This window comes from Periophthalmus magnuspinnatus, chromosome 1, assembly GCF_009829125.3.
Source record: "Periophthalmus magnuspinnatus isolate fPerMag1 chromosome 1, fPerMag1.2.pri, whole genome shotgun sequence".
Taxonomy (NCBI): Eukaryota; Metazoa; Chordata; class Actinopteri; order Gobiiformes; family Gobiidae; genus Periophthalmus; species Periophthalmus magnuspinnatus.
Window position 1 is genome coordinate 6061491 of NC_047126.1, and position 576716 is coordinate 6638206.

Consider the following 576716-nt stretch of genomic DNA (forward strand, 5'->3'; position numbering starts at 1 on the left):
AACCTAAACCCCACCACAGAGGATCTGAGATTTCACATGAACGTTTCCTCTTTGTGCATCTTAAGAAAATGGCAGCCCAGGTTGAGTTTAGATTGTTACGCCCTTATCGTTCCTTTACGTTGTACTCTGGAATATCACAGTCAAAGCCATAACATCTCCACAGAAACAAGAAAAACGCAGTGCACTCTTAACAGGCTTAAAGACAACTGAACCTGACAAATAGCTTATGGGTAAAAACACGTTGTTACAAGAGATTATGGTGTAAAATCCAGTGTGTCTTTGATGTTATCAGTGGAGTGTGTGGAATCTGTCAGAGTTGTCAGGGTTAGATCCATCTCTTGGCAGGTCTGTCATAGGTTTAAAGCTCATCTAAAGGTTAAGAGGCGAGATACTGCGTCATGTCAGCCTCTTCTCTGGGCCGTGATGTACAGGGGTATACATCACGCCCCAGAGCAGGTGGGATAAATGAATTTAGCTCTGTAAATCTTTTCTTTTCAACGCATTTTAAACTTGTGAATCTGTTGCTTAACCAAACGCGTAGTCGCCCGTATCAATCGTCGAAACAAAACTCAAGAGTATTTATACAGAGCAGCCACTGTGTACATGAAAGTCCTGACCGTCCAGCAGAAACACTTCTATCTGGAATGTTTTTATAAGCCTCTACCAGAAATGACTCACCATTTTTGCACAGATTTCCAAAGAAACTGGCAATGAACAAGTGAGAACACACAAATTATAGCTTGTTTCCAGAGAACTGTTTTGAACTTTGAACTGTTTCGCATGCTTCACTGAAAAAAATAAATCTGACTGGACGATCATGTTTAGTTCTGGCTCAAGATGCGACGGAGGAGACAAATCATACAGAGAGACATATCAGTGTGGATTTGCCGCACGTCCATGGAAAATCATCTACAAAGTGAATAAACATGATACTGGGCATTTTACTACGATACACTGCAATGTGAAAAAAGTGTTAACTATTCCAAATACTGTCCAGTACTATCCTGACTGTTGTTATTCTGTCTTTTTGTATTGTATTCTCTTGTTTTTATCCACAGTTTGAGTGTTTCCATCATGTAAATGTATGTTGAATTCTCTCGCCAGATTTTACTAAAACATATATCTTACACTGGCCATGGTGTTTTATTTTTTATTTTTCTTAATTATTTTATTTTTGGGCTGTTCCGTAGCATTCCAGTCTGTATCTTGTGTTGGTGACTTTGCCTCATTATCTGTGATTTATTTAACACTTGATCAATGACAAACAGAACATATGACCTGCTCCATCACTACAGCATGTCTCCACAGATTTATAGTAAGTGAGATAGTAACTGTGGTAAATATTTATCATAGTTTTGCATGAGTCAAGTGAAGGTTTATTGAAAAAATTGAGAAATTACAAAAATAAAGGAAGTAGCAGTTCAGAAACCACTGCCTCCATCACCCCTACATCATACACCACTACAACACCGATCCATCCAAAATACGCAATTTATGAGCAATGGAGGCATTTTCTGTCAGTTTAAATGCTCAAATAATGAATAATATAATTTATCTGAATTATTTGAATTGATCTATTGTTCATTTTCGACAGGTTATGACCCTGGTTCACATTATGTTTGTGAGATAATAGTTATGGAAGAATATCTATGTCATATCTGCTGCTCGTGTCCAAACACTAAGTAAAATGATAAACTTCATCAAAATAAAAAAGAGGAAAAGCATATTAGAGTAAAATCTTAAATTTAGCCATATTTTTTTGTGAAATGAGCAGTTTAACTTGACTTAGTTACACTTCATTGATCCCACATGAGTAAAATCATTCTCTGCATTTGACCCGTCAGTTGTGGGTGAAATAAAAAGTGAAAATAAAATGACCATTTGACAAAACACAACAGTGGAAAGAAGCTGCTCTTAGTCGCCTGGTGCAATGTCTTAATGAGGGCTTGTATGTGCAGTAGTACAGCAACCACGGCTGAATTCTCCTCCACATAAATCAGGGGGTGACATTTCAGTTTGCTAAAATAACTCTGCCCAGATCAGCGTAAAAGAACAGAAGTATATTAATGATTATAAATTTTCTCTTTGTACTCCTTTTGAATAAATTAGCTTAAGTTATGTTTTAAAAACTCAGCAGGGATGGGCCCTCAGGCACTGGGCTGGATTAATAAGACCCCCTCTTGCATTTGATACAGAGAAAAGATGTGTAATGAAATCATAACATAACAGAAAAAATGTATATGTTCAACTACCGCGTGTGCAAAATATATAAACCACTCAATAAATGAAGGGATTTTAAATTTATACAGCAGCATTTTGCATATAATCAATGAGACGTACACATTTACAGGAAAGTAAGTATAAAGTTAGAGTGAAACACAGAAGTTTACCAGCTGAGCAGTGACGGGGGATTTGTTATCTGACACAATAGTCCAAAAATTGTCAATTCTTCTTGCCCATTACGTCCATATTAGCATCATTTATTTGGTCCTGCAGGCATCCATTTAACATCGCTTTTATGATAATCTTATGCATAACCTTTCCTTTCTGTGGGTCACTCAATTACAGGGTAAAGGGCCTCCATTACCCAGAATGCCCTGCACCATATTCTCATTTCATTTGTGGAGCAGGCAAAGAGTTTAGCATTTCATCTGACATTCACAAATCTGCTCGAGTGCCTCTTTCATAAGGGCAGTACTTCAGGAACAAGTCACCATGACCGATTTTATGTTAGAACAGTGGGCAGTGTTATGTGGGCCTGTCTGTTCTGCTGATTAGCGCTAAAGGCTAGTTCAGGCTAGAGATGGGCTATTCTAGACGATGACCAGTCAGTCACAGGGTCACATCTGGAGTGTGACCTGGTGAAGAGGATCCTGGACTACATCAGAAACAGGGTCCAGTTTGTGAGAGGGACTGTGAAACTGACCTCCTGACCTTCAGTGTGGGTTCTCCTCAGGGGATTGTCTTTGCTCCTTTCCTCTTCACTCTCCACTCTGCAGCCTTGAGACACGACACAGATAGATTTGTCCTGAAGATCTTCTCTGATGAATTCACCATCATCAGCCTCATCACAGACAATGCGTAGTACAGAGAGATGGAGAGTTTGATAGTTTGGGTCCACAGTAACTGAACATCCTGTAGAGCAGATGTTTATACTGTGAGTCTCCGTTCAGCAGAGGTCTTAATGGCGGTGACTTCTTCTGCTGTTTGTGAATATCCATGGTTGTGGTATTGAGACAGTGGACTCATACAATACTGGGTGTTCATCTCAAAAATAAAGGAGACTGGACTCACAACACAGACATTATACAGAAAAAAGACGGCAGGTGACTGTGTTCTTTTGGAGTAAAGGGGGCTTAACGAAAGTATGTAGAAAGTGGAAAATAGGGGTCCAAAGTTTGACCCCAGGGACATCTCACAGGTCAACGCTTTTGGTCGTGATGAAAAATGCATAAATGGCCAATAGTCCAATTGAAAACATGTTTTAAAAATGCATAAAACCAGGAAATACAGTTGAGGAGTCGTGATTTGGATGTGCCAGATCCCAATAACACATCTGGAGGACTCCTGGTGTACTCAGATCCCCACTGCATGTAACAGCACAGTCCAATCACACTAGGACCAGCCCAGGAGAGGCATTCAACTGCACGAGGTTAAAAAAAAAACATCCAGGAACATCCCCCCATAGCTCAATGTTCCAACCTTTCTTAGAAGGTTGTGATAGAAGGCTCTATGTTCCCACAGTCCTGTGTTGTCACATTTAAAAGTAAGTTTTTGAAAGTAAATCCATAACCCCCATCTTCACCCAGACACTAACCTCAACCCTAAACTCAAAACCAAACTGAACCCTACAACAAAACCCTAGAGTTATTATTGTAAAGGCTCTAAACTTAACCATAACTTAACTTTAACCCTACAAAAGTGTGCTACTCTCACATTTCTGTTCCTAAAATGGCATAATAGAAATTGTCTAAATAGATCTGCGGGAACGTAGAGCTGACTCCACCATGGGATGCACATCTTCACACTAAGAAACACCTTACCTTTACCTTTGTGAGGGCAGAGCTTACTTTGGGATATTTGCTGTCTGTGGGTCAATACAAAGAGACTGTGAGGTGCTGTGTGTAGTTTATAGGAAAGATTTCGAACCTACAACCCTGACAGAGCTGAGCTGGGATGAACTTATGAGCAAACCAGTAAAACAGTTATCTTCTTCTAACTAACTTCAGCTTGTGTGCCTTGTTTAATAAACTTTGAACATCTACTCCAAATATACTAACAGAAGATAAATAATGGTTATGTATTTTGGAAGAACTCTTTGCAAAATTCCACAGCTTTGCCAAAAGATATAATTTGACCTTTTATTTCTACCAAAGCTGATTCATTGGGATGTGGTTAACTACTTCCCTGTGTTCATTTTCCATGTTAACTGTTTGACTCTCACCACAACCTGCTTCTTTTCTCCGTAAAACAGTTTTGTTTAAACAGAAGACTCATGCATCACTGCAGATCAAATTTTCCGTTCCAGTTTTTGGTGAATAGGAACACATTTTCATCACTCCCCTCGTTTGGCCCTCACCTAGACGTGCGCTGGTTCTGCTTCTTCTGCTTCGTCATGAACTCCTCATGAACGGAAAAACCATGGTTATGTTGTAACATGCTGTTGTGAAACGGCCACACTATGCAACCCACACTTTGTTCTTCCTCTAATACCAATGTCAAACCTTTGCAAACAACAAACTATTGAAAAGATCACTCTCTCACAGTCAGAGACACTTATTGCGCAACATGTCGTAGTCTCATAGCTTCACTCTTCTGACAGTGCTGCGTTAGGTTTTGTCTATTGTAAATCTTTATAGTATCATTTATCTTTATCTTTATCTTTATTGCATGCAGGGCAGTTTCGGCAAATGCTAAGGGTGCACGGTGATGGGAGGGGCACCAGTCGATTCTCCATGTGCCGTGCTCAGTGGCATAATGCAGCTTAATGCACCTGATCATTAACAGTGCACAGCGGCAAATAAAAGACTCTGGAAACAGTTTGGAAATAGTGTTGTACATCCCACAAGCTTTAGCCCGTCTTTATTATTCGCCGAGTTACAAGCACAAACCAAATAACGCGGATAATGTGACAAAGCGCAGTGCATTTCTCTCTACACTTTTGTTAAATTCCCAAAGAAGCAACATAAAAGCAACATGTGGACAGAGTCTGGACTGTGACAGTTGTTTGGAGCATCTGTCCAAAGCCCAGTGCGAAGCTGCAGCTGGAGCACAAGAGTCAGGGAGCGAGCAGAGAGCTGGGACTCCACTAGGAAGCACTGATAAGGAATATGAACACGAGTGACATGCAGCATGGGTAAAATACAGGTTAGCCCTCACTGCCTCCTCTGAATCTTGGAGAGAAGCAGCCTTTAATCCTAATGTGCCATAAATTAGACCGAAATTAACTACTGTAAAAAAAGATTTGTTGATGTAATTTACCTCAGATCACAGGAAAATGACTTCTGTGTTGTTCAAAACCGCACTTCCCCAGCTACAAACTCACTTAATAACATTATCTTGTATCCCTAATTAATCAACTAATGTCTACAAAGGTCCTGACAAAATAAAGTACCCATTTTTTTTTTACTGTTTATTAATACGTGTGGGGACAGGAAGAAATCTCACCTAACCAAAAAACCGCTAGCTCAGGCACTTATAGTTATTTTCCTGCCGTTCTTGACCTTTGTATTGCAACATTGTAATTTCCCCATGGTGGCTCAGATAAAGGTTTACATTATTGCATCTTATCTAGACAGTGTCAGTTCAGTCTTCAGGGGAATACTGAATTGTTTATACAGCTCCAAACATTAGTCAGAGCATTTTTCCTTTGCGACACGCCCCTTGATTTGCGTATAAAACGGGAGTGAGTGAAAATCAGGTTATCACTCCAACATTTCAACCAAAGCCAGGTGAGACATTTGCAAATAATATCTGATTTTGCAGCTTTTTAGCGAAGATGCGTTACAATGATACACGTCTAACCATGTTTACCATTCCAGTGTCAGGTTTCTTGCCAGAATCTTTTGTACTTCCTACTGTGGGAGAGATAAGGGATTTTTCTGAAGATGGTGAAATACAAAGTCACTGTTTACACTGGCAGTAATTTTAGTGCCACTACATTAAACAAAGTGTTCATCAAATTAGTGGGAGAGGATGGAGAGAGTTTCCGAACCAAGCTTGTCAGTCTAAAGGGTGCAGCGTCTTTTTACAGAGGAACAGTAAGTATTAATGTAATTTAATTTAATTTTATTGAATTTTACTGAATTTGTTTTTATTTTTTTATCATTTATTTTTGTATTTTATTTATTCAATTACATTTACATTACATTTTTACATTTATTTATTTTTAATTAATTAATTTATTTATTTTATTTTATTTTTTTATTTTTTTGCAAGGAATATTTAGATTTTTGCCTGGAAAATGCTAAAAAAAAAACAAAAAAAAACTCTATTTATCTAGTTATATGTGCAATGCAGTTCTTGTGCTCATCTTGGGACACAATTGCAACCGTTTTGTAAATGTGTGAAGACATTTTCCTTTGTTTAAGTGGGAGTAACAAAACTTTTGCTTTTGTTTCTTATTCCAGTCATCTAAATTCTCTGTATGCACTGACCTTGACATCGGTAAAGTTCTACTGATTGAACTGGACAAACAGCCGATCCTCCTGACGCCAAAAGACGCTTGGTTTGTGGATAAGGTCTGCGTGAAGACTCCTGATAAAAAGGTCTACACGTTTCCAATTTACCGCTGGATCGACGACACCAATGTGCACCGCTTCAGAGAGGCCACAGGTAGGACTGGAATACTCCTTCAAACCTCATAAAATACCAGAATACTGTATAATATTGTGGATTTTCTTTAGCTCTGAGAGTCATTGACGACACTCACCATCTTGGTAGATATAGTCGGGAACAGGAGCTGAAGAAAAGAGCAGAAGATTACAAGTAAGTTAGACCAAACTTTAAATAAAAAAACTGTGCATGTAGGGTTCAGAAATAGGTAATATTATACTTAAAGACAGTAGTCCAATCATCTGTTTAACTGTTATATCACCACAGGTACATTATAACATTAGTACAAGCACTTTTTAGTTTAGTTTCCACCATGGTCTCAAATCCAAATAGTTATTTTTTCTTGATTTTGTGTCTTGATTGCACCACTGAAGTCTCAAATCTTTCTTTTCAGTTGGCATGTGTACGCTGATGGCCTTCCCCACTGTATCAAAACATCAGGTCTTGCCAGTTTACCCTGTGAGGTGCAGTTCTCCTTCACAAAGACCTCAGAGTTTGCATTCACCGCTGCCACTGGGTAAACTGCACGACTGGATATGTCTTTACTTGTCTTTTTGCAGACTTAGTCACGTTTTAGTTATTTGAAAAAGAAAAACTGGATGGATTTATGGTGGATTAATTTCTGCAGGTTGTTAGAGCTAAACCTAAAGGGGCTGGCTAATCAAAGAACTCTGTGGAAAGATTTTGAGGAAATTGACAAAGTCTTTTGCAACAAGAGCACTGACATATCGGGTAAGTGTTGCATTGTTCCTGCCTCACTGTGAGACCTACAACCATGTTTTTGAGATACAATATTAAATGTGTTATCTACAGCACTTTAAATGAACACAAACGGAGCTAGAACAGACCCTTGTGGAACACCTGCTCATTTCATTTGCCCAGAGAGTAGGTAATGAGAATCTGTTTGATGATTTGCCCTGAATTTGTTGCTTGGGCTGTCGGGAACAAACACAAGGGAGGAAAGGTTGGCAGGGTGAGTCGGGAGCGGGGTGTTTGCTGTGGTACAGGGACAGAGCGTGAGTCGCAGAGTCTGAGACGGGACGAATAGTACCGGTAGAGAAGAGCGGGGTCCGAAGAGAGCTGAGCAGGTCCAGGGAGCAGGATCTCAGAGATACGCGGATGATCTGGCGCTGAGTGTAAGGTCCTGGCTCCTCTTATCCTCCCCAGGTACAACTGATTGCAGATTAGCTCCAGGTGTGCACGGGAGGAGCCAAGATCTCCGCCCCAGCTCCAGGCTCAGACACAGAAGGGAGGGGAAAAAGAACAAAAAAGGGTCAGGACAGACAGGGATCGTGACAGGTTACCAGTATTACATAGGCTACATGTAGGCTACAGCACATTTAAATGAACACAAAAGGAGCTAGAACAGACCCTTGTGGGACACCTGCTCATTTAATTTACCCAGAGAGTACGTAATGAGAATCTGTTTGATGATTTGCCCTGAACTTGTTGTATTTCTATTTTTAATGTGTGTTCACCTGCCCAAGGACTGCAGATGGAAAGTAGCAGTAGCTAAATCTGGTACAAATCATCTTTTCCTTGTAAGATTAATGAATTTGTACATGGTCCCTGTCAAATAAAGAAAAAAAAAAAACAACAAAAAAACACTGACAACATGCAACTTGATTGAAGCAACTTTGACTTGTTTTGAGTGTGTAAATCATCACAGGAGAGACAATGCTTTCTTTGGATACCAGTATTACATAAGATATACTTAAAGCACATTAAATGAACACAAAAGGAGCTAGAACAGACCCTTGTGGGACACCTGCTCACTTAATTTCCTAATTTAAATCTGATTTGACATGGACTCAGAATGTTTGTTAGATTGAATTCAGTATATCTCAGTTTTGGATGAAGCTCGAGAAGCAACTTTGACTTGTATTTTCGTATGACCCGTGTCCAGAGTATGTAAAGAAGCACTGGAGAGAGGACGCTTTCTTTGGATACCAGTACCTGAATGGAAACAACCCCATTTTGATCCGGCGCTGCACCTCTCTGCCCGACAACTTCCCTGTCACTGATGAAATGGTCTTCGTTCATGGTTGCAAAAGCTTTTCTGATGAGATGCAGGTGAATATTTACAACAATCTACAAAAAAATCACATGTTCTTGAAATAAATAGTGTATACCGGTGAATATGTAATGCATGTTTTGAGCAGAAAGGCAACATTTACTTGTGCGACTACAAGACTTTGGATGGAGTAATGACCAATGTTATCAACGAGAAAAGGCAGTATTTGGTCGCTCCTCTTGTTCTTCTTCACAAAACACCTGACGATAAGCTGAAGCCTATTGCCATCCAGGTAAATTGTTTGACAAATCGCTTGAACCTCATTGTATTGATACTTTAGTGGATTTATTACACCCCCGAGGAAAACTGTAAGTGTAATGTTCATCAGGTTTTCTCAAATAAAAGCTGCAAATGTTTTCACTCACAGCTCAAACAGACTCCATCAGACGACAACCCCATTTTCGTCCCGTCTGACTCAGAGTACGACTGGTTAGTGGCGAAAGCTTTTGTGAAAAGCGCAGATTTTAGCGAACACCAGCTCAACGTGCACCTGCTGCGGACTCACCTTCTGGCTGAAGTCTTCTCGCTGTCCCTGCTGAGGAATATGCCCATGGTTCATCCTCTGTACAAGGTAGAACGATTTAAGAACGATACAAGATGAGAGTGTGTTGAATGTTTTATATCCTGTGGTCTCTTCCCTCAGCTCCTCATCCCCCACACGCGTTACACTCTGCAGATCAACTTCTTGGCTCGACGTCTGCTCATATCAGACACGGGAGTCTTTACACAAGTAGGTGGCCGTGTTTGAAGGTACAATATTACGCAAAAGTGACTCGTGTGAACTTTAAGTCATGTTATAATGTTGTTACCTCATCGAAAACACACCTGGAGTTGTGTTTTGTTTCATTCACATGTTTGTCTACATCTCCAAAGCTCAAAATGCTCCTTTCCACCTTGTGATGTCATGAAGTGCTTTTTTTTTTTTTTAAGTTAACAGCTCCCTTTTGCACTGATTGGCCAATTCCAAGGCTGAAATTATCCAAATGATTCTAGTGAAGGTGTGTGGAGTTTAAAAACACTGTGGAGCACTTCCTGTATCACCACATGATGACATCACAAGGTGGAACAGAGTGTTTTCTGTTTGAGAGAAGAACTCAGCCTAAATATGCAAGTTTGTGTGTTAAACTTGTGTGAATGAAACAAGACACAACTCCAGGTTTGTTTGTGATGAGGAAACAACATTATAAAACAACTGTCGCAGATTTTTCTTAATTTTTTTATTTATAATTTCACTTCCTGGTTGAGTGTGAGCAGCAGATGTGACGTACACAGTAGTTATGATTATATTTTTCTTCTTTTTTTATCTTTATTTATACAGAGGAGCCCAATGAGAGCACTGGGGCTCTTTTCATGGGTGTCCTGTTTAAAACACAATACAAGCAGAAAAACAAACAAAACAAACAAGTATAAAAATCCATATAAAACATTAAAAACAGGAGCAGGTGTGTGGATAAAAGTTTGTTACCAGATTGTTAAATTGTGATTGTGTCACCAGCGTATCCAGTTTTACTTTTCCTTGGAGTGTATTACATTTTTGTGAATCAAAACAGCTAAAAGCCTCTTTCCCGTCGCAGTTTTGGTGCAGCTCGTCCTTAGCCTTACGCAGTCATGTGATCTGGTGTTAAATGGTCCAAACTAAAAAAAATAAAAATAAAAATAATAGCTGTTAAGAGTGCAGAATAAAAACCTTTCAGTTGTATGCACAGCTACTCTTTTAATGGTAATTTTATGATGACAAAAGAAACATGGACTGACGGACTTTTATTAGACAGAGTAAAGTGACAGGAAAGTATTTGAGAAGTGGCAGGAAAGTTTTGTAAAGTATTGGGAAAGTTCTGAAACTGAGCAACTGAGCAAGTGTTTAAAGAGTGCGAGAGAGAGTTTTTAAAGGGTGCAAACGAGTGGGTGAGAGGGTTGCAGATTGGGTGATTATTTATGTTTGGATTTGTATGATTTTAATGTCTTTCTTATTCTGTAAAGCACTTTGAATTACCTTGTGTACGAATTGTGCTCTACAAATAAACTCGCCTTGCCATAATAATAGAATATAAAAATAAATAAATGAAAAAAAATGAATGAATGAATAAATAAGTAAATAAATAAATGCCTTTATTTTGTTAAAGGAAGGTTTAAACTGCCAGAAAAATGCCTTCCTTTTACATATTTTGTCCCTGCATTTTGGATGGACGTGTTGATAACATGGGTGGAGAATTCACTGCTTCTTCTTTGTATTATTTTACTTTCCTCTCAGCTTTTTTCTCAATCGATTGCCACTTAACTAATAAAACTATGATAAATATAAAATGAAATAAATAAATAAGAAAAACGTGAAATCGCGTCACATGCACTTCAAATACCAAGCAGAGAGTTGTGAAATATTAACTTTATCGTATGTCGTAGTTTGCATCTTCTGGCGGAAAGGGCATGTTCACCATCCTCCGTAGGTCGCTGTCCTCCATGACCTACACCTCCCTCTGTATCCCAGACGACATCGCAGAGAGAGGGGTGGAGTCTCTGCCCAACTACTACTACAGGGACGACGGACTCCGGCTTTGGGACATTATACACAGGTAATCCTTTGAAAGATGGATTTATTATGACAATGGGACCAAACATGAGGAAAAACAACCAAGAGTTACATTATTCCAGATTAATACAAAGACAAAGGTAGAATAGAGTCTATGATTGAAGTTAAAATGCCACTTCTCTAATGTTTACCACAAACTTTTCTCTGGCATTGTCCTCACTGTTGCTTTTGTTTCATTGATCATTGATCAGTCTGTCATAATGTCTAATTAAAAGAGCTGAACGGATAATTAGCAACAACAAGACGAGCGTTTACCAGAGAGTGGCCAAGTTCTGTGTCTCTGAAGTAGAAACGAAAATACAGTCGTTTGGCAGAAAGAAAAAGAAAGAAAAGAGATTTTATGAGGACTGTTTATCGTGATAGAGAGATAGAAGGATGGATGGACGGACAGACAGACAGATAGACGGATGGACAGATGATAGATCGATAGATAGATAAATCGAGAGACGAACAGATGATTGATGGATCGATAGATAGATAGATAGATAGATAGATAAATTGATAGACGAACAGATGATGGATGGACAGATGATCGATAGATAGATGATAGATAGACAAACAGATGATAGATAGATCGATAGATAGATAGATCGATAGATGGACAAATGATAGATAGATCAACAGATAGATCGATAGATAGATAGAAGGATGGACAGATGATGGATCGATCGATAGATAGATAGATAGACGGACGGACAGATGATGGATCGATCGATAGATAGATAGATAGACGGACGGACAGATGATGGATCGATAGATAGATCGATAGATAGACGGACGCATAGATGATGGATGGATCGATAGATAGATAGATAGATAGACGGACAGACAGATGATGGATCGATAGATGGACAGATGATAGATCAATAGATAGATAGATAGATAGATAGATAGATAGATAGATAGATAGATAGATAGATAGATAGATAGACGGACAGATGATAGATCGATAAATATATAGATAGATAGATAGATAGATAGATAGATAGATAGATAGACGGACAGACAGATGATGGATCGATAGATGGATAAATAGATAAGACAGATTTTGCTCAGATATATAGATCCAGGCCCTTTAATAACTACAAATCAACCTCTGATGACTCACAGGTTGTTGTGTCCTTGAGCAAGACACTTAAGTCTGAAAAGGACAGTTGATTCACTGACGACACAACCTGATCCAGATGTTTGATGTGGAGCTTTGGGCGTGTGTTGTTTTTTTTTAGTATCAGTGATATTTTTATCTGAAGCGTGCTGTACGTGGTTGCATCTCTTACACATTTTACACACTTCATCTGCTTCAAATAAAGTGTGAGATTAAAAAATAATAATATGAATAAATCTGTAAAAATGCTAGGTTTGTGAAAGGAGTGCTGAGCTACTACTACAAAAACGACCAGGAGGTTAAAGATGACGTGGAACTGCAGAAGTGGATCCAGGACATTTATGAACATGGATTTCTCTCGCAGGACGGCACAGGTGACTGACACAAACATATTATTTTAAAAAAAGTTAATATCAATCTGTGAACAGGGCAGGACTTTTCTGATGGTGGGTCCATAACCTGCTGCTCTTCATGGAGATGTTATTACTTTGCCTAGAATGTCCCGCCATATAACATTAAAGTGATTTATTTTGTATTTATTAAATTACATTACGATTTAAATGTACCTTAAATCAGACCTCTTCTACAAAATTTCAGAGTTTTTTCAGACTTTTCAGAGTTATAGTTATTTCTCCTTCTCATTTACCTCTCAAAGTAGTTTTTTTGGAGTGATTTGTGATTTATTTGGAGTGATTTATTTTCTTAGTCGATGATGCACGTAGGATTTGGCAGTGTTGTGTCGTCATTATGTTACAAATGAAAAAAAAAAACATCTACATCTTACTGTGATGTGCAGCGATCCATAGGAGGCGTCGGCTCTTTGTTGTGATGACGTTGATCACGGCTTTAAGTCAACTCCCACTGAGCACCGCAGTTTTCCAGCACGGAAGTCAGCGGACGTGTTTCTTTTATGAATGAATAATGCAATTTAAAAACTGCAAATAATAACATAATGATCCACGGGTGTCATAGATTATAACTCTGTAGCGACACAAGCTTCTTTAAAAACACGCATTATTATTATTGATAGCCGGCTCACCTCTCCTCAGATCTTACCGGTAACTTAGTTTGATGACGTCACCTTCTGTCTCCTGAGCGATTCGATACATTTAAAGCTATACTGCGGAACATTCCAGGCAAAGCAACATCTCCGTTGAAACAAGCAAATGGCAGTGAACCCTGCGCTTACGACTGATCGACCTTATAGTTATCGTTCATCAAAATACATCACTTTTTTCATACAAATAGCAAAAATATATATGTTGGTGCTGATTTTGTAATATTCATAACTCTGATAGGAATCCCACAAAGCTTCAGCACCGTGGAGGAGATGGTCAAATTTGTCACCATGGTGATCTTTACGTGCTCAGCTCAACACGGAGCTGTTAACAGTGGACAGGTACGTTACTGTAGATGATCATTTAAACATAAAGATCGTAACATCAGTGCGTTTTCATGAGTAGTGGTACCATAACTGCGTGTATATTGCAGTATGACTACGGTGGCTGGATGCCCAACACCCCCATCACTCTACAGCAGCCTCCCCCGATCAAGAAGGGCACCGCCACCGAAGCGTCTTTCCTCCAGACACTGCCCAACGTCGACACCACGGTCCAAGGCATGGCGACGATGTGGCTCCTCAGCAGGCAGTCCTCAGACTTTGTGAGTATTAAAACCTTACGAGCAGGAGTAGAACAAGCTTTGATCGCAATTCTAACTGTTCTAGTCATCTGGTCACTGCTCCGCTGCATTGTGTGTCGTTTTTGTGTCATTGAGCACAAAACTCACACCCATTTTACATGAAGTGTCTTTCATGTGGGTTGGAGTTTCATTCATGTCATGGTTAAGTCCTGGTTTAGTCCTGGTTTAGTCCTGGTTTAATCACGATTCTCTTGGTTTAGTCCTGGTTTAGTCCTGGTTTAGTCCTGGTTTAGTCCTGGTTTAGTCCTGGTTTAGTCCTGGTTTAATCACGATTCTCTTGGTTTAGTCCTGGTTTAGTCCTGGTTTAGTCCTGGTTTAGTCCTGGTTTAATCATGATTCTCTTGATTTAGTCCTGGTTTAGTCCTGGTTTTGTCCTGGTTTAATCATGATTCTCTTGGTTTAGTCCTGGTTTAGTCCCGGTTCAGTCCTGGTTTAGTCCTGGTTTAGTCCTGGTTTAGTCCTGGTTTAGTCCTGGTTTAGTCCTGGTTTAGTCCTGGTTTAATCATGATTCTCTTGATTTAGTCCTGGTTTAGTCCTGGTTTAGTCCTGGTTTAGTCCTGGTTTAGTCCTGGTTTAGTCCTGGTTTAATCATGATTCTCTTGATTTAGTCCTGGTTTAGTCCTGGTTTAGTCCTGGTTTAATCATGATTCTCTTGGTTTAGTCCTGGTTTAGTCCTGGTTTAGTCCTGGTTTAGTCCTGGTTTTGTCCTGGTTTTGTCCTGGTTTAATCACGATTCTCTTGGTTCAGTCCTGGTTTAGTCCTGGTTTAGTCCTGGTTTAGTCTTGGTTTAGTCCTGGTTTAGTCCTGGTTTAGTCCTGGTTTAGTCCTGGTTTAATCATGATTCTCTTGATTTAGTCCTGGTTTAGTCCTGGTTTAGTCCTGGTTTAGTCCTGGTTTTGTCCTGGTTTAGTCCTGGTTTAATCATGATTCTCTTGATTTAGTCCTGGTTTAGTCCTGGTTTAGTCCTGGTTTAATCATGATTCTCTTGGTTTAGTCCTGGTTTAGTCCTGGTTTAGTCCTGGTTTAATCATGATTCTCTTGATTTAGTCCTGGTTTAGTCCTGGTTTAGTCCCGGTTCAGTCCTGGTTTAGTCCTGGTTTAGTCCTGGTTTAGTCCTGGTTTAGTCCTGGTTTAGTCCTGGTTTAGTCCTGGTTTAGTCCTGGTTTAATCACGATTCTCTTGGTTTAGTCCTGGTTTAGTCCTGGTTTAGTCCTGGTTTAGTCCTGGTTTAGTCCTGGTTTAGTCCTGGTTTAATCATGATTCTCTTGATTTAGTCCTGGTTTAGTCCTGGTTTAGTCCTGGTTTAATCATGATTCTCTTGGTTTAGTCCTGGTTTAGTCCTGGTTTTGTCCTGGTTTTGTCCTGGTTTTGTCCTGGTTTAATCACGATTCTCTTGGTTTAGTCCTGGTTTAGTCTTGGTTTAGTCCTGGTTTAATCATGATTCTCTTGGTTTAGTCCTGGTTTAGTCCCGGTTCAGTCCTGGTTTAGTCCTGGTTTAGTCCTGGTTTAGTCCTGGTTTAGTCCTGGTTTAGTCCTGGTTTAATCACAACTCTCTTGGTTTAGTCCTGTTCTAGTCCTGGTTTAGTCCTGGTTTAGTCCTGGTTTAATCACGATTCTCTTGGTTTAGTCCTGGTTTAGTCCTGGTTTAGTCCTGGTTTAGTCCTGGTTTAATCACGATTCTCTTGGTTTAGTCCTGGTTTAGTCCTGGTTTAGTCCTGGTTTAGTCCTGGTTTAATCATGATTCTCTTGATTTAGTCCTGGTTTAGTCCTGGTTTAGTCCTGGTTTAATCATGATTCTCTTGGTTTAGTCCTGGTTTAGTCCTGGTTTTGTCCTGGTTTTGTCCTGGTTTAATCACGATTCTCTTGGTTTAGTCCTGGTTTAGTCTTGGTTTAATCACGATTCTCTTGGTTTAGTCCTGGTTTAGTCTTGGTTTAGTCCTGGTTTAATCATGATTCTCTTGGTTTAGTCCTGGTTTAGTCCCGGTTCAGTCCTGGTTTAGTCCTGGTTTAGTCCTGGTTTAGTCCTGGTTTAGTCCTGGTTTAATCACAACTCTCTTGGTTTAGTCCTGTTCTAGTTCTGGTTTAGTTCTGGTTTGTTGGGAAGATAACTTGGGAATGAGGAATTGTACCTGTAGTCCAGAATTGGTGAAGTCGGTGTGTGTGTGTGTGTGTGTGTCGGGGTGTGTGTGCGTGTGCATGCGTGTGTGCGTGCGTGTGTGTGTTTGTAATTGTGAGCACAGACTTAGCGCTCCCTTTAATCTGGTCCTTTCAGGCTGGTCTGGGCTGTTACCCTGATTTCCACTTCTCTGAGGAGAAGCCGCTGAATCTCATTCACACGTTTCAAGAAGAACTGATCCAGCTCAGCATCAAAATCAAAGAACGAAACAAGAGCCTGGAGGTTCCGTACACGTACATGGACCCCAGTGAGGTGGAGAACAGCGTCGCTATTTAGTCCAGGGAAGACAACATGGGATTTGTTTTTTTTATTAACAATTAAATGCAGATTTGTATGTTTCTTGTTTTATGTGCTTATCAAATCTTACATATGTATCTATCTTAATTTGAAAAGGATAACATTTACCTACAAGTATTTGCTCCTAAAGTAACAAGTCGCCTGGAGTGTCCTGCTCTGAAATGTGAAATCATCTGTGTAATAATTAAGTCAAAGTTCAAAGGCAGACGATCTGTGGCCAGGACTGGTCAGATTTACATCATATATCCATGATTATCAGAGAGATGGAAAATTAAATGCTGCCATAAAAATTTGCAGTTAATTAGAAATTCAAAACAAAATCTTCTATGTTTTAAATAGTGGCTAGTCTTTAAAATGAACCCACAAAGCAGCTGTAGTATTTATTTTATAGTTTAGTGTCCTAGACATGAAGTAAACATGGATGGAATCTACAACTGATTTTACTCACAATTACTGTGTTGATTTATTCATACATGAAAACATTTTACATTATGTAAACATGTTTACACTGGTTTGTTTTGGTTAAAAAGTGAATGAGCTCCTTGCTTTGACTTGCTGAATTCAACAGATTCTCCAACTTGTGTTTGTGTCCTCGATATTGGCAGCTAACGAAGCCCAACTGAAACTTACAACTGTTGTGAAAATCATTTTCAAATATTGTCCTTCATGTCAGTGTGAGTTGGCTTGTAATTCATGTATTAAAGGCTCACACTTTGCACGACACAGTTCTCATTTTGGTCCTGGCTTCATTTTAGTGTAAATCTTTTCTGTGATGAAGTCACCACAATGTCCCGCCCCAGTGTCGCCTGCACACTCCACTCACACTCCCCACAGACTCCCTGCACACTCCCAGCAGACTCCACGTACACTCCCCACACACTCCATACAGACTCCCTGCACACTCCTGGTGCACTCCCTGCACATTCCCCACAGACTCCCCGCACACTCCCTGCTGTGGGAGGACCTAAACACACAGGTAGGTTTGGTCCTGTCCCAGGGTCAGGGCTGGACTCACCTGTTCACACTTTGTGCAGGCGGCTGCAGGACACACACACAGCCAGACCAGGCTTTACATGGAGTGTCCTGATTACATGGGGGCATTTTTTAAATGAGTTTTTAAAGACTTGCTGCCGACTCTCACAACACTCACAGCTAAAATAAGTCTGATTCCTGGAGAGGGGCCTCCTGAAAAATACCCTTTTGGTTTTTAGAGAGATTCCCTGGTGTAAGCTGTTGAAAAGGGATTAGTGAATTAGACATATTTGTAGAAATATGACTTAATATGCAATAATGTTTACTTCAGGAATGGCATCTGGCATAAAAAAAAATAGAAATAAACTTTGATTTCACCCCAGGAGGAAGTCTTTTAATAACACTCTGAATTGTCTTTCACTGTTATATCCCAGATCCACAGAACATCATTTTTGAGGTTTTATATCAACTTTTCCTGAGGGCGTCAAAGGTCTTTTAAGGGAAGAAAGAAAATCGCAAAACAGAAATGAGTTTGGTTTGAATATGGCTGTGTAGGTGTGACCTTGTGAGCCGGTGTGAGGGCGGGGGCCTGTGGGTGGCTGGGCTGGCGGAGAGAGCATAATTAGCCTGGCAGCTCATTCAACTGTCCACCCCTGATAACTTGTTCCATTGTTCTGTATTACTGCAACTGCTCAAAGTTCATTTTTCAAAGCTACCGGGAGAACAGCTCTTTCATTAGTATTCAGAGCGTGGTCTTGCTGCTGTTAAAAAACCCTGTGTAAAGCTTTGAGGGGACTTTGATTTTTTTCCCAGGAAATATTCAATTAACAGAGCATGGATACAGTGTTACATGACATTTCTGATGAGATGATCAATTTTAAACTTTCATGTAATAATGAAAATAATACAGTGATGGAAGGTAACGCAGTAATCGAAGTAAACGGAATCTGTCCTATACTTAAGTCAATTTTACAGTGGACACTTTTTACTTTCACTTCACTACATTTAAGAGCAGATATGTGCAATTTCTACTCCACTACATTTTTGAACTACACTGAAAAATAAAAGTTTGAGGGGTCATTTATTTACCATGTTCGCGGAAACATCCTGACTAAATTTCCCGAGTTCAAGCTTGGGCTTTGCAATCAGGACGTGTGCTGTTAGTGTAGTAAGGTGGAGTTTGTGGAGCAACCAGCAGGTGGCAGTGGAGCAAAAACTATACAGGTTTCCCAGGAGTCTTTGGTTTTCCTCTGACTTGTTCACTTCCCCCTGCTGTGTCTGCCCTGTCCTCCATGATGCTACGTTAAACAGGTGATTTAGGAAGTTCAGTTCTAACATTTAGGTGAAATTATGCAGGTTCTTTGTTGTAGATTTAGTCCAGAGGTGGAGCTGCAGCCCCCGTGGTCCTTTACTGTGGACAATGGCCTGTTCTGTCTCTGTGTTGATGGGTCCTGTCTGTGCTGTTGAGTCCTGTCTGTGGTGATGGGTCCTGTCTGTTCTGATGGGTCCTGTCTCTGGTATTGTGTCCTGTCTGTGATGATGTTGGGTCCGGTCAGTCTGTTCTCATGGGTCCTATCTGTGGCGTTGGGTCCTGTCTGTGGTGAAGAGGCCTGTCTGTTCTGTTGAGTCCTGTCTGTGGTGATGGGTCCTGTCTGTTCTGATGGGTCCTGTCTCTGGTATTGAGTCCTGTCTGTGGTGTGTGGACCTGTCTCTCTGTTTTGATGGGTCCTGTCTGTGGCGATATGTCCTGTCTGTGGTGAAGAGGCCTGTCTGTCCTGATATGTTCTGTCTGTGGTGATGATGGGCCCTGTCTGTTCTGATGGGTCCTGTCTGTGGTGATGTGTCCTGTCTGTGGTGATAGGTCCTGTCTGTGGCGTTGGGTCCTGTCTGTGGTGATGTGTCCTGTCTGTGGTGATGGGCCTTGAATCATTATGTTTAAATCATTAACACGAGAATGAAAAACTTATGTCACTTATTTCTCAGGTTATGAGGTTTGAATCAACCACTCCCTGCAGAGCCTCCTGCTGTTTTTCCTTCACCTTTTTGCTCCTTTAATGTCAAACTGAACTTTAAAACGTAAAACCTGCAAATGAAAGGCTGGAAAGTTATTGAAGTGAATTTTTCAAGTGAATGAAATGATATTGCTCCTTTTATAGTGAATGAAAAGAAGTCCTAACTCAAGTTTATGCAGTTTAAAATAAATGTTACTATTTAACCTGGAACTCTGTGACCTCCGTGAACGAGCGAACCTGCGTCTTATTTTTTAGTTTAATTTATTCATTTTTTTTTTATTAATCCCGGTGGCGTTGCTGGTTTATTTTTTATCTTATTATAATTTAGTTGTATTGATTTTGGAAACCCACTCGTAATGCCACACTAGCATGCTAATTGCTGCTAATTTTACTGTCACGGTCGACTCCTCTCTGCGCTCTCTTCTCCGAAAGTTGTGAAAATTGCTTATAAAGTCTCCACGGGGAATAATTAGGATGATTAGAATGCAGGAGGTAAAAGAGGAAAGGCTCTGGACCACTGCAAACTGTTTAATATGAACTACTTCTGTTTTTCACTTAAGGCTGTAAAAATCAGGGACGAGCAAATAGGCAGGAATGAAACGTGTGAAGGTGATGAAGGTGATGGAGGTGATGGAGGTGATGGAGGTGATGGAGGTGACTCGGGCGGTGTCGGTGCAGATCAGACTAAAGTTTCTTCACGTGTGGCTCAGAGGCAAATGAATAGATTTATATGGGCCTTGCCCTCGTAAATGAGCTTGTTTACAGTTATTTAGTCTGTTTTTTTTTCTCAAGCTGCATCTTTCCCTTGTCTCAACTGTCTCAGAAAAGTATGAAGAGGCGGATATAAAAATAACACTACTTTGATGCACTTTTTATTGTTAAATCGAGTGTAATTTCTTCACATCTCCTTAAATGTATGAATATAAATATGGCAAAATGTACGGGTGAATATTTAGCGAGAAAAATGTACTTAAACGGCTCATATTTTTCTGTTTTCTGATCTATGTTATAATAGATCAGAAAACGGCAAATCACAAACACACCTGGAGTTGTGTTTTGCTTCTTTCACACATTTTTAACACGCAAACCCTGTATATTTAGGCTGCGTTCTTCTCTCAAACAGAAAACGTCCTGTTCCACTTTGTGATGTCATCATGTGGTGATACAGGAAGTGCTCCACTGTGTTTTTAAACTCCACGCACCTTCACTAGAATCATTTCACTTGAATCATTTGGATCATTTCAGCCCCGGAGTTGCTGATCTTTACTGAACTAAAGGTAAAAATGTAGCTGTTAACTTCAAAACTACCACTTCATGACATCACAAAGTGGAACGGAGCATTTTGGGCTTTGGAGATGTGGACAGACTAATGATTAAGGGTTACTCAAACATGTGTGAATGAAAAAAAAACACAACTCCAGGTCTGTTTTTGATAAGGAAACAGCATTATAACAGGACGTAAAGCTCAAAAGAGTCAATTTTGCTTAATTTTGTTGAACTTTTTTGTTTAGGGAAAATAAAACTAGTATTTCTGAGCAGAAAAACATCTAAAACAAACACATTTTAGTCTGTTAATTGGTTTAAATGTTACACGGTGGGACTGTAACTATCCACATGTGTTTTGTTCAGTTACTACAAGAGAAAAAAAAGTGTCTGGTCTGAAACGCCGCATGTTGAGTAACTGCATTCACTATTCACAAAAGAGGCATTTGTCTTCTTTACTGCCCCGTTTGAAATATTCCCCTTTAGGTCTGTCCCCCGTCAAACGTCTCTCAAAGCATATGCACACGTCCACGTTACTCCTCCTCTGCGGATCCCCTTCAGCCCTGCTCCTTTATCTTAATAAAAGTCTTGTTTGCTCGCCCTCTTTGTCCCACATAAACCAGCCGCCAGCAAAATAATGATTCTCCAGGCGTTTTATCAAGTCTCCGAGACAGAACATTGGACAATCATCAGTTTCATCAGCCCGTATGAAAACTGCAGCCCATATGAGTGCCAATAAAAGTTGATTCATTTGGCGTGTGTGTGTGTCTGTGCCTCATCTGGTGGCCACAATATGGAACTTCGTACAGGGTTAGAACTTTAAAATGTGTCAAGTGGATTTTAGTGTTTCCATGTGTGATCGTGCGTTTAAAGGGCCCGTATTACCGTGTTTTCTGATCTACGTTATGTTTCCTCATCACAAACTTACCCGGAGTTGTGTTTTTGTTTCATTCACACACGTTTAACACACAAATCCTGCATATTTTTGAGTTCTTTCCCCAAAAACAATGTGATGTCAAAGGGCACATGTGTCAAACTCAAGGCCCCGGGGCGACATGCGGCCCACCACGTCATTTTATGTGGCCCGCGACGAGGTAAATTAAAATGTATGACTGTCTTAAAATGTCAGTTTATCAGGAGATACGCAGTTACACATTTGCAAATTTGAGATGAACCATTTTGCTGATGTGGTATACAAAGAAGCGGACTGAGTGAGTGTGACGTCCCCTGGTAGACTTCAGCCCAGGAATCGCCAATTTCTACCGAACTAAAGGTAAAACGTAGCTGTCAACTTGAAAACTAGCACTTCATGACCTCACAAGGTGGAACAGAGCATTTTGAGCTTTGGAGATGGAGATAGAAGTGTCTGAATGAAACAAAACACAACTCCAGGTGTGTTTTTGAGGAGGTAACAACTTTATAACATGGCTAAAAGTTCACAGGAGTCAGTTTTGAGTAATACAGGACCTTTAAGAGAAAATGTGGGCCAGTCGGTAGCCACTTTTGACTAATTATTAACCATAGTTGAGCACTTTGTTTTGCTATATATTGTAAAATCAGCTGGTGTCAAAATGAGTCCAAATTCTAAAGAGTTTTGATCCTCAGAGATTCAGAAAATGCGTTGTTACCATGCTAGTTGTTTATTATAAGCTATTTATCTATTATCTTGTTTTATTGCATGTACCATTTTCCTTCTGTTCTTTAACTGTGCGGTGCAATACTGGAATTTCCCCACTGTGGGTCTAATAAAGGCAGATCTGATCTTATCTTCTTTTAAACTCATGGCGGTGAACAATTAGGATGGAGTGCATAAATTAGGAAAAAGTTTGTTCTGTTTTCACGCGCCTTTACGTTTCTATTCCAAACTTTTCAAACTGGAGCCCACAAAACGCTGCATGATGAACACAGCAGACAGCAGTTTTTCGTTGTATTTTATTTACTTTTATCTTGCAATTCCGAGCTCAGGAGATATCTTAAAGATCCATGGTTGATTGCAGCGTGTTGTTTTCCGTGAGTTTATAAATGTTCTTCCTGCTTGTGGGTCTGATATCATCTTCACGTTCAGTTCACCGTTTGTTCTTATTTTGTATTCAACTTCCATGTGGAGAAAGTGATACTAAAACCACCTCTTCTTTCGCTAAAATGCATCTAAAACCCACAATTTAAGGAAAAATTGTTGCACGCAATTTGCAAAACATGCATCACAACAGCGCTGGCATCACTGGTCTGATTGTGTCTGAGATGAATGGCGTCCCGCTGTACACATGGCTCTATCTCGTGTCTATTAGGGAGAGTTTGATAAGAAAGAGGAAATGAAAGCTCCAGTCCTGCAGTCTGAGCTATGAAAATCCCCACACAATATTCTGTCCTCAAACGCCCCAAGTGGCACATTTCACCAAATCAAGATCAAATGATCCAGTGCTCTAATTAATTCATCATAATTTCCACAAGGCTGCACATGTAGAAGACGCGAGCTGTAGCTGTTTGTCGATTAAAAAAATAAATACAATTGTTTTCTAGCATCAAATTAAGCAGAGGAGCGCCTCGCTGAACAACATGTGAAAGGGAATATAAAAGCGAGATTGTACTAATGAGCGGAATGACAACAATGCAGGATGTGCACTTTGAAATTTGTCATAAAAAGTGTTTGAAGTTCAACTTTTGTGAAACCGCTGAGCTTTTGAAAATCAAATATCTCTTGCAAGTTATTTTACCTTTTTATGCTGACACCGTATTGGCTTACAAATACAAAGGTGGGAAAAGCAAGGAAATGTTGTACTGAATTAAAAGTATAAAAGTATAAGTATGGTTGTTTTACAAGACTGAAAATAATAGTAGTCATTGCAGGTGATCTGAAACCCATTACTGTGTTCTATATGAAAAAGTGGGTTGTCCATCACGGTCTGTTAGAAAAGAACAGCACTGTATGAAATGTATCTATAAGGGACGACTTCAAATACTGCCAGAATAACTCATCTGCATGTTAAGCTTTGATACTGGAATATTTAATACCAGATCACATGACTGCATAAGGCTAAAGGACGATCTGCGCCTATTTATTTATTTATTTAATTTTTAATTTTTTAATTATTTTTTTTATTCATGTATATATGTATTATTTATTTTTTAATTATTTATTTATTTTTTATTATTTATTTATTTTTTATTATTTATTTATTTTTAATTAGCTGTTTTATTTATTTTTATTAGTCTCATTGGAACATTTAATACCAGATCACATGACTGCATAAGGCTAAGGTCGAGCCGCGCCTATTTATTTATTTAATTTTTATTTATTTAATTTTTTTATTTATTAATTTTTTATTTATGTATGCATGTATTATTTATTTTTTAATTATTTATTTTGTAATTATTTATTTATTTTATTTATTTATTTATTATTATTATTATTATTAGCCATTTTATTTATTTATTTTTATTAGTCTCATTTAATACCAGATCACATGCCTGCATAAGGTTAAAGGACGAGCTTTGTTGATTCACTTTGTTTTGATTCACAAAAATGTAATACACTCCGAGGAAAAACAAAACTGGATACACTGGTGACACAATCGTAATTTAACAATCTGGTAACAAACTTTTATCCACACACCTGCTCCTGTTTTTAATGCTTTATCTGGACTTGTATACTTGTTTGTTTTGTTTGTTTTTCTGTTTGTAGAGCGTCCCCGTGCTCTCATTGGGCTCCCCTGTAAAAATAAAGATAAAGAAATAAAGAAGAAAGAAGCTGTGGCATTAAAACTGCAATTTGTTCAATTCCAGGAGATTTTACTGCTCAAAAACACATTCTTAGTCTGAGTGCCTCTCCACAGATCTGACCTGTATAACTTCTGTATAACGTCTGATAGTGCCATCTCCCGGTTTCCATGGAAATGTGGAAAATTCCAAGCAAAGCAGAACACCTCCACAGAGACGAGGAGGTGGCTGATCCTCCTTCAGAAAAGTTACAAAGTGCACCTTTAAATTGTCATATTTTGGGGCAGAGGTGGAACAGAATATTGGCTTAGTTCCAACTGGCACACTCCTGTACTGACCTTGAGCGGTGAAAATAGGAGACAAGTCTGATATTTTGCAGGCTACTTGATATATTACTGTGTCCTGGTTGTACGTAAAGTTTGATGAAAAGGTGTGGACTAAACGCTGAGGTCACCTGGGGAATCTATGTTAAAATCAATCAGTGTGTTTGATTTGAAAAGACGTGTGTGTGTGTGTGTGTGTGTGTGTGTGATCCCTCAGTCGTCCAGGTATGATCCATAGCTTAAGAAAATTAAATCTGTAACTGGACAAATGACGAAGAGCGAAGACGTTTCACCGCTCGTCCTTCAGTTCTGGTCAGATTACTCATGGACACCGTCTTATGTCTGTCCGTTTGAGGGGAGGAGCTAAATAAAATGACACTAAAACACCTATTTGTTTACGTTTTTTGTTTGTTAGCCAACTCTATTGAACTACACTAAGCGAGAACTGCGTCGGAGTCATATTTCTGCGTAATCGTTCAGGCCAGGTCATTACACCTATTAGCATACTGGCTAGCACTGTTGTTTTCTTTGTCTTCTTTTGGGTTTGAGGATGAAGTTATGAATAAAAGATAGATGATGAGGACAGTCTTTCCTAACAAAAATCCCCTCTCAAACTATTTATTTTCTTTGGCAAAGATGTGTACCTCACTATCTTCAAAGGAAAGGTTAGTGTCTTTGAGCCGGAGATGAACCCCCGATTGCCGTCCCGAGCTGCTCTTGCGCCACTGTCGATACATTCTCTTATTTAGTGGCTGTTTTATTTCTTCAATATAACGCTCACTGCAGTTTTCACTACGCTGAATCGAGTAGACCGCATTGTTTTGTTTGTGGCTCGAGGTTTTGTCCTTTGAGTGAAACCAATAGCTGGGTTTGCTTCAGTGTTGTTCCGTCCTCGCTTCAGACAAATATAAGGCAGCGTCCACGAGTAATCTGAGCAGAACTGAAGAAGAAGCGGCTCAGGCGGAGCAACGAAACGTCTCGACTCTAAAACGTTTGTCCAGTTGAATTTGAAAAGACGGAAGAGAAACCAAAACAAAGCAAACTAGAATACAGTGAATAAAAAAATATAAAGTATCGTACGACTTCAAATCACCAATAAGCCATTTTGAAATCTTTTTTTTTTTTATTTACATAGTAACAGTGTATCTTGAATGTGGCGAATAACCCCATGCATACAGAACCTTTTAACTCCAGCCTACGGTCTCCACTAGAACAACATACAAATGCAACTATGTGCTCTGCAAGTCACAAGCATTACTCCACCATACCACAGAGATATAAGGCTCACCTGTAGGAACACTGCCAAGAGTCCAATGAATATTCATCGAACGATTACCATAAAAAACACAGCACAGGAGTATGTACATACACACAACTACATACATTTACATTGTACACTTTGTGAATGCCTAAAAAGTGGTCTTTATAACAAACTTCACTGAATATAACAAAGCACGTACTGAGCGGTAAAAGGAACCGTGTAATCGCAAAGTGTCAAAATTATGTTTCGACTGTGACAAGTTTCAAGTATTTGAAAAGCGGAGCTGGGGAGAGTTGACAGTATTGTGTGAGCCTTCAATAAAACATGACAGAAAATTAGCTAAATGTTTTAAAGTGTCTTCTTTCAAATGAAAAACTAGGACAGCCGAAAGTTACCAAAAAAAGAAAAAAAAAAAAAGTGACGCTTTATTCAAAATAGCTGTGGGGGAACGGTGCTGTGCCGATTTTTTTTCTTTTGTGAATTGTTTTAGTTTTCATCCGATTTGAGGATAAGACAGGGAGGGAAAAATCCTTTACATATGTATTAGTCTAATCCAGGCTTAAAACCCACCTCCCTTATTTTGCTGATAGGCCCCTTCTGGACAAATGTTTTAAGTCGACCAATGAAAAGGCAATGGCTCTTGGCGAAGGAATCAAAGGCAGTGCAGATGCCTGAATGTGGATTTCTCTGTGCGGGAATACATTATGTTCCCAAAAAAAAAAAAAAAAAAAAGGTTTGACTGCCATAGATACAGTTGGCGACGCGTCACAGCAGGGGCCGGGTTATAAACTTGTTTCCTCATCAAAAACAGACCTGAAGTTGTGTTTTGTTTCTTTTACAAACGCTTGAGCGATCCTGGATTATCGGTTTGTCTCCATCTCCAAAAGCTCAAAATGCTCTGTTCCACCTTGTGATGTCATGAAGTGGTAGTTTTCAAGTTAACTACAACTTTTTACCTTTTATTCAGTTCATTCAGACGTCATCCATGTGATTTTAGTGAAGGTTCATGGAGTGTATGGAGCACTTCCTGTATTTCCCCATGACATCACAAGGTGGAACACAACCTTAACGAGTGTGCATGAAACAAAACACAACTCCAGGTGTGTTTTTGATGGAGAAACTTTATAACATAGATCAGAAAATAGCGTAATATCGTCCCTTTAAAGAGTGTACAGTATTACAATTATAAGGGGCATTAATCTTTAACATACTCAGATTGCCTCGTTTATTTTTATGGTTTTAAAAATACTATAGTCGCTGATAATAATGAATTAAAATGTGTGATTAGTTTCAATTTCATTTTTGATACTCCCTTGCTCCCCGCTCTAAGCTAAGCCACTCCCCCTTTAGAGGTCGCGGCACAGAGCTTCCTGGGGGCGGGGCCTTGTACGAGAGGCGTGGGCATGTACTCTTAAACATATGGAGAGATCGTAAGTTTTCATAATTGAACCTTAAAAGACATTCCTGACATGGTGTTACTCCACAAAAGTAGTTAACTGATCGGTCTGTTGATCTTAAAATACAGCATGTGTCGCTAGCTTTGTGGTACATGTAGCGCAGATGAATCTACGTTAGCATTCGTGGATATTTATACAAATTTATAGCGTTGGAGTACTTTATTCCTTTTCATGTCTTTGTGTTTTTGTATTTGGCACGATATAACCCTCAAAGTTCGCAGATGAATGGTACGTTTCCCCCACAAAAGCGTTCGGACCTTACGTTAGCGGGCGTTCCCTCGGATGCCGACTGTATCTATCGAGGCATCTCTTGGGAAGTAGGTGCATGCAGGTTACAAAATGACAAAATCAAAAGTGAGGGTGACGCGTCGGTTGAGATTGGCAACCAGGGTGACGGGGGGGGATTGTTGACGGACAAGGCAGGACCAGTGGGAGCATCAGTACAGTCACATGTCTTTGAGATCGCCCCCTTTTGGTGCCTCCGGTCCATTGCGTGAGCCCAGTCAGAGTCTCCTCAGATTGTGTTCCTCTGTGCACGAGCCTTTCCTCAGTGTGATGTCGTCCACGGCCATTTCTCCGCTCCGACCGCGCCCACGCTCCCCCTTCAGGATGACCTGGGAACAACAATCATAATGTTTAAAATGGCATCTTAATCAAAAAGGATATAGGACCTCATTTATGAATGTTTTCTCAAAATATGGTGGTGATTGACGCCTTAAGAAGATACTGAGAACATCACGACGCTCATTTACATTTAATTTATGGACTTGTCATTATAACAGGTGAAAGTGGAAAGGAAATTACGGGGGAGTTTGGATGGGGACACATAGAGATGCGCGTGCTCTGATCACGGGGGGTGGGACGTGGGTGGGGGTGTTGAGTTCAGCGCGGTGACCGAGTATAAAGTCCAAATAAACCACTTACAGTTGTCCCTCGCTATATCGCGGTTCACCTTTCGCTGTTTCACGCATTTTTTTTAGCGCAATTTTAGATTCATACAGAATGTGTTCAGACAAATTTACATAAACGTTGGATCGCAGTGTGACTCTGAAGTGCTGTACGTTTGCAAGTTTTCTTCCCGACAAAACCCACAATGTCGATGAAACGTTCAAAGGCGCCTACGAAGGTTTGAACTTTGTGTTTGAACGAGAGAGAAATGTGAGAAAATGTTAATGTCTGTGTGAGAAAAGTGTATAAAGTGTGTGGTGAGGGGTTTTACAGCAAAAAACATAGAATTATTGTAAAAAATAAAGCTGATACTTTGTGGATTTCACCTGTTGCGGGTTATTTTTAAAACATAACCCCCACGATAAACGAGGGACTACTGTACATATGTAGCATTGTTTAAAAAGAAAATGCATAACTTACAATCACAGAGAAAGTAGATTTTTTGTTGCATTATTAGAGTAAGAATATTTTAAAGAGTCCTGACCGTTTGTAGGATTTGTTGAAATTTGTAGTTTGAGTATTTCATGATCAAAAAGTGCCTAAAAATACATTGCGATATGTATGAAGACGTTATTGGTTTGCTTGAAATATCCCACAGTATGGCATTCAACCTTTTCCAATCTCTCTCGGCGACAAACAGGTGACACCATCAGATAAAGACGAAGTTACAGGTCAGGTCTGCAACAAGGACGACTGCAAAATAGACAAGTTGAACGCCGCACTGTAACATTCTACGCAAAGCAGCGACATCTCCGTGGAGACAAGCAGGCAGTGGACCCCCCCCCCGACCGGGAAAGTTACATAGTGGACCTTTAAACATAGCTCTCCTTCAACATACTTCCCAAATTAGCACGTTTTTGCAGTTCACACATTACTGTTAGTCTTTGCGTGCGTTAGCCGTTAGCACGAAACCTCAAAATTCCACTACAGGCACAAGTCTTTTCTTCTTGAGGCGGTGACAATGATGGAGCGCTCTCGTCTACATGACTTGTTTCTCCTCTGATACCTCTGTTACTACGCTTCTTTGGGGAAGGCTTCACACTTTTCATGCTGTCACGTACACTAGCAGTCAAAAGTTTGGACGCACCATCTCATCCATTTTTTTAAGCTTCATTTTTACTACTTTCTACATTTTATTTACACACGGAAAACAATGAATATATGAAGTAAGATACTGTATTTTCCAGACTATACGACGCACTTTTTCTTCTTTTCATAGTTTGGCCGGGGGTGCGACTCAGACTCAGTGACTTATCTGTGGAATATAAGTCGCATCTGAGTGTATAATTTCACATCTTTGTTACAGTCGCACTGACAATCGCGTTTTTTCTTCATTATTACGCATTTTTTGACTTACACTCCAGAGCGACTTATAGTCCAGAAAATACGGTAAAAGAAAACGCCACCATTAGCTTTGTTGAAAAGTTTAGTTACTTTGAGTTCTTCTCCCACACTGAAAACACTTTGCTCCACCTTATGATGTCATCTGGTAATACAGGAAGTGCTCCACTGCGTTTTTAAACTAAATACACTTCCACTGTATGATTTCAGTGCTAGAATTGCCGATCTCTGCTGAACTAAAGATAAAAAGTGACTGAAAACTACCACCTCATGACATCACAAGGTGGAACAGAGCATTTTGAGCTTTGGAGACGTCGACAGACTAATAATAAAGTTACTCAAACATGTGTGAATGAAGCAAAACACAACTCCAGGTCTGTTTTTGAGGAGGTAACACCATTTTAACGTGACTTAAAGCTCACAAGAGACAGTTTTGTGCGATATAGGATCTTTGACAGCAGTACTTTTACCAGTAATAGTATAAATGATTAACCAAGTAACTGCAGTTTTAGTTGAGTACACACGTCATTACTCTTAATAAGTTAATTATAAGTAAACATCAGACATACACGTCACAATAATTACACTCAAAGCTCATCATAGCGCCATTATGATTCCCTTTTTGAACCGTTCCCCTGTCGTACTTACGCTTTCGAGTCCCGTTCCCCATAGGGTGATCTGCGTGTGCCTCCAGCCGTTGCCCCCGGTGCGCCCCCACACGGCCGGGCTGTACTGTTTGCCCTTCTTCACAAACACCTGCAGCATTCCCACGTGGTGTCCCGCCAGCTTGTGCCGGAACGACAGGCACAGATTCCCATCGTCCCAGGGCGGAGTCAGAGGGAGCACGAGCCTCGCACCCCTCCCCGTCCTCTTATTGCCCACCTCAGGGATGGTGAGATATCTGCCACCTAGAAGAAGGTAAATAGTTATTATGGTTTATATTGTACTTTTATAAACTTTATTTCAGTTTCCATTTAGGCATTTAGGTGCTGGAGCTCCCTCTGCTGTCAGCAATAGGAATTAACATTTAGAAAGTAAACAAATGAAGTCTTTATCCTCCCTGAATACTATGCTAATAGAGATTTGCTAATAGATATAATAATAATATTGGATTTCTGTATGCTCGCACAGTATATTTTTTGTCATCTTCATCTGCCAAAAGTGTGATTTTATTAAGGATTTTTCTCATTATGGCAAGGCAAGTTTATTTGTACAGCACAATTTGTACACAAAGTAATTCAAAGTGCTTTACAGGATAAGAAAGACATTAAAATCACAATACAATAAAGTCTATTGTCTGAGCCACAGGACTTATGTGTGAAGTACTTCCTGGTTCTAGTCATGACCCGAGCAGCGGCGTTCTGAATGTACTGCACAGTCTAAAGGCTTTTTTAGAGAGGCCAGTGACAGTAGTCTAACTTACTGGAGACAAATCCATGGATAAGTCTCTCTAAATCTGGTTTTGACAGGATAACTTTGATTTTTGCTGTGTTTTTAGATATTAAAAGCTGCAGATGTTATTGATTTGATGTGGCTGTTAAAGTTCACGTCTGAGTCCATTATTATCCCAAGATTCCCCGCCTGATTTGAAGGTTTTAGACAGAGAGAGACTGGAGGTGACTGCTGACACTTTCTTTTTGTTTCTGTGGGTCAAACACTACGACTTCAGTCTCGTCCGAGTTTAGCTCAGTCGTTTCGCGTCCACACACTGATCTGTTGGATATTGGCCAGAATTACTCTTGATTTAGTCATGTTTTTGTCTCTGTTAAGTTCATGTTTTGACAGTTTCACTAGTAAATGAAAGCATCTCACTTTTTTTGGTTTTATTAATAAGTTAGTACATAGCAGTAAAATAAATATTGCAGTTCTTCAGAGCCGTATTACAAACTTTCCCAATCTGATGCAGCCCAAAATGTGAGTGTTTGACTTTTCTGCCGCTGCCAGGTGAATCTGAATAATATTGGCGTCTGAAGTCACCGCTAACTGTCTCTGTCTGACTTCCAAATGGTTTTTAAATGTGACTCAAATTGGTCTTCTTCATGATCGATAATTAAGCTGTCAAGGTGTTGTGGAGATTGCACCGAACTTGCACGACGTGTCACAGTCGACTGAAATAAAAGATTTAAAATAACTTTAAAGAAAACGACGGTCTGAGCACGAGCACAACTCACTCAGAAAATCACTGTTCGGTCCCTTAAAGGAGCACTGTGTCACTTTTCTCCATGGAGATGTGATTGCTTGGCCTGTAATGTTCCATAGTACGCCTTTAAACATATCTGTCTCCACGGAGGCAAGCAGATGACGCTGCCAGGCCAAGTTACAGGTCAGAACTGTGGAGAGGTGACCCACGAGGTTTTTCTGAGTAATAAAAACACATGTAATAGAATAAAACCAAGACAGATACGTTTAATGCTGCACTGTGGAACAATCAGGGAAAAGCAATGACATCACCGTGAGAAAAGCATGTGGCAGACGCTCCACCAGAAAAGTTACACAGTGCACCTTTAAATTATAGACTTTGAGAAATCTTTATAGAAACAAGTAGACCAGAAACCTTTAAAATAATCTCTATGGAAACAAATACACCAAAAAAGTTATGTAGTACACCTTTAAATTAGATCCATTGGAAAATCTCTATGGAAACAAGAACACCAGAAAAGTTATGTAATGAACCTTTAAATAATATACTTTGGAAAATCTTTATGGAAACAAGAAAGAAAAGTTAAATAGTGCACCTTTAAAATATATACGCTGTAAAATGGAAAGAAATACACCAGAAAAGTTATGTAATGAACCTTTAAATAATATACTTTGGAAAGTATATGGAGACAAGTATGGCAGAAAAGTTACACAGTACACCTTTAAATCTAGACAGTTAGATTTTGTATTGATATGTGTTGTCACGTATCTGTTTGACCTAATTCCTAAATCCTTATGTGTTGATGTGTAATATTATCCTTCGCTTTGACCTCATTTTTGTGATACTCTGTTGTTACACACGGGTAAATCTCGTTTGTTTGCGTTTGTACAAGACGATGTGTCGGGCCAGAAGTCGCTTGGACTAGATTGAGACTGGTACGAGTATTTTTGATGGTATAAATACTCTGTACGTATGTTTATTTGTGCTGAGGGCGAGACGACACAATCAGGGCCAATTCATTCAATAAATCTGACTTTTTGATTCAAGACGACTTCTCGATTGATTTCATACATTTTCAAGGTTTTTACTATTAGAAATTCCACAAAAACAACAATGCCATAAAAGTTACACAGTACACCTTTAAACTATATACTTTGGAAAATCCCCATGGAGACAAGTACACCAGAAAAGTTATGTAGTGCACCTTTAAAATATATATGTTGTAAAATGGAAAGAAATACACTAGAAAAGTTACGTAGTACACTTTTAAATAATATACTTTGGAAAATCTCTATGGAGACAAGTATGGCAGAAAAGTTATGTAGTGCACCTTTACATGATATAAGGTACTTTGGAAAATCTTTTTAGAAACAAGTATGCCAAGAAAGTTACATAGTACACTTTTATATACTTTGGAAAATCTTTATGGAGACAAGTACACCAGAAATGTTACAAACTGCACCTTTAAATCCACACACTTACACATTAGGAAAGATTCACAGTCTGATTTACAGTGTGATTAAAACACGTAAGTCCATGGAAAACATCTGAACTGAAACTCGCCGCACAAACATAACGCAGCCACAGTTACATTATTAATTCATACGTAATTTTTAAATCATCTTTGGGGAGTTGAAGGTAGCGGCTCTTGTGGGTAAAGCCGGATTATTACCTCCGTGTTTTGCTTACCCAACAGCTCAGAGTTAACCACAGGAAAGCCGCCGCTGAGGCTTTCTACATAAGTAATGAGTCTGCGGTCTTTACGTTAAACGCCTCTGAGTGCGGCCAAGTAGCTGTTAATCACACGACACGCGGGGAGGAGTATAAGGTACACGCTTTGTAATCAGGTTTAGTCAGAGGAATTCATAGCACGAGCAGAGGCAGGTGGAGCTCGTGCATTTGAATGGAATCAGTTCAATTCAGTTTGATTTATATAACGCATTTAAATACGACTTAAGCTGTCCAAAGTACTTCACGCAAAAGTCAACGGCAAACGAATATAGAGGTAAGTATTATTGTTATGTGTTTATGTAAGAAAGAAAGTCTAAATTGCATAGTTGATTATACATGACAACACCTTTATTTGGTTAAAATGAAGGTTCAAACTGACAGGAAATTGTGTCCCTTGTGCAAAACTGTCCCTGCATTTATGATATTCTGTGTAATCACATAGGTAGAAGTATTCTGGTTAAGAGATCAGCGCTACTTCCTATATTTTTGTAAACTGCGACTTAACTAAAACTTATCAACGTTTACGACTGGTACTATCCCACCAAACTAAGAAAAAAAAAACAACGTAAAAACCGGTGATCTTTAAAGGAAAGTAATGCATCACTTTAGCGTAATACAAGCAGACAGAAGGAGATCGTCTATATTTGGTCCTAACGTTGTGAAATGAGTCTAGTATCACTTCTCACTGGGTCCACTCCCTTAAACACTGCTCTGTTTAGTCTGTGCCTTTCCCTCGCTGGGCCTTTTCCTCATCTGAACCCAAAGAAAACAGTTTCACGTTTCACTTTAATGCTGCGTTTGTTATTATGTGCATTACTTTATATCCACAAAGACAAACAGATCCTGTCGGGGCAGATCAGTTGACCTTTGACTGAGCACAATGACATCGTATCAAGGTTATGTAATGATACTGCTGAGGTGCACTATGGAACTTTTCTGGCGCAGAGTCTGTCACCTGCTTGTCTCCATGGAGATGTTGCTTTGACTACAATGTTCCACAGTAGAGCAGGTGACGCCTGCAGACAGATCTGTGGAGAGGCAACCCTTCTCACAGTAAGAAATCTGAATACATGTTTTGAAGGTTATTTATGCATTTATCCCCTGGCTGCTCTTGTGGCTGCCTGGCTCACACACAAGGAGGTTTTTTTTAGCTTAGTTTTTAACGTCATATCATGGGATTTTAATCAAATAAAAAGTGCAGCATGTGCAGGGCAAAGGTCTTACATAAGTAAGAGACTGTTGGACTGGGTGAAATTATCACCATTGAACTTGGTGGTGGTACAGTACTATTGTAGCCACAGCTGACCTGGGGCAGACTAACCAAAGGCAGGCTACCAATCTGTGCCATCGACCCCTTCGACCACAACCATCACTCACAAAGACACCGCATTCATACTAGGAGATGCGGCTGAAATGTCTTGCCTAAGGACACAATGACAGAACTTGGTCCAAATGGGAACTGATCCTCTGAGCAGTGGTCCCCAAACACTGACCTGCTCTAACCACTAAGATACTGGTCCTCACTATGAAATGAGCTGTTTGTTTTTCCTGTATCCATGGAGACGGTGCAAGAGGCTAGCTAAAACGCTAACTAAAGTGCTAGCTGAGGAGCTGGCTAAAGACCTCAAAGATGCTACAGGCTTTTTACACCAAATGTGAGAGCAAATGGCAGAGGAGCTTCCATAAGAAATACTTCAAGGAGTGGACCATTTCATCACGAGAGTGAGGCTTGGAGGAGGCTTTCCTGTTGTGTTGACCTGGCTCCCCCTGGAGGATGTCTGTGATGCTGCAGGACACAGAGGAGGGACACTTTTGTCCAAAGGACTTTTGCTCTCCTCAGGCTGCCCTGGCACAGGATCTGTTGACCTAAAATGCACTGAGACCCTGAGACTGAGACAAAGGCGACTGAGAAGTGCAGTATGTTTCTGCAGATAAACTTGAATTTCCCTCATGATCAATTAAGTATCTCTCTCTCTCTCTGTCTTTCTCTTTTTATTCATATTATGTCACGTTGCATTGTTTTGACCTGGTTAAGGGGTTACGTTTGCAATAACAGCATAAAAAACAGCACAAAAACAACATCAAAAAGAGGTGTTTTTTTTCAGTCACATCCATGACTGTTGGGCGAGGCCTTAACCAAATAATACAAATTTGTATATTTGTGTGTGGTAACAGCAAATTATAGAACTAAAATAACTAAATTACTAAACCAAAATCCTCCAGTTCAAATGTGATAAAGAAGTGACCTTTGACCTCACCTGATGGATCGGGTGTCGTCTCCCAGTGCACGTCTCCGTCTTTGTCCCTAATCCAGCCGCACAGTCCGTCATCAAAGGAGCAGCTGAGGAAACCCGCACCTGAGAGAGGATCAAACAAGCATTTTTGAAACTTGTTTTTGAACAGAACTGTATTTGTTCAAGTCATGTTTGAACACTGCTCCTGCTGAGAAAATGTGAAATTACGGAACATTCATGGTAAAAACACATCCACAAAACCGCTCAAAGAATATCCACCCAGGAAACACTTTACAACTAAACTTTCAACAGCATTAAGGCAAAAAGAGCAAGGTGGACCTGCTCTACCTGGAATTTTTCACAGCATGGCATTAATTTAAGCGACCCCACCAGCCCAAGTTTTAGATCAGATCTGTGGAGAGGTGACCCTGCTCATAATAAGCAAACACAAACGCTATAGCCTCATCCTGGAGACAAGTTAATGACGGACCTTGAAAAGTGATGTAAGAGACAATGTCATGTGAGACAGAGTAATTCGTTATCATGGCAACCTAATAGTAAAAGAAAAACTCAAATCTGTGAACTGGAAACGTTTTCACTCCTACAACTTTTGTCCACTTGACAGATTTGAACTTTTCTTTTACTATGGATCAGACCTGGACGACTGAGGAATTACACAAACATGGCAACCCACTGTTATACTGGTTGGCCGTTAAAATAAAAAATCGTTTGGATGTTCCTCTTCAAATTTGTTACCTTGAAAACGCTTTTACCAATACCAAAAATGAATCTCCATCCATCCACCCATTTTTTTTCCGCTTATCCGGGGCTGGGTCGTCGGGGCAACAGTCTAAGCAGGGACTTCCAGACTTCCCTCACCCCAGACACGTCCTCCAGCTCCTCCAGTGGGAGCCAAATCTAATAAGCACTAATATTAAAATAAAACACTAGACGGAACAAAGAAGTCACCGCCTAACGATTCATCTACATAAGACCCGTGGATAGTGGTGACGTGTGCACAATCACACTGAGACAGCCCAGCTACAACAAATGCACTGCTTTACAAATGACTCCACAGGAAGAAGAGCATCCATCACTTTGTCCCCACAGCCAAAAGATTTACAGGAACACTTGAGTTCATCTTCTGAGCCACTGTCAACGCCGTCTCCCCCGACACTGTCTAAAAAATGAGACAAGAAACTCTGAGTAAACACACATCTAATTGCGTGATTTAATCTGCATTTTTCTGAATCTGACGTCGATAAACAGGACACAGTCACAGCGGGGAAATACGACAGATACCGTGTCCTCCTATATGAAATAAATGTTCGATTTTTATCAGCAGACGGCGCACTGGGGGCTACATTCCTACAGCAGGTGTACGCTAACTGTGAGCTGGTTGCGGTTTGGGGCTTGCAGGGTCTCACAGGTGACGTGTGATTAAAGTAAACTCGTTAAAACCAATGTGTCCTGTTACGCTGACCGCAAGAACCAAAAGAATCCACAAGGAGCGCTGTCCCCCTCTCCCACTACCTCCACCTGGGTCCCCCGTTAACCCTCCACTCCCCACACCTGCCGTAACAGTGAACCACACTCATTTACCTCTGCGTTTCAAGTCATGTTGTTGTGTTTCATGCTCTAGTCGTGGTGTTTCGTTCTAGTATTTGCACTTTATCATCCTTGAATCCTTGGATCCTTGAGTTTTTTAATCCTTTCCCAGACTCCTTAGCGGTTTGGAGCAGTTTTTAGGTCACTAGGTCTATGTTTGCCTTACAGCGCAGTGCACGGTAGTTGGTGTAACAGGCAGTTCGCAAGTAACCCGCTAAAAAATACACTCCAAACCTGTCCCTGCGTCAAGTATAAATCCAACACTAATATGCAGTGAGTGCTATTACTGCAGAAAAGTAAGAAACGCCAAAAGAAAAAGCAATGAGGGTCACACTTTGACTCGTCTCTCTGGTATTTTGCTTTTATCATTTTGGTTTTCTCTGCTAATAGAAAACACTACATGAGTTAATCGTACGTAGTTCTCTGTAAAAGCATTTTCATTGCCCAAAAATAATAAATTCTTAACTCCAGCTGTTCCAAACCACAGGCTTTTACTGACGGAGGATTGGCTCTGGGTTAAAAAGATCCAAGCGCATCACAGAAATGACTGAATTTTATCTCCAGTCAAATATGATTAATCGAACCGCTCTAGATTGGACCTTTTTTTTCTTTCTAAATGTTAAATAATGTGTATCTTTTGGTGGACGCTGAGTGTGAGGCTCAGACTGCAGGACTCAGAGGAGGTGCACTTTTGTCCTGAGGGCTGCATCCAAAACTCCGCTGCCTAAAATACCAGACGCAGACTCTCCTCCTTAACAAATCCCTCCACACCCTCAGTACCACTCAGACCTGCTGCAAATATACACACATCCTCCAGGACACTCTGCTACACCTCCTCCTCCTCCTCCTCCTCCTCCGCTCAGCTCACCGTTCTCCACACCAGACCATGGAAGACAGAGGCTTCGGGGATCTCACTCCCTCCACACAGACAAACTGCTGAAACCACTGATTAATTCACTTCTGAAAATATATTTCTGTTTAAACTGGACTTTCATCCCACTTCACCACTCCCATGTTTGTGTGTGTGAGACTGTGCACTGTGCATTATTGTGAGGTGCTTTGAGTGTCTTGAAAAGTGCTATATAAATTGACATTATTATTTTTTATTTTTTAATTATTTTTATTTTATTTATTTTTTTATTTATTATTCTTACTCTACACAAACTGCCCTGACACATGATCAACTGACCTCAAACTCCACCTGTGATGCTGCACTTTGCTCACACACCTTTTTGAGTTGCATTCTTTTAAAATGTTATATTCTAAACTGCCTCAAATTAAGTATAAATCTAAAGCAATATGTGTGGTTTTGTCATGACAAACAGACCTGGAGTTGTGTTTTGTTTTGTTCCACCTTGTGATGTCATCATGTGGTGATACAGGAAGTGCTCCATTGTGTTTTTAAACTCCATACACCTTCACTAGAATCATTTGGGTGATTTCGGCCCTGGGAATTGCCAATCTCCACTGAACAAAATGGAAAAGGCAGCTGTTAATTTAGAAACTATCACTTCATGACATCACAAGGTGCAACAGAGCATTTTGAGCTTTGGAGATGTAACAGGCTAATAATACCAATAACAAACCCAATTTCAGGTATGTTTTTGAGGAGGTAACAACATTATAACGTGATTTAAAGCTCACAAGGGTCACTTTTATGTAATATAGCACCTTTAAATGATTAACCGTGAATGTCAACACTAAAACAGCTACATTTTAAAGGCATATTCTGTTGTACATTACGTTTTCACCCAGCTGTGTGCAACTGATAGAAATACATCTGCTTCATATTTCAAGATGCTGTTTCCACTTCCCAACACTATTCTACATGAAGTCCACATTAAATCTGAAGAAGTACTCTCAACATGATCAATTAGTCATCGGGGCAGTCGAGCAATCAGCCGATCTTAATGTGAAAAGTGGAAGTGTCTGGCGGTGCGCTGCAGGCTCGGAGCCATCGCTCTCACTGAGCACGAGCAGATGCGGCGTGTCACCTCCTGTTGCTGTCCTATCAAAACACATCTGGCCAGGCCTATCTCCTCGCCTCAGATGATTGGCACTTTCATATTACCTCAAGAAGCGTGCGTCGTCTGTCATGATTGGACTCAGTAACGAGCGGAGCGATCTGATTGGCCGTCGCGCGTGCCGGTTTGTTTACCTGGGTCGTCCTTGCTCTCGTCCGCCGTGTTGCCGAGCTCAATGTCAAAGTCGATCCCCAGCACTGCGTTGTGGCCATGATTCCGGGGAACTGGAAAAGAAAAGAGAGAGGGAGGGAGAGGGAGAGAGAAGAGGGGAGGGGGTTAGATAAAGGATTAACAAAGGTATTAAATTGCCTTGGCCGACATCTTTGCTCCTGGCTATTTCCTGGCATCACTTCAGACGCATACCGCACACAAGGGCAAATGGAAGTTACGCTTTGGACTCGAGAGTTGGCAATGACAATTTTGGGAGTAAAAAACGCAGACTGAGGTCGTTGTCGATTTGTAATATGTCAACATTTCAGTGAGATGTCGCGTCTGTAGTCTGGGGATAAAGTCAATTTAAATTAGCGATGAATGTATAAGGTCCGTTATATAACTACATATTTATACTAAAATGATGATGAATAATATTTACTTCCATATCCAGTCTTTTGTGGCTTCATACCAACATTTTAATCATTTCAACTTCTAAATATCTAGCAATGTGTTCTATTTTATATTTATTTATTTATTTATTTGGGACATCTGTATTAAACAAATGCAAATATGTGAATTTATAGTTTCCAAGTTAATTTACAAATGTAGTCGCTAGGCAGTTAACAAAACAGGTACAAAATAAAAATGGGAGATTATTATAACCCAAGGAAATGTGTTTAGAGCAATAATACAGTCACTTCAGTCACGTGACCGTCAATTTAAGTTTGCTACTTGAAGACGATCGGCCAGACTGTTTTTATATGTATATTTCTGATGCTGTTTTTGCTCCTGGCTATTTCCTGGCTTCCTCTCCATCGCAAGGACAAATGAACGTCACCCTTTATATTCTTCCTGCATTTACGACAAAGACCACAATACGTCTGCTAATACGGTCTCCAATGTGAATACTGTGCTTTAAGGATCTGTCTGATGCAATGTCTGGGAAAATGTTGACGACACGCGAACACACACAGCGTTGAACCTGAAATAGCCTCTCCCTGTGTCCAATGGGGTCAGGCCGCTCAAAATACTAAAGTTCACGCCTCATATTAAAGGTCAACTGACAAGTGCAGTACAGAGCGGTCTCTAGCAGTGGCATGGCTATTATAAAACCTTTCTCAGCTCTGTGCATACCAAGGAAAAAGTCATTTAAAAGAAATTTAAAAGTAATTTGGAAGAGCAACACGATTAGCAGCTCGTTTCATGACAGTAATGTGCATGACTAATGTGGAACAATGTGCTTGAGTCTCTAAATCCCGAACATATGCTGTGGGTCCCATCTGTCCATGGTGGAGGCGCAGTCTGGCTGTCGAAGGAATCCAAGTGCAAAGGAGGCTACACTTTCACCCAGCTCTCCAGGATTCCCGGGAGTCCAGGAACTTGTGTGGCAATATTTGAGTGTCTATGCTATGCTAACGTAATATGCTATCATACATCAGTTACATTACTACGGACGCCGTAGTACGGAGCCCTGCAGATGACCGAAAGGAGAAGAATATTCACAAAATTAAAAAATTAAAAATATATTATTTTGAGGGAATGAGATATTTTGAGGTAATGAGATATCATCTTGATGGAACGAGATATTATTTTGAGGGATCGAGATATTATCTTGATGGAACGAGATATTATTTTGAGGGATCGAGATATTGTCTTGAGGGAATAAGATATTATTTTGAGGGAACGAGATATTATTTTGAGGGAACGAGATATTATTTTGAGGCAACGAGATATTATCTTGAGGGAATGTCATAATTATCTTGAGGGAATGAGATATTATCTTGAGGGAACATTAAAATTTCTACACATATATTTTCACAAGATATTTACCATAAAAAATAAAAATAATCTTGTTCTCTCAAGATAATTAAATCGTTCCCTCAAGATAATATGATGAGGGAATGTGATATTATCTCGTGGCCATGCATTAACAGTATATTTTGCAAATGTCCTATGCCGGGCTCCGTACGTTACATATCTACATTGTTTGAAAGAAAGTGTTTTATAATCTAATCTGTTATGATATTGGTCAAAATGATCAGAACAGAACAAATATTTGGTCACATTTTTACACCTGTGGTTCAGTGGATTGAACGCTGTAATGATGTTTATGTCGAGGTGTGGGATTTGAACCACCAACCTTCAGATCAGTGGACAAACACTCTATCAACTGAGCTACTGTTGCCCAAAATGTAAAGTAGTTCATCTGCAGCACAGCCTGTTTTGGAACTACGGCTTCTCAAGAGGGACAACTAATCATTGATAAACAGTTTTTAGCTTTGTTTGTTTTTAAATCCAAGCCCGATGAAACATATGGAGGAAAATCTGACACCATCATCATCATCATTTTTCACAATCACTTAGCAATATTTTTCGGGTCCAATCTTTAATCTGTACAGTTTATCATTATATTGTTTCATTATGTGATTTGATGCATTGAACAAAAACTGTATTCACTAATGCTGGACTAAACAGCTGCACAAGTCCGCTCCCTACGCAACAAAATACTTAAAAAACATAACTTTTCAATAAACAAAGGGCATTTAAAGGGCCCACTAACAGTATTCTGACATGGTTTAAAGCTCACATGAGGGATTTTCCGTTATATAGGACCTTTAATGTTTGAGACGAGCGAGTGAGGAGGGGATTATTACGTGCAGGAGGACTATTAATGTCAAGAAAAGCGCTGAGGGACCCATGGGGGTAAGTGTATTTATGACGTCTTTGAAATTGAGCGAAGTGACCCCTAATAGCTCGCTGTCATCTGCTGTACACCATATACCTTCCCCTGCCTTGACCTTTGACCTCGACTGTTTTTGACACATAAACCCGACGACCGCTCAATAAAACACATTTCCAAAGCGTATAATTGACTAAATATCGAGCCGTTACGAGACTAGCAGCGGCATTTGTTTGGACTGGGAGAATTGTGGTCCTCTGGTGAGTGTTAGTGTAGTGTTGGAAGAAGAATTTGGCTCCTAGCGGGTCCAAAATGGCGCTGCTCGGTGCCAGACAGACAGAACAACACAACAGAAGCATTCAGAAATATTTAACTAGGAACACATGCAGTCTGGGAGGGACAAATATGGACTAAATCGGTAAGTATCTAAAGCAGAATGTAATTAACTCAATCCACGTTTTGTCTTTCTTAGGCCTCATTTAGAGCGACTTTCACACCTTTAGATCTGATAGTTGTACTCAGAAGTGGTGTGAACAGTTTGGGAGGTACTTTAAAGTTTAGAAACACTAATCTAGAGTTTGGTAAACGAATGAATTATGGGTATTTAACGTCGCAATGTGCCGAATGTATAACACAAGGGGCGTACTGTTAAAATCTGACTTCTCTTCCGATTCAAAATAATATCTGCTGAAACTGACAAAAAGGTAGCTAATTTGATTAAAACGTATTGCACAACTGAACAAAATGAACATAGTAAACAGTTTGTTGAATATGAGCATATGGTTGGCTTATTAGAAATGTGAAAATGTAGCCTGTGGTGCAGAAATAGGAAATCTGAAATCTCACGCTGGCTCTGTTTACATGCACACGGAAAATCTGATCATAATCGGATTTCTGGAGTGATTGATAACACACCTGCGCAGTTATTTTTTATTTTTTGCAGGGGAATTAAAAAGAACAAAAAGGACAAAAATAAACATGTGTATAATATGTTTTCTGGTCAACTTCTGGGCCCGTATTCTATTAATATTACCACTTATTATGCTTACCATATTTAGCTATTATTATTATTATTATTATTATTATTATTATTATTATTTGTGGTTTGTTTTTGTTTTTTTTTAATTTTACTTCATGTATTTTTTTTTTTTTTTTTTTGTATTTATTTATATGTGTGTATGCATATATAGGGAGACCTGTGTGTATGTTTATATACTTTTTTTTCCTGTTCCTGTGTTTACCCAGTGCCCATCTTGGTTAGAGGGGTGGGTGGGCTGTAAAATGTTAAAATGCAATCAAAAATATTAATACAAAAATATATAAATGTACAAAAATGAAAGAAAATACGTCAAAGATGAAGTTATTTTAAAATGAACCGTCTTCCATCTGATCCATGTCACCAGGTGTTTTGGTGATCAGACTTCTCTTGTGCATCTTTGGGTTATCTGATTACTGGAGTTAACCCATTTTTACTGGTCATTTTAATGCACCCGCTGTGTACATACATCAACCGCCACCCATCTATGCAGTACTGCGTGATAAACCCAGATTATTTCATTATCTTTGAGGCTTTGCAGAGGAACCCATTTTTCTTCCCTTGAGCCTGCAACAATAGCTCATCGCCTGACAGTAATAACATGCATGATTCCTGATTTGAATGTAGAGTTAGCCGCACCTGTACTCCCCGATCCGAGCCCTGTATCATTATTAGACCCTTCACTGAGCACCTCTCCTCCGTCAAACCTCAGGAACCTGCTCGGCCCGGTTGTGATTGATGTGAGCTTTGAGCGCTGGTGACAGGTGTTAATGTAATCTTCCCCCACTTTTCCTTTTCTAATTATGTGTTGCCATCTGGCTAGGTATGTTAGCAATAGCGTCGGACTCCGAGCACCGCGCCTTTCTGTTGCATCGTACAGTAGTTCAGGTGAGAGTAATGATGCTCCAGCGAGTCAAACAAAAGCCTCGACGATTAAGCACCATTTTATAATTACTACGCCTTAATTAGACTCAAAAAAGCATGAACAAAGACTTCTGGATTTGTAATGACTTAAAGCAGTGTCATCACATCACCTGTACGATTCAATGGACACAGAAGGTTAAAGCCATACTGCGGAACATTCTCCATAGAGCAGTGGTTCTTAACCTGGGTTCGATCGAACCCTAGGGGTTCGGTGAGTCGGCGGAGGTCAAGACACACACCCGACTCATATGATTAGCGGACTGCGAGCGTCTCCAGACGTTGGCCCAATTCAACAAATGTACCCTTTGATGTGTCTATCGAAGTATCTGCCCAACTTAAATGAGCCGTTTGAACACTGCTCACGCCTCACAGACACAGACACAGCTCACAGTCCTGCGTAAAGACAGAGCCCTGATATTCAGACGCTGTGCGCAGGAGCAGGAGGATCAGGAGGACGTAACTTTCGCCCGTCCCTCATGACGCGCTAAAAAGCTTGTCTGTAGATGTATAATGAAAATCCTGATAGGAAATCGCCACAGAAATCTATTTGATGTAGTAACAAGTTTATTATATCTATGATAGATCTGCTCTTGTCTCCGGAATGACGTATCACGTATAACAGATCAGACATGTCGCCCAAAAGTAGAGCCCCAAGCGAGTGAAAATGAGCCAAAACAAAAGTCTTTGGAGAGCTTTTTAACAAAAGGGAAAAGGCCAACTGAGGAGCCAGAAGAGGAGACTACGACCTCCAAGAAAAAGGAAGTTAAATTTAAGAGACAATACCAGGAGTCCTACTTAAATATGGGTTTGTCGCCACAGGTGATTCTCACGCGCAGAGTCCGCACTGCGTAACATGCGGGAAAAGCAAATGAGGCAATGAAACCTTCAAAACTGCTTTGGCACATGGAGACTAAGTAAGATTAAAAGATAAGCCTTTAGAGTTTTTTGAAAGAAACTGTGGAGCAGACCTAGACCTAATCACACTGCGGGTGTCATTGTCTCTCATCACTCCTGTCCTGGGACCACCCCATCCCAAAGACACAAGCGCATGGCCCCCTCTGATGCAGCGGTTTGGTGAGTTGTATTTTTTATGCACTTAACTTATTTTTGCCATATTTATCTGCCACGTGTAGAAGGCTTGTCCGTGAAAATAAAACCTACATTATTCCGTTGCATTATTATTATTATAATTCTATACTATGTTATCTTCATTTTAGATGTCAAAAAGTATTTTCGGCTCCCAGTGTTTTAATTTCCGTGGAAACTGGGTCCAAATGGCTGTTTGCGTGTTAAAGGTTGCCGACCCTGTAGCGTGATGGAAATTAGGTGATGTGTGTGTGTTAAAATGTTAAAAATAATAAATAGCATAAATACAATAAGTTCATTGTTGAAATACATAAGGTTAAAAATTAAAATAATTTCAGTGTGGTAGAATTAAAAAAGGTCATGTCTTTGTTAAACTGTATATATGTAATTTGTTGTGAGTTCATGCATTTTATTGGTTTTATTCTTTGAACACAGTGATGTTAATGCACGATTCATTTTGTGCACCAGTAAAACATATGTCTTGAATTTGAAACAATAAACAAGGGTTCGGTGAATGTGCATATGAAACCGGTGCGGTTCAGTACCTCCAACAAGGTTAAGAACCACTGTCATAGAGATAGATGTTTTGTGCCTTATCCATCTGTGGAACATTACAGCCAAAGGAACAATAAATAAAAACAAATAGGAGGCCACATGTTTTCTTTCTGTAGTTGAGGGGTTAGAGTTAGAAGTTACAGTATTAACTCTATAGTGTTGGATGGTATCGCCGCCGATAGACTCACGGTTGTGGACTTTCCGTTACCGTAACTCCGCAACCAGTTGTGCTCTCATGTAAATTCAAACGGCGTCTTGAAGCAGAGGCATGGGGCTCTTTAAATATGTTACTGTCATTATGGTAATGTGTTTATGTTGTTCCTCGAAGACAACAAAGGTTCTCCCAAAAATAAGGATGGATATGTAAAATAGAGGTAGTTGTGTGAAAAAAGGCAAACGTACATGCTGATACTTCCTTTAACATGATTTTTATGGTTAAAAAAGAAAAAAAGGTCTAGATGAGCTATAATGGTCTATAATGTGCTCAGTCTTTAAAGTGTTAATTAAGTAGTTACTAAGTCTGAATTATTCTTAATAAATGATTTGTTCATTTTGAATTTGGTCTAGATATTTTGAAGGACTGATATGATGCTCATGATCAAAAACAGACCTGGAGTTGTGTTTTGTTTCATTCACAAAAGTTTAACATACAAACTCTGCAAATTTAGGGTAGAGTTCTTCTAAAACAGAAAACACTGTGTTCCACTTTGTGATGTCATCATGTGGTGATACAGGAAGTGCTCCGCTGTCTTTTTAAACTCCACACATCTTTACTAGAATCATTTGGATAATTTCATCTCTGGAAAGGCCAATTGCTACTGAACAAAACGCGAAAGTTAGCTGTTGAAAACTATCACTTCATGACATCACAAGGTGGAAAAGAGCAATTTAAGCTTTGGATATTACTCAAACATGTGTGAATGAAACAAAACACAACTCCAGGTCTGTTTTTAATGAGGTAACAACATTATAACATGGCTTAAACCTCTTGAGAGTCCATTTTGTGTCATATAGGACCTTTAAAGTGTTGCTGATTTTTCACATTTAATGAACAACATCTTTGTTTTTTGTGACAGGTCAAGATCTGGTTGAGGAAAAGATTGTTTTTTATCTGCGGTTTGGGGTTTGATAAATTCCAAATACGAAGCGATGATGCAATGTTTGTGAAATTGATGTCAGTTATACAAGTTTGGCACAGATCACAGTGACATGGGCCAACGCAGCTCGCAACCTCATTCTCATAGCCTGGGGAATTCAATGAGGAGTTATCTTCTAGGTCGCAACGCTTTTTTATTATTAGTATCTGTAGCCATAGGCCTATTCAGATTTACAGGATGTTAAAAATACAACGTTTTATTAGCTGTGCCGTTCATCAAGGCCAGCTATACGATCTGTTTTATTACCTATTAGCTATTTGTCAAAGCGCTATACGTGCTAAAATCGCAGCGTATGCTAATAGTAAACAATGAGGCAGCTAGCATAAGGCGCTGCTGTATCTGTCATGTGTCACCAGCTTGGTTGCCAGCATATGTCCTCGCTGTTTTGTTGTAAGATTAACTGAGGAAATATTTTGAATTTTAAGTTAACAAAATACAACATAAAACAAGGACGTTGCAGTTTGAATTTTGCACATAAGTTGTTGACATGTTAATTTAGAGCAGGAATGTCAAATACATTTTCACCGAGGGCTACATCAGGAAAATGGTCGTTCTCAAAGGGCCAAACGTAATCTAAAATAAACGTATCTACTTTTTTAACTTGTTCATAAACTTTCTGTATTTATTACTTCTTCAATGTACAAATATTGCATATATATTTCCATAGATGTAAAAAAAAAAATATGGCTGTGTAACTTGCTCCTCCTGATAAACTGACATTTTAAGACACTCATACGTTTTAATTTAGCTTGTTGTGGACCACATGAAATGAAATGGCGGGCCACATTTGGCACATGGGCCTTGAGTTTGACACATGCGTTTTAGAGCCGTTTAACAATGGAGCGTAAAAGTGCGCGTTGTAGTTAGCCCCTGTAGTGATTTATAAAGCTAATATGGAGGGGTTTTTTTTATTGGAGCCTCATTTTGAACATTTTTAGTCAAGATTGGATGTGCTATGAAAGTGTGGAGACATTTTTGGGGGCGGGGGCGGGGCTATGGGGGTGCTTTGACCATTCCCGGGGAGGCTAGTACCCACTCAAGCCTTCCCCTCTGACGCCGCCGCTGCTCTGGAATACAGCATGACAAGTTTGCATATTTTTAATAAACACTTCCTTTTCGAGCTTTAATTAAATCCTTATTTAAGACGTGTCAGATTCACACTATGCCTGCAGTGATTACAGAAGCACAGAGGCTGACAGGTGAACATAACTCCTGATTTATCTTTGTGGCATGTTCCATACTAAACAGTGTGTGAAGAGAAATGTAAATGAGCTCTAATGTGATGCACTGTCACTGATCTGATGAAGACGAATGCTGCTGTCGTCACATGTGAACCTCACGAAGCATTTTGCACAAAAAAACACATGGATATCGGTTAAGCTTGTCATTTTCTGTGGACTGGAGTCTTTCGGCCACATGTTTAGCAGCTGAAATACTGTGTAGGGTAATGATGTTTGCAGCTCCTAATGTACCAGGGGCAGTTTCACAAACATTACCTCAACACTTCTTGGTTTCTGGAGGTGAATTCAGTATTAATTGAGAGCTACCCTTATATCAACAGTCTGGTTATCTGTCCATAGCTGCTCAAATAGTTGCCTGGGATCCAAAATACACAGTTCTTCAATACTTTATGGCGATGTGAGCCTGGACACCGGTGAATCTCCCAGTTTTCAACATGGGCGTGATTGACAGGTGGATTAGTGAATCAGGGACACGCACGGTCCGTCGAATCAGAAAAGATAAAAGAAAGAAATATCACAGGCGGCTGAAGTACATCGCGGGTTTTTGCAGAATCGGTTAGCCAAGTGCTAAACTAAATTTGATTTAATTTGTAAATCATAGTTGACTGGACAAAGGCGTTTGACCGGCTTGAGACGAAGCGGCGGACGTGAGGACTGGACTCAATCTGTATAAAAAATCCAGAGAGATATCATTCTGGATTTGACAGGCAACTCCAACAGATTATATCAACTGAAAATATTGTGTCGTTATCATACTACGCTACACACTACACACTACTGCACTACTACATACACTGCAGAGACCATTAATTTCAGCATATAAATAAAATAAAATCCAGTTTCAACCGAGTTCCAGCTGATTAAATCGATTTTTGTATTAATTTTTTAGTGGACATCATGTGTGACTTCAGAGCAACGTTATCTTATTCTGAGGAACATTTTGATTGCTCCATGCATGTCAAAATGTTTTATGTTAAAAATAAAAATCAAAGTGCCAAAGAAGTGGAGCGTCTCAGTTCTGCAGTTTTAAACAGGAAGTTACCAGCTCTGTTTCTATTATTACGATTGACAACGGCATTTTCTACCTTGGAGCATTCCTGGACAAATGAGGGATTAGACTGTATTGTTTCTATGACCATCAAACTCATTAAATGCCTGCGTATAATTGCTTGGTTAATTGCTTCCTTGTATAAACAAACAATTATCACGCAACTTCCTCAAACTCCTCCATTTGAATCACTAAAAAAGGGGGAAAAGTATTAACATAAAGGTTCTTACTGTGCACGTCGCCCCTCTGCTTGGTGACCTCCTTGTTGATGGTGTTGTCCACTGGCGTTACCGGGGCGGGCGGTGGAGGCACGAAGGGGCGTCTTGTGGGTGGCGGGGCAGGTTTGGGCGGGACGTAGGGTTTGCGTGTGGGCACTGGGGGCTTCCTGGTTGGCACGAACGGCTTTTTTGTCGGTACAGCCGGTTTGCGCGGTGGCGGAGTGACCCTCTTCGGTGGTGCTTTGGTCGTAGGAGTAGTCGTAGTCGTAGGCGTAGTGGATCTGGGGCTGAATACTCTCTTTTCCGTGATTGGGGGGTTAGTAGTAGTCGTCGCAGTAGTGGTCCGTCTGAAATCGAAATCAGGGATATAGTTGTGGTGATGGTTCTTTCCTGGTCGAGGAGGTTCGATGGCCACTTTGGGAATGGCTGGAATGACAAGAAAGAGACCAATTATAAGCACTTAAAAATAACTCAAGCTCTTAACGGCTATCATTTCTTTACTCCGGCGCCTACTCCCTGAAACTAAATGTTAAAAGCCTATTACAATTTGTTAAGAAATTTACTAAAATAACACAAGCCTTAGTATGAAATAACAAAGGTAAAGTGTTGTCCCTGAAGTGCTGTAAGTGAGTAAAAGGTACAAAAGATGAAGGTAAATGACAGCAACTCAGTTCAGAGTGTTTGTCCACTGATCCGGAAGGTTGGCGGTTCAAATCCCGCTCTCGACGCACGCATCACTGGTTGAACGGTGTGATTCCAGCTCCTACAAATGCGGGAAAAAATGTGGATGAAGGTGGAAAAGCACTATATAAATACGTAACCACTGACCATGAATGTTTATCTTATGTAATCTACAACCGACCAAAACTGTGGCTCCGTCGTGCAGCGTTATAATTAGAGTTTTGTCCTTATGTGAGATCTAAAGTCTTATTTTTTATTCTCTTTCATCTACAGTATTGCCTTATACGTATTTGGAACAACATGAATCTCCTTTGCACTGTGGATCTAAGTGGCACTTTGGTTTGGCTTTTTAAATTTTGTATTTCTCTCTGAAGGTTCATGGCGCGTTCCTCTTGACTCTTTGTTTAACATTTATTATTCGCTTGTAAAACTTAATTTGATCCTTGTTGCCCTAGCTATTATCACCCTGTTACCTTTCCAACAGAAAAATTACAAATTATTTTTGTTAGGGCCTTTTATACTAATTGCTATCTCTATAATTAAAATCAAATTATTTTCCCTTAGAAATGAAAACCTTCGCATTAGTAATTCAAGTTTTATTCAACCAGAAATATGTCGCCTCCTGCTGGAAGTAGTGGGAAACGTTGAAACAGGTGATTCGGAGCATATCAAGCTCAACAGTCCCACCCACTTTGAAGTTGGCTCCGGTTTTGGAAGTCAATTTTCCATTCATTTTTTCCCATGGACTTTCAATATTATGAGTTATGAGACATCACGGCGCCTAACCAGCTACGTGGGAACTAATATCCATAATGCAAGATTCAGCAAAATGCTTTAAAAAGTTAGCATTTTATAAAGTTTCAGAAACAGTTTTTGAATAAAATATAATAGGTCTTCTGGTTATTAGTGGCCACATAGCTGAGCAAGCTTTCAAACCTTTAAGATTTTTTATTTTTGGGAAAGAAAAATGAATGGAAAATCTCCTTCTGGGACCAGGGAAAGACGGTCACTGTCGAGCTGCATTGGGTAAATAACCTGCCCGTATTAGGAATGCTGGATTATGCCGGATTACTGCCTGTCACACCAAACACAGCGTAGTGCGGTGCATAGCTGACATACTGGAGCACAGGTTCACTCGGGTTTACACATAATAACAACTTTCTTACTTTAACATCTTCATTATGACACAGCTAAAGTAGTTTAATGAGAACTTGCTTTCCGTAGATACACTTCTCTCTGGAAAAAGTACATCTTTCTATAAAAATTTAGCTAAAAATGCTTAAAAAAAACCCCAAAACCTAAGAGAACTTCAGCACTATTCCCCTTATAATATCTTCCACTATCATTTTTCACATGGGCCCATATCTGGCTAAAGGCTGGACACTGCCACAGTATATGAAGCCCGATCTCTTGTATTATTGATCGGCAATTCTTTGTGTGTTTTTAGCTCCGGGCGACACAGCATTGAACTAAAGCATCTCGGCCTCCTCTCTCATTCTTTACCACTGGGGCGAGGGTTCATGCAGGTTTCATGAGCGGAGGAACGGCCGACACAAAAGCGCAGACTCTGTTATTGGATTCTCGGGTTGCAAGCGGCTTTGATATGTGATACACAAGAAGGACATCGCAACTGCCTCAAGCTCTTGCCACTCCGGACCGTAAGGGGGAAGTGGCGGGGAATGGAAGGATTTTCGCAGGTTTTAAGACACAAGTTTGGTGCTAGATGATTAAATATCAACTGGGAATGAATGACTTCTTGTCCAGCGAATTGGCAATGCACCCTGCGATCCTGGTCTAATGAAGTGTGCGCGGGCTGAAAGACTAGCTGCTCGAGACATAGCTCAAGATGACAAGTGCTCTTTTTGCCTGATGAAAACGGCCAAACGCCAAAAATATACAGACAGGAAGTTGGAGTCGGGCTGATGGAAAGCTACATCCATACACAGCGGAGGAGATATTTTTCTGCTGCCTGCGATATTACTAGGATTTTCCAGACAAATCGAAACGCCCGGAAGTTGAAAGATGCCTTTAGAATACGAGATCAGAGGAAATAAATGTGCAGTAGTAGCTGTAATCTGAAATCTGACTTTACTTCTTCGGTTCCAAGATTGACGATAGCTAATAATATGCATCTGTAACCAAGTGTCTGTGTGTAGTTTAGCCCTAACCATGCATAAAACGAGCCTGTGCACAACATGCTATGTGCTGCTATAGGGAATTATGGTTCATTTAATTTAACCCTACAGCAACATTTATACTGTTATTACACAATGCACTGATTATCAAGTATTGAACTGTACACAAACACCAACATATGCTGAGCGTTTTATGATTCTGACAGAGCAGTAATGAATTAATTACTAAGTCGCACCAGCCAAAAAATGCATAATAATGAAGAAAAAAGCATATTTTTCGAGTCGCATCTGAGTATAAGTCGCACCCCCGGCCAAACTATGAAAAAAAGTGCGACTTATAATCAAAATGATACTGTATTTTTTATGAAAAACTGAAATTTTGACTGTGACTTTATCCATTTTTTCAATTGATGTAGCCAAATGATGAATACATAAAGAAATAGCATTGAATAAAATTAAAAAGACATTAATTAGCGAAATACTCGTTAATGCTGCCCTTCATATGGATATCCTGGTATTTGGTTCGAGTTAGACATGATATCTTGGTGTTTTATTGTTTTTATTGTTCCTTTGTCTTATTTTATGTACTGTATTCTCCGGAGTATAAGTATAATGAAGAAAAAAACATATATATAGTCTGGAAAATATGGTATATCTGTTTTTTTTTACTTTATGTGAAGTATTTGGGTAGCTTAAGTTGTATTTTATGTGCGATATAAATAAAATTGAATTGAACTCAACCAAATGACAGATACATAAATAAATAGCACTGAATAAAACTGAGAAGACATATTAATTTGCAAAATACTTGTTAATACTGCCCTTCATATGGATATCCTGGCATTTGGTTCTAGCTAGGCAGGATATCTTGGTGTTTTATTGTTTTTATTGTTCTTTTGTCTTATTTTCTGTACCGTATTTTCCGGAGTATAAGTCGCACCAGCCAAAAAATGCATAATAATGAAGAAAAAAGCATATTTTTCGAGTCGCATCTGAGTATAAGTCGCACCCCCGGCCAAACTATGAAAAAAAGTGCGACTTATAATCAAAATGATACTGTATTTTTTATGAAAAACTGAAATTTTGACTGTGACTTTATCCATTTTTTCAATTGATGTAGCCAAATGATGAATACATAAAGAAATAGCATTGAATAAAATTAAAAAGACATTAATTAGCGAAATACTCGTTAATGCTGCCCTTCATATGGATATCCTGGTATTTGGTTCGAGTTAGACATGATATCTTGGTGTTTTATTGTTTTTATTGTTCCTTTGTCTTATTTTATGTACTGTATTCTCCGGAGTATAAGTATAATGAAGAAAAAAACATATATATAGTCTGGAAAATATGGTATATCTGTTTTTTTTTACTTTATGTGAAGTATTTGGGTAGCTTAAGTTGTATTTTATGTGCGATATAAATAAAATTGAATTGAACTCAACCAAATGACAGATACATAAATAAATAGCACTGAATAAAACTGAGAAGACATATTAATTTGCAAAATACTTGTTAATACTGCCCTTCATATGGATATCCTGGCATTTGGTTCTAGCTAGGCAGGATATCTTGGTGTTTTATTGTTTTTATTGTTCTTTTGTCTTATTTTCTGTACCGTATTTTCCGGAGTATAAGTCGCACCAGCCAAAAAATGCACAATAATGAAGAAAAATATCATATAGTTCACAATCGCATCTGAGTATAAGTCGCACCCCTGATCAAACTATGAAAAAAGTGTGAGTTACAGTCCGGAAAATACGGTATATCTGTTTTTGTTGACTTTATGTGAAGCATTTGGGTAGCTTAAGTTGTATTTTAAATGTGCGATATAAATAAAACTGAACTTAATCTTTGCCTAATAATCCCATTTGTAAAGAACTGACACCTTCCTGATCCAGAGCGGAGATTTCTAATACGTTTTGTTTACATAATGACATTACTTTATCACTTAAAACTTTGACAACTACTCTCGTAGTTTGTGTTGAATCTTAAAATCCCAACACATTAGCACGTCCATAGCCTTAGCCGTGACTGACAGCCGTTACAAAGGAAGGAATTTGAGTCCCACCCCGACCCCTCCGAGCTCTTCCTTCGGCCTCTTTAGCTTGTAGTGCACATGAGGCCCCACTTTTGGCTCCCGAGTGAACATTGTGGTTAGGTCCTTACATTTGCAGTCGTGGCCAATCAACCTGTAGCCCTCTCTGCATTTGCACTTGTAGGAGCCCGGGGTGTTGTAGCAGGTGGTGAAGCGGCTGCACTGGCTCTGGCCTAAGGAGCACTCATCCACATCTGAAACATAATAGAAAAAGAACAGTTAGCCGCGTGCAGTTAGCCACGTGCAGTTAGCGGGAGCAAAACACTCCACGAGGATTCAACAGCTGTTATCCAAGGCTATTAGCTTCAGATCTATTCAATGTACAAAGACTGCTTATGTTGAGTGGACTATTAGCGGCGGGCCCTGATCAGGCCTAAAAATACGTTTAAAAAGTAATGGTCAGACAAAGAAGTGCGAGAGCTTTGAAGCAGCAGTAAGTCCTTCCTCTACTCTGCATAAAGTCGCTAGTATTTCAGTCCATTTTTACATTTTTTACTACATTTTCAGACATGCGGTATTATACTATTACTGTCTGCGATGGCCAAAGATAGTTGTTTCCACACGATTCTCATCCCACAACATTAAATAAAAAGTGTACAGGGATTATAATTCAGACTGATATTGCTTCATAAATAGTTCCTTTTATAGCAATACTGAATGGAGTCAAGTCACACGCATGTGCTCATACCACAAACAGAATATAACATAAAGTATTTAAATACTACCGTAAATTTGTGCCTCCAAACCCAACGGCAACTTTAGAGAATGGAAGTGACTAGTAGCTCGCTCTGTGCATAACGGGACAGTCCCAAACATTGTCCCAAACATCCCAAACAAAGCAGGTTCAGTCTCAAACATTTCCATCATAGTGTAAAGTCTGTAAAGTTTATGCTGGGTTGTGCTAAAATCAATAAATCCGCACAGATCAGGCAGTGGACAGAACGCCGCGGATGGATGTCACTGGCAACATGTTAAAACTTCAAACGAGGACATTTCTGTGTTCACAAAGGTGCGTCTTTGCGTGTCAATGCTAATGCTAACTTTATTAAACCGTCTTTTTTGTTGTAAGGACAATCCAATTATTTTTATGAGTAGATTATTTCAGTCAGTGGCGTTATTTAAATATTTATTCCGCTGCAAAATTAGCATTAGCGTTAGCCCTGACATGCAAGTTGTCCCTCGCTATATCGCGGCTCATCTTTCGTGGTCTCGCTGTTTCGCGGTCTCGTTGTTCCGGTATTTTTTTGTGCAATTTTGTATGCTTTTTTTACAGTGCACTGTGTTCTGCGTCCTGATTGGCTAAGGGAAATACACGCGAGTCACTATTAATTAATTAAACAAGAGAAAAATGTGAGAAAATGTTAATACCTGTCTGAGAAAAGTGTATAAAGTGTGTGGTGAGGGGTTTTACAGCTGCAAACATATATAATAATTGTAAAAAATAAAGCTGATACTTCGTGGATTTCTCCTATTGTGGGTTATTTTTAGAACGTAACCCCCGCGATAAATGAGGGTGAAGTTTTCCTCACATTTGCAAAGTGAACTCCACCTGCAGCTCCCTGTCCACTGCCTGATCTGTCAGTATTATTGATTTTAGCGCCACTTTGCCAAAACCTCACAATACGTAACATTAGACCGGAAATTATCAAGCTGATTGGAACTCGCCGGCTCCCGTTGTGCACAGAGCCACTTCCAATGAGTTTACAGTTATTTTGTTGTAAAATACTGTCAAAAAACAACTTGGTTTTACTGTCAAATTGTATTATTTTTACTGTCAGAAGTTAATTTGAACATTTAAATTCATGGTGGACATAACAATACAATACTATTTTGCAAAACTTGTTCTTGCTAATTAGTTTTGGTGAAGTCTCGTTGCTATGCTATTTTATTCAGCTCTAATTTGAGATTTGAAAATACGTGTATTGTGTGAATGTGCCACCTAATGAATGCCTCAAGGGAGAAAACAACAAAGCAAACCCTCACCGGAACATTCTTTTCATTTTTACATTTGCTTTTATCACCTCCTTCTATATATTTATTGATGAAAGTATAGATGCAGCCCGTACCTATGCACTGGTATTTCCCGTTGATGTATTGGAGGTCAAAGCCGTCGTGACACTTGCAGATGTAGCTCCCGAAGGTGTTGATGCATTTCCTGAAGCGTGGACACACCGCTGTTCCCGCCGCGCACTCATCCACATCTGTATGACAAAACACACAATACAGCAAATGAGAAAAATAAAACGTCTACTTGACCCTGTATACTCGGTTAGCGTTCCATTGAATAAGCAGAACGTACGCGTCTTTTATCAGTTATGTAAAACGTTATGCTAGTGTGTTTAATCAGGTTTTGACGGAGCGCGCCTATAGAGCTCGGGATTGCGACGTCACGCATCACTTTTCAGTTAGCCTAACGTTAAACCAGAAACTGTGTAAAGAAGTGGAGTAAGTGAGTGTCACCCATAGCGTTCAGCTCCAGTCAAATGAAGCTCGTCGAGGCTAGCAGTGATAGCTAATTTGGACCGCGAGTAACATAGCAACCAAAGAGCCAATCTGGAGCGGAGCTGTTGAACGTAGAGCACACGTCAACGCCCGCACCGCCGGTTTAACAGGGGGCGAATGCTTAGCAACGCTGTCAATCAAACCGGTTGCTAACGCTAGTGGGAGCGACCTCGAGGAGCGAACGCAGCTGATTTGTCTGTTATTAATGTTCATATCTTAAGTTATGGACACAATAGTGAAATAAAGATACCAGGATTTCGTAGAGCAGGTCAATACGAACATTTTAAGACCAAAATGAAGATCCTGACAGCAGTTTTACTTTTTACTGTTTTACTTAAACCTCAGCCTGTCCAGGGACCACAGGTAGAAATTAGTACTTTTGCTATAACCTGGCACCAAACATCTTTCCTGTTTTTTTAAGGTCAATCTATTGTTGTGCACTGTCCCTGTTCAAATAAAAGCCATATACCAATACCATATACAGTCTATGTGTTAAACCTATAGAGAATTTAAGATGCTAAATGCTAACCTCGCTAAAATGCTAAACGCTAAACTCAGCTTATGATAAATGTATTAACCCGAAGTGACCCAGCGACTTTTTGTTTACTTTTTTGCGTAGTTTAAAAGCATTTCCATCTTCCAAAACACGCTTTAACTGTTAAACGCTTAAATAAAAATGCACCTGAAGTGAGCAAATAAACTTTTAAGGGTTTTGATTGCAATATTTGTGCGTTTCCACCTTTTGTTACTTACACAAATCTTCAAAACGTGTATTAAAAACAAGGTCATGGAAACGCAACTAATTTAGATGTTTTTCCAACTTAGCATTGCAGATTTCCATGGTAACGGTCACTAACATTCACTGTAAACAGAAAAAAATAATTAAAATTTTTACGTTAGCGTATAAAGCGGACTGGGTTTTACTGTGCTAGGTGACAGAAGGCGCCTCATAGTGTATATATATAGCTGTACTATGAAAAACATTGGAAAACTGAAGTGGACTGCCAACTCCTAATAGTGATTGTTACCACCAGCCATCCATCAAAATCATGTCAACTGTGTGTCATCCTTAGATTCAATACCAGCAATTTCACACCAAGTCAGAGGTGCTCTACCCTCCCACAAAGAAACACAAGAGTGATGGGCAGGACGATTCTTTGACAATAACACTTTGAAATTGGGTCTGAAATACTGTGCAGAGGCTGGTAGAAGTATTATAAGGCTACCCATACCCAAATACTTTGTTGTGGAGTATTATACAAGACTGGCGGGGGGTTTGCATACTTTGTTCCACAGAGACAAATCCGTTTAATTCTATACTGTGAAATACTTCAGGAAATTGCAGGTAATTGCATCTCTATGGAGACAAGTCGGTACGCTCAATGTCTAACGCAGGGGTTTATTTACCTTTAGTACGGGAGATACACGGGCTCGGACGCTCAAGCCTTGTTGCGCGTTCTTTGTAGGGAGTATTATAGCGTCTGATAGTTGAGATAATGAGGTCTGAGCTGGCAGTGTCCTCGGCAAAGCGGTACAATTCTCCCATCACCCTCCACCCTCCGAAAAGTTAAGCAGTGCGTCGTCACAGTGGGCATGTTATTCCACTTTGTGATGTCATGTGGTGATACAGGAAGTGCGTTTTTAAACTCCATACACCTTCACTAGAATCATTTGGATAATTTCAGACCTGGAATTTCCAATCTACTGAACTAAAGGCAAAGATAGCTGTTGAAAACTACTAATTATTTTGCGTTTTGGAGATGCGGACAGACTAATAATAAAGTGTTACTCAAGAATGTGAATGAAACAAAATACACCTTGATGACGTAACAACATTATAACATGACTTAAAGCTCAGAAGAATCAATTTTGCGTAATTTAGGACCTCATTTTTTAAATTTTTTTTCATGCTAGCCTACATTTCAAAAGCAGCAGTCCACCTTCATGCCACAACGTTACCACCAACTCCAACAACCCCCAATCCCACATTTATCGTCCCTGTCACAACTTCCAAAAAGAACATTGGTATTCAGACGTTAGTGATTGTTGCCTTTTGGTGTGTACACGTTTTAAATATGTAAGAAAGCCTGCAGCACAGCTCGGGGGCTGCCAGACGCCTTGCATATAAACAACGTAACAATGGAGAGGCTTGTCTTTGGCTTTTTCTGTCTGTGTGTTTGTTGACGCTATTACGTTACACTTGTAGACACCCACAAACTAGCCAATTTGCGTAGCTTTGCGTTTACCTGCAGGGACTCACTGTGGGTGGGGGGTTGCGTGCATCGGGTTACACCAGGTTAACCCTCTGCTTTGTCCTTGCGTGGCTCACACTGACAGAAGCTAAAGGTTGCATGTTTTCATTTTCAATAATTGTGTTTTAAATCTGGCCATTTGTCGATAAAACATGAGGAAAGCTAGCTTGATCTTACACGACATCTTATTGAGTTGGCAGCTTCAAACCTGCTTGCAATGGCACTATGCAATGATCGCACATCTGGTCCGGTACTTCGCCCTTCTCCCGAGCAGCAAATCTTTACAAATTGCCTTTAAATCCATAGAAACCCTTACAGCACATACATAATGGACAATATTATGTTAGGCAATTGTGTTGGACTTGACAGCTCTACTGATAAGTTTAGCAATTTGCAAGAAAGAAGGGAGCTTGTGAAATATGAGGCCGACTCGGAGGCTGCGCAACAATGCAAAGACATCAATAAACCCTGTCGTCAATTAGGGAGGTTTGTTGCAATCCCGACACCGCACCAACAACAAGTCAATACTTCTAGTTAGACGTGTGTCTGTTGGGATTGTTGGACGGATCTATTACTGTGCACAAATAGGTGAGGTTGTTTCTCCAATTCAATTTCAAATACTTCCATCGTGTTCTCTGCGTTGGATTCTCATTGGATAACAAGAAGGGAAATGCCTGAGGACCTATGATAATGTGAAGCTTCATGTGTTTATTTGTTTTATTGATTTGCGCAGAAATGTACAGCGTTGAATAAACATACATCAGCTACACTCGGATAAATGACGTTTTCGGTTTCACCAGAGGGCAAGTAAACGTTGCAATTTGTCAGTAAAGAAGATGGATAGATGGATAGATGGATATATGGTAGTAAAAAGTACTCAAATACAAGCCTATATACAATTAGCAAATGGCCTAAAATGTAGCTAACAAATACAAAATTAACCAGGGCTGTCCTATTGAAATTCTGAGATCTTGTTTTCAAAAGAGTCCTAGCCAAGAACTAACAACACAATCCCTAGACAAAACATTTCATATAAAACAGACAGTTATAAAACGCCCAAAATAAAACGTTAAAATTACTTTAAAGAGCCAGTTTTACACTATTCTCTGTGTTATAATGTTGTTTTCTCATCACAAACAGACCTGGAGTTGTGTTTTGTTTCATTCACTCATTTAACACATAAGTTCTCCTTTCAAACAGAAAACACTCTGTGATGTCATCATGTGGTGATACAGGAAGTGCTCCAGTATGTTTTTAAATTCCATACACCTTCACTAGAATCATTTGGATGATTTAAGACCTAGAATTGCCAATTTTTACTTAACAAAAGATTAAAAGGAGCTGTTAATTTAAAAAAAAAAACAACTACCACTTCATGACATCACAAGGTGGAACAGAGCATTTTGAGCTTTGGAGATGTACAGACTAATAATAAAGTGTGTGAATGAACCAAAATACAACTCGAGGTGTGTTTTTGACGCGGCAACAGCACTGTAACAAGACTTAACGCTCACAAGAATCCATTTTGTGTAATATAGGACCTTTAACGCTGCCTTCAGTTTAAAGTGACGCTTTTACAACGGCAAAGTATTATTCAAGTTGACATAAAAGCACACTGAGAATACACAAACGTAGCTATGTTAACTATAACTCACACAGATTGCTGAGTTTGTAGACTAAATAACAATCCATACTTGCGCTAAAAGAAACCGCACTTTCAGCTACTAAACGCTGCACACTTTTTCAAACTTGCCATAGCACCAAGAGTAATATCCCCACCGCTATTCCAACCATCCACAGCGATTCTCCGGTTACTATCCCTTCTGCAAATATGATCCAGTCACCATAAAACTCCCCATAAAATATTAGCCCCGGTGCGGAAACATTCCATTTAAGTGTCGCAACACCTGCGGAACCCCCCTCTGCTGCCCACCCACCATCAGTCTTTATGATGAATGTCGCACATGCCTCGCTCCCCCTCCCCCCCAACCCCCCGTCGGAGAGTCCTGAGTCACTGAGACGGACGAGCCCCCGACTTACAAGCTCTCTTTATAGGTACACAGGTTAAGTGTCCTAACTACCTCCTCCGTGGGCTGTACTTAGCAGCGTAAGAGCGTTTCACAGTCCTAATGTTTTGATCATAGTTGTACACGCAGAACGATTACATAAAAGGTTGTACGATTGCGCCGCTCTCTTCCAAGGTTATTTCTTTGGCAAAACATTAAAGAGGCAATGAAGTACAAATTCCGCAAGTTCTTTTCTGCGTTTAGCTTTAAACTGCAGAAGTGCTGGAGAGTGATCAGTTTTATTAAAAAGTATGTTGAAGTACAGAATAAGGGTGGTGTAAAAACATGGGGGATTTTATAAACTTGTTAGAAATGATTTTTCTTAGTTTGCTTCGTCTGGTTCTTTAGTATCTACAGCTTTTTCTTAGAGGCAAAGAGCATTTTCACAGCTTCCGTCTGACCCACTTTGCATCTTGGCCAGTTTGGCGCAGGTCTGGTCTTTCTTAGCACAGAGCCTGTCCAAACAATATTATCAGTAGTTTAAGGTAATATTACACAGTGATGGACTTTGTTTTAAAAATAACCATCTGGATAAAGTCAGCTTTTGTGTTATTTTCTGTGGAACCAAAAGTAGATTTACCGCGTGCTATTTGTCTGACTTTATAGCAAACATTAGACTTTATCTGGTGCAAAAGCTTTAGATTTTTGCCGTGACAATTAAGAATTCACAATATTTTTGAGTAGGCCGGGTAGTTTAAAGGTACCCGGACAGTACTACGTTAAAAGATTTGGGTACTAGTACTGGAAAAAACTAAAAACTAGAACCGAAAACTGGTACCGAATACCTTTTCATTTACGTTTTGATGCTAAATGTGTCCTGGAAGATCACTATAAAAAGCTACAAAGTGATATCACCATAAATTAACAATAAAATAAATGCTTTTCTCCAAATAAACTTTTAAATGGAACTTTATCAGTCTAAACGATGATATAGGAATACTACGTCCTAAAAAAGTTCCGTTCAGAACCTGGTACCAAATATTAGGCGTAATGGAAACGTACCCAGCCCTATTCTTAAGATAATTAATGTGCAAAATCCTCAAAATGGCGCCAGTAACAGGAAGTATTTAAAGGTACCAGGACAGTACTAAATAAAATGATTTGGGTACTAGTACTGGAAGAAATTACCAGATACCTTTTCATTTAAGTTTTGATGCTAAATGTGTCCTGGAAGATCACTATAAAAAGCTACAAAGTGATATCACCATAAATTAACAATAAAATAACAACTTTTCTCCAAACAAAAACTTTTGAATGGAATTGTATCTAAACAATGAAATAGGAATAACATGTCCTAAAAAAGTACCACTCGGAATCTCAAGATAATTAATGTACAAAATCCTCAAAAAGTCGTCAGTAACAGGAAAACGCCATGTGATTTCAACAAATGAGTTCAGTAAAGAAACGATTCAACATGGCGCATATGTAGAATGCATTATGTTATTGAGTTTGTCGCAGTAGTGAAAGTTTATGGCTGTACGGTGGCCTCATGTGCTCATAAATACAGTGCGGACATACCCACGCAGGTCCGCCCGTCCGGAGCCAGCTGGAGCCCGGGTGATGGACACTGACATCGGACCTCTCCTTTCAGCACCTCGCAGCCGTACTGGCAGTTGGCCATACCACAAGTGCGCGCATCTGAGGAGACAGGCAAAACACATTAACACACGGGGCAAGGGTGGGGTTCAGAGGGGCTTTCATCTCGACAGCGTACAGATTTAGAGCTCAGTAGAACATGAGAGGCGCTCTGGGAACACGCATGATGTTAGCGCTGATCCTACAAGAACTGCTGAGAGGGAAAAGCTGGTAGTGACGTCCTACGGATTGACAGACATCTTTAAACTTAAATGTGCTCTATGTAGGGGTCTGCTGACTGCTTCTGTCCGTAGAGATGTTAGTGCTTTGCTTGGAATGTTTCACAGTATGGCATTGCATTTAGTTATCTGCATGAAGAAAAGATGATACGAGTCAGATATGTTGAGAGGCGACATGAGGATGTATGTTTTAAAGCAGCAGAATCGAACATTTTCAGAGCTTTTAATCATGTTATTGTACCTGAGAAGATGTCTGTGCTATAGCAAATGACGAAATTTATATCCGTTAACTGGACAAATCGTTGCTTCTTTAGTTCTGGGGCTTGGATGAGCAGCGAAACGTCTTCACTTTCACGACAATTTGTCCAGTTGACAGATTTAAATTTCATCTTTTGCCATGTTATAGTAGTTTCCCTTCTCATTTCCCCTCTCGAAGTTGGTTTTGCAGTGATTCGTGCGTGTTGGAACAATCTCTAATCTCTTATTTTCAGGGCGCCATATCCTCGTTTTCGCTGCCACCGGCAAACACCCACTGCTCTGTACTTACTTCGTTCTTCAAATTTATTTTCTTAATCGATGATACGCACAGGATTCAGCAGCGTCGCGTAGTCATTTCGGTCCAAAAAAACCCCCCAAAAATCTGCTGTTCGTTAGCGCGATCTGCAGCTATCGGTAAAAGGGGCCGGCACTACACAGCTCTTTGTTGTGATGACGTTTAGGATAACATCTACTCACTGCTGTTTTGTAACGCGGAAGGCAGTGGACTTATTTCTTGTATTAAGTCGTTTTAGATGAATATTGTGATTTAAAATGTGCAAATTATAACCTAATGATCCACGGGAGCCACAGATTATAACTATAGATCCTCTTTAAGACAATATCTAGTCATAAAAACAATACAATCATCTAAGAAAACCTCATGACGTTAACTATATTTGACTGAGACTACACTATTCCTCTGTACTAAGCAAAACAAGTCTTAGCTGTGGACGCTGCATGCTGCAAATAGCACCGGGGTCACCCTCACTCATTTCCTTATTACACTTTCTCCTTGTCCCAGGGCCAGTGAGCTTAAGCAGAGCCTCCTCTCTCCACTGTTTCTCCTGCCTTCCTCTGACCTCTGGGTTCTCTTATTAGATTCTTGGCTGCAGTCACCCCCGGCTTCACTTCTCAGGCCCACTTTCAATATTACGCCTCCCCCCCTCCTTGCCTCCCCTGTGTTTTTGTTGCACCGACCTGGACCGTCACCAAATAATGAGGTAAAGGAGTGCACACTTGATAGCCGAGGCCCTTAAAGAGGAAATTAGAAGTGGGTGGAGGTGCCGTGGGGAGAGGGGGGACGGTGCGGGGGAGGATGGGGGTGGCTGATTAAATGCTACAGTGGTCTATTGATCCGGCGGATGAGGCCTCAGCACAAACCCAAAGTGGAGAGACTACGCGACTGAGACTGTCTGGAGTGATGGGCAGGAAGAGACGTTAATGTCATTTGCTCTGATAAAATATTCCTCGGTGTGTCTTCTTTGGTTCTTTAATTAGACTCTGAATAGAATCAAACTCGCACCTGGCAGCAGCAAAGTGCATGAATTTGAAGAAGCTGTATAATCACCTAACACTGAATGGGGAGACTAATTATCACTACAGGAAAATGTGAAAATATCATCTTCTCTTCGAAATTTATCAAATTCAAAAGTCTTGGGCGACATCTAATGGTGAATTGACCACAGACAAATCCGGAAAATAGTAATAAACAGTGAGTCATAAGTAATTAAACGAACTTTTCTGACGTAATTGTTGTTGTTGCCTGCGTTTTCAGCACATTAAACAGGGCCGTCGACAGAGATTTCGGGGCCCCGGGGGTAAGAAGCATCACATGGGCCCCCCTCGAATATAAATTAATAGGGTGAAAGTCCAATTTTGGGCCCCTAAAACAGACCCGTTTAGTAATATATTCACACAGTAATAACGTCGTAATCTTTGCCTTTTATAATAAACCAGAAAATATCGCAAATGGTAAATAGTCACGTTTTTGTTTGCCGCTTTTCCACCTTCACGACTTCCACGTTCATACACCGCACACACAAAGGGCTAGGAGTGTTAAGTGTCTTGCCAAGGACGCAAGAACAACAACAACAACAACATTATTCATCTGTGGGAGCTAGAATCGCACCGCCAACCTTTACTTCTATTCATTTCCAGCTCTGGGTTGCGTGCGTTTGTCTTACAGGATCATAAACAAACACGCCGTCCCGTCTGTCCATCTTCCATATGCAATAACGCCGGGTGAAAACGCGCTCTTACGTGGCGACAGGTACGGACACCAGCTCTCGGTCGGTACCTCGGGGCAGCTAATAAAGAAGTGGCCATGCAGCGAGGGTGTGCGGAGATGGGGTTTCGTTCACATTTTTCATTTTCGATCTGCGAGGGGGCTTCGCAGGGGGCTTTAGAACTGCGGGCCTGTTACAATGAGGTGTATGAACGCAGGCTTTAATCAAAACAGTCTATCACCGCACTGTCACTGGGCCTTTCATGGTATGTGCTCCATATTAAACCACCGCGCTGTGCTATGCGATGAATGTATTTGAACTGAGACCCCTGCAGGAGATTATTCAAAACAAATTGAATGAAGGAAATGTATTAATTCCAGATGTTTGTGTCCTCTGTTTAACGTTGCACCTAATTAAACTATTTACTGTGCGTATTGTATTTGAAGAATCTGGGGGATTAACAGCTTTTGTACAAGGATGTAGGATGTACTGGCACAACATTGTATTCACGAGAAGCTACTTATTTTTGGACTGTTGTGCTTCGACTACAAAATAAGATGTTAAAGTGGAACCAAACACTTAATCCTCTTTTCTTCCTACTTAACTGTGTAAATAGTGTTTAAACAGCATTATTTATTGTTTCTGGTCATTTTTTGGGGGGGTTTCTTAGCGCAAAATAGGTGCAGCTTTGTGGTCAAAAACATAAATCTGTGTGTGCTGCCTCTTGGACTTGTACTTGGTGACATCACACAGCACTGCCCTGATTATAGCCCAGTGTTTCCGGTTTTATATATATATATGTATTCTGCAGGGGCGGAGTTTGAAGTGTGGATACCTGCTTGACATCACCTCAAACAGGTCTCCACAGTCCAACTTTAGTGTCGTCTTTCCCCATTTTTAGAGCCGACTTTGGTCTGTTAAAATACACTAAGAATAAACTGTACCGGAGTCATATTTTGCGTAATCGTTCAGGCCCCTAATGGCTACTCTCACACCTATTAGCGAACTGGCTAGCGCTATTGTTTTCCTCGTTTTGATTTAAGTCTTTAGGAGGATGGAGTTATAAACAGATGATAAATGATGTCCAGAGCCTTCATTCCTGGTCAAAGATGGATTGTCCAGTCGACAGAATTGAATTTTTCTCTTACCGTGGATCATAACTGGACGACTGAAGGATTACGCAGACATCTTTAATCAATCTTTTATCCAGTAGAGGGAATAAGTGGCATTTTCCATGATCAAATACCACACTGCGTTCTTTTGATTTTAGGAATGTAACAGTTTTCTGAAGAGAGTTTCTTTTCAGGACGTGTATTTACTTCAATGGTCTGTACTGCTCTTTAGGAAACTCTGGCCTACTTATTTATGCATTTTAGTCTATTTCTTTAGATAAAAAAGTGACATAATGTGGCTTTGAAGTCCATTCAATTTGGATTCAGAATCTAGGTTATTATTCAACAGCGTGAACCTCATCCTAGCGAGGAATCAGACACGGAAACACGAGAATCACATGGAATCAACTATAACGTTATGAAAAAGAGCTGAAGGTTAGGGAGTTTTGTGAGCTCTCCTCTCATCCTCTCACTTTTAATATTTGATAACAGATTTGATGCGTTTTTTAAAATATATTATGTAGTTTGTCACGAATCTTTTTGCTAATGCTAACGCCAATGCTGTGTATTTAATCATAGGCCAAACACATTGCTTCTTTGTTCAAGTTTGGTGACATTTTTGATCCCGTCTTTACTGAAAATATTTGGACTATACTTGTACTTTGACGTTATCACAGAAAACACAAATAAAATATATATAGTATGGATAAAAAAGCATGTGAGCCTCACTTCCACAGCTCCCGTCGGGCATGAGCATGTATCCGTTGAGGCAGTAGCATTTGAAGCTCCCGTACGTGTTCATACATCTGTGTTTACAAGGCCTCGGCTTCAACCCGCACTCGTTCAGATCTGCAGACACACAAAAAACAGAAAACACACAGGTGAGTGCGTGGGAGACCAGAGGAGAGGCCAAAAAATGTGTTTGAGAGTAACATTACTTCAAAACAATGTTATTATTTTAACTAAAAGTACAACGTAGTGTTCTGAGAAATAGTGGGAAAGTATTTGGGGAAAGTAGTATTCAAGTAAAAGTAACTTAAAGAGTAACTGTCTGGACATAACATCTGATCTATAATTTGAATTTAATGTAATTTTAAGGACAAAATATGAAATAATCCACAAAATCTGGTATTTTCGAAGGACAAAAAAAAGGAAAAAGGAAAAAAAAGACATTACATCTGAAAGAGCCCTGCACAAAAAACAAATGTTCAAATTATTTTATTGTGTTAACATAAAGCTATTGTCTCACAGTGGGAGGAGTAACTAAAACTAAGTAAGAGAGTAAGAGTACTATTACAAAAAATATTACTCAAGTAGGAATGAAAGTATGCTGCTAGAAAAGTACAGTAAAAACAACAATTTCTTCAAAAAGTTACTCAACTAAATGTAACCGAGAATCATCTCTGTGGAAGAACCCAGCAAGCTAGCAGCCAGGGGTCAGAGGTCAGGGGTCAAACCGTCCCCATTCATTTCAGGTCTCGGGGCAGTTCACATGTGCGTCTTTATGTGTCTGTGCATGTGTGATTCAAAGGCATGGAGGGGGGGGGCGTCTTTTCGAGGAAGTGAAGCGCCGCCGTGTCAGAACAAGCCCAGCTCCCCCTGTTTGATGATTTAACAGGAAGCTAGCATCACCCGTCTACCTGCCCATTAGCCGCTCGCGATGAAAGACACTACTGTGCGCCCTGACTCAACAATACTCGGCTATCAGCACTTTGTCCTCCGAGATAACCACTGTCTGCTTTTATAGACGCTGCCATGGTTACCGATTAAAGAAACAAAAACTATTACTCCCACTACTCTCACCTTGTCATTTATGTTATGATGCTATGACAAAATGAACAGTCGTGGGTGTGATTATAGAAATTCACACAAGATAACACCACATGAAAGATTTAACGGCACGTGTAATTGATGGCTTGGTTAAGAAAGGAACACCGTGTAACTTTATGGAGTTGGCAAGCCACCTGCGTGATTCTATGGAAATACAAAGTTCAAACCATAGTTCAGGACATTCGCCATGGAAATAAATAAGTTTAATGCCATATTGTGGAAGATTAAAGCTGCAGAAACAATATTTCTATGGAAACAAGCACGAGGAGTGTTTGTGGAGATGGAAACCCACGCAGAGTAAGGACACAAGTTTTACAGTACAACCAAAACAACATGAAAAAAACATGTATTTATTTTGGTCTGTTTATTTGGATAAAAAGTTAAATACTGTGGCTTTAAAGTTCCTTCAGTTGGCAGTCAGGACAGTCAGATACATATGCAGATGCACTTACAACATGGACCGGGGCTGTCAACACCATGTTGGTTCCATCAAATGATTTGTCTATGGCTTTTGATTTACTTTAATGGAAAGAGATGATTATTAATATAGAACAAAAAGCACAAAATTACCTAAAAACTGACTTACTACTGATATTTTTGCAAGCAAGTTTCTTTAGTACACTATTAACTAGAACAGACATGGGCAAAGTACGGCCCAGGGGCCACACACGGCCCTTTGGGCTTATTAATCTGACCCGCCGAACGTGACCAAATTATATTAAAATAGATAAGAGTAAACCTTGTTCAAAGTTTTTCTGCTGTGTTTATTTAACTGAAACTTTATATATATATATATATATATATATATATATATATATATATATATATATATATATATATATACACACATACTGGCCCCGCCCCTCTGTCAATTTTTAGAGCCCCTTGTGGCCCGTGTGTCAAAGTGTTTGCCCGCCCCTGAACTAGAACCGATATGGCCACAGGTGGCAACAGTTCCATGATGTTGTAACTAAACATTGCAGGATATTAAGTTAAGACCATAGACTGTATATATAAATGGAGCTAACCTGCTAGCCAACACATTTCAAATATGGGTGTGGGATTATGGGTGGGCTTCAGGCTACATCGACTCTGGCTCCAATTCATTTTGTATTGAGAAACTGTGGCTCCTCTCTCCATAACTGCTGCTATCAGCTTCGTCATTTTTGTCTTAAATGTTCGTATTAACTCGCTCTATACGATCCTGGAAATTTGCCCCTATAACCACTCGCCTCGATGAGCTTCATTTAACTGGAGCCAAATGCTGTGGGTGACATCACGCTCTCTTAGTCCACTTCTTTATACAGTCTGTGGTTAAGACGTCTGAATAAATCAAAGGGGGAAAAAGTAGAAGTATTTGTACCCTTAACATTCAATAAATCATTCAATTCGATCTAAAATGATCCCACTTAAAACCACAGGAAGAAAGACATAAGATCAAATTGAAGGTGCAGCATAAATATAACACTCCTGGTTGTTGTAGCATTAAATTACTCTGAGGTAGCAACAGCCGCCACTTTCACTGTTTTCATTGAAACAGCAGGACCACTGCAGAGGTCAACAGCCACGGTGGGCCTGGTAAATGATCTAGTGCTGCCTCAATCGATGCGCTTATCCAAGAAGAAGAGACTGTTTAGAGTGTTTGAGAGCGCTGTGTGGTCCAAGAAATCTTACAGCACGTGGATTATTTAAATTAGGTGTAACGTCGATCGGGTAAGAAACAATCAATCAACAATCAATACGTTATTTGTAAAAAGAAACAAAAAAAAAAGAGGAAAGAGGAGAAGATGAAGAGTGTTATTATCCACTGATCTGAAGGTTGGCAGTTCAAATCCCGCTCTTGACGTAAACATCAGTGGTTTTCGGTGCGATTCTAGCTCCCACGGATGAATGCAGTTGTTGTGTCCTTGGGCAAGACACTTAACCCACCTCGCCCCTAGCGCATGTGTACACTGGTGTATGAATGTGTGTGTGAATCAGTGAGTGATTCCTTGCTGTAAAGCGTTTTGAGTGACTTGAAGGTCGAAAGGGCTATATAACCAAAAAAACTGACTATTTAAATGAAGAAGAAGAGAGAAAAAGAAAGAACAACTACTCTTTTTTACTAGTTTTGAAAGCGTGTTTAGCTGTACATAGATTTTCCTTCTAGATGAGACATGTCCAAACTGTGGCCCAGGGGCTAAATGTGGCCCTCAGACCAATTTTTCTAGGCCCTCAAGCTTCTTCTCATTGGCCCATGTTACTTTAAACAGTACTTTTTTACTGTACATTTCTAAAAATCTACTTTAACAAGGCCATGTCAAATATTTAATGTGTTCCATTGAGGATGTAAGCGTGAATAAAGGTCTAGTTTTTCAGTCTAACTTGTAATAATAATGCAGATTTGAAGTATTCACTGTATTCACGACCAGTCTATGGCCCCTCTCAGCTTTGTCTGTCCTTTTATATGTCGCCCTTAATGAGAAACGTTTGGACACCCCTGTTTTCGATGAATAGCTACAGAAAAAATCCAAAAAGGAGTACCTCATGGATAATGGGCAATAGTTATAGGTTTTTAGTCTGACTTTTCACATATGTTACTGCTGGTTTCTTTTTAACTTTTTCCATTTCTAAGCACGGTCTGAACTCCGTGGATTTTGGCATCACAGCGGTTGAAAGTGAAAGAGTGAAAGAGTTCATGGGATGACTTCAGTTCAATAAGGCCTTGAGGGTAAAGCTTAGTAACTACTTAATTAATACCCGAACCATTACTTCAAACACTAACCCTTTCATTAAGCAGTTGCTAAGCCTGAATCATTCTTTTTAAAACTCTCCATTTTAAATTAGGGTTTGTAGGTAAACGGTCACATTTTTATAGCACTTTTCCACGTTCAAAGTACTAAAAACCCTTTATATCAAGGAACATGTCACCTATTCGCACACACATTCATACAACAACAGCATTAATATCATCACCACCATTATTTATTTATTTATTTTTATGTCGAGATGTCGGATTCTTTAAGGCTATAAATAGTGTAGTCATTATAAAGTGGTACCAAAGCATAAAATATCATCTTAAAAGACCAGCCAGCAGATCACATATATATGTTCTGGTCCTGTCGTAAACTTGCCCCCTTCTGGTCTGATATTTTTGAAGCATACACAAAGATTTTTGACGAAGCTGTTTGCCCTAAACCATTTAAGTGCTATATTTAGGATTGCGCCCATTGATCGCTCTGTATCAAGCAACGCACGAGATGTTAAGTCTTTTACTTCACTCATTGTAAGAAGAGTCGTTCTACTTAACTGGAAACAACAATCCCCACCTACTTTTGTTAGATGGATAAGAGACGTTATGTATTTTTTTTAATTAGAAAAAATTAAATACACTTTAAAGAGAACTACACAGCACTTTTTAGAGACCTGGACTTCATTTTTTAATTATTTTGAGGGACAAACACCTCTCAATGAAGGGAACACTGACTGATTTTACCTGTACATTTTTATTTATTTATTAATTTATTTAGGTTTTATTTATTTATTTATTAATTTATTTAGGTTTTATTTATTTATTTATTAATTTATTTAGGTTTTATTTATTTATTTATTTAGGTTTTATTTATTATTATTATTATTATTATTATTAAATGTATTTATGCATTTATTTTCAGTATTGTATATTTCGTCCTTGCTGGGTTGTTTTTTTTTTTTTTTTGTAATACCATTATTTATATGATACAATAAAAAAAAGTTAAAAGTAAAAAAAAATAGTAAAAAGTACCAACATTTAGATACAGCTTATAATTGGTCATTATATAACTGTTGGTTGAAAATATAAAAATATTGGTCTAGTACATTCAATTTCAAACTTTTATTGTCACTTCCATAAGAAATAAAAAGTCAAAGTTAGACCCTCAAACTCTGTGTATTGAGTAATATAGGCCCAATACTTTTAAGCCTTATATTAAACACATTTTCCCTCATCTCCTCTCTGAGTCTATGTACATTCGAGTGTGTGTACTGCTCCACGCTCTCTTCGGCCGGCGGTTTGACTGACAGGTTAAAATGGAAGCGCTTCCGCATTAATACTATCCGTTCCACCAAAGTCACAGTGTCCTCCACTTTCACCGTCTAGTCTAACTGATTATGAAGTCATTACCGAGTCTGCACCTGACAAATGACACTCCTTGTGGTAATTGGACACTTTGTTGTCAATGTGTTTTATACGGGGGAACTTAGTAGAGCTATCGGCTGCCGTTTAAGCACTGAAACTCGAAGAAGACGGAGTTAAGGTTTTTTGTTGGTATGTTGGAACAGAGCAGAGGGATTTTCATGTCAGTGAACACAGAAGTCTGGTCACACCTGGTCGTACTAAAGGAGAGTGTCACGTACTTAACAGAGAAGAATAAAGTTGAGCCTAGAGACTTAAAGAAGATAAACTGTGCTCGATAATTATAATCTATGACACTCGTGGATCGTTTTGTTATAATTTGAACACTTTAAACCTCAATATTCAGCTAAAACGACTTAATAAAAGAAGAAAAGTCTGCAGTATTAGAAAAATGTGGTGCCCAGTGAGAGCTGAAGTCGCCGTAAACGTCATCACAACAAAGTCATGTCGTCTGCTGTATGAATGCAATGTACAGTTATATAAATATCTACTTTTCTTTTATATTAATAAGCATTTGTGGAGCTAAATTATTCCCTGTTTTGTTTCTGTTTTTCCTTGAGTGATGCAGAAAAGAGACTGTCTGTGTGAGTGCTCATGTACACTACCTGTCCAAAAAAAAGTTGTCACCAAAAAATAAATAAATAAAAACGTCGCACACGCTAATATTTCGTTGTTCCGCCTTTAGCTTTGATTATGACACGCATTCGTTCTGGCATTGTTTCGCTTCTGCAATGTCACAAGATTTATTTCCATCCAGTGTTGCATTAACTTTCCACCCAGATGTTGCATTGATGCTGGTCGAGTCTGACGCTGCACAAAGCTTCTCCAGCACATCCCAAAGATTCTCAATGGGGTTAAGGTCTGGACTCTGTGTTGGACAATCCATGTGTGAAAATGACGTCTCATGCTCCTGATCCACTCTGTCACACTTTGAGCCCGATGAATCCTGGCATTGTCATCTTGGAATATGCCCGTGTCATCAGGGAAGAAAAAAATCCATTGATGGAACAACCTGGTCATTCAGTATATTCAGGTGTCAGCTGACCTCATTCTGCTGAATCTAGACCGGACCAACTGCAGGAACACCAACATATTTGCTTAGTTAAATCCAGGTGGTGACGTGCTTTTTGTCCAGGCCGTGTGTGTTAGCATGCACGGTGACCTCCTCTGGATAGCTGCACATCACACTACTGAGCTGCAGATTTTTTTTTTTCATTCGTACCAAAATGTCTACACCACACTGCCAAATCCCACGCATATCACCGTTTAAGAAAATAAAACTGGAGACCGGAGTAAATACAGAGCAGTGGGCGTATGCCGGTGGCGGTGAAAATAAATATATGGCGTCTTGAAAATAAGTGATTAAAGGTTGCTTAAAAATGTACGAATCAGTCCAAATACAACTTTGAGAGGGCAAATGGGACAGGAACAACTCTAAAAGTTAAAAGCTCTGAAAAGTCGTTGCGTAAGACGTTTGCTTTAAGACAAACATTTGGAGCCAAATGTTGAGTTGGATTTTACTCAAAAAACACACGAAAAATGGGGTTAAACTAAAATTAAAATGCAGCAAATGCAAAGTGAACACTGAAGGTTGGGAACTAACGGATCACCATTTATAATTCAAAGGCTGGAAGTTCGACTTAAGTCTTATCAGTGCTTTTGTTGTGTCCCCGGGCAAGTCATTTCACTAGTGTTACCTATGTATGAATGTAATGTGTATGAGTGAGTAATTATCACAATGTTGGGACTAAAACCTGTATACACACTCAAATCATGGGTGCAAAAATCAGTTCCCTATGACATAAACTTGTGTGTGAATGGGTGAGTGGTTTACTGATGCTTTGAGCCATGAAGGTGGAAAAGAGCTATATAAAAATGTGCCAACTTACCATTTTATTATATGATCAACAACATGGTTTAAAGTTGAGATAGTTTAGCTCGTTTAGGTTAAGGTTAAGCAAGTAGTAACGGGTTAAGGTCAGGATCGTTTCCAGGATATGAATATCCTTGGCATGATCCCTGTCTGTCCTGCCCCTTTTTGTTCTTTCTCCCCTCCCTTCTGTGTCTGAGCCTGGAGCTGGGGAGGTTAAGAGGAGCCGGGACCTTACACTCGGCACCAGATCGTCCGCAGTTCATGTTTTTTTTCGCTTTTCGACTTTGCTAAACTGGATACTTCACCAGATCCCGCTCCCTGGACCCGCTCAGCTCTCCCGTCTACCACCCTGCTCTTCTCTACTGGTACTGTCCGTCCCGTCTCAGCCCCTGGTACTCACGCTCTACCCTTGGGTCACGGCAAACACCCCGCTCCCGATTCACTGATTAATCTACCATCATTTTTGCACTTTGTCTCTGTCTTTTTGGTCCCTCCTGTCAGATGTTACGACAGTCCGTAGCAGATTAGCAGCCACGTGTCCATCATAGCCTTTTCTATCATGGCTGAACTTGTCTAGACGCTGGAAGAATTCTGTTATAAATTGAAATGTATCTAATAATTAAATTCACACATGAACACTTTTGAATTAAATCAGCAGAGATCACGTCTTGAAACAATTATCGGCTACGTCCAATTCCTGTCTGCAAACTGTGTCTCCATTATATCCCTACACAGATGTGCCCGAGAGTTCAACTTGTTTTACTTACAGGGAGTTTTAAATATACAGTGACAGGCAAATCAGTCTTCCATAGGAGATTTTGATTATCAGTCTTACATCAAACTAAAACGTCTCAATCAAGTAAAGACTGAAATTATAAGCAGACAGAATAATTCAACAGCCCACTCTCTGGCCTCGTTTGCCTTTTGTTAGCATAAAAGCTACAATTACTTTCTCGTACTTTCAGAGTCATTTATCAATCATTTATTGGGTGGACCGCACAGTGAAATGTAGAGATGTCAATTTGAAACTTTTATAACGTTACTGACTTAAAGCAACGGAAAATATGCACAAGATCTGCTCCTGACAAGAGGCCCCAGTGGCTTTGAAGGATGGGTCAAACGCAGAGGATAAATCTCTCTACAGGGACAATAAAGACTGACTTTAAACATGCAAAATGGTCATGGTAAGTGCAGGGAGCGGTACACTGGAGAAACTAAACAGCTACTCCGTAAGAGGATGTACCAACCCCGGCGTGAGAGCTCCTCAGGACCACAGTCTGCTGTCCGTCTGCTTCTCAAAGAAACTAACCACTCCTTTGAAGATAGTGAAGTTCAGATCTTAGAGAAAAGAAATGGTTTGAGAGGAGCGTTAAAGAAGTTATTTTTGTTAGGAAAGACAATCCTTCCTTAACCCTATAGCGGGGGATGCTATCATCGCCGATAGAGGGCGGTTGCGGACTTTCCATTACTGTAACTCTCATGTCGTGCTCTCATGTAAATTCAAATGACGTCTCAAAGCAGAGGCATGTGACTCTTTAAATATTTTACTGTCATTACGGTAATCTGCCTCTGTTGTCCCTCGAAAATGATGAATCAAAGTGCTGCAGGTGCTGTGGGGATTTTCAAAGTCACTTATTTGATGTGTCAAAGAAAAAATACGGATGGATATGTAAAATAGAGGTAGTTGCGTGAAAAAATGCAGTACATTCTAATACTTCCTTTTACATGATTTTTATGGCTAAAAAAGAATAAAAGTCTAGACGAGCTATACTGGTCTATAGTGTGCTGAGTCCTTAAAGGGTTAAACAGGAATGGGGACCTGAGACATCATCTCTCACCGATCTACGACTCTATCCTCAGACCCAAAGCAAACAGGAACAAAGAGAACAACATTGCAGGTTGAATAAGCTGCTTCAGTGTAGTTAGATCCTCCTTCAGACAGATATAAGTCAGTGTTCACAAGTAATCTGACCAGAACTGAAGAAGCGGCTTCGACGAGCAGCGAAACATTTTCACTGCTACAACGCTCTGTCCAGCTGACACATTTAAATTTCGTCTTTTGCTACGGATCGGACCTGGACGACAGGGTTTACACAGACGTCATGGTAAATGGTCAAATTTGGTCAAATGTTTATATATTTCCACCTTCAGGGCACTCAAAAGCACTTTACAATCAAGGAACCACTCATACACCAGTGTACACAGACTCTGGGGGCGAGGTGGGTTAAGTGTCTTGCCCAAGGACACAACAACAGTATTCATCTGTGGGAGCTGGAATCGCACCGCCAACCTTCGGATCAGTAGGTGACCGCTCAACCAACGACGTTTATGTCGAGAACGGGATTCAAAACGCCAAACTCGTTACAGAATTTAACATTTAGGTGTAGATTGGACAGAGTATGTTTGTAGGTGAAAGCTTGAACACAAATAAGAAACAAGAAAACAAACTTTGCCAATCTAATCTATGTATCTAAATAGGTTTTGTCTGGCTGGGATTAAATGTGTAACACTTGACCTACACGCACAATATTACAGAATCCATTTTCCCAACCATTCGAAGACATTTCACCCTGTGGGAAAACCCAAACAAAACCGGGTGAAGCGAAGTACCCTCTGCATTGGAATGGTGACCCAGTTATCCGAATCATTCCCACTATGAATATCCCCACTGGTTTCTGGGATACAGCACAACATAAATAATGGGCGGGTCTAGCTGCACCCACTTTGGAGATCGTTTTCATCGTCGCTGCTTATAGCCCGATACATGTGTGGAATCCGTCGCTGGGGTTCCGTGCATTTTTAACATGCCGTCGATTAAAATGGACGAATGATAGAAGAGATGCTCTGATGTGTATTCATAGGCTTCATTCAGCTATTACTGGATTGGCCTACTAAGGTTAGGTTAAGCCGGAGGGAGGTACGTCAATAGAATTAAACTTAGACTTGACATGGGAACAAAATATAGCCATTCTGAAGAACTTAAAAGGGCGCTCTTTGGGACGGTCCCAAGCCGGGATAAATGCATGAGGCAGTGACAATGTAGGCAAATTATTACAGAAGATATACACTTTTGTCTGATGTATACTGCAGTTATGATCTAAGACACTTGAGTACTAGAGTACCTAGAGTACTTAGGTAAAAGTACAGCTACAAAGGCAAAAAGGTACTCAAATAAAGGTAAAAGTATCACATAAAACATCTACTTAAGTAAAAGTATTGGTCCAGAGGCAAAAACGTTACTCAAGTAAAGGTAAAAGCATCACATAAAAAATCTACTTAAGTAAAAGTACTAGACCAGAGGCAAAAAGTTACTCAAGTAAAGGTAAAAGTATCACATAAAACATCTACTTAAGTAAAAGTACTAGACCAGAGGCAAAAAGTTACTCAAGTAAAGGTAAAAGTATCACATAAAATATCTACTTAAGTAAAAGTACTAGACCAGAGGCAAAAAGTTACTCAAGTAAAGGTAAAAGTATCACATAAAACATCTACTTAAGTAAAAGTACTAGACCAGAGGCAAAAAGTTACTCAAGTAAAGGTAAAAGTGTCACATAAAACATCTACTTAAGTAAAAGTACTAGACCAGAGGCAAAAAGTTACTCAAGTAAAGGTAAAAGTATCACATAAAACATCTACTTAAGTAAAAGTACTAGACCAGAGGCAAAAAGTTACTCAAGTAAAGGTAAAAGTATCACATAAAATATCTACTTAAGTAAAAGTACTAGACCAGAGGCAAAAAGTTACTCAAGTAAAGGTAAAAGTATCACATAAAACATCTACTTAAGTAAAAGTACTAGACCAGAGGCAAAAAGTTACTCAAGTAAAGGTAAAAGTGTCACATAAAACATCTACTTAAGTAAAAGTACTAGACCAGAGGCAAAAAGTTACTCAAGTAAAGGTAAAAGCATCACATAAAAAATCTACTTAAGTAAAAGTACTAGACCAGAGGCAAAAAGTTACTCAAGTAAAGGTAAAAGTATCACATAAAACATCTACTTAAGTAAAAGTACTGGACCAGAGGCAAAAAGTTACTCAAGTAAATGTAAAAGTATCACATAAAAAGTACCTGTTTAAAAATGTAAAAATACAAAGTGTTGTTCATTTGTTAAACTGTTAAATGATGATGATGATATTTATTAAAAATTATATATAGTAGCAGTAAAACAGTAATAATATGAATCAATTTCTTAGTTTTTCTTATGAATTTTGTGTATTTTGTTTTGTTTGCTCAAAGCTGAAGTTAGAACTCAAAAACTTTAGTCAGGATGTTACCACGAATATGGTAAAAATAACAAATGAAAAGTAGTTTTTTACTTTTCAGCGCAGTTCAAAAATGTAGTGCAGTAGAAAGAACAGATACCTGCTCGCAAATGTAGTGAAGTAAAAGTAAAAAGTACCTGCTAAAATGTACATTTAAGGCACCTACAATTCTACTAAAGTACAGGGCTTTACTATGTGGTGATCCCAAATATTTTCAAAGGTATTTTTAAGAGATAATAAACAGGTTATTGTTGGATGTTGTAGTGGAAAAAATATATTAATAGTGGAACTTGTTGCATCTGATTAACTTTATGACACTGTTGATGAAATTAAATATATTGTAGATTAAAGAAATATTACAGATATTCAACGTAGCGCGTGGTTAGAACTTTCAATCCACAATGAGAACTAATTACAAATTTTCATGTCAAATAATTGAATACCCAAGTTACTGAGTTTTTAAAGCAGGACAACTAAAAAAACAAACTAAAAAAAACCCAAAACTGTATGATTGGTATCACTTTTAACACAGAGATCATTATCCAGTGTGTCCTGGGTCAAAAAGAAGGATGTGGGTTCAATTCCTAAAATAACTAACACTGAACTGTAACTGTCAAACTCCATTTCTCCAAACAACTTCTAATGAGAATAAAGTGATGTGAGTTAATTAAATACTTCTATTCTATTCCTGTAGTCAGCTAGCGTTGTCACAAAACACCAAAAATATCAAACTTGAAGGAAATGCCATATTAAATACTACAGTTATAATTTAAAAACACAATAAAATGAGCATATTTCCAACCGCAAATAATAGTTTTTGAAATATTACACTGTAGTTCTGACGTATAGATCAGGACCATTCTTAAACAACTCAACCCTATTCATTTTTTTGTTATTTTTCTTCAAATCAGTATCTAGTTTTGACACGTAAATGATTCGTACCTGGATATACTTTTCTTTGACAACCCAAACACAGAAGATATAACCATAACTACCACCATCACGTCTTTGTTGTTCGTTGAAGAGACATTGGTCTAGACAAGAGAAAGTCTCTCTACCACCAACTGCATCCATCCATTCCCCATTATCTGTGTCAGTTTTGTTTTCTTATGTGCATTTCTCAGCTGCCTCATTATTATTGCCTTTACAGACGTCCACAACAACAGTGTCCATTAGCAGCCAGGCAGAGGAGGATGCGTTGGTTCTGTCTGCAGCAATGAAAAAGAAAGAAAAAATGTCATTGTGCACCTGCCAGATTCTGAGCAAGTAGAAAACAACGTATAATATTTGGAATTTAAAGTGTTTCTAAAGGTAAATCGCAGCGGAAAACGTAACAAAGTACACGTTTAAGTATCTGTACTTTACTTAACTACATTTTAGTGGATACTTTTTACTTTTACTTCACTACATTTGAGCGCAGATATCTGTACTTTCTCCACCACTACATTTTTGAACCGGTATGAAAAGTAAAAGTATTTATTTTTATTGTTTGAGACCTGCTGAAAAGTCTGAGGGTTCATTTTTAACATGATCATAATTTGAGCAAACACAAATTTACAAATAAAAACAGCTAGAAAAAAATTGTTTGATTGTTTCTAGTGAAAAAAAATCAACAAAATCAGGATTGAACCAGGACTAAATAAACGACTACTGTATTTTCTGGACTATACGTCGCTCTGGAGTATAAGTCGCACCAGCTTTAAAATGCAAAATAATGAAGAAAAAAACATATATAAGTTGCATTTTTGGGGGAAAATCCAAGACTAAGAACAGACATTTTAACTTTAAAGACAAGTTATAATAATAATAATACAATGTAGAACAACAGGCTGAATATCAGCACATCACGCTAACGTAACACATTTAAATTTATTCAGCTCCATGAAGCACAGACAGAACTGAACTCGTGTCTGGTTTGTTAACGTAAGATATTAACAGTTAATCAGATAAATAAAGAATAAAAAACAAGCAACAACTTTACTCTGGATCTCACTCCAAATCACTAAATCTATTGAATTCTTCATCCTCGGTGTCGCTTCTGAACAACTCCACAAACTTGTCAACCTCAGCAGAAAACGATTTCCTTTTAGGGGCATTTTTGTTCAGTCTTTCTCAGATGTTTTTTTTAAATTACTGTAATGTTGAAATTTTCAGTTTTCAGTGGTACAGGAGTAGTAGATAGTGTACACAAGCCTAGAGTGCCCTCACGCGGAATAACAAAGATGTGAAATTATATATTTTAATAATTTCACGTATAAGTCGCATCTGAGTATAAGACGCACCCCTGGACAAACTATGAAAAAAGTGCAACGTATAGTCCGGAAAATATGGTATATCTAAACCAAACCAGGGCATAATAATAACAAATTCACCAAGGACCAAACCTGGACTAAAGAATGACTCCTCCCCTCTGCTCACAACACCTCCCTCTTCATCGATGTCCCCTCCATACAAAACCTCAGCGTCATCACAGACCCTAGACTCTCATTCAGAACTCCCATCAGCCACATCACCAAAACATCTTTTTTCCACCTCCGCAACACCACCGCCCATCTCCGCCCTCTCCTTCTCTCAACCCACTACACAAATCCTCGTTCGCACATTCATCACCTCCAGACTGGACGACCGCAGCAGCCCTCCGTACGGTTTACCTCCACCCACCTCCAAAAACTGCGAAACATCCAGAACTCTGCCGCCCGTCTCCTCACCCACACCCGCTCCAGGGACCACACAAACAACTCCACCAGCTCCTCGTTCAATACCGCATCCAAGTACAAGGTCCCCCCTCATCACCTACAAGGTCCTCCACAACCTGGCCTCTCTCCGCCTCGCCGATCTCCTCCATCAGCAGCGTCCCACCCTCCCCGACCCTCTGGAACTCACTCCCACGGCCCATCAGGAACTCAGAAGATCACTACTGAAAACTCACCTGTTAATAAAACAACGACGAGTATAAACATCACAGCTGCTCCGATATGGATGAAACTACAACTACCAAGTCTGTGTACTGGAGGTTTACACACTCAAAATGTGTAAGGAGAAAACGGGTTGTTTATCTGTTTTGTTACACTTATATCTGTCTCCCTGCTCCAGTTTCTAAAGATAACACAAAAGCAGTATTACCGTATTTTCCAGACAATAAGTCACACTTTTTTATACTCAGATGCAATTTATATGTGAAAAATATGTTTTTTTTTTCTTCATTATTATGTATTTTTGGCAGGTGCGACTTATACTCAGAAAAATATGGTACTCCAAAAACAAAAAAAAAGGAAAAGACTAAAAAAAACACAACTTTTCTAGTAAAAATCCAACACTAAACTGCACTAATGTAAGAATACACTGAGACTAAACCAGGACTAAAATCAAGGATGGTTAATTAAAAACAGGTTAAAAAGGAATAAAGAAAATACAAAAACTCAAATAAAATAAAAGTTTTCAGTTGCTTCTTTAAGATTCAAGGTGTCTATGGTCCCGTGGGAGGTCGTTCCAGAGGGAGGGACCACGTACAGCACGACCCGGTCCACTTTAGTAAATGGTAAAATGGCTGTATTTTTTATCAAGCGCTTTTCCATTTTCAAAGCACTCAGAGCTACACCATTCAACTATAAGAGCTGGAATCGCACCGCCAACCTGTGGGTCAGACGATCTAACCATTGTACCAATTATGTTTTTTTATGTCAACAGTGAGATTCGAACCACCAACCTTCGGATCAACAACTGTCGCCCACTGACCTACTGTTGTTTAGACCCTGGGGACGACCGGCAGGGCTCCTTCCCCAGAGCGAACGGTTCTGGACGAGACGTTACCGTGGCGCCAATCCGTTAAGAGCTTAAACGTTTACACCAATTAGAATTTCTACAAAAAGTCAGCGCAGGGACTTGTGTAACGAGCTCAAGTCTGTCCGAACCAACGTGAAGTCGAGCTGTTTAATTCTGGACAAACACAGCTGCAAATTAAACTTACACTTCACACTTCACACTGAACGCCAGAGTACCACCCACCTGCGATACACCTTTACCGCCGTTTTACCAGCACTCCCGCACGGCCCTCCAGTGGGACAAAGAGGGAAGATTCTATAAGGCACGGAGGAAGATAAGACACTGAACAGCCCTGGGTAAGTGACAGCTCGACACAGCCTCAGACGGAAAGACCGATAGCAGGGGTGATGGGGGCTCCTTTGGGTGAGCACATGGGAGACACGATGCAAAGTGCACTGATTTATTGGGTCAGGTCTGCAGTATAGGCCTCGGTTACATTCCCGACACGCCTCCATCCCTGACAGAAGATTAGCAGCAGACTGGTTCTTTGGGAGATAGGGGAGATAACATTTGTACCAGAGGAGAGACTGCAGAGGGGGGAGGTCCGTTATGGTCTGTGTTTGAAATTTCAGATAGAAAGCACAGACCAGTATAACTCTATGGGAGATTTACTGTTTTTGACTGTTTTAGGGAACCAAAAAACATGATTTCATCGAGATTATCTTTGCAAATGTGCCATAAGAATCGTTTGGCTTTACGTTCTTCGACAGCAATCACGTCTTTGTGGTTGAATAATGGCACCACTTTCTGAAACTGCTGTGAAAAACTCATTTCACTTTTGTTTTCACAGAGGAGACCTTGAAGTCTGCCAGGTTTTGTTTCATTTGAATAGACCCGGTAATTACAGAGATGTTAAACTAGGTCAACAAATCTGCAATCTGACTGTTGCACGATTAAAACTGTAAATTCTACCACAGGATTCTGACCTGCCTTCCAGCGCAATTTGAAACGATAAATGTGAGTTCACTCCCACATGGGCATGACTGACAGGTGGATTAGCCAATCAGGGACATGCATGGTCAGTCCGTATGTCAGGATTTGTTTGTTTTTTTATGTGTTCTGTGCCGTCTTTCCCCTCTCTTCTGTGTCTGTGGAGCTGGGCGGAGACTTTGGCCCGACGTCCGCACACCTGCTTCTGATCAAGCAATCACAAAAGTACAAAAGGACTCAGAATATGAGGTCGTCCTTCATGCCATGTTCCAATTTATTCGTCCGTGTATCCACCGTGATCCTGCTTTGAACCTCCGTCCGGTACGAGCACCCCAGCCTCTGACCCTGTGACCCACGACCTGCTCCAAAACGACGGCCTACGACACCGCTCCCAACTGTTTGCTCTGTCTACCGTCATTTACATTCCTGTTTCTGCAAATAAACCTTGTTCTAACTTTTTTCCCATGTCTGTATCATTGGTCCGCCCGTCAGTTTTTACAACACCACATCAGAGAGAATAAAAAAAATTAAAATAAAAAATCACGGGAGGCTGAAAAACATCGTGGATTTCTGCAGAATCAATGAGCGAAGCACTAACTGTTAAACTGAGGCGACATCAATTAGATTTTATTCATAAATCATAAGTGACCAATGAGCTCCTTTGTTTCACACGTGTCACTGAAAAAAGCAGATCTGATTGGACGATCACGTTTGACCAGACTTAAGACGCGACGAATGACGTGGAGACCAGACGGACATCAATCTGTATAAAAATTGCAGAGAGATATTCTGGGTTAGCCCGGCAAAAGGATAAGATGTTTAATTCAACAAATTCTTGCTGGTGTCAGTTTGAGGAAGAGCCATGATCGTTCTAATAAAAGAGCCGTCCGTGGTTTTAGAGCCATATGCCCTTGTCACATTTGTTTTCAGATGTTCAAACGACGAAAAAAAGGAGGACATTTTGAAGTCACTTTGACAGTCATAAGGCAAAAGCTCACTATGGAACTTTTCTGATGTTGGGTTCATCACGTATTTGTTTGGATCGATGGAGATACTTATTTCGTTATTGCTGTGCCTGGAATGTTCTGCAGTAGGGCATTTAAGTATATCTGAAACAAGCAGGTGACGCCAAGCTGAGTTACAAGCCAGATCTGCGGAGACACAACCCTGCAAGATGGAAAAGTATACAACATGTCCCCAAGTCAGGCACCAACAGAGAAGCGACACGATACTAAAAGCATCTGTCCATGTTGTTAGTGATGTAGAAACTGTCACATAAAACCACCCTAATGGCATTTTCTGTGGGTTTTTTGGTGTAAATCCCTTTAAAAAATAAAAATAAAACACATTTATTTTCCTGTCTAGACCTCGCCTTCTATTCTCCGCTCCCCAAGTCTTCAGTTTTCCCTGCATTTGTGTTTACTCCTCCCGACAGTGTTTGTGATGAGCGCCACAGCCTTGGTTCCAGGTGTTGTTGAAAAGCAAAGGGAGGGAGTGTGACGATGGAAGGAGGCGCGGCGGCGACCAGCGGGGGGATAGAGAGGGGAGTGAGGTCTGCGCCGCGCTCGCTATTCATCCTCACATTTGTGCTTAAAAAACAACTCGACGGCGGCGCTTGGGTCTAAGAAACTATTTACTGGTTCTTGTTCTGGTCGCTTCGTCGGCCAAGTCCAAATAGATATCCCACCGCTGAAAGGAGAGAGAGCGGGTCATGTTTTTGCCAGCTGAATTTTAAAAGTGTCCAAAGTGAGGCTTGGAAATACATCAGTTATCGCTTCCATTTTGGGATAAGACGTGGGGAAAAAAATCGCTTTTACACTAGGACGCGTTAAAGAGGCTGTACCCAATTTGCTACGTTGTCCCAGTACGGATATAATGTAAAAGCACCTCTTGAGATCAAAATAAGTCCACTGTGTTGTGTCTGCATCCAATTATAAAACGTTTTACTGTCCGACAATCAGGAAGTGTCAGCGTTAGCATGCTAGTTGTTGTACTATGACAGCAAAACTCCACTGTCGCCTTTGAAAGTTGTAAAAAATCGCTTATAAACTAATTTTTGTGAATAATTTGGATGCTCTGAATGCATAAGGTAAGTGAGGAATAACTTTGGACCACTGCAAACCATTTAAAGCGAACTAGAGCTGTTTTTTTAACTTTTTAAGACAATAAACATCAGGAACAATCAGGTACTTTAAGGTGCAATACGTTGATGGATGGATAGATGGATAGTATGTTCGGATCGGGCTTTATCCAAACAAAAAACCTGCACAAGCTAAAATCCTCCGTCTATATTAATCCCTGACCAAGCCTAGCTCCTCCCAAGGTACGACATTGTGGCTCTAGCGCCCCCTGCTTCCGACAGGTTGCCCCAGTGGCTCTGAAAGATGGGTCAAATGCAGAGGACAGATTGTGCAGCGTAGCCATTACACTCCTCTTTGTACCATAGTCAGAAGTTACAAAGCGTCCTGCCCTTTTCTTTCATGTTTACTCTTTTTCTTTGGTCGATAAGGATCCAAGATGGCGGCGCAATATTCCAAGACTTTTAGGGCGATGATCTCGGCTTTTATTCTCGACACGGCGCACATGTTGAGAAGACAAATCTCACCGTCGGCAGGAATAAGGCGACTGGGCCACATTGGAGGGGTTAAATACGCCCGCTCCTCTGCGCCGGACAAAAGAAATGGGTTTGGGGCAGATGGGGATTGACAGAGATGAAGAGGTAAAGGGGTCGAGGAGGAGTCAGAGACAGACAGGGAAACAGAGAGTGAATGAAAAACACCAGAGGATGGATTAGAACACCTCTGGCCGCGGCACATTCCTGCAAAGTAAAAGTGAGTGTTCTGCGCACCAAAGAGGATTACACTAGTGGGAAATGGGCACGAGCGCAGAGTAGAGAGGGCACTAGACCAAGGGCACAGGACGGGAAGTCAGTTTTCTCTTTTCTCCTTCCTTGTCTCCTCTTCTACCTCCTTTTCGTCTCCTCTCATGCCTCCTTGCTTGTTTCCTATCACATTTCCTTCCTTAACTCCTCCTTTGTATCCTTCTTTGTCCAATTTTCTATTTCTTTTTTGTCTCCTCTCATGAGTCCTTGCTTGTTTCCTTCCATGTCTCCTTTTTGTCTCCTCTCCTCTCATGCCTGCTTGCTTGTTTCCTACCCCATTCCCTTCCTTAACTCCTCCCCTGTTTACTTCTTTGTCCCCTTTTCTATTTCTTTTTTGTCTCCTCTCCAGCCTCCCATCATGAATCCTTGCTTGTTTCCTTCCATGTCTCCTTTTTGTCTTCTCTCCTCTCATGCTTCCTTGCTTGTTTCCTACCACATCTCCTTCCTTGACTCCTCCCCTGTATCCTTCTTCGTCTTCTTTTTTGTCTCCTCTCCAGTCTCCTCTCATGAGTCCTTGCTTGTTTCCTTCCATGTCTCCTTTTTGTCGCCTCTCTCCTCTCATGCCTCCTGGCTTGTTTCCTACCACATCTCCTTCCTTGACTCCTCCCTTGTATCCTTCTTCATCCCCTTTTCTGTCTCCTCTCTGGTGTCCCTTCATGAGTCCTTGCTTGTTTCCTTCGATGTCTCCTTTCTTGTCTCCTCTTCCGTCTCCTCACTTCTTCCACTTCCTGCCTCCTACCATGCCTCCTTCCTTAACATAAATTAATTAACGATTGAATTTATACAGCACCATTCAAGACACAGCCAAAGTCATGCATTATTCATACGCTCCACACTTGATGGTGAGATATTGTAGACACAGACACCCTGGGGCAGACTGACAGAAGCGAGGCTGCCAATATGTGCCACCGGCCCCTCCGAATACCACCAACATACACACACACACACATCATCATATTTATACTACAGTGTGGGTGAAGTGTCTTACCTAAGAACACAGCATCTGTTTTTGTGAAAGGCGCCCCACTGTGGCATCGGGAATTCCCAATGGTCTCCCATCCAAGCACTAACCAGGCCCAGCCTTGCTTAGCTTCTGAGATCTAAAGCGATCAGGCTTTGACGGGCCGGTGTGACTCCTCCCTCGTCTCCTCTGTTGTCTCCTTCTGTGTTTCTCTTTTCCTTCTGCCTTTCATTTGGTGTGAAACATAAGTGAAACATGCTGTAATTACTTGGACACATGAGACATCAGTAGAACATCGTCTGCATGTGTTACTTATTTGTAAGTAGAAATTCAGCTTCCAGTTCCTCTCGTGTTTACTCCTGTCTCCTTGTGACATCACGAGGAGCGACGTGTTGTCAAACCTGAGCTAAACACATGGCCGCTCCTGACGTATAAACAGCTGATAATGACTTGAAAACAGCTGAACAATGTTTTGAGAAAACCTGTGCACGTTACTCATCTGTCAGAAAAATCTCACTCTCCGTTACCTCCTCGCTCGTCTCCTACCTTGTCTCCTCATCTTTCTCCTCTCTTTCCTCCTCACTCGTCTCCTCCCATGTCTCCTCATCTTTCTCCTCCCTGTCTCATCTTTCTCTTCCGTTGCCTTCTCACTCATCTCTTCATCTTTCTCCTGTCTTGTCTCTTCACTCGTCTCCTCCCATGTCTCCTCATCTTTCTCCTCCCTCTCATCTTTCTCTTCCGTTGCCTTGTCACTCATCTCTCCATCTTTCTCCTGTCTTGTCTCTTCACTCATCTCCTTCCATGTCTCCTCATCTTTCTCCTCTTTCCTCCTCACTCGTCTCCTCCCATGTCTCCTCATTTTTCTCCTCCTGTGTCTCCTCACTCGTCTCATCTTTCTTCTCCCTTGCCTTCTCACTCATTTCCTCCCATGTCTCCTCATCTTTCTCCTCCCTTGCCTCCTCACTCATCTTTCTCCTCCCTTGCCTCCTCACTCGTCTCCTCATCTTTCTCCTCCCTTGCCTCCTCACTCGTCTCCTCATCTTTCTCCTCCCTTGCCTCCTCACTCATCTTTCTCCTCCCTTGCCTCCTCACTCGTCTCCTCATCTTTCTCCTCCCTTGCCTCCTCACTCGTCTCCTCATCTTTCTCCTCCCTTGCCTCATCTTTCTCCACCTTTGCCTCCTCCTTACGCATAAACATCTATAATTACTCCAGTATCACTTTTATAATAATTACTCTTTAATCATGAATAAAGTATTAATTAATGATGAACAAATATTTGAATTAAAGCTCAAGTCCCCAACTTTTTTCTCATACAATTCAACACACATACTCCAGAAGTTTATGATAAGAGCAGAACTTTACGACCAAAATCAGGTCGATGGTAGAAAACATTCTGAGCCATGAGCCACTGTATGAGCCACTGTATGAGCCACTGTATGAGCCACTATATGAGCCACTGGGATGAAATCTGATTGGCCGAGCAGGGGTGGTCCAGCTTGTTCCCCTTTTCTGTCTGAAAAATCTGTTCTGAAACTGCTCGTGGTCAGATAATTCTTGCGTGTCGATACTCGTGATGAGCCGAGGGGTTTGTGGGAGCTGTGGACTAGTCACAGAGATTTAAAGACATTTTCCATTTTCACGGTCAGCTTTAATTAATGCCCTGTCCCCAACTCCCAAACCCTATTTAAGTAGTTACTATAAGCCTTTCTTAATAAGATATTAAGAAGCCTTTGTTCATGATTTACTATAGATTAATTAAAGGGCCCGTGTTATGCTGTTTTCTGATCTATGTTATAATGTTGTTTCCTCATCACAAACAGACCTGGAGTCACACAAACCCTGCACATTTTAGGCTGAGTTCTTCTCTCAGACAGAAAACACGCTGTTCCACCTTGTGATGTCATCATGTGGTAATACAGGAAGTGCTCCACCGTGTTTTTAAACTCCACACACCTTCACTAGAACTTCCCTTCACTCATTTAGATCATTTCAGGCCTAGAATCGTCGATCTGCTACTGAACTAAAGGTAAAAGGTAGGCGGTTAACTTGAAAAAATAACACTTCGTGACATCACAAGGTGGAACAGAGCATTTTGAGCTTTGGAGGTTTAGACAGACTGATAATAAAGTGTTACTCAAACATGTGTGAATGAAACAAAACAACTCCAGGTCTGTTTTTGAGGCGGTAAACACATTATAACATGACTTAAAGCTCACAAGAGTCTGAAAACGCTCTGTTCCACCTTATGATGTCATGTGGTAATCCAGGAAGTGCTCTACTGTGTTTTTAAACTCCACACACCGTCACTAGAATCACTTGGCTCATTTCAGAATTGCCAATCTCTACTGAACTAAAGGTAAAACGTAGCGGTTAACTTGAAAAATACCACTTGATGACATCACAAGGTGGAACAGAGCGTTTTGAGCTTTGGAGATAGACAGGCTGATAATGCAGGATCGCTCAAACATGCGTGAATGAAACAAAACACAACTCCAGGTGCGTTTGTGATGAGATAATAACATTATAACATGGCGTTTTGTGTAATACAGATCCTTTACGATGTATTATTATTATACAGTGGTACAAACTCTGCTCTCTCGCCTCTTCCCTTGTCTCCTCTCCTTGTCTCATCTCCTTGCCTCCTCTCCTGGGCGCTCTCTGTTCAACATTCCTAAACCACCATGGTGAAAGGGGATCTGACAGAGGACAGTGTCTACAACATTCAGATAGATCACTGTACAATCTGCCCTGGGCTTTCAAAGAGTAAACTGTAGACAATCTGAGCAGGAGAGACAAACACAATTGAGTGAAGAGCAAAGATTATGGATTTGTCAAGCTGGTCGAGACACTTGTAAGAAGAAAGGGTGAGAGGCTAAGGAGGGCGGAGTGGGGGGGTTTACTGCAACGGTACAGAGAGGAGGGTTGACAAAGGGAGAGAAACAGAGAAATATTAAAGATTTGTCAAGAAATATTTGACAGGGGATTGCTCGAGAGCAGGAGCGGCTCCGCTGCATCTCCACAGACCCAGAACAATTTGCCTCAGCCGGGTCTCATCCAAAAACGCTCACACGGCAACCAAACGGCGTGGAGGTTACAATAAAACACAGAATGACACGTTAGGGTTTATAACTGAGGGTAAACACGCTTAGAACAGCAAGGCAAATGAGTCTAAACTACGCACGAAGAGCTATAATACAAATATAATCTTTAAAGGGCCCATAGTACGGTATTTTATTATCTATGTTATAATCAAAAACAGACCTGGAGTTGTGTTTTGTTTCATTCGCATATGTTTAACGCACAAATCCTGCATATTTAGGTTTTCTCTCAAACAGAAAACACCTCTGTTACACCTTGTGATGCAATTTGGTAAAACAGGAAGTGCTCCATCGTGTTTTTAAGCACTATCACACTTCACTCATTTGGATCATTTCAACACAACTTCAGGTGTGTTTGTGATGAAGTAACAGCATTATAACATTGCTTGAAGCTCACAAGAGTCTGAAAACACTCTGTTCCTCCTTGTGATGTCATGCGGTGATACAGGAAGTGCTCCCCTCTGTTTTAAACTCTTTCACTGCATCTTCACTAGAATCATTAATTTCATCCCTAGAACTGCCAATCGCTACTGAACTAAAGGTAAAACGTAGCTGGTAACTTAAAAACTAACACTTGATGACATCACAAGGTGGAACAGAACTTTTCGAGCTTTGGAAATAGATATCCAGGATCGCTCAAACATGCATGAATGAAACAAAACACAACTCCAGGTTCGTTTGTGATGAGGTAACAGCATTATAACATGGCTTGAAGCTAAGATTGCGATGTAAAATCAAATACTATCTGGCTGTTTTCATTTTGCGTTGACATTTTAACAGCTGACCTTTTATGTTAATGTGGACTTTAAACACTATAAATACACAAATTCACCCTTGATTTGAAACACGAGTTGATCAGCGCTTCTTACGCTGAACTAATACCGACAAAGCTCCTTAAGAATTCCAGCCCCTCCCTTTTGTCCAGTCATCCTTACCCTCCCCTCCAGCTTAACTTACACCTATTGTTACGCAGTAGAAGACGACACCGCTAACTCCAACTGTTTTACACGCTGCCAGGGCATCGGAGTATTTCTTTATTTTGAATCTGCGGCAACAGACACGAAGAGTTGAAGAGTCTCGCCAAATCTGCAGTACTTGTCTCTAAATAATCCTGCAGGAAACAATAATGGGCATCCGTGATTAACTGACAGCCAAACATGTCATGATTGAATAGAATGCAGGTGGATGAGAGACGGGCTGAGTGCTCTGTGGAGGGGGAGCAAAGAGGGACAAATTAGCTGGGATTTGTGTCGGGAAATCCACACTTAAACCGCTACTGAGTCAGATAATGATGCAGCTGAATGCAACAAGTGCTTGGAGGCTTTTGACATTGTGTAAAAGACGACCTATTGTGCTTGTGTCTGCGTTATAGTTATAATCTCTGACACCAATGGGTCATTATGCTATAATTTGCACATTTTAAATCGCAATATTTATCTAAAACGACTTAATAAAAGAAGGAAGTGCACTGATTTCTGCGTTAGAAAAATGCAGGGCCCAATAGGAGCTGACGTCGCCTTAAACGTCGTCACAACGAAGAGCGGTGTAGCGGCGGGTCGCGCTAACAAGCTGCGGATTTTATATTTCGTTTGGAGCAAAGTGACTACGCAACACTGCCGAATCACACGTGTATCACCGTTTAATGAAATAAAACTGAAGAGCGAAGTAAGTACGTCACAGCGGGCGACGGCGGTGGAGGTGATTGATAATACGGCGTCTTAAAGATTACTCAAACATGCACAAATCTCTCCAAAAACAACGTGGAGAGGGTAAATGAGAAGGGAAACAACTGCTTGGCCCAAAAAAAGTCGTCACCAAAAAAAAAGGTCACACAGGCAAATATTTCGTTGTTCCGCCTTTAGCTTTGCCATTCGCTGTGGCGTTGTTTCGATTTCGCTTCTGCAACGTCACAAGATTTATTTCCATCCAGTGTTGCATTAATTTTTCACCCAGATGTTGCATTGATGCTGGTCGAGTCTGACGCTGCACAAAGCTTCTCCAGCACATCCCAAAGATTCTCAATGGGGTTAAGGTCTGGACTCTGTGGTGGACAATCCATGTGTGAAAATGACGTCTCATGCTCCTGATCCACTCTGTCACAATTTGAGCCCGATGAATCCTGGCATTATCATCTTGGAATACGCCCATGACATCAGGGAAGAAAAAAATCCATTAATGAAATAACCTGGTCATTCAGTATATTCAGGTGTCAGCTGACCTCATTCTGCTGAACCTAGACCAGACCAACTGCAGCAACCCCAACATATTTGCTTAGTTAAATCCAGTTGGTGACTTTTTTCTTTGGCCAGGCCGTGTATAACATGGTTGAAAAGTCTGAAAAGTCGATCCAGTCTTAAAAAAACCCCAAACCTGTAATCACCATTGAACCTGGCAAATGCTGTAACCTGCAAACAGACGACGAGTTTCCTCATTCTCGGACAGCCTTTACTGCAGCAGAGTCTCTGATTAATGATTGGCTGCAGGTGCCGGGATTTAGGTAGCGAGGACTCACATCAGAGACAGTTCTTTTAGCTTTCCAACTGGATTTCAGCTTTGAAACTGGCAACAAATGAAACTCACTTGCGGCTGATTCTGCTTTCTGACTGGATTATGATGTTGAGAACCAAAACGCCACCACGTCCAATGTCCGTATTTACTTTGAACAAACCTGCCTCGTATCTGGGGACACAGTTGGACCACGTTGATGGAATTTAAAATCAAAATCTTGCGTACGGTTCCTTTAAAGCCTGATATTTTTGCTCATCCTGTCGCCGCGGTATTGGTTTAGTCGTGAAAGCTGTTTTACTTTTTCCCCTCGTGCTTTTGAGTTTTTGCTTTTCAGGAGAACATTGCACAACAGAGACTATAGTCGCAAGTTGAATGAATCTTTTAGAATGGGTTTTAGCTCAATACAAGTCCACAATAAACTGCAGCTAACTCAACGGAAGCACCGGACGGGGATAGACTCGGAGCTAAGGAGAGTCAAAATGGCGTGCAGAGATTGGCATGGACACCGGAAAATGTAGAGGTGAGACAATCGGTTTAGACAAAAAGATGTATCACGTTCCAGATAACCTGTCATGAAATAATACAGTGCTATCTGTTTGGTGCTGTGGGCAGGTAAATTAGAACCAACAATAGACGTGTGCGCTTTTGTTACTCGCTGAATTGGGTGTTTCTCGGTGAAAGACACGCTCAATGCAGTGTTAAAGAAGATTATGCTTTCTTTTTGGTACTGAACCATAACCCGAGTACACTGCAATCTGGTTTTATTTTCGAAGGGCTAAGCTAGATTTTGGAACTAAGTGCTGGGATGTGGGCGGGATAGGGATCTTAAGCTCCAAATGCAGGACAATACAGGATTATTCAAACTTACTCGAATCAGCGAAAATACAAGTCTGAGGGGTGAACCATTTTCAGGATATTTGACATAATACGTCTCCTTTAACAGAAAAGAGTTGAATTTGTTAACACTGATCTCATACAGGGTGTTCATAAAGTCTATTCACAATTAAAAAATGATTACAAAGATATCTTAATCAGACTTGTTCCATACTCAGTGTTTTCCAAAGTGTTTTACCTCATTTAATCCACTTCTATATGGGCTCCATTAGTCGTACGAAGCACATCTGGACTTCTTTCTTTCGTGGATTTCTTGCCATGTTCGCTGCAGCAGAGCCTCATCAATGGTCGCAGTTGCATCTTTATCTTTGTCCCGTACCTTTGCTCGAAACACGATATATTTAACACTGCCCCATAGAAAGAAATCCAGAGGTGTGAGATCTGGTGAACGCGGAGGCTACGGATTTGGTCTTTCCTTTCCAATCCAACGATCTGGAGGAGGAACTCACAAACACGCAGACCCCAATTTGTGGAGAAAAAAGTCGCCACCTGGATTTAACTAAGCAAATATGTTGGGGTTCCTGCAGTTGGTCCGGTCTAGGTTCAGCAGAATGAGGTCAGCTGACACCTGAATATACTGAATGACCAGGTTATTCCATCAGTGGATTTTTTCTTCCCTGACGACACGGGCATATTCCAAGATGACAATGCCAGGATTCATCGGGCTCAAATTGTGACAGAGTGGATCAGGAGCATGAGACGTCATTTTCACACATGGATTGTCCAACACAGAGTCCAGACCTTAACCCCATTGAGAATCTTTGGGATGTGCTGGAGAAGCTTTGAGCAGCGTCAGACTCGACCAGCATCAGTGCAACATCTGGGTGAAAAATTAATGCAACACTGGATGGAAATAAATCTTGTGACGTTGCAGAAGCGAAATCGAGAATGCGGGACGTAATCAAAGCTAAATATTAGAGTGTGTGACCCATTTTTCTTATCAATTACCTTTTTAATTAGGATTTTAAATTGTAAAGAGACTTTATGGGCCCCTCTGTGCAATTATTTACTCTTTCACTGTCATTGTGCCCATTGCAACAAGTGTTTTTTCCTCTGAAAAAGTAAAAGATTCCTTCCAGATTCAAACTGATGAAGACTTTCTTGCATATTAAGAGTTTCTATTCTTCACACAGCTTCTTCTTTGAGAGGAGTTTCCGTCCTTCTCCCGTTGTTCAAACAAAATTGCCCTGACTGCCCTTGACGGTCCAACAGATGATTTGCTGGTGGCGTTGGCGTTGAATACAAACAGCTCTCATCAAGAAACCGCAAAGAACATCCCTGACTTCCTCATTTAGAAGGGTCAAGGATTTTCTATTATATTAAGAGATACTTGGCTGCTGTGCCATCTCGTTTCGGTAACACGTTTATATCCAAAAGAGCAACCTTGTTTTTTTTTTCCTTTGCACGGTGGAGTTAAATGACAAATGCGGAATATCTAATTATATTTTTTTAATTAATACCAAACCTCGCATGCCGTGAAACGAGATGAAGAGAGAAGAGAGCAGATAATGAAATGAAAACACACAAAAGGATAAGATAGAGTGAAGACTTGCAGCTGCCTCACTAAAAGCTGCACCAGTGTAAACAGGCGCAGGCAGATCGCTTACGGAGCCTTTAAGTGCTTTTAAAAAGGTGGGAAAATATGACCTCATTATCTCAATACATGAGATCACTGCCACAAGAGGACTTTTATTATTATTAACGTTCTCGAAAGACGACAAATGATGCTTTTGTGGGTTATATAGTTATAATCTGTGACATCTGTGGATCATTATGTTATATTTAGAACATTTAAACTGCGATATTGCTCGAAAACGACTGAAGCGAAGTTGAGCGGACTTGTTTCTTTTGTTGCGGTTGAAAACTGCGGTACAGATTCCCACCTGTCCCTTCACGGTCTCTATATCTGTAGCTACTGTGAATTATTGATCCATAAAGTGATTTTTTTTTTTCTTAAATTTAAGCTAAAATGGTCATGCAGTGTTGGTGAATCTTAAGTATGGAAAAAAAATATTAAGGATAGGTGAAAACGAGAGTGCAGGAGGACGAGTTCGAGCGGGTAAACGACAAAAGACAATGTCCTTAACCAACTTGACTTTTTATCAGGTAAAATCCAATTAGCTCAAACTGAATATAACTAATATTTCACTATAGTTAGAAGTTTAGGTTGAAGTAAAAGTAGAATCCCTTTTCTCCTAGTCAAGTCCAAGAAACACAGAATAACATTATAATAGAAACAACCAGAAACAACCAATTAAACTTCCTTGTTTTGGCCCAAAAGTGTGATGCAGTTGTCCCTCGCTATATTGCGGTTCACCTTTCACGGTCTCGCTGTTTCGCTGATTGTTTTTGGTGCAATTTTATGAACGTGCATTGTGTTCTGCGTCCTGATTGGCTGTTGGACTGTAGACCATTGTCCATCCGTCTCCTCCGTGCCGTGTCTCCTGTTCAGTACAGAATGTGTTCAGACAAATTTACATAAACGTTGGATCGCAGTGTGACTCTGAAGTGCTGTACGTTTGCAATTTGTTTTCTCCCCGACAAAACCCACAATGTCGATGAAACGTTCTGCACCGACAAAGGCGCCGACGAAGGTTTGAACTTTGCGTTTAAACGAGAGAGAAATGTGAGAAAATGTTAACGCCTGTGTGAGAAAAGTGTATAAAGTGTGTGGTGAGGGGTTTTACAGCAAAAAACATAGAATAAGTGTAAAAAAATAAAGCGGATTTCGCCTTTTGCGGGTTATTTTTAGAACGTAACCTCCACGATAAACGAGGGACCACTGTAAATACATTTTCCACTCCAATAACAAAGCCACAGTTTCTGCCTATCTACATTTTCACACATTCAGATAAACTTGAAATGGGCCGATATTAAATCAAACAAATCAAAATTGGAGTAATTAAGTACTGAGCCTTTGAGCGAACTCTCAATCAAACCCGACTGCACCTTTGAATAGCTCTTCATTACGGACTTATGAAAGAACATGACTAATCTGCCTTCAACATTTGAACACTTTGGACTCGGCTCCTTGGGGGAAAATTTTAAAATAGCGTCTTAACAGTGGGTCAGCGGCACCTCATTACAGACACCTGCGTGGAGCAATCATCTTATTACTGTGATTGGATCGACGGGAGGGACGTACTGCCAAACACGTTAACGCTACAACGAGTTTATTTGTGTGTGAGGATAAATCCATTTCCCTCGACCACATCGGACCGCACAAAAAAACCTCCGTAAGAGCCGACGTGATGTTTATTATTGTGGGCACGATTGACTCACTGCACGAGCTCGCCGTGTCTCAAATCTAATGCGAACTTTTACTCAGACTGATCCAATTATGTTTTTAAATGAGACAATCCAATCGTTTTTATATGTAGATGACTCCTCTTTGAATTAGAAGGTTAGATCTGCATTCTGGGCACTTCTGACATATTTAGAGTTCAAGTTTTGATCGTTTGCACAGCAGAAATAAAAGAAGTTGTACATTTATTTGATCCATGGGAATTAAGACCAACCTCAGGGGAGTCGAAGTTGAAAAAAATGACATTCGTGACATTTGTGAAAGTGGGTCATTTGCAGATAGAACCTTCTGACTATGAAAAAGTAAGTCATTTGTAATGCTCCCTAGAATTGAAATAGTCTTTAGCGAGCTACCAGCTAACATTAGCATTATACTTATGGAAAAACAATCATGTGTTTGTCCTTCATAGTGACTCAAAATACATAAAAATGCATCTGAAATTTGGGCTGAAATGTCCCTTTTATACCAAAAATACTGTCCTCTGCAACTAAACAAGGATAAAACGGCAACGTTCCAAAGCAGTTGACTGTGATTGGTCAATTTAAATCTATACTGTGTTCTGATTGGTTCAGGCAGACAGAACCTCATAACACCAAGTGAGTCTTCATAACTCCATCTGTTTTTGCTCATAAAATCCTCAAAAAAGCACCAAACTCCATATTTTTATAGAGTACAGTACGCAAACACAAACAAGAATCTATGAATAACTCAATTTTTGACTAAAATCAGAGATAGAACCTTATAATTCTAAGGAAACGATGTATTATGCCTTAATATTAGCATTAGCACTGAGACACAAACGGCTTTAACAAGTTGTCAGTGGCATTTACCCGTAACTCCCTGTCCACTGTGACATCTTTATGTATTTACACATTTAAGCACGACACAGAAAAAAACCCACAAAAATAGAGATACAATTTGACAGGAAGTAGTGATGCTAACAGTGAGCTACCCGAGCGGGACTGTACACAGAGCCATTTGTTATTACTTCATGCTGCCTTCATGAACTCAGGAATATGTGTTTTCCGAGTTGAAAAACGCACATGAACGCACACAGAAATTGGAAAAAGTCCTCAGGAACTCGGGTCAAAACCTGCTGCGTGGAGACGGCGAGCTGATATGTTCATTTATCGCACACATTTGCGCTCTTTTACATGGGTTTAGTCATTTGGACATTATTATAAGAGCAACAGATCTGTGCATGAAAAATCCGACACTACAGCTTAAGCTTAATTACTCGGCGATGAAACGGTACTAGCTTAAGTAAACAAATGAGCTTTAGCTTTAGAAAAGGCTAACAGCAACAGCTCTCACAGGTTAGTGCTATTAAATCTCTGTTAATGAATGTAAACAAGTCAAAACCCCAACATCCTATCTCAGAATCCCGACTTCCCGAGGACCACACGAATGCAGCATTAATGACGATCTAATGGAACGAATGGCGCTTAAGTGATTTGTTAAAAAAACAAACAAAAGAGCTGGATTCACAAATAAACCTAGCGGGTTCTTGGAGTCTGTGATTAAGCCGGAGGAGCGTCGGTGATGTTGTGTTTAGGTGTAAACAAGATGGCTTCCTTTGTGGTGGCGTGTTTGCTGTCGCGAGGCATTTAATGGTCACGTTAATCACAGCTTCAGGTCGTGGATGTTTTCACGCCTGCCTCTTCCAGCTCAGGTTTGCGTCTCAAAGGGTTCGGTGAATTATCGGCTCGCGAGTTTCTGCTTCCTGTTTCGTTCTGGAGACATTTTGAAGACTTTTCACCACTACAAAGACATGGCATTTTGCTTTACATTAAATTAAACAGTCTTATTTTTTATCATTGTGAACCCGATGGATAGTGGAAGGAACGTGCAACAGTTTACGTGTGAATTAAAAGTGCATTCTGTAACATTTTTGCTCGTCTCCATGGAGATGTTGTAGCTTTGCATGGAAAAACTGGAATTTAACTTTTGATTCTTCAAGCGCTACAGTCTCGATTGAGGTATAGTTAAGATTAATGCAACACTGTGGAACATTAGAGACGTAATGGCATCTCTCAGAAAAACAGGTGGCAGAATCCCCATCAGAAAAGTTACATAATGCATCTTTATGAAAAAAAAAAAAAAAAAAGTATAACTATAACAGATTTTAAAACAGCTAATAATTTGTTTTCAACTCGATTGAATTTAAGTTTATCTGGGAACTTGATAAACCTCGTGTCTGTGTGAAAGGTATGACTCAAATATTAAGGAATTAGGAAATATTTAGTAGTAGTAGTAGTAGAAGTAGTAGTAGTATTAAAGGTGATATATTGCACAAAGTGGGTTCTTATGAGCTTTTAATCCATATTATAATGTTGTTACATCCTCAAAAACACAGCTGGAGTTGTGTTTCGTTTCATTCACACATGTTTGAGTCACACTTTATTATCAGTCTGTCTACATTTCCAAAGTACAAGATGCTCTGTTCCACCTTGTGATGTCATGAAGTGGTAGTTTTCAAGTTAACAGCTACATTTTACCTTTAGTTCAGCAGAGACTGGCAGTTCCAGGGCTGAAATTATCCAAATGATTTTAGTGAAGTTGTATGGAGTTTACAAACACACTCGAGCACTTCCTGTATTACCTCATGATGACATCACGAGGTGGAACAGAGTGTTTTCTGTTTGAGAGAAGAACTCTGTCTATGTAAATATGCAGGGTTTGTGTGTTAAACATGTGCGAATGAAACAAAACACAACTCCAGGTCTGTTTGCGACGAGAAGACGACATTATAACAGATCAGAAAACGGCGTAACACAGGCCCTTTAAGCCTCTTGTTCTGTGCGTTTTCTACTTGACCTTGGCGTCGCTGAGGTCAGACATCAGTTCTCACTCAGGGCGCTTGGTCTGCCTGCTCCAGATGGATGGACGCTCTGAAGGGGACAGGATGTTACACTGTCTGTGAATAGTCGCCGCTTTGTGCCTCTGTAGCGAGTCACAGTTTAAGCCCGGCTGACTCCTCTGCGGCTCCTCGTATTTATTGAATCAGATTGTGTGGGTTGTTTGGTTTCTGCTGCTGTATAGATAAGAAAATGTACACTCCCACCTTGTATCAATGCACTTATTTTAGTATCAGAACAAATACAAAAGTAAACTATGTAACTTTTCTGGTGGTGGAGGATCTGATAGTTGCGTCTTTGCCTGGAACGTTCCACAGTATGTCCTTGAAGAAGACTTAATGTGCTTGTGTCTCTGCTTTATTTTTTTTTATTTTTTTTACAATTATTCTATATGTTTTTGTCTGTAAAACCCCTCACCACACACGTTATACACTTTTCTCACACAGACATTAACATTTTCTCACATTTCTCTCTTGTTTAAACACAAAGTTCAAACCTTCGTCGGCGTCTTTGTCGGTGCAGAACGTTTCATCGACATTGTGGGTTTTGTCGGGGAGAAAACAAATTGCAAACGTACAGCACTTCAGAGTCACACTGCGATCCAACGTTTATGTAAATTTGTCTGAACACATTCTGTACCGTACAGGAGACACGGCATGGAGGAGACTGATGGACAATGGTCTACAGTCCAACAGCCAATCAGGACGCAGAACACAACGCACGCTCATACGATGTAAAAAAAGCATGTAAAATTGTGACAAAACAGCGAAACCGCGAAAGGTGACGCGCGATATAGCAAGGGACAACTGTACAATTATAATCTATGACGCCCGTGGATCGTTATGTTATAATTTGCACATTTTAAATCGTTCGTTTATCAAATTACAGGTGATATTTCTAAAGAAAATGTATCTTGATAAAAATGCATTCTAACTGTGCGCTGGCTCGCTTTTTCACAGATTTGACCTGTAACTTGGCCTGGTGACGTCAGTTGCTGGTCTTGAGGTAAGAGCTCAATGCCATAATGAGGACTTGCATCAGAAAAGTTACATAGTGCACCTTTACCTAAATAAATAGTTGACGCAAGGTGATATGAAGTGAACCAGACTCACATATACTGAAGGTCTAAGAGAATATCCTGCACAAAGAGAAAAATAAACATGTTGCTTGTTGAGACATGAGTCAACTCCGAGCCGCTGGACCTCCCTCTCTCCTCTTTTAATGGCCCGCTGTGGAACATTTTTGGTCTGTCCTTCCAAATAGAGAATTCAATTTCACGTCACTCCTGGTTCAAACCAAGAAACAACACAAATGATTATTGTCCCTAATCCATTCCCAGTCCACCACATCCTGAAAAGTGGCAACAACAACAGTATTTGATCGCGTTTCAACACGTCTCCAAAGCTTTCGCACTGTTATAAAAAAAAATAAATAAATAAAATAGATCAAGTGTTATCGGGAGGGAATAGCTGAAAGGGCAAGCGTGCCACTCTGGTCGAAATAAAAAGTGAGCTCTCAAAAGCTTACTGGACAAATGGGAGATTGTTGAGCACTTGAACGGTACAGTTTCATCTTTAAAAGGTCTCCAAATCGCGTTTGTCAGATAAGCCGGCCCCCAGATCAGTGGCAGCCGCCGCTATTGTAGTGGGATATGGGACACCAATCCTTTTTGGCTGCGCCTTTGTTGCAGATTAAGACAAAGTATATAGCCAGACGGGAGCCACCTATAGCCCCGCAATGCACCGCGAGTCATCTGGAACATTCCGGAAAGGATTTCAGCACCGCCCCCCACTTTTTAGTTGGGATGCAGAATACAAACTTCTCCAGTACTTTATGAAGACGGTCGGGTCAGTGTTGAACCAGTCCCAGTTCAGATGGGCGTAGGGTGACCGCATATTCAAGATTCAAAACTGGGACACACCCGGGTTGGGATGGTTGACATGGTTGGTATAAATAAAATTGTTAAAAGAACACGTAACATTGTCCATTCTCACCTCACTTATGGGTCAGTGTATGATCTGAGGGACTTTTTTTAGCCTTACGCTCATTTTCAAGCACTGTTTTCTGCATTTTAGCTAAAAAAAAACATTCTTTTTCTGTTGGCAGGTATTAAATTGGTCAAAAATTGGAACACCGGGGACATTTTTTGTATAAAACTGCAGGAAATCAATGGTTTTGGATAAATCAGGTGGGACTGTCCCGGCTACATAGGGACGTCTGGTCACCCTACATTGGCTAAACCACATGAATCACGCCTATCAGGGACGTGCATGATCCGTATCACAACAAATATGGCTGTTTACGAGGAAAAAACAAAGAAAAAATATCACAGGAGACTACGGGACGGGGTAATATAGTGAAAAATATTTAAATAGTTGTTTTGGAGATGTGCAAATGGTAAAAAGTCACATTTTTATGGAACGCTTTGTCTTGCCAAAGGACTTGACAACATTCATCTGTGGATTCGAACTGCCAACCTTCGGATCAGAGGACAAATACTCTATCACCTGAAATAAAAACTATTAAAATGAAAAATTATTTAAAAAGAAATGTCTAGTGCAATCTCCCGAACAAGTTTATAAAATGATCTTAGAGACATTTTAATGGTCCATCCACTTAAACCTGGACCTTAAGACATTTACAGCAACATTTTAGCACATTCCTGATACATTATGAAATATTGTCTGAATAACACACAAAATAAAGTTATTACATTCAATTAAAATGAAAAAAACATTGTTGATTTCTTTAGAATCAGTGAGCGAAGCATTAAACTAAACTCTGACCCTGGTTTGAGACGCAGCCAGAGGTGGATGAAGTACTCGATTTTGTTACTTAAGTAAAATTAAAGATACAGAGGTGAAAAGTTACTCAAGTAAAAGTAAAAGTATCACATGAAAAAATCGACTTAAGTAAAACTATTTAAGTACCGGTTTAAAAATGTGCTTTAGGAGTAAAACGTACAAGTATTTCATGTGTTCGTGTTTCATATTAATTCAAAACTGATTCATATTTTGGTAAAACAGTAACAGTATCAATACATTTATTAAGTTTTCTCATGAATTTTGCGTATTTTATTTTTGTTTGCTCAAAGTTGAAGCTTGAACTCGAAAACTTTAGTCAACTTTACTAAGAACATGATCAAAATAAGGCCTCAAATCATAGGAAAAGTACTTTAGTTTTCCGTTAAAACATGTAGTGGAGTATAAAGTACAGATACCTGCTCTCAAATGTACAATAGTGAAGTAAAAGTAAAAAGTATCCACTGTAAAATTGACTTAGTAGAAGGATAAATACCTAAAAAAGTACAGTACTACTTCTGTATCCCTCTGTATAAAAATCCACATGACAAAACCTTTATCCTTGTTTTTAATTACACACTCACAGTGATCCCAGTCTCAACGAACACTGCTCTTTTTGTTGGCTTTTTCTCAACACCGTAGTAAGTAATTGCTGTAGTATTGTGATAGAAATCGCAGGGGTTTGCACCGGGCCGGGCAGTTACCTCCTGTGAGTAATTGAGATGTTATCAGCAGCAGAGAGGGGGCGCTCCAGGGATCGGACTGGAGGACCACGCGCCGCCTCTATTCTTTTTTTTCGGAAGGTTAAAAATCGAGCTGTAGTAAACAATGATGACATCGCTCAAGGCAGTTTTTCCCCTTCGCTTGGGCTAAAAATGCACACATCAGCACAACAGCAGGTGAAGTTTCCATGGTGAGAAGGGACAGGAAGTATGAAATCTTTCAGTATCCTCCATATATCTTTGGAGTTTCTTCTCGCAGCAGCACAATGCATGGCAAATTTCCATTTCCACATCAAAGAAAGTGATTGTAATGCATTATATGGCACTGTCCACACAAGAAAGAATCCATGATGAGGGCAAATCTACTTTAGAAACTCTGGTCTATAGTCCAGCCTTTGATGTGGAACTTTTGACAATAACAATATAGTGTTCATACGTTTCAGCTTCCTGTTATAGGTGACATTTTGAGGACTTTTTCCCCATTGAAAAGATATAATATTTAGTTTTAAATGGTTAATTACTATGGCAAGAGTACTAAATCTTCATCATTCTGAAATCCATGGAAAATAGAATTCAAATTGTGTTTATTATTGCACTAGAAGCTAAAGAAATACTTAGAAAATACATGAAGAATTTAAATGGTCATATTTTTAATCAGCGCTTTTGCATCTTCAAGGTACTTAAAGGTCTTTACATCAAGGAAGCACTCACTCATTCACATACACATTCGCACACCAGTGTAAACAGACACTAGGGGCGAGGTGGGTTAAGTGTCTTGCCTAAAGACACAATGACAGCATTCATCTGTGGAAGCAAGAAACACACCACCATCCTACGGGTCACTGGATCTGACCTCGCAACCAATGATGTTTTGTTTGGTTGAGGCTTAGAGACGTATCCATGCGTTTGTGTCCAGTAGGTTAGACGATTGTAACGTCCTGTTCACTGGACTCTCCACACGAGCCTTAAGACAGAACAGTCCAGAACACTGCTGCTTGGGTCAGGACTAGAACCAGGAAGTACTTCACACATGTGTCCTGTGCTCAGGTCTAGAACCAGGAAGTACTTCACACATGTGTCCTGTGCTCAGGTCTAGAACCAGGAAGTACTTCAACTCAAGTCTCTGCACTGGCTCCTGTGGCTAAAAGAATAGACTTTAAAGCAGCTCTGCTTGTGGACAAACTAAACCAGGGCTAAACCAGGACTAAACCAGGATTAAACCGGGACTAAACCGGGACTAAACCGGGACTAAAGCAGGACTAAAGCAGGACTAAAGCAGCACTAAACCAAGACTAAACCAAGACTAAACCGGGACTAAACCGGGACTAAACCGGGACTAAACCGGGACTAAACATGTTGAATTTCAGTTTTCTGGAGTTAAAACCTGAACATTCTTCCTGAAGATGTGACACAGACTCGACTTTGACAATGTTTAAATCCAGGCTCAAAACAGTTCTGTTTAGCTGTGCATATGACGGAAAGGTTTTTAATCTGCACTTTTCTCCTTTAATGTTAATTTTATGATGATTATTTGTGATTAATCATGTTTTCATTTGTTGTTTTGCGATTTTAATGTCTTTCTTATTCTGTAAAACACTTTGAATTACCTTGTGTGCAAAACAAATAATTTTTTATGTCGAGAGTGGAATCGAACCTCCAACCTTCAGATCAGTTGCCAAACACTCCACCAACTGAGCTACAGCTTTAAACCCATCAGCATGAACCTCTTTAATCCTTTTTTTTTTGTTTTCTTGGATAGAAAAACGAGGACGAACCCAACACAACCTATAAGAGTGACCATTTCTCTTTCTTTCCCCTCTAAAACCCGTCCGTCCAATCTACCGTCCATCATGTTCTAAAAGGCAAAAAATACCTTTCTAAACGATGTCATATAACTTCATAGCCGACACCTTGACCCCTATTGCGCGGGTCTATTGTAAAGGAAGGGTATTTGGAGCCATAATACGTCTTGTGTGACCATAACTTAGCGTGTCCATTTCGGTGTGAGTGAGTGATATCGGGGTCACGTTCCGCCTGGTGCTCACCTTGATTGCAGGTCTTGCCGGTGAAGCCCGCGTGGCATTTGCACTTGTCTGGTCCCACACATTCTCCGTGCTTGCATCCTGCCTGGCACACGGCTAAAAACAAAACATTTAAGAAGAAAACACGGTGGTTAGTTTGTTTGTTTGAGTCATTTCCGTAAATCTAGTGTTAATCTTAAAGGTCCCATATTGCACAAAAGTGACTGTTGTGACGTTTAAGCCGTGTTTTAAAGCTGTTAACTCATCAAAAAAGTAACCTGGAGTTGTTTGAGCTGCTTTTTACTTTTTGTTTAATACAGATTGGTGATTTCCTAGGGCTGAAATGATCCAAATGATTCTAGTGAAGGTGTGTGGAGTTTCGAAACACAGTGGAGCACTTCCTGTATTACATCATGACATCACAAGGTGGAACAGAGTGTTTGAGAGAAGAAAACAGCCTAAATGTGAAGAGTTTGTGTGTTAAACGTGTGAATGAAACAAAGCACAACTCCAGGTCTGTTTGTGATGAAGAAACATTATAATATAGATCATAAAATAGTGTAACATGGGCTCTTTAAAATGTCCAATATTGCAAGTGTTGGTTAAGGATATTTTGATGTCCTTGGAATGTTTCACAGGCATTAACCTTATCCATCTCCCTGGAGACAAGGAATACAGGTTTTTTCATGTATTTTTGGGTTGTCTAGCCCACAATACATTTTTTTTTCTCTACAAAGTCCTGGCGTCCAGATATGAGGACATGAAACATGAAAAATAGTTTATTACAACTATGAAATAAAACATTACTTTTTGAAAATTACAGGACTCAGGAATGATTCATGTGAGCTGTCGTGGTTTGTATTTTCTTTTGATTAAATAGTGAGTCATTTATTGTAGAACTGATGCTGCTTTTCTTTGAATTCCTGCATGTTATTATTAAAATGGGTTAGTCATTATAAGTATTTTTTGCTTCAGCCTAAAAAAAACCCTTTCAGTCATGATAGAAATGTTGCGTACAACCTTACAACAGTTGAATAATGTTTGATTTGATTTGATTAGTTTAGATTCAAGGTGGAGTTTGTTAAAGGCATATGTGTTTGTAGCACTTCAAATGAGCCACATTGTTCCAAGAGGCACAATTGTTGTTTCTCATTTTGTTTTTACACTCAGGAAAAATATTGCTATGTTCAGGCACTTTATAAATAGTTTTTGCAAATCATTATTCAACTGTGATTTTATTTTTTAATCAAAATTATTAAAAAGTAGAACCAATGTCCTCATATGTGCGCATCATTTTTCTCATAATTCTTTATTTTTACACTCATCAGGTCCAATCAGCTCAAATAACAATGAGAAATTAATAAAAACATGACATGCAAGAGCTCGGGTCTTGCGAGAACACTGTGGAACATTCCAGTCAAAGCGAAAACATGGAGACAGGCAGATGTCAACAGAAAAGTTACACAGTGCACCTTTAAGCTACACCACATTCAAAAAAATTCACCAATATTAAACATTTTATTTCTACCAACAGTTGAAATATTGTTCACTTTCTCCTCAAAAAAAAAAAAAAAAAAACATCGCTGAATTTTCTCACTTCTGACGTCGTTTTCTGATGTTGAACCTTTGGGCAAGACACGGAAATGAGTGTGATTCTTGTGTTGTTTTTCGGAGCGGACGTACGCGCTAAATGTTTATATCAGCCTGCCCCCGCGGAACGTAAACGACGCACCGCTAGGGACTTTTGTGCGGTTGTATTTTTAACAACCTCTGAGCTTCGAATAACCTTTTTTATTACAGTTCAGAGCGATGCCTCCGTTCTGAAGACAATGTTCCCGCTCTCTCCGTGGGACACCCTGATTATCACTGACTAATGCTAATGGGGAGTCATTTTGGGCTAAGTACATTATAGATTCCTCCACATTACACTGAGGATAAGCTTGGGGGAACTTTTATCGCCCTTGCTTGCGTTAAATTATTGAAAGCCCGTACAATACAAATTACTCGCCCAACATTTCGGCGCTAAGTAAAGTCATTTGCCTGATAGTTCCTTCGGAGTCGCTGATAAACTTTGGATCGCAGCCAAAACGGGTAAAATCGGCCCCTTAAGATTCGCCATAAAACAATTAACACTTTGATTATGGGTGTCGGCCATTTTAGCGAGGAGGCGCTAACAGCTAACCTGGCTTATCTGTGCGCGGCTCGCTGTAAAGCATGTCAGCCAACTGTTACTAATATTCATTAAAAGCTTCATTAGTTCTGTCATAATACTGTGCAATCACAAGACTTAATTAAAAACCGAGAAAGGGAGGGGCTTGTGAGTCGAGGCGTGTGCGAGCGCTGATAAAGAAAACAGCAGACAGCCAGTCACACCTGCTCGCGCAATTACTCGTGAGCGACGTTAGCGGTTTACAACAATACACAGGGTTTGAACTGAAAGTCGTTGTATTAAAAGCAGTAGTTACACGTTGACGAAAAAAAGGACGGGCTGTAATACTGTAATTTATACGTTTTGGTGATTAGAGGTTGGATATTTTGACAACCAATCGGAGATCAGAATGGGGTCCACAGACGGAAATCTACTTGTTCAAACGTTGCAGTTGGCGGTTGGATCTCTGCTGCTGACACTGACGCTGTTTTTGTGCCGTTGGACAAGCAAACGTCTACGATATCTTATAAAATGTTTGAGCGATTTGAGTGTGTATAAGTGAAATGTAAAGTCATATTGGTGGACTACACTGCTGCTAAAATATGGTAATAAATATGGTGTTTGTTTGCGAATATACGTGATTAAAGGTTCAATTTTACCCTATTTTCTGGACTATAACACGGTCGTCAGATTGTCAGTGTGAGCGTAGTGAAGATGTGAGATTATATACTCAGATGCGACTTATATTCCGCAAATACGTCGCATCTGAGTATAAGTCGCACCCTCAACCAAACTATGAAAAGAAAAAAAAAAAGTGCGTCTTATAGTCCAGAAAATACACATAGTACCCAAAAATGTACTCTTTTGAGCTCTAAGTTATGTTATAATGCTGTTACGTCATCAAAAACATACCTGGAGTTGTGTTTTTACTACTTTACTATTAGTCTGTAACATCTCCAAAGCTCAAACTGCTCTGTTCCACCTCGTGATGTCATGAAGTGGTAGTTTTAAAGTTAATAGCTACATTTTACCTTTTGTTTAGTACAGACTGGCAATTCTAGGACTGAAATCATCCAGTGAAGGTGAATGGAGTTTAAAAACACAGTGGAGCACTTCCTGTATCATGATGACATCACAAGGTGGAACAGAGTGTTTTCAGTTTGAGAGAAGAACTCAGGCTGAATGCGCAGGGTTTGCGTGTTAAAAATGAATGAAACAAAACACAACTCCAGGTCTGTTTGCGACGAGGAAACAACATTATAACACAAACCAGAAAATAGTGTCACATGAGCCCTTTAATATTGATTTCCTTTGTATTTTTCTGCGTGTTATTTAGCAAAAGCAGCAGGTTTCCTATTTGTCATAAAAACGGCAATTACCCCTATTCATAATTTATACAACACAGCAGGGGTAAAGTAGGTCATAATATTTAAATTAGCATCATTTTTTCATTCAAATGGGTTTCAGCTTCCTGTTATATGTGACATTTTTTCCACCATACAAAAGATATAATGTTTTGTATTAAATTTAATCGAATTACTTTGACAAGAGTCCTAATTTTTCATCATTCTGAAACCCATGGGCCTATCTCGCGTTGCTCTGAGTCATATTTTAGTTTCAACTACCACCGCTACACGTAACACGGAAAACTTTATATATTTTTATGCATATATTTCCTCTTCCGCTTCTACGAATCAAACTGCAATCATTTCTTTGACAGATGTTGAAATTATATGTATCTTTTCTACTTTCTGAGCCCGGCCTGTTTCTGTTTCAGGACATTTCCTTGCGCTCGTATGACTCAGTATGTGCGTTTTAATCTAATTGCATAGCCACAACTGCCTATTCATGCTCCGAGCGGCGTGCGATAACGATAACCACCGCTCCTCGTGTTTCAACTTACTCCAAATTCAAAGTCTCCGAAGTTTGAATCCTAACCTGCCCTTGATAACATCTCCCCGCGACTACAAAGGAAGCATTGTTAGCGCACTGAAGCCTTTGTGTTAACACCGGGCGCTGGCAGTGTTCACAATTACACATTTAAAAAAGACCAATTTGTCCGGAGTTAAGTCTCGAACCCAAAGTTAATTAGACCTTGGATGGATGGGAAAGCCTGCCGACGCGCCCGAGACTATTGCTAGCTACTTGTTATTCCGGCGTATAGTGAGAATTTGATTAGCAGGATCACAGACCGCCATCATCAGAGGGTATATTTAAGAGTGGGTTCTGGCAGGGAGATCAGGAGACGGGGCTAGACTCCATTAACCCAAAAGGACACGCTGGATAAACATGTCCGCAGCAGCTGGAGGGCTAAACTTAGCGTGAGTGAATTCCGCGTTGGAAACATGCTACGTGATGATAACCCTCACGCCGGACATGCCCACGGACGAGATGGGGGCGACGTGATCAAGGGCTTTTGTTAGTTTGGTGACTGATAGAATGGTTAAGTGGAGGAAAGAATGACACGGTGTTAGTGTAATAAACAGATGGGATTTTAGGATTTACTTAGACATAACTGTTGATATATATAGTGCAGTACAACCAGTGGTGGAGGGTAATGAAGTACAAGCAGAAAAGTACTGTATTTAAGTAGAATTTTCAGGTATCTGTACTATACTTAAGTACATTTTGCAGTGGGTACTTTTTATTTTAACTTCAGTACATTTAAAAGCAGGGATCTGTACTTTCCACCACATTTTTGAACTAAACTGAAAAGTAAAAAATGCTAAGTTTTCATGTGATTTTTTTATCATGTTTATCTTTTTATCAAGTTTCAGCTTTAAGCAAAAACAAAACAAAAATAAATCCAACAAAATTCATGGGAAATATTATTAAATTGATTAATATCGCTGCTGTTGACCAAAATATCTATCACTTTTAATCAATATCACTACATTTAACACTTAAACTAATTAACCACACTTTTACTTTTACATCGCGTTACAGTTGTCCCTCGCTATATCGCGGTTCACCTTTCGCCGTCTCGCTGTTTCGTCGACATTTTTAGAGCAATTTTCCATGTTTTTTTTACATCGTCTGAACGTGCATTGTGTTCTGCGTCCTGATTGGCTGTTAGACTGTAGACCATTGTCCATCCGTCTCCTCCGTGCCGTGTCTCCTGTACAGTACAGAATGTGTTCAGACATATTTACATAAACGTTGGATCGCAGTGTGACTCTGAAGTGCTGTACGTTTGCGATTTGTTTTCTCCCCGACAAAACCCACAATGTCGATGAAACGTTCTGCACCGACAAAGACGCCTACGAAGGTTTGAACTTTGTGTTTAAACAAGAGAGAAATGTGAGAAAATGTTAACGCCTGTGTGAGAAAAGTGTATAAAGTGTGTGGTGAGGGGTTTTACAGCCAAAAACATAGAGAATAACTGTAAAAAATAAAGCAGATCGACTTCACAATTCACCTATTGTGGGTTATTTTTGGAACGTAACCCCCGCGATAAACAAGGGACCACTGTACAGTACATTTTTAAACGAGTACTTAAACATATTAACTTAAGTAGATTTTTTTCCTGTGATACTTTTTGCTTCTGTATCTGTACTTTTACTTAAGTAGCCCAACTGCGTACTTCATCCAATATTGATTACTACTACATAAACCAGAGTACTTTTGGAGCCAGTTCTAGTCATGGATAAAAACATGAAAACGTAAAGCGACACATCAAGATGGGAATTTGAGGAAAAGGTTTTGTTAAGTTTAATACAATTTACTGCAACTAAAACGTAGGGGGAATTGTGTTGAAAAAAAAAATATATATATAGATTCAAAAGATTGTACCAAAGCTCTGTCCAGATTGAGACGTAGTGGTTTCTTTTTGATTTACACGTACCAAAGCAGCTGAAGTGTCTTGCTCCACTGCACGAGATTGAACCACGTCTTTGGATTATTAGAGTACGGCTACTGACAAACGCCTTTTAAAAACATCCTTCAAAACTTAGCGAACCATTTTTATTTTATTCTGCTGTTTTGAATGTATTGGGTTGTGTTGAAAAGTCTTTGTTCTCCTTGACTGTTCTCAAAGTGCTTCAAACAATACAGGTTGATTTATGCGCAGACCTGCTTATATTATATTACTTGATATTGTTTCCACATAATAGTTTTCCCCTTAAGTAGCTGTAGTGTTGAGATTTGGCCTTTCCATTTTTCTAACTGTTGAAGAGTTTTAATTCCTCCCAGCTTTATTGTTCCTGCCAGAACGCCCTGATTGGTTGTCAGAACAATTACCTTTACAACCCCAATTCCCTCTAAATTCTACAAGTACTATAGATTGGAAAAACTATTAGGTTGCCTGACACTTTGGACCCGATTCAAAACAGTGACACTGCAAATGTAGTTGGTTAGCTAACCTTGACCGCGGTTTCAAAAAAGTCCCCGTGTGCAATATGCTACAGATGTAACGCGGGGAAAAACGAGTATAATGTCCATGTCGTCACCATTCATGTAGACTATTTAGACTATTTTTTCTACTGCCTTTAAAAGACAAATAAACCAATAAAGTGATCTGTTTCTTCTGAATGTTCACTCTTCATTTTGATTAGTTGATCCAGCTGTCAGTCACTCACGCCCATCAGAAGTTGACCAATAGGAGAGGGCGGAGGCAAAGTAAAGTGTTTGTGCGGACAGCTGTATTAAATAACACACCGGAGTATAAGTCGCACCGGAGTACAAGTCCCCCCAGCCAAAAATGCATAATAATGAAGAAAAAAAACATACAGTGGTCCGTCTCTATGTCGCGGTTCACCCTTTACGGCAGTGATGTCAAACTCAATTTCACCACATCAGTAAAATGTTTCGTGTCAAATTTGCAAAGATATAAAAAACATGTCTGTGTAACTGCGTAACTTCTGATAAACTGACATTTTAACATGACATACATTTAAATTTACCTCGTCGCGGGCCACATTAAATAACATGGCGGGCCACATTTGGCTCCTGGGCCTTGAGTTTGACACATGCGCGTTACGTTCTCGCTGTTTCGCAGGTTTTCCCAGTGCAATTTTACACACTTTTTTACAGTGTATGAATGCGTATTGTGCTGTGCGTCCTGACCGGCCAAGGCACTGCACACCACCGTCAATCGATCTCCTCCGTCTGTGTGGGAGCCAAATTTAATTCATATATAATAGTGCTGCAAATTTACAGAGCGTTGATATTTTACTATAAATGCCGTAATTTCATATTGGTAGATTTAATATTTGATTTATAAAAGCTAATAAGCTCCATTTATTTTATTGTGTCAATGTTGATGTTAAAATATCTTAGAACTGTTATTATTTAAGTTTTACGTAAATATGTTACTGTCACTTTAAGAGCGACAGCACGTACGAGGAAAAGAGCACACGCTTGAGAAAGGTGCTGTGTCGAGGCAGCGCATAAAGACGCAGCCAAATGGTTTTCTTACCGTACTATTGTTTATTTTTGAGAATGACTTGGTTTGATTACTTCTGTAAAAAAGGAAGGATTTAAATTTTGTAACTGTCTTTTTACATCGGAATCCAGTGGAAGTTATTTTCTCATCAGTAAAAATACACGAGTAACACCAACGGACAACACAAAACCAGGTGTCAACCCGCGCAGAATGTTCAATAATAAAATAATAAAATAAATTAATTAATGTTTGATCGATACTACAGCGAAGCGACGCCAGGACGAAGACGCACGGTCAGAGGAACAGTGAAATATCATCATTATTAATCAATTAAACGAGAGAAATGTGAGAAAATGCTAATGTCTGTCTAAGAAAAGTGTATAAAGTGTGTGGTGAGGCGTTTTATAGCCTTAAATATATAGAATAATTGTAAAAAATAAAGCTGACTACGTATTTTTAGAGCGTAACCTCCGCGATAAACGAGGGACCACTGTATATTTCACATTTAAGTCGCATCTGAGTATAAGTCGCACCTCGTCCAAACTGAAAAAAGTGCGACTTACCATCTGGAAAACACTTATATTATTATTCCCATTGTCTTAAATCTGTGTCTACTTTCAGAACATATTGTAATCGTCTGTTGAGCCGATGTGGATGCGACACTGATCCCTTAATTAAACCATATAGATTTCAGCTTGAGGCCTTCATTATTATTCCAGAGAGGCAGGCTGCATTTTAATGAGACACTAAACACGCCACCGGTAACTCAGGTTGGACATGGAGCAGACAAGATGGCCGCCGTCAGGGTCAGGCTGTGCGCTCTTTAAATATGTGGATTCGGAGGATGGCGTGTCTTGCGAGATTACGTTGAAGAAGCATGTGGAGCTAACCTTGGGGCTGGCACCTTATCCCGGTTACCCTGTGAGTAAAGGCGAAGAGAGCTGCAAAACAAACAGCCAAACAAACAACACAAAAAACAAAAAGGTATGGCGGGCAATGTTAAGTTCGGGATGTTAGAGGACAATGGAGTGTTACACACACGTACACACACACACACACACACACACACACGGCGCTCACTGTGTTGTTCTGGAGACACACATATTCCTGCGATGTGAATGGATGCAACGCTGGACTGTTAGCTCGTTAGCTCGTTAGCAAGAAGGGTGAGTTTGCCATTTTAATTGGTTTTGAATGGAACTTGGGTTACAGATAACAATTAATTATAATGAAAACTACTATAGCATAAATAAATATAAATAAATAAATAATGCATAAATACCATCGGATCTGGAGCGTGACTCGCTTTCAAATAGTGTCAGTGATGAGTGTACGGTGGAGAGGGGGCGGGCGGTGACCATCAGAGAGCCATAGGAAAGATGCAAATAGATCATGTATTCTTTTTTTTTTATTATTATTTTTACTACTGTTGTTTATTTTATTTATTTTGTATTAATTAATTCATTTATTTATTTTATTTTTTTTATTTTAATTGTTTTGCATACTCTGTGTGGTTTGTGTTTTGTTTTCTGGTCAACTACTATACTTAGCTACGACTATTATTACTATTATTATTATTATCATCATTATATTATTATTATTTATTTTATTTTATTTTTTATTTATTTATTTATTTTTATTTATATGTGTGCATGTATATATGGGGATGTATGAATGTATTTTTTTTTTTCTGTTCCTGTGTTTACCCAGTGCCCAAGGGTGAGAGGGGGGAGGGCTGTGATATGTTAAAATGCAATAAAAAATATGAATAAAAAAAAAAAAGATATTGAGTTATAGAATGGTATGATGGGACGGTGTGATCTTTCATTCGTCCAGGAGCAGTTCGATGGAGAGACGATTTCATGTCTGGACGTTGTGTTTCTGATCTAGACGTTTCAGCTCCCATCCAGACGGCATTTTCAGTTTGATGGTACTGGCTGGAAACACTTTGAATTTAACCTCACCGAAGTCGGGCAAAGAGAGGAGTTTTAGAGTGAAACAGGCTTGACTTTGTTTACTAGCTAACGTCATTCCGCATCACTGGTTGGACTTTGTTAACTTACGTGAGGTTAAACTCCCAGTAGCAAAAGAAAAACAAACTTCCGTCAACTGGACAAAAGTTTTAGAGTGAAGACGTTTCGCGAATCATCCAAGCGGCTTCTTCATAACGTCTTTGTTCTAAAACTTTCGTCCAGTCGACAGAATTCATTTTCCTTTTGCGATGGAACATACCTGGACAACTGCGAGATTACACAGACTTAACTTCTCAGTGTTTCAATAAAAAACTGAAAATAGCTTCCAGAAAATGTTAAATTTGGAAGTTCTTTGCCTAGAGATAACAGAGACATCCTGGATTTAGATTCATTCTGTAAAATCTGCTCTTTAATATAAAAAGGTATAACTTCAAAAGGGCGTTTAACCAAATCATAGAGTTATTTCATTCAGCGATGTATTTCCACTGTAGTGAATGGAAAAAGCACCCACTCAGCACAAAGCCAGGACCGAATGTGAGGTATTACTTTGTGCTTTCATCCCTCACTTGTTAGATTGAATTGCGAGTTCAAAAGGCTGTCCTTAAGCCTGTCCGCACTATTGATAGAAACAAAGACTGCGCTCAATCACGGCAAATCCCACTCCCAAATCCACCATGACTTCTGAAGAATCTCATCATCTTTAATGTCTTTAATATGGAACCAATACTCCACCCAAATCCTCCACATCGAGAATTAGTCTCCTATCAAGACACTTTTGCCATCACTTTAGTCTCAGATCAGCTAATCGCTACAGACAAGCTGCGATCCGTGCACTTAAATTAAAAAATAAAGTGAAATCATGTGGGATTTTATGCATAACAATACGCCATGGCACAAAAAAATCCATATTACGCTATTTTCTGATCTGTTATAATGTTGTTTACTCATGAAAAAAACGACCTGGAGTTGTCTTTTGTTTCATCCACACATGTTTAACACACAAACCGTGCAGATTTACATAGACAGAGTTCATCTCTCAAACAGAAAACACTCTGTTCCACTTTGTGATGTCACGTGGTAATACAGAAAGTGCTCCGCTGTGTTTTTAAACTTCATGCACCTTCACTAGAATCATCTGGATCATTTTAGCCCTGGAAATGCCAATGTCTACCAAGTAAAAAGTAAAATGTAGCTGTTAACTGTAAAACTACCGCTTCGTGACATCACAAGGTGAAACGGAGCATTTTGAGCTTTGGAAATGTACAGACTAATAATAAAATGTTACTCAAACATGCGTGAATTAACCAAAACACAACTCCAGGTGTGTTTTTGAGGACGTAACAACATTATAACGTGGTTTAAAGCTCGCTAGAGTCAGTTTTGTGTAATACAGGACCTTTAATTACATCTAAATGTTTATATTCTCAGAGATAGACGACTAAATACATACCGTGTTTATAATGCAAGGTCAATTTCAATGAGCGTTTCCCTCTTTTGTAAAAACTCTAGCTTTTCATTGCATCACTGAAAGGCCATACAGGTGCTTAGTATAAATATATATATTGAATCATGTTGTCAACTCACTGCAATTTTACTAACTTTTCCAATTTACAGAAATAAGAGGCATGGATGTGTGGATTAAGTAGACAAAACTGCACATACACAAATAAACTGGCTTAAAATGTGACTTCTCTAAATACTTAATGGGTGTTTTGAGAATTGTACTCGACAATAGTAATAAATCGTGGACATGTGTAATACTCACAGAGGCAGTAAAACTTATAAAAACAGCTGGTTGGAATAACACTGCACTACATCATGAGCCGTGAAGTCTCGCTCAAACACCCAAACTTTAACAACAATCACTTCTGACTCCACTTCCACCTTGAGGATTAAACTTTTTCTATCGATTCCCACTGCTATTTTGGCCCTGTAAGCTGTAAAAAAGAAAAAAAAAAAAAAAAAAGAAAAAAAAAAGAAAAAGAAAAAAAAAGTCGATCTATTAAGTTCTTTTCTTCCCAGAGTGGAGTTGCACAAACTCAACTCCAGCCCCACACAAGTCTAAGGAACTGCCTCCGTCCATCTATGATTACACCGACCCTTTAGCTGTCTCTCTACCTCACTGTCTCTCACTCTGTCTCACTCTCTACCTCTCTGTCTCTCACTCTACTTCACTGTCTCTCTCTTTTACTGTCTGTCTCACTCTCTACTTCTGTCTCTCTCTTTTACTGTCTCTGTCTCACTCTCTACCTCTCTGTCTCTCTCTTTTACTGTCTCTGTCTCACTCTCTACCTCTCTGTCTCTCTCTCTCTGTCTCACTTTCTACCCCTTCTGTCACTCTCTTTTTCTGTCTATGTTCCTCTCTCCCACTATCTCTCTCTCACTTTGTGCCTCTCTCTATCTGTCCATTTGTCTCCTTGTCCTACCCTCTCTCTCTTTCTGTGTCCCTACCTTGTCTCTCTGTTTCCCTCCCTCTATCTGTCTCTCTTTGTGTCTCCCTCTATCTGCCTTTCTTTCTGGTTCTCTCATCTTCTATCTCTGTTTCTCTATCTGTGTCTCTCTTTATCTGTCTTTCTTCCTGCTTCACCTCTCTCTCTTTTCCATGTCCCTCTCTTGTCTCTCTCTCTCTTTTCCATGTCCCTCTCTTGTCTCTCTCTTTTCCATGTCCCTCTTGTCTCTCTCTTTTCCATGTCCCTCTCTCGTCTCTCTCTTTTCCATGTCCCTCTCTCGTCTCTCTTTTCCATGTCCCTCTCTTGTCTCTCTCTCTTTTCCATGTCCCTCTCTTGTCTCTCTTTCTTTTCCATGTCCCTCTCTTGTCTCTCTTTTCCATGTCCCTCTCTTGTCTCTCTTTCTTTTCCATGTCCCTCTCTTGTCTCTCTCTCTTTTCCATGTCCCTTTCTTGTCTCTCTCTCTTTTCCATGTCCCTCTCTTGTCTCCCTCTCTCTTCCATGTCCCTCTCTCGTCTCCCTCTCTCTTCCATGTCCCTCTCTTGTCTCCCTTTTCCATGTCTCTCTCTTGTCCCTCTTGTCTCTCTTTCTCTCCATCTCTCTCATCTTTAACTCATCTTTTCCGTGGGATAGTGGTGTGGATTGAGGGGATTTGAGCGGAGTGCCCAGTCGGAGGCGTTTCGGAGCATTAAGAGGAGACGTGGAGGGAGGGGTTTATGAATTTGGTGGATTCTGGAGTATTGGACGTGTAGGATGAACTCAAAAGAAAAGGAACATGTGGAACTCCAGAACAACACACACACACACACACACACACACACAATGATCACACACTGCTGTTTGGCCTCATCAGAAAACACATTTATTTTGTCTGTTTGGAAACACAGCTGATTCATGTGAACTTCAGGACATTTGCTGGATTAAAACTAATAATATAATTTGCATAATCTAATTTAGTATCCGTATGATCGTTATCTGGATTACACACACGCTAAGGGACGCAGTTTGAATCTCGTTCTCGACAGAAACATCACCAGTCGAGCGGTCAGATCTACTCGCCCACAAGTTGAGGGTCCAATTCCAGCTCCCACAGGTGAATATTGCCGTTAGATCCTTAGGCAAGACACTTAACTCTTCTTGAAGTATGAAAATGTGTTGTACAAATACACTGCCCGGTCAAAAAAAAAGTCGCCACCTGGATTTAACTAAGCAAATATGTACGAGCCTCCTGCAGTTGGTCGTGACGTAATCAAAGCTAAAGGCGGAACGACGGAATATTAGAGTGTGTGACCTTTTTTTTTTTTTTTTTGGCCAGGGAGTGAATAAAATCTGTCAACTGGATAAAAAGTTGTAGGAGTGTGTAAACAAACATCCATTAAGAGCTGAATGATTGAAGTATGACCTAGGCACAGTCCTCACTTAGTGTAGCTCAACAGACCTAGCCAACATACAAAAAGTGTAAATATAAGCTGTTTACAGGTTCAGTGTCGTTAGCTGCTCTCTTCAGACAGATATAAGTCAGTGTCCAGCAGTGATCTGACCACAACTGAAGAAACGTCACCCTTTCTATAACTTTTTGTCCAGTTGACAGATTTAAATTTTGGTTTTTACAATGGATCAGGTCTGGACGACTGACGAACTATACAAATATGACTATTTACTATTTACACTCCAAAATATGCGGAGAGAAGACTATTTTTAAAGATGAACTGTGCAACTTTTCTAACCGTTTATCTCCATGGACATGTCTTTGTCTGGAACGTTCCACAGTATGGCATTAAACATATTTATTATTATTACTGTTATTATTATTACTGTTATTATTATTATTGTTATTATTGTTATTGTTATTATTGTTGTTATTATTATTATTATTATTACTACTGTTATTATTATTATTATTATTATTATTATTATTACTACTGTTATTATTATTATTATTACTGTTATTATTATTATCATTATTATTATTACTGTTATTATTATTATCATTATTATTATTACTGTTATTATTATTATTATTACTGTTATTATTATTATTTATGTATTTATTCATTAATTTTATTATTTTTTTTCTTTATTGAAGGGTCATCTCAACAGACCTGACCTGTAAACTCTGATATTGCCATCTGAATCTCACCATGGAGACAGATCAGTTTAATGCCGTGCTGTTGAACATTCTGAGTAAAAAAAAACAGCATCTCCGTGGAGACAATAAAGAGTTAAAGCACCGTTCTCTGGGTAACACGAGTAAAATCCCGTCGTCACGCCTCTTTCACAACCTAATGAATTGTTTGGCGACAGAATCTTTAAGTGCAGCCGTATCATTTGCGAGTTTAATTATTAGAACAGTTTACAGAGAGTTTGTGACGGAAAAGCTGCAGGACGCCACGTCGACAATCGCACAACAGCTTTAGCAAATAAATGCACTTTGAACCATTCGCTGAAACGAGCTTTATTTGGAACAGCGCTAGTTCTGTTTCCATTTCAATTATGCTTTCGCTCCAACTCTCAAACGTCCAATCAGGAGGCTGCGCTGTTGAGCAACCATCCCCAGACCGCGAGGAGCTTCCAGTATCGCGCTTATTTGGAAACGCTTGAAAGCATTTTAGATAACGAAGATGCCTTTAAAAGCGTGCCATGTCGCTTTAGTAAAAATAAATGCCAGTTTGATAAATTATTATGCTTAACGTTTCATCTACTGGCTTGAAGTATTCATTTGGTCCCAGAATATGGCTGCTCTTCAACTGAAACCGCAATGACAACGAAGCGATTTTGTCCCCGTCCAGAATCTACGATGCGTTTCCCAGGGTGGCGGCGGGCCCAGACCTGCCGCACTGGGACAGAACGGCCAGGATTACTGTTGACTCCAGGTCCCTTTTAAAAGCACAACATCACATCACCGAAGCAGCACTGACTTGTCTAAATAATCCTTCACAATCTTGTCGAGAGATTTAAAGAGGTATCTTCGCAGCCAAGGTCAGCGGTAATGAAAAGAAATGTGTGGCCGTTTAGGTTGTTCCGAGTGTAGTGAAGTTCTTTTAAGTACAAGTAGAATTAGGCTTTTAAAAGACCGCGGTTAACTGGCTCGAAGAAGCTCAGGTCTGAAGGAACCGAGAGGGGATTTAGTCTGTAAATGTTTGAAAAATACGGACGAACCCGAGTTGAACCGACACTGACGGTTCAAATAAGGCTAAAAAAGGTGTAACAAAGACATTTATAGACGTTTTATAGACATAGACTGTGCAAAATTGATGATTATTTTACATTTTATTCACTGTAAACCACATTATTTAAACATGAAAAAGAGAGTCTGGTGTGCTCATTATGTTCTCTCTATAAAAAAAGATAAAAAACTGCATGGTAAATTGTCATATTTTCATCTATTCACACCACGGTATCCATCTGAGCGAGCTGGAGTCACTTAGTCGACCTGTGGGTCACTGAATCTCACCGCTAAACCAGTAATTTTTATGTCAAGAGCAGGTTTCGAACGGGCAAACCTCCAGATCAGACGTCAAAAACTCTCGAAACTGAGCTACTGTCGCCCGTGACAACAGAAACAGGTACGACGTTTTTTTTAATTTGAGAAAACGTGGTTGTAACATGGCCTGGGAATGCTTTGGGGTCGCCTTAGAGGAGCTGGAGGACGTGTCTGGGGTGAGGGAAGTCTGGGCGTTCCTGCTTAGACTGCTGCCCCCGCGTAAACGGAGGAAAACGGATAGATGGGCTGTAACTTTTCTAAAACCTACACGTATGCCCCTGAGTTCGGATTCATTGAATAATTACAAGAAAAGACTAGTGGACGGGGATAGAACGTAGGTGAAAAACGCAATTTTCCAAGCACTGAAGCCAACTTTTGTGGTCGTTGTATTTCCTTAAATTACAGGGTTTGTACAGCTACAAATAATACTTGGCTCGGAGGCAATATTTGCTCGTCTCCACGGTGAGCGCTTGGTGAATTTAACGCCATAACTATAGAACATTCCAGGCAAAGTAAAAACATGTCCAATAACATGTCCAAACAGGTGGCAGACCCTTCACCAGGAAAGTGACATAAACTCGGCGTATTAGAATTAAAAGGGACCACAGTTTGGGAATCATCGCTATTGTCCATTCCGCCCAGAACATTTATCTCCGAATACAATTACCTAACGCAGAACATCAAGTGGGTGGCAGATAAAAAGCGCATTTGGCTACAGTTCACGCGCTGTAGCTAAAAGGCGTAGAAAAACACCAGGGCCGTGAACTGCGGAAATGGTGTTTGCGTTGTTTTTTTTTCCCCCTACACTAAATAACAGATCTGGCAGCGCAATCCGACTTCAAGAAGAAAGACAAGATGGCACGGCGCCACTTGGGATGAGGCCGCGGGGAGCAATCCTGGCAGGAGCGCACCTAAATCAGCTGTGTGTTTTAACGGCGCCAGAGTGTATCCAAAGACCAAACAGACAGTGTGTGATGAACCGTTCAGAACATATGCAAAATAACACATCAACAAATGGACAGAGCGATGGTTTAAAACAGAAAATCATACTTAAAAAAACTTACGGCAGCAGCGGGTGATTGGGTTAATGTGCGTGCCTATTATTAGACGTGATCTGAACCAACATGCCGAGTACCAAACCGATCGACCTCTCATTACAGAGCGCACCAAATATAGACAGTAGAAGAACAGTGGATGGATGAAATGTGAAGTAACTCAAGTAAAATGGCTTGAAGCTACAGACTGAAATTGGGAGCCAGGAGTATTATTATTATTTCATTATAATAAAAGAAAAGGAAAAAAAAAAAAAAAAAACGTAGGCAGTCGGATGCTTATTGTTTCAGATATAATTTCATCCCTCGTCGTTGTAAAGTAACATGACCAGAGGCTACGTTTGCGTCATTCCGCCTCGTTGTCTACGTAGAGCTGGAATGTTCCACAGTATGGCGTTAAACTGTTGTATTTCGCATGCGTTCATACTCTAAATGCCGTACCGAGGAACATTCTAGGCAATACCGCGGAGACGAGACGCGACCTAGCGCGCCGTTACGTTCTTTCCGGGTTTCGGTGATTATCGGATGATGATGGAAACGTTCAGGTCTTTGCTCGAGATTTAAAATGAGAGAAACTACTTTCTATTTAGCGACGTGTAGTTTATCGTCTTTTTTTGGGAATGTGAAGGAAAATTTTAATGGATCAAAGAAGCGAAAGTAAAAGACCAGTCTGTCATTAGCATTGGGAGAACTATTATGTCTTTGAAAGTGCGTCTTTGAAGCTAGCAGTCGACATTATGCGGGTTACCTAATTAAAACTAAATAGAGGGATTACATTTTTATCACAATTTCAATAAACGGGAAATGTCTCTTCTGGGTTCCACCATTCTTCTACTGTGTATTAAGCGTTTGACTGTAGAACTATATTGTGCAAAGAAGGTTGTGTGAGTGGGTGAGCAGCGAAAGGACCTGGGAAGCTAAGCATTAATGTGCAAAGTAACAAGTCAAGTTCTGTCCGACCCCAGGTTAAGCTAAAGATCAGATATGTAAAATGACTCGCCAGCAAAGGTGGGAAAAGAGAGATGAACTCAGCCAAACCTAATCGAAAAGCAACCTCCAACGAACTGTTTTTGGTAATTGCGGTCTACAAATGTGACTTTAGGTAAGGTAAAAGCCAATTTCTATTATCTGAGTATGCTAAAAAAGGAACTAGATCGGTCCAAATGTGAAGTTTTACGTGAAAATCTATCTATTAGGCGATTATTTTACAAACAAAATGTATTATTCTTGTTTTTTCACGTAATAAAGTCCAATTAGTTTTGCCCCATATGCCAAATGGAGCTCTTAGGGTCAGCATTTTATCGTTAGCATGCTTGTTCTTGTTAGCATAACGCCAATATCCTGCTCTGTGAATAATTAGGATGCTCTGAATGCATAAGGTGAGTGAGTAATAACTTGGACCGCCGCGAAACATTTAAAATAAACTAGTTCTTTTTGCAGGTTTTTCAGAAAAGACGCGGCACACTTCTTTGTCCCCTTTGGATAATTAGTCCTTAGTCCTGCTGAGCGGCCCATCTTTGGATCAGGAGGTCAGCCTGCGTGTTTCAGGATGCACAGTAGGCCGTATTAGCGAACGACTTGAGTTAAACCCGCTAATTAACACCTCTGCTGGCTCCATTCTACATTATCAGTTTACAGCCAAGCATTAAAGAAATACTGGGGATCCATACGCTACAAATGCACCATGCTAACCACATGCTAAATCACAAGCTAACACGTGACACTGTGTTTCTATCAGTACCACGGCCGCTCCTTCCTCTGAATCCACTTTAACGACGTATCGATTGTGTTTGTGGTCGTCCTCATGCTGCCGGCTAAGTCATCTGTAATCAATCTGCACCTTGACTATGTGCCCGTCCGCATGCTACATTCCCCCTTCATTAAAGCCACCCGCTGTGTGAATAGAAACGTTAGCCGGGCCCGCTGTGGTCCAACTAGCTATTAGCATCAATCTTTACTAAAAGATTGCTCCAGGTGCACTGCTCCGTTAGCGCTCGTGCGTGGTGACAGCGTGCATGTGTTGCTATGTATGTTTGTTTTGTCTTACAGGTGCGCCCAAACCGTAGATTAGCATTTTTGGCCCCAGCGTGAAACATGGCGCCTCCCGATTGGACCATAGACATCAGTAGACATCGCACTCATGCTGAGGGTAAGTGGTTTGATGAGAGGATTCTGGCGGTGACCAGTCAAATCTCGTCCAAATCTGGACCATTTGGACGGTGAATATTGTGACGTGGAGCTTAAACCAGATTTACTCGTGTTTTAATTTGCCTATTTCTCAATTTAACACATTACAAGAATTGTTGCAGTGATGGAAGGTAACAAAGTAAAAGTAGTAAAGTACTGTATCTAAGTATAAATCGTATGTATCTGCATTTTTAAGTGGATATCTGTACTTTCTAGTCCACTACAAAAGTAAAAGTATTGTTTATTACTGTTTGAGCCCTGCAGAAAAGGCTGCGGGGTTTATTTTTCACATATTCGCAGTTTGCGCAACAAAAATATAGAAATAAAAACATCTAGAAAAAACTATTGGTTCAGTTGTTTCTATTGAACAAAATTAAAAACAAATCTTTATCAAAATCACTACATTTGAAGCTTGATTAGATCTGAAAATCTGCCCGAAATACTTTTACTTTTCACTCTATGTACATTAGGAAACAGACACTTTAATATTATTATTTAAGTACATTTTTACATATGATTCTTTTACTTTTACCGAGTATTTTTTGCTTCGGTATCTATATTTCTTAAGTAATGCAAATGTAGTATTTCTTCCACCACTTTAATAGTTGTAATGTGTTTGTGTAGCAAAGAAACTCCAAATTACATCGTCTTTAGTGTATTTTTTATCCTTTAAAAGTCAATGACAAACTAAAATCTAAAATGTTTAAAAGGCAAAACAACCAATATTCTATCCTTTTAAATTGCCCACGTGTTCATTAACAAATTCACATTTTTGAGTTTGTTGTTGCGCACGCTAACTGCTTTAGAAAGATAAAAAATGTAGCTTAGCGGCGATAATAGCTTTAGCGTGTATCTGCTGATGTCTGTGGCCCTGCGTGCGTGCACCCAGCGCAGACACCAGGGGGACTCGGTGGGCACTCACGCTGGCATTGACCCCAGGATCGGCGAGTCCAGCCCCAGCAGCAGTCCACTCTGGCACCGTAGCGACACAAGCCGGTGGAAGAGGCCATCTGCCGCGGCCACCTGCGAGAGGAACACACAGTTAGCCCAAAGATGACAACAGTGTCCGAATACTGAGCAGGGGGCAGTCAATGTGATTAGAAAGGGCGTCAAAGTGTGCACACATTCTGCTCCGTGCACACCCAAGGGCGCTACGTTTCACCGGTATTTCTCATAGAATAAACACGCAGCTTTTCTACCTGTAACATTTAGTTTGTATTGTGTTATTTTTGGATGTAACTTAGGTTTAACTCAAGTATTTATTTAGACCTGGTGTGTAAAACTCATTCACATCATCAAAATGGTCGCTCTCAAAGGGCCAGATGTAACTATAAGATAAATGTAACCAAATGTAATGTGAAATAAATGCAACTACTTTTTCTATATTTATTACTTTTTCATGTTACAAATATTGCATATGGATTTGAATACATAAGAAAAAAAATGTGTAACTGTGTATCTCCTGATAAACTGATATTTTAAGACAGTCATAGCTTTTAATTTACTTTGTCACAGGCCACATAACATGACCTGGCGGGCCACATTTTGCCCACGGGCCTTGATTTAGACGTTTAGATGCAACAATCAAACACATCGTTGCATATTTACGTCATTAAGAAACTAGCGATTAAATGGACGACTGAGCGTGTTTTCGAGGAGGGAAGTTAGTGCTAATCTTCTGTTATTTTCTCTCAAATATCCTGTTTTTTTGTCCCTTGGCTGTGATTTAACACGTGCACAAGAAAGTGTCTGTTTTCCCGTGATTCCAATGGCTGGTTTTCAATATTTTATGCCAAAAAAGCAGAGAAGATCCAACAATTTCTATCTAAAGCCACTGACAGAACTGACACGTACAACAGCAAAAGTGTCACTATGTTGAACACATTTATAATATGTTCCAGGGGTCGTTTTGGACGCCTTAAACGAGGTGGCGAGGTTCACTTTAAACACTGGAGACGCTTGCAGCCTGTACCGATCTGCTCCAAAGCGAAACAATGGAAACAAGGCTTTTATTGTCCCTGTAGGGAAAATGTGTTATTTGTTATACGAGTTAAAAATGATCAGGTGTTTGGCTTAAAAAAACACAACTTTTCCTGGAGAAGAAGCAAAATGTGCAAGGTTTTTAAAGAGGGATATTATGCAAAATAGATCTGTATTTACTTTTTCTTTAATTGTCTATCGTGTTATATCGTTCCTTCAACAAAAAAAACCCGCCTGAAGAGGTTTTAGATCATAGGGCTGAGGTTACTGGGGACGTGGACTTGGAGAAGTGCAATTCCAGCCGCTGAACCTGCTCTGTCTTGGTATAATGAATAAAATAATGGGCTGGATGTTTGCTGAGCTAAACCAAAGTCAGCACACAGCCCCATCTGTGAGGAGCCCAGCGCTGGAACCAGGAGAAAAAAAAAAAAAAACTATAAAAGACATCACACACTCAACATCTGTGGCACTATCTTCAGATTTGACCTCCACTTTACCATCGACTGCCTTGAGCCCCTGACGTACCATGAATATATTTGACATTGTTACATCTCAAAGGCAGATTGTGCGCGTTTACAGATAAAGGAGTGGGTTATGATTTCAAGTGCAAGGTAGGGATGAAACATATACCGTAACTGAATAAGAAATCGTAACAAACACAGCTGCGAGTAACTGTAATTAGCGTAGTCTCAATTAGAAAATCACAAGGACTGCAGTTATTTAGTCGTCCCTCGCTGTATCGCAGTTCACCTTTCGCAGTCTCGCGGATTTTTGTGCAACTTTACGTGCTTTTTTACATCGTATGAGCGCGTGAAGTGGTGTACGTTTGCAATTTGTTTTCTCCCCGACAAAACCCACGACGTCGATGGAACGTTCTGCACCGACAAAGGCGCCGACGAAGGTTTGAACTTTGTGTTTAAACGAGAGAGAAATGTGAGAAAACGTTAATGTCTGTGTGAGAAAAGTGTATAAAGTGTGTGGTGAGGGGTTTTACAGCCAAAAACATATAGAATAATTGTAAATAAAGCTGATACTTCACGGATTTCGCTTATTGTGGGTTATTTTTAGAACGTAACCCTCGCGATAAACGGGGAACCACTGTGTAAGTTCCTTTGCAAACAACATTTTTTTCTGTTTTATGTAAAAAAAAAAAAACTAAAACAAATCAGCTAATTCTGCAGTTTAGACCTCTACAAATATGTTCTGAAATAGATTTTTTTTTAATTATTATTATTAATTTAGCAGGTCATATTCTCCAATCTCAAATCTTAATGTTCTTACACATGTTTAAAAAAAAAATAAATCCTCGTCTACGTTGCTTTTGTCTGTCTATATAGTTACAATCTATGATGTCGTCGCAATAAAAACAGCTGCAGATCACAGTAGCGTGTAGCAGATTTACTACAAAAATGGCTGCCCGACGCTGATGAATCCTACGTGTATCACCCAGTAACAATATCAAAATCGAGACTGAAGTAAGGACAGAGCAGTGGGCGTGTCCCGTGGAGGTGAAAACGGGTAAATCGAAGCAGTGACGTCTTGAGTAAAGGAGCATAAAGTTTACTCAAACACGCATGAATCACTCTGAATGCAACTTCAAGAAGAGGAAACAACTGTATAGCTCTAAAAAAAACTGTTGTGCTTTAAAAGAAGAGCTTTGGACCGAATCCTACATCATATAATAATCAGAAAAACCTCAAAAGTAGATCGTTTTCCACAAATGTTCAGCCCAAGTACGAGAAGCTACATTTACAGACATGAACACACTTGTATCCAGTGTCTACGTTGAGCATAAATCCTGTTTTTGACCCACGCTCCCTGCGACATTGAGGCTAAAGATGTTTATTCTTTAGACATTTGCACAGTGAAAGTAAAAAAATACATTGCAAAAACATAATCGCAGATACAGCCACATTGACAATGGACAGTACTGCAATATAAGAGTGTACAAAAATATCAAAATATCAATAAATCGTATCGTTTAATGTCATGATACAGTATCGATATCTTGGGCTGCTGTAACAATATATATTTTTTTGCATGTTTTAGCACTATTATGTGGGTTGTTAGAGGAAAGAAACTTGTTTATGCAGAACTTTTGACATTTGATTCACTGTTTTGTTGATTAAAATGTGTATTTCATATTAGCAGCGGTTTAACAAAAACTTTTAATATCACAGTTGTTTTAGTCGATATGTTGTTATCCTTCAGAGCCGATAAACTGCACGTGTCCCTGTTTTATGTAAATGTGAAGCTCGTATAAACTGTGGATGAATAATATCGGCCAATGCAACAGTCTGGTGTGTGCCTCTAGTTAGCAAAATGCACTTTATGTTCATTCACTTTCAATAAACAGAAGATAAATGCAGTGTTAATGTTTATTTTTTGTGGAAATGAGTCACGAAAGCCTATACGCTTCACTGAATTGTATCGGATCAATTTGAAATATATCGTAACATTGTATCAAAAAAAGAGCTGTGTGACAAAGTGGGCCTTTGTCCCTTTTAATAGTACTATGATTTGGTTTTGCACATGTCTGTTCATTTTCAATAACTTCAATACTAAACTAAATAGAACTATCCCGGGTTTGTTTTGTTTAGTTGCAATCAGTAAATCACCACACATTTGTTAGTTAAATATATTTTATTTAGTTAAATGTGTCTATTCAGTTCAGTTCAATAATCATCTTACCTGCATCTCCACATGGTCCAGACAAAGAGGGGGCGTGCCCTATGTCGGCCATTTTATAGGCTTGAGTGGGGTCGTGGGTCGGACCATGTGGAAGGGGAATAACTGGCTTAAGTTTGTTTATTTCTTTGTGTTAATGTCTTGTGTATTTTTATTTCATGAACTAAGTGTTTATAGTTTATTTAGTTAAACACTGTTAGTAAAGGGACTTGGGCCTGAGAGATGTTTTTATGGAACATAGTGCTGATGTTACTCCCACCGCCCCCTGGACAAGAGATGGAGTAGACCAGGGGTGGAGCTTCCGGTACAGGAAAGTATTTTAGTCTGGGCAATTAGACAGATGAAAGACACCAGTGTAGCCAGGGTACTCGTGGCTTTTGTTTCAGTTGTTTAAGTTTGGTTGCTTAGTTTTTCGTTGAGCACCGTTAATTTTTGTACATATGTATTATTTTTTGTGTTCACGGTGTACCACTACACAGGAATAAATTGTGTCTAATGGGACTTCTTTTGAGTCTGCCTCCTATTTTGATCACTCGGGCCAGCTTCCCCACAAGCTGTATCAAGATATTTATCGTATCGTGGCCTGTGTATCGTATCGGCAAAATCTTATTGATATCCAGCCTTAATTGCATCGTTTAATTCCTGTGTTATAGAAAACAACACCACAATAACAAAGCAAAACGCACTTCCATGAATCACGTTAGCGCGTTCTCCAAAGACCTGTTCAAAGCCTTTTTTTTTTGTTTTTATTCCGTTTACGTTCACTCATTTGCTGCAGAAATAAGGCACAGTAAGGACAGGGAGTGTTGGAAAAAGCGACTAATCTTGTTTTTTTGTATTTTTCCTGTGAAACTGCAACATTAGTTTTATCCTCAAACAATTTGCTCCTGCGGTGAAAGCTTTAAGACAAATTACCGCCGGATATTTTTGTCACACCACGTTCTGTTCGGAGCAAGAAATAACTCCTTGGCAGATTTCGTATACGCGGATTAGCTTTTTATCTGCAGAACGGTGGATCAACACATATTTATGGCAAGTGCGAAAGGAAAAAAAAAGTCCATTTAAGAGCGATGATCAAATCTAAAGTTGTAAGCTCCGTATTTTCTTTAAGAGGCTCTGATAAGACGTCCCTATAAACCTGTGAGGACGAGCGCAGCAGTGGAGCACGGGGGGGAAACGTATGGGTTTGGTCACTGTTTTTCACACTGAATAGACCCGTTAAAGTCTTATATCATCACAATGTTCAAACTTAACACCCGGGTCAGAGTACAGCAATGTTCATCTGTGTTTGTTGCATCTGTCTCTGTTCAAATTAACATTAAATAAATCAGATCAGGCTGACATAATACATGTTCTATGTTCTACTGATTAACAGATCTAAATGATAATCGCTTCAAGACTTTGTAACATAAGATAAACTATTTTGCATTTTCAGGGTACAAATGTTCATTTTCGTTTCATTTATTTATTGACTTTGAGCAGATTAATGAATCCCATACACTTAATGCACATTTCACATATATTTGTTTCTTATTTAAGATCAAAGTGGAGTGGAAAGAAAGTAGAAAAACTGTAGTGAGCTCAACATTTCTAGCAGTCACACATGGATTTTGGTATTTTGTGATATTTTATGGCTAATCCCAGTTTCCCTATTGAAACAGCAATTTCACTTTTGCCTCCAGCTGCTCATTCAACTCTGGAATTTAGAATTTTTTTTTTTTTATTTTTTTTTTACACATTTTAAGAAGTAAAAATGAAAAAAAAACAAAACAAAAAAACAAAAGTCTGAAAGTTCTAAAGTGTGAAAGTTTCAGACTTTCCAGTTTTAGTCCAGTGTCGATGTGTGAAAGCTCGTGTGGACCGAACCAAACGTCAACAAAAAACAGAGAAAAAGGGTCTGATACTGAGACGTCCCGACACAGACGGGACCATACGAGCCTCTGTGGGGCGACTCAGAGTCATGTGTGTGTCATCATTTCATTTGCATTCATTATTATGTTATTATTTTGTATTTTCTGTGACGATAAATAACAATATTAGGCTCATATGGAGACATTATTGTGCCAAACTTTAGCTGTTCAGAATAGTTATTAAGTTGTCCGTATAATTTTTGTAGCTGGGGTGCGCACACACAACACACACAGCGCACACACAACACACACAGCACACACACACGAGCCTGATTGACATTCATGTGCGTCGAGGAGCAGCACATCCACACAGATCAGACGCTGGACAATGAACCAGCCTGAAGACAGAGTTCAAGTGTGAGGAGAAAAGGACGAGACGAGACGAGCCTACAGTGATTTTCAACAAGTGTCTAAATAGCAAAGTTAGACTTCCAGACAAAATAACAGCAAAACCCACTCAACCACTCTGCCAAAATACAGCCTGCTGCTCGTTTGAGTTAAAGACAGGCCTTATTGTGGCTTAAAAATCACCAAATGTGCATCTACAGTCAGCCTCACTTAAGTTATCCTCTTTTCCAGAACCAACAAAACTGAGAAATATTTGTAGGATAAACTGTTGCATTCGATAAACCTAAAAGATCCATTTACCAAACGCTGACGTGAACATATCAAACACACGCAGGATGAATGACAGCACTTGTGCACTTACAGCAGAGGATGCACTGCTCTAAATCACTGTACTTACCGTGTAGTAGTACTTATGATGTAGTAGTACTTATGATGCAGTAGACGGAGATCATCTGGGGGACTTTTTAGTGATCTGTAAACTCACATACAACACTCACCTGCTGTAAATCCAGTTACGAGTATCCAAATAATGACATCTCTCCACATTTGCACTCGTTTTGGCACATTCACTCGTGTAAAACCGTGTGCCAACGATAAGCCAATTAAATATTAGGTAACTCTGCTTCTGATTGTTTTTTTCCTGTTGATGGAGTTGATTTTCCGGCTCCATCAACAATTCACTTTTTATTGAACAACCGTCATCGTGTCTCCATAAATGCTGCTGTCAGACTCGTCATTTTGCTCTTAAAATGTTTGTATTAACCCGCTCGACATGATGTTACATGGTGTTTTTATTTTGCCGTTTTGTCTATTTTGTTTTCTTTCCCTGAGGTCGCTCCGTTAACGTTGGCAGGGTTGATTGACAGCGTCGTGAACCTGCTCCCAGCTAAACCAGCGGTGTGGGCGGGAAGAGGCATCACCTTTAGCACGATTGGCTCTTTGGTTGCTATGATACTCATGGGAGGGAGGGAGTGTGAAGGCAAAAATTAAGATACAATTAAGATATTTAAAGGTGCACTGTGTAACTTTTTGGGTGGACAATTGGCCACCTACGTGTTTCCATGGAAATGTTTTGGATTTTTCTGGAAAGTCCAACAGTATGATATTACTCTTACATATCTACATTGAGACTGAGTATACCTAAGTGAATACATTTAAGATGGATGTTTAATGCCATATTGTGAAATAGTCAAGGCAATGCAGTTTCCATGGATACAGCAGAGGGCGGGCTCCCAAGAAAAGTTACATAGTGCAGCTTTAAGTTTCACAATTGAATCTGCTCCTAAACAAATGTGCACATATGGAAATAATACATGTATAGAGTCATGTTACACTGACTTCACTTCAGTAGTTTGTTAAATTCATTCATAAATCAAATGTTTTCTCAAATGAAGCTTCTGCTTTGACAGCTCTGAAAAATGATTTTGTTAAACTTCTCACACTTTTATCTACGCCAACACAGAACTGACAAATGTGGGTTAAACATTTTTATCAGCTTTTTCTTTATTAAGAGAAAGATTTATTTTGTTAAAATGTAATCGTTACAGGTTACAGTTACATGAGTTTCCCGTTTTAACATGAACATGTTAAGCTCATATTAAATGAACTGGGGCCAGTCACTTTCAGCAGGTCCGAGCCTGTCGTCTGTGTGATCTGCAGCAGTGAAGAGCCCGGCCCTTATCACTTTGCTTATATCTAATGACAGATCGAGAGCGCGTCTGTGCATAACCAAAGGCAAACACAGACCTTTACAGGCTCTGGGCTGTTGCACACGTCACTGTGCTCTTCACACAGTGGTTGGCAGCACTGATCATAACACGTGGAGTAGAAAGGGTCGTCTGTGCTCACGTCTGTGTTTACGGCGCCTGGCTGCGTTTGGCGGGAGCACGTCTTTGTGTCCGATCTGACTTTCTTTAGGGTGTCCCATAATTCTGTTTTATGTTTTGTGATTCAAGAAAAAGCTGGTCACAACGGTTCACTGTGTAGATCCAGAGCTGCTGTTTATAGCCACTGTTTCTCTCACGGCTTCTTTCCTTGTGCCACCAAAGAGCGACGAGCCTTCAGGTGGAGCTCCAAAATGAAACATTGACACCTGTGTATTTTGCTCTGCTCAAGCGTAAAAGCAGCATGTTTCTGATATGTGGGTTTGGGGTCCACATATGTTCAGCTGTCTGTTCTGCGGAGGACAGGACACGGGGAACCTGAACGCACCGCGCCAACGAGCGAACCCGCCACTGCACCAACACTTGTTAGAAGAGAAGAGACATGGCTACCTCAACAATCACTGGAGTCTCTTATAATCATAGCTGATCTGACAAATGCTGTGCGGGTGAAGGCACGAGCGCTCTTGAGAAACAGGGAGGGCGTCAGTGTCAGTACGGGACGTCTGGAGATCGGACCGTTCCAGGCACGCTCCAAACAGAGGCAATGTGTCAGATCGCCCTTTATGATCAGTACCACCAACCATTAGGTGAGGCCGACGTGCCACAACAGCCCAGAGCCTGTAACTCCACGTTCGTCAGTTCTGCTCTTCCGTAATTAACACATTAATTAACCACACATGCATCATTTTTAACGTGGCTGTCAATATTTTCCTTTCATCTTTCCCTCTCATCTCAGCAACAGAAACCAACCTGACAGAAATTAATATCTTCATTTTTTTGGTGCCTGTAAATTGCTGGGTTGAGGTTTAGGTCTTGCACAAAACGTGAATGGATCATAAAATTAAGCACAAAAGGGCAGGAATATCACTTCTGCATTCTCCAAAAACATGATCATTTTCCGATTTTGAACTCCCGCCTCTACCTGCATGTCCAATCTCAAAAGAATCAGCGCTAAATTTAACGTACAAAGGTGTTGAAATGTATTGTTTTCCGATATAATAAGGGTTTTTGGCTCAGAATTCCGAGCACATCCTCTCCCTCTCTCCTCCTGTTAGTGCTTCCATGCCAGGACCAGGAAATGCTAATGCCTGCTCCACTGCCAATCACCGCAGTAGGGAGAGAATCCAGACGGATGCTAAGTGAAACTGGCACATCCCGGGAAAATGTTTGTGTATGGACTGGAGAGGAATGGAGGAATGCGGCACGAAAGGAAAGAGGAGAAGAGTGCAAAGGAGAGGAGAGGAGGGAGAATTGATAATAGCATTTCAATCATGAATGAAGTGAGACGGAAATAGAAAACAGAGACCGCACTTAAAAGGCTTGTTCTACGCCTTTTTTCTGATCTGTTATGTTTCCTCATCGCAAACATGCCTGGAGTTGTGTTTTGCTTCATTCGCACACGTTTTAAAACACAAAAACACAACTTCGAGTACGTTTTTGATGAGGTAACAGCGTTCCACCATGACTTAAAGCTCACAAGAGTCAATTTTGTGTAATCTAGGACCTTTAAAACAATGGCCGCCTGTCGTAATAACAAAGAAGAAGTCGAGCTTTGTAGTACAAGACCAACAAGTTCATATGATTTATATGACTATTATTGATGAGGAATGGACAAATGAACCAAAACTAGGCTTTAAGGAGCACTATTTAACTTTTCATCCACCACCTGCTCGTTGTAAGTTGCTGTAGGTTCCGGACAAAGCAACATCTGCACAAAGACAAGCCAATAACACCACCAGGCCACGTTACAGGTCAGATCTGAGGACAGGCGACCACAGTTAACGTAATAATGAATCAAAGAAAAACATCTGTATATGAATGAACTGATGCCGTGCTGTGGGATTTTGAACGCAAAGTAATAACATCTTTGTGGAGACGAGCAGGTGGTCGACCCCTCGGTAGAACACGTTACATAGTGTGTAATCATAAAATAGGGATAATTTTTACTTCAGGGGTGTTTTATTCAAATTGTATTGTATTATATTCAAGGATAGATTGTAAGAGTTTATGGTGGTATTGTAAAAAGGGCGTAAATCACTGCCCTTGATGATGAGCTCGTTCTGAATGACAATCATAAGAATCCTCGACGGATAGAAGAAGGAGTTTCAGCTGCCTTTGGTGAAGCCGAATGCCCTAACCTGAACCTCATCCTGAACGCACTGACGATGACTGTAAAGATCAGCTAAGTTTGGAAACCTTTGGGGGAAAAAAGCGCACTGTATTGTGGGGATGCCTCATAGCTCCCTACTGTTGATAAGGTTTTGATACTTAAGAAGCTACGAAAGGAGGCATACAGGCTCCTTTTTCTAACTCCTTCGTAACTCACTATTTGACTAGCGAGTTAGGACAGTCCTTATCATGGCCGATGGTGGCGCACATCAGGTTTAGTCTTAAGGAGTTAGGAGCTTAGTCTTAGTAGCCAAATTGTCAAGATCCCAGTCTGTCCTTGTGTTTCTGTGCTGTCTTTCCCCCTCCCTTCTGTGTTTGAGCCTGTAGCTACACACCTGCAGCCCATGAGTAATCAAGCCTCCACCTCGGGAGTACGAAGGGACTGAGGATCCTACAAACTCCGCCAGATCGTCCGCGCATCCCCCGTGGTACAGTTCCACTCGGCTCAGTCTAGTTTTCGTGCGTTTGATTTCAGTACTCAGCTGTTTTTTCTTGTTTTTCACCAGATCCTGCTCCTTGGAACTACCTTGCACCTCCGCCTCTGACCCAGCTCTCCTCGACTGATATGAACACCTTCGCCTCTGACCCCGCTACCTATGACCGGTTCGAAGACGTCAGTCTACGATCTCTTTACCATCTGCACCGTCAATCAACATTTACATTTCTGTGTTTGCAAATAATGATCCTCCACACGTTACGACACAAATTGACAAAGTCGGAATGAGCCAAAGAATCCTCCAAAAAGCTGAACGTTTGGTTGGAGTCCTTATTGGTAAAAAAAGGTGTTCAGCCACAAAACTGGAGGGTCACCAGTTCAAACCTCTTCAAGTGCAGATTGCTATCATGCCTCTGAGCAAGACACTTCTCCACCATTGCCTATTCCAGTCGCTAAATGTAATAAACGTAGACATAACTGGAATAAAACCTCGCTAATACAACAAATGACACCATCAAGTCAAGTTTTTTTTTTTTGTATTTCTGTATCCACTTTCTGAAAACCACAAAAAACAAATTCCAGTGCCATCGAGCTCTGAACAGGTGGATAAGACAGATGTCAGTCACAGCATTCAGCGCTGCTTATAAACTAATTATGGCTCTGAGATGAAATCATCACAGGAAGACGTCACCCCACCGCTGCCTCTGTACTCGCTGCTGCTGCCATGTTATTTCCATTTAGATTACACACTGATCACGCGCTCCACTGTCAGCAGATGTGACTGCGTTTTAAAACAATCTCACGACACTGTATTAGCTTGGAGAGGCGTTGTACAATACAGCGGGTGCATTTCAGTTTGAGTTCTAGCACACTCCATTTTGAGTTTGAAGGTTCTGGATGCGTAGTCTGTTCAGTTTTTGTTTTTTTGTGTTTTCGTTTTTCGTGTCACTGTTAGGGTTATCAAAATGTGTACTTATCTATTTTTGAGAAATGGTTTGAGAGAGGAGTTAAAGAAGCTATTTTTGTTCGGAAAGACAATCCTTCCTTAAACAGGAATGGGGACCTGAAACATAATCTATCACAGATCTACAACTCTATCCTCAGACCCAAAGCAAACAGGAACAAAGAGAATAATCGGCAGCCATTACAGTTTGAATAGGGTCGTTAAGGCTGAAACTGGAGACAATAGCCGTTTACAGTTTCAGTGTAGTTAGCTCCTCCCTTCAGACAGATATAAGGCAGTGTCAAGCAGTAATCTGACCAGAACTGAAGAAGCGTCTTGGATGAGCAGCGAAACGTCTTCACTCCTACAACAATTTGTCCAGTTGACGGATTTAAACTTCGTCTTTTGCTATGGATCAAACCTGGACGACTGACGGACTACACAGACTACTTATTTATCTATTTCTCGTGCCATTTAATTTCGTTGGCATCAATTTGAACAGTGAAAAACAATCAGACAATTAACATAAATACAAGCGTTTACGTGCCTTGTCATTACCGGCATAAACAAAAGGAACAGGAAGAAGATAAACCGTATAAACACTGCTCCTTTCAACGATCATCAAAATAAACATTGGAATGGATAAGGTGGGTTAAAACTCGCCAAGGAAACAATAATCATATTCATCTGTGGGAGCTGGAATCGCACCGCACATTCCAAAAACAGTTTATTTTTAGGTCGGGAGTGGGAATCGAACTGCCAAACACTCTACCAACAAAGCTACTGTCGTCCTCGTTTATCATTTACTTAAAAAATTAGGTAGATAATGAAACAAACTCACAAAAATGTTGCTTTTCCTGGATAGTTTTAGACTGGACTTGCAGAGATATTATGAGACCACATGGGAATATTAAAGCAACTTTTATTATTTTTTGGTAAGAATTGCAGTCCATGGTATCAAACTTTTATTTTAGTTTCAAAATTGAGTCTGAAATTTGAAACTGTCAATATGAAACATTTTTTAAAATCTGTAAAAACACTCCAAATTACCAAACTTGACTAGCACTTTCCTTATTGGTTTATATTTTGGCACATTGTTCATTCTTTAGACTCAAAGTACGACGCCTGGATCTACTGAGGATGATGGGAAAAGTGATGGCAAAAGCAGGAAACTAAGTCCTGTTATCCTAAGATTTAAAAACAAAGGACATTGATCCGATTTAAACTGCATCATCGTTAAAATCGTGTGTTTTTATGCTGTTCAAATCCGCCAACTACTCCACCGCAGATGGTCAAGTGCTGCAAATCGTCAACTCTAACATCAACCAGCATGTTAACAGAGCTACTTTCTGATTCAGAGATTAAAAAGATGCTTTATATTTAGTTGCAGACGACACACAGCGCTCTCATTTTGACCGTGTTGGAGCTGCTTTTACAAATCTATACTGAGGCAAAACCAGAACACATTTTACTTCATGTACTGACCCTGTTTTACCCTGTATTTACTTAAGATATTATCACTGTAAATACAAAATGTTCAGTTTCGACAGTTTAATTTTGTATTTAAATCTAACAAATTTACTCAAAATCATTAATATTGCAGCTCCACCAACTTTGAAAACATTTATTAAACTTTCGTCCAAACAAACTCCTCGATCCACTCAGTCTCTGTGAACCCAAATTGCACAGGTCCTAAAAGATCCTTGACTTTTGCTCAATCGCCTTTTCATTTCAAACCACCAGACAGAGAAAGTGCTCCAGACAGTCTGAAAGTGTCTGTAGATTTGAATATTATTACTAGAAATGTGAAAAAGTACATTTTAGATACTCAAATTTATCCACATCAGTCTAGTTGATTTGTAATGTTCTGTCTCACTGTAAAAATCTGCACTTTATTGATTTTTTATGTTGGTTTGGACTATAGGAAACATACTGTACTGGACACGGGGACATTTTTTGTATTTTACTGCTAAACTGCTGCGTATTTTGTGTATTTTAATATGTGTTCAGGGACTGCACATGGAAAGCAGCAGCAGCTAAAACTGGTACAAATCATCTTTTCTTTTGTAAGATTAATGAATTTGTACATGATCCCTGACAAATAAAGAAGAAAGAAAGAAAGAACATACAAAATCTTGAACAAAAACAATGAGAATTTTCACCAGACACTGTACGAAGTCAATTATAGCCTATATGGAACTCCATTTTTCCTTGAACTCGCCGCACACCTCAGTCGGCTCGGCCAAACTCCGGCTCCGCACATGCCCAAAGAAACAACCAGCACACGTCTGTAATCCTGCCAGACCCGCTATTTATGACCTCCCCCTCGCTCCGCTCTCAAAATGTGCCCGCTGCCTCATGGGGTTTTAGAAATTCAATGGGGAATTTATGGGATTTGGAAAATGTTTTGTGCGTCTTTAGTCAATCATGGTTTAAGCGATACAAAGAGGTCAAGAATAAAAGTGCAGTGGTCAAGTCTTTCAGCGTGTTGATTTACACTTCAATAGAGAAATAAATGTGAGCAGTGGGAGAGCGTGGACCCGTGCCAAGGCGCTGGTCGTGTTTGCGAAGTGGAGGAAATATCTCGAAATAGACTTGACGGCAACTTGGTTTTTCCATTACAATCAGAATCAGGAAAAAGGTTTTATTGCCATTGCGCAAAGTAGGAATCAGCTACGGCGATATGGCACAACAAAAACAAAGAATAATACTCATAAAACAACTCCAAAATCTGTCGTTTTATAGCCTCACTGTGAAGTTTAAACAGAGGGAGGACCCAAAAACGCAGGACTGTACTTGAAACACGCTTTAACGTGAACTTTAACAAAGACCAGAAGTAAAAGTAAAGTCAAAACTCCAAAATGGAAACTTAAAGAGCGTGACACTGAGGAGGAGAGGAACGAGACACAGGTTAAACAATCAGTATGACAGGAAGTAAAACTCAAACACACCTTTACAAAATAAAACTGGGTTACAAAAAAAAAAAAAAAACTCAAGGAAAATCAACACCATGACAGTCCCGTTAATCTATTTTTATGTTACTTATTGATATATTACACTGTTTTAATGCAGCAAAAACTGTGCACCTGCAATAATAACAAACAGGACGTAGCCTAAAACGGTCAAGGAAACAGAGAGACAAATTGGAATCAAGAAATCCTCAGATATTATTTCTGTTCTGGTTTACGACCCCGCAAATCCTCATCCTTCAAAGCCCAGATGGAATTGTAACCACTCTGTAGTTATTCCACTCTCTCAGATTTACCAAATGCTACAAAGTGGTGAAATATTATTGGCAGACTGAATTGTAGGGCTCTCCTGAGATGCCACAAGTCTTGGATTATTGAATCAAATCCTCCTCTGTTCGGCGCTAGCATATAAAAACCCCGCCAGAGGATGTGTACGCATGTTCATCCCTCTCCCCTCGGCTAGTTCATTCATACCTGATTTCCTTAACACAATGCCACGTTGAAAGTGTAAGATAAAACGTAAATCGATGCGTCTCGTCATGTGTCGGGACTACAGCTGTGCCAAATGTTTACTCCGTTGTCTCCAGACACGTCTCGTCCCCGGTGATGCTTGGCTGACAGAATGAAATGGATGAGAATGTAATACCTGTACTTATTACCCGGGGGGCGCCAAATAATGATCCCAAATTGCACTAAGCCTTGAAGGAAGTCAAGCAGGCAATTATTAGTCTTAGTGTAAGCGGCATGACACCTTTCTAAAAAAAGAAACACAGAAAGAAAAGTGGAATAAGGATCTATCCAAATTTGAATATGGAAAGTATAATCTGCCCTGAGTGATTGACACGTTTGCGAATCTTTACTTATTTTGGTTGCTCCGTCATAGCTAATCCTCTGCATCCTCCGATCTGGCAACGTGCTCCATTTTCTCTTTTATCTAGCCTCTTTGGTCTCCGTCTGGACCTCCCGCTGGTCAATCTCTAACCTCGAACTTCATTTTGCCAACCTAATGGCTAATCTCGCCGAAGGGGACCAAAGCATCACCGGCTTCTCTCAGTGATTACGGATTAATAGACTGTCACGGTTATTTTGTCTTCTCGTTTATTACGCTTTCGCCATTCCTATAGGTGAGGGGTTCGATTTGGGCTTTAGTGGAGTAAATGTACAGCAAAAAAGACTTCAAATAATGGCTGTGGCTGGTAAAATGCGCAGCCGTTCACACCTACGGGATTCGACGCCAAGTTTAAAAACACAAAAGCGTTTATTGGATCGCCACCGGACTGTCCCGATTGATCCGAACTCTGGAGAGAAACGGCTAACTCAGCAGATTGATATGTGTCACACTCGAGTTCTACGCATCATTCATCTGCGACTGAAAGGAGGAACGTTCGGACAAATACTTCGAGCGCAAAGTATCACAAGGGTCGCTTCATGGACCTCGAGGGAGGGATGAGACGTAGTAAAAAGAGTTAAAGAGGCGCTCTGTGGTAAAGAGACCGGCTGGTATGTACAAAAATACCAAAGAAACAAGGCAGTAAGATGAATTTAAAATGCGTTTAATGATTACGACATGTCATAACAGACCTGAGCCGAAGCGCGTTTCTGCCTCTGGGACAAAAATAATTCAAAAATACCATATTATATTATACACGTGTTACACCAATAGAGCTTCTCCGTCAGTGTGAGATGTGAACCTATGAGAAAAGTGAACGAAACACCACTAGATGATGACGTTAAACCCAAAGGACCCAATTATAAAAGTAGTAATAATGCAACATACTACAAAAACACAGTAAAATCAAGGTCCTCATTAAGTATTTATTGCCTTAAAGTGCATAGATCCAGTTGCTGCTGTTTTTTTAGTCTATGTCCTTTTGTATAGTGTCTGATATGTGGTGTATTCCATGTGCCTGGAGGCTGGCAGGGTTATTATGGAAGTCCAAGGCCCGCAGGTCATTTGTGTGGATGTGTATTTGTGTTCTGCCAGTCTGCCCTGTAGGAGCCCTTTGGTTATCCCGATGTAAAAAAAAAATTAATAAAAACTTGCACATTTGGCAGACCAGCCTGGAGATATGAAATGCTCTATGGTGTAATCTTTGTGCGAATGTCCAGAAATGTTTTAGTCAAATATTGTTGCAATGATTAGTTATTGCACTTGTAGGAGCTCATCGGTCTATAATCTGTGCATTTTAAATCACAATATTCAAAGAAACTCATTAAAAAGAAACAAGTGCGCTGACATCCACGTTAGAAACTGCAAAGTCCAACGGGAGCTGACGTCGGCGTGAACGTCATCGGAGTCTGGACGTCTGATGGACACCTGCACCTCACACTAGCGAGCAGCAAAGACGACAAAAACGACTATGACGCTGCCAAATTCTGCGGGTATCACCAATTAGCCCTATAGCGTCGAACGCTATCGCCGCAGATAGACTCGCGGTTGCAGACTTTCCGTTACCGTAACTCCGCAACCGATTGTGCTTCATGTAAATTCAAACGGCGTCTCAAAGCAGAGGCACGGGGCTCTTTAAATATGTTACTGTCATTACGGTAATGTGCTTACATCGTCCCTCGAAGACGACCAATCAGAGAAAAAATAAGGATGGATATGTAAAATAGAAGAAGTTGTGTGAAAAAAGGCAAAAGTACATGCTGATACTTCCTTTAACATGATTTTTATGGCTAAAAACAGATTTGAAAAAAATCTAGGCGTGCTATAATGGTCTATAATGTGCTCAGTCCTTAGAGCTCCATGTCTCTGCTTTGAGACGCCGTTTTAATTTACACTATAGCACAACTGGTTGCCTGGTTACAGTAATGGAAAGTGCATAGGGTTAACAAAATAATATCGGTATAACACAGTTAAAAGCTCTAAATAAATCTGCTTTGAGACACGCCATAATCAGTAAAGACATTTTAAATTCATAAGAGAGAATATGTCTTGTCTTTTTTGTTTTTTAGTATTTTTGTAAATACTTCGTGCTGATTGGTCAAACCATCACAAAAGAGGAACACGCTGAGAAATCAAACTATCACAGGGATTCATGTTGATGTCCAAGGTAAGAACGCAAATATGCAGGATTACTTAATTTGCAAATGAAACAAAACAACCACACAACATTTTGGACGAGGAAACTCCACGTTGGTTAAAGATGTGAGTTTTTCATGTTATAATGCTGTTAAATCATCAAAAACATACCTGGAGTTGTGTTTTATTTCATTCACACACGTTTAAATAACCCTGAATTACATTTCCAAAGCTCAAAATGCTCTGTGTCTCGTTGTGATGTCATTAAGTGGTGTTTTTACAGTACAGAACAGCTATAAAAACAATAAATACTAACCCATACTGACTACATAGCCAGAACTCCACAATACAATGTTTACACAAATAGCTGGTGCGGTTTTACATATAGAGTGAAGAAGCTGCATTCAAGCGATTAGCAAACGTCAATAGAAACGGAAAAAGGTCCTTGTGGAGTTAGCATGACAACTGATTGCAATGCATTGTCCATAGATAGGGTGTCACGTATACAGAGCGACCCTATCCGCCGCTCCTCATCACTCCCAACGCGCAGCTTTGGACGGTAACAAGGGCCATGAAGGAGGAGCTCATTTCAGGCTAACGGCGTCTCCTGCTAATCCACGCTGGAATCAATACTCAGGCATGAAAATCACGTGTGGAATGGATTCTCCCCAGCGACACGCAGATAAATGGATTGACTTGCCGGGACTTGCTTTGCTCAGCTGAAGACTGCACGCTCCACTGCCGGATCTGCACGCTAACCGCCACCGCTATCACATTAGCACGTAGCATGAGGCGCGTTATTGACAAACATCCAGGCTAAAATGCGAATCGAGACGGTTAATGGTGTTTTAAGCCTTAAGTGGGAAGTCTTTGAAAGAGGAGGCATCGCGAATTAACAATAGGCGAATGATGCAATGGAATGAAACAGCAGGGCCTAATGGGGAACGCTGACAATGTTTTGATGCTGTTCAGAAGTGTTTGTCGTCTTCATGGAAAAATTGGGGGGAATTACTCGGGTTTTGTTGTTGCTTTTTAACAGCAATATGAACTTTCAATGTTGCGATAGATTAAGCTTCAATAATATTAATGAGATTCTGAGAAAACGTGACTATTCTCACCTTAAAAGTGCAACTAAAACTGTACCATGCTAGAGGCTAATTCAGAATTTTTACTGTACGAGTTTTTTTTAATGATGTTTTCAATCAACTTTCCTCTCCCTCATGGGCGTCTGTTGGAATGAGATTGCAATTACGCGTTTAATATCATAACTATTACCTACTTATCTTACGTTGTCAACATTAACCAACCACACGCCTGGATAAGGGCTTCAGGGTAAAAGTAACCAATATGCAAATACTACAATATGCTGTGTGGTTTACAGTACTAAGGGAACACCTTTCTAATTTTACCAAGAGCAGCCAAATTAGTAGCTAAACAGAGTACCCACAATAGGTCTAGATATAATTACAAAGCAAAACGAAGCGCAAATAACTGCTTCATGTGTCTGATACTACTTGCAGTTTTGTATTATTAGAGGTGAGTAGTAGGCGTACTCAAGTAATAAGAGTAACGTCACTTCAAAATGCTATTACTGTCAGGATTTGTTTTGTTTTTTTGGTGTGTTCTGTGTTGTTTTTCCTCCCTCGCGTCTGTGTCTGAGCCTGGAGCTGGGAGGAGACTCTGGCGCCGCCCGCTACACACCTGCACACCCATGAGCGATCAAGTCTGCACCTCCGAAGTCAAGTCATCGTTCATGTCATCCTCCTGCGTTTCTACAAGACATTATTCATGTTTTCCTCTAGTTTTCGCATCAGTGTATCCTCCCGTTTCTGGGACCCACCGTCCACCTCAGCCTCCGACCCAGTTTCCTACCACCAGCTCCTCCAACCAGCGTTTACATCCTCCTGTTTGCAATAAACTTTTTTAAACCTGTACCCCGAGTCTGTATCTTTGACCCACCACTGTTTACGATAATCACCCACATGAAAGTACAAAGTAGTAGTCCAAAAAATGACTGAAGTAAGAGTAAAAAATGATTTAGTGGAACCATCTTGGGTGATAAAATTCCCTGTGACTAAATACTTTTGGTGAAATCAGTATGTCGTGATTCCCTATGTTTTCGTCTATGGTCCAAAACTCTTTCCCCCGTCCACTCGTCCTGTAGGTCACCCTCCATCCCGCTCTGACTCAGGTGGATTTGAACCGATCACAGCGAAGAATAAACTTTCACAACCTGCACAATGCTCTAATAACCTCTTCAAAACTCTATAAAAGATTAAACAAAACATTAATCATGATGAAATCCAACTTTTGATCAGGCACGACGAAAATTGTGACATGAATTGTTTGGCATATCGCACCCCCCAAAGTGGAATTACTCAGAAAAGTAATTTGAGCTGTAACAGTCTGATTTATAATTTTAAACTCATTAGAAGGACAAAACCTTAAATAATTCACAAAAGCTGGCGTTTTCAAAGGATAGATGACAAAGAAATAGAAAAAGCTGAAAGAGCGGTGAAAGAAAGACAAAATAAAACTTCGTCAATCATAGAGTTGCTCCCCAAGACGTACAATGTCTTTAAAAGTTGCTCAAGTAAATGTAACTGAGTAGTATTTGTGTAACTCATTTTGTAATCTGTGTGTGTGTGTGTGTGTGTGTGTGTGTTTACGCTCATACAAATTGACCCATCACAGTTTAAAACCCTAAGAATCCCTTGTCTCGTCTTCTAAGATTAACATCAAAGTCGGTAATGTTTTCACTCTGTCCCAACTTCCAACTTTAACGTGACAACAGCAACATAATCTGGCAGTTTTCCCATATTCCGGATTATAATTCTGACTACAGGGGTCTGGTATGTACTGCGTTTTTTAACAATTTGCACTGAGATTTCCAAGTACGTAGTAGTATCTCCCTATTAACGTTTGCGCGGTTGCTTTGTTTGCCGTACAGATTAGCCATCAGACTCCTGCGATGGCAAAATAAAATGATCTTTTTGATTACGCCGGGACGATAAGCCTGTTAGCGGCGCTGGGTAAAGTGCGAGGCGTGAGCCGAGCCAAGGTAATGAACGGGTTTTTAGCTTGGGTCCCAGGGGATATTCTCTCAATGAATTAATATCGAAGGGCGCGCACACACTCAAGCCGGGCTGAGTTTATGCCCATAAAAATTGGCAAATTATGACCGCGGTGACAGAGCTCTCCATCAGCGGGGATGTTAATAATGTACAATGTGCCGCTGCTGCTGTATGTGAGAGGAAATGAGAATACACAAAGCCGATGTGTGAATTAAAGGGACTCATGAAGGCTGCAATTTGTATTACTGTAATGTTATCAATAGTAATAGTCATAAATAGGGAAATGAAACTGTTCCTCCGCTGTGTAAAGGAAAAAACGATGCGGCTTTAGTTGTTTAGTGCAGTGGTGCCACGTTCTGAGTACTCCTTGTTAACGGTACTGCAGTTTTGTAGTAATAATAACAGCGTTTATTAGTACATTCACCAATTAAATAAAAATCTATCCTACAGAAATATTCTTAAGGATGTAAAATGCACAACAAATCCGAGTTTACATCCAAATACAATTCAGTTCCATCTTTCTTTTAAATCTGATATCATTTCCCGGGCAAATGATCGCGTACACCCAAGGGTCCCCGTACCGCTGGTTTACTACGGGAGGGGGGGGAGGCATATCCACATACAGAGCTGCCGTGGCCACATCTATTTCAAGCGCACCACATGCACTTTTGAAATAAAGCGGGGAAAGGCTTTGTGCGTTAACGTCGTATCAGTGTCATCAAATATGAAATATGAAAAGGCTCCTACAAGAACGTGTAAAAGTGGAGCTGACGGACGGGAAAAGAGAAATTGGATCAAACAAAAAAGCGCAGGGTAAAAGTGAAAAAGCTGATAATGTCATGCTAAGTTCTAAGTTAGCGTGTTAGCACAAACAACAACAGTGAGATATAGCTACAGGTGGACTTCAAAACGTGTCATATTTTGTTTTTTCATTAATACAGTATCCATCCGTTTATTTACCTAATCATTTTTTTTCTTTTATAATGAGTGGCGTATTTTTTATTTATTTTAATTTTTATTTTTTTTTATCATGTGTCCATTAGGGAGCCACAACCAAAATCTTGTTCGGGACCAGGAAATGCCTAGAACCAGCCCTGCGACAAATCATTTTATTTATATTATAAGGGTTTAAATGGGACAACAGCAGAAAGAAGAAGCGAGTGAGTTCTAAAAATGTTGTATTTTTTGGTATTTGTAAAAATTCTGTGCATAAATTCACTGTTTCCTATCACCTTTTTTCTGCATAAATAGGCCTAGTTGTTTTTGCATGAACTCCTATGTTGTGGTCATGGTCTTGCGAGTGGAGTTTGGGTCAAATACAGAGATATACGTAATAGTTTCGAGAGATTTTGCCATGTCCTCCGTTTTTAGTCGGCTAATCGATCGGCAGGAGAAAGAAATGAGAACAGAAATGGGACCTGGAACGAAAGTCTGGTAAGAAACGCCATTAGAATCATCAAAGGTTGTGTGTGGCGATTTCAATTTAATTCAATTTATTTTTGCAAAGCCCCAAATCACAACAGCGGTCGCCTCTTAGGGATTAACAACATCATTGATTTAACCAACACAAAGTTAGAATTTCAAACAGTGAAACAGACATCGGTCATTAATAACAGAACATAACCCTGTGTATGTGCGTCTGTATCTGTCTGCGTTGTGTTGTTTTGTGTTAAGGAGCCACGGGACGCAGCAGGAACTTTTGGACGCACTCTCCGTTTAATCTGCTGCTTCACAAAAGTACAAAATGCGAATAACAGCAACATTAACAGATATTCATCGGTCCGGCCCATACTCTTCCCGATACTGGATTTGCGAAGAGCTAAAACAACAAACCTGCTTCACAAAAGTACAAAATGTGATTAACATGTGCCGCTATTTGTCGGTCCTACATTAGAGAACATGATGCGCAGAGTTAGCATCTCCCCCGCGCTTGTTCACATGAATAAAAGAAAACGGAGCAACATCAGAGCTCAATTTTAACTTAAATACGAGTAAAATATAATTACAGATGTGAATAAAGGCAAAAATGACAACAAAAAGACACTCTAAACATGCGATGACAATAGATAACTGACCTCTTCCCGATATTGGATTTGCAAACCCTGAATTTACACCAGAGGCAAGAAGAAGAAAAAAAAAAAACACAGAAGAAGAAGAAGTGGCTGGAGGACCAAGGTCGAACATTAAATCAAATGTCATATATGAGCAAAACTGATAAACAAACGCACCATTTTGTGTAATTATACTTATATATATGAACCGGTTGCACAAGCTCCAAAAGATCTAATTTTTTTTACGATGTTACGCTCCAAACTCTGCTGTACAAACACGGAATAATCCAAAAGAAATGTAAAATATCAAAACGTCTAACGAGGAATGCAGCTGATGGGGATAAATCAGTCTGCGGTGTAGCTTTTGGAACAACCGCATCGTTATCGTAAAGGCGAACAGAGGTAGAGTGACATGTTTTACTTCTTCAAACTCTCTTACGCAAAGATATAATGACAGACACAAAAACATACAAGCCTTGAAAAAGTAAACAAGTCACTCGTCTTTTGTCCACACACCTACAAAGTCTTGTTCAGCTCATTACCCTGCTTTAACCGGCTTTAGTACAACAGATGTACGTTTGTGACCGCGCTAATTAGCTCGTTCTGCACACTCCTCTTCCCACTGTTAGCTTCTTCATTTTCGTTGCTTGGCTGGTTTTTTTTATAGACGCAAAACTTCCTACAGACTTTTAAGCACACTACATCCCATCTGTCTTCAGCGCTGACACGTTTAGGTTTGAAATGATTGAAATAAAAAGCCTTTAAACACCACGTCGCGCGCGCGGAGGTTGTCGGCGAATCAGAAAACGCGTATGAAATCCTGCGTGTCTCGTATCCAAACAGTCCCCCTCAGAATTGCTTTTGAAACAGCACAGACAGCGGAGGAAAAAAGAAATCTGCGTTCTTCCAAGTCCTATCAACAAACAGGTGGTGTATGAACGGGAGCGTTTGAAAATACACGCGCGCAATCTCCATGGCGATTACATCCAATAATCCTCAAAGTTCGCAGTCGATTGAAAAGTCTAAACGTGACAGGGGGCTGTGTTTGAGACCCCGGATGCTGCACACAGACACAGGGAAGCACCGAGGAGAGTAAATGTTGCAGCGGGTAGTTAGCTCCAACATGTTTTTAACTATTTACAGCAAAATCTAATTAAAATTACAATTAGAACTAGAATTAAACACAATATGATCTATGTTATAATGTCGTTTCCTCATCTCAAACACACCTGGAGTTGCGTTTTGTTTCATTCACACAAACTCTATATTTATTTGAGTTCTTGTCTGAAACTGAAAACACTCTGTTCCACCTTGTGATGTCATCATGTGGTAATACAGGAAGTGCTCCACTGTGTTTTTAAACTCCACACACCTTCACTAGAATCATTTGGATCATTTAAGCCAGGCGTGTCAAACACATTTTCACCGAAAGGGCACGTCAGCAAAATGGCTGCTCTCAAAGGCCAGATGTAAAATAAATCTAACTTTTTAATTGTTTCTATATTTATTGCTTATTCAAATTACAAATATTGCACATGCATTTGCCTAGATGTAAAAATATGCCTGTGTAACTGTATCTCCTGATAAAACGACATTATAAGACCATCGTACCTTTTAGTTTAGTTTACCCTGTCGAGGGCCACAAGAAATGATTTGGAGGGCCACATTTGGCACATGGGCCTTGAGTTTGACACATGTGATCTCAGCCCTGGAATTGCCAATCTCTACTGAACTAAGGGTAAAAGCAGCTGTTAACTTGAAAACTACCACTTCATGACATCACAAGGTGGAACAGAGCATGTTTTTGAGGAGGTGACAACATTATGATACGACTTAAACGCTCATTAGAACTTATTTTGCACAATATACGACCTTTAATAATAATAATAATAATAAGATAGATAGATAGATAGTAGTTTCTATTTATTTACTGTTACAGCGCAGTTGCACATTTAGCCTGAGTTCTTCTGTCTCATGAGGTAATACAGGAAGTGCTCCGCTATATTTTTAAACTCCGCTCACCTTCACTACAATCATTTGGATCATTTCAGCCCTGGAGTTGCCAATCTACTACTGAGCTAAAGGTTAAAAGGAGCTGTTAACTTGAAAACTACCGCTTCAAGGTGGAACAGAGCATTTTGAGCTTTGTAGATGTAGACAGACTAATAATAAAGGATTACTCAAACGTGTGTGAATGAAACAAAAACACAGCTCCAGGTGCGTTTTTGAGGAGGTAACAACATCATAACTAGCCTTAAAGCTAGCAATTTGGTGTAATAGGGGAGCTTTAAGTATTGTAATTTCCTACACAAATTATTCGGGATAAAAACTGGTTACTCTGTACAAACACGTCACAGTTCAAAATGTGGGTTTTATTAGTTTGTCTGATCATATTTGAGTCTTTTTGTCCATTTTTCGCGATGCATTTCGGTTTAAAATGTGAACTTTGAACTCGATCTTCAGTAGCTCAGTTGTTAGAGTCAAATCCACTGATCTGAAAGTTGCCGGTTCGAATCCTGCTCTCGACATAAACGTTAATTGTAGAGCAGTCGGATCTACTGACCCACAGGTTGGTGTCGCGTTTCCAGCTCCCACAGGTCACTGCTGTGGTTGTGTCCTTGGGCAAGACACTTAACCGACCTCACCCCTAGAGTCTGCGTACACTGCTGCATGAACGGATGAGCTGAATCCTTAATGTAAAGTGCTTTGAGTGCCTTGAAGGTGAAAAAGCGCTATATAAACATAAAATAAATCACAAATCTAATCACAATGCTTCTCAGAAAACTTGAAATTCTTTGTTTTTCTCAAATTGTTCAGCCGTAATGGAGCCAAATTCTGTCAGTTGATGTCAAAATACTTCATAGATTCATTATTTTCTTTTAAATAGCAAGTCTGACTTCATCCTTCTGCTTATTCTTACTGTTAATAATCTGCCTCATCGATTTCTTTTCCACATTTGTGCCTTTTTTTCTGTTTGTGTCCGGGCTTGGGACCAGCAAGAAGAGGTATGTGTATGTGGACCTGCAATCCACTGTGGCCAATTTTGTAAGCAATGAAAAAGGAGCAAGTAGTGATTTTGTTTGCCTGTCTGACCTCGCCACACTGACACAGGCTTAATCTGATCTGGGCAACCTTTGAGGCCTGAGTAAACATGGCTTATTGATCAGCGCTATCAGCCACTTTGCAACATTCCAATTAAAGACACACTGATCTTAATGGCTCTGACAGACTCTTTAGCCTGCAGTTTCATTTGTGTAATCGTTTATTTCTCTTTTCATTACGTTCATGTTATTCCATGTTTTGTTTATGTTCATTACAGTGTATTTCGTGTTCATAATAACAATCCTCAACAATCAACAGACTGAGTTTAAAACAACAGGGAGTCAGAAGGAAACTTTAGTTCACAGCTCTGGGAGAAAATGTTCCCACAAATACCAAAATCAGTTTAACCCACATGGTGACACTGGCCACAGAACAATGGATTTGGCACAGGTCTGGATGAAGGGCACTTGGCACGGGGACCTGGTCTGAGTGCACTCAAATCTCAACACAACAGAACAAACACAATGTAATAACCCAGGGACGTCATTACAAAAGTAGGATTGTAGATCAGGTTAGATTCGATCTAAATGACTCCTGGGCTTTCTCTTCTATGAAAAAAACAAAACAAAAAAATGTCAGATGAATATCTCGGACACGTGGATGTTCCGGGCTCTGGCACGTCTCTGTGTCTGCGCATACTTCCACGGATCGTGTTTGGACATGAGGCACCGGGCAATGTGCTGTCACATCACTTTATAACAACAAGACGCATCTGCACCGCTCAAGCGCACAGGACAAGTGCACTTGGACACAAAAGAATACAGTGATTTCACTAAAGTTGAGATGTGTAAAAGGATAAGTGGATTAAGTGGAGAAAGAGCAGGCGTTCTGTTTACGCACTGGAGCGCAAGAAAGGCAACGCGTTTCAGCTGATTAAGGACAAGTCTATGCTTCACTTTCTCGAACAAAGCCAAAAATGCATCAAAGTATAACGGTATAGTAAAGCCTGAACATGCCCAAAGCATCCTCACGCCGCGGTGTGTGCGTCTTACCTGCCGTCAAAGTCTGCACTTGCCCCGAAGAAGCAGCTGTACAACAACAACAACTTTATCCACAGCTCCATGGTGTGGAGAGTCCGGATCTGGGCTCAAACGGTCAATATATGTCCAAAGTAACAGTTGAATGTAAAAAGAAAGACCAAACTGAGTGGGACAAAGAGAGACGCGCTCCTCCCGCTCCTCTGCGCGTCCAGAGCAGCAGAAGCCCGTGCGCTGCCTGGACTCTGCTCTGCTGTGGAGCCGCACGCGCAGCTCTCCGTGTCTCGCTCCTGAATGAAAGAACAGCTCCCACCGCGGTCAGAGCGGGACTCCGGCTCCACAGAAGCTCTCACCCAGACGCGCACCGCCGCTGGACGCTGACGTCAGGCGCGAGCAGGAGCGCGCCTCGGGATTGGCTGAGAGCGGAGAGAGGCAGCTGTTTTGGAAATGCTTTTAATTAATCGTGAAGCCTGCTGAGACAAGCGGACACCGGCCACCCAGGTAGAGCTATATGCACAGATGGAAAATGATATTTACCACGGAGCAGCATCTGGAGAAGAGAAAAGAAGTGGAACCAACAGGCCATAAAGGAGATGTACACGAGTCTGTGGTGTTTGATTGAGCTCAGCAGGTTTACGCACAGCACATTGGTCTGTTTTATATTTTATTTTCAACAGCAGTCTGAGCTGGAGTCAGGTTTTCACAATAAAACAGAGGAGTTGTCCAGTATAAACTTGTGCTTGGACTAGAGCTGCTGTTCTCATCCACCTGCACCACCGCCTTTGGACACCTCATGTTTGTGGTTTAGAGGTCTAACACTTTTTTTTTTAATCTGTGCTGTGGTTTGATTCACCTTTGTAGCAAAATCCAACATTGTTTTCAATCATTTTTGGTCTACAACAGTTGTAACAAAGCCACATCTTCATACAACATTCAACTTTTTGTGCAGCTCTTATAATTTGACACATTTTAACCCGATTGTGGTGGGACTTTTCACCTCGCTGGACGTTCACTTCAAATTTACCACGTCAAAAAAGTCTAATAAATGACTTAATGCGTCTCTAGTGCTCGTTTAATAATAATATAACTGTCCCGTCTTAAAGAATATCCTTGTAACAGTTAGAGTTGTATTTTTCTTACATCTGTCACGCCGCAGGACATCAAACTGGCGAATGTCCAAATCTGTCAGAAAAGTTGGATTTTTACAAAAATAAGAATATAACCATTATTTCTTCTACTTGTCTCTTAAACCTTTCGCCCCAGAGCTCGTCCCGGTTCACAAATGTCAGCGGAGATACTTCTGGTCTTTTTAAATATGTGATTTTTCATGTCACACCACAGGACGCTCTTTGGATTAAAGCGTGAAACTCTTTACATGTTTTATAGATTTAAAGCAGGGATAAAAGTGTGATTTTATTAAATAATGTGCACATGCTTCCCTTTATGAAGTGTTTCTGATACAAGAGGATGTATTAAAGGAAAGTGCTACGGGATATTTTAGTGTTTTTTGTTGTTTTATTGTGTGAAAATACCAAAACATGAAACAGGACTTCATTCTAAAACTATATGTAATTTAAAGAACTCATATTTGTGCAGAGTTGAGTTGATTTTGGAGGAAGAATACTTTTATTTAGGCATTAATTCAAAGTAATAACGGCGAAAACTGGCATCCCTTGAGTCTGGCTCGTCCTGCGTGGTAAAACAGTGAGGGAACATGGCCAGTAACCCAATTTGTTTTTGGTAGATTACGTCTTTGTTGTAAAACTGTTTGTTGGCATTACGTCTCTGACTGTTGGCAAAATGGTTTTGTTTTGCCGAATTAAGAAGTCAAATCAATCAAAGAAGAAACAATGGGGTGGAATAAACAGCTCGACATTGGCAGATTTGGGGATGTTTTGATTACGTGTGAAGAAATGTGTGTTGCTTATAGTGAAGATAACGAATTAATACAAAATAGATTTACGGATAGTTGAGAAAAGCGTGAAAAACGAGGTCTAAAATGTGCCGCGTTTGCCCTGGTGTTTGTATAATTACTGTCGGAGGTTTACAGTCGGTGACAGCTCTTGATACATGACGCTCTCGACCAGTTCCGCCCCGCCACCGATTTGATCCAAACGCACAAACCGCTAACATCTCCGGAGGCAGCTGATTGGACCGACGTTGCCAGAGAATAATTAGCCTATTAATCTTCAAATTTCCACACTTTCGAAGTATGGGGTTTCTGTGTGATTGATTACGCTTTAAAAGATGGGCACAGGTAATACGAATCAGCCGAGTCGTGCCTCATTACCAAACATATCAATATTTTCCGAGAGGACGAAGTACGCCAAAAGCAAATTTGTCTCCAGAAATGTCAATGTTGAGCTGAGAACTTTTTGACTATCAAGGTTTTAATGAAGTCTAAAGGGACAAATGCAGAAGGAAACGTGGCAGAAGTGTGCGGAGTTTAAGCTGGACTTTTGGGGGTTTGAGGACATGTTATACCGCAAAAAGCAGACGCGCATTGTTAATATTTTTACTCTTAATTATGATGGATTTCAGGTACAGATGTGAAGATATAGGAATGGATTTTCAACTCAAACCTCTGAAGATTCTGATCCAGTATTACGCCATTTGTTTTCTTCAAGTGAAATAAGTCAGAACGCTGCTTATAAGTTCTGTTAAAGACTTATCGTGCTTGTGTCTGCGTTATAGCTTTAATTTATGACACTGGTAGATAATTATGTTACTATCTGCACATTATAAATTGCGTTATTCATCTAAAACGACTTAAACGACTTAATAAAAGAAACATGTCCGCTGATTTCTGCGTTAGAAAACTTAGTCGACACCTCCGATGGACAGCTGCAGGTCTGTGATAATCTGTGCCAAAATAATTTAAAGAATAAAACTGGAGAATGAAGTAAGTAGTGTAACAGCCAAGTTTGTTACCAAATTAACAGCCCCTTTCACTATATGCACTTTAAATCGCACGTACACTTTAATAGCACGCAGCACTTTGAACATTATTTGCACTTTATAAAAAACAATTGCACAAAAGGATTTTAAAATGTTTATTGAACTTGTCTGCTTTTACACAGTTTTAGATCTGGAGGCACAGTGGCATTTTAATTGAAGCTGCGTGTCCTCATTCCGTGTCATTTTGGTGAAATTGCCTTTGTTCTGACCTCTTCAAATTAAAATAATCACCATTATTGAACCCTCAGTAGTAAATGCACAAGTTTGGGGTCTTTGTAAAGGTAACACCCTATAGTTTTACCCACAGGTGTCAGAATCACTGTAAGTTTGTCTGCTGAGCATTTATACACTTTGGAACACACATTAAAAAAAAAGAAAATTCTCATCCTCGCCAAAAAAAAATTGTGAAAATGAAGGTGTAGAAAGCTGCAGTAGGAGCTGGGGACAAAAATACACTATATCAACTGACAAGATGGATGGGGGCAGATTGGTATTACCTAATGCTAATGATTACACATAGTACACATTTGACCCACAATTAAGTCAATAGCAGAATAAACCACGTTTACCGATCAGGAACAGCATCCAGTCCATCAGCACATCAGGTCCTCTGCTCCTGAGTCCATCATGATCTTCACTCGGTTCCACGAACCGCTCCGGGTCCGAGATGCCTCTAGTTTAACTTGTACAAACATCCACAGTGTCCTCGGTCGCGCACTTCCTTTGTTTTGTCCGTTTCGTCATGTTTAAAACGCAAAACTGCTGCGTAAAATTACGCAACACGCGCGCGTCTGTTTACAGTAAACCACTGCATGTGACGCATCAGCGTGTCCCACAGTTCATGGACTTTAAGAGGAAAACATCACTAAACGTGTGTAATGTAACAGTTTGATTCTACAAGGGGGAGAGTGGGGCTACTCTTCCAGTCATCTGTAGGACTCATTCACTGTCCACGGCTCCAGTAACCCACAGCCCCCACCTTATTGGCCAACTTTGGTGTCAATCACAAGCTAACAAGTTTGTTTTGCACTGAGGAACAAAGTTGGCGCTGTCAGAAGTTTATTATGCCTGAAACTGACAAAAGAAATGCAGAGAAGTGACGGAACAGATTTCACTTTCCTGCAGCAGATTGGACATGGAGGCTCTAACTTCCCTTGTGGACATAATTTCTTGACTGGATTACATTCTCTGGATCTTTACGGAACGAATGAGACCAACTTTGTGTGAATATGTTGATGTTTGACAGAACCAGAGAGCTCAATGCTAAGTGCAGTGCAAATCCACATTTCTGACTTTTCTGTAAAAACGGCTTTCCTGTCAGCACTGTGGTGATTAGAGGTGTAAATGGTTTACATATTCAGAAAGATGAATGCCGTAGCTTTCATTTGATGTGTAGATTGTTTGTGTGGGTGACGCAGAAATACACGTACATTGCTGTAAAGTTGTAACGTAAAGGTCGTCGCGGGCGGGCCGTCGGAACGCCAAGTGGTTTTAACAGTTAATTAATAAAATTGGATATGTACAATATTAGGGCAATGTTTTGTTTTTTTGAGAATGTTTTTAAGTGTTTTTAGTGAAATAGTGTTTTAAAAATGTTTAACTTACCTCTGTCCTTGTGTCCAGGTGTCAAAGAGGTCCCCGGGGAAACAAGCTCCCTTTAAAAGGTTCCAGGGCCGGACCAAGGCGGGGATGTGTAGGGGGGAGGCATGTTGGGTATTTTTAAATGGTTTATGGGTTTTAAATATATTTGGTGTTTGGTTTTAGGGTTTATGTGTTTAATATGTATAAAGTTTAGTTTGGTTTATTGGTTTTATGGAGGCAATGTTATTTTTTAAACACCCCGATTAATTAACAGTAGTTTTATCCAGGGACAGTATAAAAGGCGCCTGAAACAATCGTACTATAATTGATGGAAAAAGAAATAAAAATTGTGGATCACACCTGTGCTGTTGTCTTCTGTCCCACTTTCTACCGCTAAAGGCCGGTCTACGTTACAGTAGAGAGAAGTGGGAGATGAAAACGAGGATTGATCGGCGTCTTGAAAATGAGCGACTAAAAACTGCTCAAACCTGCACGAATCTCTCCAAAAACAACTTCAGGAGAGGAAATGTTGAGGGGAAACAACTAAAACATGGTTAAAAGCTCTGAAAATGTCTGCTTTAAAGGTGAAGTATACACATTTTTTTTGTCCACCACATGTTGACTGTTTCTTTGCCTGGAAAGTTCCACAGTACGACATTAGACATCATCTTATTAATTCAGTTACACAGTTGTTTTTAATGCTCAGAAATATCTTGAAAAACCTGCCTTTTCACAGTGAGTAAAGTCGCCTCTTCACCTCTTCACCTCTCCACAGACGTGACCTGTAACCTGGCCGGGCGGCGTCACCACATCGCTTGTTTCCATGGAGATGGAGCAGCTCAAAGCAATTCTGAGTAACATTCCAGGCAAAGCAATCACATTTTCATAGAGACAAGCAGGTGGCGAAGCTTTCACCAAAAAACACATTTAAAGTGATGAAACGATGCGACAGAACGGCGTGTGTGCAAGACAAACGCAACATGTACAACGTAACGCACGACGTCCTGGAGATGGATGTGCGTCTTACGAGATGTTTGCTCAAAAGTTACAGCAACAACAGCCCAGTAATTGTTTTTTTGTCATTAAAGTTTTTTGTTTTTTTTAAATAATTTTCATTTTAAGAACAAAAAACAAACAAAACACAGACAAAACATATGACAAATGACCACGTTAATCAAGCAGAACGTCAGCAGAACTATTACGCTTCAGAAATGACAAAAAGTGAGTCCATGTCGCGTTGGTTTTGTCCAGTGTTGTGTATTTTAGAGATGAGTCTTTCAAATCCAGGAGTCTCCGTCATGGGTCTAAACCAGTCGTCAACCTGTGGCCTGTGGGCGCTTTTCCAGACCATCGCAATTAGTCTGGCGGCCGCAATAAAACCAGCCGCCGCCAACCCGGTACATTTCCACTGTGAATTCAAGGGGCAAGAGACACTTAATCTCTGTTAATATTACAAAACAGGAAGTATAAGTGGAAGTTTGTAATAAAATTAAGTTAATTTAAAGCACGCCTATATAAAAAAATCTACTTTTCAGAGAATTTAACCATGTGATACTTTTTCCCCTTCTCATTTCCCCTCTCGAAGTTGTATTTGGAGTGATTTCTGCATTTTTGAGCAATCTTTAATCACTTATTTTGAACTCCCGTTTCCACTGCCCCTGCACACGCCCACTGCTCTGTACATACTTCATTCTCCAATTTTATTTTCTTAATGTGTGATATGCGCAGAGATAAAGATAAAATAATCCTTTATTGACTCTCGTGGGTGAAATTTATCTTGGGACAGAGGGTCACCTGCTTTAACACAAAGAAAAAAACAACACAGCAATGAATTCGCTACGTTACTCGCTAAAAATCTGCTCGTTTACGGCGATATCGACTCCCATTGGGTGAAACGTGGAAGTCAGCCGATTTGTTTACTTTCTGAAGCCGTTTTAGATCAATATTTCAATTTAAAATGTCCACAAATGTCAAAGATTATAACTATAGAGCAGGAGTCTCAAACCTGTGGCCCGGGGACCAATTGCGGCCCGCGAGACGATATTTTGTGGCCCGCAGGACAATATGAAAGTTTAAAGTTATGTGTGTCATTACATTGTTGTGTGTAGTAGGTTCCGCCAAATCGGTAAACCCCAAAAACACGTGTCACTCGCTGTTTACTGTTTACTCCCGTCACCAAAGATTCAACAAATAACGATGTATATCCATAAAATCCACAAGAATCGCCATATTTCCTCATGTATGTTGAAAACAGCGATGACGTTTGAGAAGATTTTAACAAAGCTTTTTTTTTGTGTAATACTTTAAGCCTCACCCAGATAATTTGAGTTCGAGACCCCGGCGATAGAGCGACACAAGCAAGAAATCGATTGTTTTGTTCGCTCTACAAATCCTTTACCCGACACATCCAGGGTTTTTTTTTTTCTTTTCTTGCCTCAAAACCAAAACTCTGACCTAATTATTGGGTTTAGTGATTATTCTCGTGATTTTTACTGACCTTTAACAACCGCAAGAAGAAGCCATTTTACCTGCAGCGTCGTATTCTGAACAAACTGTACTCACCTTAAGCCTTTATTCCAACAGGTCAGAGCGGTCGTCTTCTTGAGAAAAATCCCATTCTCACCTTTGACTGTAAAATCCAGGGAGGAGACCGTATAGCGGCTTTCCCATTCCCTATTCGGACCAGGGAGGCTCATCAGAATTCCCCCCACACAGTCACGGTCTAAGCCGGGCTGAGGGTTGCAGACACAGCCCCTTCGATAGACCGGATTGATTTCGGGAGGAGCGGCGTTGTTGATGGCTGGAGATGTGTTTCAGATAAATGTAGTGAATTAATGAAAAGATGATAGATTTGCCCGAAACTAAACATACCAATGGATTTTGTTTTCCATTTTGTTTCAGTTGGATATTCGTAGGACCCGGTGTTATTTCGTAAGCTCCAATATGTGCCACAGTACAACAACGGAAAGAAGATAAGACGCTGTAAATCTGTATCAATGAGTACAATGTAAAGCAAACACAATGTGGACTATAGAGACTTACAGCGTAACTTTTCTTATGGGAGGTCTGTTTGTCTCCATGGAGATTGCTTTGCCTGGAATGTCGCACAATATGACCATAGACCACATGTGTCAAACTCAAGGCCCGCGGGCAAAATGTGGCCCTCCACATCATTTTATGTGGCCCTCGACAGGGTAAATTTAAAGGTATAATGGTCTTAAAATGTCATTTTATCAGTAGATACGCAATTACACAAGCATATTTTTACATGTCGGCAAATGCATGTGCAATATTTGTAACTAGAATAAGTAATAAATACAGAAACAGTTCATTTAGGTTTGATTGACAGCGTTGCTAGGTGCTCATTCCCTGCTAAACCAGCGGTGTAAGCGATGTGGTTACCTTCAACGGTCTCGCTCCAGATTAGCCGTTTGGTTGCTATGATCCTTGCGTCCGAATTTCACCTTTTCGCCTCGATGAGCTTCATTTGACTGGAGCTGAACACTAGGGGGCGTTACACTCCCTTAGTCCACTTTTTATACAATCTATATGACATTAAACATATTTATATTTATTTATTCAAGTGTTGTTATTGCAAAAAAACATGCTTTTCCTTTGCCGTACTAGAATAAAGTGTAATTGCACATCCACTACAGTAGGTGGCAGTGGCGCTCTCATCGTCAGAGTGTGCGCAGATGGCATTATTACGTAGCACTTGGCTTCAGCGTGACTACAGTGGGAGACGAGGAAAGACCGGTGTGTTTACTGCGTCTAAAAATATTGGCGGCGGACGGTACGAAGCTAAATAACTAAAGCCGTTAAAACATGCCGAATATTCCCAACAATCATTCCGCTTTGTGAATGTTACTTCAGTAAACTAGCGAGCACTGTTAGCATCATATACGATGGCGTACCAAATTGCTCACGTAAAAAACAATGTTATTAAAGTGATTTTTTTGGTGTAAGTTGATCAATATTTTTCTTTTTTTGTTTTTGTTTTGGTCTGTATAACAATTTTATAGACAAATTGTAGTATTAGCGTCGGAGCGGAAGTGAGTAGTACTGCAGTAGAGCAAGAAATCACCGCGGAACATTCTAGGCAAAGCAATGACACCTGAAACACCTTCAAGAGCTCATTCAGAACGATTCAGTGATTATAGTATTTATCCATCCCGTTAAAACAGTCTGATCATTCCTCACACATTCAGGTTTACGTCCCCGTGTAAATCAAATAAAGACATCGTGCTGCGTCAACACGACATTCCCCTCGTCCTTTCCTCATTCTCCCGCTTTCTCGCTCAAAACTACGACTGACCTCCTTCTGAGCGACTTTAAAACGCACTTAGACGCTCTGCTCATAAGACGCTGCTCCCTTCCCTATCATTTCCTCGTCTCCTCTGTCCTTTTTAAACTATTTCCGTCTTATTAAATCCTGGACGATTTCCACATAAATGGGTTGTAATTGCTTCAAAGTGAATCATTTGGGTTTTATTAAATGTAACTGTGCCGCTCATTTTAACATTATCAAGATGGTGAGTTTGTTTTTCCAGGAGTTTCAGCTCGTTTTTGTATCTAAACACATTGAACTGGCGGTGATCCTGACCCATTATGTGACACTTTATATTAAATCAAGGTCGTAACAAGGCCGAACATTGTGGATATTTGTTTACTTGAGTCTCTTCACAATTTCCTGGAAAGTTTTCGATTGCCCAGGATTGCGTCAGGACTGTTACGCCAGCAAAACTTATAAATGTATGTATTTAAAATTGAATAGAAAGTTCCAGCTCGAACATTTACTATCGAGAACAGACTGGCATTAAAAAAAAAACATTATTGAAAGCACCGGAAAACAAATCCAAATGTTTTTCTTTGTTTAATGGACGAGTACTTGGCTTTGAACTTAAAAACTTTCAATGTTTCGCTTTCATTTTTGTCTTTGCACAGATTTCCTTGTCCAGTCCCGCTCAGAGGTGAAAAATTTAAAAAAATCCAGATCACTCACATCAGACGGAAGTTCACACGACGTCTTGATAATCTGATTACTCCAGAAATCAGATAATGATCAGATGTTTGGCATGTAAACAGAGCTGTTGAGATGTAACAGGTGTTTTCTGTCTCACAAACAGGAAAACATCGTCTCAGAGTATTTATTTCATTACACTGTTGTCATGGGGACAGTGGCACAGGACACTCATTTCATTTTATTTTTAAACAGAAAAATATAAACATTAATCAAACCTGACTGATTAAAGTTTTCAGCAGCAGGTTCTTATTCTGTAGCACAAGAGAAAAAACTGTCACATGACGAACAGACCACGTCAAAGGCACGACTCACACACTCGAGTTCAGTGACGACAGTGTAGCCTTCAGCAACAAAGTCTTAAAATGGCTTTTTTTAAACGGGCCTCAGAGCTGCATTAGTGTTACTCACAAATCAGAGCTGTTCACTCAAAACCACGACTAAATCCATATTTGTGCTTCACTCGTTATCACATCTATTAAAGGCTGATTAAAGAAGAGGAAGCAGCAGCACGTGCAAGTGTCTCCCACTTCAGTACTATGGATGTGTAATTCATCAAATTTTAATCTAAATCAAAAATCAATACTTCCAAATCATCGGTGATGTCCTTGGGGATGTGTCGAACCACCGGCCCTGTGTGAGTACAAGTGTGTGGTTTGGAGCCAAGATCATAAATTAAGACTGAAAATCATGTGTTTGATTTTTTTAAATAAGAAAACATTTGGATAAATTGAAGATCACGACTGAACAATAACTAAACATAAGTTGTTTTTGTTTTTCTGTCATATCAGCCGGCCTTAGTGGGAGACTTAGTGACTTAGTGGTTTAATTTTAATTTGTTTGTTACAGGTACAAGTATAATTACACTGTAGAAGTCTAAACCAGATCTGTTAAATATTTTGTTCACCGAAAAATTATTTTTAGCAATCGCCTTTCAACGCAAATAAAATACATTTTTTAGTTTAAACATGGCCCTTTCCTGTATTCATTTGAGATTTGAATGTTCACATGTTCATGTACCTACAGTCGACAGTAGATATCATGAAATAATATGTAGTATTTTACAGTAGTACCTCATACACCACATTAAAAATATAAAGTCACATTTTAAAGTTTTAAGATCTCAGGCTGCAACATCTAATCAAGCCGCTGACCTATTCCCCAGCTGTATCAAATATTCATTTGGGCTGAACGCATTACTGGATCTATAGACGCATCCATTCTTTATGAGCTATAATCACACTTTCTCCACAGACCCGTGACAAATGCAACATTTGAAAAGTGACTGAGTTTAAAACCATTTTCTCATTTTGACAGTGTGCTCAGTGAGGCGTTAGCAGACGGGCGAGTGGACGAGGCGGCTAATGATCGGTCCCATCTTGTCATTGTGTGCAAATGAATTTCAGACACTGTCAGCTGGAATGACGAGAGCTTTGAAATAATAAGTATTTATTGTAGTATTGGAAACTAGTATTATTGTACTACCACTTATAAAATAAAAATGACAATAATTACCAACATAACACAGCAATTTCTTATAACAACATAGACTGCCTGGGCAAAAAAAGTCACCACCTGGATTTAACTAAACAAACAGGTACAAGGTCGAGGTTCAGCAACAGTCTGTGCTCAAAGAACGAGGTCGGCTGACACCTGAATATACTGAATGACTCGAACATCATCAATGCAACATACTGGTGAAAAATTAACACTGGAGGGAAATAAATCTTGTGACATTGCAGAAGCGAAATCGAAACAACGCCACAGCGAATGAGCCGTGATCAAATTGTATAACCTTTTTTTTTTGGTGTTGACTCTTTTTTTTGACCAGGCAGTGTAATTCCTAAAGATGAAATGGTAGCAAAAAATTGAAAATAAAGACACACGTTAGATATCCATGAATCTTAGGGAGATTACAGTGACTTTAGACCGATGCTAAACTTAAAGAGGGGGTGTTATGCAAAATCATTGGTTTCTTTCTTTCTTTCTTTCTTTCTACCATGTTATAATGTTGTTCCCTTATGAAAAACATGAAGAACTTTTAAATGTCATTCATGCATGTTTGAGTATTTTAGCGATCCCTCCGTGGCTCTATTCAAACTCTCCTTGACACAAAACTCTACACGGCAACTTGACAAACCTGATGTGCCGTGCAGTAGACTCATTAGCGGGAGACGTACGGATTGTTTTGTGATTTCGAACGTCAAAAACAAAAGTGTAACATGATAATACGTCGTTTTCGGTGAATATAGCAGGTTCAAAACAATACAAGGCAACGTGGTTTTCTAAATATGCAGGTAATACCCCTTTAGAAATAAAATACCCCCGTCTTTAACTCAACCTATTTTAAACATATTTGAACTATAGATATATCCAATCAGAAAAATCGTTCCTCGTCTGTGAAATCCACTCGTTTCATGTCATAGTGGAACCTCCAGCTCAATGTCAGGCTAAAACGGCAAAACAACGGCGAGATGGGCAAATAAAATCCCGTATAAAGTTTTCGTAGTAAACGTTCCAATTTCGCACAAGTAGAGTTATGAGCTCTGTTCTCGCTCTTGGCCCGGTCTTCCCACCAGCATGTTGTTCTTCGGCGAGCAGCTCTCCGGCTCCATTGTCATAACCCGCACCGAGTACCCATGATCCTCTGCTGCCCACGAGCGGTCCAAGTCCACCAGCCCCATGCACTGCTTGCCTGAAGAGTGACAGAATGATGTATCAGCCAAGAATGTAGAAAGGAATAAAACTGCAAATACGGCAATGCCAGAGCTGTTCTTAGGGAATATAATCCAGAGAGTGCGTTAGGAGTTTTAAGACTGAAAAATGTCCCCTGAAAACGTAAGCAAGTTTAGTACGGAGTGGCAAAGTCTATGGTCTATAAGTCAAAGTTATTATTGCTATGGAAACACTTTAATTTAGTGATGACATGTTAATCTACAAGTGATAGTTGGTATGTTCGTTAGTGGTTATACAGGCGTTAGCTGGGGTTTAGAAAACACTAATATCCTACATTTTAAGTTAATAGCATCACATTTTTTTCATGTATCGTATTTTCTGGAATATAAGTCACACTATTTTATTCTTTTAGTTTGGCCAGGGGTGCGACTTAAACTCAGATGCAATTTATATGTGAAATATATGAGTTTTTTCTTCATTATTATGTATTTTTTGGCTGGTGCGACTTATACTCCAGTGCGACTTACACATTTTGCTCATCAATACTATATTAGTATATTGTAAAAGGCAAGTTTATTTGTCTAGCGCAATTCGTACACAAAGTAATTCACAAAATAAGAAAAACATTAAAATCACACAAATCTAAACAGAAATAATCACAAATAATCATCAGAAAATTAAAAAGCAGCTCATTGGGCCAAAATAAGACTGCTGTGTACTGTTTGCATCAAATTATAGATGTTTTATTTATCCTCCGAGAATCAGGAAGTGATAAATGGTCATATTTTTGCATCTTCAAAGCCGTCAAAGCGCTTTACGTCGAGGAATCACACACACATTCATACACTAGTGGAATTGCACCGCCAAATTGTGGGTCAGTGGATTTCGTCGCTTGACCAATGAGGGATTTGAACCGTCAACCTTCAGATCAATGGCCAAATGCTCAACCAACTAAGCTACCGTCTACTGCTGTCGCTAACATGACTGTGACGGCCTCCAAAAGTTGCGAAAAACACTTAAAAGAAAACTCATTCCGGTGAATAATTAGGATGGCCAAGAGAAACGAAGAATAACTTTGGATTTTGAAAGGAACGAAAAAAGGAAGACCAAAAGAAAAAAAACAACTACAAATCGCCTCGCTATTGAGATAAAAGATTAATAAATATTCATAGTTTAGAAAATCTGCTGTGGGTCTATCAATTCAGCATTTTTATTAAGGGAGAGGAGCTCCACGGTAACACACAGGGGAGGGGCCTGACGTGGACAAAAGAGATGAAAACGATTTTTATGGAGAGAATATTAATGAAAAGAATGAGCTGATGGATGAATAGTTGTTAATAAAGTCATACAGAATAAACATTTATAAACACTATCCAAGATCTAACTACTTCGGAAGCTTATTAATATTATTTCGCCTTTAAAATGTGGTTTCTAAACTAAATTATTACCGTTATTATCGTGAAAAGGTGCGTCCATAAATCTATCTATAGTCAAGTGTCAAAACGCCTTATTCCGGTATATTTCAGTGCTATTTGAGTCATTTTATTTGCCATTTTTGCCATTTAAATCATTTGTTTTTCGCTCTTTCCTCTTGCTGTTACTTTATTATAATGTGTGAGCTATTGTGTCCAAGTAATTTCCTTTGTGGATGAATAAATAAAGACTTAAGTCAATTCAAAACGGTTCTGTTTAGCCGTGCGAGTGACTGAAAAGGCTTTTACTCAGCCCTTTTCTCATTTAATGTTAATTTTATGGTGATTATTTATGTTTTCATTGGGTTGTATTGCGACTGTAATGTCTTTCTTAGTCTGTAAAGCAGTTTGAATTACTTTGTGTACCAATTGTAAATGGTTATGTTTTTATATAGGACTTTTTCAAGTATTTAAAGCCGACACTGTGGGCAAGGCAGGTTAAGCGTCACAACAACAACAATATTCATCTATAAAAGCGACAAAAGGATTCAAACCGGCGACCTTCAGATCAGTGGACAAACGCTCGACTGCCTACGTCAAACTGTGCTACACAAATACATTAGTTTGCCTATTTTCTTTGTTTTTCAAGGTGTGAAATTAGACTAAAACTGGTATTCTTGTTTATTTATAATTTATCTGATGTCCCTTAAACGACTGTACCATATAGAAGCATTTTTTTTGTTCTTTTTCAATTTGCCAAGGTTGAACACATTACATTTTGCACAATAGAAGCCCTTTATTGCTTTTACCGGCCTTGTCTGAAATGATTTAGTCCCGGAACAAAAAGTCACGGAATTACTTAGCACAAAATGTTCATTGTATTGATATGAACTGTTGATGTAAGTAGAGCTGCAAAGTTTAATGTGAATAATAATAATAATAATTCACTATTAAAAAGTATTCTTATCCATGTTTATCCATATTTTCACCATAGTAATCATTAACTGGACTGAACATGTGTCAAAGGTCTTTTTATAACAAAGAAAGAGGAATTATTAAATCTAAATGTAAAAAAAAAAAACGGAAAAAAGAGAAAATTTTATAGATAAATAATAAATAAATTTGTATGTATGACGTTGCTCTTAAAAATCTGAAAAACAGAATTATTTCAATTTAAATCATTCGGTGGTGGAATGTTTCGGCATCACGGTAAAGCACGGTCACTTCCTGATTATTTGACACTAAAACGCTTTAAAGTTAAATGCAGACGGCCCCTAGTGGACATATTTTGAAGCGACCACGAAGAAAAGGCGTCAAATTGTTAAATAAAAGCACCAGGATCATAAAGAGCGGATTAATACGAACTTTTTAAGACCAAAATGACGAGGCTCAGGGCTGCAGTTACAAACGGAGGGGTGACAGTTTTTCAATGTAAAGTGAATTGGAGCCAGAGTCGATGGAGCCGGAAGCGCAGCCCGTGAGCACTTTCCATTTGAAACGTGGTGGCTAGTACGTTAGCTTTGTCCATTTATATTTACAGTCAATTGTTAAGACACATTTGGCTCGGGTGCAGGGCCTTTAAAAGTGTTAAATCGTAATGTACAAGAGAAATAATCGTTTGAGCAGTTTACCGTTTGAAAAATATATCCTAACAACAAGTCAACTGCTAAAATAATCACGGGTTGCAGCTCCAGATGTAAACACACTGTTATTATCATTCACTGAAACATTTGACATAGTACATCAAAGTAGCAAAGACCAGTGAATTTTGATTACGGCTTAGAAAGAAACATTTCGCTGAGTGTGTGAATACGCAGAAAGCACTTTATGGGAGGCAGTAAAACGCATTCTTCTATATAGCCATCGTCCCAACACCATAATGCTGGATCTTCAGGGAGCAGCGGTCCCTGCAGTGAGTGGAGCTTATAGAAAATGGATGTAAAGATGGACTAAAGGTGTCATTATGGCTGATAATGGCTGCAGTTTTATCTAAGCCCAGCTCAGATGATTCACATGGTCTCTGGGGGAACAGCGGAGTTATGCAATTATCACCTGTGCTGCTCTGTGCAAAGAGGACTGCTGAGAAAAGTTTATCCACCCACTGTTTTAATAATAATCACACACATGCCTGCATATTCTGTAAACCACACATGGAGGTTTTTTTAATTTAAGAACGTGTTGGACAAACCATAGGACACCATAAGAACACATCTACAATGGAATATGCCTGATATATCCATATGCTCATATACTATCCATCCATTTATCCATTTTCTTCCACTTTTCTTCCACTTTTCCAAGGCCGGATCGTTGGAGCAGCCGTCTAAGCAGGGATTCTCAGACTTTCCTCGAGGCAGGCACTTCCTCCAGCTCCTCCAAGGCGTTCACGGGCCAGAAGATCCCTCATCTCTCCAGCATGTCTTGGGTCTTCTTCAGTGTCTCCTCCCGCTGGATCATGCTCGGAGCGCCTCCCCAAGAAGGCGTCCAGGAGGCACCCGGAACAGACAACGCCTCAGCTGGCTCCTCTTGACGTGGAGGAGCGGCGTCTCTACTCCAACGTCCTCCCTGAGCTCTTCACCCCGTCTCTAAGGGAGCACCCTGCGGAGGAAACTCTTTTCGACTGCTTGTATCCGCGATTTTGTCCTTTCGGTCATTCCCCAAAGCCATAGGTGAGGCTAGGACCATAGATTGACCAGTAAATCAAGACCTTTGCCTTCGAATTCAGCTCTTTCTTTACCAGATACTGTCCGATACATCGACTACAGCACTGCACCGATCCGCCTGTCAATCTCACGCTCTATCCTTCCCTCACTTGCAAACAAGACCCTGAAATACTTAAACTCCACTTGAAGCAGGGACTCTCTAATTTTGCATTGGGGTAATTGAGTCCGCCTTACTAATAAATACAAAACTCACTTGAATTAGATCCGGGCAATTAAACAAGTTCAAATCAGAAGAGAGATTCATGTCATGTCTAATCGTAAATGAGGCTTGGATTTTTATTATTGAGGCGTCTTCACCCAGTCCTCCAACAGTAATAACGGGTTTAATCCATTAATCCAAAGTTTTCTTCTCTGAACACAGATACTCAATTTACTTTTTTGCCCAAATTGTTACATCGCAGGTAAAAATCCAAACTTCTTCACTAGACTTGTTGTTCTGCCGTCAAATTCCCACATTTCCGTGGCCTAGTGGCTTAATTTGTTTTAACACCTAGATGCCTCTTTGGAAACGGACGTGCAGTTTCATGTAGTGTGTTTTCCAAATGTAAACATAACTGTAAAATCTGAAAATAATAAATGTAAAATGCTAATCCAAAGCATGTCTAAAAGAGAATTAAATGCCGTAATGCACCGTATCTATGAACATGGAAACAACTCATCCTGCTCTTCTCCATAAGGTCAAACCAAATCCAAAACGCCGGTGACGACTTAAACCAGCCGTGAGCTTGGCCCGGGTCTGCCCTGAATGTAAACACGCTCAATTTAAAACCCAGGCACTGATTCTCCACATTTGTGCCGGGCCTCATTAGGATTTTCCAAACCCTGCAGATCAATGTTCCTCTGATCTGGTCCCATCACACTGTGAGGGAGGCTTCAAAGTTTCAAACCGTTTTAACCTGTGTCGTGTTGAAAGCCTATGTAGCTCGCGGGTAGCGTCGTAAGCTTTATTTTAATTCATCTGCTCTTTTAATACCGTGATCCTTCGCATTAACAAGTGCTCTCAAGTCCTCCCCTCACTGTTTACTTGTCTCTTAGCGTATCCTTTGAACGCCGACTTCAAATGTATTCCGCAGTTTAGCCGCGTGGCAGCAGGTGACAGCCGAGGTAAACAGCGCTATATCGTCCGCCGTTAACGTTGCGCACACAAGAAGGCAGGCGGTCTTGGGAGACAGGTGATCAAATACGGCGGAGGGATATGTTAACTGATCCGGAGCAGAAGCCGCGGTGACAGGCGATGTCAGGTACGTTTTAAAGGCCTCACGGTTGAAGAGGCATCGGGGAGAAAGCGAACGCGAACGTTAGCCACCTTCACACGGCGCTTTGATAAAAAAATATCCGCAGCGATCAGGGTGAACACGGATCTCCCCGCTGTATTCGCCCACGCTCCCTCAGCTGTTGTCTCCAGATGCTCGGGCTCAAACTGTAGATAGAAACGCAAGACGGTTCCCAGGCATGTCCGAAGTCCAGATGTTTTTTAAATGACATGGGAAATCAGAGAAGCAATGTCAGGATTCGTCTTGTTACTGTCAGCGTTAAGAATCGAGTGCACCTGTTAGCCTGTCGACGTACAGTGTTTTATAGTCTATTCTTTGAAAAACGACAATGTTTGACGAGTTTGTGTCTTTGGGAAATACACAATAAAATGGAAGAGGCTTGGACAGAACGTTTAAAACTGACATGGGCGAAATCTCATTCCCTGGTCAACTGTTTTTTTTCGAACTCTTAACACTCAGTAGACAAAAGAAAATGATGAGCAACGAAATGTCTTTACTCGTACAACTTTTGGTCCAGCTGACAGATTTGAATTTTGTTTTTACTATGGATAATACCTGGACGACTGAGGGATTACACGAAGTACAACAATTTCCAGTAACCAACCAAGTCCCCACTACAGACTATGACAATTCACAGCTGTTAGATTAATCAAAATGTTAAAAATAGCAATTTTAATGGTCAGAATCACCAAATCGCAAATACTGTAAGTTTCAATGGCTTAATATCCTCTTTCCATGTAGCCCGATAACACATTTTGAAGTGCGATAAGTAAATATAGAAGATAAACGATACTATTAAAACTAATTTACGCCACTGACGCAATAACCCAAGAGCAGATTTAAACCACAAAAACTATTCTAAATCTACAATATTGTTAAAAAATATGAGCTGTAGTAAGTAAATAAATAACAAAATGCAACACTTAACTACTTTTTGTGTCTATAATGAGTCATAGAAGTTATTTATTCAAACTTCTACAGCTCGAATCTTATAATACAGTGTTAAAATAACCACAAAATTCCCAGTAGTGCAAAGAAAATGATAAAACACATGATAAAAAACCCAAAAAACACTGTTCCATCACGACAGACCTGTTTCTATGTAGATATATTCTTCTAAAACCTAAACAAATAAGAAATGCATGTGATATTTCTATAAACTGTTCACCGCGAGAACTGAGTCTTGATTTTAAATAATACATTTCAAGTCTAATCAAAGTCAGAAATAGTCGACGTTCGGCTGTAGCCAGGACCACTCAGTCTGCAGCATTCACCTCATTCGTAGGTAAGAAGTAATAATTCAACATCTTTGAGGCATTGGGGCTAATCACTCTACTACTGTGAACCTCGACAATGGCTGAAATTATATAGGAAATGTACAGAAGTGGCCAATTACGGTTGATTTTCGGCTTTTTTAAAAACTTTGGCAGCAGTTCAAAATGCTTTTCCAACTCTTCTGAACAGGATCTTGTTGGAAGAAGTTGGAAATCTGCTGCTTAAGCTATTGTCAATCCCATGTGAGGAAATCTGAAAAGAAAAGCCCAAACCTCCAGGCAACATCTGATTATAATAAGGGAATGATTTTTAGACGTATTGTATTGGGAGAATTACCTATGAGGCGTCTCTCTGGGGGGAGCTGCACTGCAGTTTGGTCTGCGAAGCGGCACAGGATCATGTGTTCCTGAAACAAACAGAGCACAAAGCCGCTTAAAACACGGGGATGGAAACAGTGCAAACACTTTCCCATAAGAGAAAGAAAACATTGATATAGACTGATCTCCGAAAACACAGCGTTTGGTTTTAGGCTGCACATAAATGAATAGCTTTGCTGCAGGATGTTGGTGGAAGTTAAAATCTTCAACTTTTTATTTGGCATTTTAAAAGTTTGGCCCATGTTAGCTTAAATGTTAAACTGGAAGCAAGGAGACATTGTTAAAGTGTCAACAGGTACTTTCAACATGTCTTACGTGTCTTGCTCAAGGACACAGGAAGTGGGACAGTGGATCTGATCGTTTTACCAAAGATGTTTACGCTGAAAGTGGGATTCAAGGCACCGACCGTCAGATCAGAAGACTTTACCAACCGTCGACGGATGTTATTACACGCAAAAAGTCTAAATTGTTCGGAAAAATAATGCAATTAAGTTTTGGTTGCACACATTTTTGCAGCATGATAATAGCATGGGAATAACAATGTAAGTGGGATAATGAGTTATAGCACTGCTTTTCGTTGTACCCAAGGAAATACTAATCATGATTCAAGTTGATTTACTGTATTCGTTAAAGTAGAACGTCCGATGTGAACTGTAATAGTCAGTGTTTTCCATTAATACAGGAGAATATGGTGCCCTCCCCAGAGTCTAAAATAAACTGGACTATACTGGCGTAACAAAATGAGTCTTTGTTACTCGTTTTATTATGATAAACTATGATAAAAGAGACAACACTGGTCAAAAATGAATGGTTAAAGATTAGATACAGTAAGTGATATTTACACTCCACAAATAGAAACACATAAAATAATTAAAACTGTAGCTATCCTGGTTTCTTCTTAAAAAAAAAAAAAAAAAGACTTCACACTTCTCGCTGATGTTCATGTGCCATTGTTTAATTTCTTTTCACCTTCAAACTGTGAACGCTGTGAAACTAAAAGACAAATACAGAAAATTAACTCTAGTACATATAAACTTTTTAAATAAACACAAAAAACAAACAATTTTCACCGTGTTCTGCATCATGACCAGCGCTAGTTAAGTCTGATATCTTTCTTAGCACTTTTCGCATTTTTGCTCCTCTTTTTACACTTTTCGCAGCTACTATACTCTCTCTTTCTCTTTTTTTTTTTTATAACTTCTGGGGCAAACATGCGCTCACGTGACTCACAACGGTAACTTCTTTTACAAATAAAAGATATATAAAATCAATAAAATAAAGACAGCAATGTTTGACACAAATATAGAACAATAATTTTCAATGTCGGGAAACAAATAAACTGACATATCACCGTCAGCTACAAAAAATTAAAATTATTTGTACTATCATAGTTTTAACGAAATCTATGGAAAACACTGAGCAGGCACAAGTGAATTAATAACATAAAAAAAACAGTTTCACTTCACAAACCCAGTTCAATTGTGTTATAATGTTTATGTCGTCAAAGAGTTGCCCGTGTTTCAACTGAACCAACACATTTACATTACTTAAACTTAACTTTCTGACATGATTCCATAGAAATAAAAGATAAAGCCATACTTAAGAACATTATCCATCGAGACAGATACATTTTATATGATTGTCAAACAAAAAACATTTCCACGGAGACAAGCAGGGGCCCCGCCTTCAGCTCAAATATGAGTCAGGATTGTGGAGATGCAAGCCCTTACAGAGTAGTATGCATCTTTAAAAAACATCCTTTTATTTTAGTTTAGTTTAGTTTAGTTTAGTTTCTGGCTAAAAAGGTGCATGTTGGTGCTTTTCCACACTGTTCTCACGTATATATTCTGTAACCCGAGAAGTTTAGACACATACTTTTACCACTACTTCATACCTGTTGCTTTCTTTCTATATTTAGAAATCCTAAATCTTCAGCAAACATCTTCTACATCGGGTCCTTCTGCTCCATCACCACCTTTTCTTTTTGAGTTTCTGTTGCCGCTGGCGACTAATCAGCAACAAATCCTGTGTAAATATCGCCATTATTCACGTTAGGGTTTATTGACTCTCCTGTCATTGAAGCGTGCGAGACGGTCTCCCACGGCTGACGTTTATCATACTGTAACTTCAACACAGGAATACTATTTAGAAAAACAGACTTCCACCTGCACGGGGGAAATGTGACTACGTGTAAACATTAGCACAAAAGCCGTCCGCTCTACCCCATCCATTTTCCCCGCGGTCGGACAGGCCTCTTCTGTCCTGCCTTCACCCTGTTTTCGGTTCACGTAGCGAGCGACTCCGGAGAGCGTTTAGTCATCTCCAAACTGCGATTCAGTTTAATTGATTCCATTGCTCACTCCGCTCCGATTTGACGCCGGATGCTAGCAAGGCCGAGGGAGCAGGTGCTTTTAAGCTAGCCCTGACCGCCAATATCTCACACCATTAGACCGCTATTCCGCCGGTAAACCATTCTTCAATAGCTGTCGCCGGGTTTAACTGCAGTTGTGCTCAATGGACAACCGCGGACTCCTAAAAACAATGTATTGCCGCTCTTATTTCTCCCGCTGGCGTGAACACAGTGGGGTTCTGGGTATAGAGTCGAACAGTAAACAAAAGTATAGGGCAGAACGGGCAAGATTTAGAGCTCATATTTATGTGGAAGAGAAAGTGCGCTGGTTTAAACAGTGTGGATTTTGTCCAACTGTGCGTGTTTAGCAGCCCATCTCTGGGGAAAGCATACAACAGCAGTCAATCCTTTTTATAGGCGTTTTGTTCCAAGCGTAAGACGTTACAGTCAGCCAACGAGGAAAACAAGTTTAAGCGTTCTTTATTTTGAGTGGCATTGCATAAAAAAAAGCAGTTTGGTCAGTCGTTTTTTATGAATTTTACGAATAAGTGAAATGTAGGAAATGTTTTTAGTAACTACAGTCCAGCAAAGTGTTTCTTTTTTTTCCGCAACAGTGGTGTTTGTAAGAAAATGGTGTAGTGTTTGGCAGAAACATGAACCACTCTGCCAAGATTATTAAGAGTTTTAGGTTATAACACAAAAAAAACTGTGTTCATCATGTTCTTTTCTTTCTGCGTGATGTTCCTCAGTCTTTCAGGCAAATTAAAGCAAACGTATTACGCAAAATACGACTTTTCACAACTTTTGTCTCGTTTAAACCCTCAAATTTGTATCTGGAGTGATCTGTGCAAGTTTGAGAAATGTTTAATCTCTTATTTTCAGATGCCATGTTGCAGATCGACCCCCATTTTCACCGCCACCAGCACACGCCCACTGTTATGTACTTACTTCACGCGCCAATTTTGTTGTCTTAAATCGGTGATACGCGTAGGATTTGGCAGCGTCGTGTAGTTATTTTGGCACAAATGTAAAAAAAAATAAAAAAAACAACTCAGCTGTTTCGTTGTTTGCTAGAATAATCTGCAGACATCCATAGGAGGTGTCGACAACTTCCCGTCTCTCTGTTGTGACGACATTCAGCCGTCATTGGGCATTTTTAACACTGACGTCAGCAGATTTGTGTCTTTTATCAAGGATTTTAAATGAATGCTGCGATTTCAAATGTGCAAATTATAACATAACAATCCACGGGTGTCGTAAATAATAACTATATAGCAAACACAAGGGAAATATGTCTTCTTTAAATAAAAAAAGTGATTTATAGCCACCTGGACTTTCAAATATCATGACCACAATGATAATTTTCAAGCAATACCTCTTATTTGGTAATTATGCTCTGAAATACATTAATTTATTCTATATAATTGGACCATTATTGATTTAAAACACCAATAATGAAGTTAGCATTAGGGTTAGAGCAGGGGTGGGCAAGCCTTGTATTACTCTCTTATTCTCTGATCAGCCCTTCTGCAAAAATGAACTTATTAAAGAAAAAAAAAGGTGGATAGTGATTTCATTGAAGTCCAATCAAAGTACCAACGTTTTTTGCTGGCATTCAAATTAGCAAAAGCTAGCATACCTTTCTCTGAAGATGAGTTTTAAAAAGAATCCATTTGGAAAACAATTTGTACAATGAGCCTTGTATATTCAGGCTTTGCTACATGTTACAGGCCAAATCTCTAATGTAAAATAAACATATATATATTGGCCCGGCCCCTCTGTCAAATTTTAGAACCCGTCGTGGCCCGTGTCTCAAAAAGTTTGCCCACCCCAGGGTTAGAGGGTTAACTTTGTGTTTTTTGTCATTTAAAATAAGTTTCAGCTCCATTACGTCACTTCATCCCAGTGGAAATAGAAACCTGTGACTGTCCCGCACTAATCCAGCACCAGCCGTAACATATCATGACAAAAAAAACCAACAAAAACAAGCCTTTTCTCACTGGTCTGTAAATAATCTCTAATCCTATATGTGCAAGGCTCCGCTGGGCAAAAAGATCCACGTCAAAGAGCGCTGAGCTGGAAGGTGGTCTGTTGTTTTGACAAGTCCACTCTTAAAGGCTGCTGTGACGGACCTGCGGCTACTCCTCACGTGATGGTCCCAGGGGTGAACTGACAGCACCTATACATCATCACAACACGGGTGCCCCACGACGAGGATGCGCCTGGGTTTACAGATAAGGGATTTGGACGGCAGGGAGCAACCGCCTGGGGACACTACTGTTCTATATTAGGTTTCATTAAATATATTTCAAGATTAATATTTTGCCCACATAAACCATCAAATATGCCAAGTCTAAAAAAAAAATAACTAAAGCCAGAGGTGGAAATTCTGTTTAGATTTAGTCAAGTTCATGTGTTTAAAATTGTGCTTGCCGTAGTTTTCAGACATTTGGATTCTTACAGAGTGTTCATAAAATGTCTTTACAATTAAAAAAAAGAAAAACTGCAAAGGCTGTGAATAAGATATCTTAATCAAACTTGTTCTCCCGAAGCGTTTTACCTCATTTAATCCACCTCTATATGGGCTCCATTAGTCGCACGAAGCAGATCAAGACTGGAAGTACTGGATTTTTTTGCCATGTTCGCTGTAGCAGAGCCTCATCAGTGGCTGCAATCGCATCTGTATCTTTGGTTTTAGTTCAGTAATGTCCCGTATCTTTACTCGAAACACGATATCTTTAACATAGCCTCACAGAAAGAAGTCCAGAGGTGTGAGATCTGGTGAACGTGGTGGAATTGGTCCATCTTTTCCAACCCAACGATCTGGAAATGTTTAATTGTGGAACTCACGAACACGCAGACCCCAATGTGATTAAAAATTTTTATAACCACTGAGTACAAGAGAACAAACCTAATTAATATAGCTTATCAATTGCTTTTGTAATTAAATGTTTACATTCTAAAAAGACTTGTGTAACAGTACTCTTGTTTAGTACATAAAGGTTTTGGTTACTCAAAGTGTCAGCTTCATGTTAACGATATTAAATAATTTGAACACTCTTCAGATATAAATTTTGCTCATTTTGTGGTCTATCCTTTGAAAATACCAGATTTTGTGCATTATTAAATGTTTTCTCCTTAAATAGACATCAGCTTCAAGTTATAAACCAGATTCTAGAGCATTGTAATTACAAGTACAGTCTCCACACATACGAAAAAAGTAAAAAGTAATCGCTCAAACATCTACTTTCTACTTCTATTTAACGTCACACTTTCGATCGTCTTAGTCTTGCTTTTGTCATTTTTGGCTACTTGACCCATCTCTGCTCAAAATCACTGTAATACTCACATTTTTCTTTCACAAAACTCTAATTTGACAAGACTTTTTCAGTATTTGCACCATGTTTTGTCAGTGAGTGTGAGACGAGGCTCTTTCACCTCCGCTCTCCAGTTGAGACATGTAAAAATGTAACCGAGAGCCTATAAACATTTAAACTTAGACCCCACTGCATCTGACTCACAGTTATTAAGAACAGAACAAAAATAAATTACAGAAAAAGATCATGTTTTATCATAATATTGTATGAGTTGTAATTAAATGAAACCGGTTCCATCTCGACGCAGAGAAACAGAAACGCTTTAGAAAATTAGTTTTACTTAGAGTGCATTTGACAGATTAATATATTTTTCTAATTATTACTTGGTTTGGTAGAATAGTCCCTGCGGTAAATATTTATCATAGTTTTATAACAGTTAAGTGGAAGTTTGTGAGAAAACAAAAAGTTGGTAAATACAGGAAGTAGGAGTGGGTTCGAAAATGTTTTACATCTGTTCAAAATGCAGGAGCAATTTACGCACGAGGAAAACATTTTTATGACAGTTTAAATATTGATTTCACTAAATAAAAGTGTTGTCATTTATTTTTATTAGTCTAATCCATAAACTGTGTAAGGAAGTGGACTAAGGAAGTGTGACGTTACCCACAGCGTTTGGCGTTCAAATGAAGACTAGCAGTTGTACGGGCAAATTTGAAGCCAAGATGCATATTAGGAATTCCAACCGTGACTACCATAGCAACAAAAGAGCCAATCCGGAGCGAGGATGTTGAAGGTAACGCCCCTTCCCGCCCGCATCACTGGTTTAGCAGGGAGCAAGCGCTTAGCAATGCTGTCAATCAAACCTGTTGCTAACGCTAGCGGGAGTTAGCTTGAGGAAAGAAGGCGACTGATTTGTCTGATATTCATGTTCATATCTTGAGTTAAGCGTTAAATTAATTGACCATCGTCCATCAGTCTCCTCCGTGCCGCGTCTCAGACAAATTTACATAAACGTTTGATCGACTTTACAGTGGACGATCAGAGGAACTGTGAAATACACGCGAGTCACTATTAATTAAACAAGAGAGAAATGTGAGAAAATGTTAATGCCTGTGTGAGAAAAGTGTTTAAAGTGTGTGGTGAGGGGTTTTACAGCAAAAAACATACATACGAATTGTAAAAAATAAAGCTGATACTTCACGGATTTCGACGATCGCGGGTTATTTTTAGAACGTAACCCCCGCGATAAACGAGGGACCACGGTAGTAGCAAAATATCTGCTGCCTACATTTGTTTTATTTATGTGTTTACTTCCCCCGAGGTCCACTGAGGTACTTTTGAATGGCTGTTTTACAAGTTAGATTAAAACATTTCAGGCTTTTGGTCGTAGAAAAACAATTGGACGAGGTGATGAGAGCAGGGTCATAATGTCGTCATGCACTGCCCAGGGGCCCAGAGACAAATTCTGCTTAGGGCCCCCTGAAAGCGAGGACCGGCCCTGCTCGCTGAAAGATTTTTTATACATATATACAGTCTAAATCATAAATATTGTGTAATTTAGACAAGCTTTGGCCTTTGTTTACATTATGGTTGCTAGGTAACGTAGCTCTACATATGTCATACCTGCTGCCCACGTCCAACCAGGAAGTAAAACTAGAGTAACTTTCACCAAAATTACAAAACTAGAAAAGACTAGGCATTTTTTTATTTGTTTTAGTTATTGTAAAATCTAAAATCTACTTATGTTAGCTATGTTTTAGAGAAATGATCAGTCAAACTCAAGGCCCAGGGGCGAAATCTGGCCCACCGTGTCATTTTATGTGGCCGTGACAAGGTAAATTTAAAATGTCAGTCTGTCGGTAAATAGGCGGTTACACAGTCATATTTTTATATTTTTATGAAATTGAGTTTGACACCCCTGGTCTAACTTTAAAGTCTGTAAGGGAATAATTTAACCTTTTAGACAAATAACAGTTAATGTCATAAACGCTAAAATGATGTAAAAGGCAGACAGAATCTATGGGTATTACACTGTTACTATTCCTAAGACGACTTTAAATACTCTTGTGGGAAAAGCTAACTATCCTTGGTAACTTTATACTTTAGGTACACACTTTATAAATACATTGTTATTTGTGTGGCATCGCGATAAGAACGTACCTTATAAGTCAGGCTCTCTTGAAATCTTTGGCTGAAAGAAAACACAAAATAATTCTATGTTAGGAAGTGGTGATTAAAACATAAAATTGCATCTGTTTTGTATATGGCTTTGGAACAACACTATTTGAAGTTTGAACTCTGGGAAAACAAACCGATTTGTTGTAGTAGCAAATGTAATCCTATATGCAAACACAAGTAGGGCTAATTTGCTGTAATAGAACGCAATCATGTCTGGGAACGGGGGGATTTTTTAAGGCCGTGTTTTGTTGTGACCTGGGAGCAAAGTGTGCACATCGAGCTAATTAAAAAACAACAAATGAGAGGTCAGTGGATGGTAGGGCATGACAATTAAGAGCAGAGAGGGGACTCGGAGATGAAGACGGACTGACTGTGTTTTTATTGACTCGGCAAATCAAAGCAACACAGAAAATGAGACGGGATGTGTGTAGAGGTGCAGGACATTCATAATATCACAGTTGTTATTTTGGAAGATATAAAGGGGATTCAAATATGGAAAACTAACTTGGGGTAAATGTAAAAAAAAACATATAAAGTGACATTTCTTCTTAGTTTTTGGGGTCATTTTAATGTCTAACCACATTTTGTGCAATACTCAAACAACACGTTATGCATTTTTGTGGCTTTAATTCCCTTTTAACCATTCTTTTGGTCACCTTGGGATAAGTATTTCACATTTTCTAACTTAAAATAATGTATGCAATGTAATGTGTGAGATATGAACCATCTCACACTCTGAGGACTTCAGGGACCGGCCTCCTGCTGGTCCCAGAGTCAGGACTAAACATGGAGAATCAGAGTTTCAGTTTTATGCAGCTAAAACTTTGAAGATGTGAGACAGACTCTACTTTGACAATGTTTAAATCCAGGCTCAAAACGCTTTTGTTTAGCTGTAATTAAGACTGAAAGGTTTTTATTCTGCACTCTTAATGTTAATTTTATGCTGATTATTTATGTTTTGATTCGTTTGTATTGTGGCTCTTACTCTTTAAAACACTTTGAATTCCGTTATACTATACAAATAAACTTGCCTTGTCTATGCATTTGGAAAATAAACTTCATAAACTTCACCTCTGTTTCAAATGAGGCGTTTAGGTGTTGAAGCTCCCTTTTCTGTCAGTAGTGAACTTAATTTGACCGTGGAACAACTCCGCTGATAGTTCATAGACTTTAAAACTGCACAGAAGTCGTCCAGATTTTCACCTATGACGTCATAAAACTGGCAAAACGTGAACAGAGATTTTTTTGAGTGCTCAGAGAAGGCAATTTTGGATTAATGGATTAATTAAACAAGTGTGAATGAAGCAAAATTACAACTACGTTTGTTTTTGATGACGATACGACACGATTAAAATCTCAAACCAAGACATTTACCGACACATTTTAGCACAATTCTGATGGATTATTGCCTTTGTATTATCAAAATATTGTCATCTGGACATCATCAAGACTTTTGTGAATATCTTACACTCGTAGCTGTGAAAAATGGGCAGGATGTGGCTGATGTAATTTACAAACTAACATCAACTTCAAACATTTTGCAGCAATTTCTACACTTCGATGGTTTATTTCTATTCTTCCTGTCCAGCACTTGCCCCTCAACCTCAACATTACACACACGGGACATTTGATAGATTACAAAAACATAATTTGTCATAAGAACAGCAGACATTTTCTCAAAGAACAGCCTCCCAATGATCAAAAACAATACAGCATTTGCTTGTTTGCGTTAGCTCTGTTGGGCTATGTCAGGGGTGGTACAGGGAGGGGTTGAAGCAAATTGGGCAGTTTAGTTTCACGGCTCATAAAAGTGTTGACTTCCTGGAATGTGTCCACCTGCGCAGTCCTCTCTGTTACCTGGAACATGACCCGAGGGTGCGAGCGTTAAAGTGGCAGGACCCAGATTGACACGCGGTTGAACGAGAGCCCCGCGGACACGGAGCTTCTTGTTGTTGTCTACAGCTGCGCTCGTATGAATGTCACGAGTTAATATTTTATGAGAGCTGAGCAGAGGTGAAGTGTCAGCTTAGCAATGGTGAAGTCAGAAAACGTGGAGAAAGTCGGTAAATATTTATACGCACACACACACACACGTCCACACGCTCACTCACAAGCAAGAAGGAACCCTCAAGGCACACTTTTTGGGTCACAGAAAATATTTAGTTTGTCTCCGCAGGCAAAGGTAGTTTAAGATCACAGCGTGTATCACAGGGATTTCAATATTTAGACACATTTTAATACCAGTTTGACATGTCTACTCATTGTCAATCTGGAATGTTTCTCACTAAAACGATCGGGAAAAGGCTGAACGTCATGACCAATATTTGAAGCAACAGTTGAACAAGCAGATAAATTAACCTTTTGTTACATCGAGTTGACAGAAAAGCACAGACGTCCTTCCTCTGCACGTAAAAAAAATACATAAATTGCCTGTATTTCTGTTTAAATAGGTTTAAGTACGTGCATCAGCCTCGTCATGTTTGTTTTGGTCCAATCTCAGAAGCACTGGTGGCCTGGGTTTGAGTGTAATAAGGGAAAGTGGTTCATTTAAGGTTTTGCCAAAGATTTGTTTAAAACGACCGAATTCACTTAAGGTCATGCTAAAAAAAAACAAAAAGAAAAAAAAAGAAAAAAAAAGTGAAAAAAATGCTTAAAAAATATTTAAATTGGTTTGAATATAACAACATGGAAAAATTAACAAATCAAACTGTACTTTAACATATTTTTCCTGAATTTTTATTTAATAGGACGCAAAAAGCACTGATTTAGCTGAATGACCCATACTTAAAGAAAACAACCTGATTCAGCCTGTGCTTAATAATCCAAAAATCCTCCTTTATCCAACCTTTATAACACTATATCTACATTTCACTGGTGAGACATGAACAAACAGGCAAAGTCAGAGTTGTCTCCTTGTTGTTAGTGACACTCTACCGTGTTGTGATTGTCTGCCCCTGACGGTGGCCGCACTGCTGCTATGGGAACAGGATCAACACCATTAAACCAGCACTTGTCTCAGCACTTTCTTGCCATTAGCTGCCCCTCTCTGCCTCTGCTGCCGCTTCAGTAGACGCTCCCATAAAATGAAATGTTGATGTAAGTGAACGATGCACATTGGCTTTGTTTAACCCTGAAAACTGTCCTGCTGCAGAGACTAAGACGGTAAGGAGAATCGCACTTTGGACACAGAAAGTTATAAAAATGTTCGAGATACATGAGACAGGAGCAAACAAAAACAGGTAGTATGTGATTTATGTTTAAAAAGTAGGATTCAGGAGTATTAAAGGAGACATAAAGCAAAATCAATGTTTATGAGCATTTAATGATGTTATAATGATGTCTCCTAATCATTAGCTTCTTTCAAGTTGTTTGCCTCAGATCCAGAATACACACTTTTTCAATACATGATGTGATGTGATGGTCATGGGTGAATTTCTAGAGATATTCATGGTATTGGAAAAAATAGAGTAAAAATGTATCACAGCGGGCGGGAAAAACATCTCAGATTTCTGCAGAATCAATGGGCAAAACTCTGTAAATCTCTGTAAATTGGCACTAAACTCTGTAAGCCCGAGGTGAGATAAACTTGATTTTATTTATAAATCACAGGTAACCAAGGAGCTCCTTAGTTTCATATGTGTCACTGAAATAAATTGGATCTGATTGCACGATCATGTTTGACCGAGCTTGAGACGCGACAGAAGACGTGGGGACCAGACTGACAACAATCTGCGTAAAAAATACAGAGAGATCATTCTGGATTTGCCAGGTAACCAAATTTCAATTGATTAGTCCTGCATTCAAAATGTAGTGCTCTGTTTTCACCTACCCCCCTATCTCCGCCCACTTTGGTTTACTAACTTATCCGTAGCAGGTCTTTTTTTATTAGTATCAGAATCGGTTTTGAAGTAGACAACAGTCAAACCAAGTGTTGTCTCTGTTTAAATAGAGAAAAAATCAACTGAAAAGCCAAGTCTTGTGTTTGCAGACAGAAATCTACATAACCAGGGTCTATTTGGGGAGTGGATACAGATACAGTATTGGTATTGTGTTTCGAGTCTTTTTGTACGTATCAGAATTGAGTTTGAAATGTTAGTATCATGACAACACAAAGTTAACTGTGTAAATGAGAGTGAAGAAAGACATCTGTTGAATAAGTTAAATGGTGAGTGTTGGGGAGTGGACAGACCTTCTGGGGAAGCTGAACTTGTTTGCGTTTTGTATGAAACCGTAGCAACAGGGGCTGATGACGAAGGCGGCGCGGGCGTGGACGCAGTGCTCCATCACCATGTCGGTAGCCACGCCGCACGCATGGAGGCCGACCTGAGAGGAAAGACAACAAGACGAATCAGCAAAAGAGCTTCAGACCCACAAAACATCCACCATTGAACAGACAACCAAAACTGAGAACTTTGCAGACACCACTCGATCCTATTGATCTGGCGATAATGGCAGCATTATTAAACACCCGTGTTCTTTCAGAGGAACACGCTGCAGGCGCCAAAGCAAACAGAATGTATTAGAGGTTCAGGAGTGAAGACACGGCTGCACCTGGAGACACATCGAGCTGGTAAACTGTGTGTGGAGATGAAGATTGAGCAACGCATTAGGAAGTTCTGCTCACAAACACATAATGAATAGGGAATTTGATTAAGGCTTTGTCAACAAGAACACCAAAAAGGTACATTTGGATGAAAGAGATGTATTATGCCAAACTGACTTTAAAAAGCTTTTAACCGTGTTATAATTGGTCTCTTATTATTAACACACTGGAAGTTGCATTAAAAGTGACACTTGTTTGAGTAAGTTTTTTTCCTCCTGGGTCATATATGACACAAAACGGACTCTTGTGAAGTTTAAGTCATGTTATAATGTTGTTACCTCATCAAAAACAGACCTGACGTCGTGTGTTGTTTCATTCACATGTTTGAGTAACTCTTTATTATTAGTCTGTACATCTCCAAAGCTCAAAATGCTCCGTTTCATCTGGTGATAAATTGAAAACTACTGCTTCATGACAACAGCTACTTTTTACCTTTTGTTCAGCAGAGATTGGAAATTCCAGGGCTCAAATTATCCAAATGATTCAAGGGAAGATGTATGGAGTTTAAAAACACAGTGGAGCACTTGCTGTATTACCACATGATGACATCACAATGTGGAACAGAGTGTTTTGAGAGAAGAACTCGGCCTAAATATGAAGGGTTTGTGTGTTAAACATGTGAATGAAACAAAACATAACTTTTCCCTTTCGCCAACTGCTCTATACTTTATTCTCCGATTTTTTTTAAACAATGAAACTATTTTCTTTTGCTACGACCCCTGCCTGGATGACACAGGGCTACACAGACTTCTTAATAATGACACACAACAAATTAAAGCGACACCATGTAACTTTCTGGAGGTGGCGCGTCACCTGTATGAATCCATAGAAATAGAGTTAAAAGTCAAAATCAAATTGTGCAACATTCTCCATTAAGACAGACAAACTTTATGGCGTACTGTGGAATATTATCGCCAAAGGAACAATATTTCCATGGAGACGAGCAGGAAGAGGCCCTCCTCCAGGTCAAATAAGAGTCAGGTTTGTGGAGATGCGAGCCCGCTTCCAGTAAGGACCCATTTTTGTCTGCGTTTTTAAGTACAATATAAACATCCAAAATGAAAAAAAAGAAAGAAACCAGGCATTTCTCTAGTCTATAGTCTACCTGACGGTGCTTTAAGGTCACTTTTTTGCAATTTTCTTTTACAATGCATCGACAACAAACAGCTCTGGGGCCAACCATTTTGCCACAGAATTTATAGGGTCTTTTTGTGTGGAGTTTGTTCTTACTTTTTTTTGTTTGAAACATGAATATAAATGAATATAAATCTTCCACGCGCCGGACTCCAAGACACGGAATCGATTTCCTCAAGTAATTATTTCACTTCACTCTACATTAAACCCAATAAACAATAAGCACAATGTTCTTCCTTCCTTTTCAATCTTTTTTTTCAAATAAATACATTCAGATGATTATTTTTCCAAGGACATTTAGACGTACTTACGATTCAAACAATGTCATTTCTTTCAAAGCCAGTACTATAAAAAAAACATTATAGCAGTATTAAAGAACAGTTTATGAGGACAGTTATAGAGACTACGCAGTATATGGATCAAACTCGAACAACGCCATCCAAAAGCAGCCTTCTTTTTTCATATGCTATGCTAACAGTTGTTTCTTTTATTGATATGTTGCTCAAATAAATAAAATAAATCAAATAAAGATCGTATGTATAGATTTCGCTTGTATAGAGGCTGGTATTCTCGAAACAATTCATCCGCGGGAGGACACAATGACTGCACAAAACCAATGAGTTCAATATCCACAGAAGTGCTAGAATGCATCACATCATTTCCCTTCGAGCATACATTAGCTAAATAGATTCTGTGTTAATGGCCCAAATAAAACGCATTATCAACAACATCCGAGTGTGACTCTAAAGCTAAAACAAGCCAACCCCAGCACAACGCCAAACTTCCACACTTCTTATTTGCACGCCGGTTGTCAGCCCGGTGTCAGCTTTGCCTCGCCTTGACAGCGGTGGCACCGAGTACGAGTTCAGACCGAGGCAGTAGGCGGTGCGGCTTCGGAGATAAAAGGACAAAAAAGCTCCTCCGAACGCGCCCGAAAACTAGTCAGGAAGTCACCCCAACTTCCGAGGCAGGGCTTGAGCGAGGGAGAAGTCACACGAGCCGAGGAAGTGTCTACTACCAGCGCAAGTACGAGGGTTTAAACAAAGGACAGGCGAAGGAATTCACTCATTTTTATAGAAGTTGGAGCACCAAAAATGAAGATGATATATGCAGAAATACAAAGAAAATCAAATAAATATATACAATTGCTGAATTATAAAGATAGGGGTTGTATTATTGTATTATTATTGTGTCAGAATTTTCAGTTAGCGTAAACCAGGGGCGTCAAACACATTTTCACCGCGGGCCACATCAGGAAAATGGCTGCCGTCAAAGGGCCAGATGTAAAATAAATGTAACTACTTTTTGTTAATTGTTAAACAACTTTCTGTATTCATTACTTCTTCAAGTTACAAATATTACATAAGCATTTGCAAAGATGTAAAAAATATGTCTGTGTGTCTCCTGATAAAACGACATTTTAAGACCATCATGCCTCTTAATTTACCCTGTCGAGGGCCACAAAAAATGATGTGGAGGGCCAGATTTAGCCCACGGGCCTTGAGTTTGACACATGTGGCGTACACCAATGGACATTTTAAGGTGCCAAATATGAAACTTGGGTGTTTATTCAAATATATTCTGACGCCATAGTAAAGTTGGGGACGATAGAAAAGTGTCTATCGTGCCATTTCTCATCTATCGTTTCTATCATTTCTAACCTAATTTTATCAATTATTACAGCAAATATATCAGTAAATAGCCTGTGACGATTGTGTTTTAGTGTTGTCTTGTCACTGTGCATACTTTGTGGTTTTGCGACATGACGCTGCTCTACGTTCTTTGATTCATTTTGGGTTCAAGAGGTCTGACACGGAGCAGAAGAAGGACATTTGCAAACTTAAGTATAAGACTATTCCCGCAGCCAATGCCAACACAACAAACCTCTACTATCACCTAAAGAAGGTCCACGAAAAAGAACACATAAGAATATAAAAAATCAGAGCTAAACCAAGTTGTGGAACAGCGAGGGCAAGTTGCGAAAAGAAAAACTATAGCCAGACAAAGATAAAGCAGTTTTTCGCACAAGAGAAAACGTCCCAGCGCCATAAACAAATCACATGTGCCGTCTTGTGTTAAATTTGTAAAGGGCTTTTTTTTTTTTTTTTGCTTTTCTACTTGTAGTTGAAAAGAACAGCTTTCGAGACCTCGTCCAAGTACTTGATCCATCTCTGCAATGGAACTGAGTGAGTGGGAACGGCTACAATACTTTGGTCACCGTCTAAAGCGAGATTGGTACTGCACCTGTACTGCACCTGTACTGCACCTGTACTACACCTGTACTACACCTGTACTGCACCTGTACTACACCTGTACTACACCTGTACTGCACCTGTACTACACCTGTACTACACCTGTACTGCACCTGTACTGCACCTGTACTACACCTGTACTACACCTGTACTGCACCTGTACTACACCTGTACTGCACCTGTACTACACCTGTACTGCACCTGTACTGCACCTGTACTACACCTGTACTACACCTGTACTGCACCTGTACTACACCTGTACTACACCTGTACTGCACCTGTACTACACCTGTACTACACCTGTACTGCACCTGTACTGCACCTGTACTACACCTGTACTGCACCTGTACTGCACCTGTACTACACCTGTACTGCACCTGTACTACACCTGTACTGCACCTGTACTGCACCTGTACTACACCTGTACTACACCTGTACTGCACCTGTACTACACCTGTACTACACCTGTACTGCACCTGTACTACACCTGTACTACACCTGTACTGCACCTGTACTACACCTGTACTACACCTGTACTGCACCTGTACTGCACCTGTACTACACCTGTACTGCACCTGTACTACACCCTCTGCACTAAAATATGTTTTTCATTTGTGACAGTTCAGTTAAATCACTTCAAAATAAAATTGGAGAAGAGCAAGCAATGAATTAGCTGTCAAACTTTTCAGAGAATAACTAAAAATGTACTTTTTGTTTTATATTTATTATTTTTCAAACATTCTACAGGTAATGAGTCCTATCAAAGGTCAAGAAAGATATGGATTTGACATGTAGACATTCTTTGTTAGCAGCTAAAGCATAAAAACAAGACGGATCCAAAAATAAAGGCAATAATTTGACACAGTTAAGCTTTGATACAAGTTAATTAAATGGTGAAATGGTGAAGAACAGTCTGTGCTGACAAAAGTTTCTAATTTGCAATCCTCCGCTGGTTGGTGTCCAAACACTTAACCTTCTGAGCCTTGTTGCCTCCTTTTTCGTCATTTTAAAGTGTAATGCATTATACAGGATTGCATTATTAATGGACAATAAATTCCACAGCCTTTATGTCATAATATTAATGGAGGACCAGATGAACCTCGTTGGACTAGACTTTATATTTCTTATCCTCAAAACTAATCTTAAAAACATCCCAATTCTACGCTGAGAACAAGCCCAGTGCAAAGTCAGTGCCAAAATATGTGACAACCCTCTTCTGAAGAAAAAATTAATTAACAAAGTCTCAACATATTTTAGCCCACGACATAATGCTTTACATTAGCCATGGAGGGATAATCCCTAATTATAGTCTGTAACCTTTCCCCCCCTCAGCTCCGCACAGCCAAAGCCTCAGAGGAGCACAAACAACTCATTAATTGCACATAAAAAGGCGCGTTACATCCAAACATAATAAACAGTGTTTTGCCTGTTAAAAAAGTCCAAACTGTTACAAAACAACAAGCCAAAATACAGATGAGACTGACAGTGTTCTCCTCAAGACCATGGACCAAAACAAACTCTGCACCGAAGTGAAAGAAACAAGCAGCGAAAAGTCAAGTGAGACTGTGATGTCATTTTATTAGACATAGATGTCCTTATTGTAGTTGATGTGGTTGTAGTTGTAATTGTAGTAGTCGTTCTAGTAGTTACTGTTGTATTTGTTGTAGTAGTTGTTGTTGTAGTTGTAATTTAGTAGTAGTTGTTGTAATTGTAGTAGTAGTTGTAGTTGTAATTGTTGTAGTAGTTGTAATTGTAGTAGTTGCAATTGTAGTAGTTGTTCTAGTAGTTATTGTTGTATTTGTTGTAGTAGTTGTTGTTGTAGTTGTAATTGTAGTAGTTGTTGTAGTAGTGGTAGTTGTTGTTGTAGTTGTAATTGTACTTGTAGTTGTTGTAGTAGTTGTAATTGTAGTAGTTGCAATTGTAGTAGTTGTTCTAGTAGTTATTGTTGTATTTGTTGTAGTAGTTGTTGTTGTAGTTGTAATTGTAGTAGTTGTTGTAGTTGTAATTGTAGTAGTTGTTGTAGTAGTGGTAGTTGTTGTTGTAGTTGTAATTGTACTTGTAGTTGTTGTTGTAATTGTACTTGTAGTAGTTGTTGTAATTGTAGCAGTTGTTGTAGTAGTACTTGTTGTAATAGTTGTTGTAGTAGTGGTAGTTGTTGTTGTAGTTGTAATTGTACTTGTAGTAGTTGTTGTAGTAGTTGTAATTGTAGTAGTTGTTGTAGTAGTACTTGTTGTAATAGTTGTTGTAGTAGTGGTAGTAGTTGTTGTAGTAGTAGTAGTAGTCGTAGTTGTTGCTGTTGTTGTAATTGCAGACACATTGTTACACAGTGCACCTTTAATATCATCTCAAATAGTAGCAGTAGTAGTAGTAGTAGTAGTAGTTGTTGTTGCTAGATTCTTTTCTTATTGATAATACTGTAATTTGTCATGAAATATCCAAAAAGTAAATTCACAAACATTGAACCTGATCATTTCTATGAGTGACAAGGACTCACTGTAGTACAACACAAATCTACATTTTAACTGTATTTACTCTAGTTGTCCCCCTCTGTATATGTCCCTATAGTCTCAGGACTCAATACTAAAACCCATTTTCATTTTATTTTTGAAAAAAGACTAAATCAAATCGAATCAAACATCGAGACCGAGAAGAAACAAAAAAACTATTATGATGTATTTTCACCCGGCCCTAATTCAGCCTGTTACAAGAGCCGTGACAAAGGCCTTTTATAAAACTACGTTCTCTTTCACAGTGTTTCACAGAAGAAGCATCTCAATCAGTTTGTCTCCAAATAATCACATTGCACAAATAATGGGGCCTTGCTATTGAACTGGTAATTACATCCTTTCTGTGAGCTCTATCTGGCCCTGAAAACATCGCTGCAGAGAAAAATTTTAAATCTCAAAATAATGGATCTTATGTACGCTTACGGTGTATGAATGAAAAACTCCAACACTATAAAAGCTAAACAACTGTAAGCAAAAACTGAATAAAAACATAAATCAGTGTATTGGCCAGAACATTCTAGACACACTGCAAAACTTATTTTTTTTTATTTTTTTCCTGGTGGACAGTCTGATACTTGGTTGTCTCCATGGAGATGTCATTGCTTTTAGATGGAGTAGTATGGCAGTATGGTATTAAACACATTTATCCATGGAGACAATGGGCTGGAGCGACTAGAAAAAGTTGTTGGCGAGATCTGTAGAAAGGGAAGCCTCGTCACAGTGTTTGTTTTTTTAATGTACGTCAGCAGTAAAGACACGTGTGATTGAATAAATGCGAGATAGACGGGTTTAATCCACTGTATAAGGAAGTGGACTGAGCGAGCGTGACGTCGCCAAAGACTTCAGCTCCGGTCGGCAGTCGTAGCGGTGAAAGCATGATTTTTTACTTTACTCTTAAACCTCGTGTTGAATACTTTGCGTCTTAAGCGTTGAGGTGAACTTGTTTCTCTGTAAGAACACGACACATACTTATTTTAAGATGTCTTCGCGGTCACCTGATGCTGGTATTCCTTCTCAGATTGATAAGACTGCATCTTTTTAGTGACTGCGAGCATCTGTTAGTGACGTATTCTACCTCTCTGTGAACAGCTAACTATACATCCCTTTGTGATCTTGTACGGACAGTATGTAAAATGAGTTAGTAAGACCTGCCTTCTATAGATCGTACCTTTATGGGGCTTTAAGTACTGGAAACTCTCAACTCTCTACCTGGTCTGCAATTCCCTTCACGATTACAGCGGCGAATTTTGACCCGATTTCCATATTTGCATTTCCGACCACGAGTATCATAGCAACCAAAGAGCCAATCTGGAGCGAGAGTGTTGGAAGTTAATGCCTCTTCCTGCCTGCACTGCTGGTTTAACGGAGGGGCGGGGCTTAGAAATGCTGTCAATCAAACCTCAGGGAAAGAAGGCTCCTCATTGGTCTATTTGTATATTGATTTACGGAAAAAAAATAGCCAAATAAAAACACCAGGATCATGTAACGCGGGTTTTAAGAGCAAAACGATGAGCCTGAAAGCAGCAGTAGTGGATAGAGGGATGACAGTTTTTCAACAGAAAGTGAATTGGAGCCAGAGTCGATGGAGCTGGAAACGCGCCCATGATCATTTCTTATTTGGAAAGCAGCAGCTAGCACGTTACCCATGTCCATTTATATATACAGTCTATGGTTTAATCTCGTACTGTACAACCTTCAAGGAAAAAGCAACAGCATCTTCATTTAGACAAAGAAGTGCCATATTCTCCACCTGTAAAGTTACACAGTGCATCTTTAATATCATCTCAAGTGCCAAATTATTACTCAGATGATGCACTGAAAGTCTGTATAACATTATATTCCAGCTTCAGTGTTTTAGAATTCTGGATATATCTTAAAGACGTACAATAGAAGAAGAATGATAGCCCTTTAAGCCGTACGCCAACTAATCAATGTCTGATTTACATACGGCAATTTTTCAGCAGACAGACATAAAGCAGACAACTTGGAAAATCAATTCACAGAATAGGGCCCTTAGGAGAAACCTATAATGGCCATGGATCCAATAAAACCTAAATCAACTTCATGCATTACAACTCCCCTTCCTTCAAGGTCTGACTCGACGCCGTCAGAGCTCACAGAAAATGGTGCGTTTCCTTGAGCTACGGCTAGTACACTGCCAACACCTGCATCCATCCAACTGTGAGCGGGAAAGTGCTAGCTAAAAATACACGCTTTAATTAGTCAAGTTAAATGAACCTGGCTAAACTGGGAGCATGTTTAATGCATGGAGCAAGATATAAGTGAATGTGGCGGTGCATCCATCAGGGGGGAACCAAAAGTTACACGTGCAAAGGGTTGGGATGTTTGAAAAATAGTCCAGAGAGGAATTATAATGAGTGTTATCATGATTTCAGTGGATTTTCAATAGACTCAGGCTCTCTATACCAAGTCCAATAGAAGAATGATGATAAAAACAGTCTTTATTTAGAGAAGAGAATGTCAGTTTCAACATTAAATGGTAGTACTTTCTTTTATATTCCCATGTGTCCTTATATCTGTGTAATCCCTCAGTCGTCCAGGTGGGTTCCATAGTGGTCCATGAGCGTATACTAGTTCTTTTCTGTCCTGTCAATGTGACTTTTTAGTATCAATACTTACCCAAAATGAGTACCTAGTTTCAATACTAGTTTTAATCGATTAGTATCTCAGTTTTGACCATTTCGAATTTTGCCAACCCTGTTAAAAATAAAGAAATACTGAATTATTATAACAGTCCTGATCCATTTTATAACTACTATGAGACCACATGGGAATATCAAAGAAACTTCTATTATTTTTGTATTGAAAATTACATTCTATATGGTATAAAAATCAGCATCAAGCATCTTCATGTTGTTTTCATTTTATATGGATCAGAAATCTCTTTTCTAAGATTGTATTTTTAATGGGTTTTTGCTGTTACTGAAGGGTTGTTGTTGTCCTCGGTGTTATGTGGCAAAAGCTGCACCGAGTCCGAGACAAATTTCCCTCCAGGGGCAATAAACTTTATTCTAGTCTAATGAAATGAGAGTTGTGAATTTTAGCATCATGAAAACCGTAGCAGAAATGTGTGCTTTCAATTGTGAGACGTTTTAAGATATTTTAAAGGTATGTAAAAAGGAGAGATGGTCATAAAACAGGCCTAGAACCAAAATAAATGCACTTAAAGCAGCTGTAGGTGATTGTTAATGGTTATTTTGAGCTGGGCATTGTGTCGGTCCTCACGCTGGCAGCGGGTAATATTTGGATTAGTCACATTAATGCTCCTGCCCTCGGGAAATCTCTCAGAGTCATTTTAATGGTGTATTAACTGCAAAAGTTGACAGATGAAACTTTGACTGAAGGGCCAGTTACAGTCACCGTTTAAAAGCAGACATCTTCACAGTTAAAAAGTAAAAGGTTATTTTAAGAGACATCAACTTTTAGCAAGTTTAGGCAGGTTTTTTTTTGTAATATAGATCCACATCTAGACATCTGAAGGTTAAACTCCTTTTGACACTGTGTAACTTGTCACAAAACATAAGAAGCTACTTTTCAATTTATAAATTAACCGTAATACTAGGTAGAGCTGGAACCATCTCGCACTTTGAGGACTTCAGGGACTAAAACAGGACTAAACATGGAGAATCAGGGTTTCAGTTTTGTGAAGCTAAAACCTGGAAGATGTGAGACAGTCTCCACTTTGACAATGTTTAAATCGAGGCTCAAATGGTTGTTTAGCTGTGCATATGACTTAAAGTTTTTTTATCCTGCACTCTTCTGTTTTCAGGTTAATTTGATGATGATAATTTATGTTTTGATTTGTTGTATTGTGATTTTAAAGTCTTTCTTATTCTGTAAAACACTTTGAACTACTTCGTGTACGAATTGTGCTGTACAAATAAACTTGTTTTGCATTGCCTACTTCAGGGAAAAAGTTGGAAAAAACTTTTAAAATGTGAAATATCTTTGGATAAATTTGTTACTGTCCCTGTTGTGTTTTTCAAAATTGTACTATTGTCCCTGTATTTACATTTCAAACTCTATCAGAACTAGTGCAAGAAAACAAATATAGATCAAGATCATAAAAAAACTATTCAGGAAAAGTCAAATTTTGTTCTATGTGTGATTTTTTTCAGTATTGATACGTGGATGACTGTCACTTAAACCCTTTTCAGTTTAGCTTACATGCTAACGAAATACTTGCAATGCAGCGTAGCCTTCATTTTAAACTCTTGTACGAGCAATAGCAACGGTTATGTTAAACTAGAGCTAAAGCTACACAACCCATCTGTTAGATTACACATCTAAACTAAACAGGCTGGAGTAGAGCACAAACTACCTGCCTAATTTAAACACCTCCACATCTCGGAGAATAAGAATAATGTGTTTGTTTCCAAGTGGAGCGGGTCTCAGAGGGACGACGAGGCTGGAACTTCTAATTACAGCAGGTACGCGGAGTATATAAAAAAGTGCGGGTTTTGTTCCGCGGAGAGTTAAGAAGAGGGATGGCTAGCGGAACAGCTGCTCCTCCGCAACTGGGCTGTGACAGACGAAAAGAAAGAAGAAAAAGATCCAAAATCAAGTGGGAATTTGAGTCGAGATCGCACGTAAATAGCAATAATAACAGACCCAAGAAACCTGCAGGGAAGACAGACAGAGCGGTGTTATGTGTTCAACTTGACGCAGCACGTAACAGGTCGTAGTTAAGTGGCCATTTGCTCTAAAATAGAGAGTAATTAACGGTGCAAGGAGTCAAGAGCGCTGCAGATGTGGGAGGAAGGCTTTTAAATAGAGCCGGCATTTGTAAAGACTGATGGGCAGTATGTATTCACGAGAAAATCTAAACTATAAAACAAAAGGAAGAGAACTGGCTTGATATTTTGAATCAGTTTGATGGTAGAATACATCCCTAACAATGCAATAAAAAGATCTGTTGCTGTACATTATGGATGGAAGCACAGACACACAACATATGGTCGCTTTTTTTGTGCATTTTCAAGGCACTCAGAGCTTTTACATCAAGGAATTACTCATCTGTAGGAGCTGGAATCGCATACTACTAGCTACTCTCAAAGCTACATACAGATTTGTCAAAGGGCTGAGCAATTCATGCAGTTTTAATCGAGACTGAGTCATTCCACGTCATCAACGAAACGTGTCGCTTCTTAAACGCGAGGTCTACATCCCGTAAAGTAAAATCATGGCGTTTGGAGCAGAGTTCAGACTTGAGTGGAGCGTCCAGTGTGCAAAATGGCATAGTATTCATTTCCTGAACGTAAAGAAAAGACACTGAAAGGCCATTTTTTATGTGTTTTCAGTCCGTATTAAGTTGAAAATCGTCAAGCTCAACACAGAAGAATATGTAACATCAACATCATCATGTCCAACTGATGTCCGTCATCTCGAGCGCTGGCCAGATCAATTTGCTGTTATTTGAAAGCCAATTGGATCCAGCCACATCGAAACGGTTCAATCGAAAAAAGGTCGATAAACACAAATTATATCCAGAGCTACGGCAGGTCCTTCGAGTTCGCCGCTGTTCGACTGATCAAATCCTGCTACAAAATATGTGATAACCTCAGCTGCCGTGTCCAATATATGTATATTTTTTGCTATTGAGGGTTATGCAAATGTCCAAACTAATTAATTTTGATTAGGGATGCACTGAACTAGCTTTTTCAGTTCCGATATTATGGTTTTAAGTTTTTGCCGACGCCCAATATTAACCGATACCACTGCAGAGCCTGAAAACAGCATTTATTTCCTTAAAACAAAACCAAACTGATCCAAATGTTTGATGTAGCTGCTGTTTATCTCGAGTAACTACAGAACAGCTTTGTCTAAATAAAAATTCAAACATTATGAGACTTTCTGGGAGAACTACAACCGGTGAATAGTCCTGTTAGATTTATATGTTCAAGCAGGATATCAACTGAACCGATATTTGGAAGCCGATACTTGATCCAGAAAATTTTCCAGTATAGCCGCCGATATCAGAAACCAGTATCAGCTCGGTGCATCCCTAAGTTGATTGTACGCTTTGTATCTATATTTTTTGTGTGCATTATTGTCGATTTCTCCACTGTGTTGAGAGATTTGCAAAAATAGGGGTAAATCGTCTACCATTAAGTAAATAAATAAATAAATAAATAAATGCTGCGTATCCTCTGTGACGTTACGTAGAGGAAGGTTTTGATAAATTTCTGATGGAGACATGCAAAATTAGGGGTAAATCGTCTAAGATTAAATAAATAAATGCTGGGGTAAATCATCTAAGATAAAAAAATAATAAATACATAAATAATAATAATAAATAAATAAATAAATGCTGGGGTAAATTGTCTAAGATAAAAAAAATAAAATAATAATAATAATAATAATAATAATAATAATAATAATAATAAATAAATAAATGCTGGGGTAAATTGTCTAAGATAAAAAAATAATAATAATTAAAAATAATAATAATAATAATAAATAAATAAATAAATGCTGGGGTAAATCGTCTAAGATAAAAAATTTATAATAATAATAAATAGATAAATAAATAATAATAATAAATAAATGCTGCGTATCCTCTGTGACGTTAAATAGAGGAAGGTTTTGGAAATTTTGGAAATTTCTGATGGAGATATGCAAAATTAGGGGTAAATCGTCTACCATTAAATAAATAAATAAATAAATAAATAAATAAATAAATGTTGAATATCCACTCTCATGTTATACAGAGGAACCTTTTGGTAAATTTCTGATGGACTGCCATAATACTGTCATCAGAATATTCTCCAAAAACAGATATTTAAATTTGAATTCATCCATCCATCCATTTTCTTCCGCTTATCCAGGGCCGAGTCGCAGGGGCAGTAGCCTAAGCAGGGACTCCCAGACTTCCCTCACCCCAGACAGCTCCTCCAGCTCCTCCAGTGGGACCCCAAGGCGTTCCCAAGCCAGCCGAGACACATAGTCCCTCCAGCGCGTCCTGTGTCTTCCCCGGGGGCGTCCTCCTGGTGGGACATACCCGGGAAAGCGTCCACGTCAGCTAACTCCTCTCGACGTTGAGGAGCAGCGTCTCTAATCCGAGCTCCTCCTCATATATTTGAATTCAATATACACATTTTTGTCCATATTATAACTGTTCCATCTCACCTCACCCTATGTTACAAAACACTTGAAAACACATCTCTCAAATTTCCGCTACAAGGACAGTTCCACATCACACATGGAATATTTTAGCTAACTTCCAAAAAAAAAGGCAAAATCCTCAACTCTCCGTGCCCTTCATATAATTTTAAAAAGAGCCAACTGCCTTTCTCATAATCAGGGTGAGATTCTACCGGAGCACACGCCACTAAAAAGCCTCTGATTAAAACCACTTCTGCAAAGAAATGAAAAGCCGTCTTATTACTTTAACTGGAAATAATTGCATATTGGCATTTTCTGTTCGGTGAGATATGAAGTGTCGGCTTTTCCTGCGTTTTTCTCCTATTTATCTGGAGACGTACGAACTAAAAATATGACTTGTGAGATACTTAGCGAGGAGGTTAGACGGTGAACGGGACTCGCATTGTTATAGTCTTGTGCGAGGTGCCGTCAGACAGGAAGAAGAGGATTACTGCAGATTAATTACAGGGATGACATACAAGAAGGTTCTAATTAAATTAAAGGTTCACAGAATTCACAAAGGGTTCAAGACAATACGAAATGAATTATAGTGGAAGGCATTCATCAGGCCTGACAAAGCGGTTTTAAGTTTAAACAATGGGGTAGATTCAGAAACAAGCGAGATCATTAGTCCCTTTAACTTACACTCAGGTGTCTGTGCGTCTGTTTTGTGTGAATATTGTGGAAATTAACCAAATACAGCTCATACACGTGTGATTGGATTTTTTTGGAACAACTATTTCTTTGTTGAATTACACCTAAAGTCTGTGAAATTAAATATTGATTTTTGTAATAGAATAAGTCAAGGCTGATACGTGTGTAAAAAATAGTCAATTATTTTGTCTTTTTGTTGGTTTTTTTGTTTATTTTGGGATTTTTTTTTTACTTTTTCCTCTTCCAAGTTTTCTAATTGCTCTGTCAGGGAATACTTGAGTCTGACCAATCCCATTTTTTGGTTAATGCGGTTGCAAACTGTGCTTCTGTTCTGGGGGTGCACAGCTGGCCCAGTTATTTGTAGCGCTCAGAGTAGGGCAGCGACTGTGTGAAGGAGATTTATGAATAGTTTCGAGTGGAGTGGACCAATAAGGATTTTTCGAGCTGATACCGAAACCACAGATTTGTCTTGCTGATGTGGCGGTCGACCTGATACCCGATATTTAACTTTAATCCATAAGAAGACCCACAAATGTACCTTAAGCTAAAGTAAAAAGTCTTAAAATGAAATATATTCATCTGGGATATGCAATACAGTGGTCCCTCGTTTATCGCGGGGGTTATGTTCTAAAAATAACCCGCAATAGTCGAAATCCGCGAAGTATCAGTTTTATTTTTTACAATTATTCTCTATGTTTTTTGCTGTAAAACCCCTCACCACACACTTTATACACTTTTCTCACACAGGCGTTAATATTTTCTCACATTTCTCTCTCGTTTAAACACTCTCAACGTTCAAATCTTTGTCGGTGCAGAACGTTTCATCGACATTGTGGGTTTTGTCGGGGAGAAAACAAATTGCAAACGTACAGCACTTCAGAGTCACACTGAGATCCAACGTTTATGTAAATTTGTCTGAACACATTCTGTACTGTACAGGAGACACGGCACGGAGGAGACTGATGGACAACGGTCTACAGTCCAACAGCCAATCAGGACGCAGAACACAATGCACGCTCAGACGATGTAAAAAAGCATGTCAAATTGCTCTAAAAAAGTCGACGAAACAGCGAGACGGCGAAAGCTGAACCGCATTATAGTGAGGGACAACTGTAAATTGTTAAATGGTAAATAGTCACAGTTTTATATTGCACATTTTACACCTTCAAGACACTCGCTTTACATCAAGAAAACACTCACCCGTTCACACACACATTCATAGACCAGTGTACACAGACACTGGGGGCGAGGAGGGTTAAGTGTTTTGCCCAAAGACGCAACAACAGCATTCATCTGTGGGAGCTGGAATCACACCACAAACCGTTGTTTACGTTGTGTCACAGTTCTGCCTGTTTTTCATGTTCATCATCCCCAGTCCAGCTCTGTTTTCCAGCTTGATCCGGTCCTTCTTTTGCTACCTTCCTGTTTTTCCCTGCATCTGCCCTTCATTTGCTAATCATCCCAGACTATCCTATACATACTCCCTCTGTTCATTCAGTCCTCGCTAGATTGTTGATCAGTCAAGAGACAAACTCAGGCTCTGTATTTGCGATACTCTGTCGTTTGAATTTCTGCATTAATTCCTGTTTGAGTTACCTGTTTCGGAGTTGATTTTCCGAGCCTGTTTCCCATTTTGATCCCCCTATGTGGAAGAGATTTTAGTTGACATCATATAAGACAGTTGTTCATTGCCTGATTTGTCATATTCAGATTTACAGAGAGTGTTTGAAGGACACACTCTGTTGGATTTATCAAGACTTACGTTTGACTGAACGACTTGTATTTTATTTGAGAGCGGGATTCGAACGGACAACCTTTGGATCAGAGGACAAATTCTCTACCAACTGAGCTACTGTCGCCCAAAACATAATCATAACATTTTCTTTCTGGTATAGATGTGGACAGTCTGTGGTTGTCAAGACAAACGAAAACCTAGACAAGCATTGATAATGAAAAAACAAAGATATCTATATTTAAATAGGACAGAACTGGATCATTCCTAAATAGTTACTGCGTGGTTTGGATCTGACTAGTACACAGAAGTATTTTTTTTATTAAGAGAAAATTATGACCATGAATAACTCTCGGTAGTACTGCCTTTTAAGGACATGAACTCTAGACTGTTGAGTGCGCTCCCTCCACTCACCCCGACGTCAAAGGGTCCAGTGAAGTAGTCCAGATTGGCCTGAATAAACCCAATGTTCTGCAGCCCCAGTTCAGCCGCGCGGCTCTGAGCTCGAACGAGGGACTCTTCTTTGTTTTCAATCAGAATGACCTGAAAACGCACAGCAACGTCAACATCAGAAAGAGTGGCAGCAGCTCTGATAAACAACTTTTTTTTCTTTTTTTTTACGAAAACACTGGGATGACATTTAGACATTTAGAACAGCAGAAGAAGAATACAAATTTGGTTACAGGAATTTTAATGATCTATCCTTATTTTAAGTAGATGTCATTATGTATAATAATCTGTTTACACCCACATAAGGGTAAAGTCTATTCTTAAACGAACTAAATAAGTAACTTCAAAATAAAAAAATAAAAAATAAAAACTGGGCAGGAAAAAATAAAAGTATTAAGTTGAAAGATTGTGGACTATAATGATAATAATAATAATAATAATAATAATAATAATAATAATAATAATGAAAATGAAAAAAAATGAAAATAATAATGAAAAAAATAAAATAATAAATAATGAAGAAATTAAAATAATAATGAAGAAATGAAAATAATGATGAAAAAAATAAATAAATATTGAAAAAAATAAAATAACAAAAAAGAAAACAAAAAATAAATAATGAAAAAACTGCAAATAATAATAAAAACAAAAATAATGAAAAAATGAAAAAAATTATATAAATAATAATAATCATGAAAAAATGAAAATAATAATGAAAAAATAAATAAATACTGAACAAAATAAAAAAATTATGATGAAAAAAAAAAAGAAAATAATGAAATAATAATTGTATTCTGATTATTCCTGGGATAAACATTACCTGACAATCTGGAAGAGCGTGCGCCAGGACGATCCCCACATGACCCTGCAAAACAACCAATTTGCACAAGCACGAGTGGACATTAAGTGCAGTTACTTTAAAAAGGATCCATCATTTAGAAATACATTTTAAAACCAAAAAACCCTGAAATAAATTGTGTATTGACCAAAATTGAGTCTAGTAGCGGCAGTTTAAGTGCAAATCAATATAAACGCAGGTTGGATAGTTGAGGACAGCCCACCGTTCCGCTGCAAAAGTCCACAATAGTGTTCCCGGGTCTGGCGAGGTCCGTAACCATGGCGACCAAGTTATTCAGCTGTTGCCTCTTTCTCTGCGCGCGGACGTCTGACATTTTACCTGTAAAAAAAAAACAAAAAGATCCATAAATGTGACAAATCAGATTTTTATTTGATTGTTTAAATGAAATTGCGTTTTCTGTCTCATTTTACCCTCGAGATCCTACTATATCTGTGTCATTGACCCAATAGTCAGTGTATTTTTGTATTTTCCCAACTTATTATGCTATGACGCTAACAAAACGTAAAAGCAGAATGAGATAATGTACTATTTTAATTTTTGCGATTGACTTTTTACCCAAACGGAACATTGTTAGCCGTATCCTAGCAACAAGCAGACATAGTTTTGGCACCACGCTGCACATCCGTCACCGATCTAATGGACTGTTTTATGTTGATGATAGCTACATCGAATCTCAAAATTTTGATTCATCGCCAGGATATTCAGGTAATGTTTAGGAGCAGATGGATCAAAACAGTTTCCATTTTTCCCATCAGCACGTTTCCGCCCAATTGGTGTCTGGAGAGCGGCGGCGCACCATCTTTCACAGTCATCAAACGGTAGGTAGCCTTCGAGCCAAAACGGAGGGGGATGGAGAACAGTGAGCTGTCAAGAGGACTGTGTTTCTTCAAAGCACATTTTGAATCTTCCACGTTCCGTATTCCCGCCTTCCGACATCTTCAGTGAGCCGTTGAGGTGCTGTTCTCATGTCTGTGGTCCATAAATCAAAAGTGATGAGCGTTTCATTCACTGGAAGTCGTTCTTTGGTTTGCAAAACTCAAGCGTAAGGGGGAAAAATAATACGATTTTTCATTAGGCTGAGAACAAATATTGAGTTTTTTGTTTTGTTTTTTTTAACTAGTGCTAATTTGGGTCCTAAACAAATGGATAATTATCTTTCTCAAAGAGTCAAAGAATCCAACAGCGCCCTCTACCTGTCAGATCTTTTCAGTCTTTAATGAGGTTTAAGGCTAGACTGAAAATCCACCTTTTCTCCCTGGCATTTAATACTATCTAAACAGGATATCTTGGTGTTTTATTGTTCTTTTCCCATGTATACTTGTTTTTTGTAGACTTTTACGTGAAGAACATTGGTTAGCTGAAGCTTTATGCGCCATATAAACAAACTTCTATGGATTTTTATTCTAATTCTAGTCCTATATTTTGGACGTTTAGATCTTTTTAGTTTAGATCTTGTTGTAGATAGAGGACTCAATACTTTCTTAAGTGGTGGTTGGTGTGAAAAGTTTGCGAACCACTGCTATATGTGATAAGAAACAGTGCCAAAGACATGTTTTATTGGAGTCTGGATGTAATTTCTAAGCACTAAAGAGCATATTATTGCGTGCGGTAGGTTGAATTCAAATACAAGGATAGTTTGAATAGGTTTCTGAATGAGCGGTTCACATCAGTACAGACGCTCGTGATTCCGCAGAGACTGGGTATAGGATTAGCGGCTCTGTAATGCAGCTAAACACGTTAAGATTTTAATTGCGGAGTGTTGATCACAGACTTATAAAGATCTCCAGAGAAAAAGTCTAATAATGGAATCTGATGCGAGACCTCGTTTTAACTTTCGTGAAGAATGTATTGTCCAGAACTAAAACGTTTAAATGGGAAATGATGTAGAAAAGTGGGAGATTTGAGATTTTAGCTATGTCCTGGTGATATTTTTGGGGGTCAATATTTATCATGTGTAAATTTTCTTTGCAGTACTGCGAAATTTTTGGTTATTTTTTGCTATAGAATAACATTTCAGCCATAAAAGGTTGAATAACTAATTTCTATAACTCATTACAGATGCAAACTAACTATTGAAGTGTTTAATTCTGCTGTTTATTTATTGCAGCTCATGATTTTTTCCCAATATTGTAGATTTATCATAGATTTTGTGGTTTAAATCTGCTCTTGGGTTGAGTTAATTATCGTTTATCATCTATATTTATGTCAGCAAACCATCAAACTTCAAAATGTGTTATTGGGACAGGCCTATAACCACAAAGAAAAGTTGTAAAAGAAAAGTATAAAATCTGTCAAATGGACAAAAAGTCGTAGGAGTGAAGACGTTTCGCTGCTGCTTCTTCAGTTCTGGTCAGATTCCTGCTGGACACTGACTTATATCTGTCTGAAGGGAGGAGCTAACTACACTGAAACTAAAAACACGTATTGTTTACAGTTTTTGTTTGTAGGTTGGGTCTAATGAGCTATACTAAGTGTGCACTGTGCCTGAGTCAGCCTTAGCATAATCATTCAAGCCCCTAATAGCTGCTTTCACACCTATTAGCATCCTGGCTAGCCCGACTGAACACAAGTTGAACAAATTTGTCGTTATTTCTGTTGACTAGAGTTGCCTTTACATTTGAATATCCAGTTACTAATCAATACTAAAACGTGATGATACCGTAGCGCTGTGGTCAAAGGATAGTCGGCCCGTGGGGGGTCGGTGGGCAGAGCCGTTCGTGACAGGGCTGGGGCGCGGCCAACACGGGTCGCCCCTCTCCTATCTCGCACCTCAAGTTTGCGGACAACCCGGTGCTGAATCACTCGCAGACGACCTGGTTAACTAACACCGAAAGTTGATACTCATTTGAACAAGTATGCCGATTTTCCGACTTTTTAATCACATAAATATGATAAAATTCAAACTTTCCTTAAGTTTTAGAAAGGTCTACTGTAGTCAAGGTAATTTTACAGCATCTGCCATTATTATTTTGATTACATTATTGTCAAAAAGATAGTGTTTTTTAATTATATGCGTGATATTGAAAAGTCAAATGGATTGTGGTTGACATGCATCGAGACAACACGACCCTGGGCAAGATGCTTCAGCTTCCATTAGATTGGATTTGCTTGATGTGATGGAACCCACAGTAATTTGACATTATGCTGGAGAGGATTTGTCTATGGGATACAATGAGGTATTTGAATGCACGGCACAAATATGGCATCATGTTTCTTATCAAATTGAAAAGATTTAGAGCTGAAAGCAACGGTTCACCTCAGTGTTTATTAAAAGACATTGACAAACTCTGCTGCGAGCCACAATATTATAAGAAACGTTTGATATACAGTAACGGTACATGCCCCTGACCAAACGCATACAACCGCCTCTTTAATTCAAGTATTATTGGATGATTTAGACACAGACGCACACACAGACACACACAAACACGCACAAACGCAGACAAATTCGACCTCTCTCTACTATCGGCGAATTTAAAGTGAATTTATTTGAACAAACCGCTGCTGGCTAGCGTTTATTTGTTGTTAAAAACTATAAAGATGTTTTTTTTTGGCCGTCACAGCTCACAGAGTCCAGAAAATTGCAGAAGGAATACGACAACGACAATAGTGAACTCTGCAAATGAAAACATGCGGGAATGTAAATTACAATAGGACGCCTTTGAGGAAGCAGGGGTGGGGTTTGTCTAAGCTTTTTGTAATACCCCCAAAAACTTAAAGGTGTCATGTTACAAAGTGATGAAATGAAGTGTGACGAAGGATAATAGGATGTACTGTGCCTTTTAATTAGTCAGTTAGAGGCCATAAAGTGAACAAAGTGCAGGGTTAAACAATAACATCAATTATCCCAATAAAGGAAATGACTCAAGAAAATACTATAGACGCCCAATGACACGACTGTTGTTCTAAAACTGAAAAAACGGAAAGATTGGCAGAAGTATTCGAGCCTAAACTTTCAAATTCCACGTCAGCGGAGTGGTTCGGCTGCTCTTGTGGCTATCCGGCTGACAAACTGAGCACTTTTTGAAACTTTTTGGTGTCGTTTTTTACCTCAGATGGTTAAAATCTCATGATATGATGTTAAAAACTGTGAAGTTCAAAAGGACATGAGTAAGACCCTGTGTGAAATAAGACGTTGCTGTTTTTCCTGTATCCATGGAGACCGTGCAAGAGGCTAGTCGTAGACCTCCGAGATGCTACAGGCTTTTTACACCAAATGTGGCAGCAAAAGTGGCAGAAGACCTTTCAGAGAGACCTTCCAGAGAAAATACGTGATGGATGGCGCATCCCCAACTGCAACAACAGAGCGGAGGAAACGTGAGGCTTTGAAGAGGATTTCCTGTTGCGGTCACTTAAACCCCCCCGGACGCTGCTGTGATACTGCAGGACACAGAGGAGGGACACTTTTTGGATGTTCCTCTCTTCAAACAGGATCCATTGACCTGTTGAGCTGCACTGAGACCTTTGACTGAGAGACAAAGGCGACTGAGAAGCGCAGTATGTTTCTGCAGCTCAACTGGAATTTCCCTCAGGATCAGTAAAGTATCGCTCTCACAGTCGCTCTAAGAAAACATTTACAAGACGTTTGACCCTTGATAATAATTACAACTCAAAGACGACACGCTTTCTTCGCGTATAAGGATTAAACTATAACCTAGTAAATGGTAACCGGTCACATTTTAATATAGTGCTTTTCCATCTTCAAGGCTCAAAGCGCTTTACATCAAGAAACCACTCAACCGCTCACGCACACGTTCATACACCAGTGTACACAGATAGTGAGGGCGAAGTGGGTTAAGTGTTATGTCCAAGGACTCTACCAACTGAGCTTCTGTCTTGATTACACATTTTGTTCATTGTAAATTGCAATATCGATCTAAAATGGCTCAGTAATAAAAACAGTAATAGAAATAGGAGCATTGATTCCCAGTCCAAAACTGCAGAGTTGAACGGCCCCAGCTTTTAATAATGGCATTTCAAAGTAGCAAGCAGCACATTGTTGTTGAACAAAGGGGTAAATGACATTTTTAGATTTTTTATTTTTTTTTTTTGAGCTATAGCTATTTGATCTGGAGGCTGATTTTATTTTTTATTTTTTTTGTTTTGTTTTAATAATCACAAGTACAAAAAAGTAGGCCGAGATAGAGGGCAAAATTACTCAAACATGCATAAAAGAAATTGAAATACAGTGGTCACTCGTTTATCGCTGTTCTCGTAGTGTCGTCTCCCCCTCACCTGACAAATGAACATACATACAGTGTTATTTATACCATCAAAACAATCATACCCGTTTAGTCTATTCACAAAGTGGCTGGAGGCTGCTGGACGCACAAACAAGAGATACAACCGTGCAGGTCAAAAAGATCCATAACAATAGAAATAAAAAAATAAGGTCAAGAAAGCCATAACAAGACAAAATCCACAAAGTCATCAGCTTCATTTTTTACAATTATTCTGTATGTTTTGCAGCTGTAAAACCCCTCACCACACACTTTATACACTTTTCTCACATTTCTCTCTCGTTTAAACTCTCTCAAAAGTTCAAACCTTCGTAGGTGCCTTTGTCGGTGCAGAACGTTTCATCGACATTGCGGGTTTTGTCGGGGAGAAAACAAATTGCAAACGTACAGCACTTCAGAGTCACACTGCGATCCAACGTTTATGTAAGTTTGTCTGAACACATTCTGTACTGTACGGGACACACGGCACGGAGGAGACTGAACACAATGCGCGTACAAAAGCATGAAAAATTCCACACAAAAAATCCGCAAAACAGCGAAACCGCGAAAGGTGAAGGACAACTGTACAACTTTGTGAAGGCGATTGATGAGCGAACACCATTATAACCCGTTTCAAAGCTCATAAAAGTCTATTTCGCATAATATACCCCCTTTAATGTCAATTTTTCATCCGCAGCTACAGAAGGTTAATCTGTTATTTCACTTCTTGCGTACCTACAATGAGCAGGTGTTGAATATCTGCGTACTTCTCACTAAAACAAAAGGTCACTCACTGTAACCGCCCCTACAAGGTGAGTGGGTGGCAATGCACTATTTCGCCCCATTCTCTGACTCTAAAAGAAGCTGGTTTTCAAAGTTCACAGCGCAGGGCAATGCTGTTCCATATCACACTCACATAATGTTTAAATCAGTGCGTTCAAATGGAGACTAAGCAGACAAGAGGTCAAAAGAGAAAACGTCTATAAATGTATAATTCATGCGCGGCTTAACCGTCTTGTTAGATATATTTCCTATGTTTAAGTCGCACTTTGCAACTTTTCTGGTGGAGCGTTCGTCACAGCTCGTTTCCGTGGACATGTTATTGCTTTGCCTGGAACGTTCCCCGTATGGCATTACAGTTTAGTACCGCCGGGTCGAGTTAAAAGTCAGATCTGTGGAGAGGTTCACCCACGCGTAGTAAGAAAGTGAGCGTTTCAAGATATTTTTCTAACGATAAGAAGACGTAGATGTGATAAATAAGTCCAGGCAAAAGCATTAACATCTCCACGAGGACGAGCAGGTGTCGGAACCTCCACCTTTAAATAATAACTGTATCCCTGCCTTGCCTTTGGCCTTTTACTGAATACCATTTAGGTTTTAATAGAGTGCACTGATTTCGAGCAAAAATGTTTGTAAATTATATTTGTTTAAACCCGCCCGCTCCTAATCCACCCACGGGGAGCCACTTGTTTGTGCGTAGAGAGCCTTGCCCACATGAAAATCTTTACAGAGCGTCTCTCCTTTGAGACGCTGTAGCTCTGAATGCAAATCAGACAGCTGGATCCTATAATTGCATTAGATATTGTGTCATGTAGGAATGTTTAAATTTAGATGTGATAATGTTTACACCGACACAAAGGGTTAGACACACACGAGCGCGTTCAGAGCGTGATGGAAAGTTCTGGGGAGTGACAAGAACATTGTGTTAGGGAATAAAAAAATAGTAAAGAATGCAGATTAAAAGTGGCATCAGATAATAATGTTAAACGCAGCTGACGGGAGAAATTTATGAGGTGGTAAAGCTCAAAGCTGAAAGGAGTAAAGCAAAAGCGGAGTGCGGGATGGAGGTTTGGAAGTTAGAGCAGCGTGTTTAACTCACAACTGTGTAACGAATGGTGTAATAAGTAACTTTTCTGGGTCCGTTGTAGGTTGCTCCATGGGGGAAACGTGGGATAAAAGTCAGTGAAGTTGCTTTTGTTTGTTTGATGGCTGCTGTGTAAAAATTGGAAACAAAACAGGTCCCTCCATTTCACGCTAAATCAGATGGGCAGCCGGTACACAGACCTTTGTGGTTTTAAGTCTCGGGGGTCACATCTCAAATTAAAAAGCTATACAACAGCAATATTCTTTTCCTGTCATCTTCAAATGATTAAATGATGAATACTTCCATTTAGGGCGAAAGGACAGAGATGGTGAAGCAGTCATGTCTAATCGTCAGTGATATGGATGCAGTTTTTGATAGATCCATAGCCAATACAAAGCAGAGTTTAAAGAAAAAAAGTTGGATTCATTTTTGTGCTAAAACAGACCTATTTTCAGAGCTTTTAATCATGTTATAGTGGTTTCTCTTTACCGTTTACTCACCCAAAGTTGTATTTGGAGTGATCTGTGCATGTTTGAGCAATCTTTAATCGCGTATTTTCAAGATGCCGTATTGCAGATCAACCCCCGTCCACTGCAACCGCTGCTCTGTACTTAGTTTATTCTCCTATTTCATTTTCTAAACTGGTGATATAAGCAGGATTCGGCAGCATTGCGCAGTCATTATGGTACAACTGAAAAAAATAAATAAATCCGGTGTTCGCTTGTGTGATGTGCAGCCATCCGTCGGAGGCGTGACTCTTTGTTGTGATGATGTTTACGGCGACATCAGCTCCCAATGGGCTTGTAAGTCAGTGGATTTGCTTCTTTTATTAAGTCGTTTTAGATTAATATTGCGATTTAATACGTGTAAATTATATAAACGATCCACGGGTGTCATAGATTATAGCTATAGAGCAGACACAAGCACATTAGCTCTTCTTTAAATTGCATTGATTTAAAGCCTGTTGTTTTCTGAAATCAATACTAAAAACACTTCAATTTTGTTCTTGAAAAGACTAGATAAAATTCAGTTGACAATCAATAAAGATTCATTTTTTTCCTCATATCGCCCAGTCCTACTTCCATTTAACTCCAATCGACACTTCAAACCCAATTGTCCCGTACTGTTTCTATACAAACACTTGAAAAAATGCTTTTGCAATACACAAAAAACAAGTAGAAATGCAGTACCCAGAATAAACCTTCACCATAGCATCGTCGTCCATGGATAATCAGAGAAAACAATGCTCTTGTGTCAACAGAAACCACTTCAGCCTAATAACAAGCTCCACGAGTAAATCATCAAACTCATGACAACTATTGACCATTCTGTTAAAAACCTAAAGCTCGCAAATTATACTTGAACAAAAACAGCTCCGGCCAACCTAACATTATCTACTCCCACAGCGTGTAATTCTGCGTCACTTTGGATGGGCACGTAGTAAGTCACATGTTTCGTAGCCACAAGCAACAATTGGTGAAGTGACAAAAAGCAGTGGCACCGTGTCGTCTTGTCCAGAGCCGACGCTGACAGGTAGACATTACCAAGGGCCGCTCTGTCATTATCCGCCGCTAACAGTTGGACAAGAATATCTAGATGGGCTCGGCAATTAGCTACACTGCTGTACATCCTTCAGGATTAGGCAAAACACAGGGACGAAAATGTACTCAGAAAGACATTAATCTGCCGGAAAGTGTGAAAGTACATGGTGAGGTGTTGGCAGAAAAGAAAGTTGAGAATTTTATCAAACGCGGACAAGACAAGTAGTGTGATTGCGGCTTAATTTGCTACCTGCTGCACTCATGATAAAACTTTGTGAAATATTGGTTTAAACGCGGCTTCAGGATTCTCTCATATAGTCATCAACTTGTCTTGGATTTACAAAACCGTCTAGTCTGCCTGCCAAAGTTAAATTTTTTATGTTAAATCCATAGACTGTATATAAATGGACATGGCTAACCTGCTAGCTGCTGTTTTCTAAATAGGAAGTGAGCATGGGTGCACTTCCTGGCTCCAATTCACTTTCTATTCAAACACTGTTGCGTTTCTCTCCGTAAATGCGGCTGCCAGGCTCATCATTCTGACGTTAAAATGTTCATATTAACCCGCGCTACATGATCCTGGTGATTTTATTTCACTATTTTGTTCATAAATCAAGATTTGAACATTAATAACAGACAAATCAGGCACCTTCTTTCTTCGAGGTTACTCCCGCTAGCGTTAGCAACAGGTTTGATTGACAGCGTTGCTAAGGGCCCACTTTCCTGCTAAACCAGCGGTGTGGGAGGAAAAGGGCGTTACCTTCAACAGCCTCGCTCCGGATTGGGTTTTTAGTTGCTATGATACTTGTGGTCGGAATTTTAAATTGAGAACTTGGCTCCAAATTCACCTCTATAACCGTTAGCCTCGATGAGCTTCATTTGACTGGAGCTGAACGCTGTGGACGACGTCGCACTCACTTAGTCCACTTTTTTATACAGTCTATGATTTAATCGCGTCGTAAAGACTGACGGAGGGACCAAAGATACAGGCTCGGGAAACAGTTCAAAAGAGTTTATTAGCAGATACAGGAATGTAAATGATGGTAGACAGAGCAGACAGTTGGGAGCGGTGTCGTCTTGGAGCAGGTCGTGGGTCGCAGGGTCAGAGGGTGGGGTGCTGGAGACGGAGGTGCTGAGTGGCTCCAAGGAGTGGCATCACAGTGGATACATGGACGAATAAACGTGACAAATGAACATGACGTGAAGGACGACCCGTGGAAATACCGGGAGACGACAAGACGATCTGGCCCTGAGTGTCGGGTCCTCAGTCCTTTAGTACTCACAGGTAAAGGCTTGATTGCTCATTGGATCAGAAGGTGTGCGGAGGTGAAGCCAGAGTCTCCGCCCAGCTCCAGGCACAGACGCAGAAGAGAAGGGGGAAAACAGCACAGAACACACAAAAAAATCCCAAATCCTGACAAATCGGTGGGTTTCAGATTTCTACAATGTGATGACGTCATAGTCCCAGATGGAAAAGCAACAGACAGATTTTCCTATTGATAAAATTGCACTTTGCCATGAAATATCTAAAAGGTAAATTCACACATACTGAACCTGATCATTAGTGACTAGACCCTTCAATAAAAATCAGCATTTCAACAATATTCATTTTATCCTCCATCTGTATTAGATATTACCGAGCTCAACAGTCACCGCCTTTCCCAGTTCTGGAAGCACATTTCCCATTCATTTTTCCCATAGACTTTGTGAAAAATTCAAAGGCATCGCGGAGGCTAACCAGCTACGTGCTAACTAATATCCATAATGCAAGCAAAGCAAATTTAAAATGCGAGATTCAGCAAAATACTTGAATAACATAGGAGTTTATAACGTTTCAGAAACAGATATTAAATTAAATTAGAGGTTTTGTGGTCATTAGTTACCACATAGCTGATTACCCTATTTTTTTTGTTGTTTTTTGGAAAGTTTATGGGAAAAATGAATGGGAATTTTGGTCCAGAACCGCAGGGTAGGTGGTCATTCTGCTTGTAGAATATTGTGATGTCGTCTGAGGTCTGCATCAGCCTTCAAACTGCACCTGCACATAAACTTTCAGACGCACTACAATTATCATATGAACTGAAGCTGGCATCCTTTGAATTGACCATTTTCAGTGGGAGCTATTTCAGAACGACAAAATATTTTACGAAGTTTATATTTTTTGGTGAAGGGACAAAAGACACAAAAAAGCCCAAGATTCTGCTCCAAACGAATGCTTTTAATGACAGAAGATAGGCTCCAGGCTTATCTCTAACGATCATAAATGACTCACTCTTGATTAAAATTGCTATGCCTTAGATAGCCCAGTTTGATTTTAGTCACCTCATCTTCTCACTAGCAAACAGAAAATGAACTCCTGTGTGCGTCTCTTCAAAGATGTTTACAATAGCTGATAGGTGTCAGATTAGAACACTGCATTTCCATACTGCCTGTTTGCAAAACTCACTCAATATTTTCTTATTGACATAGCGCTATAATATTTTTGCTGACATGCTGCTTGTGTTGAAGTCTGCGATAGTTTACTGTAGTTGTCCTCTTAAAAATCCCATGTATTGCCAGTAGCTGATGTGAGCAGAAACTGAACACACTGGTGGCAGTCTGCGGAGGGGGGAGGCTTAGAGATTTGTTAGCATTAGCTTGTGGCGTTTTCCCAGAAGCTCGGCTGGTGAGGGGAGCGGGTGCATGTCATCAGGAGGCATCCATTAGCTGGAGTGTCCTCAGTCGCTGAGGGTGCGTGCTGCTCTGCCACTGGCACTCAGCCCTCTTTTTCCCATGATGCACCAGAACAGCCCTGAGCCTTATCGTGCTGCTGCTCCATCCCAGTGATTGGAATATAAACACAAGATGGCAAGGAAGGATTCAGGTGAGACTGAAGGACAGAGGTAATATGAAGTCTTTATGTCGGCTCCATGGATTTAAGATTCTAACAAAATGACAAAAGGTAAACATTTCATCAAGACTTAATGTGAAAAATCTTACATAAATAGAATTCGCCAAACATTCATCTGATATATGTCTAATTACTCATGATTTTAGTCTTGTTTTTAATAAGGTGTATTCGCCAATTAAAAGCAATAATAATTATAAGGTACAATATTATCCCTATAGAACAAGAGGTTAACAGAGTAACATTTCTGGCGAGACGTGTGAATTGTTGCCTACAATATATGAAGCTAGTTTGTGTTTGAGAATATGTGCTAATAAGTCTTAAAAAAATACTGTACATAAACCTTTTTGAAGAAATTAAGAAGCCAAGTTATCTCAATGCACTGGTGGCTGTAATGTAGTTGATGTAGTGGAAAATAAATAAAAAGTATAGTATAGTAGTATTCAACAGTTTTTTGACCAGCAAAAACTGCAGCCTTATCCCATAAATTACATTACTGAACTACTGAACTGAGTTACAAGCATAAAGCACTTTACCTAGCTTGACCAGATGTCCCCATTTACACGGGACAGTCCCAGTTTTGAGCCCGGTGTCCCTTGTTCCAGCTGATTTATCCAAAACCATTGATTTGATCCAGTTTTATACAAGAAATGTCCCTATTTTGACCAATCTGACGCCTAACAACAGTAAAGAAGGGAATATATTGTCATTTGTTTAGCTAAAATGTATAAAATCGGGCTTGAAAATGAATGAAAAATGCACCAACAGCAGTTCCTCAGATTATAAATGACCCACATGTGAGTCGAGAATGGACAATGTTACACTCTCTTTTCACAGTTTTCTTTATACCAACCATCCCAACCCTGATGTGTCCCAGTTTTCATTTAAAAACCTGGTCACCGTAGCTTTAACTTTACCATTACAAGCACCCTGCTCTTTGTATACATTATAAAATCTTGTTCTCTAATGTATATCTATTCAGTCTTTGCTGTTATTAAAACGTTGCTACTGTCTTCAGTGTTATGCGGCAAACGTTACCCGAGTCCAAGGCGAATTTCTCTCAAGGGACAAAGTTTTATTGTGTTCTTTTATATTTCACAGGATTGTTTTAAATCCTTTATAGAAAAATAAAGACACAAACAGATATATTTAATAAGAGAGTTTCTGTGAAATTACACACTGTGCCATTTTAAAACCAGATAAAAAGCACTCACGATTTCATCATTGAGGAGATAACAATCAGTTCCCTTGGCAACATTAATGTCTTACATGAGCACATTTGAACACGACGCACAACCTGTGTTTGGTAAAAGACAACACGCTAAGCACAGGTCAGATAATGGCAAGTTGTAAAAAGGGTTCACTGAAAAAAAAGCATTAGGAAGAGCATAATTGGATCTTTGCATTCAGGAGTCTTGGATATAGAATCTGAAGAGCTGTTTTGATCCACACAGGCACTGAGGTGTTATGTATAGAAAGGTGATGCTGGATCGTTATCGTACCTGCCCGACTCAACGGCACTTCTAAATCAACTCCAAAATCTTCTATGCTGGTCATGAACGCACCACCACCTATGTAAAAAGTAATACAGCTGGTTACGAGTGCCGTTCAATAAGATGGTGGTGGATTTGCAAAGCTAATACATTGTTAGTGTCAAAGTTCATCGACGTCCTGAGGCATGTTTTCTAATGAAATATTCACATCTTCACGTCATGCATGTCTTATACATTACTATAATTTAAGTTTGTGACCAGATTCATCAAATCAAACTTTGAGAATAATATGAGAAAAGGATAAAAAAAAAGAAGCATTTTACATTTAGATTCACTTTTTTGAAGTATAGATTGAATTATCTTCTGAAATTCTTATAAATATACTGCGACCAGAATAATCTCAATTACTGATCGTCTGGGTATTCTTGCCATCAATACTAAAGTTTGTTTGTTTTTTTCTGATTTTCAATTTGGGATGTCTGAAATATGGTCAGATATATCTTAAATCACACCTCAAAACCAAGCTGAAGCTTTAATTGATGGTAAAAATTGCCATAAAGTGGGGGTTCCACAGGGGTCTAACCATGAGCCGCTTTTTTCTGCTATATCTACTGTACAGAGTAAATAATAATTAATAAAATGAATCTTAACTTTATTCACAATGTACTTTAATGTTTGCATTGAGATCTATTTTTTATTTATTTTTATTTATCTGAAGCGTCAGATCAAATTGCCTTAAAATGGGGGTTCCACAGGGGTCTAACCATGAGCCGCTTTTTTTTCTTCTATATCCACTGTATAGAGTAAATAATAGATAATATCATGAATCTTAATTGTATTCACAATGCACTTTAATGTTTGGTTTGCGATCTTTTTTTTTTTTTATCTGAGAAATTGAAGGGACACGTTCACATTCATCTGCAGCAGGTTTAGCGTTCACAAAAACTGTTACAGCCGCACTTATGCCAACGCCTGCTCTGAATCTCTACTTCCTCTCAGACCTTCCACACAGGGCTTTCCAGAATATGAAGTGCACAGGTTTTAAAAGCATTGTGTTTGTGATAATGACTGGAACTGCCTTGTACTCTTTTATTCATCTTTTAATATTTATACTTCACTCTGCATGTGAGTGCTGGGCCTTGCATAAAACAGCACCTTAAGTTCAGTGCAAGGTTCCACGCTTTTAAAAAATCAAATGAATATGAAACGAATTTCCACCTAATTGCTGCGCGTTTTACTATGACTTTAATTGACAGTAAAAAACATGGTTGCTAATAATTATAGCACCAAATTTCTTGTATTAATTTGTTTTTTTATGGAGGTTAAAGTGAGTCAAACCAATATTTACTGATCATTATAGCGGCATCATTACAACAAATGGGATATTAAGTGTGCATGGCAGATTGAAGCAAATTGCCAAGAACAACCTTCCAACGCTATTTGATAATTTGGAGAGGCCAAAAATAACGAATCGTGAGATAAAATGAGCTGCATCAATGGCAAAAATAAAAATGCGGTATGGATATGACTTTATCCATAGTGACATTTCTAAGGAAACACAAATTATTCATGATGCTAAATGTAGGAAGGAAGAAGTATTTTGAGATTCTAGTAATGCAGGATGTGCTTTTACACATCGGGAAAATATGGGGAAAACACTTTGCTTTGCTGATTTATTATAATACAAGATACCTGTTGCCTTTTACCTTGATCGCTAGTAATTGTTCCTCCAACAGAAAAGAAAACATTCAATCCCTGTACTATTATTTGCACTGTCTACTGCATTTGCCTTGTACGTAGATAGTCATGCAGTATATCTAGTTAGTTACTTTTCATGCCAAAAGTGTAGACTTAGGAGAAACCACATGTACCTTTTATGACTGAGAATTGACTGAATTTCATTGATTATTTGAATTTCACTGACTATTCACAACTATCTATTATTAAAATAACATTTGTACTAGTGGGACTGCAAAACATGCCAAACAAACCCTCGTACTTTTTGCTAACTAAAGATGCTAGAGGGGCCAGTGAGAGAATATTCAAAAACGACTTACAAGTTTACTTCAATCATCTACAGAAACATCTTAAATCGGAATCTCTGGTGTCACTTGATGAGTTAAAAGTGGTGATCGTGACCCCGTGTTTTTCCTGAGAGATGCACATGATTTTATAATGTGATATTTTGTGATTTTAATGTTTTGTATTGATTGTGTTGGCTGCTACCTTGACCAAAGTGAGTCTGAATCTCAATGGGAGCTCCTGGTTAAATAAAAATGAATGTTTCGGTCTCATCACTATTTAAAAATACACCACGTAGTTCTGCATAACTCGAACACAATGATACACAGTTGTAAACAGAGGGCAAACTTTGTTAAAAAAAAAATGTCGGCATCACCAGCTCATGATCAAGTGGAGGATTACATTTGAAATATCTGACAAACTAAATATTCAAGTGTACAGGGCTTCACCTTTGAACAGGGCACACAGTCAAGTTTAAGATATCTCCTGTCGAATAATTGAACTAATTGGTCTGAGCAGGACAGATGGGCTCCAGCTGTTTGATTTATTCTTCTACAGTGACACTGATGGTCACTCAGACCAGAGCCAGGTCAAAATGGCAACGTGCCTCTTCAAATATGTTTGACTGTGATGAAAGACCTGTTCAAAAGTATGGATGGGCTTTTTACCACTACTACCACTAACACCACTATTACTACCACTAACACCACTACTACTACCACTGACACAACTACTACTACCACCACTATTACTACCACTACTACTATTACTACCACCACCACCTCCTCTACTACCACTATTACTACCACTGACACGACTATTACCATCACTACTACTACTACTACTACTACTACTACTACTACTACTACTACTACTACTACTACTACTACTACTACTACTACTACTACTACTACTACTACTACTACTACTACTACTACTACTACTACTACTACTACTACTACCACCACCACTCTTACTACCACTAACGCCACTTCTACTACCACTCCTACTACCATCACCATCAATATTACTACCATCACTACTATCACCACCACCACCTCCTCTATTACCACTACTACCACCACCATTACTACCACTGACACAACTACTACCACCACCACCACCACTACCACTCCTATTACTACCACCACCACCTGCACTAGTACCATTACTACCACCAACACGACTATTACCATCATTACCACTACTACCACCACCACTACTGCTACTACCACCACTCTTACTACCACTAACACCACCTCTACTACCACTCCTACTACTACCACCACCACTAACAGTACTACCACTACCACTACCCTTCACTACTACCACTACAATCACCACTACCACCACCACCTCCACTACTACTACCATTACTACTACTATAACCACTAGCAACACTACTATCACTACTACTACCACTACCACCCCCTCCACCGCTACTACTACCACTACAACATCAGATTTACACAGCTAATACTAATCCTAAAATAACTCCATGATTCTGCAGTTGGGTAAATGAAAATTCTATTGAAAACACAGGTTGGTCCAGTCCCAACATTACTCACTTTATTAATGCATCGTCATACAGGCTCCCAAAGCCTGAGTGGCCTTTGGAACCACTGGTGCAAAGAAGCTCATTCAGGCCGTATGTGTCTCATTATTTAAAAGTCTATGGATCACAAAATAATTAAATTAACCCTGGCTCATCTCTGCTGTGACGATAAAATAAGGAGAAGTAAATTCACAGCACATCTCTGGTAAACACGGGCTTGAACAAAAGTGCTTCAAATGGTTTGGGTGCCACAAAGCGGTAACTAAATATAACCCGGTTTAGATGAAAACGAGCAACTCTAAAAGCTTCCCCGATACTGAAGAGGATCAATTGTTGACAAGCTGTCTGGAGAAATGTTTGCTTTCACTGCTGCCGCTACTGCATTTTTTTGGGCGCATTTGTTTTGGACTGTGATGACAAGAAAAGCAAAGGTAATGAAGACAAACAGCAAGAGGGATGAGGCTCCTCGTGGTGCGTCCTTCAACAGCTTTCTGTCAAGACATGACCAGACAAACCTCCAGGCGAGCGCGGCGGTGAATTATGCAAAGCTCAAGGCCCATTACACAGGTCCCAATTTGTCTGACGTTTCTATATTAAACAAGAAATAGTAGTCAAAATTCAATTACAATCCTTTCCAGTCCGAGGCGAATGAATGATCGCACGGGGACTTTTGAAATCAATACCGGCTCGAGTCAATGCGGTTTCAAAATATGCAGGTTGTTTGAAGGAGATTCCACTGGTTCATTTGCGCTGATCCTGGTCAACACGGACATGCCAGAGATTAAGCCAATGCAAATGTCCGGAGGCGATTGCGCGGGCTTATGTCATGGAAAAACGTGTGAGCGAGGAAAAACAAAGGATTTGAGATCAGTGGAAAAAGCAAGTGTGGACAAAATAGCTTATGATGACAATGAATATTTGTAGGCACGTACTGAAAGAAAACAGGGATGTTGGTCAAATTTGTGCTTATTTTACAGCAGATTTTTTCATGCCAACATTTTTGTTTACTTGTATGGAGCAGATATCAGTCTATTCTTTCTTTTCTCGGGGCATATTTGATGTTCAAAATATGTCCCGAGAGCAAATGTGGCCGTCAAACAAATTTTTATTGGCCCTCAAGCTTCCGTTTGAGTTAGCCCACATGATCATAGTAGTATCAGCAGTACTTTTAACATGCAAATTTAACTATTTCCATCACTACAACTTCAATAACATCACACTGCATGACAATACAGCCCTAAAAAGTACGTTTCCAGTCATAAAAGTACGACGACTTTGTTAAACGCACCCATCGGAATGACTCACTGCACTGATTATTATCTGTGGCCCTTCGCTTTGACTGTTTCTATATGCGGCTTTCAGTGGTTTACTCAGGAACAAGGAGTATCTGGTTCATAGTTTCTAAAAAGAAAAGCTAATTATTAAAAAGTTGAATGTTAAAATACAAAACTAGGCCTACAAACGAAATCGCCCAAGAGTCATTAAACTCCACTGTCAAACTCTGCAAACTCTTTCTCTTGTAATCCTCATTAAGTTAAAATTCTGCACTCCTCTCAGACTAGATCTATGTTTTGCAAATCGCACTCACTTTACCGGATAATTTGGGCTACTTTATTATTAACTATAGTACATGGCACTGTGGATTGCTTAAAAATAGCAATCGCTCCCTTTTAGGTTGTGCGTGCATGGTAATTCTTGTCTCAATAGGCACTTACCTCTCACAAAGCATATTCTGTTGTGTTATAATGCTGTTTCTTTCCTCATTTTGTACCCCGCTTGTTTGCTGCTTACACCAGAGTGCGGTTATTTGAGCTACTGTTGATTTTCCTCCATAACAAACAAGGTATTTTCATCTCAGGAAATAGACGTTTTCCGACACATTGAAAATCACATATACTTTCCTCATGATGTCGGTTATTATTTAGCAAGTTATTTACTCTGGCAACAAGTTGTGCCTAAAATATGGCCTTAATGTTATTGCATTTTGTTGTATATTGTAAGAAGAACAATTAGTCAACTAAAAAAGAGACTTGGCAAAAGCTCTCAAAACTGCAGTATTATGTGTCCCTATGTTACTGGTACAAACTGTAATTACAAGACTGCACTTGCACAGAAGGTTTTTCAATATGCAAAACAACTACCTGTGCAGAAAAGTACAAGGAAACAGTGTATTGAGTGTCTTTTTACATACAAATAAATACCAAAAAATCTCAAATCTTCAGCTAACTCACTCAGTATCGTCTCCTTTCTGCTGTTGTGCCATTTAAATCTGTATTATCTAAATTAAAGTACTCGAGTTAGACAAAGGTTCACGACTGTCTGGAGCCTTGTAGAGCTCTTGATTTAATCCTAATCTCTAAACCGCCATGTTTGTAGCAGTGGTGCAAATGTCTGTAGAGATACATTAGCCAAAACATAAAAAAGTAAACAGGGGAACTGTAAATAGTAGAACAACAACTACAGACTGTATAAAGAAGCGGGTGAAGTGAGTGTGACGTCACCCACAGCGTTCTGCCGCAGACAAATTAAACTTTTTAGGGGTGATTTTAGAGCAGATTGCCATATTTTGAATTTCAACTATGAGGCAATTGGTTTTAGCAGGGAACGGGCGCTTAGCAATGCAGTCAAACCTGTTGCTAACGTTGAAGGGGTCTGTTATTAACGTTCATATCTTGATTTACGGATAAAACAGCCAAATAAAAACACCAGGCTCATGTAACACGGATTAATACGAACATTTTAAGACCAAAATGACAAGCCTGACAGCAGCAGTTACGGAGAGAGGGCTGACAGTTTTTCAATAGAAAGTGAATTGGAGCCAGAATCGATGGAGCTGGAAGCGTACCCGTGCTCTCTTCCTATTTATAACGCGGCGTTTAGCGGGTTAGCTAAGTCCATTTATATGTACAGTCTATGAGAACAACCGCATAAGCTGCTCGGTCACTATTGGTAAAAGAATCACTATAGTGTCACAATACTTTGAATCAACTCCAAGTTTAGCGTTTAGTATCGTTAAAATCGCATTAGACTAACTGGAAGCTCAATGAGGTACTAAAACGTAGCGCTATGTTGGGTAATTCCTGAATAAAACTCCAGCTCCAAAGACAGACAGGAGTTACATCCATTATGTCCTTTCTATTACACTTCACACGTTCTTATTTATGCATCAAGGAAATCGTTAATACTGAGCGTGTATTCAGGTTTCCGTGATAAAAACGAAACAAGAATTTTCCTGGATCCATCAGCTCCTCCAACACGACCGCTTCTCCAATCTAAACAGACATTTCTTATTCCAAGCACATTCCCTCCTTTCCATCTTCTCGCTCTCTGTACTCTGCCGGAGCTGTCAGAGTTAGATAGTAAGTGGCACAACGCTGGCATCTCCGGAGCGCACCGTGTCAATTTCCTCTGGCCTGCCACCTTTGTAAAATATCTTTCAGACAGTGGGGCTTTCACCCTGGTCTGCGAGAAGAAATAAAGGCAGGTTGGACGTGAGCCAGTCGCTGTTCCGCTCCTTGTGGCTCCTCGCGCAAACATTTATGGGACACTGTCAAAGTCCCGCGCGGGGAGGAAGAAAGAGCGTTTGCCTTTACTATAGAAGAGGAGGTTTAAGAGCAAGACCAGAACAAAACACTGGGTCAAAAGCATGGTAGTCACAGTGAAGGTGGAGAAGGCAGTATAGAAAGAAATATACACCGCTGTATTTTTGGAGAGGAGGATGAAATTTTACTATTTTGGTCATGGAACAGAAATGTGCCAAAATGTGCTAGTAAATAATAATAATAATAACACTTCAAAAACTAGTTAAACTAGTGCTTCACATTATGTAAAATCCTCATACACAAAAACAAACAAAAAATAAATAAAAAATGAAAAATCCTCATACACAAAATCAAACAAGAACAAACAAAAAATTAAAAAATTAAAAATCCTCATACACAAAAACAAACAAAAAATAAATAAAAAATAAAAATCCTCATACACAAAAACAAACAAAAAATAAAAAATAAAAATCCTCATACACAAAAACAAACAAAAAATAAATAAAAAATGTAAAATCCTCATACACAAAAAAACAAAATCAAACAAAAACAAACAAAAAATTATTTAAAAAAATGAAAAATCCTCATACACAAAAACTAAATAAAAAATGAAAAATCCTCATACACAAAAACAAACAAAAAATAAATAAAAAATAAAAATCCTCATACACAAAAACAAACAAAATCAAACAACAAAATAAAAAAATGAAAAATCCTCATACACAAAAACAAACAAAAACTAAAAAAAAAAAAGAAAAATCCTCATACACAAAAAAATAGATAAATAAATAAATAAAAAATGTAAAATCCTCATACACAAAAACAAACAAAAACTAAAAAAAAAAAGAAAAATCCTCATACACAAAAAAATAGATAAATAAATAAATAAAAAATGTAAAATCCTCATACACAAAAACAAACAAAAATAAATACAAAAAAATCATTACAAGTAACCCAATCCTATAAAAGTGGGTTTTTAAAACAGATTTAAAAACGCTCACAGTGTTGGATAGTCTAATCTTCTCCTTCCAGAGCTTTGGGGCCCAGACCGAAAAGACCTTGTCCCCTCTGGTCAGAAGTCGGGAGGGAGGCAGAGGAGGAGTACAGGGAGAGGCTAGGGACATATAGTGATAATAGTTCACAAAAGTCGGCAGGAGCAAGGCCGTGGATGGGTTTAAAAGTGATCAGAAGTAATTTAAAGTCAATTCTACGATTTACTAGGAGCCAGTGCAACAAAGCAAAGACAGGACTTATTAACCAAAATGTCTTCAAAAGAACATTCACAAAAGAATCTCTGAGGGCCATCTGTGAATGAAAACGCTCAAGCAAAATCACCACCTGCCCAAATAAGTACTGTACTCAGATTTAATCAAAACTAGCATGACTGAGAGCGCCTAGAGCTAGAGTAAGTTGGAAATGTAAGAACAGACAAGGACAAGCCTTTGTGCCCCAGATTTAACTGTGATAATGACTTTCAAGTGACTAGCAATCCCAAACCTTGATAAATGGAGGCTCGGGGAGTACATCTGACATAATATGAGATTTGACAACTTACATAAATCCTTTAGAATATAGTCGTCTAATTAACTAGTATTGGTCCATTTTCTAATGATTTAAAATGTGATTGGTACTGGACACCTTCTGTATTTCGAGAAGTAGAACACGAACCAAGGGATTTCAGGTGACCACAGATTCTACATGTGGCCTTTGGATAATTACAGCAGCTGTTAAATGAATCATTGTTCTGTCTGGATGCACCTGCAGAGCACAAAACACCGACGTCTAGCTTTTCAGTTTGCAATTCCACACAAAGAATACTTAAGCAACTTTGTCGAACGATTTCTAGGTCAAACCAATTTACACAATAAGCAAAAACACAAACATATCAATCTCTGTCGTGTTTAGGTTTACACAGCGATCCTTTTAATTCACTTTTTTATGAAATGTGACAGATATAAGAGAGAGAAATGTGGTTGAAGGGCATATTGGAAAACAGAAACAAGTCTGACAGAATAAAACAGAACCTCAACATCATAAAATCAGCTAACTTTTTAAAATCATTTTCTTATAGTTTAGACTAAATTACCGCTGACCGTAGGGTTGGCAGTTCAATCCCTGTTAGTAACCATGGATACAGTTTCCTTGGGCAATACAATTCAACCTAAATGCTTCCAAGTAAATGTTCATCGCTCTTAATAATCAGAGAGGTGCAGTCTGTTCGGCTACAATTTGGGACGTCAAGATCATATCAATAATGGTGATAATATAGGTCACATTATCACTGTGCAAAAAGGTTTTGAAGGTACTCATTAAAGGTACTCATTTGGACAAGGTTTATGGAGCCGAGCTTTTAAGAGCAGTAGCAGCAGAGGTATAGGTGAATATGGCCATGGTAAAGAAAGAGAACACTCACAATTATGCTAAAAACGGCTCCTTAGCTGTTAGCGGGGAGTGCAGTCTGCGAAGTGGCAGCGGTTATTATTGGAATCATACTCAACTATAATGATTTTAGTTGTCTCAAGTAAGTATTCCAGCGAAAAAGTAAGTATAGATTATAGATTATGCGTGGTATCGGTAACGGCAAGCACTCGAAATGAAGTACTCGTTTCAGAAAAAGTGGTATCGGTGCATCCGTATGTGAAGGAACAACAACGTGAAGGATTTCTTCTCGTTTACCTCTCGTCATTTCTTCTCCGTTTAACCTCCCTCACGCTCTCCATTGCCGACAACCGCTGACTGCTGACCTGAGATACTCTAACATCAACTGACATCCCTGGGTTATATACTTTTTTTTTTACAATAGATTCGCCTTTGAACCACCCCAAACCTGCACCTCCTGTCCTTACACCGTTTCAAGTCAATAACCAAAGAAAATGTGGGTATGTTTATTTTTAAAAGGATAAGTAACAGACAAAACACATATGGCATCTACAAGTCACCCCTATAAACACCTTACTTGAATGGCGGTGTCGAACATCGTGTAACCTGACAAGATAAATACACATTGATGTCTGCAGTGAAATCAAATGTGGGCTCTAGGGGAGGTCTTGTATCTTCTCCAGCACAGAACTAAAAATGACAGATAATCTATTATAGAGCGTAGATTCTCAACATAATAATACGCTGCCTTCAATTCTGTCCATGTTGACAAAATGAGCAATTTATCTGAGCAAATATCTGATATCTTCGAGGGAAAAGCGGCGCGAGGAGGCACTAGATTTGAGGACGGAGAAAATGTACTTTGCTTGTTGTCGGGAGTGAAAAGAATAGCAAAAAAAAAGGCGGCCTTGTTGTTTTCTTTTTTTTGTGAGGTATGCGGACGGCACTTTGCAATGGGAGGATCAAGGGCAAACACAAGAGTAAGGTAGCAAAACAAAAATAATGACACATGACTGCTCCTAGCCCTGTGATGTGCGTCCTCTAATTAACCTTCTCGAGCGTGCGTGAAATAACAAGGATAATGTTGCGCAAATGAAGCTGACAGGAAGACCAAAGATGCCTAAATTAACTGCTGAAGGGGGCGAGGTGGAGCTGGGTGGAACTGTAAAGTCTGTTTATTGTTGCTTTTGTTTACAAGTGTTTTTGTTGCTTGGATCACGATAGTTCAAGAGTCAAGAACTAATTGCCTTCATTGAAAGTGCACTCTGTGATTTATGGTCTATCTGATCTGATGGAGGATCTGTCATCTCCTTGTCTGCATAAAAGATGTCAGTGTTTGCTTGGAATGTTCTACAGCATGGCATTAAACTGGTTTATCTACATTTAGTTGGCGTTTGCACTAAATCCCCAAAAGATACTGGGGCAAAAGAGTGTAAGGTACGACAGTTTGGCAGTTCGAATCTCGCTCTTGACAAACATCGTCGGTTGAGCGGTCCGATTCCAGCTCCCACAGATGAAAGCGGCCGTTGAGTCCTTTAGCAAGACGCTTAATCCACTTTGCCCCCAGTTTCTATCTGCGCACAGTGGCGTATGAATGTTTGCATGAATGTGAAAGTAGTTCCTTGATGTAAAGTGCTTTGAGTGCCTTGAAGATGGAAAAGCGTTATATAAAAATATGACCATTTACTTTAGTTCCTACATAGGGGAAACTTGTCTTAGGTGAAAAGTGCAGAGTCATTTATATCCCCTCCATCCTACAGTAGTGTGCATTAAAACCACATACAAGACATTATAAAAATCTCCATGGAGACAAGCAGATGGCAAACCCTCCACCAGAAAATTCCATAATGCACCTTGCACTGTATAAAGAAGTGGACTAAGTGAGTGTGACGTCACCCATAGCGTTCTGCTCCAGTCAAATGAAGCTCAGCGACGCTAGCGGTTATAGCTGCGAATTTGGAGCCGAGGTTCATATTTGGAGTCCTGACCGTGAGTATCATAGCAACCAAAGAGCCAATCAGGAGCGAGGATGTTGAAGGTAACGCCCCTTCCCGTCCCCACTTCTGGTTTAGCAATGCGGTCAATCAAAACCTGTTGTGAACGCTAGCGGGAAAGAAAGAGCCTGATTTGTCTGTTATTTATGTTCATATCTTGATTTACGGACATAATAGCGACATAAAAATATCAGAATCATGAAGAGCGGGTTAATACGAACATTTTAAGACTGAAATGACAGCAGCAGTTACAGAGAAGGACCACAGTTTTTCAATGTGAAGTGAATTGAAGCCAGAGTCAATGGAGCCAAAAGCGCGCCCACGCTCACTTCTTATTTACAATGCGGCGCTAGCAGGTTAGCTATGTCCATTTATATATACAGTCTATCAAAAATAAAGTACAAATAAAACCAAAAAAGTTGTTTTATCAAATGTGGGGGAGGTGAAGGGTCTCGCCCGGTATAAAAACAGATCGCTAAAATGGAAGAATTAAATAAATTATCAATCAGCTGTATGAATACGAATATGGCAGTTCAGTGGCAGATCTCTGGTCATGTGTAAATACAAATCTAAAATAAATGTTAATCATAATAATCAAGCGCAGCAGGAAATTGAAGTTTGAGGAAAGAAAACAAACTGCATGACTCAAAAAAAAAAAAGTTCTCAAAAATTTTAATGCTGGCAGAACAAGAAAACATTTTAATTTCCGATTTAGAAAGCAGAATGTCGACAAAACCTCTTGTACAAAGTTAAAATCCACAGAATCCCCAGCCAAATCTTCCCTTATCTGCACAGTTTTTTTTCTTTGTACCGCTCTGTGATAATTAAAGCGTGTGGTGAATTGGCAGCCACTTGTGTCGCGCCACACCTCGGCACAATCTACGCACAAAAACACAACCTAACCTTGAATATTCATGAGGTGACATTTTACCAAGCGTTTATTTTGCATTGGTGGCTGCCTCTGGCCTGCATCTCAATGTGCCCAACTCCGCAACAACGCAAAACAGTGAAAATCTCCAACTCGGCCCCTGGGGAGTCTACATGTGTTTGAAGTGGAATAGTGGAAATAAAGTGCCAATTATCGCTCTAATTGGGAGTAACAAAGCTGCCTGCCTGTTGTGTGCGCTCTGGTGTTGACGGTCTATCTCTAAAGCCGCTAATGAGCCGGGTTAATTGAGAATGAGGAGAGTGATTTGGGAGTCAGGCCCGCTGCGTAAAATGAGGGCCCCGGGGGAACGAGGTGTTAACGGAGAGCCGGCACAAAAGCACTTAGACGTAACAGGTGATGGTGGCGGCGTTTTATTTCTAATCAGAGTCGTTCTATTAACATATGCCGTTTAACAAAGACCTAACAAGCAAAGTTACCCACCAAGAACGCGCAGAAGGATTGGAGTTTGTGGAACGAGGGCTTGGGGAGAGAAAAGGTTTGCATTTCCAGCGGGAGGCGTAAAGGTCAGTTGAAGCGTTGTTCCTGTCTGGTTCGGGGTAGACTTCAGCGTCGCGACGGGCGCACATGGGGTCAGGGGATTATGCAACCAAAAGGTGAAGGACCATTTAGTGTTTTCCCCTTTTAATGAACTCAAGAAGATAACCAACAAGAAAAAAAAGTATCTGAATAAATCATGTTTTGTTTTTGACTGTAATTGTATTGTATTTGTTACATAAGAAGTCCAAATGAAATTGCTCTGTGTAACTCTGTGTACAGTAGCATGCTAGCTAGCTCGCTGTGTCTCAAAGCTTATGCAATTTTTTTAAATTAACGATCTATTAGATTTCATACTAATTAAAATAAAGACTACCTGACTGTTTTTAAATGTAGAATACTTCAGTTTGTGGTGTTGTTTTAACATTTACTATGCCTCAAAAGTAGCAGCAGCGTTAGCATTGAGACACAAAGTATTAATTTTATTTGTGTGGTGTTTAACATTTTGTCCGTTGTTATTAATGTTGTTGCTAATGTTGTTATTAATGTTGTTGTTGTTATTGTTGTTGTTAATGTTGTTGCTAATGTTGTTGTTAATGTTGTTGCTGTTAATGTTGTTATTATTGTTGTTCATGTTGTTATTAATGTTGTTGTTGTTATTGTTGTTGTTGTTATTAATGTTGTTGTTAATGTTGTTGTTATTGTTGTTGTTATTGTTGTTGTTGTTAATGTTGTTGTTATTGTTGTTGTTATTGTTGTTGTTGTTAATGTTGTTGTTATTGTTGTTGTTGTTAATAGTGTTGTTATTATTGTTGTTAATGTTGTTGCTAATGTTGTTGTTAATGTTGTTGCTGTTAATGTTGTTATTATTGTTGTTCATGTTGTTATTAATGTTGTTGTTGTTGTTATTGTTGTTGTTGTTATTGTTGTTATTAATGTTGTTGTTAATGTTGTTGTTGTTGTTGTTATTGATGTTGTTGTTAATGTTGTTGTTATTGTTGTTGTTGTTAATAGTGTTGTTATTATTGTTGTTGATGTTGTTGTTATTAATGTTGTTGTTATTATTGTTAATGTTGTTATTAATGCTGTTGTTGTTATTGTTGTTGTTATTGTTGCTAATGTGGTTGCTGTTAATGTTGTTCTTATTGTTGTTGTTATTATTATTATCATAATTCTCATTATTATTATTTTTATTCATTTTTCTTTTTCATTCTTTTTCATTTTATTCATTTCAAATTGGACAGGAAGTAGTAACGTTAACAGTGAGGTTTCCGCGGACTCTTGTGCGCGGAGCCAATTCAGAAACATTTTTCATAATATGAGAAAAATATATTCTTTATCAAACAGCGCACGTCTGCTCATGTTTTCAATGTTCTGTCCCTTTTACAATAATGTTGGACTAAACAACAACCACAGCCAGAAGATAATGAGGATATGACACTGAGATACAGGTCAAAAAGTCTAACTGTTCTAAGACTAAAGCTGCATCAAGCAGGTTTCAAGTTAAAGCTGAACCTTGGAACTTTCTGATAGAGAATCCACCGCCTGCTTGTCTCCATGGAGATAATGATACTTTGCCTTGAATGTCCCACTTTACATCATTAAATTTCTCCATGAAGACAAGCAAGCGACACCACCGGGTCATGTTACAGCTCAGATCCGTGGAGAGGCATAAAAAAATAAGCTAAATTTAAAACATTCATAATTAAGATTCAAGAAAATATTTACAAATTGGAAATATTTTGAAAAGGAAACATTTTTCTAACAGAATAAAAACAAAAGCAGTTGCACATTCAAGGTATTTCTTTAGCAAAAACACCTGTAATTGAATAAATACAAGATTGACAAATTTAAAGCCATAATGTGGAGCATTCCAGGCAAACTCATAATATTTCCCTGGACCTCCACCAGAAAAGTTACATCTTTACAGGACAAATGCGAAGAAAAAACTGCAACAACTTTGAAAAAATTTGATATCTGCTCTTCCGGGTTGGGCATCTTTACTTTTTTTTTTTTATTTACGTAATTAAAAATGAGAAATACTTAGTTCTGGAGATTCCCGTCACTGATAACGGTGTGATTTGCAGTCGCAAACACAAGGAAGATCACAGGACATAACTCGTGAGCTACCATGAAATGTACTTTATAACTTAGCCGAAGTTGTCATGGTTACGAGTCATATGTATCATTCATTATAAGCAGCTAAATTTCAGATTCTGTATTAGACGCTCGTTTGAAAGCTGCGAAAGTAAACACGCTCTGTTTTCAAGTTTCTATCAAAGAGGATGACTTGGTAAAAACCCTTACAAATCCTTCTCGTAGATTACCCATGACGTGAGGATGGCACCTTCTTGACAGCGCTTTTTTCAGAGCAGTAATCCTCCCCAATGTCCCGACTTGCTCCACATGACTTAATTTAGAGCTACAGCGGGAGCCGAAACAGGTGGGAGAAGAGAGCAAAGTGTGGAGCGACACGTTAATGTGAAAGTGGACAGGTAAACACACGTGTGATGGAGCCTGCAGTTGGTTCAGACGGCCTGTATTCAGAATGGCAGCGTGACAAATAACTGGTCTGTCATTCACAAGCTCCAGACGAGAGAAGAGGGGAGAATTCTATTTCAGGTTAAAGACCGGCTTGTCGTTTGGTTGAATGAAGTCCGTGACGTCAACTGCGAGCGAGAATATCTTTTTCAGCTGTTGGTATTCGAGTGTAGCATGCAAAGTGACAGCGAGATGCGAGAATTTTGGAAATCTTCGGTATTGGTCAAAGCTAGGTTTAGCGCGTCGTAATTACATTTGCGTGGGGTTGTTCCAGATGCTTTTCTTAACACATAATCTTACGTTTATCTGGTTTATATAGCGCTTTTCCGCCTTCAAAGCAGATCAACGGACACTCGCTCTGCCAGTTGAGCCGCTGTCGCCCCTATGAGTGAAACTGCATCTTTTTTTTGCCGGATCATAAATACTCTCTGAAGTGGTGCTATTAAATTCAAAATTGTATTGCATCGTTTCATAGCAATCAAGTTTATAGAAAAAAGAAAGTAACAGGTAAACAAACTGACTTAAATTTGGATTCTGGCATTAGCAATAACATCTCCAGGGAGACGGTACATAGCGCACCTTCAGCCTATGTCTTATCGGAAAAATATCAAATTAATTTACATAAAACCTTTAGCTATAGACACTTGATTAAAAAACACTGCGCAATTCTTGGCCTTGGAGGTTTACAAAGAGGTTTCTGCTTTATAAAACATGTTGTGAAGCCTTTTCTCACACCCAAACAAAGCCTCACCCCACACGGCGGCCATTCAGAAGTGTTGGTAACAGAATCTAAGCTAAAAAATCTGAAGAGAGCATTTCTGGCACTTATCCCAGGAGTATTAAAGGTGCACTAAGTCACTTTTCAGGTATAGATCTGCCACCTGCTTGTCTGCATGGAGATGTTATAGCCTGGAATATTTCAGAGTATGGCATTATTCAAATTCTCTGTAGTTGTCTAATTAGGTGTTTAGGTGTTTTGATGAGTTTACTGTGAGCTGGCTTGCCTTTCCACAGATCTAAAAGCAAAAACATGTTATATAGTGCATTTTTTATGACGTATGGAGCGTAAATAACAACCTACGATACCGTTCACAAGAATTTACAGATATATACAGTTAAAAGATTTAAAGATAACACTATACTTTCGCCTACGCATGTACAATGGAATACACGGATGCTCCACTAAGAGCCGCTTTCTCTATAGGCCGCCACTTTCTGCAATCATCTTTTTTATTTATACTTAATGAGAATTTGCACCATGTCCGCGGGGCACAGAGTCAATATCTGGTGCAAGAAAATAAGGCAAATGAAAGTGAAAATGCGGAAATCTGGCCCTGCATTCAAAGCAGCTAATTATCTTCATCTAAGTTCAACAACAGAGAGACAATGTGCCATGGGGGAAATCACAGGCTGAACTGCAGCCAACTCATCTCAGAGGAGAAAATGGCCGCCGCATTTAACATATGTGAGCACCAGCCAAAAACACACAGCAATGAGAAACTTTGTCTTAAAAACTTTTCTTGTTTTTTTGTTTGTTTTATGATAGAAAGACCAGTTCTGAGACTTTGTGAGGGGAAGCTAGGCAAGTGGACAGATGTTTAACTGCACAGTAGACCTGTGGAGGAAAACAAGTAAAGTACAGAAAGAGCGTGGGCTTAGGAGGAGTTATCGTTCCTCTGAGGACCCAAATGATAAAAGGAGATTATGATGATGCAGGAGGAAGTGTGAAGCCGGTTTTCCCAGGGATCCACTTAACATATTACTAAAAGCTTGTACAGATGGCTAACTGCGTAGTTATGGAAGAAGAAGGTAATTCAAGTTTGCAGTTTAGGTGCCTCCGTTCTCAAGATGCTGCTCGGAAAGTATTGAGTAGAAATCGTCTGACCGAGGTGAGTGATTAGGGTTAATGGCAGGAAAGCAAAACGCTAAACATAACACTGTTAAAATTAGAGCAAATCACACAGTACAGGTGTTAAAGATGAAAGGATTTGAATAATGGTGCACTATATATATATGTTTTTTTGTTTTTTTTTCTGAAGTAGGGTCACCACCTGCTTGTCTCTAAGTAAATTGCTTTGTCGGAACAGGGGTGTCAAACTCATTTTCACCGAGGGCCACATCAACAAAAAAGGCCAGATGTAACTGTAAGATAAATGTCACTATGTTTTAATCTTGTTTAATTGTCTTGTTTAATTAACCGTTTCTATATTTATTACTTATTCAAGTTACAAATATTGCATATGGATTTGCATAGACATGAAAAAATGGCTGTTAAACTGTGTATCTCCTGAACTGATATTTTAAGACAGTTATACCTTTTAATTTACTTTGTCGCGGGCCATATAAAATGACATGGCGGGCCGAATTTGGCCCATGGGCCTTGAGTTTGACACATTTGGTCTGGAATGTTCCGCAATTCTGCATTATCGATATTTATGGAGTCAAGCAGGTGACAGAATCAGGCCAAGTTATGAGTCAGATGTGTTGAGAGGTGACCAAGTTTTTTTAAACATAAATTTATTGCCTTTCTATAGTTTTTCCAGCACCACCTGCCAGAAATGTTACATAGTCCACCTTTAAATTGTGTCTGAAATGGGTCTGAACTAAACTGATGGACAGTTTTTGACCTATGAGGTTAATATTCTTCAGTCGTTCATGTAATCATTCAATCGTATTATGTTAATTAGTCTGTCACAATTTGCATTTTGATGGGTTTTCTATAAATCAAACTGCCCATAGGTAATGCATTTATTTTTAGCTACATAAGGTGTCCATTTTAGAACACTATTTTCAATTTGGGGCGAGACAAAAGAGGAAATAAGGCTTCACCATTAGTCAGCATTTGTTACGGTGTTCGATTTTGGTCAATAATCACACTTTTTGGACGTAAGCAGCTGATAAAGTCGTGTTTTCTTCACGTACGACAGGAGGCAGTGGGGGTCATGCAGTTGTCAGTTCGTAAACTCAACATGACGACTATAAACTGCCGCCTCATACAGCTCTGACAAATAACATCCACTTTGCCTCAGTTTAGCGAGTGCCTTTCAATCTAGCGCTTTTACAAAAACAGGCGTGGGCATGATCCAATGTCATACTGTGATTCTGTTCCAAGATGTGCGAGAGAATCGATGATGCCAAAGTAAATTGGAAGAGTTGTTTTCACCCTTCTATGTAATAGATATAAGCATATATTTTTTACACAGAAGTAGCTGCCAGTCGGGTGACGGCTGAGAAGGATTCAAATATACGTTTATCTCGATTAATTGGACGCGGTATGCTAACATTTTAAATATATTATATAACTAAGCATAACATTAAAACAGTGGTCTTAATTGGCTGTTAAAATACTTCTAGGCACCTTGGCGTCGGTATTTCCCATTTCCAGCTTAAAATAATGTCTCAGTTTGGAAAAATAACTCTACTGAGGCGTTTAAGTGTTGGGAATCCCTCTGTTGTAGCAATGAAATTAGAAAAAAACATAAAAATACAGCCATTCAGCAACGTGACAGGTATAATAAACATGTGTGAATGAATTTTGAGTGCAGAGTCCAGCTGTGACGGTTTAAGGATTTAAGAACTGTGCAGGAGATGTGTGGGGTTTCTGCTACGTTCTGGAAAGATTGAACTTCCCATAAGCAACGAAACTTGTGTGAATGAAGCATATGATGTTGTTTTGATGAGTGAGCAACATGACATGGTTAAACTCTGCATGTCTTCTTTACATCAAACAGGATTAAAAAAAATAAATAAAAATAACCAAACACTCCAAAGCTGCTGAAACATGGCACACTTTTCGAAAAGATATCTGTAAATCCTCTTATTCTTCTGAGCAGACAAATGGAGCCCCTCTTCACACGAGCGACCCCTGCCTCCGTCATAATCTTGAAACGGAAGACAAAAGCTCGGACGCACGTCTCCGCTCTCTTTGCCAAAACAACAGCGCTGGACCTGATAGTGGCGCGTCTCCCCCTCCTCCGCCGCATTACCCTACTCTTCCTGCGTCTCACTGTCTAATCTCTTTCCACTTTTGCTCTGTTTTACACCGATAACCCTGCTCCTCCTTCATATCCGACTCAAGATCCCGCTGTCACACACTACATCATAAGCCTGACTGCTCTTCCTATCTCAATTAAGTGATGCGCCAGAGACAGGAATTTGGCGTCACTGTACAATGCCCCCAGTCTTCCTGTAGCAGTTTATCACAGACAGCCCTCAGCATGTTAACAGGGGCAATCCCACAGAAGAGCAAAGTGCAAATCTAAACAGAATGCACAGAAGACCCCTTTGTTCTCAGGTAGTGCATATCTGGGCAGCAGTCAGTGATAGTAGAAGCATGTAAACAGAGCAGAGGAGTGAGAGAATTAAAGACTATGCACAGATAGAAACACTGTGGATTACTGTTGGCAAGGTAGCAAATAAAAAAAGCATGTATTGTCTTGGCGCCGTGGTGTAAAGTGTATTTTTAACACAATGAGTACACTTTTTACCAGGGGTGCAAACTTGGCCCTCCAGGGGAAGATTTGTCTGAGGTATCTGTTTTGACTCAGTGTGACTCACAGAAAAGGTTTGGTTTGAGCTCCAATCCATCTCTCGCTCAAACCAGTCCATCCCCCTTAGACACAATCATTTCATCTTAGCATATCAACTTTTTTATATGCAAAACATTAACAGGTTTGGCCATCAGCCCATCATTGCATATTCATTTTGGCCAACCGAATAAAAAAGTGTGAGCGTCGCAGCTTTATACGGTCTTAAAAACCATCTCCCTCGTCTCAAGACTTACACTTGACTGTTGCTTTAACACTATGAGGCAGCAGAGCCAAACACTTACAAAAGGTAATTAGGTTTATTTATTTATTTTTCAAATATGCCCTGGATATTACCACATTACTATTGAGCTTGTGGTTCCCATATGGAGCCATCCCACAATGAACATAAAGATCATCACTAAAACAACAACCAGACATGGGACCACAGACCCTGATCTACCAACGTGTACAATCACAACAACATCAAAAATGTCGTCATTCTACTGGGGTCAGGTGCTTTTAAGATCTCATTTTTAGTTATCACCGCAGTCTCCACTCTGGGCACATCTTTTGTTATTGGTCCTATTAGCATGTCTCGTCTCAAGACAGCCTCTGCCTCAGGAACTTTAGGACTAGCTGGGCTGACATTTTAAAAATGATATATTGTATGTTGCTGCTGCTCCTCTAGGCTACGATAAATTGAGAGATTTTTGTAAATGTCAAAACTACACTAAATCCCTGCAAGGCCATGCGAAAAAGTTGAGATGCCACACTGACAAAACACTGCACCAATTGTGGTCTATTTGTGTTCGTTAAGGGCAGCTTGGAAAAGGTCTAAAATAGTTTACCGGAGATAGATGTAACAACAGGAAGTGAGCAGCACTTTAACCTCCCACTCTAATATTCAAAACCCACAGCTCGGCACTGTGCGAGCCTCCCAAGTGTTTGCTCGCTTGCCCTGAATGTGTACTTACAATGAGGCAGATGATTTAATACATACAAATAAGACAGGCTGCGGCGATATGACTTTATTACTTTTGCAGGTATGGAAATATTTCTGCATATGCGAGTGGAAACGCGGTGCCGTTTCCCTTGTCGAAGTAGTAGAAGTGGGAGGCAGATGGATGTTGGAAAAGCCCACGCGAAAGGAGCAGGACAAATTGGCGGCGTTTGGTCTTCACTTCTCTTTAATTAGACAGCGCTGGAGAGAGCCAGAGAGCTACCTGCCCACATACCTGCCAACGCTCTCCCCCCCCCCCCACCGCACACTGCTACACGCGGTACAACAGGGCCCGTTTATCATGCAGAGAGCAGAGCGAAGAAGTGGGACGGCTGAGATTTTGTGAAGAGACGCGCACACACCGCCCACATAGACTATAACCCTGTGTCAGTAGGGAGATTGGGAGGAAAAAAAGCCTGATAAGTTAGACTAAGGTAGAACAGAAAAGGCTTAGAAGAAGAGGTAGTGACAAAGTAGTGCTAAAGTAGTTTCAGATATAGCGACGCAGGGGCTTGTCTCGTGATAATAAATCTCGTCTTAAGACTACACTGCGCCGGGAAATTTATGTGGACACCTGGCCAGAGTAAGTGGATCCAAAATGTACAAAGGAAGAATGTGTTTAAGTAAGACTACATGGAAAGAGGAGAAGAGGATACAGCGGAATGCTCAACATGGTTTAGTGAAAGGTTTACACTAATTAAATAAATCTTTTTTTTTTTATTACAGATGCATCATTCCAGAGTTTAACGTCCTTGTAGTGATACCGATACTTTCATTATCTGACATTTCACATTATCAGGCAAGGGAAATGTTTTTGTATCGCACACATGGAATACAAAGTGATGTACGGAATAAGAAAACCACGAAACAACAAATCAAAATATAAATAATCGTCATAGAATTTACATTAAAAGAGAAGCTGGAATTGACTGAGACAGACCTCAACTTTGACAGAGAAAGAGCATTTCATCATTTTGGGAACAATACACATAAAATAATATAATTCATTGCTTACAAAATGTTCTGTTTCCCTTATAAGAGTTGTCATTTTTCGTAATCACAGAAAACTCAGACATAACAAATAACGTAACATTTTGGTCAAGGCCACATTTCTTCATAATAGCCTCAGTCACACAGGAGAGCGGGACACACCAGGTCAGGGAGGATTTTGTGTAATCTAAGTTTGTTTGACTCGCTGCTCGACCCGCCGTTACGCTCGCCTTTAGACTCGACGTTAGACCCGCCTCGCCGTTACACTCGCCTTTAGACTTGACTCGCCGTTAGACCCGCCTCGCCGTTACACTCGCCTTTAGACCCGCCTCACCGTTAGACTCGCCTTTAGACTCGCCTTTAGACTCGACGTTAGACTCGCCTCGCCATTACACTCGCCTTTAGACTCGACGTTAGACCCGCCTTTAGACTCAACTCGCCGTTAGACCCGCCTCGCCATTACACTCGCCTTTAGACTCGACTCGCCTTTAGACTCGACTCGCCTTTAGACTCGACTCGCCTTTAGACTCGACTCGCCGTTAGACTCGACTCGCCGTTAGACCCGACTCGCCGTTAGACCCGACTCGCCGTTAGACCCGACTCGCCGTTAGACCCGCTGTACGCTGCCTTTAACCCGACTGTACAATAAAGATCTACAGAACGATTCCTGAGCCTCTGTTCTTTCGACAACGGAACTAAAACCGACAATTTCTAACATATCGTAAAACATATGTACGCTTCTAATAACAGATACAGAACAACTATGAATAATAACTTCAAATATTAAGAGAAATGTGGTCAAAAACTGCCAGTAAATAGTTTTATTACATATTTTTGGTGTAAAATATGCAGTGGTTTACTTTATTATAAAACATCTACTATCAAAGCTACAAGTTATTCTTTTCAAATTTTGTTTATATAGAACATTTAAAAAGAACTTCAGCTGACCAAAGTTCTTCTCTTAAAAGTCAACAAAAAAAACATATACAGGTAACACGATTTATAGGAAAAGAACAATACAACACCAAGATATATGTGTAGCTGGTATTAAATGCCAGGGAGAAGAGGTGGGTTTTCAGGATCTGACAGGCAGAGGGCGCTGTTCCATTGTCTGAAATATAAAATCCTATGACATATATGATTCTTGTTGAGGCTTTGCAGTTAATATTTCAAAGAGAACTTTCACTCTCCTCTCAAATGTAAGCTCTGTTCAAAATATGCCCTATAGGGATGTCTCGATGCTGCGGCCAATAACTGATATTTGCCAATACCTAAATCAATATTTTTAAATCCTTGGCAAGCCACAAATTGAAGTAAAATTGCAGTTAAAGGCTCTGTATTATACAAAATTGACTAGTGTGAGCTTTTAGTCCTGTGGGAATGCAAAAAAAAACATATCTGGAGTTGTGTTTCTATTCACACATGTTTGAGTAACACTTAGTCTCTCTACATCTCCAACGCTCAAACCGCTCTGTTCCACCTTGTGATGTCATCAAGTAGTTGTTTTAAAGTTAACGGCTAATTTTAGTAAGTGTCAGTGAGGCTAAAACAATAGATGCAGATGTTCAACATTTGGCTGTAAATGATCCAAATGATTTTAGCGAAGGTTAAAAACACAGCGATGCACTTCCTGTATTACCACATGACATCACAAGGTGGAACGGAGTGTTTTCTGTTCCTGAGAGCACAGAACAGCACAGAAAAACTATGGTCTGATGTACGGGGAACTATTACCGATATGAAAACCTCGTCTGATATCACCAAAATTAAAGTAACACATTTTAAAGTACGATATTTGGCTGAAAAACTAAAACTATAACACTGAAACTAAACCACAAACCAGAATTATCCCCCAAAAAGTATTCTAAATGTACGCTATTGTTTAAAAAATACAAGCTGCAAAGAATAAACGGTTGAATGCAACACTTAAGTACCGGTAATTAGTTTGTATCTATAACGAATCACAAAAGATCATAATGAAACCCTCTTATGTTTATGTTTATTATTAAATATGGGACAGTGCACATTAATCAACATGCGTTAGTACAATATGTAAATGAGAGGGACATTCAGCCTCATTTTCATCCGGGTTGATGACAGACAAAACTGGCACAGGCACAAGTAATCTCATTAGTAATTAGTCATCTCAATGGGACTTTCCTGGTTAAAAAAAGGTTAAATAAAAAAATAAAAAAACATTCAGTCCATATGCAGGATAAAGACAAGCACAATCTCACAACAAGACAGAGACATTTGTTAAGATGTTGAAACGTTATATAAGATGATTAGTCCATGTTCTGCTCACATGTCTGATCGTCCTGAAGCTACTATTTCGCAGATCGACTAAAGCCAAGGATGAAGGTCATGTCCCTTAGTTCTGTGAGGATTATAGCTTTTATATATAAATGGACATAGCTAACTTGGTGGCTGCCTCGTTTCAAACAGGAAGTGATCATGGTGCGCTTGAAAAACCCTTCCTTCTATAACCACTGCAGTGAACCTCGTCATTTTGGTTTTAAAATGTTCATATTAACCCACTCTACATGATCCTGTTTTTTTTTTATTTCGCTATTGCGCCTGTAAATCAATATTAATAACAGACGAAACAGGCGCCTTCTTTCCCCGAGGTCGCTCTCACTAGCCTTAGCAACAGGTTTGATTGACAGTGTTGCTAAGCGCCCCCTCCCTGCTAAACCAGCGTTGCGGCCGGGATGGGGAGTTACCTTCATCGGCCTCGCTCTGAATTGGCTCTTTGGTTGCTATGATACTCGTGGTCGGAATTACTAATATGGAAATTGGCACCAAATTCGCGGCAACTGATAATCTTTGTGAAATGTGCATTAAGTAAACGGAATACATGAGCTCTAAATAAAAAAATAAAAAAAGTAAGTAAAAAATAAATAAATAAAAAAAATATATATAATAAAATGAAAAAATAAAATAAAATAAAATAATAAATAAATAAATAAAAAAATGTAAGTAAAAAAAAATATATATATATATAAATAAAAAAATAAAATAAAAAAATAAAAATAAAAATATAATAAAATAAAATAAAATAAAATAAAAAAATAAAAATAAATAGAAATTAAACTTGATGAACCCATGGTAAATACTTACCCCCAAAAAGTATTGCTACATCCAACGTATACTGAATATTTCTCGTGACAGATCTGATGTACTACCCATTCCTACTGTGAACTAAACTTGAATCTTGCAACAAAAATCACAAATATAATCACAATCGCAACGCACTTCTCCAAAAACTCTCAGCCCTACCAACCTCCAGCCTGTAAACAAATATTTATTATCTGCAACACTTCAGCGTATTCCCAGCAATAAAAATGTGAGGATATGTCAAAACTCTAAACATGATGTGCCTCGTGGCGTAGCACCATTTCACAAGACACAGACCATATTTCCTCACTCAACTCTTGTGTATAGAGAAATATTAGGGAGTGTTTTTTATACTGAACTGAATGAAAGCAGAAGCTACAAACATTGTGTACTCTTATCCTTCAGAGTAGACTATTTCCACCAACAATTCTCGGAGCACATCTGAGGGTTGATTACTGTGACCCTCGTGGGACAAAAGCCTTTGTATCAGCTCTTTCTGTAGACTTTATACCAGATAAGGAGTTCCCGAGTTGGCGTGGCCTTCCTCCAAATCACCCAGGCTCTTACGGTGGACAAGTATAAGAAAAGAATGCAGACTATATTGCCAATAAAAGCCAAAGCCGTAGGAACGCAGTAGCTACAGAAGGTGCAGTCGATTTGAAGACTTTCCCATTTGGGGGTTAATGAGCTTCTCACCGCAGTAATCCTCACTTCACTTGCACATAAAATTAATCAAGTGCACAGCTGCCAGTCACTTAAGAGCCAATTGGAACTCTCCATTAAGACCTGGCAATCAGCTGCTAATCATTTAGTTTTACAGACTGACAAGAGGCCATAAGCGCCTTTTACCACACACACCAGCGCCAATGCATTCAGAGGTCATTTTAAAAGCCAGTTTAAAGGTCAAATTTGTATATTTAACCTGCCACTATTATTTGTAAGGATGTAAAGTTTATGTCATTGGCATCACTACAGCAGAGTCCAGCCCTGATGTGATGTTTGGAAGCATTTGGAGAAGATGGTACTGCACTGCTGAGTCACGTCGGGTAATACCAGTTGAATTACTTCAGATTCATTTTAAGAGCACTTTAAAAAAGTCTTACATCTCAGATTGGACAGCAATGAATTTTCACTTGTTTGTTTTGCAGAGTTAGACTAAACACTAGAACTACAATTCAGCACATCAGGAACTTGAGACAGCTTTCGGTTCCAAGAATTTGCTTTCAAACAGATAAATGGAAAAAGAATTATAGGTTTATAGTGCACAAGTGTTTCCTTGTGTACCCTCAGGGCTCCCCGTAGCGCTACACAAGGGGGGTACTTGGAACGATTTCACTAGTATTTGAATATAAAATGTTCTGTGTAGAACATTTTACATACTTTGGATTTTAGACATACATATATTGGCAAATAAGAAAATCTACATAATAACTGACAATTCCATTAAACAGATTTTTTTGCTCTCTGCTCTGGAGTTAGGGGGTACTCTGAGTGTGGTGCTCCTTATTATTAAGGTTTCTAGTCTGATTAATGTTTACTTTCAAAATTACATTAACTCAGTTGTTGATGTCTCTAGCAAAAGGAAGTAAATGGCCTGATAAACACATAAAGTCCATCAGCTCAGAGATGGATGTATCATGACAGATCAGAAAATTATATTTGATTGTTGGATTACAGTGGTCTGGAAAGAGTAAACCAGCTCATACTGTAGACACTCAGGCACAAGGAGTTTTGTGTTATCTACTCCTGTAATAATCAAACTCTAGACCCACAAAACAGCTCATGTCTGCGTGATTCTCATTTCAGATAGCACTACTAGAGACAAGATGGCATTTCAACCCTTCCCGTATTTTCAGATTGTGTTTACTGTACACTGCAGTTATACATTAGTCTAATTCCCTTCCCCAGTGACATCTTCTCCCCATGTTACATTATGTGTCGATTATAAACTGGACCTTTGAAAGAATCGTGCTCCAGACACAAATGAAAACACAGCAAAACTTGGACTCTCATTAAAATCACTGTGAACATGCAGCACTAAAATATGCATTTCATCCGAGCATGTTAATACACTTGTCTTTGCCTTTATCAAGGTTTAACGTTGTGTAACCTCCGTCCATTATGGCTGCTCTGTGGGCTGTGTGAGAATCATTAACATGGCTTCCAGCACAGCTATCTGGCTAAAACAGGCACGCAGCAGTCCAGGTAAACAACACGCATCGGGCTGACATTTATTTGGTGAGCTGTGCCGCCGCCGCCGCCACCCGACGCGCCAATCACCAGCCCTACACTGCCTATTAGAGAGAATGCAATGCAATCTGATCCGGGCACTGTTACACTCCTGCTCCGAGTGCCATGAACCTATTCACTTTTTAACAACACAGCATAAGAAGGATAATGTATGGAGATAAGCACTTTACAATTCATTAGAAGGGCTCGCGGGAACAAAGTCACACAACCAAGGCTCTGCAATGTGTTACTGCTAATGCTGGTGCCGCTTTCCCACTGGTGAGCCTGAAAAACACCAGACTAGTGCGGCACAGGGAGCTTTTATGTAAATATTTAGGGATGTCAACGCACACTCCTGCATGTTAAGTGTGCCGCCGGTGACAGACTCAAGGAGCTCGAGCTGGAGTTGTGCGCGGTTTTCACCAATTTTTCATGAATTTGCATAATAATAAAAAAGAAAACACATTTCTTCGCAAGTGTGTTTTGAAAACCCATTTACTGTACATGGGAAACTTGAACGTAGAGTTGACAGTTGCGACGGAACAGAACAGCTTATAAAAACATATGGCTTAGTGCGTTTAACGAAGACGTATTTTGCTTTTGTTTGATATATAGTTACAGCCCAAGACATTCACGGATCTTTTTTTTTAAATATTTTGACAATTCTGATCTAAACTTAATAAAAGAGTCCACTGACTTCTGTTTGCAAACTGCAGTGCCTTCGGATATTTACAGTTCATACTATCAGTTTTCATTTGTGCCAAAGTGACTCCACAGTGCTGCTGAATCCTACACGTATCACAGATTAAGAAAGAAATAAATAAATCAGAGAATGTAGTAAGTGCAGAGGAGTGGGTGTGTATTGGCCGGGGGTCGGGGAGAACGGGAATTTTTGGAGCAATGGCATCTTGGATACTTTAAATGACTAAATGAGAAGGGAAAAACGTGTTATTCTGCGTTGTGTAATCTTATTTTTCGTGATTAATCGAACTATTTCACATTTTCACCTTTTGCTTTTCCCTTATTGTTTGTGAGGTCCCGTTTTAGAAATAAACATCTCTTTATGTAAGCGACCCGACACAATCACCAGTGCCAAGAACATTTTCTTTTTGGATTAACTGTAAGATCTTTGATGCAATTCCCATGTTGCACATTATCCCCCTGTTTAATTGATTTAGATAAAGCCGAATCATTATATTTGTTTTTGCCTTAAGGTTTGGATAATGTGAGATCGTGACTATGATTTAGAAGGATTACACTTCAAATAGAACAAGGCGATTTATTAAAAAGGCAAAGTTTAAGAGAGAAAAGCGCATATTGGGTTATGAAGGGGAAAAGAACAGCAGGAGGGATGATGCTAGGATCTGACTTTACCTTCTGTGGGGTTGATCGCCTCTGGCAAGTGCTCCCACGGGAGGGTCCAAGAAGGACATGGATGAGGGAAGAACACAGCCTCTATGCCGCTTTCCTGTGGGAGGAGCAAACACACATACACATGCATAAGTTACCATAGAAACACATGTTCATCCTTGAGGCACAGTGATCAAAATGGGGGTAAGGAGGTGAATGCAAAGAGGCTTGACCACAGGAGGCTGTTTTTATGTCCCCCCACAACACCTGTATGACTCATAGCACTGACATATGAAAAAGCATCACTATTATCTCCCTCATATTAATGGCAAAATATAAATAATCATAAATAATCATCATAACATTAACATTAAAGCAGAAGAGTGCAGAATAAATGTCGTATGCACGGCTCAATAGAACCGTTTGGAGACTGGATTTAAACATTGTCAAAGTAGAGTCTGTCTCACATCTTCAGGAAGACTATCCCAGGTTTTAGCTGCATAAAACTGAAACACTGACTCTCCATGTTTAGTCCTGACCCTGGGCACCAGCAGGAGTCCGGTCCCTGAAGTGGTTCATGTGGCACTAACATGTCAGAGATGTACTTTGGTGCTGGTCCATGGAGAGACTTGTTCACAAGCAGAGCTAATTTAAAGTCTATTCTCTGAGCCACAGGAGCCAGAGACCTGAGCCACAGGACACATCTGTGAAGTACTTCCTGGTTCTAGTCGGGACCCGAGCAGCAGTGTTCTGGATGTACTGCAGAGTCTTAACGCTTGTTTGGAGAGGCCAGTGAGCAGGACGTCACAGTTGGATCAATAAAATAACAGAAACATAAACTAACAATACAAACTTTTGCGATTGCCATTTAAACGCAAAGAAATAGTCAAATTTCTTCCACCAAATTCTGAACTCTGCATTAAACTGACAGATTTGCTATGAACCTCTCAATTAAAAAAGACTGATCATTGATATATACGGTAAATGGAAACTGGTCACATTTTTATACAGCACTTTTCAACCTTCAAGTCACTCAAAGCGCTTTACATCAAGGGCACACTCACTTATTCACACACACATTCATGCACCAGTGTACGCAGACACAGAGAGCGAGGTGGGTTAAGTGTCTTGCCCAAGGACACAACAACAGCATTCATCTGCGGGAGCTGGGATCGCACTACCATCCTGTAACTCAGTGGATCTGCTCAACCAATTGATCGGTGAACGAAAACTCTACCAACTGAGCTACTGTCACTGACGAATAGAAACGATCGATCTGTAGGGATGAGGAATTAATGGGATTTGCTTAATCTTGAATAGAGACAACAGCTGTTTTTAGTTTCAGTGACGTTAGCTCCTCCTTTCAGACGGATATACGGCAGTGTCCAGCAGTGATCTGACCAGAACTGGACAAATCCTACAACGATTTGTCCAGTTGACAGATTTAATTTAATCTTTTGCTATTAATCTTCAATCTTATATTAATAAAATGAATAAAGACACAGACTCTCTCAGCATTAAAAGCCAGACAATAAAAGTGCATCTTAACACGCTCCATTGTGGGGGATTTTTCAGTAGAATTATTACTAAAACTACTTTAACTTCATCTCAGCAAATCCCATTAATTCCACATCCCTACATTAGAACAAAACTTGCAGATTTGAAGAAGAGGCTGCGTACATTTTTCAGGTGTTTTATCATTCATTGACCAGCTTCAGCTTCACGCCTGCAGCTCATGATCTTAGCTGAAACGCACCAAGGCATGGACTGGCTTAAGGCAAATTAAAAAAGCTAATTTGCAATTTTTTTTGGTCTAAATGCATGATAATATAAACAGCCTTGAAGTTAAAGTAGCTGTTTTAGTAATAATCGTACTGAAAAACGGAGTGTGTTAAGTGTTGTTAAGACACACTTTTATTCTCTGCCTTTTAACACACAGAGAGTTGCGTGGTCCTCTGTGTCTCGATTCATTTTATTAATTTAATTTAACATTCAAGATTAAGCAAATCAAAACAGCAATTTGAATGAAAGCACTTAGCAAATCGCAACGGCTGCAACTTGAAGTACCGTAATTTCCTCCATAAACCAAAAAATATCCGGTCTTATTCTGCATAAAAACTGCCAGCGCTGCGTAGATCTGTATAAACATGATCAGCAATGTAATTCTTGTATTAGTTTGTCATTTCATATTTCGGTCTTTTGTCGAATTCTTCTGGGACGTGCTTTGAACAGAATTACATTATTAAAACAGGAATTGCAAATCTAATCGCGACACTTGTCTGAATGACTTTGCCGGTTGTACAATTTGAAGTAGTAAGAAGAGAAATGAGCATTTATCCGTTGTAAAAATGTCTTTATTAGCGATACTGTTGCTACGTGGTGTCTGCGCGGCGCTCTGGGAAGTCGTCTACGGCACGTGCGATACAAACGAAGGATTGGAGAACACCTGCTCCTTCCCCGACTTCACCTGGTGACACTAACCCTCCAAATCTCCAGTCAGGAAAACCTTTATTTTGACTAGAGCACAGATTAAGCTGCTGTCTTATTTGCAGGCGTTGCGCATAAAGCCCCGTCAATCAAACCCGGCGGAAAAAGCGTTTTGGCCTCTTGAAAGTAGTCCGGAGACTGTACTGTTTACATTTTTGAGCGCTGTCTGTGTGAGTGGCATGAGCTGCTGTGATCGCCGGAGTGGGAAAGTGTCAGAGTTTATGGGGCGTTCTCTCGGAGTGGACAGTGTGCGCAGATGGAACCGGGACATCTGGTGCGCGATGGTGAAAGATCATTAGTCTTTATGGCACAGTATGGGATGAAACTCTTAAATGAAAACACACACAAGAGCACATATTTACAGGATCTGATTAGGGCTCACTGGATTTTCATTGAGATAGAAATTCAGTCTGGTCTAATTGTCAATAATATGTTTTGTTTTTTTGTTTTAATCAAGGCGTCTGCAGCTAAATCATTACAATATCAACTTATCATTCAATATATGAAAGCCGGGACTCTATTTTTCTAATTGTGTGTACTTTTTATTTGCAGTACTGGGGAGATCTTTGCTATTTTGCATGTAATAACGTAACATTTGCGCTGTAGAGGGTAGAATAAATAACTCCGATGGCTAATTATCAGTTAATTCCATAGACTGTATATATAAATAGACATAGCTGCTGGTTATTTTGGTTTCTAAATGTTCGTATTAACCTGCTCTACATGATCCTGGCATTTTTATTTCACTCGTTGTCTGTAAATCAACATATGAACATGAATAACAGACAAATCAGGCGCCTTCTTTCCCCAGTGTCGCTCCCGCTGGCGTTAGCAACAGGTTTGATTGACAGCGTTGCCAAGCGCCTGCTCCCTGCAAAACTAGAAGTGCGTTACGTTCAACAGCCTCGCTCCAGATTGGCTCTTTAGTTGCTATGATCCTCGCAGTTGGAATTTCAAATATGAAACTTGGCTCCAAATTGGCTCCTATACCGGCTCTTGCCTCGATGAGCTTCATTTGACTGGAGCCGACGCTGTGGGTGACGTCACGCTCTGGTAGTCCACTTCTTTACACAGTCTATGGTTAATTCTGCCGTTTATCTGTTGCAGCTTAGGTTTTTTTTAATGATCCTGTCTATTTAAAAACTGTTTTACTGCGATTATTTTGCTTTGTAACAGTATTTTCAGTATTATCACAATTATTATCCCAATATTTATCTGTAGCAATTTGTTATCGTGCCAGTTCTATCTACAGCCAATCCTCTGTCAGTAAAAGCACGTGGGTTTGGAGCAGAGTTCAGACTTAAACTGAACTATTTTTGTTATAAAAGCTCTGACTAAAAGTTTGTCTTGTTTAAGTTCATGAAATCAGTAGTGAAAGCCATTTTTATTTAGTTTTTAAAAATAAATACATAAGATCGAGACTGATCAATACGAGAACAATCACAACGTTTTGACAAAAAGTAGGTACTTATTCCTCCCACTCGGTTTACAATTTTCATGTCAAGTGAGGAATAATAATGAGCGTTTTTTTTCTAGTACATAGTCTACAGATTAAAAAAACTCTCAGGATAGTAATAACTTTTGGCTTCACTGGAAAAAAAATCAGGACTCTATACATTTACATCACAGGCTGTACTGCAGCACTGAACTGTTACATCTGGTTCAAGGTAGTTTTATCAACAAGAAAGTGATCCGACAATGTCTTTTAACAGACTCCACTTTACAAAACAGTGCACAAGTGCTTTAATATTGACTGACGGATCATTTACCCCGTGTAACTCTCAGTACATCTTGTTCTTGATATAACCCACAACATCACATTCGTGTACACTTACAACAGTACAGTGGCCGAGACGCCAGAAACAGCTGCGGCTCAGACACAGCGTTGGCGACATGCAGCCGTCCTTATAATCCCCTCGGGCTGACAGAGAATGGTGGCTATTGTTTGCACACAGTCCTCTCGGTGTTAATGTGTGATTTCACCCCGCCATCAAAACTGTCATTTATGCACGTCTGCACCTAGCAACACTTCATCCGGCAACATGGTGCTGCACTCTAAAAAATCCCCCTCCTCTATCCTGACCACCCAGTGCTCACAACCCACTCAAATCCCAGTATTCCGTTCCTAAAACTAGATATTATTTTAAATGTCCGCCACTAGGAAGCAGAAATATCCGAGCAGATCGAGGACAAGGCGACAGAGCCAAGGGAAAAGTCCGGGGGCTCAAAAGTGTAAAGGTGGTAACGCCCGAGAGAAAACACGTGGCCTTGTCTCAAAAATATTACCAGTAAGGCTGAAAAATATATTGAAATCCAATCGAAATAGCAATTCATAATAGAATGTCCTTTATAAAGAACAAAATATCCAGTTTTTAATAGCAAAAAATTTTGTTCATTTACCCTAGACCTCGAAAACATGTTCTGAAATGCAGGGGATTCTTGGATTAATTTCTGTTCATATTTCAGTCTTCTCTAAAATGTTAATGCTGGAGTTGTTTACAATGAATGGAAACCTACTTTTTAAATATATATTGCAAATCTAATCCTTATATTAATACTTATCGGAAAAACAGCCATTAGATTTAGATTAGATCCCAAATCATGCACTGGTACTACAGTAAGTAGAGCCATATTTAACATGTTTAATTGTGTGGACATAAATATTGTCCACACTTTTCTGCCCTGCTAATACACAAGACAGGGTTTGTTTTGGATAGCTGTGGTTGCTTTTTACAGCAGTTAAGCACAGGCCAAAGGAGAGCCCTGCCTGCAAGAACAGTAAAGACAAGCGTGTCTGCTGAGAACATGAGCTGTGCATTTTAGAAAACACTGCAGGCAGACAGAGCGCTGAACACAGGTAGAGTCAGTAGTCCACAGTTAAGCCTAAGAGAGTGGTAAATATTTTATAATGTAGGTTGACTCAGTATGTTTAAAATCACTGAGAATTCAGCAATAGACCATGACGTTTAGGTTGGAAGAGCTATGGCTTTGTTTCTGAATATGCAGATGTGTTAAAGACGCTACAAGAAAAACACAGAATTCCATGTTGTGTTTACCCGACACAACAGAAAGGCAACATTTTAAGTGACAATGACAGCCAGAAGCCAAAACATTATCACAGAGCTACACTGGCAGGCAAATCAACTGAAAACTCAAGCATGAAATTATAGGATAATGGTTAACGAGCAGTTGCAGCCTCTAAACACTTTATCTCCACTTCAGCAGGACACGATTTGCATTCAGCGTAGGAGCATGTTTAAACAAAAGTGTGTGGAGATGACAAGGCCTGATAAAAAGTGAGGACATACTTTGAGTTTGGTCAGAGTGGGCCTCGGGCCTCCAACAAACGGCAGCTGTTGGCAGGTCTCCTCACACTCCAGTAGGCTGCTTGAGCTGTGCTGTGCCGTGGGCTCTGATGGACGGGGAGGGGGGGTCTGAGGGGTGAGGAGGGTTATCCCACAGGCTTTAGCTGCACGCTGCACCCCAGGTACCTCCTGCACACGGCTGTACCAGCGCAGCAGGCGGGGCAGGTGGTCCAGAACCTGCTCTGCGTGAGTTTGTACAGAACTCTATGAAAAACAAAGAGGAGCAAAAAATGAGAAGGTGAAAAAACTGACTAAATTATTTATCATCAGGTGAGTCAGCTCCAGCACAGGAAAATGTCATGTTCCCTAGAACTCACTCATCACTGCAGCGGGCAGGAATGAACAAGAGACCAGAACCAAAACAGAGCCAAGTGTGGAGGAGGAGAGAGGAACACAAAGACATGATCAACTGTGTGTCCTGCTGCTGGAAGAGAGGGATTAAACTGAGAGAGAGGGGCTCAACAGAGAGAGAGACTAAACAGAGAGAGAGAGGGACTAAACAGAAAGAGAGGGGGGCTAAACAGAGAGAGGGACTAAACAGAGAGAGAGAGGGACTAAACACAGAGAGGGACTAAACAGAGAGAGGGGGACTAAATAGAGAGAGAGGGACTAAATAGAGAGAGAGGGACTAAACAGAGAGAGGGGGTTATACAGAGAGAGAGGGAGGGACTAAATAGAGGGGGGCTAAACAGAGAGAGGGGGGCTAAACAGAGAGAGAGAGGGGCTAAACAGAGAGAGGGACTAAACAGAGAGAGAGAGGGACTAAACACAGAGAGGGACTAAACACAGAGAGGGACTAAACAGAGAGAGGGGGTAAACAGAGAGAAGGACTAAACAGAGAGAGGGACTATACAGAGAGAGGGGGACTAAATAGAGAGGGGGGCTAAACACAGAGAGGGACTAAACAGAGAGAGGGGCTAAAAAGAGAGAGGGGCTAAACAGAGAGAGGGGCTAAACAGAGAGAGGGGCTAAACAGAGAGAGAGGGCCTATAGAGAGAGAGAGAGGGGGGCTGAACAGAGAGAGGGGCTGAACAGAGGGACTGAACAGCAGGGTAACAGCGGACACATGGTCCATGGGACAGATAGGAGGCAGGGGCCAAGCCTGGGCAGAGAACAGCCTGAGTGGACAGAGATGGCCGTTAAGAGGAGACACGCTACATGGAGTGTGAAACTGGAAACCACTGGAGCACAGCTGACTACTAAAAGCCTTATTGTGAGAACTCAAGTTTATTCTCAGAGTGCCCAGAGAGGTGGAGAAGGCAGAGACAACTCAACCAATCACAACGTAGCACTACTCATCACCGCAAACATCTTCCACATTCTAAAATAGTGAGAAATTGTCTAATCTCCAGGTGCCTTTGAAGTTGAAATATGTGCAACAAGCCTTAGGGCTAACTACCAGCACTTTTTGATCAGCTGCGGAGAGAAATACGTTTCCAGAGAAAAGTTATTGAAATGCATTTCAACTTGTGCATGTGAATAGGATGCCTCCCACTGGCTGTTATCACCCTCTGCCAGGTGCACAGACCTCCAGAGAGAGAGCGAGAGCCTGTGCCAAGTGTGATGCTGTGCAGCTCCTTCACTTTGAGCCAGGACACATGAAAAGCCTAGAGAGCTGCTCACCTTCACCACACTCACATCACCAGGAGTCATGCTGGACTTGCCCTATTAGAATACAGACATCCTCCAACAGCATTAAATATGAGTAATGGGTTTTTTGATGAGACGGTGAGAGCTGACAGCTGAACAGTGCAGCCAAATGTTTACCATTCACGGTATTCTTAGTTTTATCAAAAGAAAACACAAACACAAACTACTCCCCTGATCCAACATGAAACAATATATAGGTCTGATTGTCTGCTCCAGCCTCTATGCCACTCAATCACAATCTCTCTCTGGCCTCCCAACACTAGGTCTGTCACAATAATCACTATAATGACTTATCGTTCTGTCTATGAAAGCTGGAACAATATATTTTGGGTTTCAAAATTTATCATGTGTACAATTTCTTTGCAAAAGGGAAGAGATTTTGGGTATTTTTGTTATGTAATATGATCAAGTTTGAGCTGTAGAGGGTTGAAAAAATAACTTCTGTGGTTAATTATTGCTTTTCTTTTGCATTTGGCTTTTTATTTGTTGCAGCTCCTGTTGCATAATCATACTGTCTTAAAAATGGTTTACAAATACTATTTTGCATTATTGTTATTGTATCAGTAGCATAAAGTAGTTTCAAGATTATCGTTTATCACAGTATATCTCGTTATCGTGGCAGACCTACCCAACAGTCAAACATAACCAGAGAGGAACCATCAGGAACAACATTTAATATTATAAATATTATTAAAGTGCTCATCATATTTTAAAAGGTATATTTCTGTCAAATGTTTCATAAAGAAGGAGGAGTAATGTCCTGCTTTCAGAAACTACAGTGTCCAATCAGATTTAGTGTTGTTTTGTTCAGAACTGCTTGGCCTGAGGACAGCAAGCAGAGGGCGCTGGTATTAGCATCGACCAATCAGATTCTCTCTATGCAGTTGATGAACAGGCAGAATCAGCGCTCGTGCATTGGTACAGTCCTGCCCACACCTTTTCACAGGTCTGCACTGCTCCTGCCCATCACCGTTTTGCTTGTATTAAACAAATGTTTATTGACGACTAGCTTGATGGGCTTGGATTTTTTATTTGGACTCATAGATTTATATTAGTCTAATATAATTTATTTTCAATGAAGAGCAGTTTGTGTTTGCCAAGTTGTCCTGACGTGTTCAAAATAGCACCTAAAGACTACCGGGCTGCTAGCAAAAGACTTTACTCAGCATGTGCGCTCGTGAGGTATCGATCAGCTGATGGTTTGTGATGGGCAAGTGTGTGGAGATTAGTGGCGCATTTCACTCTCACTGGTCATGTTTCTCTGCATTTAAACATTAATATAGACACTGTAATTTAACTTCTAACAACAGTGGTTGTGGACATTCAGCGCAGCTCTTGTTATAAGGACATTAAATTGTGGTTGGTTGTTGGTGTCTGCAGTGAGCTCTGCCTCACATCTGCAGGTGTGTGCAGGGGCTGAGGCTGTGATCGCTTTGGCATTTTTACTGCTAGTCAGCGATGGGAAGAACTTTGAAAACATATTTAGTTACAGACTCCATTAAAATGTGTTTTGTAACGTATTCTGTTACATGGTTCAATCAATGTAAAAGTATTCTAAATATTCAGAATACAGTACTCGAACTTGCATTTAAATGTAAAAACACAACATAGGGTTAAAAACAGCTTTATGTTTGTTTCACAAATTAGAGAAGGAAAAAAAAAAATCACACTTGCCTTCACCACAAGAGCAGTGTTTTATATTTTTCTCACTAATAAGGTTCACAGTTTTAACCCGATACAATATATTCCTTTGATTTACAAAAAAGTAACTGTATTCTGAATACCACCAAATGACAGTAATTATACTCAGAATGTGTATACTGAATATGGATTTTCAGTACATATATTCTGTTATTTCCCAACCCTGCTGATACTTGTAAATGTGAGTGGCTGAAGGTCTAGGCTGTTTTCTCATTCTAGCAAATATAGAATATTCATTTAAGTGTTAGAGTTGTAGAGCCAGAAGGCTACTTTCAAATACTTCCAAAAGTTTGGAGTGTTGAGTACAAAATACTGCCCAAACCTAACAAGGTTTACAGTTAAAAAATGATTGAAAACAAAAAGCATTACACCACAATGACTCTTTGGGTCACATACATCATTATGTCAGGACTCTTACCAGATATTGATGGATGCAGGGGAGAAGGACCACATCAGTCAAAGTGAAGTACAGCCCCTCAGCAAACACATGCTCCAGAGGCGGTAGCTCTGTTGTTTTCACTTTCCTGATCTCAGAGCTCTCTCTAGTGGCCGACCCAGAATCTGCATCCATTGACAACTTTGCAAGTGCAGCATCTAGCTCTAGTCTGTCATTAGACTGTGGAAGGTTATTATCCATGGTCCCCACAGGTAAAGTGGTTGCTCCATTTTGTTTTTGTTGTTTGAGTTTCTGTCTTCTGATTTTGTCATCATTGTGAACTTTCACAGGTTCAGACAGACGTTGTTCGAGGGTGAGAATGGGGAGAGGGAGCTGAGTTTCTACATTAGTAGCATTTCTTAAATGTTCCTCAACTGATAAGGGGATGCCCAGTTCACAAAGCCGTGTCCACTTGCTAACCTAAGGGAAAAAAAATACATGTTAAGCTTTTTAACATTTCCCTCAACAAATATTTTATTTCAGTCAATATGTGAGGGTTAGGGTTAGGGTTAAAAAGATTAAAAGCATTTGTACAGTTTTTTTTGTGCAATTGCAAAAAATGTTTAAGATATGAGAGCCAATACAAATGCTGCAAAGGTTATTTTAGGGTGTTTGGATTGTAACCATGGACTAATTTCCATCCATTGTCGTCACATACTTACTCTCTTAAACACACCAGCGTATATGGACACTCCAGGCAAGGTGGGTGAGGTGGACACAATGACAGTATGTACTACGAGCCACTGCCACCACACTACAACATCTGGCAATCCCAGTAATCTCTCATCCCAGTACCAGCCAAGCCCAGCCCTAATTAGCTTCTAAGATTCATTATCCATTATGGTAACAGAACATCTCCTTAATAGGCCTGGTTTGTAATCATCCTGTACAGCTCTGTGTAATACCACCACAACGATAGAAACTACTAATGTCTGTCCATCAACCTGTGCAAGTCTACATCTCACCATGTCTCCAACTAACCTCAGCACAAGCCTTCAGACAGGTCTTCTTGAAGCCCAGCAGAGCCAGGACATCATTTTTAGAGGGGTCAGCCTCCAAGGTCCTGTTGATGATGTGTCGAAGTACCACAGCCAGTCCAGCTCTGCACAGCCTCCCAGTCTCATCCAGGACACAGGGCAGCCAACAGCCCCTGACCAGCGGGGGCAGGCACTCCAGCTCCACGTGGGACACTTCCAAAAACTTGGGTAGGTGATCTTTTAGGGATTCACAGGTGTCTGACTGGGTAGAGGAGGATACCAGGAAAACTTCAAAGGATTTGCTTTCAGTGTATGACAAGAGGAAGAGGACAACAGACGTGTGCAATGGCAGACGATGCTCTCCATTCTCTTGATAAACTTCAAGGTACAGAATGGGATGCTTTTCCTGAGATTTCATATTCTAAAAATACAAAAAATGAAAGGTTTTCATTACAATTTCCGACAACACATCAACCCAAACGCTGTAGATAAAACGTATAATTAATGTACATAGCTAGCATTATAATGAAATAACGTTACTTACAACAGGTTCAGTTTAAATACTAAATATACACGTTTTTTAGACCCACGTTGTTTTGTTTGCTCAAACTTCCTGGACCGCTTCTTCGCTTCAAGGCAGCCACAGCCCCACAGCGCCATCTATTGACTGCAATTGAAAATCAAACTATAAAAATAAAAATATAAAGGATTACATTTTCTTTTCGTAATTAAAAAATAACGTAGTGCAGCAGAAGTCGTTTGTAAACCCAGTTGAATTTTAAAGTGGGAAAACATAAAATAATTACACTTGCTTAAGGTTCCGCTGTCAGCTTCTTGTACATTCCGGAAATGTTTAACGGTTGCACAAGCTACACTTTCAAGGAAAATTGATCGGCACTGGTCGCTTATTTTGTTGTAGAGAGAGATCTAAGCGTTATTCTCAGTCCTGAGGAAGATTATCGTAATAGATATATAGCTTTAAGGTGAGTGGTTATCAAAACAGTCCATTTTAGCACACCTGACTTTATAATTTCCTTGTACGAGATGATATGATCGCCGGGTACTCTCCGTCTCCACTCAGGACCACTGTCGTTACTGGGATACCATTGTTTTCATATCAGACCTTTTTTCTCACTGTCAAATATCCTTTGTCTTGGGTAATTATTAAATTGACAGCAATGATTATAAATTGCGTGATATTTTTTGTTATTATTTGCTTCTTTTTTTCACCATCCTGCACATTTTATTCATCTTTTTTTTTTTTTTACAGAAAGACCAAAAGTTAATTTGTAATGTTCTGTATTCACTGTAAAAAACCTGCACATAATTGATTTTTATATTGGTTTGGACTGTAAGAAACGTACTGTATTGGACATGGGGACATTTATTGTATTTTACTGCTAATGTCAGTGATCAACTGTGTATTTTTTTGTGTATTTTAATGTGTGTTCAGGGACTGCAGATGGAAAGTAGCAGTAGCTAAATCTGGTACAAATCATATTTTCTTTTGTAAGATTAATTCATTTGTACATGGTCCCTGACAAATAAAGAAGAAAGAAAGAGTTTTCCTCATATATATTTAAAATATATTTACATACAGAGTAAACTTGATATCAACAGCATAATTGCGTCATTGTGTTGTTTGTTTATCTTACAGTCCAAAGCTATGGCTGGACCGGTCACTCTGGAGTTGGATCCTCTTTTCCTGAAGGGTCTGAGTTACCTTCACTCAAAGAGTAAAGACTCTGCAGAGAAACTCAAAGCCCTGCTCGATGAGGCTCTAGCAAGAGGAAGTGACACATCCTACCGCATAACACAAAAAGTAGCATGTCTTTTACATCAAGCATTATTTATTTACCTACCCCTTTTTAACTTTTTCTTGCCTTGTCTTGAATTTGTAATGATGCCGTATTTTATTATTTACAGGATATAGAAGTTCCCAAAACGTCCATTTCAAAACTCAGCCTGAATAAACAGGATTCTAAGTCATCGTCTAGTTCTTCATCCTCCAGCAGTAGTAGTGGAAGTAGTAAACCAGAAAAGAGCAAAAAAGAGGCAGAGAAGAGGTCCTCTGAGAAGGTAATGTTACAATATCAAATGTGAGCAATTTGTGATTCTCAACCTGCATTTTAACTTTGTTTGTGTTGTGTTTATGATTTGGATCAATAGGTGAGAATTGAGTTGTCTGATGTGGAGCCACCAAAGAAACCCCGACTTGAGAAACAGGAGAACCGCTCTTCACCGATCACTGTGCAAACCAGCAAGGACCTTGTGCCAAACATCAGTGACTATGATGAAACTAATGCAGATGATTTCGCCATGGAAATGGGGCTGGCCTGTGTTGTATGCAGGTATATTTTAGTCTAGTTCTGTGTTCTGTCTGTGACTAATCTTGAAACATTTTTATTATTAAGAAATAGGAAGGCTAGTTCTATTCTAGTTGTTAGCATTACCATGGCGACATCGTTGTGAAAAGCATAAAACATTGCATTAGGAAAAGGAGAAATAAGTTTTGGACCACTGCAAACATTTAAACAAAATCATTACTTCTGTTTTTCACATTTTTAACACAGTAAAAGGTACAGACTCTTTTAAAATGAGAAAAATATGTTCATCCCAAAAAAATGTTTATGTAAGTTGTGTTTTTCCTCAAGACAAATGACTGTGACTATGGGTAACCAGCTGGTAGAATGCCAGGAATGCCACAACTTGTACCACCAAGACTGTCACAAGCCCCAAGTGACAGACAAAGAAGTGAACGACCCACGACTTGTGTGGTATTGTGCCAGATGCACTAGACAAATGAAGCGAATGGTAAGCAGCCGTGTCATAAACTCTTTGTCGCCATATTCTGAAATTGACAATTTCCTGGTAATTTTAGGCGCAGAAACCTCCACAGAAGCCATCTCCAGCCTCCGCATCGTCAGCACCTGTTGTGAAAGACACGTTGGTGAAAAAGACCGAGCTCAAGTCCAAACCAGAGACATCAAGCACTTTCCAAACAAGCACGTTTCAAGCATTCAAAAGGACGGAGGTCAAGGTATGTTGTGTTCAGTCAATCTTTAAACTGGTATGTAGCAACCGATAGCATAATTACAGTCAAGAATGTAATAATGGCCATTGACGTAATAACAGGCCTTTAATGTAATGACTATGGTGAGCCAATAAGATAATAACATTTTGACGATAATTACTAGGTTATCTGCTGCAGTTGTTACATTATCAGAGAAAATTGGCCAAAGATATAATAACAAGCCAATAATGAAATAACTTATTACAGTGTTTCTCAAATTGTGGTACATGTGCCACTGTTGGTACTTGGGACAGCTCTGCAGTTTATGAGTTTGCCTGATTTAGAGTTCGTTTTATCCACTTTTTTCTCCTCCTTTTGGTTTTCTGTTGTTTAAAATTACAGTAGAAATTATGTAATGGACTTTTAGACTTGGTTTAGCCCTAGATTAGACCTAGAATAGTCCTGGTTTAGAGCTTGTGGCACTCGGAAAGCCAAATCTTTTATGAGATTTCTGCAAAAACATTATTGGCTGTTATTATGTTATCAGTTGCCACATTGAATATTTGTATCAGAATCTGTACGCCCTCTACTCTTGCTCAGTATGTCTGCAAAGCGTGGGTGTAACAAAGAGCTTCACTGTCGCTCACCACAACATTGTTTAGATGGTAAGTTTGTTCCGCTGTAGAGACATATTTGGTTATGTAAATGCGAGTCTGGCCGAGGTAAACATTCCAAGACTTTCTTTAGGAGCACAGAGCCAAATGCAAATGCTGCAACCTCCTCTGTCTCATGTTATGTAGCAATCAAACTATTGGCTAGAAGGCAAACGGATACCACTGCTCTTTCCTGTGCATATTTAGCTGCCTCACTAATGACACCTACATTGTACATTCAGTTTTACAGGGTTTTAGTTCATGTAAAAGCAAATGTCATAAAGCAATTCAATATACTTCCCATTGCCAGATAACATAGAGGGCTTTTGAGTTCAAACATTCAGCGTCACAGCTTTGTCTGGGGGGCAAAAAAGTACTTTAAAATACTTACACCCTGTTGTTTTTGGTCTTGGTTTTTGGTTACTGGAATGCTCTTTGAACACATAGCAAGCGGCACACTTTTTAAACAAATGACTGAATGTTATTTGAATGTTGTCTTGTCAAAATACTAAAATTTCAAACACTATTTCGATATTAAGGAATAGACTTGACACTCAATACTGATTCTGATACCACAATGATAATTAAAAACAGTCTTTCTTTAGACAATAGAACATGATTTTCAACATTAAATCATAGGAAAATCATAGTACTTTCTTTACATTACTCTATGGTCTTATATTTGTGTAATCCCTCAGTCGTCCAGGGAGGTTCCATAGTGGTCCATGGGCGTATACTTGTCTTATATTTCTGTTACAGCTCAAGATCATTTTAAACCTATTCAGAAAGGTTCATTTCTGTCCTGGGAATATGACTTTTTTATTATTGACACTTACCCAAATGAGTATCTAGTTTTTTTAGTGTCGATTATTATCAGATTTTTGATGCTTTTGACAACCTTATATGAAAATATTGACTATTTAAGTTTCATTTTTGCTTTGTAGTTTCAACTTTGAATGAATTATTTTCTGACTATGATACAGGCATCCACGACTTCAGCAAACCCCACCAGCAGCAGCGCCTCCTCCTCTGGCAGCGGTCTTACAGGCTGGGCTGCATTCGGTGCCAAGACCAGCTCTGCTCTTCCAACTAGCTCTAAGCTGGGTTCTTCGGGTTCGAGCAGCAGCAAGACCCTAGCCGCTCCCTCGGGTCAGAAACCTGTTGGGCTGTCTGGACTGGCGGGGGCTAAGTCTGGCCTCACGGGAGCTAAAATCCCCGGCAGCGGTAATGGAAACGGCTCCAGTCAGGCTCCACTTAAACCTCCGCCTCTGACTCTGGGTAAGCAGCCAGTAAACCGATCGTCCAGCGGGGAAAGCCAGGGAAAAGCTCCATCAGGGGCCGGATCTCCTGGAGCATCCCAGGCAGGTGCAGGTGGGAACGGGGCATCCGGTGGGAACGGAGGAGGAAACGGGAATAATGGAAATGGCTCAAAGGCAGCGCCGGGGGTTAAAGAGCCCACCTCTCAGGAGTCTCAGCTCAATGCCATGAAACGCCTACAACTGGTAAAGAAGAAAGCAGCGCAGAAGAAAATGAAGAAATAAGTAGTAACTGTTGTAGTAAAACCAAATGTATAAACAATGTGGAGTTTGTGCCAGAGCTCTGTGTGCGTCATTACAGCATCATGTACACGGAGAAAAACGACCTTATACTTGAATTCATGTTATGTGCTGCCAGACTCTGTGTGCCTCATTTTGTCCTAACTACTGCTAAGCATGGGAGGTGTCTCCCTTTATATCTACACCATTAAAAATATCTAAAATATGTTTTTAATGTTTAATGATACTGTGTTTTATGGTGTACATTATGAAAAATTCGACGTAAAATGAAATATTACATATAATTAAAATTTTAATTATAGTAATTCACTTCACATTAAACATTCCCTTCACATATAAATATCTTCACATAGAATTTTCTTAATCCATAATTGCATAAAAAATATAATTATTTTGACTAGATCTATATCAACACTGATGTACAAAAAGTGCTCAGGATAGTGCCCTTTTTCTAGTCACATTCATTGTCTGAATTTTATAAATTACAAAGAAATGTAATTAAACTTTAGCTGTCTGTTGATAACTAAACACTTTTGGTACTTTTGACTCAGTCTGACAGTTTGTAAGTGCAGCAGGACACTTTACATGTTTGCTGGTGTTGAACAGGTCGACCGGTGGGTTTGCAGTCTTATACATTCTGTCTGTTTTATCAAGCGTAGGACATCTTTCCCAGGTAATTGGCTGGAACATATCCCTTCTGTCCATTGGACTCAGCCAGCCACCACTCTTTATTTCCCCCCAGGTCACAGAACTTGAGGATGCGCACATGCTGATACTCCTGCAGGCTCAGCTCCTGGTCACAGCGGGCTTGAAATGCATATACGGCATAAAACTGTGGGAGGGAAACAGATTTGTACGTTTGAGTTCATAAATATTTGTGCAGTGGCAAGAACAGTGAAACAGGTTTGTTGCATTTTTATAATTTAAAGACAAGGGAACAGAAAAACTAGGGAACCAATTCAGTATTTGAAAGTGACACACATACAAACTGTCTGATCCTTTACCTCCACTAGGGGGTGTTTATGACATACTTTCTCCAGAATGCAACTTCACTTTAAGTAAATAATTTATTCTCATTCTCTTCTAATTCACTCTCTCTTCATGTCACTTATAGCTTTAAATTGTATCTAATCACTGTTCTGTTCACTTGTTCACTTTTTTTTTTTTAACCTAATTTTAAAACCCACATACATCACCAAAAACAGCTCACATTACAGAGAAAACAAATTATACTTGCCTCCCAGCCTTAAAAACAAAAACAGATTCTAAGTCAAAGAAGTTAAATTTATGGCCTATGTAGGGCTGGGCAATTAATCAAATTAATTTATTATTTTTTATTAGTCAAGATTTAGCAAAAATTGTGCAATCGAGGATTATTATGAAAAAAGTTTGTTCCTGACTTTTCTACTCACTCTAAAGCAGAGTTATTGTGCAATTAAACAATTGACATTATAAAAAAATGATCATTGTAATTTAAACTATTAAATAAGGATTACATCTGTAAAAATGTAACTGAAGACGGATCACAATGTCTGAAATAATAGGATATGATTATAATGAAAATGTAAAGAGCTTCCCCTGTTTTAAATCCCTGATGTGACATTGATTCAAATTTATGAAACTGTTCCAGTGAAAACAAGGCCACACCAGGGCTTCTCCGTGTCGTCCAGCTCTAGGTCTGATTTGTAGTAAATTTGTGGCTGCTTGTGTAACTTTTATGGTTTTAATTAATTAAAATTTTACCTGTTGAGAGTCGTCAATTATATCATCCCCATCCACAGAGACCCCCTGGTCCTCGGGGCTGTCCTGCTCCCCCTGCAGGCCACACAAGCTGGAGCTGCTGTCGGTGGTGTTGAGGCTGAAGCTGCGCAGACTGCTGCTGCCACTGCCCGACACAAACAGACTGATGTTGTCAAAGTCCTCGTCCAGCAGGAAGGCCGGCTGCTGTTGGGTCGGAGGCTGTTCCCGGACTGGCTGCCCTGACCTCAGAGAGTCTCGCTGTGGGTTGTACTGCTTCAAAAAGGTGGAGTACATGTAGCCCTGAGCACCTGAAAGAAGCACCAAAGGACAGAAGGTCAGATGCAATGAGTGAATTCACGAATATTTGCCTTACATCAAAATAAACTAAACAAAAAAGTATCATTTTGCACCGTGAGCCACAGTAATGTAATGTTAATACAGTAAGAATATCATTGTATGTTTAATTAGAAGAGTTTAGAATTTAAAATAGAAATGTTAAGATGTTTGGCAATATAAAAAATGCTAAAAACACCTCGACATACATCAAAATACACAGTGCGTAATTGGATTATTTTTGGTAACAGGTCTTCACAGCACATATTGTTACTGTCAACACAATCTGGAAACGAGCCCTGGATCATGTGAGAATATTCATACGGCTGATACAAACAGACACAAGACAACAACAACTTTCTGGGAATACCTCTAATCCCAGAGGAACAGACGAGCCAGTGAAAAACGTACACACACACACACACACACACACGTTTATTCCAAAGCTCATAAAAGAACTTGTTATTGCAGCGTATAGAGCGTGCAGGCTGCGTCTCTCTGTCCTTGTTATGATTACCCAGAGGAAATGCTTTGTACTCCAAGCAACTGTTGGCTCCAAACAAGGTATTGGGATTTCAGCTGCTGCAGACGAGACGTGGAGCGAGGAGATGGAGACGCACTAGTGCAGACCTGGTTGTGAGGCAACCAACTCCACAACATGACAGCCGCCACTGGGAACGAGGCAGCTACTCTCACTCTCCTGACGGGGCGGTAAAGTTTGTAATGTTTTCACGCATTTTGAAATCCACGCAGGTCTTTTCAACGCACAAACTCCAATGACTCTGTACAGTGCATAGTTTGAGCTGATATCTTCATTGACCTGGACCTGTCTCACTAGACTTCTGTGATTCTCAAGGGAAGTACAGTACAAACTCTCATAAAAACACAAAAATGATAAAAGTCCAAATCTGACAGTGTTGTATTATTGCTTTACTTTACTTTTAAGCTCCACTAAACCAGGGATGTCCAAACTTTTTTCACCCAGGGCCGCATACTGAAACATATTTGAAGCGGAGAGCCACAGACCAGTGTCGAAACAGTGAGTCAAAAGATTCATTTAACGCTGGTTTGACAGAGAAATTGTACCTTTAATAAGACTTGGGAGATTATTTTTAGGTCTGTGTCACAATGCAGTGTGATGTTGTTCAGGTTATAAAGGTAAAATCTCTTCAGTTTGTAGTAAAAAATACTTCCTGATCAATTGGACCAGTTTAGAAAGAGGCATGAGGACCGATAAAAATTGGTCTGAGGGCCGCATTTGGCCCCTGGGCCGTAGTTTGGACAGGCCTGCATTAAATTAACAGAAACAAAAGGAAAGGGGATAACTAAGATCTCACCCAAAACTCTTACTTTTTATTTGAGCTACATAAATAAAGAAATACTAAATCAAATCCCACTGTACAAACTGTGAGTGTGGTCAGGCTTTAGGCAAAGATTCTTAAAAAAAAAAGAAAAAAAGATTGATTTTTAGCGTTTAATGTGATAAAGTAGTAGAATAGTAATAACAAAATATGGTGCATGTTTTAGACCGATGAGGGAAATTGGAATGCCCGGAGGAAATCCAAACACAACCACGAAGAAACACGCAAACTATGTAGAGAAAAGTCTGTGCAGTGTGTCAATCTCACAAACACACACTGACCTCCAGAGTGCACGAGCCAACGACTGCTGCTGCCGAAGGGGTCCGAGTCCTCCAGGAGGGCCACCAGCTCCCCCTCCAGCAGACTGAGGTCCTGCTCCTGACAGCCGTTGCACTTTCTCTTGAGCTGGTAGATGCGCTCCAGGGGGTACTCCGCCAACAGCCAGGCACGCTGCTCCTCAGTCTGATGCTGCACCTCAGGAATCTGCCCCACACAGTAGAGCACAACACACTGAGAACACACCAGCAAATACAACAGCACACACTCCAGCAAATACAACAGCACACACTCCAGCAAATACAACAGCACACACTCCAGCAAATACAACAGCACACACTCCAGCAAATACAACAGCACACACTCCAGCAAATACAACAGCACACACTCCAGCTGTAGGTGTGTATCATTTTAAAACATACCACATAGTCTGCTCTTTGTCACAGGCCTTTATCGGGACGGTTTTCACTTGTTTTTGAACATTGATGCAGGAACATTTACCATATTTTCCGTCGCACTTTTTTTTTCATAGTGTGGCCGAGGGTGCGACTTATACTCAGATGCGATTTATATGTGAAATACAGTTGTTCCTCGCTATAAAAAGTGTATAAAGTGTGTGGTGAGGGGTTTTACAGCTGCAAAACATATAGAATAAGTGTAAAAAATAAAGCTGATACTTCACAGATTTCGCCTGTTGCGGGTTATTTTTAGAACGTGACCCCTACAATAAACGAGGGACCACTGTATATGGTTTTTTTCTTCATTATTATGCATTTTTTGGCTGGTGCGACTTATACAGTAATACAAGTAAAGTAATGACTAGCCGCCCCAGAACTGAGATGTGGGAAAAAAAGGGCTTTTGGCTGTTTTGCTCCTCAAATTTATTTCAAGGACAAGAAAAATTGGATACTTTGGTGCCACAAATGCAATTCAGTAACACACCTGCATCTGTTTTTAATGTTTTAAATGGACTCATCATCATCATTTCCATCTTTGCAACATCTTCCTAACAACACATAGTCCTCTAGTTTTGGAGTTTGTTGGCTCTGGTGGACAGTTTAGCCATAAAACATTGCTTTTGGAGATGTTTTTGTTTCATACCGTGGGTTTCTTGTCTCGTTGTCTCTCAAAGCTGACTTTACGCTCCATCAGTTTCGCTGCGTTGTCCTTCACAAACGACAGATTGCTCAGCTCCTCCATGATGCTGTTTTGAACTTCTGCCATGTTGGATAAAGGAGCCTGGACATACGCAAAAAAAAAACTCTTATTATTTACAGCGTTTAATAAAATGCATGAATGTTTTGGGTTTGCTAGATGAACTAACCGGTAGTTGGTGCAACGATGGAGCTGGCAGTAGAAGTTTCTCCATCAGCTGTTTTAAAAGAGCCACTAAATAAACGACACAGTTGATGAGGATGGCGTGAGCGGCCATGTTGAATCTCTGAAGTTCCTCCACCAGCATGGCGTTAAGAGCCTCGTAGTCTCTCCTGGCGGGGCCCTGGTCATCTGGGACGGTGGATGGATTGGAGGGAGAGGGGGATGCTGATGGTGAAGATGATGATGATGATGGCGGTGCCGCGAGTGAGGAGGATCGTTCCAGGCGGCTGCAGTAGTCCAGTAGTTTGTCGTAGCGCTTCTGGATGAGCTTCTGTGGAGCTGTGAACATGCCCTGCAGAGAGGACAGCGGAGCGAGGACCAGCTGCTCCACACTGTCTTTCTACGGGACGGAAACAGGAGGAGAGGAAGTGTTTGTCATGTTTAGAGTGAATTTATTAATCCCAAAAAAGAAACATCTCATGTAGTCACTCACTCACAAACGTTTTTATAGAATCGTTTAAATCTTCATAATAACATGCAAACAAACAATAAAGGTGAAAGTTTTTAAGTTATAGACTCGCACACACACACACATATATATACACACACATTTTTATCTTATTTTTCTCCTTTAAAGGTCAACAAATATGTGTAGACTTTCAAGCGCTTCCAGGCGAGGTAGTGATTTTTTACATTTTATACACTGTAGTGATTTGAGATGGTTTTCTGCCAATTGTCTTTTGAAAACCGTAAAAACACGCTTTACTTTTTCCTGTTTTCATGAACGAAAGCAGCTAGATAATTATTAATAATTCAGACTGCCTCCTCTTGAAGTGTGAGTTCTTTCTCTTTCTACCCACTGTCCTTACCCAGTATTTATTTCAATGCATCCAATTTGTATTTTATTAAAAACAAATCGATTTCATTATTAAACTACAGGCTTCACCGTTACTGACCAATCTGAAATAATCGGCAGTCGTGGCTGCACTTTTAAAGGTGCACTATGTGACTTTTCAGGTGGGCGGTCTACCTGTTTGTCTTCATCAAGATGTCAGTTTTTTGTCTGGAATGATCCACAGCCTGGCATTAAACTTATACATATTGAATTTACAATCACAGTAACTTACAGCTGTCGTTAATGCTCACAAATACCTAGAATAATGTGCGTTGTTACTATGAGCGTGGTCACCTCTGTTTGCAATAAAAGGCTCTGTGCTATGCAGCTATAATAAGAAAAGTAAAGTAAAGAACAGAAATTAATTCAAATAAAGACTGTCCAATTATGTTTAAATATAGAATACTTAAGTTTGTGGGATTACAGCTCTGTCCACTGCCTCATCTTTAAATATTTGTTCATTTTAGTGTCACTTTGCACAAACCTCAGAGAAATACACCTGGACAGGAAGTAGTCACACTAACAGTGAGGCTCCCTGACGCTGCTGTGACCCCCAGACCTTATTACTAACACCATCACCTGCTTGTCTGAATTCCCTCTAACGCCACAATAAGAAACATTCAAGACAAAAGCAACGACATCTCCATGGAGACGAGCAAACGGCAGACTCTGTACAACAGCAGGGACATCGAGATGGTTGGAAGGAACACAATTGACGACTGTTACTCAGCTGGCAAACAAAGCAGATCTTGTGAGGAGCAGAGCAGAGCTGAGATCAGGTTTATACAAACACAATGACGTTATTGTACTCGGTCGAGGATGGTTCTGTAAAGTGATCGTGGCGTATTGAAGGTCGACGTACTTACTGTGCATTAAAACGACTTACAAAGTGCTTGTAGGGGTCATTTCCGTTGTGATGATAAAGCCCGTTTTTGTTATTCTTGTTGAACTCTTTAATAATATTTTCCATGTCGTGGGCATTCTGGACGGCCACAGATACCATTTCCTGTCCACATGAATTAAAATTAACATAAATAATAAAATGTATTTGTATTTGTTTCACAGATTTAGCACAAACCTGGATTTCTTGCACGTAACACTGGACGTTCTTGACCATCTGCCTGACCGCTTTCTCCAGACTCCTGAAGAGCTTCTCCTCTCGGTCAAAGACTTCATCTCTCACCTGGAATAAAGAAATAAGGTTTGTGTTTTTCTTCTGTAGATTACATTCATGTTCATTATGTTTTTGTTTTGTTATTTGTTTTACCTGTGGCTCAACTCCTGTGAGAATCTTGAGAAATCCTGCAAACCTGTCTCCTTTCTTCCGGATAGAGTGGATGTTAAACTTGTGAAACTTGCCCCTCAGTGTGCCTTCGTCTTCTGATCGTTTATATTTCATAACTGCACAAAAAACGCACAAAAATAATAGAGGTGTGACTGAAAAGACACGGGATAGTACTACGTAAAGAGTATCATTTGGTTAGACTTGATGTAGAACTCACAGAAGGAGCTGGAAATGTTGAGGATCGATTATTACAACACAGTTTGGTTATTTAAGTAAAAGTATAGAGACCAGTGAAACAAAAAAACTCAAGTAAAAGTTAAATTACCACATGAAAAAAATCTATTTCAGTAAAAGTATTAAAGTACCTGTTTACAAATGAACTTAAAGAGTAAAAAGTAAAAGTTTTTCACGTAGATTTTGAGTCTTATGAAGCTTCAAATGCAGTGATTTTGATACAGATTCGTTCTGAATTTTAATGAATCACTCGTGTTTTTATTTGTATATTTTTTATGGCTCAAATTCTGAACATGTTAAAAATAAAGCAGCTCTCAAACTATAATAAAAAATACTTTTACTTTTCAGTCCTGTTAAAAAATGTAGTTCTAATCAATCAAAATGTGTGTGATTTAATTTAATTTAATTTAATTTAATTTAATTTAATTTAATTTAATTTAATTTAATTTAATTTAATTTAATTTAATTTAATTTAATTTAATTTAATTTAATTTAATTTAATTTAATTTAATTTAATTTAATTTAATTTAATTTAATTTAATGTTTTAGCTTTGTTATGTAAAAATGAAAAGGTCTGTATGCATTTGTTGTTGACAGTATAATATTTGTTCACACATCAATAATACTGCTCTCAAATATATAAAAGTATCCACTTTAAAATGTACTTCGACCACTCTTACAAGAGTGCATTTTCATATTTCAGAGATAAAGTTGACGGGACCAGTTGAAAAATACTGAAAATACTATAAATTACCAATGTCCTTGCGTCTCTTAAACTCGTTAATGTTGATGTTTATGATTTTGGCGGCGGTGAAAGCCTCCTGCACCGGCTGATAGTCTGGATGGTTTTCCGGAGTGGTCTGCCAAAGCTCTCCGAGAAGCAGCGGGTACTTCATGATCCTCTGCACCGGCTTGATCAGCAGCGAGCCCATGTTCAACAAGTTTGGTTTACTCCTGCAAATATGTACATAAGACACGTGTTTAAGACGATGTGTTTATGACGGTGTTCCCTTAGTCTAGGTCAGGGCTGTCCAAACTACGGGCCCAGGGGCAAAATGCGGCCCTCAGATCAATTTTTGTCGGCCCTCATGTCTCCTCCTAAACTCACCCAATTGATCAGGAAGTATTTTTTACTACAAACTGAAGCATTTCTACCTCTATAACCTGAGTAACATCACATTACATTGTGACACAGACCTAAAAATAATCTTCCAAGTCTTATTAACGGTACAATGTCGCTGTCAAACCCGCTTCAAATATGTTTCAGTATGCGGCTTTCGGTGGAAAAAAGTTTGGACACCCTCACTCTAGGTTGTATTTTGTCCTGTATTTCTCGTCTCACCTACCCCCTATCTCCGCCCACTGCTCTGTACCCGCGATAACGTGAAAGATTTAGACTCTGGATCATACATATTGGGTTAAAAATGCCACATAGCCATTTTTCAACACGGAAAACACATTGAAAATCTGTTACTTGCTACAAATAATCTCCGTACTTCTGCAATTTTGAACAGGAAGTCAATCAGCCTGTTTCTATTATTAAGCCATTTTAGATTAATATTATGATTTTTCAATGAATAAAATGCAAAAACCATGATTTACACATGTTATAGTTTAATATTAAGTACGTATTTAAAATGTAGTGTTGAAAATATGCGTTGCGTTTGTGAATACTTACTCTCTTTCATAGATTTTCCTGAAAGAAAGTTAAAAGAGACAGTCACTTTTACAGCACAGTGCGTGTTTATAAAAGCAGTTGAGGAAGTAGCTGGATCTTACTTCAGTGCTAATACACATGCAGTCAAATGTTTCTTTACTTCTTCCTCTTTCTCGTAAGCTTTCAGAGCCACGTTGGCGTCATCGTGGTGGTAGCAGTAAACCTTGTACACGTCCTCTAGAGCTGCCTTGGCCTGGATGAAAACTTCTCCTACAACATTAAAACAGTATTAAGACAAAAGTAACTCACTGAAACATGTATTTGAGCATGACATTACGGCTCAAAATTGAATAAAAACATAAAAAATAGACATGATTTATTTGATTTGTAATGTTTTGTGACACTGTAGGTTAGAAAAGTGGCTTATTTCCTGGTTTTGAGTCACAGAACGAACACATTTTTATTTAATTTTCTATATTCAACCATATTTTTTACTGAATCGATCTCAATTATAACTTTGATTAATTACACAGCCCTGATATATCGTGTTTTCTGCAATTTATGTGTGAAATATAAGTTTTTTTCTTCATTATTATGCTTTTTTTTTTTTTTTTAGCTGGTGCGAATTATACTCCAGAAAATACGATATACAGAATAGTTTATAGTGATGATGTACCAATGATGACTGCTTCTGGATCAGGCTCGGTCATTGCTTCCTGCAGCCTCTGGTACAAAGCTGCTGATACTTCACACACTGTCTCCATGTTTGTGAAGAGACGATCCACATCAACAACCTGCTTAAACGTAAAACATATTCTCAAAAAATACTCTTTAAATATCTCTGGACGTGTTTAAAATCTGATCCTGTGTGTTTATTTGCTTCGTACCTGCATGTTCCTCAGGGGCTGGACCACTTCTCTGATGCACAGCTCCAGGTCCGTCAGGAAGTCCTTCTCAGTCTGTACCAGCTCCTGGATGACCTTTGACCTGCGCTTCATCTTCCTCGAGCGCACCTCCTCGGGATCAAGCGCTGGAGAGGTGGGCGTGGACAGGTCGAACGGCATCAGCTTCTCTGCGGTAGACGAAACGCGAAACATATTCACTTTCAACACTGTAACTTCAATAAGGAAATACATTTAAATCAGTGATAGACTTTGTAATTAGACATTCGTAGCTGAAGATTTGAATGACACTGTATTACAAAGCGTGATTTCTTTTTTAAACAAGAGACAAAATCAGTCACGTTACACACATACATAGAATTAGGATTGGATAAAATGATCTGGTTCTATGTAAAAATACTATTTGTTCTGTACATTTTATATGGACAAGTTGCAAGGAAACGGCCCAGCAAATTCACAATAATATCTCTCTGTATTTTTTATCTATATTGACATCAGTTTGTTCCCCATGCGCTCTGTCGTGCCTCAAGCCAGACCCAAACATGATCGTCCAATCAGATTTGTTATTATGTGAAACGAAAGAGCTCATTGGTCGTCTGATGCACAAATAAAATCACATTTCTCTCACCTCAGACTAGTCTACTGCTTCTTTCCTTGATTCTGCAGATATTCACCATGTTTTTTCAGTCTCCTGTGATATTTTTTCCTTTCCTTTTTCCTCATAAGCAGCCATATTTGTTTTGATACAGTCGGACCACGCTCTGATTGGCTGATCCACCTGTCAATCACACTGGGATGATTGACACACGTCTCACATCTTCGTAAAGTATTAAAGACGTGTGTTTTCGGGATCGCAGACAAACAAGGAGGTGAAATCATAGTTTTTTTGTGACATAATCATGATATTTCCATTCCAAAAAACTAATTTGGCAGAATTTGACTTTTATATATTTGCCTCAGAACTTCCATTTAGACAAAAATCCTTTTATAATACTGTATACTGTAATACTGAGATAAGTGCAGGTGGTGGTTATCTGTCCTGTCTCGCTGAGCAGGAACTTGCTGAGAATTAGTCCAGCCTGAGTCATATATTTTAATCTTTTCACGTTTAAAGATAAAATGAAACACGACTTCACTAAATCCAGTTACGGTGTTTAATCTGCAGGCCGTAGCAGGTCACAGGCACTTCTATTTGTAATAATAATAATAATACATTTTATTTATATAGCGCTTTTCAAGATACTCAAAGTCACAATACATACAAGAATAAAATATCACAAAATTTACAACATAAAATCAAACATTAAAAGCAATGAAATAGTAATTATTATTATTATTATTATTATTATTATTGTATTATTGTTATTAGGCCCGAGCCTGGGACTCCGTCCCGGCGAGGGACTCATTAAAACCGCGTCCGGAGCGTGGAAAATGGCAAAAATCAAGTAGTAAACACGCCCCGACATGGCAGTGAGTGGTGTCAAAAATTAGAACTCGACGAGCTCTAATTGTCACAAAAGACCCCGAGAAAAAATAACGAAAGACGACTCGGTAGCGCCACCTCAAACTTTGATTTTCATGGGGCCAATGGGAGCCCGACTCGGAAAAAAGTCGACGTAAAAATCCGAAACTCACATCAAAAAATAGAACATGTCGGGACATGACAAAAATGATATTATGGCCCCGCCCTAAAATGTACAGGAAGTCGGCCATTATGGATCAAACCCGTGAACGGCAAAAGTGCACACCCTCGCATTCAAGACATTTTCTCGCACAGTTTTCATCACAAACACTTCAAATTTGGCCAAATCCCACTAAACCCATGTGTGATTAAAGATTATCAATTACATTTTGATTATGACTTTGGGTGTGGTCAGAGTGAATTTTCAACAAAATCGCAAATTTATGAATATTTAAAAAAAATATTTCTCGTTCACACATTTTTTGTTGGGAAAACGCTAATACAGCGTTTATGCACATTTGTGAGCTGAACACAATGATATGCAAATCAAGGCACTCTCTCACAAAATGGCTCTCTAGCGCCCTCTTCAAATTTCATTTTCAAAAATTAGTAGAAGACAAACGCTTTGACGTGGACGTGTGAAAAAAATCACAGAGGCCTTATTTGTGATGGGGCACAATGTGAGAAAGTCACATGACTGTAGCTGTTATGGTTTAGGAGAAAAATAATGGGTGGAAAATGCGTTTCCATTATTATTATTATTATTAGGCCCGAGCCTGGGACTCCGTCCCGGCGAGGGACTCATTAAAACCGCGTCCGGAGCGTGGAAAATGGCAAAAATCAAGTAGTAAACACGCCCCGACATGGCAGTGAGTGGTGTCAAAAATTAGAACTCGACGAGCTCTAATTGTCACAAAAGACCCCGAGAAAAAATATCGAAAGACGACTCGGTAGCGCCACCTCAAACTTTCATTTTCATGGGGCCAATGGGAGCCCGACTCGGAAATAAGTCAACGTAAAAATCTGAAACTCACATCAAAAAATAGAACATGTCGGGACATGACAAAAATGATATTATGGCCCCGCCCTAAAATGTACAGGACGTCGGCCATATTGGATCAAACCCGGGAACGACAAAAGTGCACACCCTCGCATTCAGGACATTTTCTCACACAGTTTTAATCACAAACACTACAAATTTGGCCAAATCCCACTAAACCCATGTGGGATTAAAGATTAACAATTACATTTTGATTATGACTTTGGGTGTGGTCAGAGTGAATTTTCAACAAAATCGCAAATTTATGAATATTTAAAAAAAATATTTCTCGTTCACACATTTTTTGTTGGGAAAACGCTAATACAGCGTTTATGCACATTTGTGAGCTGAACACAATGATATGCAAATCAAGGCACTCTCTCACAAAATGGCTCTCTAGCGCCCTCTTCAAATTTCATTTTCAAAAATTAGTAGAAGACAAACGCTTTGACGTGGACGTGTGAAAAAAATCACAGAGGCCTTATTTGTGATGGGGCACAATGTGAGAAAGTCACATGACTGTAGCTGTTATGGTTTAGGAGAAAAATAATGGGTGGAAAATGCGTTTCCATTATTATTATTATTATTAGGCCCGAGCCTGGGACTCCGTCCCGGCGAGGGACTCATTAAAACCGCGTCCGGAGCGTGGAAAATGGCAAAAATCAAGTAGTAAACACGCCCCGACATGGCAGTGAGTGGTGTCAAAAATTAGAACTCGACGAGCTCTAATTGTCACAAAAGACCCCGAGAAAAAATATCGAAAGACGACTCGGTAGCGCCACCTCAAACTTTCATTTTCATGGGGCCAATGGGAGCCCGACTCGGAAATAAGTCAACGTAAAAATCTGAAACTCACATCAAAAAATAGAACATGTCGGGACATGACAAAAATGATATTATGGCCCCGCCCTAAAATGTACAGGACGTCGGCCATATTGGATCAAACCCGGGAACGACAAAAGTGCACACCCTCGCATTCAGGACATTTTCTCACACAGTTTTAATCACAAACACTACAAATTTGGCCAAATCCCACTAAACCCATGTGGGATTAAAGATTAACAATTACATTTTGATTATGACTTTGGGTGTGGTCAGGGTGAATTTTCAACAAAATCGCAAATTTATGAATATTTTAAAAAAATATTTCTCTTTCACACATTTTTTGTTGGGAAAACGCTAATACAGCGTTTATGCACATTTGTGAGCTGAACGCAATGATATGCAAATCAAGGCACTCTCTCACAAAATGGCTCTCTAGCGCCCTCTTCAAATTTCATTTTCAAAAATTCGTAGAGGACAATCGATTTGTCGTGGACGTGTGAAAAAAATCACAGGGGCCTTATTTGTGATGGGGCACAATGTGACAAAGTCACATGACTGTAGCTGTTATGGTTTAGGAGAAAAATAATGGGTGGAAAAAAAATTTCCATTATTATTATTATTATTATTATTATTTTGGTGGCCGAATTGAAGCCACTTTTGATCCCCTGAACGTTAACGAAAAGTCAATTTTATTGGACCCAAAATTCAAGTTTGGCGAAAAATTTATTATTTTGATGTTCAAAAAAATTATTCTTTCAAAATGACTCAATAGCGCCACCTCAAAAATCAAAATGCATTACGTCAATGAGAGACCTTTTTCATCGTAGACAAATGAAAATTGGTACAAACATAGAACATATCAAGACAAGTAAAAAATGATATTATGACCCCGCCCTAAACCCTACAGGAAGTCGGCCATTGTGGGCGGAACCCCATTTTTTCAAAATTTTACCTCTCACATTTGAATTTTTTGCACCATGGATTTTCATTCAAGAATCTTGCAAATTGGTCAAAATGAACTAGACACATGTGGGATTATAGGGAACTGTCTTGAATTTTTCTACATCAAAAAATGTGGGTGTGGCCAGCAATCAAAGAAAAAAACTATATTTAGAAGTGTTAAAGTGCGCGTAACTCACACATGCAGTGTCCTATTTCCCGGCATTAATATACATTTTTTTCAAAATGTGAATCTGAACACATACATATAGAATTTGCATAGGTCAGACATTATATTGCTCCACAGCGCCCCCTTGAACTTTTGAATTGGACCAAAAAAATTACTTTGACATAAACATTCGAAATTCGGCATGGACATGTGGCTTGGCACACTGAACACAAAAGCCAATGAGAACATACCTCTGTCTGCAACTATGTTGCCGTGGTAACATCATAAATGTGTCATTGAAATGAATGGGGTTCAGAGGACTCGACTTTGTTGTAGACTAAATAGATGCTCTACACTCACCAAACTATGTTCTAAAAATCAAGATTGGCAAAAAAATGTGCATTTTGATGTTCAAAAAAAATACCGTTTCAAAATGACTCAATAGCGCCACCCCAAAATTTGAAATACATTACGGCAATGAGAGACCTTTTTCATCGTAGACAAATGAAATTTGGTACAAACATAGAACATGTCAAGACAAGTAAAAAATTATATTATGACCCCACCCTAAACCCTACAGGAAGTCGGCCATTGTGGGCGGAACCCCATTTTTCCAAAATTTCACCTCTCACATTTGAATTTTTTACGCCTCGAATTTTAATTCCACAAACATGAAAATTGGTCAAAATGAACTACACCCATGTGGGATTATAAGCAACTCTTTTGGAATTTTCTAAGTTATAAAATGTGGGTGTGGCCAGCCTGCAAAGAAAAAAGATGTATTTTTAAGGTTTTAAATGCGTGTAACTCACACAGTTAGTGTCCTATGTCCCGGAAGGAATATACTTTTTTATTCAAACTGTTGTTCTGAACACATAGATATACAATTTACACAGGTCAGACAATAAATTGCTCCACAGCTCCCCCTTGAACTTTTGAATTGGACCAAAAAAATTACTTTGACATAAACATTTGAAATTTGGCATGGACATCCCTATTGCTATACTGAACAAAAAAGTCAAAGACACCATACCTCTATTTTTAAAGGTGTTGCCATGGCAACGTCTGACAGTTCTCATTGAAATACATGGGTTTTGGATAACTGGGATGAAAAATTATTACTTTGTCATAGACCATTGAAATTTGGTACACATTTTCCTCTCATCATACGGAACAAAAAAGCCAATGAAAACATACCTCTATTTTCAACTATGTTACCGTGGTAACATAATAAATGTGTCATTGAAATGAATGGGGTTCAGAGTACTGCACTTTGTTGTAGACTAAATAGATGCTCTACACTCATCAAACTATGGCCTAAAATTCAAGGTTGGCAAAAAATGTTGTATTTTCATGTGCAAAAAATTAATGTTTCAAAATGACTCAATAGCGCCACCTCAAATGTTCAAATACATTAAGGCAATGAGAGACCTTTTTCATCGTAGACAAATGAAATTTGGTACAAACATAGAACATGTCAAGACAAGTAAAAAATTATATTATGACCCCACCCTAAACCCTACAGGAAGTCGGCCATTGTGGGCGGAACCCCATTTTTCAAAAATTTCACCTCTCACCTTTGAATTTTTTACACCTCAAATTTTCATTCGAGAAATATGAAAATTGGTCAAAATGAACTACACCCATGTGGGATTATAAGCAACTCTTTTGGAATTTTGTAAGTTATAAAATGTGGGTGTGGCCAGCCTGCAAAGAAAAAAGCCATTTTGTACAGTTTTAAATTGCATGTAACTCAAACAGTTAGTGTCCTACGTTCCGGTATGAATATACTTTTTTATTCAAAGTGTTGATCTGAACACATAGATATACAATTTACATAGGTCAGACAATACATTGCTCCACAGCGCCCCCTTGAACTTTTGAATTGGACCAAAAAAATTACTTTGACATAAACATTTGAAATTTGGCATGGACATCCCTATTGCTATACTGAACAAAAAAGTCAATGACACCATACCTCTATTTTCAAAGGTGTTGCCATGGCAACGTCTGACATTTCTCACTGAAATACATGGGTTTGGGATAACTGGGATGAAAAATTATTACTTTGTTGTAGACCATTGAAATTTGGTACACATATTCCTCTCATCATACGGAACAAAAAAGCCAATAAGAACATACCTCTATTTTCAACTATGTTGCCGTGGTAACATAATAAATGTGTCATTGAAATGAATGGGGTTCAGAGTACTGGACTTTGTTGTAGACTAAATAGATGCTCTACACTCATCAAACTATGGCCTAAAATTCAAGATTGGCAAAAAAGTTTGTATTTTGATGTTCAAAAAAATTTACGTATCAAAATGACTCAATACCGCCACCCCAAAATTTGAAATACATTGCGGCAATGAGAGATCTTTTTCATCGTAGGCAAATGAAATTTGGTACAAACATAGAACATGTCAAGACAAGTAAACAATTATATTATGACCCCACCCTAAACCCTACAGGAAGTCGGCCATTGTGGGCGGAACCCAATTTTTTCAAAATTTTACCTCACACATTTGAATTTTTTGCGCATTGGATATTCATTCAAGAAACTTGCGAATTGGTCAAAATAAATTAGACACATGTGGGATTATAGGCTACTCTCCTAAATGTTTTTAAGTTATAAAATGTGGGTGTGGCCAGCCTTCAAAGAAAAAAGACGTTTTTTGAAATTCTAAATTGTCCGTAACTTGAACATGCTGTGTCCTATTTTCCGGCATTAATATACGTTTTGTTTAAAATCTTATTTTGAGTGCATAGATATGCAATTTACACACATCAAATATTACATTGCTCCACAGCGCCCCCTTGAAATTTTAAATGGTACACAAAAAAATTACGTTGTCACAAACATTTGAAATTTGGCATGGACATCCCTATTCCTATACTGAACAAAAAAGTCAATGACAGCATACCTCTATTTTCAAAGGTGTTGCCATGACAACATCTGACATTTCTCATTGAAATACATGGGTTTTGGTCAACAAGGATGAAAAATTATTACTTTGTCATAGACCATTGAATTTTGGTACACATATTCCTCTCATCATACTGAACAAAAAAGCCAATGAACACATACCTCTATTTACAACCGTTCAGGCGTAAAAATGTGATAAATGGTGTCATTGGAATGAATGGAGTAGTATTACTCAGTCGCTGATTTTGGGGGGGGGACGATGTAAGCGGGAACGAAAGGCAGGATCTCCGCGGTGGCGTGTACCCCGCGGTTGCAAGGGGTGGCGAGGGCCTTTATCACTGCTTGCAGTTTTAATTATTATTATTATTATTATTATTATTATTATTTTGGTGGCCGAATTGAAGCCACTTTTGACCCCCTGAACGTTAACGAAAAGTCAATTTTATTGGACCCAAAATTCAAGTTTGGCGAAAAATTTATTATTTTGATGTTCAAAAAAATTATTCTTTCAAAATGACTCAATAGCGCCACCTCAAAAATCAAAATGCATTATGTCAATGAGAGACCTTTTTCATCGTAGACAAATGAAAATTGGTACAACCATAGAACATGTCAAGATAAGTAAAAAATTATATTATGACCCCACCCTAAACCCTACAGGAAGTCGGCCATTGTGGGCGGAACCTCATTTTTTCAAAATTTTACCTCTCACATTTGGATTTTTTGCGCCTTGGATTTTCATTCAAGAAACTTGCAAATTGGTGAAAATGAACTAGACCCATGTGGGATTATAGGCAACTGTCTTGGATTTTTCTATATCATAAAATGTGGGTGTGGCTAGCCTGCAAAGAAAAAAGCAATATTTTGAAGTGTTAAAGTGTGCATAACTCACACATGCAGTGTCCTATTTCCCGGCATTAAAATACATTTTGTTTAAAATCTTGATCTACACAAAATGATATACAATTTACATATGTCAGAATTTTTTTTGCTCCACAGCGCCCCCTTGAACTTTTGAATTGGACCAAAAAAATTACTTTGACGTAAACATTTGAAATTGGGCATGGACATTTGGCTTGGCAAACTGAACAAAAAAGTCAATAAGAACATATCTCTAATTTCAAAGGTGTTGCCATGGCAACGTCTGACTTTTCTCATTGAAATACATGGGTTTTGGTTAACTGGGATGAAAAATAATTACTTTGTCATAGACCATTGAAATTTGCTACACATATTCCTCTCATCATACTGAACAAAAAAGCCAATGACAACATACCTCTATCGGCAACTATTATTAGGCCCGAGCCTGGGACTCCGTCCCGGCGAGGGACTCATTAAAACCGTGTCCGGAGCGTGGAAAATGGCAAAAATCAAGTAGTAAACACGCCCCGACATGGCAGTGAGTGGTGTCAAAATTTAGAACTCGACGAGCTCTAATTGTCACAAAAGACCCCGAGAAAAAATAACGAAAGACGACTCGGTAGCGCCACCTCAAACTTTGATTTTCATGGGGCCAATGGGAGCCCGACTCGGAAAAAAGTCGACGTAAAAATCCGAAACTCACATCAAAAAATAGTACATGTCGGGACATGACAAAAATGATATTATGGCCCCGCCCTAAAATGTACAGGACGCCGGCCATATTGGATCAAACCCAGGAACGACAAAAGTGCACACCCTCACATTCAGGACATTTTCTCGCCCAGTTTTCATCACAAACACTTCAAATTTGGCCAAATCCCAATAAACCCATGTGTGATTAAAGATTAACAATTACATTTTGATTATGACTATGGGTGTGGTCAGGGTGAATTTTCAACAAAATCGCAAATTTTGGAATATTTCAAAAAAATATTTGTCTTTCACACATTTTTTGTTGGGAAAACGCTAATACAGCGTTTATGCACATTTGTGAGCTGAACGCAATGATATGCAAATCAAGGCACTCTCTCACAAAATGGCTCTCTAGCGCCCTCTTCAAATTTCATTTTCAAAAATTCGTAGAAGACAATCGATTTGTCGTGGACGTGTGAAAAAAATCACAGAGGCCTTATTTGTGATGGGGCACAATGTGAGAAAGTCACATGCCTGTAGCTGTTATGGTTTAGGAGAAAAATAATGGGTGGAAAAAAAAATTCCATTATTAGGCCCGAGCCTGGGACTCCGTCCCGGCGAGGGACTCATTAAAACCGCGTCCGGAGCGTGGAAAATGGCAAAAATCAAGTAGTAAACACGCCCCGACATGGCAGTGAGTGGTGTCAAAAATTAGAACTCGAGGAGCTCAAATTGTCACAAAAGCCCCCGAGAAAAAATATCGAAAATCGACTCGGTAGCGCCACCTCAAACTTTCATTTTCATGGGGCCAATGGGAGCCCGACTCGGAAAAAAGTCAACATAAAAATCCGAAACTCACATCAAAAAATAGAACATGTCGGGACATGACAAAAATGATATTATGGCCCCGCCCTAAAATGTACAGGAAGTCGGCCATATTGGATCAAACCCGGGAACGACAAAAGTGCACACCCTCGCATTCAGGACATTTTCTCGCACAGGTTTCATCAGAAACACGTCAAATTTGCCCAAATCCCACTAAACCCATGTGTGATTAAAGATTATCATTTACATTTTGATTATGACTTTGAATATGGTCAGGGTGAATTTTCAACGAAATCGCAAATTTTGGAATATTTCAAAAAAATATTTCTCTTTCACACATTTTTTGTTGGGAAAACGCTAATACAGCGTTTATGCACATTTGTGAGCTGAACGTAATGCTATGCAAATCAAGGTACTCTCTCACAAAATGGCTCTCTAGCGCCCTCTTCAAATTTCATTTTCAAAAATTCATAAAAGACAATCGATTTGTCGAGGATGTGTGAAAAAATTCACAGGGGCCTTATTTGTGATTGAGCACAATGTAAGAAAGTCACATGACTGTAGCTGTTATGGTTTAGGAGAAAAATAATGAGAGGAAAATGCGTTTCCATTATTAGGCCCGAGCCTGGGACTCCGTCCCGGCGAGGGACTCATTAAAACCGCGTCCGGAGCGTGGAAAATGGCAAAAATCAAGTAGTAAACACGCCCCGACATGGCAGTGAGTGGTGTCAAAAATTAGAACTCGACGAGCTCTAATTGTCACAAAAGACCCCGAGAAAAAATATCGAAAGACGACTCGGTAGCGCCACCTCAAACTTTGATTTTCATGGGGCCAATGGGAGCCCGACTCGGAAAAAAGTCGACGTAAAAATCCGAAACTCACATAAAAAAATAGTACATGTCGGGACATGAAAAAAATGATATTATGGCCCCGCCCTAAAATGTACAGGACATCGGCCATATTGGATCAAACCCGGGAACGACAAAAGTGCACACCCTCGCATTCAGGACATTTTCTCGCCCAGTTTTCATCACAAACACTTCAAATTTGGCCAAATCCCACTAAACCCATGTGTGATTAAAGATTATCAATTACATTTTGATTATGACTTTGGGTGTGGTCAGGGTGAATTTTCAACAAAATCGCAAATTTATGAATATTTTAAAAAAATATTTCTCTTTCACACATTTTTTGTTGGGAAAACGCTAATACAGCGTTTATGCACATTTGTGAGCTGAACGCAATGATATGCAAATCAAGGCACTCTCTCACAAAATGGCTCTCTAGCGCCCTCTTCAAATTTCATTTTCAAAAATTCGTAGAGGACAATCGATTTGTCGTGGACGTGTGAAAAAAATCACAGGGGCCTTATTTGTGATGGGGCACAATGTGACAAAGTCACATGACTGTAGCTGTTATGGTTTAGGAGAAAAATAATGGGTGGAAAAAAAATTTCCATTATTAGGCCCGAGCCTGGGACTCCGTCCCGGCGAGGGACTCATTAAAACCGCGTCCGGAGTGTGGAAAATGTCAAAAATCAAGTAGTAAACACGCCCCGACATGGCAGTGAGTGGTGTCAAAAATTAGAACTCGACGAGCTCTAATTGTCACAAAAGACCCCGAGAAAAAATATCGCAAGACGACTCGGTAGCGCCACCTCAAACTTTGATTTTCATGGGGCCAATGGGAGCCCGACTCGGAAAAAAGTCGACGTAAAAATCCGAAACTCACATCAAAAAATAGAACGTGTCGGGACATGACAAAAATGATATTATGGCCCCGCCCTAAAATGTACAGGAAGTCGGCCATATTGGATCAAACCCGTGAACGGCAAAAGTGCACACCCTCGCATGGCAAAAGTGCACACCCTCGCATTCAGGACATTTTCTCGCCCAGTTTTAATCACAAACACTTCGAATTTGGCCAAATCCCACTAAACCCATGTGTGATTAAAGATTATCAATTACATTTTGATTATGACTTCGGGTGTGGTCAGGGTGAATTTTCAACAAAATTGCAAATTTTGGAATATTTCAAAAAAATATTTGTCTTTCACACATTTTTTGTTGGGAAAACGCTAATACAGCGTTTATGCACATTTGTGAGCTGAACGCAATGATATGCAAATCAAGGCACTCTCTCACAAAATGGCTCTCTAGCGCCCTCTTGAAATTTCATTTTCAAAAATTCATAGAAGACAATCGATTTGTCGTGGACGTGTGAAAAAATTCACAGGGGCCTTATTTGTGATGGGGCACAATATGAGAAAGTCACATGACTGTAGCTGTTATGGTTTAGGAGAAAAATAATGGGTGGAAAAAAAATTTCCATTATTATTATTATTATTATTATTAGGCCCGAGCCTGGGACTCCGTCCCGGCGAGGGACTCATTAAAACCGCGTCCGGAGCGTGGAAAATGGCAAAAATCAAGTAGTAAACACGCCCCGACATGGCAGTGAGTGGTGTCAAAAATTAGAACTCGACGAGCTCTAATTGTCACAAAAGACCCCGAGAAAAAATAACGAAAGACGACTCGGTAGCGCCACCTCAAACTTTGATTTTCATGGGGCCTATGGGAGCCCGACTCGGAAAAAAGTCGACGTAAAAATCCGAAACTCACATCAAAAAATAGTACATGTCGGGACATGACAAAAATGATATTATGGCCCCGCCCTAAAATGTACAGGACGTCGGCCATATTGGATCAAACCCGGGAACGACAAAAGTGCACACCCTCGCATTCAGGACATTTTCTCGCACAGTTTTCATCACACACACTTCAAATTTGGTCAAATCCCACTAAACCCATGTGTGATTAAAGATTATCAGTTACATTTTGATTATGACTTTGGGTGTGGTCAGGGTGAATTTTCAACAAAATCTCAATTTTTGGAATATTTCAAAAAAATATTTCTCTTTCACACATTTTTTGTTGGGAAAACGCTAATACAGCGTTTATGCACATTTGTGAGCTGAACGCAATGATATGCAAATCAAGGCACTTTCTCACAAAATGGCTCTCTAGCGCCCTCTTCAAATTTCATTTTCAAATATTCGTAGAAGACAAACGCTTTGATGTGGACGTGTGAAAAAAATCACAGGGGCGTTATTTGTGATGGGGCATAATGTGAGAAAGTCACATGACTGTAGCTGTTATGGTTTAGGAGAAAAATAATGGGTGGAAAAAAAATTTCCATTATTATTATTATTATTATTATTATTATTATTATTATTATTATACTTACCGCTTTGAAGTCATTTTTGACCCCCTGAACGTTAACGAAAACTCAAATTTATTGGACCCAAAATTCAAGTTTGGTGAAAAATTTATTATTTTGATGTTCAAAAAAATTATTCTTTCAAAATGACTCATTAGCGCCACCTCAAAAATCAAAATGCATTACGTCAATGAGAGACCTTTTTCATCGTAGACAAATGAAATTTGGTACAAACATAGAACATGTCAAGACAAGTAAAAAATTATATTATGACCCCACCCTAAACCCTACAGGAAGTCGGCCATTGTGGGCGGAACCCCATTTTTTCAAAATTTTACCTCTCGCATTTGGATTTTTTGCGCCTTGGATTTTCATTCAAGAAACATGCAAATTGGTCAAAATGAACTAGACCCATGTGGGATTATAGGGAGCTGTCTTTGATTTTTCTACATCATAAAATGTGGGTGTGGCCAGCCTGCAAAAAAAAAATCAATAATTTGAAGTGTTAAAATGTGCATCACTCACACATGCAGTGTCCTATTTCCCGGCATTAATATACATTTTGTTTAAAATCTTGATCTACACAAAATGATATACAATTTACATATGTCAGATTTTTTTCTGCTCCACAGCGCCCCCTTGAACTTTTGAATTGGACCAAAAAAATTACTTTGACGTAAACATCTGAAATTTGGCATGGACATTTGGCTTGGCAAACTGAACAAAAAAGCCAATGACAACATACCTCTGTCTGCAACTATGTCACCGTGGTAACATAATAAATGTGTCATTGAAATGAATGGGGTTCAGAGTACTAGACTTTGTTGTGGACTAAATAGATGCTCTACACTCATCAAACTATGGCCTAAAATTCAAGATTGGCATAACAAGTTGTATTTTCATGTGGAAAAAAATTAACGTATCAAAATGACTCAATAGCGCCACCTCAAAATTTGAAATACATTATGGCAATGAGAGACCTTTTTCATCGTAGACAAATGAAATTTGGTACAAACATAGAACATATCAAGACAAGTAAAAAATTATATTATGACCCCACCCTAAACCCTACAGGAAGTCTGCCATTGTGGGCGGAACCCCATTTTTCCAAAATTTTACCTCTCACATTTGGATTTTTTGCGCCTTGGATTTTTATTCAAGAAACTTGCAAATTGGTCAAAATGAACTAGACCCATGTGGGATTATATGGAACTGTCCTGGATTTTTCTACATCATAAAATGTGGGTGTGGCCACCAATCAAAGAAAAAAGCAATATTTTGACGTGTTAAAGTGTGCATAACTCACACATGCAGTGTCCTATTTCCCGGCATTAATATACATTTTGTTCAAAATCTTGATCTGAGTGAATAGATATGCAATTTACACATATCAAAGACTACATTGCTCCACAGCGCCCCCTTGAAAATTTTAAATGGCATGTAAAAACATTACTTTGTCACAAACATTTGAAATTTGGCATGAACATCCCTATTCCTATACTGAACCAAAAAGTCAGTGACACGATACCTCTATTTTCAAAGGTGTTGCCATGGCAACGTCTGACATTTCTCATTGAAATACATGGGTTTTGGATAACTGGGATGAAAAATTATTACTTTGTCATAGACCATGGAAATTTGGTACACATATTCCTCTCATCATACTGAACAAAAAAGCCAAAGAAGATATACCTCTATTTCTAACCGTACAGTCGTGACAATGTCATAAATGCTCTCATTGGAATGAATGGAGTAGTATTACTCAGTTGCTGATTTTGGGGGGAGGAGCGATGTAAGCGGGAACGAAAGGCAGGATCTCCGCGGTGGCATGTACCCCGCGGTCGCAAGGGGTGGCGAGGGCCTTTATCACTGCTTGCAGTTTTAATTATTATTATTATTATTATTTTGGTGGCCGAATTGAAGCCACTTTTGACCCCCTGAACGTTAACGAAAAGTCAATTTTATTGGACCCAAAATTCAAGGTTGGTGAAAAATTTATTATTTTGATGTTCAAAAAAATTATTCTTTCAAAATGACTCAATAGCGCCACCACAAAATTTGAAATACATTGCGGCAATGAGAGACCTTTTTCATCGTAGACAAATGAAATTTGGTACAAACATAGAACATGTCAAGACAAGTAAAAAATTATATTATGACCCCACCCTAAACCCTACAGGAAGTCGGCCATTGTGGGCGGAACCCCATTTTTTCAAAATTTTACCTCTCACATTTGGATTTTTTGCGCCTTGGATTTTCATTCAAGAAACATGCAAATTGGTCAAAATGAACTAGACCCATGTGGGATTATAGGGAAATGCCTTTGATTTTTCTACATCATAAAATGTGGGTGTGGCCAGCCTGCAAAAAAAAAATCAATAATTTGAAGTGTTAAAATGTGCATCACTCACACATGCAGTGTCCTATTTCCCGGCATTAATATACATTTTGTTTAAAATCTTGATGTACACAAAATGATATACAATTTACATATGTCAGATTTTTTTCTGCTCCACAGCGCCCCCTTGAACTTTTGAATTGGACCAAAAAACTTACTTTGACGTAAACATCTGAAATTTGGCATGGACATTTGGCTTGGAAAACTGAACAAAAAAGCCAATGAGAACATACCTCTGTCTGCAACTATGTCACCGTGGTAACATAATAAATGTGTCATTGAAATGAATGGGGTTCAGAGTACTGGACTTTGTTGTAGACTAAATAGATGCTCTACACTCATCAAACTATGGCCTAAAATTCAAGATTGGCAAAACAAGTTGTATTTTTATGTGGAAAAAAATTAATGTATCAAAATGACTCAATAGTGCCACCTCAAAATTTGAAATACATTACGGCAATGAGAGACCTTTTTCATCGTAGACAAATAAAATTTGGTACAAACATAGAACATGTCAAGACAAGTAAAAAATTATAATATGACCCCACCCTAAACCCTACAGGAAGTCGGCCATTGTGGGCGGAACCCCATTTTTTCAAAATTTTACCTCTCACATTTGGATTTTTTGCGCCATGGATTTTCATTCAAGAAACTTGCAAATTGGTCAAAATGAACTAGACACATGTGGGATTATAAACAACTCTTTTGGAATTTTCTAAGTAATAAAATGTGGGTGTGGCCAGCCTGCAAAAAAAAAGCAATATTTTGAAGTGTTAAAGTGAGCATAACTCAAACATGCAGTATCCTATTTCCCGGCATTAATATACATTTTGTTTAAAATCTTGATCTAAACAAAATGATATACAATTTGCATATGTCAGAATTTTTTTTGCTCCACAGCGCCCCCTTGAACTTTTGAATTGGACCAAAAAAATTACTTTGACATAAACATTTGAAATTTGGCATGGACATCCCTATTGCTATACTGAACAAAAAAGTCAATGACACCATACCTCTATTTTCAAAGGTGTTGCCATGGCAACGCCTGACATTTCTCATTGAAATACATGGGTTTTGGATAACTGGGATGAAAAATTATTCCTTTGTCATAGACCATTGAAATTTGGTACACATATTCCTCTCATCATACGGAACAAAAAAGCCAATGAGAACATACCTCTATTTTCAACTATGTTACCGTGGTAACATAATAAATGTGCCATTGAAATGAATGGGGTTCAGAGTACTGCACTTTGTTGTAGACTAAATAGATGCTCTACACTCATCAAACTATGGCCTAAAATTCAAGATTGGCAAAACAAGTTGTATTTTTATGTGGAAAAAAATTAATGTATCAAAATGACTCAATAGTGCCACCTCAAAATTTGAAATACATTACGGCAATGAGAGACCTTTTTCATCGTAGACAAATAAAATTTGGTACAAACATAGAACATGTCAAGACAAGTAAAAAATTATAATATGACCCCACCCTAAACCCTACAGGAAGTCGGCCATTGTGGGCGGAACCCCATTTTTTCAAAATTTTACCTCTCACATTTGGATTTTTTGCGCCATGGATTTTCATTCAAGAAACTTGCAAATTGGTCAAAATGAACTAGACACATGTGGGATTATAAACAACTCTTTTGGAATTTTCTAAGTAATAAAATGTGGGTGTGGCCAGCCTGCAAAAAAAAAGCAATATTTTGAAGTGTTAAAGTGAGCATAACTCAAACATGCAGTATCCTATTTCCCGGCATTAATATACATTTTGTTTAAAATCTTGATCTAAACAAAATGATATACAATTTGCATATGTCAGAATTTTTTTTGCTCCACAGCGCCCCCTTGAACTTTTGAATTGGACCAAAAAAATTACTTTGACATAAACATTTGAAATTTGGCATGGACATCCCTATTGCTATACTGAACAAAAAAGTCAATGACACCATACCTCTATTTTCAAAGGTGTTGCCATGGCAACGCCTGACATTTCTCATTGAAATACATGGGTTTTGGATAACTGGGATGAAAAATTATTCCTTTGTCATAGACCATTGAAATTTGGTACACATATTCCTCTCATCATACGGAACAAAAAAGCCAATGAGAACATACCTCTATTTTCAACTATGTTACCGTGGTAACATAATAAATGTGCCATTGAAATGAATGGGGTTCAGAGTACTGCACTTTGTTGTAGACTAAATAGATGCTCTACACTCATCAAACTATGGCCTAAAATTCAAGATTGGCAAAACAAGTTGTATTTTCATGTGGAAAAAAATTAACGTATGAAAATGACTCAATAGCGCCACCTCAAAATTTGAAATACATTACGGCATTGAGAGACCTTTTTCATCGTAGACAAATGAAATTTGGTACGAACATAGAACATGTCAAGACAAGTAAAAAATTATATTATGTCCCCACCCTAAACCCTACAGGAAGTCGGCCATTTTGGGCAGAACTCCATTTTTCCAAAATTTTACGTCTCACATTTGGATTTTTTGCGCCTCGGCTTTTCATTCAAGAAACTTGCCAAATGGTCACAATGAACCAGACACATGTGGGATTATAGCGAACTGTCTTGGATTTTTCTACATCATAAAATGTAGGTGTGGCCAGCCTGCAAAGAAATAAGCAATATTTTGAACTATTAAATTGCGCGTAACTCACACATGCAGTTTCCTATTTCCCGGCATTAATATACATTTTGTTTACAATATTGATCAGCACCAAATGATATACAATTGTGTCCTTTTTTTTTTTTTGGCTCCACAGCGCCCCCTTGAACTTTTGAATTGGACCAAAAAAATTACTTTGACATAACCATTTGAAATTTTGCAGGGACATTTGGCTTGGCAAATTGAACAAAAAAGTCAATGAGTACATACCTCTATTTTCAACTCTGTTGCCGTGGTAACATAATAAATGTGTCTTTGAAATGAATGGGGTTCAGAGTACTGGTCTTTGTTGTAGACTAAATAGATGCTCTACACTCATCAAACTATGGCCTAAAAATCAAGATTGGAAAAAATAAGTTGTATTTTGATGTTCCAAAAAATTAAAGTATCAAAATGACTAAATTTTTGAGGTGGCGGTATTGAAATACATTACGGCAATGAGAGACCTTTTTCATCGTAGACTATTTAAATTTGGTATATACATAGAAGATGTCAAGACAAGTAAAAAATTATATTATGACCCCACCCTAAACCCTACAGGAAGTCGGCCATTTTGGGTGGAACCCCATTTTTTCAAAATTTTACCTCTGACATTTGGATTTTTTGCGCCGTGGATTTTCACTCAAAAAACTTGCAAATTGGTGAAAATGAACGAGACCCATGTGGGATTATAGGGAACTCTCTTGGATTTTTCTACATCATAAAATGTGGGTGTGGCCAGCCTTCAAATTAAAAAGCAATATTTTGAAGTGTTAAAGTGTGCATAACTCACACATGCAGTGTCCTTATTCCCGGCATTAATATACATTTTGTTTAAAATCTTGATCTGCACGAAATGATATACAATTTGCATGTGTCAGAATTTTTTTTGCTCCACAGCGCCCCCTTGAACTTTTGAATTGGACCAAAAAAATTACTTTGACGTAAACATTTGAGATTCGGCAAGGACATTTGGCTTGGCAAACTGAACAAAAAAGCCAATGACAACATACCTCTATTTGCAACTATGTTACCATGGTAACATAATAAATCTGTCATTGAAATGAATGGGGTTCAGAGTACTGGACTTTGTTGTAGACTAAATAGATGCTCTACACTCATCAAACTATGGCCTAAAATTCAAGATTGTCAAGAAATGTTGCATTTTGATGTTCAAAAAAATTTACATATCAAAATGACTCAATAGCGCCACCTCAAAATTTGAAATACATTGCGGCAATGAGAGACCTTTTTCATCGTAGAAAAATGAAATGTGCTACAAACATAGAACATTTCAAGACAAGAAAAAAATTATATTATGACCCCACCCTAAACCCTACAGGAAGTCGGCCACTGTGGGCGGAACCCAATTTTTTCAAAATTTTACCTCTCACATTTGAATTTTTTTCGCATTGGATTTTCATTCAAGAAACTTGCAAATTGGTCAAAATGAACTAGACCCATGTGGGATTATAGACTACTCTTCCTAGTTTTTTTAAGTTATAAAATGTGGGTGTGGCCAGCCTGCAAAGAAAAAAGCAATATTTTGAACTATTACATTGCGCGTAACTCACACATGAAGTGTCCTATTTCCCGGCATTAATATACATTTTTTTCAAAATGTGGATCTGAACACATACATATACAATTTGCGTAGGTCAGACAATATATTGCTCCACAGCGCCCCCTTGAACTTTTGAATTGGACCAAAAAAATTACTTTGACATAAACATTTGAAATTTGGCACGGACATTTGCTTGGCAAACTGTGCAAAAAAGCCAATGAGAACATACCTCTGTCTGCAACTATGTTACCGTGGTAACATAATAAATGTGTCATTGAAATGAATAGGGTTCAGAGTACTGCACTTTGTTGTAGACTAAATAGATGCTCTACACTCATCAAACTATGGCCTACAATTCAAGATTGGCAAAAAAACATGTTGTATTTTCATGTGGAAAAAAATTAACGTATCAAAATGACTCAATAGCGCCACCTCAAAATTTGAAATACATTACGGCAATGAGAGATCTTTTTCATCGTAGACAAATGAAATTTGGTACAAACATAGAACATGTCAAGACAAGTAAAAAATTATATTATGACCCCACCCTAAACCCTACAGGAAGTCGGCCATTGTGGGCGGAACCTCATTTTTTCAAAATTTTACCTCTCACATTTGGATTTTTTTCGCATTGGATTTTCATTAAACAAACTTGCAAATTTGTCAAAATGAACTAGACCCATGTGGGATTATAACCAAGTCTTTTGGAATTTTCTAAGTAATAAAATGTGGGTGTGGCCAGCCTGCAAAGAAAAAAGCCATTTTTTAAAGTATTTAATTGCATGTAACTCACACAGTTAGTGTCCTACGTCCCGGCATGAATATACTTTTTTATTCAATCTGTTGATCTGAACAAATAGATGTACAATTTACACAGGTCAGACAATAAATTGCTCCACAGCGCCCCCTTGAACGTTTGAATTGGACCAAAAAAATTACTTTGACATAAACATTTGAAATTTGGCATGGACATCCCTATTGATATACTGAACAAAACAGTCAATGACACCATACCTCTATTTTCAAAGGTGTTGCCATGGCAACGTCTGACATTTCTCATTGAAATACATGGGTTTTGGATAACTGTGGTGAAAAATTATTACTTTGTCACAGACCATGGAAATTTGGTACACATATTCCTCACATTATACGGAACAAAAAAGCCAATGAGAACATACCTCTTTTTTCAACTATGTTACCGTGGTAACATAATAAATGTGTCATTGAAATGAATGGGGTTCAGAGTACTGGACTTTGTTGTAGACTAAATAGATGCTCTACACTCATCAAACTATGGCCTAAAATTCAAGATTGGCAAAAAATGTTGTATTTTCATGTGGAAAAAAATTTATGTTTCAAAATGACTCAATAGCGCCACCTCAAAAGTTCAAATACATTGCGGCAATGAGAGGCCTTTTTGATTGTAGACAACTGAAATTTGGTACAAACATAGAACATGTCAAGACAAGTAAAAAAATATATTATGACCCCACCCTAAACCCTACAGGAAGTCAGATATTGTGGGCGGAACCCCATTTTTTTTTTATTTTACCTCTCACAATTGGATTTTTTATGTCGTAGAATTTCATTCAAGGATCTTGCAAAATGGTCACAATTTAGTAGACTGTTGTGGGATTATAGGGAACTCTTTTGGAATTTTCTAAGTTATAAAATGTGGGTGTGGCCAGCCTGCAAAGAAAAAAGAAGATTTTTGAAGTTTTAAATGTCCTGTGGCTCAAACATGCAGTTTCCTATTTTCCGGCATTAATATACATTTTGTTCAAAATCGTGATCTGAGTGCATAGATATGAAATGTACACATATCAAATATTACATTGCTCCACAGCGCCCCCTTGAAAATTTTAAATGACATGTAAAAAAAATACTTTGTCACAAACATTTGAAATTTGGCATGAACATCCCTATTCCTATACTGAACAAAAATGTCAACAACACCATACCTCTATTTTGAAAGGTGTTGCCATGGCAACGTCTGACATTTCTCATTGAAATAAATGGGTTGTGGTTAACTGGGATGAAAAATTATTACTTTGTCATAGACCATTGAAATTTGGTACACATATTCCTCACATCATACGGAACAAAAAAGCCAATAAAGACATACCTCTATTTCCAACCGTGCGGGTGTGACAATGTCATAAATGCTCTCTTTGGAATGAATGGAGTAGAATTACCGTAAATTTCGGATTATAAGCCGCTACTTTTTTTCCACGCTTTGAACCCTGCGGTTTATACAGCAGTGCGGCTTATTTTTGGATTTTTTACTGGATAACGGCCCCTGGGTTTTATTTTCACGGACAAGCCTTCTACACGTGGCAGATAAATATGGCAAAAACAACTTAAGTGCATTAAAAAAATACAAATCACCAAACCGCTGCATCAGAGGGAGCCCTGCGCTGATTATGTGATTATGTCTACTCTGCTCCGCAGTTTCTTTCAAAAAAAAAAAAAACAACAACAAAAAAACTCTAAAGGCGTATCGTTTAATCCCAGGTGCTTATTCTCCATGTGCCAGAGCAGTTTTGAAGGTTTCATTGCCTTATTTGCTTTTCCCGTATGTTACGTAGAGCGGACTGTGCGCGTGAGTCACCTGCAGCGACAAACCCAGATTTTAAGTAGGCATTGTCTGTTAAATTTATCTTTCTTTTTCTTGGAGGTCGTAGTCTCCTCTTCTGGCTCCTCAGTTGTCCTTTTCCCCTTTGTTAAAAGCTCTCCAAAGACTTTTGTTTTGGCTCATTTTCACTCGCTTGTGGCTCTAGTTTTGTGCGTCGTGTCTGATGTGTTATACGTGAAACGTCATCGCAGAGACAAGAGCGGATAATAAACTTGCTACTACATCAAATAGATTTCTGTGGCGATTTCCAGCAGGATTTTCATGATACATCTACGGACGAGCTTATTAGTGTGTCATTAGGGACGGGCGAAAGTTGCTCCTGACCCCTGTGCGCACAGCATCTGAAAATCAGGGCTCTTTACGCAGGACTGTGAGCTGTGTCTGTATCTGTGAGACGTGTGACGTGAGCGGTGTTTGTTTTGAACATTGTTCCGCGAGTGTGACGCTTATTTTGAGCAACGAAAAATAAGAAAATATAATTTTATTTTAAGATCATAATAATCTTCCAATTTAAACTACAACAAAAAAGAGCTAACACAAATAAAATACACTTCAGCCACGCAGAGCCGCAGTATGAGGCTGAAAGAGGCGCATACGGCTCCGGAGCCGCGGGTTGCCGACTCCTGAAATAGAGTCACTGCACGTAAGCTCGGCATCAATGAATCCAACTTGGTCAATGTAAAAGACGACAAAAGTTTTCAGAGGAAATAAAAGCAGATTTTCCGTGTTGGTGCAGCGTTATTTTCTAAACCTGCAGATGTGTTCATCCCGTGTTGTCGTGTTGGTTCCAATTTTCAGGCACAGTTAAAAAAAAAAGCGTGTCAGTGCACCGTCTTTATGTGTAAATATCTCATGTTACAATATGAAAACCTGCGGCTTTTATTCAGGTGCGGCTTATATATGTACAAAATTGATTTTCTCTTCAAATTTAGCTGGTGCGGCTTTTATTCAGGTGAGCTCTGTAGTCCGAAATTTACGGTACTTAGTCGCTGATTTTGGGGGGAGGGGCGATGTAAGCGGGAACGAAAGGCAGGATCTTCACTGTGGCATGTACCCCGCGGTCGCAAGGGGTGGCGAGGGCCTTTATCACTGCTTGCAGTTTTAATTATTATTATTATTATTATTATTATTATTATTATTACTACTATTATTATTATTATTATTATTATTGTTATTGTTATTATTATTACTATTATTATTACTATTATTATTATTATTATTATTGTTATTATTATTATTATTATTATTATTATTATTATTATTATTATTATTATTATTCTATTTGTGAAACATGTTGCTCCTGTGTCTAATCTTCTCCACAGCAAGATTCACTTCCTGCTTTGGAGAGAAAGTGATGGAGGGAGGCGACACAGAGCTCCCAGGCCTGTGTCAAGTTACGGAACTAATGGTGGAGGTGATGTAATGGGACGCTACGCCGGGACAGTCCCACTACTGCTGCAAGGAACAGGTTTGGAGCACAGGGGATGTCAATTCAATTCAATTTAATGCATCACTTATTCATAAAAGTGACGTGTTAGGATTCATTCATACTATTTCTGCTTTATTAGGGATAAAGGTCAGGTAAAGAAACTGAGCCACACTGTGCAAAATATTGTCAAATCTATCAATGATTAAATAGTCTCTGTTTGTATGTCGTTATTCATCTCATACTTCAAACATGACAAGGACGAAACAATGAAAACCAATCAAGTCATTCCGCGTTACTCATTTCCAAGAGAGACCATTACTGCCTTGAATGAAACGTTTTGGACAGATAACAAAAGATTCCCGTTGACCTTTGAAACCAAATAACGCCACAATAATTTAAAAATCCATGTTCATCTTAGTCCAAAGTGTAATAACAAAACCTCCTTTATACTGTAAATGAAAACCAAAGTCCTATATTACGCTTTAAGCCATGTTTTAATGTTGTTACCTCATCAAAAACAGACCCGGAGTGGTGTTTTGTTTCATTCGCACATGTTTGACCGATCCTGGATTAATAATCTGTCTGCTTCTCCAAAACTTCAAAACGCTCTGTTCCACCTTGTGATGTCACGAAGTAGTAGTTTTCAAGTTAACGTCTACCTTTTACATTTTTTTTTTTTTTAGTAGAGGTAGGAAATTCCAGGGCTGAAATTATCCAAATGATTCTAGTGAAGGTGTGTGGAGTTTAAAAACACAGTGGAGCACTTCCTGTATTACCACATGATGACATCACAAGGTGGAACAGAGTGTTTTCTGTTTGATAGAAGAACACAACCTCCAACTACAGGTATGTTTTCAATGAGGAAACAACATTATAACATGCCGTAGATCAGAAAATAACGTAATATGGGTCAAAATTACTACATTACAGTTTAATATATTTGTTATTTCTCCATTGTACAGACTTTGGTGATTTATTGCCAGTTTAAAGCACAACTGACACTTTTGGCCCTTTAAATATCGTTTTATCTTTTTACTATGGGTCATAACTGGACGACTGTTTGCAGTGTTCACTCTGTGCGTAACCAAGGTGCATCACTACGTTAAGGTCAATGTCAAGTAAAGAAAACTGAGCTGAAACCCTGTTAAATGTATTAGCATCCTCTGTGTAGACACTGAAAAAGAACATAAATGCCTGACTTGGAAACAAAAACCTACTTACAGGGCCGGTTCTAGCTTTCAGGGGACCCTAAGTTGAATTTATCTCTGGGGCCCTGACAGCAGATGTGTACTGGATTCACATTTGACAACATTATAACTCTGCTCTCATCACTTTCACCAGTTGTATTTGTGTTTACGTGACCAAAATCAGACTGAAAACATCCAAAACTACCACAGTCACAAGAACAGAACACGAACATATAAGGGGGGATCAAGATTTTTGAAATTCTAGACAAGTTTCTGGTGGATTTTAATGTTTTCCAGTTGGCGACAGTGGGCTTATATTTACGTTGTGTCGGGTCCTTGCACCGGTGTAAACACAGAGCTGCCCTCACCTCTGCCCGACTCAAAAACAAATGTAGCAGCAGCAGATATTTTGCGACTATACACATAAAACAAATGTAATTGTGTAAGATAAAATAAGATAAGATAAGATAAGATATGCCTTTATTAGTCCCACAGTGGGGAAATTCCAGTATTGCACCGCACAGTTAAAGAACAGAAGGAAAATGGTACATGCAATAAAACAAGATAATAGATAAATAGCTTAAAATAATAAAAAGAATATCTTAAAATAATTTAAAAATAGAGAGAATTTGAGAGAGATATTTAAGCTGCTGTAAATACACAAGCCCTGTTTCCAGTAAAACTTTATAATCATCTTCAATATAAATGTATGGACTCTTGGGGGCCCCCTGCTGGCCTTGGGGCCCTCAGCAGCTGCTTAGTCTGCTTATATGCTGCACCGGCCCTGCTTACTTACTATTAAATCTAAAGTTCAAATATTTACCTTTCCGTCTGTAGAAATGTGTCTTTCAAGTGCTCAATGCTACAAAAAGTGGTTAAAAATATCAAAAAGAGAGCTAAATATGTTTCCAACCGGTATTTTTACTCTCTTTGTTCAAAACACAGTGCAAACTCAGCAGATGTGATGAACTTCAATGGCGGTTGTGTTTGGACAGCAGAAATATGGATGAGGATCACGTTCACCTTTCAACAGTGTCAAGTGTCGATGTGGGTTTCTGAGGTGAATAGACCCCGGAGTCTGTGCAGCCTCCACCCGTGAGAAAAACACTCGCTCTGGAATATCAAGTTAGGGCTTCTGATTGGGAAAAGTTTATCATTTTTTTAATACTAATAATAAATAGACAGAAGCTTGTACAATTGATTGATAAATAAAGTACAAGCGCGTTACTGGACAATTAGACTTTTTAATTAAGTGTTAAACAAACCAAGACTTTTCATGTTTTAAAGACTCATTTCTCATTTTTTTCTCTACTTGGTTTTAGCTAAAAGAAAATGAGAATACACTATTTGCTGATAAGTTAAAACCTGAAATACAGTTATTACGATGCATTAAAGAGAAAATATTATGCACATTTTTATGTTATAATGTTGTTTCCTCATCAAAAAACACACCTGGACTTGTGTTTTGTTTCATTCACACATGTTTAACGCACAAACCCTGCAGATTTAAGCTGACTTCTTCTCTGATACAGAAAACACTCTGTTCCACCTTGTGATGTCATCATGTGGTGATACAGGAAGTGCTCCGCTGTGTTTTTAAACTCCACACACCTTCACTAGAATCATCTGGATCCTTTCTGCCCTGGAATTAACATTGAACTAAAGGTAAAATGTAGCCGTTGACTTGAAAACTACCACTTCATGACATCACAAGGTGGAACAGAGCAGTTTGAGCTTTGTAGATGTAACAGACTAATAAACCAGGATTACTCAAACATGTGTGAATGAAACAAAACACAACTATGGGTTTGTTTTTGAGGAGATAACAGCATTATAACATGCCTTAAATCTCACAAAAACACATGTACTCTTGTGTAGCATTAAATAGTGCAAAACATAAGACATATTTTTTTCCATATCATCGTGTTAAAATAATAAATAATAGTAATAAATTCACACTAATACTCTCCAGACTCATTTGTTATCACTCAGTTGAGTAAAACCTGGTTGGCAGCACATGTGTTCCCATGAAAGTAGATACAGGGCTTTTCACTTTTCAGCTTATTGTAAAGGAGCCGAACAGCCTGCCCCCAAACACCAAACACAATACGAGCCATAGTAAAGTATCACATGTCAGTACTGAGGCAAAATGACACGCTGGAGTCTTAGGCAGCAACATAGACAATAGTCACAGGAATATGCACAAATCCTGTACACAGATCAGTAAAAGTGATACATTAAAGGTCCTATATTACACAAAATGGACTAAAATGACGTTTTATCCATGTTTTAATGCTGTTACCTTCTCGAAAACATGTTTGAGTAATTTAATGGTTAGTCTGTCTGTATTTCCAAAGCTCAAAATGCTCCGTTCCACCTTGTGATGTCATATAGTGGTAGTTTTCAAGTTAACAGCTACTTCCTGTATTATGACATATGAGTGTTTTCTGTTTGAGAGAAGAACACAGCCTAAATATGCAGAGTCTGTGTGTTAAACATGTGTGAAAGAAGCAAAACACAACTCCAGGTCTGTTTGCGATGAGGAAATAACACTGTAACAGATCAGAAAATAGTGTAATATCTGCCCTTTAAGCTCTCACAAGGTACATTTCAATTAAAAAAAACCAACACCAATCTAACAAAAATGTCAATGTCAATGTCAGTGTCTAATCATGTGAGGTTATAGTAGCGTGCATGGCCTGAACAACCTGTCCGACAAGCAGATGAGCTCTCACACCAGCCGCACATCACATGCTTCCTCCTCGGAGTGAAGTCATCGCTGTGTCAATATTTGCAATGGTAATACCCCTGTAAATATGTAATAGTGTTTGTGGGGACTGGAGTGAAATAAAGCAGGACATTGGTTTACTCAAAACATCTCTGTGTTTTTCACCACCATCATGCAGGTTGTTGCAGAAAACAAAAAGTGCAAAAGTAGTGAAAAGGGCCTTTATTGCAAGTAAACAGAAGGACGCTGATAAAGGCCATTTATATGTGAGATCCTATCTGTGCATCTGTGCAGGCAGCGGAGTAACAAGTGGCCAGACTTTTAAATATGTGTCATCATTCTGAAGTCAATGGAAAAGGAAAGTGGCAGAGGACATTCTTCACAGTATTGTATTGTGTGCATTGTTCATTATGATCAGTCCTTTTGCCTGAAGGGCGGCATTCCTGGCGGCTGACTGCTCTCTAAGGACAGGTGATTCCAGTTTCACAGACAAGGTCAAAAACTATGCACTATGTCTAGAAATGACTGTGTCAGCAAATAGTGATGAGGCAACTGGAGCTCATTCAGAATACAATGATCTTCTTGAGACTTCATGTCTGGGGGTTTAAATTGTAGATTTTCTATGCACAATATTGACTTACAGAACTTGTACAGTGTCTTTTTTGATGTCTGCCTTGTTAACAAGCTGCCCAGAACACTTGGAGCCACTCCTCTACGCTGGAGTTTGGAGTACAGTTTGCATATGTGGCTTTTTCCCAGTGGGAGTATCTCCTCCTCAACGCATAGTAACACAACAGGTGCTTAGTAGCAGAAGCTCTTTGACCACTTGTGACGTTATATGTGTCTATACTGATGATGCCTTTACTGAGATTACTGTACGGTGCATACATTTACCATGGCACATTTTTATTAAGTTAAATGTACATGTTCGACTGTTGCCATAGTTTTATTCCCAAAAGAAATCTTTACCTTTAAGTTTTGCGCTGTACTCCGTCTTGTCTGATTGACTCCTCCTCACCAGCGTCCCCAGGTTGATGTCACTTTTGTCATCAGTTACAATAGTGTCTGTCTTTCTTCTCTCCAAGTAACGTAAAAACACCGGACGGTTCCTCCTTTTGATAGGTCTGTCTTTTTCTTTCTCTTTTTCACAGCCAGAGGCCTCCTTCTCTTTGGGCTCCATGTTGAAGCCTCCTCTGCCCTGAACTCAGGTCCAGTCAAAGGGGAAGAGAGAGCACAGAGAGAGGACAGGAGTGTGGGAAGTGCAACAGGTGTATGGTGCTCAGGTTGTGCAGGTAGCTCCGCCCCCCTGTCTATAGCTGTCAGAGAGAGAGCTGTGGAAATGCCTCCTCACAGGTATATTCCCTTTGGACCCATGTTTTTAAAGGCTGAGAGGCACTGTACAGTAGACCTGCTGAGACAATTAACGCCTTGAGTTATTGTGTTAGTTATTTATTGCTTTATTTTCTACTATTTCTACTAATATTTCTACTATTCTACTATTAGATGTCTAGCTTAATTTAGCAGTCTAGTGGTCTACATTTAAAAATAGCTATTCATTTTGAAGAAACAACATTGAATCACATTTATTATATAAAATTTAAATGTTTTTAGGCAAAAAAAATCCATAGAAACATTGTTTTCTTGAAAGGACATTTGATTGTGTTTGTAGTTAATGTTTATAGTCCACATATTTATTGATTTAATGTGTAATTTTGGTGGCCTCTAGTGGCAGTATTACAGATTGCGGTTGCATATTTGACATGATCCTGTTTCCACTTACAAGACACAAATAGTGTAGAGTGAACAGGTTTTCAAAATTCAAAACGGGGACATGTCCAAGTTGGGATAGTTGGTATGAATAAAATTGTGAACAAAAACAATCTGTCAGTTCAACAAAGTGCTTTTTTTTTGCCTTATGCTCATTTTCAAGCACATTTTTTTGTATTTTAGCTAAACAAATAACAACATATTCACTTCTTTACTGTTAGTTGGTATCAGATCGGTCAAAAATGGGGACACCTGGAATATTTCTTGTATAAAACTGGGACAAATCAATGGCTTTGGATAAATCCACTGGGACATGGGACACAGGGCTCAAAACTGGGACTGTCCCGGGTAAATGGGTACATCTGGTCACACTACAATAGAGTGATAACATTTTATAGCAGCTCTAGTTGTGAATTCATTTCCAGTTTTGCACATCTGTAGAATATGTTCAGTAGGTTGTCAAAGCTCCAGCTGGAAAAAAAAAAATCCTTGACAGACAGAAAAAAATAAACACATGCCTTAAAATAAGAAACCACATCAAATATTGGTAAACCCGCTTTTTGTTTGATTTTTACTCCTTGTGAAATGGTTCAAAGTGAAATCAAAGGTTTTGGGTAAATATGGTAAAATGAATGCTTTTAATAACCCGCTTTTATGGGTTTGCTGATAGCTGTATGTGTCATTTGTTTGAACAGATTATCATCCTACACAAAGGGGCAGAACAGAAGTGTTTGTTCGTCGTACAATGGAAACATATGGACTTTGATCTGACTTGTGATGTACTGTGCAGATTATGAACATGTGCCTACAAATCTGTATTACCTACACATTACTTAGACCGACTACTTCTTCCTTCTATTTATCACTCAGCCTAAAAGCATGGAACTTATTAGCAGAGGGAAAATAACACATTTCTTATTCTTATTTTAAATCTGTCTTATATAGTCTACATCACATGTGTCTAACTCAAGGCCCGTGGGCCAAATGCGGCCCGCCCCGTCATTTTATGTGGCCCGCGACAAAGTAAATTACAAGGTATGACTGTTTTAAAATGTCAGTTTATCATTAGATGCACAGTTAAACAGCCATTTTTTTTCATATCTATGCACATCCTTATGCAATATTTGTAACTTGAATAAGTAATAAATATAGAAATTGTGAATTAACAAGATTCAAAAGTAGTTGCATTTATTTTACATTAAGTTTGGTTACATTTAGAGACATTTATTTTACAGTTAGTTACATCTGGCCCTTTGAGAGCGACCATTTTGTTGCTGTGGCCCTTTGTGAAAATGAGTTTGATGCCCCTGGTCTACATAGTCTACAACTTGCCAAATTGTTGTGCAGTTAATTTCCATGGTTGTATTTATCTATTGCAGTGGTGGAAGAAACACTCATTTTTGTTACTTTAGTAAAAGTTGGTCAAATATGATTACCTAAAGCACATGTGTCAAACTCAAGGCCCAGGGGCGAAATCTGGCCTGCCATGTCATTTTATGTGGCCACGACAAGGTAAATTAAAATGTATGACTGTCTTAAAATGTCACTTTATCAGTATAGGCAGATACACAGTAATTTTGTTTTTATTTTTTTTTTTACATCTATGCAAATTGGCTCTCGGTGAAATTGAGTTTGACACCCCTGACCTAAAGTCTTAGATTGTGCCACAAAGCTGGATGTAACACTGTAAAAACATGTATTTTGTTGGCAAATAGCAGTAAATTCATTAATTTTACTTCCCTCTGTGTGTTACTGCAGCCACAGAAGATGTCAGGTCACAACTGAATGGTTTAAGAAATACACTGCCTGGCCAAAAAAAAAAAAGTCGCTACATGGATTTAACTAAGCAAATATGTTGTAGTTGCTGCAGTTGGTCCGGTCTAGGTTCAGCAGAATGAGGTCAGCTGACACCTGAATATACTGAATGACCAGGTTATTCCATCAATGGATTTTTTCTTCCCTGAGGACACGGGCATATTCCAAGATGACAATGCCAGGATTCATCGGGCTCAAATTGTGACAGAGTGGATCAGGAGCATGAGACATCATTTTCACACATGGATCGTCCACCACAGAGTCCAGACCTTAACCCCATTGAGAATCTTTGGGATGTGCTGGAGAAGCTTTGAGCAGCGTCAGACTCGACCATCATCAATGCAACATCTGGGTGGAAAGTTAATGCAACACTGGATGGAAATAAATCTTGTGACGTTGCAGAAGCGAAATCAAAACAATGCTGTAATCAAAATTAAAGTAGGTCCAACCAAATATTAGAGTGTGTGACCTTTTTTTTTTTTGGCCGGGCAGTGTGTAAAGTTCCAGATGGGAAGCCTGAGAACAAGTTTGGATTTGATGGACAGTTTAAACGTACTTAAATCTTGTAAGACGAAACTTGTCCCAGCTGAAAAATATACATAATCACAAACTATTCTTAGTAATACTTGTACTATTGTGTTTTCTAGGACTTTGCAGTTTAGATCATCAAATCCACCCATGAGCACTAGAGGGCACTAGTGCACAAACAATCTGCTGCAGGGGGCATTGATGGTAGTTCAGATAGAGGACATGTGCAGCTGTTTATATTTAGGAGTTAACCCTTTGTATCTTCTGTGAACCTTTAATCTAAATGTCCCAAGTGTCCGCACAGAGACTAGTAAAGTGGCATTTCAATATTCTGTGCCTTCAACATGGAATAATTTACAAAAAGTCTTGAAATTACAAGAACTGACTTTAATACTTCAGTTTAAATCTATGTTGAAAGGTTTGGAAATTAAGTCTATGATTTGTAATTGCTTTTAAGAATCCATTTTGTGATGTGTTGAAATGTCTGTGTGTAATGTAACTGTGCTGCTGTCTTGGCCAGGACTCCCTTGAAAAAGAGATTAGTAATCTCAATGGGACTTTCCTGGTTAAATAAAGGTTAAATAAAATAAAAAAAATAGAACCTTCTTGTATGTCCTTCCTCTAATTAATCTCCAGTAATCTTCTTTTTCTTGTCTGACTATAACAATGTGAATCCTGTTGTTCTCAGTCTAACCTCCTCATAAACTCATCTTTCTCGCATCTTTCCGATTGCAGATGTTTTTATTTATACTAGTTAAAACATGAAATCACATCTCCACAGATCTGACTTGGCAACTTATTCTTGTGGCTTATGCTTGTCTTTTTGGAGATAGTACGTTTAATGCCACACCATTTATCACTTTAGGCTAAGCAATAACATCAACATACTGTGGATTATTGCAGACCAAAGCTGTCCCATCTCCACGGTGACAAACACCTGCACCAGAAAAGTTCCATAGTCCACCTTTAAATGTGACAAAAGTGAAACAAATGCTGGTGGAGATAAATCTGTACACACGTGAACGCTCCCATAGGAACAGAGGAAAGTCTGGAACTGAAAAGGGCTGCATTTGTCCCACACAGCGCCCCCTGTGGCTATCAGGGGTCACTGCTCTTCCACAGTCCTGCCAAAGTACTCCCTCTGGAACTGCTGGAACTCCTCCTCAGTGAAGACGCTCTGGGGCTTCTGGGGTCTTTGGGTAGAGTCTCCCACATGGTTCTTGGACTGTCTCCCTGAATTCTGCTTCAGGATCTGCCACAGACACAAAAATACTTTATAATTCTACAAGATCAGACTGAAACTATTGAATGAGTATAAGCTGGCATTTGTAATCAGGATCCCCGTCTCGACCATAGACTGTAACGTTCTAGCCGCTGCATTTCAAACAGGAAGTGAGCATGAGCTTCACTTCCAGCTCCATCGACTGTGGCTCCAATTCACTTTGTATTGAAAAACAGTCGTCCCTCTCTCTGTAGCTGCTGTCAGACTCATCATTTTGATCTTAAAATATTCATATTAACCCATTCTACATGATCCTGGTGTTTTTATTTCACTATTTTGTTCATAAATCAAGATATGAACAACTATAACAGACAAATCAGGCGCTTTCTTTCTCCGATATCGCTCCCGTTGGCGTTAGCAACAGGTTTGATTGACAACATAGCGAAGTGCCCACCCTGTGCCAAACCAACGGTACGGGCAGGTAAGAGCGGGCTTCAAGCACCTCACTCCTTGGCCGTTTGGTTGATTGCTAGCATACTCGCGGTCGGAGTTCCAAATCTGCCCCTATAACTGATAATCTCAATGATCTTAATTTGGGTGGAGACGAACGCTATGGGTAACGTCTCCCTTTATTCAGTCCCGAACCTGTTCACACGTCACATCGCTACACGTTTCCTTCAAGAGAGAGACAGAAAGAAAGAGAAACAAGAGAGAAAGTAAATGTAAAACGTGAATCTGTACAGTGTGAAGTTAAGGGAGCACACTGTACGCTACCAGTCAGGTTTGGACATACCTTCTCATTCAATGTCTTTTTTTTGGTTACCTCTTTGTACATTTTAGGTAGGCAAGATAAGTGGAATTACGTAGCAAAGAAAAAGATTCATTTAATAACTTTTTTTTTATATTTTAGATTTAAATTCCTGTAAGTATCCACCCTTTGCTTTGTTGACAACGCTGCAAACCCCAGGCCTTGTCTCAATGAGCTTCATGATGGTGGATCCTGGAATGGTTTTCATTTTACAGCTGTACCAAAGCAAAGGGTAAAGGCAACTATTGAGTTATTTTGAGTTCATTTTTGTCATCCATAGTTTTGATGCTTCAGTGAGAATCTATTTGGGCAATACTTACATCTCAACCGAGTTTTTGTAACATGGTCATTTCAGTACGTGTATTCACTTCCCAACACTGACAAATACGTAACTGTATTCTATAAACCCGTCACGATAACACATTTTAAAGTGTGATAAATTGATGATGTAAATATAGATGATAAGCAAAAAAGTAGTCTACAATTCTGCAATATTATTAAAAAACATGAGCTGCAATAAATAAATAGCAGAATGCAACTCATATATTGAATAAAAAAATAAACAAAAATGTCCTATTGGTACAAAGAAAAGGTTCACACGATAAATATTAACCCCAAAAATGATTGTTCCATCCGTCACATCTTGAACAATAAGCCTATATATTAATTATCGTGACAGTGTTAGTATTCTGGTACAGTTACTCTTTTCTTTTGATGGTATTCAGTTACTTTTTTTACAGTTTATTTTAAGTAATACATAACGGTACTTCATGTAATTTTGGATTTAAACTGCATAGGATTAGTGCATGTGTGATTTTTCATCTCTAATTGAACATAAATGGATACATAACGACAAGAATAAAGCCGTTTGTAATACTATGACATTCAGTATTCTAGAACTAAATACATTTTCAAAGTATTCTTCCCATCTCTAGTCACTGGTCAGAAGACTTGGGGAATCTTTTGAATCTTTGGCCTGGATTCACCTCGTCTGCGATGTGTGAGCTGGTCTCATGTTCCCAAAGCTAAATGTACTTCAGAGTCACACAGGTCCCAGCAGGACAGTAGAGCTGCACAGGTCCCAGCAGGACAGTAGAGCTGCAGAGAGGCCTGAGACTAACACCAGGCATTCTGCTGATTAAACAGGAGCAAACACGTGCGGCAAACCCTTGGCCTTCGCTCATTGAGTTTCATGATGAAGTTTCCTTTTTCACTTCGCAGCTGTGCCGTGTCAGGGAAATGCCAAGAGTGCAAAGAAGTGATCAAAGCAACGGGTAAAGGCTATTTTTTAAAAATCTAAAATAAGTTTGGAGTTATTTGGAGTTTATTTTTTGTTCTGATGCTTCAGTGAGAATCCAAAGTGTAAATAATCATGGAAATAAAGAAAAAAAAATATGTGTCCAAACTTTTGTCTGGTAGTGTATAAAAAAAACACCATTTAATCCCTTTTGGAACAAACTACACGTCCTTTTGGAGTGTACTACTATAGCAGTTATGTGCACTAAGCTGTTCTGGCTTAGTGCACATAACGTCATTTTGCTTATTCACTTTAAACTTACTGTGATTTTTTGTACAGTTTTGGGAGAGGACATCTGATATAAAATCATTAAAAAAAAGGGGAGAGGCGGGCGTACCTTAGCGGTCTGGTCTCCAGAGCCGGAGCTGCCACTGTGCAGGAAGTACTGTAGGGTCACTGCAGTGTGCTCCTTCTGCTGCCCCCTGCTGGCCTCCTCTGTGCACACGGTACACACGACGCATTACACCTGTCCAACACGTTAAAGACGACCTATTGTGCTTGTGTCTCCTCTATAGTTATAATCTATGACAGCCGTGGATAATTTTCTTATAATTTACACATTTTAAACCCCAAAATTCATCTAAAATTCATCTTGGGGCTAAAAAAATTGTGTCACAAACTCAGTGCGATGTGCAGTAGTTTCCTTAGCCGGAAGCACACTGCTTGTGTTGTGATAGTGCCCTGAAGGGGAAGTGACTTAGCATGGAGTGTCTCTGTGTGGTATTGGTTAAACCAGAGTCGGGCCTGAAACAGAGGGACTTACCCAGAGCGCTCCTCATCCTGCGCCCTTTGACTGTGGCTCTGTGGGGGCCAAGGGGGGGCGCTTTGGAGGACCTCTTGGACACACCGTCCTTCATCACCTTCTGTTTGGTCTTCTTCTTTCCATCTGGTCCCTCTGAAACACACAGCCTATAGTCAGAATAGTCCAGAGAGGAAGACTGTAGGGAGGAGACGAGGAGACACAGAGAAGAGGAGACAGAGTGAGGAGACACAGCGAGGAGATGAGGACAGAGACGTGGAGAGACAGAGGAGAGAAGACACAGCAAGGAGAGAGGAGACACAGAGAGGAGACACAGCGAGGAGATGAGGAGAGACAGAGGAGAGAAGAAACACCGAGGAGTCACAGAGAGGAGACAGGGGACACAGTTAGGTGAGAGGAGACAAAGAGAGGAGAAACAGCGAGGAGAGGAAACACAGCGAGGAGAGAAGATAAAGTGAGGAGACAGAGAGGAGACACAGAGAAGAGACACAGCAAGGAGAGACAGTGAGGAGAGAGGAGACAATGAAAGGAAAAAGGAGATGCAGTGAGGGGAGAAGATACACAGTGAGGAGACACAGAGGAGAGAGAGGAGACACAGCAAGGAGAGAGGAGACACAGTGAAAAGACACAGAGAAGAGAGGAGACACAGTGAGGAGAGAGAAGACACAGCAAGGAGAGAGGAAACACAGTGAAAAGACAAAGAGAAGAGAGAGGAGACACAGTGAAGAGAGGAGACACAGCAAGGAGAGGGGAGACAGTGAAAAGACACAGAGGAGAGAGGAGACACAGTGAGGAGGCAACAGTGAAGAGAGAGGAGACACAGCAAGGAGACATTGTGAAAAGACACAGATGAGAGAGGAGACACAGTGAGGAGACACAGTGAAGAGAGAGGAGACACAGCAAGGAGAGAGGAGACACAGTGAAAAGACACAGAGGAGACACAGTGAGGAGGCAACAGTGAAGAGAGAGGAGACGCAGCAAGGAGAGAGGAGACAGTGAAAAGACACAGAGAAGAGAGAGGAGACACAGTGAAGAGAGAGGAGACACAGCAAGGAGACATTGTGAAAAGACACAGATGAGAGAGGAGACACAGTGAGGAGACACAGTGAAGAGAGAGGAGACACAGCAAGGAAAGAGGAGACACAGTGAGGAGACACAGAGAAGAGAGGGGAGACACTGTGAAAAGACACAGAGAAGAGAGAGGAGACACAGTGAGGAGACACAGTGAAAAGACACAGAGGAGAGAGAGGAGACACAGCAAGGAGAGAGGAGACACAGTGAAAAGACACAGAGAAGAGAGAGGAGACACAGTGAGGAGACACAGTGAGGAGACACAGTGAGGAGACACAGTGAGGAGACACAGTGAGGAGACACAGTGAGGAGACACAGTGAGGAGACACAGTGAGGAGACACATAGACACTCTCTATATATGGCGCCTCATTAGTTTCCTTTGGATCTACCTGAGATGTCTGCACTGAGCAGCTCCAGACCTCTCCTGACCAGCGCCGCAGACATCGCTCCAAACGTTCTCCGAATGCTCCAGATAGTCCAGATAGTCCAGATAGTTCAGATAACTCGCCTGGGATCCAGAATAAACGCTTCTTCGATGAAAACAGATATGATTCTTCTTAGAACCAGAACATAGACTATGCGCACGTGCTTATGGCGCTTACTACAGAAACATCAACATCCGCCTCACTTCCTGCTCGCGTGCTGCTGCTCGCGTGATGCTGCCCCCCACTGGTAACCCCAGAGTCCTACAGCGCTCGTGCCCACCCCCCCAACGAGACATAAACAAGGAACTAGAGACCGTCTCCATGGTAACCTGTAGTAAAGAATGTCCCGCTGCAGCAGATTTAGATTTATATTAGTTTATTTGAAAACACATGATTAAACATAAAACACATGATTAAGTAAATTCTGCTCAAGAAATCAGACAGGGAGGTGGACTTTTTAATATTTTTTTCCCTTTAATACTTCAGTGGTTTTGCCCATGTATTGACACATAAATATAGTTTAATTCTGCATAAAATAGCTATAGACCAGTGCAGCGTTGAATATTCAATTTCATAATTCAGAGAAAAAATGTCCTGCATTATTAGGACACAAATACACCACTATATGTCCGTTTAAACATTTTCACCAGTGTGGTTGCTGGTCCTATTTTTGCATTATTTTACTTCCTAATTTTGCTCTTACATATTGCTCTTATATTTTCCTCTTACATGTCGCTCTTATATTTTGCTCTTACATTTTCCTCTTATATTTTCCTCTTATATTTTGCTATTATATTTTGCTCTTACATTTTCCTCTCACATGTCGCTCTTATATTTTCCTCTTATATTTTCCTCTTACATTTTCCTCTCACATTTTCCTCTCACATTTTCCTCTCACATGTTGCTCTTACATGTCGCTCGTGCTTTTCTCTGTGTCAGGGCCTTGTCCTTGGCCACTCCTCTCCGCGGAGTGATAGGCCTCTGCCCGTGGAAGGATACAGTGGTGCTTCGGCAGTTTATAAACAGCTGCGCTCGCTCCCGCGGAGTCTCTCGTGTCTCTTTGTCCTCCTGTGTCCTCTCTCCGCTCTGTCCCCGCGCCCCGAGCCCTCTGCGCTCTGTCTGCTGTCACTTTTGTCTCAAACCTCCCATAAAAACACGGAAAATGGCGGTGTAACGGCAGGTTCGGCAGCGGCAACATCCTGGCAGTGCATCGGCAAAGGGCGCTGGCATTTTTTGGCAATATGGCGTAAGTATTTCTCCATTAATTTATTGTTGATCTGTGACAGCCATGGGGGACGCTCTGAAGGGACTTTTACTCGGTTAGGGACATGCTTTTGAAGGCTCGCATCTGTAAAGGCTGTAGGTTTTCCCACATCAGTATAAAGTAGCTTCTTTGTGTCTTGTTAGTGTAGCAAACTTTTCATTACGTCCAATTTCTTGTCAAAATCATTTCATTTGCAAGTTATGTGGCTGCAGCCGTCAACAATCTTTAAGTTGTATAAACAATAACAAATAAAGGCTTGTACATGGACAACGTGGCGTGTCCAAGATGGCGTGTGTGTAAAGCGCCTCGCCTGAGCTCAGTGTTCAGGCAAAATGGCGGTCAGGCGGATCCACGGCTTAGAGAATGACCAAATTAGGAAATAAGACACAGTGGGGGCGGGGTTTTCTTGTCTGTGTTTATAATTGTCCTTCTCTGCTGGTCTCGTGCCTCGGATTAGTTACCTGTCCAACCTGTGTCTAATGTCCAAATGTCCACAGATGACTTTCCTTCTCTGGTCTTTGTTTATGAGTCTCTGCACAGACATGACAATACTGCAACTTAACCTGCCTAAACCTCGCATAACCAGCTCTAGTTGGTGGTTTCAGGCGTTCACCCTGTAGGAAATCTGACTGCTGTCAACTTGTGTAGCTCCAGGGCAGCACAGGGTTCAAGTCATTTTATTTTTGTAAAGCCCAAAATTACATGAGCAGTTGCCTCTTGGGGCTGAACGTGGAATCAACAATGAAGCAGACATTGGTCAATAACAGACAAGTAAATTAATCAACAGAAAACAAGCAAGTGGAGAAATGTCCCAGAACATCCTCTGTCCTTAGACCCTCTGTCTCAGCAAAGAAAAACAAAAAAACCCAGTGGGGAAAAAGAGGGGAACCACAGTGAAGGAGAGCTCCACTTCCATGGACGGGCAGCTGCAGATGTGCCCAGGTTTAATGCACATCCATTTGCAGATGTTCAAGTCTCTAGGGCCAGGGCCCACTCAACTAAGGGACATGCTAGGGTAGGGGTCATCCAGCCAGGTGTGGGTACAGGAGGGGCATCTAGAGTCCAGCTCTAGATGCCTCTAGAGTCCAGCTATCACCAGGCGGTCAGCGGCCAGGCATCTGAAACGGTTGCATTGCCCAGAGGGGAGTTGGACAGGGAACAACGTGTGAATAGCAATGAACAAACTTCAGGTGAACTGAAGTGTGAATGCAGTTGACAGGGAAAGTAGGAGAAAACAGAGCATAGTGCTCAGGTTACCATACTTCTCACAGCATAGCTGCTCCTGAGGCATCTTAACTAAAACTGCAGGTTTTATTTCTGCTCCTAATTGACCTGGCCATAAGCTAATTCAAAGGAACATTTCAAGCCTGGTCGTAAATGTAGAGACTGTGGGGGGCTCTTTAACATGGCCAGGGGGCTGATCCCATAACACAGAAGGTTGGTAAATCAAAGGTCTCCTTTAGACATTTTAGGAACCACCAGTAGTCCAGCATTTTGATAGCAGAATGCACTATTTGGATGATGGGGTACTATAGTGTCTTGCAAATACGATGGGGACATTCCCTGGTACTTATCAGATAAGTAGGATTTAAACCAGCCGTGGGCTGCCCTTCTGACCTCTGTAGTAGAATATTGTGGTCGATGAGGTCAAGCACTTCACTGAGGTCCAACAGAACCAGAACTGAGACCAATCCATTGTCAGGAGCTAATGAGTCATTTGTGACTTAATAGTGCAGTTTCTCTGCTGTGGCGAGCTCTGAATCCTGATCCTGAAAACCTTTAAATTAATTATTAGCCTGTAGTGGCGACAAAGCTGCTTAACTTTTTAAAGGATTTTTGAGATGATTAGAGGGGATGATTATAGATGGGTCTATAGTTGGCTAAAAATCAGGTTTAGTTTTTTTTTTCCAGAAGTGGCTTAATCACTGACTATGTCCCCCAGTCCTTCAAATATGGCTTTTCTAATGAAGAATTATGTTAAGGATAGGATCTATAATTGGAGAGAGGATTTCTTTGAGGAGTCTGATGGGAATAGAGTAACATACGAGTTGAGGTTCTTGAGGACATAAAGGCTGAAGTTGTCTCTACTTGGTCGACAGCAGTAAACGTGTGTAGTATCACTGGTGGATTTATGTGGGACCCCATTTTACAGCCTGCGGTTGCTCAGTATTAACTGTAGGAGTATTGGGTCAAAATCACAATCATTAGAGATACATTAACTAATGGGACAGGACTCAGTGGCTGGGCCTGGATCGTGTCCAGCTGATGGTGACTTGATGTTTGACGTGACTTTCTGTTGCAGGTCGTTCTGGGCATTACCCCAGTGCTTTACTGCTTGGGACAGCAGTGTGTCACTCACCTCACCTGAATCACATCTTCTCTTATCAAGTCCTTCACTGAAGCGGAGCAGCCATGATGCTCTCAGAGCTGGACCTGGAGGACGTGGAGGCCCTGCACTCAGGTGGGTCTGTTAGCTTGTTACTCTGTTAGACTGTTCGCTTCCAGATGCTGACCTGTGTGTTTGCTCTCAGGGTCCTCGTTTCTGACGGCTGACACTTTGGGGCCCCTTCTGGACCATTGTGGTGAAGCTCTGCTTGGCCTGTCTTCTCTGGAGGAGCCGCTCTCCTCCATCTCTCCTGTGCACTCCCATCATGCACCTCTCCCTGAAGCCAAAGCCTCAGACCTGATGCTGCCATGGCTTGGAACTAGTGACCTGCTGGACATTGAGTGTCCGCAGGAAGAAGGTGAGCTCTCTCATATGTTTGTGGATCGTCTTCTCTGAGTTTGCTCTGTAATCAAACCCTGTGTATTAAAATGGCCTTTTGCCTGTGTACAGATGCTTTGCTGGCTATGGAGTGGGTGTCTGAGAAGCTGGAGCTGGGTGAGCTGGACCTGGACTCTCTGCTGGACTCGTCTGACGACTGTCCTGACTCTCCTTACTCTCCTGATGCTGTGCCGGCCCCCTGCCCCCAGCCTGACCTGACCCCTGCCTTGACCCTCGAGAGCCCAGAGGGAGCAGTGAAGAGCGAACCCCTGTCCCCGGCCCTCAGCCCGGAGCTGGGCAGTGAGGTGGAGCTGGGGCAGGACCTAGTGGAGGGGCCCAGTCACTCTCATAGTGACAGTGACAGCGACTCAGGCATCGAATCGTCCCCTCCCCACACCCCCCAGAGCTGCAAGAGCAAGCCCTACAGCCGCCCACAGCCAGACACAAAACCCTCCCGCCCACTCAAGCCTGTCAAGACCGTGGAAAAGAAGCTCAAGAAGATGGAACAGAACAAGACGGCAGCCACACGCTACCGTCAGAAGAAGAGGGTGGAGCAGGAGGAGCTGAATGCAGAGCGCCTCCTCCTGGAGCAGAAGAACCAGGAGCTGTCAGAGAGAGCCCAGGCCCTCAGCAAGGAGATCCAGTACCTCAAAGACCTGATGGAGGAGGTACGCCGCCACCACCAGAGCAAGACCAGAACAGCGACCAAGTGAGACGCAGTGTCCAGATGGGCCCGAGCCCTGCGTGTGTACATAGATTTGTGCTGATGCTTTTTCTTTCACAGTGCTACTTTAGCTTGTATAAACGCTTTGCTCTTCTGATTTCAATAAATGTCTATTCTCCTGTTGAACTTTGTGTGTTGTGAGTTATTGGCCTGTTTATAGAGCCCATCATCTAGGGGACAGGGATTCACAAAATGTTCTATTGGTAACTCTTGCCAACAACGCAGGGTCCCCTGCTCTGAAATAAGTGCCAATATACAAACCTGTATAATATCTCATTTATAATGAACTAGATCCTAATTGAGTACAATCTAGACCTCAGCCATAACCACTGTACAGCCCTCTGCTACATGGCTGATTCAATAAGTTAATGAAACAACCGAAGCAATCAAGGTAACACGTGAAAATGTGCCTACTTTCAGCCCGACAGTTAACTTTACATCAGTCGATGGCATTTCTCATTCGATTATAAACTTGTCAGCCTCAGTACAGAAGCTCCTGTCCTGCAGGCGGCAGTGCTGCGCTCTGTCCGCTGTGCCGGAGAACACTTCCTACATGTTTTTACGCACAGCCAAATCTTTAAACACGACTGTCCCAGCGCTTTACTGTTCCACCCGCAGGCCAGTTCCGGAGGTCTGTCTCACGCGCAGGTAGGTGTTTGGACGTGACGTCCACAATGTGGACACGGCCGGTAGACGAGGAAGACGATAGACAACAGTGTGGTCCTGTGTCAGTCACGAGTGACTGAAGGAGAAGTTACACTGTTCAGAAATAAGGTGGATTTATATCAGAATCGAGTCAGACTTATTCTGTAAAGCGAGGCTGAGAGAACAGGTATGTTTGATTTGGCAAAGTGCCTTATGTTTGTTCTTGACTCTTGAAAAATGTCCTTAAAGTTTTAGCATGTGGCATAGACTCATGAGGCGCCCACACCTCTCCTTTCATTCTCGTTGAAGCCCAAATCCGAGGCTTTTCTCCACTTCAGCCACTTCTCCACTTCTAAGTAGGACAAGTTATGCCTTGAGCTGCATTCACGCTCCTGGTTTGGTCCTGGTTTAATTCTGGGTAGGCTAGATCCATGGTCCCAGTTTAGATCTAATATTTGCTGTGGTCTGTGTCTTCTTCACTCTGTGTGTGTTGATCAGGTGTTACAGGGTTCAGAAGTTGAACACTTTCGCTCTCTTGTTATTTCAGAATGTCCTCGGGCCCCCGTCATGTGGTGTGGAGCTCCAAGGGGGCCGTGGCCTACTTGAGCACACGGCCCTGGACCCCTGGCTCTGTGGTGGTGGAGCCCAGCCTGAGTGGAGCAGAGGGGGGCAGTGTGTTTGAGCTGCCAGAGGAGGCGTACCTGTCCCTGCTCCTGGGGGCCCGAGGAGTGTCCCGACTCCTGTGTGAGAGACTGGGCGTCCACAGGTGTGCACTGGTGGCCAGACCTCAGCCACACCGCCCCCCACAAGTAAGAGGAAGAATGGATTTGAAATAGTAATTTTAATCTGATGGCTGGTCTGCTACCCGCTTGTCTCCATGGAGATGTTATTGTTTTGCTAGGAATATTGCACAGTATTGCATTAACCGTAACTGTATCGCATATTACAGCTGTTATTGCTCAAAAATGCTGTGAGCGGGGCCGTTTATCCACAGATCTGACATTTAATGTCATACTTTGGAACATTCTAGGCAAAATAATAAAATGGGAGACCAGTAGATGGAATACCAAGAAAAGTTACGCAGTGCACCTTTAATTTTATTGTGGTGTTTTATGAATTTGACCTGAACATCGTGTCCGTTCTTTTCTCAGGTCCAGGTGCTGCCTCTCCATGGTCTGGATGCAGAGTGGTGTCCTCACCTGGCCGCAGACGAGGAGTTCAACCCCACTGACCCTGGGTATTGCACGTCCAAGAGCGCCCCCCGCTGGAGTGAGGAGCGACTGACGGAGCTCCAGGGCCAGATCAGGGCCATGCTGCCGGACCCTCTCTCCCCTCCAGACTACACCTTTCTGGGGGAGGATCCCGCTCACCCCGGCCTCTTCTCGAGGATCGTGCGGGGGGAGGAGCTCCAGTGGAGGGTGTGGGACGACCCCGGGCATGTGGCCTTCCTCACCCCGTTCCCCAACACTCCCGGGCTGACGGTGGTGGTCCCGCGGAGACCCCTGCCCTCAGACATATTCAGTCTGGAGGAGCAGGACTACGTGTCCCTGGTGCAGGCGTCTCGGAGCGTGGCTCTGCTTCTACTCAGGAGCCTGGCTGCTTCTGCTGTGGGGATGATTTTTGAGGGTTTTGAGATCAACTACGCTCATGTCAAACTGATGCCTCTCTTTTCATCGTGTTCATCGAGAGGGGAGCAGATTGGGGCCAGAGCTGCCCCCTTCTACAGCATCTACCCTGGGTTTGTGAGCTCCGAGGATGGACCTGAGGCCAGCGCTCACAGCCTCAAAGAGCTCCATGCTCAGCTCACCTGTTAGACACTTGTGTCACTGGTTCTTCTAGTCATATTGTACTGGATCATTCAGGAACTGACCTGGGCCTGTTGCTGGAATCTTCAGATGTTAAGAGAAGGCCGGGCTCAGAGTCGTGTGTTCTGGACCAGACTCTGGGCTGTGCTCTGGACCAGTACTTTTATTCATATCCATAGGATAAATAGGATAATGTTTGAAGTAATGTTTAGAAGATGTTTCATTGCATTTTGCATTTATAATATTTTTTATGATTTGATTCCACAATTGCAAAAAAAATGACCAAATTTGCTAATTTACTTTTATATGATGTACATTAAAAATCGTCAATTTTCTACACAGTATTCTCCTGCTGGCTGCACCTGTTGTACAAGTTTATTTTTTATAGAATATACATTTAAATGAAAATAACATAACCTCTGAAATCATAGTAAAAGTGATGAACTTTAGCAGCCCAGCAATCCAGACAGACTAAAGGAGGCTGTAATCCAATCATCTTTATTTCTAAACACATTTTACAAACAAAAGCCATTTCCAAATTACCACCCACATCGTCAGATCATCTCATAAATTCTTTCTTTCTTTATTCTGTATTTGTCAGGGACCATGTACAAATTAATTAATCTTACAAAAGAAAAGATTATTTGTACCAGATTTAGCTACTGCTACTTTCCCTGTGCAGTCCCTGGGCAGTGAACACATTAAAAATACACATTTCATTACAATTACATTATAGTTCATTTCATCATTAACATTAGCAGTAAAACACAATAAATGTCCCCAAGTCCAATAAATGATGTTTCCTACAGACCATACTAATTTAAAAAAATCAGTTATGTAATGTTCTGTATTCAATTATGAATACAGAACATTACAAATTAAATAGACTGATGTGGACACATTTGATTATCTTAAATGTACTTTTTTACATTTATATATTCAAATGGGCATGAATAATTCATATCAATGATTTCAAGACACAGAGGACCATATAATTCGTGCAAAAGTGTCCACTGGTTCTTAAGACCTTAAGAGTCAGTGGACACTTAAAACTCTCCACTGTGGGGGCTTGTGGGATGTGGGGGAGGCAGAGCGCTCCAGAGCTTAAAGTTAAGGTTCACTTTATTGTCCCCATTAGGCTATTTGTCCTCTGCATTTCACCAACCTTCAATGCAGCTGAGGTGAGCTGTCAAGAGCAGTGTCCCCCGCAGTACTGCCCCAGAGGACCTATCCATGATCTTGGGCCGACCACAGAGAACGCCCTCAGCTCCTGGTTTGAAGTCTGGGCTTAGCCAGTCGTGGGCGCATCGGGGCCCTTGGTCTGGTGCCCGCAACAGACAGCCCCCTCCATCTTGGTGATGTAGACGAGCGGCTCAATGCTGCTGCTCAGGTCCATGATGAGGTAGACACTCAAGACGATCTTACAGTGGTACTCGATGAAGCTGTATCGTGAGGCGAAGGGCATCAGGGCCACGGGGGGCAGGTAGTTGACCACAATGATAGCCAGGATGATGAGGACCATGCGGAAAGCCCTCTTCTTCACTGGGTGCATCTCCTCCTTCCCCGCCACCGAGCGCCGCAGCACCCAGATGATGGACACGTTAGAGAAGAGCATGACGCCAAAGGCTAACAGGATGATGGCAGTGAAGAGCTCAAACTGCACCAGGAAGTTATATACCAGGCTCTTGGCCAGGCCGTAGCTCAGCACCAGCCCCCACACCAGCACAGACACCAGCACACGCAGCTTATTGTCCCGCACACGGCTGAAGACGACCGGGTGCACCACAGCCATGTACCGGTCCAGGCAGATGCACACCTATAGAGAGCAGGACACTACTCAGACAGCTGTGCCAAAGCAGAAAATGTCTCATTTGGATATTGACTAGACTGGTATTTCTATCTAGGTGTGCAATAGTTGCTTTAGGAATGATCACAAATTGGACTCACGAGGAAGAGTGGGGCTGAGTCCTTGACCCCGTAGGCGAAGCGCTGGAAGCTCCAGATGCGCCCGTTGCCCAGCAGCAGTCGGTTAACTAGGTCAATGGGCGTCATGAGGCAGAAGTAGGCATCCAGTACGGCCAGGTTTAAGATGAAGATGTCGGAGGTGGACGCATCGCTCTTCCTGGACGCGATGTGCCAGATGACCAGCAGGTTACAGGGAGTGCCCACCACCAGGTTGAGCACTTTAACGCCGTAGTAGAAGACAAATGCGAAAGGTTCAGCTTCACACACCGGGTACAGGTACCAGAGCGGATGTGAGGTGGCATTCACCTGCACACTGTCCGCCTCAGAGGAGTTCATCTTCAGAGGAGCCCTGGAGTGAAGAGAGAAATCAGAATGATACTGCAAGTGGTTACCACAGCTGCCCTGGGGCAGGCTGATGCACATGCGACTGCCATTTGTTACAAACAGACTGTAAGAGCTCTACAGAAACATGGCCTTACCTGGTTCAGTCCCTGGTTCAGTCCCTGGTTCAGTCCCTGGTTCAGTCCCTGGTTCAGTCCCTGGTTCAGTCCCTGGTTCAGTCCCTGGTTCAGTCTCTGGTTCAGTCCCTGGTTCAGTCCCTGGTTCAGTCCCTGGTTCAGTCTCTGGTTCAGTCTGTGTGAGGAGCAGGCTGGCGGGCGTTTTATCTCCTGCTCTGAGCTTGTCCTGGTTCTCCCATTGGACCATGTTTAGAGACTGCTAGATAAACAGTTTGTCTCACCTGTGGATAAGCCTTTTCATGTTTTTTGTGCATTCAGAGTCTGCCTAATGCAACAGAGCCAGGTCTGAAAACATGTGATGCAAGGCCTGATCTGCAGAGTTCATGTAAGATGTTGCTGCTGATTACCACAGAGGGCTCACCATCTGTGTGTGTGCACCTGAGGAGGACAGGGGTGGGAGCACTGTGCCCAGAGTCTAACTGTAGTGTACTTTTCAGAGGACCAAACAGGATAAGGGGCTGAGAACTTATGCTCAGTCACTGTTATGTAGGGTTACAAACAACTCAACAAATACAGTTGTACTGGCCTCAACCAGAAAAAGGACAAAAGCTGCTGGTGATGATTCTGTGCAGGTCTGGTGATGGGTACAGCTCACTGACCCAACAAACAACCAAACAACCAACCAACCAACCAGAGAAAGTTAGAGTTAGACTTACTCCACACTGCAGTGACACACACAGGACACAGATGTGAGAAAATACCAATATATTTTATTCATCTTTGTAATAAATTAGAAACAGAGACTGCAGAGCTTATTCCTAATAAACAGGTACATGTCATGTGGAGGCCAGTTGTCCGTGCACACGGAAGCGGTACACACATGTATACTGCACATGCCCCCAGTTAGATAGGACCCTCAGCTCCACCATATTGTACACTTCCTCAGTCAGGCCCTGAGGAGAGACCCAAGAGGACACATTGGTCAGTACGCAGCTACGTATACTCGAGTACTCACAGATCGTACTCAGTACTCACAGGGAGGCTGAAGGTCTGTGTGGGCTCCCCGTCCTCGTCGTACGTGAAGGTTCCCAGTAATGTCCCCTGCTCTGTTTCATTGGTCATGCCCTACAAGCACAAGACACATGAGGAACTCTGTACAGAGCCACGAGTCACTGAGACATGAGCGCTGGCCTGGCGTAAGAGAAGCACTGGTCTGAAGGTGAAACGCTGGTCTGGTGTAGGAGGATTTTGCATTTCTATATTAATAAACCATATTTTAGAATTTAAACGTGTATTATTTTGTAATGCTGTCTGCTGCCTTCTGATCTATGTTATAATGTTGTTTCCTCATCAGAGTTGTGTTTTGTTTCATTCACACGTTTAACACACAAACCCTCCTCTCAAATTGAAAACTTTCTGTTTCACCTTGTGATGTCACATGGTAATACAGGAAGCCCTCCACTGTGTTTTAAACCCCAAACACCTTCACTAGAACCATTTGGATGATTTCAGCCCTGGAATTGCCAATCTCTATTGAACTAAAGGTAAAAGGAGCTGTTAACTTGAAAACTACCACTATATGACACCACAAGCTGGAACAGAGCATTTTGAGCTTTGGAGATGTAACAGACTAATAATAAAGGTTTTTGAGGAGGTAACAGCATTTTAACATGGACAAAAGTTTACAAGAGTCAATCTTGTGTAATATAGGACCTTTAAACCCTGAGATGATCCGAGCGAGTGCACTTGGGACAGTGCTGAGTGTGTGGTGCTCACATAGACTTGGAAGTCCTTGGGGGCGGAATCGATGCGACCTGTGGGGGAGTTGTGGCGGGGCAGGTGATCCAGGCTCACATGGCTGATTCTGATTGGATGAGACAGAGCGATAACCAGAATGCCCTGAACACCATGGAACGCCCAGCACTTCCCTGGGAGCAGCACGGCCGGACCCTGTGGGGAGAGGCAGGACTTTAGATACACATATGTTAAAATCATTCAAGTGGGACTAAACACCACCCATAGCTGCATTTCAAGGGGAGAGTGTGTGAGGGAGTCAAGCACAATTCATACACAAGGTAATTCAAAGTGCTTTACAGAATAAGAAAGACATTAAAATCACACAAATCAAAACATAAATAATCACAAATAATCATCATAAAATTAACATTAAAAGAGAAGGAGGACGGAGGACAGGCGGAGTCTGGAGGACTAAAGGGGAGAGTGAGGGGGGAGACGAGGTGGGGTCTGGAGGATTAAAGAGGAGAGTGAGGGGGGAGGAGAGGAGGAGTCTAGAGGACTAAAGGGGAGAGTGAGGGGGGAGGAGAGGAGGAGTCTAGAGGACTAAAGGGGAGAGTGAGGGGGGAGGAGAGGAGGAGTCTAGAGGACTAAAGGGGAGAGTGAGGGGGGAGGAGAGGAGGAGTCTAGAGGACTAAAGGGGAGAGTGAGGGGGGAGGATGGGGGAGATCTGGAGGACTAAAGGGGAGAGTGAGGGGGGAGGAGAGGAGGAGTCTAGAGGACTAAAGGGGAGAGTGAGGGGGGAGGAGGAGCAAGATCTGGAGGACTAAAGGGGAGAGTAAGGAGGGAGGTTAAAGACTGGAATGACTGTGCACCTGGATGACAGTGCGGGGGCTCTCTGAGGGGTACCACAGCGGCAGGCCAAACAGGGACACACAGGCCGAGCGAGTCCGATATGTCTCCGAGCAACGAGTGCTGATCACGCTGGCCCCTGCACACACACACACACACACACACACATATACATACGTCTTCATCTTTTTTTGGGGACATTACATTGACTTACATTCATTTCCTGGAGACTCATCCTCCTTAATCATCGTCACTACTTGACTAACCTTAATATAAACTCTAACCTCAATCTATTTTAAACTATATATTAATTTTAAACCATGTCGTTGAGCTAATAATAAATGATTGATGTCATGGGGATCTAAATACTTGTCTACACGCACACGTCAGGTTTTGTACATTCTTTTACTGGAGACTGTTCTTAACTTTACCCATAATTACCACTTGTCTAACCTGAACTATTTTCATTGATGTAATATTGATATGCTGACCTGCATTTTGTTCCCATTATGTTACCATACAGTGGCTGTCCATACAGATTCCAGTTCACACACACACATTGCTTTCTCAAGGTATGATTTTGAGTCTGAAGTTTTCAAATAATAACGACTAAGTACAAGGTATGTGGGCGGGGATTGGAGGTAGATGAAATTTTCTGAATACTCAAGCTGAAAATGCAGGAAATACAGGATTGTTCAAACGTTTAACTGTGTAATGAGAACAGTTTGAGATTTACCCTGAGACTCCAGGGCGAAGTCGGCCATCTTGTCCGCCAGAGGACGTCCACAGGTCCCACATGTCCCTGAGGTCCCCGTGTGGGCAGCAGCCTGGTCCTGACACAGAACAGCTGGTCACACCTCTCCAATGCCATGCCAGTACTACGCTAACAATACTGTCCACTCTGAGCTCACTCACCTGCAGGCGCCGGGTCAGCCACACGTCCAGGGCCTGCTCCAGCTCTGGGGAGAGGGAGGGGGAAGGGATGGGGGCCGGGAGAGGGGCCACAAGGGGATCTGCTTTCTGCTCCATCTGGGACATCTAAAACACAACACATCATCACAGAAACAGACTCTCGCACATGCACTGGGCCCCACTAAAGGGCTGCACAATTTTTGAGGGAAAAAAATCAAATAACAAATATTTAATTTGATTTAAATGGAAATCCTCTATAGGGGAAAACACAAAACATTGCTTTTGTGGTTTTAAAAAAGTATTGTAAAAAACCCTGGAGCAGGTTAAATTATTTGCCAAAATGTTATGACAGGTGGTGGGTCCTCCCGTGGACCCACCACCTGCGGGAGGAGCCATGAGGGGCGGGTGCGGAGAGATCCGGGTAGCAGTCGAAGGCGGGGACCTCGACGACCGGATCTCCGGACATGGAGACTAGCTCTGGGGACATGGAATGTCACCTCGCTGGGGGGGAAGGAGCCTGAGCTTGTGCGGGAGGTTGAGCGTTACCGGCTAGATATAGTCGGCCTCACCTCCACGCACAGCTTGGGCTCTGGAACCCATCTTCTTGAGAGGGGTTGGACTCTCCATTTCTCTGGCGTTGCCCGCGGGGAGCGGCGGCGAGCTGGTGTGGGCTTGCTCATTGCCCCACAGCTCAGCCACTGCGTGTTGGGGTTCACTCCGGTGAACGAGAGGGTCGCATCCCTGCGCCTTCGGGTCGGGGACAGGTCTCTCACTGTTGTGTCGGCCTACGGGCCAAACAGCAGTGCAGAGTACCCGGCCTTCTTGGAGTCCCTGGGAGGGGTACTAGACAGTGCACCAACCGGGGACTCCGTTGTTCTCCTGGGGGACTTCAACGCCCATGTGGGTAACGACAGTGACACTTGGAGGGGCGTGATTGGGAGGAACGGCCTCCCCGATCTGAACCCGAGCGGTGTTTTGTTATTGGACTTCTGTGCTAGTCACAGCTTGTCCATAACAAACACCATGTTCGAGCACAAGGGTGTCCATCGGTGCACGTGGCACCAGGACACTCTAGGTCGGAGGTCGATGATCGACTTTGTTGTCGTGTCATCTGACCTCCGACCGCGTGTCTTGGACACTCGGGTGAAGAGAGGGGCTGAGCTGTCAACTGATCACCACCTGGTGGTGAGTTGGATCCGCTGGCGGAGGAGGAAGCCGGACAGACCTGGTAGGCCCAAGCGTATTGTGAGGGTCTGCTGGGAACGTCTGGCGGAGCCCTCTGTCAGGGGGGTCTTCAACTCCCGCCTCCGGGAGAGCTTCTCCCTGATCCCAGGGGAGGTTGGAGACATGGACTCCGAGTGGGCCATGTTCTCCACCTCTATTGTTGATGCGGCTGCTCGTAGCTGTGGTCGTAAGGTCTGTGGTGCTTGTCGCGGCGGCAATCCCCAAACCCGGTGGTGGACACCGGAAGTAAGGGATGCCGTCAAGCTGAAGAAGGAGTCCTATCGAGCCTTGTTGGCTCGTGGGACTCCTGAGGCAGCTGATGAGTACCGGCAGGCCAAGCGTGCCGCGGCTCGGGCAGTCGCAGAGGCAAAAACTTGGGGTTGGGAGGAGTTCGGGGAGGCCATGGAGGAGGACTATCGGACGGCCTCAAAGAGATTCTGGCAAACCGTCCGACGCCTCAGGAGGGGAAAGCAGTGCTTCACCAACACTGTTTACAGTGCGGGTGGAGAGCTGCTGACCTCGACTGGGGATGTGGTCGGGCGGTGGAAGGAATACTTTGAGGATCTCCTCAATCCCACTGTCACGTCTTCCGAGGAGGAAGCAGAAACTGGGGACCCAGAGGCGGACTCGTCCATCACCCTGGCTGAAGTCACTGAGGTGGTTGGCAAGCTCCTCGGTGGCAAGGCTCCGGGGGTGGATGAGATCCGTCCTGAGTACCTCAAGTCTCTGGATGTTGTGGGACTGTCTTGGCTGACACGTCTCTGCAACATCGCGTGGCGGTCGGGGACAGTACCTGTGGAATGGCAGACCGGGGTGGTGGTCCCTCTGTATAAAAAGGGGGACCGGAGGGTGTGTTCCAATTACAGGGGAATCACACTCCTCAGCCTTCCCGGTAAGGTCTATTCCAGGGTGCTGGAGAGGAGAATCCGACCGATAGTCGAACCTCGGATTCAGGAGGAGCAGTGTGGTTTTCGTCCTGGTCGTGGAACACTGGACCAGCTCTATACTCTCCATCGGGTCCTCGAGGGCTCATGGGAGTATGCCCAACCAGTCCACATGTGTTTTGTGGATCTGGAGAAGGCATTCGACCGTGTCCCTCGTGGTGTCCTTTGGGGGGTGCTCTGGGAGTATGGGGTCCGGGGCTCTTTGCTAAGGGCTGTCCGGTCCCTGTATGACCGGAGCAGGAGCTGTGTTCGCATTGCCGGCAGTAAGTCAGACCTGTTCCCAGTGCATGTTGGACTCCGCCAGGGCTGCCCTTTGTCACCGGTTCTGTTCATTATATTTATGGACAGAATTTCTAGGCGCAGTCAGGGGCCGGAGGGGGCCTGGTTTGGGAACCACAGGATTTCATCTCTGCTGTTTGCAGATGATGTTGTCCTGATGGCTTCTTCGAGCCAGGACCTGCAGCAGGCACTGGGGCGGTTTGCAGCCGAGTGTGAAGCGGCTGGGATGAGAATCAGCTCCTCCAAATCCGAGGCCATGGTTCTCGACCGGAAAAAGGTGGTTTGCTCTCTCCGGGTGGGTGGTGAGTCTCTGCCCCAAGTGGAGGAGTTTAAGTATCTCGGGGTCTTGTTCACGAGTGAGGGAACGATGGAGCGTGAGATTGACAGGCGGATCGGTGCAGCGTCTGCAGTGATGCGGTCGCTGTATCGGTCCGTTGTGGTAAAGAAGGAGCTGAGCCGGAAGGCGAAGCTCTCGATTTACCGGTCAATCTACGTTCCTACCCTCACCTATGGTCATGAGCTTTGGGTAATGACCGAAAGGACAAGATCGCGGATACAAGCGGCTGAAATGGGCTTCCTCCGCAGAGTGGCCGGGCGCACCCTTAGGGATAGGGTGAGGAGCTCAGTCACACGGGAGGAGCTCGGAGTAGAGCCGCTGCTCCTACACGTTGAGAGGAACCAGCTGAGGTGGCTCGGGCATCTGCTCAGGATGCCTCCTGGACGCCTCCCTAGGGAGGTGTTCTGGGCATGTCCCACCGGGAGGAGGCCCCGGGGAAGACCCAGGACACGCTGGAGGGACTATGTCTCTCGGCTGGCCTGGGAACGCCTTGGGGTCCCACCGGAGGAGCTGGAGGACGTGTCCGGGGTGAGGGAAGTCTGGGAGTCCCTGCTTAGACTGCTGCCCCCGCGACCCGGCCCCGGATAAGCGGAAGAAAATGGATGGATGGATGGATGTTATGACAGTGACTGAGGCAGGAATTCCATTGTCGCACATTTCTATTTCATCCTTTCCGACCACCAGAGGGCGGTACTGAAAGCACTTAATGACTCTCTCGGCACAGGCGCAGTGAGTGGTTCTGTGTTTTCAGCACCGCCCCCATATTTTCAGTTCTAAATAATTTCTAAAGTAAAAGAGAGAGTGTGTTGGTTTAGGTAGTGTTGCTTAGATATCAGCCTATCAGATATCAGAGAGTAGCACCAGTACCTGCTCCTCTAGCGCGCTCAGCCTGAGGAGAAGGTCCTCTGCAGACCTTTCACTGTGGGACTGGAGCTGCTGCAGGGTGGACTGAAGATCCAACAGGCGCCGCTCCTGCTGCTGCTCCTGTCGCTGCTCCTGCTCCTGTCTCTGGGCCTGTTTCTGCTCCTGTCTCTGCTCCTTCTGCTCACTGCTCTGTCTGATCACCTGCAGCTCCATTTGCACCTGTCGCTTCAGCTGAAAACACACAGTCATGATCAGCTCCGGTCCAGTTCATATGGACTGTGTCACGTAACAACACAACATTTTAAACCGTTGTTCACCTGGTTTATGGTTAATATCTCTGTAAATACTGGATCTAGCCACATGAAACAAAAACTGGCACAAAGGTCAACGTCTTCTCTGTGTTTATAAATAAACTAAAAAGAAATTATTATATCCCAGCAGCTTCAGAAAGTGGTGCCATTCAACTTTAGAGACATGATTGTTGTCAGTTGAAAAGAGCTGTATCACCTTATGATGTCATGTGGTAATACAGGAAGTGCTCCACTGTGTTTTTAAACTCAATACAGCTTCATTAGAATCATTTGGATAATTTCAGTGCTGGAATTGCCAATCTCTAGTGAATTAAAGGTAACTTGAAAACTACCACTAGATGACATCACAAGGTGGAGCAGAGCATTTTGAGCTTTGGAGATGTATGCAGACTAATAATAAAGAATTACTCAGACATGTGTGAATGAAACAAAACACAATTCCAGGTATGTTTTTGAGGAGGCGACAGCATTCTTACATGGCTTAAAGCTCACAAGAGGCATAAAAATTTGCATAAAATGTAATCTTATGGCTTAAATTCCTTTCAACTGACAACAAACCCATCTTTGGGGTTGAATAATGGCACCACTTTATGAGGATATTTATTTGTGCAGACAGAAGACGTTGAACTTTGTGCCAGTTTTTGTTTCATGTGGATAGACACAGTAATTATTATAATTATGTGTAATTACATTAACCATAAACCAGGTCAACAAATCTACAATCTGACAGGAAACACCACTGTATCCGTCTGACCTGTCTCCAGCTCAGGATAACTATGGGGAGTCTACAATGTTGTGTTGTCATGTGAACACAACCTATTAATAGCATTGTACGACTCTTACCTCGGCCACAAGAAGGTCATTTTTAAGTTGCATTTCTCTCTGTAAAACATAATAAATATTTACAGGTAAGGTGGAAAAAGTACAGTTATTTGGCTCATAATGTCATGTAATAATGAAACTTTGCAGTGACATCATGCTGGGGGTGCTCTACATGTATGTGTGAAGCGGAACGTTCATCAGTTACCATGGTGACACAATACACACATTACCAAACACTGACAAAGAGTTTTAAGATCGCCTGAAAACTCAAGAAAAAAACACAAAATGAATTTAAACAGCACATTTTCAGGAGTCTGTTATTAATCCGAGCGTTCATGGTCCTGTTTAGGAGTTAGATTTTCAATAAAAAGGTGAGAGTGACAAACTGAAAAACTGTTGGCTAATGCTAGCTAGCTTGTGACTGCAAAGTTATTTGAGAGAGTCTTGTTTAACAGCACAAATCAGCTCACCTGCTGTAGTTCGAACTAAATCAGTTTTTATGGTCAGATTGTGTTGAAATAAAGCTCAGATTTAAGTCAAAGCTTCAGACAGAGAAGTGCCTACAGTTAGCATCACACTCCCAGAGAATGTTGAGGATAACAGCTGCAAAGTATCAATTAGATGCACAATTACTGCTGCCAAGATTCTACAAAAGCTAAAATAAAAGTATGCATGAAAAATACTACGATTTACTGATGACTTTTTAATGAAATTTTAGCAGCATTTTGAATCACTCTTTCACAATCCATTACGATAGTCTACTAGTTCGACTTGATACTCAATACTGATTCCACAAAGATAATAAAAACACTCTTTCTTTAGACAATAGAACATGATTTTTAACATTAAATAGTAGTACTTTCTTTAATATTTCCACGTGGCCTTATATCTGTGTAATCCTTGTTCTGATACAGCTCAAGATCATTCATTTTGTCCTGTGAATGGGACTTTTTTAGTATCAATACCTGCTCAAATGAGTCTCTAGTTTCGATACAAGTTTTCGTATCGATTAGTATCTGATTTTCGATACTTTTGACAATGATGAGATGCAGTGCCGTTATGTGTATTTGTATAGAAAGGATGGGACACAGCTGTAGATCAGAGCGATTTGGACGTGTACTCAGTTACTTTTATGATTTAAAGGCTAGAATTATACTCAAGTACAAGTAAAAGTACAGGTTTGTAAATCTATTCGAGTGCAATTACCTTAAAAATCTATTTAATTATGTAACATGAGTATTTGCAATTAGTTACTTTCCAAAATGCAGCTTTTGAATGAAAATAAACAAACATTTTCTGTGAGTTTGTCCATTATTTGTGAGACTGTATCCTACCTGAATATACCGCAGCTTCGCCTCTACAGCAGCAGACACAACGGCAGCGTCCTGGACCAACAACAGAACAGCGTCATTAAAGACAAGACTGGATTTGGTCCAAAAAGAAATGAAACTCCTGAGGGTCTTAAATGCTAAAATATAACTCTTCAGATCAACATGTTGCCGTTTATTGTTTTGAAAAAGCAAAATTCGCAGAAAACAACATATTCAAATCAAACGTGTGATTACTTATCTGACGCTATAAGTCTCCCCTCTCCTTGCTCCACGTGCTAAGTCACTCCCCCTTCAGAGCGCGACCACAACACAATCAGCGTGCATCTTGCTAATAAAACTGCTGCACTACATCGCATCAGGTTTGTGAAGTTGTAGTGTATTGTTTTGTATCGTAGGCGACAGTATCTCAGTTTTGTCCACTGATCTGAAGGTCGATGTACATATCATCAGTTCAGAGGTCAGATCCACTAACTCACAGGTTGGCGGTGCGATTCCAGCTCCCACAGATGATGCAAGTGTGAATAGGTGAGTGGTTCCTTGATGTGAAGCGCTTTGAGTGTTTTGAAGGCGCAAAAGCTCTATATAAAACTGTCATATGGGAGCACGGGGGACACAGGCATGGGACAGGATCTTACAGCTAAAAGTAAGGAGATTTAATAGTGCCTGTGAGATCCCTTTATTACTCAAACATGCATGGATGACATCTAAACCTCTTCAGGCATGTTTTGGATGAGGGAACACTGTTATAACATGGCGAGAAGCTCAAAACAAAGTAGTATTATTAATCAAAATGTTAAAAGATAATGATAGTTTGCCAATATTCTGTATTTCAAAGTCTTCAGGCACTGTTTTTTGTTTTTGAGAAGGAAACAGACTTAAAACATGGTGATGGTTACCAGAGCAGCAGGCGGAGAACCAGGGATGGACTCAGCAGGGACTGTCAGGGAGGGTCCAGTCCTGAAGATCAGTCCAGAAAGGAGGGAAGTCCACCAGGCACCTGCAGCGAGACACCACCCATCAACATTACGACATCCAACAGACTCAAATCAGGTCCACCTTAACTGCACATATTTGCCAGAGCTGTGGGCGGGGATAGGGGCTAGGTGGAAAATGTTCTGGGCATTCAAGCCTGATATGTGTGGCAAAACAGGATTACTCAAACAAAATGAACATGCTAATTTGTGTGGGATGTGTGAATACCATTACAAAGCTGTTAAAAAGTTCATAGTCCATGTTGCATAATACGTCTCCTTTAAGCTGAAGTACTTAATTCCTGTGATAGTACAAGTGTCTCTCACCAAGGAGGAGGAGGAGCAGGAGGAGGAGGAGCAGGAGCGGGAGCAGGCCACACAGCTTCTTCATCCGAGCGCTGGACGAGGGCTTTGCTGTGAAAACGTACAACAAACGTGTAACATACAAGTAACATGAATGGAAGGAATGTGCCGCTACTCAAATCTGCTTAGGCTTACCCGTGACACTCCTGACACCCGCGGCCGGTGTGAAGGGCCAACCGGAGCGAGCCAGCTGGACGACCCTACTGCTACTGGATTGGACCACTGCCATCGCTCCTGTCGCCACATCTGTCAAAACGTTTCCCCAAAAAATAATGTTTTACTATGTTACTATCTCACAAACTCTGTACATGAAAGTGAATCATGTTTGTGATGAAGTGTGACTTTGACCATGAGTCTGTCCAGGAACAACAGATGGAGATTAATCTGACATATGTTCATTTGTAAATACTTCTAAGTGAATACACAAAAACGTAGCACCAACAGACACCACTTTCTGAACTCAAAATTTGAATTAAAGAAAAATACAGATCAATTTGGAAACGAAATCTTAAATATAAATGACATTAACCAAGAGTTTGCACTATGTAACATTTCAGAGGTGGCGGGGGGGACACTACCTGCTTGTCTCCATAGAAATGTTGCCCGGTATGGCATTAAAACTACTGTCTCTTATCTTTTTTATGTAACATTTCCGACGAGAGGGGGGGGGGGATAAGAGACAATAGCATTAAAACTGTTGTCTCTTATCTTTTATTTCCAGTTCTAGGAGTTTTTATTGCTCAAAAATACCTGAAAAGACATTCATTCTTTTTCGGTATTTTTCATTCAGTTTGTCATTGAGCGGACATGCCTCTCCACAGATCAGACCCATAACCTACAGGCCCGGTGGTGCCACTTACTTGTCTCCATGGTGTTAGATACATTTAAGTAGTGCCCCTTTAATGGAACCTCTGTGCTCACCTTTCAGTCTGGACGCAGCGTCGGTCAGCCACTCCCTGGACACCGCCCTAGACGCTGTCCGGGCCCCTGCACCGCCCCTTGGTCCACTGCCGCTGCAGCTGCTGGAACTCCTGCGGGGGTCTTCGGACGATGAGTACCCTGAACTGTCCACCCCGCTCTGGGCACGTTCTGGCTGGAGCTGGAAGTGTAACACAGGCCTGCTCCTGGTGGTTCCAAGAGGGGAGGGGGCAGAGGGGGCAGACGGGGCTGAGGGGACAGGGGTAGGACTCCGCAGGGCCGGTCTGGAGATAGCTCTCCAGTTTGCAGGTGAAGCTACAGAACATGACAATGATCAGGTCAGAATCAGTAAAAAGCATCTATTGTTCAATATATTATTACTTAAGTAGTAGAAAGTAGTGGTCCCAGAATATTTGGGAGAACTCCTGCTCAAGAAGAGTAACTGTCTGTCTGATTTATAACTTGAAGCTATTGTATTTAGAATGACAAAACCTTAAAGAGCCCATATTATCGCATTTTCTGATCTGAACAGATGGGGTTGTGCTTTGTTTCATTCACACAAGTATAACACACAAACCCTGTATATGATGTTATGTGGTAATACAGGAAGTGATACACTGTGATACACTTTAAGAAGTTCGGGTCTCTACATAACTAAAAGTAAAAGGCAGCTGTTAACTTGAAAACTACCTCTTAATGACATCAAAAGGTGGAAAAGAGGCATTTTGAGCTTTGGAGATGAAGACAAAATAATAATACAAGGTTACTCAAATGTGTGAATGAAACACAACACAACTCCAGGTCTGTTTTGATGAGGTAACATTATAACATGACTAAAAGCTCACAGGGGTAAATTCTGTGTAATATAGGACTTTTAAATAATGCACCAAACGTGGCATCTGACATAAAGTTTGACAGCTGCAGGGACACTGGTCTGTTTTATGGGAGAGGGGCAGCAGCACATTTGCACACAGGCAATTCATAACTACAACAATGTATCCAAATATAATTCTTCAACTTCAAAATGAGTAAAATTAAGGTTAAGGCAGATCGGCTCAATATGGGACCCATCTCCAGAAAAAATGTATTCTGTCAAAGTTTTCTGAGAGGTTTCTTCAGTTCTTCATGCATTGTTCTATACATCACTGTCTTAAAATGTGTATGATGTGTTTATAATTCTTTAGTTTTGGCTTAATTTGATGGGATAAACCTGCTGTTGGTATAAATGATAGTGTTACACCAGTCAAGAAGCAGTTCTTGCAGAAAACCTGAAAATCATGTTGAAAATGACAGGAAGTAGAGAGACGATAACATCACACTGGTAACATCATCATCATTTACTCAACAAAACACATTTCCCCAATATTTCAAACATTGTTCCGGCAAAATAAAGGTATTTTCTTACTATTGTCAAATATTAATTTCTGTGCATCTTCACCCAGTGTACCACTCAGTTCAAAATGCTCTGTTCCACCTTGTGATGTCATGAAGTGGTAGTTTTCAAGTTAACAGCTGCATTTTACCCTTTTTTTAGTATAGATTGGCAATTCCAGAGCTGAAATTATCAAAATAAAGCTAACACAGACTGGTTGTCTACAGTACTCTTCGCTTCAGACAGATATAAGGCAGTGATTTTCAGAACCCTGTCAGGACCGTAGAAGCCTCCTGAATGAGCGGTCAAACTTATTCACTCTTAAACATTTGTCCAGATTTTTTTTTCTTCTTTTCTTTTGCTCTCTGATGTGATGAAGTGCACATTCCCTAGCGGCTCAGACATGGTGCTTACCCTCCTGTGTCTGCTCCGGACTAGTCCTGGAGCTGACAGGACTCACATCTGTCTCTGACCGCTTCTTTCGGCCTCCGCTTTTCTTCTTAAACACCCTGAGTGATGACAGGCAGACAGGGGTAAGACAGGGGATGAGACAGGGGGTAAGACAAGGGTAATAGGGCACGCACACAAGGGTAAGACATGAGGTAAGACAAGGGTAATAGGGCACGCAGTCAAGGGTAAGACGGGGGTAAGACAAGTGTAACAGGGCATGCAGACAAGGGTAAGCACTGACAGGGACTTGCAGACAGGAGTAAGGGTACATGCAGACAGGAGAAGGAGGATGCAGACAGGGGTAAGGGGGTGTGGACATGGGTAGGGGGGCACGGACAAGGGTAGGGGGCTGTAGTGGCTCTTACTTGACAGGGTTCTCTCTGTAGGAGATAGTGGTGACGCTGCTGGAGTCCGACTCTTCGTCTGAGTGGTAGTATCCCCCCGAGATCAGGCGCGTGCTACGGCGAGACATGACGCTAAGGAGGGACAGGAGGGAGAGCACAGTAAGTACACACATACTGTGTCACTGTGACAGTCTGGTGTATCCATACACTCAAAATGACCCCACCCATTTTGGCACATTTCACTCTCTAAACCTGTAATATCTGCATGCTGGGATATTATTTGTAGGGATGCACTGATCCAACTTTTTAAGTTCCGGTATCGATTTCGATACTATGGCTGCATGATCTAACATACATTAAATCTTGGAGGAACTGCTCAGTTGCAAATATTAGTGCAACTGTACATTAACCCGCTTTGGGTGAGAGCACACAGGAAGTAAGTCTTCGCAGCACAACCACACAGGAAGTGCCACAGGAAGACTTTGGTGTGCGTCATCTTTACTCAGTTAGTTTTCCCGCTCAGCGCCAGCCGTCGCCCCTATATCACGCCCTCACATCAGGACCTCACATCAGGACCATACGGTGCACAGACTCTCACATTAAGACCACACTGTGCACAGACCCTCACATTAAGACCACACTGTGCACAGACCCTCACATCAGGACCACACTGTGCACAGACCCTCACATCAGGACCACACTGTGCACAGACCCTCACATTAGGACCACACTGTGGACAGACCTTTGGACTAAGTGGCACCGTTTGTGAGGTGTGCCACACACAAGTAGTTTGTACCATAATCCCCCTCACAAATCCCTCTAAGCTGAGCTCAGCAGGCTGTCCCAGGCTGTCTTTACATTCCAGCTCTGCCACAGACTGCTGTGGGCTCTCTGTGAGACACGGGGCTCCTCTACTAAAAGAACATATCAGGAGTAAACACAGGCCGACCCTCAGCTCACAAACAGCTGGGCCCTCACACATCACAGGCCTAATAAAGTTCAGTGCAGGACAGACATGTAAACAGCTCAGAGGAGGCACTTACCCACTGCTTTGTGATGACTCAATAGTCTGCAATGTGACCGTCACTTTTAGACTCTCACAAGAGGCGAGGAAACGCTAAGATGAAAAACTCTCTATTATCTGAACAGGTTCCTCCTGAGCAGACTGACGCGTGCACAGTCTGGCCGAGGAGCGGCAGCGCGTGTCCACGGCTGATAACGCGGAGCGCATCCACGAGATAAACTGCGCTAAGTCTGCCCACTGCCGCGTCTCACATCCGCTTCAGAGACTGACGAGTTACCTCCGGTGGCACAGCCCGCTCCCACAGCCCGGAGTCTGTCAGCAGAGTCAGCAAAGACTCAGCACAAGCACCGAGGGTCGGAGGTGATCTGACCGAGCACTGCGCCCCTGTCCCGGCCGCACTGGAGAGCTTGTGCCCGGCCTGGGACTGCAGCGACAGTAGCGTCAGCTCTGTAACTCCGCCCATGTGATGGTTAGAAGGAGAAGTTCAGAGTTTGGTGAGACTTTGCACGACAGTTAGGCTAATCCTCTTAGTTTAGTAATACTCTTTAGTTTTGCCCGGTGCAATAATTAAAATCTCACAACATTTAGAGAGTTTGTGGTTAGTTTGAGGGTGACTTTACATGACGCTGTTAGAATGAGTAGGCCTATGCGCATTACTCCACTAACAAAGAAATACTTTTGAGCTATTGGCGCCCCCTGTTGACTATTGACACATGATGCACATGATTTGACGCCTCAGTGATGAAGTACCTTGGGTTGGTAGCTCGATTTTAGTTCTTATCTGTGAAGACCTGAGTTGTTGTGTCCTTAAGCAGAGCACTTCACCCACATTGCCTGCAGGACTAGAGGTGACTGTGTCTGTCTGAGAGTCCTTAGACACAGATAGGCAGCCACACGTTTGTCAGTCTCCTCCTGGGCAGTAGTCTATTGATGACTTCGAATGTGTGGTGCAAAGTCTACACAATGTCAGCCATAGGACCAATGCACTGATCAAAACTCCTTAAGTTCTTCGTGGTTTTCACACGAGGGATTTTGAGCATTCAGCTGATCTCACCAGGGCTTTGCAGTCCCAGTTTATGATCCTCTCCAAATAAGAACATGATGTATGCCTGCTACAAATGATCAGCCATCAAAGAGACTTATAATTAGCCCTGCGCACCCAGAGCAGAGTGTAATATGGCTAAAGTCAGGTCTCCAGGTTCCATTATGTTTAGGTCTATGCTCTACAGACTACAGCATACATGAGACATATAAAAGTAGGCAATCACTCCCGATGAACTTGGGGCCCCTCAGTGGCCCCGGGCCCCTGGCTGTAGTCTGTTATCCTCCTCCACTCCAGCAGGTGTCAGCAGTGCGCTCTCAGTGGTTTTAGCCTCTGTCGCATCAGTGCGCCGCTGCTCCTCACACTCGTCACACTGCTTTTCTGCACAGTCTGCTCTCTGCTCCAGCCTCAGCCTGTCCTGCACACACAGAGGCACACGGGTATCGCACTGCGCCATGGACAGCCGAGGATACGGATCTGGTACTTATGCGCCGCTCTCTGCGTCAAACCCGCACTTTAGTGTAGAGAGGCCACACCCCTCTGCAGACGAGCTAATGCGGCTGCTAGGGGCTAGGCTAGTCCTGTTAGCCGCAACAAAGTGCATTTTAAAACACAAGCGTGTGAATTAATCCAGTGTTTACGTGTTCACACAATGAGTTCGTGTTCTTATGTTGTGAGGCTCTGGATGTGACCGCAGCAGTGCGTAAAGTTCAGAGGCTCAGTCCTGTGGCTCCATTTTACTCTGACTGTTAGCGCATTGTCGCGTGTCACCATGTTAGCCAAAGAGCTACGTTTGTGTTCTCAGCTGCACGATCTGTAACACTCTAATGCTTTATGGTGGGACATTACTCCAGCTGCAAGAGCCACCTCCGCTGTACTTTGGAAATATATGAATATTGTGTATGTAGATTCCGTTGTCTTTTTTACTTCAACATTTGACTTCTGCTTTTTCCCGTGTTCAGGTTATTCTAGTTGGGGAGGTGGAGGCCCCAGCAGCAGAGGTAAGAATCATGTCTACATTTACGCACTGTTCTGGGAGCCTTGCTTTAAATTTGTCTTTAGGAGCCAAACTGTAAAACCTTCTTGGAAATGTGAAGTTCTTTCAGTGCTCAAACTCATACTGATTGTCATTGTGCACATTTAAGATGTTCCTCAGGTCCCACCCTGAAGCTTGGGACTGGGGCTTTCCCTGTGGTTCTGTTAGACACACAGTATAAATGCTCCATGCCTCCTGTCGTCCACAGGGTCTCATGCTGATGATGTTATCGCCAAGATCAACGAGCGGCTGGACATGCTGTCCCAGCTGGAGGGGGGTGTGAAGGGGGACAGGTGAGCCTAGCCCACTGCAGAGTCCACAGCTTCTCCGCAGGAGGGTCAAACCTACTGTACTGTTCATATGAGGGGAACAGGCCCGGCCAAGTGTGTGTGTGCCTATAACTTTGAGTATTGCAGAATGTACTTTCTGGCATCCAATTTTAGTATTTACCCTTCATTTGAACTCGCCTTACATTGTGGCTGTAGTTCATGGAGCTATGAATTGATTCCATTTGTTGGCCCAACCTAGAGTTGAAAATCCAGCCATTATGGGTTCTAAAAGAGCCTTGAAATGTTAAGAATCTGACGAAAGCTGCAGTCGCCCCTCACCCAGAGCCCACACTGTCTGATATGTGTGTTGTTGTTTAGTGCTCCTCTGTCACATGTGTTCTGGACTGTGAGGGCACCTGAGAGCACGGAGCAGAGCTGTGCTCCTGGCTCCAGCACCTCTTCTGTCTGTGACTGCTCTCCTCCTCCCACAGGTATGACCAGTATGAGTCTATGGACTCGCGCTCTTCCTTGGCCTCCTCCCGAGATCTCTACAGATCTGGTAGCTATGGTTACGGGGATGGCAGGGGTGACAACATGCTGTTGACTCACCGCGGAGGCTCTGGCTACGGAGGAGGGATGGGGATGGGTTCAGGGGCAAGCTTTGATGACTATTCCTCATACGGAGTTGCTAAAATGCGACCGAATATGAGGGAGCCCTTCAGCGGGGGCCAGGGAGCCAGCTCTGGAGGATGGGCTTCAGCCAACCGCCACAGCCCCCGACGGGGTGGCAACACGGGGGGCTTCGGTGGTCACAGGGGCCACAGGGGCCAGTCTCCAGGAGGTGGTAGAGGCAAGCTCCCATCCCTCCTGTCCAACCGCATGTACCCTGAGAGCGGGGGCTTCCACCAGGGCCCCAGCCAGGGTCCCAGCCAGGGCCCTCACGACTTCCCCGGGAGGCATTTTGGAGGGGGCCCACGGGCTGGCCGCCAGCGAGGCCGCAAGAGACCCCTTAACAAAGTAAGTACCTCCATAGTCTGAGAGCTCCTGAAATAATGCCCACACAGAGCCCATATAAGCATAGGAGCGGCAGCTCAGCATGCATGACTGCCCCTCTATCTGAGCTGGTCCTCAACATGTCCCCTACACCGTCCCACAAGGGCAAGGCCCAATGCTCTGGCCCTGTATTCTCAAGTGTTCCACATGCACAGTACTTTCTGATGACACTAGTGTAAAAGTGTTAATGTAGTGTGCCAATAGTCCCCCTGGTGCTGTGACCTTCTGTAGAAGCACGTGCTAAAGAGCGCTGTGTGCTGTAGCAGGTGAAGCAACAGCCACAGAAGAAGAAGCGGCAGAATGCAGAAGGAGATGAGCCCGAGTCGAAAATAAACAAAACAGAGTCAACAGGAGACGCTGCCTCCGCTGGTGATGCTCCAGGTACTACAGCTGTGCTCACTGCTGCCCCTGTTGTTGCACCTGCCACCTGTGCAATCACATCTGTCCCCTGTGCTCCTACAGAGACACAAGACAAGAACGGACATGGGGACGAATCCAAGGCTTCAGAGGTACCAGGCTCTTCGACACTTGATTTAAAACGATTTAAAAGATATAATCCCTTCAGGACCAATAAGTCTATACAGTTCAGTCATTTTCTGAACATGTCTGTGCTCAAAGTGCCACACCACACAGTTTAGTATTTTTGAAAGAAGCTAACCTGAGTTTTACTTTTAAATGTGTCAACTTATGCAGGTGTAGCATACTCTTTGGGTGTTACTCAAGCTGTGGTATGTAAGCTCCTTCAGGTAGTACTTGGACAGCTCTTCAGTTCTTCAGCTCGTCATCCTCTTTTGGATAATTTCTTGTTTAGAAATGGTGTAGTCCACTTTTATGAATGAATGAATGAATATTGTTTATTTGAGCAGACATAATGAAAAAAACGAAACAGTGTACACCCACATCCCAAATTTTGTACAATGCTCAAAAGGAGTAAGCAGAAGTAAAATACTTGTGAGCGCTTACCCCCCATATTTAACTAAGTCACACCATTAAGATTTCATCGCAGTAGCAAACATAGATACATTCCTTCACCATCTGTGCGTGTGTATGTGTGTGTGTATGTATGTAGTGTGTATGTGTATAACATCCATACACATGCCCACACACACCGGGTGTGCGTGTGCATGTGTATGCAAGTAAAGTGTATGTGTGTATCATTCAAACACATGCACATACACACCGGGAGTGCATGTGCATGCATGTAATGTGTGCGCATAATGTGTACGTAGATTAAAGACTCACTAAATTGCAGTTCATACAAAGTACATTGAGGCAGTAGATAATGAATGACAGAATTGTTAACCAACACATTGATGAGTATTCATAGTTTTACTATGTCCAGTACTATGTCTCAGTCCACTTTTAGATCTCATTTTAGCCCTACATTAGACCTGCAGTAGTTGTTATATACCTGGTCTAGATCTGGAGGTACTTGGAAAGCCAAATCTTTCTTTGGTGGTGAAAAGGGCCAGATTATACCAACTAAGGCTATGAGGTATTCCCAAGGAACATTTTGGTGTTTAGTCCCACTTTATTGGCTTGTTCTCTCCTCCTAGGACGTGTCGGCCACAGAAACTACAGAAAAAGGTATTGCTTTCACTGCTGTTCTTTGGTTGTTAGTGTTGTACCATAGACCTAAAGGTGTTGTCATTCATCAGCTGAGCCAAAGGGGGAGGATGGAGGTCAGGGGAGCAAGGCCCAGAGCAAGCAGACCCCAGCGGCCCAGAGCAACCACCAGAGGATGAGGAAGAGGAGGGGCTTCATTGAGCGGTAAGGACGCTGCCAAAATGAGGCTTCGACCAACTACTTTACAGAGTGCTATGTAATCATTCTGGTGTGGGGTTTGCCACCTTCTTGTCTCCATGGATGTTATTGCTTTGCTTTAAATGTTTCACAGTTTAGCATTTAACTTATTATCCCCATGGAGAAAAGCAGTTCAGCAAGCCAAAGTTTCAGGTCTGATCTGTGGAGAGGCAATAAGGATATGTATTTTTTTCCTGGTATTTTGAGCGACTACAACAGATGTAGTTGAATGCATGTTAGACAGATGAGTTTAATTCAATACTGTGGAATTTTTCAGAGACAAGCAGGTGGCTGACCTTCAAGTAGAAGTGTTTTCTAGTGGATGTCACCATGGAAAGTAATGCGTCCAATCAGAGCAAGTTACATTTAAGCTCCAATAATTGGCATACATTTTATAAGAATTTTTGTGCCAATATTTTTAGTATGCACACCTACTACACTACTACTAAGTATTGGTATTTTTTTGTATTTACAAAAAGACAGATTAAACTCAGTAAGTTTAATCTGTCTTTATATAAATACATTGTTTCTTAGTACTTTTTTTCTGCATAAATAGTTGTTTTTGTATGAAGTCCCCCTCCAGGTACACTCTTGTGAGCTCAGTTTGGGTAAGATACATAGAGATGTGTAGTTTTGAGAACTTTTGCTGTGTCCCCTTTTTAGTTGACCAATTGATCGGCAGCATATGTGTTTAGTCCAACAAGAATTTTAGAGTAATATAACCTCCCTGTTAATCCTGATGCCATTCCATCCTCTTTGCTTCCCTCAGGGTGATGTTTACCTGCTCAGTGTGCAAGTTCCGCTCTTTCTACAAGGAGGACATGGAAGCCCACCTCACCAGCCGCTTCCATAAAGACCACTTCAAGTTCCTCCAAAGTCAGCTGTCCAAACCCACCACGGACTTCCTGCAGGTATGCGCCGCCTTGGTGTATTCCATTATACTGTCAAACCCAATAGGGATGATATTGGGTTCCTTCTGTAGCTGTTTTTTGTTGAACCATGGTTTCCTAATCAGAAACTTGCTCAAGCTCAGCAGCCCTGTGCCCTTTAAAGCCCACTGCGATTGACATAGATTGTATGTATAGATGGTCATGGCTGTACTGACACGACGTTCCATTTTGGTCTTAAAATTTTCATGTTAACCCACTTTACATGGGCCTTTTTTACCCTTTATTTTGTCCACAAATCAAGATATGAACATTAATAACTGACCAATGAGATGTCCTCTTTTGCCGAGGTCACACCCTCACTAGCCTTAGCAACAGGTTTGATTGACAGCGTTGCTAAGCAATCGCTCCCTGTTAAGCCAGTGGTCTGTGGATTCAACCTGTCTTGACTCTGACGCAGTTGTGAAGTAAAAACTTCAGGACACTTCATCATGAAGATCATTTAGAGAAGGCCAAGGGTTTTCAGTGTTGACAAAGCAAACAGGTGGACATTGTGAGGATTTGAATATAAAATTGAGTTATTTTATTTTTTCTTTTCTATATAATTTCATATATCATACATTGTATATTTGATGTCTTTCCTGTGTAAAATTAAAGAATAAAGACATTGAATGAGAGGGCGTATCCAAACTTTTGCCTGTTTGTGTATGTGGCTTTTCAGTTTGGCTGACGTTCATGTGTGGTGTTGTTCATCTCTGGTGCTTGTGTCGTAGGAGTATCTGCAGAACAAGCTGAGGAAGACAGAGTTCCGCGTGGGTCAGCTGGAGAACCATTCTGCGTCCATCTGCCAGGTGTACAGGGAGCAGGATCTGACCAGAGGTGAGCAGGCTACTGTTTCAAGGACAAGTACACCTATGCCGCCTGCTGCAGTTTCATACTTACTAAGGGCATAGTGGGTTTGGAGAGCTTTTTGATTGGTCAATGGAGTAGGCGAGGATAAGAACAGCAGGCAGAGTAAACCTTTTTAAAGCTCTGCAGTTGTCTCTGAGTGGAAAGCTGATGCTTGTCCACAACGAGCTTTGAAAAATATTTTTAGTATGTACAGTCCTCAGTGATACTAAAATATGATTAAAGAGAGGATAATGTGCAAAACCTTTTTTTTTTTTAATATAATGTTGCTCCCTCATCCAGAACATGCCTGAAGAGGTTTTAGATGTCATTCATGCATGTTTGAGTATTTTAGCGATCTCTCCCGGGCCTTTTTCGAGCCCTCCGTACGGTTAGCTGTAAGATACTGTGCAGTGCTCCGCCCACAAGCCTATGTCACCCATGCTCCCACACTACAATTCTCCACAAATAAAAAAGTGTGATACAAAAACTGTACACAACAAACCTGATACGATGATGATCTAAATATAGTATGTGTTAGCAGTTAATAACCCATAACAGTAAAATGGCATCTCTTTAAGCTCTAAAAGTGGGACTAAACTGACTTTTTGGACCTTTTAGCCATGCTATATTGTCTCCTCATCAAAAAACGCTTATATTGTCTCCTCATTAAAGACCGCTTTGGATCCACTGGACAAAATTTAGTACCTGTAGGGCTAAATGGGTGAGCGGGAGTGAGGCCCAGGTATTAGATTGTTTACATCACAAATTTGTTTAGATCACAAATTTACAAATTGACACTTCTGTTAAAGGTGCATTATGTAACTTGGAAATTATGCTGCTTTGCTAGGAATATTCCACGGAATGGCATTAAATGTATCTATCTTTGATTTTGTTTTTGTTTTTTGTCTGTGGAACATTCCAGGCAAAGTAATGAGCAGGTTAAGGACCTGCCATTAAAAACGTTGTGTAGTGCATTTTGAATGTGCCACTTTGATTGCACATGTGATGAAATTGTGATTGTTCAAACTTTTGTCATCTTGTCTGTTTTCTGTTCTGTGTGCACAGACCTGGGCTTGGAGCACTTCATCAGAAAGGTGGAGGCTGCTCACTGTGCCGCCTGTGACCTGTTCATTCCCATGCAGAACCACCTCATCCAAAAGCACCTCAAGTCTCCAGACCACAACTACAACCGCAAGGTACAGCGCCCAAACGCACACTTTTACCAACAGGAGGAGATGCAACCAGCTTAGTACACACTATACACTATATATAAATGGACATGCAAATACGCTAGCCGCCGCAGTCGAAAATAGGAAGTGAGTACTTTGGCTGCATTGAGCCTTGTCATTTTAGTGTCAAAATGTTCATATAAACCAGTTCAACATAATCCTTGTGTTTTTATTTTGCTATTTTGTCCATGATTGAAGACATGAACATCAACAGACAAATCAGGGGCCTTCTTTCCCTGAAGTTGCTCCTGCTAGTGTTAGCAACATGTTTGACTGACAGCATTGCCAAGTGTCCACTTCCTGCTAAACCAGCAGTATGGGAGGTAAGGGGCGTTGCCTTCAACAGCCTCGCTCCAGATTGGCTCTTTGGTTGCAAGGTATTTCCAAATTTGCCTCTATAACTGCTAGCCCCGATGAGCTTCACTTGACTGGAGTCGAACACTATGGGTGGCGTCACACTCCCTTAGTCCACTTCTTAATACAGTCTATGCTCAGTACAGTTTTCACCACCAGTGGGTCATAGCAAACTTGATGCAAGTAAAACCCTCCGAGTAAATCCCCAAACTATGCAGTAATACTTCACAAAGTCCACCCTCCTTTTACTTCTTGTAGCGTTTTTAGGTCAGTTTTACAATTTGGTTTTGAGTCTACAGAGGTCTTTCACAGGCCAGAGCGGAGTTTTGCCATGACGGTAAAACTGACAACAGCAAGCATGCTAACACACACTTTCTGTTTATCAAATAATATAACACTTTATGACTGGATGCAGACTGTACACAGTATTTTGACCTCAAGAGCTGCAGATCTGTACTGGGGCAAGACACATTTTGATCAAATACATGGGAAAAATTTGATACTTAGTCTTAAAGTCACAGTACCCATTTTAGAGATGTTCATTAACTGTCAACACGATGTCCAGAGCATCCTGTGAATGTTGGTTAATCTGCTTGTCTGTTATTGATAATTATGATTTTCTGCTCTACAAAAGTAAATCAGATTGAATTGTTCTCATTACATATTTGCACTGCTGAAGGCCAGTGTCTGAATCGTGATGACTGTCGTGTGGTTCAGCCAGACCCTCTTTCTATAGATTAGATTCATATCTCAGTCTGACCTGCAGCATTCCTGATTTCCCTGATTGTTGTGTTGTAGGCCATGATGGAGCAGTCCAAGAGGGCAAGTCTGTCTGTGGCCCGCAGCATTCTCAACCACAAAGTCATCGGGAAGAAGCTGGAGAGCTATCTCAAGGTTTGGGTCAAAGTTTGGTTATTGCTTAAAGTGTTGTAAGGATGTTTAACGATATGAAATTGTTGTTAAAAAAAAAGTGAGAATGGCATTTTAAAAGACAAACCCAGCAGACCCTGGAGTTTAGAGCTCTACAAACATGTTCTGAAATGCATTGGAACTTGGGATTAGTTTAGTAATCAATAATGCTGGCTTCTCTCAAACGTTCATGTGTCTGAATGTGTTTATAGATGTGCTGATTGAATCTTATTTAGTTCAAAATGTATAATTGCATCTAAATATCATATTTGTCACAAATTATTATTGGATAAATGTACAATCCTCCAGCCTTTGTGTCCATGTAAAGCAATCTTGTAACACGCATCACTTTTTTTTTTTTTTTTTTTTTTTACAGGGGGAGAACCCTTTCTTTGATAACCCTGACGAGCAGGAGCCAGACGACTCCATGGCCATGGATGTGTCCGGGACAGAGCTCACTGGGGAGCAGGCAGACAGCCAGCCACTGGAGGGTCTCACCCCCTCTGATGCTCTGGAGGAAGCCCCTCTGAGCCTGGAGGTTGAGGGGGCTACAGAGGTGTCATTGCAGGAGGGAGCAGAGGCAGTGACAGGTGCATCCCTGGTGAAGGAAGACCACGTGGGTCAAGCTGAAGTTGCAGAGTTCCATCCTGAGGATGAAGGCTTTGAGCTGGGAGATGAGGAGTGCTCCTTTGTGGTCCATGATGAGCTGCCAGAGGGACTGGATCTACAGGAGGAGCTCCCTGCTGAGGAAGAGGAGCAGCCTGCAGAGGGAGCGGAGCAGCCTGCAGATTAACCCCCGGGCAGGACACTCCACCACTGCCTGCTCGCCAAGCTCGTCCATGTCCATTTTTTTTATTTTTTTTATATAGTTCATCTAATCGGCATCACTTCTAGACTGTAAAGTGAAACCCATTTGAGTCACTCTGTGCTTTCTAATGTCAATCCTTACGCTGTGTGTCCTGGGGACCAGACAAATGATTAGGATAAAACAGGATTGCTTTTTGGACTGGTTTAACTTAATTTTTTTTGTATGTATATTTTTATTTTTGGATGAAGGTTTGTAAAAGTAGAATCTTCACATCCCTAAGAATAACAACACAGTGAAGGAGCTGGATAATTCCATTCATTATTTTTGCCTTGTTGGTGCTCTCTCTTTGTGGCAGCGTGTACCTGGAGGTAATGAATTCTTTCCCAGAAATCTCAAATGTTGTATATCATGTGTCATTCTAAAATAAATGTTGTTCGGAATATAAATCTGTTGTTTATTTTGAGATAAAGTATTTCTAGCGTTCATCTTAGGTCATAGCTTTCTATAAGCTGTGTGGATATCTACACAAACCAAAAGCTATCTAAACCTAAGCCTTTTTCATAATTTAGTGATATATCTTCTCTCCAACCCGCCCTTTTGTGCACGCACACTGTTGTGATGCAGACGCAGGCTCTGCAGACGCAGGCTCTGCAGACGCAGGCTCTGCAGACGCAGGCTCTGCAGACGCAGGCTCTGCAGACGCAGGCTCCACGGGCGCACCCTGGAGCCTCCACAGGGCGCACCCTGGAGCCTCCACAGGGTGGCGGTGATTCTCGCGAGCGTCGCGTGATGCGCGCGTCATGCGCTCGGCTCGTCCCTGTGCGTGTGACGTCAGTGACGTGAGAGCGTCGGGACTGTTTGTTCTGGATTTGGGCTGAGGCTGAAGTGTGAGCGCTGACAGCTGACAGTACCAGGTACACACGGCTCTTTTGGCTCTGTATCCGTCAGGAGCTCTTTCTATCGGCGGTGCTTTATCCCCGGAGCTGTCCCACGCGCCTGTCCCGCTCCTCCGCGGCGCGCTGTCACTGTGAGGGCATGGTGTCAGTGTGGAGCTGAGCATGAGTTATCCAAAGGCCGGGCCGGCTCGGGGGATGGGTAGCGGCTCTGTTATGGCTACTATTCGGTGCTATGGCTCATATTATGTGGTTTTGAGTTCCGCCTGTAATACTTGTACGTGTGTGTTGTACGTGCCCGACACGGCGCTGTCAGTGCGCGCGTTAGCATTAGCCTTTAGCGTGCTAGGAGCTAGCCGGATGTTTATGTGTAGCTCAGACCGTATTCATGACGCAGTTTACGCCTCTTTTGCATCGTAGGCCGCGCTCTGTGGCGCAGAAGCTCGGGACAAATCTACGTGATCTTCTCAAACACAGTTAGCGGCCCTTTGCTTGTCCTGCGCCCCCTCACACACAAACACACACAGACACACACAGACACACACAAACACACTGCTGTAGGTGACGGAAACATTTACTACCTTCACACAAACGATTACTTAAGCATTATACCACCATTTCTTGAGGGTAATCCACAGTGGTGCGTTCACGTAACCTTGTAGTATGTAGGACAGGCCCTACATTCTGCCCATGAAGCCTACCTCTCCTCCCGGGACAGACTCCCCCACATGTCCTAATAGAGAGTTCTGGACCAAACTCCACATTAAATGTACAGAGACTCCATGGAGACAGGGGAACAGCACTGGGTATTTGTATGTAGTGTCTATGATCATGTTAAAGGTCACGGCAGACAAGGAGCTTACACCATGATTTTGACATATTTGCTGTCCTTCAGTAAAAGTGTATGAGGTTTACAGAGCTCCAGCCTCAGTCCAGCAGCTGAGGTCAGGAGCATGAATGTACCAGACCTACATAAAAGTAAAAGTACTAAAGGTGCGCTCCATCAACCACAGAAGTCTTGATCCTCACAAGAACATCCTCAAAGAGATGAGAGACGGGTACATGATACAAATGGTCCCAGATCGAGTCACTCCTGGGCCATAGGGGGCGTTCTTCTGATACATGGACCCTTTAGACATTCTAAATTGAATAAGAAATAGTGTATTAAAGGAGAAATGGGACACTAAACAATAATATGGTTTATTGTGATTAAAAAGGGACGGCAATAATGGTTTGTGGGACATTTGATACAGTCGTGAGAATTGACAATAAAGATAACCGTTATATCGCCAGAATGTGCAGAACAAACCTACTTTTCAGTTTCACACTTCCATAATGTAACCAGGTATGGGAAAGAATAAGCCAATTGCTGCGTAACTGCTTAAATTAGCAACCAAATTAGCAATTGGTATACGATGGACCAGGGACTAAATTCTGAAAGAGGTTTAAAAGGCAAAAGCTTAAGTAAAAAAATTAATAATTACAGGTGAAGCTTAGGTCAATTGTATTGGACAGATTGAACATATTGAACATGAAACATTCACTCACTCACAAAACAAAATATACCCCAATGTCCCTATCTGAGCTGAGCTATATATATATATATATATACATATACATATATACATATATATATATATATATATATATATATATATATATATGTATATATATATATATATATATATGTATATATATATATATATATATATGTATATATATATATGTATATATATATATATATATATATGTATGTATGTATGTCCTGCTTAATAGTGAGTTATTAGTTAGTCGAGTCAAACATCTGCTGTGGTACCGTCCTACCACACTTCAATTGTCCATAGTGGTGTGGAACAGCCTGCTCTCAGAAGGACAACTTTAGTTTGGTTCAGTTAAGTTGAAACAGGAAGGCTCACCATCCCCTCGTCAGGGACAAATCCAATTCCACAGTCCACACCTAAGCCTGTATGGAGAACAGGACTATTACAATAGAGTTTGTGTGGTCATAGTATTAATGCAAGTGGTTTAAAACACTTTAACAATTATTTCTATCAATCATATTCTTCAAAAAAATATTTTCAGTGTAGCTTATAATCATGTGATGTAAACAATACATCCCAAGGATATTCAACATCAAAAGTTTACATTTCAAACAATTAACATTTATAAACCATAAACTATGGTAAACTCTACTTTTATAGTCCAGCACCTTTAAAAATGTACTGAATAACATTGTAATAAACCATTACTCTTAATCATGCAAAATGACATTCACATTTCTTTGCAATATATTACATTTATATTTGCATTATAAATAAGGAATTAATAAGGAATCAGCTTATCTAAATAACAGACATCACAACAAATAAAGACATCACAGCAAATAAAGTTTTACATCTGGGTCCTAAAACCCACTGGGCTACAATTTTAAACTGTCAGCAACTTTAATCATTATCCAGTTATAATCATTAATCTCAATTATTTTGGCCATGATAATCCTGACACCAAATTTTAATATCGCACCATACCTAGTGTATAGTTGTGATTTAATGGGAGATGTATCAGTTGGCATATGTAATGGGCCAATATTTAGACTTTTTAGCGTATCAACCATTGGCCTTAAATCCCCAGCATAGGCCGATATTTTGTTTTGGTCGATCTGCTGCCTAAAAAAATACACACAAAGCTTTGTTTTAACACTTTAATACCAACCACATAACCACTCAAACATTACCACAGCTCTTTTAAGGGTTTGTGCTTTAAAAAAGGGGCTGTGGGTGAGTTTGTAGGAAATTTTAATTAAATACTTTGGGGAAAATAATCTAAATTGGCCCAAAAACATCGGCAGACCTTATCGGCCATCGATTGCTCTGTTGTCTCAACAGAGCAGTCGATGAAAAACCCCACATCGGTCAATCTCTAATTGGGGATTGCTGAAAAACACCTTGAATAAAAGCAGCAGCAGCAAACTGTAAAGAGGCTAAAACTTTCTGCGATTGGTGGTTCAGTGACCTAAGGTTTGTGAGTAGATCAAATGAATACAGTATCTCATCTATGGAGTATTATTGGTTATATTTTATAATAATTACTTAAGACCCACCTCTTGAGTTTAAAAAGACACATCACTGAAGCAAACACACACCTTCCCTTAAGGCACACATGGACTGAGGCAATGCAGACAATTGGTACTGATACTTTGACATGATAGATAGATAGATAGATAGATAGATAGATAGATAGATAGATAGATAAATACCTTATTAATCCCCAGCCAGGGAAATTCACCTGTCCAGCAGCAAAACAGAGACACAACACAAATTGCACACAGGTATAAAATCACAAAGAATACAAAGATAAGATAATAATGATATCATGCTGGGGGTGTTCTGCCTGTATGTCTATGGTGGAATGTTCATCAGTTACCATGGTGACACAATACACACATTAGCAACCACTGCCAAAAAGTCTTATGCATTTTATACATTCTTTTCTCTAGATTAAAGTTAAAGAAAAAATGCTAAATGGATTTGAATGACATATTTCAGGAGCCTGTGATCAATACAAGTGTTCAGTACAGTGAGCAGTACAAAATCAGCTCATCTGTTGTAGTTCCCACTAAGTCAGGTCTGTTAGAGTCAGAACAAAACTTAGATTAAAGTCTAACCTGAGTAACAGAGCTTCAGACAGACACCAGCTGCAGCATCAGTTATTACCGTAAAGTCGTTCATCATGACTTGGCCTCTCCCCCATATGTGGCAGTGGCTCAGATGGTAGAGTGCTCATTCTCTGATCCGAAGTTTGGAGGTCAAATCCACTGGCCCACAGGTTGCAGGTCCAATTCCAGCTCCCACTATGAATTCTGTCATTGTGTCCTTGGATAAGACACCAAATATGAAGGTCTGCCCAACAAGTAAAAATACCAGAGAGACATTGTCCTCATCCCTGTCTGTGTGCCTTCTAGTGATAAAGACTGAGCCCTGACTGAATGCTGTGTTGTCTTCCAGAGTGTTCTGTGCTGCACCTGATGCCGCTGCTCCTGATGGGGTGATCCCTGCACCCCCCTGCCCTGTCTGCCCTGTCTGCTGCAGCGCCTCAGGCCAGAGGAGAGATGGGGGACGCCTCGGAGGGTGGGATGCCCCCTCTCTCCACCCCCGCTTTGCTCTGGAACCCCCCGCCCCCCGAGACCTGTGACCCGGCACGGCCAAAGCGCCAGACCAACCAGCTGCAGGTACTGGAGCCATCACACTCCCATCAGTCCTTGTGTTTTAGGGTGTTCAGCCAAAAGGACGGTGTGTTCATGTGACAGACACACGCACCATGAGCCCTGTCAGAGGACGAGAGCACACTGGACACTCATGCCGTGATCTTTAACCTTTAGTGTACCCTGAGGATTCATACTGGTGGTGACAGCAGAGAAAAGCCTTCCTGAAAATACATACAGGTCCAAGCTCACCTGTCCAGGCAGAGGCAGGAGGACAAGTGTCTAGTTTGTCTCACCAGACGCAGGTTCAAGTGGCCAGCTCTGCAGCGCCTATTCATACATATAGACTCCGATTCTAAGCAAGTAGTTTAGCCGCTACCACGGCTGTACGGCTGTTTAGTTCATACTAGCCCAAGCACACTCCTCAGGTCCAAAGCTCCTACGTCAGTCTGCCCTTGTTTTGGATTTAAGTTTGCAGGGGTCATAGGGACGTGGGATGTAGCTGTGTGTGTACTATATACTCACCCAGTCTCATTTCACCTTCAGTACCTGCTTAAGGTTGTGCTGAAGACTTTATGGAAACACCACTTTGCTTGGCCCTTCCAAGCCCCAGTAGACGCCGTCAAACTCAACCTCCCGGTAAGTGCTTACATGTTTTTGTATGGTCAAACTAGAGCCTTGTTTTTTAGTATTAGTAAAAGATGTATTATTATAAGTCATAGTTCCAAATGCAAAAAAAAAACTGATCCAATCTGCCCCTGCACTGTCTTAAAGGAGACATAGTGTAGAAAATGTACTTTTTAGATCTTATAACCCTGTTATAATAGTTTTTCTTCTCATTTGCCCTCTCAAAGGTGTATTAAGAGTGATTTATGCATGTTTGAATAATCTTTATTCTCCGGTATTCAAGATGTCATTGCTCCGTTTTCACCGCCACCGGTACACACTCACTACAGTACTTACTTTGTTCTCCAAGTTTATTTTCTTAATTGTGAAAATTCAGCAACATGGTGCTACCATTTTGGCACAAATGGAAAAAAAAAATCCACTACTTTCTAACATGATGTACAGCCATCCATAGGAGGGGCCGACAGCACGTGGTGTTTTGTTGTGACGACATTTACGCTGACATACTGTAAATGCACCAAATCGACTCCCGTTTAGCTCCACAATTTTCCAACATGGAAGTCAGCAGAGTTGTTTTTTTTATTAAGTCGCTTTAGATGAATATTGTGATGCTTTAATCTTCCTCTTGTTTCAGGCTTTTATTGTGTCAATTAATAATTATGTCAATATCAATAGGACTACTATAAGATCATCAAGAACCCTATGGACATGGGGACCATCAAGAAACGCCTGGAGAACCACTACTACTGGAATGCACAGGAATGCATGCATGACTTCAATACCATGTTCACCAACTGCTACATCTACAACAAGGTGAGCTCAATGAAATCTCAGTGCTGACTATGTACAGATCATGTGTTAGAGCGCAGCCTCATCATGCAATCTGCTGCCCCCTTGTGCCCAGCCCGGGGAGGACATAGTGCTGATGGCAGAGTCCCTGGAGAAGCTCTTTCTGCAGCTCATCACGGAGATGCCTCAGGAGGAGACCGAGATCGCCGTGGTGACCAAAGGACGGCGAGGGAGAGAGCCCGGTGAGTGTCTTATACATGGGGTTAGACTAAAGAGCTGGTGTCGAAGTGGGTCCTATCTGCTAAATTTATCTATCTGCTCTGCTCACTTGTTTTGGTAAGCCATAGTTCTGGACAATCTTGTCTAGGGAAACATAAGAGGTCTAAAGGCACTGTACTATTAAACAGAACATTTTATACAGTTTGCAGTGGTCCAAAGTTATTCCTCACTTTCCTAACACATTCCTAGCATCCTAATTATTCACTGCAATGAGTTTCTAAGCGCTTTTCACTGATAAACAACAACTAGCATGCTAACAGGCACTGATTTACAGAAGATGCAAAGGCTTTATTATTAGATACAGGCAGTACACAGTGGTCTCATTTTGAGCTGGTTTTACAGTATATCTGTACTGGGGAAAGACACACTTGACTGTATTACTTAAAGTGCTGACTTTAACAATAGCATGCTGTTGTATGACTATACGAAACACTGTGCACAAAATGATCATTCACGTACTCTAATATTTGTTTTCTTCCAGCAGTGATCAAGTCTGACTCGGGACAGGACACGTCATCTGCCTCCAGCACCCCCCACACTCTGGGTTACTCCTCTTTGACACAGACAGTCCCTCTGGGCCAGGGCCCCACAGGCATGGGACCTACAGCAATGGGACCTACAGCCATGGCACCCACAACCATGGGCCCCACAGCTCTGCCCCTGCCCCCTTCCTCTCGCATGCCCCCCTCCTCGCACACGCCTCACCTGTTTACCCAGGGAATGACTGCTCTCCCTCCTGCTCCGCTCACAGTAAACCAGGCCATCCAGCCGGCCCCAGTGCTGCAGAGCTCTCCGCCTTTCATCAAGGTACTTCTGTGTTTCAACATAGGGGACCAAACCGGGCCCTCTTAATCTTTTTTTGTCCCTCATAGTCTTACAATACCTGGACTATTGTGATGTAGCAAATCATCAATATAATTAATACACAACTTTAACTTAAAAGGGTCAAATTATGTCAAATTGACTTTTTTGAGCTTCTCTGATCATTATGTTTTTCAGTTTGAAGTTTGAGTTTTCTTGTATTGCCCTGACTTGCTCAGAAAATATAGGACCTTTAATTTAGCTCCAGATTGGAGGTTACAATGAACAAAATGTAACTGAGCGATCTATATGTGCGACAAATGTTCCGTAAAAACAAAACAAACACAATAATCTGTTTGTGTTGAATAATGCCTGTTGTTTGTGTTGTGTGTTAGCAGCAAAAGAAGAGTCAGAAGAGGAAGGCTGACACTACCACGCCCACAGCCAGTGATCAGCACAGTGAGTCCTCTCCTGCTCCCTGCGAGCCCCGCCCCCAGCGCCACACCAGCTGGCTGTCCAAGCGCCCCAAACACGATACGTCTCAGCCCGACTCGCAGCACCAGCCCGGCCTGCCTCTGGACTCTGGGGCCTCCACCCCCAAGAGACAGGAGCAGCTCCGCTCGTGCGCGCGCCTGCTCAAAGAGATGCTGTCTAAGAAACACGTGGCTTACGCCTGGCCCTTCTACAAGCCTGTGGACGTCAAGGCTCTGGGCCTGCACGACTACTATGACATCATCAAGCACCCCATGGACCTCAGCACCATCAAGGTAAAACTAGGCCTGTCACCGTAATTACGATATGAACAGCTAGATCATATTTTTCAGGATTTATATTTATTGCGTGTACCTTTTCTTCACACTCGTGGGGAAATCGTTCTTGATTTTATGAACTATTAGGCCTATGTAATGACTTGACACGTAGTAGGTGGCCCAATAATTCTCTTACATGACACTTTATACATACTAGATCTAACTACTTTAATGTGTCTTTGTACTATTTGTCTATGACCTGCCACATCATCCTTCTGTTAGGCGTATTCTATCAAAAATGACAACTGGAATCAATCAGTTAAAATCACAAAAATGTGTTCCCTGCCAATTACAATCCTAATACAGAGCTCTGGGGTCAGACCGTTGTCCCTAACAGCCAACGTACGCAGGATTTAAGCCAGGCGCTCTGACTGCCTGCCTCTCCCTCGACCCAAAGGTAGAAAACAACAATCATGAATATGCAAATAGTGTGTTGAGCAGGTGCACGCCTTGGTTCCTCCTTCGAAACCTCTTTCACTTCTCCCGGACACCCTTGACTGCACCGGTCTGTTTTTCAGCCTTGAGTCATCTCTGGCTGCTTTATGTCTGTAAAGGAGTTTCAGCAAAGCACCCAGCTGCCTCCCGTTATTCAGAGCACACAATGTTGCCTTTAAAGGGCTCTTTTATAATGATTTCAGTGTTTAAGCATTAAAACAGTGTTCAAATCAATGTGTAACTTCATTAAACAGTATTCAAACCAATATATGAATTAGTATAAACAGTTTTCATATCTATGTGTGACAGTATTCAAACAAATATATAAATTCAGTGTTTTTATATATATGCGTGCGATGCTTTATTGCTTGATATATCCTTCACTTTATATGATTTGACTTATAAAAGGGTTTTCTGTGATTATCCTGCTTTAAGGTTATTATGAAAGTGGTATACATTCATTTCAATGTTATCGTTTATCACTATTTTCAGAATCCATATATTGCACTTTAAAATGTGTTATTGTGACAGGCCTAGGTTAAACCAGTTCATGTTAGGCCCCCATATGGTAGACTCCCTCTGATACTACAGATCTGAATGTGTCCTACAGAAAAAGCTGGACAACCGACAGTATAAAGACGCTCAGGAGTTTGCAGCAGATGTCCGGCTCATGTTCTCCAACTGTTACAAGTACAACCCCCCGGACCATGATGTTGTGGGGATGGCTCGCAAACTGCAGGTAAGCACCGGACAGCACATAATCAAGCACTTATGGATGAACCGTATACTACCTGTTTGACCACTGCACAGTCCAGTGTGTATAAACTGAAACATCAGAAACATCAGAAAAATGTCATCAATTAAAAGCAAATGATGCTCCAGTGTATTTACCGCAAACAGATTGTTATTGTAGATTTTTTTGCATATTTGTCTAAAATCCTGTAGGTTTGTCATGTATTTAGCCCATAATGTGATTTCTCGGTGGATGGCTCTTGTACAGTCTTTGTATTAGACTGTGTGGTGTTGTGTTTCTCATGTTGTCTTTTTCCACAGGATGTGTTTGAGATGCGCTTTGCTAAAATGCCTGATGAGCCGGAGAAGACTGCCCCTGTGCCCACCCCGTCCTCCGCTTGCCCCACCCGCCTGCCCCCTGCCCCTGTGGTGTCTGAGGATAGCTCCGCCTCCTCAGAGACCGAGTCATCAGTGGGGGGCTCCGACCACGAGCGCCAGCAGCGCTTGGCCGAGCTACAGGAGCAGGTTTGAAGTGTCTCTGTGTTCGGGATGTTTGACTGCAGTAGTCCCATCAGAGCTTAAGTGCCTCTTTCTGTTTTGTGTAGCTCAAAGCTGTGCATGAGCAGCTAGCCGCCCTGTCCCAGCCCCAGACCTGTAAACCCAAGAAGAAAGACCGGGACAAGAAGGAGAAGAAGAAGGAGAAGCACAAGCAAAAACTGTGTGCAGATGACAACCTCGAACCCACCAAAAAGAGCCGCAGCACCAGGGACTGCCCTGGAGACAGGAGGGACAAGAAGGATTGTCCCGGAGACAAGAGGGACAGGAAGGACTGTCCCGGAGACAGGAGGGACAGGAAGGACTTTCCTGGAGACAGGAGGGACAAGAAGGACTGTCCCGGAGACAGGAGGGACAGAAAAGACTGCCCCGGAGACAGGAAGGACAGGAAGGACTTTCCAGGAGACAGGAGGGACAAGAAGAGGCTCCGGTCAGTGAGACAAAAGAGTACTTGGATATCACATGGTCATTTACTCAAAGAGTCTAATGCCATATTGTGTCCACCACAGAAAGAAAGAAGGACTGAAGAGCCTTGGTCCAATGGTCCCACCACTGAGCGGCCCCACCTCTCTGCTCCCCTCTGCAGCTCTGGAAGCAGACGCAGATGGGGGTAAAGTTACTCATGTATCTGTTGTTTAAATGCTTGTGCTACATGTCCTTATAATCACTCTCTCTCCACAGAGCCCAGTAAATGGCCACCCATGACATATGAGGAAAAAAGGCAACTGAGCCTGGACATAAACAAGCTGCCTGGAGACAAACTGGGTCGTGTGGTGCACATCATCCAGAGCAGAGAGCCGTCGCTGAAAAATTCCAACCCCGACGAGATCGAGATTGACTTTGAAGCTCTCAAACCCTCCACACTGCGAGAGCTGGAGAAGTACGTGTCCAACTGTTTGCGCAAGAAGAAGAAACATTCAGGTACAACTTTACTATGAGACAGTAAATGAAAAACACATCATCTAAACCTAACAACCTAATCCATCTCTGCCTAACACTAAATGTGACTGTGTTTGTCTTTAGATGTGAGGAAGATGAAGAGCGGCTCTTCCTCTTCAGACGACAGTGAGGCCTCAGGCAGTGAAGACACTGGCCATGGTATGTGTCTGTGTACATGAATATTACTGTAAGACTGGATACCCGCAGCTTTAACTGGAGTATGTGTTGGTACCAGGGCTGCTTCCCAAACAACACAAGATGACCTCCAGAATCAAAGATGTGAAGCGGGCCCCTGGACAGTTCCTGAGCACAACAGTGGTGGTGCAGTCCAAGTCATGTGCTGTTCCTGTGGCCCCCGGGCCCCCTCCTCCACCGCAGACACAAGCCCCTGCATACGACCCTCTAACCCACTACATGACCCAACACCTGACACAGCACCTGAGCCAGCCCAGCGCAGAGCCTGTCCTCCCCAACCCTCTGGGACTGATCAACAGTGGGAGCAGCCAGGTGCCCACAGCCCCTGTCCCCCAGCCCCCGCCCGTGCCTCCGTCTCCAGGTACTCTCACACACACATCTACAGCAAGCATGTTGTTTTTGATGGCTTAGTTTCACTCTTGACCTTTGTGTCCACAGCCGTCCACAGTGCTCTCCCGCAGCAGCCCTCCAGGCCCAGCAGTCGTGCTGCTCCTCTTCCTCCCAAACCGCCCCAGGCCCCTCTGTCCTCACTGCCCTCCATCTCAGCTCCTCCACTGCCCCTGAGCCTGCCCCAGAGCATGACCCGGCCCCGTGTACCCTCTCCCCCCTCACACATCCTGGGCACACTGTCGGCACAGCCCCCCCAGGCTCTGCTGGAGGACGATGAGGAGACCCCTCCTTTGAGTCAAGTGCACAGCTTCCTACAGTCTCTGCAGGCCCGAGGGTCCCACACACATTCACCACCACAGGAGCTCCTCAATCCTGTGCTCAACCAAAGACACACACAGCCCGTGGGACTGACCCCCCACTGCCCCCCTGTCCACAAAGGGCCGGACCCCCTGCCCAAGGCAGCTCCAACAGAGCCTCAGCTGACCTCGGCTCTCATCAAAGCCGAGCCCTACTCTGCAGGTGCACACATGAGTATACTTATTTAATATATGTCAGTAGCATAAACTGTATAATAGAAGTGGACTGAGGGAGTGTGATGTCACCCATAGCTTTGCTTGCAACCAAATGAAGTTCTTTGAGGCTATCAGTTATCTGCATATTAGCTGCAATAACCATATTTGTTTATCTGAGCACAAAACCAAAGAGAAATTACACTCCCAGTCCCACTTGCACAACTAGTTTGGCATGGGGCGGGCACTAAGCAACAAAGCTGTCAATCAACCCTTTGCTAACGTTAGCAGGAGCAACCTCTGGAAAAGCAGGCGCCAGATTGGTTTGTTATTTATGTGCATATGTTGATTTAGGAACAAAATAGCAAAATAAAAACCCGTACTCATATAGGGGGGGTTAATGCTCACTTCCTATTTGGAACATGGGAACTAGCTTTATTTCTGTTTATGCATACAGTCTACGGTCAACAGAAGGCGTGTAAAGGTGGGCACCTATGCCCTTTTTATGGCTCCAGTCCAGAAATGGTCATTGACAAATAATATTAGTATAAGTTTCAAGCCGTGTAACTAGTATGAAGTGCAGAGACAGATGTTCAGTGTTGATGTGATTGTGTTGTAGGCTGTGTGCGTCCAGGCTCCTCTCCGCTCCTGCACTCTCCTCGTTTTAACCTAGTGGAGCAGCAGTCACCTCCACACTCCAAGAAGAACGTAAGTCACCTCCTTTCTCTCCTGGTTTCTACAGAACTCTGTCAGTCCCAATGACGCTTCACCTTTTACAGGAGCAGAGATCCAAAACAACAAATATCAAAGAGGAGAGGGCTTCCCATTCCCCGGTGTTGCCCCAGTCTCCCTTCAGCCCTACTCTGAGGCCGGACAACAAGCACAGTAAGCCACAGAAACAGTGTAAGAGTCCACTACTGTTGCTCTTGTAAACCCTCTCTTTCCTTTGTTGTAGGAGCAGACGGGAGACCTCTGGATGCTCCTCGATCTGGGCCCCAGTTTCTCGACTCCCCAGGGCCCCAACACGACAGGATCAAGCAGGAGGCCAAGGCACCCATCTCCTCCAAGAAGACTCCTGTGAGTGTTTACCAGCACGGCACTGCACAGTCACTCTGAAATGTCACAAACACAAGTACCACCTTGGACCAAAATGAGTTGACATCTAAAACCCACGGCAAATTAAATGTGCCGTTTTAAAAGTGTGAAAAACAGAACTGGTTCAGTCTAAACAGTTTGCAGTGGTCCAAAGTTAGTCCTTCCTTACCGTATCCATTTCAAGCATCCTAATTATTCACCATGATGAATTTATAAGAGCTTTTCACAGCTTTCAGAGACCAGAGCTGAGTTTTGCAGCGACGGCAAAGTTAACAACTGGCCTGTTAACGTGCACTTTCTCAAATACATGGGAAAAATCAGGTACAAGGCCTTTAAGACTTAACCAAAACTCTGCCAGGAATAAGTCAGGATCATAGTGAGACTAAACCAGGACTAAATCTGGACTTGATCTCCCAAATAACAACAGTGGAAATAAGGATGTACCGATCTGTTTTTTGTCTCAATAAAATACATAGATATAGTACTTTTTTCTACAGTCGGTCTTAGTAGAACAAACAAAATTAAAGTTTTTCTACCATGTTATACCTTTGTTCCCTCATCAAAAACACGCCATAGCAAAGAGAGGCAGGACTCAGAGCTGAAACTAAGTATTTTAATAAAAATAAAATTATTTATATAATTTATATAATAATTTAATAAAAATAATTAAAGGTAACATGGTGACCTAAATATGTTATGTGCATAAGAAATATAATACACCCTCTTACTAGTGCTTCTTATCTAAATATGTTTTGCTGTCCTTTCCCTGGTCTTTTCTCTGTGTCCTCTCTCTATGTATGTGTCTCTGTGTCCTCCGTTTGTCCTCTCTCTGTGTCCTCTTTGTGTGCCTTCTCTGTGTGTCTTCTCTGTGTCCTCTGTCTCTCCCCTCTTTCTATCCTCTGTGTGTCCTCTCTGCGTGTCCTCTCTTTGTGTCCTCTCTGTGTGTCTTCTCTGTGTCTTCTTTCTTTCTGTGTCCCCTCTGTATCATCTATCTGCGTCCTCTGTCTGTGTGTCCTCTCTATGTTCTCTCTCTCTCTGTGTCTTCTCTCTGTGTCGTCTCTCTCTCTGTGTCTTCTGTGTTCTCTCTTTCTGTGTCCTATCTCTGTGTCTTCTATGTGTACCCTTTCTCTCTGTGTCCTCTCTCTCTCTCTCTCTCTCTCTCTCTCTCTGTCTCTCTGTGTGTCCTCTCCCTGTGTCATATCTCTGTCCTCTATGTGTATCCTTTCCCTCTCTGTGTCCCCTCTCTCTGTTGGTCCTCTCTGTGTGTCCTTTCTCTGTTTATTATCTCTGTGTCCTCTCTCTGTCCTTTCTTTGTATCCTTTCTAACTCTCTCCCTCACTCTGTCCTCTCTCTGTATCCTCTCTCTGTGTGTTCTCTTTCTCTCCCTCTGTCCTCTCTCTGTATCCTCTCTCTGTGTCTCTTCTCTCTCTCCCTCTGTCCTCTCTCTGTATCCTCTCTCTGTGTCTGTGTGTCCTCTCTGTGTGTCACCTACCTATGTCCTCTCTTGTGTCCCGTGTGTGTCCTCTCAGGATGTGAAGCTGAAGAACATGGGCTCTTGGGCGAGTCTGGCTCAGAGGTCCCAGTCGTCTCAGGCCTCCTCCGTGCGCTCGTCCAGCGACAGCTTCGAGCACTTCAGACGAGCTGCGCGAGAGAAAGAGGAGAGAGAGAGACAACTGAGGGCACAGGCAGAACAAGCCCGCCGCCACGAGCATGACAAGCAACGGTACTGTGCTCACCAGAAGTACACACGCCCCACTGATAGTACTGCTTAAATATATTGATTTTTTTTTTTTTTGCTCTGCATCAATGGCTCACTCTGCAAACAAAATTCCAATTAATGTTAATGTAGCTGGTCTTTGGATGTACGATGTTTCTGTTTAATCTTTGTTTCTGTCTCACTGTGAAACATTGGAGCAACAGTGATCTGAAGTCATGCAGTGGACATTCAGTTTTAGGAGCAGAGCGATCTTAAACCCAGGCAGATGTCAACTGTTCAGCAGAGCTCCCCAGAACCATGCTGACTGTCACAAAAGGCAGTGCGCTCAATCAAATGTGCATTTGGACATTGGCACTTCAAAGTCCATGTTTTTTGTTTTGTTTTTTAAATATAAATTAAACTTAAATAGACATAATTCTAACCATGTTGGCCTATATTGTCAATAGCCGTTGATTTTTTTTTACAGTTAATATTCTGGGAGAATTTTTTATTTATTTTATTATAATTTTGTAGGAATCTGAAAGTGTGGACAGGACATTAGAGCATTTAGAGCTCCACCAAAAGTCAGGTTTCACTCACTTTCTACATATTTTAGATTTTTTATAAAATAGAGTTGGTTTGGATTTTTTTTATGTAAAAAAAAACGTTTTATATCAAGTTTCATCAAATTAAATACATAGATAAAATTAAATACATAGTAGTTCGCCCTCTAGTGGCCGCTAACGTGTACTACATCTAACATTTAGTCCATCGTCAAAACCTAATCAAATAATTCATGAGTGACGAGGACTGAAGTCAGTGGTGACAGAAGTTTTAAAATACCTTTATTATCAGTATAAACATTTATTTTGTAGGGTTAAGTGCTTTTGAACTCTTATCTAATCTCTTTGCTCCTGTGTGACAGACTGGTGCAGGTCTAATCTCTTTGTCTCCTCTTGTCCAAGCAGCAGAGATGAGGACGACTCAGTGGAGCAGGTTCGCCGCTCACATGATGAGGTCCGCCGTCGCCACGAGCAACCATCTCCACAGCCCGTCACCCCTCCTGCACCTACACTGGCCCCGCCCGCACAGCCTCCACAAGCCCCGCCCACACAACCCACATCTCCTGCCGCAGTGCAGACGGCTCTGGACCAACAGAGAGAGCTAGCACGCCGCCGCGAGCAAGAGAGGCGTCACCGCGAGGCTGTATGTACTGTTCTAAGTACTACTGTGAACTACTTCTGTGTGTTTCCAGAACCACAGCCAGGGAAACTGTATAAGTCATGTGTAACCTGTGTGTGCTTGTTGTTCTCAGATGGCCGACACCATTGACATCAACTTCCAGAGTGATCTCATGGCCATCTTTGAAGAGAACCTCTTCTGAGTGGAGCATCTTCTGACCCTTCACTGCAGTTTACCTGACCACATTTACACTTCCAGGCTGAAGGACGAGGCTCTGCAAAAGTCATGGCATTATTGTAAAAAAAAAAAGAAAGTTTTTAGGATGCGCTCGTGTGTGGAGTGTGTGAGTGCACCTGTCTAAACATGTTCACTGGACAGGTGGCCCTGTCGGTTTATTCCGAGCATTCTGTGTGTGAGAGGGCCAGCTGGGGTCCCCCGTCTCCTTCTCCCCTCCATATTCTGTAAACCCTACACATACAGAAGGATGGGACAGGACTGTGGACACGCCTGGACTGGCTGACCCCCGTGCTCTTACTGCGCCACAGCTACTTTTAAGTTTGTACATGTAAATACTGATTTCCTCTTTGTTTTATTTCTATTTATTCCCGCTGTGCTTGACCCTGGCGCTGTTGTGTATTACCTCCAGAGGCTTGGATCATGTTCTGTCTGTAGTTTGGTTCTGTCCCGTCAGGTGGAGCTGTCAGTCTTTTGCGTTTCCATGGACACGTTGGTTTGTTGAGGCCCAGAGCTCTGTGGAGTCACCTTGTTCAAAATAGACTACGACCTTTTTTATGAAAAGTATTAAAATTATATTTAATAACATCTCCTGTGTGGCCCGCCTGTTCTCTCTGTAGTTCTTTTTTCAGTCTCTGGGGGGAGTTGTTTTTCTTGGAGTGAGAGGCACATAATTCATTTTCATTCTGGCCCATATAAAAAGTAAATCAAATTAATTTAAAATGGTGTAAAAACTGACAGCTCTGTAGTTGTGTATCATCTATTCACTCACTGCAGGCTGCACGAGGAAAAAAATACTCAAGTAAGATTAACGTTACTTCAAAATAATAGTACTAAAGTAGAAGTACAAAGTAATGGTCCAAGATATTACTCAAGTAGAGTTAAATAAGTGGGAGAAGTACTAGTCAAGTAAGAGTAACTTAAAGAGTAGCTGTCGGGACGCAACATCCGATTTATAATTTAAGTTAAGGTCATTTGAAGGAGAAAACATTAATACAAGAAACACAAATTCTCAAATGATTTCATATTGTCAGCATAAAAAACTCAAGTTACACTGTAAAATATTTGACTCATTAAACTGACATATTACTCATGGAGGTGTGTACAAGGATGTGTCAAAAAATTACTACGAAAATTATGATTCCTTAGAAAAAAGTAAATGTAATGGAGTACTGCCTCTGACTAGGACTAAACTTGAACTGGACTTGGACTAAATCTAGACTAAACCTGGACAAGATCTAGACTAAACCTGGACTAGATCTACACTAAACCTGGGCTAAACTTGAACTAGACATAGACTAAATCTAGACTAAACCTGGACTAAACCTGAACTAAAACTAGACTGAACCTGAACTAAACTTGAACTAAATTTGGACTAAATCTAGACTAAACCTGGACTAGATCTAGACTAAACCTGGACTAAATCTAGACTAAACCTGAACTAAATCTAGACTGAACCTGAACTAAACTTGAACTAAATTTGGACTAAATCTAGACTAAACCTGAAATAAACCTGAACTAAAGTTGGACTAAATCTAGACTAAACCTGAACTAAACTTGGACTAAGTCTAGACTAAACTTGGACTAGACTTAGACTAAATCTAGACTAAACATGGACTAAACCTGAACTAAATTTGAACTAAATCTAGAATAAACTTGTACTAAACCTGGACTAAATCTAGACTAAACCTCGACTAAACCTGAACTAAAGTTGGACTAAATCTAGACTAAACCTGAACTAAACTTGGACTAAGTCTAGACTAAACTTGGACTAGACTTAGACTAAATCTAGACTAAACATGGACTAAACCTGAACTAAATTTGAACTAAATCTAGAATAAACTTGGACTAAATCTAGACTAAACCTGAAATAAACCTGAACTAAAGTTGGACTAAATCTGGACTAAACTTGGACTAAATCTAGACTAAATCTGGACTAAACCTGAACTAAATTTGAACCAAATTTGGACTAAATCTAGACTAAACCTGGACTAAACCTGAACTTAACTTGAACCAAACCTGGACTAAACTAATTGGCGGCAGCAGCTGTAGGGGGCAGGGCTGGAGCGCAGATTGGCACCGGCTCTCACCCTCGCTCTAACCCCTCCCTCGGTGTCTTGGGGGCGGGCACAGCTCAGAGCGCGCCGCACCCTTCTCCCGCAGAACTGCAAGCGCACGGCTGGAACAGGTAACCGCCGCTCACTCCCGGAAGTACGTCCGTGTGCCTGAGGTGAACCCGCTCTGGATTTGTACCCTCGGACGTCACAGGCCCATGGAGAGTCCGTGACAGGCTCCGGCGGCTCGGACCCCACTGTGCGTAAAGGAGGAACCCCGCTGCGCATGAAGAGCGCCTGGAGGGAGCTCGGGTTGGCCGCTCGTCTCAGGTTCTAAGGTGAGTCTCTTCGTGGTGAAGGTGCGGGGGAGGAGGGAGTGGTGCCGCGCGGGTCTGGAGCTGATTATTGCGCTCTGGCCTTTGTCACAAACAAACTCCTCCACAAACTCCTCCACAGACTCCGGTCGCGTTTTATATCTCTTTTCTCGCCTCTTTCTCCTTGACTGCTCTGCTTGATTCTGCAGGAAAGAGACACAGCAGGACAGAGGAGCAGAAGGGAGAGGAGCAGTGGGGAGAGGGGGAGAGGAGCAGTGGGGAGAGGGGGAGAGGAGAAGAGGGGAGAGGAGCGGAGGGGAGAGGAACAGAGGGGAGAGGAGCAGAGGAGGAGAGGAGAGATGAGCAGGGGGGAGAGGGGGAGAGGAGAAGAGGGGAGAGGAGCGAAGGGGAGAGGAACAGAGGAGAGAGGAGCAGAGGAGGTAGGAGCGAGGAGGAGAGGAGAGATGAGCAGAGGGCAGAGGAGCAGAGGGGAGTCAGCCAGGAGCAGAGAGGAGCAGAGGATGGAGAGGGAGCAGGAGTGAGACAGGGAGCAGGAGCAAGAGAGAGGAGCAGAGGGAAGTCAGCCAGAAGCAAATGGGAGAGGAGGAGACAGAGAGGAGCAGGAGTGTGTGAGAGAGAGAGGAGCAGAGGTGAGAGGGAGAGGAGAAGAGGAAAAGAAAGAGGAGCGAGGAGCAGAGGAGACACGGGCTGGGGGGTCTTTCCTGTATCATTAAATCAAAGTCAGACCAGTGTCTTCATTTTCAGATAAACAGGTTTTCACATATTTTTTTAATTAGTTTATTCAAATTCGTGATTATGCAACATGTCAAAGCTCCTCTGCTGATGTCCCGTGTGTGTGTTTGTGTCTGGGTGTGTGTGTGTCTGTGTGTGTGTGTTTGTGTGTGCCTGTGTGTGTTGTAACGATACAAACTGTGACACAAACACTCTTGTATGACTCCTCAACCCTCACGTCACCTCCACCGTGTCCTTCCTCTCTCCTCCTCTGAGCTTCGGGACAACACTTAACATGGTGCGTTCGATTGACAGCTGAGAAAGCGGAGGGTCGAGGAGAGGAAACGAGACACGCCCCCCTGACCCCTGACCCCTGACAGTGTCGACCTAATGACAGGAGCACGTCTGCGAACTCAGAGCAACTTTTACTGCTCCTGTATGACACAAAATGAAGTTTGAACCGTGTTATAATGTCGTTACCTCATCAAAAACACACCCACGGTTTCATTTTGTTTTGTTTCACTCACATGTGTTTGAGTAACGTGTGATGTTTGTCTGCAACTCCAAACCTCAACATACTCAAACATAACATCTCCTTTTACTTTTAGTTCAGCAGAGATGAGTAAATCCAGATCCAAATGATTCTTTTACTTAAATAATACTTCCACCACGTGACATCACAAGGTGGAACAGCGCGTTTTTTCACTTTCATTTCGCCTAAATCTGCGTTTGGTTTGCGTGTTAAACAAGTGTGAATGAAACAAAACACAACTCCAGACCTGTTTGTGATGAGGAAATGACATTTGAACATAGATCACAACTGCGGCCAAAACACGAGAGCAACAGGATGAGCCGCGCACGTCTGGAGAGAGAAAAAACTCAGTGCAGTGATGTGACGTGAACGAGTCATTTTGAACGTTTCCTTAACCTAAATGATGAAAACCGGATCGCATTTTTTAAGAGAACCAAATATTCTGTCAAATTTTTCAGTATTTTTGTTCTGATCTGCGCTGAAACGACAAGAATCGGCGCAAAACTAGAGCAGGCGTGCACAAAAAACATACTTGGCATCATATTAACAGTTCGTTTTTAATTATTATTATGCAAAAGTGCAATAAATTCAAAGGATAAACTCACTCCCACTCAGTTTGAACCATTTTAAACACCTCTGTGATTAGTTTGTGCATAAATTGAGTCCTCACATTGGCTTCTGTCACATAAAACAACCAGTATTTTGAGCAGAACTTTGAAATGAACGGATTAAAAAGATTCGGATCCCATAAAAGAGCCGAAAGTCCCATCAGTCCTACGGTGTGTGCACGGACCGGGGCAAGCTCAGACCTGCGGGGGCCAGAGCTCTGCAAACGAAGCCTCTTTATGCAGATACAAGAGTGTGAACGCTCCAGGCCACAGGGGAACCACGGGCCCATTGTGACGGGACAAGTACAGGCTTAAACTAACCGTCCGACAGCGCGGGGGGCCACTGTTACCAAAGAACTGAGGTACCTAATACTCGCTTACGTTTACTCCAGTGACTTCAAAGATATTGTACTTTTCAGCAGCTGCGTCTACTTGAGTAATATCTGTTTTTATTGAAGTAAAAGCAGTAGAGGATGAAGTACTGGTGGAGGTAATGTTTAAAAATGAAAAGAAATAAATGTATTTGACTAAAAGTATTTAAGTACCTCTTGAAAAATATACTTTAACAAATGAACAGCACTTGTGTGAAATACTTGTTACTCTTAAAGTGTAAAAAATGTAGTGATATTGATTCAAATTGATACAGATTTTGGTCAACAGTTGCAAAACAAATTTATTTCTTCTGTTTTGTGTTTTTATTTTTGTTGAAGTCGAAGCTTGAACTCGAAAACTTTGCTCAGGATGTTACCACGAACACGATCAAAAATACACCTAAAACTACATTTGAGAGCAATATCTGTACTTTCACTATATTTTTGAAGTAAAAGTAAAACGTTTCCACTGTGAAATGTACTTAAGTAAAGTACAGATACCTAAAAATTCTACTACTTTGTTCCCTTCCACCACTGAGTAACTTGAGTAAAAGTTGTGGTTCTTCTTCCCACTGTGAGTCTAAAGTGATTTGAGTTTTTTATGTGACAATATGAAATGATTTGAACATTTGCGTTTCCTTCAGACATGATGTAGTTTGGCTCATTTTGCTAATTATTTCATGTTTTACATTCACCTCAAACTGTTACTCTTTAAATTACTTGAGTAGTATATTTGCCAAGTACTTTGTTTTACTGTTTCTTGAGTAATATTATTTTGAAGTAACATTACATTTTCAGTGGTCACGGTGTGCACTCAAATACATTTATAACATCTGACCCATTAAACCAGTCCATCCAGGTCTATACTGGTCTATACTGGTCCATACTGGTCCATACTGGTCCATACTGGTCCATACTGGTCCATACTGGTCTATACTGGTCCATACTGGTCTATACTGGTCTATACTGGTCTATACTGGTCTATACTGGTCTATACTGGTCTATACTGGTCCATACTGGTCTATACTGGTCTATACTGGTCTATACTGGTCTATACTGGTCTATACTGGTCTCTGTGTCTTATACTTGTTCTGATTCAGCTCAAAATCATTCTAAAGTTCTTCAGGAAAGGTTCATTTTTGTCCTGTGAATGTGACTTTTTCAGTTTTGATACTTGCTCAAATGAGGATCTAGTTTCAATATAGATTCATGTCTAATTTCTCGTACTTTTGACAGTCCTACTTTAAAATTGTAAAAAAAAATAATTACAACATTTGTGATTTTGTGTCTTTCAAACCTGGCTGTGATGTGGTGGTGGTCCCTCCTCGTCCTCCGTCTTCATCCTCCCTCCTTGTCCTCCTCATCCTTCTCCTCTCTCTCCTCATTCTCCTCCCTCTCCTCCTTCTCCTCCCTCTCCCCTCTCTCCTCTCTCTCCTCTCTCCTTCTTCTCCTCCCTTTACTCCTCTCCTCCTCCTCCCCCTCCAATCTCTCCTCCTCCCTCTCTTCCTCCTCCTCCCTCTCTTCTCTCTCCTCTTCCTCCCTCTCCTCCTCCCTTTCCTCTCTCTCCTCCTCCTCCCTCTCCTCTCTCTCCTCCTCCTCCTCTCCTCTCTCTCCTCCTCCTCCTCCCTCTCTTCCTCCTCCTTCCTCTCCTCTCTCTCCTCTTCCTCCTCTCCTCCTCCCTCTCCTACTCCTCCTTCTCCCCCCTCTCCTCTCTCTCCTCCTCCTCCCTCTCCTCTCTCTCCTCCTCCTCTCCTCTCTCTCCTCCTCTCCTCCTCCTCCCTCTCTTCCTCCTCTCCTCCTCCCTCTCTTCCTCCTCCTCCTCCCTCTCCTCTCTCTCCTCTTCCTCCCTCTCCTCCTCCCTTTCCTCTCTCTCCTCCTCCTCCTCTCCCTCTCCTCTCTCCTCTCTCCTCCCTCCTCTCCCTCGCCTCCTCCCTCTCCTCCTCCTCCTCCTCCTCCTCCTCCTCCTCCTCCTCCTCCTCCTCCTCCTCCTCCTCTCCCTCCAGCCCAGGCTGCAGTATCTCAGTGCTGTGTAAATAGTTCTCTCTCAGGGCCTGATCACTGGTAGAACCCGTTTGTTCCATGTCCTTAAGGTTTGACTGAACCGCAGCTCCAGTCCACTTAAGTACATATTTATGTGTACTGTATTTTTAAAGGTCCTATACTACGAAAAACTGACTCTAGTGATCTTTAAACCACGTTATAATACTGTTACCTCTTCAAAAACATGCCTGGAGCTGCGTTTTGTTTCATTCACACACTTAAACGTTCGTCTGTACATCTCCAAAGCTCAAAATGCTCCGTTCACCCTTGTGATGTCATCAAGTGGTAGTTTATGTTAGCAGCTTTAGTCTCATTTGAACTGTATGCTGTCGTTGTGTCCTTGGGCAAAAAAAACAAACACTGAACTCACCTTTCCCCTCGTATCTGCGCACACTGGTGTATAAATGTGTGTGTGGATGTGTGCGTGTGCCCTCTACACTACACATGTGGTTATTTTTGTGTATCGGTAAATGGTCACACGTTTTGGTTTAACGTTTGTTGAGCTGAGCTTACCACAAAAAGTCTACAGTTTCCTCTGGTTTATCAACAAGTGAAGCAGTTAAAATAAGGCTAAAATAATTGCTGTAGCTTCAAAGTTTGGCAAATTCAGAGCTGCAAATGATTCTAGTGAAGACGTTTGGAGTTAAAAACGCCGTAAATCGCTTCTTTTATTCGCAATTGATGACATCACAAGGTGGAATAAAGTGTTTTCAGTGTGAGAGAAGAACTCGGCCTAAATATGCAGGTGTGTTTGTTTAAAAAAAAATGTGTGAATGAAACGAAACACAACTCCGTGGCTGTTTGTGACGCGAAAACAACATTGTAACAAAGCAGAAAATGGTGTAATATCTCGCGCTGAAATGCATGAAATTCTTGTATTTGTAGTTCACCAGCTCAGATTTCACTCGTCTCTGTAGGAAGGAAAGTTTTTATCGATACTAAAACTAGAATCAAAACTAGATCCTCTACTAAAAAAAGTCCCATTCGTAGAAAAGGGACAGAAATGAACCCTGTATCAGAACAAGTACAAAAGTCGCTGACACTTTTAAATCTTCAGTCGCTCCTATAATTAAGTTACACTCACCAACTTTTAGCAGTGGATAAGCTGGACCTTCTGAGATTTTTGACAATATATGCAGTTATAATTGTTCACTTACACTTGAACTTATCACTACTTAAACTATGGGAAGTAAAATGACCTAATTGTTTAAAATAATGTTCAAGTGTCCACCATTTTCGGTTTAGCACTGAACACTTTGCACAACATTTAAAAGCACGTCCGGGTTTATGGCTTTTATTTGCTCCTTGATATTACGTTTTAAGTCGTTTATTGTCTAAGATTTATTCGCAAACGCCTTTTCTTTAAGATCGCCCGCACCCTGTATAAGACCACTATGGAATCTACCTGGAGTACACAGATACAAGGCCATAATGGAATATAAAAGGAAGTACCAATGTTAGTATCATGACAGCAGATTCCTGTGTTTAGCAGTTCAGATTTCACTCTTCTGTGTGTTGAGGCTTGCGGGCGTGTTTCAAATCTGCCCCGTCGACTGAATTTTGATTACAAAACTTGCCATTAACATTTCGGTGGAACGTTTGCAAAGTAATTGTGTTCGTAAATGCCGTAGCCGTACTACTCACCAGCCCACACTTGTAAATGCATGCATCTTTGTACTCATAAAATACTCGTAAAAGTAATAGCTCCATCATGGCGTTGTAAATGATGTCGTATTAAACCCACAGAGGAGAAAGAGGGCCGCTGCTCGGTGTCTCAGATCTGACCCGAGCATGTGGAAGGAAATGGAGTGAGGTTTGCTATTACCCTGATGCTTAAAGAGGGTATTTTACTTCTATGGGGTATTAAAGAGGGGTATTTTACTTCTATGGGGTATTTTACTTCTATGGGGTATTTTACTTCTATGGGGTATATTACTTCTATGTAGTATTAAAGGGGGTATTTCACTTCTATGGGGCATTAAAGAGGGGTATTTTACTTCTATGGGGTATATTACTTCTATGTAGTATTAAAGGGGGTATTTCACTTCTATGGGGCATTAAAAAGGGGTATTTTACTTCTATGGGGTATATTACTTCTATGTAGTATTAAAGAGGGGTATTTCACTTCTATGGGGCATTAAAGAGGGGTATTTTACTTCTATGGGGTATATTACTTCTATGTAGTATTAAAGAGGGGTATTTCACTTCTATGGGGCATTAAAGAGGGGTATTTTACTTCTATATGGTATTAAAGAGGGTATTTTACCTCTATGTAGTGTTAAAGAGGGTTTTTTTTTTTTTACTTCTATGGGGTATTAAAGAGGGGTATTTTACTTCTATGGGGTATATTACTTCTATGTAGTATTAAAGAGGGGTATTTCACTTCTATGGGGCATTAAAGAGGGGTATTTTACTTCTATGGGGTATATTACTTCTATGTAGTATTAAAGAGGGGTATTTCACTTCTATGGGGCATTAAAGAGGGGTATTTTACTTCTATATGGTATTAAAGAGGGTATTTTACCTCTATGTAGTGTTAAAGAGGGTTTTTTTTTTTACTTCTATGGGGTATTAAAGAGGGGTATTTTACTTCTAGTTATTGAAAAAGAGGGGTATTTTACTTTATGGAGTATTAAAGAGGGGACATTTTACTTCTATGTAGTATTTTACTTCTATGTGGTATTAAGGAGGGGGTATTAAGATATAAGATATGCCTTTATTAGTCCCACAGTGGGGAAAGTCTCCACCTGTGCTGGTGCAGTGTGTCACAGTCTCAGCATTAACAGAGGGAGGAACAGACACAGCATCACAATCACATGTGAGACGTCCCGGGGCAGATAGTATGGCCTCATGCAAACAGCAGCTCCATGTCTTTGTTACAGCTGCATCTTCACTGTACAGTGTCCAGGTTTGCACCACTTCTCATTCACAAACAGAGCCAAACCTCGTCCTTTCCTCTGGCCGCTCTCTGCCGTCCTGTCTGCGCGCAGGAGGTGAAAGTTGTCCATTTGCGGGGTTAACCGGGACTCCGTGAAAAGCCTGATGCTGCTGTCTCTGTATTCTCGCCGCCGCTAGTTCGTCCGTCTTGTTCGAAATAGACCGCGCGTTTCCCGCGATGACAGACGGGAGCACAGGTCTGGAGCGTCTCTTCTTTTCCCGGAGTTTACGTCCCGCTCGTCTGCCCCTCCGCGTTCCCGCGGGGATGTCCTGTCGATCCTGCGGGAGCGCGACAGACCCGCGTGGAGCCATCAGCTGTTCTCTGGAGTAAACAATGTAAATACAACAGAAAAAACTTAAACTAAACAGAAACACCGCGTTTCTGAAAAAAACACACTATTTACAAAGAGGCTAAAGAGTAAAAAGAGTAGGAAAAAGTTGGAAAATAGAGGAGCGCGATGCAAACCAGCTGCTGCTCTCGCAAGTAAATAAATAAAATAAATAAAATTTTATATATATATATATATATATATATAACTTTTTTTTTTTACCTTCTATGTAGTATTAAAGAGGGGTATTTTACTTCTATGCAGTATTACCAAGGGGTATTTTACTTCTGTGGGGTATTAACTGCGATCACATAACATATTTTGATCACTGTTTCCTTTTATTGATTTAAAAATACTATTCTCTGCATTCACATGTTTGTTTTTGATGCTCTGAGTCCCTCCTCCCTCCTCTCCTCTTCTTAAATCACACCACCTTCACAAAACGATCTGCGTGCAAGTGTCTGTTTCGTTTGTTGTCTGTTTTGTAAATTTATGGAAAGTTGTCGTGTGGGGATGGGTGACGTGGGCTTGTGGTTGGACTTTTGCACAGAATCTTGCAGTTAAACCATAAAGTGTTTGAATAGGACTCGAGAGATCGCTAAACTACTCAGACGTGCACGGATGACATTTTTATCATATCCCCCGTCGCTTCAGAACAGAAACAGCAGCTAAATGATTAAAAAAAACAACTTGAATTTTCCCAGTTGTTCTCAAGTTATATTTTAAAGCCACAGTATGTAACTTTTCAATAATAAAATCATGTTTATTTCATTATGGTTGTGTTTAATGCACTGGGGGGAAAAAACTGAAAAATACGCATCCTGTGACTTGCATGTCCACAAACCTGACTCTTACTTTGCATGTTTCCATGGAAATTTTGTTCCTTTGGTTGTAATATTCCAGAGTATGGCATTAAACTCATCAATCTCTATGGAAAATATTCTGAAGTATGTTTTTTTTTTAGCTTTTTATTTCGCTGGAATCATGCAGGTGATGTGCAAAACAACAGAAAGTTACATTTGATATGATTTTGCGGCACGTTGCGAGGTCACAAAGGCACGTTACAAAGCTATTTATTTAGTCACATGTATTTATTATAAAAGAGGGTGTCTCCATGGTAACCGCTGAACATTTCGCCATAGACCCCCGTGCGATGTCACTGCAAATCAATACTACAAACAAGTGAACTACATATAAAGTGTAGAGAGAACCATTTGTCTCTAAAACTCCCAACGTTGCAGCACAATAAGACTGAAGCTTCAATTCAAATGTATTCAAATTCACAAATCATTCAAATCACTGCCAGAAACTCACAGCCTTCGACCTTTTAATGGCGTCATGAGCAGAACGCCACGATGACCACAATCGAGCACTGATAAGTATCTCGGGGTTGGTTTTAGTGTTACGGTTTACAGCAGGGGCGTCAAACTCAGATTTACAGTGGGTCAAAAGTCAAAACTGAGACAAAAATCACAGGCCGAACTCGATATTTACTGAAAAATTGACTGCACCTGATATTTAATGTCTAAACTTTTTATATGGAAAAATCACACACAAAATCAGGAACAGCTCAGGCTTGATATTACAAAAATAGAAAATAAAGTAGTATTAATTTCTTATGTAAATAAATGAAATAAATTATGTCTCTCTCTGTAAGCCTTTCAAATTCTCTTTTAAAATAAATATTTTTTTTCCCCACAAGCCCAAACAAACAAAAAAAGTGCAGAGAAAACATATTCAAGCTCAATTTGCTACACTCTGATTTACTCATTCTGGGATTTGTAGTAGCGCTGTATACTGACAGGACAGCTCTAATGCACGTTTGATATGATCGCACGGGCCAAATAAAATTACACCACGGGCCAGATTTAGCCCCCGGGCCTGAGTTTGATGAGCTAAAATTATCCTCCTTTCTGGCTTGTCTCCGTAGAGATGGTGGAGTTAAATGTCATACTGTGGAACATTCCAGGCAAAGCAAACCTCTGCATGGAAACAAGCAGGTGGTGAATCCTCCTCCTCATATTCCATGAAGATGTGCGCTTAGCCTGGAATGTTCCACAGTACTGCATTAAACTTATCAAGCTCTGTAGATCTTCAGCAGCCAAAACATCTCTGGATGAACGAAAGATTACACAGACTTATCTCCATGGAGACAAACAAGTCGCAGCACTAGGCTAAAGTTCAGGTCTGATCTGTGGAGACAACATCCAAAAACCGATTCACAGTAAAAAATACGTAATTAAATATGCACACAACAGGTTTAATGCCATTCTTTGGAACATTTTAAGCAAAGGTTTCAGCAGTCGTCACCTGGATACTGTTTTTGTGATAAAACTGTTTTGGGGAAACACTCCTGGACGAATAATCAGTTACACCAAGTTTTGAAGTTCGATGTATTGCTGAAGAAAATCTAGACGATAAACAATAATATTAGAACTAATTTATTCCACTGACACAGTAACCCTAAAGTCAAATTATGATGATATGGTTAAAAACACAAAGACGCTTAAATAAACATCAGAATGAGACACTTTATTAGTTGGTTTGTGACTATAATGAGCCATAGAAGTTATTTATTCAACTCTCCTTGGCTCAAATCTAATCGAAAACAGGAAAAATAACAAAACATTCCCGATTAATTCTAAGAAAATGTACCACGATAAATATTGGAGAATATTAGTGTTACATTAGAGTCTATTTTTAGTTTATTTTTAAATCTATTTTTAAATTATTTTAAGCTATTTATCTATTATCTTGTTTTATTGCATGTACCATTTTCCTTCTGTTCTTAACTGTGCGGTGCAATACTGGAATTTCCCCACTGTGGGACTAATAAAGGCAGATCTGATCTTATAAATACTGACCCCCAAAAATGATTATTCCATGTAACATTTACCGAATTAGGCCTTTCACAATTTTGAAGCTCGATATATCTTTACATCTAAATATTCTGATAAATGATTATATTGAAACTACTTTAAGACCCTGATTAAGATTAAAATAATTAAGATTAAAATAAAGCAAGATGATCCCACGAGACCCTTTTTAAATAGACAGTATCATTAAAGACATGACCTGAAACAAATAACTGTCCGAAAGCTCCTCGAATTAGCCATAGAAATGACTTATTCAACCATCTACGAGTCAAATCATATCATACTACAACTACAATAAATATTAAGGCCCAAAATATATTGTTCAAGCTTTTATATATTCAATGATAAGTTGATTACAGTCATTATTGTAGCCAAACCCGCCAACCAAAATGTAATAGCGTACACTTTTAAGGCAGTATAACATCACAAATTCTCTTTATGCTTTATATTCTTATGCACAAACCTGTGTATTTCAGACCGTGACAGTTTCGGTTGCTCTCTGCTGCCTTCCTCTTCAGTGTTACGTGATGTCATTATGATGTCTGCTCAGCTAATTTAAAGAGATTTGTCGCTGACTTCTGCAGAACTGTGTCCGAGGTGTGAGAGAGTTGTTACCCCCCCCTCATCTCGATTTACAGTCTGATGGGCACGTTTCTGGATCTCGGTGTGACATAAACAAAGCTCTGTGCGTAAGAGTCTAAAGTATCATTAAGTTGGTGAGTCCACTGTCTAAAGTGAACCGTACCGCCCCATTTGAGGGGTCTGAAGTGGAACCTAGAGGGTACTAGCTCCCACAGGGGGCCAGCGCTGTACGGATTGATTTAGCTAAGGCCTGGCTACATAAGAAACAAGATGATTGAACAAGAGAGAACGCAGACTCAAAACGGCAAAAATATAACTTTATATAACTTTTTCTGCATGTACTTCACTTCTCTGTGCCCCTACACAACCTTTTAGTGGCTCTTTATGTAATGCAGTGGGTTTGACTCAATATAATATGTACGATCTTTATATGCGAGCTGTACATCAGGAAACGGGAAACGCATTTAAATTGCCATTACAAGAAATATGGTGGTTTATCACAAGGTCAGATTTAATGAGATTATTTTGCTTATGTTATTTCAAATAACCGCAATGTTTTATCTGTTTCATTTGTGTTTTATCTTGTTTTGAATTGAGAGAGAGAAAGATGATGATGCTGATAATTAGTTTTCTCTCAATTCTACCACCATATTTCCAGTAATGACAACTTGAAAGTTTTTTCTGTTTATGATGATGATGTTTCCTGCTTATGATGTTCATTTATGAAAATATTGAGTCAAAGCCACTACATTAAATAAAGAGACGCTAAAACGGTGTGTAGGGGACAGAGAAGTAAAATACATGCAGAAAAGGCTAACGATAAACCGGAAGCAGTTTTGTGTTTATGCTAGCTTTAGCTTTAGCCACAAACTTGGAATTACTGAACGTCTTTTTGTGAACCGCTGCCATCGGGCATAAAATTATGAGTATAAATCTGATACGATTTAGATTTTATTTATTAAGAGTTACGTTTGGGTGACGTCAGTGTCTCACGGAGCAGAGACTTGCCTCTGGACCCAAAGCCCGGACCATGGAAACACGACCGGGCTGGAGGGAGCTGAACCAACCGGACCCACTCCAAACGAACCGTGCCAGTGGAAAAGAGGCTCATGCACCATTGTGATAAATTGTGATATGAGGTTTTGGTTTTCTCGCAGCCCTGTACTCCTTTGTGTTCAACTGTGAGCTCAGTCCTGTTTGTTTTCTCAGGTTCCCTCCACATCCCGCTTGGCCCTCGGCAGATATGGGCTTTCAGTGCACCCTCCAGCAGACAAAGGCCGTCTGAGAACCAAAACCCTCTTCCTCTCCTCCTCCTCTGCATCTCCCCTCTCCCGCCTGAACATGGACACCAACACAGAGGACCAGGAGGGATGCTACTACAACCGCACCGTCAAGTTCTTTTACACGGAGAGCGGGAAGAACATCAGCGACCACTGGAGGAAACGGGACTACGTGGTGGTCACCCTGGGCCTGACCGTGTGCTTCATCGTCATCTTCTCCAACCTGCTCGTCATCCTCGCCATCCTCAAGAACCGACGCTTCCATTACCCCATCTACTACCTGCTGGGGAACCTGGCCCTGTCTGACTTCTTCTCAGGTACCACACGCCCCACACTGCTGCCCGACGACTGGATTACCTTCTTAACAATGTGCCAGAATGTTTGGGAGGTAATCCAAACCAGTTACCATGATGACATAATGCATATATTAGCAAACGCAGGTAGCAAGCACAGTTTATCACAGTTTTTAAACTCTGTGAAAACCGTAGACTGTATAAAGATGGACATAGTTAGCCCACTAGTCGAAACGTTCCAAGTAGGAAGTGAACGTGGGCTCATTTTGGCTCCATCGACTTTGGTTTCAATTAACTTTCTATTGAAAAATGGTGGCTCCTCTCTCTATGGCCGCTGTCAGGTTCATCATTCTCACCTTTCTTTTCATTATTTTATCCCTAAATCAAGATATGAGCATTAATAACAGACCAATCGGGTGCTTTCTTTCCCTGATTGTGCTCCGAGACGGGGTGTCTTCAACAGCCAGTCTATCTATGATGAAAAATGATGAAAAGTCCAAATCTGATGATGGTTCTGTGTCCATATAACTCCATGCACCAGTCTCATGTGGACAAGTTTATGTTTTGTTGGTGTCATTCCAGAGCAGCTTTCATGTTCTAGTGAATGAGCCTTGTGGGTGACCCTGGTTTAGGGAGCCAAAAGGAAAATAAAAATAGACAAACATATTCGGAAAAGCCTGGTGCATGGAGTTGTGCGTTTTGTGGAACTAAAGGGAAAATATTATATAGTGGCGTATGGTTTGTTGACTGAGTGCGTTCAGTCCTGTCACTTCTAGTCGACAGTGGAACACATAACATATTGTAAATCTCTTATCGACCCTGGTAAGTGTGCTCGACCCTATTAAAATTTCAGCCTCATTTTCAGAACGACTCAATACTTAACACCAATTCTGATGCCATGATGATGATAATAAAAACCCTTAATTCAAGATCATTCTAAAGCTGTTCAAGAAAGGTTTATTTCTGTCCTGTGAATGTGACTTTTTAGTATTGATACCTGCTCGAACTATCTAGTTTCGATATTAGATATAGTATTGATATCAGATTTTTCATACTTTTGGCCCCGTTTTGTTTTGTTGACCCTGTGTCTGTCCCACAGGGGTGTCCTACCTCAACCTGATGTTCCACACTGGGCCCTGGACCATAAAGCTGAGCAAGTACCAGTGGTTTGTGCGCCAGGGCCTGATAGACACCAGTCTGACGGCCTCTGTGCTCAATCTTCTGGCCGTGGCGGTGGAGCGACACCAGACCATCTTCAGCATGCAGCTCCACAGTGAGATGAGCATCCGGCGCGTGGTCATCATCATCGTGGCCATCTGGATTTTGGCCATCCTCATGGGGCTGGTGCCGACCATGGGCTGGCACTGCCTGTGTGACCTGCCCAACTGCTCCACCATGGCCCCGCTCTACAGCCGTAGCTACCTGGTCTTCTGGGCCATTCTTAACCTGATTACCTTCTCCATCATGTTGGCCGTCTACACCCGCATCTTCCTCTATGTGCGCCACAAGAGCAGGCAGATGTCCCAGCACACCTCCCACCTGCGCCACCGCGAGACCGTCTTCAACCTCATGAAGACCGTGTCCTTGATCCTGGGTGAGTCAACGTGATACTGCAGGAGGGGCCAAGTACCACACACAGGAGTACACACAGTAATACTCCCAGTACCACACACAGGAGTACGCACAGTAAATCTCCAAGTACCACACACAGGAGTACACCATAGGATTACAAGTACCAAGTCACAGTAGTACCAAATACCCAGAATTAATACTACAGCAAAGTCCTGGAGCATACAGAGTCACAGTAATCATACACCAGAGTACACAGTGTCAGCAGTACACACAGTCACAGTAGTACACCAGAGTACAGAGTGTCACAGTAGTACTTGATAAATTTTGAACTAAATGACCCAGAAAAGCTGCATTTCCTGGTTCCTCCCACCTGTCTGTCCCTGTCAGCCAATCACAGCCTCAGTACCTGTGCCTCTGAGCCAATCCCGCAGTGTCAGTCCTCCCTGAGTGTGTGTGTGTGTTTGTGTGTAGGGGTGTGTGTGTGTGTGTGTGTGTACAACCCTGGGCCTATTCTTCGAAATAGGTGTTCAGAGAAACCCCAATCCTGCTCTGTCCTGTCCCGGCTTGTTCTCCCTCCTCTCATCTCTCTCTCCCTCTCTCCTCTCCTCCCCTTCGTCTTTCCTCTCTTCTTTCCCATTTTATCTCCTCTCCTCCATCACACTCCACCCTCTCTTCTCTCTATTTCTTCACTTATCTTTTGATGTTCTTCCTCACTACCTCCTTCCTCTTTCTCTCTCCTCTTGCTCTATTCTCATTCCCTATTTATGCCTCCATCCCCTTTCTTTCAGTTTGCAACCCTCTCTTTCTCTTTTCTCCTCTTTTCTCTCTCTCTCCTCTTCTTTCTCTCTCACTCTTCTGGTTCCCCTTCTCTCTTACCTCCCTCTGTATTACATCTGTCTTGCACTCTCTCTCACTCTCTAGCATTCTCTCTCTCCCCCTCACTCTTTCCTCTCTCTCTTGTCCCACTTGGCAGCTGTCCCTGTCCTTCCCAGGCTTTCCCTCTCCCTGCTCTCCCTCTCTTCTGTCTCTATCTCGCTTCCTCTCTCCCTCTTCATGTCTTTTCCTCTCTCCATGCCTTTCTCCTTTTGTCTCTCTCTCTTTCTCTGTCTTTCTGTCCCTCTGTTTCTCTCCATATCATCCCCCACTCTCTCCTTCTCTCTCTCCTTCTCTCCCCTCTTCATCCCTCTCTCCCTTTTCCCCTCTCTTTCTCTCCCTCTTTTATCTTTCTCCCTCTCCCTTCCTCTCTCTCCCCCTCTCCTCTGTCCCCTCTCTCTCCCTGTCACCTTTTCTCGCTCTTCATGTCCTTCCCTCTCTCCCTCTCTCTCCTTTTCTTCCACCTTCCCTCTCTCTACCTCCTCCCTACTTTCTTTCTCTCCCTCTTCCCCTCTCTCCCCCTCCCGCTCTCCCTCTTACTAACTCTTCCTCTCTGTCTCCCTGTCTCATTCTCTCCGTCTTCATGTTTTTCTCTCTCCCTCTTTCCTTCTCTCTCTCTTTGCCTTCTCTCCCTCTTTCTCTCTTTCCTTCTCTCCCTCTCTCTCTTCACTTCTCTTCTCCCTTCTCCCCTCATTCTCTCCTCTCTTCCCCTCTCTCCCCTCTCTCCCTCTTTCTCTCTTCCCCCCTCTCCTTCTCTCCCTCTCTTCCCCCCTCTCCTTCTCTCCCTCTCTTCTCCTCTCTTCCCCCTTCTCCCCTTCTCTCCCTCCCTCTCTCCCTCTTTTTCCTTCTCTTCCTCTCTTCCCCTCTCTTCCCTCTCCCTCTTTCCCTCCCTCTCTTTCACTCTTTCCCTCTTTCTCTTTCCTTCTCCCTCTCTCTCCATCTCTCCCTCTCTTTTCCTCTCTTCCCCCTTCTCCCCCTCTCTTCTCCTCTCTTCCTCCTTATCTCCCTCCCTCTCATTCTCTCTCTCTCTTCTCCTTCTCTCCCTTTCTTCTTCTCTCCCTCTCTTTCCCTCTCTTCCCCCTTCTCTCCCTCCCTCTCTCCCTCTTTCCCTCTCTTTCCCTCTCTTCCCCCTTCTCTCCCTCCCTCTCTCCCTCTTCCCCTCTCTTTCCCTCTCTTCCTTCTCATCCTCCCCTCTCCTCTCCCTCTCTCCTTCCTCGCCGTGCTCTCTACATTCCTGTGTGTTTTAAAGTCCTCCCCTGTTGCACTGTGCAAGGGCTGAGCTCCAGGAGGAGGGGGGGGGGCGGGGTGGCTGCACGTGCCCGGACACAGCCTGCATATTTGGGCTGAGTGTGACAGAGAGCAGCCTCCTCCTCTGGTTCGTGCCACATCGCCCAAATATGCGGCTCTAACTGTAAACACTGTCATGATCGTCCTCTGTGTATTGTAAAACGTCAAGCAAATCACTTTTTCAGGACTGCGATAACCACGGAATCTAACTCCTCTGATGGGGTCGCCATGGAGCCTGAAATGCTCCGCAGTGTGACATTAAACTTATCCGTCTTGCATTTATTCAATTACAACACATAAATAGCAGAGAAAAACATCTGTTCATGTCGCGCGTTATTTCAGACAAAGCAATGACACCACCACGGAGATAAGCAGGTGGTTTACCCTACACCAGAAAAGTTACATGGTATAACTTTAGATCAAAATTTAAAGGGCCAGTACTTGATTTTTGATTGATTTTCCCCATGTATTTGAGCAAAATGTGTCCCAGTACAGATATATTGTATAATGTAAGCAGCTCTTGAGGTCAAAATAAGCCAGCTGTGTCCTGTCTGCGGTTTTATTGTCCAATAATCAGGGAGTGCTAGTTGTTCTTAGCCCTGAGAGTTGTGAAAAGGGCTTATAAACTCATCCCTGTGAATAACTAGGATGTTCTGAATGCCTAAGTTAAATGAGGGATAACATTGGACCACGGCAAACAGTTTGAAATTAACTATCTCTGTTTTGTTCGTGTTTTTAAGACAGTAAGTTGGATCGTGGCCAATTTAACTTTGTCAAAAGTACACACATGGCAGTACTCTCATTATGGCAACACTAAACAGCGCAGAGTATCACATGTTTTTTCCCAGAATCCTTTGCCCTAGTAAACAAATGCACAAAAGGCACCAACGCTTTCAGAATCCCATTATTGCTCATGTTTCACATATCAAATTATGAGTCAATATTGTGACAGGCCTGCCTCCGCCCTGTGTGAGAGGGGAGGAGGGGACAGATGGGGGGTGTAGGGGTGAGAGAGAGGGGGACAAAAGTGGGTGAGGGTGATTAGAAGGTGGAGGGTAGGGAGGGACCAGACACAAGAATGGTTAAAGTTTGTTTTATTTGTTTTCGCTTGGTAAAAAAATGCAAAATAAACTCCTTTATACGTTAGAATGTGAAGGACGGTTAGAAAAAAAAAAAAAACCTTCACATGTGCTTAACCCCCGTGTAAAATGCACAAGGCTCAAACTAAACAAACACAGTTACACATGCGAGGTCTAAGTAAAGCGGAGGAGATGGGTGGAGGGCAGGGGTCGGGAAGGATGAGGGTGGAGGGTCCCTGGACGGTGCTGTATGTTTGCAGGGGAATTCCTGGAGTGATGGTCCAGTGATGAAACGGGATCCTCCAGACTAAACCCCCGAGCGGGACTGGAGTGTACCCAGGAATGTGCTGCTCTGTATCTCCACCTCCAGTGCTCCCCAGCTCCGCCTCCACCTCAACCATCTACGTCCCCCCCTGAACCTCACCCATCTTCTACCCCCTCTAATCGAAACTTCATCCAAACGTCGTAGTTTTTGGAAATGTGCTGCTTTGCTTCTTCTGCGTCTTCACCTTCACTGCTCCCGCTGGTTCTCCACCATGACCCCATCTACCCCCACCTCCCTCAACCCTCACCCTTCTGCTACTCCGTGCCTCCTCCGAGCCTCACCCATATTCTCCACTTCCCACATCTCCACCCTCAAAGTGTACGTAGGAATGCGCTGCTTCTTCTTCTCCTCAGTGTCTTCACCCCCAGCGCTCACCTGCTCCTCCACCATCGACCTCCCCCAAAACCCCACCCATCTCCCCCACTTTCCCCCTGATCCTCACCCATCTCTCCCATACCCCACCCATCTCATCACCCATCTTCTCCCCAGAGTGTACCCAGGAATGTGCTGTTTCTTCTCAGTGTCTTCGCCTCCAGTGCTCCCCCCTTCCCCTCCACCATACCCCCACCCACCTCCCCAAAACTTCACCCATCTCCTCCACCTCTCCCCCGTACCTCACACATTTCCTCAGCCATCTCCACCACCCAGAGTGTACTCAGGAATGTGCTGCTTCTGCTCAGTGTCTACACCTCCAGTGCTCCTCCTGTTCTTCTACCATCCCCATCAGCTCATAAATAACAGCTAAATGTATTTTTCTGCGATTATAAAACCATTTGTTAGACATTTGTGTGAACATGCGGCCGTATAATGTTTTTTTTCTAATTCCATATTTCCATTTTGATGCCTTAGTATGTTCAGAAAGAGCGCACAGTGAACGGGACAGCGCCAAAAATATGGGACAATACCAATATCAAATAATTGCATACATAAAAGTCAACAAAAAAACAAATAGAGACACACTGTTAGTTGAGATGTCATTATTTAACATGGCTTGAATGAGGAGGAAAACCTTTTTAAATGCGTGTCATGATTATTTTTCTGGGGTCAGTATTTATCGTGTGTACACTTTGACTATACGATAAGTAAGTTTTAAGCTGCAAAACGTTGAATTAATAACTTCTGTGTGTTTAATTTAGCTGTTTTTTCATGGCAGCTCATAATCTTTTAAGAATATTGTACATTTTGAATTGTTTTTATGGTTTAAATCTGCTCTTAGGTTTTGGTGTCAGTGGCATAAATTAATTGAATATTATCCTTTATTGTCTATTTTTACTTCAGCAATATATTGAACTTCAAAATGTGTTATTGCGACAGGCGTAACCTGTAGACCCAGAACATTCCACAGCCGTACTGTATATGGGCCTCTGCAGGTTGACAAACACTGCTCCTCACATGTCGCCTTTTCTCACCGGAGCTGAGGCAGGAAATGCAAAAGTAGCAGATGTAGCCCTTTAGAAACCTGCGTGTAAGACGTATGAGAGGTCACAGGAAGGGTTTCTATTGTTACTGGAACGGTTTTGAGATGACGGCTGCGGTTCTCTGCAGAGAGCTATGTACGTCCCTGTGTCTCCACGGGGGCTCATTCTGTGTAAAAGCAACTAACCCTGTAGTTTAGACCTCTACAAACATGTCCCAAAATGTCCCTGTGTGTCAGATGTCCTCCCTGTGTCTTCATGGGGCCTTATTCTGTGTAAAACCCTCTAACCCTGTAGTTTAGATCTCTACAAACATCTAATCTAATCCAGAGTCTTGGATTTGTTTCAGCAGTTCAGATTTCAATCCTCTCTCAATTCTCTCTCAATTCTAACAATATGACATTTATCTTATAGAGAATATCAAGGCTAAACTAGAGAAGGGAATGTTATCAGGGCCATCTACCTTGACCTAAGAAAAGCCGTCAATACGGATATCTTGATTGCCAAATTATCAACGTTTTACTTTTTACCAAAACTCTTACAGTGGGTGGGGTCATATTTAAAAAAACAACAATGTGTTTGAGCTGACAATAAAATCCCTGATGTAATGTCTCATAATGGCTCAACCCTTGGCCCTCTGTTATCTACTCTGTTTATGAATGATCTGCCTGATGTGTGCTCTGCAACGTCATGTCAACTACGCGCCATAGTCTGTGCACATGTACAAACACAGCAGGCTGCTGCTAAGCAGGTGTCTGTAATGGTGACAGTGTTTTGGTTAAAACACTCATGTTTACTCATGTTTATGTTTTTCTCAAAGTGCTAACAGAGAGAGCAGTCCTCTAGTTTTGGTAGATGGACAAGCACTACAAGTAGTACAAGAATACTATTAGTATTTAAGGTGACACGATGGACTCTCAATTATCATTTAAAAAGCATATCAGGAATGTGAAAAAATAAAATTAAGCTCATTAGAAAACAAACTGAACTACAAAGGCATCAAAATTATATCAAAATGCTACCATTCTGTCTCATATAAATTACTGTCTGATGAGCCAAGCAAACAAGACCACACTGCTGCCTATAGAAAGGCTCTACAAACAGACTCTGAAAACACTAGATCACAACGCAGACTCATATCATCAATGTAAAATCCTGAGCAAATATCATTTTTTCAATAGGTCAAACTTAATAATCAAATTCAGACATTATTCTAGTCTATAAGGCCCTCCATCATCTTGCTCCACCCCCATTAAAAGAGTTCATAAAGTTAAATTTAAATACAAACACTCGAGCATCCTATACACCTCAAACCTCTGAGCCAGGGGCCAGGATGTGTGTGCTGCCCCCTGTGGCCCGTACAGTGACTGTGTTTGTCTCCTTAGGGTGCTTCGTGCTGTGCTGGACCCCGGGCCTAGTGCTCCTCCTGCTGGACGGTTTGGGCTGTGACCGCTGCAACGTGCTGCGCTATGAGAAGTACTGCCTGGTGCTGGCCGAGTGTAACTCCTTTGTGAACCCCATCATCTACTCGTTTAGAGACGCGGACATGCGGCGCACCTTCAGAGAGCTGCTGTGCTGCCTGTGGAGGCGGAAGGCAGACCCGGCTCTCACCTCTGGGGTCCACTTCAACACGCTGGAGCACGAGGTACTGTCCGAGAGCAACGGAGACCCCACTAACTACACGCTCACCACTGACAAAGGGCGGGGCTGACCTACTGACTCCGCCCACTCATGAGCCAGGGCTGACCTACTGACTCCGCCCACTCACGAGGACATATCTACTGACCCCGCCCACTCCCAATGGTGGACCTACCTACTGACCCCTCCCACTCTTAAGGGGACGAGGCCAACTTACTGACTCCTCCCACTCCCAGCACTTCTCGATATTCACCGCTGAACTGTTTAAACTGAACTGCTCTACACTTGGACTCTGTGTGTGGTTATCTGGTCTGGGGATGTCCTGTAGAACTGTCCGTGGCTCTGCTGTGGAGGAGACCGTCTGACCGCTGTATAGTTTAAACCTGAGTGTATACTGCATGTCCAAATGAGGTCTGATCTTCTCCACACCAGACCCTGCTCCTCCTCTTTCTCTCATCCTTTGCACCTCCTGTGTTCATATGTGCCTACGCTGCACTGATGGTTTATCTGGAGGTTACACACTGACACCAACATTCTCACTGAGAGGCAGAACGAAGGGAGGCTTAAGACAAAATGCGCTTCTTTGCTTTTTTTGGTCAAATTAGCTTCATATGGCAACATGGAAAGGGAAAGTACTTCTGTCTAATTTTATGTGTGCAGTGTGCAGATACAGTCTTGTTCAAAATAATAGCAGTACAACGTGACTAACCAGAATAATCCAGGGTTTTAGTATATTTTTATTTCTACATGGCAAACAAGTTACCAGTAGGTGCAGTAGATTCTCAGAAAACAAACAAGACCCAGCATTCATGATATGCACGCCCTTAAGGCTGTGCCATTGGGCAACTAGTCGAAAGGAGTGTGTTCAAAAAATAGTGTGGCATCCAGTCAGTGAGGTCATCAATTTTGTGAAAGAAAAAACAGGTGTGAAGCAGGTGGCCCCAATTTAAGGATGAAGCCAACACTTGTTGAACATGCATTTGAGAAAAATGGGCCGTTCCAAGACATTGTTCAGAAGAACAGCGTACTTTGATTAAAAAGTTGATTGGAGAGGGGAAAACCTTTAAAGAGGTGCAAGAAATTATAGGCTGTTCAGCTCAATTGATCTCCAATGCCTTTAAAATGGAGAGCAAAACCAGAGACACGTGGAAGAAAATGGAAGACAACCATCAAAATAGATCGAAGAATAATCAGAATGGCAAAGGCTCAGCCAATGATCAGCTCCAGGATGATCAAAGACAGTCTGGAGTTACCTGTAAGTTCTGTGACAGAAGACGTCCGTGTGAAGTTAATCTATTTTCAAGAATCCCCCGCAAAGTTCCTCTGTTAAAAAAAAAGAGAAGTGGAGAAGCGGTTACAATTTGCCAAAGAACACATCAACTGGCCTAAAGAGAAATGGAGGAACGTTTTGTGGACAGTGTGTGAGACGACCCCCAAACTCTGAATTCAAGCCAGAGTACGCAGTGAAGACAGTGAAGCTTTGGTGGTGCAAGCTTTATGATATGGGCATGTTTCTCCTACTATGGTGTTGGGCCTGTTTATCGCATACCAGGGATCATGGATCAGTTTGCATGTCAGAATACTTGAAGAGGTCATGTTGCCTTATGCTGAAGAGGATATGCACTTGAAATGAGTGTTTCAACAAGACAATGACCCCAAACACACAAGTAAATTTAATGTTATGGAGTGGCCAGCCCAATCCCCGGACCTTAATCCAATCGAGAATTTGTGGGGAAAACCATGAAACGTAAATGAATTGTGGAATGTTGTTAAAGAATCAGGGAGTGGAATAACATCTGAAAGGTGCCACAAGTTGGTTGACTCCATGCCACACAGATGTGAAGCAGTTATTAAAAAAACTGTGGTCATAGTTGCCCAGTGGCACAGCCTTAAGAGTGTGCATATCATCAATGTTGGGTCCTGTTTGTTTTCCGACAATCTACTGCACCTACTGGTAACTTGTTTGCCATGTAGGAATAAACAATATATTAAAAACCTGGATTATTCTGTTTATTCACATTGTACTGCTATTATTTTGAACAAGACTGTACATAGTCTCATGATAAAGTGCGACAGTTGTGCTCTGTGTACGAGTGCTTCAGTCGTGTAATACCTCTTGTCTCCATAGAGGGCAGCAAGGTTAATACAGTGGTTTCCTGTATAGTATTGTAAAATCTTCAGTTGTGCATTTTCTTGTCTCACCACAGCGAGAGTGGAGGTAACAAATTGCACATACAGCTGCAGCAGATACAGGAAGTCTGTGGTCTCCTCACAGACTGTCATGGGCCTCCACTTCCTTCTGAAAGGCTCTGACCTCACTCACGTGTGTGAGAGTGTGTGAGAGTGTGTGAGAGTGTGTGAGAGTGTGTGAGCGTGTGAGAGAGTGTGTGAGAGTGTGTGAGAGTGTGTGAGAGTGTGTGAGAGTGTGTGAGAGTGTGTGTGAGAGAGAGAGTGTGTGAGAGAGAGAGTGTGTGTGAGAGAGAGAGTGTGTGTGAGAGAGAGAGTGTGTGTGAGAGAGAGTGTGTGTGAGAGAGAGAGTGTGTGTGTGAGAGAGAGAGTGTGTGTGTGAGAGAGAGAGTGTGTGTGAGAGAGAGAGTGTGTGTGAGAGAGAGAGTGTGTGTGAGAGAGAGAGTGTGTGTGAGAGAGAGAGTGGGTGTGTGTGAGAGAGGGGGTGTGTGAGAGAGGGGGTGTGTGAGAGAGGGGGTGTGTGGGGGTGAGAGTGTGTGTGTGTGAGAGGGTGTGTGTGTGTGAGAGGGTGTGTGTGTGTGTGTGAGAGAGAGTGTGTGAGAGAGAGTGTGTGAGAGAGTGTGTGAGAGAGAGTGTGTGGGGGTGTGTGTGTGAGACTGAAAGGTTGAGACGTTGCTCTGGGGCACTCCCTCAGACTCATAAAGGCTGTGAAACTGAAGCAGCTCTCATAATGTGTCCATGATTAACCTACAACTTAACTGCAGGAAAGTCCACACCTCACTCCTTCACTGTTTAACATCCATAAAACCAGTCTGACAGAGTCCTGGGACCCTGACCCTGGCCACTTTGTATAAAGTCTTCACATTTGCCAGTACAGCCACATGTACAGCAACAGATACAGGGGCCTCTACAGCCACAGGAGCCAGTACAGGGAGCTGGGCAATTTTGGGGTGGCTCCAACTCTGTTTGGTTGCTGGTTGGTGGTTGGTTTGGCCATAAACTGCTCCACAATGACAGGCTCACGTGCACTGACGGCAAACACTCTCCCAGAGTTTTGTTTTTCCTGTGATACACTGCTGCTTTGCCCAGACAGAACAAGTCAAATGCAGAACAATGTTGGTGTAGCAAATCACAGTCCACTGGACTCAAGTAGACCTCTGGGGTCAAACTCTTACCTTCAGAGTACTGAACCAGGTCTGAACCTGAACCATATCTACACTGAACCAGGACTGAAACAGGTCTAAACCTGAACCTACCATTATATCCTGTGTCTTCTGGGCCCATGAGCCACTGGTGCAGATGAGCTGTTGGTCAGATGTTTGTCCTCAGTCCCACTTTAAGGCCTGTGTCCAGTGCAGAACCTCCCCCTGCTCTTCACTCTGCTCTTATGTAACATTTCAAGTGTGCTTTAGTGTGTATTCAAGTGAACTCAATAAATGCTCGTGTCCACCAGACTGTGGTTTAACAGGGTCTTTTTCCTGTCTCCTTTCACCTGTCCGCTGCTCCTGTCACCTGACTCCTCACTCCTGTCTGCTGTGTCCAGAACCATAAGTCCATCCGTGGAGAGGAGGCGCGGCGCAACGGGACCCCCCTCATGGAGCCGGATAGAGCGGAGCTGTCCCGCACCTGGAGCTAGCCATGCCCCCCGCCCTCACCCTCCACACACAGAGGGCCTGTAGTGTACAGATATGGCTACAATGTGGTCCCTAATTTTATTTTTTATTTTATATTTTTTTTAACTTCTGACTTTTAGAACCGTGACTTTTTGAAAGACTCTCAGTAGAAATCTGGATCTGTGACAAATGTATTTTATTTATGGTTTGAAGATGTTTTTGAACCGTTTAAGCTGCTTGGGATTAAAAGCCATAGCATGAACACAACAACGTTTCATTCTCCTAAATCAATGTCTGAACACGGACAGAAAACAAGAAAAACACCAGGACCAAACCAGGACCAAACCAGGACTAAACCAGGACTAAACCAGGACCAAACCAGGACCAAACCAGGACCAAACCAGGACCAAACCAGGACTAAACCAGGTTCAAACCAGGACTAAACCAGGTTCAAACCAGCACCACACACCAGCACCACACACCAGGACTAAACCAGGACTAAACCAGGACTAAACCAGGATCACACCAGCACCACACAAGGACTAAACCAGGACTAAACCAGCGCCACACACCAGGACTAAAGCAGGACTAAAATTTAACACACAAACTCTGCATTATTTAGGCTCTCAAACAGAAAATACTCTATTCCACCTTGTGATGTCATGTGGTGATACAGGAAGTGCTCCACTGTGTTTTTTAAACTCCATACACCTTCATTAGTATCGTTTGTATATGATTTCAGCTCTGGAATTGCCATTGAACTAAAGGTAAAAGGAGCTGTGAACTTGAAAACTACCACTTCATGACATCACAAAACAGAACCGAGCATTTTGAGCTTTGGAGATATGGACAGATTTACAATAAAGAGTTAATCAAACATGTGTGAATGAAACAAAACACAACACCACGTTTGTTTTTGAGGAAATAACAGCATTATAACATGGCTTAAAGCTCAGAAGAGTCCATTTTGTATAATTGATGACCTTTAAAGTTTTTCAGGTGAGAGTCAAAACATTTTAACTGTGAGTGAGATTGCTTTTTCAGAGACCTGACTGGTAGGCGGCATCTCCTGTTTGTCTCCTTGGAGTTAACTTCAACTAGCATGGAAGATAATTAGCTCTACCAGCAAATAAATGGGTTCTTCTAGTTCCTTGGGTACACGACTGGCTTCTGTTTGCCCGCTACTGCCCCCGCTGGTGCTGAGAACTGAGACAAATGAACAACAAAGAAACTCAACCGTATGAGACTTTTCTGTAAACCGTCGTCTAATCAGAAACAACAACATGATCGGTCAACGGGAAACGACAAGTCAGGTCCACGGAGACTGAACGAGGCTTTGAAATCACTTTGACTCTGTATCTTTGGGGAGAAACTACAAAGTTAGAATTTGTATGAATCATGTAGAAATGTTAGTCATTTATGAATTACGTCACAGGTTTTTCTACTCCAGAGGGTTTTATAATGATTAATTTCAAACTAAATTATCGTTAAACTAATCGGAAATGACAAAACAGATTAAAGTGGGGGGATTTTACCTGTCTTGGGTATTAACTGTTAACGCATTTATTTATTTATCTTTATTTATACAGCAGGGGAGCCCAATGAGAGCACTTGGGATCTTTTTTTCCATGTTCGCTCGGTTTTAAAACACAATACAAGCAGAAAAACAAACAAAACAAATACAAAGTCCAGACAAAACATTAAAAACAGGAGCAGGCGTTCGTATAAAAGTTTACCAGATTATTAAATTCCGATTGTGTCACTAAAGTGTTCAGTTTTGCTTCTCCTTGGAGTGTTTTCTATTTTCGTAAAGCAAAACGACTTGAAGCCTCTTTTATGTCTCAGTTCTGCTGCGGCTCGTCCTGAGTCTTACGCAGTCATGTGATCTGGTGTTAAATGTTTCAGTATCATGATTCACAAACAGGTGAAGTGTTCTGACGGTTTTTGAAGTCGTCCCTTATAGATAAATTTCATACATTGCTGTTCTTTTCTAACAGACACTGATGGACAACCCACTTTTTCATATAAAACACAGTTAAGGGTTTCAGATCCATCACCTATTATAAAACAAAGGACAGAATGAGTGGATTTAGATCAGCATGTGACCTTTTATTGTTTTGAAAATGCTATATTTGCTGAAAAACAACGTATTAACATGTTTAATTAGTTGCAATTTCGTTTTAGATGCTCTGAGTCCCCCCCTCCGTTTGTTCTCCGTGCTAAGTCACTTCCCCTTCATAGCGCCATCACAACACAATCAGAGTGCATCCTGCTAATGAAAATACCGCACATCACGTCAGGTTATAGATGTAAAAAAAAAATAAAAATAACTAAAAGGCACTCTGCGGTAAACGGTGATGAAGAGACTGATAGAAGTGAGGCTGCCCATTTGTGCCATTGTCTTCTCTGACCACCAACAATCACACACACCACAGTAATGGATGAAGTGCCTTGCGTAAGGAGTTCCCAGTGGTCTCGTATCCAAGTACTGACCAGGCCCGGCCCCGCTTAGCTTCTGAGATTTGACCAGATCAGGCTTTGATCATAGACTGCACACATAAATGGACATAGCTAACCTGCTGCTCCAAATAGGAAGTGATCACGGGCGCGCTATCGGCTCAAATTCACTTTCTATTGAAAAACTGTCGCCCCCTCCCTCTGTCAGGCTCGTGCCGTTACCTTCAACAGCCTCGCTCCGGATTGGCGCTTCGGTTCATATGATACAGTTATAATTCCAAACACGAAACTGCTCCAAATTGGCACCTATAACTGCTCTAGCCTCGATGAGACTGGAGCCGAACGCTGTGGGTGACGTCGCACTTACTCCACTTCTTTATACGGTCTATGGTTTTGACCGGGCTGGCTGTACTTGTTACTACTAGATTCATATTCAAATTCTGTTTTTGAGGAGGTTTTTGAAGAGGTAACAGTATTATAACATCTTAAAGCTCACAAGAGTTCATTTTGTGTAATATAGGACCTTTAACAGCCACATCTCACTTCAATACTACTGCATTTCAGGAGAAGTTTTTGTTCAGTTTTTGCGATGCAGCTGCAGAGGTAAAGAGAGGCTCCTCTTGTCCCGGGACCCTTTGGTGGCCACCTTGGTCTCTCCCTTGGTCTCCCCCTCACTGCCCTCTCCACTGCTGGCGCTCTTCCGGAGGGGCCCCAGGGACAGTCTGTGGTGCCAGGGGGGTCGGAGGGGAGGGTTCTGGGGGGGAGGATTCTGGGGGGGAGGATTCTGAGGAGGGGTCTGGGATGTGATCTGGGACAGTCTGTGGTGCCAGGGGGGTCTGAGGGGAGGGTTCTGGGGGGGAGGATTCTGGGAAGGGGTTTGGGACAGTCTGTGGTGCCAGGGGGGTCTGAGGGGAGGGTTCTGGGGGGGAGGATTCTGAGGAGGGGTCTGGGACGTGATCTGGGACAGTCTGTGGTGCCAGGGGGGTCTGAGGGGAGGGTTCTGGGGGGGAGGATTCTGAGGAGGGGTCTGGGACGTGATCTGGGACAGTCTGTGGTGCCAGGGGGGTCTGAGGGGAGGGTTCTGGGGGGGAGGATTCTGAGGAGGGGTCTGGGATGTGATCTGGGACAGTCTGTGGTGCCAGGGGGGTCTGAGGGGAGATTCCTCGGGGGGAGTTTTCTGGGGTGGGGTTTGGGACAGTCTCAACTTGTCCTGTCCTGGGACATTGCTCTTTCTCTTGGACTTCTTCCTCTTGTTTGTGGTGAGTTTGTTCCAGGCTCGCTCCACAGGAGACCTCTTCTTCTGCCAAAAGAACCGGCGCTTGGACCCGGAGCTGCCCATCGCTCTGAAGGTGTGGGGCCCCTAGAGGCCCAGGGGGGTACTGCACAGGGGCCCTCACAGGTGATCTACAAAAGAAGTTTTGAGGTTTAATAGTGATAAAGGTTCTATAAAAAAGATATGGCTGAAGAGTTTTTACCTTTTAATCAGGTTCTGATTGGTTAGAACACACACATGTTCATTCAGTGTACACAAACACTGGAGGGAAGATGGAAGAAGTGTCTTGCCCAATGACACAGCGACGATACCAGGCTCTTCACTGCCAATGAATCAGTATACCACAGACAGACAGACAAAAGACTTGATTCTGTTCAGAGCACGAGCCTGTATAACACACTCTAGTGAGGCAAAATACAAGAACATGAAGTGAAAACAGACCGACCTGAGCCTCAAGAAACCAGCGCAGTACTTGTACTTTGGACCTAGTAAATAGGTGATGAGATTACAGTTACCAGCCCTCGTAACTTAAACTTAATTTTCCTATTCAAATATTTGTGTAATCCATATTGTAAAACAGTAAAACGATAAACATGTGACGTCGTCTCTTGGTGACACAGATCAGCTGTGCCCCAGGACAATACAAATACTGGTTTATGGAGGAGTGCAGTCCTGGGGTGTTTAAACTGACTTAAACAACAGGACTTTTTAAAAGTTTCTGAGCTGTATGTTTGCTTTTCTCAGAGCAACTTATAGAAATCAGTAATTTGATTACTACTGAATAATCAGAGATTATTAATTATTATTATTAATTAGATTACTTTTAGAAGGAGTTGTTAGTAGTTTTTTATGATTACATTTTCAAAGTAATTTGACCACTACACACTGGTGTACTAGTGTATAGTGTAGGCCTACACCACTATACTCTGGTGTAGTAGTGTATAGTGTAGGCCTACACCACTACACTCTGGTGTAGTGGTGTAGGCCTACACCACTATACTCTACTACCTGTACATCATTTCCATTAGAAGACTCAGGTAAATCTCAGCAGAGTAAATGTAGCGCAGGACTCACCGGGGCAGGGTCAGACTGTGCCGAGGGTCCTCTGAGCAGCGCACTTCCACACACACGGCCCTGGGACAGACCTATGATCCGGGACTCGACCCGACAAACTGGTCCTGCTGCATTCTCTCACGCGCACTCTGCACTAGCGGCCAACGAGGACAAGGAAATGAAGTCAGAAGCCCAGTATTCAACGTGCCATTCTGGTCATGAATGCGTTTTTATTTAGGCTCATGTTTCAGTTTCACAGGTGACCTGGTCCAAACTGGCCCGGGCTGCAGGCAGAGAGTTTACTTTAGTTTACTTTGTGTTCTTCTCTTATATGAGACAGCTGTTTGGAACAGGGGGAGCTGCTTATTTTCGGTAAAAATCTATTTTAAGAAAACTTCATCTGCACCGCCTCATCGGGCCCCGCGTGGGCCCCACAGCTGCTGTAGAAGAGGCCCTTCATGTTCTGTTGGGTTCCGGCGCCCCCGTGTGGACACTCTGTGCACTGCCGCAGAGCAGTAAAATCAGAGCTATGCGTAAAACAAGTTTTCACCTTTGCTCTGACTGTTCAGGTCTCTGGAAAGGCAAGTCCGCCTCATATTGGCCTGAACTTATGCTCCTGCGCTACAGAGAAATGTGAAAGCAACAGGCCCAGAGCTGGAATGATGAGACAAATAGAGAGAAGAGCCAAAGCCAAATAAAGATAAGAGCGTTTAAACAGCCTGAGGCCACTTTGTGCTGCTCAGTGTTTCTTTTGACAGTGTAAACGTCTCCACTATGATCTGTAATCTGTTGTTTGGAGACAGATTGACCTCGGAACATGACCGTAAACTCCATGTTGTTAACTGACCTAATATTCTGTGGGTCTGTGGGTTAAACAGATCTCTGCGGTGACCGTGTAGGACCACTACTGATGACCTCTGCACAGTATCCCTCCGCCTCAGCATCCACAACCTGCTCTAGTACTGAGCGCATGCGCCCTCCATCCTCCATCACGCCTCCTGCTCTTCTGTCCCGTCTCTGCTGCTTATCCCGGGAGCGCGGCGTGGCTGGGTCCGTGCTGCTGCTGCTGCCTGAGCTCCGGTTACCATGGTGGAGACTCCCGGCACCGGACTACCCCCGGGGCTGGACCTCATCCCGTTGGACCGCTACCAACCGAACCGGGCCAAAGTGTGCGCCAGCGTGCGGTGGCTGATCCAGAGAGCGCACGGCGGAGCAGGTAGGTCCGATGGAAGGATGGGTGGGGTCCTGGTACCAGCTCACGAGGGCGTCTAACAGAGCGAGCTCCAGAACCGGCGGAGGCCCTGTTCTGGAGCTCGCCTCTGGACTCTTCCTCTCCTTGTTAATGTCCGGTTCAGCGTGTGCGTGCGTGGGCCGCGGTGTAGCGTCAGCGCGGTTGACAAAGAGCCTTTTGCCCGGAGGAGACGCACTGCACGCCGGTGTGTTGCGCGTCTTTCCCCGGGTAGGCGTGCGCGCTCTCTCTGGGTCCAGTTCGGTTCCGTGTGTGTTTGGGGGTGTGCGCGCGCTGTTCTGGGGAATCTAGGAAAAGTGGGCCGTCCGTGGGTAAGTGTGTCAGTGTGTCACGGCTCCTCCGCAGTGGGTACCGGCCCGGGGTGCGCATTGTTCAGGGGCTGGGATGGCGCTATGCTCACAGTGGAAATGACAGTAATTAGCGTGAGAATGGACAGAAAGGCGCACGGCGTGGTTCTGGTCTGCGTAATGTCTCCAGATGCCATTTGGACAGTTTCTCCAGAGCATCTCGCCTTAAGCGCTCCCTCCTGACGTCATCCATTGTGGTCTACTTCACCGAGCTCCTTACACTCCTGTTGTAGAAGCAAAATGTCAGATTTACAGCTGAAAATGTCAAAGAAAGAGAAAAAAAATGTTCTTTAAGGCTGTTCAGTATGTGGTCATTATACTAAATGTGCAGCACTTTCACACATTTTTAAAGATGCATTGTGTAAGTTTTCCTGTGGGAGGTAGCCATAGATGTTGGTTGTTTTACTTTGAATGATCCACAGTATGGCATTAAAGCAACTGTATGTAAGATTTTGACTTTAAATTCCATAAAAAAGACCTGCTTCTGAGCTTTTGTATAAGGCCTGTCCATATACTGAGAATGAGTAACACTTATATGTGTCTCTATCTGCAGGTCAAGGCTCTGGACTCACAGGGTCAGTTGTGATTTGTTTGTAGAAAACTTTTTAAACTGTAAGAGTGCAGGTTACATATAGTTCTTTTAAACATTTCTATCTTACATTTACTCAGTAACAAATGTTTTGGGGTTTTGTTTTTGTTTTTTGGTCAAAAATTGAAATTCTTACTGTGAGTGGGCTCGCCTCTCCACAGATTTACCCTGTAACTTGGGCTCGCCTATCCACAGATCTGACCTGTAACTGTAGCTCAATGGCACCATGGAAATTTGATGTACTTGGGTGGCATCATCTGCTTGTCTATGTTGAAATAATGTGTTAAAACCATACTGCGGAACATTCTTTGTGCAGTTACACAGTTCATCTGTTAGGCCTGTGTCCACACGTCTGTGATTATGTTTAAACTGGAATAAGACTGGGACAGGCCTTCTTCATAGTCATAGGCCTATTAATCCAGTTTATTACCAGGTTTACATCAGGTTTAGACCAGGTTTAGACCAGGTTTAGACCAGGTTTACACCAGGTTTACACCAGGTTTACACCAGGTTTACACCAGGTTTAGTTCTGATTTAGTCCTGAAATGCATGCATTTTTTATTTCCTGGTATGAATTTGGCCCTGTTAAGTCTCAAAATAGACAAGGGTGCACTGTAGAACCTTGTTGGTGATGTTGAATTCAGCCAAACATTGTTGCTCTTTAAAGATCCTGTATTACACAAAACTGACTCTTTAAACCATGTTATAATGTTGTTACCACCTCAAAAACACACCTGGAGTTGTGTTTTGTTTCATTCACATATGTTGGAGTAAGACTTTATTATTAGTTTGTCTACATCTCCAAAGCTCAAAATACTCTGTTCCACCTTGTGATGCCATAAAATGGTAGTTTTCAAGTTAGCAGCTACATTTTACTTTTAGTTCAGTAGAGATTGGTAACTCCAGAGCTGAAATCACCCAAATGATTTTTGTGAAAGTGTATGGAGTTTAAAAACACAGTGGGGCACTTCCTGCATCACCACATAACATCACAAGATGGAACAGAGTGTTTTCTGTTTAAAAGAAGAACTCAGCTTAAATATGCAGGGTTTGTGTGTCCAACACGAGTGAATAAAACAAAACTCAACTCTGGGGTATGTTTTTATGAGGAAACAACATTATAACAGATCAGAAAACAGTGTAATATGGGCCCTTTAAGTCCAGTGTTATGATGTGGCCCATGACTCATAACACGGTCACTGTTCTATTTGCTGGTCTATGTATTTGTTTACACTTTATGGTCCTCATAGGAGAATCTGTCCTCTGCATTTGACCCAGGTTTTAGGTCAGGATTCATCTCTCTAATATTATTATGTTACAGGGTTTTTCAGCCTTAAATGATTTTTAAACATGAGACAAAACACGCACACCACAGACATGAGGAGAATCGTATGAGATTTTAAAACTTAAGATCCCCCGAGCACAAAGACTGCAGCGAAGAGACTGTACACCACAAGCTAAAAGTCATAAAATGGCTTGTTTTGAGACTTTAAAGTGTTCTAAAGATCAGAGCATTGCACTTCTACGTTACATACAAGTCAAAACTACGTTATTATTATTCGTGAAATGTGGTGCCGTAGTTCAGATGAATGCTTTTAATGCACAGAAGGCTGGAGATAAATGACACAGGAAATAGAATCAACAGGTGAAGCTACACATTTTTTGTTGTAGGAGCTAAGAGGGTGCTAAGGTGTTCAACCTGGGTGCCTTTTAGCAACAGAGCGCAACCCCACCCCCTACCATGTTTGCTTCGATGTTTTAAGTAAGTTTGAATGTAGTTATCCCCTGTAGTGATTTATAAAACCTAATATGGACTTTTTTCTGAACACTCTGTGGGTGCTGTAAGGTATTTTTTTTTTTTAACAATGTAATGCTACCCTCAGATGCCTGTAGCCCTACTCACCAAAGACCCCACCCTGAGAGGGTCGTAAAGCAATCTACAGCACTGGGGCTAAGAAGATAACACCCAGGACCAGGGCCACTTCTTATCTGTGGCCCTGTTCACCAAGGTCTGAGTGCCCCCATCCTGTGAGGGTCATAAAACAATAAGATTGATTGACTTAAAAACGCACATTCAGGGATTTTGCCAAAAAAGGTTTTTAATGTGTAATCACATGCTGCCGAGAGGAAGACCCGCCTCACACACCGGGAGGCCTATAAAAGCTGGAAAGACAAACATCTCAGGACTCTCTTCCTATCCTTTCCTGAGAGTCCGGTGCTCCATTGTTAACTTTACCTGTGATGAACTCATTAAACCCTTCTGACTTATATTTCAGTCTCTTTCTCCTCTTTGACGCTTGCATCAGAAACGAACATTTCTATCAGTGCCATTTTAACATTTTTGTCAAAACTGGATGTGCTATGAAAGTGGGGCAAAAAAACAAACAAAAACAACATAGGGCCCCATGTACTTTTTAAAGAACGCTTCAAACAGAATTCACAGTGCTGTTTTGTGGACTGGGGGTCATTATTTGCAGAGGAAACATTATAAAGTATAATATGGACGAGAATGCTGCAGTTTAACTTTAAAACTTTATGACAGGTGAGGAATAAAGTCGTATTTCTTGGCTTTTCCTGAGTTTGTATCTTGCACCTCTGTGTGTCTCTCCGTCTATGTTTTATTGGCTGTTGCCGTGGTGATGTTTTGTGGCTATGATATGAAAGAGGAGCTCAGAGTCGCTTGGACACAGCACATGAGGAGCACCGTGGATACAAAATCATACACCAAGAGTCATTGAAAGTCTTCGAAATTAGGGAGAAGCAAATCGAGTCCTAAATCAGGCAAAATATCCCATAGTGTGTGTCAGGCTTTAATCAACCAAAACTTGTGTTAGTCAATAATTTCTGTATTTAGATCATGAAGGTTTCTATGGGAAAACAGCAAAAAGGAGAAGTGAGTGAGTTAGCTGAAGATTTGGGAGTGAATCGTGACTTAAATCTGCTTTTTTTCCATTGAATTACGAAGTTTCTTAGTACATATTTTCTGCATAAATAGTCGTTTTTGCATGAACTCCTCCTGTAGGTGTCGTCTTGTGAGCGCAGTTTGAGTCAGATACACAGAGATACGGAATAGTTTTGAGAGTCTTACCAAACCAGACACAGACACGCAAGTGAGGTGTGGAGATTGTTTTTTTTTGTTTTTTTTAGAGAGAGGGTTTGTTGATCAGTTGGATGGCTGGATTGGCGGAGGTGAGGAGGAGAGTCTGAGGAAGTAGATGGTTTTGCGACTGCGGTGCATGGGAGAGAGGGAGGGATGGAGGAGGGTTACGCATGGAAACTTTAAAGACACACATTTAATTTCATTTCTGTGTTGAGCAAACCGTGGTGTCCAAACATGGCCGCTCACTGAAGTCCACTGGTTTAGCCTTTAGCACTAGGTACATCCGGTCCTGCCCTGTCCATGGACCTTACGCAGTTGAGCTACCTCCCATGAGACTTTGAGCAACGAGAGCATGCGGCCGTGAACGAGGCAAGGGACTAATAAATAAATTACAAATGATAAATTATAATGCTTCTGCTTCCAGGAGCTTCTGAGCCATGTTCTAAACCTGTAGTTCATTCAGGACAGTTGGGCACATTCACATCGTTCACATTCTCATTTACTTCGCCCCACGTGACCGCTCTAACCAAACAGCGCTTGAGCTTATTGGGTGTTTTTGTTTTTGTTGTAGTACCAATGAGTGGCCACTAATCCAACTCGAGACAGATCAAACCTATCAATACCCTACTGAGTTATTTTAATAGATCCATGATGCTGAGTCTATTCCAGGCTCTGTGCTCTCCTCTCGTCGCCATGACAACCATTCTCTCACTTCCTCTCTGTCTTCGTTCTCTCCACCTCCCTCTCTCTCTCTGTCTCTCTCTGCTCTTGCTCTCTCTCCCTCCCTCTCATGGCTCTCTGTCTCATGTTTTTCCTCCTCTCTCACTTCCTCCGTCTCCTTATACTCTCCACCTCTTCTCTCTCTCATGTTCTCTCTCTGCTATCGCATCTTCTCTCTCTTTTTTCTCTGCTCTCTCAGTCTTTCTCTCTCTCTCTCTCCCCCTCCCACCCTCTCTCTGATGGCTCTCTGTCTCACATTTTCCCTCCCCTCTCCTTTCCTCTGTCTCTTCGCTCTCTCTTTCTGCTCAATCTCTGCTCTCTCTCTCAGACTGTCTCTCTCAAACAGCTCTCTGTCTCACGTTTTTCCTTCTCTCTTACTTTCTCAGTCTCTTCATTCTCTTTCTCTCTCTGTGCTCTATTACTCCCACTTTCACTGCTCTCTCTTCCTCTACCTCTTTATCTCCCTCTCTCTCCCTCATTTTTTCTTCCCATTCTCTTGGTCTCTCCCTCTCACTCTTCCTCTCCCCCTCTCCCTCCCTCTCTGACACTCTCCCTTGCTCTCCCTCTTTCTCACTCTCTTTTTTCTCTCTTTCCCTCTCACTCTCTGTCTCACTCTTCTGTCCTTCTCTCTTTCTGTTTCTCAAATGCAGATTTAACCCAGAGACACTAAAGGATGGGTCAAACACAGGTTTATCCCAAAAACAGTGTCTGGTTGTACTTACTGTCCCCTCGCCCCTTCAGTGTCCCTCTGCTGATGTCCCTGTCCCCTGTGTCCCTCAGAGCCTGTCCCGGAGGAGCTGCAGGACCCTCTGTACACAGACCAGTACGGACAGGAGCACCTAAAGCCCGCCCTGTCGCAGCTGCTCCTGTCGCCGCACCTGTACGCCCGAGCGGCCCGGGGGCAACAGGGGGCGCCGGGGGGACAGGGCGGGGACCCGGGGGACACTCCAGCCCTGCTCCAGCTCCTCACGAAGAAGGGCATCAGTGTGAAGACAGAGGAGGGACAGGTCACGGACAAGGATCTCAGCCATGCTCCCATCAAACTGGTCAGTATAGTGTTGTCAAGATACTAAAATGTCAAACTCAATTTCAAAACTAAGAAATACTCGGATACTCAATACTGATTCTGATAATAAAAACAAAACTTTATAGACAATAGTGATCTGACCTGTCCTCCACCTCAGTTTAAAGGTCCTATATAACCCAAAACTGACTCTTATGAGCTTTAATTATTATTAGTCTTTCTACGTCTGCAAAAAAATGCTTTGTTCCACCTTGTGATGTCATGTAGTGGTAGTTTCCATGTAAACAGCTACATTTTACATTGATTTCAGTAGAGATGGCCAATTCCAGGGTTGAAATTATCCAAATGATTTTACTGAAGGTGTTTGTTAGTGATGAGGAAACAACATTAGAACATAGATCAGAAAATAGTGTAATATTGTCCCTCTAAACTCCTGCATTCTTAGTAAAGTCAAAGAGATTCATATTTTCAGTGACATTTCTTAAACAAATGAGTCCACAAAAGCGACAAAAGTGAATATCTAATATCAGGCAAATCTCAAATGTCTTTAAAGTCTTGTCCCTTCAGTTTACTACTTGTCAAATCTTCTTGGCTCAAGTTCCACAGCACAAACGCAGCAGTGGACAGTGTATAATGCACAACATCAAGTCACAATGTTGGTCAGTGTTTGTCAGTGACTCACACACAGACAGACACACACACACTCAGACCACGCATGTGATGGATGTGGACTGACGTGTCCTGGTTTAGATAGCGCTGTTTTCATGTCCTCAGCTGGACCACATGTCTCCAACTATAGGCCTGTGGAACTGTGGCCAGGACCGTCCAAACAGAAAAAAAAGAGATAAAAAATAAAAATGCATTGGATTTCTATTAGAGCACTTTTACACTGCGTTCTTCACTGCAATGAGAGTGAAGTGTCTTGCCTAGGGACACAACAACACAATCCCTAATGTCAATCCGTACAAGTCTTTATGTGATTCACGTTCATGTTGTGTTTCTGTCTTGTGATCGGTTGCTGCTGTCTGCCCCTCCCCCTCTCCTGATACCCCCTGTGCTCGTCTGTAGAAGGCGCACATGGCCCTGGTGGACGGCCTCATGGCGCTGGCCGCTCAGGACACTCTGGACCAGGTCAAGATGGCGGCAGAGGTGGAGGCGGGGCCGGGCGCCGCCTGGGAGAACGCGCTGCTCTTCTGGGTCAACAGGGTGAGCTGGGACAGGGCATCTGGGTTAAATGAGCTGGAGGGAACCAATGAAATATTAATAAGGGCTAAAGAGGTCATGGGTGGTGTTGTTGTGGAAGTTGTGGCGGCCATCTTGTGAGTGGAGGAAGAGAATGTTTGTGTGTCAATAAACCATGTGACACAACAGTGATAACGCCTGTGTTTACTTAAAGTGGACCTATTCTGCAAAATGGATGTTTCAGAGGTTTAACCATGTTATAGTTGTTTCCTTATCGTTTACCCTCTGACGTTTAGAGAGATTCGTGCATGTTTGAGTAATCTTTATTCTCCTGTACAGTATTCAAAATGTCATTGCTCTGATCTACCTAGTTTTCACCTCCACCCGTACACACCCACTGTGACGTATGCACTTCCTTCTCCAGTTTTATTTACACATTTTAGAGTAAAGTACCTAAATTGTAACATAATGATCCAGACAGGTTATAACTATGGACCACACACAAGCACAATAGTTCTGCTTTAAACTTACATTACGCAAAGTGTAATACAGAAAATGATTAATCAAAAGTCCAGCTCCCTGGTTGTTTCCATGATTGTTGAATGTTCCTCTCCCAACATGGCGCTGGAGCTGGATGTTGGTGACTCTAGGTTACCGTGGCAATGATCTGTCTCGCCTTTTGTTAAACGCTCATTGGTCTGAACAGTCTGGATTCTTGGCTCTTTTGGCTAAAGATTTTGTTCTCACAGATAAACCAGACCCTACGGGAGAGCACAGAGGAGGAGGAGCAGACGCCCAGAGCCCAAAACTGTACTGATGTGCAGCCCGCCGCAGACCCGGTAACACCAAACCACCACAGACACGTTTTCAGGCTTTGTGGGGATGACAATAACCAAAATATCATGATATCGTATAATCAAAAATGTCACAATAATATCGTGCGCTGTCACAATATATCGAATCACACACTTTTGGTTACAGGAAACTACATAGACCATGGTCCTTTGCTGTTTCAGTGCAGACAGTAATAACTGTTCATCAGGCCCATCGGGAGAAATTTTGGGGCCCGGGACAGAATGGCTCACATGGAATCGCCTCTAATATAAAAGAATAGGCAGATTCTGATTCTGGGCCCCTAAGACACTAGTTCTTTGGATTATGACAGTAATGATTTAAAAAAAAGCCTGTTTTTGCAATTCTTTGAAAGTCCCCCCCCAAAAAAATCACAATATTGTACCATGAGATGCATATTGTGATACTTAGAGATAGACCAATATAGACAATATAAGGGCTTGGGGGAGTTTGTAGTAAATTTATAATAATAATAATAATGGCTTACACTTGTAATGAGCTTTACAGCCTTGTCAAAGCGCTACACTACAGTCATTATTCATTCATTTCCACACTTGGTGATGGTAAGCTACTTTTGTAGCCACAGCTGCCCTGGGGCAAGGCTGCCAATCTGCGCCATCGGCCCCTCCAACCACCACCTATCATTCACACACACACACACACCATACTAGGCAATGTGAGTGAAGTGTCTTGCCTAAGGACACAACGACAGAACTTGGTCCGAGCAGGACTCGATCCTCTGACCTTCGGGTTGGGGGACCCAACACTGAGCCACTGTCGCCCCTAATTTAAATAACATTGGTGAAAATATTCAAAATCGGGCCTCTATATCGGCCTTAAAATATCGGTAGAGCTTATCGGCCATGGGTTGCTCTGGATTCTAAACAATCAATATCAGCATCGGCCATGAAAAAAATATCTGTTGATCTCTAGTGATAATATTGTACTGTGAGGTTTGGATATTGTTACATTCATTTCATGGGGACTGACCATCATTACTACTTGTCAAACCTTAACCTAAGATTAGTTTTTTGATTTTCTCTTTTCAAAAACAAAATACAAAGGACATGTTGATTTCATTTTCTTCCTCCGTCAGTCTTGCATCTGCTCAAACCACAGGCTCGTACTGACAAAAGATTGGCTGTGGACGTCTCCATTCAAATTGCCCAAGCAACACACACACACACACACACACTCATATCTGTGTCACAATGTCTCAAGTCACAGTCACTATTGCGTCCTCATTACTCAAGTCATTCTTCATCTTACATAATACAAACTCATGGTGAAAAACTCAAATCAGTGTCACTGATGAGAGTTCTGGGCTGGTTCTGACGGGCTCGTGCTACTTGTGATGTTTAAGACAGTGATCGCAACATTTTTACTGCACATTCAACCCTGGACCTGTCTGTGACCTTTGACCTGTCTCTTGTCTTTCAGAGCCAGTCCAGCCGCTGGTACTGGAAGCTGGTCCCGGTGAGCTGTGTGTGTGTGTGTGTGTGAGCTGAGACACAGCTGTCACTCAAACTCATGTGTGTGTGGACCTGTGCAACCCAGGCGCTTTATATAAACAGTAGACATATTTTAAAAAAAAAAAAAAAAAAAACTTTTTTTTTTTTGCGATTCCTACAAATTATTTCTCAAAAAAACTAATTTGATGAGTAGGATGGACAGCTTTTGATAAAATAAAAAACACATAAAGGTGCATAAGACTGGTCCCTTAACATTATATTTAAGATTTAAGACTAGAAATCCTAATTTGACGTCCTGGTTCGAAGATCTGACAGCAGATATGACATACGGACACATACGTTAATGTAAATCCATAACTGTTACCTAACAACCATAATGTAAACAAGGGCTAGAACTCTTCCTTGTGCATAAATTGTCTTTTCATTCTGGATGGGTTTTTTGTGTTAACGACATAAGTAGAGCATGGATCTATTAAAATACATGACCTATGCAATTTTAACATTGTTTGTTTGTATGTACTTGTTTTTGTAATGTGCTGCCTCTTGGCCAGGACTCCCTTGAAAAAGAGGTTTTTAATCTCAATTGGACCTTCCTGGTTAAATAAAGGTTAAATAAAAAAAATTAAAAAAAATAACTGAATAAGGTATTTCTGGCTTAGAGCTGTCTCGAGTTGGATTAGTGGCCCACTGGTACAACAATGAACAGAAAAGGATTTTTCTCATAGATGCAGTGTAATCACAAACTGCTCGTGTTCGGCTGACAGGGGCTGACAGGGGCTGACAGGGGCTGACAGGGGCTGACAGAGCACATACAGCTTTCACTAAGGTCGAATTTTGTAGGAATTTTTTTCTGATTTTTAGATCATAAACTTTTTCTTAGCTTAAAATGCATCTGTTGTCTTAAAAAATGCTTTTTAATCATTAGCTTTGACTATACTCTATGTCGCTCTAGCTAAGCTCAAGCACTGATTGGTTAGAGCGGTCACATGGTACGACACAAACGAGCATGTGAGTGTCGTGAATGAGCTGAACTGTCATGAATGAACTACAGGTTTAGAATATGGTCCAGAAGCTCCTGGAAGCAGAAACATTATTATTTATTATTTATTATGTATTAGTCCGTTGTCTCCTTTGTGGTCACTCTGCTTGCCCTCGTCATGCAAAGTCTCATGGGGGGTTAACTCAGCTACACATGATGGATGCAGAGCAGGACCAGATGCACGCAGCCACTATAGGATACAGTTGTGACATGCACGATTGAGCACGGCCCATTGATTTAATGAGCGGCCATGTTTAGGACCTGGGCTTGAGGTAGAGGTACTCAGCCCTACTTCCTGTATTTTTGTACTTTTTTCCCCACAAATTGCCACTTAACTGATGCAAAACTATGATACATATTTACCACCGAACCTATAACATATCAAATCAAATCAGAATTAGAAAAAACATGAAAACCTGTCAAATGCACTTTAATTCTAATTACAAGACTGGGTTGGTCAGGCGGCCATCTTGGTCAGGTATTGCTGTTCTTGCTCATGCTAACATACGTACGTGAGGAATACATTGTTGGGTATGCGTGAGATGAGTGCGTGTGTGTGGACCCTGTTGATTGGCCCTGTCTGTCCCCCCTGTGGCCCCGCCCCCTCTGATGTGTCCCCGCCTCCTTGATGCTCCTGTCATTTATGCTTGTCTCCTCTCTCATCCCTCCATCAGCATGCTATCGCTTTTTGTTTGAAGGAGTCGGGGAATAAGCCTCCTGTGGTAACGTATAACGCATCTTCTGACCCGCTTCCCTCACATCGTCACGGAAATGCACATGACCGCATCCATCTTGTACATAAGGGGCGGAGCCGGGGAGGGGGCTTAAGGGGGCGGACCAAAACAAACATTCATTCCTTGCTTCTCATTACGTAGAGCATTTAAGCTACATCAGTGTACATTGCGTTAGTCACTGATGAAAACAGCGCACCAGTCCACCTACTATGTCATAATGTTGTTTCCTCATCACAAACAGACCTGGAGTTGTGTTTTGTTTCATTCACACGTGTTTGAAGATGTTGACAGACTAATAAACCAGGATTACTCAAATGTGTGAATGAAAAAAACACAACTCCAGGTATGTTTTTGAGGAGATAACAATATTATAACAAGTCTTAGAGCTCAAAAGAATCAAGTTTGTGTAATATAGGAGCTTGAAATTAAAACGGTTAATGCTAGCTAGTCTGCTCTGATTGGACAAAAGTGATGACATAGCCCTGGTTGCCATAGTAATGTGTAAGTTTTCTTGCTATAAACAGGTCTAAACTGTTATATTTTTGCCTGAGCTCCAATCTTGATCATTTTCCTAACCGTGATCTTAAAGTTAGATCACACAAACTCACTAAAGCATCTGACCTTCGGGTGCAGGTGGAGTAAAAGCCATAGTCTCGCATTTGTTAAACTCTTGGAAAGAAGAGGGCCTCGTAAATGAATGTTCTAAAACAACTTTAACCGTAACACATTTGTGATCCAGATTATAACCCTGTTCATCACCTTGACTGTCCCTCCGGAGCATACTATCTAGCATTGGAGTTTGAAAAGTATCCGTTCTTCTGGCATGGTGGTCTGTACTCATGATTTTGGTCGTAGTTTCTGAGGTAGCTGCAGCAGTAGTTTTGCAGTAACCTTATTTTAAATGCTTTAAAAGTTGTACCCGTGTGGTCAGTAGAGGAGTAGGTTTGTGCAGTTTGTCTGATGCATGTGCAGGTCCATGCTCCTCTGTGTCTGCTGCTGCTGCATGGCTCTGGGTCACTGAGTTCACCTGTAAATCCAACCGGCACACCTCTCACCTGTCCGCCTAGGTGTCCACTGATGTGTCCACTTGCTGTGAGGTGCTGCTTGTCCTGCCTCTGTTGCGCTGTCTGTCTCACCCTTTGTTCTTTAAGTCTGTAGTTTCACAGTTTGAGTGGTGGTTGATTTTGCTTTTTCACCTGGTCCTACTTGACTTGATCACCTCTGTGCTGTCGTTGTGCGCTGCCCGTCTGCCTCTGATGTGCTGACCCGGTGGTGAACCAGTGCTGACCCGATGCTGACCTGGGGTATGTTGTGTTCTTAGATCCGCTACAGGAAGGACAAAGTGCAGTCCAAGCTGACCCCCACCTTCCCCCTGGTCTCCGGACTCAAGGACCTGTCCAATGGCTGTGGTGTAGGAGCTGTCCTGCACTTCTACTGCCCCGGCCTGCTGCCTCTGGAGGGTACACACATACAAACACACACACACATAGATAGACATAGGCACACACACATACACACACACATACATGCACACGTACTCTCATGTTATCCACTTATGTGTTGAAAAGCAGAAGACACCGACCTGTTCCATTCATCCATTATAAATATGTCTAAGTGTTTACTGTAAACTACTGCGCCCTAGCTGCAGGTCCACTCTGAGTGAGAAGTATCCATACCACAGCCTGCATAAATGATGGACATAACTAACCTGCTAACCACAGTACTCCAAATAGGAAGTGAGCATAGGCACGAAGTGATTCCTTCAGCAGTTCCCCTCTACCTGGAACTGCTGCTGTCAGACTCATCATTCTGACCTTAAAATGTTTGTAATAACCCGCTCTACATGATCCTGATGTTTGTATTCTGTCCCTAAATTTAAACCGTAAACAACCTCGCTCCTGAACAGTAACATTATGGTTGTAGTAGACAGACTGTAGTAGGCAGACTGTATTGTAGTAGTAGAAGACTGTATGATAGTAGTGGTAGTAGTAGTAGTAGTAGTAGTAATAGTATTTCCTATGGTAGTAGTACATAGACTCTATTGTAGTAGTAGTAGACTGTATGATAGTAGTGGTAGTAGTAGTAGTAGTAGTAGTAGTAGTAGTAATAGTATTTCCTATGGTAGTAGTACATAGACTCTATTGTAGTAGTAGTAGTAGACTGTATGGTAGCAGTAGACATGTGCTCAGTTTGCCCATAGCCTTTGTCCTCTCTCAGACGTGTGCCTGAAGGACACCATGTCAGTGGCGGACAGTGTGTACAACCTGCAGCTTATCAGAGCCTTCTGTGAGACCCACCTCCACAAGTGCTGCCCCCTACAGGTGGAGGACCTGCTGTACGCACCTCCCCTGCTGCATGTGAGTAACTCTGCCACCCACTTCTCAGTGCTAATGTACAGCAGTTACATCTCCCCCCTCTGCTCCTCCACAGGCCAACATCCTGGTCTTCCTCTCGGAGCTCATGGACTGCTTTGAGATCCAGAAGCCGGAGTTTGTGAGACCAGTGCAGCCCGTAGACCTGACAGGTAAGAACCATTTCAACCTACGAGACTTCAAAAGGTCATGCACTGCAGAGACGTTGGTGCTTAGACCCTGGCAGATATATAAGTGTAAGGAAGGGAGAGAATGGACAGTAGACCCTGGTGATGATGAGGAAGAGAGGGGTCTCCTTTGAGGGCGCAGTTACATTTATGAGCATCTTTAGAGGCGATAGGTTGAGAGTCAAAAGTAGCAGGCTGATTGGCTGACACCAACAGAGGGAGGAGCCCAGAGGAATACCCCTCATTACATTTTGGTTCCTGGATGTTTTCAGATGTTTCTGGAGTCCTGGACTGCACCAGCCCTGTCAGCAGACACAATAACAGGTATAGCACACACACAAACACACACACACACACACACACACACACAGAAGTAACCAGAACTAGACGGTCGACAGTTCCAACACCTTATGCTTTGATGTGATCCACACTGTTGTAAATGTTCGCTGACTGATGCTGTTTTTCAGTGGCTCTCCTTCGTATATTTTCAAACCACCATTTGTTCCCATTCCCCCTGAAGTATCAGCAGGTAAGTGTACTTGAACAGCATGTCCACCATAATACAGGCCATTAGCAGTTCCACTAACAGCATATACTCAGATCTACCTGTACCAAACATGGACAGGGTCCTGACAGACTGTGTCTTTGTGTTGACAGAAAACCAGAGCTGGGCAAAGAAGCAGATCAGGTACTAGTCTGTGTGCTGTTTGGTGACTGTGGTGCCCTCACTTTTGGACCTTATTTTAACATGTTCCTTTGGCTTTTATGCTGTGCTGTGTGGTGCGTCCATCCATCCTCCACCTCCATGTCTGCAGTGGTCCCCTGTCTGCAGTGGCTTTCAGTATCCCATTTGGGCTGGACAGTGATGTAGACATTGTCATGGGCAACCCAATCGACTGTGTGTTTCGCCCCGTCAACAGCGATGGCCTGGCTCCTGCCGTCCCCGCCATGACCTCCCCTGTGAGAGCCTACAGCCCCCCTGAGGACCTCAGCCACCTGATCAGCAGCTCCGCCCCAGCCCCGCACTCCTGGGGACCCTACATGACACAGCTGGGAGAGCTACCCACCATCGAGGAGGCCCTGCAGGTCACCCACCCCAGAAAGTCCAGGCCTGAGCCCAGGTTGCGGCCTGAGGGAGCTCCAGCCGGGTTCTACCTGCACTCCCCAGAGAAAGAGGACCTGCCTCTCAGCAGCTCTGTCCCAGCCCGAGGGGGTGGGAGGGACAAGAGGGACAGAGGTCGCTCCTCGGACATATCGCGGGACGATGACTCGGTGCTTAGAGACGGCAGTGTGGACTCTTCAGAGGCTTCCGATGACACCCCCAGGAACACCCCTGGGAACATCCGGCCAAACTGGGGTCGTCAGAGCACCCACACCCCCAACGGAAGCCCCCGCATGACCAGCTTTGCCGAGCGCCGGGATAGCCGAAGGAGACATCCTGCTGCACCCGGGGAGGAGGCCAGCTCAGCCCCCACCACACCAGGGAGTCCTGCTGTGGCTGCAGGGCGGCAAGACACTCCCGGGACACCAGGCCCTGAAGCTTTGGCTCTGGGGGCACGTCTGGAGGAGAAGCGCAAGAGCATCGAGGCACAGAAGAGGCGCATAGAAGCCATATTTGCAAAACACAGACAGAGGCTGGGAAAGACAGCCTTCCTCCAGCTGCAGCGAGAGCAGGGCGAGGGGGGAGGGGACATAGGTGGGGACGCTACCACTATTACCACTTCCACCATGGGGGACACCGAGGACCAGCTTAGCCTGGATGAGCGCCTCACACAGGTGGAGGAGCAGCTGCAACGGGAGGAAGAAAGAGAACAGAAGGAGAAAGTCAGCGCCACCCCCCCTCGGCTGGAGAAGCAAGTGACCTTCTCTCTGGACAGTAAGGACAATAAGGACAATAAGGACAATAAGGACAGTAAGGAGAAAGATGGTGGGTCCGGAGGCTCTGGTCCTGGGGTGCAGGAGTACACTGAGGTGGTCCAGAAGCTGAGTGAGGCTCTGGAGTGTCTGCAGAAGGACATGCAGAAGCTGACACAGCAGCAGCAGCAACTCCTCAGTGGACAGTGGCCCAGGACCACACCCAAAAACTCCTCAAAGAACAAACCCCCTCTCACCGGCTCCAAGACTCCTCCCCGCACCCCAACCAAGACCCCCACCAGGAGTGTGAGTAAGGCCTGGCTCATCCCCGCAGCCCCCTCTGCATCCCATCGTTCTTCAGCTTCTGCTAAATCACCCTTGTCCTCCTCTTGCCCCGCTCCTCGCACTAGAGCCATTACAAACCCCCGCAGCCCCAAAACACACTCACGGCCCCACGCACCCCATCCGCGCCCCTCGGAGCTAAAGTTTCCCCCTCTGACCCGTGTCCTGACCCCCCCACAGAGCGTGGACTCGCTACCCCATCTGCGCCGCGTGTCTCCCAGCAAATGCCAAGTCCAGACCTCTTCCTCCTTCCGCATTGGGGGCCCGCAGACCCCACAGGAGTCCCCTCAGGCAGCTCCCCCACCACAGCCTGAGGACAGCACTTCAGACACAGGGTCCAGCGAGACCCCCACCCAATTCAGCCTGGAGCTGGACCAGGAGGAGAGGAGCTCCACACATGACATTCAGCAGCCTGCAGTACAAAGCAGTCCCTCTGAGTGCTCCCTCCAGAGTGAGACCCTGTCTCTGTCTGCCTTCAGTGTGGGCCCTGAGGGGGGGCAGGTGGACAGGTGCAGCCTGATGGCCTCTCTGTCTTCTCTGGAGCCGGCAGAGGGAGGCAGTGACGATCACACAGATGAGACCCACGAGTTCTCCTCTGACTCCATGAGCGACCAAACAGAGGGTGCAACCGCAGGAGCCCGAGAGCGAGGGCCCCCACCCAGTGAGTCCAGTGCAGAGGGACTCCCACCCAGTGAAGCCAGTACAGAGGGGCTCACCGAGCACCCCAGCAGTGACACCAGTGGAGAACAGAGTGGAGAGCAGAGTGAAGAGCAGAATGGCAGTGTCTCAAGAGGAGGCATAGGCTTCTTCTTCATGGTCAGACATATTCTCTCTCTCTGTGATTGTGTGATGAGACAGGAGTGACAGCAGAGGTGTTGTTGCAGGAGGGCGCTCACAAAGAGGAGGACATGGCCCAGCGCAGAGCAGCACTGTTGGAGCGACAGCAGAGGAGGAGTGAGGAGATAAGGAGGAGGAGGCAGTGGCACGAACCCGACCCAGACAACAGGTACCTCCATAACAGCAGGGGGCAGCACAGTGAGTGTAGAAATGAATCACAACTGATCAAGCCCTAAAGCTGTGCTTTTAACACAGTTTCAACTGATTTAAGGGGCTATGCTCAAGTTGTGTAGAATAGGCTCTATGTGTAATGATATCTGGTGTGGTTATTCCCACACCACACTAGGAGGTTTGTGTCGAGTCGCGCTAAATAAATAAACAGTGGACAGGAAAAAACAGAAGAGACATTATTTGAACGTAAATGACCATGACTGCTCTAGTGACTTGCCGGGTGCCACGGGACACAGAACATTGCATCATTAGTTTGCCTGTTCTTCTCTTGAGTGTTTGTCCCATTGTCTCTTTTGTCCACAGACTGGGTGGGCCTGAACAGCGGTCAGCCTCTCCTTCTGGATCACCTGCTGGTCACACCTCTCCCACCCCTCCAGCCACCCCGGCCCGTCGTGGAGACTTCACTCGGGGGGAGTACACCTGCCGTCAGCAGCTACGCATCATGGATGACCTGGACAAAATGCTCAAGCAGAAGTCTACCCCGGCCAAGAAGACACGCGCCCGGCCCCGAAGTATGACTCGAGACGGCACCCAGCTGTCCCTCAGCCCCGCCAAGAGCACCCAAGGTTAGTATTAAAGACTACTCCCTGAGTCAGTACCACAGGAGTACCCCATGTCAGTCAAAAGCTACCAAGGTTAGTGTTAAAGATACACAGCAGTACCACAGCAGCCGAAGTTAGTATTAAAGACTACATTCAAGGTCAGTACCATAAGAGCACCCCAGGGTAGTATTAACGATTACAACCTAAGTCTGTACATAAGAACACCCAAGGTTAGTATTAAAGACTACACCTTAGGTCAGAACTCAAGAGCTCCGAGAATTAACATTAACTACACCTTACGTCAGTACGACAAGAGCTAGGTCAGTGAGGATGCTATCGATCATAAGGACACTACAAGTTGAGTAGGACACCTCACGTCAGCAAGGACAATTGTGGGCTTGTTCTGAAACTGTCAAATCATAGCTCCTAACTCCTAGCCCCTAACGCCTTTACCTTTGTCCACCATAAGAGTCCTAAGCAGACAGTAGAAGGAGCTTCAGTTACATTTGGACAATCCAACCATCCTCCCCAGCAGCAAGAAATATGGAGGAGTCATGGCACTTTACAGCTGTTTAATAAAAAGAAACTACAACACCAACAAAACGGACTACTATAAGTGCTCCTCAGTCATCTCTACAGTGTTTGCACTCTTTGCTGTTGTTGAATAAAAACACTGTGCAATAAACCTCACATAATTCTCCAGTCTCACCATCAGCTGCAGCCTCTGCTCTGTCCTCTGTCCCAACAAATGTTCCAGAAAATCCTGTCCTTTAGTCCATCTGCGGTGGAGTGTAGAGGAGGTACAAGTTGCTCCATCAGCAGTGTTAAGACAAATAAATCATGTAGCTTTAAGTTTCATTTCTCGTAAAGAATGTGCTCCTTGTCATTATGTACATTACAGATAATGCAGGTAAAGCTTTCATTTGCACTCTTATATAAAGTTGGGTTTGTCCAGATGTTTTTTTTATAATGTCTGAAACAATAACATTTTTACTGCATCACAAACTCATCGTGCAGAGAGCGACTGTGTTCAGAAATGGAAAAGCGAATTGTATTATGGGATGCCGTATAGCTCCTTACCACTCAGTAGGAAACTCTCGACGTTCCTACACTAAAGGAACAGTGAAAGGAAGAATACAGACTCCTTCCTATTTGGACAGTCCTTATCATGACACAGGGTGACGCACATACGGTTTTAGCTTAAGGAGCTAGGAGCTTTTTGGCCACTTTGACGAATTCAGAACAAGCCCTGGTCTGTCGCCAATGGATACTCCACCGCCTGATGTTGTGTTTCTTTGTTTCCTAGGCTCTAAATTGACTAAAGTTTACTCACACTCGTCTCTGAACTTGCCTGCAACTGGTGACACAAAGAACAGCAGCAATGAACCCAACAAGCCCCACAGGTACAACACCTTTATTATTAAAATAGACCTATTATACAGACCGTGTTAGAGCTGTTTCCTCTTCTCATTTACCCTGTGGAAGTTGTATGATCTGTACATGTTTGAGCAATCTTTAATCACTTATTTTCAAGATGCCATATTGCCAATCAATCACCGCTTCCACCACCACAGATACACACCCACTGTTCTATACTTACTTCGTTCTTCAATTTTATTTTCTTAATCGGTAATACACGTGGTCTTAAACGCAGGACAATGCATGATTACTCAAACATGCTTTAACTCCAGTAGGTTAGTGATGAGGAAACACTGTTATTACATGGTTCAAAGCCCACAAAAAACATTTCTAAACCAACACATGTTTGTCCACAGCCGTCCCGCCTCACCGTGCAAACAGGACAAGGAGTGTGACCCAGGCTCCAGCGGTCCCTCGTCAGCCCCGGACTATACAGGTACTGTCCCCCACTTATGTCCAGGATGCCTTCTTCCTACTGCGGACATGTCTCTGACCCATGTCCCTCCTGACTATGTTTCAGGCCTGAAGCTGTTCAAAGAGCCTAGCTTAAAGTCGAACAAGTTTATCATCCACAACGCCCTGTCCCGCTGCTGCCTGGCTGGGAAGGTGAACGAGACTCAAAAGAAGAAGATTGTGGAGGTAGGGGTCTGTCTGAGGAGCTTCCTGCTAATAAGAACTAGCATGCTAATGTGCACTTTCTGCTTCTCTGACAATAAAGCATTTTATAATCAGACGCTGACAGTACACAGCAGCTTATACGATGTGTACTGGGGGAAAGACTACTTTTGCTCAATGAAATGGGAAAAAACAGGTATAGGGCCTTTAAAATTAGAAAACCAAGGGACTAAATCAGAACTAAACCAGGACTAGCTCTAAGCTGAAAGATACTGTCTGGTCATAGTGTCTTAGAGTGCAGTCTGGCCACACTTCCTACATCAGTTTGCTGACGACAGCTTTGGACCAGCTCCTGTGGGGTAAGTACGGCTCGAGGGTCATAAACAAGACTAAACCAGGGAGGTCTTCAGCAACATTTAAGGGACATGTCAGTTAAACACTTAATCCAAGTTTTTTTTTTAGCTACTTTTTTTTGCTACTATATATGGTGTAATGACATTATCTACTGTTCTTAGTTATTTTTGGGAACTTTAGTGTAAATGGGCAAATTTGCAGCAGGTCAAAAACACTTAAATCTAAGTGAGTGATGCCTTCAGTGGCCTCTGCAATTTAAGTAGCTGGTGACTTTACGAAAGACTGCTCTGATTACGCCTGGCTGCAGGGGTGGAGTCTGAGGTGTGGTGTAGACCAATCACACTGTTCCTTATACCCCCCTCCTCCCCTGGTTGTTGTTTAGTCCCACTTTATCTGAAATATACTGCTGATAATGAGTTAACAAACACAACACTGCCCTCTGGTGTCCACAGGAGATGGAGAAGAGTCCTGCTAACCACTTCCTGATCCTGTTTCGGGACGCTAGCTGCCAGTTTCGTGGGGTGTACACGCTGAGCCCGGATGCCCAGGAGCTAGTGCGGCTGACTGGGATGGGGCCTCGGGCCGTCAGCTGTGCCCAGGTCGAGTCCATCTACAAGTATAGCTCTGACCGCAAACAGTTCTGCCCCATCCCCTCCAAGACCCTGGGCATGAGCGTGGACGCCTTCACCATCCCAGGACCACTGTGGCAGGGAGGCGGGGCCGGGGGCGGAGCCAGCAGGAGGGCCAGCGTCACCAAGAAGAGCACCACCTCAGCCAAATGAACTCTGACCTGTGCGCTGTGCTTCTACAGTTTTGGACTTCCTGTTTGATTAGGTTGATTAAGGCTTTGGTTGAACTCTGATCTTTTTTTCTGACAGTTCCTCACCTGGCCCGCCTATAGACTGTGTAAAGAAGTGGACAAAGGAAGAGGGACCAATCGAGGCTCGCAGTTATAGCGGGGAATTTGGAGTTTCATATTTGGAATTCCGACCACGAGTATCATAGCAACCAAAGAGCCAATCAAGAGCAAGGTGGTTAAAGGTAACGCTTGCACAAAGAGGGCAGCTCTTTGGTCTGTTATTAATGTTCATATCTTGTCTTGTCTTTAGGGACAAAATAGTGAAATAAAAACCCCAGGATGTAGAGCGGAATAATACAAACATTTTAAGACCAAAATGACACGTCTGACAACAGCAGTTACAGAGATAGCGGCGACGGTTTTTCAATAGAAAGTGAATTGGTGCCAAAGTTGATGTAGCCGGAAGTGCACTCATGCTCTCTTCCTGTTTGGAACGCATTGGCTAGCAGGTTGACTATGTCCATTTATATATACAGTCTATGGGCCAGCCACACAAGAGACTGTAAGTGGACGAATCTCTTTGTACACATCCGAACGAGAGTGTCAGTGTCCACTCACTGAAGTGCTTTTTTTACAGTATCTTATTAAATTTGCACAAATCGTCTTTTCTTATGTTTTTTATAAAATCTAGCACAGACCCGTAAAGAGGAAGTGACTGTCCCACAGCACACTGTAGTTATCAGAGATGGAACAATGTCCACACCTCACAGCTGTAATGTCTCTGTGTTAAGGAACAGCTCCAGAATTTCTCCAGGCTGAAGTGCCAGTGTCAGAAAACAGTAGAGTTCTTTACTGAGATGGGCCGCCGCCATAGAGGGTATAGAGTCATTTGAACCCGAACGGCCACTGAACACTGACAGCACTTAAAAGCATGGTAATATAATGGATATAGCATGGTACTTAACTGTCACTATTGTAATTACACAGTAATTACTCATGAAAACAGAACACAGGACTTTAGTTCATGGCAATATGATTTAAGGGAACTATATGTAAGATTTAGATTTTAAAATGAATAAACATGACCTAACTATGTCCCCAGATTTGAGGTAAACCTGTTCAAATCAAATATATCTTTCACTGATAACACTTCTAATGCTGATTTACTCTTAATTACAAAAACATTGGACATGATGGCCAAGGTTATAATTCGGTATTTTTAGCATGAATATCCAATCAGAAAGCAGAAAGAGTCTCACAGTTTCAATGTGAGTTGGTTTAAACCTAAAAGGACTCTCTCTGATCTGAATCCTCACAACCTAAACCCCCAGTAATCATGAATCAGTGCTAGTGCAGCCTCTGCAGCTCAGTGAGTGAATTCTCTAGGTTCTACTTTTCACATGAAAGCTTAGAACCTCCAGCTAGCTGTCCATATACTGAGAAAACATGCTGAACATGCTAAAAGTAGAGCAAAAACCCAATGCAGTTTCTCACAGAGACTAAAGAAGGCATGACAGAATCCGTAAAATGGGGCATTTTCACAAACATGCTCAAAATGCGAAGGAAATGCAAATTATGTTGTTTAGCAGCTGCTGCCAGATTTACCCCATCTAAACAGAGTGTGCAGACAGCACGCCAAAGCACCCCACAGCCACGAGCCGTGGGTTGCACCAAGGCTGTCAACCCAAAATACACTCCGAGTGTAATTTTTCTACTTGAGGATCATGCAGTGAAGTGGCTTTCAGTGAAAATACATAGAAAATCTAATTTTATTGATGCTTTTTGAGGACTAGATCAACACGACATGTGGCCCACGCACTGATTTAACATCTCAGGGAAGACTCAGGTTGGCAGTGATTCTAGACTTTTATTTTTATTGTGTGAAGTGTCACATCTGACCTAACCAGCCCACAGAGACAGTGAAGATGAACATATTCAGATCATTTTTGTCTGAGTAGACCTGTTTTATTGGCTATAATTTGCTCTAGACTCCACCATAGAGAAACACAGTGACAGCTGCTGCAGTCACTTCTCTGGGCTCGCTGCCTGTGTTATCACTCCACTCTCTGTGAAGCAGCTCGGTCAGTGAAGGTGTACGGCTCTAGTTGGTGCAGTGTGTTTTCGGCATAACTGAGGCCCTAAGGGCCCAGGCTACATATAGTTCCTTTAAACTCATGCAGCATGAAGACTGCACTGTTTTGAGCCCAGTTTAGTCCTGATGGTTTGGTCCTGTTCAAGTCCTGGTTTAGTTCCAGGGTTAGCACTAACAGGGTTAGGGTCAGTTACCATGCTATAACTTGAAACCACACCACTTCTTTAGTGGCTGTTTGCATTTCAGTCCTGACAGCTCACCATTCAAAGTATTGCCAAAACTCCTGAGACGATAACAATATTGTTCCATCTGTAATGTATAAACCAATGTTAGACTCCTGGGACTGAAAATGAACTGAAGATGGATGTTTTATACAGCTACAAACTGTTCAGATCTGTTTTGAACACCTATTCTGAAATACCAAGAACAATTCTAAGAAAAAAAAAAACAACATTTATCAAGTATGCATTTCTATCATAATGTTTGTATTATATAATAAATCACACCATAATAAGCTCTCAGTGAGGAGGTTGTGGGTTAAACTCCTGATCTCCTGAAGCGTGCATGTCCTCCCTGTGTTATTGTGGCAGAGTGGTTATCCTGTCTCCTCCCTTCAGTGAGGAGGTTGTGGGTTAGCCTCCTGATCTCTCCGAGTGAAGTGCGCATGTCCTCCCTATGTTACCATGGCAGAGTAGTTATCCTGTCTCCTCGTCTCATAAGGAGGTTGTGGGTTAGACTCCTGATCTCTCTGTCTTCCCTGTATTACTGTGGCAGAGTGGTTATCTCTCCTCCGTCCAAAGACATGCATGTACAGGTGAAGTGGAGGTCAGAGTGGGTCGACTGAGTGAAAATCCGGATATGCTAGCCCTGTGATTGTCCTAGGCTCCAGCTCTCGCCCCCTGTGGGTAAGCAGAGGTAGTACATCCAACATAAGGTTCTTTTAAATGTGTGTTGTAATCTCACTGACATACTGATTTTTTTTTTTACCATGACTTGTTGAATGCTGTAAGTGCCACACTGAACAGTACAAGTAAATAAAGATTTCCAGAAAACTATTACTTCCCTCCTGTCGTGGGTTTTTCTTCATAAGAGTGGGACCTTAGCACATGAACTCTGCCCACAGCCACATTGCTAAAAGATCTGCTAAACTGGGCAGTACCTGGAGGACTAAAGGGGAGAGGAGGGGCGAGGAGGGGCGGGGTCTGGAGGACTAAAGGGGAGAGGAGGGGCGAGGAGGGGCGGGTCTGGAGGACTAAAGGGAAGAGTGAGGGGTGAGGAGGGGCGAGGAGAGGCGGGGTCTGGAGGACTAAAGGGGAGAGGAGGGGCGGGGTCTGGAGGACTAAAGGGGAGAGGAGGGGAGAGGAGGGGCGAGGAGGGGCGAGGAGGGGCGAGGAGGGGCGAGGAGGGGCGAGGAGGGGCGAGGAGAGGCGAGGAGGGGCGAGGAGGGGCGAGGTCTGGAGGACTAAAGGGGAGAGTGAGGGGCGAGGATGGGCGGGGTCTGGAGGACTAAAGGGGAGAGGAGGGGCGAGGAGGGGCGGGGTCTGGAGGACTAAAGGGGAGAGTGAGGGGCGAGGAGGGGCGGGGTCTGGAGGACTAAAGGGGAGAGGAGGGGCGGGGTCTGGAGGACTAAAGGGGAGAGTGAGGAGGAGGAGGGGCAGGTTCTGGAGGACTAAAGGGGAGAGTGAGGAGGAGGAGGGGCAGGTTCTGGAGGACTAAAGGGGAGAGTGAGGGGGAGGAGTGAGGGGGAGGAGGAGGGGCAGGCTCTGGAGGACTAAAGGGGAGGGTGAGGGGAGGAGACACAGCACAAAACAACCAGGAATAAAACACCATACACAGTAGCAAAAAAGTTGATTTAGAGTTTAGTTTCACTTTAACATGTGACTCTTTTCAGGTGGATTGGTCCACTGCCTGCATGGAGATGTTATTGCTTTGCCTGGAATGTTCCACAGCATGGCATTAAACGTATCTATCTTGCATGTATTCAATCAGAGGCACTTTTATAGCTGCAAACAAACTACGGTATGTCTCATTATCCAGGATTCATAGAACTTTAGTTACATTTATAACTTTTATTATTTATTTTCACTACATTTAAGTCAAATAGTCATCGTTTGTGTGGTATTGTTAACATGCACACCCAGATACTAGCTGACTTGATCCTAAAACTAGTATAAACACATAAACACGATTCCTTAATGTGAAAGGTTGGATCCAGATGCATTTTAATCCTGATTCACGCTAAACCAACACAAGGATCAGCACAGAAGCAGAGCAGGCAACACGAGTGAGAGATTTGTGCACAAAAAATGGTAGTAGTAAGTAGTAAAAGAGTCATTCGCTCTTTGAACGGCTCTTTGAAATGAACAGATTAAAAAAAACAATTCATACCCCATAAAAGAGTCAAAAGTCTTATCACTAAAGGTAGTAGCCTAAAACTCAATGTTGTCTCTGTAAAACTACCACAATGTCACTTATGCCCTTCAGATTAGCTTCTCTTGATTAAAAAATATCCATAAAAGTCACAGCACACACAAAAATACACACAGATTTGTCGATAATTCAATTTCATTCTGATTTTTATTGCATCTGATGACTTTGTATAACAGATATTAGTGAACAGAGCTGTTTGCATAAGACTTACATGTGGTGAATAAGATCCTATTACATCACACGCTGTAACTTTAGCTAATGCCACTTTCCGGTTTCTTTAAAGCAGCAGTGTATGCAGAACAACAAACCATCCACAGACCAGTTAATATGTTCTATGGCTGCTAACATGGACTATACTGAAATGTCTTATAGAATTATTGCCTTAGAATACCACTAATGACTAAAAATGCATTTAAAGTGCTTATGAGATGCAACGCAAACGGAAAAGCTAGCGTTTGATTACAGTAGGTGGCGCCGCAGGGCTGTTTCTAGCTCGGAGCATATTATGGTAAAAACATGACACAAAAGGAGGGGTTATGTTATTTTGAACAATTCGATTTGAATAAACATGTTTATTTATATCTGTTTTCCTATTTTAAATCTGCACTATGTAAAATTTCTAATGGAGGATCTGCCACCTTATTGTCTCCATGGAAACACGATTGCTTTGCCTTGAAATGTTGATCTGCTATACTTTGGAACATTCCAGACAAACCAATGGTAATAATAATAATAAGAAGGAGGAGGCAGAGCTCACAGAAAAGTTACATAAAATGGAGCTTTCATAACGTCATGTTTCTGTGTCATAAATCTCTGTTTTTTGGTTTTGTGTCAAATTAGAGACCCCCAAAACTGCCATTTTGCCACGGGCCCCAAGAAAACAAGAAACAGTCCCGGGAGGCGCAACAGAAAATATGCCTATGGACCCATACCATACATGAAGCATTATGATATGACTGCAGTATGTGGCGTTAAACTAGTATTGAAGCTAAGGGCTAGCAGCACGGAGCTACTTCCATAATGAGTGAGACTGTAACAGCGAGAGGGATTTGTTGACAACCAGAAGTGGGTACAGCAGCCAAACAAATATAATAGGACTAATTCTGACATTTAGACCTACCATAAGTGTTGACATCACTCCAGGAAGCTGAAGACTCCTACTTCCTGTCACCTGTCGGCCAATCACGACCTTTTTCCTCACTCTCCTCACTTTCTATCTCCGTCTCTGCTTCTTATTTCTCTCCCTGCTGGGGTCTACGCACCACATTTTATCCCGTAAAGAGGGGGCATTACATTTCTGTGGGGTAATAATTGCTAACACATAACATATTTAGTTATTATTATTAGTTTCAGTTCTGTATTTGACACTCTTGAGTCTCGCTCCGCCTTCACCGCGATCAGAACACAATCAGTGTGCGTCCCGCTAATGAAGCTACTGCACATCGCATCAGGTTTGTGAATTTGTAGTGTATAGTTCAGTGTCATGTTTTTGTATATTTAACAAAAATTACTGCACAGGAATAAAGGTGATGTAGGCTTGTGGGTGGAGCCTTGTACAAGTGGTGTGGGCTCATGCTGCTAACAGTGAGGAGACTTCGCAAGATTACAGAAACATGCAGGGATGACATATAAAACCATTTCACACATGTTTTTGATGAGGGAACAGCGCTGAACATTATAACACGGTTCTACAAAAATCTCCAAAAAGTTGACTTAGCATAATACCCCCTCTTTAAATAAACGCTTACACCTCGTCCTCCCCCTCACTCATTTGTCTGTATCTGCTAAAAAGCCTGCTAAGTGCTCCCCACATCTGGTTGTAACATGGAGGACCTACTGCTCATGACGAGGGGGGTCCTGGTGCTCTGGTGCTGTGCTGGGAGGGTGCTCCGACTGGTTTGCGCCCAGCGAAGGGTCAGACGGGCCAGGGGTTAGCTCCAGAGGGACGTGGGTTGAGGGAGAGGCGGAGGTCTGGAGTGAGGAAGGGGTGTTCTGGGTGCCTGGTTCTGGGTGGCTGGAGTTGCCCTGGGTGCTCTCTTCAGAAGGGCTGAGGGTGCTCTGCTCTGAAGGGTTAGGGGTGGCATGAGACAGAGGCGTAGTGGGGGTGGAGGTGGTCTGGGAGGAGTTGCAGCAGGTGCTGTTGTCATCGGTGGCAGAGAGGACCTCAGAGGGAAGAGAAGAGGGGCTTAAGGGAGCACCCGTGGGAGCACCTGTGGGGGTGTCTGAAGGGGCGTCTGAAGGAGCAAATGCAGCTGGGTCATCGGCCTGCAGCTCGGAGGACTGGGGGGCCGTTGAGGCTGGGTCATCGGCCTGGAGCCTGGAGAAGTGGGGGAGATCCTCAGGGTTGGTCTGGAGGATTGAGGGGTGAGGGACTGTAGGCTCCTGGGGGTCGGTCTGCAGCATGGACGGGTGAGGGACTGTGGGTTCCTGGGGGTCGGTCTGCAGCATGGAGGGGTGAGGGACGGTAGGCTCCTGGGGGTCAGTTTGAAGCACGGAGGGATGAGGAACTGTGGGCTCCTTGGCGTCGGTCTGCAGCACAGAGGTTTGAGGGACTGTGGGCTGCTCCTGGGGGTCTGTCGGGTGCCTAGAGGGGTGAGGGGTTGTAGACTCCTGGTGGTCGGTCTCGTGCCTGGAGGGGTGAGGGGGTGTGGGCTCCCGAGGGTCGGAACACACTGGTTTCCCCTCAGACACGTACCACACCTCATTGTGTCTGTTGAGCAGCTTCAGAGGACTGAGGAGAGAAGGTCAGAGGACAGTTGAGTCTCCATCACAGTGTAAATGTTCAAGAACTAGGAACCTGTTTTAATGTTTATTTACGCTTAGATTGTGCTGCACCCGTCGTAACCCCTAAATGTGCGCTGTACCTGTCGTAGCCCACGCCGTAGTGGTGGCTGTGGTTGTAGGAGGCCCTCACTCTGTCCAGTTCTTTGGTCAGCTGGTGGGCCTGCAATCTCGAGGTGACAGACAGCATCCAGCCACCGTAGCTGCGCACGTACACGTCCATGTCCGGCATCTCCGTGAAATACAGCTAGAAACAACAGGAGATATTTGAATTTACAGCGAAAATTACAACACTGGAGTCACATTGAAATCAAGCTCGGGTGATGGAGTCCCAGTCTGTCCTTCCTCAACAAAAGCACCTTCACTAGAGCAGGACTGGTTCCCCTGCAAAAGCTCCTCCTCCATAGCTGAGTTTTTCTCAGTGTGGACGGCCTTAGCCTGACCCACCTGTAAGGGAAGCAGGTTGTTTTTAATGTGCTTTTGATAGTATCCTCCAAGACAATCTTAAGCCGCATTTGTCAAGAGTAGGTCAGGAGTACCTAGTCGGGAGATTAGCTTGTTTTGCATGCTTTTTGTTGATGGGGAATCTGAAGTTTACCAATCCAGATACAGAGAGAACATGCAAACTCCACACAAAAAGGTCCCACGTGTTCTGAAAATTGAACTCAGCGACAGATGTGTGGTCAGAGGGACACCTAGTTTTATTTCACCCCCTGACTCAGTCTTTTTAGATCAGTGGAGTGTTTGTGCTTGAAGTGGGCAGATTTCCCTGATCTTTATACACCTGTTCCCTGATGTCTGTACACTAAAATACACTAGAATGACCCAGTATCCCAGCTGGCCTAGATCCTCTGTGTGTCTCCAGAGCAACAGGAGAACATATAGGACTGCTGCCTCCATGACCCTGTCCCTGAGGAGTGGTGATTTAGGAGGTAAATGGGTGCCTTGTCATTGGCGGGCCAGGGAGTACCTGTTATTGATGGGCTGGGGGGTACCTTATTGTTAGAGGGTTGGGGAGTACCTTGTCATTGGTGGGCTGGGGGGGTTGCTCCTGGTAGGCCTGGGGCAGAGGGAAACTCAGTGTGTAGATGGCTGGCTCCCACATCGTGGTCTCCTCTGGGATCTTCACCAGGACAGGAGCCGTCATGTCCATCTGGTAACCTGTCGACAGTCACATGACCTTAATACAGGCACATAGACAGGGGCTGGTACTCTGTTATATTTACTTAAGTCTTCCTTCTGTCAGTTGATTTCTGAAACAAATACTTAAAATACTTTCAAGTATTATATTTAACAGTCTAACAGAACTCTTACTTGAGAAAAGGTTGTGGTTCCTCTTCCCACTGTGAGTGCGTAAGTGTGATTTCTTTTGAAAGTACCAGATTTTATGCATCATAAACTTACATATGTAACTTTTGAGGTGTGCCATCTTCTTGTACCCCTCTTACCTCCATGTAGATGTTACTTCTTAGCCTGTAATGTGGCATTAATCTTATTTAAGTGTAGCATTTACTTAAATACATAAAAAAGAAAACTCGATAAACAGGAATTCTTACTAAGCTTGCTTGCCTCACCAAAGATCTGGCATGTAACTTGGACTGGTGCCATAACTTGTTTTTCTTCTTTGAAATGGATAAGTTTAAAGACACCCTGATTTGATTTTTTTTTTCACCAGTAGATTTTAGAAATGTGAAACCGTTTTCCCCTCTCCTCTCCCCTCACCTGGTCCCTTCACTCACCTGACCCCTCCCCCTACCTCACCTTCATGAGGAGTGAGCTACTGTACCTCCTTTGTTAGCTTCATGAGGAGTGAGCTACTGTACCTCCTTCATTAGCTCCGGTGATGTACTGGAAGAGCCTCCTAAAGGCCATGGCTGCTCCCACACCCATGAAGTAGGCCTCTGCATCGGTCGACACCCAGAGCGTCGGGCTGTAGTGCCGCACCTGAGAACAGAGCAGTGTGAGGGCTAAACCAGGGCATCCGGGGCAAACGTGGTCTTTAGGTCCAGTTTAAAACCGGTGCAGACCAAGTTGTTCATTCAGTCCCGGTTCAGTCTCGGTTTAGTCCTGGTTCAGTCCTGGTTCAGTCCTGGTTTAGTCCTGGTTCTGTTCTGGTTCAGTCCTGGTTCAGTCCTGGTTCAGTCCTGGTTCAGTCCTGGTTCTGTTCTGGTTCAGTCCTGGGTTTGTCCTGGTTCAGTCCTGGTTCAGTCTTAGTTTAGTCCAGGTTTAGTCCTGGTTTAGTTCTGGTTCAGTCCTGGTTCATTCCTGGTTCAGTCCTGGTTCAGTCCTGGTTTAGTCCTGGGTTCAGTCCTGGTTTAGTCCTTGGTTCAGTCCTGGTTTAGTCCTGGTTTAGTCCTGGTTTAGTCCTTGGTTTAGTCCTTGGTTTAGTCCTGGTTCAGTCCTGGTTCAGTCCTGGTTTAGTCCTGGTCTAATTCCGGTTCAGTTCAGGTTTAGTCCAGGTTCAGTCCTTGGTTCAGTCCTTGGTTCAGTCCTGGTTTAGTCCTGGTCTAGTTCCGGTTCAGTTCTGGTTCAGTACTGGTTCAGTCCTGGTTTAGTTCTTGGTTCAGTCCTTGGTTCAGTCCTGGTTTAGTCCTTGGTTCAGTCCTTGGTTCAGTCCTGGTTCAGTCCTTGGTTCAGTCCTTGATTCAGTCCTTGGTTCAGTCCTGGTTTAGTCCTGGTTCAGTCCTGGTTTAGTCCTTGGTTCAGTCCTGGTTTAGTCCTTGGTTCAGTCCTGGTTTAGTCCTGGTTCAGTCCTTGGTTCAGTCCTGGTTTAGTCCTGGTTTAGTCCTTGGTTCAGTCCTTGGTTCAGTCCTTGATTCAGTCCTTGGTTCAGTCCTGGTTTAGTCCTGGTTCAGTCCTGGTTCAGTCCTGGTTTAGTCCTTGGTTCAGTCCTGGTTTAGTCCTGGTTCAGTCCTGGTTCAGTCCTGGTTTAGTCCTTGGTTCAGTCCTGGTTCAGTCCTGGTTTAGTCCTGGTTCAGTCCTGGTTTAGTCCTGGTTTAGTCCTGACCTCATACTCGTCGGTCTGACACAGCAGTTCGTACTGGAGACATTCTCGAGACTCAGAGCACAAACTGTTGTTGGAGCTGGGCCTGAGGACAAAGGGACATGTTTACACCAGGACAGACGAGGGGACAGGGAGAGGGACAGACAGGGGGACAGGGGGACAGAGGGACAGACAGGGGGACAGAGGGACAGACAGAAAAGGAGGCAGTAGTTGAAAGCAGTTGAAAAGGGACAGACCGGGTGGCAGTGGGACAGGCACAGACAGGGAGAGTGACAGACTGGGGAACAGGGACAGACAGGGAGACAGGGGGGGCAGTGGGACAGAGGACAGGGATACACACAGGGACAGCTGGAGAGACGACAGGGACAGATGGATTGTATGTTAAAAAGGAGGATGACAAAGCAGTAACTTACCCCACACTGCCTCCTGCTGACACCACCAGCACCAACAACAAGGACAGCACCCAAGTCACCGCCCTGCAGGGAGACAGGGAGACAGGGAGACAGGGGGCAGAGACAGGGAGACAGGGGGCAGAGACAGGGCAGAGGGAGACGAATACAGAGGGAGAGAGAGACAGGTGCAGAAGAAGAGAGAGATGGATGCAGAAGGAGAGAGAGAGACAGGTACAGAGACAGGAGACAGTGACAGGGGGCAGTGGGGACAGGGAGACCGGGGGGGAGAGAAAGCGACAGAGACAGGGAGGTAAACAGGAGCAGAGGGAGATGGGTACAGGGGAGAGAGAGACAAGCACAGAGAGAGAGACAATTACAGAGAGAAAGACAGGTACAGAGAGAGAGAGAGAGAGAGAGAGAGAGAGGTACAGAGAGAGAGAGACAGGTACAGAGGGAGCGAGCGACAAGGACAAAGACAGGGGCAGAGACAGGAACAGGCGCAGAGACAGGACAGACAGAGAAACACAGGTAGAGAGGGAGGGACAAAGAGAGACACAGTGAGCTCCCATCTCAAATAACAGTGAACAGTGTGAAGTCTGTGCAGCAGGAGACAAAGGCCAGAGTTTTTCAGTAGGACTATGAGGACAGATCTGGACAGGTGCGGACAGAGACGACTCTAGACTCCTGGACTACAGCACGGACACATCAGGGCTGTGCAAACTCTTTATCAATAATCAAACTAAGAGTCAAAGGTCACAGACTGGTGGTCCATATCTGAAGCTAAGCAGGGCTGGGCTGGGTTAGTACTTGAATGGTGGACCTCTGTGGTGTGTGTGTGTGTGTGTGTGTGTGTGTGTGTGTGTGTGTGTGTGTGTGTGTGTGTGTGTGTGTGGTGGTTGGAGAGGACCACGGTGCATATGGGCAGCCTTAGTTCTGTCAGTCTGTCCCAGGGCAACTGTAGCTACAATAGTATCTTTCTACCATCAAGTGTGGAGCGAATGAATGATCCACCAAACTGTAAAGCGACGTTGAGCATCTGGGAAAGTTCTGTACAAGATTAATGCATTATTATCCCTAGAGGGGGTATTTTACTTCTATGGGGTATTAACTGTATCACATAACATATTTAGATCACCATGCTACCTTTTTTTTTTTGCTTTGGAAATGCTATATTCACTGAAAACAATGCATTAACATATTAAAAACTTGCCCCCCTCTCCTCTGCTCTCCGTGCTATGTCACTCCCCCTTCAGAGCGTGGGTGGTCTCATCTCCTCTTTTCCACGTTCGAGTCCTGGGAGCTTGAGGGTTCTGCGCTGGTATCTTTGCTGTTTCTAGTACTGACTTTTCTGGACTGAGATGTCTGATGTTTTTCCTGGGATCTGTTGTAGTCACTCCTCCAGTTTGGGGGTCAGCAAAAAGCACTTCTCGGGATAATGTGAGCCAATTTAGCAGGAGGACCAAGAAAAACAGTACAACGACCACATTTGGGCTCCGGGGCCATAGTTTAGACACCCTTTAAAGCCGCACTTCACTGTCATTTGTTTTGTGATGAAACAAGTTTGACAGATTACTTTCAACTTTTATTTTATTTTATTGATTTATTTATTTTATTTGGGTCTCTTTTTGAGCTCTGAATCAATATAAAATGTGTGTCGCAATCAATATTTACGCGAAAGAGCCCTGTTCAAAGTGAAGGACACAGACTGCGTTCACCCAAATGTCACCCGCACAAACAAATGCGCAAAGTTCCAGGCTGTAGTTGCACATGCGGTCAGTTTATACCCTCCATCCTACATGTGCGTGCCCGTGCGTGACCGTGCATGGCGCAGAGGCTGTACCGGCGCTACTGCTGCTGCTGCGGAGAAACCGGACACGTCCCTGGATCCCTCCCGGAGCGAACCCAAAAGTGCTGCATCACCTTCACCTCCACCTCCACCTCCACCAGGGGCTGCGCAGCGGACAGAGGCGGGCACTGCAGCGGCGCAGAGGTCACCCCCAAAGCCCACCAGCTCGTGTCCACTCCCCTGATGTCAGCAGACTCCCCCACGGGACGCATGAGGGACGCACACACGCGGCTCGGGACGTTTGGGTTTGGTGCGTCAAGTTCATTTATCCAACTTTTTTTTTATTTATTTATTTTTTACGCGTGGATGCAACGTGACGCATCAGCTCAGACAGCGTGAAATAGCAACGTCCTGGCGTGTTATTAAAGTGCGTGTGTCTGTGTGGTGAAGAGGGAGGCTGTACTCACATGTTCGCGTGTCCTGTGCGCCTGGCTGGAGTGCAGGGGCCGGATGGAGAGGCTGGACACCGCAGTGTGATGCTGCAGTGAGGAGCGATGGGGAGGGGAGGGCGGACCAAGAGGAGGGGCCGGGACAGAGGGAGGGGGGAGACAGTGCACCTCACCGCCAGCCCACAAAAAGAAACTGTATTTTTCCCCCCAACCACTGGCCTAATGTTTACATGCGCAGTTTTCTGATTTATGTTATAATGTTGTTCCCTCATTGCAAACAGACCTGGAGTTGTGTTTTGTTTCATTCATATTTAACACACAAACCCTGCATATTTAGGCTGAGTTCTTCTCTCAGACAGAAAACACTCTGTTCCACCTTGTGATGTCATGTGGTGATACAGGAAGTGCTCCACAGTGTTTTTAAACTCCACGCACCTTCACTAGAATCGTTTGGATAATTTCAGCTCTGTAATTGCCAGTGTGTACAGAACTAAAGGTAAAATGTAGCTGTGAACTTGAAAACTACCACTTCATGACATCACAAGGTGGAACAGAGCATTTTGAGGTTTGGAGATGTAACAAACTAATAATAAAGTGTTACTCAAACATGTGTGAATGAAACAAAACACAGCTCCAGGTCTGTTTGTGAGGAGGTAACAACATTATAACACGACTAAAAGCTCACAAGAGTCAATTCTGTGTAATATCAGTATGTAAAGTATTAAAGGAACTGTGCTCTTAAAGGTCCCAGAGTCACAACTGAACCTGTGTCCAGAGCCTTGACCTGCAGAGACACATACACGTCTCATTCTCAGGGTATGAACAGGCCTCATGTGAAACCTCAGAACCTCCAGAATTCACTCATTGAGCTGCAGTGACCGTTCAGATCAGAGCGAGTCCTTTTGGGTTTAAACCAACTGGAGTTCAGCACTGAAACTGGCAACACAAATGAGAGCGTCTTGAACCAAAACATCAGATTAAATGAACAACTCGACCACCGTGTCCAATCTTTTTGTCATCAAGAATCAGCATTTGAATTGTTATGGTTAAAATCTGTACTATTAGATTTGAACATACAGACATAGATGGGTCACATAGATGTCTCTTTAAATAATGAAGATGCACTGTGTAACTCTTATGTTGGAGCGTCTACCATCTGCTCGTCTTCATGAAGCCAGGACAGGTTGAGGATCAGAGCTGTGGAGAGGCGAGCCTGCTGCACAGTTTCATTGTGCATTTGCCATAAAGTCATCTGCAGTTGAAGAAATGCAAGACAAAGTTTAATGTCATATTGTGTAATCCAGGCAAATAGCATCTCCATGGAGACGAACAGTTGGTGAACCTTCCACCACAAAAGTTACATAACGCACCTTTAATATAAAACTGAATAAAAATTTAACTTTAACTTAAATTTACCTTGTATCCTGGACTCGGGTAATGACATTAAAGATATAATTCTACACACTGTACCTTTAAAGGGGCCATGTCACACTATTTTCTCATCTGTTTTAATGTTGTTTCCTCATCACAAACACCTGGAGTTGTGTTTTGTTTCTTTCGCACACGTTCAACACACATCCTGCAGGTTTAGCCTCTCAAACAGAAAACACCCTGTTCCACCTTGTGATGTCATCATGTGGTAATACAGGAAGTGCTCCGCTGTGTTTTCAAACTCCTCACCTTCACTAGAATCATTTGGATGTTTTCAGCCCTAGAATTGCCAATCTCTACTGAAATAAAAGGTAAAAGGAGATGTTAACGTGAAAACTACCACTACATGACATCACGAGGTGGAACTGAGCATTTTGAGGTTTGGAGATGTAACAGACTAATAATAAAGGGTTACTTAAACATGTGTGAATGAAACAAAACACAACTCCAGGTCTGTTTTTTAGGAGGTAACAACATTATAACATGGTGTAAAACTCACAATAGTCAGTTTTGTTTAATATAGGATCTTTAAATAATCACACTTTTCTCCAAATTGTGATTTTGATTTGACTGCAACCTGCCAGACCAAAGAGACAAAGACAGAGGCCAAAAACATTTCCAAAACAGCACTTTTATTGTCCACATCCACACACGTCCCCTGGTCCTAACCCGTCCCAGAGGAGTCCCGGGACCAGGACCGTCTGTCTGTGTCCAATAATAGATTATTTACACATCTGTGATCTCACCAGCTCAAACGCACACATCAGGAGAAGACCCATCATATTGTTCATAAATCATTTCATCATCTTCATGATCATCATCACATGGAGAGCAAAACAAGAGACAAGACTTTTAATTTCAAATCCTACTGAATTTCTGACTTTGAACATCTTTACGGTTAGATGTAAAACTTTTTTCAATCAAATAGGGCCTGGGACAGATCGCTAGATTACTAAGTTGTCAAGGCCTCAAATTCAACATTTGTCTAAATTCAGAGTGAAAAATGAGCAGCAAAGACATGAGCAGTCGATCCTGAGTGAGTTGATTTAACCTAGTAACAACCAGAAATGCTCCGATCTGATTGGTCAGAATTAGCCTAAATCAAAACCTCATCTTTCCTTAACTTTAAGCCCCGCCCACAGAAGAGAAAGGCCAGAGAACAGCCTCAGTCCTCCTCAGTCAAGCACAATCGATTGCTTTTGTCTTGGCATCTTGGATCTTTTTTGCAAATTTCTTTATTGAGAATTTAACAGTTTACATTTTCAGTGAGTCAAATAGTCAAAATTCAAACTTCAAAATTCAGCAATTGAATGCAGGATTTAAAATTCAAAATCTGATGAAAAATAATCTAACATAGCTTTGGGTCAGTACAGCACAACAAAAAGAAAAAAATATTGAAAAATACCACAAACCAAACGGCAAAAAGCAGCAGAATTTAGTCATATAAAACATAATATATTAACAGGTCCACAATGACTCTGCGGGCTTGTTCTAGATCCATTTGGGCATTTGTGTTTTAAAGGTGCATTACGTAACATTTCTGTCACTCGCTTGTCATCGTGGAATGTCATTGTTTAGCCTGGAATGTTCCACAGTATGGCATTAGAGTGGAACAAAATACCAAATGGATGTTTTTTGTGTGTTTGAATAGCATCATCTACTGTTCCATGTCTTTTTTTGGGGGGATGGGGGCAACTTTGGGGGGTAAAATGTGCAAACTAAACACATTTGCAGTAAAAAAAAAAAAAAAAAAGGTGTGCAATTTCAAGTACTATGTGACATTACACAAAACTGCCTTGATGACAGGTGTTTCTGATTATAAACGTCTCAGTTTATAAGGGCAGAGTTTTACCTGTTAGACCAATCATACTAATCTTTATACCTCCAGACCCCGCCCCCTCCCCTTTAGTCCTCCAGACCACGCCCCCTTTTCCTCCCTTACTCTCTCCTTTAGTCCTCCAGGCCCCGCCCAGTTTAGCTCTATTAGAAAGAAAAAAAATTAGGCGTCAAGTCCCAATAAAAACAACCTGTCACTGATTAAATGTAAAACGTTTAATGCCGTACTGTGTAACATTTTAGGCAAAGCAAAACACAGAAAGTCAAAGATTTTCTGAACTGATTTGTGCCGAGTTGTGAACCGCTGCTGTGACAGGTGGCGATTCAACTATTTATCAACTATGAATTAATTTTCACAAAGAGTAAAATTAAAAAAATAAAATAAAAAATTGCATTATAATACATTTTAGTAACACATCCAAGAGAATAAGCACTGAGAGAAAATGAAAAATAAACCAATAAAATAAAAGCATTCATTTAAGAGTTTAAGTTTGACGTCTAAAACCCAACAGTAAGAATCAGGTTTGTGGGACGATTCCCGCTCCTTCGGCAAAACACTTTACTCTTGCTGCCTGTATGTATGAAAATGTGAAAATGTGTGTGATTGGTGGAGGTTAGAACAGCTGACAAAAGTTCCAAAGTGTGCCGTACCCAACCGAAAACCTCAAAATGAACAATAGTGAAATCATAGAGCGATATACCAAAGAACAGCCATAAGCTTTAACGTGAACTCCAAACAGAAGAAGAATAATTCGATGTAGGGCTGCACGATATTCAGCGGAGTTACGGTGAGTGCGGTTTCAGCAAATACAACAAACTTATCACCAAAACTAAACAGATCACATTTACACCAGTGTTTCCAAACAGAGCCTCTAATCAGTGAACTGGAAATTCAGATATTTAAAGAGGTGATATTTTAGTTCTACGGGGTATTCACTGCTAACACATAACATATTTACATCACCACATTACCGTTTGTTGTTTTGAAAATGCTATATTCGCCAAAAACGACAGATCAACATGTCAAATTAGTTGTTTTGTCTTTGCTCCCTGCCCTAAGTCACTGCCCCTGCACAATCAAAGTGCATCCTGCTAATGAAACTACTGCACAACATCAGGTTTGTCAAGTTTCTTTTGTAGATTCATGAAAAATGACGGGTGACGTAGGCTTGTGGGCTGAGTATTGGATGGGATCGTACTACAGGTTCAAATAAGGGCCGGGAGAGATCACTAGATTACTCAAGTATGCACAGATGCCGTCTAAAACCTCTTCAGACATGTTTTTGATGAGGGAGAAATGTTAGAAAGCTTCAAAACGTCAAGTTGCATAATACCACCTCTTTAAAAGGAAAAACTAACTTATTATCTTTCAAGTTTTGATCCGCTTGAGCTTTGTTTTGTTGGTTAAGTCTGCCTGTCTGGGAAGGGTGGGCAATATTGACTAAAAAGCTAAATCTGTATATTTTATTTATTAATATTATATGTATTAATAAATAATATTTATTAATCAGATAAAAAAAGTTTTGTAAATGTCCAAGTTAACAGTGCACAAATAATAGATTTTTCTAACTTTTTTTTCTTTCTTATATAATACATAATATTATAATTTTGCGTCATCAAAACAACAATTGTGATATCATTTAGTAAACAATATATTTATCGCCCACCACCAAGGTTTCAATTTTCACAAGTTTTAAATAAATGCATTTACATTACAATAACTTATTTGCATCTACCATGTCCAAAACTGTGTAGCGTGTGAAGTATGAGACATGTCCACATATGGTGCAGCCCTGATTCAGCGCATTAGAAACATGATGTACAGGCTATAAGGTTCTTACTGTGCACTAAATACATGTCCACTTAGAAAGACTTAACCTGAGCAGAAAAAGTCTGTCATGAAAACCCACAAACGCAGAGCTCAGGAGGAGTACCGCAAAAGACCACGCCCACAGACGCCGTGTCGCTTCCCACACGGCAAACACGGGCGCAGACGACGGCCATTCACAAAGTCCATCTGGGTTTGAGTAGATCTGACGATGAGAGATCAAGTAACAAAAATGTAAATTGTTCCTTGGTTGGTAAGAAAAAATAAAAATAAACGAAGGTTGTAGGAAAGACAAAAAAGTGCATCTTTAGTTAGAACATTATGACTAAGTTACTTTTCTGCTGGAGAGTCAAGAAATGTCTTGTATTGATCAGCGGTTAGCATGCTAGTTGCTGTTAGCATTACAGTGATGCAAAACTCCGCCCTGGTCTGTTAAAGTTGTGAAAAGTGTTTATAAAGTCATCATGGTGAATAATTAGGGTGGTCAGAACGCATAAGGTAAGTGAGGAATAACTTTCGACTACAGCAAACTGTTTAAAATGAACTAAATCTGCTTTTCACGGTTTTTAAGACAGTAAAAAATCAGTTACAGCGCCTTGAAAACTCGCCTGTCGGAGAAATTGAATGCCACGCCATGGAACATTTCAGGCAAAGCAATAACATCTCCATGGAGACAAGCAGGTGGCAGACCCTCCACCAGAAAAGTTACATAGTTTACGGTTAAATTTTAATGATCATGCTGCTTTATAGTTCTTTTAAGAAGGCATGTGTCTTCGCTGTGATTGGTTAAATCCACCTGTCACTCACTCAGAGCAGGACTGAGACTGGCCAATAGCAGGAAGGGCATGTCTGTGTTTGAGCATCGATGTATTAAAAGTCATATTACACAAAATGGATTCTTGAGTTTTAAGATGTGTTATAATGTTGTCACCTCATCAAAAACAGACCTGCAGCTCAAAACGTGCTGGTCCACCTTGTGATGTCATCCAGTGGTAGTTTAAGTTAGCATGCCACCTTTTACCTGGAACAGCGCGTTTTCTGTTGAGAAGAATTCAACCTAAATGTGCATATGCTATAGAGGTTTGTGTGTTAAACATGTGTGAATGAAGCAAAAGACAACTCCAGGTTTGTTTGTGATGAGGAAACAACATTATAACATAGATCAGAAAATAGTGCAATATGGGCCTTTTAAGTGGTCGCCATAGAAACGATTTTAACTACTCAAAACAAGATGAATATTCTGAATTTCAACTTTTTTTTTGCAGTGTAGTCATCTTTGGAGAGAAAGAGCAAGCGAGATAGACAGATGAAAAAAAGATTCAAGATGGCGGCAGTCGCATCTCTATTGTCCGTCCACCCGTGGCACTGGGGAGCCCGGTGGAGTGTGTTGCATAGTCAGACAGTGGACACATCACCACTGCACCAGAGTCTCAGAGGGGAGGGGGGGCGTCCCGTCCTCTTCTCCCTCAGGTCAGGGGTCCAGCTCCTGGGCATGGCTCATAGCGTGGACTCCTTTTGGCGGTCGCGCCCGTTGGAAGTCTTCTTGACGTGGGAGATGCCCTCTAGCGCTCCGGACTCAGTCACTCTGTACACAGGGAGGGAGTGTCAGCTAGGGGGCGCACACACTCACCGGACACTGTATTAGGTTAAAGACGGAGTATATTATTTCTATAGGGTATTAACTGCTAACACATAACATATTTATATCACCAGGTTACCTTTTATTGTTTTGAAAATACTGCACTCACTAATATATATATATAATGTATTTTATATGTACACACAGTCTATGGTTACAGCCTACAGTAGCCCTTGTGTTCAGAAAAACAATGATACGACTTTTAAGATTGCCTGCCCCCTACCTCTCTTCCCCTCTCTTCCCCTCTCTTCCCCTCTCTTCCCCTCTCTTCCCCTCTCTTCCCCTCTCTTCCCCTCTCTTCCCCTCTCTTCCCCTCTCTTCCCCTCTCTTCCCCTCTCTTCCCCTCTCTTCCCCTCTCTTCCCCTCTCTTCCCCTCTCTTCCCCTCTCTTCCCCTCTCTTCCCCTCTCTTCCCCTCTCTTCCCCTCTCTTCCCCTCTCTTCCCCTCTCTTCCCCTCTCTTCCCCTCTCTTCCCCTCTCTTCCCCTCTCTTCCCCTCTCTTCCCCTCTCTTCCCCTCTCTTCCCCTCTCTTCCCCTCTCTTCCCCTCTCTTCCCCTCTCTTCCCCTCTCTTCCCCTCTCTTCCCCTCTCTTCCCCTCTCTTCCCCTCTCTTCCCCTCTCTTCCCCTCTCTTCCCCTCTCTTCCCCTCTCTTCCCCTCTCTTCCCCTCTCTTCCCCTCTCTTCCCCTCTCTTCCCCTCTCTTCCCCTCTCTTCCCCTCTCTTCCCCTCTCTTCCCCTCTCTTCCCCTCTCTTCCCCTCTCTTCCCCTCTCTTCCCCTCTCTTCCCCTCTCTTCCCCTCTCTTCCCCTCTCTTCCCCTCTCTTCCCCTCTCTTCCCCTCTCTTCCCCTCTCTTCCCCTCTCTTCCCCTCTCTTCCCCTCCGCTCACAGTAGTTAGGGCACATGTGGACCTAGCAGTGGTGTGCCTGCATGCTTACACTTGGTCCATTTCTGCGTCCTCCTCGTCTTGGGGCAGCTGGAGGTACGGGTTGTTGGAGGCTGGTCTGAAGTTGTACCCGGTCAGCACAAAAAAGATAAGAGTGGACACCTCCACCAGAAACTACACAGAGAGAAGAGGTCCAGAGGTCAGAACACAGAGAGAGAGGTCCAGCACAAGGTCAGACATGTCTCCAGTGTCACACAGTGCTACTTGGGCAGGTGAACATGAAATTACAAATGATTTGATTTAATCAGTCCTGACAGCCAGATGGGAATGTGCTAAAATGTATGTACCCTGCACATATATTCAGTGCTTTCAGCACCACCCTCAGGTTGTCAGGAGTGATGAAAAACAACTTTTTCTTAGCATTGAGGCCTCAAATGCAGAACAACACAAGATTACACAAACTGAATCAATCAAATTGCATAAATACAAGTCAATGTATTATGTGTTCTTTAAAGTTTCAAATTGAATAAACCAAGACGACATGAAAATATTGTTTTAACTATGAAGTCATTGGGATTGACTTACCTCATAGCACCACTGCCACTGGAAAGGCATGGTGATCTTCAGGAGAATGGCTATGATCCTGGTGAAGTAAATGTAACACACGATCTGTGGACACAACATTCACTGTTACCAAGAGGTAGTACACTGTTACCATGGCATAGTCTGCAAGATAAAACATGAGATCCTAACCACTGTTACCATGCTCCTAACTGTGTTTAAAGGACCTGTTACCATGATGTAGAACACAGTTACCATGACATAGTACACATTTACCATGACGTAGTAGTGTCTGAAGAGCTTGAGCTTCTCCAGGTTGACCGCAGCTTTGCCGTCAGTACTGGACGCCTCCTGCAGGTGGCGGATGGACCTGCACACATAACAAAAGAAGGAACAACACTCACTACTTTGGGACTCTTGTTGAGATCTAGTGTAAGCAGTATGTGTTTATCTAAATGTTCTAAACTCAGCCTTATGAGTGAGGAGCAGAATGAGAAGCAGACTGACCAGACGACGGGGAAGAGGATGGCCCCACAGCAGATGAGGTCCACCAGAAACAGGATCTGCTTCCACAGGGAGTACTCACTGGAGCCCTCTTCCGTCGACTCGATGATGATGTAGGCCACGTTCGCCAACACCTAGAGCAAACATAGAATGGGTATTACAGATCACGTGAGTGCAACAGCAGGCCAAATATCGGTACTGGCCAGCTCAAGATGAAAGCCTGGCTATGTCCAACCAGCTTTGTAGTATTCACTTCAAGGGTGACCGAATAACAGTAGCACAGCTACAGTACACCTCTGAACCTCTGAAGTTTCTGGCCCAGGGACCAAACAGCGCATGTACTTAACACTTCTCTTTATCCTCCAAAACACTTTAGCCACATACCTGCAGAGGGATGACGATCATGAATATCTTCTTTTCTTTATCTGACAGAATGTATTTAACAAAAGCCCAGCCTGTGCCAATCAGAGCCAGTGTGATGAACAGCAGCGCCCCCTTCAGCCTGAGAGGACAAACACAACATGTAAACTAAAGAGGTGACATGTCCTCACAATATCCCAGAGCAGAGGGACACTTACAGGTGAGTGATGTAATACATGACCGCCCAGCCCTCAATGGGGTGGCCCTCTGTGTTGATGAAGTGGTAGTTTATCTGAAACAGGCAGACAACATGTCAGAAGCCTTAAAGAATTTTTTCTTTATCAAAAATACTACATTAAAAATGTGCTGTGCCTGATTTATACCATCTTAAAAACAAGAAAAACAGAACTAGTTCATTTGAAATCACCTCACTTACTTTATGCACTCGGAGCATCATAATTATTCACTGCAGTGAGTTTATAAGTACTTTTCACAACTCTGACACCAGAGTTTTCCCGTGACAATAACGCTAACAGCTAACTTCCTGGTTATTGGACAATAAAATGCTTTGTTATTAGATACAGACAGCACACAGTGGACTTGTATTGTGCAAGCAACTCATGAGGTCTAAATATCTGCACTGGGGCAAGACACATTTTGCTCAAATACATGGGGAAAAACCTCAGGTATATCCAAACTAAAAATTTTGATTTTAACTTGGGAAATGTGAGACACTTTGAGACACTTACACTGTGGAAGACCAGGGAGGTAGCTTTAGTGAAGGCCAGAGCTGCCATCAGCCAGTGGATCTTAAACACGCTGTATCTGTGGAATACATGCATCATCACTCACAATTATCACATGTATGAACTAAAGACATATTAGATTAAATACATTTAGTCTAATAAATGTATTAAATAAAAAAACTAAACATTCCTGGAGGTGTATTTAGTGTCTCTGAGCTTCATCAAAAAGAGTATGGGAGCATGTTCCTCATTACCTAGTTTAATTAGGACCTCAGGGCCGCAGAGAACATTCAGGTTTTTAAAAGCAGGCTCAAGACCCATCTTTTTAGCATAGCTTTTGATTAGTATTTATCATTTTAGTTTACTTCTCTATTTATTTAGGCTTATTCAGGCTGGCTAGTGTGTTTATGTTTTACTTATGTTTTATTTACTTGTTTAGTTTTGACTTATTTTATTATTTATTGATTATTTTATTATTTATTGATTATTTATTGACTTATTTATTAGGTTTGACTTATTTTATTATTTTTAATCATTTTAGATTTGCCAGTGTTTCCTCTGAGGAGCCCTCTGCACCGGGAGCTGTGGTTGGCTGTGGCTGCTGGGCCCTGGCTCGTGGGCCCTGGAGGTTTGGTCTTGACCTCATCTCTTCTCTGGGCCCTGGGCTGGTGTCCTGTGGCTGTGGGTGACCCTGTTCCTGGTGCAGATGGTTCCTCTGGTGGCGCTCTCTCATCTGGTTCATCTTTATCCAGCCTGTTCCACTTAAACATATTTTAAATGAAACTGAGGTATTTTAACATGTGTTGAGGTGGGGGGTGGGAGTGTGTGTTGGGGTGGGGGGTTGTTTGGTTATGATTATTGATGTGTTGGGGTTGGGTTGTTGGGCTGTCGGGTGGCTGGGTGGGTTTGGTGGGTGGGACTGATTTTAATGGTTTGTAAAGCACTTTGTGTTACTTTTTTTTTGTATGAAAAGTGCTATATAAATAAAGTTTGATTTGATTTGATTTGAATTGTTATGATAATTCTCTCTGTTGGGAGCTGCACCGGATTAGAGCATGTGGCTGTGATTTTATTTTATTTATTTATTTTTGGAATTAGCAATTATTTTAAGTTCTAAATCATAAGGTACGTAAGAGCAAGGCCAATTACAGTAGAAAAAAATATGAATATTTGACTTCACTACAGCAATGTCATTTAGAGAACAACATGACTTAGTAACAGATATGGTACCTTTGACTTTCAGTTCAAAACTGCAGAAGTGATAAGCCTCACCCTTTTCACAGTAACAGTAGGCAAGAAGTACATATGCAGTGACTTAGTTTTATGTTTGGAGAATAGCTACTGAACATTTTTGAACCCTATGTTTAAGACTTAGACTATTGTGATTATTTGAAAAATGAATAATAATAATAATAAAATTAATACATGGTTAAAAGCTCATAAACATTGATAGATCTCCTTTAACCTGGGCATACACATCATTTGAAGTCAATGTTATTGACAGAGCAGGTCGCAAAGTTCTCCTCACATAGTGCTGATGAGAACTCGGACAGGTTTACACAACATGCTCTGATCACATGGGCATTCAGAGATAAAGGTGAGACCAACCTCAGCTCTACACAGTGAGTGTACAGGTAAACAACAGTGGTGTAACAGTGACAGGGTAGTGTGTGTCCTTATATATAAAGTAAAAATACATTATCACACAGATTTGACCAAATTCACAATCACAAAAACATTTCACACTGCGTTTTGGCTCTCGTGGCACTTATTCAATCAGAAAGCAGAATGAGCTCCTCACAGTGGGTTGCCAGATGTTATGACAAGTAACCAGTTTGTATTAAACCCAAATGTGCGCTCCATGGACTCCCATTCTCAGCTGTCAATGTAGTAACGTTTACAGTCCAGTTAAAATGGAGATTTGAACAAAATTCAAAATCTAATCACAAATTGCTCAGCCCTAGTCTGCGTCTGTCTGCCCCTGGTGTCTCTAAAGAGCGCACCCTACAGTCTGCTCAGTAGCTCCACATTAACTGTTGCTGTGGTCAGATCATACCTGTGCTTCATAAGTGTGTAGACCCAGACCAAGGCTGCGGTGAAGAACACTCCAGCCATCCCGATGTAGAGGCGCGGCAGTGGGATGTCTGCAGCAGACAGGTAACCCCCCGGGTTCTTCTCCGTCACCTCCACCTGCGCGCGCACACACACACACACACACACACACACACATTAGAACTGCACTGCACATATACCCTGTCCCAGAGGTAAGGACGTGCATGTCGAGACTCCAGTCAGACTTGAGTCTCCATTTTGAGTCTTGAATTGATGAAATGGACTAAGACTTGGTACTAAACTTGGACTTGCGGGCCACTGACTTGGGCCACTGACTCGGGACTCCCACCTCTGCCCTGTCCTGTTCTGACTAAATTCACACTGAGACTGAACCCTTTGGAGCACAGACAAATGGCTGGGGTGAGGTTGTGTAGAGTCTGATCTACTCTCATTATAAGCCTGTGACCTACTCTCATTATAACCATAGGATTTACTCTCATTACAAACGTGATCAAGCTCTGCACAAAGGAACATCAGACTTCCTGTCTAAATTGTTTTGGTAAAGATATGGAGAAGTAAAATTGATGTTGGTATGAACTGAGTACACTGAACATCTGTGAAGTTTTTTTTTTAAGTGGGACTAAATACGTAAACTACAACAACCACATTTTGAATTGAGCCGCTAAACTGGGCAGTAAATGGACAAAAGGGGAGAGTGAGGGGGGACGTGGGGCAGAGTCTGGAGGCATAAGGAACACTGATTGGTCTAATAAATATCCACACTTCAAACTCTGCACATGCAGCCGGCTGTTCAGAAACACTATACTTATCCAGGTCTTATATTATGCAAAATTAACTCCATGTTCCACAATGTTTAAGAAATCCTGCATTATTAGTCTATCTACATCTTCAAAGCTCCAAATGCTCTGTTCTACCTTGTGATGCCATTAAATGATAGTTTTCAAATCAACAGCTAACTTTCATTTAATGGAGACAGGCAATTCCTGGTCTGAAATTACTACAATGATTCTAGTGAAGGCGTCTGGAGTTTAAAAACACAATGGAGCACTTGCTGTATTACCACATGACATCACAAAGTAGAACAGTGTTTCAGTTTGAGAAAAGAACACAGCCTAAATATGCAGGATTTGTGTGTTAAACGTGTGAATGAAACAAAACAAAACTTAAAAGGTATATTTGTGATGACGAAACAACATGAGAACATAGATCAGAAAATAGCACTATGGGCCCTTTAAGTAGAAGTCCAAGTAGAATACATATTATGAGTAAATTTTATTAAAGTTTAATCAAATTATGGCTGTATCTAGCATTATTTACTTTACAGCTTTATTATTATACTATAAAACTCCCGCACAAACCCTAAGCGCGCAAATGTGGCTTGAAAAGGTAAAACTGTGACCTCTAAAGTGTAGTGGAGTAACTGTTCACTTACACTGAGCGAGTAGGGCAGTCCTGGGATCATCTTGGGGCAGTAGTGGAAGTTGAGGTTGTAGAGGCCCTGAGCCAGAGTGCCGACCTTCAGGTGGAACTGTGGGGCACATGGTCACTTTTAGATCAGCCGCATAAACTACTGCAGGAGTAGTAGAGGATGAGTATTATTATAGGAGGAGGACAAGAGGAGGAAGAGAGGAGAGGAGGCAGGAGGCAGGAAGGAGAACCAGAAGAAGAGAAAAGAAAGAAAGGCGAGAAGGGCAGAGGAGGAAGAGAGAGAAAAGAGTGGGGAAAAGGCAGGAGGGACAAGCAGAAGAAAGGAAGAGAAAGGAAGATGAGAAGGGAGGCGGAGGAAGAGAGAAAGAAAAGAGGACAGAGGCGGAAAGAGGAGGACAAGTGAGGAGGAGGAAGAGAGAGGAGGAGAGGAGCAGGAGGAGGTGGAGGTACTCACACTGAAGTTGTAGGAGTTATCCACTTTGCCCAGAACCAAAGAGAACTGCTTCATCTTTGAAAGCTGTGGGCAGAAAGTACAGTCAGTGCAAATGTTCACAGGAAATCCACAGGCGAAATGAAGACGCAAACAGAGTCTAACATTTGAGATTCCTGTGCAGAGACAAGTTTAAGATATTACTGAAACTTGACAGCAGTTTATGTCAATTTGGGTTTCACACTTTCTGTTAAGGAGGCAGGTAGTTGAAACCACTGACTCATCTTAATCATAGGACTAGAGTCTATGGTAGAGCTGCCAGCATCTTTTTGAGGGCTGTAAATAACATCATGTATATAATGCGTGAATGGGCCCCAGGTTAGTTTGTACAGAGAAGGCTGAGGTTAAAAAGGCTTGTAGTGCCATCATGCATGAACATTCCTAGACAGTCCACAGCCAATATGTGATTCTTTTGGGTTTGCCATAGACTACCGGTAAATGCTTTTTTATGAGACGGAGAACACAGAAATGTTACTTGGCCACAAATTGTTTTTACAATATAATCAGGGGGGAGGGGAAATATAATCCAAAAACTAAATATATTATAAGTAAATATGTATTGTAGGTTAAAAAAAAATATTTTTAGTGATATTTTGTCAGGGAATTTGGCTCACTACAAGCCGTAATGGAACTGTTTGTAGACTGTGTGTTGAAAGCTTTTAAAAGACTAATAATAATAATAATGAATAAATCAGAATTACAATTGTCATTAGTAAAGGTTATATTAGATTTGAACATGTTTACCTCGTATCTGGGAACACAGTAAACACATGTTTATAGAATTTTAAATTAATTAGGTTCCTTAAATTAGTGAGAGATGACTAACCTCCACCTGCTCCACCTCTGGGACCTCTGGCACCTCTGGCACTACTTGCTTCTCATCCACCTTCTCCTGTCCCTTCTCCTCTCCCTTATCCACGCCCTGGTCCTTCACTTGGTCTGCGCCCGAGTCCTTCACTTGGTCTCCGCCTGGGTCCTTCTTTTGATCCGCGCCTGGTTCTTTCACCTCCTCCGCACCCGGGTTCTTCACCTCCTCCGCACCCGGGTTCTTCACCTGCTCCGCACCCGGGTTCTTCACCTGCTCCGCACCCTGGTCCTTCTTCCCAGTGATGCTGCTCCCTGACTTGGCCATAGGTGGTTGATCCTCTGCAGGAGCGAGAGGTTCGTTCTCTCGTTTGGACCTCTTCGCTAAATGTAAAATAACATGTTTAAATTTGTTTCTAGAACAGAGAAGCGTGTGCAGGTCTGAGCCCACCTGTGTCCACTGTGCGCCCGGTCAGGATGTTGTCTTGACTTCCCATCACTTTCACATTGACTCTGGAACAACAACAAAACACACGGTCACACACACTGTCCCCGACCACTTCTCCTGTTGGTCGGCCTCAGTCAGAATCTGAGTGAGTGACCGTTGGATTTACCCAATGACAATGAAGAGTGAATTCTCGAAAGCAGAAGAGGACTTAAGTTAACTCTTAAAGGCAATATGAAAAATACTAAGTGTGCATGATTTGTGATGAAATAAAAACTGAAACCTGACTAAATGAAAACTGATTTTTTTTTAGGCGGACCAGTAAAATTCCCCCACCCCAAACTGTAAAAATAATAACATTAATTAATCGTCTTTTACTGTCTGTCTCATGGAAGTAATAATAAATGATAAGATCTGAAGAGGAACCAAAGACGGTGTTGTGTTGTTTTCAGTGGCCTCTACAGTGCAGCAGAGCAGACTGACCTCAGCGAGGAGACGTCCAGTAGAAAGAGGATGAGAGGCTCATTGTTGGTGGACTTTGCGACGGTCAGGGGGCAGCTCTCCGTCTCCTCGGCCTGACAAAAGAATGTGTTAAAGTTTGGTGTAAAAACAATAGAATCACAACTAAACCTGAGAGGACATTATACAAGGTCATACACTCAAGGACACATCATTTTTAGGGTCATCACAAACTGTGTTGCCAGATCATACAGCTAAAACCAAAGTCAGGACTGATTAAAAGATGAAATAAAGTTAGCTCTAAATAATTATGATAAAACAACTAGCAAAAAGTAATGGGGGAAACTTCTGATGAAGGCGCCACCATAGTCTCTATTTATAAGAAACACTGCTAATCGGATAATGTTATTGTAAAGAAAAAATGCAGTTGTTATGAAATCAGTATTCTGCATTTGGACGCGTTTACTTCATATCTGAAGACACAGATGAATCACTATCAATATCACTAAAAATACCTTAAAGAGGGAGAATTTTACTTCTATAAAAGGTATTAACTGCTAACACATAACATATTTGGACCACCACGTGCGTATTAACGTGCTTTACAAGTTTCACTTTCATTTTGATGTGGAAGAGGAGGGCACCCTCCCCTTGCGGAGAGCAACAGGAGGGTGCCTTCCCCTTCACGCTATCAGACCACAATTGGCTTGCATTTCACCAATGATACTACTGTACATCATGTCAGGTTTGTGAAATCATATCATGCTTTTATATATGGAGAACTGCTGTGTGGGAACATGGATGACATAGGTCTAAATGCATGTTTGAGTATTAAAGTTATGATTTTTTACTATCTGTCATAATAACATATTTTGAAGCACATTATCTATTGCTACAGAGAGATATTGCAATAAACGATAATATTGAAACTAATGTCACCGACACAATAACAACAAAGCAGGAAAACCACTAAACCATTTAAAATATTTTTGGGCAGTATCATTAAAAGGTCTGACCTGCAACAAACAAACAGCAGAATGAACCAATAATAATAATAATTATTATTATGGCCCAAACAGCATCACATTAAACATAGGCCTACATGTGCCCAAACAGCATCACGTTAAACATAGGCCTACATGTGTCCAAACAGCATCACGTTAAACATAGGCCTACATGTGCCCAAACAGCATCACGTTAAACATAGTCCTACATGTGCCCAAACAGCATCACATTAAACATAGTCCTACATGTGCCCAAACAGCATCACGTTAAACATAGGCCTACATGTGCCCAAACAGCATCACGTTAAACATAGGCCTACATGTGCCCAAACAGCATCATGTTAAACATAGTCCTACATGTGCCCAAACAGCATCACGTTAAACATAAGCCTACATGTGCCCAAGCAGAGTGCAAGGTACAGAAGAGTTGAAAAAACAGCGTGCAGAGTTGCAACGTGTCCACCAAGCCCCAGGGTCTAAGCCGCCCACTGAAGTCAATGGGCCATGCTCAATGGACCATGTCACGAGTTTAGTCTTTAGCGACGAGGTACATCCGGTCCTGTCCATGGACCATGCGCAGTTGAGCTACCTCCCATGAGACTATGAGCGACGAGAGCGAACAGAGTAACCGTGAAGGAGGCAAGGGAATAATACATAAATAGCAAATTATGAATTGCCATGTTTATGCTTCCAGGATCTTCTGAATGTCCATGTTCTAAACCTGTGGCTCGTTCATGGCAGTTGGACTCGTTCACGTCGCTCACATGCTCGTTTATGTCGTACCATGTGACTGTTCTAACCAATCAGAGCTTGAGCAGACATAGAGAAGAAGCTAATGATTAAAAAGCCTTTTTAAGACAACAGATGGATTTTAAACCGAGAAAAAATATATGATTTGAACATCGTCACAAAATTCAACCTTTGTGAAAGCTGTAGGTGCCCTGTCAGCTGGACATGAGAAAAATCCTTTCTGGGAAGGAGGGATTTTTTCACTGTCATATCAATGAATGGCCACTAATCCAACTTGAGACAGCTCTAAGCTAGCGATACTCTATCCAGTTATTTTACCAGATCCATGGAATATGCCCAAAACACATCAACTCTTCAGTGCTGGGCCCATAGACTGCATAAAGAAGTGGACTAAGTGAGTGTGACGTCACCCATATGAAGGTAGCAGTTATAGGGGTGAATTTGGAGCAGAGTTTCGACTGTGAGTATCATAGCAAACAAACAGCCAATCTGGAGCCAGGCTGTTGAAGGAAATGCCCCTTCCCGCTCGCACCGCTGGTTTAGCAGGGAGTTGACACTTAGCAATGTTGTCAGTCAAACCTGTTAATAACGCAAGCGGGAGCGACCTCAGGGAAAGAGGGCACCTGATTTGTCTGTTATTAGTGTTCATATCTTAATTTACAGATAAAAATGAAATACAAACACCAGGATCATATAGAGCGGTTTAATATGAACATTTTAAGACCAAAATAACAAGTCTCACTGCAGCAGTAGCAGAGGATGGTGTGACAAGTGTGAAATTATGACCCAGGTGTTTTAAGTGTACTCACTGTGTAGGACAGGACCCCACTCACACGAGATCTGGACAGGCTGAACCCCACCTGCAAGACACAGTCTGGTTAGGACAAGTTTAAAGGGCACATGACGAGTTTTCATGTTTTTCCAATTCTGACTTGGTGGGATAGTACCTGTGCTCAATATTTATCATAGTTTTACATCAGTTTGCGAGGAAAGGCCGAAAAAAGTTGAAAATTACAGGAAGTAAAGTAGGAAATCCCTATGTCAGCAATCCGCAAAACTCCATCCAAAATACAGGAAAAACAAAGCTGGCAGTTTAAGCATTCATTTAGGAAAACAAAGGCTCACAATCTAATTTTTACTTCATAGACAAACTTCTCACTCCATAACCCAATTGAAATCACTGCTCAAAAATTCAAGGAGGTTCTCAATATTTACTATTACACAACATAAACTAGGGGTCAGAGGTCAGATGTTAGGGGTCAGTAATAGTTTTGGGATAGGAGAATGTGAGGACGTGGTCCCAGATGGAGCAGGAGACAAACTAGGGGTGTTTCTCACGTTTTTAAGAAAGTAAAAATCAGGGACAGCATTGCTGTTCCGATTCAAAAAAAAAAAAAAAAAAATCTGATTCAGATATTTGTCCTTAGTGTACTCGCCAATACCAATTTGTTACAGTACAAGAGCAAAAAATAAAAGTCTATCTCTACAGAACATTTACAAGAAATAATGAGATTTTGAGACTGGTGTTGATGATGAGTTGTGCTGATTTCAGCTCTTTTACTTTTCTACTTGGTCACTTTGTACCACAGAGCGTGGATAAAAACAGGGATAAATGTGCAGTATCTGAGCTTTTGAGGATGCCAGTATCGGTATCGGAACAATACAGGAAAGATTTCTGAGGCAGAAAACATATGATAAATGTTTCAATATTGTGACCCAAATATCGAGATGCGTATCAAATGATAAGAACACTGTAACGTGGCAGAGTCTAAAACATAACCTATCTCTGATCTCTGGTGTCTTACCGGGTAGTTGACTTGCTGTTCAGAAAATCTCAGCGCTGTCAGATTCACATCCAGGGTCCCGTTGGCATAGAAACCAAAGGTGTTGAGCTGGACCAGGAAGCGAGTTTCATTCTGCAACAGAGAAACAACATTACGTTAGAGACTGGAGTTGTCAAAATATCGAAAGTCAGATGCTAATTGATAGGCCTGTCACACTAATGTCTATATCAACTTATCGTTCAATATGTAACAGATGGAACTGTAATTATTTTGGGTCAACATTTATCGTGAGTACTTTTTCTATGCACTAAGAGGGAACTTTGTTTTTTCTGTACTATGGTGAGATTTGAGCTGTACAAGTTTGAATAAATGACTTATATGACTCATTATAGATACAAACTACTGTTTCATTAAGCCATTTATTTGTAGACGGTCATGTTTTCAATTTCATTTTGAATCGTTTTTGGTATAATCAGTTAGTTTCATTATTATCATTTATCGTCAACTTATCGTTCTTCAGTAATATACTGCACTTCAAAATGTATTATTGTGACCAGTCTACTAAGTGGTATGAAAATGAATATCAAAACTAGATTTGAGCAAGAAATTACACTAACAGGACAAAATTTGAAATTTCCTGAACAGTTTTAGCATGATTTTGAGCTTTATCATATATAAGACCTCATGCTAAAATGAAGAAAGGACTATTATTTTGTCTAGGAAAATTACATTCTATTAATAAAAAAGGAGCACATTTTATCTTCATTGTGGTAATCGGTATTGATTATTGAGTGAATTCCTTAGTATCAACATAGGGTTTGAAATGTGAGCATCGTGACAAGACTATTAGCGAGACGTGGTACACTTAGCATTATATAGCAGAGTTTAGACCTGTTTTGGGTTTGGTCCAGGCCAGGTTTAGTTCTGGATTGCTCCAATTTCATTTCAATTATGACGTGGTGTGTGTGCAGTGTGAACACATCCTTTGTATAACGACAGTATAATTATATCACTCTTTCTAGGGCTGTAGTGTGCTAGGGAAATTCTTGGTCAGCTAAACACATGTGGGGGCTTTGTTCTGTAGAGATAGACGATTCCAGATCTGAAATCATCTAAATGATTCTAATGAAGGTGTATGGAGTTTAAAAACACAGTGGAGCACTTCCTGTTTTACCACATCACAAGGTGGGACAGAGTGTTTTCAGTTTGAGAGAAAAACTCAGCCTAAATATGCAGGGTTTGTGTGTTAAACACGTGTGAATGAAACAAAACACAATTCCTGGTATGTTTGTGATGAGGAAATGACACTATAACACACAACAGGAAATGGCCTAATGTGGGCCCTTTAAGAGTGAAAACAGACGCTTCAAAGAAATCAAATGGATAGATATTTATAGAGGTAAAGTACACGCCACGGCAGCAGAACACGGAGGACATTTTAACTGATTAGCCTGTTAACACGACGCGTCCATCATCTCGGAGCTTACCTTGAGTGTGAGCTTGTGTATCCGAGCTGTGCAGTCCATTATCAGCATGAACAGAACCACAGCTGTCACCCCAAATCTCCTCTGTGCCCCGTCCATACTCCCCAAGATCCCCGTCATCATTCCCTGGAGCGAACCGACCCGAACGTGCTAACCGAGCTGATGCTAATGCTAACGGCCAAACAACCGCCCGAGCTCCCGCAGAGTCCCCGGAGCTCCAGCTACACTCTCTGCGGCGATCCGGGCGTCTACCGCGGCTGTGATCAGGATCTGTACCCGTGGAAGTTGCGAGGTGTGGTTTTAGTGGTCCTTTGTGCGTTCATCGCCCGACAGCTGCTGCGCTTCCTGGTCCCATACTGCTACAGCGGCCGGAGACGTCAGCAGTTGCCGCGGGAGGGCCTTGTCTCCGGGCCGGATGGAGGGAGCTGAGAGCGACGCGGAACACGGAAGGGACACAGAAGTAGCCCCCCGGGTCCGTCGTGGATGTGTGGTCCGAAAATGCTCGTTCGATGTACGGGTATAGACGGGTAAAAGTAGCCGAGAGATCGAGCTCCGCAGCGGGTCACGTGAATCACACAGCACTTCCGGGTGAGAGTGGTCACGTGACTGCGGCTCCACGTCCGAAGATAACGTATACGTACAATCATGGATCTATTAAAATGAGAAGACAACACGAAAAAAAAAAAAAAAAGTTTTTTTCATTCTGATTCTTTCTTCACTAAGAAAACATAATGACATTTGCTAAGAGCCATATTTCCCTTTTATTGATCGAAGTTAGGAATTACCCATGGGCTTCAAAATGATGAAAAATGAGGACCGTTGCCATAGCAATTAACAACTTAAAACAATATATTTTAAATGAGAAAGTGTTGCATTAAAAGGAAAACAGAAACCCATGAATTCATACCTAGACTGCATTGTATCTCTTTCAAGAAAAATTTAATTTCTAAATTTCAGCCCTAGTATTTATAAAGCATTTGTGTTGTGGCTCTATGTTTATTCTTTACTGTTGCAGAACATAATAAAAGGACATGCAGTCACTGATATTAAAAAAATAATAATTTATTTGTAGATGTTAAAATTCCATGTTCCAGCGCTCCCTCCAGACATTGTTGGGGCCACGATCACACTGCCACCCTGCGCTATCAGAGAAGCCGGAACGCCAGGACCAGCTGGAGTACCAGAACCAGCCGGAGCACCAGGAGCAGGTCCCACCAAGTCAGGTCGAGATGCCTTTTCAGCTACAGAGTCAAACACACATGTTAGTCTCATAAACAAAGTGATGCCACAGACACACAGAGTAGGTTATGTTTATGTGTTTCAGAACATTCTGAGGGCCCTCCAGACCCTATGGGGTACTCTGCCTCTTGTGTGGTACTGTGGTAAAAAAAAAAAAAAAAGAAAAACACTGGCCACACTGTGGCTTGTCTTTTTCAAAAGCTACAACCCAATTAGGCTTTTAACTTTGGCCCTGTTTCAAGAAGCAGGTTTAGGCCAAACTCAGACTTTGTTAACCGTGACAAGAGGTTTCTGTCACTTGAGTCTGTCACCATGGTAACCTAACCTGGCACTAACCTGGTTCAGAGCAGGTTTTATTTCTGTAACCAGAGTTTAGTCTACTCTTGAAGGGCAGCTCTGATGGCACAGTCACAGATGGACCAGGTGTACTTAATAAGGTTTAACAAGAGTTTTATGATTTGACTTGCATTCATTTCTACTTAACACTTATTTTACTCAAATGACTTAAGTCTGATCTTTCATCTCTTCTGCACTTTAGTGCACTGGTACAAATCATTAGATTCATGGACTTTATTCAGTTTAATGCATGTACACTTTTACATTTTGATTCATATACAATACACGTACACAACTCTCAACATCTTAGATTAGCAAAATATGGTAATTAGCTAATTTATTTTAAAATCTGAAATCAAATATTAAAATTGTAATATTAAACTTTTTAATAACAGTTTACTGTTTTCTATCTAAGCAGGCTGCAGCAAAATGATGTAGGTGTTTTGAGTAGTATTATTTGAATCTTCATATTAAAATAGGATAAACTGATTAAACAATGTGCTCCTCCACATTTCTTTATATTAAACCTGACTGATCCACAGTCACAGGACTTCCTGTCCCTGTAAGATGGAAGCCTCCTCTGGTTTACTGTTCACCATGGCAAGATAAAACATATAAATAAAATCTTATCTTCTGCTTAGCTCAAGGTTTACTGTCTCTGAGTTTTCTAACTCTTAAACTCTAAACAGAAAACTCTGGGTTGTCTGTCTCAGGCGAGATTAAACCTGAGTTAACTCTTAAACCCAGAGTTAATTTAACTTATTTTGTAAAACAATGAGTGTAGGTGCAGTAGATGTGTTATAATAGCAGAACAGTACTAGCAACACCAAAACAAATCAGAACTTTTTCAAACGGGCAGCCAGTCGCCCGGCGTCCATTCTCATTTTGTATTTGTGGGTGCGGCAGTCAGTGAAGGGAGGATAAAACCCCTGGACCTACTGGGGTGCTCTTGTGGGGTGCTCTTGTGGGGTAGTCTTGTGGTACTCTGTTATAGTGCTGTTGTGCCTGTACACACTCTGGTCTGGGGTACTCTCTCTGCTGTGAGGAGTACCTGTCTCTGGCCTGTGGTGCTCTTGTAGGGTACTCTTCTGGAGCACTGTGTTACAATTGTGCCTGTACATTCTCTGATCTGTGGTGCTCTTGTGGGGTACCCCTCTGGGGTGCTCTTGTGGGGTGCTCTTGTAGGGTGCTCTCTGCTGTGTCCTACCTGCATACGCCTGCTGCAGCTCCTGAACACTATTGTTCCTGTTCATCCTGGTCAGGACGTCCACACACACCTTCACCGCCGTGTCTGGGCCGTAGTTGGAGAGTAACAACCTCGTGGTCTCGGTGCGTGTGGCGTTCTCCAGGTGGCAACGTGCGATAGGCCTGCAGCCATCCACCAGCCTCTGGGACAGGTACCACTTCAGAGTCTGGAAGTTGTCGTTCTCCAGGTCCTCCAGAGCCTCCAGGAGTACCTGTGCCCCCAACATGGCTACTCCCTCTAACCACAGGGACAAGGTGGAGGGACGGTTAGTTTTTAAAGGTCCTATATTACAGAAGAATTGACTCATTTAAAGCGTGTTATAATGCTGCTATCTCATCAAAAACATACCTAGAGGTGTGTTTGTTTCATTCACACATGTTTGAGTGATCCTGGTTTATTTGTCTGAAGTGGTATTTTATAGTTAACAGCTCCTTTTTACCTTTAGTAGAGATTGTCAATTCCAGGACAGAAATTACCCACATGATTCTAGTGAAAGTGTATCAAGTTTAAAAACACAGCGGAGCACTTCCTGTATTACCACGTGACATCACAAGTTGGGACAGAGTGTTTTCTATTTAAGAGAAGAACTAAATATGCAGGATTTGTGTGTTAAACATGTGTGAATGAAACAAAACAAAACTCCTGGTCTGTTTCTGTTGAGGAAACATTATAACAAGGATAGAATATGGGGTCTTTAATGCCAAGCTATGGAACATTTCAGGCAATGGAATTAAATACCTAAGGAGACAAGGTGCCAGAACTTTAAGTTAACATTTTGTGGTTTAATGAGTTGTCTGTAGCCTGTGTCATAATTACATCAGGGTTAGGTGTTGTGCGTCATTTTTAATAATCCTTCTGCTCTGTGATCGTTTATTGATTTTACATGAGCACGTTTCTCATTCATCTCAGAGTTAGTCGTTTGTCTGGTCTGGATGTGCTCGTGTGCCCGTAGTGCAGTGCTCTCAGTACAGTGAAAATGTATTTAGTTACAGAATACTGAATACCTAAATTAAAATGTATTTTGTAGCGTGTTCTGTTACATGGGCCAATCACAGCACTGTATTCTGAATATTTAGAATACTTCCACATTGAGTGGCATTATACTATAAAAACATGACATATAATTACAAACAGCTTTATTTTAGTTGCCTTGTTTGTTATGCAAAAAATTATCTCCAATTAGAGACGAACAATCGCACACACACATGCACTGTAAGAACAAGTTTTCTATTTTTCTCACTAATACTGTGCATAATGAAGTACAGTCATGTAATCCTTTTAATTTAAGAACGTTACTTTATTCTGAATACCACCTAATGAGTAACTACCAAAATACAGGTACTCAAAATTGGTATAATGAATATGTATTTTCGGTACGTGCACACACACAAACACACACACACACACAGGAACTCACCTTAGTTCTGGTGTAAAGAAAGCACAAACTGCACAGAAAATGGAGCTGTACTTTCGATTTGTGCCAGAAGGAAGGAAGTTGTTGGGCAGTAGGAGGAGACAGCATCGTGATGCAGCAGAACGAGAAGCTGCATGGTTCAATTCCCACCTTGTCTGAACTGGAGCTCATGAGGAGTGAGCTGCAAATAAGGAGAACAGGAAATGTCAGTTTCCATCTTACAATGTTACGTAAGAAATAAGGCATTTTGAGTGTAAAAATGGACAAAATTGCACGTTTGGGACAAATCTGAAAAACTTAAAGAGCCAGATTCTAATGTCGTTTCATTATGTTGCCATATTAGACTGCAGAATATTAGATTTATATTGTAGGCTGTATATTATATTTTATATATTACAAATATATAAATCAGACTTGGAATTAGATATAAAACATTCCGTGCATTAAAATATTCAAAACGTTGTTCAGTAGTTTTAGTTTAGTATTTATTTATTTTTGTACCAGGTTGTTGTGCTAGTGCTAAATTCCACCTGTCGTCCCTGGACAGGATGAGGTCATAGTTCATAAAATCAAACACACACAGAAAATGTGTTTACAAAGACCAGACCATCATAAAAGTGTGACATCATCACATCCAGTTCTCTCGGCAGCTTAAAAATCATCATCCAAAAGCATCCATCAATTTATTCACACCAAGATATCACACACACGCACACACCAGTTTGGTTCGAGAGGAGCTATGAGTTTCCAAATGCTGTCTTGAGTTTGGGGATCCTGAACTGACCCCACACAGTTCATCGAGAGGTTGTAAAGTTTGGTGTGTGTAGGTGCTACTTTAAGGACTGATCCTTGTGTACAGAAGAAAATGCCTTTGGAGAAACAATATTTGTTGTTTCCAGATGAAAAGCTTATATGTCAAGACAGGCCAAAAACAAACAAAAATAAAAATTAAAAATGAAATAATTTTGGTACAGATTACACAAATGAACACGTGCTTCTCAATAGGCCCCATAAACAGTAGGAGGAATAAGGGAATACCCCACCATATCCTATTGTGTTTACTCCTATGTGTGTACTCCCTCATGTACTCTGTGTCCCCTGCCCTGTACTTACTGTAGTTCACGGTGTATTTTGTGGGTGTATTTTGTTTGTGTAAATGTGTATGTGTGTGTATGTGTGTGTGTGTGTGTGTGGGGGGGGGGGGGGGGGGGGGGGGGGCGTGTAGGTGTGTGTAGGTGTGTGTGGGGGTGTGTGTGTGTGTGTGTGTATATGTATGTGGGTGGGGGTGTGTGTGTACTGGTGGAGTTCTTGAGGCTCTGCTGCTGGAGCCTCCCTTCCTTTCTGCTCATTAACAGAGATGAAAGGACATGCAGTGATATTATTAGTATTATTATTTTTTTCTAGATGTGCAAAGATTTGCAAAAGATTTTTTCTGGATGAATCTTTAATTGATATAAGTGCAAACTTGATTGTAGATGCCAACAACATCACCATCGCCGTCAAAACTAAATCATTTAACATAAATTACAATTAGATATATAATAATAAAAGACATAAAATAAACACATGAAATTACAAACACATACCTCGCTGGCTGACCCAAATTTAGGAGGTAGAATGAGCTTTACTTTGATTAACTTTGTAACTTTAATATACCTTGCACACACGCCACAGTTTGCAGGTAAACCAGGCGTGCGTCCCTTTCCAGCGGTCGAGCGGAACCAAACAAAACAACAACAGTTCCTACCTGACTATCAAAATAAAACACTAAAATACCACATAACATATTATTAACATTAACATTATTTAAATAAAAGATAAATCAAAATTATGGCAGTAAAAATCTCCATCACTGTGTCCGGGCTATAGCCAGAGAGTACCTGGCTCGTGGTCTGAGTGCGTGTGGTCCACATGGTAAGTACGATGGGGCTGCAGCTTTCCACAAGGTTCTGGGACATGTACCGCCTCAGAGTCTGGAAGTCCTCCTCGCCCAGGTCCTCAAGAGTCTCCAAGAGTACCTACGCCCTCGACATGGCTACTCCCTCTGTTGTTAGTTCGTTTTTAAACAATATGCATTTTTGCCAACTTAAACTTTTTTCTTCTTTTGACTGATTATAGACCTATTGATACTTTGCAGCTGATGTCATCAACATTGTGTGATGCTAGCATTATGCACTGCTCTGTCTGAAGCTCTGTCAGACCTGACTCCAATATTTATTTGACCAGAATGAGATGATTTAGTTGGAAATACAACAGGTGAGCTGATTCATGCTGTTAAACAAGACTCACATAAAATTACAGTCACTCGCTAGCTAGCATTAGCCTAAACAGGACCATAAACGCTCGTATTGATCACAGGCTCCTGAAAATGGGTCGTTTAAATCCATTTTGTGTTTTTTCTTGAGTTTTCAGGCTCTTAAAAGTTTTTTGGCTGTTTGCTAACGTGTGCATTGTGTCACCGTGGTAACTGCTGGACATTCCAGCATAGACATACATGTAGAACACCCCCAGCGTGATGTCACTACAGAGTATTGATTGGTGCTGTTCATATTCTTCAATGTTACAGAAATGTTACATAGTGCACCTTTAAGTTAACATTTTAAATACCAAAAATTGAAAGATAAAAAACATTGTACAAGATTGTACAAACACGTACACACGCACACACACCCCCCCCCCCCACACACACACACACACACACACCCCCACCCACATACACACACACACACACACACACACACACACACTCACTCCAAAGCTATTGATGAAAGGTTCATTTCTGTCCTGTGAATGTGATTTTTTTTTTTTGTATTTTGCTCAGATAAGTATCTAGTTTTGATATTAGTTTTAGTATTGATAAGTATCTGATACTTTTGATACTTCTGACTATCCTACCCTTCAGTATTCTGTAACTAAATACATTTTAAGGTTGTCCTCACCAACACATTATGAACAGCAGGAGGAATAAGAGAGTACCCCACCCCACCATGTCCCATTGTGTTTACTCCTCATTGTGTTTACTCCCTCATGTACTTCTTACTCTTTCTTTAGTTCTCTCTGCGTGTGTGTAAGTTTGAGAGAGAGGGAGTGTGTGTGTGTGTGTGTGTGTGTGTGAGTGGGTGGGTGTGTGTGTGTGCACTGGTGGAGTTCTTGAGGGCCTGCTGCTGGAGCCTCCCTTCCTTCCTCTGAAAACGCCTACACAGCTCTAGAACTCCCCTCATGTCTCTCCTCTTTCACTCTCCTCTCACTCTGAGTACCTGCAGCGAGGGCCGTCAGGATGGACAGGACAGGAGTACCCCAAACTCTGCTCCTCATACCTCGAACTCTGTTTCTACAGCTACTCTGCTTCTCTGGTGAGTACCCCAAACTCTGCTCTTCTGGTGAATACCCCAAACTCTGCTCTTCTGGTGAGTACCCCAAAACCCCAAACTCTACTCCTTTGGTGAGTACCCCAAACTCTGCTCGTCTCATGAGTATTCCAAACTCTGCTTTAGTGAGTACCCCAGACTCTGCTCCTTTGGTACGTACCCCAGACTCTGCTTTAGTGAGTACCCCAGACTCTGCTCCTCTGGTGAGTACTGTACCCCAAACTCTGCTTCAGTGAGTACCCCACACTCTGCTCCTCTGGTGAGTACTGTACCCCAAACTCTGGTTTAGTGAGTACCCCAGACTCTGCTCCTTTGGTAAGTACCCCAGACTCTGCTTTAGTGAGTACCCCAGACTCTGCTCCTCTGGTGAGTACTGTACCCCAAACTCTGCTTCAGTGAGTACCCCACACTCTGCTCCTCTGGTGAGTACTGTACCCCACACTCTGCTTCAGTGAGTACCCCACACTCTGCTCCTCTGGTGAGTACTGTACCCCAGACTCTGCTTCAGTGAGTACCCCAGACTCTGCTCCTCTGGTGAGTACTGTACCCCAAACTCTGCTTCAGTGAGTACCCCACACTCTGCTCCTCTGGTGAGTACTGTACCCCAAACTCTGGTTTAGTGAGTACCCCAGACTCTGCTCCTTTGGTAAGTACCCCAGACTCTGCTTTAGTGAGTACCCCAGACTCTGCTCCTCTGGTGAGTACTGTACCCCAAACTCTGCTTCAGTGAGTACCCCACACTCTGCTCCTCTGGTGAGTACTGTACCCCACACTCTGCTTCAGTGAGTACCCCACACTCTGCTCCTCTGGTGAGTACCCCACTCTGCATCTGCTTTTTGAGCTTGTAGCTGTGCTCGTTGTCCCCTAAACAGACCTATGACAGTAGATGTGTTTGGAGGACTTGGATGCTTCCTTGGGCTGATCTGAGTGGGACGACTTTTATTGACCTTTATTGACCTTTATTGAGCCAGGAAAGTCCCGCTGAGATTTGGAATCTCTTTTTCCGAGTCCTGACCCCAGAGAGGCTATTGTAGATATACTGTGGATGCTTTTAGTAGAAGGGGAAATCAGAGTACCCGGGGCAAACCTACACAGTTATGGGGAGAACATACAAATTCCTCACAGAAAAGCCCTGTGGTGCCCAGGACCTTCTGCTGTGTGGCAAAAGTGCTAACCACTGTGCCATCGACCTGGATGTGGCCGAGGGCTTGTAGGTTTGTTAGCAGAACTTGGATGTGGCCATGGGGCTGTAGGTCTGTATGCGGAACTTGGATGTGGCCATGGGGCTGTAGTTCTATTTGCTGAACTTGGATGTGGCCATGGGGCTGTAGTTCTATTTGCAGAACTCAGATGTGGCCGTGGGGTTGTCGGTCTGCTTGTTGGACTTGGATGCGGCCGTGGGCTTGCCGGAGCTGAGTGGGAGGAAGCCTGGTATGGGTGGGGCGCCCGAGCGGAGCCAGCCCAGCTCAGATCAACAATGATGGGAGAGAGAGAGGGCAGGGTGTCCTTCCTTCCTCCAGGAACAGTCCACAGGGCGGATTCACCCACAGAACAATGGCCCCGCTCACAAACAGCAGGGTTTGGCTGGGTGGCACCTCTGTACTGACCCCCGTCTGCCCCTGTGCCTCTGAGCCACAGCACTGACTCATGCTGACACAAGCTAATGGCATTCACCAGCATGCGGAGGTCACAGTGTATGATTTTTGTGTGATGAAAGAGGGAGCTGATGAAATTATGAATGACGAACTGGTGCAATTCTTCATGTTTTACTTTTCATAGAGATGTGGGTTGTCAAACAAGAAAAAAACATACCCAGGCTGTATTTGATGCTGAAGAAATACTCAAGAAATCAAACTTTTTCTGAACAAACCAAACGATCTGACCCAGTATCATGGCCCATCTTCCAAATACTAGAAAAGATTTGTTCTCTTGTCTCTAAAACCAGCCCCAAGTCCAAGTCTGAGTTCATTAAAGCTGCACTAAGTCACATTTCTGGGGGTGGTTCCACTACTTAATTTAAGACCTGAGTTATTCCTTGTCCAGAACTGTTTCACAATATGGCATTAAGCGTATCTATCTTGCATTTACTCAACTAAAAGTGTTTTTATTCCTCAGAAAAACACTCTGACCTATAACTTGGCCTGGTTGCGTCACCATGGAGACAGATAGATGTAATGCCATTCAAGGGAACAATCAAGACAAAGCAATAACACCTCCATGGAGACAACCCGGTGCCTTTAACCCGTAGCGTTGTGGGGCGGGGTGCGTCTCTGGTGTGAGCTCACTCTTCCACGACAGTAACACCTCACTGTGCCGTTTCCTCCTGTAGCGTCCCTGTCCCTCTACACCCGGGCCCCCCCAGCGCCGTCCCAGGTCCCCCCTCCCTCCGGCCCCGTGTCCGAGCTCCAGCACAGCCCGCCCTCGAGCCAGTGCAGCCTGAGGGTAGAGCCGCCCGAGCTGGTGGTCAGGTCAGTGCTACCACATCAAACATGGAGATACAGGAAATATTTAGTTTGGTTTGAGGTTTGTGTTTTAGACGTGGTTTTATGTTTAAAGTTCACGTTTTCAACATGTACAGAAAAAAAAAAAGAAATATGAAAGACTAACCGTGACTAGCCAAATATAAAAAGTAATCACAGACATATTTTCAGTGGTGGTAGGTAGTAAAGTACTGTTCTTAAGTAGAATTTTTACGTATCTGTACTTTACCTAAGTACATTTCACAGTGGATACTTTTTACTTTTACTTCACTACATTTGAGAGCAGTGTCTGTACTTTCTACTACTACTTTCCACTACATTTTTTAACTGAACTAAAAAGGAAGTACTTTTCATATAATTTGAGGGATTATTTTCATGTTTGTGGTAACATCTTGACTAAAGTTTTTGAGTTCAAGCTTCGGCTTTGAGGTAAAACAAAAATAAATGCACAAAAATCTTAAGAAAAATTAAGAAAAGATTTGTATTGTTACTGTTGAATAAAATCTGTATCACTTTGAACATATAACCACATTTAACACTTTAACACGTGAAATGCTTTTACTTTTTACTCTTGAATTAAATGTTTAAACTGGTACTTTAAATACTTTTACTTAAGTAGGCTTTTTCATGTGATACTTTTACTTTTACTTGAGTCACTTTTCACTTCTGTATCTGTACTTTTAGTTAAGTAACAAAATTAAATACTTCATTTACCACTGCATATTTCGTTCATGGTAATAGTTATCTGGACTATTCAGAGTCTAAAACGCATATGAAAAAGAACTTTTTAAACCGTGGTATTATTAAATCAAAATATCAAAAAAAAGATTTAACTATTTCACATTTTCATCAATAATAATTTCATTTCGAGTCACTCCCTCTTCAGAGCGTCATCACAACACAATCACATCCCACTAATGAAACTACTGCACATCACATCAGGTTTGTCATGTTGCTGTGCACAGTTTTGTACCATGTTTTTGTATATTTATGAAAAATGGCAGTGTGGGTGATGTAGACTTGTGGGCGGAGTCTCGTCTTTCATTACCACATGACATCACTTGGTGGAACAGAGTGTTTTCTGTTTGAAAGAAGAACTCAGCCTAAATATGCAAAATTTGTGTGTTAAACATGAATAAAATGAAACACAACTCCAGGTCTGTTTGTGATGAGGAAACAATATTATAACAGAGATCAGAAAATACTGTAATACAGGCTCTTTAAACCTGAAACCCTAAAAAGTATTTGCACTTTTTTACATATTGTTATGGGTCTTTAAGGTCCAGCAGAGGCTCACACTGGTGCTTTGTTTGAACATTTTAAACAACTTAAACTGGAAATAAAAACACTAAATCCCCTTGTTTAGCTATTAAACTGTGTATAAGGTGTTTCAATAACATTATCTACTGTCTCTTTTGGCAACTTAAGTGCTGCTAACTAGGTAAATCTGCAGCTTTCTGGTCAAAAACACCTAAATCTAAGTTTTTGTTGCCTCCAGTGGCCTCTGCAATTTCCAGTAGTTGACCCAGACCCCACCCGTCCTCCCCCCTCACTCTCCTCTTTAGTCCTCCAGACCCCGCCCCTCCTCACTGGACTGGATGTTGATGTTTTTCCACCAAATAAATTACAGATGGTAGCTTTAAACTCTATATCCAAGGAGAAAAGCAGCAACTTACAAGTCAGTGCTGTGGAAAGGTTGCACTGCTCACACTGAGTAATAAAAAGATGAGATAGATAAGCTCAACATACTGTGTAAAGGTAATAACATCTTTGGAGACAAGCAGGTGGAGGAATTCTCAAAAATGACATTCTTTGCTTAGGACAAACATAAAATGATAAAAAAAAAAGTTTACATTTAATACTTAATATAATAGTGACGGGTGAATGTGTCCTTGGCGTCTCCCTGCCAGGGTCTAATCCCCAGAGTTGTTCTCCTGTGTGTGAGATACTCCTCCTGTAGTCTCCTCACAGCTGTGCTCTCAGACTCCTCCTCTGTCTCTGCAGGTTTGGAGATCCCGTCTCTGTGAACTGCTCCACCTCACAATTCACTCTCCTGGGCTGGGTCGACGTGCCGGTAAGATCTCCCTCTGTCCTCCTGGCTCCTCCTCCTCCTAGCTTCTCCTAATGTCTCCTGACTCCTCCTCCTAGCTCCTCCTCGTAGCACCTGCGCCTCTAAGTTTTCCTCCTGACTCCTCCTGACTGCTCTTCCTGGCTTCTCCTCCTGAGTCCTTCTCCTGACTGCTCTTCCTGGCTCTTGACTGCTCTTCCTGGCTCCTCCTAACTCCTCCTGGCTCCTTCCAGCTCCTCTTGGCTCCTCCTCATGGCTCCTGGCTCCTCCTCTCAGCTGGCTTTGAACCGTTTGGGTATAAAAGCTATAACCTCTCAGCCTCTGTCCATATACCGTATTTTCTGGACTATAAATCGCTCTGGAGTATAAGTCGAACCAGCAAAAAAAGGCGTAATAACAAAGAAAAAGCATATATAAGTCGCATTTTTGGGATAATTTATGTTACAAAATCTGAGACCAAGAACAGACGTTTTATCTTTAAAGGCAAGTTATAATGATGACAATAAAATAGAGAACAACAGGCTGAAATGCAGTACAGCACGCTAACACATAGACAACAGCACGCTAACACACAGACAACATATGCAGCTTGTCCACAAACACGAAAGACACGAGAGTTCTTTTCACTGATGTTTACTGTGGTCTTACTTCTTCATCACAGGTCACACCGTAGAGCGAGCAAACACATCAAATATAACATAAGCTCTGGCTCATTTTACATCATATATATTTTCCATGCGTTCATGTGCAGTTTTATATCACTTTGTCCTGTGAGTAAACAAACCGGTGAACCCAAAACTTTATATTTTACTTATCAGTTGTTTCTTAAATAGTGCTGTGTTGGGTAAGACTTCACTTTAGCGTAAAAGGCTGAACCAGGAAAACAGGAAGTAGTTTTTGTGACCTTTAACTAGGCTCATGATAAATTAAACATTTACAATATTGTTCCAGTTTGGTGGTGAAATGATGAGTTTACACTTGCTAGGTACAATATCTAAACTCGTAAGATGCTGGACAGTCAGTGTGACCAGAGTGTTATGTTTCACTGTGCGGTGGTCCCTCTCACTGTGGGGTGGCCCTGTTGTTGTTCTCCTCAGACGGTGCCCACTGAAGTTCAACACGCGTCCCTGCTGTGGACAGAGGAGTCCCTGGGCACATGGAGCGTGGAGCCTGTGTGTTACGCTATAACTGAGGTGGGACAGTGTCAGATGAAGCTGCCAGTCACTGTATACCGTGAGTAACATGACCCACACTGCACAAGTCAAGTTAAGTTAAGAAAGATACCGTTTCAGTCGTGCTTCAGCGCTCGATCTCCCTCTGCAGAGCTCAGAACACTGCCCTTCATTAGCCCACGTCAACACGCTGCGATCCATGAAGCTGCTCCGTGTTTTTAAAGGGTTTTTATTACATTATTTTCAGATTTATGTTATAATGTTGTTTCCTCATCAGAAACATACCTGAAGTTGTGTTTTGTTTCATTCAAACCCTCCATATTTAGGCTGAGTTCCTCCCTCACTCAGAAAACACTCTGTTCCACCTTGTGATTTCATGCGGTGATACAGGAAGTGCTCCACTGTGTATTTAAACTCCATACAACTTCACTAGTATCATTTGGATAATTTCAGCCCTGGAATTGCCAATCTCTGCTGAACAAAAGGTAAAATGTAAAATTCCATTACATCACAAGGTGGAACGGAGCATTTGGAGCTTTAGGATTGTAGATAAATAATCCAGGATTACTCAAACATGTGTAAATGAAACAAAACACAACTCCAGGTATGTTTTTGAGACAGTATCAACACTATAACTTGGCTTAAAGCTCACAAGAGTCAATTTATGTGTAATACAGGACCTTCACACACCTTCATCAGACACACTCTGAACATATCAGCTCTTAAAAAGCCTTCAGCGCAGAGCTTTGCACTTTTGAGCAAGCAACTGTTTCTCTTTTCACCAACAGTCCTGTGCCATCTGCTAATGTTTTATATTGACAAATGTGTTTTATTTTGAGATATTTACAATATGACACAAAGTATTTCATAATATATCACACAAAATACAGGCTGAAGAGTCAAAAGCAGTCTTAAAGCAACATATTAGACAGTTAAAGACATTGAGTTTGTACATTTAGAAGGATCTGGACCTCAGCTCTGTTCAGCCTGACACAGAGCATAACACGGCTTAAAGCCTCTGGTAAAACCTTAGATAAACATAGAACAGGTCTGACTGTGAGGAGCTGTCCACTGTTGTGGTGCTGAACAAAGCGTCTGAGCTCTGAGAACAACCAGGGAGAAGGTGACGCTAGTGAGTTTCAGACAGCAGCATGTGCCATAGACCTGTGTATTATGGTACCACTACTACTATAAAAATATAAACCCAGAAGATAGTGAAGTCTGAAGCAGCTGTGCTATAACAGGACACACCAAGCACTTTATGCAGTGTAGTAACTGTACTCTGCTGACCATATGTGCTGTCTCTGCCCACAGAGCCTCCAAACAGCGTGTCTGTGAGCTTCAGGAACCACTCAGGGCCCCTGCTGGAGAACTCATGGCCCCTGGTGGAGGACTCCTCGTGGCCCCTGGTGGAGGACTCCTCTGGGCCCTTGCTGGAGCCCCTGGAGGAGGGCCTGCTGTACTGTCTGCAGTGTGAGGTGGAGGCTGTGGCTCCTGCTCTGAACATGACTGTGGCCTTTTACAGGGGCCTCACTGAGCTGAGTGTGATGAGAATCAACACAACACACAAGAGTCCAGTGAATGTGAGCTTTTGTCTGGACTACAGAGCAAACAGACAGGACCATGGGGCCGGCTTCTGGTGTGAGGCCAGACTGGAGCTAGGGCCTGAAGGCCCACAGCCCCCTCCAGTGGTCAAGTCACACACCATCATGGCTATGGTGCACTGTGAGTACATAGAGCAGAGATTGCAGCAAGATGGAGACTGTACAGTACAAATGATCTCTGAGCTGATCTCATGTGTTTACAGTCACTGAGGAGCAGGTGGAGGCCCCACCCACTCGCTCCAGCACAGAGCAGGCTGGGAGAGACACCGTGTCAGCACAGAGTCAGCAGAGGCAGCACTCAGGGGCGCAGGACCCCAGAGGAGCAGGTCAGGAACTCACCTGTGCTAGTCTCTTTATACTGTTATAACCACATAAAGTATAATTATACCAATGAAATAGATTCTGTAATCATGAATATGCTCATTATGAACTTTGAGCCACAAACTCACACTGAGACACCCGAGTATTCTGTGTGCTCATCGTACTCAGACACATTTGGATAAAGTGCTGTAGGTCGACTCGCTTTTTACACTGTGTTAGATAAATAAAGAACAGTTATGTGTAAGTACAATCTCCACAGCTCACACAGGCTCATACAGGTCCAGGGCATCAGGTAGAGATCAGTGAGAGCACACACACATCCACAACACACAACTACTTTCACTATTTACATCTGAGGAAAGTGAGGGTACTGTTCATTTTACTGTTGAACTATTTAAAAGTAAAGCCTACTTCTGCAGGACATGTTTTAGGTATGCTGCTTTATTCCACAAATGTATGAAAACAATAAAAGCTTTAGCATCCTCTGTACCTTATACATGTACCTCCTGTGTTTTAGGACACACCCCTGGTTCCAGCGCTGTCGTCCTATTGGCTCTGCTGATGCTTCATATATAAGAGAATACTGCCTTCACAATAAAAGACCAAGTGCAGCTTAAACCCTCCACAATAAGAGCCTGGTGTGAAGAACAAAGTGACAAACTGTGCGTGGTACATTTGACCTGTGTGTTTTGTATTAACTAAGATACCACTCCCCTTCTACAAAAACAGGAAAAGACTAGAAAATATGACAGGTATAAATAGGTAGAGTTGTATTTCTTAACCTCTCGAGTACAGTCTTTTTTGGTGGACACTAGCTTACCCATTAAACAACCTGTATTACACACATTTTTGATTCAGTATAATGTTGTTTCCTCATCACAAACATACCTGGAGCTGAATTCTTCTCTTAAATACTCTGTTCCATGTTGTGATGTCATTGAGTGTTGATACAGGAAGCTTTGTATCCACTGTGTTTTTAAACTCCATGCACCTTCGCTAGAATCATTTGAATTTGCAGACAGACTTTGAAGCTACATGTATTGTTTTAGCCTTCTTAGTGTATTGCAGAGTAAATCAGTTCAATTGAGGCTAAGAATAGCTGTTAACTTTAAAACAAGCACTTGATGACATCGGGTGGAGCAGAGCATTTTTTAAACATGACTAAATCACATCTTTTGGTAGAAATGTTGTCTGTGCCTCTTTACTTTAAACAGGCACTCCTGTGTTTAATGAATTTGATTTGGTATTATTTGAGCTCATGAATAGTCTTTATCAGGGGAGTTAACATGGGGGACAAAGGGGTCTGTTGTCCTGGGCCCCAGGGTCAAGAGGAGTTCAGAATTGGACCCTCTTCCTATTAATTTATTTTAGAAGGGGTTTAAATTTCTGTGGACGGGCCTGGTCTTCATGTATTCCTGTATTGCCCAAAGTGCCCTGTTCCCTCACACTCTGGGCTCTGAGATAAACACTGTTGTGTTTGTAAATGTAAATACTTATTTTGTTTCCTTTTGGATATTTATATAAAAAACCTTCTCTCTGAAACAATAAGCAAGTGTCTATTTGATGGTTTGATCAAATGTTTGATATTTTATTTAGTGCAGCCTCCGCATTCACTGAGCTGCAGAGGCTGCACTAGCACTGATTCATTATTGGCTCCAGGTGTTGGGGTTTGGGTAGTGACCATTCAGATCAGAGAAATCTTTTAGGTTTAAAACTGGATTTGGTCTTCGTTGCAGCAACAACATAATAAAAACTTGGTCCAACGGGGACCATGTTTATGTGCAAGTGATTTTATTCACAGTAAATAATACATCTCATTTGTTCTTAGGAGACCCATTAGATGCCCTTTAATGGTGACTTGTCTTCCTGAGGTCCTTTTGATTTGATGTTTATCTCGATCTGCAGACATAATTCGGTCCTATTGATGAAATATTAAATATTACATATCAAGCACTATCAAGACATGTTGAGTTCACTGAAAGTGGGACTAAACTGCAGAGGCCACTGGAATCAGCACAAACTTAGAATTAGGCATTTTTGATGAGAAAGTTGCAACTTCACCTAGTTTACACAGATTTTTTTTTTTCTAGTAGTGAAAAAGGGTAGCTTTAGTGTTTAGTCCTATTTTAAATACAAAATTATGTAACCATGGTGCTCTGAATCCCAGATGACCGCTCTCTGGTGGTCAGGAGGGATGAAATACAACTTCAGTTTTGTGGTCGAGCCTGTATTTCTTGTCGCACAGTCTGACACCTAACTCCAAACACACAGCTACTGATAATAGTTAAATAACTCAATGTACAACTAAACATGGACAATAGGCTTTCCTTTATTTATTACAAATGTGACAAATATTCAGGTAATTCACAGACAAACACACAAGGTTAAAAATAGTCCAGACACATGGACGGGTCACACATGGACGGGACACACATGGACGGGACACACATGGATGGGACACACATGGATGGGACACACATGGACGGGTCACACATGGACAGATCACATGTTCTTGGTGGGGTCCAGGTTGGGGATAAGTGCACTCAGTGGTGTCAAGGGGAAGTTTATGGGGCTGGACTGAGGAGGGGGAGGGGGCAGGGGGGGGCTGCCTGCGACCTCACTGAGGCACCACCTCTGAGTGCACTGTTTGTACCGGGCCACCGCCGCAACCAGGAGCTCCTGCTGCTGGAAGGGGGGCAGGAGATGAGTGGAGCGGGAGGCTGTGGGGGCGGGCTTAGAGGAGGCGGTGGGTCTGTTGTCTGAGGAGGCGGGGTAAGTGTTTGTGGCCACACCCCTCTGTCCTGGGATCACTACAGCAGAGTCACGTTTGTCTTGTCTAGACGTCTTCACCCTACAACAAAAAAAACAACGAGACGACATGAGAAAACATTGAATAATTTATTTAAAAAAAACATATCTTGTTCATTTATTTCCATTTCTTTTATTCTTTTTTAAAATTTATATATATTAAAAGATGCAAAAAGACGCTCATATATACAGTTATAAAAAGTACGATTGAACCTGTGTTGCCAGAGCCTTAACCTGCAGATAGAGAACACACACAAGTTTTTCTTATTCTCAGTGTATGGACAGGCCTCATGTAAAAGCTCAGAACCTCCAGAATTCAGTCACTGAGCAGCAGAGGCGGCACAATCACTGATTAATGACTGGCTGCAGATGCTGGGGTTTAGGTAGTGACCATTCAGATCAGAGAGTCCTTTAAGGTTTAAACCAACCCAAATACTAATTAAACTCATCATGTTTATGGAATTAAATAAATGCAAAGGACCTGAGAACATGTTATTCTGTGGTGGTGTGACACTTACAGCATCAGCTCTGGACTCAACAGTTTCCTTGCCTCTTTGTGCAGGATCCTACAGAGAACACGGGACAGGTCAGCTCACATGGGGGAGGAGGAGTCAGGGGGTAAGAATCAGAGGATAAGTAAGAGGGCGTTAAGGTGTAGCAAGCGGGAGGAGGAGTCAGGATGTAACTGGGGCAGGAGAAATCAGGTGTAACAAGGGGGGAGTCAGGGTGTAACGGGGGGAGAAAGAGTCAGGGTGTAACAGGGCAGAGGAGGAGTCAGGGTGCAAGGATCAGAGGATAAGTAAGAGGGCGTTAAGGTGTAGTGGGAGGAGTCGTCAGGGTGTAGCAGGAAGTCAGAGTATGGGTGTGGCCATTACCTGGAGGACATCCATCCTTTGGGCCAGAGCGGCTTCACCTCCTCCTCCAGCACTGAGCTCAGGTACTGGTCCACCTCCTCCTGAGCCCTGTGCACCTCCTCCTGAGCCCTGTGCACCTCCTCCTGAGCCCTGTCGTCCTTCTGGAACTGCTCTAGTTTCATCTTCAGCAGACGCCGCAGAGCCTCTCTACAGAAGACAGGTCAGGTTAAAGTTGAACCAAAGCTTTAAATAGACTTTTTTTATTACTTAACTGTGTATATGGTGTTTTAATAGTATTGTAATATTTTGGTGCAAACTAGGTACATTTGCAGCTTTGTGATCAAAATCTCTTCCCTTTAGTCCTCCAGACCCCGCTCCTCCTCACTCTCCCCTTTTAGTCTTTCAGGCACTGCCCAGTTTATCAGCTCTATTTGAAATGTGGTAGTGGGAGCAGTTTAGGTGTTAAACTAAACTAAAATACTGTTATTATATTATTCTTCCATAGCCCAGTCTGACCTGATTTCATCGTTCCATTTGAAGAGCTTTTTGGGTCCGTGCACCTTCTTCCCTCCCATCTCCTCCTCCTCTGTGGCCCTGTAGGACAACACAACAAAAAAACAATTTGTTATACTGTTGAATATGTTGTTTCCATTTGTGCATTTTATCCTCTCATAATAATCATAGTTCTTTTGTGGCTGTCACTCATCTTTTTACATCTTTTTTTCTCATTTCCCTTTTGTTTTGTCTCTTCTAACAAGATGCTGTTCTTTGATTATAATGAGATAGAAGTGGTATTTGGACACTGACTTGGTTGGATTTTGGTTTATCTAGACTGAACTGTGCTACATTGGGCTATGGACTTTACGGTGTGGCAAAGTGGACCATGGGCTGATGACAGTTGTGATAGTGAGTGGAGTGGTCCTATAGGCTGTTCTTGCGTCTAGCCACCAATAGAATTGATCAGGTTCAACATCTGTGAATTTACCTTTTAGATATTTCATGGCAAAGTACAATGTAATAAATAGGGAAACTGATTTGGGAGCATCATCGCTTTCTAGAATCTGAACACCAACAATTGTTTTTTTCATGCATACTTTGAGCAATCTAAGGTTGTTTTCACACTGCCACTAGTTGGGTTGACGTGAAAGAGCATTCACTCTCAGAGTGGTGCGCTTGGGCCGGTGTGAACCCAAACAGTTGCACTCAGGAGCGCAGTAAATGGTCGGTCTGAGAGCAATTGAAACAGGAAGTGTCAGAGCTGCTCCACTTGCGGCGAATGCAGTGTGCATGCAACCAACCTCAGGCCAACATACACAGTCCACTGTGACAGTAAAAGTGTTTGGAATTGGGCAAAAAAGCACTTGGATCACATATAATTCTATATTCCCAAATAGACACGGCAGAGATGCTGTTGGTCTGACAAGGCAATTAGGATCAACTAAATATCAGTCTCCAGAAAGGCTAGTCTCCTCCTGCCTGTCTGCGTAGGTAAGGCTGGGTCTGCCTGTGTGTTGCTCCAAAAGCTTTTCCTCCTCCACCACCGAGTCTCCTCCGCATACAGTCGTCACGGTTTATTTAGCCACAGGTCATAGATAAGACCACTGCCTATAGGGGAAATGAGCCTGTGTGGGCACAAAACACGTTGCCATAGAAATCAGTTCTTTGATCAGCTGACTGACTCTCACTTGGCTCTATGTGTTTGGGGTGAATGATGAAGAGTAACCAAGTAAACAGAACTAAATGAAGAGCACACTGGGGTCGGACCACAGAGCGCACCAACGTGTGAAAACAACCCAAGTATACATTTTCAGTACTCTTTCCAATACTATGATGTTGAATAGAATAGAATAATATAGGCCCTTCTGGCTATCAGCCTTATCCCCTCAAACCACCCTCACACATCCCCTACTCAACCCCCACATGACCCTCACATGGCTGTGTGTTGGGGAGCTCCACACATCTCCTTCCAGCTCAGGATCTGCGCAGGCATGGTCTTCTCGATGGCCTTCTTCAGACTTTTCATTAGCTGCTCCACATCCTGTGCACATAGAGAACAAGTATAACTCATATAGACTATAGGTTGAACAGCACAAGCGTATCAAATGTACATTGCGTGGGTGCTTGAGCCGGTTGACCCTCCGCAGTAGTGTGCTTTTGTTGCAAGGCAGGAAGGAGCAGAGGTGGGAGTAGACCCTGGAGCGTAGAGAACCTCCGTGAGGTCCTCCATGCTGTCGGCACTGCTCATCGATCCTGACAGGGACATGACAAGAGACAGATCATCATTATTGCAAACACATAACAAGAGAAACACAGCATTACCCTGTCTGCATCAACCGTGCCACAACGCATGTGACCGCGCCTCTGAATAGGCTTAACATGCAAATCGTTCGCACCAGGCACCAGATCCATGCAGGCTCCTCTGGGGGTCCACTTCAATGTGCAAGTAATTTTACAGAAATGGGGACTTACAGAAGAAGCAGCTCATTGATCTCTGGGGTGTAGAACTTTACTTTGGACTCTTCCTCTGAGGTCTTGGAGGCCTGTGCACATGTAAGACCATACATCAGTGTACTGTTACACACTAAACACAAGTATGCACCATGTGCTGATCTCACCATCTGGAGTTTGTGGATGCTGTCCTCCAGAGCAAGAGGGAAGCTCTCAGGACAGGTCTGAGACACCATCTCCTCATCTGTCCCCTGGGTCTGCATGGCCCCATCAGAGTTGGGTGGGGGGGCAGATGTGGGGGGCAGAGAGTGGGTGGAGGAGCTGTCTTCACTGACCAGCACACAGTCCAGATCAGAGTCCAGAGTCAGTTCCTTTGGGGGTTCAGTGAGTCGAAGGGGTGGGTCTGTGAAGGACATGCAGCCTCCACCTCCTGCATCTGCGGGCCCCAGGGCCAGTGTGCTGAAGCCCAGAGGGGGGCCCCTGGCTGAGGCCCCTGCCTGCTCTTGCCTCTGCCTCTCACACCTCCTCAGAGCACTGGTCATACTCAGGGCTGTGGGTTTCTTCTTTTTCTTCTTCAGACTGTCACCCAGAGAGCCAGACAAGTTACAGACACATGTACTACAGTCACACTGCACACAGACAGGTTTCTCTCTCACTCTCTCACACGCTCACTCACACGCTCACTCACACGCTCACTCACACGCTCACTCACACGCTCACTCACACGCTCACTCACACGCTCACTCACACGCTCACTCACACGCTCACTCACACGCTCACTCACACGCTCACTCACACGCACGCACGCTCACTCACACGCACGCACGCTCACTCACACGCACGCACGCTCACTCACACGCTCACACGCATATTGTGACTTGCCCTGTTTTGGCGTCGCCCTCCGAGTCGTCGTCACAGCGTTTCTTCATTGGTTTGTCCGGCCCACCTTTGAGTTTCCGCTTAAGCAGTAGTGATATGGAGAGGAGGATACATTAAAGCATGAGCCATTGTAGCACATACACAAATGAACGGAAATAAATTTTTATTTGATACATTTGTCCTAACAGCTCAGAACTAAGATAACATAAATGTTTATTCAGACATGTCTTTAGTAAAATAAGGTCCAATGTCTAGATCTACTCTTGAGTATTAGTTTCCCTACACTGTTTTTGGCGAATATAGCCTTTTCAAATCAATAAAAGACAGCATGGTGATCTAAAGAGATCTAAAGAAATCTTAAATCTCACCTTAGATGCCTCCATTCTCTTTGCTGAGGGTTCCTCTCCATCTGGCTCCGTGTCTGAGACCTGTCTGAACTGCAGGAGCCCTGAGTTCACATAGAAGCCCCCCAGATTGGTGGTGAGGGACGCAGGCACAAACTCATCATACTGTACAAAGACAGAAGCATCAGACCACATCCAAATGTCATTTACTAAGAAATATGACTAATGTTGGAGCCCTGTTCAAAAGCAAGAATGCATTTCAGAACATTTTTTAGCGATCTAGAAAGAACCTCTACAGAATAAGACTTCATGGATACTTTTTACTATAGGCCTAAATGAGATAAAAACATTTATGTGGGACTCACAGCCTCAGAGTTATCGATGAATGAATCCTCATCATCATAACCATATCCAATATCAATCAGGTCCTGTATACGATCCTGAGGTCTGAGCATCCCTCCCTGTCACACAAACATACATGTATCACACAACCACACACTCGTCACACACACCTCACACACGACACACACACGTGAAATGTGTGTCAAATGTGACACGTGTCACACACGTGTCACATACACGCATACACGTGTAACATACACGCATACACGTGTAACATACACGCATACATGTCACATACACGCACATACACGTGTAACATACACGCATACATGTCACATACACGCACATACACGTGTAACATACACGCATACATGTCACATACGAGTCACATACACGCACACATGTCACATACACACACGTGTGTCACATATACACACACACACACGTGTGTCACATATACACACACACACGTGTGTCACATATACACACACACACGTGTGTCACATATACACACACACACACGTGTCACATATACACACACACACACGTGTCACATATACACACACACGTGTCACATATACACACACACGTGTCACATATACACACACGTGTCACATATACACACACGTGTCACATATACACACGTGTCACATATACACACGTGTCACATATACACACGTGTCACATATACACACACACGTGTCACATATACACACACACGTGTCACATATACACACACACGTGTCACATATACACACACACGTGTCACATATACACACACACACGTGTCACATATACACACACACACGTCTCACATATACACACACACACGTGTCACATATACACACACACACGTGTCACATATACACACACACGTGTCACATATACACACACACACGTGTCACATATACACACACACACGTGTCACATATACACACACACACGTGTCACATATACACACACACACACGTCACATATACACACACGTGTCACATATACACACACACACGTGTCACATATACACACACACACGTCTCACATATACACACACACACGTCACATATACACACACACGTGTCACATATACACACACACACGTGTCACATATACACACACACGTGTCACATATACACACACGTGTCACATATACACACACACGTGTCACATATACACACACACGTGTCACATATACACACACGTGTCACATATACACACACACACGTGTCACATATACACACACACACGTCTCACATATACACACACACACACGTGTCACATATACACACACACGTGTCACATATACACACACACACGTGTCACATATACACACACACGTGTCACATATGCACACACACACGTGTCACATATACACACACACACACGTCACATATACACACACACACGTGTCACATATACACACACACACGTGTCACATATACACACACACACACGTCACATATACACACACACACGTGTCACATATACACACACACGTGTCACATATACACACACATCCTTAAACACTTGTCTCACATATTTTTCCTCCAGTTTCTTGGCGATCTGGGCCAGTTCCTCCTTCTCCCTCTGCTCCTGATGCTCCATCCTGCTCAGAGGAACCTTCACGCTCTTCTGCAACACAAACACACACACAAACAAACACAGAAGTAAAGCAGTTAGTGAGTCATGCTGTGCTGTATGTGTGTAAAACTTTTTTGTGCATAGACATACAATTTCAATAGTTAAAATGTCCACCCTGTTGTGCTTAGAATCAGCTTTAATTGAGCACACAGGGTTTAAAGCCAACAATCCTCTTTAGTAATTATTAAAAAGTCCCAATACTGTATCATTTATCACAGTGGCAGGGTGACAGCTCCCAGGAAATTTCTGTGAAAATGTTTGTCTTATTAAATATAACTTAGGAACTTAAGGCTTTTTTGATATTGTGTCATTTTTTCCACTGAAGTGAGCTAAATGACATGGAGGATATGCTAAAACAGGCCTGGGTGCAGCCCTCACCCTGAACCCACCTCTCTGTCCAGGAGCTGGGAGTAACTGAACTCGGGGAAGGCCCACTCGTCCGGCTCGAACAGGTCGAGGACGAGCCGCACCGTGCCCGTGTCAGGGCCGCACTGCTCGGCCGGAGGCCCGGGAGGAACCCGCTGCAGCACCGGGGCAGCCGCGGGTGAGGTCGGGAAGGACTGCCCCGCGGGGAAGCTCAGGGTCGTCAACTGAACTCTCCGGGTCTCGGACATTTCTGGAGCAGGAGCACGAGCCGCCACAGACAGGTGAGACCGGGCGGAGTCACCGGAGACCGAAGCACAACCCGCCAATCAAGGCGAGGCCGAGTCCTGCGCGGCTTATCACAGGGGATCTATATTTCCACTTTTATCACCGCGGATTTATATTTCCATGTTTACACCGGGAGCCAGTCCCAGATCACTGCGCAGAACCATCCAAACCACAGTTAGCATGAGCTAACAGCTAACGGCTAACGGCCACGGGTCTGTCCCAAAACATTGAACATTTAGGCTACATTTAGGCTTATTATTGACCCATAGCCGTTCAAAGTAGTCCATCCAATATTTTTGTTTATTTAGTTATTTGTGTACGTGTGTGTGTGTGTGTGTGTGTGTGTGTGTGTGTGTGTGTGTGTGTGCGCGCGCGCACCCCTGTGTGTGTGCGTGTGCGTTTTTTCCTGAAACCGCTGCTATACCTGTTCACATTGTTGTACTATTAAAATGGCCACGGATATGATCCAAAACTGCACGTGACCATCCAGGGCCGGTCCAGCCTATAATCAGACTAAGCAGCTGCTTAGGCCAGCAGAGGGCCCCCAAGAGCCCATACATTTATATTAAAAGTGATATAATGTATCAGGTTTTACTGTAATCAAGGCTTATGTGTTTACAGTAGCTTAAATATCCCTCTAAAACAATTACATTTGTTTTATGTCTATAGTAGCAAAATATCTGCTGCTACATTTGTTTTTGAGCCGGGCAGAGGTGAGAGCGACTATGTGTTTACATTGGTGCAAGGACATTTTGGCCGTGTGTCAAATGCACCATTCGAAGTGCCGTTCAAAGTGCCGTTTAAAGTGCCCGGCCAACGAAGGGTACTCCTCCATGTAGCCGCCTTCGTGCTGAAATGGGACAAGGACTTCAATCGCTGTCTGTGTGCTTGGAGAGAATTTGGCTCCGATGAATAAGTCCGCATTCTCCTCCTCAGGCGGGTAAACTCCCTAAAGACAAAAGAATATACTAAATAAGGATGAGTATTAAACATTACGATAGCTACACTAATATACCAGCGTAAGGTTTGGTCCTTTACACAGCAATTACTGTAAACCCAAATTAACCAGACATCACTAAGATTGAGTCCCCTCAGACAGATCTTTACTCAAATTTGAACAGTTTCATGTAGCACTGTTGTAGGTGAAGTAACCAGTACTTACATTTGAACCTGTATTGTGCAGCGGACTCCATTTTTGTCTCTTTTTTGCGTAGGAGCGATTGTATGATGGGATATAGCAGTGCGGGAAGTGTGCTCGGATGCACGATCGATTTGCATGGGAACACAGGGCACATTTTCGGCTGCATTTGTCGGGTGCATGAAATGAGACAGTACTTGTCGTGCCGGAAGTTACATAAGCCCTTAAATGCACCATTTGAAGGGTACTTTGAACGGTACATTGGGACACGGCCTTTATAATGTAAATGTAAGCCCACTGTCGCCAACTGGAACACATTAAAATCCACCAGAAACTTATTTCAAAACTCTTTGAAACCCCCCTTATATATTTCTCTGCTGTCCTTGTGACTGTGGTAGTTGTCAATTTCTGGATGTTTTCAGTCTGATGTTGGTCATATAAACACAAATACAATTGGTCAAGGTGATGAGAGCAGAGTCAAAATGTGTCAAATGTGAATCACCAATAGCTGAGCCAGGAGTCATCCGTTGTCGGGGGCCCCAGAGATAAATTCAGCTTAGGGCCCCTAAAAGCTACAGTGCTAGAGCCCCGTGACCATCATGTTGCATTACACTGATAATGTGACAAAGGTTGTAGCCGACAATAGCTCCTTGTCACTCCTCCCTTAGTGACGAAAAGTTTGAAGGAAGAAAGGAAAAAGGATGGAAGGAAGGAAGAAAGTGTAGTGTTACGTGTGACTGAGGCCCTGGCTAAGCCCATATAGGCCTGTCTCTGGACGGCCGAGGTAAAGTCATGAGCCTCAAGTCCTGAGAGTGGAGTGACATCTCAGCGTGCACCACGAGAGGGCGCTACAGGCCTGAGCTCACTGCAGAGAACAGAGAGGCTGCAGGACAAATCTGTGCCTGTGGAGGGCGACACTAGACTACACACGGGCTTTTTATTGAGCCTCATAATGTGGTTGTTTATTGAGTTTATAATAATTATATATTTTTTCCTCAACACAGTAGTAAAGTACTCTACTTAAATACACATTTTATATGTACATTTTAAAGTGAATACTTTTTTGCATTTACAATTTGAGAGCAGGTATCTGTACTTTCTACTCCACTACATTTTTAAACAGGACTGAAAATAAAAGTATGTTTTATTATTATTTAAGTAGATTTTTTCATACTTACTTTTACTTGAGTATTTTTGCTCCACTTTTATTTAAGTAACAAAACTGAGTACGTCTTCCACTGGTTTCTGTTTCCATGGAATCATGCAATTAACATTCCACCTCCAGGAGATTATGTACTGTCCCTTTAATTTTTCCATTGTACAGATGTGTGTGTGTGTTTTTTTATTATTTTTCTTTCTTTCTTTTTTCTTTCTTTCTTTCTTTCTTTATGTATTTATGTATTTATTTATTTATGTATTTATTTATTTTTAATCTTTTTTTTTTTTTTTACAGTTATTATCAAACTAAAATAAAAATAAAAAGTTTAGGAAGAAATAAAGAACTCTCCCCTGAAACATTTTTTTTTTTAAAATCCATGTCATCCCTGTGTGTCAGATGCCCTCCCATCCTCTTGTACTCCTGTGTTCCATGCCCTCCCATCATCCTCTGCCCTCTCATGTTTTTCTCACATTTATATAAGTAAACCACAGACGTTTGTCCTCTTCCTTTGCAGTACTTCTTGACTTCACAATAACTGACTCCAGGTCGACCTCTGTGAGTTTGACACAACTGAAACCATAGCGACAGCAGCTCCAGATACCCGAGCAGGTCTGTGTAGGGCTGCATACATAATGAGCGCGCTTTAGCGTGTTAATTACATCGTCACATGTGGGTGTTTAGCAGAGCTGGAATGACACAGGTTTGGATTGGCTCTTAACAATCAGTAATGGCCCCTTCATTAGCTCTAATCGTCTCATTAAGAGCTCTGTTTTACCTGCTGCTAATGACACAGACTGAGACGTGATGTTTCCCTCCAGAGACCGCTCCTGTACGGCCCTGTGCGATGAGGTCAGTGTGAGGAGGAACAGCTACTACTCCAGAGAATGCTCCTGTATATCACTGCCCCATGTGAGGAGGAACAGCTACTACTCCAGAGAACGCTCCTGTATATCACTGTCCCATGTGAGGAGGAACAGCTACTACTCCAGAGAACGCTCCTGTACGTCCCCGTCCCATGTGTTCAGTGTGAGGAGGAACAGTTTTTCATGCACTCCAAACGAACGACTGAACGACTACAGGTCAAACACTGCAGCTGAATAGGAAAAAATGTTAAATGTACAGATTTATGTGTAGTTTACTCACATAAATGGAAGAAACGCTTGTACTACAATTTTATCCATTATGTAATGTTTTCAAATCAAGTCATTTTATGTGAAAAAACAGACAAAATGCATTATTTTTGAGACATTTTAAACTGAAACATGATTGAACTTGATGAACTTGATTCTTTGTGTTGTCATTATTAGTTACTAAAATACACAGAGGGGATTTTAGATCTTATTTAGGATTTGAGTAAGTAAATCTCACTGAAAAATCGCCTAAAAATTTAAATTTCACCTAATTTTTTAGCAGGAAAAATTGAATAAATCATACTCTTTTCATACTTTCGTCAAACCGTAAAGGATTGTAAAGTTTTCTGTGCGCAGGTGCTGCTTTAAGGGATGATCCTTTTGTCCCTATGAAGGAAAATGCATTTGGAGACAACAGGCTCTGAAGTTGATCTGTATTTCATCACAGCAAGCAGCCGATTTCACTCTGTGTGTATTATTAAATGAGCCTGGTTGTGTTTGTTTCTGCTCTATAGTTATAATCTATGACAGACATAGATCATTATGTTATATTTTGCATATTTTAAATCACAATATTCAACAACAACTTCATAAAAACTGCAGTGTTGTTTTTTGGGTTTTTTGGGGTTTTTTTGTTTTGTTTTTTTCAACCAAAATGATCAACCATTAAATAAAACTGGGGAAGGAAGTGCACAGACCACAGTGGGTGTGGAAATGTGGCAGTGCAAACAGGGGTTCAGCAAAATGGCATCTTGAAAATAAGTTAAGTGATTTAAGATTACACAAACATGAAGCACTTTAAATACAAATACACAATCAGAGGGTCAATGAGAAGAAACAGCTATAACACTATAACACAGTTAAAGCTCTGAAAGTCCAGTTTGCAGAATAGCTCTGATTTAAAAATGCCTCTACAGCTTTTTTGACTTTGCTCATTTGACCTGGAGTTCCATTTTTTGTAATAAACGTAAGTAAATGTAATCTGAAGTGGGCGGAGCCACAGGGTAGGTTCTGTTCTGTGAAACTAAAAGTAGGACTAAAAGTAAAACTAAAAGTAAGTCTTAATCAAGACACTTTCAACATTCCGCAAAATGTGTATGAAATGCTGTGTACATGCAGTATATTTTTAAATAGGACTTCCATAATAGTATTTTTGTCTCCTGTGTTTGTATTTTCACTGAAGTAACAAAAGTGAGCATTTACATGACCATGTGCTCTGAACAGGACTCACACAGACTACAGCACATGTGTCAAACTCAAGGCCCGGGGGCCAAATGCGGCCCGCCACATCATTTTATGTGGCCCGCGACAAGGTAAATTAAAATTTATGACTGTCTTAAAATGTCAGTTTATCAGGAGAGATGCAGTTACAGTCATTTTTTTTTTTTTTTTACATTTAAACACATATGCAATGTTTGTAGTCAAGTAATAAGATTAATTTATTTTACATTACATTCAGTTACATTTATACCATTTTACAGTTACATCTGGCCAATTTTGCTGATGTGGCCCTCGGTGAAATTGAGTTTGACACCCCTGGACTACAGCCTCTGTGCTCATGTTATACTGTGTGTGTGTGTGTGTGTGTGTGTGTGTGTGTGTGTCAGGGGCCTTTGAGCGAGTTGGGGCCCCCCTTAGTAGCCCACCCCACACACACACCTCAGGAGCCCCCCCTCTGGACTCCCCCAACCCCCCCACCCTCTGTGCCAGACACACGTCCCATTATTATCAACTTAATTAAAGCGAGCATCTGACAGCCTGCCCTGCCCAGAGAGAGAGAGAGAACGAGGACGGAGAGAAGAGGGAGAAGAGAAGAGAAGAGAGAGACAAGAGGAGGGGGAGGAGGGGGCAGGGAGGAAAAGAGGGAAGAAGAGGAGGAGGACAGAGAGAAGAAGGGTAAGAGGAGGAAGAGGAGGAAAGGTGGGGGGGGGGTGGAACGAGAGAAGGAGACAGAAAGGAGGGGGGAAAGAGTGTTTAAATGCAAGGGCTGGTTTCTCCTGCTAGAGAAAGAGGGGGGAAAGAAAGACAGAGAGAGGGGAGAGAGAGTGGGGGAGCATGAGAGAGGGAAAGACAGGAGAGGGCGAGTGACATCTGGAGAGAGAGGAAAGGCTAGAGGCAGATTTAGGGAGTACCTCACTGGGGCCACACGAGGGCGCTTCAGAGTATTACAACAGGCCAGAGCAGCCCGGGGGTCACACCGGGCTCTCTACTGGCCCCTCTCCGCCTGATACAGAGGGAGGAAGAGGGGGTGAGTAGAGGGGGGGAGGTGAGAAGGGGAGGGGCTATGGGTGTGTGTGTGTGTGTGTGTGTGTGTAGTGAGCGGGGGGGGGGGGGGGGGTGTTGGGCCGTTAATTATCCTCCAGTATTCAGACTCACGTCCTTCACACACGTTCACTAAATGAAGCTGCCATGGCCCCGGGGCCCGTTTGGCCCCAAAGACACATCCACTATTTATGTGGACAAGTACATGCACATGTATGCATACATACATGCACACACACACACACACACACACACACACACTCAGGCCCCCTGATGTCTCCTCTGGTACTCCTTTTGCAGTTGACCTCAGATGTTCCTGTGCTCCTCAGGCCTGTGTTCTTCTTAGCCTTTTCCTCTAAAATTTTGTTTAGTTTCTTCACTTCTTTCTTAATGATCTTCCAGGTTTGGGATCCATGCAGCACTGCTGCATCAATAGTAATGTGCCCGGCTCGTGGTTCTCAGCCCCATTACACAAATGTCCAACACTTTTTGGACACTTGTGTAATGGGGCTGTTATATATCCTGTAAGTTCTCTTTCATCTCAGCACTGCTCTGAGATACAGGACTTCCTCTGTCCACTCCTCCTCTCATGATCACATGCTCTGTTCTTTACTTGCTGGGACTCTCTGCTTCCTGGGACAGTTTATGACTTAGTTACAGCTGATTCCTCCTGGAGGTCCTGAATGTCGTGTGTATGGTCCTGCCTGACCAGCCGAGACCATACACACTTTTACAATACTTTACAAGATGGCCGGATGTAGGAGGCTCCACACATCCACATCTCACCTGGTCTCAGAGAGCCTGGGGACCTCTTGGATGGGAGACTGCTGGGTGCCAGGTGACCCTTAGCCAAGGTACTTGAACTCAGTATGAATGAGTGTTGGTGGTGGGAGGGGCTGATGGTGCAGATTAGCAGCTTTGCTTCTGTCAGTCTGCCCCAGGGCAGCTGTGGCTACAACAGGAGCTTATCAGCACAGAGTGTGGAGTGAATGAATAATGTAGTGTGAAGCGTCTCTGAGTGTCCAAACACATTATGAGTTACTACTTGATATTTAATCTTGTACAGAGGAAGTAAAACCTCCAGATCTGTGCCACATGAGGCAGAGAGCAGGAGAGAGACACAAGGTCCTCTGGAGGTTCAGCCTCTTATCTCTCCACTCAGGGGCCCCTTCTCACAGGCCCGTCTCAGGGGCCCCTCTCGCGGGCCCTATCCCGTGCTCCGCAGCAGCGCTCCTGTCCGGACACACTCATTTCCTCCGCTCCGACTCCATTAACCTCGATGACGTCACAAACACATTAACGCCTCTTATTGGTCCCGCGCGTGGAGGAGCGCGAGGAGGGGTCCTCGTGCGCTGTTGGAGCGAACTCACTCAGCTCCCGGGACCGAGGCGCGCGTACCGGAGCACCACGACCGGAGCACCTGCACCGGAGCAGAGCGCACAGCCCCCCGCGGAGCTTCTGTCGGACTGTACACGCGTCACTGTACCGGACTGTGGCTCACAGGACCCCGTACTCACGCGGTCTCCCCCGGGACTCTGCATGTCCAGACACCGCGCGCGCACTGCCGCAACCCGGGCACTATGGACAGCCGGGTTCTCGAGCACCCTCACGCCCCGTTTGGAGGCTCCCTCGGCGGGCTGGTGGGCTTCCCTTACGCGCTGGGCCCGCGCCCTCTCCCGCACCAGCCGCCGGTGTACGAGCTGAGCGGCGGGCCGCCGCTGCAGTCCACGGCCGCGCTGCCCTTCTCCATAGACGGATTACTGAGCGGCTCGTGCTCCGCCGCGGTGCTGGGCTCCGGGGCGCTGCTGTCGGACTCACAGCGCTTCTCGTTCTCAGGTAGGTCCCGCTTTACGCACGGACACTACGGGCACTACGGGCACGGACACACGCGCGCACGGGCTCAGACCAACTTCACCGCGGCTTCTCTCTGGATGTGTCACTTTACTTTGACATTTTAAGTGTAATTTGTTTTTTGGGGGAGAAAACGTGGCTCTTGACCCGCAGTTAAAAATGATCAGATACATTTGGAAATCAGGTAAATAAAAGACGTGCTTTGTTTTGTCCTCACGGGGAAACTGGCGAATATCCTGCGATTATAATCATGAGTCAAAGTTATGAACAACAGTGATTTACTTTTCTCATAAAACCTCGTTAAATAATAACCCAAAAGGCCACGAGCGCCGTTCATCTGGGCTTTAAAGTCTAAAGAGTTTCCAAGAACCTGTCACACTTTTTCAAACATGTTCTAAAGCCTCTGCATTTTTTTTCTCTCATATTGTCCAGAATGAGTTGATTTAATCCCCCTGAAGGAGCCTGGAACAATAAAACACACAGGCCTCATACAGCACAAGAACTTATGTTAAAATGTCATCTTTGGTTCAAACTTTTTATGTCAGATTTAAAAAGTCCCAAGAATTATTTAAAAATTTTACACACCATAATGCATTATTATTATTATTATTATTATTATTATTATTATTATTATTATTATTATTATTATTATTATTATTATTATTATTATTCATAAACGTGAGCTGATGGTGTAACAGTGATATCTGAGAGCTCTCTTGTGGTTTTAGGCCTGACGTTCATAAATCTGTAATATGAATAATAAATGGAGCCGCTGTAGGATGGTCCCTTGGGTGCTCTCCGGACAGAAAATATTACACTCATATTTTTACTCGCCAAGAAAATATTTAGACAAATCTTAACACAACCGCGTGTCTCAAAAATGATCATTCAATATACATACATAACGATATGAAAATAAAAATGGAAATACGGTTCTCAGCTGCCAGTTTGAATAAAAATGAGTTCATACGAAAAGTGGTTGAATATTGGTTCTGTTCAGTTACAGATTATAGTGAAATAACAATAGATTTTCATAATATTTGGACCTCTAAGCCAAAATAATACATCACAAATTATATTTACAAACTTTCATAGAATTTTTATTTTTATTTTTGCATTTATTTGAGGGACAGCACATTTAAACATCGCCACCAAATACTTAACCGATTTGTGGAGGTTTAATTATTGTAACTAAGATTTTTTATTTTAATTTTATTATATATACATATATTTTTTTTATTTGGCAAAATTATTGTTAAAATAAATCCAAATAATTTCTAAAATATTACTCAATTTAAACATCAAAATTTTCATTATTATTATTTTTTATTTACCTCATTAAATATATAGAACACATCATCCTATTCATGGATTTAAGCTTTGGACATTCTGAGGACTTTTTAACCATTCAAAAGATGAAATATTTAGTTTTAAATCGTTAATCGCTATAGCAACGGTCTGAATTTTCCATCTTTCTGAAACCCATGGATACCTATGGAAACATGCGATTATTAGACTATTAGACTAATGACAATGTACTGCCATCGAGGCCTTAAACATGGACTCGGACTGTCCCACGCCGGCTGTAACTCGAGTCCACGGTCTAGAGTCCGAGATCCGGAGTCCAGACCTGGTTTAGTCCACGTCCTCGGAGCAGGAGACAGAGGACACACACAGTAGGACTAATGCCGTGTGTGTCCAGCTTAAACTAGTGTAGTCACGATGCTAAAATTTCAAACTGTATTTCGATACTAAAGAATAAACTCGATAATAAATACTGATTCTGATACCACGATGATGATAATAAACTCTTTCTGTAGAGTTTTTGGTTTTGTTTTTTATTAGTGGTAAAAACAGAAACATTGGAACTACAAGAGGGGCCAAAAACAACACATTAAAAAAGTCCTGTGGCATCAGTGTAAAAGTGGGATAGTATAAATATGTGGGACAGAGGACAGGGGACGAGGGGGACGAGGGGACAGTGGTCACTCTACTTTACATTATATATACTGATTTGAACAGCTGTCATTCAGTGTGAGAGCGTGGGCAGGAGACGAGTCGTGTGCAGCCGACTTGTACCTCCAGCTGGGCCCTGTCCCCCGGCCTGTGTTACCGTGTGTGTGTGTGTGTGTGTGTGTGTGTGTGTGTGTGTAGTGTTAGGGAAGCAGTAATTAATGACACTTATCTCTGTGTGAAGACAGAATCAGTTTGTGGACCTGTATCATGTTTACTAAAGTTTGGATGTTCAGCAGATCAAATACAAAAACAAGTTTGTCCCTGCAGGAAGCGCGTAGTTTAGGTGTGCACATGTTGCTAGAATGTGCTGCGTGTGCTGTGTGTGCTGTGTGTTTTAGCATTGTGTGTGTTAGCATTGTGTGTGTTAAAGCAATTTAAAGTGTGTGAACAGGTGTTTATGACATTTTGGGGAGTAAATCTGTACTCACATGATGGAGACCTCCCTCCCTCATGGTGTCAAAAATCAGGCCTCATGAGGTAAATGCTTTATTTGAACTCAATGACAGGGTCAAAGTTCAGATATAGGTGAGGGTTTAGGTGAAGGTTTAGGTTTAGGTGAAGGTTTAGGTTTAGGTGAAGGTTTAGGCGAGGGTTTAGGTTAAGGTGAAGGTTTAGGTTAAGTTTAGGCCTTAGGTTAATGTTAGGATCAGTCTCCAGGAAATGAAATGGGCACCAGTGTAATGTCCCCCTGAAGCATGTAAACCCAGCATGTGTTTATACTGTGTGTGTCAGCGTGTGGTTGTGTATTTCTGTAGATGTGTTAATGTTCCGTATTGGCTCTTTAAACACACGTTTGAGAGTCTATGCTCGTGTCTGTGCAGAGGCGGGCGAGGAGAAGGACAGCCCGGGCTGTAAGCGGCGCCGCACTCGCACTAACTTCACGGGCTGGCAGCTGGAGGAGCTGGAGAAGGCCTTCAGCCAGAGCCACTACCCCGATGTGTTTATGAGAGAGGCTCTGGCTCTGAGGCTAGAGCTAGTGGAGTCAAGAGTACAGGTACTACTACTAGTACTACTACGACTTCTACTACTACTACTGTACTACTGCCAATACCCAGATTCCCACTACCTCGATGTGTTTATGAGAGGCTCTGAGGCTAGAAATAGTGGAGTTAAGACTACAGGGACTACAAGTACTATTACTACTAGTACTATTACTACTGTACTATTGTACTACTACTGCTGTGCCACTACTACTGTACTACTATACTACTACTACAGTACTAGTGTGTCACTGTACTACTACTGCTGTACCACTGTACTATTAAGAGTGTACTAGTGTAGTAGTAGTGCACTACTGTCTGCTTCTTCCAGTATAATAATGTTGTTGTGTATGAGTTGTACTGCACCTCTCTCAGTTTGTAAGAGCTACAGGCCTGATGTGTGTGTGGCCCCCAGGTGTGGTTCCAGAATCGAAGGGCCAAATGGAGGAAAAAGGAGAACACAAAGAAGGGCCCCGGGCGCCCAGCCCATAACTCTCACCCCACCACCTGCAGCGGGGAGCCCATGGGCCCCGAGGAGATCGCCCGCAGAGAGAGGGAGCGTGCCGACAAGAAGCGACGCAAACAGGAACGCAAACTGCTCAAGAACCACAGGGGCCCCGCAGACCTGCACACTCCGGGGGGCTCCGAGAGCGACAGTGGGGTGTCTCAGTTCACCGACACAGAGCAGCAGGGGCCTCTACACATCAAGCTCCCAGACCCCAGGACCAGCGAGTGCAGTCAGCTCAGTCCACTACAGAAACCAAGAGGCCCCCAGGAACCGGCGTCGCCTCAGAGCACACACAGCCCGGACCCCGACTCAAGGCCCCTCCACAAACACAACCCTTTCAGTGTGGAGAGCCTGCTGTCTGACTCACCGCGCCGCAGGGCCCCGGGGCCCACCACATTGCTGGGCAAGGGACACTTCCTGCTTTACCCGATCACCCATCAGCCCCTGGGCTTTCTGGTGCCTCAGACTGCACTGAGGGCCCTTGGGGGCCCAGACAGATCTAACTCTGACCTCTCCCTTCCAGTGGCCCCAAGCCCACCACTCACCACTCAGATAGAGCCAGCACAGGGTGGACCTGCAGGGGAGGGCCCCACGGAGGAGGGCTCCACGGAAGTAGGCTCCACGGAGGAGCACTCCATGGAGGGGCCCACCCCACTGGAGGAGAAGAGAGCAGAGACTAATCATGAGGGCCACAATGACGGTCATAGAAGAGACAGTGACAGGGGTCACTGTCCTGGGGGCCCCAGACCCCTGACTCCAGTCCTTCACTGTGGCCCTGCAGACACCTGCCTGACAGAAAGGAGCCAGGACTGAACATGGACCCTTTTCTCTACATTCCAAAGTCATGCTCTCAGGACCAGATTGTGGCCCCTAGGGGCCACTTTCTGGCTGGTTCTGGTTGGAGACAGAACCAAACATATTGCTCTTTTTGGACTCTCCGGGGCTCCTGGGAGCCCTTGGGGCCCGGTGAGAGGAGCCCTTTAAGCAGGTTGTTTTGGGACCAACAGACTGTTTGTGGACACCAGAGAATCCTCACATATTGTAAATGAGAGATATTTATATGTGCTGATTTTGATAATAAACTTATTGTTACTGATTGTGGCGCTGTGGGGCCCGGGGCCCGTGTTTATTGCCTGGACAAATGTATGGAGTGTCGGCAGCTGAATGAGGTTAGTGTCCCGGGGCCGCGCTCCTGCCGCGGACTGATATGAAAGTCATTATTTTCCCAGCGGCCGCCGCGGCTTCGCGCCTTGGCTGCGCCTCGGCCCGCGGTTATTGGACAGCACATCACTGATATGAGATCACATAAACTTCTACAATAATAGAATTAGCATGAAAGGCGCCTGTCACATTGAAATGGGGAAATAATAGGCGCGGCAGCTGCGGCGCGTGCGTGAGCGCGCATAGTGTTCGCGGAGCGGTGTCAGGCCGTGGCTCTGTGGAGACAGATGCGCTGATATCGCGCATTGTTCCGCGCCTGATACTGATGTCGCCTGTTATCGCGCCATTGATCACGTGTTCACATAATGGGACAGGCGCGCGCCCGTCAGCTGCTCTGATGGAGGGGCCCCGGGGACAGGCTCAGGGGCCCCGCGCTATCTCTGAGGAACAGTTTAGACAGGGCACGTGACGGCAGGTGTGCGCGTGCGCCCGTAAAGTTCCTCGAAAAAGGCCACACACAACAGGGCCACGCGCTTTGTTTGCGGGTAAACTGAGACAAAATGCGGTGCAGTGTGGGAAAATTACAGGCACGCGCGCAATAATCCTCAGACGCACGAGAGCCCCAGGCCAGAGGAGCATGTGACCCCGTCTGTCCACTCACTGACCCTCATGGTGCGCGCCCCTCAGACATGGGAGCGCGTGCATCATTAAATGCACCTCTTCTGAGATAAACGTGGCCGTGCGCACAGCATGCGCGCGGGGCCAGTGCAAATTGTTTTTACTCTATTATGCAGCGGACGCCATCATTTTTCTTCCTAATTAGCGCGGCGTCAGCGCTGTCAGCGGCGCCGCTTTCAATTGAGCTCATCATCACACATTCATTTTCCCATTTGATAAATCTGCGGCGCGCGCGCGCAGCCATGCCCTGAATATTAAGCAGCAGACGCGGTAATGAGATCCGTGCGTGCGCACTGCGGATCAGCAGCTAATTTAGCACCTCCACTCTGCTCTCCACCCCCGCCCCGTCCCCCACTACAACTCCCCAGAGACGACCGCCCAGAGACAGCAGAGAGTCGGCGAGAGCCCACAGCAACACCAGGAAGGCCCGGAGGAGCGGCGCGTGAGCGGGCAAAGACAGAGGAGGAACCGGGCGAACACGCGGACTGTCCGCTTGTAGAATACGCCCACACCGGGGAGACCGGTCATGGGACAGCACCGGACAGAAGGTCTGTTTGGGTCCTCTGAAAGTTGTCTGGGTCTATCAGAAACTTAGCGCATTAAGTTTAGGCCTCACACATGGACAGGTCAGGAGCCCGGACGGTGCGCGGTCCAGTCCTCATCACACACACACACACACACACACACCCACACCCACACACACACACAGACTTATAGGCGAATATAATGGACACATGTGGACAGGAGATCTGCACGCGGCCCTGTTGGCTCGCGCTCACCGCGCTGATTTATGCACCACCCCAGGCACGTGCACGCGCATGTCAGCCAGGATGAATGAGCGCGCAAATTGGCTCCTAATGAGTGCGTGTGCGTGCATGTAGGGCTACACAAACACACACCTCCACAACCCGGAGCACCCAGAGAGCCTACTGAGTGTGTGAGGATCTCTTCAAGTTACACACCCACTCTGTCCCACCCTGTCCCACCCTGTCCCATGCTGTCTCACACTGTCCCACCCTGTCCCACCATGTCCCACATTGTCCACTGTCCCATGCTGTCTCACATTGTCCCACACTGTCCCACAGGGAGGAGGAGCAGGAACTGTAATCTGCACATAGACCTTTTTAAGTATGAGCCTCACTCAGGGCAAACAAGAAACACAAGATCAGACTTGTCACAGGTGGAGCTCTGCATGGTCACAGGTGGAGGTCTGGTCACAGATGATGCTCTGGTCACAGGTGGTGCAGTGGGCACAGGTGGAGCACTGGACACAGGTAGAGAACTGGTGAAGCACTGGACACAGGTGGAGCACTGGACCCTGAGAGATGCACTGGCTACAGGTGAAGCCCTGGTCACAGGTGGAGCACTGGTGGAGCACTGGTGGAGCAGTGGGCACAGATGGATCACTGGACACAGGTGGTGCACTGGTCACAGGTGGAGCTCTGGTCACACAGACCTGCTGTAGCACACACAGGTTTGATCTGAACTCCTCACACTGTAATGTCACAGTGAACTAACCTCACTGTCCCGACAGTGGACAAGAGGTGTCTCTGCCCTGTCCCAGAGGACACCTGACTGTCCTCCTCTTCTGTACCATCCTCTGTGAATTGAGTCCATATTAAACTATACTTGGGTCTCACTCGGGTCCCTCACTGAGGCGCCCTCAAGAGCTACGGAGGATCCTGTATTTGTGGATGGGACAGAGAGTCAGAGCAGAAGCCTCTCACTACAGAAACACACTGTACAATACTACAGTACTACAATACTGTACAATACTGTACAATACTGCATAGTACTGTGGCAATGTGTAATCTACAGACAGGGACTATCACACATACACACACATGCACGCACGCATGCGTGCACACACATGCAGACGCACAAACACAGTGTGTGGGGAGTTACATCAGACAGTACAGTGTGGCCTATGAACCTCCAGCTCTGCACACACAGCGACAGGAGCAGACGGACAGGAGCAGACGGACAGGAGCAGACGGACAGGAGCACTGACAGGAGCTCCATGTGTGTGGGGGGGTCTCCTCGTTCTTTCTCTCTCAGATCCTCTTCTTTAGCCTGTTCCCACGTCCATCAGGCCTCCCCCCGCTGCCCCCTGTAGGTCCACAGGTTAACGACTCGTGAAGTGTGAAAACTTCCTGAAGCTCAAGCGCATCCAACGCTCTTTCCAGATGTGCCAGGGTCCCGCCAGTATCTGGAGGGGAGGGGGGCTTCAGGGAACCAGGGGGCCAGGGAGGGACTCCAGAGAGGGAACTCCACAAGGGAATATATGACTGATTATTAAAAATCTATTATGTTTGCAATGACTAAAATATAATAATGTCTTCTGTATCTCGATGGGGTCTTATTCTGTGTAAAAGCTGCTAACTCTGTAGTTTAGTCCACTACAAACATGTTCCAAAATGTCCCTGTGTGTCAGATGCCCTTCCCCGTGTGTCAGATGCCCTCCTCGTGTCTCCGTGAGATCTTATTCTGTGTAAAAGTTGCCTCTACAAACATGTTCTGAAATGCATGAGCTTGTCTTTATCAGTTCAGATTTCGGTCTTCTCACAAATTTTCTGTGAACTGAAAGATTTTGAATACATTGTGCACGGTTATATATCATAATATGTTACTTTTCTTAAATTGTTTGGCTTAAAAATGAATGTACTGTAGAGTTGTGGGAGGTCAAAGGAGGATATAGTAGTAGTAGTCTGTAGTAACTGGATTTGCATCGCCAACCTGTGGGTTAGTGGGATCTGACTGCTCAGCCCATGATGTTTTAGGTCAAGAGCAGGATTCAGACTGACAACCTTTGGATTAGTGGACAAACACTCTTCCAACTGAGCTACTGTCGTTTATGAGGTAAACATAGTGAAAGCCAAAGTTAAACCTGTCAACTGGACAAAAAGTTGTAGGAGTGTAGACATTTCACTGCTCATCCAAGCTGCTTTCTGGTCAGATCGCTGCTGGACACTGTCTTACATCTATCTGCAGAGAGGAGCTAACTACACTGAAACTGTAAACAGCTATTGTTTACAGTTTCAGTGTAGTTAGTTACTGCTAAAGTGCTGAGGTAGAAGAGCTGTGCTGTGAAAATGCTCCAGTTGAGATGCATTTACCTCAAGTCCACATGGCTCCACACTTACTGGAAGTGTGGAGAGAAGAGCAGGTCGAGTGTGGATCAAAACATTCTTAAAATACTGGGACACTGCATTTCAGATCTTCCTGGTGAACGAGCATTTGAAGTGCACCAGAGGGAGCACTGGGACAGGCTCTTCACTTATGGAGTAATGATTGTTAACACATAACATGTTCTTTTCCATTCATTAGTTCTACTCAATCACCATGTTACCTTTTATTGTTTTGAAAATTGTATATTGATTGTTTCACTTTCGTTTCTGACACTCTGAGTTCCCCCTTCCCTTACTCCCCACGCTAAGTCACTCCCCCTTCAGAGCGTGCATCCTGATAATGAAACTACTGCACATCACATCAGATTTGTGAAGATGTAGTGTATTGTTTTGTGTCATGTTTTTGTATGTTTATGGAGAATTGTCGTGTGGGAGTGTAGGTGATGTCGACTTCTGGGTGGAGCATGACACAGAATCTTACAACTAACCGTAAGGAGGGTTCGGATAGGGCCCGGGAGAGATCACTAGTTTATTCAAACATGCATGGATGACATCTAAAACCTCGTCAGGCAGGTTTTTGATGAGGGAATAACTTTATAACATGGTAGAAAGCTCCAAAAAGACAATTTTGTATAATACCCCCTTGCACACACACACATATAAGAACACGCACACACACACCCACAAGCACGCACATATAAGCACACGCACACACACCCCCACACACACCCTCACACACACAGAATCACACACATACACACAAGCACACACACACACAAAATCATACACAAGCACACACACACACAAAATCACAGACATACACACACGCACAAGCACACACAGAATCACACACATACACACTAGCACACACACACACACACACCCAATCACACATACACACACACAAGCACACACACACAAACAAGCACATATAAGCACATGCACATACACACAATTACACACACACACAAGCGCACACACACATACACATACACACCTTAGACCTAGACTGCCTCCTCTCTCTCTTTACCCCCGGCTCGGCGCTGGGAGACATTTAATCGCCACGGTAACGCTTTCATATCTGGAACAGAAATCAAATAATGCCAGATGATTTAGTCCCCCTAGCAACAGGATCACGGCCCTAGCAACCGCCAGCAGCCCACAGTAATCAGGCCCCGATATTTCACTTACTCTGCTCCCCTAGGCCACAGTGCAAACGCACACAACACACAGGGCACACGCAAAGGCCCCCCGGCCACCAGGGGCGCCGCAGCTGAGCAGAACTGGTTCAATTTAAAAGGTTTCGCACAAGTTCAAAGTTATTCCTTACTTACCTCATGCATTCAGAGCATCCTAACTAATTCACCACGATTAGTTTATATGTTCACAACTTTCAGAAACCAGAGCAGAGTTTTGCCGTCAATGTAAAGCTAACAACAACTAGCATGCTAACACCACTTCCTGATTTCTGACCTCAATATATCTTTCCTAGAGAGAGACACATTTTGCTCAAATACATAGAGAAAACAGCACAGGGGTTTTAACCAGAGCAGCAGTTCATAGTATTTATAATAAATTTTTATTTTATTTTTTTTTTCAAGATAAAATTGAAGATGTTTTTGCTAAAGGTTAAATAAAAATGAAATAGTATAGATCAGTAAATGAAGCTCCAGTACTGTACGTGACAAAAGATATGAACACGAAAAAATGAATTAAAATGATGCAGTCGCAGATTTAACATTTTTAAGAAAAGACATATACATACATGCAAAAATAGTTAAGTAATATTTGATGTGCAGTAAAATTACTTTTGCGTACTGATTCATATTTTCCAGTCTTCTGTTAAATATCTCTGTTATAATGCTGTTTCCTCATCACAAACATATACGGAGTTATGTTTTGTTTCATCCACACGTTTAACACACAAACCCTGCAAACACTTTGTTCCACCTTGTGATGTCATGTGGTGATACAGGAAGTGCTCTACTGTGTTTTTAAACTCCAAACACCTTCACTAGAATCATTTAGATAATTTCAGCCCTGGAATTGCCAATCTGTGAACTAAAAATAAAAGGTAGGTGTTAACTTAAACCACCACTTTATGACATCACAAGGTGGAACAGAGCATTTTGAGCTTTGGAGATGCAAAAAAAAATGGTTTCTCATGTGTGAATTTGCGTGTGTGAATAAAACAAAACAAAACTCCTGGTATGTTTTGGAGGATTTTAACATATAGGACCTTTTTCTAGCATCATTGTTAGCCACATTTGATCATTTCACTATGTAATTAGTTGGTTTACAAAGTATAAACAGTTCACTGAAGCAACTCGAGTTCAGGAATCTGCTGCTGTGCGTGAAAAAGTAACAGTTTTGTGATGGGAGTCGCAGGTCCCGCTGGAGAGCCCGGTCCTGTCTGTCTCGTGTTATCAGCGTCACGTACACAGACAGGTCTGGCCCTACGGTGGTCATGTGACTGAGGAGATAAGAAGCGCGCTCAGATAAACGCTCACGGAGGAGAATTTACACCTCTAACCTGCGCTCCCATCTCCCAAAACGCACACTGAAATGGCTTTTTGTGCTCTGAATAGGCAGTGTTCACAACATTCTAGGATCCTTCTGGTTTAGATTGAGCTGGAGACAGGTCAGAAGTCTCATGTGGGGTTTGTTGTGTAACTGTCAGATTGCAGATTTGTTGACGTGTTTTTTTATGGTTAATATCTCTGTAATTACTGGGTCTGGGTCATGAAACAAGGAAACAGGATTTTAAACCATAAGATTAATATGACAGGTTTGTGGAGCCAATCCCAAACAAATAACGATAAGGTTCAACATTTGTGGGTCATAAGTTTGGAGATTTCTTTCAAAAAACAATGAATTTCCCATAGTTATACATCTGAAATTATGACTGCATCAAATTGTATAACGTGAACACATCTTATACTCTATATGTCTGAACTAAACCAAAATACTAAATTTGGATCCACATTAAAATGAGTCAAAAGTCTATGGGGTCCCTCAAGGCTGCGTCTTAGGCCCACTGCTCTTCACACAGCTGACACACGACTGCAAAGCGCACTGTGGCTAAAACTCTAGATGTGTTGGGGATTATAAAATACAGGGATTGAATAGAAACGTTGTCAGTGTGTGGAGGCCTACAGTGACAGGGGGTGGTACTGCAGACGGGGGTAAGTATAGTGAGCAGTGGGTGTAGTTACCACCAAGACTGTCATGATGATCACCATGTTAACTTATAACAAATGACAGAATGAACGTAAATTTTTAGGGGTCAATATTTATCACACATAGCTTTGTAAAGTTGTTTGCTAAATTTTTGGTTGTATAGTCACATTTGAGCTGTACTGGGTCTCTCGGTTTACATATGAACATGCTTTAAAACAGTGGGTGTCAAACTTTTCACACCTAGTACCACCTAAGAAAAGATTTAGCTTTCTGAGTACCACCAGATCTAAACCAGGTCTGTAACAGGACTATTACAGGTCTAATCTAGGGCTAAACCAGGTCTATAACAGGACTACTCTAGGTGAAATCTAAGTCTGAACCAAGTCTATAACAGGACTACTCCAGGTCTGCAGTAATCTAGGGCTAAACCAGGTCTATAACAGGACTATTCCACATCTAATCTAGGGCTAAACCAGGTCTATAACAGGACTATTCCACGTCTAATCTAGGGCTAAACCAGGTCTATAACGGGACTTCCCCAGGTCTACAGTATTCTAGGGCTAAAGAAGCTGCATAATAGGACTACTCCAGATCTGATCTCCAGGTCTAATCTAGGATAAACCAGGTCTATAACAGGACTACTCCAAGTCTAATCTAGGGCTAAACCAGGTCTAAAAGTGGACTGGATCATTTTCACTGTAGTTCTAAACATGAAATGATCCAAAAGAGGACACAAAAGTGGATAAAATGAACTCTAAATGAGGCAAATCCACAAACTGAAGAGAACAGTCCAAGTACCACCTGAAGGAGCTTGATCATAGTTCGAGAAATACTGCTCTACCTCTTAGGGTATTGCATTTCTTTGTGCTATTTATTCATGGTAACGTCTTTTGGAAAAACAGTTTACAGGGTTTTTGTGTGCTAAATATGGATTATAATATCAGTGATCTTATGTGTTTTCATTATCGTTTATTGTGATATTTTAAGAAACAGCATACATACAACTGTCTCCTCCGGTCTTACGTGAATGCATTCTAAGGTAAAAAAAACAAAAACACATTTACACATGTCTTCTTCCTAGTTGAATCTCCCCTTGAGTCTTTTACCCTGAGTTTTAACCTTTTGCAGACAACAGAGGAGGACGGTCTGCAGACAGGACAGCAGCTAGCACAGGGTCTACCTCGTCTGCGCGCTCAAACGCAACGGTGATTACAACAGGAAACTGGCTCTGATTTACAGTGGGGTCACATACACACACTGCATACACACACACACACATACACACACAGCTCCAGTCCACTCCTCCACGTCCAGAGGAAATGTATGACTGCAGTTCCTCTCACAGAACTAATGAATGGAGAGACAATTTTACGCCCAGCTGCCCTCCTCTCATCCCACACTCTTTACTTACTACATATATGAGTACACACACGCTGCACACATACACACACACACACACACACACACACACACACACCTGTACCCATGTATTTGAACAAAATTTGTCTCATCCCAGTATAGATATATTGTATAAGCTGTTCTTGATGGCAAAACTACGGTCTAGTCTCTGAAAGTTGTGAATAGTGCTTACAAACTCATCATGGTGAATAATTAGGATGCTCTGAATGCATAAGGTAAGTGAAGGAATAAGTTCAGACCACTGTAGACGGTTTAAAAGGAACTAGTTAGAGAGAGGAGCCAGCTGAGGTGGACGCCGGGCATGTCCCACTGGGAGGAGGCCGCAGGGGTGACCCAGAAAAAGTTCGGGCTTGCCTGGGAACACCTCGGAATCAACCTAGAAAAGCTGGAGGAAGTGTGTGTGGAGAGGGAAGTCTGAGTTTTATGTTGTGCTGATGTTATGTTGGGTTCTGTTTTTTAGTTGCCAAATCCTACAACTAAAACCAGTTTGTAATAACCCAGAATGATTTGATGTGTGCTCAGTATATGACAGATAAAGTGATTCATGCATGTTTGAGCAATCTTTATTCTCCTATATTCAAGACGTTATTGCTCTGATCTACCCCCGTTTTCACCTCCACCGGTACACGCCCGCTGCTTATGTCATTCTCAGTGATACTCGTGGATTCAGCAGCGTTGCATAGTCATTTTGGTACACACATACACAACAATCAGTTGCTCATGTGATGTGATGCGACCTCAGCTCCTACATGGCACCTCAGTTTTCAAATGCAGAGCCATTTTAGATGAATATTGTTATTTAAAATGTGCAGATTATAACATAATGATCTGCGGGTGTTATAGATTCTCATTATTTACCTCAGACAAGCACAGTATATCTGCTTTAAACCATTTGGACAATTTTGCATGGCCCATACACAAGCTCATAGAACATTGCGTCACCTGAAAACATTTTATTGGCACCAGTCATGTCCCTCCCGAGTGCTCCTGACATTTGCAGACTGGAGCTCTGGATAAATTAAGCAAGCACTGGACACACTCAGGGCCGCTCACCTGCCTCTGTTTGGGGGTAGGTTTGTTTGGGCTGCCCCCTCTGCTGGTCCCCTTCACATAAGTGATCTCTGCCTAAATGCTTGGTGTCTTTGTGAGCCTGAGAGCACTACACTTGTACCAGCGTGTGGGGGCGGGACATGTCCACAAGCAGGGTCCCGGGACACTTGACCACGCTGGGCTCTGATTGGCTGAGAGTGTCCATTCTCTCCACACAGTTTGGCATCGCCTCTGCTTTGTGCTCACATGAGAGACAGATGGCTCATCACGGATTGTACAAAATTCACAATATTAATTTTTTTTTTTTTTTTAAGTGTTAATAGTAATATTGGCACTTTAGAATTTATAGTTTAAAATTGTGTGAATGTACGGAAATTTTTATGTTATGTTATGTTTTATGTGTTATGTTTCATGTTTTTATTTTAGGACAGGGCCAGTGCAACTTTAGGACAATTATATGTAAATGTAACACACAAAAATATTAAAACTGATCATTTTTGTGAGAGACAATAATCATGACACTGAACACTGTGAACTTCAGAGCTGTGTCTCATGCATAGACTATAAAGAATTGGACTAAGTTGAGTGTGATGTCACTCATAGCATCCAGTCAAATGAAGCTCATCGAGGCTGGCAGCTATATGAGCGAATTTAGAGCCAAGTTCTGACCACGAGTATCATAGCAACCAAAGAGCCAATCTGGAGCCACAACACTTCCTGCTCGTTGGTTTAGCAGGGAGCGGACACTTAGCTTAGTTTGACTGACAGACCTGTTGCTGACGCTAGCGGGAGCAACCTCGAAGGAAGAAGATGCCTGATTTGTCTGTTATTAACGTTCATATCTTGATTTACAGGCACAGTAGCAAAATAAATACCCCAGGACCATGTAGAACGGGTTAATACGAGCAACTTAAGACCAAAATGATGAGCCTGACTGTAGCAGTTAAGCGTGCCCATGATCTATTTGGAAAGTGGTGGCTAGCGGGTTAGCTATGTCCACTTATATATACAGTTTATGGTTCCATGTCACAGCAAGTATGTTCAGTGTTCACTATTTCACTCTATGGTTTAACAAATGAGGGCCAACCATGTTAAGCACACAGGTTTGTATTAAAGTTGTTCCGATACTGACATTCACACTTCTCCTAGTATCGTATCGTACTCAGACCAAATCGCAGATCCAGCACCACTTTGTATTCTCCAGAATGTCGACCTGCCGCTGTTGATGTCTGAGGCTAATGAAACTGCTAACGCCCGAGCAGGTTAAATGCAGACTGTGGAATCTCTGTAGATGCTTAAAACATGTTAATAATGTCAGAAAAGACTTACCTCTTTGATACCTTCATTTAGCCTTTGGGGTGCACACTGAACTTGGTAAAATATCTACGGAGAGTGCAGCCGTCAACAGCAGCGCTAACCTGGACTTTATTTACTCTGCACATTTAACCATGTCCTCTGAGGATGAGGTCTTTTTACAGGCCTCACTGCTGTTTTTATCCACGCTCTGTGGTACAAAGTGACCAAGTAGAAAAGTAAAAGAGCTTAAATCAGCACAACTCATCATCAACGGCAATATACATTTGACTCTGATACTTTAGTCTTAAAATCTCCTTAATTCTTGTAGATGTTCTTTAGAGACAGACTTTTATTTATTGCTCTTGTACTGAAACAAAACTGTGTCGCTTTAGTCTACTTCTTCACACTTTGGGGTATCGGGCTGGTATCGTATCGGCGAGTACACTAAGGACAAGATAAATACTACTTCATTCAAGCACGTATTAATTAATTAATTTATTTATTTATTTTTGCAGTGGTCATGAAAACGCTAGAACCATTTGGGCAGTTTGTGAGAGGACCCCTGACCACGCCCACATCAGACCAAGCCCCTGTTGAAAACAAAGTGACCAGGGCATGTGTCTGACCGACTGAAACATAAGACCCCCGACACCTGCCTCCACAAGACGCTTTTGTTACTATGGAAACATAACGTCACACATCCTCTGTTAACTATCGTCTGATATAGATGAACACAAATATAAAAATATGAATAAAGGTTAATACTGCCAATACCTACACTCTCACAGGCTTAAGTACTTTGTGGGGGCATTCATTTCCTGCAGACTGATCCAAGCCTGAACTCTACCCTAACTTTAACACATACACACGTACATACACAGATTTATCACATATCTAAGCTTTAAACCATGTTATTGATCTAATAATAAAGAATTTACATCATGAGGACCTGTTTTTTTGTCCACACAATGTAAAGGTCCTCATGAAGTGAGTGTGTGCAGACGTCAGTCCCCACACTGTGATGAATAGCTGCTGACAGTCTGCGTCCTCCTCTGTACCTCAGACTCTGCTTTATTGTCTTAATTAAAACAGAGCCTGCTTAATTATTTTTATCCACTCCAGTGCACCACAAGGCCCCTGAGAGCCCAGTGAGAGCTGCCTACAGTGTGTATATGTGTGTGTGTGTGTGTGTGTGTGTGTTCACACGTGTGCGTCTGTGTGTATGCGTGTGCATGTCTCAGTGTGTGTCTCAGTGTGTGTCTCCAGCACTGTTCTCCTCTGACAGACGAGCGTCCACAGAGCAGTGTGTTTAACATGACCCATCAGACATCCTGCTCACACTCGTGAATGTAACACTGGTGTGATGGACATAAGGACAGGTAAATAGAGACCTGTGGACACACACAGACAGGTGCAGAGGACACACAGACAGGAGCAGAGGACACACAAAGAGGTGTAGTCGACACATAGACAGGTACAGATGACACACAGACAAGTCCAGAGGACACACAAACAGGATCAGACAATGGACATGAGCAGAGGACATACAGACAGATGTAGTGGACACAAAGACAGGTGCAGAGGTCACACAGGCAGGAGCAGTCCAGAGGACACACAGGTAGGTCCAGAGGACACATAGACAGGAGCAGAGGACACAGACAAATCTAGAGGACACATAGACAGGTGCAGAGAACAGACAAGTCTAGAGGACACACAGCATGTCCATTACAGCATGTCCCCGTGTGCTGTGGGGATGGTCACATTATCCTGACCTTGACGCTGTTCGCTCCTGTTGCATCCTGGGTAATGAAGGCGGCTTTTGCAAATAGAAAAATAAACTAATCCTCCTCTTCATCAGCCCAGCTCCCGTCGTCCACTTTAGTCTGTGATGGAGTCTGGACCAGAGAGGAACAGGCCTATCAGCGCTGAAGGACTGTGGTAATAATATAGTGCTTTTCAACAAGGTGAAAGTGCTTTGCAGAGCATTCTTCATTCACTCTGCACTCTGTGGTGTAAGCTCCTATTGTAGCCACAGCTGCCCTGCGGTGGACTGACAGAAATGAGGCTGCCAATCTGCTCCATCAACCCCTCCAACTACCACCACCACTCATGCACACACCACATTCATATGTATGGTGAGTGAAGTATTTTGACAAAAGACAAGATCAAGCTTTGACAAGTCATGGCCACAACCTGACCACATCTGCACAGGCCTGAAACAGGACTAAACCGGGACACAAATGGACACAGAACAAGTCTAAACCGGGGTTAACTCAGAAAGACAGGGTTAAACAAGGCTACGGTCCACTCAGGAAAAATGAACAAACAAATATGAAGACAATTTACTGGACGAGAGCTCGCCCTGGACCAAACCTGAAACCATAAAAAACAGGAAACGTTGAACTGAACCAAGTCAAGATCTAAACCACGAATGAAACAGATCTAATGGAGGAGCCTTATGAACCCACCCCACAGACACACACTCACATACGCACATGCACACACACACACACACACACACGCACTCCCTCCACTTCCACAGTAACAAGCCTATTATCTGACAGTTCCACTTCACTGACCTGTCCAATAACACTTTTCACAGCCTGGACGGCCCCTGGAGAGAGAGACAGTGTGTGTGTGTGCGTGTGTGTGTGTGTGTGTGTGGGATGTCGGGGAGGGGGGGGGGGGGTGGTCTGTAGATTGGCCCCTGTTCCAAACATTTACCCGGCCTAACAGATCATCTCCTTTTGCGGGGCTCCCAGGGGCCCAGATTAGAGGCTGATAGTGGGCCGATTGGTGGGGATGTGGTGATAGGAGGTGTCTGGGGGCAGGTGTTCATTGTCTTCTCATCAGGAAGGGCTCCATCCATTATGCACCAATCATATGGAGAAACTAGGTCTAACCAGGTCTAAACCAGGTCTATATCAGGTCTAAACCAAATGCAAAGCAGGAATAAGTGAAAACCCGATAAGGTGCGAGTCCAAATCAGTTCTAAACAGATCTACTAAATCAAGATCATCTATTTTCTTCTGGTTTATCCAGGGAGCAGCCTAAGCAGAGATGCCCAGACCTCGCTTTCCACACACATCTCCTCCAGCTCTTCCAGGGGGATCCTGAGGCGCTCCCAGGCCAGCCGAGAGAGGGACTGGCCCCTCTCCACGTGAAGGAGAAACAGCTCTATTCCAAGCTCCTCCCTCGTGTCCAGAGGTAGAGTTCTGCTACAGGCTAATGTTTTCTTAACAAATGAAATCTAAAATGAACCTGACTGATATTTTGAATCATAAAGTAATTCAAAGCGCTTTACACAATAAGAAAGACTTTAAAATCACAACACAACAAATCAAATCATAAGTAATCACCCTAAAATGAATATTAAAAGTGAAGAGTGCACAATAAAAACCTTTCAGTCATATGCACAGCTTAACAGAACCACTTGGAACCTGGATTTAAACATTGTCAAAGTAGAGTCTGTATCATATCTTCCAGGTTTTAGCTGCATAAAACTGAAACTCTGATTCCCCATGTTCAGTCCTGACTCTCTTGTCCAGGAACCAGACAGTTTCCTGGTATAAACAGTCCAGCAAAACACTCTGTAGAGCAGGACTAAAACAGGACTAAACCAGGACTAAACATGAGGAATTTGACCTGTATTTGAGCAGACAGTAGTCATTAGCTGTGTATTCCCAGGAGCAGGGGCCAGTGGAGGCCAATTATCACAGTCTCTTATTGTTGTGATAGGAGCACACTCGGGGCCCTGGGGGACATTTGGGGGCTGCTGCTGAGGCAATTTGTTAAACCCTATCTAACTTTGTCCTTGTGAAATTCTGTATTGTCAAAGGTCAATATTAACAGTCTCTTATTAAGTTTTTTTAAAGACTAAAACACATTTTTAGTCCTGGCAAGTGCAGATGACAGCTTTTATTGTTTTCTTCATTGGATAGCACCTTTGTTAAATATTTCCCAGAGTTTTACACTAGTACAAGTGGCAGAATAGTTGTGAAGAGCGGAGACGGGAACAGGGAACAACCAGGACCTGAGCGAGGACAGGATCGGGGACGGAGCCAGAGAAGACCGAGCAGGAGCAGTCCAAAGAAGGAGCCGGGGCTGGAGACATGGAGCAAGCCGGAGTCCAGGACGAGTCAAGAGGGTGATGACAAGGAGTAGACAGTACCGGAGCCGGAGCGCGGGGTCAGGAGCTGAACCAGAGGCCAGGAGCTGGGACGGGCGAGGGAGCAGGGATGTTAGACACACGGACGATCTGGCACTGAATCTCTTGAGCTGGTCCATCTTATACCCAGCAGCAGGTGGAGGTAATTGCACTGATGGGCTGCAGGTGCGCACGGGAGGAGCCAGGGGCTCCGCCCATCTCCAGGCTCAGACAGGTGGGGGAGGGGAAAGCACACAGGGAGACAACACAGGAGGTAGATAATGCGTGCATCATGACAAAATTAGAGCAGAGCAGAGCTGAGTTCTAAAATGAATCCTTCTATGTCAACAATAGTAAAAAATACAACTCCAGTTCATAGACCAGAAAACGGCATAATCCTGGCCCTTTAACAGTTAAAGAATTACCTCTACGTAGGTCACATCTGATGCTAATGTCCAACCGGGAAGTAAAATACTGCAGATTTAAAAAAAAGTAAAACGTAATTAAGTAAAAAGTAAGTAAAAGTTTGTTTGTTTTTTAAGTTAAAAAGTAATAAAAGTCAGTTGTTGCACTGCTGTCTGTTGTGCAGGTTATGAACAGCTGCTTCCTGTTTGCATAGTTCATCTAACATTAGCCAAACCCAATGCATCACATAAAGACACGAGGAAAACAGTAGAATAAAGAAGTTAAATAACTGCAGAAAAAGCTGACCACAAACCGGAAGTAGTTTTATTTTTACTCTAGCTTTACACTTTCGCTTTCGCTTTAGTCACGATTGGCTGTGTTGTTACATGCCTTGGCCTGATTGGCTGTTGTTGTTGTTGTTGTTGTTGTTGTTGTTGTTGTTGTTGTTGTTTTATCCTTTCACCTGATTCAGTGTGGTGTTTTTGTGCTTTGACCTAATTTGCCTGAGGTTGTTTTGTACTTTAACCTGACTGACTCTGATTGTTAGATGTTTTGACCTGATTGGCTGAGGTTGTTTTATTTCTTTGATCTGATTGGCTCTGATTATTTTTTCCTTTGACCTGATTGGCTGTGGCTGTTTTGTACTTTGACCTGATTGCCTCTGATTGTTAAATGCTTTGACCTGATTGGCTGTGACTGTTTTGTACTTTGGCCTGATTGGCTGTGGTTGTTAGATGTTTTGACCTGATTGGCTGCGATTGTTTCATCCTTTGACCTGATTGGCTCTGATTGTTAGATACTTTGACCTGATTGGCTGTGGCTGTTCCTCTTGTCAGTAGGGGTGAGGGAGTGTTCTGCCGCTCCATCTGGTTCACACGCTGTCAGGACTGATGCATGCTGGGAACACATAACCCCTCATACACACACATACACACATGTTGGGTTTCCATGCCTGTTGAGGACATTTCATTGACTTCCATTTATTTCCTGAAGATAATGTTGTTACTTCCTCAAAAATTACAAGTACCTGGAATTGTGTTTTGTTTCATTCACACGTGTTTGAGTAACCCTTTATTATTAGTCTGTCTACATCTCCAAAGCTCAAAATGCTCTGTTCCACCTTGTGATGTCATGAAGTGGTAGTTTTAAAAGCTATGATGAGGAAACATTATAGTCCATATATACCAGTCAAAAGTTTAGACACACCCTCTCATTCAGTGTTTTATTCTACTTTTATATTCACATGGAAGACATCAAATATATTATGCTAGATATATGGGGTGTGTGTGTGTGGGGGGGGGGGGGGGGGGGGGGGGGTGCAGAGATCAGGTGGACGGTCCAGTGTGTCCCAAACAAACCTCAGAGGAGCTGGACAAGATCATATCACATTTATTGAAAATTATGACCTTTGAGGGGGAGAGGTGAGGGAGAGGAATGAGGAGGGGGTGAGGAGGAGTACAGAGGAGGAGAGGTGATGGAGAGGAATGAGGAGGGGGTGAGGAGGAGTACAGAGGAGGAGAGGTGAGGGAGAGGAGTGAGGAGGGGGTGAGGAGGAGTACAGAGGAGGAGAGGTGAGGGAGAGGAATGAGGAGGGGGTGAGGAGGAGTACAGAGGAGGAGAGGTGAGGGAGAGGAGTGAGGAGGGGGTGAGGAGGGGGTGAGGAGGGGCATAGAGGAGGAGAGTTGAGGGAGAGGAGTGAGGAGAGGGTGAGGAGGGGCATAGAGGAGGAGAGGTGAGGAGGGGTATGGGTGAGGGAGAGGAGTGAGGAGGGGTATAATGGAGGAGGGGTGAGGAAGAGGAGGGAGAGGAGGGGTATAGAGGAGGTGGGGTGGGAAAGAAGAGGGGAGAGGAGGAGGGGAGAGGAAGGGTATAGAGGAGGAAGGGTGAGAAAGAGGAGGGGTATAATGGAGGGGTAAGGGAGAGGAGTGGTGAGGGAGAAGAGTGAGGAGGGGTATAAAGGAGGAGAGGTGAGGGAGAGGAGGGGTATGGAGGAGGAGAGGTGAGGGAGAGGAGGGGTATGGAGGAGGAGGGGTGAAGAAGAGGAGGAGAGAGGAGGGGAGAGGAGGGGTATAGAGGAGGGGTATAGAGGAGGAGGGGTGAGATGGGTGAGGCTCTGGGCAGCTCCTCTCACACTGTGTGAGTCAGAGGTTCTGCTCATGTCCCAACAGCATCTGCCTCATGTTTCTCAGTGTGACCAATGAGAGGATGGGTAATGTGGATAATGCACAGAATTCCGAGCTTATGCAAATGTAGTGTCCAGAGATTTATTTTAATAGCTCCATGGTACAGAGCTCCTGCAGCTGTCAGCACACAATCCCAGCATGCACCTCCAAACTCCACACTGGCTGTGATACTATCCCAACATGCACCTCCAAACTCCACACTGGCAGTGGAGTGGCGGAGAGGCGTAAGCCATAATGAACAAACCCTATGTGAGTTTCAGAGATTGTGGATTATTGTTGAGCACTGGGATGTTCACATTATCAAATGGAAAAGACTTTTACTGGATTTTAAAAGCTCCAGACTCACTGTAGAAGAGAATTTCTGCAGCTAAACAGGCTAACAGCTAATCAAGCCAGACATTGATTAAGATATGAATGTAGTTTTACATCAATCTGGTTTTGTAAAATTTGGTTTGTTCAATTGCTTAACATTAACTGACTGCTGAAATATCGACTGGGCCTCTCAAGCTACATCCTTCCCTCACTCGTAAACAAGATAGTTGAACTCCTCCACTTGAGGCAGGGACTATCTACTCACCTGGAGAGGGTAGCACCTTTTTCCAGTCAAGAACAATGGTCTCGGATTTGGAGGAGCTCTCATCCCAGCCGCTTCGCACTTGGCTGCAAAATGCCTCAGTGCCTGCTGCAGATCCTGGTTTGATGAAGCCATCAGGACAACATCATCTGCAAACAGCAGTGATGAACCAGACCCCCTCTAGCACCTGACTGTGCCTAGAAACTCTGTCCATAAAAACACTGAACAGAACCGATGACAAAGGGCAGCCCTAGTGGAGTCCAACATTCACTGGGAATAGGTCTGACTTACTGCAGACTTGGTCAAATGCCTTCTCCATCCATAAAGTACACAATGACTGCTTGGGCAAACTCCCGTGAGCTCTCTAGGACACGATGGAGAGTGTAGAGCTGGTCCAGTGCCCCATGACTGGGAGCAAAACCACTTTGCTTCTCCTGAATCCAAGGTTCAACTATATTCAGTACCCTGGAATAGACCTTACCAGGGAGGCTGAGGAGTGTGATTCTTCTGTAATTGAAACACACCCTCCGGTCTCCCTTCTTAAAGAGGGGTCACCAGTCCAGCAATACTGTACCCGACAGATGTTACAGAGACATGTCAGCCAAGACAGCCCCACAACAGAGACTTAAGATACTCAGGACGGATCTCACCCACTCCTGGAGCCTTGCCACTGAAAAGTTTGTCAACCACCTCAGTGACTTCAGCCAGGGTGATGGATGAGTCCGTCTCCAAGTCCTCATTCTGTGCTTCCTTCTTGGAAGACGTGACAGTGGGATTGAGGAGCTCCTCTAAGTATTCCTTACACCACCCCACAACATCCCCAACTGAGGTCAGCAGCTCTCCACCCACACTGTGAACAGTGTTGGCAAAGCACTGCTTCCCCCTCCGGGGGCATCGGATGGTTTGTCAGAACCTCTTTCAGGCTGTCCGATAGTCCTCGTTCATGGCTTCCCTGAACTCCTCCCAGTGGCGAGTTTTTACATCTGTGACCACACAAGTCATGACACGCTTGGTCCACCGCTACCCATCAGCTGCTTCAGGAGTCCCACATGCCAACAAGAGTCGATAGGACTCCTTCTTCAACCTGACGGCATCCCTTACTTCCAGTGTTTGCCACCGGTTCGGGGTTTGATGCTGCAACAAGCACCACAGATTTTATGACCACAGCCACAAGTGGCCCCATTGACAATAGAGGCGGAGAACATGGCCCTCTCGGGATCCATGTCCCCATCCTCCCCCGGGATTTTAGAGATGTTTCCAACAGACCCTCACAGTCTTGGTTCTGCTAGACCTGGCCAGTTTCTTCCCCTGCCAGTGGATCCAACTCACCACTCATTGACCTAGTGCCTAGAGAGTCCTGGTGCCATGTGCATTGATGGACACCCTTGTGCTTGAACATGGTGTTCATTATGAACAAACTGTGACAAGCACCAATAACAGAACACTGCTTGGGTTCGGATCAGGGAGGCCGTTTTTCCTGATCACCCTCTCCACGTGTCACTGTTGTTGCCCACATGGGCGTTGAAGTCCCCCAGTAGAACAATGAAGTCACTGGTTGGTTCACTGTCTAGGACTCCAAGAAGGTCGGGTACTCTGCACTGCTGTTTGGCCCGACACAACAGCGATCTCGTTCACCGGGGTGAACTCCAACACGTGGAGGCTAAGTTGTGGGGTAACAAGCCCACACCAGCTCACCTCCTCCCCCATGGTCAGAGAAATGGAGAGTCTAGGCCCTCTCAGGGAGTTGGCTTCCAGAGCTCAAGTTATGCGTGGAGGTGAGGCCGACTATATCTAGTCAGTAACAATCAACCTCCCTCACAAGCTCAGGCTCCTTCCTCCCCATGAGGTCACATTTCATGTCCCCAGCCCAGTCTCTATATCCGGAGAGCTGATCACCGAGGTCCCTGCCTTCGACTGCCGCCCAGATTTTTCTGCACTGGCCCCTTACGGATCCTCCCACAGGTGGTGGGTCCCCGGGAGGATAGCCTCATGCCGCTTTTGCAATGTAGAAGAATATAGGACCAAACCGAGTCTAAATCAGGACTAAACAAGATTCAAACCAGGACTCAAACCAAGAGCAAACCAGAGTAATTGAACACACCCTTGCTTTAACTTTGTCGAAGATTCAAGTGTTTCAAGTGATCCAAACTTCTGAAGAGACATTAACTTCTTCATATGAGAGTATATATTTACACACTGGTAGAAGATCTAAGCCAGTGCCAGAGCTGCAGAGACAAGCAGAACCAAAGCATTAGTCGTGAACATCATTAAAGAGATATAGGAGCAGATAGAGGATCAGATACAGGAGCAGATAGAGGAGCAGATACAGGAGCAGATAGAGGAGCAGATAGAAGAGCAGATAGAGGAGCAGCTACAGGAGCAGATAGAGGAGCAGATACAGGAGCAGATATGACACACAGGGCTGATAAGGGAACATGATACGACAGTAGGACTCATTTTAGTCTGGTCTTTGATCAGACAGTGTTTGGTGGAGAAGTATTCAGCTGAAGCATAATGGGACTGATGAGGCAACAGACACACGTAGTTTATGAAGGACCTGAAAGAAGCAGTTTTAGATCAATACTGTTATTTCAAATGTCCAAAGATGAACCAGTAGTTCACAGATTATAACTGCAGCAGACACAAGTTGAGTATATGAAAACATTGCCTGATGAAAAACCTGTAATACATTTTTTTTCTTACAAACTTCAAAAGAAGTTTAAATTGATATCTCTAAATATAAGACTTGTTCCTTTCCCCTGCAGTGTCTGAACCTCACAGAAATAGACTGCTCTGCTGTGAGAGCGGTGCTCCTGCTGTACATGTCTGACACATGTGTGACCTCAGAGCAGCTGTAAATCTGCCTGTACGGCCTGCTGACAGGAGCCACGGCTGTTAGCATAACCCACAGTCAGAGGAAGAACCCGGGCCCCCGAGGGCCCCACACAGGCTGAGGGTGGAACCTGGGGAGGGGCTTTGGGGTGGGGCCTGGACAGATTGATGTGTTCATGTTTGATGCGCTTGTGGAAGAAGGAGCAGGAGAAGTGTGGGAAAACAGCTCAGAGCGCAGTAACAGCACCAGGGCCGAGCACATGGGCAGGTTTAAAATACTGCAGAACTTTTGATACGAGTACACAAGAAAATACAAGAAACAGAACATAACAACTACCTCTCCATTCTCAGGAGCAGTGCTGGAAAGATTACTGCAAATTTGTACTCCAGTAAAAGTACAGTCACATGGCTAATAGTTTATTCAATTACAAGTAAAAGCACAGATGCCGAAACTGTACTTGAGTAAAAGTAAAAAGTACACCCGAAAAACACTACTCAGAGTCAATTTTTGCAGCATTTTAGATTTTTGTGAAGAAGTAATCAGTCTTTGAAACAATGATCTGCATATTCTCTGAGCCCCAATCAGAGCAGGAGATGCAGAGCCAGAGGAGCAGAGACAGAGGAGCAGAGAGCCAGAGGAGCAGAGAGCCAGAGGAGCAGAGACAGAGGAGCAGAGCCAGAGGAGCAGAGACAGAAGAGCAGAGCCAGAGGAGCAGAGCCAGAGGAGCAGAGAGCCAGAGGAGCAGAGACAGAAGAGCAGAGCCAGAGGAGCAGAGCCAGAGGAGCAGAGAGCCAGAGGAGCAGAGCCAGAGGAGCAGAGACAGAGGAGCAAAAACAGAGGAGCAGAGAACCAGAGATGTACTTTCACCATAGTAACACAGATGACTTTTTAATGATTCAAGCTGGAGCCATGTACAGTTGTCGCAGATTTTGACATTTTTCCACTGTTGTTCTGCCATTGGTGTACATTTGGTACATATCCAATCAAATATATACTAGTGACATTTATTTACGTTGTTTCTAATAGGTTTGTTCACTGACATTGCCAATAAGACTCTGATTCTGATTACAGAGTGGCTGGAACATTTATTCAAAAGGTCGTCTCAGCAGCAGGAGCAGTCTGTGCATGAGTCCAGACCACATAATGACAGCGCCTAAAATAGGACGGGCTCAGGAGCTCTGGGACTCTGCGCATGGCTGAACTACTTGACACTACAGATACAAATATGTCAAAACATCTGAGAACTTCTGTAGACCTGCCCAGACCTCAGCACACTTCTCCGGCCCTCACCAGATTACCACCAGACCCATGAAGATCCACCTAGACATCTCCAGACACTACAAGAACTGGTCAGACACCTATTTGAGCCACCCCAGATCCAACCAAACTCCCCCAGACTCAATTAGACCCATCCAGGTTCTACTAGACGACTTTACCAGACCTCTCCAGATACACTAAACTCCTCCAGACTCCTCCTGATACCACTAGAACCATCCAGAGTCCTACCTGAACCACCCTAGACTCAACTAGACTCCTCCAGACTCCCCCAAACGCAATTGTACTCATCCAGACTCCCCCAGATCCCACTAGGCCCATGAAATGTAGATTACGCTCAGATTTCTCAGTATAAATTAAGTCCTTGCACATGCTTTATTAAATCAACAGTATGAGTTAAAGTGGTTCCAAACACCTCCTTTTTATAGATTCATATTGTCACAGTGAAGTGGCCAAGTTGAACTGTAGGGGGCGCTCCACATGGTAAAAAAACAGCAATGAAATAAAACCAGTGTGCCTCAAATGAAAAGTCAACATTAGGACGACTCTGCAGCTCAAATGTTTTAACAATTTGGCGCAGAGCAGTGGAGTATGCTCAGGGGTCCGGTGTGTGTGTTTGTGTGTGTGTGTTTCTGTGTGCACGTGTGTGTGTGTGTGTTGGATCAGCCCCAGGACAAAGGAAGGACCTCACATCGGGCCCCATTGGCAGCACACACAGAGCGGAGACGCACTATAGGGCCCGCATAATGTAGCAGTCATGTAAAAACAACAGCACGCGCCATCGGACCGCCTTATGCACACACACGCGCGCATACTCCCCCCAAACACACACACACATATACACACACACACACACGCCCTCTTACACACACCAATGCTGGTTTTTCATTCTTCTTGGGGACATTGCATTGACTTCTATTTATTTCCTGGAGACAGATTCCTCTAACCTTAAAGGCCCTGTACCAGTTTTTCCCCATGTATTTGAACACAACGTATCTCTCCCACTACACAACTATTGTATAAGCAGCTCTTGAGGTCAAAATAAGTCCGCTGTGTACTGTTTGCATCTAATTATAAAGGGTTTCATTATCCGAGAATCAGGAAGTGCGCTCTGAAATTGTTAAAAGTGCTTACAAACTCATCATGGTGAATAATTAGGATGCTCAGAATGCATAATGTACATGAGGAATAACTTTGGACCACTGCAAACTGTTTAAAATGAACTGGATCTGACCTTTGACTGTAGTCACTAGTTGCCCAACCATAACCTAAACTCTAATCTTAACATACCTCGTAACCATAACATTAACAAGGGCTAAAACTTGTCTAAATTACACAATAGTCATATTTAGACGAATACAATTAAATGACAACACTTTTATTTTGTTAAATGGAGTGTAAGTGTAATCCCTCAGTCCTTCAGGTGTGAGCCATAGAAAAATTCAATTCTGTCACTGGACAAAAGTTTTAGAGTGAAGACATTTCGCTGCTCGTCCAAACGGGTTCTTCAGTTCTGGTCAGTTTGCTGGTGAATACTGCCTTACAGGAGGAGCTAACTACACTGAAATTAACACACCTGTTGTTCATAGTTTCTGTTTGTATTGAGCTACACTAATTATGAACTGTGCTTAAGTCATAATTAGCATAATCGTTCAGGCCCCTGATGAGTGCTCTTACACCTATTAGTACCCTGCCTATCACTATTGTTTTTCTAGTTTAGATATAGATCTGAGGATGGAGTTATAAATAAACCTAGCTAACAAACAGAATTTGTAAACAAAGCTGTTTGTTTCAGTGAAGTTAGCTCCTTCCTTCAGACAAATATAAGGCAGTGTCCACCAGTAATCTGACCAGAACTGAAGAAGAAATCTGACCAATCTGACCAGAACTGAAGAAGAAATGTGACCAGAACTGAAGAAGAAATGTGACCAGAACTGAAGAAGAAATCTGACCAGAATTGAAGAAGAAATCTGACCAGAACTGAAGACACAATCTGAACAGTAGTCAGATTCTTGGAGGAGTCTCTTGGACGAGCAGCGAAACACCTTCATTCGAAAACTTTTTGTCCAGTCCACGGATTTGAATTTTTGGGAGGTTTAAAATGCCCCCCAAAAAATGCCTTCCTTGTGCACAAACTGACCCTGCATTTTGAATGTAATTTTAACTTAGAGTAACTTCCTGTATTTTCAAACTTTTTTCCACAAACTGCCACTTAACTGATGTAAAGCTATGATAAATATTGTCCATAAGTACTATCCCACCAAACCCAGTCAGAATTAGAAAACCATGAAAACCTGTCGTGCATTTGAACCCATCTCCGAACCCCACGCTGTTCATCTAATAATAAAGGATTCAGGTCCCCACGCTGTGACAAACACCCGTCCACACACTGGCTCCTCCTCTTCGCTTTCATCTCAAACACTGGGCTTGCACGCTGCACTTTTCTCTTATTTCATTTACGCTCAGAATGGGAATCGTCCTAGTGTGTAATTATGAAGACAATGTTCGGAGGGATTATCACACCCGGGCTCAGATAAGAGAGAGGGAGGGAGAGAGGGAGGGGGAGGAGAGAGGGATGGAGGAGGAAAGGATGGACGAAGGCAGATATCGTCTCTCTGTCTGGTGTTAGCGCGGTGGAGACATGTTTGTACAGGGCTCTTGGATAGAACGGCGTGGTGGACATGTGGACACTGGTGAAGAACTCTTTGGTTTGTCAGATGTTGTAGAATAAATGGCAGGAGCTCGAGAGGTGAAGAGAAGAAGAAAGATAGGACAAGTTTGTTTGGCGGAGACACGAACCCTCAACACACTCCGATAGTGCTGTCCATTCCAGTTTAATCCAGTCCAGTCTTTCCATTCTTCCACTGTAGGGAGTATTATACCTCTGATGATGTAGGTCTGTCACAATAAAAAAGATAAAGATTTGTGCTTAATTTTGTTCAACAGAAACAACTGAATTGATCTGTTTTTATTTGCATATTTCTGTTTTTTTAATCAAATTATGAACGCGTTAAAAATAAAACCACAGACTTTTCAGCAGGTCTCAGGCAATAATAACAATACTTTTACTTTTCAGTCCTGTTAAAAAATGTAGTGGGATAGAAAGTACAGATACCTGCTCTAAAATGTAATGAAGTAAAAGTAAAAATCCACTTTAAAATGCACTTAAGTAAGAACAGATACCTAACATTTGAACTTAAGTACACTGCTTTACTTCTTTTACTTCATTACGTTCCACCACACATCATGGGGACCAGCAATTTTTTATTTATTTTTTTCCTAGAACAAACTCCTTTCTCCGATTCAACTGCAGAGAAACCCAACAAGCATGGAAAACCCAGCGTGTGTGTGTAACAGTGTTGACTCTGTCCCCACCATGACAGCGTGTGAGCGTGTGTCTGAGCCCTGCGCTGGGCCGTCTGTGTGGCCCCTGAGCTGGGCCCCTGAGCCGGGACGTCCCATCACAGCGAGGTCTCTGAGGAGCACAGTCCAGACACTAAGTCAAATGAATGAAATGCTTTTTGAGGATGCTTTATCTCTCAGGACAGATTATGTTCCATGTATTTCAGCCGTATGTGTTTTGCCTCAATATATTGCATGAGCTGCTTTTGAAGTTTTATTGTCGGTTAATCAGGAAGTATGAATTACCATGCTAGCTCTTGTTAACATTACCATGAAGGTAAGACTTTACACTGGTCTCTGAATTTCGTGAAAAGCACTTCTAAACTCATCATGGTGAATAATTGGATGCTCAGAGTGCATAAGGTAAGTGAGGAATAACTTTGGACCTCTACAAACTGTTTAAAATGAACTAATTCTGTGTTTCACGTTTTTAAGACCACACCAGAACCAGGACCAGACCAGATCAGACCAGTGCTCATTTGAAGCTTTATGAAATGTCAAAATGTGTGTGAAATACTTTAAACTTTTACTCTTTAAGTACTTTTTTAAAGGGGTACTTTAATATTTTTGCTTAAGTAGATTTTTTCATGTGATACTATACTATTTACTTAAGGTTTTGTTTTTGTTTTTTGCTCCAGTATTGGTATCGAGTACTTCTTCCACTACTGTAAATTTTTATTGGAAAAAACATTATACAGCTCATTCAGCGCTGGTGTTTGTGTAAGAAAAAGAAAGGGTTTAGTGGCTGACATGTTTTCAGTCCTTTCACCTGCAGTAAACACATGTAAACAGATGCAAACACATATATACACACACACGTATATCACAATATCAAAATTAAATTGCAGTGATGTCATCAGCACTGATTTTTTTTTTAATTTAACATATTTATAATTATTTAAATGTTCATGCACTGAATTTCTGCCCATATCACTGTAATCAGACCACACACAAACACACTATTTACAGACTGGAGCTACTGGTCTGGTCCTGAGCTCTGATTTGGCCCTGGTCTGGTTCTGGTCTGGTCCTGGTCCTCTGCCCTGTCTCCACTGTGAGGGTCAAGGGTCAGAGGTCTAGGAAGCGCCCTGTGTGGTGTGTTCACAGACAGTAGTGCAGCACATTATTTCTCTCTCTCCCTCTGTCTCTGTTTCTCTCTCGTCCTCTGCATTTGACCCATCCTTCAGTGCCGCTGGGGCATCTCCTCAAGAGCAGTGAGCACCCGGGCTCCCATCACCAGATGTTGAGCTAGTCATAGTCAGGAGTACTTCAGCTGGAGGATTTTACCTATTGTGCTTGTTTTGGGTTGATGGGGAAAACCAGAGAGCCCAGAGAAAACCCACACAGACACAGAGAGAACTTGCAAACTCCACACAGAATAACTTTGAAGCACTGCAAACTGTTTAAAATGAATTACTGTTTTTCATGTTTTTAAGGCAGTAAAAGGTACAGCAACTTTAAAATCAAAACAAATACACTGACATATATATATTTGAGACCACACAGGAAGAATCACAAACATGCACTATATATTTATACTAAGACATGTTCTCCAGAAGTTCTTTGTCTTTGTGAGTGAGCTGATGCCCCCTACAGGCTTGTCGTGTAAAGGCAGACAGTGCAGTGGTGTTGGGACCAGACAGAATGTCCGGCTCTAAAGCTGTTGGAGTCTGGGGCCCTTGACTGTGACCTGATAATGGAGGGGCCCCTGTGTGAGCTGAAGAGGCCCTCAGAAAAACAAACCACTCCACACTGAGCTAATGCACGCGGGGCCAACTCTCTGCTCATTAGGTCATTAGTCCACACACAGACACGCGCGCACACATAGATACACTCACACACACACGTACACGCTCCAACACACATAAACACAAACACACATGAACACACACACTCAAAGTTTCCTGAGGTCAAATGTCTTTTGTGGGTTTGAAAATGCAAACTTGAAACAGCTTTACCCTGAAGGACGGCTTAATAAAATCATTTTCTCAACTTGTAAATAGTTGTGTTTATTCATCACACACACACACACACACACACACACCCACACGTCTTTAGTGAAATTCTTATGTAGCTTCCAGAAACATAATGCACACATACAGTAGATACATAAAACACACAGAGGAGGAGAGAGTTAGCAGCAGCTCACTCCTGTTTAAATGATTTGGGGATGGGCACTGTAATAGATTTTTTGAAGCATGCAGGGACTTTACATAAAGCCAAAGAGTACAAAGTAATCCCATCAGGTCCGGCCGCCTCTCTAGGGTTTAGCTGTTTAAAAGCCGTCCTCATGTCATGCTCTCTCTCTCTTATCCCTCTCATTTATGTTTTTGTATTTCTTTCTTTGTTTGATGAGGACACAAAATGGCGGCTTTATGTGCCTGGAACATGGGCTGGAGGGAGCCGCACCAAACAGACCGCCCCAAGAGAACCGTGCCAATGGAAACGTGGCTTCTAACTGAAGGGTCCCAAGCCTTCTCAGTGTTCTGTCCAGTGTTGTGTCCTCACACAAGGGCCCTCAGCTGAGGGCCCTTGTGTGAGGACACAACACTGAGAAGATAAACAGTCTACTCCAACTCAACAGCAGCACCTTAGACAAGTGTCCACACGGGACCAGGCTCCTCCCACTACTGACCAGCCTCCTCCCACTCGTGACCACGCTCTTCCCATTAGTGACCAGGCTCCTCCCTCTTATGACCACATAGGAAACTAGAGCCTTGAGCCTTACACAACTCTTACAAAGATTGTGAAAACATGTAAATCCAGATACATAACAATACTGAAAAGATACATAACTACATCACTATTACACTATTACAGTATCAAAATCAGCATTGAGCCTTTCACTTCTTATCAAAATGGACTTTTATATTTTTGTTTTGTGACACTAACCCTTAAGCGAGGATCTAAAGGAGGTTTCACTGGTGTTTATCTGGACTTCAGTTTGATGGAACAGGCTTGAGGCTCTAGGATTTGTCCTACTGTGAGTTACTTAGTCCAGCCCCAAAGGGAGGAGTTTTACAGTGAACCTGCCTATAGTTTACTAACTAACACCATTATGGGTCGTTATGTCCCCAGTGTGTGCTGCTGTTTCACCTGTTGCATTGTTAAGTGCCCGATTAGATTTGATTGGCTCTGGTCTTTGTCCGTGGACTGAGGATGCTTTTGTAAACAACTGTAAATTAAACTTTAATCCACTATTTCTGTTCAGAGAAAGATCCTTTTTTCACAAAAATATCTTCCTTTACTCATCTTGCAAATCTCTCGCTTAAAATCTGCCCCTCTCTGTCTTCAGCTGAGTAATTTGTGCTTTAAGGTGATCACAGACGAAACCTTCTCTACATTGCACCATTCCAGGACAAATAAAGGATTACACTGTAAACAAGGAGAGAAATAATATCTACCATACAAATGTTTTACATGATAATATTGTTCAAATATTACATTAGATTATATAATTCAAATAAAATGTTAAAGCTGTATTTTATCAGTAAATAATGACCATGACATTTGACCTGATGACACCACATGACACAGCTACACATTTTTGCTCAAATACATGGACAAACATTCTCACACAGCCACTGTGAATGTTCCACATTATGGCTTTAAACCTCTATCTATCTCCACAGAGACAAGCAGGTGACACCTGAGAGCTAAGATAAGATAAATCTAATGCCATACAGTGACACATTATGGGCAAAGCAATAACATCTCCATGATCTCCAGACATTAACATCTCCATAATTCAGATATTTTCTCAAAGTCAGAGTTACACAGTTCTTCTTCTCCTCTCTCATGTTTTCTCTCTCTCTGTCTCCGGATGTTGTGGCTGTGTGGGGCAGATGAGGCCGTGTCTAATGGATTCTGTGCCGTTTGCTCGTAAAGGGGCGAACACGGGTCAGGGTTCAGAGGTCACGGCACCTCCTTTGATGTGACCCCGGCTTCCTGTGAGAGAGGAAGAGGAAGCTCATCCTTCATGTTGTCTCCTGCCGTGTCTCCACACATGGACACAGCAAACAGATCCACACGTCGTTCACAGTAATACACCAGGATATAAAAGTGATACTGATTTGTATTCTATGGCAGTTTTTGGAAACTCAAAGACATTTTATGCTGCATTATGTATTCATTTTATACTAGATGGTTATTTAGCCACAGCTGCCCTTAAATGAGACTGTCAATCTGTGCCATTGGCCCTTCCAGCCACCACTCACTCACCTTCACACCATAGACCGTATAAAGAAGTGGACTAAGTAAGTGTGACGTCACCCACAGCGTTCGGCTCCAGTCAAATGAAGCTCATCGACGCTCGCAGTTATAGGGGTGAATTTGAAGCCAAGTCCCGTATTTGTAATTCCAACCGCAAGTATCATAGCAACCAAAGAGCCAATCCAGAGTGAGGCTGTTGAAGGCAGCACGTCTTCCCACCCACACCGCTGGTTTAGCAGGGAGCGGGCGCATCGCAACGCTGTCAATCAAAGCTGTTAATGCTAGAGGGAGCAATCTTGGGGAAAGAAGGCGTTGGATTTGCCTGTTATTAATGTTCATCTTGATTTATGGACACAATAACAAAATAAAAAACAGGATCATGTAGAATGGGTAAATACAAACATTTTAAGACCAAAATGACGAGTCTGACAGCAGCAGTTACAGAGAGAGGGCGACAATTGTTCAATGTAAAGTGAATTGGAGCCAGAGTCGATGGAAGTGCCCCCATGCTCACTTCCTGTTTGGGACATAGTGGCTAGCAGGTTAGCTATGTCCATTTACATACACAGTCGATGATTCACGGTAAGTATTGACAGGGCAGCCAAGACTATAGACCAGAAGAGTCGAAGGGGGGGACAAAGGGGTCTGTTGTTCTGGGCCCCAGGGTCTTAGGGGCCCAAAAGGAGGACAGGTGGAATAACCAATCAAAACACATTGATTTCTCTCAAAACAAACATGGCGGCTTGTGAGTAAAGTGATCTCTAACGTTCAGGATGTGGATAGTCACCTACATGATTCCATGGAAATAGAAAGTTAAAACCATACACCGGAATGTTCTCGATGGATGTAGATGTGTTTTATGCCATGCTGTGGAATATTACAGCCAAAGGAACAACATTTCCCTGGAAACAAGCAAATAGGAGATAGGTTTGTGGAGATGCAGGACAAATATTTTCTGTTTTGTTTTTTGTTCTATTTTGTTTTTCAGTGCAATAAACATATTTTTGATCAAAACTCCACACACAAGATGTCCGCCACATTTGCCACAGCAACAGGACCCACTCTCTATTTGGACCTTTAATAAACAATTGGTCACTCTGACCTTTTTGATGAAAATAAACACCCTAAACAGGAACATGAGTATTAATCACAGGCTCCTGGAATTGTGCTTTTTAAAGTCTATTTTGTACTTATTCTTGAGTTTTCAGACAACCGAAAACTGTGAGCGTTGTATCACCACGCTAGCTGCAGAGCATTTTACCATAGACATACATGCAATATACAGTTTATTCAAATTGTATCGTCTTTCTGCAGTGCCTGGCCAGGTGTACCTAACTGGAAGATGAAGTTAACTGTAACAGGAGCCCCGAAGCCCACCCAGACACAGGCAGAACGTGCAAACTCCATAAAGACTCTCCACGGTGCGGGACTCGAACCAGGGACCCTGCTGTGAGTGTGAGTATAAACCACTCCTGTTGTAACACTTTACATATGTGAAAGCTGTTCAGTGATTTGATGGACATTAATTTCCCAGAGTAGTACTTTGTGTTCTCCCTCCAAATAGAGCCAAATAACACTACTGTTATAATTACTGCAGTATTCTTCATTAGCATACAGTATCAACATCATTAAAAGTTCACATCTCCTTCAAACCTATACATTTGACTTTGGTAATTATGTTTCTCTTAAAGTACATCTCATTTACTTAAAAGTTTAGATCTTCATTTTTGCAGTTGGCTGACTTGTGTTTTGTCTAATAGATGTGCAGTGTAATTTAGGAGTGTGAGGTGAAGGTGAACGAATGTATGAGATAATGAGTTTTGTAAATACGTTCATATTAAAACACAGCACAATATTATAATTCAATCTGTTTCCGTATAAATGAGATATAAGGACGTGATTCTCTTATAGTGTCCTGTTTATGTGGCCTGTTTTTGATGTGATTTTAATAGTGATTTTGGTTAAATTTTGGGTTGTGACGGGTATCGCGTGAGCCTGTTTAATAAAGTCATTTTGAAGATAGCACTCTCACCTCACAGCAACAAAGTCCCAGGTTCAACTACACAGCTAGGTGGGGTCTTTCTAATAATACTGCTTTTGATTTATATATGGTCACAAATGTTTTTTTATATAGCGCTTTTCCACCTTCAAGACACACATTCAAACACCAGCGTACACACACTACTCTATATATACTCCGGGGTAGGGGCTGAATCTGATCACCACCAACACACAAACGCCACATTCAGACTAGACAAGTGGGTGAAATGTCTTGCTTAAGGACATAACAATAAATTCTATTGGAGATACTGCTGCTGCTGCCCCGCTGTGGCACTTGGTTTTCTTGCTTAGCTTCTGAGGTCAGACAATGATGAGGCCTAAAGTGTTTGAATGTTGATAAGTGGGTCAAAGGCAGAAGAGACCATTACTTTACCACATCAGCATCAACTATTTGGGGTTGTTTGTTTATTGTTAGAGCACATTTCTCACTGATCCACAGGTTGGCGGTGCAGATAAATGCTGTTGTTGCCCCCAGTGTCTGTGTACACTGGTATATGAATGTGTGTGTGAATGTGTGAGTGATTCCTGTGTGTGTAGGGGTGCGTGTGTGTGTGTGTGTGTGTGTCGGGGATGTGATAGTGATTAGATAATTGTTGGCTCGTTCCTGAGTGCTGGGGCCCCTCCCTCTCTCGGCCCCGCTCTGATGAGGTCACAGAAACACTGACCCCAGCCCCGCCCACAGCCCCGCCTCCTCATCTGTCTGTGTGCTGAGTTCATTAAACAAGCTAACTGTTCTGTTTACATTATTGCAACACAAAGTCAGTTTATATCAAAGAAAACTGCCCTAGAAGATCATCATCCAAACAGATTTCTTTATTTCACAAATAAAACACATGTGAAATGAAGGAGCTCATTGGTCATGTATCATTTTGAACAAAATCACATTTCTCTCCCCTTAGTTAAAGAGTCTGAGGCCCCTACAGCAGCAGCACTTTGAGGCCCTGACAGCACCAGCACTCTGAGGCCCTGATAGCAGCACTGAGGCCCTGACAGCAGCACTCTGAGGCCCTGATAGCACCAGCACTCTGAGGCCCTGATAGCAGCACTGAGGCCCTGACAGCAGCACTCTGAGGCCCTGATAGCAGAAGCACCATGAGGCCCTGTCAGCAGCACCACCCTGAGGCCCTGATAGCAGCAGCACCTTGAGGCCCTGACAGCAGCACCTTGAGGCCCTGACTGCAGCACCACCCTGAGGCCCTGATAGTGGCAGCACCTTGAGGCCCTGACAGCAGCACACTGAACCCTGATAGCAGAAGCACCGTGAGGCCCACCCATCATGACCCTGAGGCCCACCCACCATCACTCTGAGGCCCAACCACCAGCACCCTAAGGCCCTTACACAGTTTGTCCCATAACCCACCACCACCTTTGGTTCTTCAGAGCAAAATCACACACAAACACACTCCACTTTGTACGATCAGGTCGAACATTTGTAGCTTGTCCTTCTGGTTCTTCTTGAGGTGAAAAGATCTTATTATAAACAGAGAATCCTGGTTCCTGCTCCGTCTGAGAGAGAGACATCAGCACACGCTTCTAATTAAAATCTAAGAATTCATTCATCAAATATTCTTAAACAGCAGATAACCTCACAACATAAGAGACATTGATACATGCCCAAATAGAACCCTCTCTCCAATCTACATCTCCCTTCCCTCTTTCGTTCCTCCTGCTCTTCTTTCTGTCTCTCTCTCCCTTTATCTTCTTTGTGCTCCTCCTCGTTGTCTCTGTTATCTCTCACTTCCTGCTTCTGTCTCTCCCTCTCTCTCTTTCTCTTCAGGCCCCCCCAGTCCCTCCAGTGGACAGACTGCTGTGCGGGTGGGGCAGAGCAGCAGAGGTCTGGTGGACAGTGCCAAGCAGGTGGAGCGTGTGGAGTGGAGGTGCGGAGGGGGTGGAGGGGGTGGAGGTGGTACAAGGGGGAGAGGATAGAGCTGTGCCCAGAGAAGAGGCGCGGCTGGGAGGTCAGAGCAGGGCCACAGAGGACATGAACCTCCCCAAGTCCACTGCCCTCGTGAGTCTAGTCAAAATACTGGAGTTATTGAGTTATTACATTTTCAACCTGTTTTCACTTTTTTTTACGACAAAACTTAAGGCCAGACATCAGGTTCAAATCTAACATATCTTTTTTTACGCATAACAATTGTAGCGAAGTATCAGCTTTATTTTTTACAATTATTCTATATGTTTTGCAGCTGTAAAACCCCTCACCACACACTTTATACACTTTTCTCACACAGGCGTTAACATTTTCTCACATTTCTCTCTTGTTTAATTAATTAATAGTGACTCGGGTGTATTTCACAGTTCCTCTGACCGTGCCTCTTCGTCCTGGCGCCGCTCCGCCGAAGTGTCGATTGAACATTTATGTAAATTTGACAAGCTGAAAACTGTACAGGAGACACTGCACGGAGGAGACTGATGGACAATGGTCTACAGTCCCTCAGCCAATCAGGACGCACAATCATACTCTGCAGGGTAAGGTTCTACACACACATAGGATCAGTTGTGATTGTAGTAGCGTTTTACTCTTTTAAAGGTGTAAGAAGCCACACACCAAAAGTTAAAATCCAAAACTCCACTGTGTTTCAGAATGTCTGTTTCTTCTTCTTCTTGTAACTCATGTTTGTAATAATTACTCTTGTGAATGTTGCAGTGAAAGCAGTGGATCAATGTCACACCTCGGCTTATTTTGTTTTGTAAATGCACAAATCCATGTGTGTTTGAAATGGTACAGTTTGATATTTGCTTAAATCAAATGTGTAGAACTCTTTAAACCAAACATTTAACTGCACATTCATATATTTTGCATAATGACTGACAGAGACGTGCTCCTGTCTGCACCTGTTAGACACAGACACGCTGTTTTCTGATCTCTGTTATAATGTTTCCTCATCACAAACAGACCTGGAGTTGTGTTTTTGAGCTTTGGAGATGTAGACAGACTAATATTAAACATGTGTGAATGAAGTAAAACACAACTTTAGGTATGTTTTTGAGGAGGTAACATCATCATAACACGTTTTAAAGCTCACAAGTGTCAGTTTTGCGTAATATAGAACCTTTAAACGATTTTAATTTGAATCACTGTACTCAGAATGCCGTCCCGTGTCAGTCCCACATAGGACTGAGCATGTCTGAATGTCAGAGGGACACAGAGCTCCACTGAGAGGGGCACCTGTTCACCGCGGGACCCCCCCTGCTGGCTGCTCTAATCAAATTTACTCAGACAGACTGCTCCGGCCCAGGACTCCCCAAACCCTCGGCCAACACAGCGAGGTACACGAGAGGTACAAGAGCAGGGACAAGAGCGGGGACAAGAGCGGGGCTGTGAGAGACATCCGCATAATCCCCTGTACAGCGCCCCCACCAGGCTCCCCCACGCAGACACCACGGGCGCCACGGGACAGCCTAATCCGGCCCGTAATTAACAGGGCTGGAGACCGGACCACAGCACGGCACGGGCGAGAGCGAAAATATGATAGAAATGAGAACAAGGATTACAAAATATTGCCAAATGTGATGTTGTGAGAAGGGCCCACTCACAATAATTGAATAATATCACACTGTGGAACATTTTAGACAAAGCAATGAGATCTCCATGGAGACAAGAACATGGCAGACTCCTTACGATATGAACATTGTGTAAGATTTTGATTTCGATTTCATAAACCTGACCTATCTGTGCGTCCAGATATGAGCTAAACGTGTTCACCGGTCAAAGTTACAGGTCAGATCTGTGCAGAGATGAGCTCGGTGTTTTTATTCAACACTTGTAAATGAAGATACAGCTTGACAGGCGCTTGTATATCTCCATAGAAGCAGGAGGCGGTTCACGTTTGGGTTTGGTTGAGTTTGTTTGGAGCCGAGGAGCAGGAGTCCTGGTGACCTCCATCTGCCACTGTCCCACACGCTCCACCCTGTCCCACCATCAGTCTCGGTGTATGGACGGGCCGTGGCTCATTCACTTATTGATCCATTCAGGTCAGAGAGAGGCATTTTAGGTTTTGGGATTCCAGCATTGAAACTGCAACATGTGCGGCAAAACACCAAATAATTACATAAATGGGCCATAATGTTTTTGTAATTAAGAATAAATCAGGATAATCAGCATAATTTAGTCTATTTTTTAATTTTTTTTAAGCTATTTATCTATTATCTTGTTTTATTGCATGTACCATTTTCCTTCTGTTCTTTAACTGTGCTGTGCAATACTGGAATTTCCCCACTGTGAGACTAATAAAGGCATATCTTATCTTATCTTATCTTATTATAATCAGCTATATTAGATTTGAACATGTTTACGTCATATGTGCGGACACAGACATTACATACACTTCCTTTAAATTAAATCTCATGTAAAAATAATTTCAATAGTTGTTTGTGAATGAGATTTTAGCACGGACGAAGGATGAACGATTCTGCAGGGGCCCCCAAAACACATCCTCCGTCGGGCCCTCACAGATCTGGAAGCGGCCCTGGTCCCCGTGATCCTGACCAGAGGAGAGAATCTGCAGTGACAGATTGTAAACATACGTGTCATGTGTTCTACTGCCTCCACCATCACGCATCATCTCAATCATGTGTGTGTCACCTCCTCACATCCACACGGTCTCTTTATGAGCGTACGGACATGTGTGTGCGTGTGTGTGTGTGTGTGTGTGTACATATGAATGTGAATGTACAAAGTGTCCATGAAGTCTCTTTACAATAAAAACATGTATTACAAAGGAAACTGGTAAGACTTGGTCAGACTTGTTCTATTATACTCAGTGTTTTCCAAAGCGTTTTACCTCATTTATGTATGTGCACCATTAGTCACACGAAACACATCAAGACGGTACTGGATTTCTTGTCATGTTCGCTGTAGTGGAGCCTCATCAATGGAGGCAAACACATCTATATCTTTTGCTTTAGTTCAGTAATGTCCCGTGTCTTCGCTCAAAACATGATATCTTTAACATAGACCCATATAAAGATGTTTTCCTCAGATGTTTTTGGTTGCCCAATTTTCTTTCTTGTGTCATGTATGAACTGATGGACATGATGGTGAAGTTCTTATGTACTTTATTCTGTAGTATCGTTGAGTCTGCGTGTCACATTTTGTCTCAATAAACCATGATGCACATTGTGTCTTCTCTTGAGGAGGAGCCATTTCTTAGTGGTTTATTCAACAGGACGCCTCGAATACAAAAAATGCAGTGTATAAAGACTTTTATAAGCACCGCGTTCAATAGAACAAATCGAATTCATATATGTTATTAAGTGCCTTTGTGCGTTTGCATGTGTGTTCATATGTGTGTGTGTGTGTTCATATGTGCGTGTGTGTGTTCATATTTGTGTGCGTGTGTTCATAAGTGTGTGTGGGTGAGTGCGTGTGTGTTAATATGTCTGTGCGTGTATGTTCATGTGCGTATTTGTGTGTTTATGTGTGTGCATTCATTTGTGTGTGCATGTGTGTACGTGTGCATGTATATTGATATGTGTGTTTATATGTGTGTTCATGTGTGTGTACATGTGCATGTGTGTTCATATGTGTGTGTGTGTTCATATGTATGTGTGTTCATATGCGTGTGTGTTCATATGTGTGTGTGTGTGTTGGTGTGTGTGTGCACGTGTGTTCATATGTGTGTGTGGGTGTGTGCGTGTGTGTTCATTTGTGTGTGCATGTGTGTGGGTGTGTGCGTGTGTGTTCATGTGTGTGTTCATATGTGTGTCTGTGTGCATGTGTGTTCAAATGTGTGTTCATGTGTGTGTTCATATGTGTGTCCATGTGCATGTGTGTTCAAATGTGTGTTCATGTGTGTGTGTGGGTGTCTGCACGTGTGTTGATATGAGTGGGCGGGTGTGTGCATGTATGTTCATATGTATGTGTGTTCATATGTGTGTGCACGGGTGTGTGTGCGTGTCTGTTCATGTGTGTATCTGTGCATGCGTGTTCATATGTGTGTTCATGTGTGTGTGTGTGTGCGCTCTCCTCAGACAGACGTGTCATCTGCAGTCACACAGCTCCATTCTGATGCCACGCAATTCATTAGATGTGCTAATGAGCTAACGACGGCTAACCCAAATTCAATTAATACGGTAATGGCCTCAGACGGTGAGAATTAGCTGCCTCCTCGTTAAACGCTCACACACAAACATGCATACACACACGCACACACACACACACACACACACACACCCTGGGCCCTGAGCACTTGATTCCAGATGTAATTAACAGACTAATTAGCAGCTCTCCCTGTGCGCGCCCTGCTCTCGAGCTGTCAGGCGGGAGTGTTCAGAGACGTTTAAATGAGGTTTTTAAGTGCGCTTTGATCGTCTCCACTCAGGTCTTCATCAGATCTGAGGAAGAGGAAGGCACACAAAGAGTCTATGTCAACAGCAGTGTGGGCTGAAGAAAGAGTTTTTTACAGTGTGTGAAGGATAAGACAAAAGCAGGGTTAAAAAATGAGACTAACCCGGGTTAATGGTCTTAGAGTTCTTCAGCGTTTCGTAAGGAGAGTTTGAATAGGGCCCGGAAGAGATCGCTAGATTACTCAAACATGCATGGATGACATTTAAAACCTCTTTAGGCACACTGAAAGAAAAAAAAGCTGCAGGATTTGTGTAAAAAATGATATGGAAAGCAGTTGCGTACAAAAAAACTGGAGGTTTATCACAAGATCAAGACAGTTTTTGGTGTAGTGACGTGACGTTTGTGAAGGTGTCGGCTCTTTTGAACGGTTCCTTAAAGTGAACAGTTGGATCCGGATCTTATTTTTGAAAAGAACAGATTTTTTTTGTCTAATTTTGTCTGATTAACACTGAACCAACACAAGAATCAGCTCAGAAGCTTTGTACAAAAAACATATTTGGCATCACGTCTGTGTAATCCTTCAGTCGTCCAGGTCAGATCCACAGCAAAAGACAAAATGATTCACCCCATTGACCGTATTTATTTCGTCTTTTGCTATATTTGGCATCATATTAACAGTTAGTTTTTACTTATTATTACTGTAGTTCAATGTTTTATTTAGATTTTCATCATTTCAGAGGGTAAACACACTCCTACTCTCAGTTTTGAACCATTTTAAAGAAGAAAAAAAAGTGAAATCAGTAGTTTGGTAAGAAATTATTTTACGTTCACGCCTGTCTTTTTCCATAGTGTCTGCGTTCTCTTTTGTCCAATCGTCTCGCTGAGTTGTGTAGCCCTTTGGAAACGAGGCCACGATTGGTCTGGAACGGTTAACTTAAGACACTGGAGACTCTTTTGGACTGTCCCGAGCTGCTCCAAAGCAAACCGATGGAAATGAGTTTGTAGATGAGTTTAGGTTTAGGTTGAGAAGATGAAGAACTTGAGGAACGAGGTATTTTGCCCAAATTCGGATGTAGTCGTCATCTACATAACATTTCACTAAGCGGTTTTCAGCATGTTCTCACAATGTTTCTCCACTGCCCAAAACTGTAGGACTACCAAAGATCTCCAAACATCTCCTTCTGCTTCAGACTGCCAGCTCTGGGATTAGTCTGGATCGCTTCGGATACGTTAATGCTACAAAGAACCAACAGCTGGAGAAATCAGGAAACCAAAAAAAAACTTAAAAGAAAACTTAAAAAAGGGACAGACGCTTTTAGTTATCTGCTTATATGTGAGAACGCAAATCTCCAAACGGGACAACAGACCTGCTTTCCACCTTTTGTTGCAAGAACCATCTCCATAATACACTGAATGGAATTATGGGAAATTAACTACGCTTTTCCCTCTTCTTTTATTTCAAACCGGACCTGGACAATGTTCCCGTTTTCTTCCTTGGAATGTAGTAAAAGAAACTGGGATGATCAGATTATTCAAATGGATGTTAATGAGGTTTCCGCGGCGATTGTGACGAGCTGATGCTCCAAAGCCTCACAAACGGGAGTGCGCGCTCGCTGGCGGTCCCTGGTGCTGGGACAATAGAGCTGCAGGGATAACCTCACATATGCATATTCATAAAAGGTGTGGTATTCCTGACTGCTCCATTCAGAGAGCTCCTTCATCTCATTCCACTAATTACCCACAAATCCCAGTGTCTGTGGCGTTCCAGCCGACTCCGAACTGAACATCGGGTTTGAGTGGGAGAGCTGTAAGCGGGAAGACAACCAGGTATGGGTTAAGGTAGTTAGGGAACTTTTATGGGTCCCTTAGGGTTTTTGCAAAGTCTTGTTAAAATAAATCCATATGTTAAGGGTCGTCTGGACACTTTAAAAATCAAGATGTTTCGACTTCAATCAGACTCTCTTTTCTGCCATGGACCCCTCCTGGACGAACGAGGGATTAGCAGCTCAATATTTAAAGATCAGTCATTCGTCCAAGCGTAGTCCAATGTAGAAAAGGTTCTGGACTGTGCTTTGTAATTAAGACGTTTCAGTTGATTAGCAAATGTAAAATGGCGTCTGGTTGGGAGCTCGATTGCAAAAACCAGTTCAGATGACTACCGTTGAAACCTTCTCTACACTTTATAAAGGTTGTTTTTGTCTCAAAGCTAATGCCACCACAATGAACTACTCTTAAAAAAAAGTTTTGATTCAAGTTAGCCGCTAGCTTTAATACATTTACACATTAACGTCATGTAACTCCCCACAGAGAAATAATCAGGCTACGTCCATAAAGATCCACCCTCTTTACTCTGTTGGAACCATAGACTGCATATATCTCTGGACATAGCTAACCGCGGAACAAATTGGAAGTGAACATGGGCGCACTTCCAGCTCCTTCAACTCTGGCTTCAATTCACTTTACATTGAAAAACTGTCGCCCCTCTCTCTGTAACTGCTGCTGTCAAGTTCATCCTTTCGGTCTTAAAATGTTCGTATTAACCTGCTCTATATGATCCTGGGGTTTTTATTTCTCTATATTCTCCATAAATCAAGATATGAACATTAAAACAGTTGCCCCTCACTATAACGAGGTTCACCTTTCGTGGTTTCGCTGTTTCGTAGATTTTTTAGTGCAGTGCTCTTTTACAGCGTATGAACGTGCATTGTGTTCTGCGTCCTGATTGGCTGTTGGACTGTAGACCATTGTCCATCAGTCTCCTCCGTGCCGTGTGTCCTGTACAGTACAGAATGTGTTCAGACAAATTTACATAAATGTTGGATCGCAGTGTGACTCTGAAGTGCTGTATGTTTGCAAATTTTCTCCCCAACAAAACCCACAATATCAATGAAACGTTCTGCACCGACAAAGGCGCCTACGAAGGTTTGAACTTTGAGAGAGAAATGTGAGAAAATGTTGAGGTCGCTCCTGCTAGGGTTAGCAACAGGTTTGATTGACAGCGTTGCTAGGGCGCCTACTTCCTGCTAAACTAGAGTGGGCGGGAAATGGTGTTACCTTCAACAGTGGATTGGCTCTTTGGTTTCTGTGACCGGTTGGATTTCCAAATATGGAACTCGGCTCCAAATTGGCCCCTGTAGCTGCTCTAGCCTCGATGAGATTAATTTGACTGAAGCCGAACTCTGTGGGTGACGTCACATTCACTTAGTCCACGTCTTTATACAGTCTATGGTTGGAATTGGCAGTAAAATGAAAAGAATTCTCTGCATTTGACCCTTTCTTGGGCACCTACATGTTGGGTGCTCTTTAAGTAATTATATATTGCAGTTTTACATTAATTCAATGCTCTGTTAGAATGCTCAACATTAACATTTAGTGGCACCTCTGTGTTTTTAAAGCCCACCCACTCCACTGGACTCATGCTTGTCAATAACATATCCGTTTCTTATTAGTTTCATTATATATTGTGACTGTGTTGAAAAAGAATACACAAATAAATACATATATAGTCTTAGATTATCAATATCTCTGTGTTGTTATGAACTGTTATGAACTAAAATTTCCACATACTGTTTTTATCCTCATTTAAATGGCTTCATTCCTCGTCAAATGGCGAGTCTTTGCTCCCCCTGCTGGCAGTCTTTGTGTCATTTTGCATGGAAACAAACCACAATACCTGAATAAAGCATAACATAGGAACTTTGAAATGTCCAATCAGAGCGTATGGATTATAGAGGCTCCTTACAAAGGTCTTTATTTCTGTTCAAAGTGTGTCCAAAGTGTATTCTGTTCTACGTCTTTGTCTTGTGTGTAAATGAGCAGACTGCAGGAGCTTCCCCCGTCTCAGCGCAAACAGTTGTAGCAACAATAGCGGCACATGCTAATCCGGCTAAATAAAGGTGTCCGCTGAATGGGTTTGCTGACAGTGAGGCTAGCTTAGTCTCCTCTTGGCGCATTGTTCGGTAATCCCCATCAACAACGAGCTAATCCAGAGCTCCGTCCAAACTTCTCCTGTACGCTCCTGTAGCCCACGTGTGCCTCTCCAGGGCCCATGTTCTCCTCCAGAAGCAGCAGTGTTGAGATGTTTACACCGAGCTTACGCTTGTCCCGATCCCCTCTGCGCAGACCAGGCCAGCGCCGCTCCTCTGGGGATGGGACATGTTTGGAAGTGTGGTTAAGAAAATGGGAAAAGACTAAATCACTGTGAAAAGATAGATTTTTAATAATTGGATTCAGGTTTTAATGATTTTTTTCCAAACAAGCCTGTCCAACTTTATTCTTAGAGCAATTTAAACTCACCGTGGTTGACCGAAGTGCTACACAACATTTAACAGGTTTATGTGGTTGCCATGGTCGTGGTTGGTGGCTCCTGTGGCTGACTGGTTGGCACACTGAGCAGTGATTAAACTTTTTTGTACATTTTTAACTTAAGATTTGGGGATTTTGACCAACTAAGAAGTGCGGCATGTGCAGTATAAAGGACAGAAGGTAAGGACTGATTTGAGCAGTTTATTTTACTCGTATCCATGGTGACCCAGTTTGGAGATAACTTTTTAGGCTTTTAAATGATTGTACAGCAATAAATAGTAAGTTGGATTTAAACACATTAAAGAGGTGGTATTTTACTTCTATGGGGTATTAAAAAGGGGATGTTTAACTGTTTTACTTCTACATAGCATTTAGATCACCATGTTACCTTCTGTTTTATAAGTTTTACTTTCATTTTTGACGAAGTGAGTCTCCCTCACTTTGCTCTCTGCCCTAAGTCACTCCCCCTTCCGAGCGCTATTACACTGCAGTCATCTTACAGCTAAACATAAGTAGAGTGTGAATAGGGCCCAGGAGAGATCGCTAAAATACATGGGTCACATCCTCCAGCTGAGGTACTGACCAAGTGATGCTTAAGATGGAGATGGTTTCCCGGGCTACACTGTGGTCAGTGGGTGTAGAAATGCTCCATAGTGTTGCGACGATACAAACATTTCAAACTCAATTTGGATACTAAGGAATAGACTTGATACTCAGTACTGATTCTAATACCACAATGATAATTAGAAACACTCTTTATTTAGACAATAGAATGTAATTTTCAACATTAAATGGTAGTACTTTCTTTTATATTCCCATGTGGCCTTATATCTGTGTAATCACTCAGTCGTCCAGTTGGTTCCATAGTGGTCCACGGGTGTGTACTAGTCTATGTGTCTTATACTTGTTATGATACAGCTCAAAATCATAAAACTATTCAGGAAAGGTTAATTTCTGTGCTGTGAATGTGACTTTTTTGTATCGAGACTTGCTCAAATGGATCTCTAGTTTCAACACTAATCTTAGTAATGATTAGTATCTGATTTTTGATAGTTTTGACAACCCTATGATTCACGGTTTCACCACAACACATGATGTGACACATGAGAGATTCAATTTCAAATGTTTCTGAATTCATTGAAACCAATTTGTTTAGTTTCAGAAAAAAAAACAGACAAAGCAGATCATGTAACAGAACATCTTGGTCCTGGTAGTGACACAGCCAAGTGCAGGGGCCTCTCAGACCCCTCATTGGCCCCAAGCACAGAGCCCTGAGCACACAGCACAGACCCCAGAGCAGACCCCCGGGTCACACCGAATATCAATGCTGTGACAGACGCTGCATAAGAACGCTGCATATCCAGATCAGGACTTCTGTTCAGTGCAGGCAGAATGCGTCAGAGCCCACATGAGCATATTAACAGGCGAGCGGCAGAGTGGTTAGCAGTAATGCTGTTGCCTCCACACAAATCTTACGTAAAATGGTATTCCTCTGAAGTTGGCCAGATCTTACAACCATCTTACAAACATTTAAGAGCCAGATACACATGGGTTTACTGCAAAGAGATGTGTTCAGTTACCATTGCAGACTGTGTACTTGAGTGGCTTTATTACAGTATCATCTTACATAAAAGCTGCACTGTGTAATATCTCTGGTAGAGGTACGTCACCTACACTTCTGCACATGCACCAGGCCAAATTACAGGCCAGATCTGTGGCGAGGTGACTCCATCCACAGTCCTGTTTTTCAAAGTTCAAGGTCAAGAAACAAGTCCACAGACCGTCTCACCTACAGATAAATACAGATTATGGCAGGGAGCAACAGAGTTTACTCATTTGTGCCAAAAATAGCTCTGTGATGCTGCCGAATTCTGTATCCTGCAACATGTATCATCATTGTTTTTTGGGGTTTTTTTTATCAAGTAAGTACAGCTCAGTTTTTTTCATAGCAATTATATCTTGAATGCATCATAAACGCAGCTCTTGGGGTCAAAACATGTCTGCTGCATATTGTTTGCATTTAATTATAAGCATAATATTGTCCGATGATCAGGAAGTGCACAGTAGCATGTTACTTGTTGCTAACTTTACTATCACGTTTGCTCTGGTTTCTGAGAGGTGTGATGTGCTTGTAAACTCATCGCGGTGAATAATTAGGATGCAGATGAGGAATAACTTCGGATCACTGAAAACCTTTTTAAATGAATTAGTTCTGTTTGTTCATGTTTTTAAGATAAGCAAAAATCCGGCCAAAAGACTTTAACTTATCCTCACATATTTCATGTCACTGTCTACACGAACAGAAGCAGCTAAACAAAATCAAGTGCAGTGTTTCTCAAACCGAGGGGCAGGAACCAGACTGGAGCCCGCGGTGCGTTCAGGGGCCCGTATACGCTCTGGGCAGGTGAGTGCGCTGAGTGGACACTGTGTCAGCAAACTCTAATGTGACACAATGAATGCTGCTGTTAATTGGCCCGGCTAATTATACTCGGAGGACGTCATTAGTGGAGACAAATGACGTGTTGGAGGAGGCACGTGCGGGGTGCATGTGTGCGTCTGCGTCTGTGTGTGTCTATGTGTGAGAGACAATTAAAAATACAAGAAATCGATTGTAGAAAAAACTCTGCTTAAGTCCAAGATGGTCAAAGTCTGGTCGTATCTCACACTGGTCTGAACACTCACTGGACACATTTGAACTTTGCAAAAAAAAAAATACAGAGATTGTAATAAAATCCTGAAAATTATGAAACAAATACAGTATCACAATCATTTTCCGTTAGAATTTTTGTATTTTAGTGCGATCTGCTAGCAACACAGAAGAAACACTCAAATTATGATTTTACACATACGGTTTATGATTATAGCTTAGGGTGAACTGTATTGTCTTGTAGCGGAATTTATTTTAAGCATTTGACCCGTTCTTCTATGTCACTGGGTTAAACCTGTCAGGAGCAGTGGACCCATCGTCAGGTCTTGAACTAGTCTTGGTCAGGGCTACTTTATCTGGAGGATTTGACCCATTGTGTTATGCAAACTCCACCCAGACACAGAGAGAACATGCAAACTCCACAAAGAAAGACAACTCGGGAATTGAATGCAGGACCTTCTTGTTGTGAGGCATGTGTGCTACTCACTCATCCACTGTGCTGCTTTCACACCTCTGTGCCTGAGTTCTGTGGTCAGACTAAAATAACAATGCAAATCTATGTATCTCGAATGTATCTTAGATTTTGTTGCTGCTTCTAAACAAACATTTGGATTTTTCATTTTGTCATAGTCTAATTTTTCAGACAAAAACAGTTAAAACAGAAATGAGACAGATGAGAGGAATAGAAATGTTGGTGTTATGGCTTTATTAAACATGAATGGGGATAGAGGGCAGTCCTGTCTTGTCTTTCTAAACTGGAATATGTAAAACTGTCCAAATAGCAGCCTGCGTTCTGTTCATTGATTACAGAGAAGGTATTATGCTAAATCTACTGTTTGGAGCTTTCTACAATATTATAACATTGTTTCCTCATCAAAAACATGCCTGAAGAGGTTTTACATGCGATCCATACATGTTTGATTATTCCGGCGATCTCTCCCAGGTCCTTTTCAAACCCTTTTTACGATTAGTGCCACATGAACCATCTCACACTCTGAGGACTTCAGGGACCGGCCTCCTGCTGGTGCCCAGAGTCAGGACTAAACATGAGGAATCAGCGTTTCAGTTTTATGCAGCTAAAACCTTGAAGATGTGAGACAGACTCTACTTTGACAATATTTAAATCCAGGCTCAAAACAGTTCTATTTAGCTGTGCATACGACTGAAAGGTTTTTATTCTGCACTCTTCTGTTTTAATATTAATTTAATGATGATTATTTGTTTTTATTTGTGATTATTTATGTTTTGATTTGTGTGATTTTAATGTCTTTCTTATTCTGTAAAGCACTTTGAACTACCTTGTGTACGAATTGTGCGAATAAACTTGCGTCGCCTGTAAGATTCTGTCCAATGCTCCGCCCACAACGTCACCCACGCTCCCACACAGCAGTTCTCCATGAATACACAAAAATATGCTACAAAACAGACTAGAACTTGACAAACCTGATGCGATGTGCAGTAGTTTCGTGATAGCGCTCTGAAGGGGGAGTGACTGCACGGGGAAACTTATACATTGTTTTCGGTGAATATAGCATTTTCAAAACAATAAAAGTTAACACAGTGAGCTAAATATGTCTTGTGTTAGCAGTTAATACCCCATAGAAGTAAAATACTCCCTCTTTAACTCATTCTGCCAACAAAAACATGCACACACGGCGAACTGTAGACTCTCATCGCCCCATAGTGAGACCGGTTCTTTAGATGTTCCCTTTGCAACACGTCTATGATCTTTTGTCTCCTTTTATTATAGCGTCTTATAGAATTTTATGATCATTTGAGGGAGATATTGAATTTGTATTTATCTGGGTAGGAGCCAGGTGTAACACGAGAGGCCTAACACAATCTTCAGCAGTGGTCCTAAACAGATCTGTGGTGGATCAGATATCTCAAACCCACAGTCAAAATCACTTAAGAGTCGGCTAATCCAATGCGCACTCCTCGTTCTCCCTGTAAAATGCTGTTAGACCACTTTACAACACAGCTGTTTCTTGTAACTTTCAATTTCCAAGTTCTCTCTGAAATCTGATTGTCAACGGCAGTATAAGTAGAACAAAGGGTCTAGCAGGAGATAGCCACAGTTTTTACTTAGTCTCCCATTAGATTCATCTATTTGAACGAATTCCGAGAAACAATATCAGAACATCAGCAGGATCTCTTGAAGCGCGTAATTTGGACGTTGGGATCTTGGAAGACAATCCTTCCTTATCTATCGCCAATCCCCCGCGTATGAGCAGCTGCAAGGCTCGCACTCGAAACGGGCCGTGAAATCACATCAACCAAAGAGAGAGAAAGACGGAGAGAGAATAGGAGAGAAAGAGAGGACAGAGAGAGGGAGGGGGGCGTAACCAGATAAGGCCTAATCAATCCATCCCCGCACTGGCCCCCAGCGTGCTAAGTGGCTCATGAGTCCTTCCGCAAATGAAATAACACACTCCTCCAAAGTGGAAAAGAGGGAAGCTAACAGGCGCTAATTCTGTTAGTGCCGGCCGTGATGAAGCTTTTACATGCTGCTCAGGAGGGCAAACTAAAAGGCGGAGGGGCAGGAGGGGCAGAGTCGATAGCGTGGGGATTGGACGGTAAGGGGATACACGGGAATTGACTTGTACTGACTAATGCAGGTGAGGAGAGCGTAGAGAGAGAGAGAGCGATCGGGATGAAACAATCGTCGAAACACATGTACGTACAGAGTAAATAAAATGTGATTGAAATGATCGATATTGACGTTGTTTAGCCACGCCCACTTTTCAACGTAAATGCGGATAAACACTAAAAGCTTCAAGTTAAGTCGCGATAATCTGACGCTGGGGGAGCTGAGCTGGACCAACGTGGTCAAAGTAGGAGATGGACTCAGAAAAGTACCATTTGACTAAATTTGAAGCATCGTGGACAAAAAATAATACGTATTTACAAAAACATTAACTGTGCTCAACTTAACAAAGCAACAGAAATTAAGAAACTAAGGAGGAAAATCCACGTGTACCCTGGCTACACTAATGTCCTCCTAATGTCTAAGTGGCACTGCTTAAATACCCCCTTGCACAGGAAGCACCTCCCCCTGGTATACGCCATATTTTTCACAGGTGCGGTGGGTATTTATTTATTTATTTTATTTAACCTTTATTTTACCAGGTAGTTCGGTCATTTTCAACGACGACCTGGCCTGGGTATAACATTAGCTATATCTCATACTGAACCATCTCTCAGGGCCCAAGTCCCTTAACTAATAAATAATAAACTATAAACACTTACAACAATATACATAAGTGTCATAAAGACTGATAGGGCGACCAAAGAGACAGGACTCGGGGAAACAGAACAGAGTTTATTTGTAGAGATAGGAAATTGAATGAAGGTAGTCATAACAGACAGTTGGGAGCGGCGTTGTAGGCAGTAGTCCTGGAGCGGGTCGTGGGTCACAGGGGCAATGGCTGGGGTGTTTGTACCGGACATGGAGAGCTGGGACGGAGACGGAGGAGCAGGGTAGATCCAATCACAGTGGATAGACCGGAGCATGACATGAAGATGACAAGATGATCCGGTCCTGAGTGTTGGATCTTCAGTCTTTTTCTACTCGCAGGTGGAGGCTTGATTGCCTGATGAGAAGCAGGTGTGTGGAGGTGGTGCCAGAGACTCCGCCCAGCTCCAGGTTCAAACACAGAAGGGAGGGGGGGGACAGCACAGAACACACAAAAAACCCAAATCCTGACACGTAAAACAAAAGAAACAAACTTAAAACAGTTCTCCGCTCCACATGGTCCGGCCCACGACCACACCCAAGCCTATAAACGTGGCCGGCAAAGGACACGCCCCCATGTGGAGATTCAGGTAAGTGGATGAATGTATTGAACTGAATTCACAAACTAAATTAACTACATTTAACCAAATAAAATATCTTTAAACTAACAGGTGTGTGGTGATTACATTAACGGTAAAGAAAAACAAAACAAACACAGGATAGTTCTATTTAGTTTTATATTGCCAAAATTATTGAAAATGAACATACGTGTGAACAAACAAAATGATGGTAATACTAAAAGACATAATATAGAAAGACATAATATTAAAAGGCATAAAGCAGTGTTGATTTGTGTAAAATGTTCTAGGTTCATGTCACCAACAAGTCAACACTAATCCGATTCTCTGGAGGCTTTAAAACGGCTCTGAAGTCCTTATAGAACTTATTTTCTGGTATGATCGGCAGTCCCGCATAAACTAATACAACCTGAATGACAATAGCAGCGCCCATGGCAACTTCAAGACTTCAAGAGGAGCTAAGTTACGTCTGGATCAGAGTAAATGTTAGAACAAGTCCACACAGTCCGCTATAATCTCCCAGTTCTTTATACTGCGCATCCCTTCACCACCCACCAGACAAAAATCTATAAAAGTCCGCTCTTCGTTGTTCGTCCTCTTAGCACCTGTACTTCCTGCATGTGTTTGTGTGCATGCTCGTTCACTCCATGGAGCAGGTATGAAAATGACACTAATCCAGGGCTGTCCAAACTACGGCCCAGGGGCCAAATCCAGCCCTCGGATCAGTTTTTTGCCTCCTTCTAAACTGGCTCAATTGATCAGGAAGTATTTTTGACTACAAACTGAAGATATTTTACCTCTATGACCTGAATAACATCACACTGCATTGTGACACAGACCTCAAAATAATCTTTAAGTCTTATTAAAGGTACAATGTCTCTGTCAAACCTGTGTTAAATGCCCTCCACTTCAAATATGTTTTCCCTTGGTGAAAAAAGTTTGAACACTCCTGCACTAATCCTTCAGTCATATTGGTTCCCTGTAGAGTTTTGCCGTGACGGTAAAGCTAACGACAACTAGCATTTTTTTCACGTGCACTTCCTGGTTCTTAGACAATAAAACGTTGTGTGATTAAATGCGGACAGTACACAAGAGACATATTTTGACCCCTGGAGCTGCTTATGTAATGTATTTGTGCTGTAGAAAGACACATTTTACTCAAATACACAGGAATAATCAAGTACAGGGGGTTTAAATGTTTGTTGTGATAAAAAGTCTGTCTTAAGTGCAGTGAGATGATGTATCCAGGCATCTAAAACAACCCTAGACTGTTGTGTATATCACCACCCCCAGAGTGATGTGTGCTTTATGGGGCTGATGCACAAAACATGTCCCTGGCTCTGCTGCTCTGAACGCTGTGGTTTGTGAAGGGAAAGACAAACAGCGTCACAGAAGAGTGAGAGAAGACAGGGCAGCAGTGTGGGCCTGTGTGATGGATGTGTCCTGCCTCCACTGGAAACAGGACCAGGGACCAAGGACCGGGACTAGACCTGGACTCGGACTGGTTTAGATAAATCAGACACGACTGAGCGAGGAGGTTCTGGGTCTTCAGCGGTGACGGAGTTGGAGTACACTGCAACAAAGAGTGTGTGGTAAAAGGACCGAGACTGGACTTGGACTGGACTTGGACTGGACTTGGACTGGACTTGGATTGGACTTGGACTGGACTTGGACTGGACTTGGACTGGACTCGGACTAGATTTGAACTAGACTTGGGCCAGATTTGGACAAAATTTAAATTGGACTTGGAATAAACTTGGACTGGACATGGATTAAACTTAAACTAGACTTAGACTGGATTTGGACTACACTTATATTGGACTTGGACTAGACTTGGATCGGATTTAGACTAAACCTGGACTGGACTTGGTCTGGTCCTGATAAATCATCCAGGATTGAACGAGGAGGCCCTGAGTCTTTGGCGGTGACGGAATTAGCAAACACTGCAAAAAGGGTATGTGATAAGAGGAACAAGGACCAGGTTTTGGAGTGGACTTGGACTGGACTTGGACTGGACTTGGAATAGACTAGAACTAGACTCGGACTGCACTTGAACTGGACTTGAACTGGACTTGAACTGGACTTGAACTGGATTTGGGCTGGATTTGGGCTGGACTTGAACTGGATTTGAACTGGACTTGAACTGGACTTGGACTCGAATCGAACTAGACTTGGACTGGAATTGGACTGGACTAGACTGGGACTTGAACTGGACTTGAACTGGACTATAACTGGACTATAACTGGACTTGAACTGGACTTGAACCTGACTTGGACTGGACTTGAACTGGACTTGAACTGGACTTGAACTGGACTTGAACTGGACTTGAACTGGACTTGGACTGGAATTTGACTGGAATTGGATTGGAGTAGACTGGGACTTAAACTGGACTATAACCGGACTTGAACTGGTTTGACTTGTTCTCGACTTAGACTGGACCTGGTCTAGACTTGGACTGAACTTGGACTGAACTTGGACTGAACTTGAACTGGACTTGTTCTGGACTTGGACTGGAGTTGAACTGGACTTGTTCTGGTCTTGGATTGGACTAGATAAATGAGCCAGGACTGAGTGAGGAGGTCCTGTGTCTTCAGCTGTGACATACTTTTCAAAAAATATTCGATGACTTGAATTCAGAGCATTGATTTGTGAAGTGCAGATGGTTTACTGTCAAAGCCAACTGCAAAAATATGTGAAGTTTTAAAGCTGCTGTACCTGTTTTTTACCGTCTTAAAAACAGAACTAGTCCATTTTAAACAGTTTGCAGTGGTCCAGACTTATTCATCTCTTCCCTTATGCATTCTGAGCATCCTAATTATTCACCATGATGAATTTATAAGCACCTTTCACAACTTCAGAGACCAGAGAGGAGTTTTGTCGTGGAATGGAGTTTAGGCAGTAAATTTAACAAGAACTAACATGCTAACCACACACTTCCAGATTATCAGGCAATAAAATACTTTATAATCAGATGCAGATAGCAGTTAATTTATTTTGACCTCAAGAGCTGCTTATACAATATCTGAACTGGGGCAAGACACATGGAGAAAAATGCAAAAAATACAGGACCTTTAATCATTATCTGAATCAAAGTCATGTGATTATTTTAAGTGCTATAAAAGTCTTATTTTGTCACATTATTATAGGAAAAACACGTTGAAACAAATTATTTAGGGCTCAAATTCAGATCATTACTGTGAATTCAAGACTTTTTAATGTAAGTTGGCTTTGTAAAGTGGCAGTAGTGGAATGTAACAAAGTAAAAGTAGTAGTACAGCACTTAAGTGAGCATTTTAGATATCTGTACTTTAGCTTTTAAAGAGGGTACTTTTTACTTTTACTTCACTACATTTGAGAGCAAGTATGTGAACTTTCTGCTCCACTATATTTTTTACCTGGACTGAAAAGTAAAAGTTGTTTTTTTTATTATACTTTGAAACTTCTGAAAAGGCTGAGGGTTTATTTTTCACATTGATAATTTGAGCAAACAAAAATATACAAATAAAAACATAGAAAAATGATTAATTTCAGCGCAAAATACTTGTACTTTTTACACAAGTACGTTTTTATAGTGAAATACTTTTACTTAAGTAGATTTTTTCCTGTGATAGTTTTATTTTTATTTATTTGAGTATTTTTTGCTTGTTTTGTACTTTTACCTAAGTATCAAAATCAAGTACTTCTTCTACTACTGACAGTAAGTTTGACACATTTGAATATTTTTCCCTTAAATCTAATGAAATGTTCTTTTCAAACTTTACACTTTTGTCTTGAGTGAACATATACATTTTGATTAGATTAACTCAAGTTGTTTGCTTTGGGTTAAGAAAAAATAATTACTGACAGAAAGCATTTATTTTAGGTAAACATGTTTAGCACGTCAAAAGTACTCGCTCCACTTGTGTTTTATGTTTTAAATGAGAAAATATAATGAAGGCCACGGACTGCAGCTAAAAGTCTAGACTCAACTTCAGATTCTCTCTGTATTTACACGGGCGGGAGGTCAAAGGTCATCCTCACTACATACACCAAACTTTACAATCTTTATCAACGTTTTAACACAACACCAGGATTTGTTGAGATCTGATTCAGAACCTGATTTATTCAAGTTTTATGCCTTAAAAATGAGGCGAAATTTGGATGTTTAAACTAATTCTCAGTCACATTTGGTTTAATTGTAATTTTTTGTATTGATAATATTTTTAAAAATTAAGCAAGAAATTTAATACTGGCTCCTTCTATTTTTCAGATTTATATGTCCAAATATGTGCAGTTCTGGACATTTTAATCCTAAATGAAGGGGGAAAAAATCTTACCTTTATAGGACCTTTTGTTTTGTTTTTACCTTTTGTTTTTGTTATGTTTTGTTTTAATTTAAAGTCTGACAGACACATGTTAAGCTTTTTTAAATACAAGGTTGTAGGTCCAAGACATATTAAGAACAAGAAAATATAATGGGATGGTTTGTAGACAGTGCGACTTATATGTTGTTGGGGTTTTAAAGCTGGTGCGACTTACTCCAGAGTGACTCATAGTAAGTACGGTAATACAAAACTCAAAATCAAGTTGTGTTGTTACGGTCTGTGTTGTGTAAAAGGACTGGAGACTAGAGAAAGAGCCTGGAGGGAGGGGGGGCAGAGCCAGACAATATGCGATATGTGAGAGGGCGGGGCTAATCAGGTCCCAGTGGACACTATCACACAGCTCTCATTTATATGCTAATTTGCTCCATTAACACATTAAACTCAGAGTGTGTGTGTCTGTGTGCGTGTGTGTGTTAAGTGAAATCACAAAATCATAACACAGGCGTACGAGCAGATGGCCCTCGCACACTTCTACACAAATATGATTTTTGGTTTAAAAGCTGCTCTTGAGTCTGGTGTGATCTGGATTAGACGAGGACCACATGAAAAGTCCAACTCTCACAACATGATACGCCCCGGGCCTCAAATAAATACTGGTATCCTCTCGCCAAGTCGTAAATAAATACCCTGTTGTGTTACTGTGAGTACATGACCTACATTCTGCTCATGTGTTACTGAAAATGTTTATTGAAAAGCATAAAAAGTAGGATTTTTAAGTTTTAGTTTTATTACATGTCCAAAAATATGTGTAATGGATCGGAAACCTGCTTCCAAGATATCGGTTCAGTCGATATTTATATATTTTGGTCTGTAAACTGGTGTAATAAGACGATTTATGGACCAAAATGTCTCAGAATATTAAAGCTTTATTTTTACAAAGCTGTTCTATGACTTTAAATGATAAACACAAAAAAATGCATTTGGATTTTTTTTTTACCTTATGTAGTTTGTGTTTTAAGGAAATAAGTGATATTTTCAGTCTCTGGTGTCGGTTGATGAGCCAAAGTATTGACATCGGTATCGGAAAAGAAAAACCCAGATCGATGCATCCCTGGTAAAAAAAAAAAACTTTAAAAAAAACATGCACTCGGGTTTTGCACCTTTTAAACTGATCCTCAGAGCAGAGAAGACAAGTATGAGGAAAATACACATGGATGAACAGTGTTGAGGATGAGTTAAAATGCTTTAAAAGCTCAAAATGTATATATGTTTGTAATTTATTATCTTAACTTTCTCTTTGTTTTACATTTTGATTTATCAGTTGATTTTCAGTGTATCTGTTTTGAATGAAATAAAGGACTTAACCAAACAGTGTGAGAGAATATATAAAATCAAACTCAAGTCTTTATTTTGTTAATTATTTTAAAGTAGATTTGATTTGTGTCAGTCCTGAGCCTGAGCACATGGAGCAGGGCTGTTCAGAGGCGTTTACCCCAGGGCCAGATCTGTCTGAGAGACAGAGATTCTGGCCCGGACAGGGGCCGGACAGGATGGGATCACATTGGTCTAAACCTGGACTAACCCAAAATTAAACTAAGACTAAACCAGGTCTAAAACAGAATCAAACATTGACCAAACCAGGACTAAACCAAGACCAAACTAGCATTAACTCAGCATAAAACCAGGCCTAAAACAGAATTAAACAAGGACTACACAAGGACCAATCCAGGACTAAACTAGGACTAAAGTAGCACTAAACCAGAATAAAACCACATCCAAACCCAGACCAACTAAACCAGTGAACGAGACAGTAAACTTTTGGAAGGAGGGCTGTGGTCCACAATAGAAGTTTGAAGGTCCTGATCTGGTCCTCGGGCCACATGTTGAATAGTCCTGACACAGAGCACATTACAGGTCACAGCAGAAGAACTGTGTCTCCTGTTCACAATCACATCCACAGCTGCCACAGAGATGGGTTTGAGTTTAAGACCAGGACTCTGCAGGTCAACACTGTTTAAGGGTCAGAAATGAGACACTGCAAATGTAGTCCACTTGTAGACCTGGTTTAGTCCTCGATTAGACCTGGTTTAGTCCCATTATAGACCTGGTTTATTCCTCGATTAGACCTGGTTTAGTCCCATTATAGACCTGGTTTATTCCTCGATTAGACCTGGTTTAGTCCTGTTATAAACCTGGTTTATTCCTCGATTAGACCTGGCTTAGTCCCGTTATAGACCTGGTTTAGTCCCATTATAGACCTGGTTTAGTCCCGTTATAGACCTGGTTTAGTCCTGTTATAGACCTGGTTTAGTCCTGTTATAGACCTGGTTTAGTCCTGTTATAGACCTGGTTTAGTCCTGTTATAGACCTGGTTTAGTCCTCGATTAGACCTGGTTTAGTCCTGTTATAGACCTGGTTTAGTCCTGTTATAGACCTGGTTTAGTCCTCGATTAGACCTGGTTTAGTCCTGTTATAGACCTGGTTTAGTCCTGTTATAGACCTGGTTTAGTCCTGTTATAGACCTGCTTTAGTCCTCTATTAGACCTGGTTTAGTCCTGTTATAGACCTGGTTTAGTCCAGTTATAGACCTGGTTTAGTCCTGTTATAGACCTGGTTTAGTCCTGTTATAGACATGGTGTAGTCCTGTTATAGACCTGGTTTAGTCCAGTTATAGACCTGGTTCAGTCCTGTTATAGACCTGGTTTAGTCCTGTTATAGACCTGGTTTAGTCCTGTTATAGACCGGGTTTAGTCCCGTTATAGACCTGGTTTAGTCCTGTTATAGACCTGGTTTAGTCCTGTTATAGACATGGTGTAGTCCTGTTATAGACCTGGTTTAGTCCAGTTATAGACCTGGTTCAGTCCTGTTATAGACCTGGTTTAGTCCTGTTATAGACCTGGTTTAGTCCTGTTATAGACCGGGTTTAGTCCCGTTATAGACCTGGTTTAGTCCCGTTATAGACCTGGTTTAGTCCCGTTATAGACCTGGTTTAGTCCTGTTATAGACCTGGTTTAGTCCTGTTATAGACATGGTGTAGTCCTGTTATAGACCTGGTTTAGTCCAGTTATAGACCTGGTTCAGTCCTGTTATAGACCTGGTTTAGTCCTGTTATAGACCTGGTTTAGTCCTGTTATAGACCGGGTTTAGTCCCGTTATAGACCTGGTTTAGTCCTGTTATAGACCTGGTTTAGTCCCGTTATAGACATGGTGTAGTCCTGTTATAGACCTGGTTTAGTCCAGTGATAGACCTGGTTCAGTCCTGTTATAGACCTGGTTTAGTCCAGTTATAGACCTGGTTCAGTCCTGTTATAGACCTGGTTTAGTCCCGTTATAGACCTGGTTTAGTCCTGTTATAGACCTGGTTTAGTCCTGTTATAGACCTGGTTTAGTCCTGTTATAGACCTGGTTTAGTCCTGTTATAGACCTGGTTTAGTCCTCGATTAGACCTGGTTTAGTCCTGTTATAGACCTGGTTTAGTCCTGTTATAGACCTGGTTTAGTCCTCGATTAGACCTGGTTTAGTCCTGTTATAGACCTGGTTTAGTCCTGTTATAGACCTGGTTTAGTCCTGTTATAGACCTGGTTTAGTCCTGTTATAGACCTGCTTTAGTCCTCTATTAGACCTGGTTTAGTCCTGTTATAGACCTGGTTTAGTCCAGTTATAGACCTGGTTTAGTCCTGTTATAGACCTGGTTTAGTCCTGTTATAGACATGGTGTAGTCCTGTTATAGACCTGGTTTAGTCCAGTTATAGACCTGGTTCAGTCCTGTTATAGACCTGGTTTAGTCCTGTTATAGACCTGGTTTAGTCCTGTTATAGACCGGGTTTAGTCCCGTTATAGACCTGGTTTAGTCCTGTTATAGACCTGGTTTAGTCCTGTTATAGACATGGTGTAGTCCTGTTATAGACCTGGTTTAGTCCAGTTATAGACCTGGTTCAGTCCTGTTATAGACCTGGTTTAGTCCTGTCCTGAGCACTATCCTCTACTTTGCCCTATTTTCTCATCAGCAATGCTATTCACATGTTGTCCCCTGTCCCACTCCCCCTGTGGAGTGTATCTCTTTCAGATGCCCCGATGACAGTTGGACCTCCTCCTTGCCTGGCTCTCCTCCTCCTCGCCCGGCTCTCCTCCTCCTCGTCTGGTCTCCTGGCCGATTTCTTATGTTGTCTGATTTTTCCTGTTGTGTCTGATTTTTCCTGTTGTGTCTGATTTTTCTTGTTGTGTCTGATTCTTCCTGTTGTTTTGTTTTTTGTGTCTTGGCGGCACGGTGACTGAGTGCCATCACTCATGTCTCACAGCAAGAAGGTTGGTTCGATCCCCGGGTCACCAGGCCTTTCTGTGTGGAGTTTTTCATGTTTCTCCCCGTGTCTGGATGGGTTTCCTCCGGGTACTCCGGTTTCCCCCATCAACCAAAACATGAACGCCCTTCGAGACAACTGTTGTTGTGATTTTGGGCGTTACAAAAATAAATGAATTGAATTGAATTGAACTGTTATAGACCGGGTTTAGTCCCGTTATAGACCTGGTTTAGTCCCGTTATAGACCTGGTTTAGTCCCGTTATAGACCTGGTTTAGTCCTGTTATAGACCTGGTTTAGTCCTGTTATAGACATGGTGTAGTCCTGTTATAGACCTGGTTTAGTCCAGTTATAGACCTGGTTCAGTCCTGTTATAGACCTGGTTTAGTCCTGTTATAGACCTGGTTTAGTCCTGTTATAGACCGGGTTTAGTCCCGTTATAGACCTGGTTTAGTCCTGTTATAGACCTGGTTTAGTCCCGTTATAGACATGGTGTAGTCCTGTTATAGACCTGGTTTAGTCCAGTGATAGACCTGGTTCAGTCCTGTTATAGACCTGGTTTAGTCCAGTTATAGACCTGGTTCAGTCCTGTTATAGACCTGGTTTAGTCCTGTTATAGACCTGGTTTAGTCCTGTTATAGACCGGGTTTAGTCCCGTTATAGACCTGGTTTAGTCCTGTTATAGACCTGGTTTAGTCCTGTTATAGACCTGGTTTAGTCCTGTTATAGACCTGGTTTAGTCCTGTTATAGACCTGGTTTAGTCCTGTTATAGACCTGGTTTAGTCCTGTTATAGACCTGGTTTAGTCCCGTTATAGACATGGTGTAGTCCTGTTATAGACCTGGTTTAGTCCCGTTATAGACCTGGCTTACTCCCATTATAGACCTGGTTTAGTCATGTTATAGACCTGGTTTAGTCCCGTTATAGACCTGGTTTAGTCCTGTTATAGACCTGGTTTAGTCCCGTTATAGACCTGGTTTAGTCCCGTTATAGACCTGGTTTAGTCCTGTTATAAACCTGGTTTAGTCCTGTTATAGACCGGGTTTAGTCCTGTTATAGACCTGGTTTAGTCCTGTTATAGAGCCACTGTTCTAATTAAAACCATATACGTCTGTAATGACATAAATGACTAAATGACATTTTGTTCTGGGTCAAAGGTCAAATAATGGACATGTCTGAAATGATAAAAATTTTGAACACTTATTTTACTTAATCATTGATATTTTATAGTTGTTGTTTTTTTTATTTAAGTTAATGGACAAAAAAGAAAAAATGTAAATATGTTTTTTTTTGTCAGGCTACAGTATTAGTTAAAATATGAAATCAAATACAAACATGTCATATTTAAAATTTTATTTCAGAATTTAAAGTTTACATAAAACATATAAACATCAAACCCACAAAATTAATTATATCAGAAACAATACACAGATAAATACTGTCTGAATTTGTGTAATTATCTATTTATACGTTTTGGGGTGTTTTTGGGTTTGTTTGTTTTTTTTATTCTTTTGTTTAATTATTTTTTTAATCTTGAGAACAGCCTGACCTGTGAATATGCATAAAACACTGTATTAAATATAACTCGTACGTTTTATTATATGAAACATTTCACTAAGTTTTGGTAGATCTCACGTTCCTGTGCAGACCCAAGGCTCGTGCAGGTGGAGCCCCCTGCTGGTCAGATGTGGTCAGAGGAATGTATGAGGAGAAAAAGGCGTATACGAGTCTATGTGTCTTATACTTGTCCTGATACAGCTCAAGATCATTATGAAGCTTTTTTTGACAACCGTATGGAGAAACTTTTCTACTTTTGTACTGGGATTCACAAAACCACTCTTAGTCTAGATTAATTGTGAAAACTTTAATAATTTACAAATATTATTAAAAGTCAGTCACATCACACACATCACTGACACATTCAAATCATGTTCCTCCACCCTCAGATCCAATATGGACCATGGGAAGCACACTCAGTTTAAAATACTGCATACAACAAAGATAAACACATCTGAAAAGTTACATAGTGCTGCTTTAACAACATAAGCATAGTGGTCTATATATAATCTCCAAGCAGCAGTGAGTTAAAGTGTGCAGTGCTGAGACTCTGCTGCCGTGTGATCATGAAGTATGGTTCATATAGACATCAGTGTTTCTCAAACGGAGGAGTAAGTACTGTATACTTTGGGTATTTTAGAGTTTATATGCATGTTTTGTCCTCATTTAAAACTACTATAATCACATGAATATTTAGACTTGGTTTAGTCCTGGTTTAGCGGACAAAATGTAAACATGTGGCACTCATGTCCCTGGTCTAATCCTTGGGTCGAGTCCCCCGGTCCAAGTCCCCCGGTTTAAGTCCTCCGGTTTAAGTCCCCCGGTCTAAGTCCCTGGTCTAAGTCTCTGGTTTAAGTCTCTGGTTTAAGTCCCAGGTCTGAGTCCCAGGTCTGAGTCCCAGGTCTGAGTCCCTGGTCTGAGTCTCTGGTCTGAGTCTCTGGTCTGAGTCTCTGGTCTGTGTCCCTGGTCTAAGTCTCAGGTCTAAGTCCCTGGTCTAAGTCCCTGGTCTGAGTCCCTGGTCTGAGTCCCTGGTCTGAGTCCCAGGTCTAAGTCTCAGGTCTAAGTCTCAGGTCTAAGTCCCAGGTTTAAATCTATGCTCTAAGTCCCAGGTCTAAGTCTCTGTTCTAAGTCCCAGGTCTGAGTCCCTGGTCTAAGTCCCAGGTCTAAGTCCCAGGTCTGAGTCTCAGGTCTAAGTCCCTGGTTTAAGTCACTGGTCCAGTCCAGTAGTGCTGATAACAGATAAAATATATTGCACTTTTACTTGGTCACATTTGATGTTCTAATCTCACCTCTGGGGATGTTAAGTTCATTTATTATTTCATAAAAATAAAATGCATTTATTTAAAAATAATCTAATCCTCGCTATGGCTAAGGGTATAGTCCATGGGTAATGGTGATGTCAAGCCTTGATCACACACAGGAGTACCCGAGGAAGCACTCATAGGAGTTCAAAGGTCCTCATGTGGCCTTTCAGCTGACACATGGAAGCATTCATAGGAGCACCCAAAGGAGCACCCGGCCATAGCAGCACCCGTAAGAGCATAAACGGTAGCACCCGTAGGAGATCAGAGGTTCTCACATGTCCTGTGGGCAGTCCTTTCACACAGGAGCACCCATAAGAGCACCCGTAGGAGATCATTTGTCCTTGCCGAACAGTCGGCCTAGAAACGACTTCTTCTTGTCCTTCTTCAGGTCTGCACAGACAACCACAAAACAGGATTAGCACATGTGAAGTGTTTGAGTCGTGTCCCTCACATTAGAGTGTGATTATTTAAACTGTCCAACACCAGAGCATTTATCATTTCACAGTATTAATAATGTCACACAAACACGCTGGAAGGTTGAGGGTTAGAACTTGTTAAGTCCTGGTTCAAAAGACCTTATTTCACATTAGTCCAGTCCTCGTCCGTCCCGATTTAGTCCTAGTTTAGTAGTAGTTTAGTCCTGGTTTAGTTCCAGTTCAGCCCTAGCATGATTGTGGTCAGGTCATTGTTGTTCAATTGTTGTTGTTTCGTCCCGGTTTCGTCCCGGTTTCGTCCCGGTTTCGTCCCGGTTTTGTCCCGGTTTCATCACCGTTTTGTCACCGTTTCATCCCAATTCTGTCCTAAATTGGGTCATGGTTTAGTATAGTTCATCCTAGACCTAGTTCATCCCACCCTAGTTAAATCCTGGTTAAATCCTGGTTAAATCCTGGTTTAGGTCCTGGTTTAGTCCCGGTCGACTTTGATTCCAAATGTTCCAAATGTTGATATTCTAGCCGCAGTGCAGACCAGTACTTCCAGTTTAAAAGGATTATGTTTTATTAAGAGGTCGTTCATCTTATTCTAGTGTCACGTTAACATTTTAAATCATCATGGTAACCGGACTAACTTTGCAAACATTTGAATTTCCGCCTCCACAAACAGCACAAACCCAGCACGGTTTGGGCGGGCTGGGTCACGGGTCAGCCCTCTCTGATCGCGCTCCCCATTAGCTAAAAGCACCGCGCTGTTGTTGTGTCCACTCTCAGTCAAGTGTCTCCAAAACACTGGACACTGCAGAGATGAGCAGGATATCTACACAGACACGCTCAAATGGAGAGACAGAAATGCCAACCAGCTATTCAGGTGTGAGAGCCACTACACTCAAACAGGACGAGTGTAATGTGGGATTCAAATGAGCCGTCTTATTTACTCAACAAATGGGTTCATTTGATCTAAATTATTTAAAATTCATGTTCATTCCAAAGGTTTATTATACATTTTAAGTACAGTAGATAAGATTTTAAAAAACAGCCATATGGACTCTAAACCAGTCCATGAAGAGTTTAAAGAGGGTTTAGTCCTGGTTTAGTCCTGGTTTAGTTCTAGTTCAGCCCTAGTATGATGGTGGTCTGGTCATTGTTGTTCAGTTGTTGTTCAGTTGTTGTTCAGTTGTATAGTCCTGGTTTATTTCTAGTTTTAGTCCCTTTAGTTTTTTTTTAGTCCCTGTTTTAGTCCCTGTTTTAGTCCCGGTTTTAGTCCTGGTTTTAGTCCTGGTTTAGTTCCAGTTCATCCCTAGTATGATGGTGGTCTGGTCATTGTTGTTCAGTTGTTGTTGTTCTGTCTGTTGTTGTTTAGTCCTGGTTCAGTCCTGGTTCATTCAGTCCTGGTTCAGTCTTGGTTCAGTCCTGGTTCATTCAGTCCTGGTTCAGTCCCGGTTCAGTCCCGGTTCAGTCCCGGTTCAGTCCCGGTTCAGTCCCGGTTCAGTCCTGGTTCAGTCACACACAGCGTTCAGCTCCAGTCAAATGAAACAGTTACGGGGTAGATTTATCTGACCGCAAGTATCATAGCAACCAAACACCTTCAACAGCCTCGCTCCTGATTGGCTAAGGTCCCTTCCCGCCCACTATTAGACCTGATGCTAACGCTGGCGGGCACGACCTCAGGGAAAGAAGCCGCCTGATTTGTCTGTTATTAATGTTCATATCTTGATTTAGGGACACAATAGCAAAATAAGTAAACCAGGATCACATAGAGCGGGTTAATACGAACATTTTAAGACCAAAATGACAAAGCTCACTGCAGTTCCAGCATTGTGGATTGAGACTTTCAAAGGTGTGATTGTTGTTCTGTTTTTTTCATTGGTTTTTAATATTTTAGTGCAGTGTCTCCCTCTTGTGCCCACCCCTGGTCAGTCATCTTCTACTAAAACCCTTACTGTTTAAAGGGCCCATATTACGGCATTTTCTGATCTATGTTATAAATGTTTCCTCTTCACAAACAGACTTGGAGTTGTGTTTTGTTTCATTCCCACATGTTTAACACACAAACCCTGCATATTTAGGCTGAGTTCTTCTCTCAAGCTGAAAACACTTCCACCTTGTGATGTCATGTGGTAATAGAGGAAGTGCTCCACTGTGTTTTTAAACTCCACACACCTTCACTAGAATCGTTTGAATAATTTCATCTACTGAACAAAAGGGAAAAGGAGCAGTGTGAATGAAACAAAACACAACTCCAGGTATGTTTTTGATGCAATAACAATATTCTTAAAGCTCACAAGAGTCAATTTTGTGTAATATAGGACCTTATATAAGTGTGTGTGTGTGTGTGTGTAGAGTGTGTGTAGTGTGTGAATAGTGTGTGTAGAGTGTGTGTAGAGTGTGAATAGTGTGTGTAGTGTGTGTAGAGTGTGAATAGTGTGTGTAGAGTGTGTAGAGTGTGAATAGTGTGTGTAGAGTGTGAATAGTGTGTGTAGTGTGTGTAGAGTGTGTGTAGTGTGTGTAGTGTGTGTAGTGTGTGTAGAGTGTGTGTAGTGTGTGTAGTGTGTGTAGTGTGTGTAGAGTGTGTGTAGTGTGTGTAGTGTGTGTAGAGTGTGTAGAGTGTGTGTAGTGTGTGTAGTGTGTGTAGTGTGTGTAGAGTGTGTGTAGTGTGTGTAGAGTGTGTGTAGTGTGTGTAGAGTGTGTGTAGTGTGTGTAGAGTGTGTGTAGTGTGTGTAGAGTGTGTGTAGTGTGTGTAGTGTGTGTAGTGTGTGTAGAGTGTGTGTAGTGTGTGTAGAGTGTGTGTAGTGTGTGTAGTGTGTGTAGAGTGTGTGTAGTGTGTGTAGAGTGTGTGTAGTGTGTGTAGTGTGTGTAGAGTGTGTGTAGTGTGTGTAGTGTGTGTAGAGTGTGTGTAGTGTGTGTAGAGTGTGTGTAGTGTGTGTAGAGTGTGTGTAGTGTGTGTAGTGTGTGTAGAGTGTGTGTAGTGTGTGTAGTGTGTGTAGTGTGTGTAGGAGACTCACTGAAGCTCTGCATGAGTTGGTTGAGCTGCTCATCCTCCTCTTTCTCTCTGAAAATACAACTCACATGAACAAACACAGAACATGGGGTTTTTAAGTGACTGAAACAATCTATTTTATTCTTGTCTACTGTCTTCTCTCTCTCTCTCATGTCCCCCCCTCTGTCTCCTGTCCTCTTTTTATGTTTCCTGTCCTCTCTCTGTCTCCTGTCCTCTCTCTCTGTCTCCTGTCCTCTCTCTCTGTCTCCTGTACTCTCTCTCTGTCTTCTGTACTCTCTCTCTGTCTTCTGTACTCTCTCTCTGTCTTCTGTACTCTCTCTCTGTCTCCTGTGTTTCCTGTCCTCTCTCTCTGTCTCTTGTTCTCTCTGTCTCTTGTCCTCTCTCTGTCTCTTGTCCTCTCTCTGTCTCTTGTCCTCTCTCTGTCTCTTGTCCTCTCTCTGTCTCTTGTCCTCTCTCTGTCTCTTGTCCTCTCTCTGTCTCTTGTCCTCTCTCTGTCTCTTGTCCTCTCTCTGTTTCCTGTCCTCTCTGTTTCCTGTCCTCTCTCTCTGTCTCCTGTCCTCTCTCTCTCTCTCTGTCTCCTGTCCTCTCTCTCTGTCTGTCTCCTGTCCTCTCTCTCTGTCTGTCTCCTGTCCTCTCTCTCTCTGTCTCCTGTCCTCTCTCTCTCTCTCTGTCTCCTGTCCTCTCTCTCTCTCTGTCTCCTGTCCTCTCTCTCTCTCTGTCTCCTGTCCTCTCTCTCTGTCTCCTGTCCTCTCTCTCTGTCTCCTGTCCTCTCCCTCTCTCTCTGTCTCCTGTCCTCTCTCTCTCTGTCTCCTGTCCTCTCTCTCTCTGTCTCCTGTCCTCTCTCTCTGTCTCCTGTCCTCTCTCTCTCTCTGTCTCCTGTCCTCTCTCTCTCTGTCTCCTGTCCTCTCTCTCTCTGTCCCTGTCCTCTCTCTCTCTGTCTCCTGTCCTCTCTCTCTCCTGTCCTCTCTCTCTCTCTGTCTCCTGTCCTCTCTCTCTGTCTCCTGTCCTCTCTCTCTCTCTCTCTGTCTCCTGGCCTCTCTCTCTCTCTGTCTCCTGTCCTCTCTCTCTCTCTCTCTCTCTGTCTCCTGTCCTCTCTCTCTCTCTCTGTCTCCTGTCCTCTCTCTCTCTCTGTCTCCTGTCCTCTCTCTCTCTCTGTCTCCTGTCCTCTCTCTCTCTCTCTGTCTCCTGTCCTCTCTCTCTGTCTCCTGTCCTCTCTCTCTCTCTCTGTCTCCTGTCCTCTCTCTCTCTGTCTCCTGTCCTCTCTCTCTCTGTCTCCTGTCCTCTCTCTCTCTGTCTCCTGTCCTCTCTCTCTGTCTCCTGTCCTCTCTCTCTGTCTCCTGTCCTCTCTCTCTCTGTCTCCTGTCCTCTCTCTCTCTGTCTCCTGTCCTCTCTCTCTCTGTCTCCTGTCCTCTCTCTCTGTCTCCTGTCCTCTCTCTCTCTCTGTCTCCTGTCCTCTCTCTCTCTCTGTCTCCTGTCCTCTCTCTCTCTCTGTCTCCTGTCCTCTCTCTCTCTCTGTCTCCTGTCCTCTCTCTCTCTGTCTCCTGTCCTCTCTCTCTCTGTCTCCTGGCCTCTTTGTCCCTGTCCCCTGACTGCAGTGGAGCTCTGACCTGAGGCGGTCCTCGTCCAGTCCCTCCACGATCTCGTTTCTGTTGTTGACGATCTCCACCAGCTTCTTCATGAGCTCCTCCTCTCTGCGCCGCTCCCATGTCGTCTTCAAGTGGTCTGTGAAAGAAAGTACACCAGATCAAGCCACACCCACACCTGCTCAAGCCACGCCCACACCTGTTCAAGCCACACCCACACCTGCTCTGACAAATTAATTTTTTTTTTTTTTTTTTTTTTGCAGAGCCTAAAATCACAACAGCAGTCGCCTCACAGGGCTTCACAAAAGTTACAAAATCAAACTGTACACCGGTCCACTCCTCTGCTCAAACCCTGGCCCCTGGAGCACAGGCCCCGCCCCTTCCCGCTGCCCTGGTGACAAATCTGACCTGGTTTGTTGTAGAGTATACGCAGCTCCTGTTCCACTGTGGGCTGCTCCTCCTCCAGCTCCTGAGTCCTCCCTCTGGACACAAACAAGCAGATTAACACTGCAGATTAATCATTTTTTTCAGGTCTCTTAGACTAACTCTCAGAAGACATACTGAACTTGTGTCTGCTATATAGTCATAATATATGAGACCCATGGATCATTAGGTTATAATATGGACATTTTAAGTCACAATATTCATCTAAAATGAATTTATAAAAAAAACACGTCCACTGACTTCCATGTTAGACACAACAAAGCGCCGCATGCTGTCGGCCTCCTCCTATGGACAGCTGCACATCATAATAGCGAGTTTTTGCTTTTTTTTCCTTTTGTATTAAAATGAGTATGACTGCTGCCCAATCCTATGTATAACATAGGATTAATAAAATAAAATAAATAAAGTTTCTGGTCATCTTTAAAGAAAATAGATATAAATCTACTTTACAATAGTAAATCTGACTGAATGAGCCAGACTTCAGTTCCCTGTACACAGAGGGATGTGTGGTACTCACATGTAAACTAGTTCAGACTCGCGGCGCATGGCCACCTGTTTGTTCCTGATCAGAGTGAACCAGTCCACCATCAACTCGTTCATCACAGACTCGTCCTCTCCATCTGCAGCACATCAAGAAACGATCTTTGACCACTCGTTTAGTCAGACGACCCATCTCCAGATCAACATAATGTAGAACATGTTGACATGTAGAGAGAGTTAGCAGCTGATATGTTGTGTTATTATGGGTGGGTTCAGTATGGACCGTACTGGTGACAGTCTTTGCTGGTCCTGGTTCTATGAACTTACTCTCCTCTAGTTGTGTACTCTCTCCTCTGGTTGTGTGTACTCTCTCCTCTGGTTGTGTGTACTCTCTCCTCTGGTTGTGTGTACTCTCTCCTCTGGTTGTGTGTACTCTCTCCTCTGGTTGTGTGTACTCTCTCCTCTGCTTGTGTGTACTCTCTCCTCTGGTTGTGTATACTCTCTCCTCTGGTTGTGTGTACTCTCTCCTCTGGTTGTGTGTACTCTCTCCTCTTGTTGTGTGTACTCTCTCCTCTTGTTGTGTACTCTGTCCTCTGTCCTCTGGTCGTGTAGTCTGTCCTCTGGTCGTGTAGTCTGTCCTCTGGTCGTGTACTCTGTCCTCTGGTCGTGTACTCTGTCCTCTGGTCGTGTACTCTGTCCTCTGGTCGTGTACTCTGTCCTCTGGTCGTGTACTCTGTCCTCTGGTCGTGTACTCTGTCCTCTGGTCGTGTACTCTCTCCTCTGGTCGTGTACTCTCTCCTCTGGTCGTGTACTCTCTCCTCTGGTCGTGTACTCTCTCCTCTGGTCGTGTGTACTCTCTCCTCTGGTCGTGTGTACTCTCTCCTCTGGTCGTGTGTACTCTCCTCTAGTCGTGTGTACTCTCTCCTCTGGTCGTGTGTACTCTCCTCTAGTCGTGTGTACTCTCTCCTCTGGTTGTGTGTACTCTCTCCTCTGGTTGTGTGTACTCTCTCCTCTGGTCGTGTACTCTCTCCTCTGGTCGTGTACTCTCTCCTCTGGTCGTGTACTCTCTCCTCTGGTCGTGTACTCTCTCCTCTGGTCGTGTACTCTCTCCTCTGGTCGTGTACTCTCTCCTCTGGTCGTGTACTCTCTCCTCTGGTTGTGTGTACTCTCTCCTCTGGTTGTGTGTACTCTCTCCTCTGGTTGTGTGTACTCTCTCCTCTGGTTGTGTACTCTCTCCTCTGGTTGTGTACTCTCTCCTCTGGTTGTGTACTCTCTCCTCTGGTTGTGTGTACTCTCCTCTGGTTGTGTACTCTCTCCTCTGGTTGTGTACTCTCTCCTCTGGTTGTGTACTCTCTCCTCTAGTTGTGTGTGCTCTCCTCTGGTTGTGTGTGCTCTCCTCTGGTTGTGTGTGCTCTCCTCTGGTTGTGTACTCTCTCTTCTGGTTGTGTGTACTCTCTCCTCTGGTTGTGTGTACTCTCTCCTCTGGTTGTGTGTACTCTCTCCTCTGGTTGTGTGTACTCTCTCCTCTGGTTGCGTACTCTCTCCTCTGCTTGTGTATACTCTCCTCTGCTTGTGTACTCTCTCCTCTGCTTGTGTATACTCTCCTCTGGTTGTGTGTACTCTCTCCTCTGGTTGTGTACTCTCTCCTCTGGTTGTGTACTCTCTCCTTGTGGCCGTATACTGTGTACTCACTCTCCTCACTGGTCCTCAGTTTTAGCTCCAGGTCCACTCCGGTCCTCTCCAGTTCATTCAGACTGTCCTCGATCTGCTGCAGCTCTCTCAGGATCTCCTCTTGAGGGATGTAGCCTGCTTTGGTCTGCACAGAACATAAAAACATATATATTTAAGTATACCAGCACAAGGACGCACACTCACTGTCACTGGCTTTATATTTGTCCATTGGAAAACCGTACAAACCTGAATATTCACATAGCTAATTTCAACAGATCTACAGTGAAAATAACTGACTGAATAGGCTTGTATTTACCGGCTGTACAGGCTGACCACGACAAACGCTGGGCTTTCAAAAGTACGTTTCAAAAAACACAAACTGACTTTCTGAACCTGGCTCCTTCAAACAATAAATCATTGCCCTGGGAGTACACAGCACAAACACGACAACAGATGTGTGCGTCCTCTGATTCAAAGGTTGGCCGTTTCAAAAGCCGGCCCAGCTCCCACAGATGAAAACTGTCATTGTGTCCTTGGACGAGACACTTAACCCACCTCGCCCCCAGTGTGTGAATGTGCGTGTGAATGTGCGTGTGAATGCGTGTGAATGTGTGAGCGGTTCCTTGATGTAAAGTGCTGTGAGTGATGGTAAAGCGCTATATAAAAATGCAACTATTTACCATTTTATGTATTTTGAATCGAATACGCACCCTACGCTCACATACAAAAACATGCTGGATTGTATTTTCTGAAAGGAGGAGGAGGGCGGAGGGCAGGGGACAGAGGACAGAGGACATACCTTGGATTTGTTGGCGATCTCTGATGCTCTGAAGGGTTTGGGAGGAGCGTTGAAGCCTGCGCACAAAAGGATAGAAAGGAAATATACAAAGACATGACATAAATGTAAATGCTGACATGCCATTTTACTGTTATTAAAGATGTCTACAGTACTATCACATAAAAAGAAACGGTTAAACATGAGCTCAAATTTGACTTTTATTAGCTCATGTTCCAAAATGCGGATGCCAGTCAGATGCGTCATGTTTTTAAATACGTGAGAGTGTGACATTACGTGTGTTCTGCCCAAACCAAACTGTCCTCTGGTCCCTGCAGTACCTTTGTGAGCCGGGGGTATGACAGAGCTGCTGGGGCCGAGTCTGGTCAGATCTGTGGACTGGGACAGGCCTGATCCGTTGGTCCAGGGTTTGGGTGTGGGCTGGGAGGACGAGGCCGCGCTGGGGAAACACACAGGAGGAAAAAATATGCATAAAAGAAGTAAAAAAAAGTGGGTAAAAGAAGCATGCACACTGAAAGGGACAGAGACGGAGCAGCTTTAAAGACAAGTTTGTACAAAACATCAGTGTTAATCTAAATTTTAACGGTAAAGCGTGTAACTTTCTGATGGTGGTGGCACGATACCAAGTTAAAACCGTACTTTTAAACATTCTCGATGGAGACAGATTTGGCACACACGTTCAAGTTTCTCAGCACGGCTATAGTCAACATAAAGCTAATAGATTCAGTTCACTACTTAGACAAAGCACAAATCAAGTCAGGGGACGATATATGGACTTTAAAAACATAAAAGAGCTCTTTCTGATTTCAGCTCTTATGTAGAAAGTTCAAACTTCCCATGGTTAAAAAATATCATGCTAATATAAGGCTAATTTTGGACAATGTAAACTTTAATAAATGGTTCGGTAATATTTCATCAATGTAATATTTGTTTTGACTGGTTCTTCGGGGTCATGTGGGGACAGGGTCTGTGCACTGACATATGTCTCTGTCCACACCGCGGGGCCCCTGCGAGCCTCGGGGCAGTAGGGACATTTGGACGAGCAGCGGGGACAAGCCTCCTGGGGGACGGGATTCAGACGGCTCCAGAGATAATTAAAGGAGACACGTTATGCTGGGTGATTTTGGAGTTTGTTTTGGAATTTGATTTTTATAGTTTTAAAAAGGTGAAGTGTCAGCGCCCTCTGTTGGTCACAGCGGGGAGTGAATCATGGTAGAAAAGACAGTGAATGTAACATAAAAAAGAGATAATTTACTAATGATTAAAAGGAACTGTATGTAGGATTTTGGATTTAAAATAACCCTGACCAAACTGTGTCCCCAGATGAGAGGATAAAAGCTATATTTGATTTGAACATAACAATTCAAATGCTGATTTATTCTTATTCATAAATACACATGCACATGCACATAATGTCCCAGTTATTCATGTTATAATTTGGTGTTTTGGTTCGAGACAATTATCCAATCAAAGAGCAGAATGAGCCTCACATGACCCCCTCATTTGAGTTGCCAGTTTCAATGCTGAAATCCAGTTTAAACCTAAAACGCCTCTTTGATCTGAATGGTCACTACCTAAACCCCAGGACCCGCAGGCATCATTAATTAGTGCTAGTGGAGCTTCTGCAGGTCAGTGAGTGAATTCTGGAGGTTTTGAGCTTTTACATGAGGCTTGTCCATACACTGAGAATGACAAACACTTCCATGTATCCTCTATCTGCAGGTTAAGGCTCTGGACACAGGTTCTGTTGTGATTGCAGTTCATTTTTAAAACTGTATAAGTGCAGGACACGTACAGTTCCTTTAATTTACATACCTTTTATTAAGTACTTGATACCACAGTTAAACTTGAGGGTTATGGTTAGGTACAATCCCACCAAAAACACATGCACACTTTAAGTCCCTTTGATGCTCAGAAAAGAAGAGACGAGGAGGACAGGACAAAGGACTAACCTGGGCTCTTTGGTCTCTTTGGACACAGGTTTCAGTCGGGTTCTCCAGTCAGACGGGACCTCAGTCTGTTGACCTATGGAGCAGGGAGAAGACTTTATAATTTATACTAGTCCTGTTAATCACATTGTACTGGAGATGTCTACAGCCAGTCCTCTGTCAGTGAAAGCATGTGGTTTGAAGCAGACTGAAGACTTGAGGAACATTATCTTGTTCATGCTCAGAAATTAATATTAAAGGCCATTTTTATCAATTTTTAATAAGACAAAATCTAATTGAATCAATAATAATTACACTTGTACATTACAGGCTTGTCAAAGCCTCTCAAAGTGCTACACTAAAGGCATTACTCATTCACTCCACACTCAATGATGGTGTAAGCTACTACTGTAGCCACAGCTGCTCTGGGGCAGACTGACGGAAGCAAGGCTGCCAATCTGCACCATCCGACATCCACCAATCATTTACGCACACACCACTTTCATACTAAGCAATGTGGGTGAAGTGTCTTGCCTAAGGACACAATGACAGAACTTAGTCTGAGCGGGAATTGCTCCTCCGACCTCCGGGTTGCTCTAACCACTGTTACCCAATTAAATAATAGTGACAAAAAACAAAAACAAGTCAACCTATTTTAAAACTATATGTATTGAAATTGTGCTGTTATACTTAAGTGTTCGAACTTAAAGTGGAACTACTAAATCACTAAATCAACTTTTGGCTACTAAGCTGTGTATATGGTGTTTTAATGACCTTATCTACTGTTTTTAGTCATCAAGTTTGTGCTGCCTCCAGTGGCCACTGCAATTTCAAGTACTATGTGACATCACAAAGGACTGCTCTGATTACAGCCAGGTGTTTCTTATTACAAGCACCTGGTGGCAGGGGCTTGAAGTGTGGATACCATTCCTTACACCTCCAGACCCCACCCCTCTTCCCCTTTAGTCCTCCAGGTACTGTTCAGTTTAGTAGCTCTATCTGAAATGTGGCTGTGGGGAGAGTTTAGACGTATAAGGAACAGAGTGACTGGTCTAACTCCGCTCAAACTCCGCCCCTGCAGACAGGTGTTTTCTGTGTAATCATAAATACCTAGCTGCAATCAGGGCAGTCCTGCTGATGTCACATAGTACTTGGAATGGCAGTGACCCTTAGAGGCAGGACATGCTCAGTTTTTGACCAGAAAGCTGTAAATTTACCTAGTTTCCACTAAAATTGCCAAATAAAGCACTGGGAACAGTAGCTAATGCCATATACACCATATACACAGGTTAGTGGCAAAAAGTTAGTGTTAGTGTTTAGTTCCACTTTAAAAACATATGTATTCGAGTACCTGAAGGATGTGGGGAGGTGCTCCTTGGTGTAGGGGCCCCTCTGGAGTCTGTAGGAGTGCTCCTGTCAGTGCTCCTGTCAGTGCTCATGTCAGTGCTTTTGGGGTCCAGGGACGTGCTGGTGTTCAGGTCCGCCAGCAGAAAAGGGTTGGCCCGCAGTCGGACCCTCCCCCTCTTCCCCTCCTCTTCCTTCTTAGGGGCCTCTGAGCTTTGTCTGTGGAAAGACACAGCCTTGGTATGAAATGTGCAGCTGAGGAATATCTTCAGTAAAAAGACAGAATAAGATTGTTCAGTTGAATCTTCTTCTTCAGCCGTAGTTTAGCAGTTTTAAGATGCACTGCGTAACGTTTCTGATGGGAGTTTAGAGAGATGTTATTGCTTTCCCGAGAATGTTCCACAGTATGATTTTAAACTTATCTAACTCCCATTTACTCAGTTACAGTAGTTTTTATTGTTAAAACTACCTTGAAAAACATGAACATTTTTACAGCCTTAAAAAAACATGAAAAACTGAAGTATTTCATTTTGTAAGATTTGCAGTAGTCCAAAGTTATTCTACACTTTCCTAACACATTCTTAGCACTTTAATTATTCACCTCGATGAGTTTTAACGCACTTTTCACAAGACCTGTCATGATAATTACTTTCAACTTATCATTCAATATATGAAAGCTGGAACAACATTTTTGGGGCTTAAAGACATACTGTGCTTGTGTCTGCTCTATAGTTCTAATCTGTTACATTTGTGGATCATTATGTTATAATTTGCACATTTTAAATCACAATATTCATCTACTATTTGAAAATGACTACACGATGCTGTCAAATCCTACGTGTAACACCGATTAAGAAGATAAAACTCGAGAACAAAGAGGGTTGATCTGCAATATGACTTCTTCAAAATAAATGATTAAAGATTGCTCAAACATGCACGAATCTCTCCAGATACAACTTCAGGTGAGCAAATGGTGAAAGGAAACAACTATCACATGGTCAAAAGCTCTGAAAAGTCCATTTTGCAGAATAGGTCTGCTTTAATGCCATTCTGTGGAACATACAAAGCTAGACACACCCCTAAAACTAATCTGGAGGAACTCACTTGGTTTTGTTGGAGGTCAAGGCTGGTCTGTTGTTCTTGTCCTCCATCACTTTCTTGGAGATGATGGCTGCAGCTAATGCCTTGGCTTCATTCTGCTCCTTCTGCTCCTTCTTCTTGTCCCCAACCTCGATCACCATCGTGACCGAGTGATTGGCTGTTTGCTCCTCCCTCTGCCCACTGAATATCTCCGCACGCTGGGTCTTACCTAGAGTTGCCAAAAGTATTGAAAATCAGATACTAATCGATACTTAAATGGCCTGATCTATGTTATAACGTTGTTTCCTCATCACAAACAGACCTGGAGTTGTGTTTTGTTTCATTCTCACATGTTTAACACACAAACCCTGCAGATTTAGGCTGACGCTGAAGCTCACAAGAATCAATTTCACGTAATAAAGGACCTTTAAAATCAAGTCTGTTCCTTAATACTAAAATCAACCTTGAAACGTTAGTATCGTGACAAAACCAGTCCTACCTCCTTTCTCCTCCCCGTTGTGGTCTCCATCACCGGATTCGAAGAACTTGAGCTTGGACTGGAGATTTTTGGACGCGATGGAGGTCCTTGCCGCAGGGACAGGAGTTGTTGATGTTGTAGATTCCGATTTTGTATCCGATTTGGAGGTGCTGGCTGGAGTAGACAGAGCCAGACGGGATGAGATGACGCTAGTGGTACTAGAGGAGCTTGCAGGTGCTGGAGAAGATGACCTACTGGAGATGTTTGATCTAGACGCTTCTGAGGTCCTTGGAGGAGATATATATGGATTGCTAAATTTGGAGGTGGAATGGGCAGAGTTTGAAGGCTGTTGAGAAGATGACTTACTGGAGATGTTGGTTGTAGAAGTTGTGGAGGTCTTTGGAGGAGATATATATGGATTGCTAAATTTGGAGGTGGAGGGGGCAGAGTTTGCAGGCTGTTGAGAAGATGACTTACTGGAGATGTTGGTTTTAGAAGTTGTGGAGGTCTTTGGAGGAGATATGGATGGATTGCTAAATTTGGAGGTGGAGGGGGCAGAGTTTGCAGGCTGTTGAGAAGATGACTTACTGGAGATGTTGGTGGTAGAAGTTGTGGAGGTCTTTGGAGGAGATATGGATGGAGTGCTAAACTTGGAGGAGAAGGGGGTAGGAACAGAGTTAGCAGGCTGCTGAGAAGATGACTTACTGAAGATGTTGGTTGTAGAAGGTGTGGTGGTGGAGGTCTTTGGAGGAGATATGGATGGAGTGTTAAATTTGGAGGAGAATGAGGGGGCAGGAGCAGAGTTAGAAGGCTGTTGAGAAGATAATCTACTGGAAATGTTGGTTGTAGAAGGTGTGGAGGTCTTTGGAGGAGATATGGATGGAGTGGTAAATTTGGAGGAGAAGGGGGTAGGAACAGAGTTAGCATTCTGTTCAGAAGATGATCTACTGGAGATGTTGGTTGTAGAAGGTGTGGAAGTCTTTGGAGGAGATATGGATATAGATGGAGTGCTAAATTTCGAGGAGGAGGACGGGGCAGGAGCAGAGTTAGCAGGCTGCAGATGTGATGTGCCAGAAGAGACACTAGAGGGAGTGCTGACTTTGTGGGAAAGCCAGCTGGGACCAGGTCTAGATCCAGTTTTCACAGGGTCTGGATCAGGGGCCAGTCTGGACACAGATGAGTTTTTAGGCAGGTTTGCGCTGAAGGCACTTCCTGTTAAAGTTCTGAGGGGGGAAAAAAGAGGGAAAAAACATTATAATCCACAAATTACTTTTTTCTACTTTTTTTTATAAATTGATTTGGACATAAAAAGGCTTAAAAATTGTAGAGTTACAATTTCAGAATAATTTCATGAATTCCAGCTCTAAAAATGTCTACAGGAAGTGTGAGGTTAACCAAGCACACAAAGTTATTTATTTATTTATTTTTTTTATTTAATACAATTTATTTTTTATCCCTGTGTTGAGTCTGTCTTGGTATAACATAAATGTAATAAGCTATTTATTTTGAGAAATCTGTTTACACTAGTCTTTCTAATATATTTACATATTTAAAGGGCTTTATATCGTAGTTGAGTCATTATGCAGCCCATACTTAAGTCTAAACTGTTCCCTTTAGTTGAAATCGGATCAAATATAAGTTTATAAAACAATATGCTAAAAGGCACTTTTATAGTTTCTTAACAATACAGCTCCTTAACAATCTCTCTTTATCAGTTAAGAGGAAACGATGCATTTGATATTAAGATCTTATCCATTCCCTTCTTATTATAAACTATGTAAGTGCCACGTACGATTGCCCTGGTGTGTTGGTGCTTCTTCAAAGTCTATTTTGTTGCCTTAATTTAATGTATGCCCTTTTTTATTATTCTATCATAGTTTATATTGTTATTCTTTGTTTAGTGCTGCACCATATTGCCAAATCAAGTTCTTGTTTGTGAGCCGCCTTCACTGACACGGGCAAGAACTGATTCCGATTCAAACCTGGAATGTAAGATTACTTCATCGGTTGTGTTGACACTTGCACATTCACCATATTAAAATTGGGACTAACCTGAGACTAAACCCTGAACTAAACCTGGACTACAGCAGGACTAGCTCAATACTTGAACAGGACCAACCCAAGTCTGCATGAGGACTAAACTGGTCTCAAACCAGGGCCAAACCAGGACAGGACAGGTGTGAGCGCTCCCTTACTTGGCACAGTTGCGGTGGTAGAGCTTCCCATCCACCAGGTGGCGCTGCACCAGATGGACATGCTTGTTGCAGGACACACACTTGTTGCTGAGGGTACCGGTCTGAGGGGTGCGCTCTGCTGGGATGTCCTGTAAAGAGACACAGAGAAGTGGTCACCGTCAGACTAAAGCTTCCTCCTCATACGCAACAAACAAAACACACAGTATGGAGTCATGTGACCAGAAGTGGAAAGTACTCAGATACATTTACTGAGTTACATTTTGAAGGAATTGTACTTTTCTAGCAGCATACACCTCTTGAGTGATTTCTTTTATTGATGTAACAGTACTCTTACTTGAGTAAAAGTTGTCTACAAGTGACAAAAGCTTTATGTTGACAGTATGAAATTATTTGAACATTTGTGTTTCTTTAGACATGATTTTAGTTTGTCTCATTTTTGTGTCCATTTGAAAATACAGGATTTTGTTGCATTATTTAATATTTTATCCTTCAAATTACATCAACTTCAAATTATAAATCAGATGTTATGTCCCTACAGTTATTCGTATTTGAGTAGTAGTTTTCTCCAATACTTTTTTACTCTTGATTGGACCACTACTTTGTACTTCTACTTGAGATTATATTATTTTACTCTTACTTGAGTAAAATGTTTGACTACTGTACCCACCTCTGACGTGACCAAGTGTAGCAACACGTTTGTGCAACCTTTTCTTCTGCTTTTAGTTTGGAGAGTCCAGGTTGTGCCAGAGTCAGAGGTCAAAGTCTGCTCTTATCATCTATAATAATCCTCTACAGTTATTAAAGGGGCATTATGTACACTACCAGTCATATGTTTGAACACACCCTTTATGTTTACAACTTTCTACATTTTATATACATACTGAAGACATCAAATATACAACGTAAGATTTATGGAATTATGTAGCAAAGAAAAACTCAACTCAATATTTTTTTATATTCTATATTCAAATCCTCAAAGTATGAAACCTTTGCTTTTTTAACAGTGTTGCAAACCCTTGGCCTTCTCTCAGTGAACTTCACGATGAGTCACATGGTTTTCACTTCACATCTGTGCCACGTCCGGGTCAAGAAATGACATAAATCCAAAGCAATGATCAAAGCAAAGGCTGGCTATTTTTTTTAGTACATAAAATCTTGAGACTTATTTTGAGTTTGTTTTTTGTTTGCTACATCCATATGGGTCATTCATAGTTTTGTTCTGTTTCAGTGAGAATCTACAGTGTAAATAATCATAGAACAGTCTTCCTGAAGATGTGAGACAGGCTTCGACTTTGACAATGTTTAAATCCAGGCTCAAAATGGTTCTGTTTAGCTGTGCATATGACTGAAAGGTTTTTATTCTGCACTCTTCTCTTTTAATGTTAATTTTATGATGATTATTTGTGATTATTTATGTTTTGATTTGTGTGATTTTAATGTCTTTCTTATTCTGTAAAGCACTTTGTATAGCACAATTCATACACAAGGTAATTCAAATAAACTTGCCTTGCCTTGCCATGGAAATAAAGAAGAAGCATGAATGAAAACGTTTGTCCAAGCTTTTGAGTGGATATTAATAAGTGGAGAATCGAAAATGTCAGCGCTCCATTTACTAGCAGCAGAGGGAATTACCGTGGGGGAAAACATTAATGTCATCAAGGACTGTGTAATCCCTTATTCATCCAAGAGTGGTTCAATGTAGACAAGGTTTCATCTGTGGGGATCTGGACTCTGTTTTTTCAATCAACATGTTTCGGCTCCATCCAGAAGCCAGTGTTTCAGTTTTATGCAGATAAAACTTGGAACATTCTTCCTGAAGATGTGAGACAGGCTTCGACTTTGACAATATTTAAATCCAGGCTCAAAACGGTTCTGTTTAGCTGTGCAGACGACTGAAAGGTTTTTATTCTGCACTCTTCTCTTTTAATGGTAATTTTATGATGACAAAAGAAACATGGACTGACGGACTTTTATTAGACATAGTAAAGTGACAGGAAAGTATTTGAGAAGTGACTGGAAAGTTTTGTAAAGTAATGGGAACGTTCTTAAACTGAGTGTTTAAAGAGTGCGAGAGAGAGTTTTTAAAGGGTGCAAACGATTATGATTATTTATGTTTTGTGTGATTTTAATGTCTTTCTTATTCTGTAAAGCACTTTGAATTACCTTGTGTACAAATTCTACTATACAAATAAACTTGCCTTGCCTTGCCATTTTCAATTTGTTGGAATGGACTGGAGGTACTAGAATTTATCCTACTTTGAGTAACTAACTCCAGCCACAAAGTTTTACAGTGACAGTGTCCGGTCCTTGTTTACTGGCTAACATCATTATGGGTCTTCAAAGTGAGTGAGTGATTTGTGCTTAACAGTTTACAGTCCGCCGTCCATCTTCATCTTAAAACCACAAATCACTCAATCAGCGAGGTGCACATTTTAAACAGAGAAAAATTGGTTTGTAAGGGGAGTAAAGGAATGTGTTAAAGTAAACTACTTACAACAATGCAACAGGTGAGACTGCAAACACACAATAGGGACATAATGACCCATAATGACGTTAGCTACTGAACTATGGGCAGGGCTGTTTCACTGTAAAACTCCTTCCTTTGGGATTGGATTTATTTACTGACAGTAAGATAAATCGTACTGTTTAAGCCAGTATTATCCAATTGAAAATGGCTTCTGGTGTCCAGATGACCTCCGCTGAAACATCATCTACAGTCATCAGTCAAGTTAATGTAAGCAATGTGCAATGTGAAACGCTCTGAACAAGTCTGGGAATGATTTGTTAATTAAAAAAAACTCCACAGAGCATTTACCTGTGATGCAACAAATCCTTTAGACCAAATGTTTTGTTGATGACTCAGGGGCAAAACTGCAATTTTGAAACCAGCATGAATGAAGCAAAATACAACTCTAGGCATGTTTTTGATGAGGGAACATTGTTAAAAGCTAAAAAAATAAAGTTTGCACAATCCACATTTCAATGACTCAGACATTTGCCAGTACATCTGCAAAGATTTCCTGGAGTTAATAAAATTAATAAAATGAAACTACAAACATGCATGAGAGGCTGTTATTGATGGCCCTCATTTTGGTCTCACCTGTTTCTCTTGTCTGTGGGTGTCCCGGGGAGCAGAGGGGGGGAGGTTCTCCTTGGCCGGTCCAGACATGGGGAACACTTTGGCAGACACCGGTGCGTTCTTCTTCCCCGCAGGCTGCTGCTCTGTGGATCCCTCTGCTGGACGCTTCACACCTGCCATACCTCCAACTGCACACACACGCACACGCACACAAGACACACACAAACACAAGACACACACAAACACAAGACACACACAAACACAAGACACACACAAACACAAGACACACACAAACACAAGACACACACAAACACAAGACACACACAGTTCTTTGTTGGTAAGTGCATCAGAGGAATATTGAGTTTTTTTTAAAGAAAAAGTTAGCAACAGGTTCTGGTAAGAGGTTGCATGTCATGATTCAGACAGAGAGCAGGGGCCTATGGGAGTCACAGAAATGATAAAACCTGCACCAGTGCTCTGACCTGATGGAGCAAGTGCCAATGGAACAGCCACCATGTTGGGACAGGACACTTCTCCCATAAGAATAAATGTAAATAGAGCTCCACCAAAAGTCAAGTTTCACTCACTTTTCCAGAGGATTTTAGATTTTGTATTGATTTTTCATGTTATGAAATAAGATTTTAATAGCAACAAGTTTCTTCTTATTAAATACATAGAGTAGCTGTAGTGCGCAGTAGTATACTTCTCTTAACAGCTGGTTGCCGCAAAACAGATTTAATCGAATAATTTATGAATGACAAGGACTGAAGTCAATGGTAACAACTGTTTTCTGTTATTTATGTTTGATTTTGTTATTTTAAATACCTTCATTACCAATATACATGTTTCTTACCTGGGTTACATTTACATTCATTAGCCGCTTGCTTGGCTAAACCAACACTTTTGAAGCAGTAAACTAAGTGTGGTGAACTTTACTTGTGAAAGGATTCATCTTGCATCCTGCTTTTTTGTTTGTAATAATAAAATGACCAAATAAAGACACTCTGGCTCTGGTTTGGCATCTGTCTGACACAGCAGAATCTCGGGACCACATCCGTTGTTGTTGCTCAAGTCACATTTGAGAAGGCTTCATATAATTTCTAAGTATGGGAATGTTACGTGATGTGATCTAACAAAGGATAGAGCGATATACACACGGGTAATACTAACTGCCAGTCACCGCTATCATCACCTTAGCCCAGTCCAGCTTCTTATCTCACCCTCCTCTGTACATTTTCTGACACACTTTAAACCGTGTCAGTGTTAAACAGCTGTAATCCTTTTTAAACGCAAGATGTGACAAAAGAGGAAACTGTAAACCGTTTTCAATCAGCTGAGGTGCGTTGGACACAGAAGTGACGTCACACTTAACCTCTCTACAGAACGCACAGGATGAGTCACTGTTTTTGAAAGAACTTAGCAAACGGACAAAAACACACACTTACAAAGATGTGACAGTATTTCTTGATAGTTGATTTCATAAGTTTGGTTACTCAATAATGCCATTTTTGAGCTAAGACAACAACAGAACTGACAAGAAAGATTTTTTTTTTGCCTTGAATATTCCCCACTATGGCATTAAATTGATCGATCTAGCATAATTTAATGACTTGTGTTTTTATTACTCAAAAATACCTCCACATATCTGACCTGCAACTTGACCAGGTCGTGTCACATGCTTGTCGCCATGGACATAGAAGAGTTTAATGCCATACTGTGGAGCTTTCCAGGCAAAGCTGTAGCATAAGACAAGCAAAAGCCCTGCCTTCTACTAGAAAAGGCACATTTTCAGAGTAATGCATAATTAGCACTGTTGTCATGGCAATTAAACAAAATACTTTACCCTCTGAATGGTGAAAAGTGTTCTGTAAATAGAGGCTATGAATAGGCCGCTCAGAATGTTATGAATGTGCGGTTGCCATGACAACAGAGAGACACACGCTCTCCATGAACTGCCCCCTCATCCCCTCGTCCAGCCCTCAGCCCCTCTGACCACCCCGGCCCGCTCCAAATGGGGTACTCACTGGGGGATCGGCCGTGGAAGTAGTTGTAGTACTGGGACACGTATGTGAGGATACTGAGGCGGTCGGGTACTCGCAGGGCCACCATGTCCTCTGCGTCCAGGAGAGCGGGGATACCCAGCTCCTGCTCGGCAACACTGAAGGCCTGAGAGAGACGGGGGACAACAGAGTGAGACAGGGGCCTGAAGGAGAGACAGGGGACAACAGAGTGAGACAGGGGCCTGAGGGAGAGACAGGGGACAACAGAGTGAGACAGGGGCCTGAGGGAGAGATAGGGGACAACAGAGTGAGGCAGGGGCCTGAAAGAGAGATAGGGGACAACAGAGTGAGACAGGGGCCTGAAAGAGAGATAGGGGACAACAGAGTGAGGCAGGGGCCTGAAAGAGAGATAGGGGACAACAGAGTGAGACAGGGGCCTGAGGGAGAGACAGGGGACAACAGAGAGTGAGACAAGGGCCTGTGGGTGACAGGGGACAACAGAGTGAGACACCAGGAGAGTGAGACTAAGGCCTGAGGGAGAGACGGGAGACAACAAAGAGTAGGACATGAGCCTGAGAGAGAGAGAAGGACAACAAAGATTGAGACAAGGGCCTGTGGGTGACAGGGGACAACAGAGTGAGATAGTAGCCAAAGGGAGAGATGGGGGACAACAGAGAGTCAGATAGGGGCCTGAGAGCGGCATGAGACAACAGAGAGTGAGACAGGAGGCAGTAGAGGAGACACAGAAAGGGAACAATAAGAGAGTGAGACAGGAGCCTGAGGGACAGAGAGAGGGGACAACAGAGAGTGAAACAGGAGCCTGAGGGAGAGACAGGAGACAACAGAGAGTGAGACAGGGGCCTGACAGACAGCCTGGGGGGACAGAGAGGACAACAGAGAGTGAGACATGAGTCTAAGGGAAAGATAGGGGAGAACAGAAGAGAGTGAGACACCAGGAGAGTGAGAAGGGGCCTGAGTCACAGACAGGGGACATCATTCTTTAAAACAGAAAGATATTACAAAATGGATTCAATTGTGTTATGTAACTTACTTATCCGTCGTGTAACTACAGAGCACATTTGTTTGAATAAAATTTCAAACATTTTAAGGTGTTCAGCCAGTAAATAAATTGTCACATAAATAGCCACATTTATATAGCACTTTTCTACTTTCAATGCACTTAAAGCACTTTCCATCAAGGAACCACTCACCCATTTACATCAGTGTACACAGACCCTGGAGGCGAGGGGGGACAAGTGTCTTCCCAAGGACACAATGACAATGACAAGACAAGACTTTTGGGAGTCAATTTTTTCACAGAGAGCTCTTCATGTGAGCCGCACAAACCAATAAGTTTAATATGAGTGACTGAGTATACAGATAACATGTCTGTGTGATCCCTCAGTCGTCCAGGTAAGATCTATAGTAAAAGAAAAATGCAATTCTGTCGACTGGACAAAGGTTTTAGAGTGAAGACGTTTCGCTGCTCATTCAAGTCTCTTCTTCAGTTCTGGTCAGATTATTGGTGGACACTGCCTTATATTTATCTGAAGGGAGGAGATAACTACACTGAAACTAACACACCTGCTGTTTACAGTTTATATTTGAAAGCCAAGTCTATTCAACTACACTAAGTCTGAACTGTGCCTGAGTCATATTTTGCTTAATCGTTCAGGCCCCTGATGGGTGCTCTCACACTTAGCATACTGGTTAGCACTATTGTTTTTCTTGTTTATATTAAGGTCTAAGGATGGAGTCATGAATGTGAGATAAATTATGTCTCAGGCCCCCGTTCCTGTTCAAAGATGGATTGTCTTTCCTAACAAAAATGGCCTCTTTAACTCCCCTCTACAACCATTTCTTTTCATTGGCTAAGATCTGTACCTCACTACCTTCAAAGGAAAGGTTTGTGGCTTTGAGATGTACAGCAGATTGGCGTCCCGAGCTGCTCTAGCGATGGTGTTGATACATTCTCTCATGAAGCAGCTGTTTTGTTTCTCCGACATAACGCTCACTGCAGTCTTTACTACACTGAATGTACTACACCACACTGCTTTGTTTGTGTCTGAGGGATTTGCTCTTTGGTTAAACCAGTTTCTGTCTTAAAGTGTTTGTAGGTTTGATATACAGGTAACAGCCAATATCTGACCATTATGTACTATTATGTAATCTGACCAAGTAACCCAACAATCCTGAGTCCAGTCTAATTTCTAATCTTACTGCGACATTATGTGCTTACAACATGTCTGCTCCTCATCAGATTCTATTATAAATAACATTATAAAAAGGTGGCATGGCAGTGGGACGGAGGAGCAGGCTCAGACATGCCACAGCTGCTCCCCTCAGCACTGCGGAATGTTACTTTCACTTTTACAAAGCTCCAAAGTCCAATGAGGACTCAAACACTAGTGCAATCCTAGAGTCAGAGTGATCCCAGTCATTATGACACAGTTCACAAGACATGGAACACGTCTCACCAGTTTGTTGTTGTCATAGACGTTTTCTTTCTTCAGGGAGTCAAAATTTCTGCAACACACAGAACAAGAATGACAGTGGTTTATTTCCTTTAAAAGCTGCTGTAGGGCAATAGTCGTTTAGGGTAATCAAAAGTATGAGACATCACATACTAATCAATACTAAAACTAATATCAAAACTAGACACTTATTTGAGCAGGTATTGATACTAAAAAAATCCCATTCACAGGATAGAAATGAACCTTTCCTGAATAGCTTTAAAATGATTTTGAGCTGTGTCAGATCAAGTATAAGACATAGATTAGTATACACCCATGGACCACTATGGAAACTACCTGGACGACTGAGGGATTACACAGATACAAGGCCACATGGGAATATAAAGAAAGTACGATATAATGTTGAAACTCACATAATCATCGTGATATCAGAACCATTCCGGAGTTAGAATATTTGTAGTTTTGGTGTCGTGTTGTGGGCCTGTTGCTCATGATTTACCATTAGAAACTGCGCCTCTTATTCATGGCACAATTCTACTATGCAAATGTGAGTTTAGTATCAGAGCAAAAGTACAGCACTGTTTCTGCTCTGTACACACACAGGCCTATATGTGCTCACTGTTATAAGCCTATGTGTCCTCAGCTTTTTCTTCAGTCGTTTAATAGAGTAAGTAGATTCAATTTCCCAATGTACACCGTGCTCATGGTAGATACATGTCTATAGGCACATAAGCCTCATCCAGAGCCAAGTCCAAAGATGCGAAACAGCTGATGTGCTGGCAGGAAATGACCAAGCACGGGAGGAGATTAGTGATCTACGACCCCCAAGAAGTGTTGGATATGTGATGGAACAAAACAGCAGCTGAAACACTCGCCTCTTTTATGGGTTATGAGGGAAAGGGACAGGGTGTCACAGGTAAAGTTTGTCTTTTTATTACACCAAGGCTGCATTCAAAACAACACCATTTTAACTTTGTGAATTAGAAATTAATCCGATGATGGAGTCGACCAAAATTTGTAAACCAAAACTTTTTCAGATTATAGGGTTTATATGGGACAACAGCAGAAAGAACGCTATTTCGATACTAAGGAATAGACTGGATACTCAAAACCAATTCTGATACTATGATGGTAATTAAAAACACTCTTTATCTAGACAATAGAATATGATTTTCAATATTAAATGAAAGTACTGTCTTTTATATTCCGATTTGGCCTTATATCTGTGTAATCCCTCAGTCGTCCAGGTAAATTCCATGTGGAACTGAAACTGAACTGATAAAATAATACAGGAATCACATTTCTGAGCATGTTTGTACAGGTCATTAAGCAGGAGTGGGCGGTCTTCGTTGTATAATTAACCGATTGTTCCATATTTGACCTCTTGAAGAATGGGGAAGTTCCTGTAAAACTTATGTTATTCCAATTTTTCCTGTAAGAATCATTAGCAGAGGTGGACACGGAGACAAGCTCAGGATTTGTACAGTTTAAAATATTGAAATTCAATAAATTGGTCAAATATATCATAATTTTTTTTTTGTGTTAATATTGTGTAATCACTTAAATTAGACCTAAAAACTGACTTTTCAGAGCTCTGAAGTTGTATTTGGAGTGATTTATTCTCCTGTATTCAAGACGTCACTGCTCTGAGCTACTCTGTTTTCTGTTTTCCTTTCACTGGTACTCGCCCACTGTGGCATACATATTTCCTTCTCCAGTTTTACTTTCTTAATCGGTCATACTCATAGGATTCGGCAGCGTCGTGTAGTCATTTAGGTACAAATGAAAACAAATCTGCTTCTCGCTAGTGTGATGTGCAGCTGGGAGGGGCTGACAGCATGCGGCACTTTGTTGTGATGATGAGTAAAAAAGGAGGTGAAGATAAATATTCTTTCAGTGAAGATATTTTCACTTAAAGGAGCACTAGGTCACTTTTCTAATGGGGATCAGCACACATGCTTATCTCTGTGCTATGGTATGGTAACTGTATCGTTTTGTGCGGATTGTTTCACTGTAATATGACATTCAACCTTCTATCTTGCATGTTTTCAATTACAGGTATTGCTAAAAAAAACCTTGAAAAACATGCACTCTTCAGGGAGCAGGGTTGCCACTCCATAGATCTGACCTGTAACTTCACGTGGTGGCTTCATCGTCATGTCTCAGATAGCTCAGTTTAATCAGTATACCAATATATAACGTTTCCATGGAGATTAGCTTGTGGCGGACCTTCCTTTAAATTCAAGTTTGCTTTTCCAACTCCTAGAGCGTCTGGTGTTGCCATGGTAACAAAATGGACACATATAAATACATTTACAATATTATCATTATATTTTATTATTTGATGTAAATCTCTTTAAGGGGATATTACGCAAAATAGATTTTTTTGTAGCTTTCTACCATGTTATAACATTGTAAGCTCATCAAAAACATGCCTGAAGAGTTTTTAGATGTCATCCCCGCACGTTTCAGTATTTTATCGATCTCTCCCGGTCCCTATTTGAACTCTCCTTAAGTTTAGCTGTAAGATTCTGCCCAATGCTCCACCCACAAGCCTAAGTCACCTCTGCTCCCACGCGGCAATTCTCCATAAATATACAAAAGCATGACACACAAAAAAAAAAGAACTTGATAAACCTGACCCCATTTTCTGATCTATGTTCACAAACAGACCTGAAGTTGTGTTTTGTTTCATTCACACATGTTTAACACACAAACCCTGCATATTTAGGTTCTTCTCCATACACTTTCATTAGAATCATTTGGATAATTTCAGCCCTGCCATTTGCCAATCTCTGCTGAATTAAAAGGTAAATGTAGCCTCAACTTGAAAACTACTGCTTCATGACATCACAAGGTGGAACAGAGCATTTAGAGCTTTGGATATGTACACAGACTAATAAACCAGGATTACTCAAACATGTGTGAATGAAACAAAAGGTAACATGAGGTAACAACATTCTAACATGTCTTAAAGCTCATAAAAGTCCATTTTGGGTAATATAGGATCTTTAAGAAACAAAACTGAGTTGCCTGCTTCTTCCAGCCCTGGTATAGCCACACTGCTCCTCACTAAAACAAAAACTAAACTTCTTGTAGTCCATGGGTTGTTGCTCCGAACATCGCGCTACAACCACGGGGAGCCCAGTGCGTAACCCCCGCAGTCCGGTCCCTCTCCCCGGCCCCTTGGTACTCACATGAGGTCGGGTCGGTGCCGGTGGATGAGCGCGCAGAAGGCCATCCCGTCCCTGAAGCTTGTGGTCATGTTGGTGATGCTCACGTCCCGGTATCCCTCGCACTGGACCCGGCACCACTGCTGCAGCGCCTTCACAGCCGCCATCCTGGAGCCGCTGTCCGGACACGGCGCAGCGAGGACGCGCGGTGCCTCCGGAGGTTAGAGCGCAGGGTTCCCGGAGGAGGTGAGGGGGGCTACAGCCGGGTCAGGAGCAGACGCAGAGGGGGCGTGTGGGACAGGGAAACACAGAGCGACGCGAGAAGTGTCAAATGCCGCGTTTGGGCCGAGTTTGGCGCAGGTAGGGAGTGGTGACGCGGCAGGGGCGGGGCCTGGACTTTACGCACAGGGACAGTTAAAAAAGTTTAACATCTTGGCGTCTTCATATGTTTTTAAATGACGCAGCTACACGCGAATTAAACGTGATTAAACCCCAAAAAGTCCAGTATTTCAGAAGTAGGCTAGAATATTAAACAGACTAAAGGAAATGTGTCTTACTTGTTCTACCAGTGTCGTCATAGTGTGATTAGTGCATTGTCACGTGGAGCTTTTGTCATGGAATAAATTAGTGATATAAATAGCCTATTGACAACCTAAAAAAAACAACTTTTATACATAATGATTTCCTCCACAGAAATCCTTTCATTATCCTTAAAGAGGAGGTGTTTTCCTTCTATGGGGTATTAACACATAACATATTTAGATCATTATGTTTCCTTTTATTGTTTTGAAAATGCTATATTAGTTTCAGTTTTGTTTTTGTTGCTCTGAGTCCCCCTTCACTTTGCTCTCCTCACTAAGTCACTCCACCTTCAGAGCGCTATCGCAACACAATCAGCTGCATCCCGCTAATGAAACTACTGCACATCGCATCAAGTTTGTGAAGTTGTAGTGTATTGGTTTGTATAATTGCAGTGTGGGAGCATGGGTAACGTAGGCTTACACAGGCTTGTACTGCTAACTGTAAAAAAACGTTTGAACAGGGGCCGGAAGAGATCGCTAGATTACTCAAACATGCGTGGATGACATTTAAAACCTCTCCAGGCATGTTTTTGATGAGGGAACAGCTTTATAACTTGGTAGAAAGTTTAAAAACAAGTACATTTTGTGTAATACGCCCCTTTTTTGATGCATCTTGGCTCAGATCTGGGTTAGGGTCCAGAGACGCTGAAGGATGGAGCAGATGCAGAGGGATACACCCACTCTACCTTCTGGTCAGATCTCAGAAGCTAAGCGGGTTTGGGCTTTGTCAGTAATTGGGTGGGAGATCGCTATGAATACCAGGTGGAAAAATCATCGCGTCCTTGGGCACGACACTTCATCCACCTTGCCTAGCTCGTTTCCTGATCTGAAGGTTGGTCGGTGGTTCGAATCCGACTCCTGGCTTAAACAGTAGTAGTCAGATGGGATCTCCTGACCTTTGACTCCCACTGTCTAAGTACACTGTTGTATGAAAGTGTCTGTGAGTAGGTGAGTGGTGTGACAGATGTGAGATGTCAGTTATAAACAGGTTAAACAATAGAGCTGATCCGTGCTGCTGTTTGGTTGAAAAGGGAGAGTCCAACATGCTTAAGTGCATATTGTAAAGGAGCTAAGTAACAAGGGACTAAACATAAACCAGGCCTATTCAAGGACTAACCTAGAACTAAACCACGATTAAACTAGGACTATAGCCAACGGGATTTAAGCAGGACTACGCTAGGGATAAACCAGACCAACACAAAGACTGAACTAGGACTAAACCAGGACTATAGTCAATAGGACTTAATCAGGGCTAAGGTAGGACTAAACCAGGCATACACAAGGATTAATCTAGGACTAATCTTGATCAAAACAATGTGTGTGTGTGTGATGTGGGTTAAAATAGGATAAGTTTAGTGTTTAGGTTAACATTAGGGATTAGGTTAAACAAGTAGTGATTCATCAAGGTCAGGGTCAGTCTCCAGGAAGTAAATGGAAGCTAATGTGACGTCTCCACAACACATGTGTATGTCTGTGCGTGTGCATATGTGTGGTATAAATGTGTGTGAGCATGTGTTTGGCGTGTTACCTGACACTAGACATGCCCCTTTGTGGCTCTGTGTCTGTGCCTGTGAACAGGTCTAGTCCAGACACACCCAGCTCTCTCTTGGTTCTCACACTCTGTTCAAAGGTCTTCAAAATGGCTTCTTTATAAACATTTGGAATTTTAGACAATTATAGACATCTTACATTTTACATTATTTATTTATTTATTTTATTTATTTCTTATTTTCTTATTTGTATTTTATTATTGTTATTTGGGTTTTATTTATTTTATTATTATTTATTTATTTAATTTTTATTATTATTTTTTTTTTTTTGCATTTTTTGCATTTTTTAGTATGAACTGTGTTGGAGGAAAAGTGGTTTTGATATGTATAAATATGAGAGTTCCATCTGTGTGTTTGACTGCATCGATGAGGTCAAAGGTCACGTGCTTTGTTTTGGTCATAACAAATGTTCTACCAGACATGGAGCGTATACTGTGTTTCCCAAACAGGGGGTACAGGAGCCTGATAGTGTGAGCGCTGACCAGGGCTACTGGGAAAATTGAAAATGTATTTGAACATTAAAAAATTATCTTTAAAGCAGATCTATTCTGCAAAATGGGCTTTTCGGAGCTTTTAACCATGTAATAGTTGTTATATTTATATTATATTTACTCAGTAGAAGTTGTATTTGGAGTGATTCGCGCATGTTTGAGCAATCTTTAATCACTTATTTTTCCCAGTTTCACCGTCACTGCTCTCGACTTACTTTGTTTCTCCAGTTTTACTTTCTTAATCAGTGATACATGTAGGACTCGGCAGCATTGCATAGTCATTTTGGTGTGGATGAAAAAAAATCCCCTGCCTCCTAGTGTGAAGTGCAGCTATCCAGAGGAGCGGCCGACAGCTACACGGCTCTTTGTTGTGATGACATTAACAGCGACCTCAGCTTCCATTGGGCACTGCAGTTTTCTAAGATGGAAGTCGGCGGACTTGTTTCTATTATTAAGGTGTTTTAGATGAACATTGCGATTTAAAGTGTGCAAATTATAACATAACGATCCGCAGTGTCAGAGATTATGACTATAGAGCAGACACAAGCACAATAGTTTTGCTTTAAAGAGGGGATTTTTTTTTTTCTATGGGGTATTAACTGCTAATACATAACTAACACATATATTGATCACCATGTTACCTTTTATTGCTATGAAAAATGTATATTCACTGAAAGCAACATATTAAAATGTTGTTTGAGTCGCCCCCTCTCTCTCTCACTCCCCCTTCAAAGTGTTATCAAACTACTGCACATCGCATTTATGCAAAACATGGACATGGGTGACGTAGACTTGTGGGCTGAGCGTTGGATAGGATTGTACAGCTAACCATAACCATGAGGAGGGTTTGAATAGTGCCCGGGAGAGATCGCTAGATTACTCAGACCTTTTCACACATGTTTTTGATGAGAGAACAACATTATGTCTCATGATCTCATGTTTCCACGAAGATGTGATCGCTTTGCCGGGAATGTTTGACAAAATGGTGTTACACTTATCTAACTCCATAACATGACACAACCAGGTTTAATGCCATAATCGGAAACTTTCCAATGACATCTCCATGAAGACAAGCAGGGAGCAGAAATTACACAGAGGAGAGTGGATTTAAGCCGCTGCGATTGGACAAAAATGAGCCTAGTTTGCTGTGATTGGTTGAAAAGTGGACGTAGGCTGCTGTGATTGGCTGCGTTAACTGTTTCCAGATGAGCACACATGACCGGGGCCTGTGTAGAGCAGCAGAGCGGGGCCCTTCCTGTCTGCTGACCCCTGGAGCAGTGTGTGTGTGTGTGTGTGTGTGTGTGTGTGTGTGAGGGTCAGAGAGGAGTGTGTGGGAGGGTATTTATCACAGCGTGGGGAATAAAATCTGTATACACTCACGTCATCGCTTACATGTTGATCTGATCGTTTATTATTATTAGATCAACAGCTTTGTTTAAAGTTCAAATAAAGTTAAAATTGAGGTGAAGTTAAGGTTAGGCAAGTAGTGACTATGGTTTAGGTTAGGATCAGTCTCCAGGAAATGAATGGACGTCAATGTAATGTCCTCACAAAGTATGAAAACCCAATATGCATGTGTGTGTCTGTCAAAACAAAATTCTTCTAGTCTCTATAGTGTTTAACTGAGAAGGGAAGTGGAGACACCGTTTTGAAGCGAGAAAAACTTGATTTCAAAGAGGCTTATGAGTTTTTTGCAGCTTTCTACCACGTTATAATATTGTTTCCTCATAAAAAAAAATGCCCGAAGAGGTTTTATATGTCATCCATGCATGTTTGAGTAATCTAGCGATCTCTCCTGAATCTGTCCAATGCTCCGCCCACAAGCCGACGTCACCTACGCTCCCACACGACAATTCTTCGTAAATGTACAAAAACATGACACAAAACAATGCACTACAGTTTCACAAACCTGATGTGATGTGCAGTAGTCTCATTAGCAGGATGTACGTTGATTGTGTTGTGATAGCGCTCTGAACGGGGAGTGATTTAGCACAGAGAGCAAAGAAAGGGGGGGGGGGGGGCTCAGAGTAAAAAAAAAAAACTAAAGTGAAGCTTATAAAACATGTTAACATTGTAACGCTGGGGTGAATATAGCATTTTCAAAACAATAAAAGGTAACACGGTGATCTAAATATGTTATTGTTTGGAATGTTCCACAGTATGACTTTAAACCTATTTATCAAGCAGTTAATTACATTTATTGTATTGCTTAAAAATACACTGAAAATAAAAATATGCATTCTTACCATGTGCAGGCTCTCCAGATCTAACTTGTCTCTATGGAGTTCAAGTTTAATGCCATACTGTGGAATATCCTGGGGAAAGCGATAATATCTCAATGGAGCCAAGAAAGGCGGCAGATCCTGCAGAAAAGTTACATAGTGCACCTTTAAACTGCCACCAATCTGCCACAGTATGTTTCACATCACACTAAACTGCAATGATCAGACACTACTCCGACAAATTGACCACATTAATTCATAAAAACAGACCTGGAGTTGTGTTTTGTTTCATTCACACGTTTTAGTAACTATTTATTATTAGTCTGTTTACATCTCCAAAGCTCAAAATGCTCTGTTCCACCTTGTGATGTCATAACGTTTTCAGGTTAACAGCTACATTTTACCTTTAGTTCAGCAGAGACCGGCAGTTCCAGGTCTGAAATCACCGAAATGATTCTAGTGAAGGTCTTTGGAGTTTAAAACAAAGTGAAGCACCTCCTGTATCACCACATGACATCACAAAGTGGAACAGAGTGTTTTCCATTTGCGAGAAGAAGCCATCCTAAATGTGCAGGGTTTGTGTGTTAAACATGTGTGAATGAAACAAAACACAACTCCAGGTCTGTTTGTGATGAGGAAACATTTATAACATAGAACAGGAAGTGTAATATGGGCCGTTTAAGAAAAGATAAGTACATGAAACTCATATCTATTGATTCATTTATGTATTTTTTGTCTCATGTCTTGTCTCATCCTGTGGCACATGATCCTGTCTCAGCCCCAGTGTGAGTATGAGTAACATGTCATCTGTGTCCACTCTACAAGGCGTCTCTAGTCTTCTGGTCCCAGCTCAACAAACTGTGCTGCTGTTATAGAATATTACTACCACTACTACTATTACTACTACTACTATCAATAGCACTGTGTAGCACTCTACAACAGCAAAAACTGAACCAAAGTGCTTTTCATAAGTGCATAAATAAAAACACAAGTAAAAACAACAATAACAAAAATTCTATATACAAAACAACAAACAATTAAAAAAACAAAACAGTCAGTACTACTACTACTACTAACTAATCTGAAACTTGTTGTGCTCAATGCCAGATCTTTATGTAACAAGTCATTTTTAATTAATGGTTTTATTTCTTCTTTTAATCTTGACTTTATGTTTTTAACCGAAACATGGCTCGACAAACACACAGGTGGAATCAACTCCACTCAAGTTGGCTTTAATCTGAAACCCGAGCAAACAAAAAGGGTGGAGGTGTGTGTGTGTTTTTAGAGATAATTTACTTCCTCACAGTTACTTGTCATTTAGGGTGTTTTCATCTTTTGAGAATCTTTCCTTTAAAATAGAGTTAAAACAGTCACCCTCTATACTCTACTTAGTCATATACAAACCTCCCCAGCACTGTCTGAGTTTTAATGATGATTTTACTGAGATACTTTCAGTCGTATGCACAGACTTTGATGGTTTAGTCATTACAGGTGATTTTGATGTACATGTGGATAATGTGTCTGACAAAAACACTAAAGAGCTCAGTTCTGTCCTTGAAACTTTTGGTCTGGCTCAGCATGTCAACGAGCCCACCCACAACAGAAGACACACTCTGGACCTGCTCATTACAAAAGGAGTAAATATTTCAAATGTCAGAATGTCAGTGTGGTGGATGTTGCTCTGTCTGATCATTTTTGTGTCTTCTTTGTCCTGTCTGTTATTCCCTGATTCTGCAGTTTGAAGGTGCTCTGTTCATGGAAGTGATAGACTTTGAAAATGCCTCATGTTCTAATGTTGATGATTTGTTGAACTCTTTGATTTTGAGTGTTTTGAATGTTCTGGACACCATTGCCCTGATGAAAGTTAAAATGGTTAAAGATAAGCAGAGAGTGCCATGGAGGAATGATGATTCAGTCAGGGCACAGAAAAAGGAGTGTCAGAGGGCAGCAGGTGAATATGGACCAGTGGATTCACTCTGTCACTGCATCCAACAGATCAACGTGTGGATGCAGCTCCACAGCTAAACTCACTGGCCTCTCTGCAGTAAATGTAGAACGCTGAACACATAAGTCCTGTGCTCAGGTCTCTGGCTCCTTGGTCAGAGAATAGACTTTAAAGCAGCTCTGATTGTGAACAAGTCTCTCCATGGACCAGCACCAAAGAACATCTCCCACATGTTGGTGCCACATGAACCATCTCGCAATTTGAGGACCCCAGGGACAGGCCTCCTGCTTTAGTCCTGATGTAGTCCTGGTTTAGTCCTGGTGTTGTACTGGTGTAGTTTAGTTCTGGTTTAGTCCTGGCCTCCTGCTGGTGCCCAGAGTCAGGACTAAAAATGGGGAATCAGTGTTTCAGTTTTATGCAGCTAAAACCTGAAAGATGTGAGACAGACTCTACTAGGCTCAAACTGTTCTGTTTAGCTGTTTATACGACTGATAGGTTTTTATTCTACACTTGTCTCTTTTAAAGTTAATTTTATGATGATCATTTATGTTTGATTTGTTGTATTGCGATTTTAATGCCTTTCTTATTCTGTAAAGCACTTTGAATTACTTTGTGTACCAATTGTGCAATACAAATAAACTGGCCTTGCCCTGCCAACTATAGCTACTATATCCATTACAACTACCCCGTCACTCAGGTACTTGGCAAATAAATATGTACTTTTGTTATATATAGTAGTAACTTTTTCTTGTTCTAATCATACTGATATTGTGGATTAAACCTACTGTACATTTGACCCATCCTTCAACATATCTACATTAAACCTACTGTACATTTGACCCATCCTTCAGTGTCTCTGGGTTAAACCTGCCAAGAGCAGCGGGACCCATCTCCAGATCTTGAGTCTTGGTCAGAACTACTTCAGCTGGAGGATTTGACTTGTTGTGCATGGTTAAAAACTGCACTTCTGCCTCTTCTTTTTCCCACCACATTTGCTCATGTGTGGGTTGCTATGTTTGGTACAAATGTCCAAATTAAAGTAGTTTGTCTAACTGTAAACAGGGGAACTCACTCAAGGAAACTGCACCACACTAATAATAACCTCGAGTCCCAATGTTCATTTGGTTTAGTCTTGTTCTAGTCCAAGTTTAGATCCTGGTTTAGTCCCACTTGAGTCCCAATTTTGATGCGGTGATTCTGTAAGTGACAACACATCCTAATACACTGTCACGGTGGAACGGGCTTATTCTAGTCATATCAATAATGTTAACATAATAACCATAAAACTATAGAGTCTCAACACTTTGAAAACTGATTGAATTCAATTTTTCCTCATAGCAACATTCCATTGTGCAAATGATTAAACACATAAACTAAACCAGACTCAAAAACATGTTAAAAATTAAATCTTTATTTCAGACATAAATTAAAACTTCAACGTTTCAGTAAATCAACAGCAACACAAAGGCTTCAAACGTGAGTCGTACTAAGACATGCATCCCACACACTGAAAAACACGGATCTTTACAAAGGCATTTTAAGCAGCAGCAGTGTCTCCTCACTCATAAATCATTCAGAAAATAAGTCCCACTTGTAAAAATAAGACTCAAAGCTTCACATTGACGACACGGGGCCCTCCTCACACAGGGTTGGGACTCTGGGACATTTAAAGCTACATGTGTGATCAGTGCGAACTTAAATCAAACAAACTTAACATTTGCACATTTTGGTATATTGCACTTATCAGCAAAATTAAAAACAGCAATCAGAGCCCATATTACTCCATTTTCTGATCTGTTATAATGTTGTTTCCTCATCGCAAACATACCTGGAGTTGTGTGTGTATTAAACATGCGTGAATGAAACAAAAAACCTGCATATTTAGACTGACTTCTCCTCTCAAACTGTAAACAATTGTGATGTCATGTGGTGATACAGGAAGTGCTCCACTGTGTTAATAAACTCCCTACAGCTTCACTAGAATCATTTGGATCATTTAGACCTGGAATTGCCAATTTCTACTGAGATTGAAAAGGTAAAAAGGTAGATACTAGCTTGAAAACTACCACTACATGACATCACGAGGTGGAACAGAGCATTTTGAGCTTTGGAGATGTAGACGGACTAATAATCAAGGGTTACCAAAAACGTGTGAATGAAACAAAACACAACTTCATGTGTGTTTTGATGAGGTAACATTAAAACATGGATTAAAGCTCACGAGAGTCAATTTTGAGTAATATCGGACCTTTAAAGTGTATACGACAGGTTTTCATGTTTTTCTAATTCTGACTTCGTTTAGTGGGATAGTTCCTGTGATTAATATTTATCATTTTACATTAGTGTTGCGGCAGTTTGTAGACAAATAATCTGAGACGAAAAGTACAAAAATACAGGAAGTAGCTCTGACTTTTAAAACAGAATCC

General features: G+C 41.7%; 23 protein-coding genes across 31 annotated transcripts in view; 10 read left to right on the plus strand and 13 right to left on the minus strand.

Annotated features, from left to right (window-relative positions):
• Window positions 1-5792: 5792 nt before the first annotated feature.
• Window positions 5793-18127, plus strand: LOC117376257 (arachidonate 12-lipoxygenase, 12R-type-like). 2 transcript variants are annotated; one of them, XM_033972674.2, is made up of 15 exons: window positions 5793-5951; window positions 6042-6260; window positions 6630-6834; window positions 6906-6987; window positions 7229-7351; window positions 7463-7566; window positions 8741-8907; window positions 8997-9140; window positions 9276-9479; window positions 9552-9638; window positions 11309-11478; window positions 12853-12974; window positions 13899-13999; window positions 14092-14262; window positions 16574-18127. In XM_033972674.2, the coding sequence occupies exons 2-15, from the start codon at window positions 6108-6110 to the stop codon at window positions 16751-16753; spliced, it is 2013 nt and encodes a 670-aa protein (XP_033828565.1). In that variant the 5' UTR covers window positions 5793-5951; window positions 6042-6107; the 3' UTR covers window positions 16754-18127. The 2 variants fall into 2 exon arrangements, with proteins under 2 accessions (XP_033828565.1, XP_033828574.1); XM_033972683.2 differs by having other exon boundaries at window positions 5824-5951; window positions 6048-6260; window positions 16574-18121.
• An 8065-nt stretch (window positions 18128-26192) lies between these two features.
• npnta (nephronectin a) lies at window positions 26193-152337 on the minus strand. 2 transcript variants are annotated; one of them, XM_055223876.1, is made up of 13 exons: window positions 151990-152337; window positions 125342-125442; window positions 114167-114217; window positions 105769-105861; window positions 67557-67676; window positions 63156-63275; window positions 56884-57018; window positions 54889-55011; window positions 49916-50329; window positions 39940-40029; window positions 36198-36296; window positions 30717-30976; window positions 26193-28393 (listed from the first exon to the last, which is right to left on the minus strand). In XM_055223876.1, the coding sequence occupies exons 1-13, from the start codon at window positions 152058-152060 to the stop codon at window positions 28283-28285; spliced, it is 1788 nt and encodes a 595-aa protein (XP_055079851.1). In that variant the 5' UTR covers window positions 152061-152337; the 3' UTR covers window positions 26193-28282. The 2 variants fall into 2 exon arrangements, with proteins under 2 accessions (XP_055079851.1, XP_033830634.1); XM_033974743.2 differs by lacking the exon at window positions 114167-114217.
• An 11606-nt stretch (window positions 152338-163943) lies between these two features.
• Window positions 163944-253399, minus strand: gstcd (glutathione S-transferase, C-terminal domain containing). 2 transcript variants are annotated; one of them, XM_033973248.2, is made up of 12 exons: window positions 253306-253399; window positions 252766-253182; window positions 251767-252204; window positions 247941-248201; window positions 242170-242263; window positions 200673-200788; window positions 200432-200476; window positions 199576-199704; window positions 183305-183438; window positions 179098-179128; window positions 171230-171299; window positions 163944-164228 (listed from the first exon to the last, which is right to left on the minus strand). In XM_033973248.2, the coding sequence occupies exons 2-12, from the start codon at window positions 253177-253179 to the stop codon at window positions 164071-164073; spliced, it is 1890 nt and encodes a 629-aa protein (XP_033829139.1). In that variant the 5' UTR covers window positions 253180-253182; window positions 253306-253399; the 3' UTR covers window positions 163944-164070. The 2 variants fall into 2 exon arrangements, with proteins under 2 accessions (XP_033829139.1, XP_055079836.1); XM_055223861.1 differs by having other exon boundaries at window positions 253352-253393.
• Window positions 253400-253601: 202 nt separating this feature from the next.
• Window positions 253602-258503, plus strand: ints12 (integrator complex subunit 12). Its single transcript, XM_033972391.2, has 7 exons — window positions 253602-253744; window positions 254419-254583; window positions 254688-254840; window positions 254931-255112; window positions 255416-255575; window positions 255643-255801; window positions 257411-258503. Exons 2-7 carry the CDS (start codon window positions 254428-254430, stop codon window positions 257966-257968), a joined length of 1368 nt encoding a protein of 455 aa, XP_033828282.1. The 5' UTR covers window positions 253602-253744; window positions 254419-254427; the 3' UTR covers window positions 257969-258503.
• Window positions 258504-258576: 73 nt separating this feature from the next.
• Window positions 258577-297877, minus strand: arhgef38 (Rho guanine nucleotide exchange factor (GEF) 38). Its single transcript, XM_033966668.2, has 14 exons — window positions 296522-297877; window positions 267969-268153; window positions 267758-267875; window positions 267204-267351; window positions 267103-267120; window positions 266179-266378; window positions 265173-265306; window positions 264984-265088; window positions 264792-264911; window positions 263018-263410; window positions 262795-262932; window positions 261699-261900; window positions 259727-260031; window positions 258577-258815 (listed from the first exon to the last, which is right to left on the minus strand). The coding sequence occupies exons 1-14, from the start codon at window positions 296730-296732 to the stop codon at window positions 258633-258635; spliced, it is 2460 nt and encodes an 819-aa protein (XP_033822559.1). The 5' UTR covers window positions 296733-297877; the 3' UTR covers window positions 258577-258632.
• rps19bp1 (ribosomal protein S19 binding protein 1) lies at window positions 297877-305511 on the minus strand. The gene is made up of 4 exons (XM_033966691.2): window positions 305211-305511; window positions 303753-303884; window positions 303327-303424; window positions 297877-300914 (listed from the first exon to the last, which is right to left on the minus strand). Exons 1-4 carry the CDS (start codon window positions 305263-305265, stop codon window positions 300768-300770), a joined length of 432 nt encoding a protein of 143 aa, XP_033822582.1. The 5' UTR covers window positions 305266-305511; the 3' UTR covers window positions 297877-300767.
• Window positions 305512-306291: 780 nt separating this feature from the next.
• On the plus strand, window positions 306292-310124 carry atf4a (activating transcription factor 4a). The gene is made up of 4 exons (XM_033966679.2): window positions 306292-306492; window positions 308813-308971; window positions 309042-309254; window positions 309347-310124. The coding sequence occupies exons 2-4, from the start codon at window positions 308923-308925 to the stop codon at window positions 309985-309987; spliced, it is 903 nt and encodes a 300-aa protein (XP_033822570.1). The 5' UTR covers window positions 306292-306492; window positions 308813-308922; the 3' UTR covers window positions 309988-310124.
• Window positions 310125-310473: 349 nt separating this feature from the next.
• Window positions 310474-312786, plus strand: LOC117373607 (uncharacterized). The gene is made up of 3 exons (XM_033969672.2): window positions 310474-310646; window positions 311191-311452; window positions 311795-312786. The coding sequence occupies exons 1-3, from the start codon at window positions 310552-310554 to the stop codon at window positions 312455-312457; spliced, it is 1020 nt and encodes a 339-aa protein (XP_033825563.2). The 5' UTR covers window positions 310474-310551; the 3' UTR covers window positions 312458-312786.
• An 854-nt stretch (window positions 312787-313640) lies between these two features.
• On the minus strand, window positions 313641-314804 carry LOC117391410 (hydroxycarboxylic acid receptor 2-like). Its single transcript, XM_033989610.2, has 2 exons — window positions 314396-314804; window positions 313641-314264 (listed from the first exon to the last, which is right to left on the minus strand). Exons 1-2 carry the CDS (start codon window positions 314747-314749, stop codon window positions 313737-313739), a joined length of 882 nt encoding a protein of 293 aa, XP_033845501.2. The 5' UTR covers window positions 314750-314804; the 3' UTR covers window positions 313641-313736.
• Window positions 314805-315621: 817 nt separating this feature from the next.
• Window positions 315622-330369, minus strand: sun2 (Sad1 and UNC84 domain containing 2). 2 transcript variants are annotated; one of them, XM_055223868.1, is made up of 16 exons: window positions 329943-330369; window positions 328921-329031; window positions 328520-328614; window positions 326737-327048; window positions 325951-326061; window positions 325780-325866; window positions 325378-325478; window positions 324485-324535; window positions 323172-323210; window positions 322021-322248; window positions 318373-318495; window positions 318194-318290; window positions 317481-317596; window positions 316648-316821; window positions 315907-315996; window positions 315622-315824 (listed from the first exon to the last, which is right to left on the minus strand). In XM_055223868.1, exons 2-16 carry the CDS (start codon window positions 329025-329027, stop codon window positions 315708-315710), a joined length of 1848 nt encoding a protein of 615 aa, XP_055079843.1. In that variant the 5' UTR covers window positions 329028-329031; window positions 329943-330369; the 3' UTR covers window positions 315622-315707. The 2 variants fall into 2 exon arrangements, with proteins under 2 accessions (XP_055079843.1, XP_055079845.1); XM_055223870.1 differs by having other exon boundaries at window positions 318194-318284; window positions 329943-330194.
• Window positions 330370-331282: 913 nt separating this feature from the next.
• Window positions 331283-340647, plus strand: akap8l (A kinase (PRKA) anchor protein 8-like). 2 transcript variants are annotated; one of them, XM_033970557.2, is made up of 13 exons: window positions 331283-331445; window positions 331928-331966; window positions 332210-332294; window positions 332762-333287; window positions 333587-333704; window positions 333786-333832; window positions 334880-334910; window positions 334982-335093; window positions 335896-336037; window positions 336787-336892; window positions 337970-338100; window positions 339286-339381; window positions 339773-340647. In XM_033970557.2, exons 1-13 carry the CDS (start codon window positions 331421-331423, stop codon window positions 340187-340189), a joined length of 1875 nt encoding a protein of 624 aa, XP_033826448.1. In that variant the 5' UTR covers window positions 331283-331420; the 3' UTR covers window positions 340190-340647. The 2 variants fall into 2 exon arrangements, with proteins under 2 accessions (XP_033826448.1, XP_033826455.1); XM_033970564.2 differs by having other exon boundaries at window positions 331305-331445; window positions 333590-333704; window positions 339773-340574.
• Window positions 340648-341027: 380 nt separating this feature from the next.
• LOC117389702 (bromodomain-containing protein 3-like) lies at window positions 341028-357153 on the plus strand. 2 transcript variants are annotated; one of them, XM_055223850.1, is made up of 21 exons: window positions 341028-341118; window positions 345102-345325; window positions 345845-345937; window positions 346601-346738; window positions 346830-346956; window positions 347478-347800; window positions 348193-348561; window positions 349649-349777; window positions 350092-350295; window positions 350376-350755; window positions 350835-350935; window positions 351007-351246; window positions 351349-351423; window positions 351500-351820; window positions 351898-352368; window positions 352978-353066; window positions 353138-353243; window positions 353314-353435; window positions 354983-355176; window positions 356118-356355; window positions 356465-357153. In XM_055223850.1, exons 2-21 carry the CDS (start codon window positions 345206-345208, stop codon window positions 356531-356533), a joined length of 3909 nt encoding a protein of 1302 aa, XP_055079825.1. In that variant the 5' UTR covers window positions 341028-341118; window positions 345102-345205; the 3' UTR covers window positions 356534-357153. The 2 variants fall into 2 exon arrangements, with proteins under 2 accessions (XP_055079825.1, XP_055079819.1); XM_055223844.1 differs by having other exon boundaries at window positions 341034-341118; window positions 347475-347800; window positions 348190-348561.
• Window positions 357154-358625: 1472 nt separating this feature from the next.
• Window positions 358626-383768, plus strand: lpar2b (lysophosphatidic acid receptor 2b). 3 transcript variants are annotated; one of them, XM_055223902.1, is made up of 6 exons: window positions 358634-358753; window positions 358834-358957; window positions 371150-371537; window positions 372613-373107; window positions 379450-379709; window positions 383433-383768. In XM_055223902.1, the coding sequence occupies exons 3-6, from the start codon at window positions 371282-371284 to the stop codon at window positions 383523-383525; spliced, it is 1104 nt and encodes a 367-aa protein (XP_055079877.1). In that variant the 5' UTR covers window positions 358634-358753; window positions 358834-358957; window positions 371150-371281; the 3' UTR covers window positions 383526-383768. The 3 variants fall into 3 exon arrangements, with proteins under 3 accessions (XP_033843231.1, XP_055079877.1, XP_055079881.1); XM_033987340.2 differs by having other exon boundaries at window positions 358626-358957; XM_055223906.1 differs by having other exon boundaries at window positions 358700-358957; window positions 383439-383768.
• Window positions 383769-385084: 1316 nt separating this feature from the next.
• Window positions 385085-388398, minus strand: LOC129456484 (proline-rich proteoglycan 2-like). The gene is made up of 3 exons (XM_055223920.1): window positions 388307-388398; window positions 387435-387717; window positions 385085-387363 (listed from the first exon to the last, which is right to left on the minus strand). The coding sequence occupies exon 3, from the start codon at window positions 387296-387298 to the stop codon at window positions 386537-386539; it is 762 nt and encodes a 253-aa protein (XP_055079895.1). The 5' UTR covers window positions 387299-387363; window positions 387435-387717; window positions 388307-388398; the 3' UTR covers window positions 385085-386536.
• An 886-nt stretch (window positions 388399-389284) lies between these two features.
• Window positions 389285-410155, plus strand: LOC117393313 (calmodulin-regulated spectrin-associated protein 3-like). Its single transcript, XM_055223840.1, has 18 exons — window positions 389285-389501; window positions 395071-395336; window positions 396383-396520; window positions 397246-397335; window positions 398789-398824; window positions 401915-402053; window positions 402811-402950; window positions 403024-403117; window positions 403405-403456; window positions 403600-403661; window positions 403790-403820; window positions 403948-406144; window positions 406213-406334; window positions 406700-406962; window positions 408245-408341; window positions 408714-408793; window positions 408878-408996; window positions 409779-410155. The coding sequence occupies exons 1-18, from the start codon at window positions 389372-389374 to the stop codon at window positions 410106-410108; spliced, it is 4386 nt and encodes a 1461-aa protein (XP_055079815.1). The 5' UTR covers window positions 389285-389371; the 3' UTR covers window positions 410109-410155.
• A 4620-nt stretch (window positions 410156-414775) lies between these two features.
• Window positions 414776-423228, minus strand: LOC129456483 (cell surface glycoprotein 1-like). Its single transcript, XM_055223884.1, has 7 exons — window positions 423078-423228; window positions 420846-420908; window positions 420436-420517; window positions 419252-419372; window positions 418450-418589; window positions 417512-417675; window positions 414776-417378 (listed from the first exon to the last, which is right to left on the minus strand). Coding segments are annotated over exons 1-7 (1470 nt in total). The 5' UTR covers window positions 423080-423228; the 3' UTR covers window positions 414776-416480.
• On the plus strand, window positions 421661-460352 carry LOC117393825 (intercellular adhesion molecule 1-like). The gene is made up of 8 exons (XM_055223915.1): window positions 421661-421716; window positions 450889-451153; window positions 453498-453636; window positions 455653-455722; window positions 456814-456949; window positions 458203-458613; window positions 458696-458818; window positions 459331-460352. Exons 2-8 carry the CDS (start codon window positions 451078-451080, stop codon window positions 459387-459389), a joined length of 1014 nt encoding a protein of 337 aa, XP_055079890.1. The 5' UTR covers window positions 421661-421716; window positions 450889-451077; the 3' UTR covers window positions 459390-460352.
• LOC117377328 (protein GPR108-like) lies at window positions 428205-444161 on the minus strand. The gene is made up of 17 exons (XM_033973709.2): window positions 443569-444161; window positions 442103-442213; window positions 441107-441157; window positions 438568-438659; window positions 438091-438152; window positions 437662-438023; window positions 436800-436862; window positions 436350-436445; window positions 434901-435034; window positions 432848-432923; window positions 432317-432390; window positions 432123-432240; window positions 431742-431872; window positions 431511-431604; window positions 431259-431342; window positions 430726-430847; window positions 428205-429739 (listed from the first exon to the last, which is right to left on the minus strand). The coding sequence occupies exons 1-17, from the start codon at window positions 443686-443688 to the stop codon at window positions 429652-429654; spliced, it is 1878 nt and encodes a 625-aa protein (XP_033829600.1). The 5' UTR covers window positions 443689-444161; the 3' UTR covers window positions 428205-429651.
• On the minus strand, window positions 444628-447861 carry si:ch211-114l13.9 (uncharacterized protein LOC796649 homolog). The gene is made up of 3 exons (XM_033991766.1): window positions 447804-447861; window positions 446348-446623; window positions 444628-444806 (listed from the first exon to the last, which is right to left on the minus strand). The coding sequence occupies exons 2-3, from the start codon at window positions 446610-446612 to the stop codon at window positions 444628-444630; spliced, it is 444 nt and encodes a 147-aa protein (XP_033847657.1). The 5' UTR covers window positions 446613-446623; window positions 447804-447861.
• A 963-nt stretch (window positions 460353-461315) lies between the features above and the next one.
• On the minus strand, window positions 461316-468814 carry LOC129456725 (ubinuclein-1-like). The gene is made up of 15 exons (XM_055225900.1): window positions 468516-468814; window positions 468022-468117; window positions 466512-466607; window positions 466171-466311; window positions 465806-465882; window positions 465600-465714; window positions 465091-465552; window positions 464945-465015; window positions 464584-464725; window positions 464407-464513; window positions 462992-463069; window positions 462613-462682; window positions 462497-462570; window positions 462140-462187; window positions 461316-461664 (listed from the first exon to the last, which is right to left on the minus strand). Exons 1-15 carry the CDS (start codon window positions 468738-468740, stop codon window positions 461316-461318), a joined length of 2151 nt encoding a protein of 716 aa, XP_055081875.1. The 5' UTR covers window positions 468741-468814.
• Window positions 468815-475858: 7044 nt separating this feature from the next.
• On the plus strand, window positions 475859-480634 carry LOC117371038 (homeobox protein unc-4 homolog). The gene is made up of 3 exons (XM_033966667.2): window positions 475859-476302; window positions 479155-479327; window positions 479729-480634. Exons 1-3 carry the CDS (start codon window positions 476047-476049, stop codon window positions 480632-480634), a joined length of 1335 nt encoding a protein of 444 aa, XP_033822558.1. The 5' UTR covers window positions 475859-476046.
• A 59755-nt stretch (window positions 480635-540389) lies between these two features.
• Window positions 540390-567828, minus strand: LOC117371050 (MICAL-like protein 2). The gene is made up of 17 exons (XM_033966642.2): window positions 567526-567828; window positions 564332-564380; window positions 561879-562020; window positions 559876-560042; window positions 556776-556903; window positions 554602-555803; window positions 554127-554331; window positions 553030-553241; window positions 551703-551775; window positions 550071-550189; window positions 549754-549809; window positions 548976-549099; window positions 547321-547423; window positions 546768-546841; window positions 546384-546498; window positions 544781-544827; window positions 540390-541734 (listed from the first exon to the last, which is right to left on the minus strand). Exons 1-17 carry the CDS (start codon window positions 567666-567668, stop codon window positions 541676-541678), a joined length of 3018 nt encoding a protein of 1005 aa, XP_033822533.1. The 5' UTR covers window positions 567669-567828; the 3' UTR covers window positions 540390-541675.
• A 7855-nt stretch (window positions 567829-575683) lies between these two features.
• gaa2 (alpha glucosidase 2) overlaps window positions 575684-576716 on the minus strand; it is a 19172-nt gene continuing 18139 nt past the window's right edge. The window contains exon 21 of the mRNA XM_033966653.2: window positions 575684-576716. This exon is cut by the window's right edge and continues 655 nt beyond it. The gene's annotated coding sequence lies outside the window, so the exon portion shown is untranslated.

Coding starts and splice junctions, on each gene's coding strand:
- LOC117376257 (XM_033972674.2), top strand. CDS start 6,108: ATGGTGAAATACAAAGTCACTGTTTACACTGGCAGTAATTTTAGTGCC. Junction 6,988..7,228: donor AAAAGAGCAGAAGATTACAA/GTAAGTTAGACC, acceptor CTTTCTTTTCAG/TTGGCATGTGTACGCTGATG. Junction 7,567..8,740: donor CAAGAGCACTGACATATCGG/GTAAGTGTTGCA, acceptor ACCCGTGTCCAG/AGTATGTAAAGAAGCACTGG.
- npnta (XM_055223876.1), bottom strand. CDS start 152,060: ATGGAGCTGTGGATAAAGTTGTTGTTGTTGTACAGCTGCTTCTTCGGG. Junction 105,862..114,166: donor GATAAGGTGCCAGCCCCAAG/GTTAGCTCCACA, acceptor TTTTGTTTTTAG/CCGTGTGCCAGGCAGGATGC. Junction 67,677..105,768: donor CGGCAAGACCTGCAATCAAG/GTGAGCACCAGG, acceptor GTGTGTCTGCAG/ATCTGAACGAGTGCGGGTTG.
- gstcd (XM_033973248.2), bottom strand. CDS start 253,179: ATGAAATCTCAGGAAAAGCATCCCATTCTGTACCTTGAAGTTTATCAA. Junction 200,477..200,672: donor TGGACTTTTGCAGCGGAACG/GTGGGCTGTCCT, acceptor GTTGTTTTGCAG/GGTCATGTGGGGATCGTCCT. Junction 164,229..171,229: donor CCCAGAGAGACGCCTCATAG/GTAATTCTCCCA, acceptor GTCACTCTTCAG/GCAAGCAGTGCATGGGGCTG.
- ints12 (XM_033972391.2), top strand. CDS start 254,428: ATGGCTGGACCGGTCACTCTGGAGTTGGATCCTCTTTTCCTGAAGGGT. Junction 254,584..254,687: donor CCTACCGCATAACACAAAAA/GTAGCATGTCTT, acceptor TATTATTTACAG/GATATAGAAGTTCCCAAAAC. Junction 255,113..255,415: donor CTGGCCTGTGTTGTATGCAG/GTATATTTTAGT, acceptor TTTTTCCTCAAG/ACAAATGACTGTGACTATGG.
- arhgef38 (XM_033966668.2), bottom strand. CDS start 296,732: ATGGAGCCCAAAGAGAAGGAGGCCTCTGGCTGTGAAAAAGAGAAAGAA. Junction 267,876..267,968: donor AGCCCCTGAGGAACATGCAG/GTACGAAGCAAA, acceptor ACGTTTAAGCAG/GTTGTTGATGTGGATCGTCT. Junction 265,307..266,178: donor TAAGAGACGCAAGGACATTG/GTAATTTATAGT, acceptor TTTTTTGTGCAG/TTATGAAATATAAACGATCA.
- rps19bp1 (XM_033966691.2), bottom strand. CDS start 305,265: ATGTCTGCGGCGCTGGTCAGGAGAGGTCTGGAGCTGCTCAGTGCAGAC. Junction 303,885..305,210: donor GCTCAGTGCAGACATCTCAG/GTAGATCCAAAG, acceptor TGTGTGTTTCAG/AGGGACCAGATGGAAAGAAG. Junction 300,915..303,326: donor CTGGAGACCAGACCGCTAAG/GTACGCCCGCCT, acceptor TGTCTGTGGCAG/ATCCTGAAGCAGAATTCAGG.
- atf4a (XM_033966679.2), top strand. CDS start 308,923: ATGATGCTCTCAGAGCTGGACCTGGAGGACGTGGAGGCCCTGCACTCA. Junction 308,972..309,041: donor CGTGGAGGCCCTGCACTCAG/GTGGGTCTGTTA, acceptor GTTTGCTCTCAG/GGTCCTCGTTTCTGACGGCT. Junction 309,255..309,346: donor TGAGTGTCCGCAGGAAGAAG/GTGAGCTCTCTC, acceptor GCCTGTGTACAG/ATGCTTTGCTGGCTATGGAG.
- LOC117373607 (XM_033969672.2), top strand. CDS start 310,552: ATGTTTTTACGCACAGCCAAATCTTTAAACACGACTGTCCCAGCGCTT. Junction 310,647..311,190: donor GAGGTCTGTCTCACGCGCAG/GTAGGTGTTTGG, acceptor TTGTTATTTCAG/AATGTCCTCGGGCCCCCGTC. Junction 311,453..311,794: donor AGCCACACCGCCCCCCACAA/GTAAGAGGAAGA, acceptor TTCTTTTCTCAG/GTCCAGGTGCTGCCTCTCCA.
- LOC117391410 (XM_033989610.2), bottom strand. CDS start 314,749: ATGAACTCCTCTGAGGCGGACAGTGTGCAGGTGAATGCCACCTCACAT. Junction 314,265..314,395: donor ACTCAGCCCCACTCTTCCTC/GTGAGTCCAATT, acceptor TGCTCTCTATAG/GTGTGCATCTGCCTGGACCG.
- sun2 (XM_055223868.1), bottom strand. CDS start 329,027: ATGTCTCGCCGTAGCACGCGCCTGATCTCGGGGGGATACTACCACTCA. Junction 328,615..328,920: donor TACAGAGAGAACCCTGTCAA/GTAAGAGCCACT, acceptor GTCATCACTCAG/GGTGTTTAAGAAGAAAAGCG. Junction 326,062..326,736: donor CGCTGCGTCCAGACTGAAAG/GTGAGCACAGAG, acceptor ACGTTTTGACAG/ATGTGGCGACAGGAGCGATG.
- akap8l (XM_033970557.2), top strand. CDS start 331,421: ATGGACAGCCGAGGATACGGATCTG. Junction 331,967..332,209: donor TGGAGGCCCCAGCAGCAGAG/GTAAGAATCATG, acceptor TGTCGTCCACAG/GGTCTCATGCTGATGATGTT. Junction 333,833..334,879: donor ACGAATCCAAGGCTTCAGAG/GTACCAGGCTCT, acceptor CTCTCCTCCTAG/GACGTGTCGGCCACAGAAAC.
- LOC117389702 (XM_055223844.1), top strand. CDS start 345,206: ATGGGGGACGCCTCGGAGGGTGGGATGCCCCCTCTCTCCACCCCCGCT. Junction 345,326..345,844: donor GCCAGACCAACCAGCTGCAG/GTACTGGAGCCA, acceptor TTTCACCTTCAG/TACCTGCTTAAGGTTGTGCT. Junction 348,562..349,648: donor TGGACCTCAGCACCATCAAG/GTAAAACTAGGC, acceptor TGTGTCCTACAG/AAAAAGCTGGACAACCGACA.
- lpar2b (XM_033987340.2), top strand. CDS start 371,282: ATGGACACCAACACAGAGGACCAGGAGGGATGCTACTACAACCGCACC. Junction 371,538..372,612: donor CCTGTCTGACTTCTTCTCAG/GTACCACACGCC, acceptor TCTGTCCCACAG/GGGTGTCCTACCTCAACCTG. Junction 379,710..383,432: donor TCAACACGCTGGAGCACGAG/GTACTGTCCGAG, acceptor TGCTGTGTCCAG/AACCATAAGTCCATCCGTGG.
- LOC129456484 (XM_055223920.1), bottom strand. CDS start 387,298: ATGGGCAGCTCCGGGTCCAAGCGCCGGTTCTTTTGGCAGAAGAAGAGG.
- LOC117393313 (XM_055223840.1), top strand. CDS start 389,372: ATGGTGGAGACTCCCGGCACCGGACTACCCCCGGGGCTGGACCTCATC. Junction 403,118..403,404: donor GCAGCCCGTAGACCTGACAG/GTAAGAACCATT, acceptor GGATGTTTTCAG/ATGTTTCTGGAGTCCTGGAC. Junction 408,342..408,713: donor GAACCCAACAAGCCCCACAG/GTACAACACCTT, acceptor GTTTGTCCACAG/CCGTCCCGCCTCACCGTGCA.
- LOC129456483 (XM_055223884.1), bottom strand. Junction 418,590..419,251: donor CACCGGAGCTAATGAAGGAG/GTACAGTAGCTC, acceptor GACTGTCGACAG/GTTACCAGATGGACATGACG. Junction 417,379..417,511: donor TACGGCGTGGGCTACGACAG/GTACAGCGCACA, acceptor TTCTCTCCTCAG/TCCTCTGAAGCTGCTCAACA.
- LOC117377328 (XM_033973709.2), bottom strand. CDS start 443,688: ATGATGACGGGGATCTTGGGGAGTATGGACGGGGCACAGAGGAGATTT. Junction 432,241..432,316: donor ATGTATTACATCACTCACCT/GTAAGTGTCCCT, acceptor TTGTCCTCTCAG/GCTGAAGGGGGCGCTGCTGT. Junction 431,605..431,741: donor ATCCTCTTCCCCGTCGTCTG/GTCAGTCTGCTT, acceptor TTATGTGTGCAG/GTCCATCCGCCACCTGCAGG.
- si:ch211-114l13.9 (XM_033991766.1), bottom strand. CDS start 446,612: ATGTTGGGGGCACAGGTACTCCTGGAGGCTCTGGAGGACCTGGAGAAC. Junction 444,807..446,347: donor GCTGCAGCAGGCGTATGCAG/GTAGGACACAGC, acceptor TTGACTCTGTAG/CTGAAAAGGCATCTCGACCT.
- LOC117393825 (XM_055223915.1), top strand. CDS start 451,078: ATGGACAGGACAGGAGTACCCCAAACTCTGCTCCTCATACCTCGAACT. Junction 455,723..456,813: donor TGGGCTGGGTCGACGTGCCG/GTAAGATCTCCC, acceptor TGTTCTCCTCAG/ACGGTGCCCACTGAAGTTCA. Junction 456,950..458,202: donor GCTGCCAGTCACTGTATACC/GTGAGTAACATG, acceptor CTCTGCCCACAG/AGCCTCCAAACAGCGTGTCT.
- LOC129456725 (XM_055225900.1), bottom strand. CDS start 468,740: ATGTCCGAGACCCGGAGAGTTCAGTTGACGACCCTGAGCTTCCCCGCG. Junction 462,571..462,612: donor ACGACAGGGCTCAGGAGGAG/GTGCACAGGGCT, acceptor GCTCAGGAGGAG/GTGGACCAGTACCTGAGCTC. Junction 462,188..462,496: donor AAAGGATGGATGTCCTCCAG/GTAATGGCCACA, acceptor TGTTCTCTGTAG/GATCCTGCACAAAGAGGCAA.
- LOC117371038 (XM_033966667.2), top strand. CDS start 476,047: ATGGACAGCCGGGTTCTCGAGCACCCTCACGCCCCGTTTGGAGGCTCC. Junction 476,303..479,154: donor ACAGCGCTTCTCGTTCTCAG/GTAGGTCCCGCT, acceptor GTGTCTGTGCAG/AGGCGGGCGAGGAGAAGGAC. Junction 479,328..479,728: donor TAGTGGAGTCAAGAGTACAG/GTACTACTACTA, acceptor TGTGGCCCCCAG/GTGTGGTTCCAGAATCGAAG.
- LOC117371050 (XM_033966642.2), bottom strand. CDS start 567,668: ATGGCGGCTGTGAAGGCGCTGCAGCAGTGGTGCCGGGTCCAGTGCGAG. Junction 544,828..546,383: donor CTGGACGAGGACCGCCTCAG/GTCAGAGCTCCA, acceptor TTGTATTTTCAG/AGAGAAAGAGGAGGATGAGC. Junction 541,735..544,780: donor CCAACTCATGCAGAGCTTCA/GTGAGTCTCCTA, acceptor TTGTCTGTGCAG/ACCTGAAGAAGGACAAGAAG.